This window comes from Ranitomeya imitator, chromosome 2 (assembly GCF_032444005.1).
Source record: "Ranitomeya imitator isolate aRanImi1 chromosome 2, aRanImi1.pri, whole genome shotgun sequence".
Taxonomy (NCBI): domain Eukaryota; kingdom Metazoa; phylum Chordata; class Amphibia; order Anura; family Dendrobatidae; genus Ranitomeya; species Ranitomeya imitator.
The window spans coordinates 198,586,522-199,017,038 of NC_091283.1; the positions used below are offsets into that span (position 1 = coordinate 198,586,522).

Below are 430,517 nucleotides of genomic sequence, written 5' to 3' on the forward strand. Positions count from 1 at the left end.
CTGCTGCTGATAGTTTCTTTTTCAAGTTCAGCCATTCTGTCATGGCTTAATGCCAGTCACTGAAATTCTAGAGTATTTCCCCTCGCTGCTCCTTTTCTTTTCTCTGCACCTATCTTTTGTTTCTTTTTAGGAAGTAGGCAGCATATACAGTAATCTAAGAGTACGTACTTTAATTTGTATTTCGTGGTTTTCTTTACTCACTCTGGGATCTTTCCTTTTTTCAGCGCATTCCCATTTGTAGGCAAGTTACACTGTGCTCTCCATCGGCTCCTTAGGAGGTACAGGATACACTTGACGGTCTATTAGGGAGCCAGGTCATCTCTAGTTTTCTATTTAGGTGTTATCCAGGTGGCGCTGAAGCCGCTAGAGCCTGCGTTACCGGATACTTCAGTCTGTACAGGAACACCCAGTTAGCAGCGTGCATATCATGACTGTTGATTCTGTCGGTTGCTCATTACTTGCTACACCTAGTCACAAATTTTTTCTCATGCTGTTGTGATTTGGTTTGTAGGGTATCATTCTGTCTTTGTTCAGATTTTTGGAGTGTTGTCTTGTATCATTCTTTGTACCCCCTCTAATGTCACAACCCAGAATTTAATCTTCATTATCCAGACATCTATTTTCAGTAGGTGAAGAACCATAGACTATCGTCATATGAGTTAAGTTTACTCTTGATATTTTTGAATTGGTGCTGTTTACTTCTTATATCAGCTTCTGCAGGGTATTGTCTGCTATCTTTGCAAAACAGGGACGCAAGATCATTGAACAATGGAAAAACATCGGCACTGCTGGTGCAAGGAGATGGACAAGTTTCCCACGTTTCCCCTTGAAGAAACAAGGTTAATGTTATGTGGTGTAATGTGAATTGTGCTATACGTTAATGTAGTATGTGGCTTGTTGTAATGTGATGCATTATGTTTGCATATTTAATGTTTAGCATTGTGATGAAGCTGTGTTCTCCACAGCAACAGGTAGCTGACAAAAAGAGAGTTAAAGGGAACCTGTCACCCCGTTTTTTGAGATTGAGATATAAATACTGTTAAATAGGGCCTGCGCTGTGTGTTACTATAGTGTATGTAGTGTACCCCGATTCCCCACCTATGCTGAGAAATAACTTACCAAAGTCGCCGTTTTCGCCTGTCAATCAGGCTGGTCAGGTCGGGTGGGCGTGGTGACATCGCTGGTTCTTCCTCAGCTTTACGTTGGTGGCGTAGTGGTGTCCGCATGTTGAGGTGACTAATCCACTGTGGGCACGTGAACAAGCAGCGCGCGATCTGCGCTGTCATCCCTTTCGTCGGTGGGGGCGGCCATCTTCCTGGGGCCGCGCGTGCGCAGATCGAGTGCTCTGCTGCACGGGGCTTCAGGAAAATGGCCGCGGGATGCCGCGCGTGCGCATTAGAGATCGCGGCGGCCATTTTCCCAAAGCCGAGATGCAAACTCGGCTTTGGGAAAATGGCCGCCGCGATCTCTAATGCGCACGCGCGGCATCCCGCGGCCATTTTCCTGAAGCCCCGTGCAGCAGAGCACTCGATCTGCGCACGCGCGGCCCCAGGAAGATGGCCGCCCCCACCGACGAAAGGGATGACAGCGCAGATCGCGCGCTGCTTGTTCACGTGCCCACAGTGGATTAGTCACCTCAACATGCGGACACCACTACGCCACCAACGTAAAGCTGAGGAAGAACCAGCGATGTCACCACGCCCACCCGACCTGACCAGCCTGATTGACAGGCGAAAACGGCGACTTTGGTGAGTTATTTCTCAGCATAGGTGGGGAATCGGGGTACACTACATACACTATAGTAACACACAGCGCAGGCCCTATTTAACAGTATTTATATCTCAATCTCAAAAAACGGGGTGACAGGTTCCCTTTAAGAGTTGGGACAAGCCCAGAGAGCGAGAGGCTATGTAGCAAGATCAGAGAGGACTTCCTGGTAGTGACTGAGACAGGTCCTGGATTGCATAGCAAGTGGATCTAAAGTCCAATGAGAGCAGTGCCGCATTTTGGGTGTCCCTAAGAAAGAGAAGACCAAAAGGAAAGAGATAGTGAGATCCAGAGCAGAAAACAATAAGAGACAGAGTGATCTACCAGAGTTGGGTCCTGGACAAGGACACCTAACAGAAAGAGTTTATAACTCTTAAGGTAACAAGCCTAAACAGGACTTACGGGAGTCGTTTAATGTGTCCCGGATGGAAGTTCCAGAGCATCAATATTACCGGCTATACTGACACCCAAAATGGAAAAGAAGACACAGAACCACAGACCAAGTAAATGACTCTTACTATACAGAACTGCAGTGTTAAGTTGGGTTGTGGTGAAGTAGTGAGAAACAGTGGAAACAGAAGACCAGTAGAAAGAGTAAAGAGGAAGGGTGAAGATAGAGAATAGGAACCAGTGTGGAAAATGGTTTGAGTTATAAAGGAAGCGTTCATACAACTGTGTACCCGCTATCCTTTGTATATATTCTACTTAATTACTTCAGCATGCTCTCGCCATCTCCTACCTTGACCCCTGCAACTTTCTCCTCTGTGGCCTACCTGCTAACACTCTCGCACCTCTCCAGTCTCTCAACTCTGCTGCCTGACTAATCCATTTCTTTCCTCGATACGCCTCTGCTTCTCCCCTTTACAAATCCCTCTTCTTTCCCAATGTATCCAGTTTAAACTACGAACACTGACCTACAAAGCCGTCCATAACCTGTCTCCTCCATATAGCTCTGAACTAATCTCCCGATATATTCCCTCACGTAATCTCCTGTCCTCCCAAGACCTCCTTCTCTCCTCCACACTTATTCGTTCTTCACACAATCGCCTCCAAGACTTCTCCCGAGGGTCCCCCATCCTATGTTATTCTGTGCCCCAACATATCCGATTATTCACCACATTCGGAACCTTCAGACGGAACCTGAAAACCCATCTCTTCAGGAAAGCTCACAGCCTGCACTGACCCCGCTGCCTCCTCACCAACACCGGAGCTGCCGCAACTCCCCCAACCTACTGTCTCCTTCTCTGTCATCCTGTGGAATGTAAGCCCACCAGGGGCCGGGTCATCTTCCCTCTGTATCAGTATGTTAGTTGGTTTACTGTCAATTATGTCTGTTTTTTGGATGTAACCCTTTCTCATATACAGCACCATGGAATCAATGGTGCTACATAAATAATGTATTCCCTACCAAGTTCCTGTTCAGTAAAGTTTGTTTTTCAATGCTGGTCTCCCTCATTGACCAGTATTATTATTATTATTGACCAGTAGAACATTTGATCCTGGCAAACGAGCCTCATCGGTTACATGTGGCCTGCACAAGTACGCACACCCACCCAGGACCCCCCATTTTCATGTACCATGCCGGGTTGCAACAGACGAGTACCTACCTCCCCGCCCCACTGGTACTTTATTACACCGCTGAAAAAAACGACACATATGCAACATGCGCACACTAAGACAATTTTGGTGTATTATGGGTGCTTTCCTCTACCTATAGTGATGCCACCAATCTAGAATTTCTCCCTTATTACACTGCTGTAACATTGAAGGTACGGTATATAGAATTAGAGCAGACAAGCTTTCTGTCCAGGCGAGAACTCGGTGAAAGATTGGCAAATATTGCACATGACTCACGGCCCACTTCCTGTGGTTATCGAGCCATTTCATAACTAGAGCTCACATTGCCTTCTAGTGACCTGAGTAATGGCTTTAGATTTTGTCGCCTAACATTTACACCTATCATTATCTTGCGGACAGTGCGGAACTACTAATATAAGTTTTGAGGGAAAGAGGAACTAACCCCTAAGCGTGCACACAGGGACTGATAGGCTGCAGATTTACTGCAGGACAAAAGCAAGAACCGAATTGTGCATTTTTTTATCTTTAGAAACGCTGTGGACTTGCTGCAGATTTCACCTTTTGCATTGAAGTGAAAAGTCTGCAGAATAAACAGATGTGCACTAAGGCTATGGTCACACGTTGCATTTTTGCAGCTTTTTTATGCACTCTTGTACCTGCGCCCCTCTACCTGCACTCCTATACCTAGCGCCCTTTTATCTACACTCTTGTACCTGATACCCCTCTACCTGCACTTCTGTACCTGTGCCTGACGCCCCTCTACCAGTGCCCTTTCCCTGTACAGGAAACGGGCAACCTTCTAAGGCTACGTTCACATTAGCGTTTTGCGTGTTTGCGTCGGGCGACGCAGCGGCGACGCATGCGTCATGCGCCCCTATATTTAACATGGGGGACGCATGGACATGCGTTGTGCTGCGTTGTGCGACTCATGCGTTTTTTTTGCCGCAAGCGTCGGGCGCAGAAAACGCTACAAGTTGCATTTTTCTTGCGTCCAAATTTCGGCAAAAAACGACGCATGCGTCGCAAAACGCAGCGTTTTTGCGTGCGTTTTTATTTGCGTCGTGCGTTGCGTCGCCGACGCAGCGGCGCACAACGCAAATGTGAACGTAGCCTAACTGCGCTCCTGTACCTGTGCCCAGTGTCCCTCTACCTGAGCACCTGTACTCCTGTACCCGGAGCTAGTTTACCCACGCTCCTATACTCTTGTACCCGATGCCCCTCTATCTGCACTACTGTACGTGTACCCGGCACCCCTCTACCTGCACTCCTGTACCCAGCTGCCCTCTACCTGCACTCCTGTACCTGTACCCAGCACCCCTCTACTTGCACACCTATACCCGGCACCCCTCTACCTGCGCACATGAACCCGGTGCCCCTCTACCTGCACCCGTTTAGTACTCCTGTACTTATGCCCGGCACCCTTCTACTTGCACTCCTGTACCCGGAGCCCCTCTGTCTGTGCCCTTTTAGCACTCCTGTACTTGTGTCTGGTACCCCTCTACTTGCACTCCTGCACCCAGCTCCCCTCTACCTGCACTCCTGTACCCGGCACCCCTCTACTTGAACTCATGTACCTGTACCCAATGCCCCCCTAACTGCGCACATGTACCCGATGCACCTCTACCTGCACCCGTTTAGTACTCCTGTACTTGTGCCTGGCACCCCTCTACCTACCTCACGTAATCTCCTGTCCTCCCAAGACCTCCTTCTCTCCTCCACACTTATTCGTTCTTCACACAATCGCCTCCAAGACTTCTCCCGAGGGTCCCCCATCCTATGTTATTCTGTGCCCCAACATATCCGATTATTCACCACATTCGGAACCTTCAGACGGAACCTGAAAACCCATCTCTTCAGGAAAGCTCACAGCCTGCACTGACCCCGCTGCCTCCTCACCAACACCGGAGCTGCCGCAACTCCCCCAACCTACTGTCTCCTTCTCTGTCATCCTGTGGAATGTAAGCCCACCAGGGGCCGGGTCATCTTCCCTCTGTATCAGTATGTTAGTTGGTTTACTGTCAATTATGTCTGTTTTTTGGATGTAACCCTTTCTCATATACAGCACCATGGAATCAATGGTGCTACATAAATAATGTATTCCCTACCAAGTTCCCGTTCAGTAAAGTTTGTTTTTCAATGCTGGTCTCCCTCATTGACCAGTATTATTATTATTATTGACCAGTAGAACATTTGATCCTGGCAAACGAGCCTCATCGGTTACATGTGGCCTGCACAAGTACGCACACCCACCCAGGACCCCCCATTTTCATGTACCATGCCGGGTTGCAACAGACGAGTACCTACCTCCCCGCCCCACTGGTACTTTATTACACCACTGAAAAAAACGACACATATGCAACATGCGCACACTAAGACAATTTTGGTGTATTATGGGTGCTTTCCTCTACCTATAGTGATGCCACCAATCTAGAATTTCTCCCTTATTACACTGCTGTAACATTGAAGGTACGGTATATAGAATTAGAGCAGACAAGCTTTCTGTCCAGGCGAGAACTCGGTGAAAGATTGGCAAATATTGCACATGACTCACGGCCCACTTCCTGTGGTTATCGAGCCATTTCATAACTAGAGCTCACATTGCCTTCTAGTGACCTGAGTAATGGCTTTAGATTTTGTCGCCTAACATTTACACCTATCATTATCTTGCGGACAGTGCGGAACTACTAATATAAGTTTTGAGGGAAAGAGGAACTAACCCCTAAGCGTGCACACAGGGACTGATAGGCTGCAGATTTACTGCAGGACAAAAGCAAGAACCGAATTGTGCATTTTTTTATCTTTAGAAACGCTGTGGACTTGCTGCAGATTTCACCTTTTGCATTGAAGTGAAAAGTCTGCAGAATAAACAGATGTGCACTAAGGCTATGGTCACACGTTGCATTTTTGCAGCTTTTTTATGCACTCTTGTACCTGCGCCCCTCTACCTGCACTCCTATACCTAGCGCCCTTTTATCTACACTCTTGTACCTGATACCCCTCTACCTGCACTTCTGTACCTGTGCCTGACGCCCCTCTACCAGTGCCCTTTCCCTGTACAGGAAACGGGCAACCTTCTAAGGCTACGTTCACATTAGCGTTTTGCGTGTTTGCGTCGGGCGACGCAGCGGCGACGCATGCGTCATGCGCCCCTATATTTAACATGGGGGACGCATGGACATGCGTTGTGCTGCGTTGTGCGACTCATGCGTTTTTTTTGCCGCAAGCGTCGGGCGCAGAAAACGCTACAAGTTGCATTTTTCTTGCGTCCAAATTTCGGCAAAAAACGACGCATGCGTCGCAAAACGCAGCGTTTTTGCGTGCGTTTTTATTTGCGTCGTGCGTTGCGTCGCCGACGCAGCGGCGCACAACGCAAATGTGAACGTAGCCTAACTGCGCTCCTGTACCTGTGCCCAGTGTCCCTCTACCTGAGCACCTGTACTCCTGTACCCGGAGCTAGTTTACCCACGCTCCTATACTCTTGTACCCGATGCCCCTCTATCTGCACTACTGTACGTGTACCCGGCACCCCTCTACCTGCACTCCTGTACCCAGCTGCCCTCTACCTGCACTCCTGTACCTGTACCCAGCACCCCTCTACTTGCACACCTATACCCGGCACCCCTCTACCTGCGCACATGAACCCGGTGCCCCTCTACCTGCACCCGTTTAGTACTCCTGTACTTATGCCCGGCACCCTTCTACTTGCACTCCTGTACCCGGAGCCCCTCTGTCTGTGCCCTTTTAGCACTCCTGTACTTGTGTCTGGTACCCCTCTACTTGCACTCCTGCACCCAGCTCCCCTCTACCTGCACTCCTGTACCCGGCACCCCTCTACTTGAACTCATGTACCTGTACCCAATGCCCCCCTAACTGCGCACATGTACCCGATGCACCTCTACCTGCACCCGTTTAGTACTCCTGTAATTGTGCCTGGCACCCCTCTACCTGCACTCCTGTACCTGGCGTCCATCTACAGAAACTTCTGTCCCTGGCGCCCCTCTAACTGCGCACCTGCACTTGGTGCCCTTCTACTTGCAATTCTGTACCTGTACCCGGAGTGTTATGAAAGGCAATTCAGTACCACAATGGACATAGCGGTCAGAGCACATACAGTGATCTGACAATAACCCAAAATCATAGAACGAGCTCTGAGACGTGGGAACTCTGCAGACCGCAATCCCTAATCCTCTCCAAACAACACTAGAGGCAGCCGTGGATTGCGCCTAACTCTGCCTATGCAACTCGGCACAGCCTGAGAAACTAACTAGCCTGAAGATAGAAAATAAGCCTACCTTGCCTCAGAGAAATACCCCAAAGGAAAAGGCAGCCCCCCACATATAATGACTGTGAGTTAAGATGAAAAGACAAACGTAGAGATGAAATAGATTCAGCAAAGTGAGGCCCGACTTTCTTAACAGAGCGAGGATAGAAAAGGTAACTATGCGGTCTACACAAAACCCTAAAGAAAATCACGCAAAGGGGGCAAAAAGACCCTCCGTACCGAACTAACGGCACGGAGGTACACCCTTTGCGTCCCAGAGCTTCCAGCAAAAAATTAGACAAGCTGGACAGAAAAAATAGCAAACAAATAGCAAAGAAGAACTTAGCTATGCAGAGCAGCAGGCCACAGGAATGATCCAGGGAAAAGCAAGTCCAACACTGGAACATTGACAGGAAGCCAGGATCAAAGCATAAAGGCCCCGTCACACATAGCGACGCTGCAGCGATACCGACAACGATCCGGATCGCTGCAGCGTCGCTGTTTGGTCGCTGGAGAGCTGTCACACAGACAGCTCTCCAGCGACCAACGATCCCGAGGTCCCCGGTAACCAGGGTAAACATCGGGTAACTAAGCGCAGGGCCGCGCTTAGTAACCCGATGTTTACCCTGGTTACCATCGTTAAAGTAAAAAAAAACAAACGCTACATACTTACCTATCGCTGTCTGTCCTCGGTGCTCTGCTTCTCTGCTCTGGCTGTGAGCACAGCGGCCGGAAAGCAGAGCGGTGACGTCACGCTCTCCTTTCCGGCTGACCGTCACACACACCGATTCAGCGATGTCAGCGGGACCTCAACGATCAAAAAATGGCCCAGGCCATTCCGACACGACCAGCGATCTCACAGCAGGGGCCTGATCGCTGGTACGCGTCACACATAGCGAGATCGCTACTGAGATCGCTATTGCGTCACAAAACTTGTGACTCAGCAGCGATCTCCCTATGTGTGACGGGGCCTTTAGGTGGAGTTAAGTAGAGAAGCACCTAACGACCTCACCAGATCACCTGAGGGAGGAAACTCAGAAGCCGCAGTACCACTTCCCTCCACCAACAGAAGCTCACAGAGAGAATCAGCCGAAGTACCACTTGTGACCACAGGAGGGAGCTCTGCCACAGAATTCACAACAGTACCCCCCCCTTGAGGAGGGGTCACCGAACCCTCACCAGAGCCCCCAGGCCGACCAGGATGAGCCACATGAAAGGCACGAACAAGATCGTGAGCATGGACATCAGAGGCAAAAACCCAGGAATTATCTTCCTGAGCATAACCCTTCCATTTAACCAGATACTGGAGTTTCCGTCTAGAAACACGAGAATCCAAAATCTTCTCCACAATATACTCCAATTCCCCCTCCACCAAAACCGGGGCAGGAGGATCAACAGATGGAACCATAGGTGCCACGTATCTCCGCAACAATGACCTATGGAATACGTAATGTATGGAAAAAGAATCTGGAAGGGTCAGACGAAAAGACACAGGATTAAGAACCTCAGAAATCCTATACGGACCAATAAAACGAGGTTTAAACTTAGGAGAGGAAACCTTCATAGGAATATGACGAGAAGATAACCAAACCAGATCCCCAACACGAAGTCGGGGACCCACACGGCGTCTGCGATTAGCGAAAGGTTGAGCCTTCTCCTGGGACAAGGTCAAATTGTCCACTACATGAGTCCAAATCTGCTGCAACCTGTCCACCACAGTATCCACACCAGGACAGTCCGAAGACTCAACCTGTCCTGAAGAGAAACGAGGATGGAACCCAGAATTGCAGAAAAATGGCGAAACCAAGGTAGCCGAGCTGGCCCGATTATTAAGGGCGAACTCAGCCAAAGGCAAAAAGGACACCCAGTCATCCTGATCGGCAGAAACAAAGCATCTCAGATATGTTTCCAAGGTCTGATTGGTTCGTTCGGTCTGGCCATTAGTCTGAGGATGGAAAGCCGAGGAAAAAGACAAGTCAATGCCCATCCTACCACAAAAGGCTCGCCAAAACCTTGAAACAAACTGGGAACCTCTGTCAGAAACGATATTCTCTGGAATGCCATGTAAACGAACCACATGCTGGAAAAACAATGGCACCAAATCAGAGGAGGAAGGCAATTTAGACAAGGGTACCAAATGGACCATCTTAGAAAAGCGATCACAGACCACCCAAATGACTGACATCTTTTGAGAAACGGGAAGATCAGAAATAAAATCCATAGAGATATGTGTCCAAGGCCTCTTCGGGACCGGCAAGGGCAAAAGCAACCCACTGGCACGAGAACAGCAGGGCTTAGCCCGAGCACAAATCCCACAGGACTGCACAAAAGTACGCACATCCCGCGACAGAGACGGCCACCAAAAGGATCTAGCCACTAACTCTCTGGTACCAAAGATTCCAGGATGACCAGCCAACACCGAACAATGAACCTCAGAGATAACTTTATTGGTCCACTTATCAGGGACAAACAGTCTCTCCGCTGGACAACGATCAGGTTTATTAGCCTGAAATTTTTGCAGCACCCGCCGCAAATCAGGGGAGATGGCAGACACAATTACTCCTTCCTTGAGGATACCCGCCGGCTCAGACAAACCCGGAGAGTCGGGTACAAAACTCCTAGACAGAGCATCCGCCTTCACATTTTTAGAGCCCGGAAGGTACGAAATCACAAAGTCAAAACGGGCAAAAAACAGCGACCAACGAGCCTGTCTAGGATTCAACCGCTTAGCAGACTCAAGATAAGTCAAGTTCTTATGATCAGTCAATACCACCACGCGATGCTTAGCTCCTTCAAGCCAATGACGCCACTCCTCGAATGCCCACTTCATGGCCAGCAACTCTCGGTTGCCCACATCATAATTTCGCTCAGCAGACGAAAACTTCCTGGAAAAAAAAGCGCATGGTTTCATCACTGAGCAATCAGAACCTCTCTGCTACAAAACAGCCCCTGCTCCAATCTCAGAAGCATCAACCTCGACCTGGAACGGAAGAGAAACATCTGGTTGACACAACACAGGGGCAGAAGAAAAACGACGCTTCAACTCTTGGAAAGCTTCCACAGCGGCAGAAGACCAATTGACCAAATCAGCACCCTTCTTGGTCAAATCGGTCAATGGTTTGGCAATACTAGAAAAATTGCAGATGAAGCGACGATAAAAATTAGCAAAGCCCAGGAACTTTTGCAGACTTTTCAGAGATGTCGGCTGAGTCCAATCATGGATGGCTTGGACCTTAACAGGATCCATCTCGATAGTAGAAGGGGAAAAGATGAACCCCAAAAATGAAACCTTCTGCACACCAAAGAGACACTTTGATCCCTTCACAAACAAAGAATTAGCACGCAGGACCTGAAAAACTGTTCTGACCTGCTTCACATGAGACTCCCAATCATCCGAGAAGATCAAAATGTCATCCAAGTACACAATCAGGAATTTATCCAGATACTCTCGGAAGATGTCATGCATAAAGGACTGAAACACTGATGGAGCATTGGCAAGTCCGAATGGCATCACTAGATACTCAAAATGACCCTCGGGCGTATTAAATACAGTTTTCCATTCATCTCCTCGCCTGATTCGCACCAGATTATACGCACCACGAAGATCTATCTTGGTGAACCAACTAGCCCCCTTAATCCGAGCAAACAAATCAGATAACAATGGCAAGGGGTACTGAAATTTAACCGTGATCTTATTTAGAAGGCGGTAATCTATACAAGGTCTCAGCGAACCATCCTTCTTGGCTACAAAAAAGGACCCTGCTCCTAATGGTGACGATGACGGGCGAATATGCCCCTTCTCCAGGGATTCCTTCACATAACTGCGCATAGCGGCGTGCTCAGGCACGGATAAATTAAACAGTCGACCTTTTGGGAATTTACTACCAGGAATCAAATTGATTGCACAATCACAATCCCTATGCGGAGGTAGGGCATCGGACTTGGGCTCATCAAATACATCCCGGTAATCAGACAAGAACTCTGGAACCTCAGAAGGGGTGGATGACGAAATTGACAGAAATGGAACATCACCATGTACCCCCTGACAACCCCAGCTCGACACCGACATGGATTTCCAATCTAATACTGGATTATGGGCTTGTAGCCATGGCAACCCCAACACGACCACATCATGCAGATTATGCAACACCAGAAAGCGAATAACCTCCTGATGTGCAGGAGCCATGCACATGGTCAGCTGGGTCCAGTATTGAGGCTTATTCTTGGCCAAAGGCGTGGCATCAATTCCTCTCAATGGAATAGGACACTGCAAGGGCTCTAAGAGAAACCCACAACGCTTAGCATACTCCAAGTCCATCAAATTCCGGGCAGCGCCTGAATCCACAAATGCCATGACAGAATACGATGACAAAGAGCAGATCAAGGTAACAGACAGAAGAAATTTTGACTGTACCGTACCAATGGTGGCAGACCTAGCGAACCGCTTAGTGCGCTTAGGACAATCAGAGATAGCATGAGTGGAATCACCACAGTAGAAACACAGCCCATTCAGACGTCTGTGTTCTTGCCGTTCAACTCTGGTCAAAGTCCTATCGCACTGCATAGGCTCAGGTTTAAGCTCAGGTAATACCGCCAAATGGTGCACAGATTTACGCTCACGCAAGCGTCGACCGATCTGAATGGCCAAAGACATAGACTCATTCAAACCAGCAGGCATAGGAAATCCCACCATGACATCCTTAAGGGCTTCAGAGAGACCCTTTCTGAAGATTGCTGCCAAAGCACATTCATTCCATTGAGTGAGCACAGACCACTTTCTAAACTTCTGACAATATACCTCTATCTCATCCTGACCCTGACAAAGAGCCAGCAAATTTTTCTCTGCCTGATCCACTGAATTAGGTTCATCGTACAGCAATCCGAGCGCCAGGAAAAACGCATCGATATTACTCAATGCAGGATCTCCTGGCGCAAGAGAAAATGCCCAGTCCTGAGGGTCGCCGCGCAAAAAAGAAATAACAATCAAAACCTGTTGAACTGGATCACCAGAGGAGCGAGGTTTCAAGGCCAGAAATAATTTACAATTATTTTTGAAACTCAGAAACTTAGTTCTATCTCCAAAAAACAAATCAGGAATAGGAATTCTTGGTTCTAACATAGATTTCTGATCAATAGTGTCTTGAATCTTTTGTACTCTTGCCGAGAGCTGATCCACAGATGAAGACAGACTTCTAATGTCCATCGCTACACCTGTGTACTGAACCACCCAAATGTCTAGGGGAAAAAAAAGGCAAAACACAGTGCAAAGAAAAAAAAATGGTCTCAGAACTTCTTTTTTCCCTCTATTGAGAATCATTAGTACTTTTGGCTTCCTGTACTGTTATGAAAGGCAATTCAGTACCACAATGGACATAGCGGTCAGAGCACATACAGTGATCTGACAATAACCCAAAATCATAGAACGAGCTCTGAGACGTGGGAACTCTGCAGATCGCAATCCCTAATCCTCTCCAAACAACACTAGAGGCAGCCGTGGATTGCGCCTAACTCTGCCTATGCAACTCGGCACAGCCTGAGAAACTAACTAGCCTGAAGATAGAAAATAAGCCTACCTTGCCTCAGAGAAATACCCCAAAGGAAAAGGCAGCCCCCCACATATAATGACTGTGAGTTAAGATGAAAAGACAAACGTAGAGATGAAATAGATTCAGCAAAGTGAGGCCCGACTTTCTTAACAGAGCGAGGATAGAAAAGGTAACTATGCGGTCTACACAAAACCCTAAAGAAAACCACGCAAAGGGGGCAAAAAGACCCTCCGTACCGAACTAACGGCACGGAGGTACACCCTTTGCGTCCCAGAGCTTCCAGCAAAAAATTAGACAAGCTGGACAGAAAAAATAGCAAACAAATAGCAAAGAAGAACTTAGCTATGCAGAGCAGCAGGGCACAGGAATGATCCAGGGAAAAGCAAGTCCAACACTGGAACATTGACAAGAAGCCAGGATCAAAGCATTAGGTGGAGTTAAGTAGAGAAGCACCCAACGACCTCACCAGATCACCTGAGGGAGGAAACTCAGAAGCCGCAGTACCACTTCCCTCCACCAACAGAAGCTCACAGAGAGAATCAGCCAAGTACCACTTGTGACCACAGGAGGGAGCTCTGCCACAGAATTCACAACAGTACCCCCCCCTTGAGGAGGGGTCACCGAACCCTCACCAGAGCCCCCAGGCCGACCAGGATGAGCCACATGAAAGGCACGAACAAGATCGGGAGCATGGACATCAGAGGCAAAAACCCAGGAATTATCTTCCTGAGCATAACCCTTCCATTTAACCAGGCGCCCTACTACCTACACTCCTGTACCTAGCACCCCTCTACCAGCGCTCCTGTACCTGTACTTTTGTACCCGGCACCCTCTACCAGTACCCGGCGCACTTCTACCTGCACTTCTATACCTAGCGCCCCTCTACCTTCACACCATTTACCCGGCACCCTTCTACTTGCACTCCTGTACCTGTGCCCGGCTCCCCTCTACCTGTGCTTCTATACCTGTGCCTGGCGTCCCTCTCACTGTGCTACTGTACCTGCACTCCTATACCGGGCTCCCCTCTACCTGTACTCCTGTACCTGCACCCTTTTCCTGCACTCCAGTACCCGGCGCCCCTCTACCTGCACTCCTGTACCCGGCGCCCCTCTATCTGCGCTCCTATACTCGGCACCCCTCTACCTGCGCCCCTGTACCCGGCACGACTCTACCTGCACTCCTGTACTCGGCACCCCTCTACCTGCACTCCTGTACCCGGCTCACCTCTACCTGCACTCCTGTACCTGGCACCCCTGTACCTGGCACTCCTGTACCCTACACTCCTGTACCTACACTCCTGTACCCGGCACCCCTGTACCTGCACTCGGGGCCCTTCTACCTGCACTCCGGTACCCCTGTACCTGCATCCCTCTACCTGTACTCCTGTACCTGCACTCCTGTACCCTGCACCCCTGTACCCGGCACCCCTGTACCTGCACTCCTTTACCCGGCACCCCTGTACCCGGCACTCTTGTACCTGCACTCCTGTACCCGGCGCCCCTCTACCTGCACTCCTTTACCCGGCACCCCTGTACTTGCACTCCTGTACCCGCACCCCTGTACCTGCGTCCCTGTACCTGCACCCCTGTACCAGGCACCCCTGTACCCGGTGCCCCTCTACCTGCACTCCTGTACCCGGCGCCCCTGTACCCGGCACTCCTGTTCTCGGCACTCCTGTACCCGGCATCCCTCTACCTGCACTCCTGTACCCTTCTACCTGCGCCCCTGTACCCAGCACCACTCACACCTGCACCCGGTGCCCCCCTACGTGCACCCCTGTAACCGACATCCCTGTACACGGCACCCCTGTACCTGGCACCCCTGTACCCTGCACTCCTGTACAAGGCACCCCTGTACCCGGCACTCCTGTACCTGCACTCCTGTAACCGCACCCCTGTACCCGGCACTCCTGTACCTGCACTCCTGTACCCGGCGCCTCTGTACCCGGCGCTCCTGTACCTGCACTCCTGTACCCGGCACCCCTCTACCTGCGCCCCAGCTGCGCTCTGAGTGCGCTCGCGAACGGTTCCTCCCTAAAGTCTCCTCTCGGGGCCGCGCACAGGAAGTCTGTCGGGAGCGCGCGTTCTGGCTGTGTCGGAGAGGAGCTGCTGGAGCAGACACCGGAGCCCGGAGACCGCGGACAAAGTAGGGACCGACAACCGCAGCGGAAAGTGACTATTACTAATCTACTAACTTTACCCTGTGAGCAACTAACGCGCCGTCCAGCAGTGTGCGCGGGCTGCGGGGAGTGCGGGCGCACAGCTGTACACAGGGCGCATGGACGCACAGCTGTACACAGGGCGCATGGACGCACAGCTGTACACAGGGCGCATGGACGCACAGCTGTACACAGGCACATGGACGCACAGCTGTACACAGGGCGCATGGGCGCACAGCTGTACACAGGGCGCATGGACGCACAGCTGTACACAGGCGCATGGACGCACAGCTGTACACAGGGCGCATGGGCGCACAGCTGTACACAGGGCGCATGGACGCACAGCTGTACACAGGCGCATGGACGCACAGCTGTACACAGGCGCATGGACGCACAGCTGTACACAGGCGCATGGACGCACAGCTGTACACAGGGCGCATGGGCGCACAGCTGTACACAGGCGCATGGACGCACAGCTGTACACAGGGCGCATGGACGCACAGCTGTACACAGGGCGCATGGGCGCACAGCTGTACACAGGGCGCATGGGCGCACAGCTGTACACAGGGCGCATGGACGCACAGCTGTACACAGGCGCATGGACGCACAGCTGTACACAGGCGCATGGACGCACAGCTGTACACAGGGCGCATGGGCGCACAGCTGTACACAGGCGCATGGACGCACAGCTGTACACAGGCGCATGGACGCACAGCTGTACACAGGGCGCATGGACGCTGCACACGGGGAATATGTCGCACAGATGTGTGTGCAGCTGACACCTTCCTGCTGAGCACGGACTGTGTACGGGGCAATTGCTCCCTAATGCCCGGTGCCACTGTCCGCACAGATGAGGGGCTGTCGCCACTTGTTTTGCTTGCGGTATTTGCGGGTCACAGACACCACGTCCTGCAGCACCCGGGCGATCACTGCCGCCAGTCGCTGTGAGGCCCCAGGTCGCTGCTTTTGATCTCAGTGACCTGGTGCAGATTTGCAGCATTTACCGCGGACAGTTACTGCCCAATAAAAAGAAAAAGGGCCCGATATAGCGCTAACAAGACTACAAATCCCAGCAGATTCTGGCCAGTGTCGCTCCTCTTGAACCTTCGTGTGACGATTTCTTTATATAATACAATTGTAACGATCATTTTTGACAAGCGATAAGTTATGAATTGTGCGGAGCGGGGTGATGAGACCTCACTAGTTTCTAGAATGTAAGACCCCAATTACATGGCTGTCTATAAGTGAGCCGCTGTCAGACACGCCGGATCCTTCTCTCCCCCTCTGACATGCCGGATCCTTCTCTCCCCAGCTCCGACACATCGAATCCTTGTCTCCCCCTCTGACACACTGGATCCTTCTCTCCCCTCCTACACGCCGGATCCTTGTCCCCCCCCCTCTTACACGCCGGATCCTTCTTTCCCCCTCTGACTCGCCGGATCCTTCTCTCCCCCTCTGACGCATCGGATCCTTCTCTCCCCCTCTGACGCATCGGATCCTTCTCTCCCCCTCTGACGCATCGGATCCTTCTCTTCTTCTCTGACACAGCGGATCCTTCCCTCCCCCTCCGACACACCGGATCCTTCCCTCCCCCTCTGACACACCGGATCCTTCTCTCCCCCTCTGACACATCGAATCCTTCTCTCCCCCTCTGACGCATCGGATCCTTCTCTTCTTCTCTGACACAGCGGATCCTTCCCTCCCCCTCCGACACACCGGATCCTTCCCTCCCCCTCTGACACACCGGATCCTTGTCTCCCCCCCTCCGACACGCCGGATCCTTCTCTCCCCCTCTGACACATCGGATCCTTCTTTCCCCCTCCGACACGCCGGATCCTTCTCTCCCCTCTGACACATCGGATCCTTCTTTCCCCCTCCGACACGCCGGATCCTTCTCTCCCCCTCCAACACGCCGGATCCTTCTCTCCCCCTCTGACACACCGGATCCTTCTCTCCCCCCTCAATCATGCCAGATCCTTCTCTCCCCCTCCGACACACTGGATCCTTCCCTCCCCCTCTGACACGCCGGATCCTTGTCTCCCCCCCCGACACACCAGATCCTTGTCCCCCTTCCGACACGCTGGATCCTTCTCTCCCCCTCTGACACGCTGGATCCTTCTCTCCCCCTCTGACACGCTGGATCCTTCTTTCCCCCTCTGACACGCAGGATCCTTCTCTCCCCCTCTGACACGCCGGATCCTTCTCTCCCCCTCTGACACGCCGGATCCTTCTCTCCCCTCTCAATCATGCCAGATCCTTCTCTTCCTGACACCCCCAACAACGCTGATTCAGTAGCCGCAGATGGCCGAGGTGGCCTGCAAGAACATTTGCACTAACAACCTTGATACCTTGACATCAAGCAATGTGCCAGAAAATGTGAAACATACTTATAAAGAGACGAGAATTAGCTGTTGCCATTCATTACAATTGAGAACAAAAGATTGGGCATGTTGAAAACCAACATGCCTAATCCTTTTCCTCGATAGCAGATCCGGGCACCTCCATACACATTAGATTGTTTTGCCGAAACTGGCATCATTGATTTTGATCATTTTCATTGACTTTCATATTAAGTCCAGAGGGTCTTCCAGGCAGAGAACGCCTGAGGAATGGACAGGTTACTTCTTTCATTCACTGGGTGTTTTTAGAAACCTGACGTCCTGAACAAATGCACGTCAACTCATTTTAACATAAAAGTGCAGATGTTCTTTCCTTTGAATGTTTTCTTTTATAGCTTTTTCATCCGGTTTGCAGCAAAAATGCAATGTGTGAACCTAGCTTTAGAAGCTTTTTACTTGCTGCAGTAGTTCTGTCCTTTATTTATTGACTTTTTTTGCAATGTTTATGTTTCTTCTTACAATTACTACATTATGGTACACATTGTAGGTGTTCAATTGACCTGTGATGTATAAACACCAGCATTGCGCACTAATGTAATCTGACCACATTACTCTGCATTGCTGAATTTCCATTTGTATCACCCTTCATGAAGCCGCGCTCATTTTTCGCAGCCGTATTACACCTCTGTGGTCATCCATCTAAGCCGTCATCCTTCATATGTGCGGCCCATTAACCGATAACAAGTTCCCCATGGTGAGTCAACATCAGGAGTAAAAACTTCTTGCAGAAGCCGCTCCGGTAAAAGGGTCACGCAGCGTAACAAAGTACGAGAAGTTGCTGACTGAATCTAAGCTTTGTATAAAAGAAGTACTGAAAGCAAAAAAGAAAAAAAAAAGTTTGAGGTGACAGGAAATTTGTAGACCACAAGCTGAGCCTTGTTCTTCAGTCGTCGCGTGTCTCAGGGATTCACACGTTATACTTATGTCTCGGCCGAGCCCGTGTCTGGTTCATTTATCGTGGGCACCTAGATGAAGAGACGAGGGGCTCCACTGCCCTCATTTATAAGATTGGTGGTTCACTAATCCCTTTTTTTCTGTATCTGTAATTTAACCTCTTTAATAGTGATAAAGTGTTGTATGACCGTGCTCGAGTGTTAGAGTGTCTTCGGTGTGCTCGAATGATATGCTCGAATCCCCGCGTCTGCATGTTTCATGGCTGTTCGACAGTCGCGACACAGCCTAACAAATAGACAATTCATGCATGTGTTGAGGCTGTCGAACAGCCGCGAGACATGCAGCCGCTGGGATTCGAGCATGCCGAAGACACTCTAACACTCGAGCACGGTTACCTTATCCCAGTACGTTCGCTCATCATTAGTCCTTATTGATTCAACATGCATTATCAGTAGTCGCGAAAAAGAATCACAGGACACTGGTACTCGGCCACATCAGACATCGGTGGCCACCTGACCAGAGGACTGCAGACCTCGTACTACCTGAGATCCCCCTTTACTGATGGCACAAGACCTACTAAAAAGAAGAGGCTCTAGGGATGTCGCAGATAGAGGTAGAAGGTTTGTAGTACTCTAGTCTGGTGCTCTGGTCTGGTGGCCACGGATCTCTGAGATAGGACCTGATATTTTTTTTCTGCAGTACTAATTCGCGATCCTTTGGATACCTGATGTTTATTATTTATTATGGCAAATCCTCTTTAATTACATTCTGATTTTTAAAGGGCTTTAATTTTAGTTCAGTTCCTTTAGGGTTATGTGCACGCTGAGGACTAGATTCATCACGGGTTTCTCTTGATGAATCTTTTTGCTGAATCTTTGGAGCTCAGCTGGAACGTTAACTTTTTGTGGAGTTTTTGAGTAGCATCAGTCCCTGCTTCAAAAACCCAAGACGTTCGGCGGAACATATAATACGGATGTGTCCTGTCTGAGTAATATATACAGACCAATGTAGCTCACTAGGGCTCTTCAGATGACAGTTTTTTTTACAAGGACCAAGTGTCCACATGGAAAAAAAAAGGCTCTTGTCTTCCAGGTATCAGATGAGACCAAATTTATGGGTATGGAAAAAAGTCGGATCCTGTACGGAACATCCGTATCACATCCGATATTTATGGATACACTAGATGGTGGCCCGAATCTAACGCATCGGGTATTCTAGAATATGTATGGAGTTTATTTATGAAGTTTTCAGAATAATGCAATTTATACACAGGATTCGGCCTGCCGGGCGCGACCAATTAGCGAAGTGTGGTTCAAATTCCGCGCCAATTCGCGAGCGGACTGCGCCTGTCGCTGATTGTTCGCGGCCGGGTGTGACCAATCAGTGAAGCCAGGGCCAGCTCTAGGTGTTTGAGGGCCCCGGGCGAAAGAGTCTCAGTGGGCCCCCCTCTGTAACACATACCACGATTCATGATGCACAGATACAGCAGAGAAATAGCACAGCCAAGTAGCGTATAACACAGCCCACGTAGTATATAGCACAGCCACGTAGTATATAACACAGGCCACGTAGTATATTGCCCAGCCACGTAGTATATAGCACAGCCACGTAGTATATAGCACAGCCCACATAGTATATAGCACAGAGATGTAGTATATAGCACAGCCCACGTAGTATATAACACAGCCCACATAGTATTTAGCAATGTTGGCACCATATCCCTGTTAAAAAAAAGAATTAACATAAAAAATATTTATATACTCACCTTCCGTCATCCCCCCCGGATCCAGCCCAAGCGTTTACCAATGCTCGTTGCGACGCTCCGGTCCCAAGAGTGCATTGCGGTCTCGCGAGGTGATGACGTAGCGGTTTCGCGAGACCGCTACGTCATCATCATCTCGTGAGACCGCAATGCAAGGACCGGTCACCGGAGCGTCGCGAGGAGCGGGAAAGGCGACGGAAGGTGAGAATATAATGATTTTTTATTTTTTTATTTTTAACATTAGATCTTTTTACTATTGATGCTGCATAGGCAGCATGAATAGTAAAGAGTTGGTCACACAGGGTTAATAGCAGCGTTAACGGAGTGTGTTACACCACGGCATAACACGGTCCGTTAACGCTGCCATTAACCCTGTGTGAGCACTGACTGGAGGGGAGTATGGAGCGGACATTGCCGGCAGGGGAGTAGGGAGCGGCCATTTTGCCGCAGGACTGTGCCCGTCGCTGATAGCTCGTGGCCGTTTTGCCGCGACCAATCAGCGACTTGGGATTTTTGTTACTGACAGAAGGACAGACGGAAGTGACCCTTAGACAATTATATAGTAGATTGTAGTTATAAAGCTAGAAAAATGTACGTTTTAAAATACTGCTGTAAAATCCGGACACACGGATGACCGTGCGGTTCGAAATCGTCCGAGTTTCTAGATGAACCCTAGCCATGAAGAATAGGATTTAGAAATATATGAAGGTGTGTGACACCTCTTTATGTTCTGCAGAAGGCGAAGATTCCAGAATTTCCGGGTATTTCTGTTTTTATGGTCGGGGCAGAGAAGTAGCGTTCTCCATGTGCTCGTTGTGTGGCTCGTTTCTATACACCTCCTTTATGTGAATTGCTCAATCCCTAACATGCCTGGCACAGTTGTGCGCAGTATTTTAGTACGCCTGTTCCTCATTATGGCCCCACCTCGAATAGTTGGGGGCTCCTGCTAATGTAGGCACCGAGTAGACGAGTAGTAGAGGAGTTTGCATTCTTCAGCCTCTACCATTAGATATCCCGGCATCAGTCCCTGCCCCCCTCTCCCTCTGTATTTCGGTTCTAACGCTTCACTTTCACACTTCGGAGGGGTTTATCTGTTTCATCAGCTGTGTGGACACATCCCATGACTAAAAAAAACAAAACATCCACATATACGCACGCATGCACTCTCTATATTTCTGGGAAATATTCGCTTGTCGGGATCAGTCGGCGTTTTGCATATTGGTCTTATTTGGACCATTACTGACATCCATCGGAACATACGCAGCGCGGTGTCTCCCTGGCTCCTACGGTAAGGCATCTCGCGCTATGAGACGACCGGCAACGGTCAAGTTTTAGGCCGGATTTGGGAATCTTCTAGCGTCGATCGATGTTTCAGATCACCGGAAGAGAACTAAACCTTTTTGTGCACATTTCTTACAGCTTGGACTTTCTAGGTTCTGACATTGACAGGTCTTTAAGTTTGATCAGCGTGGATCAGACCCCTGGCACCTTTCATGGTCTGGTGGACTCTATGTGGCTTTTTCGGGGTATTCCAGTCCGCAGTGGCTATTGTCAATCCACAGGATAGATGTTAAAGGGGTAAATCAAGTCTGGGAAGTGAGTGGGGTCGGGGACGTGAAATATGTGCAAGCAGCAACTGTTCTAGACCAATGAATAGCAAATGTAGGTACCTGATCCCCGAAGCTTTCACACAAGACCTACCACTTATCTGTAGATGTGACATCAACCGCTCCACTCACATCCCATACAGAAGTGAACCAAGCTATTTGTATCCCTTTAAGGAGGACCTGCATCTAGGTCAGAAGTGCCCAGTTTTTAATCTTATTTTATTTTCGCTACTCCCCTGAGTATTGTACTATTTTGATTTTTTTATAATTCGCCATACAGTTCCTGAGATATGGGTCTTTTTAAATTACTGATAATGCATATAGTCTTTACAAAGGAGGCGTGGCTCACAGGATCCTCTGGGGCGTGTCTTTAGGTTGCTCTGCATGATTACCCTGTATGCCACGCCCCCTTGGAAAGACCATACAAAGTAGCACTAAATAAATAACCCCCATCTCTGGAACGATTGGGCATATGCACGATCAGCATGGCCAACCAGGGAAGAACCAATCCAGCGGATAGATGATAATTACTGTAGACATGAATACCCCTTTAAATGAGACTGCACTATATTAAAAAGTACTGGTGTATGGAGGAGGCATCATTCTGACATACGTTTTCCACCAACATGTTCTGTCTGCTGTTTTCATGGCTCTGCGGGGGCCGGATCATCACTTTTCTTTATGCTGAAGGTATCTATTAATGACATTGGTTGTAATTTTGGGGTCGTCATCCTTCTGCAGAATAAATTTGGAGCCTGTCCAGCTGTGATAGCAGCCGCAACCGTTGGGACCCAACTAGCCCCATCTACTGTTTGGTGAAGTCTGGCTAAAAATGGTCTTCATGAAAGGATTGCGGCTAAAATGCCACACCTTCCACATGGAAACAAGGCCAAGCAAGGTGATCATGCATGAAAACGTGACTTGGGGTGCAGAAAAATGGCTCTGAACTGATGGAGAAATGTGAAATCTTTGGCTGTAGCAGAAAGCTGTTCGTTCGCCGAAGGGCTGGAGAGCGGTACAATAACGAGAATCTACAGCAGTGTTCCCCAACTCTGGTCCTCAAGAGCCACCAACAGGTCCTGTTTTGAGGATTTCCTTAGTATTGCACAGGTGATTGAATTCTTGCCTGTCCAGGTGATGCAATTATCACCTGTGCAATACTAAGGAAATCCTGAAAACATGACCTGTTGGCTCTTGAGGACTGGAGTTGGGGACCACTGGTCTACAGGAACAGTGAAGCATGGTGGAGGGTCCTTGCATGTTTGAAAACATGACCTGTTGATGGCTCTTGAGGACCGGAGTTGGGGACCACTGGTCTACAGGAACAGTGAAGCATGGTGGAGGGGTCCTTGCATGTTTGAGACCGCATTTTAGGAAGTAGTTTGGAATATGGTGAGGATTAATGGTGTCCTTAAATACCGGCAGATACTTATCCATCAGGCAGTGTGTGGCTCCAAATTTATTCTACAGCAGGACAACGACTCCAAACATGCAGCCAAGAACATCAGGGCTGGACACCAATAGAAGAGGAACCCTGTGCAAGAGCAAAATATTGCCCCTTTGCCATTTGCTGCTTTGGAGGTGAAAGTGGCCCCATTACTTTTTGGGCCCTAGAATGTAATTAAGAACCATCTTCAGCGTAAGGAAGAAGTCCTGGAAGTGATGATCCGGCCCCCGCAGAGCCCTGATCTCACATCATCCAGTCTGACTGGGATCACTGGAGGAGACAGACAGATTTGCATAATCCTCATACACAGAAGATCTGTGGTCAGATCTCCAAGATGTTTGGAGCAACCTCCTGCTGAGATCCTTTAAAAAAACAAACAAAACATACATGCAAGTACAAGTACGGAGATGAATGATGCTGTTTTGAAGGCAAAAGAGCAGTCACCAAATATTAATATGATTTAATTTCTCTTTTGTTCCTTCACTTTGCATTTTGTTAATTGATAAAATTAAACTATTCTTTTCATCATTTATTCCACATCCGCCTAAAACTTTTGCACAGTACTGTTTAGTGTCTTCTAGTTTGGGGGGCAACGGGTGGTCACTTCAAGACAAACAATTTCTCCACTTTTTTTTTTTTAACCGAATGTAAGAGTATTTTTTTAATGGAAATATTTTAAGGTAGAGCAAATGTTTCTGCGTGATGTGTAATTAAAGGAGGTTACAGGTTTGAGGGCTGATGTGACAAAAAACCCCTTTTTTTTTCACCTTTGCGAGAAGTGTTACACTGGTTCTTCACTTTGGCTTATGGTATGATTTTGTGACAAGTCAGATGATAAGATGAGTGGAGGGCTGTGGCTTCGGAGCCATTTGACGACTGTTGCCAATTTCTGACATCAAACTTCTTTGGAAGCACCATTGATGAGCCATTGAAGCAAGAGTGATAAGATACAACATAAATGATCACTTCAAACCCCTTAAAGAGGACCTTTGCCCAAATTATTGATGTTGACCTGGACACACTATGTCATCGCTGCTGGAGAGTGGAATAAAAATGTTTTTTAGGAGGAGGGTTCGCTTTGCCTTGTGGAGATATTAGCAATCAAAGTATTTGGCTTCTAATGAGTTAACATCCACTTGAACTTAACAAAAGATATCAGATAGTTTTCACTTGGGGGCGTGGACGTCTTCTCCCTGTATGAGTTACTATCTGATAACACCCACTTGGGCTTAACTTTTGTTAACTCATTAGGTGCCAAATACTATGATTGCTAAGTCCAAGTGGATGTCATCAGATAGCAACTCCTAGTCCAAGTGGATGTCATCAGATAGCAACTCCTAAAGGGAGACGTTCACGCCCCCCAGTGAAAACTATCTGATAACTTTTCAAGTGGGTGTTAACTCATCAGGTGCCAATATTTGATTGCTAATGTTTCTGCAATGGAGAGGCAAAATAAACAATAACTATGTGTTATTATGCTCCGCAGTCGCTATTGTATCATGTGACCAGCTTGACATGAGAAATTTGGCAAAAGGTCTTCATGCACATGGTCACTTTATGGCTCCTTTTTGTATGGAGGGATCATGGCACCCTCGTACAAGTGCATGGGGCTTCAACAGCTCTTTTATACGGCTCCAATTTCATACAGCGACATGCAAGCTTTTTTTCAGATTGGAAAAATAATAAAAATTATGGCATGTCCTGTCTGGGATATACGGTATGTCTTCGCTTATAGAAGCAAAACCAGAATAAAAGCTCTGTATATACTGTTATGATCTGGTGGTTTAGGAACAACATGAGACAAGCTCTGAAGGAGGTGGTATCTGTACTGACCGCAGACCCTGAACCTAGCAGTGCAACTAGAAATAGCCGTGGGGGGTACCTGACGCTCCCTAGACCCCTCGGCACAGCCTAAGATCTAACTTCCCCTAAAGATGGAAACAGGAAACCTATCTTGCCTCAGAGAAAATCCCCAAAGGAAAGATAGCCCCCCACAAATATTGACGGTGAGAGGAGGGGAAAATAACATACGCAGAGATGAAATCAGATTTTAGCATAGGAGGCCAGTCTAGCTTGATAGATAGGACAGGAAAGGATACTGTGCGGTCAGTATAAAAACTACAAAACAATCCACACAGAGTTTACAAAATCTCCACACCTGACTAAAGGTGTGGAGGGTAAATCTGCTTCCCAGAGCTTCCAGCTAACAGAAAAAATCCATAATGACAAGCTGGACAAAAATAGAATGCACAGAACAATAAGTCCACAACATGTGGACTGAAATGAGCAAAGCCAGAACTTATCTTAGCAGAACTGGTCAGGAAACCAGGAGAATCCAAGCAGAGATGTGAATTCAGCCAGAAAACATTGACAAGTGGCATAGGCTGAAGACTAGAGCCAGGTTAAATAGCAGAGCCAGGAGAGACGATTAGTGAAAGCAGCTGCTAAAGCTAAACCCAAGGAGCAGCAGTTCCACTCAAAACCACCAGAGGGAGCCCAAGTGCAGAATGCACAAAAGTGCCATTTACAACCACCGGAGGGAGCCCAAGAACGGAATTCACAACAGTACCCCCCCCCTTGAGGAGGGGTCACCGAACCCTCACCAGAGCCCCCAGGCCGATCAGGACGAGCCAAGTGAAAAGCACGAACCAAATCGGTAGCATGGACATCGGAGGCAACAACCCAAGAATTATCCTCCTGGCCATAACCCTTCCACTTGACAAGATACTGGAGCCTCCGCCTCGAAAAACGAGAATACAAAGTCTTCTCAACCTCATATTCCAACTCTCCGTCAACCAACCCCCGGGCAGGAGGGTCAACCGAGGGAACAACGGGCACCACATATCTCCGCAACAAAGATCTATGGAAAACATTATGAATGGCAAAAGAGGCTGGAAGAGCCAAACGAAAAGAGACCGGATTAATAATTTCAGAAATTTTATAAGGACCAATAAACCGAGGCTTAAACTTAGGAGAAGAAACCTTCATAGGAACATGGCGAGAAGACAACCAAACCAAATCCCCCACACGAAGCCGGGGACCAACACGCTGACGGCGGTTAGCAAAACGTTGAGCCCTTTCCTGAGACAACGTCAAATTGTCCACCACATGAGTCCAAATCTGCTGCAGCCTGTCCACCACAGAATCAACACCAGGACAATCAGAAGGCTCAACCTGCCCAGAAGAAAAACGAGGATGAAAACCAAAATTACAAAAGAAAGGTGAAACCAAAGTAGCCGAACTAGCCCGATTATTAAGGGCAAACTCGGCCAACGGCAAGAAAGACACCCAATCATCCTGATCAGCAGACACAAAGCATCTCAAATAGGTCTCCAAGGTCTGATTAGTTCGCTCAGTTTGGCCATTAGTCTGAGGATGAAACGCCGAAGAAAAAGACAAATCAATGCCCATCCTAGCACAAAAGGCCCGCCAAAATCTAGAGACAAACTGAGAACCTCTGTCAGACACAATATTCTCTGGAATGCCATGCAAACGAACCACATGCTGAAAAAACAATGGAACCAGATCTGAGGAGGAAGGCAACTTAGGCAAAGGTACCAAATGGACCATTTTAGAGAACCGGTCACAAACAACCCAGATAACAGACATCTTCTGGGAAACAGGAAGATCCGAAATAAAATCCATGGAAATATGCGTCCAGGGCCTCTCAGGGACCGGCAAAGGCAAAAGCAACCCACTAGCGCGGGAACAGCAAGGCTTGGCCCGGGCGCAAGTCCCACAGGACTGCACTAAAGCACGCACATCGCGAGACAAGGAAGGCCACCAAAAGGACCTAGCAACCAAATCTCTGGTACCAAAAATCCCAGGATGACCAGCCAACACTGAACAATGAACCTCAGAAATTACCTTACTTGTCCATCTATCAGGAACAAACAGCTTCCCCACTGGACAGCGGTCAGGCCTATCAGCCTGAAATTCCTGAAGCACCCGGCGCAAATCAGGGGAGATAGCAGAAAGAACCACCCCCTCCTTAAGAATGCCAACCGGCTCAAGGACTCCAGGAGAATCAGGCGAAAAACTCCTAGAGAGGGCATCAGCCTTAACATTCTTAGATCCCGGAAGATACGAGTCCACAAAATCAAAACGGGAGAAAAACAGGGACCATCGAGCCTGTCTAGGACTCAGCCGCTTGGCCGACTCGAGGTAAATCAGATTCTTATGATCGGTCAGGACCACAACACGGTGTTTAGCTCCCTCAAGCCAATGTCGCCACTCCTCAAACGCCCACTTCATAGCCAACAACTCCCGATTGCCGACATCATGATTGCGTTCCACAGGCGAAAACTTTCTGGAAAAAAAAGCACACGGTTTCATCAAAGAACCATCAGACTCCCTCTGAGACAAGACGGCCCCTGCCCCAATCTCAGAAGCGTTGACCTCAACCTGAAAAGGAAGAGAAACATCCGGTTGACGCAACACAGGGGCAGAAGTAAATCGGCGTTTAAGCTCCTGAAAGGCCTCAACAGCCTCAGAGGACCAATTCGTCACATCAGCGCCTTTCTTCGTCAAATCAGTAAGGGGCTTAACCACACTGGAAAAGTTGGCAATGAAACGGCGATAGAAATTAGCAAAGCCCAAAAATTTTTGAAGACCCTTCAGAGATGTGGGCTGGATCCAGTCATGAATAGCTTGGACCTTAACAGGATCCATTTCTATAGACGAGGGAGAAAAAACAAAACCCAAAAAAGAGACCTTCTGAACTCCGAATAGGCACTTAGACCCCTTCACAAATAAAGCATTATCACGAAGGATCTGGAACACTATCCTGACCTGCTTCACATGAGACTCCCAATCATTGGAAAAAATCAAAATATCATCCAAATACACAATCAGGAATTTGTCAAGATAATTGCGGAAAATATCATGCATGAAAGACTGGAACACGGAGCATTAGAGAGCCCAAATGGCATCACAAGGTATTCAAAATGGCCTTCGGGCGTATTAAATGCAGTTTTCCATCACCCTGTTTAATACGAACAAGATTATATGCCCCTCGGAGGTCAATCTTAGTAAACCAACTAGCCCCCTTAATCTGAGCAAACAAATCAGTAAGCAAAGGCAAGGGGTATTGGAATTTGACCGTGATTTTATTAAGAAGATGATAATCAATACAGGGTCTCAAGGAGCCATCCTTCTTAGCAACAAAAAAGAAACCCGCTCCCAATGGTGACGAAGAGGGCCGAATATGCCCTTTCTCCAAAGATTCCTTAACATAGCTCCGCATGGCGGCATGCTCTGGCACAGACAGATTGAAAAGTTGGCCCTTAGGGAACTTACAACCAGGAATCAAGTTAATAGCACAATCACAGTCCCTATGTGGAGGAAGGGAACTGGACTTGAGCTCATCAAATACATCCTGGAAATCCGACAAAAACTCAGGGACCTCAGAAGAGGGGGAAGAGGAAATTGACATCAAAGGAACGTCACTATGTACCCCTTGACAATCCCAACTAGTCACAGACATAGTTTTCCAATCCAGCACCGGATTATGTTCCTGTAACCATGGAAATCCCAGCACAACAACATCATGCAGGTTATGCAACACCAGAAAACGGCAATCTTCCTGATGTGCAGGAGCCATGTACATAGTCATCTGTGTCCAGTACTGAGGTTTATCCTTGGCCAAAGGTGTAGCATCAATGCCCCTCAAAGGAATAGGGCTCTGCAAAGGCTGCAAGGAAAAACCACAGCGCCTGGCGTATTCTAAGTCCATTAAGTTCAGGGCAGCGCCTGAATCCACAAATAACAGGACGACAATGAGCAAATCAGGGTCACAGATAAGAGAAATTTAGGCTGTATAGTACTAATGGTAACAGACCTAGCGACTCTCTTAGTACGCTTAGGGCAATCAGAGATAACATGAGCCGAATCACCACAGTAAAAACACAGCCTATTCTGACGTCTGAATTCCTGCCGTTCTATTCTAGTCAAAATCCTATCACATTGCATAGGTTCAGGACTATGCTCAGAGGATACTGCCATATGGTGCACAGCTTTGCGCTCGCGCAGACGCCGATCAATCTGAATGGCTAGAGACATAGATTCGTTCAAACCGGCAGGCGTAGGAAAGCCCACCATAACATCTTTAAGGGTTTCAGAAAGACCTTTTCTGAAAATAGCAGCCAGAGCCTCTTCATTCCATTTAGTGAGCACAGACCATTTTCTAAATTTCTGGCAGTATAACTCTGCTGCTTCCTGACCTTGACACAGGGCCAACAGTGTTTTCTCAGCATGCTCTACAGAGTTAGGTTCGTCATATAATAATCCGAGCGCTTGAAAAAATGCGTCTACATTCAATAATGCCGGATCCCCTGTTTCAAGAGAAAAAGCCCAGTCTTGCGGATCCCCACGCAGCGAGGATATGATGATTTTCACCTGCTGAATGGGATCACCTGAAGAACGGGGTTTCAAAGCAAAAAACAATTTGCAGTTATTTTTAAAGTTCAAAAGCTTGGATCTGTCCCCAAAGAACAAATCCGGAGTAGGAATTCTGGGCTCTAAAGCCGGAGTCTGGACAACATAGTCCTGGATACTCTGTACTCTTGCAGCCAGTTGATCCACACGAGAAAACAAACCCTGAGCATCCATGCCAGAGTATATATCCTGCACCACCCAGATATCAAGAGGAAAAAAGAGGCAAACCAGAGCACAGAAAAAAAAATGGTTCAGAACTTTCTTTTCCTTCTTTTGAGATACATTTAATTCATTTTTGGCCACTTGTACTGTTATGATCTGGTGGTTTAGGAACAACATGAGACAAGCTCTGAAGGAGGTGGTATCTGTACTGACTGCAGACCCTGAACCTAGCAGCGAAACTAGAAATAGCCGTGGGGGGTACCTGACGCTCCCTAGACCCCTGTTGTGAATTCTGTGGCCAAGCTCCCTCCTGTGGTCGTGAGTGGTACTGCGGCTGGTTCTGTCTATAAGCTTCCTTTGGTGGATGAGAGTGGTACTGCGGCTTCTGAGTTTCCTTCCTCAGGTGATGAGGTTAAGTCGTTAGGTGCTGCTCTATTTAACTCCACCTGGTGCTTTGATCCTGGCCTCCAGTCAATGTTCTAGTATTGGTCTTGCTTCCTCCTGGATCGTTCCTGTGGCCTCTCTATCCTGCATAAGCTAAGTTCTGCTTGTGTTATTTTTGTTTGCTTTATTTTCTGTCCAGCTTGCTATATTGGTTTTTCTTGCTTGCTGGAAGCTCTGAGACGCAGAGGGAGCACCTCCGTACCATTAGTCGGTGCGGAGGGTCTTTTTGCCCCTCTGCGTGGTTGTTTGTAGGTTTTTGTGTTGACCGCAAAGCTATCTTTCCTATCCTCGGTCTATTCAGTAAGTCGGGCCTCACTTTGCTAAATCTATTTTATCTCTGTGTTTGTATTTCATCTTTACTCACAGTCATTATATGTGGGGGGCTGCCTTTTCCTTTGGGGAATTTCTCTGAGGCAAGGTAGGCTTCTTTTTCTATCTTCAGGGCTAGTTAGTTTCTCAGGCTGTGCCGAGTTGCATAGGGAGCGTTAGGCGCAATCCACGGCTACCTCTAGTGTGGTGTGTTAGGATTAGGGATTGCGGTCAGCAGAGTTTCCACGTCTCAGAGCTCGTCCTATGTTTTTGGTAAATGTCAGGTCACCTTGTGTGCTCTGAACTTCAAGGTCCATTGTGGTTCTGAATTACCTGTTCATAACAGTACTGGAGGCCAAAAGTACTAATGCTTCTCAATAGAGGGAAAAGAGAAGTTCTGAGACCATTTTTTTTTCTTTGCACTGTGTTCTGTCTTTCTTTTCCCCTTTACATCAGGGTGGTTCAGAACACAGGTGTGGACATGGACATTCAGGGTCTGTCCTCTTTGATGGATAATCTCACTATAAGAATACAGAACATTCAAGATTTAGTGGTTCAGAATCCTATGTTAGAACCTAAAATTCCTATTCCTGAGTTATTTTCTGGAGATAGAGCTAAGTTTTTGAATTTTAAAAATAATTGTAAACTGTTTCTGGCTTTGAAACCCCGTTCCTCTGGTGACCCAGTTCAACAAGTTAAAATCATTATTTCTTTATTACGTGGCGACCCTCAAGACTGGGCATTTTCCCTTGCGCCAGGAGATCCTGCATTATGTAATATTGATGCGTTTTTCTGGCGCTCGGATTGCTGTACGACGAACCTAATTCAGTGGATCAGGCAGAGAAAAATTTGCTGGCTCTGTGTCAGGGTCAGGATGAGATAGAGATTTATTGTCAGAAGTTTAGAAAGTGGTCCGTGCTCACTCAATGGAATGAATGTGCGCTGGCAGCTATTTTCAGAAAGGGTCTCTCTGAAGCCCTTAAGGATGTCATGGTGGGATTTCATATGCCTGCTGGTCTGAATGAGTCTATGTCTTTGGCCATTCAGATCGGTCGACGCTTGCGCGAGCGTAAATCTGTGCACCATTTGGCGGTATTATCTGAGCATAAACCTGAGCCTATGCAGTGCGATAGGACTTTGACCAGAGCTGAAAGGCAAGAACACAGACGTCAGAATGGGCTGTGTTTCTACTGTGGTGATTCCACTCATGCTATCTCCGATTGTCCTAAGCGCACTAAGCGGTTCGCTAGGTCTGCCACCATTGGTACGGTACAGTCGAAATTTCTTTTGTCCGTTACTTTGATCTGCTCTTTGTCTTCCTATTCTGTCATGGCATTTGTGGATTCAGGCGCTGCCCTGAATTTGATGGACTTGGAGTTTGCTAGGCGCTGTGGGTTTGTCTTGGAGCCCTTGCAGTGTCCTATTCCATTGAGAGGAATTGATGCTACGCATTTGGCCAAGAATAAGCCTCAGTATTGGACCCAGCTGACCATGTGCATGGCTCCTGCGCACCAGGAGGATATTCGCTTTCTGGTGTTGCATAATCTGCATGATGTGGTCGTGTTGGGGTTGCCATGGCTACAAGTCCATAACCCAGTATTAGATTGGAAATCAATGTCTGTGTCCAGCTGGGGTTGTCAGGGAGTACATGGTGATGTTCCATTTCTGTCTATCTCATCATCCACCCCTTCTGAGGTCCCAGAGTTTTTGTCTGATTATCGGGATGTATTCGATGAGCCCAAGTCCAATGCCCTACCTCCGCATAGGGATTGTGATTGTGCTATCGATTTGATTCCTGGTAGTAAGTTTCCTAAGGGTCGACTGTTTAATTTATCTGTACCTGAGCACGCCGCTATGCGAAGTTACGTGAAGGAGTCTTTGGAGAAGGGTCATATTCGCCCTTCATCGTCGCCATTGGGAGCGGGTTTCTTTTTTGTGGCCAAGAAGGATGGTTCGCTGAGACCTTGTATTGATTACCGTCTTCTAAATAAAATTACGGTCAAATTTCAGTACCCCTTGCCGCTGCTGTCTGATTTGTTTGCTCGGATTAAGGGGGCTAGTTGGTTCATCAAGATAGATCTTCGTGGTGCGTATAATCTTGTGCGTATCAAACGGGGCGATGAATGGAAAATAGCATTTAATACGCCCGAAGGCCATTTTGAGTACCTGGTTATGCCATTCGGACTTTCTAATGCTCCATCAGTGTTTCAGTCCTTTATGCATGACATCTTCCGAGAGTACCTGGATAAATTCCTGATTGTATACTTGGATGATATTTTGGTCTTCTCGGATGATTGGGAGTCTCATGTGAAGCAGGTCAGAATGGTGTTCCAGGTCCTGCGTGCTAATTCTTTGTTTGTGAAGGGGTCAAAGTGTCTCTTTGGTGTTCAGAAGATTTCATTTTTGGGGTTCATTTTTTCTTCTTCTACTATCGAGATGGACCCTGTTAAAGGGACACTGTCACCTGAATTTGGAGGGAACAATCTTCAGCCATGGAGGCGGGGTTTTTGGGTGTTTGATTCACCCTTTCCTTACCCGCTGGCTGCATGCTGGCTGCAATATTGGATTGAAGTTCATTCTCTGTCCTCCATAGAACACTCCTGCGCAAGGCAAGATTGCCTTGTGCAGGCATGTACTACGGAGGAAAGAGAATTAACTTCAATCAAATATTGCAGCCAGCATGCAGCCAGCGGGTAAGGAAAGGGTGAATCAAACACCCCAAAACCCCGCCTCCATGGCTGAAGATTGTTCCCTCCAAATTCAGGTGACAGTGTCCCTTTAAAGTTCAGGCCATTTATGATTGGACTCAGCCAACATCTCTGAAGAGTCTGCAGAAGTTCCTGGGCTTTGCTAATTTTTATCGTCGCTTCATCGCTAATTTTTCTAGCATTGCTAAACCGTTGACTGATTTAACCAAGAAGGGTGCTGATGTGGTCAGTTGGTCTTCTGCTGCTGTGGAAGCTTTTCAGGAGTTGAAGCGTCGTTTTTCTTCTGCCCCTGTGTTGTGCCAACCAGATGTTTCGCTTCCGTTCCAGGTCGAGGTTGATGCTTCCGAAATTGGAGCAGGGGCTGTTTTGTCGCAGAGAAGTTCTGATTGCTCGGTGATGAAACCATGCGCCTTCTTTTCCAGGAAATTTTCGCCTCCTGAGCGAAATTATGATGTTGGCAATCGAGAGTTGCTAGCCATGAAGTGGGCATTCGAGGAGTGGCGTCATTGGCTTGAAGGAGCTAAGCATCGCGTGGTGGTCTTGACTGATCACAAAAACTTGACTTATCTCGAGTCTGCCAAACGTTTGAATCCTAGACAGGCTCGTTGGTCGCTGTTTTTCTCCCGTTTTGACTTTGTGGTTTCGTACCTTCCGGGCTCTAAAAATGTGAAGGCGGATGCCCTGTCTAGGAGTTTTGTGCCCGATTCTCCGGGTTTGTCTGAGCCGGCGGGTATTCTCAAAGAGGGGGTAATTTTGTCTGCCATCTCCCCTGATTTGCGGCGGGTGCTGCAAAAATTTCAGGCTAATAGACCTGACCGTTGCCCAGCGGAGAAACTTTTGTCCCTGATAGGTGGACTAATAAAGTTATCTCTGAGGTTCATTGTTCGGTGTTGGCTGGTCATCCTGGAATCTTTGGTACCAGAGATTTGGTGGCTAGATCCTTTTGGTGGCCGTCTCTGTCGCGGGATGTGCGTTCTTTTGTGCAGTCCTGTGGGATTTGTGCTCGGGCTAAGCCCTGCTGTTCTCGTGCCAGTGGGTTGCTTTTGCCCTTACCGGTCCCGAAGAGGCCTTGGACGCATATCTCTATGGATTTTATTTCGGATCTCCCCGTCTCTCAAAGAATGTCGGTCATTTGGGTGGTTTGTGATCGCTTCTCTAAGATGGTCCATTTGGTGTCCTTGTCTAAATTGCCTTCCTCCTCTCACCATGCGAGTGCTGTTAGTTTTTTACGCACCGATGTCCTTTGAATAGCCGGTAATTCATGTGCTGCAAACATTAAAATCACACTGACAGGTTAGAATAGAATAGATAGAATAGAAATATACACATAGAATACATATATATTTACATTGCAGTGAGACTATGGAACTCTCTGCAGTGTGATGTTGTAATTAGTGATTCATTACTAAAATTTAAGTGGGGACTGGATACATTTCTTGAAAAGTATAATGTTACAGGTTATATATACTAGATTCCTTGATAGGGCGTTGATCCAGGGAACCAGTCTGATTGATGTGGAGTCGGGAAGGAATTTTTTTCCCCAATGTGGAGCTTACTCTTTGCCACATGGGTTTTTTTTGCCTTCCTCTGGATCAACATGTTAGGGCATGTTAGCTGAGGCTATGGGTTGAACTAGATGGACTTAAAGTCTTCCTTCAACCTTAATAACTATGTTACTATGTTACTATGATTTGGTGCCATTGTTTTTTCAGCATGTGGTTCGTTTACATGGCATTCCAGAGAACATCGTTTCTGACAGAGGTTCCCAGTTTGTTTCGAGGTTTTGGCGAGCCTTTTGTGCTAGGATGGGCATTGATTTGTCTTTTTCCTCGGCTTTCCATCCTCAGACAAATGGCCAGACTGAACGAACCAATCAGACCTTGGAAACATATCTGAGATGTTTTGTTTCTGCTGATCAGGATGATTGGGTGTCCTTTTTGCCTTTGGCTGAGTTCGCCCTTAATAATCGGGCCAGCTCGGCTACTTTGGTTTCGCCGTTTTTCTGCAATTCTGGGTTCCACCCTCGTTTCTCTTCAGGGCAGGTTGAGTCTTCGGACTGTCCTGGTGTGGATACTGTGGTGGATAGGTTGCAGCAGATTTGGACTCATGTAGTGGACAATCTGACTTTGTCCCAGGAGAAGGCTTAACGTTTCGCTAACCGCAGGCGCTGTGTGGGTTCCCGACTTCGTGTTGGGGATTTGGTTTGGTTGTCATCTCGTTATATTCCTATGAAGGTTTCCTCTCCTAAATTTAAGCCTCGTTTCATTGGTCCATATAGGATTTCTGAGGTTCTTAATCCTGTGTCTTTTCGTTTGACTCTTCCGGCTTCTTTTTCCATCCATAACGTGTTCCATAGGTCATTGTTGCGGAGATACGTGGCACCTGTGGTTCCATCTATTGATCCTCCTGCTCCGGTTTTGGTTGAAGAGGAATTGGAGTATATTGTGGAGAAGATTTTGGATTCTCGTGTTTCGAGACGGAAATTCCAGTATCTGGTTAAGTGGAAAGGTTCTGGTCAGGAAGATAATTCCTGGGTCTTTGCCTCTGATGTCCATGCTGCTGATCTGGTTCGTGCCTTTCATGTGGCTCATCCTGGTCGGCCTGGGGGCTCTGGTGAGGGTTCGGTGACCCCTCCTCAAGGGGGGGGTACTGTTGTGAATTCTGTGGCCAAGCTCCCTCCTGTGGTTGTGAGTGGTACTGCGGCTGGTTCTGTCTATAAGCTTCCTTTGGTGGATGAGAGTGGTGCTGCGGCTTCTGAGTTTCCTTCCTCAGGTGATGAGGTTAAGTCGTTAGGTGCTGCTCTATTTAACTCCACCTGGTGCTTTGATCCTGGCCTCCAGTCAATGTTTTAGCATTGGTCTTGCTTCCTCCTGGATCGTTCCTGTGGCCTCTCTATCCTACATAAGCTAAGTTCTGCTTGTGTTATTTTTGTTTGCTTTATTTTCTGTCCAGCTTGCTATATTGGTTTTTCTTGCTTGCTGGAAGCTCTGAGACGCAGAGGGAGCACCTCCGTACCGTTAGTCAGTGCGGAGGGTCTTTTTGCCCCTCTGCGTGGTTGTTTGTAGGTTTTTGTGTTGACCGCAAAGCTATCTTTCCTATCCTCGGTCTATTCAGTAAGTCGGGCCTCACTTTGCTAAATCTATTTCATCTCTGTGTTTGTATTTCATCTTTACTCACAGTCATTATATGTGGGGGGCTGCCTTTTCCTTTGGGGAATTTCTCTGAGGCAAGGTAGGCTTATTTTTCTATCTTCAGGGCTAGTTAGTTTCTCAGGCTGTGCCGAGTTGCATAGGGAGAGTTAGGCGCAATCCACGGCTACCTCTAGTGTGGTGTGTTAGGATTAGGGATTGCGGTCAGCAGAGTTTCCACGTCTCAGAGCTCGTCCTATGTTTTTGGTAAATGTCAGGTCACCTTGTGTGCTCTGAACTTCAAGGTCCATTGTGGTTCTGAATTACCTGTTCATAACAACCCCTCGGCACAGCCTAAGAGCTAACTACCCCTAAAGATGGAAACAGGAAACCTATCTTGCCTCAGAGAAAATCCCCAAAGGAAAGATGGCCCCCCACAAATATTGACGGTGAGAGGAGGGGAAAATAACATACGCAGAGATGAAATCAGATTTTAGCATAGGAGGCCAGTCTAGCTTGATAGATAGGACAGGAAAGGATACTGTGCGGTTAGTATAAAAACTACAAAACAATCCACACAGAGTTTACAAAATCTCCACACCTGACTAAAGGTGTGGAGGGTAAATCTGCTTCCCAGAGCTTCCAGCTAACAGAAAAAATCCATAATGACAAGCTGGACAAAAATAGAATGCACAGAACAATAAGTCCACAACATGTGGACTGAAATGAGCAAAGCCAGAACTTATCTTAGCAGAACTGGTCAGGAAACCAGGAGAATCCAAGCAGAGATGTGAATCCAGCCAGAAAACATTGACAAGTGCATAGGCTGAAGACTAGAGCCAGGTTAAATAGCAGAGCCAGGAGAGACGATTAGTGAAAGCAGCTGCTAAAGCTAAACCCAAGGAGCAGCAGTTTCCACTCAATACCGCCAGAGGGAGCCCAAGGGCAGAATGCACAAAAGTGCCATTTACAACCACCGGAGGGAGCCCAAGAACGGAATTCACAACAATATACATCGGGGCTCACAATCTAAATGATCATTTATTAAAAAAAAATTGTAATCTTGCAATTTTCACACTGTCTACTGGGACTTTATTAGACTCATCCTTTCTGTCCTTTCAGGGAGAGTTTTCAGCAGGCTCCTTATCATCAGAGACAGAATTACAATGACTTGTAACACACACCTGATAATATAGGGTCCACCAATCACCAATACATGAAGTCACAGCTCACCTGCTCCTTCATCCTTTAGAATGGCCTTTACACACGCTCATTAGTTGCTTCAGCACGAAAGATGGGGTCACAGTCTGTTCATTGGGGCTAATGTATTGTACATGTGTTGTTTTCTGAAACCAAACGAGTCTACATCAGCCTCATTGGCCAGTGTGAAAATTGCAAGATATTTATTTATATTGACACATTGTGGTATGAACAAAATAAAACATTGATAAAAGTTGTAAAAAAATAAAAACCTGATTTAAGCAAAAGTTCATTTTCTGATGACACATTTCTTTTAAGAATCCGCTAAATGTCAGAAGAACCCAGGACTTTTTTTTTATCATAGTGAGTCTATTTTTTATATGTGGTTTTTCACGTGTGTTGTCTTTACTCACCACCCGGCAGCTCACTGGTTAAGGTGGTGACTTTCACAGTCTTAAGAATTTCTGGTGTTTTCCTTTTTTGGAGCTGAGAAATGTGGCAACTGTCCACTGGTTTGGGAAATAGTTGAAATTCTCCTGCAATATTTTTTTTTTCTGTGAGTTCCCAGAAATCCTGCCATAGGATGAAAACGGAGAGCTCTGATGATCTGGTTTTTCATTATCTAGATAACTTTCCTTTTTTTTTCTTGTTTTGGCCAAACAATGTACAATAAATGTTTTTTGCATTAGCTTGAAAATGAAATCTTCCTATTCTAATTGAGGCAGAAAGCTTATAAAAATCTCTGTGGTTTAAGTTCTACCCAGAAGGGATTAAAACGACACGCTTTATCAAGTGTAGGTAGTGTACTCAAATCTTTGGTGGAAAATCTGTATTGTGTGATAACATACCTTTTAAGGGGTTGTCTGGCCTTAGCTACTCTGTGACTGCAAACTTGTGAATCCTCATATTGCGCTCACTGCGCGCTGTTCTCATTTTCCGTTGCTGGCGTGTGACTACAAGTATATGAATTGCATGCATGCTGTCACTTGTCAACTATATGGGGGTGGCTTCGCTCAATGCTAGCGTATTGGTGACGGCCTCGCTCAATGCAAGTGTATTGGGGGCGGCCTCGCTTAATGCAAGTGTATTGGGTCGGCCTCGCTCAATGCAAGTGTATTGGTGGCGGCCTCGCTCAATGCAAGTGTATTGGGGGTGGCCTCGCTCAATGCAAATGTATTGGTGGAGGCCTCGCTTAATGCAAGTGTATTGGGAGCGGCCTCGCTCAATGCAAGTGTATCGGGGCGGCCTCGCTCAATGCAAGTGTATTGGGGGCGGCCTCGCTTAGTGCAAGTGTAGTGGGGCGGCCTCCCTCAATGCATGTGTATTGGGGGCAGCCTCGCACAGTGCAAGTGTATTCCTATCCTCCTATATTCCCTTGCCATCCACATTCACCGCACCATCCCCCCTCCATCACGACTTATATGCATCAGCTTCTCTCTCCTTGCCTCTCCCATGTACACCTCCCATGCACTTCTCACCTTCCTGAAAATCCTCAGCCCGTCTTGCCCAAACACACTGCACAAAAAAACTTCTTACAATTCCAAAAACTTCATTCTTTTTATCTTCCTACTCCTACTGATTTCGGGCGACATCTCTCCCATCCCTGGTACACCATCCCACAACCTCAACTGCTATCCTACCTCACATCAAAACCATTCTAACCTTATTAATATTACTTGTACTCCCTCGTCTCCTTCTTTTAATTGTGCCCTTTGGAATCCACGGTCTGTATGTAACAAGCTTCCTTTCCTGCACAACTACTTTCTGAACAACTCTCTAAATCTATTGGCCCTCACTGAAACCTGGATCCAGGATTCTGACACTGTCTCCCATGCTGCCATTTTCCATGGTGGCCTACAATTCTCCCATTCCCTCATACCCACAAACAGACCAGGTTCTGGAGTCGGCATACTTCTCTCCCCACAATGCACCTTCCAGGTCATACCCCCAGCTCCATCCCTCTCATTCCCATTTTTTGAGGTCCACACCATCAGGCTCTTCCGTCCCCTCTCCCTCAGAGTAGCAGTCATATACCGGCCCCCAGGCTCACCCACCCACTTCCTGGACCATTTCCCTGCCTGGCTGCCACACTTCATGTCCTCAGAACTCCCAACCCTTATCCTGGGAGACTTCAACATCCCCATAAACAGCCCCACTTCTACATCTGCATCCCAGCTTCTATCACTAACCACTTCGCTTGGCCTCTCACAGATCTCAACTTCTGAGACACACAAGGACGGTAACACCCTTGACCTGGTCTTTGTCCGGCTGTGTTCAATCTCCTACCTAAATAACTCACCGCTTCCCCTCTCTGACCACAACATTCTCTCTTTAATGCTCACAAATCCTTGCTCAACACAGCACCCTCCTACCTACCATTCAGTCAGAAATCTACAAGCCATTAACCCTCATACACTTTCAGACTCCCTACACTCATTACTGTCCCCAGTCTCCTCTTTTTCCTGTCCTGATCTGGCGGTACATCACTACAATGACACTCTTAGAAGCACCCTGAACCAATCTTAGAAGCACCCTGAACCAAGTAGCTCCCCTCACCCTCAGAACCTCCGAACACAGAGTAAAACAGCCCTGGCTCACATCGCAAACCCGATTTCTCCAGCGATGCTCTAGGAGTGCTGAACGCTTATGGAGGGAAACTCACACACCAGAAGACTTCATACACTTCAAATTTATGTTAAGAACCTATAATTCTGCCCTTCACCTCGCCAAACTGACCTACTTCACCACCCTGATCTCCTCACTATCCAACAACCTCAAGAAACTTTTTGACACCTTTCACTCCCTCTTCAGGCCAAAAGCACAAGCCTCTATCACAGACATTTGTGCTGATGACCTGGCCTCCCACTTAATAGAGAAAATAGACAATATCCTTCAGGAAATCCTCTCCCAATCACCAAAATCAGTGACTCCCATCCCTCCCTGCATCTCCCCCGGCTCACTCTCCACACTTCATCCCATCACAGAAGTCGTTTCCAGGCTCCTCTCTTCTTCTCGTCCGACTACATGCACCACTGACCCCATTCCCTCTCATCTCCTCCAGTATCTCTCCAGTCGTTACTACTCACCTAACTACAATCTTGAATCTCTCACTCTCTTTTAGGCATTTTCCCGTCATCCTTCAAACACTCTATCATTACTCCGTTACTAAAGAAACCCGCCCTCGACCCATCCTGCACAAATAACTACAGACCGGTCTCCAACCACCCCTTCATCTCTAAACTCCTGGAGCGCCTAGTCTACTCCCGCCTTACCCGTTACCTCTCCACTCACTCCCTCCTAGACCCTTCACAGTCCGGCTTCTGCCCCCTACAATCCACAGAAACTGCACTCATCAAAGTGACCAACGACCTTCTGACAGCAAAATGTAACGGTGACCACTCTCTGCTCATTCTTTTTGACCACCCTCTTCTACTCTCTAGGCTCCAGTCACTAGGCATTAAGGACACTGCTCTCTCCTGGTCCCCCTCCTATCTTTCTGACCGCTCCTTCAGTGTTCTGTTCTCTGGTCCCACTTCATCTCCTCTTCCTCTCACTGTCGGGGTACCTCAGGGCTCAGTCCTTGGCCCCCTTCTCTTCTCTCTCTAAACGGCCCCAATTGGACAGATCATCAGCAGATTTGGCTTTCAGTACCATCTTTATGCTGACGTCAGACAACTATACAAGTCATCCCCTGACCTTACTCCCGCTGTACTACAGAACGCCAGTGACTGTCTGTCCGCAGTCTCCAACATCATGTCCGCTCTCTATCTGAAACTCAACCTCTGCAAAACTGATCTTCTTCTGCTCCCACCATCTACTAACCTCCCTAAATCTGACATTTCCCTCTCCGTGGTGGCACTATAATAACACCCCGGCAGCAGGCGCACTGTCTGGATGTTACGTTTGACTCCGATCTCTCCTTCACCTCCCATATACAATCTCTTGCCCGCTCGTGCCGCTTACGCCTAAAGAACATCTCTAGAATCCGCCTTTTATCACCATGGAAACAACAAAACCCCTCACTGTCACCCTGATCCACTCCCGTCTGGACTACTGTAATGCTCTATTAATTGGCCTCCCCGTTACTCGACTTTCCCCTCTCCAGTCCATCCTTAATGCAGCAGCCAGGGTCGTCCATCTAGCTAATCATTACTCGGACGCGTCCGCTCTTCACCAGTCGTTACACTGGCTGCCCATTCTTTACAGGATACAATTCAAAGTACTTGTTCTCACCCACAAAGCTCTTCACAGTGCAGCACCCCTTACATCTCCTCCCTCATTTCTGTCTATCGGCCTAACCGACCTCTGCGCTCTGCAAATGACTTTTGACTAACCTCTGCACTAATCCGTACCTCCCACTCCCGACTCCAAGACTTCTCCCGCGCTGCACCAATCCTCTGGAATGCTCTACCCCAAGATATTAGGACCATTCACAATTTGCATAGTTTTAGGCGCTCCGGCCTATCACGTTCCCTAGTCAAAGTCATGTTATGTTTGTGTGTGTAGCCCATTCACTATCTCCATCTATCCCCCACTCCCTGAAGATGGCTGGACCATCATTGTAAATACATCATTGTAAATACACACCTGTGCTTCGTATCTCCCCAACCTCATTGTAGATTGTAAGCTCTCACGAGCAGGGTCGTCTTGTGTTGCTTTAATTATTGTATTGTTAACATTGTTACTTATGACTGTTGTGTTTGAAACTGTTAAACTGTAAAGCGCTGCATAATATGTTGGCGCTATATAAATAAAGACTTATTATTATTATTATTGGGGGCGGCTTCGCTCAAAGCAAGTGTATTGGGGGCAGCCTCACTCAGTGCAAGTGTATTGGGGGCGGCCTCACTCAGTGCAAGTGTATTGGGGGCGGCCTCGCTCAATGCAAGTGTATTGGGGGAGGCCTCACTCAGTGCAAGTGTATTGTGGGCGGCCTCGCTCAATGCAAGTGTATTGGGGGCGGCCTCACTCAGTGCCAGTGTATTGGGGCAGACTCGCTCAATGCTAGTGTATTGTGGGCGGCCTTGCTCAATGCAAGTGTTTTGGGGGCAGCCTCACTCAGTGCAAGTGTATTGGGGGCAGCCTCGCTCAATACCAGTGTATTGGGGCAGACTCGCTCAATGCAAGTGTATTGGGGACGGCCTCACTAAGTGCAAGTGTATTGGGGGCGGCCTTGCTCAATGCAAGTGTATTGTGGGCGGCCTCGCTCAGTGCAAGTGTATTGGGGGCAGCCTCGCTCAATGCAAGTGTATTGGGGGCAGCCTCGCTCAATGCAAGTGTATTGGGGGCGGCCTCGCTCTATGCCAGTGTATTGGGGCAGACTCGCTCAATGCCAGTGTATTGGGGGCAGCCTCGCTCAATGCCAGTGTATTGGGGGCAGCCTCAGTCAATGCCAGTGTATTGGGGGCAGCCTCGCTCATTGCTAGTGTATTGGGGGCAGCCTCGCTTAGTGCTAGTGTATTGGGGCAGACTTGCTCAATGCTAGTGTATTGGGGGCAGCCTCGCTCTATGCCAGTGTATTGGGGGCGGCCTTGCTCTATGCCAGTGTATTGGGGCAGACTCGCTCAATGCCAGTGTATTGGGGCAGCCTCGCTCAATGCCAGTGTATTGGGGGCGGCCTCACTCAGTGCCAGTGTATTGGGGGTATTGGGGGCAGCCTCGCTCAATGCAAGTGTATTGGGGGCGGCCTCACTCAGTGCAAGTGTATTGGGGGCGGCCTCGCTCAATGCTAGTGTATTGGGGGCAGCTTCGCTAAATACCAGTGTATTGGGGTAGACTCGCTCAATGCAAGTGTATTGGGGGCGGCCTCACTAAGTGCATGTGTATTGGGGGCGGCCTCGCTCAATGCCAGTGTATTGGGGCAGACTCGCTCAATGCTAGTGTATTGTGGGCAGCCTCGCTCAATGCAAGTGTATTGGGGGCGGCCTCACTCAGTGCAAGTGTATTGGGGGCAGCCTCGCTCAATACCAGTGTACTGGGGGAGACTCGCTCAATGCAAGTGTATTGGGGCGGCACTCACTAAGTGCAAGTGTATTGGGGGCGGCCTCACTAAGTGCAAGTGTATTGGGGGCGGCCTTGCTCAATGCAAGTGTATTGGGGGCGGCCTCGCTCAATGCCAGTGTATTGGGGGCAGCCTCGCTCAATGCAAGTGTATTGGGGGCGGCCTCGCTCTATGCCAGTGTATTGGGGCAGACTCGCTCAATGCCAGTGTATTGGGGGCGGCCTCGCTCAATGCCAGTGTATTGGGGGCGGCCTCACTCAATGCCAGTGTATTGGGGGCAGCCTCGCTCATTGCTAGTGTACTAGTGTATTGGGGGCAGCCTCGCTCAGTGCTAGTGTATTGGGGCAGACTCGCTCAATGCTAGTGTATTGGGGCGGCCTCGCTCTATGCCAGTGTATTGGGGGCGGCCTCGCTCTATGCCAGTGTATTGGGGCAGACTCGCTCAATCCCAGTGTATTGGGGGCAGCCTCGCTCAATGCTAGTGTATTGGGGGCAGCCTCGCTCAATGCTAGTGTATTGGGGGCAGCCTCGCTCAATGCTAGTGTATTGGGGGCAGCTTCGCTCAATGCTAGTGTATTGGGGGCAGCCTCGCTCAATGCTAGTGTATTGGGGACGGCCAGACAAAGTGTAGTTGAAATGTTGCCGGATGTATGCAAATTGTGTTCTTGGGGGCACATGATGGCAAGAATAATCCTGACAGCGTGCAGTGCACACACTGACGATTCACAAGTCTGTAGTCATGTAGATGGAATGCAGACTTGTAGCTTAACAGCGGATAACCCCTTTAAGACTTGGTCTGACGGCCAAATAATCGCTCTGTGCAGTTGTAACTTCGCAGCATAATGCAAGTGAATGGGGGGTCGCATCTTTGGATGTAGGAGGAAACCAACACAAACGGGAGAACATGCAAACTTCTTGCAGATGTTGTCGGTGGGATTTGAATCCAGGACACCAGCGCTGCAAGGCTGCACTGCTATCCTCTGAGCCACCCTACAGTGCTACCCACTGAGCCATGGTGCTGCTCATCTTTGACTCCGATTGGAAAAATTGTCATTAAAGTATAGCAGTTTCTAATCATTTCATGGGGTTTTCTCTGCTTTTCTCCCCATCCCTCCCACATCTAGTTGCTGACTTGTCTATGTAACTAAAGCAGAGATTACTCATTATGTCCAAAGACTTTTTTTTATTGATTTTTTTTGTGGCTTTGAATGTAATATAAAGACATGAAGAAGGGACTTTATCTCTGATTTATCTTATGTTACATGTTCCTGGGACTGCTGCTTCCTCTGTGATTAAAGAAATCATTAACGGTTTGTCAACAGGCTGCAGTCTCAGATTATCACAAGGTCACCGGCAGGGTTCTCTGGCGTTGCTACATATTAGCAGTATGTTTACATATTTATTAAACCCTCCATGTACACAGCCAACAACAGCTACGATTTGCCTACAGTGGGGATTTCAGTCGCTGACTATGAAACTTGCAGAAATCAAATTTGACTTTGGACGGTGAACGTGTGAAGGTGAAGGAGGACATCTCGGATTGTCTTCTATGAAATCCTGTTGTAGGTTATGTTCACACTGTTGCAGTGCTCTACACTGAGCACTACGCCAAGCTTTGTCCTCTCCGCTGAGCACTACGCCGGGTTTTGTACTCTCCGCTGAGCACTACATCAGGTTTCTTACTATCCTCTGAGCACTATATCAGGTTTTGTACTCTCCGCTGAGCACTACGCCATGTTTTGTACTCTGTACTTAGCACTATGCCGGGTTTTGTACTCGCCGCTGAACACTACGCCGGGTTTTGTACTGTCCGCTGAGCACTACGCCGGGTTTTGTACTCTCCCGCTGAACACTACGCCGGATTTTGTACTGTCCGCTGAGCACTACGCCGGGTTTTGTACTGTCCGCTGAGCACTACGCCGGGTTTTGTACTCTCCCACTGAACACTACGCCGGGTTTTGTACTCTCCGCTGAGCACTACGCTGGGTTGTGTACTGTCCGCTGAGCACTACGCCGGGTTTTGTACTCTCCGTTGAGCACTACGCCGGGTTTTGTACTCTCCGTTGAGCACTACGCCGGGTTTTGTACTCTCCACTGAGCACTACGCTGGGTTTTGTACTCTCCGCTGAGCACTACATCGTGTTTTGTGCTCTTCTCTGAGCACTACGCCGGGTTTTGTACTCTCTGCTGAGCACTATGCGGGGTTTTGTACTCTCCGCTGAGCACTACATCGAGTTTTGTGCTTTCCTCTGAACACTATGCCGGGTTTTGTACTCTCCGCTGAGCACTATGTCGGGTTTTGTACTCTCCGCTGAGCACTACGCTGGGTTTTGTACTCTCCGCTGAGCACTGCATCGGGTTTTGTACTCTCCGCTGAGCACTGCATCGGGTTTTGTACTCTCCGCTGAGCACTATGCCGGGTTTTGTACTCTCCGCTGAGCACTATGCCGGGTTTTGTACTCTCCGCTGAGCACTATGCCGGGTTTTGTACTCTCCGCTGAGCACTACGCCGGGTTTTGTACTCTCCGCTGAGCACTATGCCGGGTTTTGTACTCTCCGTTGAGCTATACGCCAGGTTTTGTACTTTCCGCTGAGCACTATGCTGGGTTTTGTACTCTCCGCTGAGCACTACGCTGGGTTTTGTACTCTCCGCTTAGCACTGCATCTGGTTTTGCACTCTCTGCTGAGCACTATGCCGGGTTTTGTACTCTCCGCTGAGCACTACGCTGGGTTTTGTACTCTCCGCTGAGCACTACGCCGGGTTTTGTACTCTCCGTTGAGCTATACGCCGGGTTTTGTACTTTCCGCTGAGCACTATGCTGGGTTTTGTACTGTCCACTGAGCACTGCGCCGGGTTTTGTACTCTACACTGAGCACTACGATGGGTTTTGTTTTCTCCGCTGAGCAGTATGTCGAGTTTTGTACTCTCCACTGAGCACTATGCCGGATTTTATACTCTCCGCTGAGCACTACATTGGGTTTTGTACTCTCCGCTGAGCACTGCATCGGGTTTTGTACTCTCCGCAGAGCACTATGTCGGGTTTTGTACTCTCCGCTGAGCACTACGCTGGGTTTTGTACTCTCCGCTGAGCACTGCATCGGGTTTTGTACTCTCCGCTGAGCACTGCATCGGGTTTTGTACTCTCCGCTGAGCACTATGCCGGGTTTTGTACTCTCCGCTGAGCACTATGCCGGGTTTTGTACTCTCCGCTGAGCACTACGCCGGGTTTTGTACTCTCCATTGAGAACTACGCCGGGTTTTGTACTCTCCGCTGAGCACTACGCCGGGTTTTGTACTCTCCACTGAGCACTACGCTGGGTTTTGTACTTTCCGCTCAGCACTACGTTGAGTTTTGTACTCTCCGCTTAGCACTGCATCGGGTTTTGTACTCTCCGCTGAGCACTATGCCGGGTTTTGTACTCTCCGCTGAGCACTACGCCGGGTTTTATACTCTCCGCTGAGCACTATGCCGGGTTTTGTACTCTCCGTTGAGCTATACGCCAGGTTTTGTACTTTCCGCTGAGCACTATGCTGGGTTTTGTACTCTCCGCTGAGCACTACGCCGGGTTTTGTACTCTCCGCTGAGCACTATGCCGGGTTTTGTACTCTCCGTTGAGCTATACGCCAGGTTTTGTACTTTCCGCTGAGCACTATGCTGGGTTTTGTACTCTCCGCTGAGCACTACGCTGGGTTTTGTACTCTCCGCTTTGCACTGCATCTGGTTTTGCACTCTCTGCTGAGCACTATGCCGGGTTTTGTACTCTCCGCTGAGCACTACGCTGGGTTTTGTACTCTCCGCTGAGCACTACGCCGGGTTTTGTACTCTCCGTTGAGCTATACGCCGGGTTTTGTACTTTCCGCTGAGCACTATGCTGGGTATTGTACTGTCCACTGAGCACTGCGCCGGGTTTTGTACTCTACACTGAGCACTACGATGGGTTTTGTTTTCTCCGCTGAGCACTATGTCGAGTTTTGTACTCTCCACTGAGCACTATGCCGGGTTTTGTACTCTCCGCTGAGCACTACATTGGGTTTTGTACTCTCCGCTGAGCACTGCATTGGGTTTTGTACTCTCCGCTGAGCACTATGCCGGGTTTTGTACTCTCTGCTGAGCATTATGCCGGGTTTCGTACTTTCCGCTGAGCACATCATCAGGTTTCGTACTCTCCGTTGAGCACTACGTCAAGTTTCGCACTCTCCGCTGAGCACTATGCCGGGTTTTGTACTCTCCGCTGAGCACTATGCCGGGTTTTGTACTCTCCGCTGAGCACTGCATCGGGTTTTGTACTCTCCACTGAACACTATGCTGGGTTTTGTACTCTCCGCTGAGCACTATGCCGGGTTTTGTACTCTCCGTTGAGCTATACGCCAGGTTTTGTACTTTCCGCTGAGCACTATGCTGGGTTTTGTACTCTCCGCTGAGCACTACGCTGGGTTTTGTACTCTCCGCTTTGCACTGCATCTGGTTTTGTACTCTCTGCTGAGCACTATGCCGGGTTTTGTACTCTCCACTGAGCACTACGCTGGGTTTTGTACTCTCCGCTGAGCACTACGCTGGGTTTTGTACTCTCCGTTGAGCTATACGCCGAGTTTTGTACTTTCCGCTGAGCACTATGCTGGGTTTTGTACTGTCCACTGAGCACTGCGCCGGGTTTTGTACTCTACACTGAGCACTACGATGGGTTTTGTTTTCTCCGCTGAGCACTATGTCGAGTTTTGTACTCTCCACTGAGCACTATGCCGGGTTTTGTACTCTCCGCTGAGCACTACATTGGGTTTTGTACTCTCCGCTGAGCACTGCATTGGGTTTTGTACTCTCCGCTGAGCACTATGCCGGGTTTTGTACTCTCTGCTGAGCATTATGCCGGGTTTCGTACTTTCCGCTGAGCACATCATCAGGTTTCGTACTCTCCGTTGAGCACTGCGTCAAGTTTCGTACTCTCCGCTGAGCACTATGCCGGGTTTTGTACTCTCCGCTGAGCACTATGCCGGGTTTTGTACTCTCCGCTGAGCACTGCATCGGGTTTTGTACTCTCCACTGAACACTATGCTGGGTTTTGTACTCTCCACTGAGCACTACGCCGGGTTCTGTACTCCGCTGAGCACTACATCGGGTTCTGTACTCTCCGCTGAGCACTACGTCGGATTTTGTACCCTCCGCTGAGCACTTCGTTGGGTTTTGTACTCTCCGCTGAGCACTACGTCGGGTTTTGTACTCTCCGCTGAGCACTACGTCAGGTTTTGTACTCTCCGCTGAGCACTATGCCGGGTTTTGTACTCTCCGCTGAGCACTATGCCGGGTTTTGTACTCTCCGCTGAGCAGTACGTCAGGTTTTGTACTCTCCGCTGAGCACTACGCCGGGTTTTGTACTCTCCCTTGAGCAGTACTCCGGGTTTTGTACTTTCCGCTGAGCACTACACCGGGTTTTGTACTCTCCGCTGAGCTTTGCACCGGGTCTTGTACTCTCCGCTGAGCTTTGCACCAGGTTTTGTACTCTCTGCTGAGCACAACACTGGGTTTTGTACTCTCCGCTGAGCACTACGCCGGGTTTTGTACTTTCCGCTGAGCGCTACGCCGGGTTTTGTACTCTCTGCTGAGTTTTGCATCGGGTTTTGTACTCTCCGCTGAGCACAACACTGGGTTTTGTACTCTCAGCTAAGCACTACGCCGAGTTTTGTTGTAATTCCGGACAGAGCCATTTACTTCAGTGAAGCCTACTGTCTGATCAAAATCTTGGCAATTTTCATCGTTTTCATACAAGCGCAAAAATATGATAAGGATTCGGTTCCACTTTTCGTTCCAGCATTCACAAGTATTCAGTTTGTACGCTTGTGTAAACCTGGCGACTATAGTCTCAGCTGTGTCCCGCAATGTTCTTTAGAGCGATGCGGTTGAGAATATAGTCAACATGTAACCACAAGTGTGAGATTCGTTTATCTGCAATCACTTACCTGTTGGAACAGACAAGCGGAGCTGAATCCCAACGATGTGGGCTCTACACCCCGTTCTGATTCTGAGAAATCATCATGTTCGCCTTTTTTCTCTTAGAAGATAACCAGGAAGTGTCAAAATGTGGTTTACACCTGCGGCTCATGGGTATGTGGGCGTCTGGGGAATGGGTTACCCTTGTTTGTCAAACAACTATTAAGAGCTTTTAAAGGATTATTTCCAAACTAATAATTTATCCCTTATTCTTTGATAGGTGATAACTCATGGATCGCTGGGGATCCGACCGCTGGCATCTCAGCGATCATAAGATCAGGGGGCTTTGGAATTCCAAGAATGGGACTCCGTAACCCCTTCCTCAATGGAGCAAAGGTGTTCAAGCTCCTTTTTCTTGTCTGTGGGACGCAGAGTGCACCTCTCGGCTTTTTCTGGCAGTCTCATAAATAATGATCCCAGGGATGAGCAAGTTATCGCCTATCCCATGGATAAGGGTTAACTTGTTTTTTTGTGGGGGAATAACCCTTTAAGGAAATGTATCTTGACCCTCACTCTGAACGACCTTATTCCCACCTATAGGTACATCACTCTGAGTGCCTAGTCTTTCCGTAGTGATAATCCTCAGCAGTAGGGAGCCTGAGTCGTCAGTGGTTTTGACCTATCAAGTCTGCCGGCAGCACTTTATAGATATACTGTAGGCATACGGCTACATTTAGATATCTGTGTTTTTTCTCGGCCGCACACGGATCCATACTTTCATTGATCCATACACACATCGATTTTAAAAACTGATCCATGTGTCCAGTCCGTGATACTCGGAAAAGGTCCTGTTATCATCCGTTTTGCGGATCAGACTCTGATCTGTATAATACGGATGAAACGTGAAAGACAGACTTTATACTTCACTGTTCCATCCATTTTTTTTATCAATTTTTCATGATCCAATGTTATGAGTTAACATATATATAAAAGTTTGGACAGTCTACTCACTTCAGTTTCTAAAAATTATATGAGAAAAAACAAACACATCCATGAGAAACACTGTTTTTCATCTGTTTTGCTAGAACAGACAGATGTGTAAATGCAGCCTAAGAGTTGAAACATATCTATGGCCATGGTTAGGAACATTGTGACACCAAGGAATACAAGTTCTAATCCCCCCTGGTGCAGCCATCGCAGTCCTACCGTGTGCAGTGATGTTCGCACTCCGCACGAAACGACGGTAGACAAGGGGAGAACGGTTGAGCAGCGGTTCAGGACTCTTTACGGGAAGGGACTACTCTTTAATGTACACGGTTTGGAGTGTTCTGCACATGCAACATCTCTTGGATTTCTCACTCTTGCAACCTGCCCGACTATTCTCAAGGGTATGTATGGACTGCTATCCTCGTTACCTGTATAGCTGTGTCCGCAGTTTTGAGGGGTTAAAATGACTGCCGGGGTCCCTTTAATTGGACATTCCCATTTATAAGGTCTTTTACAGGAAGGGGATACTCCTTTAACATGAGGCAGTGTTAGGAATCTTGTGTATGGGTGACTTTTGTTTTATGTGGTTTTCTATATTTAGCATAAAGTCGCTGATTTACAGTAGAGAAAACAGAGGTTGTTTGTACTAGCATGTCCATTTTTTGAATTCGGCAATGAAATCTTGAAAGCGGAGCCTCGTAGACCAGCGTTGTTATTCTAAGCAATATGAGATTTCATCTGAATAGTACATACCAAGAACACCTTAGCTTGCTGTGACTCATCTGTGCACCATATGTCTTTTGAAATTAACATTTTTGCTTTGATTTGTCAGGCTTTAGTGACCACTTGACAAAGCAAAGCATTGAAACGCATTTCACTTTCTGCACTGTGCGATTTAAATTCACTTGATAGATATTTACTTTAGACTTTTAAGACAACATACACATGGGATGATAATTTTTTCATAGTAATTCCTGTTTCAGACCAGTTTGTGCCCCTGTTTATTACTATTTGCAAGCTTCCATTTGAATTCCCTCAAAAAACGGGGTTTCAGATGTGCCCCTGGCGGTGCCATAGACGTGAAATAGGCCAACTGAGTACAAAGCACAAAACTTTGGACTTTTCAATTTCTTTCTCATGGCTTTTCTCTTTTTACCATATTTTATGTTTTTCCGAGGGTTCAGCTGGAAACCCCAAATGGGGTTATGACCTGGGGGCACAGACATTTTTCTCAACCTGTCCAAATGTAGCAAACGTGCATCATGTGCATAAATCTTGTTTTAGGATATGTGCATACATCGTCACTTCTTCCAAATTCTGCAGTGGTTTAAAGGAGTAACATGCTCATTCTTCGGGAGGCTTCCACTCTGAAGCTGCCTGTTCTCAGTACTGAGAATGTAGAGTGAAAGACTCTGCCGCTGAGAGAACAGCGGCTTTGGCTGACGACCGTCTGTGTTTTCCTGAAGCGACTGCCTCTAAATCATGCCCCGTGCACATTCTCTTATTCTGAATGCATTGAAAATTAGCAAAAACTGCGTGTATTGGCCAAGGTTTGGCCTAGGTATGGGCACAAAGAGTGAATGCACGTGTCTCTTTGTGCAGATTTTTTCCGTTGAATTTCACCCTTTGCAACAGAACCCTCCTTTTGCTGCAAAAATCCCCATAAGTGCGCATGCGTCATTATGGTTTAGTCTCTACCCGCAGTAGGGCTGAGCACAATGCGCAGGCGCGAGCCGGTGATTTCTCTGCGCACACGCAAGATTACACTTGGCTATATGGATGACTCAAAAGGTGTCATCCACGTCCATTCCAGCGGGAGGACGGATAGAGACCGCAGAAACCAGGCCCATCGGACCGGACTGACAGGTTTACATACAGCGCTGGAGAACTTTCAAAAGTTTTTTTAGGGGTATACAGTGGAAATCAGGGGGTTGATGGACTGCAGCACAGGCACTGACTATGGTCCTAGTTCTAATTGACACAGGAGAAAACTGGTGACCGGTTCCCTTTAAACAATATATATCTAGCCTAGATTTTGTGGCCCCTTGATCATCAGCTTTTCCAGACTCAAGACTTTTGCATCATGACGCAACACGATTAACCCAGAAAGATTCAGTGTGGTCCGTCAGGTGCCATATTTCTTTAAATATGTATACATCGTATTTCTGGAACCTGCCTTTCTGGAAAAAAATGGTGGCTGCGTTTGGCACTTTGTTTTACCACTCAGGTGTTGAATAATGTGTGTAAAATTGTGCTTGTATAATTGATTTGACAGAAGTTTACATTTTTCCAGCTTCCCTACTTGTAGATGAAGGCAGGCTGGTGTGCGTGGAATGCGTTGGCCATTAATAATTGTATATTTGTCTCTGAGAATCACTTTTGACTATTCCGAAAATTATATATATATATATATATGTATATATATATATTTGTCTTTCTGTAGTGTTGTTTGTAAGTTAATAAATGGCATTCCATCTATTACATGGATATCTCTGCATGCTTGTATTTATGTGTAAAAGGCTTTTGCTCGCATCTGTGTTCTCGTGTCTGTTTTCATACTTGGATAAATTCCATTACTTTTGCACTCAATATTCCAAACATTCCAGTGGTCCAACAAGAGGAATTTCTTTGGTAGCCATATTTCCATAGTCCCGACATCAAGTATTCAACTTTACAGCAGTGCCCCCGCAGGGAAAATGTGGCATTACATAGTGAAGTTTGAATTGAATGACTTGGCCCTAGAAATAAAATGTTTACAGGAAACAATAAATGCACTTCCCCTTTACTTTTTGTTAAGCTGCGGCATTTTCGTTACGCTCCTGAAACCGTAAATTTTGTAGAAATACTGCAGAGAACACAGATTAAAATCTTGGTGACCATGTTTATTATGTGGCCAACCAAAGCCCAACTCCTTTATCCAAAGAGGTGGAGTTTAGCAAAAGGGGAGAGGCTCCTGCTGCAGCAAGTTGTCTTGCAGACAGACAATGAGGGGGAAGGATCCAACTGGACTACCGAGACGCACAGATATTTCTTGCTATATTTCTCATTTTTTATTGTTATATAGGGGTTCGAAGTGGTTAAAAAAAGTGGTTAAAAAAAAAGTGATACGCTCATTCTTTGTAGCGGAAATCATCCGCTCGAAACTAGTATAGAGTGAAAGCCGCCGGCTATGAAACGATAGCAAATAGAACGATAGTGTTTTTCCCGGAGAGGCTTCGCCCTGAAAAACTCAATGGATGCGCGCACATCTAAAAGACGTATCATAAGGGTTCCGTGCACACGTCGGTATTTGTATCAGAAAATTCTGCTGCAAATACTGATGCATTACACTTTTCTGAAATGCGTTTTTTGTCACGTATTTTTCCCATCCATTAGTATGGATTATTCGTTGTGTGACCGATGCCTCATGGTTGGCATAGACCTTTTCTTGGGTGTCATATTAACCCAATAAGGTTCACGTTTCATCACCAGATGATTAAAATTCTATCACCGGAAATGGCAATAACTCCGGAGCCATTATCATAGCTAAAATCTCAATGGCAAACGTTTGACTCGTTTTCGGTTGGGTTAGTATAGGAGAGTTATTATAATCGCGGGTAACACAAAGAGCTCATGGTCTCCGTCCAGAAAGATGCTCGAGTTTCACAGTGGCTAGGCCAACCTCGCGGCCCGTGAATCACCGCATTCATTTCCCAAGTGACTAATACACATTGGAATTCTTCTTGATAGTAAAGAACAATGAGAGGTCGGACGCTTGGACAGTATGAAATGAAAAGTTGTGCCACCAACTCGACGTCTGTTCTGTTTCTTCTTGGATTTTAAGATGGTAAAGTGTCGTGTCCACTGCGGTGGGCTCCGGATCCCCAGGACCCAGTGGTGGGGTCCTCATGCTATAATCACCTATTCTGTTTATATAATATCAATCCCGGATTCTTTTTGGCAGTTTGTTTACTTTAGTCTTTTTTTTGTTGCTATTTTGTGTTCTGCTTTACTGCTACACAGCAGAACATGCGCAGTGCTTACAGGTTCTTTTGTATTGAGCTTGTAAGTGCTGCTTTGAAGCTGGCCAGGATCTCTGTTATTTCCTAACGCATTGGTCGGTCTACTACGCAAAAGAAGAGTGTTGAAGGGACAGAATGACGGCTCAAACCAAGCAAAGGCTCTCAGTGCCTCCTTGGCACGGCCAAATGTTTAAGTGCAAGATTCCACCAACTTGTTTTCTAGTTATCTCCAATCTTCTCCGGCTCTATGAAGTCAGAGCTGTCAATCAAAGAAGAAACGGAGGGGGGAGATTGAGTGAGAACAAGTAGATGAGAAGGTGCACTTAAATGTTTGGGTGTTTGGGTGCACTGAGCGCCTGCGCTTGGTTTGAACAGTCATTCTATCTCTTACATCCTTGCACCTTTAATGAAACTGATTCTGAAAAATGAACTCAATATTCCAAAAATTGAGCAGATATTATGTTGGAGTTATACTTACACACAAAAAAAAAAAAAAAAAAAAAAAAAAAAAAATATATATATATATATATATATATATATATACTCACATTGTCTGCATACAAGCTATTTGCTCAGCTGTGAGCACAGTGTGGACATCGCTTCCTCTTTTATAAACAGGAATCAAAGTTACATTAATTATTTCCTTCAGATCTTTACAAGCAGAAATAACAAGGGGCCAGCATTGTGCACATTCATGTGTAACGCGCGTTCTTTTTAGTACTGTCGGTTTCTTGTATATACTACACATTGTATACATCAATTAGCAGCGCTTGTATTTGTTGATTGGAGAAATTACTATTCTGCCTTCTTAATTTTTTCATCAAGAGAATGCCAAGAGTGTGCAAAGCAGTCATCAAAGCAAAAGGTGGCTACTTTGAAGAACCTAGAATATAAGACATATTTTCAGTTGTTTCACACTTTTTTGTTAAGTATATAATTCCACACGCGTTAATTCATAGTTTTGATGCCTTCAGTGTGAATGTACAATTTTCATAGTCATGAAACTACAGAAAAATCTTTAAATGAGAAGGTGTGTCCAAACTTTTGGTCTGTACTGTATATATACACTGTGTGCAGAATTATTCGGCAAGTTGTATTTTGATCACATGATACTTTTTATACATGTTGTCCAACTCCAAGCTGTTCAGGCTGAGAGCCAACTACCAATTATGTAAATCAGGTGATGTGCATCTCTGTAATGAGGAGGGGTGTTGTCTAATGACATCAACACCCTAAATAAGGTGTGCGTAATTATTAGGGAACTTCCTTTCCTTTGGCAAAATGGGTCAGAAGAGAGATTTGACGGGCTCTGAAAAGTCCACAATTGTGAGATGTCTTGCAGAGGGATGCAGCAGTGTTGAAATTGCCAAACTTTTGAAGCGTGATCACCGAACAATCAAGCGTTTCATGGCAAATAGGCAACAGGGTCGCAAGAAGCGTGTTGGGCAAAAAAGGCGCAAAATAACTGCCCATGAATTGAGGAAAATCAAGCGTGAAGCTGCCAAGGTGCCATTTGCCACCAGTTTTGCCATATTTCAGAGCTGCAACGTTACTGGAGTATCAAAAAGCACAAGGTGTGCGATACTCAGGGACATGGCCAAGGTAAGGAAGGCTGAAAAACGACCACCTCTGAACAAGAAACATAAGATAAAACGTCAAGACTGGGCCAAGAAATATCTTCAGACTGACTTTTCAAAGGTTTTATGGACTGATGAAATGAGAGAGACTCTTGATGGGCCAGATGGCTGGGCCAGAGGCTGGATCAGTAAAGGGCAGAGAGCTCCACTCCGACTCAGCCGCCAGCAAGGTGGAGGTGGGGACTGGTATGGGCTGGGATCATCAAAGATGAACTTGTGGGACCTTTTCGGGTTGAGGATGGAGTGAAGCTCAACTCCCAGACCTACTGCCAGTTTCTGGAAGACAACTCCTTCAAGCAGTGGTACAGGAAGAAGTCGGTATCGTTCAAGTAAAACATGATTTTCATGCAGGACAATGCTTCATCACATGCCTCCAACTACTCCACAGCCTGGCTGGCCAGTAAAGGTCTCAAAGAAGAAAAAATAATGACATGGCCCCCTTGTTCACCTGATCTGAACCCCATAGAGAACCTGTGGTCCCTCATAAAATGAGAGATCTACAGGGAGGGAAAACGGTCCACCTCTCGGAGCAGTGTCTGGAGGCTGTGGTGGCTGCTGCACGCAATGTTGGTCGTAAACAGATCAAGCAACTGACAGAATCTATGGATGGAAGGCTGCTGAGTGTCATCATAAAGAAAGGGGGCTATATTTGTCACTAATTTTTTGGGGTTTTGTTTTTGCACGTCAGAAATGTTTATTTCTAAACTTTGTGCAGTTATATTGGTTTACCTGGTGAAAATAAACAAGTGAGATGGGAATATATTTGTTTTTTATTAAGTTGCCTAATAATTCTGCACAGTAATAGTTACCTGCACAAACAGATATTTTCCTAAGATAGCCAAATCTAAAAACTAAAAAACCTCCAACTTCCAAAAATATTAAGCTTTGATATTTATGAGACTTTTGGGTTGATTGAGAACATAGTTGTTGATCAATACTAAAAATAATCCTCTAAAATGCAACTTGCCTAATAATTCTACACACAGTGTATGTTTATGGAGCCCGTTAGTAAATTCTAAAAATGAATGACCTCATTACACAACCGCTGTTATTCAGGAAACACAAGTGTGACTTTTGTCAGGATTCCTTGCCCCAGGATGGGAACTGGGAATGTGACCTTTTCCTGATATTGTCTGAGCCCGCACGTCTGTCGGGTAGTAATGGAGAAACTTCACTGAGCATCCTCAGCTTTCCATGTTACATTTTGGGGGGACAGATTTGCAGATTCATGAGGGTTCAACGGGGCAACGTTATGAAGCACAAATAGAAAAAAAATTGAGGGGCTCATTTTATATTTGGAGAATGGAGTTGGGTTTGCTGCAGATTTTCATGTGGATTTTCATTTTATTCTTCGCAAAGAATAAAATCTGCAGTGGGAATGGATTTAGTTCCTGCACTCCAGATCGATTTCCTCTGGATCTTCCTCTTTACAGTGTAGATGAGATTTGGCAAACGTCTTATTTACTGTACTGCTCCTGTAATACACTGTGAATATTCCACCTGGAAATCCACAGAGTAAGGACTCAAACAGACGTCTGATGTTCTCTCCGTGGTTTTCACAGCTAGCATTCGTGCCCAGGGTTGGACTGGCCCACCAGAGAATCGTGGAATCCTCCGGTGGGCCCTGGCTTCTCCTTCACGAGAGTCCATAGTGCAAACCTCGCAGTTGTTACGAGGCTCTTCAGTGGCGGAGAAAGATGGGCCCTCAGAATCCTCCGGTGGGATTTGACACTGATACTGGTGGCAGTCTATGAGGCCACTCACATGTCCATTATTTTTTAGAGATCGAGAGGTCCATGGTAAATCTTGGAAACATGTCTGAGGATCAGATCAACATCAGCAATATAAGGTCTCGCTCGTTCTTCGCCTATGAGAAAAGCTGACCGAGTTTCATCAGTGATTTTCCATCAGATTTTCGTCACTTTCATCAGTTTTTTTTTTTTACTGATGAGGAAAAGGAAATATTTTTCTCCGCTTTCTCCTATCTGTCAATGAGAAATTGAACGCGCATGGTTGTCATTCGAGTGAGGTCCGATATTTTTCACTGCCCCATAGACTTGCATTGAGATCAGTATCGGACATGTCACCGTGATTCCGCATTTCCAACTAGATCCAAGGAAAAATGTGACATGTGAACAGTCCCGTAGACTGTCATAGGTACGAGGGCTATCCGTGAATAAAAACCACACTGACCCTCATCGATCACTGGAACATGATGGACAAGCTGAACGCAGCGAATCGGTGATCGGTTTCCAGTTGTTGTTTTTTTTTCTCTATATTTCCCTAATAAATTTTAACAGAATTGGATATTTAAAGAAAGTGCACACAGGAAAACAAATTTTGCATGAAGGAAGAGGAAACCCTGCACAAATAAGTTTACAATCCAATGTATATCCTTTCGGATGTCTTTTTGTCTAAGGCCGTTGCATTTCTTGTCCATCCTTTTCACATCGTGGCCCGGATATACGACATCTATAGTTAATATTATGTAAGTTTTGATAAAATGTTCACGTTTGTAAGGGCGTAAAACCCGGACGACGATCGCATTATAGTGTCTGGACTGGCCGGCGGCTCTCCTCACTCGAGTGTGATGGCTGTATAGAAATACCGGCTGTCACGCTTAGGTCAGGATAGCCGCCGGCCAGTCCGTGTTTTACGCCATCTCTGTGCCCTCAATGCAGCAGAACGAGTTATTCCTATATTTTTTCTTCACAAGTTTATTACTCTCCTGTCTCCCGACTTTCCGTTTTCCAAGGGGCGGATGCTTCCGCTTGATTGACAGTTGACACTAGCAGCACCCTTGAGCTACTGTCCTGAACTGTTGAGTTTTTGATGCCGCTATTAGAGGCATCTTTACCCCTGCAGCATCAGAGCTCTGTGGGACTGAAGCTAGCTAGTATTAGACACTGGCAAAGTACAATAGAAAAAATTGGAGTCCGGCTCAACAGGACTGGATTTTCCTTTTCTTTTTCAAAAGAAAATACGGTGCATACATGGTCGACGCGTTTCGACTGTACTAGGTGTCATGAGTAAGACTGCCTAGTTCAGTCGAAATGCGTCGACTGGGTCATGTCGACCATGTACATTTTTCTTTTGCATGCACCATATTTTCTTTTGGAAAATAAAAAGAAAAGGAAAATCCAGTCCTGTTGAGCCGGACCCCAATTTTTTTTCTATTTTCCTTGATGTGAGGCCGGTGTCTGAGCCCCAGGTGGATGAGCATTGAGCAACTAGGTGAGCTGGAATTAAGTTTCTACACTAGCAAAGTACCCCAGCGGTCTCGGGCCAGCCTTGGAGCAGCGCTTGCAAGCTCTATAGTAAAGCGCTTGTAAGCACTGTGCATATTTGGCCACCCCTGCTAGAGAGGAGTGACGACCGGTCCTCTTGGCAAGAAGCTATTAAAAAAATAAAATGTTTATATCAGGGCAATAATTCATTTCAATAAAAAAAATTGCAAAGTTGCTCTTTATTTTTTAGTTGTTTTTGTTTTTAAGATGGTGATAAACTTTTAAGCCTCCTGTGCACTAACAGACTCCTGATTCCCAACCATTAAGAAGTCTTTAGTTTTCGCAGTTTGTCTCCTAATTTTAAAGTGAGTGTTATTACATATGTATACTTTCATGTTGGCTTTTTATATTTATATCATGCATATGTTTATCTAAGGAAGCATGAACAGTTATGGAAAGAACCCTATATGAAGCATGTAAAGATGTCTTCAAAGTAAAATTTAAACAAAAACAGGAATGAAGTAAAGGAAACAGGTGGGAGGAAGAAGAGGGAAAAGTGTGGGAAATTTCAGGGAAACTTTGTAATCTTGAGCGAGAACTTCAATTACCGTAATCTTCTCCGACTCTAGACAAGTTGAAAAGTCAACAGCTTCTAAATCTCGTCAGTGGAAGATGGATTCTAAATTCACGATCTGATCACTTAGAGGAAATGAATCCCCTGGCAGCGGTGGGTAGGAGCTGCCCATAATTAAAGCAGTGTTACCTTTTATTTAGATGCAGCCCGACTCTTCTCCACAGTCCATGAAAGGAATAAAATTTGAGTCTTTTTTTTTTTTTTCTTTTTTTTTTTCTGTGTGCACCAGAAACGGGTCAGGTTGGTTTTATCACTTTTTAATGTTGTCTAAATAAAATGTAGTTTTATATTACCAGAATTCTCCTTCCATCTATAGTGGGGGAAATAAGTACTTGATATGCTGCTGATTTTGCAAGTTTTCCCACCTACAAAGAATGGAGAGGTCTGTAATTTTTTATTGTAGGTGCACTTTACCTGTGAGAGACAATCTAAAAAAAAAATCCATAAAATCACATTGTATGATTCTTACATAATTAAATAGGATTTTATTGCATGAAATAAGTATTTAATCACCGACCAACCAGCAAGAATTCTGGCTCTCACAGACCTGTTAGTTTTTCTTTAAGAAGCCTCCTACTCTGCACTCATTACCTGTATTAATAGCACCTGTTTGACCTAATTACCTGTATAAGAGACACCTGTCCACACAATCAATCACACTCCAACCTCTCTACCATGGCCAAGACCAAAGAGCTGTCTAAGGACACCAGGGACAAAATTGTAGACCTGCACAAGGCTGGGATGGGCTACAGTACAATAGGCAAGCAGCTTGGTGAGATGGCAACAAATTATGTCACAATTATTTAGAATATGGAAGAAACACAAGATGACTGTCAATCTTCCTCAGCCTAGGGCTCCAAGCCAGATCTTGCCTTGTGGGGTAAGGATGATTCTGAGAAAGGTCAGGAATCTGGAAAGACCTGGTCAATGACCTGAAGAGAGCTGGGACCATATTCTCAAACATTACCATTAGTAATGCACTACGCCGTCATGAATTAAAATCCTGCAGGGCACACAAGGTCCCCCTGCTCATGCCAGCACATGTCCAGGCCCATTTGAAGTTCACCAATGACCATCTGGATGATCCAGAGGAGGCATGGGAGAAGGTCATGTGGTCAGATGAGACCAAAATAGAACTTTTAGTGTCAACTCCAGTCAATATGTTTGGAGGAAGAATGATGAGTTCAACCCCAAGAACACCATCCCAACTGTGAAACATGGTGGAGAAACATCATACTTTGGGTGTGCTTTTCTGCAAAGGGGACAGGATGACTGCACCGTATTGAAGGAAGGATGGATGGGGTCATGTATCGGGAGCTTTTGGCCAACTACCTCCTTCCTTCAGTAAGAGAATTGAAGATGGGTCGTGGCTGGGTCTTCCAGCATGACAATGACCTGAAACACAAAGCCAGGGCAACTAAGGAATGGCTACATAAGAAACATTTCAAGGTTCTGGAGTGGCCTAGACAGTCTTCAGACCTGAACCCAATAGAAAATCTTTGAAGGGAGCTGAAACTCCATGTTGCCCAGTGACAGCCCCGAAATCTGAAATATCTGGAGAAGATCTGTATGGAGGAGTGGGCCAAAATCCCTGCTGCAGTGTGTGCAAACTTCATCAAGAACTACAGGAAACATCAGACCTCTGTAATTGCAAACCAAGGTTTCTGTACCAAATATTAAGTTCACTTTTTCTATGCAAAGTTTTTCTTTGCAGTAAAATGCAAATTAATTACGTAAAAATTATACAATGTGATTTTTTGTTTTTTTATTTTTATATTCTGTGTCTCACAGGTGATGTGTACCTAACGATAAAAAAATACAGACCTCTGCATTCTTTGTAGTTGGGAAAACTTGCAAAGTAGGTAGTGTATCAAATACTTATTTTCTCCACTGTACATTGGCTGCACTCACCAGCGGGATCGGCGCCCGCCTGTGAATTTACAGTCTCATCTGATTTACCGTACATTGTGGTGAGCGCCAAGAAACCCCCCTCTCCTCTCTTAGAACCTTTGCAATATATTTTATCAGAGAATTCTGCTTCTTTCTCTTCCAGAGCTGATCTCTCATTCTCAATTCAAGATGAAACCTGCATCCATTGAAGGCGTATTATTTATACACAGATAGGAGATGACAGTTGGTGCTTTTACGATTCTATGGAGGAGAGAGGCGCTAGAGACAGATGCAGACATTCTGCTGAGTTCCACATAGATGACAGTTGGTGCTCGTAAAGTTGTATCACTCTGTATTCACTGAAGACAGATTTTACCCGTGAACTGAGAATTTTGGGAACGATCGATCAATCCAGGAGGAGAAAGAAGCAGATTTCTTTAAAAAGAGATATTACAAAGTTTCCTATTTTCATGAGTAATCTTGATTTATGGGGAAAAAAAAATAAAACGATGGTTTTAATTTAAGGGAATGGATGGTTCTGTGTCTGTACCGGGGTGATAATTGTACGGCGCTGGGTTCACAGGACAGCTGACCCATCACATCCTGCGTATCGCTTCCAGGGGCTAGGCAGGAAGTCAGTTACACAGACGGCCAAGGATCCCGGCCAGATCGGTGTCATGTTAGATGTCAGGAAGTAGCACGGTCACATTCGACCACAACAAGACAGAGTTATCACTGCAGTTTTGGCATTCAGTGTCAGCGTTTCTTGTGTCAGTGCAGAATCCGAGACTGAGCCCATCTGTGGATGAACTTATGTTGGCTCGTCTACGACAGATGTCTGGAGGGGACGGAGTTTGCATACAGCTCGCCTTCGAGATAACAGACAAGATTGAGTCAGTTGCACAAACAGATTCCAAATTGTGGTCAGTGAAGAACTTTGGCTAGTATGGCAGTCCGTAATGGAGAAATCACAATGCACTCATTGTTTTACAGTATGTGGGCACGACATACCACCGCTCTTCTGTACATGGATTATTTTCATACATTAGCACACACATACGCTTATCGCCTGTATTCAGGGTAAAAGTAAAACTATTCGCGTATATCCCGCAATTGAATCCAGATCATCCAAGTCTTCATTACCTAGCCGCTTTGGTTTGGGATAGTCTTGTCGAATTCATGTTCTGATTACTTTTTGTGTATGGCCAATGGCGTAACTGGGGTCCGATATCCCACATCCAGGTGTGTATGTCCCCCATCTTGGTATATATGTCTCCCATCCTGGTATATAAGTAGCCCATTCTGGTATATAAGTCGCCCATTCTGGTATATATGTTCCCCATCTTGGTGTGTATGCTCCCAATCTTGGTGTGTAGGTTTCCCTTCCTGGTATATATGTTGCCCATCCTGGTATATATGTCGCCCGTCCTGGTGTATATGTCGCCGGTCCTGGTGTATATGTCGCCCATCCTGGTGTATATGTCGCCCATCCTGGTGTATATGTCGCCCATCCTGGTGTATATGTCGCCCATCCTGGTGTATATGTCGCCCATCCTGGTGTATATGTCGCCCATCCTGGTGTATATGTCGCCCATCCTGGTGTATATGTCGCCCATTGTGGTGTATATGTCGCCCATCGTGGTGTATATGTCGCCCATCGTGGTGTATATGTCGCCCATCGTGGTGTATATGTCGCCCATCGTGGTGTATATGTCGCCCATCCTGGTGTATATGTCGCCCATCCTGGTGTATATGTCGCCCATCCTGGTGTATATGTCGCCCATCCTGGTGTATATGTCGCCCATCCTGGTGTATATGTCGCCCATCCTGGTGTATATGTCGCTCATCCTGGTGTATATGTCGCCCATCCTGGTATACATGTCCCTCATCCTGGTATACATGTCCCTCATCCTGGTATATATGTTCCCCATCTTGGTGTGTATGCTTCCAATCTTGGTGTGTAGGTTTCCCTTCCTGGTGTATATGTCACCCATCCTGGTATATAAGTCGCCCATCGTGGTGTATATGTCGCCCATCGGGGTGTATATGTCGCCCATCGTGGTGTATATGTCGCCCATCGGGGTGTATATGTCGCCCATCGGGGTGTATATGTCGCCCATCCTGGTATATATGTCGCCCATCCTGGTATATATGTTCCCCATCTTGGTATATACAGTACAGCCCAAAAGTTTGGACAAACCTTCTCATTTAAAGATTTTTCTGTATTTTCATGACTATGAAAATTGTAAATTCACACTGAAGGCATCAAAACTATGAATTAACACATGTGGAACTACATACCGTATATACTCGAGTATAAGCCGACCCGAGTATAAGCCTACCCCCCTAATTTTGCCACAAAAACTGGGAAAACTTATTGACTCGAGTATAAGCCTAGTAGGGTGGAAAATGGAGCAGCTACCGGTTAATGTCAAAAATAAAAATAGATACCAATAAAGGTAAAATTAATTGAGACATCAGTAGGTTAAGTGTTTTTGAATATCCATATTGAATCAGGAGCCCCATATAATGCTCCATACAGTTCATGATGGGCCCATAGATGCTCCATATAAAGCTGTGCCCCATATACAATGCTCTGCACCGTTCATTATTGCCCCATAGCTGTGCCGGTGTGCGTCTCGTCCTGCTGTCTCTCTGCACTGACTGTTCAGGCAGAGGGCGGTGCGCACACTATATGCGTCATCGCGCCCTCTGACCTGCACAGTCAGAGCGGAGAGACGCCGGGAAGATGGAGCGACGCCCTGCGTGTCTAACGGGGATAGGTGAATATGCGATACTTACCTGCTCCCGGCGTCCCGCTCCTTCTCCCGGACAGCTGGTCTCCGGTGCCGCAGCCTCTTCCTCTATCAGCGGTCACCGTTACTGCTGATTAGAGAAATGAATATGCGGCTCCACCCCTATGGGAGTGGAGTCCATATTCATTTTCCTAATGAGCGGTCCCACGCTGAACAGGGGAAGATCTGCGGCACCCGGAGACCGTGGGACGGCAGGGGGAGCGCCAGGAGCCCCGGAAGCAGGTAAGTATGTCTCAGCGCCCTCTCCCCCTCACCCGCCGACCCTGCCACAGACCGTGACTCGAGTATAAGCAGAGAGGGGCACTTTCAGCCCAAAAATTTGGGCTGAAAATCTCGGCTTATACTAGAGTATATACGGTACTTAACAAAAAAGTGTGAAACAACTGAAAATATGTCTTATATTCTAGGTTCTTCAAAGTAGCCACCTTTTGCTTTGATGACTGCTTTGCACACTCTTCGCATTCTCTTGATGAGCTTCAAGAGGTAGTCACCGGGAATGGTTTTCACTTCACAGGTGTGCCCTGTCAGGTTTAATAAGTGGGATTTTTTGCCTTATAAATGGGGTTGGGACCATCAGTTGTGTTAGATTATACTCACCCAGGGGCGGTCCCGCTGCTGGTCCGGTCGGATGGGCGTCTCTGGTCCGCTGCGGCGCCTCCCATCTTCATTCCAAGACGTCCTCTTCTGATCTTCAGCCACGGCTCCGGCGCAGGCGTACTTTGTCTGACCTGTTGAGGGCAGAGCAAAGTACTGCAGTGCGCAGGCGCCGGGCCTCTCTGACCTTTCCCAGCACCTGCGCACTGCAGTACTTTGCTCTGCCCTCAACAGGGCAGACAAAGTACGCCTGCGCCGGAGCCGTGGCTGAAGATCAGAAGAGGACGTCTTGGAATGAAGATGGGAGGCGCCGCAGCGGACCAGAGACGCCCATCCGACCGGACCAGCAGCGGGACCGCCCCTGGGTGAGTATAATCTAACGTCTTTTTCTCCTCTTTCAGGTAACATCGGGGGCTTATCTACAGCATTACAGAATGCTGTAGATAAGCCCCTGATGCCGGTGGGCTTACCTCACCCGCGATTTTCGGGGTGACAGGTTCACTTTAATAAGTGGGATTTCTTGCCTTATAAATGGGGTTGGGACCATCAGTTGTGTTGAGCAGAAGTCTGGTGGATACACAGCTGATAGTCCTACTGAATAGACTGTTAGAATTTGTATTATGGCAAGAAAAAAGCAGCTAAGTAAAGAAAAACGAGTGGCCATCATTACTTTGAGATATGAAGGTCAGTCAGTCCGAAAAGTTGGGAAAACTTTAAAAGTGTCCCCAAGTGCAGGTGCAAAAACCATCAAGCGCTACAAAGAAACTGGCTCACATGAGGGCTGCCCCAGGAAAGGAAGACCAAGAGTCACCTCTGCTTCTGATGAGAAGTTTATCCAAGTCACCAGCCTCAGAAATCGCAGCTCAGATTAGAGACCAGGTCAATGCCACACAGAGTTCTAGCAGCAGACACATCTCTACAACAACTGTTAAGAGGAGACTTTGTGCAGCAGGCCTTCATGGTAAAATAACTGCTAGGAAACCACTGCTAAGGACAGACAACAAGCAGAAGAGACTTGTTTGGGCTGCAGAACACAAGGAATGGACATTAGACCTGTGGAAATCTGTGCTTTGGTCTGATGAGTCCAAATTTGAGATCTTTGGTTCCAACCACCGTGTCTTTGTGCGACGCAGAAAAGGTGAACGGATGGACTCTACATGCTTGATTCCCACCGTGAAGCATGGAGGAGGAGGTGTGATGGTGTGGGGGTGCTTTGCTGGTGACACTGTTGGGGATTTATTCAAAGTTGAAGGCATACTGAACCAGCATGGCTACCACAGCATCTTGCAGCGGCATGCTATTCCATCCGGTTTGCGTTTAGTTGGACCATCATTTACAGTATTTTTCAACAGGACAATGACCCCAAACACACTTGCAGGCTGTGTAAGGGCTATTTGACCAAGAAGGAGAGTGATGTGGTGCTATTAGATGACCTGGCCTCCACAGTCACCAGACCTGAACCCAATCGAGATGGTTTGGGGTGAGCTGGACCGCAGAGTGAAGGCAAAAGGTTCAACAAGTGCTAAGCATCTCTGGGAACTCCTTCAAGATTGTTGGAAGACCATTCCCGGTGACTACGTCTTGAAGCGCATCAAGAGAATGCCAAGAGTGTGCAAAGCAGTCATCAAAGCAAAAGGTGGCTATTTTGAAGAACCTAGAATATAAGACTTATTTTCAGTTGCTTCACACTTTTTTGTTAAGTATATAATTCCACATGTGTTAATTCATAGTTTTGATGCCTTCAGTGTGAATGTACAATTTTCATAGTCATGAAAATACAGAAAATCTTTAAATATGGTGTGTCCAAAATTTTGGTCTCTACTGTATATATGTTCCCCATTCTGTTACAGTCACGGCCAAAAGTATTGACACCCCTGCAGTTCTATCAGATAATACTCAGTTTCTTCCTGAAAATGATTGCAAACACAAATTATTTGGTATTATTATCTTCATTTAATTTGTCTTAAATGAAAAAACACAAAAGAGAATGAAGCAAAACATTGATCATTTCACACAAAACTCCAAAAATGGGCCAGACAAAAGTATTGGCACCCTCAGCCTAATACTTGGTTGCACAACCTTTAGCCAAAATAACTGCGACCAACCGCTTCCGGTAACCATCAATGAGTTTCTTACAATGCTCTGCTGGAATTTTAGATCATTCTTCTTTGGCAAACTGCTCCAGGTCCCTGATATTTGAAGGGTGCCTTCTCCAAACTGCCATTTTTTAGATCTCTCCACAGGTGTTCTATGGGATTCAGGTCTGGACTCATTGCTGGCCACCTTAGAGGTCTCCAGTGTTTTCTCTCAAACCATTTTCCTGTGCTTTTTGAAGTGTGTACCTGTAACTTCTTCTTTAAGAGCCTCATTTGTCCTCCACTCACTACCTGTAGTAATGGCACCTGTGTGAAATTATCAGTATAAAAGACACCTGTCCACAACCTCAAACTGTCACATGCCCAACTCCACTATGATGAAGACCAAAGAGCTGTTGAAGGACACCAGAAACAAAATTGTAGCCCTGCACCAGGCTGGAAAGACTGAATCTGCAGTAGGCAAGCAGCTGGATGTGATAAAATCAACTGTGGGAGCAATAATAAGAAAGTGGAAGACATAAAAGACCACTGATAATCTCCCCCGATCTGGGGCTCCACGCAAGATCTCTCCCCGTGGGGTCAAAATGATCACAAGAACGGTGAGCAAAAATCCCAGAACCGCATGGGGGACCTAGTGAATGACCTGCATAGAGCTGCGACAACTAGGGTTGAGCGAAACGGGTCGTTCATTTTCAAAAGTCGCCGACTTTTGGCAAAGTCGGGTTTCATGAAACCCGATCCGACCCCTGTGCGGGGTCGGCCATGCGGTACGCGACTTTCGCGCCAAAGTCGCGTTTCAATGACGCGAAAAGCGCCATTTCTCAGCCAATGAAGGTAAACGCAGAGTGTGGGCAGCGTGATGACATAGGTCCTGGTCCCCACCATCTTAGAGAAGGGCATTGCAGTGATTGGCTTGCTGTCTGCGGCGTCACAGGGGCTATAAAGGGGCGTTCCCGCCGACCGCCATCTTACTGCTGCTGATCTAAGCTTAGGGAGAGGTTGCTGCCGCTTCGTCAGAAGCAGGGATAGCGTTAGGCAGGGTCCATTAACCACCAAACCGCTTGTGCTGTAGCGATTTCCACTGCCCAACACCACCTTCGGTGTGCAGGGACAGTGGAAGCTACATTTTTTTTTTTTTTTTTTTCCCCTCAGCGCTGTAGCTCATTGGGCTGCCCTAGAAGGCTCACTGATAGCTGCATTGCTGTGTGTACGCCGCTGTGCAAACCAACTGCTTTTTTCAAAGCACAAATCCTCTTGTTCCTTCCTTTCTGCACAGCTATCTTGTTTGTTTGTCCACACTTTTTATTTAATTTGTGCATCAGTCCACTCCTTATTGCTGCCTGCCATACCTGGCTGAGATTACTGCAGGGAGATAGTAATTGAAGGACAGTTCCTTTTTTTTTTTTTTGTGGGAGATTAAGATTGGCATTTCTGCTAGAGTGCCATCCCTGTCTGTGTCATCTCTCACTCAGTGGGCCATAGAAAGCCTATTTATTTTTTTGCTTGATTTGGGTTCTAAAATCTACCTGAAAAAATCACTACATCAATCAGTGGGAGAAAAATATTGGCCTCAGGGCTTGTGTGCCACTCCTGACTCCTGTGTGCATCATCACTCACTCAGTGGGCCATAGAAAGCCCTTTTTTTTTTTTTTTTTGCTTTATTTGGGTTCTAAATTCTACCTGAAAAAATCATTTTATTCTATTATTTATTTTTCCTAAAGTCTCGCTGAAAAAAAAAAAAAAAAAAAAAACAGTGGGAGATTAATATTGCCCTTTCTGCTTGTGTGCCAGTCTTGACTCCTGGGTGTGCCATCTCTCTCTCCAATTGTGGGCAATAGAAAGCCTATTATTTTTTTAGCTTGATTTGGGTTCCAAAATCTACCTGAAAAAATCACTACATCAATCAGTGGGAGATAAATATTGGCCTCTGGGCTTGTGTGCCACTCCTGACTCCTGTGTGCGTCATCTCTCACTCAGTGGGCCATAGCAAGCCTTTTTTTGTTTTATTTGTTTTCTAAATTCTCCCTGAAAAAATCATTTTATTTTATTTGGTTTCTAAATTCTTCCTGAAAAAATCATATTATTCTATTATTTTTTTTCCCTAAAGTCTCCCTGAAAAAAAAAAAAAAAACAAATCAGTGGGAGATTAATATTTACATTTGTGCTTCAGTGACAGTCCTGCTTGTGTGGCATCTCTCTCATTTGTTGCCACCAACAACAGAGTGTGTAACATTGTGCCTGATTTTCGTTGTGGTCTCACTCACCTGTAAAGGGGTAGCTAAATCATGCTGAAGTTATAGCTCACCGTGTAATTTGTGTGACAGCAACAAATACCGTTAGTTTGTTTACGTTTTTAAAACAATGAGGAAGTCTGGTGGAAGAGGTCGTGGCCGGGGGCGTTCATTGTCAGCTGGTAATGAGGGTAGTGGTAGTGGTGGAGCATCAGCTGGTCGTGGGAAAAAAAATATTGCACCTAAGTCTGGAGTTGTGGAGCCAGGTTCGTCGTCTGGCTACACAAGGCCTCGAACGCTCCCTTTTCTGGGAGTAGGAAAACCGCTTTTAAAGCCGGAGCAGCAAGAGCAAGTTTTGGCTTATCTTGCTGACTCAGCCTCTAGCTCTTTTGCCTCCTCTCGTGAAACTGGTAAATGTCAAAGCAGCGCGTCGTTAGTGGATGTTCACGGTCAGGGACAAGTCGCTTCCTTGTCCTCTTCAGCAAAAACAACAACAGAGAAGAATGCAGCAGGCGACACAACGGGTTACTCCATGGAGCTCTTTACACATACCGTCCCTGGCTTAGAAAGTGAAGCAGTTAACAGTCCATGCCCATTACAAGTTGAATCTGACATGGAGTGCACTGATGCACAGCCACAGCCAGACTACTATGCTGGTCCTTTGACTCAGACCACAACATTGCCCTCGCAGGGTAATGATCAAGAATCAGACCCTGATGAGACTATGTTGCCCCATCACGAACGCTATACCACCGACCGACACAGTGACACAGACGAAGTTGCACACGAGCTACAAGAAGAGGTAATAGATGACCCAGTTCTTGACCCCGATTGGCAGCCATTGGGGGAACAGGGTGCAGGCGGCAGCAGTTCTGAAGCGGAGGAGGAGGGGCCGCAGCAGGCATCAACATCGCAACAGGTTCCATCTGCCGGGCCCGTATCTTGCCCAAAACGCGTGGCAAAGCCAAAACCTGTTGGAGGACAGCGTGGCCATCCGGTTAAAGCTCAGTCTGCAATGCCTGAAAAGGTATCCGATGCTAGAAAGAGTGCAGCCTGGCATTTTTTTAAACAACATCCAATTGATCAGCGCAAAGTCATCTGTCAAAAATGTTCAACTACCTTAAGCAGAGGACAGAATCTGAAAAGTCTCAATACAAGTTGCATGCATAGACATTTAACCACCATGCATTTGCAAGCCTGGACTAACTACCAAACGTCCCTTAAGGTTGTAGCACCCTCGGCCAATGAAGCTAGTCAGCAACGCAACATCCCTTCCGGCAGTGTAGGGCCACCATTTTCCGCACCACCTGCAGTATCTGTGCAGGTTTCTTTGCCAGGCCAAAGCAGTCAGGGTCAGGGAATCACCAGTTTTGTAGTAGGAAACACTGCATCTAGGGCACCGGCGGCAACAATACCATCTCCCACCGTCTCTCAGTCTGCCATGTCCACCGGCACCCCCGCTAGTTCCACGATCTCCAGCTCTCCAGTCCAGCTCACCCTACATGAGACTATGGTTAGAAAAAGGAAGTACTTAGCCTCGCATCCGCGTACACAGGGTTTGAACGCCCACATAGCTAGACTAATCTCGTTAGAGATGATGCCCTACCGGTTAGTTGAAAGCGAAGCTTTCAAAGCCCTGATGGACTACGCTGTACCACGCTACGAGCTACCCAGTCCACACTTTTTTTCCAGAAAAGCCATCCCAGCCCTCCACCAGCATGTTAAAGAGCGCACTCAGGCAATCTGTGAGCACAAAGGTGCACCTGACAACAGATGCATGGACCAGTAGGCATGGCCAGGGACGTTACGTGTCCATCACGGCACACTGGGTAAATGTGGTGGATGCAGGGTCCACAGGGGACAGCAAGTTTGGGACAGTTCTGCCTAGCCCACGGTCTAGGAAACAGTTGGCTGTAGCCGTTCACACCCCCTCCTCCTCCTCTTCGTCCTCCTGCAGAAGCGAGAGCTCGTCCACAGACCGCAGTCGCACAACCACTCCATCCGCAGCTGCCACTGTTGCACACCAGGTCTCCCATTATGGGGCAGCTACTGGCAAACGTCAGCAGGCTGTATTGGCTATGAAGTGTTTGGGCGACAACAGACACACCGCGGAAGTTCTGTCCGAGTTCTTGCAGAAAGAAACGCAGTCGTGGCTGGGCACTGTAGATCTTGAGGCAGGCAAGGTAGTGAGTGATAACGGAAGGAATTTCATGGCTGCCATCTCCCTTTCCCAACTGAAACACATTCCTTGCCTGGCTCACACCTTAAACCTGGTGGTGCAGTGCTTCCTGAAAAGTTATCCGGGGTTATCCGACCTGCTCCTCAAAGTGCGTGGACTTTGCTCACATATCCGCCGTTCGCCCGTACACTCCACCCGTATGCAGACCTATCAGCGTTCTTTGAACCTTCCCCCAGCATCGCCTAATCATAGACGTTGCAACAAGGTGGAACTCAACACTGCACATGCTTCAGAGACTGTGCGAACAGAGGCGGGCTGTTATGTTTTTGTGGGAGGATACACATACACGGGCAGGCAGTAGGATGGCAGACATGGAGTTGTCAGGTGTGCAGTGGTCGAAGATTCAAGACATGTGTCAAGTCCTTCAGTGTTTTGAGGAATGCACACGGCTGGTTAGTGCAGACAACGCCATAATAAGCATGAGCATCCCAACAAAGGCGTCTGCTGATGCAAAGTTTGACGCACATAAAGGATCAGGCGTCTGCAGCTGAGGAAGAGGAAAGCCTTGATGACAGTCAGCCATTGTCTGGCCAGGGCAGTGTACAGGACGAGTTAGCGGGCGAAGAGGAGGAGGAGGACGAGGAGGATGATGGGGATGATTATATTTTTAATGAGGAAGCTTTTCCGGGGCTACTGGAAATTGGTGGCGCGGCAAGGCCGGGTTCTGGTTTTTGGAGGGACACAAGTGACGTGGATTTGCCTGAAACTGCCCCTCAACCAAGCACAACCGCAGATTTGAGAACTGGAACTTTGGCCCACATGGCGGATTATGCCTTACGTATCCTCAAAAGGGACACACGCATAACTAAAATGATGAACGATGACGATTACTGGTTGGCCTGCCTCCTTGATCCTCGCTATAAAGGCAAATTGCAAAATATAATGCCACATGAGAACTTGGAACTAATATTAGCAACCAAACAATCAACTCTTGTTGGTTGACCGTTTTCTTCTGGCATTCCCTGCACACAGCGCCCGTGATCGTTCTCACACGAGCTGCAGGGGCCAGCAGACCAGAGGAGTTAGAGGGGCAGAAATCAGAAGTGGCGTTGGCCAGAGGGGTTTTCTGACCAGGTTGTGGAGTGATTTTGCTATGACCGCAGACAGGACAGGTACTGCAGCATCAATTCAAAGTGACAGGAGACAACATTTGTCCAGTATGGTTACAAACTATTTTTCATCCCTTATCGATGTTCTCCCTCAACCGTCATTCCCATTTGATTACTGGGCATCAAAATTAGACACCTGGCCAGAATTGGCAGAATATGCATTGCAGGAGCTTGCTTGCCCGGCAGCTAGTGTCCTATCAGAAAGAGTATTCAGTGCTGCAGGTTCAATACTAACAGAAAAAAGGACTCGTCTGGCTACCCAAAATGTAGATGATCTAACCTTCATTAAAATGAACCACAACTGGATTTCGAAATCTTTTGCCCCACCTTGCCCGGCCGACACCTAGCTTTCCTATGAAAAGGTCTTGCCTGTGGACTATTCTGAATGCCTTTTCCAATCTCGTAATTTTCTGCACCTGATTGTCCAGCATACGACATGTTTACACCTCACTAAATGGCCAAACTCCCCACACGGGGCCGTGGTATCGACACTTGGCGACAGCACCCGTGAGAGTGCTGTTTGTCTGAAGAGGTGGGTGTGCCCGCTGTTGGTCGACGGCACTGCCACTGGGTCCCTCCTAGTACAATAAAGTGTCTCTGGCGGTGGTGGTGCGCACCCAACGTCAGACACACCGTTGTAATATGAGGGGCCCTGGGCCTGTACCGCCGGCCACAAGACAGTTCCCCTCCCCCCAGCTCAAACAGTGCTCTACCACTTGCAAAATTATCTCACAGCTCCACCAATGTTTAGTCTATGCGCTGACATCCTTCAATGCCTGCCACTGACAGTACCATTGTATTGACATTTTTGTTATGTTAGGCCTTGGAAGCCTGTCTGCGGTCACTCCTTCCACTAGGCCTCCACTGACCACACCACTGCTGCCCGTGTACCCCTGGAACCAATTTAAAATTGCCTACAGCCAGCCCAATTTGTTTATTCTAGGCCTTCGATGCCTGTCTGCGGTCCATTCTTTCCACTACTACTACACTGACCAGGCCACTGCTGCCCGTGTACCCCTGGAACCAATTTAAAATTGCCTACAGCCATGTGTTATTATTTTAGGCCTTCGATGCCTGTCTGCGGTCACTCCTTACAATATGCCTCCACTGACCACACCACTGCTGCCCGTGTACCCCTGGAACCAATTTAAAATTGCCTACAGCCAGCCCAATTTTTTTACTTTAGGCCTTCGATGCCTGTCTGCGGTCACTCCTTCCACTAGGCCTCCACTGACCACACCACTGCTGCCCGTGTACCCCTGGAACCAATTTAAAATTGCCTACAGCCAGCCCAATTTTTTTACTTTAGGCCTTCGATGCCTGTCTGCGGTCACTCCTTCCACTAGGCCTCCACTGACCACACCACTGCTGCCCGTGTACCCCTGGAACCAATTTAAAATTGCCTACAGCCATGTGTTATTATTTTAGGCCTTCGATGCCTGTCTGCGGTCACTCCTTCCACTAGGCCTCCACTGACCACACCACTGCTGCCCGTGTACCCCTGGAACCAACATCAGAAAATATAAAAATAAGTATTTTGCTTATAAAAAAGAAAATACTGGAGAGATATCAAATGCAGACATTTTAACATTAAAAACAAACACATACAACAAAAATCTGGTACAGTACTAAAAATGGCCACCAGCTACAATAACTTTCTCCTGCAAGTAGTTAACTGAAAGTTTTTTTCAATTTAAAACACAGATATGGCATCCACCGAGTGTTGTCCTGTCGCGTCTTCTTTATATTATTGCAAAGAAGATGCAAAACAATGAAAATAATTAAATCATTATTTACCAAAAAAATAGAGTAAGTCAAAACCACATTGCAAATAAACATTCATTACAAATAAAGAAGCAGGGCGCGTCCGAGGGTGAGTATATACCTAATAAGAATATAATCACCCTCGGACGCGCCCTGCTTCTTTCCGACAGCCTTCCTTCCTAAGAATCAGCCCTTCCGTGGTGTAGAGAGAGGGTTTGTTACACTCCAAGGTGTTCCCCAGGTTTCCTTGCCATTGCTTCGGTCTTCCGACTCTCGTTTAGTAGTTGTAGAAAACTACACTGCATTAGGCCTAAAAAATGGGTATCGGGTGGAGAGAGATGGTGTGTTACACTCCAAGGTGTTCCCCAGGTTGCCTTTCCTGATCTTCGATCTTCCGGCTCTCGTTTAGTAGTTCTTGGAAACTACACTGCATTAGGCCTACAAATTGGGTATGGGGTGTAGAGAGATGGTGTGTTACACTCCAAGGTGTTCCCCAGGTTTCCTTGCCATTGCTTCGGTCTTCCGACTCTCGTTTAGTAGTTGTAGAAAACTACACTGCATTAGGCCTAAAAAATGGGTATCGGGTGGAGAGAGATGGTGTGTTACACTCCAAGGTGTTCCCCAGGTTGCCTTTCCTGATCTTCGATCTTCCGGCTCTCGTTTAGTAGTTCTTGGAAACTACACTGCATTAGGCCTACAAATTGGGTATGGGGTGTAGAGAGATGGTATGTTCCACTCCAAGGTGTTCTCCAGGTTGCCTTTCCCGAGCTTCGATCTTCCGGCTCTCGTTTAGTAGTTCTTGGAAACTACACTGCATTAGGCCTACAAATTGGGTATGGGGTGTAGAGAGATGGTGTGTTCCACTCCAAGGTGTTCTCCAGGTTGCCTTTCCTGAGCTTCGATCTTCCGGCTCTCGTTTAGTAGTTGTTGGAAACTACGCTGCATTAAGCCTACAAATTGTGTATGGGGTGTAGAGAGATGGTGTGTTCCACTCCAAGGTGCTCTCCAGGTTTCCTCGCCAATTCTTCGATCTTCATGCTCTCGTTTAGTAGTTGTTGGAAACTACGCTGCATTAGGCCTACAAATTGGGTATGGGGTGTAGAGAGATGGTGTGTTCCACTCCAAGGTGTTCTCCAGGTTGCCTTTCCTGAGCTTCGATCTTCCGGCTCTCGTTTAGTAGTTCTTGGAAACTACACTGCATTAGGCCTACAAATTGGGTATGGGGTGTAGAGAGATGGTGTGTTCCACTCCAAGGTGTTCTCCAGGTTGCCTTTCCTGAGCTTCGATCTTCCGGCTCTCGTTTAGTAGTTCTTGGAAACTACACTGCATTAGGCCTACAAATTGGGTATGGGGTGTAGAGAGATGGTGTGTTCCACTCCAAGGTGTTCTCCAGGTTGCCTTTCCTGAACTTCTATCTTCAGGCTCTCATTAAATTGTGGTTAAACGGAACAACTGCATTTGGCGTACTAGTTGGTTTGGGGCCTACTATCGGTGTCTGCCACTCCTTTCTGTTCTCCTGGTTTCCTGTCCTGAAATTCCGTTTTCAGGCGCTCGTTAAGTAGTTGTTAATGTTAGACTGCATTTGGCCTACTAGTTGGGTTGGGGCCTACTATCGGTGTCTGCCACTCCTTGCTGTTCTCCTCCACTGAACAAAGCTGTGCCGCCTGTTTACTACGGTTGCCAATTTTGAACTGCATTTCGACTACTTACTGATTTGGGCCTACTCTCTGTGTCAGCCTCTCATTCCAGTTGTCCTCCACTGCAATGCCCCCTGGTTATTCCTGTGTTATCAATTTTGAACTGCATTTAGCCAACTTTATTCTTTGGGCCTATATCTGTGTTTCCTCCTCATCCTGCCCATTGCCCAGCCAGTGATAGATGAGTCTGCTGGTACATTGACCCATAACGCAACATTCCCCGTGCACGCTACACAACAACATTGTGACCCTGCTGAAAGTCAGGTTGCTCTTCCCGCATACCATACCACCTTACACGGGGACAAAGAGGAAGGTGCAGATGAAAGTGCAGGTTCCTTCATCAGGTGGGGGGAGGAATACTAGTTGGCGACGTCACTGGCACAGGGCCTCTCATAGTACGCAAAAGTGTTGCTGCCGGTGGGAGGCGCCCCCGCCGTGCAAACACACCGCTGTACTTTGAGGGGCCCTGTGCCAGTGCCAATGCCAACGAGTGGGCCCCCCCTGCTTGCTCAGGTTCACAGCACTTGCAAAGTTGAAATACTTACCTCTCCCTGCTCCACTGCCGTGACGTGGTCCAGATTTCCTGGGCCCACTAATTACTTGAACCAGCCCTACCCACCACAACTTTAGCCAAATGACCCCCAATTTCAAATGCCTTCCAATTATTATAAGGTAAATTACGCTTGACAAGCTTCATTAAGAAGAATGGATGGTTTTGACATTAAAATGGGCACTCTAGGTGTTTTCCTGGCCCCCACTCACTGCCGACTATGCTGCCCCATTGACTTGCATTGGGTTTCGTGTTTCGGTCGATCCCGACTTTACGTCATAATCGGCCGATTTCACTCGACCCGACTTTTGACATAGTCGGGTTTCGCGAAACCCGGCTCGACTCTAAAAAGGTCAAGGTCGCTCAACTCTAGCGACAACCGTAACAAAGGCTACCATCAGTAACACACTATTCCGCCAGTGACTTAGATCCTGCAGTGCCAGACGTGTCCCCCTGGTTAAGCCAGTACATGTGCGGGCTCATCTGAAGTTTGCTAGAGAGCATTTGGATTATCTAGAAGAGTATTGGGAGGATGTCATATGGTCTGATGAAACCACAGTAGAACTGTTTTGGTAGAAACAAAACTCGTCATGTTTGGCCCAAAACATCACTGCTCTAGAGGAGATCTGCATGGAGGAATGGGCGAACATACCACCAACAGTGTGTGCCAACCTTGTGAAGACTTATAGGAAACGTTACCAACAAAGGATATATAACAAAATATTGAAATGAATTTTTTTTAATGACCAAATACTTATTTTCCACCATAATTTGCAAAATAAATCTTGCCAAATCAGACAAGGTGATTTTCTGGATTTGTTTTCTCATTGTGACTCTGGTCTACCCGTGATGTCAATTACAGGCCACTCTCTTCTTTTTAAGTGGGAGAACTTGCACAATTGGTCGCTGACTAACTACCTTTTTCCGCACTGTATGCCATTAAATTTGATGAGTTTTTGTCTCACATTTACTACCTAGGTTGTTTTTTCATGTAGTATAATAGCTAGGAGTCTTTTTTTTTTTTTTTGGACATTTTTATTACCACAAGCTGCATGTTGGGCAGTGAGTCACATAATGAGTTAACGCTCTTGCTTTGTCAAAGACTTAGAAAACCTGTGTATTAGGGGAATTCAAAGACCCCTGCCAGTAATGCATTCGTCTAGTTGTCAGTCCTACCTGTGGTTAGACTGGTATTCTCGATTTTCCTCTCCGCTCAGACAATCCCATATTTCTCCAGAGGTTGTATATGGTTATTATTAATTTTAACTATGTTATTATGTAGGACAGATGTTTAGTTAATTCTGCACAAGATATTCGGCCGAGTTTGGTGCTCGTCTGGTGTCATCGCGGTGTTGTCCCAGTGTAGTGTTACTTGGGGGTTGCGATAATTCCCGCAGACCACGTTATATTCCAGGAGGCTTTCACAGCTTATAAAAAGTAGTAAATTAGAGCCGACGACCTGATATGAGCGGCCATTCACATTGACGATTTTACATCTCGTTAAAAGGGGGTTTGTGCACACGACGTCTTTTACAAGAGGAAGATGCTTCAGGAAACATCGGCGTTTTTTGTCCTGATCGTCCTTTCCTTTTTATTTTTCCATCGTCATTTTGGACATCTTTTGTGCTGCTGTTTTTTTGTTGTTTTTTTTTTTTTAAATTTTTTTTCTCCATTCCTCATTGAAGAAAGCACCATCGCTTTCTTAATTGACAACTCTCAAAAAGACGTACAAGCGTTTTCCGGGTGTCTTTTGAGGCATCCCGTTGCCTTGTATTGTAAAGAATGGCGCGTCTTCAAAGAACAAAGTGGAGAAAGCATGGTCAAGTTTAGATACTCGACGATTTTCGACATGTGAAACGGGTAAGACGCTCAAGACACTGAATATATGAACATCAAGTCATTTTTACATAGAGAGGCTTATGTTCATTCTTTTATGTATTTTTTTTAGCATTTTTTCAGGCTGGTTTTTTGGCGCTGACCCTTCTGAAAAAGTAATCATGAGAACATATCCTTTTTTGGCAACACGAATCCTATCCATCTGCAACATATAAAATAATCCAGAAAACGTGAATTTGTCTAATTTTTGGGTAACAATTTTTGAGGTCCAATATCTTCCTGGTAATTTTGTGAAAAAAAAAATTGTCTTTATGTTTATAAGCTTTTGTGAAGCACCTGAAGGGTTAATAAACGTCTTGAATGTGGTTTTTTGAGCACCTTGAGGGGTGCAGAATGGTGTCATTTTTGGGTATTTTCTGTCATATAGGCTCCTCACTTCAAATGTGATGTGGACCCTAAAAATAGGATTTTGTAAATTTTGTTAGAAAAAAAGAGAAATCGCTGGTCAACTTATCATTTATTAACTATTTTGTGTGACATAACTCTGGTTTAAGGGCATAAAAATTAAAATTTTTAAACTTGTGAAATTTTTCAAAATATTCTCAATTTCTGATATTTTCATAAATAAACACAAGTCATATTGAACAAATGTTACCACTTTCATGAAGTACAATATGTCACGAAAAAAAACAATCTCAGAATCAGTTCCAGAGTTATTACCTTATAAAGTGACACTGGTCAGATTTTAAAAATGAGGCCTTGTCATTAACCTACAAAGTGGCTCAGTCCTTAAGGGGTTTAAGGGTAAATAACCTTTTTTTTAAAAAAAATTTACCGTAGGTATTTATAACTTTGGAGAGTTATGAATGCTTGTAATATAATTCATTACCTAATTTTTCTCCTTTCTCTCACAAACTGCCATACGCTGTAAATGGAGTAGCAATCTGAGCTGAGCAGCAGTTGGAAGCAGCTTTAAAAGGAGCATGAACTGGCAACACTCCTGCCTAATGTCTGCGAGAGAAAAAGACAAAATTAGTTTATGAAGCATATTACAAAAGTTCATAACTTCGAAATGTCTAAAGGATAAATAAAAAAAAAACGCTTCATTCATATACGTGTTTGTTAATTGAAGTGTTTTGTTCCGCCATAGGAGAAAATACCATAACAACAGCATTCAGGCATCAGGGATGCCCAAAGGACCCCAGAATAGTTGTTGTTTGATCTTTATTTTCAGTTTTAAGTTAATGCTATGCTCGTGCATCGGGGCGGCCTGTGCGGGGTTATTCATATGGTGCTGAAAATAAAGATTAAACAACAACCACAAGACGGATTTCATCACCAGGTATCATTGTAATCAGTGTAACTGCGCCAACCTGACGCTGTCTGTAGGTTACTGTGCACAATCCTGCTGACAGGTTCCCTTTAAAGGTTTTTATTTCTGGGCTTTAGACATATTTCTTCATTTTGCTGATTGCTGAATAGTGACGCTGTGCAATGAGCATGATTTCCCTGTATTCCCAGCGCGGGTGGTTTACTTACTTGCGGCATTTCTTAAGCACACATGTAATCTGCATCCTGTATATCCTGCAAAATGGGCCTTCAGAGCGCAGCATTTTTCCTGCCAAGAGAGCAAACAACAAAACCGGTGCGCGTCGTCACATCCGTGCTCAGCACTATCATCTTCTCTAGTTTAATGTTCTGCATAGTCGGCGGCTCAGAAAGTCTGTTGTATATGACAAGGTGTGAGGCGGCTGAGTAATGTGATAAACCTTGTCCCAGATAGTTCAAGTGTCATAAAGCACAAATAAAGCCTTTGTCACGGTCATCAAATTATCGTCTTCTGTAGTGTAATAGCTGAGCAATGTCTTCTGTGTGACCGGATTGGACAATAAAGCTGGGAGGCCGCTGGTGTAAACAGGTTTTTGTAGCCTGGAGCAGTTTTATATTCAATTCTTCCACAATCCTGTTTCCTGTGTTACACATTTTACTGTCTTAGGTACAATTGTTGCACACCTAAATATGTTCACATAGAGTGGGAAAAAACATTCGAGGAGTAAAATGAAAATGTCCGTAGGATCGTCCCTCCTAATTAACATGTAGGGCCCAGGAAGCTGAATAAAATGATACCTTGATACCTACGATCCGATGTTTTATTCCAGAGAAATCCACATTTTTGTTGTATGTAAATGAGCTGTTAAGATCTATGGGCCGGACATAGATCTTCCCGAGACTCTGCCTCCAGAGATTATTATAAATAATGGGGTGTTGCCATCTCTACTATGCGTGCAGGCCCGCATCCAGCGGACCTGCGTAACCGGACATGCGGCACGTCTTTCCAGACTGCAGCATGTCTATTTATCTTGTGGAGACGCTTTGGGCGGAGCGGGGTATCCGCTGCGTCCAAAGCGCAGGGATTTCTGACGGTGGAAACATATCCTTAAAGTTAAGCTGTGACTGGAGCTCTGTGTGAAGGAGCCTGGCTGACTACTCTGTACAGTTGCTAAGCCTGCCCCCTTCTTTCTGTTAATATAATTCTATAGGCACATTTAACAATATTTTATTTTCGCTGTCAAACCCCCATTAGAATATTCCCATAAAAATAATAATGTTGTATACCGGGGAGGGGCGAGGGGGCCAGATGTTACACAGCAGGGAGGGGTGAGGGGGCCGGATGCTACACAGCAGGGAAGGGTGAGGGGGCCGGATGTTACACAGCAGGGAAGGGTGAGGGGGCCAGATGTTACACAACAGGGAAGGGTGAAGGGGCCTGATTTTACACAACAGGGAAGGGTGAGGGAGCCGGATGTTACAAAACAGGGAAGGGTGAGTTGTCCGGATGTTACACAACAGGGAAGGGTGAGGGGGCCAGATGTTACACAACAGGGAAGGGTGAGGGGGCCGGATGTTGCACAACAGGGAAGGGTGAGGGGGCCGGATGTTACACAACAGGGAGGGATGAGGGGGCCGGATGTTACACAACAGGGTGTGATGAGGGGGCCGAATCTTATACACCAGGGAGAGGCAAGCTGGACGAATTTTATACACTGGGGGGAAGAGGGGAAGGTGAGGGAGCAGAGGTTATACACCAGGGGTGGCGAGGGGGCCGAATTTTATGAATCGGGGGCCAGAGGGCTGGATGTTATACACTGGAGGGCGAGGGGGCCGGATGTTATACACCAGGGGGCCTAATATTAGACACTGGGAGCGAGGGGGCTGGATTTTAAACACTCGGGATGGCGGCGAGGGGCCTGGATGTTATACACCTGTGCCTATCAAAAACTACAGGTATCTCAATACTTTAGTCTACATAGTGAATGTTAGTTAGTGTGTGGTGGTCATTTAGTAGTAAAGTAAAGTATTGAGTATCATCATATTTATATTCTTTATTACATGTGTTTCTCATTAAATTAGAATATCGTCAAAAAGTTAATTTATTTCAGTTCTTCAATACAAAAAGCGAAACTCATATATTATATAGCGTCATTACAGAGTGATCTATTTCACGTGTTTATTTCTGTTAATGTTGATGACTATGGCTTACAGCCAATGACCTTTCTCCAAGCATTAGCTGTTAATGTATTTGTTCATTGAATATTCTGTTTTCGAGAAGACGTGAAATCACTCTGCATATTTTATGGCACATGAAGGGGTGTACTGTCTTGTGATGAGCAATGATACAAGCAGTAACTTTTCAGAAAGCATTCTCGGATTTTTGCACAATCGAGCCTTTTTAGTCCGTTTGAAAATGAATTTCCTGTTAAACCTCCATGACGTACCAAAAATGAGTTGTCATTGTATCACACTGCAAGGACTAAATCAGTTTCACACCGAAAGTGTTCTTTTTATGAGGTCTCTTGGCATTCTGCCATCATGTCTTCTGATTGATGGGTTAAACGTCTGCATTAGCAGAAGAGACAGAGTCACATTTCAAGAACACAGACGTCATATCCCCTTCCCCACCGGAGCTGTCCAGCTCAGGTTACTACCCAAGCAAAGACTCAAAAGAAAACATATCAGTGAGCATATGCTCTACCATGGGTTGCATCTCTAGCTACGTCTTCAAAATCGTTGGATGAAGTGGAGCAAGGAATTGTGAAAAAAAAAACAAAAAAAACTTTCTCTTCTAAACTTTTGTAGGTGATATTCGGAGTTGTACAAACCAAATCATTCGAGAAGTGTGGACTGCCCAGAGGATTGTGCTGCCTGAACCTGGAGAGGGGACGCCTGGCCTACAAGCTTCACTTGAAAGCATCAAGAGCAAGACCATGTGGCCATTGGGATAAACCTATGTGCTGACCTTACCGTGCCGACCAAGGTGTAAGTGGTAAGTGTCCAGACTCCGTAGCAGAATGGTGTATCGTAAATATTGTGCCGATATTTTGTGTGAGCTTTTGTGTTGAATTTATCTTCACACTTGATGGAAGTAAGAACTGATAAATGACCAGGGTTTGGATTAACGTGGACATTTGAAAAGATGAACTTTTCACTATGACTTGTCAGTATTTTGTCCCCTTTATTTCAGCATACTGTATGTTATCCGAGGTCACTTTCTTGTGTTTTGTTTGTGTATCGACAATACTTTACGTAATGAAGCATGTTTGGTGGTATCGGTATATCTCACTCACTCAACACAGGTTGATGATTTACCCTAAATCTCACAATGCTCTTAAAGGGTTTATCCAGGACTTTGTTAGTTTTTATTCCCATGGTAAAAAAAAAAAAACAAACAAGGCAAGTACTAACTTAAACCTTACCTGTTCTGCCCGGCGTGGGCATAGAGTGGTCACTGACTGCTACTGCTGGCGATTCAGCTGCTCCTCGTCAACAGAGCAGCTCTCGCTCTTCCGGGCTTCTTTGTCGATGGGTCGTGACTGCCCGTGTCATGCTAATTGACAGCCGGCTCTTCCCAGTTAGGCAGTGGCTGTCAATCGGCATGACGCCAGCAGTCCTATCAAGAGAGCAGAGTAGAAAAGAAGCCGCTGCTCTGTTGAAGTGACGTCAGCAGAAGCTGCTGAATCGCCGACAGGAGCGGTCAGTTACCATTCTGTGATGGTAGAGATTGGTGACGGGCACAATAGGCAGGTAGGTAAATATTAGGCCCATAGTTAAAAAAAAAAAAAGAAAAAAAAAAGTAGTCTTATAATAAACTTTTTAAGGCCAGTTTCATTAGTCCAAAATTCGCGGACCAAGAATGGACCCAGACGTCCAGACTATCTGTGGATCTCCTCATTGGCATAGATGAGGCTGTTGAGTCTGTGTCAGGAAAGCCAAGGCCGATCAGAAGATTGTGGTCTGTACTCGGACTGTGAAAGTCAGAGATGTGATGCCGGACGGACTCTAGTTAGAAGCTAGGGATTAAAAAATGAAGCTGCCGGTATAAAGCGGGTTCAGGATCAGGTATGACCCAGTACTTAAAGGTAACCTGTCAACAAGTGTGTTATTTTTGAACTACCACGTTTGTGTTGGACAGGAAAATAATAGCTTTCTAAAGTAGCTTAGTAATTCTCTGAGGTGGGGCCTTTAAAGCGTAAACGAAAAAAAAAAACTTTGTAAATTAGCATGCAATACCTGTAATAAGTTGAGGGGGGAGGCGGTCTTCTTGGGGGTCAGGTAGTGCTGGCATTACAATCCTGCTCCATGTGGCGCATGCGCAGCACACAACTGAAGGTGTGAGCGCTGCAAACCACTTGTGCCGTATTGTAATGCCGGACCTGGAGGAATCCAGGAGATACAAGAACCACCCCCTTGACTCTAAACAGATAGCACTTGTTTCTATAATGTCTAGGAACAGAATTGTATGGAGTCCTGCTGTATGTCTGCAGTCCCTTAGCATAGTCCAGGTAGTTCTCACAGTATAAATGAGTTGTCCAGGGTTAGTATAACACGACTTTTTTTTTTTTTTTTTTCAGAAATAGCGCCACCCCTGACAATGGGCAGTGAGTGGTATTGCAGCTCAGCTTCATTCACTTTAATAGAGCCGAGCTGCAATTTGAGATGCTCTTTACGAAAGAAAGCAGTGTTATTTTTCTAATCCTAAGCAAACCATTCTAGCTTTACCATACATATGGCCGAAGACGCAACAAACAAAATCATGATTGTCAAGACTGGCGGTGATTGATTACAATATCTGCACGAATTAATAAAGGCCCATAATATAAATGTTCTGAACAAGCACGGATTGACTTTCTGTATCGTGATCGTCGCTTGCTATATATGTAACATCCTATAATCCCGAAGAACCTCATTAGAATTTTTTATGTTTTCCTTTTTTTTTGCTTTTTTTTTTATAATGCAACCAAGACTGTGGCTTCAATTCATCATTTACAATTTTTTTTAAAGTGATTTTTTTTCTCTTGTTTTTCTTTTATTTGTACTGGCAGACTTTTTGGAAAATTAATTAAAACGGGTGCAACATGCTGAATGAATGAATTCAAATTTCTGCTTGGTTATTTTTTTGGCTTTTTTATTTTTCACGTTTTTAGCTCAATAAATCGCGAAACCTTTCAAACACGCTCAAAGACGTTGCGTGCTACTCTTCGACTATGCAAAAAAAAAATAAAATAAAATTTTGTACTCTACTAGGGTACAACTATCCTAGTAAAACTGCGCAAAAAAAAAATGTTTAAAAAAAGTCGCAATAACCAAAACCATGCTCATAATACCGAGCAAAAAAAAGGCATAAAATCATCAAATTACAGTAACTGAAAAATATAATAATACAAATATAGTTTGGAGGTTCCGAAGCGTTTTTTCAGAACTAACTGGACATAAAAGGAGTATTTTTCTTAGTGGAAAAGCCTGAAACTTAAATAACTTTTTTCTTTTTTTTTCGAAGTCCTGAAAGGTAGCGCTATTAAGTTTTACTTATTATAGGTTGTCTCCAGGAGTCAGGTTTCCAGAGACGTACCCTACTCATTAAGAAAGGGAAGAAGCATGTTTTCCCCAGGCATTGACAGCACAGATTTATGGCACTTTCCAAGAATAAAAATGTAGGATGTAATAACAATATAGTATGAGATATAATAGAACAAATTTCATAGGGGTAAAAAAAAAAACCTAAAATATTTCTAGCAAAATGTCCCTGTGTGTAAAAGCGCAATTTATACTGGTAATTGGGATGTCAGTCTGGATGGAACAATATGTACAAACCCATGGATAAGCTATAGTGCACTTATTAGAATCCTTAGGCTGTGTGCACACGTTGCTGATGTTTTGTGGGGTTTTTTTGCGTTTTTTTTTGCTATAAAAACTTTATAAAACCCACAAAAAAAAACATACAATATGCATCCCATCATTTAGAATGAATTCCGCAATTTTTGTGCACATGATGCGTTTTTTCCACAAAAAAAAAACGCATCGCGGTGAAAAACGCAGCATGTTCATTAATTTTGCGGATTTTTTGGCGGATTTCCCACTATATAATGCATTGGAAAAAATCCGCAAAAAAAACGCACAAAAAACACGCAAAAAACGCATGCAGATTTCTTGCAGAAAATTTCAGGGTTTTCCTGAACGTGTGCACATAGCCTTACTGGTAGATTTTGGCGTTTTTTTTTTTTTTCATGGTGCTTAAAACAGATACGGTAAATATCTGGTGCGTTGCCTTTTTTTTTTCCCAGTCATTGGTAGTAATTGATAAATTGCTTGAGCCATAGACGTGCACCCGCCAAACAATGGCGGCTCAAATCACGTGACAGATCAAAGCTAAAAATCAATCCGTACATGATTTTTCATTCCAGAAACTCAAAACTTACCTTTTTTATTTATTTATTTTATATATATATATATATATATATATATATATATATATATATATATATATATATATATCTATTGTTTTAATAGTACATGTGAAAATAAGAAACTTTGTAATATTTATTAGACAAATCCGATTTTATTTTCCTCCAGGACTGATTTTTTTCTTTCTTAAAATACTCAATTCATGGGTATACCATGTATTCAGTGAAGACAGATTTCCCCATTACTGAGATAAAGGAGGTGACAGTTGGTGCTCATAATATTCTATGGAGAAATGTATTTGTAGTTTCTGCGGAATGTCTGTCGGCCTCTAGCTCCTCCCTTCTCCATAGAATTTTAAAAGCACCAACTGTCAAGAGACTTTGACGTTGACCTTTAACCACGTCACGCCCAATTCTACGACTTATGCGATTAATTGGTATTTTGGTAATGTAAACAAATTATTCTGACGAGTGTTATTTCTCACAGCAGAGCACACCTTAGAAATGTTGATCCTCCACAGTACAAACTTGGGTGTACATTGCAATAATAAGGTTAACTAAGGACAGGGAAAGCCGCTTTCTCCATGGTATAAAGCTCGTGATGTATGCCGATATATTTTTCTTAGGAACTGTTTTTTTTTTTTATGAAGTTTTTCTCTGTAGTGAAGAAGTGACTTTCACAGCAATGTCCGGTGAGATTAATAAATACCGGCCGCTAAAGTGGCAAGTACACGATAATGGTAAAATCGTCCCGTCACAATACATTTCTATATATCTTCCTCTTGGACATTGCCCAATCTGCTGCAGAGTCCCGTTAAGATGACAACGATACCGTCCATTTCAGTCCGTCTAAAAGGTGAACATACACGAAGACTGGCTTTTCATACACCAATGTTAAACCGAACCATGCAAGAAAAACTGGCACGTTTTTGCTCTTATTTTATTCCCGCCCCTCCACTGAGTATTCCATTGTTTTCTTTTTTTAAATCCGCCATATGGTTGCAGAGATATGAGCCTACGTATTTAGGATTCTCTGGGGGCGTGGCTTTTAGGCTGCTCTTCATTTTTCTCCTAGCACCGCCCCCAAAGAGCAGCCTAAAGACACTCCCCCGAAGAGTCCTGACACCCATTTTTCCTTTGTAAAGACCATAAAAAGGTTAGTGCTAAATAAAAAAGTGAATATCTCTCCAACCAAATGGTGGATATAAAGAAATATGAAAGGCTGAATAGTCAGCGGAATAAAATAAGAGCAAAAACTGGCCACTTTTTAACTCAAAGTGCAATGGATTAAGATGTGCAAAATTTCTTGACGAGGCCCACGCTGGCTCGCTTTTATTTTTGTCCTGTCTGCTGTGAGTTTTTTTTTTTCTCCATGCAGTTTTAGATCTATAGTGGAGAGGATATGTTTATACCCTCACATGCAAAGCGCCATGGAAAAAATGGCGCTATAATAAATAATAATAATAATAATAATAATACCTTTCGTTTGCTTTGGATCACAGCAGTGAAAACTGTGAATCCAACCGTCACTGATATCTGTGACATATGTTGGCTCTATGCACATGGAGGATCCTGAGGCGTTGTTTGTGGCACCATATGGGGCCTATTTCCAACACTGCTTTAGGGCTTATTCACATGCTGCGTTTTTGCTGCAGAAAAAAAAACAGTATTTTACAGTACCGGCAAAGTGAATGATATTTCTGAAAGCTCATGCACACGCTGCTTATTTGTTTCCTTGCAGGTTTGAACCATCAAAGTGTTTTTCAAATCCTCAGCTCGTCCATTCCTTCAGCACCTTTCCAGTGATTTTCACCCATTCAAATGAATGGAAAAAAAACACATAAAAACACACACACAAAAGAAAAAACTCAAGCAAAAAAAAAAAAAGCGCGTATTTTGCGCATTGTTTTTCCTGCCATGACATTGTTTTTTTTTGTTGTAGAAAAATCTGCTGCAAATACTCAACATCTGTACCCGGCCTTCGGCGAGATTTACACGTGTATGTTACCATCTGACAGAATTGCACCAATATTTTTTTTTTGTTTGTTTTCCACCCTTTTATCCATTAATCCATTTTTTTTTATCCTGACTTACCGTAACTAGATTCCAAAGGCGTCCATGTTCAAAATTTGGATCTGGGCCCTCATCTGCATGTTGGTCAGATGTATGGGCCCCTGTAGCGTTATAGATTCTATTAAGACATATGTGTTCGCCATCATATAACGTCGCCCATCCTGGTCCCTTTCTATAATAATGTCCCCCCCCATCCTGGCCCCTTCCTGTAATAATGTCCAGCATCCTGAGCCCATTCTATAATAATGTCCCCCATCCTGGCCCCTTCCTGTTATAATTCCCCCCTTCCTGTAATAACGTCCAGCATCCTGAACCCTTCCTTTAATAATGTTCCCCATCCTGGTCCCTTCCTGTTATAATGCCCCCTGTCCAGCATCTTGAACCCTTCCTTCAATAATGTTCCCCATCCTGGTCCCTTCCTGTTATAATGCCCCCCGTCCAGCATCTTGAACCCTTCCTTTAATAATGTCCCCCATCCTGGCTCCTTCCTGTTATAATCCCCCCCCCTTCCTGTAATAACATCCAGCATCCTGAACCCTTCCTTTAATAATGTTCCCCATCCTGGTCCCTTCCTATAATAATGACCCCCATCCTGGACCCTGTGTATAATAATGTCCCCCATCCAGCATCTTGAACCCTTCCTTCAATAATGTTCCCCATCCTGGTCCCTTCCTGTTATAATGCCCCCCGTCCAGCATCTTGAACCCTTCCTTTAATAATGTCCCCCATCCTGGTCCCTTCCTGTTATAATGCCCCCCGTCCAGCATCTTGAACCCTTCCTTTAATAATGTTCCCCATCCTGGTCCCTTCCTATAATGATGACCCCTATCCTGGACCCTGTCTATGATAATGTCCCCCATCCTGGTCCCTTCCAGTTATAATGTACCCCTTCCTGTAATAATGTCCAGCATCCTGAGCCCATTCAATAATAATCAGTAGTAGGCGGTATGGTATTGGAGCGCCAAGAGGTAGACTCAGAGGGGGGAAAGGGAAAAAAAGATGCAGAGTCCCCCGCAGCTTCCAGCCGAACACCTCCAATGGAGGACGCAACAGCAAGGAAAGAGTAGACCGGTCATTCTGTTGGGAAGGTAGAGAAGAATCGTTTAAGAGAAATTGATAGACTGCCTCAATATCCTTATCATGAGGCATGTTTTTATGTTTTTTTGATGCGATAGTTCTTCGTTGCGTTAGTTCTGCTGTCTTTTTAATGCTCTGTGTACTTGCCATTGTGTCTAAGCTGTTTTATAATGATCTATTATACCTATACAGTAGCATATGTAATTGTAATAGCCTTGCGATTGGTTGTCGTATATTTAAATACTGCCTCTTTCTCACCACCAATAAAATGTCCACCTGATGAAGACGGAGTTATACGTTGAAACGCGTTGGGGTTCAAATATAACCCGGTGTTCGAGTTTCCTTTCTGCGCTCCTGCGACCGATCTATACTTTCCTTGCATTCTATAATAATATCCCTCAATTTGGACCCATTCTATAATAATGTCCCCCATCCTGGCCCCTTCCTGTTATAATGCCCACTTTCCTGTAATAATGTCCAGCATCCTGAACCCTTCCTTTAATAATGGTCCCTATCCTGGTCCCTTCCTATAATAATGACCCCATCCTTGTCCCTCCTATAATAATGACCCCCATCCAGGACCCTTCCAGTTATATTGTCCCCCTTCCTGTAATAATGTCCAGCATCCTGAGCCCATTCTATAATAATGTCCCCCAATTTGGGTCCATTCTATAATAATGTCCCCCATCCTGGCCCTTCCTGTTATAATGCACACTTTCCTGTAATAATGTCCAGCATCCTGAACCCTTCCTTTAATAATGGTCCCTATCCTGGTCCCTTCCTATAATAATGACCCCATCCTTGTCACTCCCTATAATAATGACCCCCATCCTGGACCCTTCCAGTTATATTGCCCCCCTTCCTGTAATAATGTCCAGCATCCTGAGCTCATTCTATAATAATGTCCCCCAATTTGGGTCCATTCTATAATAATGTCCCCCATCCTGGCCCCTTCCAGTTATAATGCCCCCCTTCCTGTAATAATGTCCAGCATCCTGAACCCTTCCTTTAATAATGTTCCCCGTCCTGGTCCCTTCCTATAATAATGTGCCCTATCATGGACCCTGTTTATAATAATGTGCCCCATCCTGGTCCCTTCCTTCAATAATGTTCCCCATCCTGGTCCCTTCCTATAATAATGTGCCCTATCCTGGACCCTGTTTATAATAATGTTCCCCATCCTGGTCCCTTCCTATAATAATGTGCCCCATCCTGGACCCTGTTGATAATGTCCCCATCTTGGCATCTTCCTATAATAATGTCCCCATCTTGACCCTTTCCAGTAATAATGTTCTTCATCCTGGCGCCTTCTTGTAATAATGTCCCCATCTTAAACCCTTTCCAGTAATAATGTTCCCCTTTACATTCCAACACATTTTAAATAAAATAAACCCCACTCCCCCCCCCCCACAAAAAAAAAAAAAATCCAGCTCTTCTCACCTTCCTCCGCCCCCAGGATGCCTGGCGTTCTCTTCTATAGGCGGAGCAGTAGTCACTGCCATGTGGTTCCCATGACGGGCACGCCGTTGTCTGCTGCCGGCCTCTGATTGGCCTGTGCCATGTATTGCAGTGCACAGAGCCGGTGGGTTCCGCTATCGTACAGGCCCGGTCGCACCGTGATCATTACACCATTGACTCTTAACAATGGATCCGTTAAAAGAGAAGAAACTTGGGGGATGTAGCCTTACAGAGATATTCTCACTACAAAAAAAATGCCTGTCCCATTCGCACTCATGCGTAACCTTCTGTTTCCCCATGGCCTACATCTGCTGCCATCTCAGCTGCGTCCGTTCCTTCCCAAATACATCACTCAGAATATTAAGAATAATATCTGTCTGAAAAAGAAGCTAAAAATATCCAAATTCCATTATGTAAAACTTTTTTTTCTTCTCTCCTGAGTTTAATACTTTTGCTAAAAGCGGCCTTTACGGCTTTTGACTTCTGACCAGGAAAGTAGCTACAGTCTCGTTGATGGTGTATTTCCACGTACATTTTTTTTTTAAATAGTTGAGCACTAAGTATCCAGTTCTTCATCACAAGGTCTATTCTTCTTAGTAACTTTATGAAGTTTTCCTCATGTGCAAATGCCATCAACAAGGAACCAGAACCAGAAGGTTTGTTTTCTACGTTTATCACTGACTCCACCATATCATCATGTCTAAAATGTGATGGCTAAAATCATTTGACTCACGCAGTCGCCCGTTCTTTTCCATTTTATATTTAGAGCAGCCGTAAATCTGCCCCTACCCTTTTTTTTTGCTCCATTGATGCAAAACGTCCGTCGGGGTCTCGGGTCCACTATTCTTCCATGACTTCCTGAAGCTGAGAACTTCACCGGCTCCGCTCTACGCTCTAACGCTTGTGGCTCAGTGTAAACTTTGTTGTTGTTTTTTTCCCAGGTACATGTCTATTCTTTCACATTGCGAGCCTTGTGCAAGCATTTCACTTTCTTCTGGCAGGCATACAATGACTTTCCTGGCATCTCCAGGCACCACAAAGTCTGAATCAACAAGGAAGGGCATTCCACCCATCTGCAGGACAATAACGCTCTGCCCCGCCACGGTAATTCTTCGGTGCTTAGCGGACCGGGTCTTGCAGATTTTTCTTTTTCTGTAAATCCATGCCTGATACATACCACGGTGCGTTTCTGTATTAAAGGATGATTAATGGGGGTCCGAATCCATCTATTCCTTTTTTTGGAAATACATTTATCTTTGTGTCGTCTACATCGAGACCCCCAGCAATGAGCTTTACCCTGCAGGGGATGAACTGACGTGTCGCGTCCTCCGGAGAGGAGCCTCTCCTACTCTAACCTTCCATGCTTCAATCGAAACTAATGGGAAAGTGGAACATAAAGGGGTCGGCCATGATTGGGCAAAAGATTGTAACCACTCTCTGGTGTTTGGACACCTATTGCCAGTTTCGGACTGGGTTGGCAGAGGCCTACCAGTAACATTGATTCTTGGAGCCCACTGTTCAGGTACACGCAAAAATAACTGGACCCTAGTACACAGATTAACTTGCCTTTATGTAATATTAATTTGAATGATTACATTTTACCTTTTTCTGCTACTCATGAGCTTGTCCTTCACATGGGCGGCCTACCGGAGGATTCTCCTGTTCCTCCGTGGGCCAGTCCGAGCCGGTCTTTGGCACACGACCACTGCAACCAATCACTGGGCTCAGCGGTAGACTCAAAAATGGTCAAGTTAATGTATTGAGTCAACAATGGTCTTTCTTTTCAGCGCTACATCGGTGATGTCTCACGGTCTTGCTAAAGTCAGCGCGGGACATCACCGATGCAGCGCTGAAAAGGAAGACCATAGCGGAGCAACCGATTGATGGCTACAGATCATCAAATAATGCTACTTTTGTTATTCTGCAGCATTACCTGCCTCTGCCCCATTTCTGTCCAATCTTGGACAATCACTAATTTGTGCTATAAGGGGTCGATCGTTCAGTCCAAGGCAGTTTTTTGGTGGAAAAACTGTTTGAACAGTTGTAATTTTTTTTTTTTTGCCCGATTTCATGGTTGCACATAAATTGTGTGACTTTTGATGTTTTGCACCAGTCTTGGCCATCTCCCTCAACTTTTTAGCAGGTATGGACGGAGATCGCTTTTGCTTTCTACCAGCGGCTCCTGCTATGGCAGACTTAAAGTGATTTTTTTTTTTTTTTTTTTTTTTACATACCGTACGTTAATGCAATTTTATTAACTAAAGGTAACCATTAAGTTTGTCTGCAGACTTCATTTCAATATTCATTTTCAGTACCTTTTATAAGTAATTTGCTGCCTGATCCAAGTGTAAGTATTTTCTCTTGTGCGAGTGTTTCGCCCGGCAATAAAAGCTAGATGTGAGGTCTGCGTGTGTGCAGGATACTTCCGTCCTTCATTATCAGCTTTCCAATTATTCCCTCTTGATGTGCTTTCCTCCTTTTCATATGGCTTGTTTTCTCTGCCCTCTCTGAGATACTTTCCTCCCTCTCCATGGTGTGAAAATCTGTGCACAACCTTCCTGTATCTCTAACACTGAAAGAAGGGAAGGGAGAGGAGAGCAGAGAGCGCCGTGATTAAAAGGAACAGGCGTTCTGAAGGATTTGTAGCAATTTTACAAAAGCTCCAAGCTGAATATATGACTTACAGATACTCTTCAAAATGGTAGGACATTTTTATTGAGCGCTCTTTTGAGCAATAAATGCATAGCTAAGCAATTTTTAAAAAAATGCACGTCATCCTTACATTACATAAACGACTGTTCATCCGATTGGTAGCATTTCCTGGCAAAATTCATTACTCCCAGGTCTACTAGTTGAAGTACCCGAGGTGATCAGCTGATCGCTCTGGCACCTGCATTTTGAAACAAAGCATGAAATCTCGAATGAACAGACAGCATGCATTAGGTATGAAGGAAATGGCAGTGAACACATGTAATCAATACAAAAACTGCAAAAGATACACACTAAGATTACAAATTGGCTACAAAGATGGCTAATAATGAGCAACTGAGAGCAGCATGATGTAGGGGCAGAAAGCCTGATTTTAGTCATGTGTCACTCACTGGGCTGCTTGCTGCAGTTTTGATAAGATCACAGTTTTCTCTGCTGTAGATGTAGCAGTGGTCAGAATGCTGAGCTGGGTATAACCCCGCCCACACCTCTGATTGGCAGATTTCTGTGTCGATAGCCAGCAAGCTTCCAACCAGTGGTGGAGGCGGGGTTACACAGCCTATCCTGACTGCTCTGCAGGTGACACCTAGTCCTGCAATGATACCTCCTGGTGATAAAACACTTAGGGAATTGAAACTACAGCACACAGCCTAATAAATGATACATCCCTGGAATAAGGCTCTCTTGCTCTATAGTATGCTGCTCTCAGATTAATTAGCAAAAATCTGCTGACGGATTCTCTTTAAATTATTAAAAACAAGGAATCCTTTATATAAATGGACGATTGCAACTTGTATCATTATGAACAAAACTCCCGATCCTAGTGTGAACAGTGCTCATTGGAATGCCGACATCATTGTGGCCGGACGGTGCCATCAGCGTAAAAAGTCTGTTAGTGGGGCAGCTTCCGATACGCCCATCGTACACCCGTCGCATGGGCGTAATGTACATTTCTTAGAAAAACGATAGAATTGTAAATTTACGTGATAACTTGGCGATTAATCTAGCCAAAAACTGAATTCCAAGGATAAGTGGCCTCCCAGCATGAGGCCGTCGGGGATCACAGCCGGCTAAATATCTGACAGCAGGTGGGTTAAGGAGCAGGTTCGTCTCCGGGTGCGCTCGGTCCAGGGTTGCTCCAAAGTACAGAAAAATGAGCCTAGAGGGTTACAGAATAGTGCTGGAAATGCGGTAACACAATCCAGTGCAAATGGAGAGCTGCTGCTACATGTTTTCAGCTCTTCTGACTAACTTGGCAAGGAGGCTTTAAAAAATGTATATTCTATATAGTGGCTGGATCAGTCATTCTGGCTTGTGAATTTTTGAGGAATTCAGGCAGTCAGCCCAGAAGAGGGGAGAGTTTCCTGGCTCTGCGCAATCCCACGTTTTCAGCATCCCGTGAGACCAGCCGTAAAAAAAAGCCTTTGCACAGAGCATTTTGTGGAGAAATGGCAATATGAAGCATTGTTTTATTACCAGTATGTGCTGGATTGTTTTGACAGGCTCCTTCTTTTACTAATCCTTTTTTTTTATTTTTTATTTTTTTTTATCAATGTTGCAGCTTTTCTTTTAATGCAGAAATTGGATCCAAGTATCTGGATGAGGTCAAAGATATTACTATCGTTGTTATTATTACTATCATTATTATTATTATTATTGATATTATTCCTATCCTTATTATTATTATTACTATCATTATTATTATTATTACTATCCTTACTATCCTTATTACTAACATTACTATCCTTATTATTATTATTATTATTGCTATTATTCCTATCCTAATTATTATTACTATCATTATTATTACTATCCTTACTATCCTTATTACTAACATTATTATTATTATTATTATTAATATTAATATCCTTATTACTATTACTATCATTATTATTATTACTATCCTTATTATTATTATTACTATCCTTATTATTATTGCTATTATTCCTATCCTTATTATTATTACTATCATTATTATTATTCCTATCCTTATTATTATTACTATCATTATTATTATTACTATCCTCACTATCCTTATTACTAACATTATTATTATTATTACTATCCTTATTACTATTCCTATCCTTATTATTATTACTATCATTATTATTGTTATTATTATTATTACTATCCTCACTATACTTATTACTAACATTATTATTATTATTACTATCCTTATTACTATTCCTATCCTTATTATTATTATTATTATTATTATTATTACTATCCTTATTACTATTCCTATCCTTATTATTATTATTACGATCATTATTATTGTTATTATTATTATTGCTATCCTTACTATCCTTATTACTAACATTATTATTATTATTACTATCCTTATTACTATTACTATCCTTATTACTATTACTATCCTTATTACTATTACTATCCTTATTACTATTACTATCCTTATTATTATTATTTTTTATTTTTTTTACATTAAACAAAGTGTGATGGTGGTTTTTTGTATCCACAATTACATACTGGATCATCAGCCAACAAGATCCAAGAGGTAACGTTTCTCCTTGCGGCGAGTGACATGCCAAGCTTGACATGTCGAGGTGAGGAGACTTTTAAGCCGCAATGCTCCTCTGGGAACTATGCAACTATTCTTCAGAGAGGAGTAGAACTCTAGCAATCCTAAAAGTCAATATCGACTCTCCCACGAGCCTTGCACATGACTACATAGGTGGGAATAGAATTCTAGTCCTCTTCCTCTCTGAAGAGACGATTTACAGCCAACAAGATGGCATTTATCCAGTGTGTGGGCACCTTAGAGAGGTTGTCTGGTCACAACTTATCCATAGAATGGGTCATAAGTATGAGATCGGTGAGGGTTCAAGACTCGTCACCCAACCGATTAGCTCCTGCGGCCGCTAGATGCAAAGCTCATTTCCATTCGATGTGTAGCTGCTGCTGCTGGGTGCTGCAGAACAGCTCTTATTAAAAAGAATAGAAGCCATTCTGCAGTTCCCAACTCATTGGATGGAAGTGCAAAGCACAGCTGCATTCAAAGTGTTTCCATCCTGAAGCCCCTGGAGCAAATAACAACTGATCGATGGTGGTGCCACGCCAATCTCTTACTGATGACGTATCGTATGGATCAGTCATCAATGTGAAGTGACTGTACAACCCCCTTTAAAGCTCTGAGTGTCACATGGACTTTTTTATGACAGTTTTTTCCTTATTTTTGGATCCAACAGTTAAAAGAAAAAAAATTGGCACAAAAAGTGATTCATGTCCTAAGCATCTGTTTTCACATAGCTGCTTATTTTTTGATTTACACACAGAAGATCTTCAGTGTATTGGAGTAGCCGCAATGTGGATGAGATTTACCAAACATACAAATGCCTCTCACTAAATTATAATATCATCAAAAAGGGAATTTATTTCAGTTCTTCAATACAAGAAGTGAAACTCCTATATTATATAGTCATTACAAACAGATTGATCTACTTCACGTGTTTATTTCTGTTAATGTTAATGGTTATGGCTTACAGCCAATGAAAACCCAAAAGTCATTATCTCAGTAAATTAGAATACTTTATAACACCAGCTTGAAAAATGATTTTAAAATCCGAAATGTATGTTCAGTAAATGCACTCAATACTTGGTCGGGCTCCTATTGCATCAATTACTGCATCAATGTGGTGTGGCATGGAGGCGATCAGCCTGTGGCACTGCTGAGGGCTTATGGAAGCCCAGGTTGCTTTGATAGCAGCCTTCAGCTCGTCTCCATTGTTGGGTCTTGTGTCTCTCATCTTCCTCTTGACAATACCCAATAGATTCTCTATGGGGTTAAGGACAGGCAAGTTTGCTGTCAATCAAGCACAGTGATGCAGTTCTTTTTACACCAGGTGTTGGTAGTTTTGGCAGTGTGGACAGGAGCCAAGTCCTGCTGTAGAATGACATTTCCATCTCCAAAAATCTTGTTGGCAGAGTGAAGCATAAAGTGCTCTATAACTATTTGGTAGACGGCTGCGCTGACTTTGGTCTTGATAAAACACAGTGGACCTACACCAGCAGATGATATGGCTCCCCAAACCATCACTGATTGTGGAGACTTCACACTAGACCTCAGTGCCTTGGATTGTGGCCTCTCCACTCTTCCTCCAGAATCTGGGACCTTGATTTCCACATGAAATGCAAAATTTACTTTCATCTGAAAAAAACACCTTGGACCTCTGACAACAGTCCAGTTCTTTTTCTCCTTGGCCCAGGTAAGACGCTTCTGGCGTTGCCTATTGGTCATGAGTGGCTTGACACAAGGAATGTGACACATGTAGCCCATGTCCTGGATACGTCTGTGTGTGGTGGCTCTTGAAGCAATGACTCCAGCAGCAGTCTGCTCCTTGTGAATCTCCCCCAAATTTTTGAATGGCCTTTTCTTAACAATCCTTTCAAGGCTGCGGTTATGCTGGTTGCTTGTGCACCTTTTTCTACCACACTTCTTCCTTCCACTCAACTTTCCATTAATATGCTTGGATACAGCACTCTGTGAACAGCCAGCTTCTTTATTAATAACCTTTTGTGGCTTCCCTTCCTTGTGGAGTGTGTCAGTGACTGCCTTCTGGACACCTGTCAAGTCAGCAGTCTTCCCCATGATTGTGGAGCTATGGAAATAGACTAAGGGACCTTTATAAAAGCTTAGGAAGCCTTTGCAGATGTATTTTGTTAATTATTCTAATTTACTGAGATAATGACTTTTGGGTTTTCATTGGCTGTAAGCCATAATCATCAACATTAACAGAAATAAACACTTGAAATGGATCACTCTGTGTGTAATGACTGTATGTAATATGAGTTTCACTTTTTGTATTGAAGAACTGAAATTAACAATTTGGTGATATTCTAATTTTGTGAGAAGCACCTGTATGTATATACTTACTGTGTATGAATAATCTGTAGTAGACATTTCAGCTACGGATCTTTATTCCGCATTTGCAATGCTCAGGATGAAATCTGCAGCAAATTGGCATCAAAAGTTGCTTGCAACAAGGATTTTATTGCCGATTATGGTGCAACATTTACATAAAAGTAAAAACAAATGTGCATTTGAAAAGCCACAGCAGATTTGTACGTGTGAATGAATCTTAAGGCTGGAAGTAAATATGCAGTTTTTGTTGCAACAATACTCCCCCTCATTTTGCACGTTGGGGTCTCAAACTGATCCTGATTGACAGCACTCGCTTCCCAGAACAAGCACTGCCTAAAGTCAGCCGGCATGTGTGCACACCGACACTGCCTATACCCGCGTATGTTCTCCTTCCTGCTGATGCTGTTCGCTACACTGATACAACTGGAAGTGTATGGGTTTTAAGTCTCATATATCACAGTGTACCTTGTTTAAAATGCAATTTGGGGGTGACCGACTCTTTAAAGGGAATTTGTCAGAAGGATCAACCCTCCTAAGCCGTCTATATGGGCATGTAGGTCATAGGAAGCTGAATAAAATGACGCCTTGATATCTGCGATCTGATGTACTATTTCAGAAAAATAAACATTTTCTTAATGTGTAAATGAGCTGTTAAGATCTATGGGCCGGACATAGATCTCCCTTACAATCTGCCTCCGGAGCTTATTGTAAATGTTAGCAGAAGTTACCAGTGTGAGACATGTAGATTAGGAGAGCGGACTGTCAGTTATTACACGTCTCACACTGCTAACGCTCCCTTGTCATTTATATTAATCTCTGGAGGCAGATTCTCAGGGAGATCTATGTCCGGCCCATAGATCTTAACCGCTCATTTGCATAGTAAGAGAAATGTGGATTTCTTTTGAATAAAACATCGGATCGCAGATATCAAGGTATCATTTTATTCAGCTTTCTGTGACCTACATACCTGTATGGATGGATTAGGAAGGCTGATCCTAATGACAGATTCCCTTTAAGCCTAAATCAGAAGAAGTGGGAAGAATAAGGGAGGACATACACCCCCATCCAGCTGGATACACTTCTGGCCTTGTGCTCTTCAATCTGCATAGAAACGCTATGTGTTTCCAGTCGCAGGGTAGTGAGCGCACGTTGAGTATTTGCAGCAGATTTTTTAGCAGCAAAAACCAGAGTATTGTCAGGAAAAATGTTGCATAAAATACGCATGTTTTTTGTAGGGTTTTTAATGCTTTTTTACCTGCGTTTTTGTTCCATTCAATTGAATAGCTAAAAAAAAACACTACAAAAGCGCTGATGAAGAATTCACATGCTGTAGTTTTGATGTTGGTCCCAATCTGCAAGGATAAAAAAAAAATCAGCGGGTGCATGGGGTTCCAGAAATGTCATTCCCTCTGCTGAGGCTATAAAAAAAGTTGTTGTTTTTTTTTTTTTCTGCAACGTGTGAACAAACCTTAACATTATTGGATTCAAATGGACCAAACTTCCTTCTTTCTGCATCCGTCAGTATTTATCATACAGGTGTTCACAATTCTAATCCGTACTTATAGGCGAGGAACACATTTTGGTGGCAGGTCAAACATTATTTACTGTGAAGTTTTTGCGTTCAGTTTCTCGCTCTTGTTTTCTGGACAGCGAGCTTTTTGTGGAGCCGCCAGACGCAGGAATTGGGGTAATAGATTACGTTGTCCATCCTTACATTTGTCAGAAACACCTGTGGCAGCCCGCGACTTAGAAATGCAATGTAATAACTCAGATACGTGTGTGTCCGATAATGTAATGCCGCGCAGACAAGCCTTTCTTGGGAAGACAAATGACCTTGCGCTGAAAAAAATCTGACGCCAGCACAATTCAGTCCTGCACGATTACCCGGTTATTGAATGTTTGCTCTAATCACACCTGAATCGGCTTATCTAGGAGAAATGCTCCCGTAGTTTCCAAGGTAGAAGGAGCGCTTCCATCGTAGGAGATTCGTTGCATATTCCCAAACCTCCAAGGCAGACGTCCTTTTGGCTTTTTAGAACACACTTCTGATTTTTTGCATATTTCTTTTATATTTGTGGATATTTTTTTGCATTGTTTTTCAGATGCTGATTTACGAGAATGGGGGGGGGAGTATTAAGACATTATTAAGAGTGAGAAACTATTGTCGGGCAAGCAGTCAACGTGTAGGTGGTCCACCCTGGGCAGTAATGTGTATATGATGGCTGATAGATTAGTATAAAATATTATTTCTTAATTTCTGCCGTGGTGTCTTGCAAGACATAAATGAAGCTGATATTATTGCAATAACGCAAGAGAAGTATTTGAAAATAAACTGTCACTTGCTCAAAAAAACAAAATGCCTTGTAAAAAACCCTGAGATCCCCTGATTCTGATGCTTTTTCCCATTTCTCTCTATGTCGCTCCATTGCAGAGATATTCATATTTGTTTCTTCTAGAGGGCAGTAGGTGAAATCTCTGCTTGCAGTCCAATCAGGCGTATCAGAGGCCTCCGTGGGGGCGTGCACTTTCACCCCACATTTCAGGATGCTGTAATTGGCAACATCTGGGAGGAAGGAGTGAAAGTGCATGCCCCCGGAGAAGACTGGAAAAACGCAAGGTTGGACTGCAAGCAGAGATTTCACATAGTGCGATCCATAAGAAACAAATATCAATATTTCTGCAAAGGAGCAACGCAGCATGAAACGGAAAAGAGCTCTAGAATCAGGGGAACTCAGTGATTTTATAAGGTATTTAACTCAATTTTTTTTAGAAAGTGGCAGGTCTCCTGTTAAAAGCATTATCTTTAAAGACAACCCCTGTCTATATGCCCTATTAGGACATGTAATAATGCATTTTTCAGGTAGCAGCTATTGCAGAGGAAATATCTGACCGGCTGCAGCTTTCACCAAATCAACCATTTGCCATAAATGACAGGGGTGAAAGAGGGGTGTCTACAGTTTCTTCTTTTACCCCCACAGAAACAGTGCCAAGTAATGTGGGATATAGATGCTGTACCAGATACAGCCCGTTGGCAAGCATCCTTTTTTATTTATTTTTTTTACAAGTCTGTCTGTTTAATGAGGTTTTTTGTCTCATATTTGGATATGCGATTTGATTATGATAGGTTGGGGACTGACTTTTGGGATCTCCATCTATGCTGAGAATGACGAGTACAAAGCACTGGTTTAGCATTGTGATCCGCAAGAATAAAATAAATAACTGCGTTTATATTAAGAGGAATCAGTTGATTTATCTATACTTGTATCTCACAGTAAAATTTAAAAAAAAATAAAAGGAAGTTGTATATAGTCATGTACTTTCTGTATATACATTTCAGATTTTCCTATTGTGGGAGTGTGTTTCCCAGAGATCTTTGTGTAACCAGGGTGCTGTTGTCCTCATTAGCTCATATATCAGCCCAGCATCTATACTTTGCTTATTTCCTCTTCATGTGCTTTCCTCCTTATTTACGGCCTTTATTCCTTATTTATGGCCTTTCTTTTCTGCCCTCCATGAGACTCTACATGCTTTCTTTTGCTTTTAGGTCAATTGGATTAACATGTATACATATGCTTTCTCCACTGTCCACATTGTGGAGATCTCAGTACAGCTCACTCCTTGCTTTCTCTAAGGACTTATTTAGATATTTGTTACTCACGTACAAGTGTTGTCACTGATTTTCACAGATGAATTGAACTCCTACCCATAAACTACAAGGAGTATCTTTTGTTTTGTTTTTTTTGCGAGCCAACAACACTTGTCTATTTTTGAGTCGTGTTTAGGATCACAATCACCAATGCTAGTCTCTAGTACCATGAAAAAAATCGGACAACATTTGGATGCCATTCTAATAGCATCTGTGTGCGGTCCCTTTTTATGTTTGCTTGGTAGGAGAAGCATGAACGACCACCTGGTATACAAAAATTACTAAAACTGATGGTTTACCTGACACACTAAGCAAAAATGTATGAAAATTGGTCTGTTTTTTTCTTTCGAGACGTCTTAATGAGCCCCATGGCCAGCTTTAGACAAGTGTATAAAAAATTGCCCATTTCTTAAACAAAAAAAAGGACAATTTTTTTATCAATATGTTCATTTTTTTCCATCCCTATGCCATCCATTTTATATATCAACAATTTAAAATATCAGACCAAATCGAGTTAATACTTTCACTGGATCCATAATTTTTTTTTTTAACACTCCCATTAAGTTTAATTGATGATTATGGCCTAAAAAAACGTATCAGACTAGGGAGTGGAGTGATTTTTATTTTTTTTGCACGCGAATCAGTATCACACCATTGACTCGCTTAGGTCCATGTGCTCCATTTTACCTATGGTCAGCCCGTGGATATGTAAGAAGCCCGAACACTGAACGAAGGCAGGAGAGCAGTGAGAGCCGTCAGAACTAGGTGCAGAAACTCTGATGGATTTGTGTCACTTTTGCAAAAACAGTAGAAACAAATATGGATGGAATGATGGAAAGAAGCCTAATAGTATGTGAAAATGGAACAACCCAGGAGCCTCACAATGAAAATGAACCTATTTTATGCTCAAAGGCATAGCGTATGTTACTGTTGTGTAAAAATTGTCAATCAAGTCGGTGACATATTTATTTTAGCAAGAATTTCCTGGGGAAAAAAAATGCTTCTGATTTTTGTCTGTTTTTGCTAGTATAATCTACTCAACACAATGAATACCGAGTTAATCCAGCTAGATCTTGACACACAATGGAGGCTGTTGGTTTTTCAGCTCAAGCAGAACGTGTTCTCTTGTGTTTCTGTCTTAAACTGATGTTTGCACATAATTCACGAACCTTCTTGAAAAGCTTAGGAGTGTTTTCGCAAGTTGGCTTTCTGGGACTGCCATTGGATATTCTATGTAGACAAACTGCAACATTTGGGAAAGCTGAAATTCACACCTTAAAAAACTTAAATAATTCCTGAACATCTACAGAAATAAACTTTTTTTTGGCATCCATTGATCCAGAAAGTCTGAAATGACCAAATATCATATATAATTTTATTAGGCCAAAAGGAACTCAAAAGAAAATTTCCTTAAACAACTTTGGGCACACTGTGATTTTTTTTTTAGGAAGTTTTTGGAGCGGAAATTGACCAAAAATTTTCCAAGTCTCAAAACTCCTCAAAAACATAGAGGTTTCGGCTCTAAAAACTCAGCAAAAAGACTGTGAGCGCATAACTAATAAACGGTTTACAACCGGAGTATTTTGAGCTTTTAGGACCTGCTCGCTTTTATTTAGTGCGCCTTAGTTTAATGTTTATGATGTTACTTGTTGGCTTAGTGATGTGATTTTAGCAATGTGTTCTTTTTTAAATGAAGAATGCATTTTTTTGCGTGGTAAATCTCTCCCATAGTTCACTGACATTTTATGGGGTTGGCTAACATTTTGGCTGACTCTGGTACTTTCGAAATTCCAGTGACCACACAAAGTCTCCTGCCCCTTACCGGCTATACTCTTCCACCCCACCACCCGAATAACCAATAAAACACTGACATTTAAGTTTGGATTATTTGTCCACAGCAGCCTTTATTTTTAACAGATATGTAATAAAAGGTGTGATTGGTAAGGTCCTTGAAGCTACGAGATCTGGTGATTACCAAAAGCAACCTCGTAAACCATAACCACTCCCAGCCGTAACCTCACAGGCTTGAGAGCACCATAATCCAAAGGGTTCCTTTTCCGATATCAAACTTCCAGGAAGCCGACATTACATTTCCACAAGTCCCCTCAACAATCTCCAGACTAACAATCTTTGACAACTGAGGAATCTATATCCAAATGGACCAATTTAGAGTCAAATTCAAGGCCTACCCCCCATCCAACTATAGCCACCATGACCCCTAACTGTCCTTGATAATACCAAAACCCATAGTAAAATAAAATAGAAAATAGGGAGGACGGGCAGGACCACAAATGTGCCAACCTGACGGGAAGTGACATCCCACCCCTTACGACCCTTTTATACCCCTATACGCAACCTCACCCCTGCCCTCTAAAACAATTCCCACGTTCCTCCAACCCATAGTCAAGCTGGCCTCCACCCATTGTCAGAGACTGGGCTCCGGCCTTAAGTGTATGGGGCCCCCGGATAGATGAGTAGTGAAGGAGATATGGTTCCGGCATGTCCAATTACCTTTTGCTCTCTTAAGTGATAAGTCACCTCCAGAGATGTCTGGCCACGACTCTCTCATGAAGTACATAGGAGCGCTCAGAAGAGTGAGCAAACTATCTGCCATCCAAAGTGTATGGGGGGCTTTAAGCAAATCCTTGGCATTTCAGCTGCAAAAATCAGTGGTTACTCATTAGTGATGAGTGAGTGTCTTTGGATAAGGTGTTATGGAGCATTCTCATGTCTTAATCGAGCATTTTCGGAGTGCTCGAAAGAAATGCTCGAGTTGGCACGGTTGCATGTCTCTTGTTCCTGTTCGACAGCCATAACTCAAGTGGGGATTTCCTGTTTGTTAGGCAATCCCTGCATGTGCTGTCGAACAGCCACGGCGACTCGAGCATTTTTTTCGAGCACATCGAAAACACTTGATTAGGACACGAGCATGCTCGAATAAGACCTTATCAGCGCACGCTCTCCTGTCACTAATACTCGTACATTTTCCTGAGAAATTGCTGCTTATGCAATTTGCTATTATGATTTCAGTTATTATAGCTCCAATCCTATAATTTATAAGGAAGTGAGTGCTGTAAAAATTAACAATGGTGTGTTTAGTGTGGCGAGAGAGCACATTCATCTTACCAGCACATTGATTACACAAGCCATAAATATAAATCATCTTCTGTTCTTGGCGCTTGTCCTAGGTGCACTTAATAAATTCTCGGGCTTATCTGGCGTAGCACCATCAGTATGAATGGATTCACACTTTACTCATTAGGGTCAGAGAGGTCATTAAGCAATCCCTTGCTGAGGTTGCAGCCTATGACTTCATTTCTGTGCCTTTTAGCTTTTGTGTGTTTGTTTTACGTGTTCTCCTTGTCAGTTGTGTCAAAGAAAATGCCGACAAATGTAGACAGATGGTTATTATTAGTTTTGTAAAGGAAAACGGCTAGTGGTGGTTTTGGGCAATTAGATTGGACATATCACTAGTAATAGATCCGCACAGTATAACAGTTGCACTATTCCGCCGCAGCGGTAAATATTGCTGCGGATTTAATTGTGGAAAAAGTAAAGGTTTGACACTCATTTCACTTTTTTGCCTTTTAAACAACAAAATTCATTGTGACATTCGCAATATGAGGCTTTGTGCACACCGAGTATTTTGAGCGGAATCTGGTTATGTGCACTTAATGGTATATTCCGTCTAGATTCCGCTTGAAAAAGAGCCAAAAAAAGCACCTAAATAATTGACATAATGCACAGTAATGTAAAAACGACATTGCTGTGCACATGTTCTTTCTTATGTCTCTTTTTTTAACTCCTTCAGGGTTTGGATACTGAAGTCATAAGCGAAAAGACGCCAGTGGGGAAGGTCCTGCTAAAATGACGGCATAATTGCCAGTGGTGATGTTTCAGCAAAAAGGTCGCTGGCTTTTTACCTAAGTGGCTTTGCCTAGGAAAACTCTGCAGCTATGCCGATGTCTTTAAGGTGTCGTGTGCACAAAGCCACTGAGCATAAACTCTCCAAAACACCCCCAAAACTTCAGGCCTAATTAATCATTTGCAATTTCTTGAAGCCACTTTTCTTTTTTTCTTTTTTTTTTTTTGTCTTGTGGTATTTGTTGATGTTCTTTGCGCCAAACTCTTCAAAAATGGTCCATGAACTTTGCACAAAATCAAAAATGCTCTTTTTATTTTTAACAGGTTTTTTTTGTGTGACTTTTAAGCAGCAAAAGTTGCATATCCTTTAAAAAGCCGCAAAAATGAACCAAATTGGAAACTCCTTCCAGAAACCTTACTCTGTGGCAAAAACTTGGAGTGACGTGCACCAAAAAATGCGAGATTTGGTAAAAGTTGCATTTTATGAACCTAACACATCTGGATAAGCAAAATTGTCAAGGGGAAATAAAAGACTTACAGAAATCCACCTTAAAAATTGGCACAAAATGGGCAGACAAAATGCATATACTAAAGCCACTAAAAAGGAGCAAATGACTCCAGAAATGTGAAGAAATTGCAATGATAAATCCGGGGGCTTGAGGTTTCTTCTCTGAAGACTTAACACAAAGAATATATACCGGTGTATATGTATTTTGTGTATGTTTTTCACTCTCTCCGTACATTAGTTGATCATTTTATAGTATGGCTTTAATTTGTGTGATTTCATTTATGTTATTTTATCTAGTGTTTCTACGATTATCGAGAAAGGGCTAGCAAGTAGGACGGAGAAGGAGTGGTGTGGTGGTTCCCATATATCCATTCTCCTGTTTGTTGCTCTTCTTTATTTGGCTTGATATATGTGGCCGAAACATTGCATTTTTTACATTTTACCTATTCTATGTTACTGTTTTGATAAATGCTAAATAACGGGATTGCTCCGGTGCCTTGGAAACATTTCTTTGTGGCACTTTTGGCAACAAGGTGGGAAGTTGCCCCAAGTGACCTGGTGCATTAGAGATCTGCCAGGATTCTTACACAGAACCAGTCACTTGCCATACATATGATTTTTCTTTTTGTCTTACCGGATATACATGCCGTTGTTTTCTTCTTTTGTTCGTGCGGCTCTACGTTCCTGAAATATGGACATGTAGATCTAGTCTTGTTAGTCAAGGAAGCGTGATCTTCAAGAAGACCTCCCCGGTGAAGAGTTGATGACCACACCCACTTGTCTAAAACACTATACAATTGTAGAGATGGCCATATTTTAAGAATGGAAAGACAGTGGAGCAAAAAGAAAAACCTCACCGGATTGAGATGAAAAGTGGTATTTACATTAGTGTAAGAAATGACTTATTTACGACAAGTGACAGGTCTTCTTGAGTACATTTCTGCTGTGTGCATCCGCAAGAAAAGTCCACTGCACTGGGCGCTGTGAGGATTCTCCAGTTCCCGGAGTAGGCGGTCCAATGGCTGCAAACATGTGATTTGCCTACTTCTGGCCACATTCCAACTAGACGTGTCCGGCTTTCTCAATAGACCTAGCCAAGCTGCGCACGTCTAGTCTGCATGTGACCTCATGTATACTAATCACATTCGTTCAGCCATGCTTCTGCCGCTCCCGGTACTGACACAGGGGAATCCTCACAGCTTGCATAGTGACTTCAGGCTTGCAGTCTAAGGCAGGACAACCCCTTTAATGTTGTATTTTGTGTCATTTTTATGGTGTAAATTATGTTTAGTTTCTTGGAATAACTTAATTCCTTTTTCTAATAGTTGCTTGAGTTGGTCGAACCCGGTGTAAAAATGCAGAACTATAGGTCAAACAGTTTTCTTCTACAATTCTGCCGAAAAACTCTTTGAAGCTTCAGGACTTTCATGTCCTACACGGACCCCAGATATGGCACATTGGCCACTCTCATCCTATAAAGTACATGTACGTGCCGCCGACTGAAATGCAGTTTCGTAAGAAATTATTCTACATAACTGCGAGAAATAGTCAAGTCGTGACGGGCCTAATCTGTTAGATATGAGAATTCGGAGGATTGTAATGTGAGGCGTGATCCGTGAACTCGGTTACTTCTCTATTACTATGTTAGATCGTTGCTAAACGATCCCTTAATTTTCGCTGTCAACCACTAATACTTTTCTTCGTTGTGTTAACGTCCTCTTGACATTTTCCACATCCGCAGTTAGAAAATGAGAAGCAACCACTTACGTTCCAAGCAAAACAGGCGGTGTGTGATACATTGTTGGCAAGTCTTGTTAACGCAGGGGAGCATTTCCCTCTTTCCCTCCTGACTAATATCTATTTCCTGCCGAGGTTACTTTTTTTTCCTAAACATTACAAAAATGCAACCTAAAAAGATGACATTTAAAAAAAAAAAAAAGCAATAATAAAAATTGTGGGTGGGGGGGGGGGGCACAGTTTTATTGACATTCTGTGCTTTAAAACAATTAAGAAAAAATTGGAAAAAAACAATTTGTCAATGTGATTTTTTTTTTCAGTCTCATTCATGTGGCTGCTATTGCAAAATGCTATCTTTTTCAGCCCTAAGGCTTCATTCAGACCCAAAGGAAAAAAATATCTTTATTTTCATATGTGATAGTCTGTTAAAACTAAGACTGTACTCAGATAGCATCCAAGTGCGGTCCGATTTTTTTTCCACTTACCCATAGACTTGCATTGCAGATTTTGATCCAACGCTCGATTAAAAATCGGATATGTTTCCGCCATTTCTCGCAGACCGTGCGAAAAATCACGAACATGTGAATGACCCCATAGACTGTCACGGGTACTGTGCTATCTGTGAAAACCATAGATAGCTCTCTTATTTTGGTTGTAGAATCATGCGGGAAAATGGAGCATTTCTGCACGTGGGAACATGGCCTTAGGGCGCACGACTGTAGACACAATAGTCCGGATCAAGAACAATAGAACAATGTCAGTTTTGGCAGCCAATTGACTGGTAATCTAGTCTTATAGGCTAAACATACAGCTTAGAAACAATTGTACACAGTCTGGAATATCGAAACCTAAATCCTTACGGATCAAAAAGCTTAAAGTGTCACCGTCATCTCAGAGGTTTTCTGAAACTACTTTCACCTTTTTGTTCATCCTATTTTTCCAGTATTCAGGCATTATATGGCAGTAATGTATTTAACCTTCCCCCTTTCGTAGGGAATGAATGCTATTTGGGTACATATTTTTCACTAAATCCTTGCGATCGGGGAACGGTTGCGCCATAATAGCCGTTCAGACCTTTTTGTGACTTGACATACCGTCATGGCCGAAAATGTTGCCACTAGTGATGAGCGAGCATACAATTTCAAGGGCGCCAACAATTTTGGCCATGACTGTACGTGACCACAGTGGTTTTGGTGCCTGGAGATGTTCTCATAATCTGGGCAGTAAAGCTTTTATGAAAGCATATATTTCCTTTTGTATTTGTAGCTGAAGAATAAAAGACTGGAGGTAGAAACGGGGAAGACACTTGCAGTTTGTCGAATTTGTTGATACATCTGTTATCAGACCTTTGGGTAAAAAGCCAGAGCCGTAGTATTGTATCCTATGGCCTGACGTGTAACCTGCGCTCACTGGGTGGCCCAGCCAAATTGCGCATGAGATTGTGATGGAAATGACCACCTGAAAAAACAAATTTAATATTTTGGCCAGTTAGGTGAAAATGTTCGGAGCATTGGAGAATATGACTAATCTACGCCTACGATGAAGGATTCCCACTGCCCGAGAATACGAGGATAGGAAATGTGTCCGGATCGAGCAGGTGGTGCTCGTGGCAAAGGTGTTTATACTGGACAGATGTAGATAGCCACCTAGTTGCTGCTCCCGATACATACATAGTATTAGCTAGCTCCATACTACTGACAGCAAAACATGCACATTCACATTTATTTCTCAAGAGTAGAGAAATTGTTTAGCAACGTCCCTGCCCTGTGCCAACAATGTCCATTTGTAGTTCTTAACAGGGAACTACCAAAACAAGTATGAGTGGAATTTGTTTGAAGCAAATTAAACTTGCTTAGAATTCAATAAAAAAAATTAGATTCTTTCTGAATTCAATATATTTGCAATTGGGTTCATTCAAATTCAGAAAAATTGAGGCCAGCCGGCCGGCAAGGGAAGCTGTTAAAGGAGTTGTCCACTATTCGACAATGCCTTTTGAATCACTTTGCTCCCCCTCAGTAAAATAATGACTGGGGGGAAGCAAAGCAAAAGTGTGGGCACTGGCATTCTGCGCTGGTCTCCCAGGGATGGCATAACATTATGTCACGCGATCCCTGCAGCCATTCAACACTGGCTTCACTCTCCACTCCTATTGACGCAATTGACCTCCGAATGTCTTGATCTTTCCGACTGTCTGGAGAGTAAGGCCAATGTTGATTAGCGGCAAATATCACGTTATGTTAGCCCCGAGAGGATCAATGCCAACACCGCTGGAACATCGTCGGAGGGGATTATAAAAATTTTTTGCTGGGAGAAAACATAAGGATTCAAAAGTGGTAGTCCAAAAAAAATACTTTGTTTACCTGTCCTAATGCAGCCCACATTCTGGTCTTCTGCTCTGTCTGACTTCGTTCTTCCTTCCCATGGTGCTTAATGTCTCTTCAAGCATCTTCACTCTGTTCTTCTGTTGTCATGGCACAATTTCCATAGCCCGAAATCACGTCATGATGTCACAATATGTGCCTTGGTGTCGGAGGACTAATAGGTACCAGAGACAAAGAAAAGGCCAGACGGTGGGTTGCTGCAGGACAGGTAAGCAACAAGTTTTTTTTTTTTCCATTTTACACCCTACACTTAGTGGTGTGAAAAAGTCGTTTGAGGCCTCTGATTTTACTGGACATGCCAACCATCAAATGGGTGTAGGCCTCCTTTTTTTCCCTAAAGTTGGTTCCTGGAAGAGGCACCTTGAAATTCACTGTTCTACCAGGAGACAAGTAAAATCCAGAGGTGTCTGACAGGAGCTTTGTCCACTCTTCACGCACCCTCGACTGAACAAAGCGTGTATGTCTATAGGGGAGCTGTCGACAAAACAGAGGAATCCGAGGTTTACAGTGTTCACACTTTGAACCACGTTCTTTCGTTGGAGCACAAAAGAGTACAAAGTAATTTTAAATTCTATCTCTCAAGTCGTGATTTTTGGAGACTGATGCCAAACCCATCGATCTTCGTTTTTCACCAAACTTTTGTAAGTAAAGCTCAGGTCTGAATTTAGAGAATCGGGGAGACAGCAAGTCGAAAGCGAAGAGATCCTTTAAAAGTGGTGGTGTCCTTCAAAGTAGAATTCCGAGGAGCACAATGATTTATCCCCTTGCTTTTAACTTTCCACCAGTTTTGTATTTTTTTTTTTGTCGTTCATATCCTTTACACACAGGACATAGTTTTGCTGTCCAAAGCGTTTTTGCATAGCTGACTATAAGTGTGCTTCCTGAGTGCCCGCACAGGCCTGCCAATCCAAAATGCCACACATCTTAAATTGCAAAAGAGAGGAAGGCTGGTCTGCCGCCTCACGGCGCCGGCATGTGCTCTGGGGCATTCATACATCACTGAAAACCAAACCTCAGCCACAGCTATTTTTTTTAATTTTTTTTCATCAGTAGAGCAGAAAAAAAAATATTGTCAGAAAAGCAATTTTTGGCGAACGCTTTCAAAAAAATACATATATATGATTTTGCCGTAAGTCAGCTCTTTCACCAAAGCGGAAAAGCAGCTTCATCTAAAATAGGGTCGACTGCGAGGTCTAGAAAGTTGCAAGCTGGAATGTCCGCATTTTTTTTTTTGATAAAATAGTAAACATCCCCTGCAGATTTATTCCTTCTATATTTATTCAGTCTTCAGTGAAAATATTACAGATTTATGTGAAATTCTGCAACAAAATTATCTATAACTATTCCCGGGAGGTCCCCATTGATTGCAGTTACAGATGCAGCTTTGCTTACTGATGTTTCGTGTGAAACATTTCTAATTTGTGTTCTCGTTTTCTGTCTTCCGCATTTCTGTATAAGTTCTGCACAGCTGTATTTTATAGGGCTTTTATGATCTTATTCATATTTATAATTACTATATTTACATCATATGTCATATTTAGCACATTATACACTGTATAATTATATATCATTAATATAATAATGAGCAAATAATTCAGGAAGAACATGCCAGACCAGCCATGTCTACCGTGACCAGAAAAGCCGTAGAGGGCACAGTTTGTGCTTTCTTGCATGGCTTTAAATTCATATTTTGTTTTTGTTTTTTCTCTTCTACACCATACACAGGTATATGGCTAATAACCATTGAGTTAAATACCTTATAAAAATCCCTGAGCTCCCCTGTTTCTGCTGCTTTTTTCCGTTTTGTGATGCGTCGCTCCATTGCAGAGATATTTAGATACGTTGCTTTTGCAGGGCAGTATGTGAGATCTCTTATTCTAGTGCAACTGGGCGTTTCTTTAGAGTCTTCTCTGGTGGCGCGTGCTCTTTCACTCCTCCCAGACGCTGCCAATCACAGCTTACCAGTGTCTGAGACTGGTAAATCAGTTGCTGAGCTGTGATTAACCACATCTGGGTGAAGGTGAACGTTTTCCTAGAGAAGACTCTGAAGAGCCGCCCAGTTGCACTACAAGCAGAGATATCACATGCTGCTCTCCAAAAACTACAAATACGAATATCTCTGCAATGAAACAACGCAGCGCAAAACGGAAAAGAGTGGAAGAATCAGTGGAGCGCATGGATATTTTTCAAGTTTTTTTTCTAAGGGGTTGTCCAGGACTTTAACATTGATAAATGTCTGATTGGTGGGGGTGCGACACCTGACACCCCCACCAGTTAGGTGTTCCTGGTGTCGGTAGAGACCATTGCTGCTCAGTTTTTGAGCTGCACTGCACATCTCCCTCGACTGTATAGTCACCACGACTGGGTAGTGCACATCCGCCACCTATTCGAGTCAATGGCGGGTGGATGTGCAGTACCCAGCCATGACCACTAGTCCATAGAAGGAGCTGTGCTGAGCACTCTCGGACGACACTGGGAACAGCTGATTGGCAGGGATGATGGGTGTTCTAACCCCACTGATCAGCCATTGATGACTTATCCTAAGGGCAGGCCATCGATGTTAAAGTCCCAAACAATCCCTTTAATATTTTTTTAGCAGGTAACAGGTACAACTATGTAAACAATCCTACTATTGAAGGGTTTTTCAAAGCTGGTAAGATGTCCTCTATCATTAGGACAAGTTACTAATTGCTGGTACCACTGGTGATTCGGGTAATGGGGCTTTGAATGGCGCAGCAGGCGAGTATGGATATAAGTTCTCTCATTTTCTGTGGGACTGCCAGAGACAGTTTTGTGCCTTATTTGGCTTTCACCAGGAGCCCCCCCCCCATAAATAGAGCATTAGGGTGCCTGCTCGAACACCGCTGAATTTAGACTGGGCTCAGCATTGCCTCATTGTCAGGATTTCTGGGGGTCCTAATGATCAGTAAAGAGATAACTTACTGAAATGGCAAAAGTTAAAAAATAATAATTTCTCTAAAAAATTATAATAATAAAAAAAGAATAAAAATAATCAACAGGCTTACGTTAATAATCTGTTCCTTTATTAAAAAAAAAAAAAAGGAGAAAATGGTGGCGTGAGCCTAGCCTTATGGGCAGAGGATGGGGTGAATCGCTGAGCACGAAGCCCTACCCACCAGTCCCGCCTGCAGGAAGGGGTCCAAAAATATATATATTTTTTTTCCTTTTTTTTCTTTCTTTTTGCTTTTTACTGGATTATTTGTAATTAACGCTGAATAGGTGGCAAAACAGTGTGTTAGTTCCGATGTTTTAATAAGGGTCTTGCGTAACAAGGTCTATTCTTTTGAGAAGTAAATGGTATAGTAATAGCTGCAATACTGAGCTACTGAAAATAAATGTGACAATCCTCAACAAATATTAGCATTTCTATGGTAAATATTTGACTAATTTTTTTTATTACTCTTTTTGACAGTCGTCATTAATCAGTTGTTTAATAGAAAAACACACGTACATCCGATATTACAACACCTTTTATATTACCCTGCACATGCTAAAATCATCTCCGGGTGCAACTGTAACTTTTTATTGCAGTTTTTGCATGCATTTTTTTTTTTTTTTATATATAAAAAATTTGGAGGGGATCCCAGAAAAAAAAAAGGAATATAAAGTATGCTGGGGAATTTATTAAGCAGACTGGTCACACATTGAATGTCTTCTTTGTATTGGCTGCTCCACCATAGTGTCTGATATTGTGGTGGGCCCAGGGTCAGATATAATAATGGACCCCCGCAGAGGGCAATCACATTTGTAGAAGATTTTGGATATGCGAGCTCACTGTAGTCTATTCCTTCAGTCGACTTAGACCATGTTCACATTGCCGAAACAGGGTTTCCATTTTTTTTTGAGTGACTCGGACGAATGGCTGACGGGGCTATGGAATACAATGACATGAATGGGGTATTTTCTTTTGTTGTTGTTGTTTTTTTTTTTTTTCTTAACAGGTCCGCTTGTTCAGACGGCACAGAAACGTGGTCTGCTAAACAACTGGACACGTTCAGAAAAAAACAAAAAAGCAAACGCAAATGGAGATCATTAGAACTCTCTTCATGTCATTGCAGTCAATGACGCTGTCGGGATTTGTCTTAATCCAAATTTTTAGAGGGAATCATCTGGCCCCCCCCAGAAACGCAGTGTGAACAAGGCCTTACACATTAGAGTAAAGTCAGCCAAATTTGCCGATATCTATAGGATCCAGCATCAGTCTCATGTATATGCAGGCCGAATTTCATCGACAGATCCTTTTGATCTTCCTGGAGAAAAGCTGCCGCCAAAGAAGTATGGCAGTGGCTCTTTCTTAGAGAAGGCAGAAATCTTGGCCGAGTGTTGCTTTACATGCAGGAGTCAGGAGAGATGGCTTCTCTAATGTGAATGAACTCATGAATGTCACATCAGACATCAATGGTAAAGTGTCCTATATGTGGAGCCATAACAGACCAAGTGGTTGCTCTGTTACGATGGATGGCGGTTAGTATTTTACAGTTGGGTACATGAAACGTGTTATTTTAAAAAGGCCATGTCAGTCGCTGACTCCGATAGACGCAGGGAAGCCGGAAACGAGCCTCACCGGCGATTAATTAGCATAGCTCTAATTAAAGACCCTCCAATGAGACCTTTCCTTGTGGATCCTATTGGTGCAGAACTTCCGCACCTAACGGTATTTGCACACCGAGTCTTGTAGACGCCGGCGCACCCGGAAACGTTGGTGTTCTATGTCGTCTTATTTGTTGTTTTGAAAGAATGGACCGGTCACTTCCTTTTAGCCGCTTTACGGCTTTTGAAGCCGAGGTTGTTAATAGAAGCTGCGAAAGATGGAACGTGTGCACAGCAAGTCGTTTTGACATTGCTGTGCGTTGTGTTCGTTATTTCTAACGTTTGATCTTTTTTTCCGCCTGAAAAAGACTCCGTTTGCACCTGCCCTAAGGGTGAACTCGGCTGTAGCCTTCACATAGCTAAATAACCAGATCCGAGGCGCACAATAATGCTGCTATCATATGCCTAGTATTTATGTAAAACTGCAGGTGCAAATCCTATGGGAACTTTATGGATCTGCATGGTAGTGTTGGTATAACGGGTGACTAGTTTACCCCAGGGAGAGCGGCAAATAAAGATTAGCATGCTCAGGGAGAGGCAACAGCAAACGACTGAGGAAAGAAAATCAGTATTAAAAAGAAAAAAACAAAATAGACCAAAAGGTGAAAGTCAGAAAATTTGTGTTTTTCACAGAAATTGCGATAAGCGCGTGCTCTGTTATACACACGTGTGCGACAATTTCATTCCCAGAAACAAACAGGTGGAAAACGATCCATTACGCCTGATATACAGTCAGACATTCCATGTGATTGTATATATTCTGTGGTTTGTTACAAGCATGCAAAATGGAGCTGAAAACCCCAATGTAATCCCCTAATAGAAAACCGCCAGGCTTGTTTTGGTTGAAAATTCCTCCTTGCGCAGCTTTTCTGCATATTGTTTTCTCTTTTTCGTGAACATCTGGGTCCCACAAACCCCATGTGTGCTGGATGTTTATAGTGCGGAGGACAAGAGCTTCTTACACATTTATTATTTTGGGTTGGGAATGTTGCAGGAAAAAGAACATATTTGAGTTTTCTGCTGCAATATATTATATATATGTGTGTGTGTGTATGTATGTGTGTATATATATATATATATATATATATATGTATATATATTAGAGCGTGGCCCGATTCTAACGCATCGGGTATTCTAGAATATGTATGTGTATAGCAGCCACATAGTATATAGCACAGGCCACGACATATTCTTGAGTACCCGATGCATTAATACAGGCCACGCAGTATATAACAGTGGCCACGCAGTATATAACAGTGGCCACGCAGTATATAACAGTGGCCACGCAGTATATAACAGTGGCCACGCAGTATATAACAGTGGCCACGCAGTATATAACAGTGGCCACTCAGTACATAACACAGCCCACGCAGTATATAACATTTCCCATGAATTATATAGCAGCCATGCAGTATATACCGCAGCCCACACAGTATATAACACTGCCCACATAGTATATAACACTGCCCACATAGTATATAGCAGCCATGTAGTATATAACTCAGCCCACGCAGTATATAACACTGCCCACATAGTATATAACACTGCCCACATAGTATATATCACTGCCCACGTAGTACATAGCAGCCATGTAGTATATAACGCAGCCCACGCAGTATATAACACTGCCCACATAGTATATAACACTGCCCACGTAGTACATAGCAGCCATGTAGTATATAATGCAGCCCACGCAGTATGTAACACAGCCCACGTAGTACATACAGTGCCTACAAGTAGTATTCAACCCCCTGCAGATTTAGCAGGTTTAATAAGATGCAAATAAGTTAGAGCCTTCAAACTTCAAACAAGAGCAGGATTTATTAACAGATGCATAAATCTTACAAACCAAAAAGTTTTGTTGCTCAGTTAAATTTTTATAAATTTTAAACATAAAAGTGTGGGTCAATTATTATTCAACCCCTAGGTTTAATATTTTGTGGAATAACCTTTGTTTGCAATTACAGCTAATAATCGTCTTTTATAAGACCTGATCAGGCCGGCACAGGTCTCTGGAGTTATCTTGGCCCACTCCTCCATGCAGATCTTCTCCAAGTTATTTAGGTTCTTTGGGTGTCTCATGTGGACTTTAATCTTGAGCTCCTTCCACAAGTTTTCAATTGGGTTAAGGTCAGGAGACTGACTAGGCCACTGCAACACCTTGATTTTTTGCCTCTTGAACCAGGCCTTGGTTTTCTTGGCTGTGTGCTTTGGGTCGTTGTCTTGTTGGAAGATGAAATGACGACCCATCTTAAGATCCTTAATGGAGGAGCGGAGGTTCTTGGCCAAAATCTCCAGGTAGGCCGTGCTATCCATCTTCCCATGGATGCGGACAAGATGGCCAGGCCCCTTGGCTGAGAAACAGCCCCACAGCATGATGCTGCCACCACCATGCTTGACTGTAGGGATGGTATTCTTGGGGTCGTATGCAGTGCCATCCAGTCTCCAAACGTCACGTGTGTGGTTGGCACCAAAGATCTCGATCTTGGTCTCATCAGACCAGAGAACCTTGAACCAGTCAGTCTCATAGTCCTCCAAGTGATCATGAGCAAACTGTAGACGAGCCTTGACATGATTCTTTGAAAGTAAAGGTACCTTACGGGCTCATCTGGAACGGAGACCATTGCGGTGGAGTACGTTACTTATGGCATTGATGAAACCAATGTCCCCACTGCCATGAGATCTTCCCGGAGCTCCTTCCTTGTTGTCCTTGGGTTAGCCTTGACTCTTCGGACAAGCCTGGCCTCGGCACGGGAGGAAATTTCAAAGGCTGTCCAGCACGTGGAAGGCTAACAAGTAGTTCCATAAGCCTTCCACTTCCGGATGATGCTCCCAACAGTGGAGACAGGTAGGCCCAACTCCTTGGAAAGGGTTTTGTACCCCTTGCCAGCCTTGTGACCCTCCACGATCTTGTCTCTGATGGCCTTGGAATGCTCCTTTGTCTTTCCCATGTTAACCATGTATGAGTGCTGTTCACAAGTTTGGGGAGGGTCTTAAATAGTCAGAAAAGGCTGGAAAAAGAGATAATTAATCCAAACATGTGAAGCTCATTGTTCTTTGTGCCTGAACTACTTCTTAATACTTTAGGGGAACCAAACAGAATTCTGGTGGGTTGAGGGGTTGAATAATAAATGACCCTCTGAAAAGACTTTTCACAATTTAAAAAAAAATAAACAAAGAAATAACATTCTTTTTTGCTGCAGTGCATTTCACACTTCCAGGCTGATCTACAGTCCAAATGTCACAATGCCAAGTTAATTCCAAATGTGTAAACCTGCTAAATCTGCAGGGGGTTGAATACTACTTGTAGGCACTGTTGCAGCCATGTAGTATATAATGCAGCCCACGCAGTATATAACACTGCCCACATAGTATATAACACTGCCCACATAGTATATATCACTGCCCACGCAGTACATAGCAGCCATGTGGTATATAATGCAGCCCACGCAGTATATAACACAGCCCACGTAGTATATAGCAATTTGGGCACTATATGCGTGGTTAAAAAAGACTTAAAATAAAAAATAAACATATACTCACCTTCCGAAAGCCAATTGAAGTCCTGGCGCTTGTGTGCGGTGCACGCGGCAGCTTCCGGTCCCAGGGTTGGTATGAGCGCAGGACCTGTGATGACATCGCGGTCACATGACCGTGACATCATGGCAGGTCCTTCTCGCATACCATCCTTGGCACCGGAACCTGCCGCTTGCACTGCCGAGGACACTGCGCTACGTCGGAGGGTGAGAATAACCTTTTTATTATTATTATTATTATTATTAGATCTTTTTACTATTGATGCTGCATACACATCATCAATAGTAAAACGTTGGTCACACAGGGTTAATAGCTGCATTAATGGAGTGCGTTACACCGCGGGATAACGCGGTCCATTAACGCTGCCATTAACCCTGTGTGAGGTCTGAATGGAGGGGAGCATGGAGCGGGCACTGACTGCGGGGAGGAAGGAGCGGCTATTTTGCTGCCGGACTGTGCCCGTCGCTGATTGTTCGTGGCAAAACGCGACTTGGATTTCCATGACAGACAGAAGCCGCGACCAATGAATATCCGTGACAGACAGACAGAAATACAGACAGACAGATAGACGGAAGTGACCCTTAGACAATTATATAGTAGATATATATATATATAAATACAGTATATATACACCCTATTTATGAATACAACAGCCTCTAAGCGCTAAGATACATGCAAACATTAAATATATGAAATGTGGACACATTACCGCTATATAGAATATACTTATAAAATGAAAGTATTTAGCTCATAAGTAGGCCAAGTCATGAGAGCCCACCAGCCATGACAAGGTGTACTTTCCTTTGATGGGGCCCTAATCTATATCACACATGCCTCTCTTGGTTAAAAGCTACAAATTTAAAGGGCAGGTGGGATCCAGGACTAATTAAAAGCAGCCTTAGGGCTCGTGCACACAACCAGTTTTCTTGTACGAGTGCTGTTTGTATTTTTCACATATCGCACTCATGCTTATGATATTCTATGGGGCTGTTCACGTGTCTGATTTTTTTTTTTTGCCTCGGATCACTCCAAGAGGTTTGATCAAAATCAACAATGCAAGTCTATGGGTCCGTGAAAAAAAAATCTGACTCCACTCAGATGACATCCAAGTGTGAGCCGGTAGTCATGGAGTGACAGAACGGAGAAGTTGGAGATACAAACACAGTAACTCTCCGCTACTGTATTTTCTGTGGTTTATATCCCAGAGAGCAAGAAAGAATCAGCGTTTGGAGATCGAACATGCCGGATTCTTCTCTTCTCCGGCTGATGAGTGTGGAGACCCCCATACACATTAGACCATTCGCTGATCCTGCCACTATTGATGCTTTTTTCTTCCTTTTTTTAATTTATATGGTGGCTTTTTCTGCTAAATGGATGAGTGGTATAGGAGGTTAAAAAACCAAATAATCTCAATTCCCAGAATGGTGCTGTTCTTCTGGGTTTGCTTTTGCGTCCTCCACCAGTCTGCTGGCATCAACATCAAGCGGGGTCATTAACTGACTGCTGCAGCCAATCAGTGGCCAGCGATTGACTGCAGCCTATACATTCTATTCTAGCCTGCAGCGCCTTCTCAGAGAGAATATGAAGGCTGCAGCCAATCAGTGGACATGTGACACCCTCAACCGGAAGTTGATTCCAGCAAGACAGTAGCACATATGGAGAAGTGATGCCTTTTGGGGAATTAGTCTAGATATTGTGGGGGGGTTTTGTTTTCTTTTCTTAAGTCTTGGACTGTTAAGTTTAAATTAAAATGTAGGAGGCAACCCTTTTAAAATAACCCCTTTTAAATAATGGTATAAATACTAGTGATGAGCGAATATACTCGTTACTCGAGATTTCCCGAGCACGCTCGTGGGTCCTCCGAGTATTTTTTTTAGTGCTCGGAGATTTAGTTTTTCTTGCCGCAGCTGAATGATTTACATCTGCTAGCAAGCATAAGTACATGTGGGGATTCCCTAGCAACCAGGCAACCCCCACATGTACTTATGCTGGCTATCAGATGTAAATCATTCAGCTGTGGCAAGAAAAACTAAATCTCCGAGCACTAAAAAATACTCGGAGGACCCCCGAGTGTGCTCGAGAAATCTCGAGTAACGAGTATATTCGCTCATCACTAATTAATACCTTCTACTTACAAAGTTTCCGAAACAAACTTTCCTTGACACTTAAATGCAACTCTTGACTTTTTTTCACGTTCCTTTTATCCAGTTGTGTGTGCTAATTGTTATTTGCAAAGGGGAATCCTGTGCTATAAATAAAAGTACATCCATGATGCCACACATAGTAGTACGTAGTCATAATAAATATCATTATGACCTACATTCCAGCTTGTGTAATCTGGATCTGACTGTCTGCTGCTGCATGTAATTATTCTCTTGTTTCATGATTTAATTTTTTATTTTTATTTTTCCCTCTGCTCTAATATTTTGCTAAGAAGGCAACAAAATGCGGTAGTCCAAACTACAGAATATGTAAGGTAACTTTCAGCAAGCCGTGATGAGGTCAGGACAGAATATGTAAGGTAACTTTCAGCAAGCCGTGATGAGGTCAGGACAGAATATGTAAGGTAGCTTTCAGCAAGCCGTGATGAGGTCAGGATCAAGAAATATGAAAGAAACATGCAGTTCCCGTGTTTTTTCTGACCTTGATAATTATATATCCGAAAATGTGTTATATTTGGGAAGCATCAGTACAAAAATGGCCATGCAATATGTTCTGGTGAAATATTATACTAACCAATTGGTGTGCGATCATTCAGTTTCCAACCCCCAAAGCACCTTCTGATCTGCTGATCCCTAACATGGCCTGTACAGCGGAACGTATGTGGATGCCATGCTGCCACTTGGTTGCGCTGGTTAATGGGGTTCCCAGGCATCGGACCTGCTCTTGTTAATTTACACATGATGGCATCAATTGGGATAGATAATCAGTTTTTATTTTCTAACAAGATAATAAAATAAATACGTTTGGATCATTCTCTTATACGGTTTAAAACTATTGAATTCTTGTAGTTTTCTCTCCACTTGCAGTATAGCGTTGGGCATTACCCCATGAAGGACCTTATAAAAAAAAATTCATGAGCACCCATTTATTTTTTAGATCTGTCAGATCTCTGGACATCTCTGTGTTAGTAAAAAAAAAATGTATTTCTTATGACCTAAATCTGGAGGATCTTTTTCTTAGAACTGGACATTTTGCTATTTCTCTGCTATTCCTAGAAATCTTTGAATTAATTGACAGCTGTGGGGACGTGTCCCTTCACACCCCTAGGCCACGTTCACGCTGCAGGATTTTGGTCAGAATTCCACATCAGTATTCGGTATCAGTAACTTTAAGCCAAAACTGGGAGAAGAATAATCAGAGGAAAGGTAGAATAGAAACACGTCACCTCTTCTGTATTTTTCACCCTCTCCTGGTTTTGGCTTACAAATACGGACCAAAATCCTGTCGTGTGAACTTTCCAGTCCGTGGTACAAGTGTCAGTTTCGAAACACACCCCTTTGACCAGAAGAATGGTAACACCCTGTTGACATCATTAATCATACATTTTCTAGTGAGAAAATTGAAGTCCGACTTAAAAAGCACTTTTTTTTAGTTCTTCTGGTGGTGGAAAGGCCCTATGAAGACCCAAAAATATAATAAAAAGTGAACCAAAAAATATCTTGTAGGGGTTGTCTCATTTCTTTGTTTTACCTCCTCATTGATCACAGTGGCTGTTCAGTCCGTTGTCTGTGGTTTCAGCTTCATGGCAAAAACGGGGATCCGATGCCTGACACCTTGTAGCTCAGTCAGTGCCTTGATCCTCCACCATGCAATGTTCTAAAAGCCACACCAATCAAGAAGGAGAAGAACGTCTGTGCTGACGTCTATCGACATGGCTGTCCTTTGGAGGCGCTGTATAATGTAGTTGATGTGACTTCAGCAGAGCAAACGCCGGAGGAAACATGTAACCACCGGGTGCAACTAGGAATCCGGAGGGCAAAACTACCGGAATACAGTTACAAAGTTCTAGTGGGCTGCTGCCTTGGACACGATGACAGGTAAAACAATGACATAGGACAACCTCCTTAATGGTTTTCCCTTCACTGCTACTTGCGTACAGCAAGTATGCATGGCCCACCCCAATGGTTGATACGGCGGAGGTGTACTTTCTTAAATCACTACATGATATTATGATGAGGGTGGGGATTGTGGAACTGCCATTTTTTGTTATTAACTAGAGAGATGTGTAATGATTAAAAAAAAAAGGTTTGGAATTTCCACTAAGTTGAAATGTATTATGTTCCTGTATTTTGGGATGTCGTAGAGAAACTTGGAAAATGATTTACTTTAAAGGATTATTCCCCAAATCAAAAGTCATCCCCTATCCTTAAAAGGGGATCCATAAAGCTTTCAGATCAACCACTGGAACCCTCAGGGATCCAGAGATTGGGGCTCTGCAGCCGGGTCTTGAAGGAATCGGAGGTGTGCATGTTCCAGGTGCTCATCATCAATACTGCGTTAGGAGATAGCAATTGGTGGTTTTAAAAGTCTACTAGGAAGGGAAGAGCTAAAGAAATAAGTTACAATTCTCCATAGAACATTATGAGCACCAATTGTCATCTATCCCAGTGATGGGAGAATTTGTATTGGCTGAAGACAGATTCTACCCATGAATTGAGAATTTTGAGAGTGAATTTTCAGCCAAGGAGGAAAAAGGAGCAGATTTCTCTAATAAGATTTATTACAAATGTTTCTTATTTTCACATGTACTATTGATTTATGGAGAGAAAAAAAATTTAAATAATGGCTGAACTTTAAATTTCTTATAATGCTATATTAATACACGAAAGATAATTGCACCGATGACAAAAATACAGTGTGGGTGGAATTTCTTTTTAATGTAATTACATGTATAGCGCAGCCATGTCGTCCACGTCTTGCAGTTTCCCATGTAATGTGTAGTGTCAAGGTTAAATGTCAGACTCTACGGAGATTGTGACACCATTTCGTTAAGTATGACACCACTTCATTTCAGAACAAGCGTCTTTTCTTGGACAGAACTTCAGTCATTGCTCATGAGAAGGAGCAGAATCCACTCTCGGAAAAGAGAGACCTCTTTGTATTCATTGCAAACAAAAGGAGGTCTCTTTACGGCTCAGACACTCTAGAAGAGACAGGCAAAATGCCCTTCTCCACAAAGCCGTAGTCATCCTCCCTCAAGTGTTTGCAATACCGTGGTTGAGGTAATTGTTTTGTTGACTATGAGAACATCCAGTGAGTCATCCTCTATAATAATTTCACATGCACGTGTCAATTTTTGGTCTTCTCTGATGCACGTCAGCCATGCTACAAGATCAACATGTAGGTAGATATAGAATAATGCGTGGATTTTACATGTGCGCTGGTATTTTCTATTGTTAGGGCTTCTATTTTTATGGAGGACGACTTTGGCATGGACCAACTCATGTATCCAACACTGACCATTAGCGTAGTTTTTATTTTTCCAAGTGAGATAAATTAGCATTCCATATATTGGCACAGGGGCCTGAAAAATAAGTTTTGACAACAGATATTTGATGAACTTGATGTGATGTGGTGGTTTAGTATGGCTATGTTTTGCATATACATTGTTTTCTGAAATCGGAAGAAAATGGCTAGACTAAAGAACATGGATTACAAATAACAAATGAGCTCCTTACTGCACCTCTGGTTTTTAAGTGGGCTCCAGTGGTTTGAGATTGGTAAAGGTACCCGACAAGGCTGCTTTCTGTCACCAGCTGCCTGTAACTTACATGCAGAAATGCTCATGAGGAACGCAGGCTTGGGTAAGAGTAACATCGGAGTGAACATTGGTGGTGAAACATCAACAGTCTATAATATGCAGACGACACGGTCATGATGGCAGAGAACAAGAAGGATTTGGAGAAGCCTATTTTGTGGGTTTGGGAAGAGAGTGAGAAATTCAAGTTTTATCTGAACGTCAAGAAAGCATAGATCATGACGACAACGTAAACAGCCAACATCAGTATCAAGATCGACAACAAGGAGATCAAAGTGGTCGACGATTATCGTACATATTCCTTGGGTCCAAGCAAGATCAACTGTGATGATAACTGTACACCTGAAGTAAAACGACGCATGGCTCTTGGAAGGGATGCAATAGACACTATGTACAAGGGCTGAAAGAGACCTCGCTACCAAATCCAGATTGGTTAATGCGATTGTCCTCCCAATAGCGACATATGGATGTGAGACCTGGACACTCTAGATGGCCAACAGGAAGAAACTTGAAGCATTTGAACTTTAGTGCTGAAGGAGACCTCTATGGATTCCATGGGCAGTGAGGATCACCAACAGGGACGTCTTGGACAAAGTTAAGCCAAAACTTGTTTTCTAAAAGTTAAGATTTTCAAACAAAAATTAGAAGAGGATGCCCAAGGACAAAATTTAGAAGAGGATGCCCAAGAACATGCTGTTTCGACACCATCAAGAGTGACATGGGAATGACCATTGGCACACTAAAAGAAGCAACTCAGGATAGAACTTCCTGGCAAGCGATGATTGATAGACTGACCGAGATTCGTGCTCAACTGAATGGATGAGAGAGCAGTGGTTTTGTTCCATACACCACTGAGGCCTGTGTTTGGCTTCATCTGGTACGTGAATAAAGGGGCACCCCATCCTTCTAATACAATTAGCGGAAACCAGTGGAGAGCACTGGAATGGAAAGTATTTATCTGGTATGTAATGCTGCTTTTGTTATTTTATGGTTTATCATTCTCCTTTTCTTTATTTTTTTTTTTTACAAGTGCGTAGAAGAACATTTTGTCATTTGTTTTCTCAATGTACCATTTCTTCAAGGAGGTAAACATAATGTGCCATTGACGATTCCATTTGCTCCAACTCTACTTGTGGATGTTAAAAAATAACAAGTGCGCAGCAATACTCTCCCTCCTAGCTCCAGTGTAATCTTTCCGCCACTGCTCCTAGTGATTGATCTCAGGCTGTTACGATGATGTCAAGACTTTACTGGGTTCAAAGACTCTTCCTATGTAGAGTCCATGAGCCACTGTGCCAATCCATTTGGTTGCAGTGGGCCCGTGCGTTGTCACCGTTACTGCCTGTAAACAATCGTCGGGTGCAGTGGCGGAAGGGCAAATCTTGTATCTGGAAGGAAAGTTGGACAGCACCATAGTAAAGTAGTAAGATTGAAAAATGTTGACGTCAACCTCAACCAATATTGTTCTAGACCAATTCTATGAAGTAGTTGGCACCAAATTCCAAGCAAAGCAATCAGAATAAATGCAAAAATCATCTACTCATATGATATACAGTGGCATGTAAAAGTTTGGGCACCCCTGGTCAAAATGACTGTTATTGTGAACAGTTGAGCACGTTGAGGCTGAAATTATCTCTAAAAGGCCTAGTTAAAGATGACACATTTCCTTTGTATTGTAGGCAAAAAAAATGTATATATATTTTCATCTTTTACATTTTACAAAATTACAAAAACGAAAATAGGCCAATGCGAAAGTTTAATCACCCTGCATTGTTTTTTTTTTTAATCTTGTAGCACCCCCTTTTGAAAGTATCACAGCTTGTAAACTCTTTGCAGCCAGACAAAAGTTTTTCAGTTCTTGTTTGAGGGATTTTCATCCATTCTTCCTTGGAAAATTCTTCCAGTTCTGTGAGATTCCTGGGTCGTCTTGCATCCTCTGCTATTTTGAGCTCTAGCTACAGATTTTCAATGATATTCTGATCACGGGACTGTGAGGGCCTTTGTAAAACCTTCAGCTTCCACCTTTTGAGGTCGTCTATTGTGGATTTTTACGTGTGTTTAGGATCATTATCCATTTATAGAAGCCATCCTCTTTTCAACTTCAGGTTTTTTTTTTTTACAGATGGTGTTACGTTTGCATCAAGAATATGTTGAAATTTCACTGAATCCATTCTTCCCTCCTCCCGTTAAAGTTTCCCTGTGCCATTGGCTGCAGCATAACCCCAAAGCATAATTTGATCCACCACCATGCTTAATGGTTGGTGAGATGTTTTTTCCTGAAATTCTATGACCTTTTTTTCTCCACGCATACCTTTGATCATTGTGGCCAAAGAGTTCTATTTTAATCTCATCGGCATACTTCTGATGCTGAAATTTTATGGTGAGGACGCATGAGAGGTTTTCTGCTTATGATTCTTCTACGAAGGCCATATTTGTGCAGGTACAGTAGAACAATGTACCACAACTCCAGAATATGCTAAATCTTACTGAAGGTCTTTTGCAGTCAAGCGGAGGTTCTGATTTGCCTCCCTAGCAATCCTACGAGCAGCTTTCACTGAAATTTTTCTTAGTCTTCCAGACCTTATCTTGACCTCCACTGTTCCTGTTAACTTCCATTTCTTAATTACATTTGCAACTGAGAAAAGGGCAGCTTGAAAACATTTTGCTATCTTCTTATGGCCTTCTCCTGCTTTGTGGGTCTCCACCATTTTCATTTTCAGAGTGCTAGGAACTTTTTTTTATAAAGCTGGGAAATTTGCTTCACCTGGCCTTTCCTAACGATGATAGTGAACAAGCCATAAACCGAACAGGTTAATTAGGGTCTGAAACCTTGGTCAAAGTTTTCTGAGCACAGGAATCTCCAAGAGAGGCCAAACTTTTGCCCTAACTTTTACATGCCACTGTATCTTTCATATACATCCAGAGGCTCCATGGTCTCGACAGACCCCTTTACGCCCTTGCTCTTTATTTGCTCCCAGTTTCATAATTCGGCATGTGGTCTGATTGGAGTAGAAGACTTTTACAACCTAGAAACATTTCTCCTTCTTTACCCCGTAGTAGAACTGTTCAGTTTCTCCCATGCACTGCTGAATCTCCCTAAATTTGCAAATCAGGAAACTTTAGTGTAATGGCAGCTGAAATCGTAATAATTTTTTCTGTTGTGCAATCTCGTGTGTGGTAATGCTTTTCTCTTGGCAGCAATGTGTGCCTGGTCCTGCTTGTTGTGTCTGTGTTGTAGCTCCGACTCATGAAGGAGGAGATATTACATTCAGTGTGTCATGCTTACTTAGAGGATGAATTACATTTAAGTAATGCTGCACCACGTGTCCGTCTGGAACTGTTTAGGGACATGTAGCCTCAATCTCCGGGGATGTTGAAACTAGAAGTAGCTTCCTGTGCCAGGCCACTTAATAATATAAGCATAGATCTACAGTGGTGCTTGAAAGTTTGTGAAGTTTCCATATTTCTGCATAAATTTGACCTAAAACTCTATCCAATTTTCACACAAGTCCTAAAAGTAGATAAGGAGAACCACATCTAACAAATGAGTCAATGACATTAGACTTTGTCATTTTTTTAAATGAGGAAAATGATCCAAGATCACATTTTTGTAAGTGGCAAAACTATTTGAGCCTCTGGTGTGACTTCTTTGTGCAGAAATAATTGCATCTAAACATTTCTGGTAATTGTTGATTGATCCTGCACATCAGTTTGGAGGAATTTTAGCCCGTTCCTCCCAACAAAACAGCTTCACCTTTACGTTGGTTGGTTTTCTCCCATGAACTGCTCACTTCAGGACCTTCCATAACATTTATATAGGAGGGATTAAGGTCAGGGCAAATTTCAAAAACTTTTAACATGATTCTTCTTTAGCTATTCTTTTGCAGAATGACTTGTGAGCTTTGGGTTGTTGTCTTGCTACATGAGTCACATTCTCCTGAGATTCAGTTCATGGACTGATGTTCTGACATTTTCATTTAGTATTTGCTAGTATTATTCACAATTCATTGCTCTACAAATAATGGCATCTATCCTGGCCCTGGAGCAGGAAAACGGGCTCAAAATATTATACTACCTTCACTATGTTTCACAAATCGTATGAGAATTTTATGCTGTAATGCAGTGTTTTTCGTTCTCCAAATATTACGCTTCTCATTTATACCAAAAAGCTCTATTTTGGTCTCATCAATCCACAAAATATTGTGCATATAGGTTTTTGACTCGTGTAGATGATCTTTAGTAAAATGCAGACTAGTACAGCCACCTTCCTTTAGAGAGCAGTTGCTTTCTCCTTGAAGTCATTTAGTAACCTTTAGTTGCTTAGAGGTTACCTTGGGTTCCTTTGCAACTTTACATATTATTATACGTCTTACTCTTGGAGTCATCTTTATTGGTTGATCACTCCTGAAGAGGATAATATTGGTCCTGAATTTTCTCCCATTTGTATATTTGTTTGACTTTGGATTGGTGGAGTGTAAACTCTTAATGTTTTTGTAACCATTACCAGCATCAGCCACCCTTTTTATGACGTCTTCTTAAACCTACTTCATTCGTGCCATAATACACTTCCACAAACATGTTGTGAAGATTACAATTTGATAGCTTTGTGCTCTTTAACTAAAACAGGTCGCCCACTCAAACCTGGTTGTCATCCCATTGATTGAAATCACCAGACACTAATTACAACCTCAGATTTATCTGCTAACCCTAAAAGTTCACATACTTTTGCCACTCAGACGTTATATTGCATCATTTTCCGTAATAGAAAAAATGTCTAATATTTTTGACGCCTGTTTGATTTGGTTCTCTTTTAGGACGTGGCGAAAATCTGATGCAGTTTTAGGACAAGTGAATGCAGTCCTATAGATAATACTAAAGGGTTTTGAGAACCACTGTATGAGAATGATATTCAGAATTATTTTTTTTTTTTGCGTAAGTTGGTTGCCTCCCCATTCCACATCTATATCAAGAAAAAGCCATGCCAGCAGAAGCTTGTACCGTTTCTTCTCCAAATATTTTTACGCTGTAGCCATAGAAGCATATAGTGTAGCTACATTTTAAGTTCTCGTCAATCGAAAGGTCAATTGTCAATGCAGCATATTCAATGTTACTAAAGGGTAGAAATCTGGATAACGCTCTTGCCTATCCAAATCAGTTCTCATACTTTGCACTGATGAGGGGCAATACCCCGAAACACCGTGTCTGCAAATTGAGATTTTGATTTGACTTTTGTCCCAAGTCACATTTCAAGGCTCAATAAGGGGTCAGTAGTGACTTGTTGGATTGCTGCTTACAACTCGTGGCGGTATGGAGTTTAAGTCTTCTTTCTCTCTGAAGAGGAAATGTGCATGTTAAATTTCCCAGAGGAGCATTGCACAGCGAATAAGCCTCCTTACATTGGCATGCCAGAGCAGGTATGTAATTCTACAAGGTGAAATGTTACCCCTTAGACTTCAGTACACAGTTTCTCACCTAGCTAAATCAGTTCTCATACTTTGCCCTGACGAGGGCAATACCCCGAAACACCATGTCTGCAAATTGAGAATATGATTTCACTTTTGTGCTAAGTCACATTTCAAGGCCAGTTAAAGGGTCAGTAATGACTTGTAGGATCGCTGCTTCCAACAGGTGGGCGCTATAGAGTTTATAGAGTTCTCTCTGAAGAAGCAATTTGCATATTAAATTTCCCACAGTAGCATTGCCCGACAAATAAGCCTCCTTACCTTGGCATGCCAGAGCCGGTATGTCACTCTCCACAAGGAGAAATGTTACCCCTTAAACCATGATCTGGATAGTAATACGTCCACTTGTAAAGAGATAATTCAATAATAAGAATGGGATTTATGTAGTTTTCCAGTATGAGCTTTTAAAGGCGAAATCCATATCTGATCACCTTCTGATATATCCTAGCAACAGATTCTATCTAACCTTTTTTATATTAGAAAATGAATTACAGGCAGACGGTTCATCATTTCCACTAGTTTTTACACTTGGGGACAGTTTTATTGCCTTGGCTAAAGGTGGGTATTTTAAAGTCAACAGCCCAGAATAGTATGTCTGGCTTTTTGGAACAGCACATATTGTCCCAATGTGTCATCTGAATGCTAATGCTATCATATAAGTGGAGATCCTTGATAAATGTACAATAAAATGCATTCCTGCCACAAGTATCAGCTTGTACTGACTGTGGCTTTGTTCACATTAGCGTCGAAGGATGCTAAAAATGCATGCGAGTATGTGACTGGGATTCACCAGCAAGAGAACAATTGCAGGATCAGGATCCTAAACAACACCACCTGATACTGTCACATTAGCAGACGTAGTACATTATGTCCCATGGAATACCAGGGCAGCCTGTGTTTAGAGCGCCTGGAAAATAAGCCAGCGATGTGAAAGTGTGTAAGCATGCACAGGAGAGGACAGGACAGAAAATTGTCCCAGCCGAGCAACCATGCACAGGAGAGAGCAGGATGGCAAATTGTGCCAGCTGAGTAAGCATGTGCAGGAGAGAGCAGGACAGCAAATTGTCCTAGTCGAGTAAGCATGTGGAGGAGAGAGCCGGACAGCAATTTGTCCCCGCCGAGTAAGCATGCGCAGGTGAGAGCAGGACAGCAAATAGTCACAGCCAAGTAAGCAAGCGCAGGAGAGAGCAGGACAGAAATTGTCCCAGCCGAGTAAGCATGCGCAGGAGGAGAGCAGGACTAAAATTGTCACAGCCGAATAAGCATGCACAGGAGAGAGCAGGACAGAAAACTGTCCCAGCCGAGAAAGCATGCGCAGGAGAGAGAAGGACAGCAAATTGTCCTAGTTGAATAAGCATGTGCAGGAGAGAGCAGGACAGAAAATTGTCCCAGCCGAGAAAGCATGCACAGGAAAGAGCAGGACAGCAAATTGTCCTAGCCGAGTAAGCATGCACAGGAGAGAGCAGGACAGCAAATTGTCCCAGCCGAGTAAGCATGCGCAGGAGAGAGCAGGGCAGCAAATTGTCACAGCCGAGTAAACATGTGCAGGAGAGAGCAGAACAGAAATTGTCACAGCCGAATAAGCATGCGCAGGAGAGAGCAGGACAGAAAATTGTCACAGACGAGAAAGCATGCACAGGAGAGATCAGGACCGCAAATTGTCCCAGCCGAGTAAGCATGTGCAGAAGAGAGCCGGACAGCAATTTGTCCCCGCCGAGTAAGCATGTGCAGGAGAGAGCAGGACAGCAAATTGTCACAGCCAAGTAAGCATGCGCAGGAGAGAGCAGGACAGAAATTGTCCCAGCCGAGTAAGCATGCGCAGGAGGAGAGCAGGACTAAAATTGTCACAGCCGAATAAGCATGCACAGGAGAGAGTAGGACAGGAAATTGTCCCAGCCGAGAAAGCATGCGCAGGAGAGAGCAGGACAGCAGATTGTCCTAGCTGAATAAGCATGCGCAGGAGAGAGCAGGATAGAAAATTGTCCCAGTCAAATAAGCATGTGCAGGAGAGAGCAGGACAGAAAATTGTCCTAGCCGAGTAAGCATGCACATGAGAGAGCAGGACAGCAATGCCGAGTAAACGTGCAGGAGAGAGCAGGACAGAAATTATCACAGCCGAGTAAGCATGGACAGGAAGAGAGCAGGAAAGAAATTGTCCCAGCTGAGTAAGCATGCGCAGGAGAGAGCATGAAAGAAATTGTCCCAGCTGAGTAAGCATGCGCAGGAGAGAGCAGGAAAGAAATTGTCCCAGCCGAGAAAGCAGGTACAGGAGAGAGCAGGACAGCAAATTGTCCCAGCCGAGTAAGCATGCGCAGGAGAGAGCAGGACAGCAAATTGTCCCAGCCGAGTAAGCATGGACAGGAAGAGAGCAGGACAGCAAATTGTCCCTGCTGAGTAAGCATGCGCAGGAGAGAGCAGGAAAGAAATTGTCCCAGCCGAGTAAGCATGCACAGGAGAGAGCAGGAAAGAAATTGTCCCAGCCGAGTAAGCATGTACAGGAGAGAGCAGGACAGTAAATTGTCCCAGCCTAGTAAGCATGCGCAGGAGAGAGCAGGACAGCAAATTGTCCCTGCCGAGTAAGCATGCGCAGGAGAGAGCAGGACCGCAAATTGTCCCAGCCGATTCTTGTGCTCAATGCTGGTATATGATTAAGGGGTAAAGTTTCTTCTTGTGGAGAGTGACATACCAGCTCTGGTTTGTCAAGATAAGGAGGCATATTTGCCTATTTATTCATTTATTTCAGCTCTGCAGGCCGCTATTTTGGCTTTAAATTGAAGCAACTGAGATGCAACTGAAGTGTAGACTTTTAGGTTTTACTAAAGGTGTTGAGCAAAAATATCCTGTCAAATGTTTCGGAATTGACGTCATTTTTCTGTAAAGCCTCCTCGTTTCAGGAGCTCAAAAGTAATCAGACATTTGAACCTTGTAAATAAACTGTTAGTTTTTTATTATTTTGTAGAGAATCCTTAGCAGAAATGACGGCCTGAAGTCTGGAAGCCATGGACGTCACCAAACGCCGGGTTCCCACCTTTGTGAGGCTTTGCCGTCTTTACTGCAGTGACTTTAGATGTTGCTTGTTTGTGGGTCTTTCTGCCTTACGTTTTGTATTCAGCCTGTGTAATGCAGCTCAATGTGCTGAGATCTGGTGATGACTCGGACATGGCAGAATATCCCACTTCTTTGCTTTCGCATTATTTTTTGGGACATTAACCCCGAAAGTAAAAAATATGTATGCGCTGTGCTAAATGGATATAGAACAATAGACACATAAAAAGATAAAAAATACTGAAAAAATTAAAAATAACAAAAATAAAATAAAAATAAATGAGAAAAGGACAACAAAAAACAAAAATGAGGACACCAAAGACTGCAGCCCCTTGAGGTTACCGTACTCAGGAGTGTGACGTCACACAATGTTTGCTCCCACACGCGGTCCCGCAGAGGCGCCAGGTGAGCCTCCATCCGTGACTCCCTGGGAGCTTTCACCGCGGGATTTTTATTGCCACAGCGAATGTTTATGGACATTATGTCCTCTCAATGGACAACGGCATCCTTGTTACCAGCGCAACTACACTATTGTGAAAATCATTTTTCATTTTATTAGGTGCACATTGATTTATTCATGTTAGGGTTTGGTTCATGTTCTTGGGCTTGAAATTTAGTACCAGCGGTGGTCATAGACATTGAATCCTTAATGCACTATTGTATGCCTGGCATTGGTACGACAAGAGGCTACGTATATCATATGTATAATACTACGTACACCAAACAAGTTGTCTTCTTTTAATCCCTTTTTTTAATTTTACCTTCACGCTACTAACCTTAAGTAATATATTTTACAACCTGGTTGGTTTGTAGTGGTTTCCTCATTCTATACACAGCCTATGTTTGGGCTTCTGCTTTATTAATTGATTGCAATTTCACTTGATATGATTTGTAGGAGGTACACTGAACACCAGCTAACAGTTGTATAACTTCTCTTAACTTTTATACAGCTACCTTGGTTTTCAGTTATCAGTTTTCAGTTATTTGCTGTCTTTGTTGTCCTCACTTGTGTTTTTTTGTTGTCCTTTCCTCATTTATTTTTATTTTAGTTACTTTTCATATTTTGCCTTTGTGTCAATTGGTATATATCCATTTAGCGCAGTGACATACCGTATATACTCGAGTATAAGCTGAGATTTTGAGCAAATTTTTTTGTGTTGAAAACGCCCCCCTTGCCTTATACTCGAGGGTTCGTGAGGGTTCCAGAGGATGGAGAGGGAGCGGCAGAGCAGCTGGTTACAGAGGCAGGAGACGGCGGCTGCAGCTAAAGTCTGTGCCCACTGCTAAAGAGAAATGAATATTCACTGTGCTGGCAGTGAATCTTCATTTGTCTGTAATGGCACACACGGTGTCAGCCTCAGCCGCCGGCTTCCTGCAGCTGCCGGGCGGTCACGTTTGCCCGCTACTTAAGACAAATGAATAGTCACCTCTCTTCACTCCCATTGGCGTGGAGAGAAGTGAATATTCATTTCTCTTAAGTAGTGGGCACAGGAAGCCGGTAGCTGAGGCTGACACTGTGCAGTCTACTAAAGAGCAATGAATACTCACTGCCCTCTACGCACATAGTCCTGGTGTGGAGAGCAGTGAGTATTCCGGCAGCTGTATTCCGGCAGCTGTGCTCTGCTTGTAAGCAGCGCATGATATCTCTGCCATGCACTGCTTACAAGCATAAAGCAGCTGCTTGCACCAGAACAAGATGCTGCGAGGGAGCGAAGTGAAGGGAAGTAGGATTTTTTTTTATGTGTTTTGATGGGAGCCATGCATACAAGGATAGGTATGAGGAGCCATGCATACAAGGATGGTGATAAGGAGCCATTCATAACAGGATGGTGATAAATAGTCATGCATACAAGGATGGGATTCAGGAGCCATGCATACCAAGATGGGGATGAGGAGCCATGCATACCAGGATGGTGATAAGGAGCCATGCATGCCATGATGGGGATGAGGAGCCATGCATACCATGATGGGGATGAGGAGCCATGCATACCAGGATGGGGATGAGAAACCATGCAGAGAAGGATGGGGATAAGGAGCCATGCAGACAAGGCTGGGGATAAGGAGCCATTCAGACAAGGCTATGGATAAGGAGCCATTCAGACAAGGCTGGGGAAAAGGAGCCATGCATACCTCGGCTTATACTTGGGTCGGCTTATACACGCGGTACCGCTCATTAAGGTAATGAATATGCACGCGTCTCCACTCCCATAAGCGTGGAGCGCATATTCATTACCTTAGTGAGCGCTACCACATGACCGCTGAGCACAAGAAGAGCTGCCGCGACAGGATAACGGAGGTGCAGTGACGGTGTGAGGCGGCGAGTAGGACGAGGGGAGGGGTTGGGGTGAGCCATGCGGGACCAGGGGAACTGAAACATGCCGGACTGGGGGAGCTGAGCCATGCGGAACCGGGGAGCCATGCATACAACAGGGGGAGCCACACATATCAGGACAGGACGAGGGGACCACGCATAGCAGGACAGGGATAAGGGGACAATGCATACTTGGCTTATACTCAAGTCAATAAGCTTACCCAGTTTTCCGTGGCAAAATTAGGTGCCTCGGCTAATACTCGGGTCGGCTTATACTCTGTTCTTCAACACAAAAATTGAAACTCATATGTTATATAGAGTCATTACACACAGACGTATCCAGGACATGGGCTACAAGTGTCACATTCCTTGTGTCAAGCCACTCATGACCAATAGACAATGCCAGAAGCGTCTTACCTGCGCCAAGGAGAAAAAGAACTGGACTGTTGCTCAGTGATCCAAGGTGTTTTCAGATGAAAGTAAATTTAGTATTTCATGTGGAAATCGGGGTCCCAGAGTCTGGAGGAAGAGTGGAGAGGCCACAATCCAATCTGCTGGAGGTCTAGTGTGAAGTTTCCACAATCAATGATGGTTTGGGGAGCCATGTCATCTGCTGGTGTAGGTCCACTGTGTTTTATTGAGACCAAAGTCAGCGCAGCCGTCTACCAGGACATTTTGGAGCACTTCATGCTTCCCTCTGCCAACAAGCTTTATGGAGATGGAAATATCATTCTCCAGCAGGACTTGGCACCTGTCCACACTGCCAAAAGTACCAATACCTGGTTTAAAAATATCAGTACATATCCTTGATTGGCAGCAAACTCGCCTGACCTTAACTTTATAGAGAGTCTATGGGATATTATCAAGAGGAAAATGAGACACCAGACCCAACAATGCAGATAAGCTGAAGGCTGCTATCAAAGCAACCTGGGCTTCCATAACCCCTCAGCAGTGCCACAGGCTGATCGCCTCCATACCACGCCGCATTGATGCAGTAATTGATGCAAAAGGAGCCCCGACCAAGTATTGAGTGCATTTACTGAAGATAAATTTCAGTAGGCCAACATTTCAGATTTTAAAATAATTTTTCAATCTTGTGTTATAAAGTATTCTAATTTACTGAGATAATGACTTTTGGGTTTTCATTGGCTGTAAACCATAATCATCAACATTGACAGCAATAAACACTTGAAATAGATCACTCTGTGTGTAATGACTCCATCTAATATATGGTTTTCTCTTTTTGTATTGAAGAACTGAAATAAATTCACTTTTTTATGATATTCTAATTTTGTGATGAGCACTTAGGTATCGCTGTAATAGTACTGACCCAAAGAATAAAACTGCTTTATCAGTTTTACCCCATGCGGAACGACATTAAAAAAAAGGAAAAATCGTAATAGACAGCAATCAAAAAATATCATGTGTCCGAAAATGGTACCAATAAAAATGTCAACTCGTCTCACAAAAAAACAAATATCTAAATATGGTGATGCAAAAAAAGTTTTTGCAATAAAATGCCTTTTTTTTTAGTGTGTGACAGCAGCCAAACATAAAAAAAGCTGTAAATTTGGTATCACTGTTATTTCAACGATTAGAAGAATGAAGTTGTCTAAACACTTAAACGACACGAGGAGCGGCATAAAAATAAATGAAACCAATTCTTCACCTGCTGTTGATTCATTCATCCTGCCTCCCAAAGATCGCGTAAGGCTTGGCTCACATTTATCCTGCGCTCTGAGCTGAGCGCTTAAGGTACCTTCACACACAACGATATTGTTAATGATATCGTTGCTATTTGTGACGTAGCAACGATATCGTTAATAAAATCGTTATGTGTGACAGCGACCAACGATCAGGCCCCTGCTGGGAGATCGTTGGTCGCTGAATAAAGTCCAGAACTTTATTTCGTCGCTGGACTCCTGCTGACATCGCTGGATCGGCGTGTGTGACACCGATCCAGCGATGTCTTCACTGGTAACCAGGGTAAACATCGGGTAACTAAGCGCAGGGCCGCGCTTAGTAACCCGATGTTTACCCTGGTTACCATGCTAAAAGTAAAAAAAACAAACACTAGATACTTACCTACCGCTGTCTGTCCTCCAGCGCTGTGCTCTGCACTCCTGTACTGGCTGTGAGCCGGAAAGCAGAGCGGTGACGTCACCGCTCTGCTTTCCGGCTCACAGCCAGTACAGGAGGAGAGCAGAGAAGCAGAGCGCAGCGCTGGAGGACAGACAGCGGTAGGTAAGTATCTAGTGTTTGTTTTTTTTTACTTTTAGCATGGTAACCAGGGTAAACATCGGGTTACTAAGCGCGGCCCTGCGCTTAGTTACCCGATGTTTACCCTGGTTACCGGCATCGTTGGTCGCTGGAGAGAGGTCTGTGTGACAGCTCTCCAGCGACCAAACAGCGACGCTGCAGCGATCCGGATCGTTGTCGGTATCGCTGCAGCGTCGCTAAGTGTGAAGGGGCCTTTACACCGGGGTTTTCATGAAGACACAAAAGAGAATAGTGAAACCAAAAACACTCAGTTTGAAAAAATGTTGCAGTAATCCGCAAGTGCTAGTAAAAGATGTAAAAAACAGGGTATTTGGTTGATACGTTTTTTGCAAAAAATGTATACTAAGCTGCTCTACCAATCTTCACGGTATACCCTTATCAGAGCAGTCCTAACTAATGTATGCAATCCCTATCTGATGTATTTAAAAACCTGATCATCTGTATATAACCTGTGTGAACAGGGTTCAGAGAGGAAAAATTCATGTGTGCATACAGGGTAGAACAGCTTTTGTGCAGATAGCCCAAGAGGAGTGGTGGAACTCCCCAGTCTTGTAGACACAAGAGAACAATTATGGAAACAGGAACACATGGGCTACTTGCACAGTGAACAAGTCTGTATGATCATGTTCACACACCACCAAGAAACCTGAAGACACAAAAGAGAATAGTGAAACCAAAAACACTCAGTTTGAAAAAATGTTGCAGTAATCCGCAAGTGCTAGTAAAAGATGTAAAAAACAGGGTATTTGGTTGATACGTTTTTTGCAAAAAATGTATACTAAGCTGCTCTACCAATCTTCACGGTATACCCTTATCAGAGCAGTCCTAACTAATGTATGCAATCCCTATCTGATGTATTTAAAAACCTGATCATCTGTATATAACCTGTGTGAACAGGGTTCAGAGAGGAAAAATCCATGTGTGCATACAGGGTAGAACAGCTTTTGTGCAGATAGCCCAAGAGGAGTGGTGGAACTCCCCAGTCTTGTAGACACAAGAGAACAATTATGGAAACAGGAACACATGGGCTACTTGCACAGTGAACAAGTCTGTATGATCATGTTCACACACCACCAAGAAACCTGAAGACACAAAAGAGAATAGTGAAACCAAAAACACTCAGTTTGAAAAAATGTTGCAGTAATCCGCAAGTGCTAGTAAAGCATGGGGTTTTCATGTAGATCTCTGAAATTCATGATTGAAACAGAGCCCCGGCGGAAGATTCCTTATAATGAGGCATTTGGAGGCACTGCCTTTGTGACATGGCATGCTCAAACCAGTCCAGCAAAATCTGAATTCCAATATGGCTCTTATTCCCTTCTGAGCTTTGCATTGTGCCTCAGAAATAATTTGCAACCACATATGGGGGTATTGTACTCAAGAGAAATTGCACAACAATTTTTTGTGTCCATTTTCTCCTGTTACCCTTGTGAAAATAAATAATTGGGGGCTAAAAGAACATTTTTGTGAGTAAAATGTGATTTTTTTTTTTTCGTGGCTCAACGTTCTAAACGTCTGTGAGACACCTGGGGGTTCAAGGTACTCACCACACATCTAGAAAAATTTCTTGAGGGGTCCAGCTTCCAAAATGGTGTCACTTGTTGGGGGCAGTTTCCACTGTTAAGGCACATCAGGGGCTCACCGAACGCGATCTGGCGTCTTCTAATGATTCCAGCAAATTTTGCATTCAAAAACTCAAATGGCGCTACTTCTCTTCCAAGCCCTGCCGTGCCTCAAAACAGTAGTTTTACCCCACATATGAGGTATTGGCATACTCAGGAGAAATTGCACAACAAGTTGTCATGCAATTTCTCATGTTATCCTCGTAAAAATGCTAAGGTTGGGGCTAAAAAAACATATATTTTTTTAAATTGTGAATCTTTTATTTTTATTTTCACGGCTCAACGTTAAACTTCTGTGAAGCACCTTGGGGTTCAAGGTGCTCACGACACATCTAGATAAGTTCCCTGACGGGTCTAGTTTCCAAAATGGTGTCACTAGTGAGCGGTTTCCACTGTTTAGGCACATCAGGGGCTCTCCAAACGGCAAAATTTTGAATTGAAAAAGTCAAATGGCGCGCATTTCCTTCCGAGCTCTTCCATGTGTCCAAACAGTGTTATTTCCACACACATTGGGTATCAGCATGCTCAAGAGAAAGTGCAGAACAAATTGTGGGGCCTATTTTTTTCCTGTTACTATGGTGAAAATAAAAATATTTGGGTCTGAAGTTAGAAAAAAAAAAGTTTGAAAAAAGTTAAATGTTAATTTTTTTCCTTCCACATTCAATTACTTCATGTGAAGCACCTGAAGGGTTAATAAACTTCATGAATGTGGTTTTGAGCACCTTGAGGGGTCCAGTTTTTAGAATGGTGTCACTTTTGGGTATTTTTTGTCATATAGGCCCCTCAAAGTCACTTCAAATGTGACGTGGTCCTTTAAAACATGGTATTGTACATTTTTTGGGAAAATTGAGAAATCGATGCTCAAGTTTTAACCCTTATAACTTTCTAACAAATTTTCTTTAAAAAATTGTGCTGCTGTAAATTAGGCCTGTGGGAAATGTTATTTATTAAGTATTTTGTGTGACAGAAGTATGGGATTTATGGATGTAAAAATGTAACAGTTTGAAATTTGCCAAATTTTCCACATTTTCACATTTCTGATATTTTTACAAATTAAAAAGTAATATCGAATAAATTCTACCACTGTTCTCAGAATCGGTGGGATCGGTTGAAGCGTTCCAGAGTTATTACCACATAAAGTGATAGTAGTCATAATTTTAAAATTTGACCTGGTTAGGAAGGTGAAAACAGGCTTCAGGGTAAAGGGTTTAAGGCTGATTAATGGTTGCACCTTGTGGTGACCCCTCTGTATTTGCTCTCATGAAGTCTTCTCTGTATGGTTGACTTAGATACTGAAACACCTTCCTGGAGAGTGCTCTTCACTAGGGTGTATGTTGTGAAGGGGTTTTTCTTCACCATGGAAAGTATTTTGTGATCATCTACCTCTGTTGTCTTCCGTGGACATCCTGGCTTTTTTGAGTTCCCAAGCTCAACAGTGCGCTCTTTTTTTGGGGGGGCAGAATGTGCCAAAGTTTTTATTTGGCCACTCCTAACATTTCTTCCCTCTCAATGATAGATTTCTTCTTTTTAAGCCTAATGGTGGTCTGTTTTTTCCCATTGTGAACGATTTTGACCGCATGTTGTGGGTTCACAGCAACTGCTTCCAAATACAAATGCCACACCTGAAATCAGCTACAGACCTTTTACCTGCTTAATTGGTGATGGATTATCGAGGGAAGAGCCCATGCAATCCATTAAATGGCCTTTGAGATAATTGTCCAATTGCTTACAGCTACATAGTGAAGAGCTGTAATTGTTAAACCCTTACTCCAACTAGGATGTGAATACCCTCAGATTAAAGCGGAGAGTCTGCACTTATAGCCCATATTGATTCTATAACTGTATCTCGAATATGTTTTGGTAAACAGCTAAAATGCCAAAAACTTGCCGCTGTCCAAATATTCGTGGACCTAAACGCATGCAGCGTTTCACTTAATGCTGCATTCCTGATAATGAATTAAGAAAAGGGGAAAGTTTGCTTTACAACTAGTTGAACTTTGAATAAAGGTCTCCTTAAAGGGACTCTGTCACCTGAATTTGGTGGGACTGGTTTTGGGTCATATGGGCGGAGTTTTCGGGTGTTTGATTCACCCTTTCCTTACCCGCTGGCTGCATGCTGGCTGCAATATTGGATTGAAGTTCATTCTCTGTCCTCCATAGTACACGCCTGTGCAAAGCAATCTTGCCTTGTGCAGGCGTGTACTATGGAGGACAGAGAATGAACTTCAATCCAATATTGCAGCCAGCATGCAGCCAGCGGGTAAGGAAAGGGTGAATCAAACACCCAAAAACTCCGCCCATATGACCCAAAACCAGTCCCGCCAAATTCAGGTGACAGGTTCCCTTTAAAGCTAAAGCAAAGTAGGATCTCACAGCACTTTAAAGATTGTTTTCCATTGAAGGTGCACTTTAAGAAAGACCAACCAGTCACAATCAGTGGGAGAAACATTGTGGCAGATTTATTATTACTTTCTTAAATTTAGAAAGCTGAAAACTAGACCTGGCCGGCAGAAGCTGCGCCAAATTTATCACAGGTCCAAGCTCTGTAGTAGATTTATCACATCTTACTCGACGTGTTAGATACTATTCTTTTCCTTATGTAAGCTCTTGGAAGGCCAAGGTTTTGATCAAAACTTTTAAGGCAATTTGTTGCATTTAGGCCATTCCTTTTTTCCCTAAGCCTTGCCTCGATTTCTAGAAACATTTCATAACTGCCCGGAACAAGGCATGTACACCAGCTATTTGTTCAAATTGAGCTAGAATTTAGGCGGAATTCTTGTAAATGTTGTTTGACCTGGAATTTGTGTGTAATCTCTTCAATGTCTGAGATCCAGTCTACTCTTGTCTATCCATGTGAAATATTATTATTGAAGCTTTTACAGCTTTGGATTTCACTAATGAAACAAATTGCCAACATATTTCCTAGAAAAATATATTTTGCTCTCTTATTTTATACTCTGTACTTCTACGTAGAAAAGATGTCCCAATTTTCTGTATTTCTCGGTACACATTGCCGGCAGTTTTTTTAAAATGGACCCTTATTGCTTTTGTATTCTGCTAAACACAGTACACTATTTAGTGCTTGTGTGAACAAAGCGCTAGTGGGTAAAGGTATAATCAGATTAAAGAGTTCAGCTTTTTTACTATGTAATCCGAGAGCAGCATTAGGTATGGGGCAGAGACCCTGATTCCAGCGATGTGTCACTTAGTAGGCTTTGTGTTGCTGCTTCAATAAAATCAGTGCTTTATCAGCAGGAGATTATCACTGCAGGACTAGGTGTCTTGTGTCTCCAAGTCCAAACCTGGTCCCGCAACTTATTGGCAGCTTTCTGCCTTTGCACAGTGTATACCGAAAATAGCCAATCAGTGCTGTGGGCGGGGTTATACAGAGCTCAGTATTCAGAGCTCTGCTAGATCTGCAGCAGATAAAACTGATGTTATCACAACTGCTGCATCGCTGGAATCAGGGTCTGTGCCCCTACCTCATGCTGCTGTCAGTTTAGAAAGCAAAAACCTGCTGACAGATTTTTTAATTCTTTGTTTTGCCTTTAGAATTCGTGAAAATTATCGTTCTGTAATGAAAGTTTTTTTAATGGTGTCAGTATTAACATAGTACACATATTAGTACTTTGTGTGTGGGTGGCTAGAGGTATGTATTGTTTTTTCATGAGAAAATGTTTACTTTCTCTACTTTTAAACCAATTGTTGCTGAAAAGGTTTTGTATTGTTACATGGATTTGTTATGGGTATTGATGAGTGGGTTTTCCCGAGCACGCTCGGGTGGTCTCCGAGTATTTGTTAGAGTTCGGAGATTTAGTTTTCAGTGCTAGGTATGGGGATGCAGGGTAGATTTAGGATATATGGGGGTTGCAGGCTATATATTGGGGTATATACGAGGGTGCAGGATACATATAGTGCTAGGTATGGAGGTGTGCAGGCTATATATGGGGGTGCAGGGTGCACGTAGTGCTAGGTATGGGGATGCAGGGTACATGTAGGATATATGGGGGTTGCAGGCTATATATTGGGGTATATATGGGGGTGCAGGCTACATATAGTGCTAGGTATGGGGGTGTGCAGGCTATATATGGGGGTGCAGGGTGCACGTAGTGCTAGGTATGGGGATGCAGGGTACATGTAGGATATATGGGGGTTGCAGGCTATATATTGGGGTATATATGGGGGTGCAGGCTACATATAGTGCTAGGTATGGGGGTGTGCAGGCTATATTTGGGGGTGCAGGGTACACTTAGTGCTAGGTATGGGAATGCAGGGTACATGTAGGATATATGGGGGTTGCAGGCTATATATTGGGGTATATATGGGGGTGCAGGTTACATATAGTGCTAGGTATGGGGGTGTGCAGGCTATATATGGGGGTGCAGGGTGCACGTAGTGCTAGGTATGGGGATGCAGGGTACATGTAGGATATATGGGGGTTGCAGGCTATATATTGGGGTATATATGGGGGTGCAGGCTACATACAGTGCTAGGTATGGGGGTGTGCAGGCTATATATGGGGGTGCAGGGTGCACGTAGTGCTAGGTATGGGGATGCAGGGTACATGTAGGATATATGGGGGTTGCAGGCTATATATTGGGGTATATATGGGGGTGCAGGTTACATATAGTGCTAGGTATGGGGGTGTGCAGGCTATATATGGGGGTGCAGGGTGCACGTAGTGCTAGGTATGGGGATGCAGGGTACATGTAGGATATATGGGGGTTGCAGGCTATATATTGGGGTATATATGGGGGTGCAGGCTACATATAGTGCTAGGTATGGGGGTGTGCAGGCTATATTTGGGGGTGCAGGGTACACTTAGTGCTAGGTATGGGAATGCAGGGTACATGTAGGATATATGGGGGTTGCAGGCTATATATTGGGGTATATATGGGGGTGCAGGTTACATATAGTGCTAGGTATGGGGGTGTGCAGGCTATATATGGGGGTGCAGGGTGCACGTAGTGCTAGGTATGGGGATGCAGGGTACATGTAGGATATATGGGGGTTGCAGGCTATATATTGGGGTATATATGGGGGTGCAGGCTACATACAGTGCTAGGTATGGAGGTGTGCAGGCTATATATGGGGGTGCAGGGTGCACGTAGTGCTAGGTATGGGGATGCAGGGTACATGTAGGATATATGGGGGTTGCAGGCTATATATTGAGGTATATATGGGGGTGCAGGCTACATATAGTGCTAGGTATGGGGGTGTGCAGGCTATATATGGGGGTGCAGGGTGCACGTAGTGCTAGGTATGGGGATGCAGGGTACATGTAGGATATATGGGGGTTGCAGGCTATATATTGGGGTATATATGGGGGTGCAGGCTACATACAGTGCTAGGTATGGAGGTGTGCAGGCTATATATGGGGGTGCAGGGTGCACGTAGTGCTAGGTATGGGGATGCAGGGTACATGTAGGATATATGGGGGTTGCAGGCTATATATTGAGGTATATATGGGGGTGCAGGCTACATATAGTGCTAGGTATGGGGGTGTGCAGGCTATATATGGGGGTGCAGGGTGCACGTAGTGCTAGGTATGGGGATGCAGGGTACATGTAGGATATATGGGGGTTGCAGGCTATATATTGGGGTATATATGGGGGTGCAGGCTACATATAGTGCTAGGTATGGAGGTGTGCAGGCTATATATGGGGGTGCAGGGTGCACGTAGTGCTAGGTAAGGGAATGCAGGGTACATGTAGGATATATGGGGGTTGCAGGCTATATATTGGGGTATATATGGGGGTGCAGGCTACATATAGTGCTAGGTATGGGGGTGTGCAGGCTATATATGGGGGTGCAGGGTGCACGTAGTGCTAGGTATGGGGATACAGGGTACATGTAGGATATATGGGGGTTGCAGGCTATATATTGGGGTATATATGGGGGTGCAGGCTACATATAGTGCTAGGTATGGAGGTGTGCAGGCTATATATGGGGGTGCAGGGTGCACGTAGTGCTAGGTATGGGGATGCAGGGTACATGTAGGATATATGGGGGTTGCAGGCTATATATGGGGTATATACAGTGGGGCAAAAAAGTATTTAGTCAGTCAGCAATAGTGCAAGTTCCACCACTTAAAAAGATGAGAGGCGTCTGTAATTTACATCATAGGTAGACCTCAACTATGGGAGACAAACTGAGAAAAAAAAATCCAGAAAATCACATTGTCTGTTTTTTTAACATTGTATTTGCTTATTATGGTGGAAAATAAGTATTTGGTCAGAAACAAAATTTCATCTCAATACTTTGTAATATATCCTTTGTTGGCAATGACAGAGGTCAAACGTTTTCTGTAAGTCTTCACAAGGTTGCCACACACTGTTGTTGGTATGTTGGCCCATTCCTCCATGCAGATCTCCTCTAGAGCAGTGATGTTTTTGGCTTTTCGCTTGGCAACACGGACTTTCAACTCCCTCCAAAGGTTTTCTATAGGGTTGAGATCTGGAGACTGGCTAGGCCACTCCAGGACCTTGAAATGCTTCTTACGAAGCCACTCCTTCGTTGCCCTGGCGCTGTGCTTTGGATCATTGTCATGTTGAAAGACCCAGCCACGTTTCATCTTCAATGCCCTTGCTGATGGAAGGAGGTTTGCACTCAAAATCTCACGATACATGGCCCCATTCATTCTTTCATGTACCCGGATCAGTCGTCCTGGCCCCTTTGCAGAGAAACAGCCCCAAAGCATGATGTTTCCACCACCATGCCTTACAATAGGTATGGTGTTTGATGGATGCAACTCAGTATTCTTTTTCCTCCAAACACGACAAGTTGTGTTTCTACCAAACAGTTCCAGTTTGGTTTCATCAGACCATAGGACATTCTCCCAAAACTCCTCTGGATCATCCAAATGCTCTCTAGCAAACTTCAGATGGGCCCGGACATGTACTGGCTTAAGCAGTGGGACACGTCTGGCACTGCAGGATCTGAGTCCATGGTGGCGTAGTGTGTTACTTATGGTAGGCCTTGTTACATTGGTCCCAGCTCTCTGCAGTTCATTCACTAGGTCCCCCCGCGTGGTTCTGGGATTTTTGCTCACCGTTCTTGTGATCATTCTGACCCCACGGGGTGGGATTTTGCGTGCAGCCCCAGATCGAGGGAGATTATCAGTGGTCTTGTATGTCTTCCATTTTCTAATTATTGCTCCCACTGTTGATTTCTTCACTCCAAGCTGGTTGGCTATTGCAGATTCAGTCTTCCCAGCCTGGTGCAGGGCTACAATTTTGTTTCTGGTGTCCTTTGACAGCTCTTTGGTCTTCACCATAGTGGAGTTTGGAGTCAGACTGTTTGAGGGTGTGCACAGGTGTCTTTTTATACTGATAACAAGTTTAAACAGGTGCCATTACTACAGGTAATGAGTGGAGGAAAGAGGAGACTCTTAAAGAAGAAGTTACAGGTCTGTGAGAGCCAGAAATCTTGATTGTTTGTTTCTGACCAAATACTTATTTTCCACCATAATATGCAAATAAAATGTTAAAAAAAACAGAATGTGATTTTCTGGATTTTTTTTTCTCAGTTTGTCTCCCATAGTTGAGGTCTACCTATGATGTAAATTACAGACGCCTCTCATCTTTTTAAGTGGTGGAACTTGCACTATTGCTGACTGACTAAATACTTTTTTGCCCCACTGTATATATGGGGGTGCAGGGTACACGTAGTGCTAGGTATGGGGGTGTGCAGGCTATATATGGGGGTGCAGAGTACAGGTGGGGGTACATTTGGGGTTGCAGGCTATATATGGGGGTGCATGTAGGGCTGTAGGCTATATATGGGGTTGCAGGCTATATCTGGGAGTGCACGTGGGGCTCTAGGCTATAAATGAGGGTAGAAATGGGGTTGCAGGCTATATGTGGGGGTGCATATGGGGCTGCAGGCTATATAGGGGCGTATATATGGGGTTGCAGGCTATATGTGGAGGTGTGCGGTAGAGGTGAGGTACATGTGGGATTGCAGGCTACATGTGTGGGTACATGTGTGGCGCAGGCTAAATATGGGGTTGCAGGGTATATGTGGGGGGGTGAGATACATATATGTATGAGGTGCAGATGGGGTTGTAGGCTACACGTAGGGGTATATGTGAGTTGCAGGCTATATGTGGGGGTATATATGAGGCTGCAGGCTGTATGTGGGGGTATATATGAGGCTGCAGGCTGTATGTAGGGATACATGTTGTTTTGAAGGCTACATGTGGGGTGCAGGCTATATGTGGGAGTATATATGAGGCTGCAGGCTGTATGTAGGGATACATGTTGGGTTGAAGGCTACTTGTGGGGTGCAGGCTATATGTGGGGGTATATATGAGGCTGCAGGCTGTATGTAAGGATAATGGTTGGGTTGAAGGCTACATGTGAGTTGCAGGCTATATGTGGGGGTATATATGAGGCTGCAGGCTGTATGTGGGGGTATATATGAGGCTGCAGGCTGTATGTGGGGGTATATATGAGGCTGCAGGCTGTATGTAGGGATACATGTTGGGTTGAAGGCTACATGTGGGGTGCAGGCTATATGTGGGGGTACCTCGAGAGGCAATCTCTCCGGTGCACATTGCTGTTCTGTTCTTTCCTCCGCAGTCTTCTGTCCTATAGGCTCCCGGTGTCTTCTGCGCTGGTGGTGGTGTGCTCAGTGTGGTTAGACACACGGGGAACACTGGAACTTGACTCTTGGCACTTGAAGGACAGAAGACTGTGGTGTAAAGAAGAGACCAGTAAATCACACATGCGAGGTTTCCTCAGGGACAGAGTGGCGATTATGGGAGGTGAGAGGGATGGCGATGAAGTGTGGAGACAGAGTTCTCTTCCGAGCAGTGTCCTCACCTGGAAGACGTATAAAGTGATATAAGATGACTGATAAACAGCATCTTGCCCATACACCGAGTGTTGTCTATGATAGAGCCGCTGTCAGACATCTCTGGTGGTGGCCTATCTCTCAGACTATGAAAGTATCATCAGTCTGATGGTAGACATGGCCGATCCTTACCTCACCCGACAATCATCTGTCAGGGGCCCTTTACATATTAGGTAATTTCCCAATGTGAGCATTTGGTGGATGGGATTATAGAAATCTCAGCTCTCTAGGATTTTTTTTTTGTTTTGCCAAAATTGCACTGTGGTGGGATCTGGAAATCTGCGACACATCAGTTTCTCTTGCTGTAAATATCTGTTTTATTTGCAGATTTTACTCATAGACTTGAATGGAATGGAATGCTTTTGTGCTTTTCCACAATAAAAGTGCTTGTAACTAAATCCTCATGCAGGACCTTAGCCTGAAGGAGCAGTCAGACTTTGACCCTCTCTCCGGACCTGAGTGTATGTCTGTACAGCTGTCACGCTCGGGTGAGGAGGGCCGCCGGCCAGTCCGAGCACTGCGATGTGATTGTCGTCCATGTTACACGGCCGTCTGACTGCACCTCAGGATAATTCACCTCAGGGTGCTGTCTGATTTGTATTTTTCCCTCGGACAGCACTTCGTCCCATAGAGTAGAATGGATGTATTCCCACATCGTTATGGATCTGGTAGTGAGATCCTATGACTCAATGCAGATTCATCTGATCCCATCAGTGGATCAGACTTGGTCATTCAGGTGTATGGGGATCCGTCAGACACGGATGCAGATCGGAGGCTTCACATTTGCTTCCATTTTGCGTCATGTATTTGTTGCTTAGTGGTAAACGAGTAAAAATGTGATTTTCCAATGTTGTTTTATTGGCTTGGAAGCAAATAGGGACAACTAGGACGGCACTGAGGAGACATTGGGCTGTTTCTCTTGTCTTTTATCACTCACAATGGATGTGTGAACGGAGCGTTAGGGCCCATGCAGACGAGCGTTTACGTTGTCCGTGTGCCGTCTGATGATTGATCGGATCGCACACACAGCACAGTGATCAATGTTATGTAATATGGCTGTTCAGATGAACACATTTTTTCCAGTGTGACTGTCCATGAGAACAATAATGGCAGCATACGCTACTGTCTATTGAGTCTGGGATGACACTCACACATTGACGTTTTTTTTTTCTGAGTGCAAGAAAAAGAACCTGACCCCACACGGAATGTCCAAGTGTCATCCAATTATTACAGATAGTTTCTTAGGTTTAGAATGTGATCATGTGCATGTTTTATAAAAAACAAAATGGACACACGGATTAAAATCTGATGAAAAGGACAAAAAAATTGTCCAAGTTTTCTGGATGGAACTCAGGTGATTTCTCGTACACTCGTCTGCAGGCGCCTTAGACTGTCAGCCAAACGCGGCGATACCGGTGAGTTTGCCCGACATTAGTCTGGTGTGTATGGGGGACTTTAACTACTATCTAAAGATATGGACAGTGTTAGTCTGACTCCTCATAAGGGGTGTCACGACTTACAGGGCCTATGGCAGCATGAATACCAAATACGGCCCTAGCTTTAGGCAAACCCTTCCAACAAAAAATAATTACAAGAGATGAGTAATTTGATTTGCACCACCCTGGCCCGGCGTCCTGTCCGGTGCATCGTGGTTGCTAGTCTTCATTTCTGAAGCTGGAATCCTTGGCCCGGCATTCTGGGCTCCTCTAGGTCCCATGGGATGTCATGACCTCCATCACTCCCCAACGTTCTGATGTCTTAAGTTCAGGAGATGCCAGAGGCGCGCTGGTGCAAAGGTGAATACTGGCTGCCGCGGAACACCGGACAGGACGCCAGACCTGAACACTGTATATCAAATTGCTCCTTGACCCCTTTAAGAAATGATGAGTTCATTTTAACGTGATCCTTGGGTTTGTTGAATAAGATTGTGTTTGTGCAAGATTGTTTTTCACGTTATGACCGTCTTTGTGATTATCCTAAGCAGAACTCGGTCCGTGAATTTGAGCTTACGCTGGGAAAACCCCTCAGGATATCCTCATTGAGGCAATCCACGAGAATGCTGAGAAACCAGTTTAGCAAAGTGCTATACCTGTCATAGTAGGTGATGCTACATGCAAGATGCTACAACCCTTGACAACTGATGGATCTTAGATTTCTAACGAAGCGCCAGATCTTCTAGGAACTCACGTTGACTTGTAGCACACCGTGGCTTTCATTTGCACTTCATACGAATCATACACCGATTTTAGGATTTCTAAAAGCTAAAGACGTTGTTTTGTCTTTTCTTTTTTTCCTTTAGTCACATCAAACTGTATGTGTGAACTGGAATGTGGCCATGGACGGAACTCACTGCCTAGAAGATCAGAACAGTCCCCTCTGCAAAGTCCAAGGACAAGACTATCAGCACGATGGCCAAGTGAGTTCAATCACTGACTAATTCTCTTACAGCACGTATAAAAAAATCTAAAACTCTTCTGTGATATGGCAAAGAAGGGATCTGACAGGTGCCAGGTTATCAGACGTTTTTGATTATGAAATAGTCATATCAATCCCGTATAGTCTGTCTATAGTGTTGCTCCAGTTTGGGGTACACCAACTCATCTACGTCTTAGAGCATGTTCACATGATGTGTTTTTAGAGAATTTAAGCTTTGAAAGAATCTCCCTGTTCATTTCTATTAGTGATGAGCGAACGTGCTGGGATAAGGTGTCATCTGAGCATTCTCTGGTCCCGAACGAGTGTCTTCGGCGTGCTCAAAAAATATGTTAAAGTCCCGGCAGCTGCATGTTTCACGGCTCTTCCAGCCACAACACATGCGGGTATTGCCTAACAGCCGCGAGACTTTGAGGTATTGCCTAACAGCCGTGAGTCATGGAGCCGCGAGGTCGCGAACCTATTATTCGAGCACGCCGAAGACGCTCCTTCAGGACCAGAGAATTCTCAGATAACACCTTATCTCTCATCACTAATGTCTTTTTAAAGGCATCAGGTTTGAAAAAAACACCAAGCAGCTAAAAGAAGCGACCTGACCGCTCTACAGGCAGAAGACGTTCGATACTTCAGAGTTGAAGTCAATCATTTCATTTCATCATTTCAGTTCATTATCAACGGTTTCATAAACAAAAAACCTATAACTTTTTATTCATTGCTTAATGGATGTCAAAAAAATGTAAAAAAAAAAAAAAATACACCTAAAAAACTGTGAAAGAAAACGGTAAGACAAAACACTTTGGGAAAACGTTAATGAAACATTTACAAAAGTGCTCCATGATAAATGAACGCCGACGTTTTCCTGGAGCGCCTTGCATTTGAAAGCCCAAAAACCGACAAAACGTGTGGGTACAAAAAGGTAATCAAAAAAACGGTCTGTTTTGTTTTGTTTTTTGCCCCAAAACTGCGCCATTCTTGTTATACTATTTACGAAGTATGTGTTTAAAATAAAGTTCCTATGAGTCCACTGATAAAAAAAAGTAAAACCTGTATATAGACCTGGACCCAATTTATCATTTGGGGGGGGTTTAAGTCACTTTTCTTTTTCGCCTTGTGGTTTTCGCTGCTGTTTTTTTCCACCAAATAATTCAACATATTGCACTTTTCACAAATTTTTCACAAAATTAAAAAAAAAAATGCCCCTTTCCATTGTCTTTGACCCATTTTGGAACTTTTTAGTTCACAAAGTCATAAAACGGCGCTAATATTGCAGCAAAGTAGCTTTTCATTTTTTCTTTCCCTAGAAGTGCCTAATAAATGTTGACCAAAGCTTTTATATCCATTAGATAGACTCTTAGTCCGCATGAAATCGGACTTTAGTATTGATGGCTACACATGCTTCAGCACCAGGGAAGCTGAAAATATGCCAAACTTTCAAGTGGATTTTTTCCCCTTTTATTATGTAACCTATTTTTCTTTCCCAAAATCTCAATAGAAACTTAGCACTTCTCTAAAACAACGGCAGGCTTTTGACTTCTCACCCAGAAGTAAGAAACCTGTAGGTCAAGAATCACACAACATCTTATTTTTGGCAGAATGTCAGGTTGCGTTCACACTAGTTCTTCTGTATTTGCAGACTAAGTCGTATGATTTTCCACATGCAGCACTGCTGCGTATTCTACCAGTAGGAATTTACAAAATTCTCCTGCACACGCGGTGTAAATAGAATGGCGCTACGTATTTCGAATCCGCTTTCTATCACCTTTATGCTGCAGATGCTACTTTGAATTTTTCCAATCAAAACTGTGAAATAAGCTGCTAAAATCAACCCATTTTCGGAGCAATATTCTCAATGGTAAATATCACTGTAATTATCTTGGCAAAAACAGTTTGACTAAGAAAGGTCCATAGTGGGAAATGTTGCATGTGCACAGACCAAAATAATGGATTGATGAATGTGTGTTAAAAAGAAAAGAGCCCAATACTGACCCATTGGCTTATTGATTGTGAGCTTGATTCGCTCATGTAACAAAGTTAGATCCTACTTTTCACCTCCATTGTTTATGTGCACTACAGTTTGCTAAAAAATAATTATTACGCAACTAAATGAAAAACTTACATTTTCCCATCTCCATTTTTTATTTTCTTCTGTTTAAAATGAGAGTAATAACCAAAAACAACTCAAAATGCACAAAATACATTTCTGACGTTTCCAAAATATATCAGTGACCAATATATTTATATGGCCCACTTATCTTTTCAATAAAACTCATAAGCTCGATCTATGGTGTCTGTCCATTTCTTAATTTGTTGACGATCGTCTTTTTTGTGCAACACCAACCAACAGCCCCAGACACTGGTCAGAGAGGTGACTGTTTTCCTTCACCGTAAATCTCCCATTTTACAAGGGCCTACAAGTTGGAAGAAAGAGTCTTCTAAAAACTGGCAGAAGGTTTGGGATTTGATTTTAAGTCCATTTTCATCCCAAAAGGTCCAACTATCTCCTCTTCAATAATTCCATCCCATAGCAGGACTCCACCGCCGCCTCGCTGGCGCCTAAGTTGAAGTGGAGGTCTGTGCCCATATCTGATCCACCTTCAAGCTCATCCACCTGGTCAATCAAGAATCACTTTAATATCAGCAGTCTATAAAACCTTTGGAAAATTGAAAAACCCGTCTTCAGATATTTCTTGGCCCATGTGTCTTGCTCAGTCGTGGCCACATTTCCGCGGTCCTCACCTCGACTATGAGCACTGAGCATCTTGTACTTCAGCATCTTGCTCAATGGTGGTTGGGCTCAGCCTCCTCACCTCAGCCATGTCTCTTGGCACTGAACACCATGTCCTTCATTGTCCTGGTCAGTAGTGGCTGGGTTTCTGCCTCCTTGCCTCGACCATGGCTCTGAGCACTGAACACCTTGTACTTCTGTGTCTTGCTCAATGGAGGTCAGGCTCAGCCTCTTCACTTTGACTGTGTCGTTGAGCACTGAACACCTTGCCCTTCGTTGTCCTGGTCAGTAGTGGTTGGGTTTCAGCCTCCTCACCTTGACCATGGCTCTGAGCACTGAACACCTTGTACTTCTGTGTCTTGCTCAATGGTCATCAGGCTCAGCCTCTTCACTTTGACTGTGTCTCTGAGCACTGAACACCTTGTCCTTCGTTGTCCTGGTCAGTAGTGGTTGGGTTTCAGCCTCCTCACCTCGACCATGTCTCTGAGCACTGAACACCTTGTACTTCTGTGTCTTGCTCAATGGTCGTCTGGCACAGCCTCTTCACTTTGACTGTGTCTCTGAGCACTGAACACCTTGCCCTTCCTTGTCCTGGTCTTTAGTGGTTGGGTTTCAGCCTCTTCACTTTGACTGTGTCTCTGAGCACTGAACACCTTGTACTTCTGTGTTTTGCTCAGTGGTGGTCGGGCTCGGCCTCCTTGCCTCAGCCATGTCTGTGAGCACTGAACACCTTGTGCTTCTGGGCCTTCGGGGAGGTTGCAGTTCTGGAATATGACCGCAGTGCAGGATAATGGGCTCCTTGTCCCATCGTGTTTGATCCTTCTCAAATCTTAGACCGCACCCCCCTCATTACATAAATACAAATCACCTGATCTGCTTCATTCAATCAGAAATCAAGTTTATACAACTCGGTGCTGGAAAATTTGCATAATAATGATGCTATGATCAAAATGCCTAATAATTGTGCACGTAGTGTAACAGTTCTCTGAATGCTTAGCTGTGTATAACCCCGCCCACACCACCGATTGGCAGATTCCTGTGTACACTGTGCAGAGACAGAAAGCTGCCAATCATTAGTGGGGGGCGTGGTTGGACTACATTGCAGCAAGTTTACTAGTCCTCTAGTGATAATCTCTTGCTGATAAAACACTGATTTTTTTTTTTCTTCTTTTTATCAAAGCTACAGCAAGCAGCCGATCAAGTGACACATTGCTGGAATCAGGGTCCCTACATTATGCTGCTCTGAGATTAGGTGGCACAAAACTGGTGACATATTCCCTTTATTATATAAACTCTTGACAAGGTTACAAGTATATGCCAGCAGATTTGTGATTGATGATGACATTATATTGTATCACATTGCATTTGTCAGTGGATCTGATGATTTTTTAGAACTTTTTCTGCATATCTATTTATTTCCACCTTGAATATCAGATTTTATAATTGTCTTTATTTCTTTATAAATATATATTTTTTTAAATTTTCCAAGAACACAAGAACATTTTTCTGTATTTTTCTGCTGTTTTAAATTCTTCGGTTGGGGGGGGGAGGGAAATTATATGCGCAGAATATATTGTTTTAATCAAGTAGAAGGATACTTGTCATATCCTGTCTATGGCTCCACGGCCCCTTTTCCGACTTTAGGCTGTATGAAAGCTCCATTACTTTAATTAGGTCTGATGGGTTGTGATAGGGAATGCTAATCTAGGTCATTGCATATGTAAATGTGCAGCTGTACTCTTGGAGCATGCCAAAGCATATCAGCCGAGGTGTCCAGTCATCACCAGGCATCAAGCCCAGCATAGCGAGGATAACTGCTCGGAGCAGGCCGTCCTCAGGTCAGTGGGCTCCCTGCTATAATCAGCGGTCCGTATCCTTCCAATTATTGCGTGACTAGTATTAATGCACTGGCACTATTCAGTACTCGTAGCCTGATTATACCTGCACCCAATCAGCTTTCCTAAATGTATCGGGTAAATTAAAAAGCATAAATATTATATCCTTTCCATTAGTTTTGGAGATCTACAATAAATAAATGTGATGTACGAGTGAATATGCGCACTCCCCCGTGGAGAAAACAAAAACTCAGCAGACTTCATTCCAATCAAGTAAAATTGCAGCACGGACAACAGCCGTTTCGCGCCGAACAGGTGCTTCTTCAAGGTGCTTCAAAGTCTGCTGAAGTTTTTCACCTGGGGGAGTGCTGCCTATTTATTAGATTTTTTTTTTTAACACATTCTTTCTGAGCACCACAATAGCGCATGGGGAATAACATTTTTGGCTGGTGCCCAGTATTAACACTTTTTACTTGGAGTTTCATTATTAGGTCACGGTTACAGGACAACTTTCATCAAGCTGCTAGAGCTTACTGAGAAAACTGTTTTCATAGGGCCTTCCAACAAATAACATGTATCACTTATACAGGGAGGAAAAAAAATACATAAACCCCGATACATCATTTATGGAGGGGGTTAAATCACTTGTTCATTTTTTTTTTTGTATTGTGATATTCTGTGCTGGTTTTTTTGCAACAAAGTCTTCAAAATGGCGCATGCGGTTTATGAATTAAAAATTTTCTTTAGATGGAACCTGTCAACCGGTAGCAGATCCCAAAGTTACATTATCATAGTAAAGTACCGTTAATGATTACTTCCGTACCTCTATATTACAAGTCCACGTTGGCTTGTAATCAGTCGGTAAATTCTTATGCAAATGAAGTTCTCGGGTTTGGTCTCCACTTACAACTCTTCGGACTATTTCTTCTCCCAGTACCCGCCTCCTGCCAGTGATTGACAGTTCGCTCTCTCTGTGACCTGCTACCTCCTGCAGACATCTTGTGCAGTCGCCATCATTACGGAGCAGCGCATGCGCGAGATGTCGGCCAGGGAAGCAGGTCACAGAGACTGATCCCTTGCAGAGGCGCTATCATTCCTGAGAGCGGCGCAATGACAGATAAATATTCTGGGTCAGGACGTTATTGCGCATGTGCCACCCCCCAGAGTGACTGAGCCTGCACGAGATGTCAGCTGAAAGGAGCAGGTCACAGAGAAGAGTGAACTGTCAATCATTGGCAAGAGGCCGGTCCCGGGAAGGGAAAAGTCTAAAGCCGGAGAGCTGAAAGCGCAGCTTGTGAGCTAGTTACATAACGGAGATGCGGATTTGTAATCTAAAGGGATGGAAGTAATCATCATTACCGGTACTTTACCGGTACTTTACTGCGATCTATTACTTTGGGGTCCAAAAACCTGCAGACAGGTTCCCGTTAACCTTTTTCAACACTTCATAGCACAAAAAGTTTGCCGACAAAATTGCGCCAAAATAGCTGGCATGCAGAAATTCTCTTTGGGGTGGAAGGATTAATACAGCAAAAATTGCGACCTTACGAAAATTTGCAAATGATGACTGAGCCACATAGACGATAATGGGCGCATTTTCTATTTGTGAAGCATACGTACAGCGCACGTACGTGAAAAACAAACGTCTGAATGATGCCCAAGGCTCAGACCCCAATTCGTCATTTCTGTCTCCCCACTTTTCTGAAGTAATTTGCTATTTTTTAGGGGCTTTAGTATTTACATCTGTTTACATTGTTTTTCTCTTTTTTTTTTTATTGACAATTTTTTTTTTATCCAGATGTTTCGAACATATTCATGAAATATGACTTAAACCAAATGTCGCATTTCTTTTGGCGTATCTCGCTCCAGTCCCTGAGTAAGGTTTCCAGAGTAGTTTTCACTTTGACAGGTTTTTGCAACATTTTAAAGGAATTGCGCCTTTTGGTGCTGAAAAGTCGTAAAAAAAACAAAAATAAAGCATATTTTTTAAAAATTTTGAAGAATTTTGCGTAAGAAAAAAAAAACAGCAAAGACAAAAAAAAGAATAGTGACTTCAATAAATCATAAATGATGAATCCGCCCTTTGTTTAAGAAGGTTTAGGTTTAAGAAGAAAAAAAAAATACAGCGCCACATCTGTTCATTTGTGGTATTGCAGGCACAGCATGGCAAACAAAAAGAAAAACCAAAACTTTCATAGAAGTTTTTAATGTCAGACAACATCTTTAAAAGTGTTAAAAATTTTGGCCGCGTGATTTTGGACACTTTGTTGTTTGTGTTTATCTCGCTTATGCAATAGTAATCTTGATTCAAAGATGATTCTTATCCAGAGTGTGAAGCCGAGAAACGGCTGCACTGCAATCCGCGAATTTTCCCCTACGCTACTTGTTAGTTACGAGTGCAGCGCTCCTACGACGTGTCAGATTCCTCCGGTAAAGTACATGATGTCGTAGACATCTCCCGAGTGATCAGACGTCACAGGAACAGCGCGGCACAGCAGGACTTCTCTCTTCCTAATGCACCAGATACCAAGGTGTAGTAATGGCATCTAGCTGGGCTGCGTTAACCACTTTACTGCTGCGCTCATCTTCTGCCCGCTGCATTTCTGTTCTCTGACAGATGGATCTAGTCGCCAAACCTACGCTCCTAAAAAAAAATCCACACTCTAACAGTAAAAACTGCAACGTTTTATTAGTTCAACTAATGATGATCCCCTGCTGATAAAACATTGATCGCATTGAAACTCCAGCACACATCCTTATAAGTGATGCATCACTGGAATCAGGGTCTCAGTCCGTACCTCATGCTGGACTACCAAGAGGGGGGGATAACTTGCTATTATTTTATGTTGTCCCAAATAGGCAGTGGATACTATAGCTCCATCTGGAAAAGAAATAAGAAAGAACACCGCTGCGCAGAAGTGCAATAAGAGGGATGTGTTACACACACACACTGTGGCGGTATGCATTGCTCACCTATTACACACGTACTACTACCAGGGTCGCCAACTCGACTTTTTTTTTTTTTTTTCATCAAAAAATAGCGGACTGACATTGGAAAGTCGTGATAAATCATTAAAAGGTAAAATGATGAAAATGCTAAAATAAAGTTAAAAATAAGTTGTATAAGTTTCTTCAACTTCAAAATAATCACGGACGATTTAATTTTTTTTTCATGATAAAGTAAAAAATGCCCTATTTTTACGGACTATCCTAACCAGTGCCGTCATTACTCCTGATAAAAAAGCAATGCGTTTAAAACGCGGTCTGCGTTTTTTTGTCTTGGTGTTAAACAAATAACAAAAAAATAATAATAAAAAATATTAAATGAAAAATATAATCCAAGCTTTAATCAGCTACTCTGGTAGAGGAGGAGGCATCTTGTTGCCACATTCATCCGCTCCTTACAATTTACGGACACCATTTTTTTTTTTTGCTTACCTTTCCTAACGCCTTATGTATATGATCAAGACTGAGTGTTAATTTCTGCAGCGGGGATCAGAGTGCACAGTCTGGTTATTAGTGGTGTGGGGTGGTAGTGCCAAGTGGGCGAGTATCAAGTAGTGTGGAGTCTTCCTCGTGAGCCGTATCCCCTCTGCGTCTGCCCTGGTTGGTCACTTGCAACAGGCTCGCGAAGAGGAGGAAAGCCTGGAGATATGTGACTACATTCATTAGCGGACTGTGACAGATCTGTGTGACATTGTGACATTTTATTCTTGGCTGGAGCTGCTAATTATCCATATTTATAATTGCGTGTGCCACTTTCAAAGATTGCTCTCGACTTTAATAGCCGTTTAACCCTTTCACTTTCCTTAGGGGGCTTTAGAATGCAATGCACCCTCCGACCGTAAAAGTGTACCTTGGAAACTCATTAGATTCCATCTTCAGATGGAAAGGTTTAACTCCTTGTTACAACGTCCATTCGGCACATTTGTGCGCAAACTGAAAAAAATAATTCTTTATTTCTTTTTGTTTTTTTTTAAATCAATTCTTCAAAAATGCATGTGGAAATGTTTTACGATTCGCTACTGGTGTCATCATCATCATCCGTCACGGAGGAAACGTTTGATAAAATATAAGGGACATAGGCAACGCTTATCAATTCCATATCCCGTATCTTTTCCCAGACTTCCCAGAAACAATAGGGTGGACGATATTGACTGCTGTAAAGCTATCAGTATCCTGCTGATGAGCAAACAGGGTGACGTGAGATGGCTTGTATGGCCGTACATATTTGATGGCTATTGGCAAAAGGATACTTCGGCCGATCGTTCGACCAAGACTATCCCATACTTAACAGCGCTCATTTGTGGCTCAGTAGCTTAGGCTTCTGCCTATAATGTTGAGATTGTGGGTTCAAATACCGGGGAGACTGTGAGAAAAAAAATGATGTTTTTATAATTGGTCATTATTATTTTTATTTTATAGGAACAAAAAAAAATATTTTCTGTCACCTCAGTATACAGGGACCATAGAAATACATTGTTATATCTAATGTATCTCTATGGATATGTATATTCTATTTCTGGGTTCATTGCCTGCAATAGAGGTCAAAATTACCAAATTATCCTATGTGGTAGAGCAACAGCCTGCGAACATGGAGACATGAGTTCAAGTCCTGGGGAGTCATGATCACAGGAGAAGATATATATATATAATTTAATGTATGAAACAGTTCTGGGTTCCCAACTGAATCTGAGACAGATAGGCATATGACCTGTATGCAGGGTGGCAGGCTATATGTGGGGGTACATATGGGGATCAGGTGATATGTTGGGGTACATAGGGGATGCAGACTACATGTAGGGATAGATTTGGGGAGGGTACATAGGGGTTGCAGACTATATGTGGGGTTATATATGGGAAGGAGAGGTGCAGGCTTCCTATGGGGTTGCAGGCTACATGTAGGGATACATAAAGGTTTTTAGGCTACATATAGGGGTACATGTGGGATGTAGGGATTGCAGGCTATATATGGGGGTACACAGGGAGTTGCAGACTACATGTAGGGTTACATATGGGGTGGATATGGGGTTGCAGGCTACTTGTGGAGGTGGTGGGGTGCTGGCTACATGTGGGGCTACATACGAGTTGGAGGGGTTGCAGGCTACTTATGGGGGTACAGGCTACATGTGGGGCTACTTATGGGGTTGCAGGCTGTATGTAGGGGTATATTAGGCTAAATTCCCCAGGTGGGATTTGTTTTATGTTACTGTGCATTATGGTGAGATTTTGAAATCTGCGACATGTCAGTTTCTCTTGCATTAAATATGTTACATTTTATCTGATTTTACTCATAGATTTTAATGTGGAAAATGCTTTACATGGAAAAAAAAAAGCGCATGTGACAAAATACTGATTGCCTTAGCCTGAGGGCGCAGTCAGACGGCTGTACACGACAGACGATGATCGCATCGCAGGGCTCGGACTGGCTGGCGGCTCGAGTGTATATCTATACTGCTGTCACGCTCAGGTCAGGAGGGCCGCCAGCCAGTTCGAGCACTGCGATGCGATCGTCGTCCGTGTGCCATCTGATTGATTGGATCGCACAAACAGCGCACTGATCAATTTTATACAGTACAGCTGTTCAGATGAACGATTTTTTATTTTATTTTTTTTTTTGGTCTGACTATCCATGAGAGCAAACATGTCACTATGCACTACTGTCTACCGAGTCTGGGATGAGACTCTAACGCAAGTCTTTGGGTGCGAGAAAAAACAATCTGATCCCACAGGGAATATCCAAGCGGCATCCAATTATTACAGATAGATTTCTACACACTGACACACAGGGATGGCGCATGGATTAAAATCTGATGAAAATGAGAAAAAAATTGTCCGAGTTTTCGGGATGCAACTCGGGTGACTTCTCGTACACTCGTCTGCAGGCGCCTTACGCTGTCAGCCGGACTCGGTGATACCGGCGAGTTTGGGAGACATTAGTCTGGTGTGTATGGGGGACTTTAACTACTATCTAAAGATATGGGCACTTTTAGTCTGACTTATCAGTAGGGGGCGTCACGATTGTACAGCGTCTTTGGCAGCATGAACACTAAATACGGCCCTACCAGCAGGGCTGTGGAGTCGGTAAGCCAAACCGCCGACTCCTCAATTTCCATGACACCGACTCCAACTCCACCAAAATGGGTTCTGACTCCACGACTCCGACTTCACGACTCCGACGCCACAAAATTGGGCTCTGACTATACGACTTTGACTCCACCAAATTGAGCTCCGACTCTGCGACTCTGACTCCACAGACCTGCCTGCCCATGCCCCATACACATTAGCCTGTATCAGTATCAACAGTTGAGTCTAATGTGTATGGGGCCTTAGGAAAACAGAAGACTAGTTGTGCTGCTAGGATATTGAGATATTGATGTTCGTGCAATTCCCTGACAAGTTATTAAAAATGTCCTTCCTCCACTGCATCGTGTGTGAAAGGAGCCTTACAGATATCCTTAAACAATCATCTGTACTGCATCATTGACATGGAAAAAATAATTTTTAGATATGTTTGCTGTTACCTTACAAAACCTTTATTTTCGAGCCCCCTGTTATTTAGTTTCCAGCCTGATACAAGCAACACATATTTCTCTTTTGGGAGTGTCCCTTCCAGTAATATAGGTTGGATTTGAACCATGTGTTTACCTAGAAGGCTTATATACCAGCACAGCTTCTATCCTTCACTTACTTTCTCTTCTTGTGCTTTCCTCCACTTTTCTAGACTTTTTTTTTTTTTCTGCAATCCCTGAGACTGCACATGCTTTTTCCCATTTCCACATTGTCTGGAGCTCTGATGGAAATGTTATATGTTGTGTAGATCACTCAGTTTAATAAACTACTAACAGACACTCTGCCACAGCAAAATGGTATAAATGGTATAAAATTTCCTCTACTTCAGCAAAGTGATTGGGGTCCTAAATTATTTTTTTATAGACTTTATTTAAGGTTTTACTCTGCGTACAACAAAGTGAAAGACAACACAGATGCTAAAGATATTCAAAGCATGTTTTTTAATTGAGATATTAATTGGTTCCCAATTTGTTCTGTTTTGATTTTTTTTTATCGACTTTGTATATTAATACTGTCATAAATGGACATAACATGGATCCAAAGCTCATTTGCTACAAAACTCGACAAAATAAAAAATCTGCCATTTTGCTGCTGACGTTTGTAAGACAAAAATGTTACAAATCAGTGAGAGTTTGTACTCAGTTCTGATAGCTCTTTCTGCTCTTGTTCCCTTCTGTCAGTGTTAGGCCTTATTCACATGTGTTGTACTTGTTTTTTTTTTCACGGATACAACATGTACCCATTATCATCTACAATGCTGTTCAGTTGTCCATGTTTTTACACGACCATGGGTTCGACCATGTAGACATGTCCATTTTTTTTGCGGCAGCACTGATAATGAGGGCCGATAAAAGTCTATGGGTCTGTGAAAAACAGGTACAGGAGAACGGATGGCATTAGTGTGCTTTTACATATTTAACATTGAAAAGAATAGGAGAAGCTTTGTAATATATCCATCCGTGAAAAACACTGATGGTAAAAATGGACATACGGATGACACACTGATGCAAAACACTGATTGATACTGGTATCATTTTTTCAAAGACTTTTGGAAAAGTAGTAGCAGGGGAGGTTTTTTATACAGATTGTCACAGTGTAGAGAGGGGGAAAGCATGTGTAGTCTCAGGTAGGGTAGACAATAGAAAAGGAGAAGCGGAAATAAATAATAAAGCTGATATATGAGCTAATGAAGATGTAACTAAAGATAACCATTATCGTGTATTTAAAAAAAGAAAAACAAAATAGGGGGAATTACAATTGATAACATCATGGACAGTGAAAGCTAACAGAAACCCTGAACAGATGTCTACAACTATTTACTTGTAAATAAACCAAAGTTCCCACTGTTGTTAAATCCGTGATCTAAGGTTACAGAAGTAATTCGTAACATATGATCTGATTGTCTTATTTCAGAGTTTCCAGGAAGTGTAGCTCAGGAGAATCCTTCTGTGATTTCTTATAATGGCAGCTAGGGTTATAATTTCCAGATTATGCTAATTATAGGGATAATGAAAAATATTTAGTATACAGGAACTAATCTTCTAACAAGAGAAGAAAATCTAAGAATATATTGTTGTACATGGAAACATTGGAATTATGTGAACAGACTAACAAACAGACCTCGTTAAAACCGTTGCAGCGATATTCCGTTCTGTCCGTTTGTTCTGCTTTTTGTTAATGTACGTGTAGTATAGATGCAGTGGAGAAAATAATTAATTGATCCCTTGCTGATTTTGTCAGTTTGCCCACTGACAACGACATGAACAGTCGATAATTTTAAGGGTAGGTTAATTTTAACATTGAGAGATAGAATATCAAAAATAAAATCCAGAAAATCACATTGTATAAATTATATACATTTATCATATCATAGACCTGCACAAAGCTGGAATGTTCTACAAAACCATAAGTAAGACGCTGGGTGAGAAGGAGACAACTGTTGGTGCAATAGTAAGAAAATGGAAGAAATACAAAATGACTGTCAATCGACAACGATCTGGGACACCATGCAAAATCTCACCTCGTGGGGTATCCTTGATCACGGGGAAGGTGAGAGATCAGCCTAAAACTACACGGGGGAAACGTGTTAATGATCTCAAGGTAGCTGGGACCACAGTCACCAAGAAAACCATTGGTAACACATTACGCCGTAAAGGTTTAAAATCCTGCAGTACCCGCAAGGTCCCCCTGCTCAAGAAGGCACACGGGCAGGCCCGTCTGAAGTTTGCCAATGAACACCTGGATGATTCTGTGAGTGATTGGGTGATGGTGCTGTGGTAAGATGAGGCAAAAATTTAGGTCATTAGCATTAACTCAATTCGCCGTGTTTGAAGGAAGAAAACTGCTGCCTATGACCCAAAAACACTGTCCCCACTGTCAAGCATAGAGGTGGAAACATTATGTTTTGGGGGTGTTTCTCTGCTAAGGGCACAGGACTACTTCACTGCATCAATGGGAGAATGGATGGAGCATGTACCGTAAAATCCTGAGTGACAACCTCCTTCCCTCCACCAGGACATTAAAAATGGGTCATGGCTGGGTCTTCCAGCAAGACAATGACCCAAAACATAAAGCCAAGGCAACAAAGAAGTGGCTCAAAAAGAAGCACATTAAGGTCATGGAGTAGCCTAGTCGGTCTCCAGACCGTAATCCCATAGAAAACTTATGGAGGGAATTGAAGCTCCAAGTTGTCAAGCGACAGCCTCAAAATCTTAATGATTTAGAGATGATCTGCAAAGAGGAGTGGACCAAAATTCCTCCTGACCTGTGCGCAAACCTCATCATCAACTACAAAAAAAGTCTGACTGCTGTGCTTGCCAACAAGGGTTTTGCCACCAAGTATGAAGTCTTGTTTGCCAGAGGGATCAAATATTTATTTCTCAATGCAAAATGCAAATACATTTATAAAATTTATGCAATGTGATTTTCTGTATTTTATTTTTGATATTCTATCTCTCAATGTTAAAATTAACCAATCCTTAAAATTATAGACTGTTCATGTCCTTGTCAGTGGGAAAACTTACAAAATCGGCAAGCGATCAAATACTTATTTCCCCTCCTGTAGGTACTAGAAAGGTCAGAAAGGATGGCAGATGCAGGATCAGGTTGCGAACAAAGACACTTAGGCGTGTATAGAAGTTGTCTACCAAAAAATGGTAGATTTTTTTTAAATAAAATCATTTTTTATTAAACATTTTCAAAACAAATTTTCACCCGCCAGTTCTGCCCACCTCACAAAAAACACAATCCACCCCACCTCAACCCATCCTATCACAACCCATTCCATCCCATCCCACCCCAGGAGAGGCCTTTACCTTACCAGTGCCCAAAACCTTCTAAGTTCTAAAATTCTGGGTAGTTACAATGGTTCCATATAGGTGAATAATGGGAGTATCCCACCATATCCATCATCTCTTTATATTTAGATCATATTCTGTAAATAGTTATACCTGAAGAATTATAGTTCCAAAACTCTCCCCCTTCTAAGGCTTCCACCAAATTCCTTGCCCCCCAGCACGTGTCTAATCATTCTAGCGGAGGATGATGGAACTTCCGGTTTGTCCCACCTCTTCAGATGCTGCCATTGTGATGAAAGGAAATACAACAAGGGCTGTGAGATAGCCAGACCCCCACTCTCTTTGGGTCTCTACACGTTCTCAAGTCTTATTCTTGGAATATTCTTTTTCCAAATCAAATCCCTGAAGATTCTATTTACTTTATAAAGAATTCGTAGGGGAAGCCATGTTGGTGCGTTGTGCAATAGGTAAAGCAGCTGTGGAATGAGAACCATCTTAAATAAATTAGCCCTCCCTATCACCGATAAAGGTAGTTTACACCAGGGGTGTCAAACTGCATTCCTCGAGGGCTGCAAACAGGTCATGTTTTCAGGATTTCCTTGTACTGCACAGGTGATAATTTAATCACAAACTCATTATTTGTGAAGGTGATTAAATTATCACCTGTTCAGTACAAGGAAATCCTGAAAACATGACCTGTTTGCAGCCCTCGAGGAATGCAGTTTGACACCCCTGGTTTATACCATGCCGTTGTTTTAGTCTGGAATTTAGTTAGGAGAGGGTCGATATTTAGGTATTTGTACTCCGTAATATCTTCACATACTACTGTACCCAAATATTTAAAAGAACGGAGCATCTTCAGTCCTCCGCAGCCATCATCTCATTTGTGGGTCTTGTTCCCACTTTCATAAGTGCCGATTTACCCCAATTGATAGAGAGGCCTGATAGCAAACAATACTTGTTAACCCATTATCTACCAATGTCCTTTTTTTGGGGATGCCTAATCTTTAGCTTCTAGCAACTAAGAGTTTATAATTTTTATCATTAGGTCCAATTTTTTGTGTTGTGTTTGTAAAATGAATGTTTTCAAAATAGGAAATCGTGTCATTGTCATTTTTTGATTTAAATAGATTTTTATTGAAAGTAAACATGAACATTACATTTTATGCATTTTCCAGTATATTACAAAGTTTCTTCATTTTCCAAACCCCCAACAATCCCAACAAACCCCAAACCTCCCCCTCCCATGACAGCTCCTTCCCAATTATACTTTTGTTACCAGTATTGATGGCTCTTTGAGCCGCTTGACTCACTTATGACCGCTTATTCCTCTAGCAATCTCCTCCCTTCAAAGGCCCTCATCCTCCCATTTCCCATACCTACTCATCCCAGCTCGAGCCACGGAGACCACATTTTGTCAAACATTTCTGTTTTCCCACGTCTTTTGTAGACCCCCTTTTCTAGATTGAGACCATGTTTAACATATTTCAGGAATTCACCCCTTGTAGGCGGCTCCTCCTTGATCCAGTTCCTTGCTATCACCTTCCTAGCCATATATAATAGCCTAGCTATTGCTATCTTCCAGGTGTTATCCACTCTAATTTCCTCCACATATCCCAGTAGGCACACCATCGGATCTCTCGGCACTCTACATTTATACGCCCCTTCCACACGGCTCAGTACCACCAGCCAAAAAGCAACCAGTCTTGGACATGTCCACATCATGTGGTATATTCCTGCATTCTCAGTCCTGCATCTCGGGCATTCAGAGTCAGCACGCAACCCCGCTCTGTGCAACACTTCCGGTGATTTATAGACTCTGTGCAAGATGTACAGCTGCGATAGTCTATATGGCTCACTTAGTGACACTCGTGGAACCCACTCCAACACCGACTCCCAGGTTTCATTCTCCATTGGGCCTAAATCTCTTTTCCATTTAGCTCTCGCTTTTAGAGGGAAATCCAGCAAATATGCATGCAGTAGGTCCTTATAAAGGGTGGAAATGACTCCCCTTGTGGACCCTTCCCCACACACGTATTCCAGAACTATGTCCTCTTGGATCTCAATACCATCGCCCTTGTTTTGAGCTTTAAAAGCGTGTTTCATCTGGGCATATTGATACTCCCCAGTCGGTCTCAATCCAAACTCCCCTTGCAGCTGCGAAAAGGACTTTAACACTCGTTGTTGAATTATCTGAGCAACCAAATGGATTCCTTTGGCCTGCCACTCTGTCAGCACTCCAAGAGCCGCAAACTCAACCAAATTATTATTAAGCCATATCGGTGTAAATTTAGTCAGTCCCGTAACCCCCCGAATCTGTCGCAGTCTGGTCCATAATTTATGTATCAAAAACATAGTTGGATACAATTTCCCCAATACGCCCAAGGAGCCATCCTCCAGACACTGCACCACCGGTCGTCGGTTTGTCACCCCCTCCATCAAGTGTTGTACCGCACTGGAGGACGCCTCCCGCGCCCAGCCCTTCAAATGCTGACTCTGGGCTGCAAGACAATATAACTCAGGGTTGGGCAAAGCCAACCCTCCATCTTCCTTGGGTCGCTGAAGTGTCTCCAGGCCAATACGTGGGTACTGCCTCCCCCATATCAGGCTTCTAAAAAGAGCATTAATGTGCCGGAACTTCCCACGTGGAATCCAAACTGGCGCGTTATGTAGGACATAAAGTATTTTGGGCATCAGAACCATTTTAATAAGATTAACCCTACCCACCACCGATAGGTGTAATTTATTCCACGCATCTACTTTTGCCTTAAGGACGCCCATGAGAGGAGTCAAATTCCTATACAAAAACTCTGTAACTGGCATCGAGATCCATATTCCCAGGTATTTGAAAAGGGATGCCACCTTAAGCCGCCCCTCTCCCAATGGCTCACTTCCACTCTCCTCCACCCCATCCACCTCAAAAAGGACCAATTTATCCCAATTTATCCTCAGTCCCGACAAGGCACCAAATTTTTCAATGATCTCAATGGCCCCTTTCAAGGCATCGTCCGGGTCCGCCAGGAACAGTAAGATGTCGTCTGCATATAACGCAATCTTCTCCTCAACACTCCCATATCTGAACCCAGGGACCTCATCCGACTGTCGGATCTTGGCGGCCAGTGGCTCCACAGCTAGGGCAAACAGAAGGGGCGACAGTGGGCATCCCTGCCTCGTACCTCTGGCCAACTTTATAGGCTGAGAAAGTTCCCCATTCACTCTGATTCTAGCTGTTGGTAATGAATATAGCAGTTGAATCCACGACACAAATTGCGGTCCAATACCCATACACTTCAACACCCACCAGAGATATCCCCACTCCACACTGTCAAACGCCTTATGGGCATCCAAGGATGCAATGACCCTTCGGCCACAGTTGTCAGACCTCAGCTGCAGATTCATATACAGCCTTCGCAGATTAACCGCTGTAGACCTGTCAGGCATAAAGCCGGACTGATCCGGATGTACAAGGTTAGTAATGACACTGGACAGATGGGAAGCTAACACCCTGGCCAAGAGCTTGACATCGATGGTTAACAGAGAGATTGGGCGATATGACTCAGGCTTCCCCAGATCCTTGTCCTCCTTCGGAATAACCACTATAATAGCCTCCCTCATAGATGCTGGGAGATACCCTTGGCATCCAGCCTCCTCCAGTACTAACTTTAATCTGGGAATCAACACTTCCCCCAAGCTTTTATAGATTTCGGCTGGTAACCCATCGACTCCAGGTGCCTTCCCACTGGCCATAGACTTCAGCGCCCGACTCAGTTCCTCCTCGGTGATAGGGGCATCGAGGCACACCCTATCCTCCTCACTCAATTTCGGGAGACCCAGACTCTCCAGGAAAGTCTCCGTATCTCCGACTGACTCATTGACCCTGGAGGAATATAAGTCCGCGTAAAAGTCCGCGAAGACCTTTATAATTTCAGGTGTTTCAGATATCCTGCTCCCCCAATCTGAAACCAACGAATATACATACGAGGTACTACGCTGAGCAGAAGCTACCATCGATAGCATGTGTCCCACTGTTTCTCCCTCCTGAAAATAAGTCACCCTCTGAAACTCCCGCTTCCTTTCAGCTTTTCCCAGCAGAATCTTTTCCATATGAGTTTGCGCTGTTCTCAACCTTTTCTCTGCCTCGGAGGTCCCCAACACTACCATCTCGTCCTCTGCAGCCTTCAGCTCCTCCACCGCCACTCTCTCTGCCTCCCTTGTCTTCCGCTTACACCTACTAATGTCTCTAAATAGTAGCCCTCTCAGGTACGCTTTCATTGCATCCCAAACAGTTAGGGCATCTGTATTCCCATCATTTAAAGCAAAGAATTTTGTCACCTCCTTCCCTATACCCTCCAAGTCAATACTCTGTAACCAGTTAGGATGGATCTTCCATTCTCTCCCGCTTGCGGTCCGTGTCCCCAACAACCTGACCTCCACCTCAATTGGACTGTGATCCGAAAGGGCCCTCGGCAGATAACGCACCTCCCCCACCATTGTGTCTAACAGGCGATTGCCCAGCGCCATATCAATTCTGGATAACGTAGCATGAGCCGGCGAGTAGCACGAGTACCCTCTCTCCCCAACATGTCTAACTCTCCATAGATCAATCATGCCTATTTCACGCACATAGGTACCAAATGTTGTAGTGTGCCCCTCCGACCTGTTCTGGGTGTTCTTATTTTTATCCCAAAAGTCGTCACAAATATTGTTCAAATCCCCAATAATTAAAAGTGGTAGTGGTCCCCATCGTTCCACCTTCTCCAACACCTCCCTGATCTTCTTACTTGAATATGGAGGTGGAATATACATTGCCGCAACACACACTCTCACTCCATACAATATACATTGTATCACCACATACTGACCCTCAGCATCCACGCATACCTTCACCTCTTCATACTGCACTCCCCTTGAGTACGTCGAAAAGGTAGAATGATACCCTTTCTGAATCCAACGTCTATTCAGTACGTCCACTTTCTCCCGTATCAAGTGCGTCTCTAGCAAACATATCATAGAGGCCCGTTGATCCTTCGCATACTGCAAGCTCGCAGCTCTCCTAGACTTATCCGCCAGACCTCTCACATTCCAACTCAATATCTTAAAGCGGTCCCCTATTATGTGACTCATCATCTTCAGTTATGTCATTACTCCCAGTTCTGAGCTGTCTAACTTCCCTCCCATCCCTTACCCCAACCCCCCCTCCCCCAAACCCCCCCCCAATACTATACATTCTGCCTCTTATCAAGAGTGGGGCACCATCACCCATTGCGAACACTCTTGTTAACGTAACCTTCTCCTTCCGCCTCCCGCTACCGTTTATAATAGAATTCGGCGCAGTTCTTAAAAGAAGAAAATATTTCAACATGTATTAACTTACAACTGCAAGAAACTAAATAAACTTTTAGTACGCTGCACACCCTTCCTCCCTCGTACTTCTCCGCCGCATCAGCACTCCCAGTGCGTTCCCTGGGTAATGCCCAGCTCCACCCTCAAACCTTCACATCTCAATTACCAATGTACTGTCAGTCAATCTCTTTTTCCCCTTTTTAAAGAAAGTAAAATACCTCCCGACCAACCCACCCCGCATTTTCAGTCTCCTTTCCCTTTAAGCCTTTTAGCGTTAAGATCTATCCACTGGGTAGCGTCCTCCGGCATCTGGAAAAAATGAATCTTATCCAACGCTACCACTCTCAGTCGTGCCGGAAACATCATGGAGTATTGCACTCCCAGTTCCCTCAGCCGTCTCTTGATACCCGTGAACATCATCCGTTGTTTCTGCACCAGGGCGGAATAGTCAGGGTAGATAGCGATTCTTTGACCTCCAATTGTCAGATCCGTCATGTCTCTAGCCTTCCTCAGGATAATATCTCTGTCTCTGTAGTTTAGGATTTTGGCAAGCATGGTACGGGGACTTGCTTCAGGGACAGGTGGTTTCGGTGGGACCCTGTGGGCTCTTTCTACCGCAAATACTTTTGTCAGTTCTGCATCACCAAAAGTCTCAAGGAGCCAGCTTTCAATATACTCCGTGGGATTCCTCCCCTCAGTTTTTTCAGGGATACCCACTATACGAATGTTATTTCTTCTGGACCTACAGGGTGGAGCGCGGTAATTTGCTTTTTTGCACTGCATGCTGTGGCGGCACTGTCGGTCGAAGAGAGGGGAGAGTGGGTGTGGCTTACAGTGGCTGATGGGAGATTTGTATTCCTCTGCCTTTCAGTTGCCATCATGCAGTGGACACGTGAGGAGAGGTCATTTTGTGTTGAAGCGTATTTTTCAAATGCCCACTCGATCATTGCAGTGCAGCGTGCTTTTCGTTTACAATTCGCTGTTCCTCCACGCGGACGTGTTCCTGGACGGCAATCAATTGTAAATTGGGTGAATGCATTCAGAACAGCAAGGAATGTGTCATGTGTACGAAGGGGACCTGAGAGAAGGATTACAACACCACAAAACATCGAGAGAGTTAGAGCAGCAGTACTGCAATCTCCGAAACGCTCTGCTCGGAAGCAATCATTTGCTCTTGGCATTTCAAGATGTTCTCTCCACCGGATTTTTCATGATGAACTGAATTTTCACCCGTATAAAATGTGCGTGGTCCAACATTTGTCAGCATGGGACTATTTGACACGGCCGACCTCTTGTGAAGACATGTTAGCAACGATACCCCGTGACGCAATTGTGTTTTTTTCTGATGAGGCACATTTTCACCTCAGTGGGTGTGTAAACAAACAAAATATGCGTTACTGGAGTGAAGCAAACCCCAGAGAATTTCACGAGAGACCTCTGCATTCGGACTGCATCACTGTGTGGTGCGCCATATCACGAGTAGGCATCATTGGTCCTTACTTTTTTCAGGATAATGGTCGTGCCATAACTGTGAACTCCAAACGGTACTTGTCTATGATACAGGATTATTTTCAGCCGGCTCTTGAGGCAATGGAACTAGAGGATACATGGTTCCAACAGGATGGTGCCACTGCTCACACAGCGAGGGTTACCATGAATTGTTTGAGGCAAATGTTTCCTGGACGGCTTATCTCTTTGAGGGGAGATGTGAACTGGCCAGCACGCTCACCAGATTTAGCCCCATGCGATTTTTTCCTTTGGGGTTACCTGAAGTCTAAGGTGTATATGAACCGTCCCAACACCTTGGAAGACCTAAGGAACAATATTGAAGCTGAAATTGGCAGAATACCAGTGGACATGCTTGTTAGAGTTCATGAAAACTTCAGAAAACGTATGCAGCAGTGTGTGGATAGCGAAGGTCGACATTTGCCAGATACACTATTTAAAACCATGTAATTTAAAAATTCCATTACTGTTCAGTATAATTAAAATATAAAATAAATTTTTCTAATGATCATAATTTTTTTATTTCCTGTATTTTCCAGATCCTCATTTTTTGCAGCTAGCTCCGATATTGCTTGAGTAAACTTCCTCTCCGCTTTCTGCAGCTGCACTATATGATCTTCTGCCGTACTCACCCTTTCCTCTACAGCCCCCACACGTTTGTCAATCTTCTGCAGGGCTGCATTTATCTGGGCTGTATCCCCCTTGACCTCCTGTAGCTGCTGGGTCAGGGATTGTTTGCATGATGACACCAGTGCAAAAACGTCTCTAAGGGTGGGCTCTGCTCCTGGCTCCTTATCTTCAGATCCCCCTACTACCACCGCCATGTCACCATCCCTGCTCCCCTGTTGTACCTCCTGCTCCTCTGCTGGGCTTTCCTCCTCTCCTTCTGTGTCTGTGTCTGCTCCGGCGTCCTCCTCTGCTTTTCCTGCGCTCCCTGCGGCCTCCACTCTAGCAAACTGCTGGAGCTTTGCCGCCGCCATTCTCTTCTGGCATGCCGCGTTGTCCTTCTCCGCCTTCTCCCTGGCGTCGGCGCCATCTTGGCCGGTCCCAGCCTCGCCGGCTCCTGCGTCTCTTTGCCTCCTCCTGGTCATATTTGCTGACCTCGGGGCCGCCGCTGTTCACCGCCGCACTCCCGGGACTCTCCTGCAGCCGGTAAGCGCCTTGAATCGCCGCTCAGCTGCGGCTTATGAGGATAATTACAGCGTTAGTAGCGGGAGCGCTCTGCCACACGTCCGCTCACATGGACGTTCAGGTCACGCCCCCCCATTGTCATTTTTAAATGAATACCGGGACGCCCTTTTCTGAAACATCCGTACTTGTAAAAATTTTAATTTGGCAAGTAATGGGTTAGTAATGGCCATAGCTTCCGTATGGGAAGCCCTGAATTTTTGAGGAGTGGCGGAAGATTTTAGAAATAATCTGCATATATTAACCGTCGTTGACCTGCTTGGCATGGTGAATTGTGGACGTTATCAGTTTATTAAGCCTGTTATGTAATATTTTTTGCTAAAATCTTGTCCACTGTAAGTAATGAGATGGGAGCGGCAGGACTAATGGATCTTTCCCTTTCCTTTGAGATCACTACAATGGTGGCTTTATTCATTGATGGTGGTAATCTACCATTTTGTCCTGCATCATTAAAATCCTCTAAAAGTTGTGGGGCAAAGCACAGATGTAATCCGCACCTTAAAAAACGGTGTAAAAAACACTGCAAAACACACTTTATTTACTGCCTAAAGAGCAGGATTTAGCTTCAGAGAAAAAGGCAGCGAAACGATGCATGTGAACATAGCCTAAATTACTGTATTATTATTTTTTGTTTTTTTTAACTTAACTTGTACTTATGTTCATGGCAAAGTTTTGTTTTCTCTTATTTTTCTAAACTAGAGGTAAGAAAAAGAATGTTAAAAAAATATATATAAAATAAAAGAGACATGTGACCTAATGCAATTTCCAATGTTGCTTGTATTGATTTTTGATTCCCTGTATAACGGTAATGAAATTGTTTGTACAGAGACACACAACCTCCTATCCTTACCGATGCAACCTGGCAGACTTTAAAATAGAGAAAAAGATTGGACGGGGGCAATTCAGTGAAGTGTACCGAGCCAGCTGTCATCTCGACCGGAAGCCTTTGGCTTTGAAAAAAGTCCAGGTAAGTTCTATTCTAAATGTAAAGTTGCATTTTGTTTGAAACTTTGTAGAGAAAAAAAATCCTCAGGAATGCAAACAATAGTTTTGAAGTTTATAAAGAAGTTATAGAAGTTTCTCCGGTCTATTCCTTGTCCATGGGGAACTACCACTCAGTAAATAGGACCATGAATTTGAAGGTCACTTTCCACAGAAAAACTTTTCTGCCTTGGGTGACCATTGCCACAATTTTCCCTATGAGGGTTCCTATGTGAAAACATGTTGCAGAAATTCACCTGGAGATGATAATTGTCAAGAATTATTCAACTTGCTTTCAACTCGCCTGTCTAGATTATTTCATACATCGTATATAAGTTTGCTTTGAATTTTGACTCAGCAGAAAACACCCCTACATGAGCTTCCACAGAGAAGGAGCATCTGCTGTATGCATGGAGTGCACAGTTCCTTCATTCTACGCAGGCTTCACTTTTGCACCATTTTTCCATAATCTGCCTTAAAAGTAATTATCATGTCCTCTGAGGCCAATATTTTCACTATTTGGTTTCGTTCATATAGTAATAACGAGGTTGCATTTCGACATCCATGTTTTGGTTCCAAAACACACAGCTTCATAGTTCAAATGAGCCAGACATGGAGCATGTTCACACAAAAAGATCTGCTTCAACTATTCTTTCTATTGATTTCAATGGGAAATCCAAATTGATAATCAACAGCTCATAGAGCAATTTTTTGGTGACTTTTTTTTTTCTTTCTAAGAAAAAAAGAAGTGACATGTCACTTCTTGACTCTGTCAAACAAAATACTGCAAACAAATGTATGGAAAAAGAAACCTTTTTGAAAACTACGATGGATTTATCCTCTGTCAGCGCAGAATGACTGTTGAAACTAGACCAGTAAAAACGTAGCCGCTGAACCACCATACTTATAAAAGTCCCAGTGTGTCTTGTCCCTTACGGACTGTGAATCACTTATTTCCACTTTCCAGTATTTAAAACACAAAACAAAAACAAACGGATCCTTAACGAACTGAGCAAAGATAGAAAAAGATCTGTTCAAATAATGACACTTTGGTTTCTGGTTTCCTATTTGTTCCATTTGGAAGGGATCTGTTTTCACTACGGACGTCCCTGAATACTTCCCTTGTTCTGTGCACATGTGAAATGATACAAAACGGATCCATTGACAGATGACGAAACAGATGACCATCCGTTACGACCTGTTAAAAAAAAAAAAAAAAGGATCTAGTTGCTAACTAGTTTTATAAAGGTGTTTTTCTAGTGGCGGGTGCATAGAACACAACTCTTGGCACTGATGGATTTGTATACGCCCAATAACGTAAGACCACCATGTTTTAGGCAGGTCAGCAGCGCTTCTAAGCAGCATGGATATGTGGAGGGCAGAGCGCGTAGTCTGCCAGATACCACCACTAAGGGCTCATTCAGACATCTGCTTTTCTCGTACGATTGCTATCTGTTTTCCTAGTATAGTCTCTGGGACTGTTCTTGTTTCCATTTTTTTCCTCGGACTGAGTATCACGCACAAAAGCACAGAGACATGCCTGATATTGATCCGATTCTGAGTTCAAAATTGACAATGCAAGTCTACGGGTCCGTGTAAAAATCGGACAGAACTCAGATGCCATGTGTGTGCTGTTCAATTTTCACAGACTGTTTGATAGAACATTTTTTTCCCATCTTGGAAAAATTGACAAATCTCTAACCAAACTCTCTGACGAAACTCGGACCATTTTTCTAATAATGAGAAAAATCGCTGACATCTATATGAACCCTTGAGCTGTAACTATTCCTAATATTTACATTTTTAGAACTCATTTAGACGATCATTGTTTCTTTTTACATATGAGAAAAATGGAGTGTGGTCGGAGTGTGGTCGGAGTTTTGTCAATTTTTCTAGGATGTAAAAATAAAAAAAATTACCTTCTACCTAACAGTTAAAAATGGACAGCACTTAAATGACATCCTAGTACTCTCCGATTTCATTTTCACAAACCCATAGTCGTACATTGCAGATTTCGATCCAGCACTCCGATAAATATCGGACATATATCCGTGATTTTGATCAGACGAATCGGTCTTAAAAATCAGAGGTGCACAGCCCCAAACAATACTGGGTATGAGGGCTGTCTGTCAAAAACACAAATAGAACTTGTACGCCAAAAACGGCATCAAAATTGACATTAATGTCATGTCTAAATTAAATATCGAAACCACCGGCGTTTTCTTGGCATGCTTCTATTCTATAAACTTATGAATGAGTCAGATTTCTTTTTGTTGCACTTTTTTTTTATTTTTTTTAATGACTTTTACATAACATTTTTTATTATTCAGTCCTTTCGTTTGATCATTCATTCCATCGCATCACCTTGTTTGTCATTTACAGATATTTGAAATGATGGATGCCAAAGCCAGGCAAGACTGCATTAAAGAAATTGACCTGCTAAAGGTAAGACTGACTAATAATATGTGCGGTATATATTGTTGTTACTGTTGTTACTGTATTATTTTGCTTGTTTAATGATCATATCTACGGTAATCGGAATAATATATTTTAATGCAGAAATCAAAATCTATCACGCTCCTCTCACCCACTAACTCTATTTCTGGCTAATGTAGATAGTCGGCATGGCTTTTAATTTTTCTTTTCCATTTTTAGTCTTTTTCAGCCAATAGATTATTCGTTCTGCGTCTCAGTCATGTTCTTATGAAGGCAGGACAAGCCATTTTTTGCTTTTCTGCAGAGAAGCCCCTGTGGCAAGTGACCTATAATGTTTGTGCCGGCGTGTTTTCCCTGAAGCGGCATAGCAGGGAATCAGCCGGGCCACAAACAAGCGATACCGTTGTGTTCTGACCCAGCAGTGAGCTTCAGCTAAAGGATGAGAAAATCCAAAAATAGTAGACATTATTGAGATAAAATATGTGATGATTCTGAAATGTTTGGAAAATTCCAAAACAAAAAAATAAATAAAAGAATCCTCAGTGATAACACTATAGAATTATTATTATTATTTTTTACATTTGGTGAATTGTACTCATTCCTAATAGCTTTTGCTGGAATTCCATTTGAAGCTTTTTAACAGCATTTTTTAGTAGCATTTTCCTTGACAACGATCCAAAAAACACAAGGCCAAGTTGACCTGTCATTAGCTACAGCAGAACAAAGTGAAGGTTCAGGAGTGGCCATCTCAGTCTCCTGACCTCAATATCATTGAGCCACTCTGGGGAGATCTCGAGCACATAGTCCATGCGAGACAGCCCAGGAATTTACAGGAACTGGAGGCTTTTTGCCAAGAAGAGTGGGCAGCTTTACCATCTGAGAAAATAAAGAACCTCATCCACAAAAGACTTCAAGCTGTCATTGATGTTAGAGGGGGCAATACACGGTATTTAGAAATGGGCTATGTGAACTTTAAGTCAGGGTCATTTGGATGTTTTGGGTTGTCATTATGATATAAAAAGAGAAAACACAGAAGTTTGACAATAAATGGCTTCTCCCAACCACTAACGATGAGTGGACGAAAAGTTTTGGTGTTATCATTCATATTCTCTGAAAAAAGCCCAAGAAAGCAAAAATTCTGCCAGGGTATGTACATTTTTGAGCACAACTGTAGTTCCAGCTAAAGTTCCCTTGTAACAGTGCCTGGCAGTGCTCTGGAAGAAATGCACCTGCAGTGCCCTCATTATACCTCTGGTCATGATCCCAGAAGGATATTCATCTACATGGTCCTCATAATTGTACGAAACTCCATATAGTACCAGCCAAAGTACTCTCATAACAGTGCCTGGCAGTGCTCTGGAAGAAATGCAGTGACAGTACCCTCGTTACACATCTGGTCATGATCCTAGATAAATCTCCAGCTACTTAGTCCTCAAAACAGGGCGAAGTGCAGAACCTACATATAGTAGAGCCAAAGTGCCCTAATAACAGTGCCTGGCAGTGCTCTTTAAGAAATGCACCTGCAGTGCCTTCATTATACCTCTGGTCATTATCCCAGAAGGATCTCTAGAAGAAATTCAACTACAGTATCGTTCTTGAACTTCTGATCAGTGCCCAATAACGCCTCCAGACATGTAGCTCTGATAACAAGACCAAGTGCAGTTCTCCTATATAGGAGCAGCCAAAGTCCCTCGTAACAATGCCGGTCAGTGATCTAAAAGAAATGTAGAGACAGTGCCCTTGTGATACCTCTGGTCATGATCCAAGAAGGATCTCCAGCTACATGGTCCTCATAGCAGGACGAAGTACAGAACTTTCATATAGTACCAGCTAAAGTGCCCTCATAACAGTGCCTCACAGTGCTCTAGTAAAAATCCAGCTACTGTACCCTACTAATACCTCTGAACAGTGACCAATAACACCTCCAGCCATGTATTCCTAGATGGGTGGACCCCTGGATGTTCAGGTCTGGCAGGTTCTACCGAACAGTTAAAAAGCAGTTTAATTTAATGTAATGTCCTATAGGTAGAAGAATCCCTCTCCTCCCGCACAACGTGCTGGCATCTTGTCATACACTGGAATGTCCAGCATTTGGATTCTCGCGAGTCAAAATGAATACCCGCGTGCTTCATGTGCATTTGCACGTTCCAGCTGGTTTCAGATATATTTGACATAACAGGATGGAATTTCCCAAATCTTCCTAATATTTTATAGGCAATAATCTCTCAGAAAGACACTTTAGTGGCCTGTGGGCATTGCTTTGCTGAATATATATATTTTTGAAACATTTCACACTTGAAAATTTGCAAGTATGCTCAAAGCCAGGATCCCTGCGGAGAGAAAAAATGCCGTTTAAACACTCAAATCACAGCATCAAACAGCTCAAAATCTGGCGAGTCAGTCTGAGCAGTCACATTGCGTTGCGAATGAGCAGCGAGTGTATCTGTTTTACTGCCTGTAGGGCATTCCTTTCTAATGTGTACGCATTTATAAATTATGTCTGATACAAACCCTGAACGCACAGAAGTCAGCGTACAAGGAGCTCAACAAATCAAAAGTAACAATAATGTTAAGTTTTAAGTAGGTTCCCGAGAAACCGTTTAATGCAATACAAGGTCAGCAGTTTGTGGGGCTTACGGAGCAGGTGGAGCGCCCCTCGTCAACGGCTTCAGCACATGATAGTCCAAGGCTACAGTCGATATATGATGGGAGGCAGAGAAACCGCTTTAGTTTGATTGGCGGAATCCCCGGTTAGCATTTTAAAAGAAAAGTATTTAGCTGTCCTTCTGTTAATTGACAGATCCCATCTTGGAGTTTTTGTTTCTCTTTTTTTTTCTTCTTTTTATTTTCCATTGTGTCAGAACAATAAAAAAAAAGACAAAACTAAAACAATAAACGTGAAAAACGTATTTTCTGTAATGGAGTATTATCTATTATAACTGTATTTAAAGAGTTATTTCATGCAGATTTGAGAATAATTCAATACCCATAGATCTCTTCATTCTATTACTGTTCTTTTTTTTTTTACCAGTGTGCGGGAGCATAGCATGATAAAGTGCCGACGTGCATTGTTGCACTAGATACCACTAATCTGTATGACATTCAGATTTCAGCATTATGTAAAAGTGTACCAATTGTTACAGAAGATGCATGAAAAACATATCTAAGTAGAGCAGACAGGAGGCCTTTTGTCAAAGCAGCCTGACTGCAGGATTGACACCTAATAACTAATCATATGGCTGCATTTGTCTTCTAATGGCTTGTGCGCATTCTATGATTATATCGGATGAGTGCTATCCGTGGTTTTCACAAATAAAGTATCATAGGTACGAATGCTACGGGGCTGTCCACAAAAGAAAAAAAGATCTTTATCCATGTGTCGGATCAAAATTGGCAGTGCAATCTATGGGCCCGTGAAAAACATCAGACCGCACTCTGATGATATCCGAGTGCGGTCTGATTTTCATGGACTTACAGAATCGAGAGGGTGGAGAAAATTTATTTTTCTATCCACTGATGCCACTCTGATCAAATCTCTGATCAAACTCTCGGCCCGACTCTCGGCCCGACTCTCGGCCCGACTCTCGACCCAACTCATTAGACCATTTTTCTCCAATGGAGAAAAAAATGGTTATGTGCACCTACCCAGATGGTGATTCCAGGCAGTCCCATTGTTTGGGTAAAGTTCACAGTACATTGCGATACTCACATTTCTCAGGTCTTTCTGAAACAAAATTCTTGTGAATAGGGCTAATCCAAAAGGCTGGCACTACTCGTGGACCAGTCCTACCCAGTTTCCTTGTAGGACACCCACTGAGGCGTTACTTAGATGTCTGGTCTGCACGTAGACTCTCCTCCCTGAATTTTAAATCCCGCGGATAATTGTGAACAGAGCAGTTTTGGGCATGAACCATGGACCTCTGCCTACATGCCAGAGGCTTTCATTCACATATACCTTGGAGATCTGTAAAAAGTGTCCTTTTAAAGCCCGCAGATGCTGAACATTTTGGCTTGTGCAGTCTAAGTGCAAGTTGTTGTCATGTAGACATAGGTATATTGCACATACTCAAAGTCGCTGTTTTAACAAACATACGCAGGATTTAGAAGCGAGCATTTGACAGACATCTGGAGCATGCACAGTGTTAACATAAACCTATGTCACATAGGCATAGGTCAATTATTCATGCCCAAAGTCGTGGAATTCATGAGCTTCTCCGGGATTTAGAATTCAGGGAGGAGAATGTAAGAGCACAGCAGAGATCTCTGTGGGCATGCTGACCGGAGACTGGGCAGGACTGGTCCACGAGTGTTGGCATGCGGATGGCAGGACTGGTCCGCCCATAGTGCACACCTTTTGGACTAGTCCTATTCATAAGAATATGTGGAAAAAAAAGCTGGAAAAGCTGAAAATCCCAATGTACTGTGAACTTTCCCTAAACAATGAGGTTGGTGAAGTCACCATTACAAGGCAAAGGTAGCCATGTCATTGGTTAATAGGTGTTGATTCTGCTGTCAGGATTTTTTTTTTAATTATGTTTTTGGAGAGCATCATGGCAAGAAGCTCCGATTAATACATGACAATACGAAGCCAAAGTTTTGGAGCCTTATCTAAAGTGGAGAAGACATGTCCCTGAAAGCTTTGGAATTAGGCCGGGGTCACACTTGCGAGTTCAATGCGAGAAACTCCTGCAAATCTCTCGCATCAATACCCGGCACGGCCGCCTGCACTCGGGACCGGAGCATGCGGCTACATGTATTGCTATGCAGTCACACACTCCGATCCCGAGTGCCGGCGGCAGTGCCGGGTATCGATTCGAGAGATTCGCGTGAGTTTCTCGCATTGCACTCGCAAATGTGACCCTGGCCTTAGAATGGAAAATTAAGAGGAAACCGGTTCAATAAGCAAAGTAAAGCGGATGCAGCTGATCCAAGTAGGTGTCTGCATCGTCGGTTTAGCGACCTATCTAAAAAATCACAGCTAGCATTTCTAGTGTCACTTTGTAAAGTGATCATGGATAATAAAATAAGTGATAAATGTCTACAGTTCAATTTACCAATATGAACTCATTTACTACAAGAAGTACACCAGTCTTTTACACGTTCAAGTCTATAAAAGTAGCGCCGTCAAAGACTCTATTTTATATTTCAATCTTTAGCGGTTTACTATCTTAGTGCCATTTTGGCCTCCATTTGTCCATTTGAACCCCATGGAGACATGACTGCGAAAAAGCTGCGAAGACCCGGCATAAAATTATTTTTGATTATCATCATTGGTCTTTATTTTACTCTCCATTAAGATCCATATAGATTTGTATCTTATATAAAAGTGAAAAAGGAAATCGCCAGCTCACCTATGTTTCCGACTTTTAGGTTTTGGAGAGCCTGGTTGCAATTGTAAAAAAGGAGGTGGGTTTCACCAGCTTGATCAAAGTAGGGTATAACATTAGCACTTTGTTTCAAACATTTAAAATCCATAAAGGAGTGATGAGTGGATACTGATCATCATCGCGTTTCAGGCGCTATGGCCCAGATTCATCATTTCCTTTGTGTCTTTTTTCTTTTGCCCCCAATTCATTGTTTTATTTTCTTTTTTTTTTAAAGTCTATTTTATATTTGCTTACCTGGATTTTTTGTGTGTTATTTTTCCACATTATGGCCAAAGCTGAGCGATTCCAGATGTTTTTGAAGGATTCATCAATTGCGAATTTCTAAAAAGTCACAACATTTGGCACAATTTCACTCCAGTTGCCCTCTGGTGTATTTACGAGTATGCCAGAATTTTTGTGCAATTTTTGCGACTTTTGGCTCCAAAAGTCACAAAAGCAGTTCAAGACAGGGAAAAGGCCCATTTTTCACTTTGTGTCAAATTCATGTATTGTGTGTGCCATTTTGAGGAATTAGTTTCCATTTTTGGCGCCAAATACCACAAGACAAAAAAGGAAAGTGATGAATCAGGGCCTATATGCGATCTTAATCACAGTGAAACACCCTACCTACCTTCCGGGCTGAAGCTGATCTCGGACTTCCTCTTCATTTTCAATTCGTAAGAAGGCGGGGACCGTGACGCCAGCTCTGATTGGGTACTGGGGTCATATGCAACAACACCGCACAAGAGCCCCGGGAACGCAAATTCCAACACCGCTGGTATGGCGCCGTCACGGGAGGTGAGTTTAAACTTATTTTATTTTATCGGGGCCAAGCATTTAGATCAACAAAGGGTTGTCCTAGTAGTAGAATGCATATAGCGATTGAAAAGTGTCGATGATTAGTATCCCCTCATCGCTCTTCTATGGGTTTTAAATGTTTGGAAAAAAAGTGCTAATTTTAACCTTGAATCGAGCTAGGCAAATCCACCACCTTTTTGGAAATTCCATATGGCATATGCAAATATGGACAAGTACCAAACTTTCCAACGTAAATCAATTTGTTTCCAGATTTGTTTTTTTTTTATCTTCAGATTTTATTCATTCCATCTCGTTCTTTCTGATTTGTCATGCAGCAATTGAACCACCCGAACATTATCAAGTACCTGGACTCCTTTATAGAAGACAATGAGTTGAACATCGTTTTGGAGTTGGCAGATGCTGGAGATCTCTCTCAAATGATTAAAGTAAGGGCCAACACTATTTATTTTTCAGATGTGTATTTTTTTTTTTCGGAGTATCGTATATATCTTTATCAAGTGCTTTAACCATAATTTGCAGAGGTAGATAGAATAGATTTATCACTGGTTTTGTAAAAGAACTGATGAAAATAGCGGTAATGTTAAGGACGAAGCCTATCTGGAAATGTAATCACTCAACTGCTCAAAATATTCTCGCTTAGCAGTGAAATGTGTTTTTTAGGTAAAAACATTCTGCTTTTAAAGAGAACCTTGCTGTTTTTGGTTCTTATTTTATTCCTGCTGCTCCCCCGAGTATTCAATTTTATTTTATTTTTTTCAAATCCACTATATGGTTCCAGAGATGTGGGACTTTTTTAATTAATACTAATTTTTATGGTCTTTACCAAGAAAGTTTGGCTCACTGGATCCTCTGGGGCGTGACTTTAGGCTGCTCTGCATAATTACCCTGCGAGCCATGCCCCGTTGGATAAGACCGTTAAAAATTAGCACTAAGATCTCTGGTACCATATGACAGATTTTTTTTTTTTTTTTTTTTTTAAAACCTTAATAATTAGTTTATTTCCACTACTCCCCTAACAGCAAAAAGTGGTCACTTTTCACCTGGTGACAGATCCTCTTTAAATGACAATTGTAATGAAGTGTGATTGATCGCATGTTCCCCTCTGTATTTTACAGTGAGCAATGACAAACGTGAGATCACCGTAGAAGGATCACAATAGTCCAGCTCAGCAGAAAGGTTCATAGTAGTCAAAGTTTCACTGATGAGACATTCAACAATAGAAAAGAGACCAATGCTCTTCAAGTAATCTTAAAAAAAGAAAAAAAAAAAAAGGGTATGGTGGGACATTCACCAAGACATGAACGGTCATGGTTTTTTTGTGGGCAGTGGCTTTATAGGGTACAATTGGCCATTTTATTGCACATACACTAGATATTACTTATAGTAGCACACATACTTGAAAGAGGACTTGTCACTTGCGCCAAAAAATTGAGTTAAATACCCAGTTAAAAAATTCCCAAGTTCCCCTGATTCTGCTGTTCTTTTCTGTTTTCTGCTGCGTCGCTCCATTGCATCGATATCATATTTTTTATTTTGGAGCTCAGTATGTGAAATCTCTGCTTGCATTGGTTGCTTCTCCAGAGTCTTCTCTGAGGGAACCTCTCCTTTCCAAGCACTTCCAATCAGGATGTGCTAACAGTCTATCAGTCTCAGACACTCATGATCTGTGATTGGTAGCGTCTGAGAGGGAGAGGTGAAGGTGCATGCCCCCAAAGAAGACTCTGGAGAAAGGACCTGCTGGACTGCAAAGCTGAGATTTCACATACTGCGCTCCAAAAGCAATAAATGTGATATCTCGACAATGGAGCAACACAGCAAAAAAAGGAAAAGAATGGCAGGATCAGGGGAGCTCAAGGATTTTTTACAAGGTATGTAACTCCAATTTTTTTAGCAAGTGACCCGTTCTCCCAATCCATAGTAACTGCCCATAAATTTGCCTGTTATCCTGCATGTTCATATTAGATCCTGCTCAGTGTTTCTTGATGTTTCCTCTCTCTGTCAATGAGAAGTTGTGTGAGCAGTGTGTATTTTTTGTGATAATGCATCAATTTCAACTTTCCGAGAAAGATTAATGTAGGGTCAAAAGAGAAGACAATGGCTGTCATTAGTCAAGCGCTCTGTGCTTTCTCTGCCCAGCAGGACAAGTCCGTGACCCTTTCTGCCTAGGTAAAATTAAGCTGACCTTCTGCAATCAATGAGTAGACTTTCGGCTGCCAAAGAATGTTGGCAAGAAGGCGATTGCCAAGGCAGATTTTCACCATCGTGTCCACCTTACTTTTGAGATATTTTCTGCCCTGGTTTTAGACACCTACTAGATTCTGAGAATCGGTTATTAAGATTTTCCTCATTATAATTATACTGCAAAATATTTTGTTTTGCTTTGGGCAAATACCCAATTTGCTGCAGTTTATGGTTCTGAGGCTCTAAATATGTTATTTAAGGTAATTAAGACAGGAGATGCTCATTATACTCAGACGCCATCTCCACCTGTCAGGTTTTGTTTTGTTCCACATCGATTTGACGAGTGTGAGAAAAGGGTTATTAAACCCCCTTAGAAGGTCATGAATTTGGTTCTGTAGCGGTTTATTGTACAGTCTGTGCTCTGATAAAATCATTTTCTTCTTGTTTTCTTATGTGTTTGATGTTTCGGCATTGTACCTGAAATTGGACGGCGTCCTAACATTGGCTCTTCTGCTGTTCTCATCATAGTATTTTAAGAAACAGAAGAGATTAATACCGGAGAGGACGGTATGGAAGTACTTTGTGCAGCTGTGCAGCGCTGTGGAACATATGCATTCCCGCCGGATCATGCACAGAGGTAATCTCGCCATCCATCCATGGCCGACTCATACTGCAGACTAAACACATAATCCTGCACTCCATACAGGAATCCAGCTGTCTTTTACATGGCAAATATTGTATCACGCTATACATCAAATTGTAGAAAGTCAGTGGACTCAAAAAAAATAGTTACTGAAATGTAAATGCTTCCATAGATGTATAGGCCAAAAAATGCACGTGATAGGGTGAATATTGGCATATATATATATATATATATATATATATATATATATATATATATATATATATATATATATATATATATAAAAAATATATATATATATACACACACGAATACATGGTAGGCACACTGGCACAAATAATATATTGGTATCCATTACTCCCCACTACTCGTAAAATATCTGGAGGTAAGAAACATGCACCCAACATGACAGAGTGGTTACATCTCTGAAAACTAGTGCCATGAAATTAATATCATTGCAATAAACTAATAGTACATGTTACTGGAGCAGATGTATATATGCATAGATAGACACTGGAGTTGTTGCTAATCCATTCACGTGTCCCATTCCATTGGCCTCAGTTGTGGTGTCTGGCCGCTTCACGGGAAAGAAACTGTTCCATGTCCGTAACGCGTCATTTTTTGCCTTGATCGAGTATTTTTTATGTACCTGGTGCCTTGTAAACTGGACTAATAAATTGATGAAGTTTTATATCCAAGCTGCTCGATACCTTAATTTGCTTTGTCTGCATCTCAAGCCAAGCAAGGGCTTTTACTTTTAGTTGGTGAACTTTGTGCTGTTGCACAGGAACCCTGAGAACCACCTCTTACCTTCTGTCATCTGCGGCTCTTTTTTTGACTAGATGGCTTGAGCCAACGTCATAGTTGCGGCATGAAGCATTTGTGATGTTGTGCCAGTCCAGCTAATCAAGAGAGGCAGACGCCATCAGGTAAAGGCTGGTGCTACCGCTCTTGGGCAACAACCACAGTCTACTGTCATGGCCAATGAAATAGGACTTGCCAATCGATTTGAAGCACCTCTAATATACAGTATACCCTTACTCTAAAAAGGAACCTGGAAGTTGATCCATGATGCCCGAACAGCGAACAGCATAAATTAGACTTCAGCTTCATTATTTCAGCCATCTATAGTTTACTCTCAAACACTGCAGAAAGTCAGGGTAAACCATAATTTATTGGCTGGCCGAGGACCATGCAACTTGAATGACTAGGTCCCTGCCTCGTTCCCAGAGACTGACAAGTATGTCCTCATGTGTATGTAGAGAAAAACCTACCAGTCAAGAAGAACAGAGTGGGTAGAAGCTGTCAGGAACCTTGACATTCTGGTCACATGATCCCTGACCGGTATTTAAAAATATGCCGAGGTTCTCCCATTCTAAAAAAACATGCTGATGGGTCATTTCACTTAGTTGGAAATTGGCCCCATTGTATGTCACTGAAAAGTAGGGAAAGTAGCAAGCTGAAGACAAGGACTGATGGGAATGGTGACAATCTGAACAACGCAACACAATATGTAAGAAATTGGAACCTAAGAAAAAAAATCATTGAACAATCCTATAGACATTAATGGTTAAGACAAACTTTTCGAGAAAGGGTTTAACAACATTTTACAGAAGCCACAATCTTCTCGGAGATCTGGCCTGGTTTTGCAGTTCAGGCACTGAGGGGTGAATGTATCGCACCACTCTTCTCTAGCATTGATCCAGTTAAGAAAAAACCTTTCTCCAGATTTCTGTCTCCCTTACATCTCGTCCTGTTACCTCTGTGAACGTTTTATTTCATCCAGCCTTTGAAGCCCGGCTCTGATTGGACCTGATGAAACTGTCAGAGGGTGATATGTTTTGATTCCTTTATGAAAGTGTTGTCACATCACAGCTGTGAAGTGCGGAATACAAAGGCTTCGATCAGAGTTTTGGATTTGTGTTGTGTTTAGGGCATTGGGACACATGGCTTCACAGAGTCTTACGTGTTTTCGGTGAAAGTTATCTCAGAAGTAGAAAAACTGCATCGTATTTTAGTAAAATTGTTCCAAACTCGTCTTCTTAATCAAATTTATTGCTTCCTGGTAATTGTTATTTCACGTTGTAAAACTGAACCGTTTTCCTCTATCATTTTGGTTATTACACTTGGGGCTATTTAGTTTGGAAAAACAAATACTAAGGGGTGATCTTATGTTAATGTATAAATATATGAGGGGACAGTACAAAGACCTTTCTGATGATCTTTTTAATCATAGACCTGAAACCGGGACAAGGGGCATCCTCTGCGTTTGGAGGAAAAAAAAGGTTTAAGCATAATAACAGACGCGGATTCTTTACTGTAAGAGCAGTGAGACTATGGAACTCTCTGCCGTATGATGTTGTAATGAGTGATTCATTACTTAAATTTAAGAGGGGACTGGATACCTTTCTGGAAAAGTATAATGTTACAGGGTACATACACTAGATTCCTTGATAGAGCGTTGATCCAGGGAACTAGTCTGATTGCCGTATGTGGAGTCGGGAAGGAATTTTTTTCCCCAATGTGGAGCTTACTCTTGCCACATGGGTTTTTTTTTGCCTTCCTCTGGATCAACATGTTAGGGCATGTTAGGTTAGGCTATGGGTTGAACTAGATGGACTTATAGTCTTCCTTCAACCTTAATAACTATGTAATTTTCCCTCTTTTTGTGCTTTTTCTGTTCTCAATCCCCATTTTTCGAGAGCCATAACTTTTTACATTTTTCTTTTAAATTCACCCAATTTGGGGGTGGAAATGGACCCCCCCTTACATCTTGGGCTCCTGGCGGCTGCAAAGTTTGCACTAAAGATATGTCTTCCTGTGGATGTCAGCAATGTACCATATCTGCTACCCACCACGTATGGAATGGGCTCAGGTGCGAAACCTCTCCATACGACTACTTCCATCTATTTCTATATAGCAGACGGCTGGAAAGGTTAAAAAAAAAAAATGGCTATACCTTTTTTGAAAAAAATTAGTGTTCGTTTTATAGAAAAGGCTACAATATGTATATGATTTCCACATGTGTTTGCATTGATTTAATAAGCCCACCTAAAGAAGCATATGGATTTCTTTGAGAAGTACAATCACGCTGGTACAATTACAGTAGTCGTAAAGCTTTTCATTCCGCTTCCGCATAAATATTTACGAAAAGACCAAACTAGAGTTTCGAGAACACGTCAGAGACCGGGGATATTTTTTTGTTAGGTTTTTCATCTCTGAGAAACAGATTTTCTTGAAACCCACATATTCTTATAATTGGTCTATATATTGACACGGGCGTTATGTCGTTACACCTACGTTTGCGCTATTCACTGAACGATCGGGATTTTAGATTTTTTTTTTATTCTTGGCAGTTCTCTAGCACCTTGTGTGGGCAAAAAAAGAACCACAAAGCTGTTGTGAAAGTTTTTTCTGATAAATTAGGCATCCTGAACATATGCTTCATAGGTCAAAGAGGGTGGATTCACATATTTCCACTTTTAGAATCTGTATTTAAAGAAACTTTACTCAATATTCTTGTTGTAGTGTTAGGACAGAACTTGCACAAAACACGAGAAACTTGAACATAAGTATATATTATATCACAGCACTGTACAGAGATTGTCAGTGGCAGCCAATTGATCTCTTGTCTTTGAAGTGTGGAAAGAAACTGTATTACACAGAGAGAACATACAAACTCCATGCAGATGTTGCCCATGGTCGGATTCAAACCTAGTGCTACAATGCAACAATGCAAACTGCTGAGCTACATTATCACAATATATGTACAGTGGGGAAAGAAGTATTTAGTCAGCCACCAATTGTGCAAGTTCTCCCACTTAAAAAGAGGAAAGAGGCCTGTAATTGACATCATAGGTAGACCACAACTATGAGAGTCAAAATGAGAAAACAAATCCAGAAAATCACCTGGTCTGATTTGGCAAGATTTATTTAGCAAATTATGGTGGAAAATAAGTATTTGGTCATTAACAAAAGTTCATCTCAATATTTTGTTATATATCCTTTTGTTAATGACCAAATACTTATTTTCCACCATAATTTGCAAAATAAATCTTGCCAAATCAGACAAGGTGATTTTCTGGATTTGTTTTCTCATTTTGACTCTCATAGTTGTGGTCTACCTATGATGTCAATTACAGGCCTCTCTCATCTTTTTAAGTGGGAGAACTTGCACAGTTGGTGACTGACAAAATACTTTTTTCCCCCTCTATACAATCTAGGAGACCAAGGAGATCTCCAAACAACACCACGAAGACCAAGGAGATCTCCAAACAACAACACAAAGACCAAGGAGATCTCCAAACAACACCATGAAGGCCAAGGAGATGTCGAAACAACACCATGAAGGCCAAGGAGATGTCCAAACAAGGACAAAGTTGTTGAGAAGAATAAGTTAGGGGATGGGTTATAAAAGAAAATATCTCAATCTCTGATAATTCCCTGGAGGACCATCAAATCCATTATCATCAAATGGGAAGAACATGGTACCACAACAAACCTGCCAAGAGAGAGCTGCCCACCAAACCTTTCAGCCCAGGCAAGGAGCACATTAGAGAGGCAGCACAGAGACCAAAGGTAACCCTGAAGGAGCTGCAGAGTTCCCAAGCAGAGACTGGAGTATCTGTCTATACGACCACAATAAGTCGTACACTCCATAGAGGTAGCCTTAATGGAAGAATGGGCAGAAATAAAGTGCTCACAAAAATTGTAAGTCTCGTTCTGAGTTTGCCAAAAGACATGTGGGAGACTCCCCAAATGTATGGAGGAAGGTACTTTGGTCAGATGAGACCAAAATTTAACTTTTTGGTGACCAAGGCAAACGTTATGCCTGGCGCCAAACCAACACAGCTCATCAATCCAAGAACACCATCCCTGCAGTGAAACATGTTGGTGGCAGCTTCATGCTGTTGGGGATGTTTTTCAGCACCAGGGACTGGGAAGATGGATCATGTGAAATACAGGGATATTCTTGAGCAAAACCAGTTTCAGTCTGTCAGTGATTGGGGACGGAGGTTCAACTTGCAACAAGACAATTACCCAAAGCATACTGCTACAGCAACACTGGAGTGGCTCAAGGGGAAACATGTAATTGTTTTGGAGTGGCCTAGTCACAGCCCAGACCTTAATCCAATGGAGAATCTGTAGTTGGAATTGAAGATTGCTGCTCATCAGAGGAAACCATCTAACTTGAAGGAGCTGGAGCAGTTTTGTCTTGAGGAATGGGCAAAAACTCTTCCCAGATGTGGAAAGCTCATAGAGACTTATCCAAAGTGATTTGCAGCTGTAATTGTTGCAAAAGGAGGCTCTACAAAGTACTGACTTTATGGAAGCGAATAGTTATGCACACTGAGGTTTTCAGTTATTTTGTCCTAATTGCTATTTGCTTCACAATAAAAAGAAAACCAAATGTTCACCGTTATAGGCACGTTCTTTACATGAACTGATGCAAAAAAAGAAGAAAAAAAAAACAACTGTGAAATTCTAGGTTATGAGGTAGCAAAACATGAAAAATGCCAAGGGGGATGAATACTTTCGCAAGCCACTGTAGGCGGCCATATACTAAACTTTGGAAAAGTTTTAAGCAGATGTGGAAAAAATGTTGCAAAGTTAGAATACTTTCAAAAAATAGAAGTGTTAATAGTTTATTTTCATCATTCAACAAAATCCAAAGAGAATGAACAAAAGAGAAATGTAAAATCAATATTCAATGACCGCCCTTTGTTTCACTGTTTGAGATCATTATCATTTTGCAGCATTTTTCTCTACACCTATGTAAAACGTTTGCACAGTGCTTTATATTAGTTTAGAGCTGATCCAAACTGGCGATTACATCATTAAACGAGGGAATGATTTAGCATCATTGTCTAATAAGGAAGTCAGTCATGTTTTGAATTTTTTTTCTCATAGTTCATAGACCGCAAAAGATTTTTTTCTTAAGGGTATATGCATGTGACGTCTTTTTCAGGTGGATGATCCTTTTTTTTCAGTTTTTCAGGACTGTTCAGAAACCAGTGTTTCTTTCTTTTTTATTTTTTTCCTGGGGCATGTTTTTTAAACTCTTTAATTGTTTCCGTAGAACTTTTTCCATGTTTTTGACTGCTTTTTTTTTAAATAGTTTTCCATCATTTTTACGGCGTCTTTTTCTTGTTTAACTCCAGAGAACAATGAAGAAATTGCTTGCGATTTTTCAAGGAAAAGACGCCCAGGCATCTTCTGAACCTTCCCATTGAGTTGTAAAGTACAGAGCGTCTTGAGTGCACAGGACTCCTGAAGAATGGTCAGATCAATTCTTTTAATCACTTGTCATCTTTGGAAACCCAAGGTGGTTAGAAGACCCTCAAAAGCTGTGCAGATTTTCATCCTTTTGAGTTCGTCTTTTAACCACTTCAGGTTTCCCAAGACACCAAGTGGTTAAAAGAAGTGACCTGGCAAATTTCTTCAGCTTTTTCAGAAGGTTTTCGGAGCGTAATTCTCCTGAAAAAGACTTCATGTGCCCATACCGTAAGAGTGTTCCCGGAACATTTTAAGAAACCTCATTCTTTTACCGGTGTCATGGACCGTGTAGCGTCACTTTGAATGACTACTATGGGGCTAGACTGTGTTTGGCTGTATCTGTGTAATGACTGTTGACCCGATGATCGTTCACTCAACTGTTGTTCAACCACCATTAGTCTACATCAGTGTTCCCCAACTCCGGTCCTCAAGAGCCACCAACAGGTCATGTTTTCAGGATTTCCTTAGTATTGCCCAGGTGATGGAATTATTGCCCGTGTAGATTTCAGAAAATTCTGAAAACATGACCTGTTCGTGGCTCTTGAGGACCGGAGTTGGGGAACGCTGGTCTACTTGTAGGTCTACTTGTATCTAATATATATACGGCCACCTATCCTGGTGGTATGTAAGCCATTTATTGATTTTTCTACAACTGCTTCCTAATAAGGTGTTCTTTACTGTGTGAATACTATGAATTCCTTGTGCAAGCCAAGCAGTCGAGAAACCCGTGTGTCTTGTAGAACAATTGATATTACACCTGGTACATGCATGGTACTATCAGATTAATGTCTTATTCTTCCTCCACAGATATAAAGCCTGCTAATGTTTTTATTACGGCTACTGGAGTTGTGAAGTTAGGAGACCTTGGGCTTGGTCGGTTCTTCAGTTCCAAAACCACCGCTGCACATTCCTTGGGTATGGTAGTTTTTATTTATTTTTTTATTTTGCAGGCTAAATATCTAGCGAAATATTGCAGTATGGGCCAAGATTATACACTTGTCAATATATGGCGTCAACGATGCATATCATAACCTTAAATGAACAAACCGGACATCTAAAAATCGGCGCACATCAGTTTTTTTTTGTCCACTTTTGGGGACATTTTTTTCTTATATGCATGTGTTGTGGGCTAAAAATAATTTTTTTATAATTGGGTTTCATTAAAAAATTTTGACTTCTACAGCCTCGGCGTTTATTGGCCGCCGAATGAGTGAACTGGGAATCCATTTGTGATGTTCATTCAAACTCACCTGTGGCAAGTAACAGGCAATATGAAAATCACATCTGAAACCAGATAAAAAGGGGAGAAGTTGACTCAATCTTTGCATTGTGTGTCTGTGTGTGCTACACTAAGCATGGAGAACAGAGAGAGGAGAAGAGAACTGTCTGAGGACTGAGAGCCAAAGTTATTGAACAATATCAACAATCTGAAAGTTACAGGTCCATCTTCAGAGTTACTTCATCCTTATGCAATTAAGGTATAATCACAACTTTACGTAATCATTTTATTCTAGTTTTAGTAGATCAGTGATCGGAGTGAAATGTAATATTCTTTCTCATAGACTCGTTCTCGTAGGCACTGCTGCCTCTCTATGTAGACATGTCGGACTGCGCAGGATTTCGATACATATTTTTTTACAAAATAAAGAAAAAAATTCACATCAAGCCCTATTAAGATCACGTCAGGCGGAATGAGCCCAAAATATGATAGTGTCCACTTAATGATGAGATGTCCTGCGACAGCTGCACTTATTATATTAATGAGAAGGAACTGGGATTCCACAAGTCATAGTCCCTATATCCCCAGCACATCAGTCAGAGCGGTAATCCAGACAGATAGGAAAGGGTAACTCTTTGATGGCTCCTGTAGCTAAGCAAAGGTCTCCAGCAATTCGGACATTTATTTTCAAGCTTCATTAACCTTGTATAGAGACTACACCAATTACCCACAATAATCAGTAATGATAATATGTTTATAAACAGCGTTTCTTATAACCGTGGACATATAACAAATAATGCTTAATGCTGTCTAACCTCCGCACTCATTACCACCCTACAAATAAGGTCTCATGCATACGGCTGTAATGGTGGTCCTGACCCCATCACTGGTTTTATTACCCCCGAGTACTTGTGACCACAATACGGATGCTAAATAACGCCCGTAATATGGTTGTCTGATTAGGCATGACATTATGTTACAAAGATCTTAGTGAAAAAGAGCAGATTTAGGGGCTACCTCGTTGACATTTCAAAATGGAACTTTCCATGCCGCTGGAGGAAATGATTCCTAGGGCTTATGCTCCATTTGTATAGACCAGCTTTTCCCGAATCCATTCCTCAGGACGCCCAGACAATACTAAGGAAATCTTGAAAATACGATCTGTCTGGTGGCCATGAGGAATGGATTCGGGAAGCACTGGTATAGACCATGTGTATTTCCAAGCCATGGAGTACAGGTGTATTTTTCCCAAACCACCGCCACAGATAAGGCACTGGAGATGTGCCAGTATATCAAGCTGCCCGAGCCCTAGTCCTGACCACTCTGGGTTTCTTGATATCCTTGAAGACAGGACACATCATCCCAAGCCCTGTCATTGAGGACCTCAGTTAAGACAGATTGGGCAGGATCAGGTAGAGGTCAGAGGAACTTCAAGGTGAAACATCATCACCATCTTCAATTTTTATCAAATGAGGCTAATATTCATTGTTTTAGAAAGTCCTGTGGGTTCGTAGTGATGGTTGGACAAAAGTCACCAGACATTTTTCACTTTCAAGTTTTTTCAGCTCCAATGCCAGCTCTCTGATGCTGCTTCCGGTAATGACATCATGTCCGCAACATGCGTGAACGCTGCAGCCAATCACTGGGCTCTGCAGTTTGTGATGTCTACATTGGAATCACCGCTGAGTGCAGTGATAGGCTGCATCTGTGGTTGTGACGTCACCACTGCAGCATATCATCAATCACCAGGAGTAGCTCCGGGAGTCAGAGAAGATGAGCAAGGCCGAGACACACTAGCAATTTTAAAATACAGTTTTGTTCCTGAAAAGTCAGAAGCAGATGCTGCTGGATGGCAGGCTGTATGGTCGCATCATGCAACAATGCAGCCTGCTATCTAGATGTAGCAGAGCTAGACCCATCAGGGAACAAATAAATTATTATCTTTTTGGCGGACAGGTGAGGAATATTGTTGTTTGTTATTTTAATTCTTTTACAGGGACAGTGGCTTCAGTGGACTGGGCAATGACATGAGTATGATTTAATTAAGATTGATTAAAGGTGTCTGTGTCATTATTTCAATTAAAGAACTTTATTCTGGGTGTGTTTTTATACAATTTGACTTGGGGGTTAGTAATTTGGGCGTTTCATAGATGCCTCTCCATTACTATCCTCTGTGCTTGATGTCATCTGACAATACAAAGGTGACATCAAGACCCCCAACTATCACTCCACTTGCCACCGCACCAAGGCAAGTGGGAAGAGCGAGGCTAAGTGCCAGATTTGGCACATCTCATGGATGCGCCATTTCTGGGACGGCTGAGAGCTGATGTTTTTAGTCTTCGAGGGGCCAATATCCATGGCCCCTTCCTAGGCTAGTAATATCAGCCCGTAGTTGACTGCCTAGCCTTTGTTGGTAATTAATTATAGGGAGAACCTACATCATTTTTTTTGTAAAGTCCCCCTTTTGTATAACCAGTAAAGGCTAAGTATACAGTTGTGGGCTGATATTAATAATCTGGGAAGCTCTATGGCTATTATCCAATTCCCAGGCTATAAACATCTGCCCTCAGCTGTCTGCTTTCCCTCTGCTGATTAATACAATTTCAGGGGATCGCATGCCTTTTTTTTCCACAGAAAATAATTTAGTAATAAAATACATATACAGTAAGCTGCACAAGTACTGGACTATTCATATATGTGCCTGACATCTTTATATCTACCTACCTATTCTATGTGTATTTATCTATTCTATCTTGATATGATTTTATTGTACGTGGCAGATGAATTGCCAGCTTTTCAAAGAACATTGGTGTGTTAAAAATCAGACAGCACTCACATGGTCCGAGTCCTGTGCAATTTTTTCTCTCACACCCATTGACTTCTATTGCCGAATGCAATCTGATGTCCGATTACTATCGCACCATGCTGCAGGTTTTCTCCAGTTCTATCGTGATCCGAAAATAAATCGCAGATGAACACACAATCATAGACTAGCATCGCTTCGAATGCAATCCTATTTTTAATCGGATTGCATTAGTCCGATTTCATGACCCCTATTGCTGATTTAATTACGGTATTTTTAGCTAGCTCATAACTCTGGGATGAAAAAACCCTTGGAATGTTTTTGCATTCCTACATTGCACACAAGACATTTCATCATTGAGGTCTAATATGTGATTTGCGTATAAACCTATGACCTACGAGGTCCCAAGTATCGAGTGATGGCCTCCAATTGGAGTCTTCTACTGCATCTCCGCAGACCATCAATATGTCAGCGCCCCATCAAGGGATCCTCTGATTCCCCGTTGGGTCAGTCTGACCCTAATCATACAGCATTTGTACCTCTAAAGGAAATTATTAAAAGAAAAATGGCAATTGTATAGACTAAACAGGTTTTTTTTTAATATATATATATATATATATATATGGAGGTTCCTTGGCTTTAACCAGATTACCATTCGATAATGGGAGCGAGAGAAGTTACCAAATTTGGATCAAAATTTTCTAGTGGTTGTTAAATGCAAAAGTAGAAGCAAACCGATATCAGCATCTGATGGAAACAAATTAATCATTTTGTAATGGCAATATGGCATCTGGAATCAGGGCTTACAGTCATTTAATTACCCCAGAAAAGATCATAATGCCCCACAGGGAGTAATTATGTGCTGGTAAGCTGTGAACCACTTTCGGAGAACATAGGGATACATGTGTTGTGTCGGGCTTATCTGTCGTCAGCCCGGTGTCGCTTGCCCCTCCGCTTACATGTTGAACAGTGGTAGCATGCAGACATTTGTCCATCATGTGTGCTAATCCCTCTCATAAATATGGATGTTATCGGACTAATGAGCGTCAGTCTTGTCAGCCAGTTCTTTCTTTCCTCGCTGATCCCACACACATTCCGAGAAGCTCAGCCTCCCCCAGACTTGGATCAGTGAGCATGGAGTCCCCCCATAAATCCAGCGCTCTCCCATGGGCTCTCTGATCTACCTAGGGGTTTTTTATTTATTTTTTTTTCCTTCCTGGAAATGTAACATTCGTTATGCTACAGTAGCGTTGTGCTGCGACCACTATTATTTGCCTGGTTGAATCTGACATTTGCTTTTCCACACATAACATGGTCAGTTTGTTCTTGTATATAATGATGTTGTAGAAGGCAGAATAATCGCAAATCTCGGAGACGGACGCAGCGGTGACAAATGTTTATTCTGCTCTGAGACGTGTACTATAGGGGAAGACATTATATTATCACTTCCATTTTACTCCTCCACGCTCAATAGGCATTTTCTCTATGTGTAATTGTGGTCAAGTAAATGTCCATGATTGTACTATGTAATTGGATAAATAATTATTAGTACCGTATATTAGGAATAATGGTTCGTGTTATATACAGATATCTGTGTATGTATGTATATATATATATATATATATATATATAGATATACACATACACACAGCGGGGGGGAAAAGCATTTGATCCCTTCCTGATTTTGTAAGTTTTCCCACTGACAAAGACATGAACAGTCTATAATTTTAAGGATAGGTTAATTTTAACATTGAGGGAATATCTAAATAAAATCCAGAAAATCACATTGTATAAATTATATACATTTATTTGATCCCTCTGACAAACAAGACTTAATACTTGGTGGTAAAACCCTTGTTGGCAAGCACAGCAGTCAGACTTTTTTGTAGTTGATGATGAGGTTTGCGCACATGTCAGGAGGAATTTTGGTCCACTCCTCTTTGCAGATCATCTCTAAATCATTAAGATTTTGAGGCTGCCGCTTGGCAACTCGGAGCTTCAACTCCCTCCATAAGTTTTCTATGGAATTACGGTCTGAAGACTGGCTAGGCCACTCCATGGCCTTAATTTTCCTGTTTTTTGAGCCACTCCTTTGTTCCCTTGGCTGTATGTTTTGGGTCATTGTCTTGCTGGAAGACCCAGCCATGACCCATTTTTAATGTCCAGGCGGAGGGAAGGAGGTTGTCAGTCCGGATTTTATGGTACATGGCTCCATCCATTCTCCCATTGATGCGGTGAAGTAGTCCTGTGCCCTTAGCAGAGAAACACCCCCAAGACATAATGTTTCCACCTCCATGCTTGACAGTGGAGACGGTGTTCTTTGGGTCACAGGCAGCATTTCTCTTCCTCCAAACGCAGCGAGTTGAGTTGATGCCAAAGATCTCAATTTTTGTCTCATCTGACCACAGCGCCTTCTCCCAATCACTCACAGAATCATCCAGGTGTTCATTGGTAATCTTCAGACAGGCCTGCACATGTGCCTTCTTCAGCAGAGGGACCTTGCGGGCACTGCAGGATTTTAAACCTTTACGGCGTAATCTGTTACCAATGGTTTTCTTGGTGACTGTGGTCCCAGCTGCCTTGAGATCATTAACAAGTTCCTCCTGTGTAGTTTTAGGCTGATCTCTCACCTTCCCCATGATCAAGGATACCCTACAATGTGAGATTGTGCATGGTGCCCCAGATTGACGTCAATTGACAGTCATTGCATTTCTTCCATTTTCTTACTATTGCACCAACAGTTGTCTCCTTCTCTCCCAGCGTCTTACTTATGGTTTTGTAGCCCATTCCAGCTTTTGTGCAGGTCTATGATCTTGTCCCTGACATCCTTATAAAGCTCTTTGGTCTTGCCCATGTTGTAGAGGTTAGAGTCTGACTGATTAATTGAGACTGTGGACAGGAGTCTTTTATAAAGGTGACTATGTAAGACAGCTGTCTTTAATGCAGGTAACAAGTTGATTAGGAGCGTTTAACTGGTCTGTAGGAGCCAGAACTCTTAATGGTTGGTAGGGGATCAAATACTTATTTCTCACTGCAAAATGCAAGTAAATTTATATAATTTATACAATGTGATTTTCTGGATTTTATTTTTGATATTCTATCTCTCAATGTTAAAATTAACCTACCCTTAAAATTATAGACTGTTCATATCTTTGTCAGTGGGCAAAGGGATCAAATAATTATTTCCCCACTGTATATACAGTTAGGTCCATATATATTTGGACAGAGACAACATTTTTCTCATTTTGGTTATAGACATTACCACAATGAATTTTAAACAAAACAATCCAGATGCAGTTGAAGTTCAGACTTTCAGCTTTCATTTGAGGGTATCCACATTAAAATTGGATGAAGGGTTTAGGAGTTTCAGCTCCTTAACATATGCCACCCTGTTTTAAAAGGGACCATAAGTATTTGGACAGATTCAATAATTGTAAATAAAATGTTCAGTTTTAGTACTTGGTTGAAAACCCTTTGTTGGCAATAACTGCCTGAAGTCTTGAACTCATGGACATCACCAGACGCTGTGTCTCCTCCTTTTTGATGCTCTGCCAGGCCTTCACTGCAGTGGTTATCAGTTGCTGTTTGTTTGTGGGCCTTTCTGTCTGAAGTTTAGTCTTTAACAAGTGAGATGCGTGCTCAATTGGGTTGAGATCAGGTGACTGACTTGGCCAATATTCCACTTCTTTGCTTTAATAAACTCCTGGATTGCTTTGGCTTTATGTTTTGGGTCATTGTCCATCTGTAGTATGAAATGACGACCAATCAGTTTGGCTGGATCTGAGCCCACAGTATGTCTCTGAATACCTCAGAATTCATTCGGCTGCTTCTGTCCTGTGTCACATCATCAATAAACACTAGTGACCCAGTGCCCCTGGCAGCCATGCATGCCCAAGCCATCACACTGCCTCCGCCGTGTTTTACAGATGATGTGGTATGCTTTGGATCATGAGCTGTACCACGCCTTCGCCATACTTTTCTCTTTCCATCATTCTGGTAGAGGTTGATCTTGGTTTCATCTGTCCAAAGAATGTTCTTCCAGAACTGTGCTGACTTTTTTAGATGTTTTTTAGCAAAGTCCAGTCTATCCTTTTTATTCTTGATGCTTATGAGTGGCTTGAACCGTGCAGTGAATCCTCTGTATTTACTTTCATGCAGTCTTCTCTTTATGGTAGATTTGGATATTGATACGCCTACCTCCTGGAGAGTGTTGTTCACTTGGTTGGCTGTTGTGAAGGGGTTTCTCTTGACCATGGAAATTATTCTGCGATCATCCACCATTGTTGTCTTCCGTGGGCGCCCAGGTCTTTTTGCATTGATCAGTTCACCAGTGCTTTCTTTCTTTCTCAGGATGTACCAAATTGTAGATTTTGCCACTCCTAATATTGTAGCAATTTCTCGGATGGGTTTTTTCTGTTTTCGCAGCTTAAGGATGGCTTGTTTCACCTGCATGGAGAGCTCCTTTGACCACATCTTTACTTCACAGCAAAACCTTCTAAATGCAAGCCCCACACCTCAAATCAACTCCAGGCCTTTTATCTGCTTAATTGAGAATGACATAACGAAGGGATTGCCCACACCTGTCCATGAAATAGCCTTGGAATCAATTGTCCAATTACTTTTGGTCCCTTTAAAAACAGGGTGGCACATGTTAAGGAGCTGAAACTCCTAAACCCTTCAACCAATTTTAATGTGGATACCCTCAAATGAAAGCTAAAAGTCTGAACTTCAACTGCATCTGAATCGTTTTGTTTAAAATTCATTGTGGTAATGTCTATAACCAAAATTAGAAAAATGTTGTCTCTGTCCAAATATATATGGACCTAACTGTATCTACTATATAATTGTCTAAGGGTCACTTCCGTCTGTCTGTTTGTCCAGGATTTTCATTGGTCGCGGCCTCTGTCTGTGATGGAAATCCAAGTCGCTCATTGATGTCGCCAGCTGCCTGTCATGGCTGCCGCGACCAATCAGCGACGGCCACAGTCCGATTAGTCCCTCCCTACTCCCCTGCAGTCAGTGCCCGGCGCCCGCTCCATACTCCCCGCAGTCAGTGCCCGGCGCCCGCTCTATACTCCCCGCAGTCAGTGCCCGGCGCCCGCTCTATACTCCCTGCAGTCAGTGCCCGGCACCCGCTCCATACTCCCTGCAGTCAGTGCCAGGTGCCCGCTCCATACTCCCCGCAGTCAGTGCCCGCTCCATACTCCCTGCAGTCAGTGCCCGCTCCATACTTCCCGCAGTCAGTGCTCGGCGCCTGCTCCATAATCCCCTGCAGTCAGTGCCCGTCGCCCGCTCCATACTCCCCGCAGTCAGTGCCCGTCGCCCGCTCCATACTCCCCGCAGTCAGTGCCCGTCGCCCGCTCCATACTCCCCACAGTCAGTGCTCGGTGCCCGCTCCATACTCCCCGCAGTCAGTGCCCGCTCCATACTCCCCGCAGTCAGCGCCCGCTCCATACTCCCCACAGTCAGCACCCGCTCCATACTCCCCGCAGTCAGTGCCCGGCGCCCGCATACTCCCCTCCGAACACCGCTCACACAGGGTTAATACCAGTGGTAACGGACCGCGTTATGCCGTGGGTAACTCACTCCACTACCGCCGCTATTAACCCTGTGTGACCAAGTTTTTACTATTGATGCTGCCTATGCAGCATCAATAGTAAAAACATCTAATGTTAAAAATAATAAAAAAACAAAAAACCTGCTATTCTCACCTTCGGTAATCCAACGATGCCCTTGCCGCCAGCTTCCGGTCCCAGAGATGCATTGTGAAATTACCCAGAAGACTTAGCGGTCTCTCGAGACCGCTAAGTGATCTGGGTAATTTCGCAATGCATCCTGGGAACGCAAGATGGCGGCAACCGCGCGCATCGTCAGAGGTTCGCTGGATCTCGCCGGGTGAGTATATAACTATTTTTTATTTTCATTATTTTATTTTTTTTAACAGGGATATGGTGCCCACACTGCTAAATACTATGTGGGCTGTGTTATATACCGTGTGGCTGCTATGTACTACCTGGCCAGTGTTATATACTGTGGGCTGTGTTATATACTGCGTGGGCTGTGCTATATATTACGTGGCCAGTGTTACATACTACATGGCTGCTATATACTACATGATCAGTGTTATATACTACTTGGCTGTGTTCTATACTGTGTGCTATATAGTACGTGGGCACTGTTAGATACTATGTGGGCTGTGCTATATATTACGTGGGCTGTGTTATATATTATGTGGCCAGTGTTACATACTAAGTGGGCTGTGTTATATACTACGTGGCTGCTATATACTGTGTGGGCTGTGTTATATACTACGTGGGCTGTGTTATTTACTGCGTGGCCTTTAACGCATCGGGTATTCTAGAATATGTATGTATGTATATAGCAGCTACATGGTATATACCACAGGCCACGTAGTACTCCTATATATTACGTGGCCTGTGCTATATACTATGTGGCTGCTATATACATACATACATACATACATACTCTAGGATACCCGATGCGTTCGAATCGGGCCACCATCTAGTGTGTGTGTGTGTATATATACACACCGGCTGTCACCTCTCACCTAACAAAAATATTCAACCTTTCCCTCACTTCCGGTATTTTTCCCTCCTCATTTAAGCATGCCATCATACATCCATTACTTAAAAAACCATCCCTCGATCAAAACTGTGCCGCTAATTATAGACCTGTCTCTAATCTTCCCTTCATCTCTAAACTCCTCGAACGCCTGGTCCACTCCCGTCTTACCCGCTATCTCTCAGATAACTCTCTTCTCGACCCTCTTCAATCTGGCTTCCGCTCTTTACACTCTACTGAAACTGCCCTCATTAAAGTCTCTAATGACCTACTAACAGCTAAATCTAATGGTCACTACTCCATGCTAATTCTCTTGGATCTCTCTGCAGCATTCGACACTGTGGATCATCAGCTCCTCCTCACTATGCTCCGCTCCATCGGCCTCAAGGACACCGTTCTCTCCTGGTTCTCCTCCTATCTCTCTGACCGATCCTTCACTGTATGTTTTGCTGGTTCCTCCTCCTCTCACCTTCCCCTTACTGTTGGGGTTCCTCAAGGATCAGTCCTAGGCCCCCTACTCTTCTCGTTGTATACTGCCCCTATTGGACAAACAATCAGTAGATTTGGTTTCCAGTACCATCTCTATGCTGACGACACCCAATTATACACTTCTGCTCCCGATATCACACCGACCTTTTTAGAAAACACCAGTGTTACCGCTGTCTCTAACATCATGTCCTCCCTCTATCTGAAACTAAACCTGTCAAAAACTGAACTCCTCGTGTTCTCTCCCTCTACTAACCTACCTTTGCCTGACATTGCCATCTCCGTGTGCGGTTCCACCATTACTCCAAAGCAACATGCCCGCTGCCTTGGGGTCATCCTTGATTCTGACCTTTCATTCACCCCCTACATCCGATCACTGGCTCGCTCTTCTTACCTGCATCTCAAAAACATTTCTAGAATTCGCCCTTTTCTTACTTTCGACTCTGCAAAAACTCTTACTGTTTCACTTATTCATTCTCGTCTGGACTATTGTAACTCTCTACTAATCGGTCTCCCTCTTGCAAAACTCTCCCCGCTCCAATCTGTCCTGAATGCTGCAGCCAGGATCATATTCCTCACCAACCGTTACACCGATGCCTCTACCCTGTGCCAGTCATTACACTGGCTACCCATCCACTCCAGAATCCAGTACAAAACTACTACCCTCATCCACAAAGCACTCCATGGCTCAGCACCACCCTACATCTCCTCCCTGGTATCAGTCTACCACCCTACCCGTGCCCTCCGCTCCGCTAATGACCTCAGGTTAGCATCCTCAATAATCAGAACCTCCCACTCCCGTCTCCAAGACTTTACACGTGCTGCGCCGATTCTTTGGAATGCACTACCTAGGTTAATACGATTAATCCCCAATCCCCACAGTTTTAAGCGTGCCCTAAAAACTCATTTGTTCAGACTGGCCTACCGCCTCAATGCATTAACCTAACGATCCCTGTGTGGCCTATTTATAATAAAAAAAAAAAAAAAGGTTCCTCGCATCATGTTCTCATACACTTTATGCAGTATTAGCCCTCTGTGTCTGTACTGCTACATACTTAGGCAGGTAACTGGTTCATGCAGCTTTACATGAACACCTGAGCCTTACACTATAGCTGGTCCGAATAACTAAAGCAATTGTTACCATCCACCTCTCGTGTCTCCCCTTTTCCCCATAGTTTGTAAGCTTGCGAGCAGGGCCCTCACTCCTCCTGGTATCTGTTTTGAACTGTATTTCTGTTATGCTGTAATGTCTATTGTCTGTACAAGTCCCCTCTATAATTTGTAAAGCGCTGCGGAATATGTTGGCGCTATATAAATAAAAATTATTATTATTATTATTATTATTATATACATATATATAGATATAGATATAAATATATATAGACATAAATATAGATATATATAGATATATATATGCTAGATGGTGGCACTAATCGGACGGTGGCCGTCGCTGATTGGTTGCGGCAGCCATGACAGGCAGCTGCCGAGACCAATCAGCGAATGAATATCCGTGACAGAAAGAAAGAAGGACAGACGGAAGTGACCCTTAGACAATTGTATAGTAGATATCTGTATATAACACAAACCATTAGTCCTAATATATTAATATATATTTATCTGTGTATACATATCTACTATATAATTGTCTAAGGGTCACTTCCGTCTGTCCTTCTGTCTTTCTTTCTGTCACGGATATTCATTTGTCCCGGCCTCTGTCTGTCATGGAATCCAAGTCGCTGATTGGTCGTGGCAAAACGCCCACGACCATTGCCACGATCAATCCGCGACGGGCGCAGTCCGGCGGCAACATGGCCGCTCCTTCCTCCCCGCAGTCAGTGCCCGCTCCGTACTCCCCTCCATTCAGCGCTCACACAGGGTTAATGGCAGCGCTAACGGACCGCGTTATGCCGCGGTGTAACGCACTCCACTAATGCTGCTATTAACCCTGTGTGACCAACTTTTTTACTATTGATGCGCTAGGGGGGATCTGCGCTAGCGGGGACGCCGAACGCGGACCCTAAACAAACATTGCGTTAGCGCAATCTGCTAGCGCTATTCGCTTAACGGATTGCCCTAACGCAATGTGAACCTAGCCTAACCCTTGTGCAGACACATGCACATTTGTGGCCTGCTGGAGGTCATTTTGCAGGGCTCTGGCAGTGCTCCTCCTGTTCCTCCTTGCACAAAGGCTGAGGTAGCGGTCCTGCTGCTGGGTTGTTGCCCTCCTACGGCCCCCTCCACGTCTCCTAGTGTACTGGCCTGTCTCCTGGTAGCGCCTCCAGCCTCTGGACACTACGCTGACAGACACAGCAGACCTGCTTGCCACAGCTCGCATTGATGTGCCATCCTGGATGAGCTGCACTACCTGAGCCACTTGTGTGGGTTGTAGAGTCCGTCTCATGCTACCACGAGTGTGAAAGCACAACCAATATTCAAAAGTGACCAAAACATCAGCCAGAAAGCATTGGTACGGAGATATGGTCTGTGGTCCCCACCTGCAGAACCACTCCTTAATTGAGTGTGTCTTCATAATTGCCAATAATTTCCATCTGTTGTCTATTCTATTTTTGCACAACAGCACGTGAAATTGATTGTCAAACAGTGTTGCTTCCTAAGTGGACAGTTTGATTTCACAGAAGTTTGATTTACTTGGAGTTATATTCTGTTGTTTAAGAGTTCCCTTTATTTTTTTGAGCAGTGTATATATAGATAGATAGATATATCTATCTATAGATATATATAGTATCTATGTGTCATATATATATATGTGTTTTTATATAATATTTTCTATATTTAAAAAAACTAATACAAAGAAAAAATATTATTATTACTCATTATTATTTGTTATTATTATTTTGCAGTGGGAACACCTTATTACATGTCCCCGGAGAGGATACATGAAAATGGCTACAATTTCAAATCCGATATTTGGTCCTTGGGGTGCCTGTTATATGAAGTGAGTAAATAGTAAAATACTGCCCAAATTAATTTAGATTTTTAGTACCTACTTTACTTATGTATTTTGCTTTTTTCAGCTTTGGTCTCTATATGGTGCAGATTTACTATAAATGTCTAACTTTTCAACGGTGTAAATTCAGACTAGACAATCTTAAAGAATTGATTTTTTTTTTTCATACATATTTTGCATATGCAAATAAGAAACTTTGTAATATATCTTATTCCAGAAATCTTCTTGTTTCTCTTCCTGGCCTGATCGTTCATTGTTAAAATTCTGAATTCGTAGGTAAAATGTGTCTTCATTGAATACAGATTTGTCCATTACTGAGATAGGAGATGACAGTTGGTGCCCATAAAGTTCTATGGAGAATTGTAACTGTGGTTTCAGGTGAATGTCTGTGTCGGCCTCTAGCTCCTCCCCCTCCATAGATTCTTATGAGCACCAACTGTCATCTCTGATCTCTGTGGTTTTCACTGAAAACAGATTTTACTCATGAATTTAGGAAAAGGAGGAGAAAAGAAGCAGATTTCTCTGACCACATGCAATACAAAGTTTATTATTTTGATGTGTACTATTGATTTATGAAATACAAATTAAACCAACGGTTACTCATTTACCCTTACACTTTATCACTTAAACCGAGTGCCCTGGGGCAATCAGGTGGGCACAACTTATGTGTCTGCATGATCGCCATGACGTAGCTGTACGTCATTTTGTGGAAACCCCTTTACAACATTTGACATAACTGTACGTCATGATCGGGAACGGGCTCCCGCAAAATAATGTACAATTACGTCATGGCAATCACACGCGCACATAAGCTGCGCCCATATGACATGACCGCCGGGTGTTTGGCTTAAGTAATAGCCGAGATCTGGCTGTCACAGCCAGGGATAGTGTCTACAACACCCCCGGCTGTTTAACCCCCTAAATTAGGAGATCAATAACAATTGCATTATTTAAAAGGCTAGGTGGAAAGCCCTGCTGTGCACCCAAACTGTAGTTTTCCACCACTTATGAGTTATCGGTGTACTCAGGAGAAAATGCCCAACAAACTATACTGTTCAATTTCTCCTGTTACCCTTGTGAAAATGAAAAATTAGGGGCTTTGAAAAAAATTTTTTATCACTCAACATTATAAAATTCTGTGAAGCTCCTGTGGGTTTTAGGTGCTCACCACACCTCCACATAAAATCTTTAAGGGGTCTAGTTTCCTAAATGGGGTCATTTGTCCGGAGTTTCCACTGATTAGGCACATCAGGGCCTCTCCAAATGTGACATGGCATCTGCTAATAACTCCAGCTTATTTTGCACTCATTTCCTTCAGAGCCCTGCCATGCGCCCAAACAGTAGTTTTTTTTTACCACATATGAGGTATCAACGTACTCTGGAACAATTGCACAATTGTACGGTCCATTTTCTTCTGTTATCCTTGTGAAAATGCAAAATTTGGTGCTAAATGAACATTTTTGTGGGAAAAATTCAAATTGTCATTTTTTTTTTTCCCTTCCAAATTGCTTAAATTCCTGCGAAGCAGCTGAAGGGATAATAAACTTTTTGAATGTGGTTTTGAGCACCTTGACGGGTGCGGTTTTGAAAATGGTGTCACTTTTGGGTATTTTCTGTCGCTTGGGCCCCTCAAAGTCACTTCAAATGGTCCCTAAGAAAAACTTTTAACCCTTCTAACTTCCTAACCAAAAAAAATAATCGATTAAAAAATGATGCACATGTAAAGCAGACATGTGGGAAATGTTATTTAGTAACTGTTTTGTGTGATATAACTGTCTGGTTGAAGGGTATAAAAATTTAAAGTTTGAAAAATTTCCAATGTTCTGTAACATTTTCAATATTAATAAACGCAAATCCTATCAACCATAATTTACTGCTAAAATGAAGTACAATGTGTCACGAAAAAACAATCTTGGAATCGATGGGAAACGTTGAAGCGTTCCAGAGTTAGAATATCATAAAGTGACACTGGTCAGCAGATCAGTCCCATAGGAACATACCGTAAAAGGGACACCTCCATGTTGGTGACTGGGTGTCCAGTAGACTTGACTCCTTCCATAGTTGCACGTGGCTACTTCCTTCCACCATTTATAGTCGGAAGTTAAGCTCTGAAGAAAAAACTGTTGTAATATACTGGAGAAAGAAAAAGGAACAGTTGTGGGTAAGTTGGAAAATGTTACTGCCCTTGAATTGCTCAAAACCGACTTGTGTGTTACCCCAGCGTCTTCACATCGGGAGGCCATCCAACGAAAACCTAGGCACAAAGTTTATTCCCCTTTATGGGTGCTGAGATCTTATAATAGGCTGATGTTTGCATGTTAAACGCTATATGGCTGTAAGTCAGCTCCAGATGGCGGCGTACGAGCCATGCAGCTGTTACACTTAATTGCACCTAACACATTTCATGACTAATCTGTTTGTACAACACTCAGCTTCCACCTATAAAGAAGTCTCATCTGTCACGGATGGGGAATAGCGCTAGGTTCTTTTCCGCGCACTGCTCCTGTTCAGCACTTTTGGATTTTGTGCACGTTTGATTGTATGTATAATTGTCAAGAAGCGGACTTCTCCGATTTCAGATGGTCACATCCAAAGGTCAACTTGGGTCGCGGTCCTAATCCCCGTGTAGGAAACTAGTATCCTAAATTAGGTGACCTATTAAAAGACGAGACCGTACAACACTTTGCACTGACATGGTGGAAAAAAATGGAGCAAATCCATTACCATCTATATAAACACAGCTCCCAATTGCCAAAAACTGACCAATTGTTGGGAACCCCTGACCATTTTTTTTTTCTTGCGAAATGCGTCCAAACTGTGACAGTGCGCAGTGGTACTGATTTAATAAATCTGACTTAATTTGTTACGTGTTCTTCACACATTTTTTGATAAACTCGCCAATGGGGGGGGTGGCCTTATTTTCTTACTACTACAAAATTCCATAACCATTCGGTGCAACTTAGTTGATTAACGTAAGCCTAAAGGTGGTAAAAACTTAGACGAGATTGTCCCCAAATTTAGCAAGCAACATGAGATACTGTGATAAATTTGGCAAAAAGCAGAGATTATTGCTTTGTGCGGGCTGCCCTCACAGATCCAGAAAGTATTAAAAAAGGTTTTTTTTATAACCCGACGCGTTTCAACACCTTTCTCAAGTTAAAAAAAAAAAAAAAATCAAGTGTCAATTGTTTTTTTCTTTTTTACCTTGAGAAAGGCGCCAAAACGTATTAGTGATTTTTATACTCTCCAAATCTCATCCTTTCTGTGAGCGCAGCCCACTCATAGCGATAATCTCCACTTTGCCGCAATGCTATCCAGACAATTTTCTCCTCCAGCCTCGGAGCTGCAGCTACGCCACATCGGGCTTCTACAGGTGTTGTTTACTTGCACAACCCCTACAGGTGACCTGTACTATCACCCTCACTCCCATTCTGTTCCTTATGGTACTGCCCTATCTTTGCAAATTTGTCCCATCCAAATCTCCCCCCCCCCCCCCCCCCCGTGATATATTTGGTGCATTTCAAGACTTGCTATCTAACTTTGCGCTGTCTAAAAGTTAAGGTGCATGGAAACAAGCCGACCTTTGCTGAACAAACGCTCGCCCACAATTATCAACCTTGTGTAAACCTGTCGGTAGTTTCCCAATCAATGAACAAAACCAATTGTTTGGTGATTGAATTGTTCATGCCGACATAAACAACATTGTTCTCGGCAGCACGTTGGCCAGGGTAAAAATGAGATGTGCTGCAGAGAACATGTTGCTGTATGGGGGCCGAAAAATTGTATTAACAATCATTCTGTTCCCGTTTATACTCGTTGGCCTGTGTAAACTGCTCGGTAAACGCAGAACCATCGAGTTGTGTATAGTTGCTTGCTAATTGGCCAAAATCCCTGTTAAGATGGACCTTTATACAACTTTCGTAAAGTGCTCATGTGCACGTCTGGAGAATGGACACCACCTATGCTTGTCTCCACAAGTGCCTCAAGATCTATTGTGGTCCACTCCGACGGCCATATCTATTGTTAGATAGTTGACGGAACTTCTTTGTGTATCTCCTAGAAAGCTCCGGTATTGCTCGTAAGTATCATTATCAGGGAGTACAAGGAACTGATGGATGATTGCACAAAGAGTAATAGTAATTAATTCTACAGTAATCATTGAACTTCCAAATACAGTCAGTCAGCATCCTCCTCGACTATAATTGCACAACCAATGAAGATATTGCTCCATGTTATTTTGGGCTCCTGGGATTCATACAGAAGCTCCTTTGCAGTTGTGTATGAAGTATTTTCTTGGCATCTTAAGGCCCTTGTACAACTTACATTGTCATCATCTCATTTTGGATGCAATCAGTGGATAGAATGATTGGGCAGTTTGAATTCAGATGCCCATTCCATTGGTTCTTGAAGATAAGCTGCTGCCAAAGATATCTAACGTTGGTGCAAACCCCCAGACACAGAGTGATATTGGCTGACCCGCCAATATAGATGGGTTTCCTTCACAGTCTAATGTGTATGGGGTCTCCAGACAGATAATTGTTGGAGGAGAGGAGGAACTGACATGTCTATGTTCTGTGTATGGAAGTCTAAGGGGTAACGTTGCTCATGTGGAGACTAACATGCCATTGTAAGGAGACTTATAGGCCTCTCAATGCTTCCAGAGATATCTATTGGCTCAAGCCCCCCAAACACACTAGAGTGACGTTGGCTGAACTTGCCAATATTGATGGGTTTGGACTGACAGTCTAATGTGTATGGAGTCTCCAGACAGATGATTGCTGGGGGAGCATAGTTTATGTCCTGTGTATCGATGCCTAACTGGTAACATCACTCCTTGTCAGTGTAAGGAGACATATAGGCCTTGCAAAGCTCCTCTTGGAAATGTAATAATTTTGATATTTAATTTCCCAGAGGAGCTTTGCACGGCCTATAAATCTCCTTACACTGGCATATCACTTTTGACAAGAGGAGTTGTTACCCCTTAGACCCCATTAGAGGCATCTCATACAGCCTAATCAGATCTCATGCTTGCACTGAGGAGGGGCAACACCCCGAAACACATGTCCGCAAACTGAGATTCTAGTTTGGCTTTTGGCTAAGTCATGTGACAAGGCTCGTTAAAGGCTCGACATTGACTTTAGGGATTTCTACTTTTGATAGTTGGCACTAGAGTTGAAGTCCTCTTCTTCTCTGAATAGACTATCTGTGTATGGAAGAGTTGGGTGAGATAGCCAAACCTTGATTTGGCCGACAGCTACATAAAGTGTATGGAGAATTTACTTCCCTCTACCCATTGAAAATATGAATGTTTTCAGCTTTCTAAGGTTTTTGGGCTCCTTAAAATAGAACTTAGTTTTATAGATTAGTGAAAGAAATGGTTTTGGTACTCTATTCTATAAGATCTGATGCAGGTCACAGTTGAGTCGTCCCTCTGCCTGGTTATGCCGCTTTGGATGGTAACGATGGGATTTGCTGGGTCAATCATCTTTAGTGTCTGATCAGAGCAATGTTTCCTTTTTACTCTACTTCACTTTAATAGACATTATTCCATTTCCCTGTCATTCCCACAAGCTTCTCGGCCAGTCGCAAATTTTAATAGCGCCCCCCCTCCTCCCCGCTACTCCTTAGCATGACATGTTAGCTCAGAGTTTGGGGGAGTCTGTCATCTAGATAAATCAGCCGAGATAAAAATAAGTTTTCCCTTGTCTTTGCTACGAGCGATGCCTTTATTGCCCTTAACAAGACGGGCAGTGGACGCCAAGAAGACAAAAAAAAAAATCCCACTCTAATTTCCCTGAACCAGCCGCGTGAGTGGTGGGCCCATTTATGTTTGGGTATCTGGCCGTTCAGCTGTAATTGTTCTAATCAAAATGTCAAACCGTAGCCCCGATCCGGCATCACAAACACTTATTAGGGGAGCACGGAGAACGCCTGAAGTCTCTGTCTCCTCCGCACTAAATGCTGGGCTGTATCTGACTCAGAGTTCTTTTTTTTTTTCTTCTTTTTTTTTGGGGAGGTCTAGGTCACTACGTTCAGTCCAATCAAAGTAAATTTAAGAACGACTCTTTGTGACTTGCGATTGTCTTGCGGCCCCGGCAAAATTTGGAGCCTTTTTTCTTTTTCTTCCCCCCCCCATAGTGCCAGCCTTTTTATGTAATTTTTCATTTTTAGGTTTATGGGACATCTCATCGATTAGAAAACTAAACGGGATTTTCTCGTCGATTGTTGCCGAAACGTGGCAGACAGATCACAGTCCAGTCCTTGGACGCGCTTTTGTGTCTTAATCTCCCACATCGCTGAGCACGCAGACATATATAAATGGAAAATGAGATGGCATGTGAAAAACCACATGGTTCACCCAGTCTGGCCCTGCTCCTGCGTCTCGTAACACTCCAGCTTCTCTTCCCTGCGACCCCGGCCCTTTTAAATCCTATGTGGCACTATTAAAATTTGGCACAGCCTATCCGAGTGTGCAGCCAAAGCTTTTCAAGATTAGGATAATGTGCCGAGCTGTACAGGAGGAGTCATCTGGTCTCGTCATCTCATCTGCCACTCATTCAGCACCTTCTGCAGATACGCATACCATGCTGGTGGGCGACGCCAGGGAGTTCTCGGGAACAAAATAGGCTTACTGTGGATTTTCTGTATGGGTGGAAAATCCGCAGCATATTTACAGCACTGTTCCAAATCCCATCCACACATTGCAAAACAAAAGCCGCAGTGTCAAAGGAGATTTTTACTCTCTGCAATTCATATGGTGAAATCAGCTGCAAAATCTTTCTAAAAACTATGTTAATGTTGCTGCAGATTTTAGCTTGGACTAGCTTCACATCTGCGGGAAAATTCACAGCTGAAAATGCGTCCACGTAAAAGAAATTAAGAGAATGGAATAAAAGAAACAAAGAAAATATTAAGAATTTTCAGACAACCTCTTCTCATGCTCTATTTTTTTCCCTTGTAAAATAAAAAAAAAACCTATGCGCTGTTCCAGCGGTGTTGATGCTGGCTGCCGTGGGGCAGCAGCAGCTCGCACTTCTTTTGGGTGTATGTGATTCATCCAAAAATGGGGTGAGTTAACGTGTTAAAGAAAATAAGAAGCAAATAATAAATATTAAGAATTTAAACTATTCGGACTTTTTCTCAATCTCTATGTATTCTCCTGGTAAAATAACATCACCTATACTCACCTCTGGTCACCGCTGGAACAGTGCCAGCACTGCTGGAATAGTACCAACACTGCTGGCCCTGTTGCAGCTGTGCTGGCACTGTTCCAGCGATGACATGCTATTTCAGCGGTGTTGTCGCTGTTCTAGCTGTGTTGTCACTGTTCCAGCGGTGTTGTCGCTGTTCCAGAAGTGTTGTCGCCGTTCAAGCTGTGTCGTTGCTGTTCAAGCTATGTCGTCGCTGTTCCAGCGGTGTCGTCGTTGTTCCAGCGGTGTCGATGCTGTTACAGCGGTGTCGTCGCTGTTCCAGGGGTGTCGTCGCTGTTCCAGGGGTGTCGTCGCTGTTCCAGGGGTGTCGTCGCTGTTCCAGCGGTGCCGTCGCTGTTCCACTGGTGTCGTCGTTGTTCCAGCGGTGTCGTCGCTGTTTCAGCGGTGTCGTCGTTGTTCCAGCGGTGTCGTCGCTGCTCCAGCGGTGTCGTCGCTGCTCCAGCGGTGTCGTCGCTGTTCCAACTGTGTCGTCGCTGTTCCAGCGGTGTCGTCGCTGTTCCAGCGGTGTCGTCGCTGTTCCAGCGGTGTCGTCGCTGTTCCAGCGGTGTCATTGCTCTTCCAGCGGTGTCGTTGCTCTTCCAGAGGTGTCGTCGCTCTTGCAGAGGTGTCGTCGCTGTTTCAGCGGTGTCGTCGGTGTTTCAGCGGTGTCGTCGCTGTTCCAGCGGTGTCAGCACTGGCTCTCTTGGCGTAGCAGCAGCAGCTCTCACTTCCTCCAGAGTAAAGCCAGCTCTGGTCGGCCCGAGGAATCACATGACCTTGTTTTTCAGGTGAAGGCAGAGCTGGGTGGGGAATAGAGCTGGAGTGACAGAAGCTTCAGATCTACCATAGTTCTTCAGCCTTATTTGCGATCAATTCAAATGCTGATTTCTCTGTAATGGAGGAAGGGACTGGCCATCTAAAGGTAATCCTGGACCTGTCTTTAAATGAGCTACTTGCTCGTATAAATAGTTTGGGGGTGAAATCCTGCAGACAGATTCCTTTAGCACAAAACTTAGAATAAAAAAATGTTTTATTTCTGCAATGTGAAGCTCTGCCCCGTGCGTAGATTCCCGACACCATGAGGGCAGTGAGAAGACGCTGTGTGATTCATAGAAGCGGCCGAGTAATGTATCATGTCATATTCCCCTGTACCGGCCACCAAGTAATGGAGGGAACGGAAGACTTGCCAAGTGACGGGGTACAACTTTAGTACAGGTCACACCCAGAGAATCGTCCTGAAGTGGCCAGCCCTTAAAGGAGTTATGTAGAAAAAAGAGGGATATTCCGGCATCAAGATCTTCATGAAGAAAAATGTGAAATCGCAGGTACAGTACCTTTATAGGCAGAAACGCGTTTCAGACTGATGTCTTTAGTTGATGCAATGTCTGAAACGCGTTTGCTTCTGGACCTGCAATTTTACATTTTTCAATAGCGAGTGTTTTTTTTGGTTTTTTTTATAAAAATTTTGATGCTGGAATATCCCTCATATTTCTACATTCACCAATAGCTGACTTTTTTTAAATCCCTTTTTTTTTTAATCCTTAAAGGAGTTGTCCACCTTTTAAGTCCATTCTATTTCTTATGTAAAAGGTGTCATTTTGTCTCAAAGAAAATTTTTTCACTGGGGTTTCATAAAAAAATAAAAATCTTGTACCGTTTTGCCGTGTTGTACTGTCTATTGCTGGCTGCAGAATGAGGTAACTGAGGATCCGGCTCCGGCAGTGAGCTCGTGCTGATGGGGAGTTCGGAACTCTTTTAACTCTATCTTTTTTCTGATCTCCTTCCAGCTGATTTATGACTACAGACCACATCAAAGTTGAATGTGCAAGGAAATAGAGGCAAGCGTGGTAACATTTGTAATAAAACCCAATTGCGAAAATTATTTTTGGCCCAAAACACAAGCGTTTAAGTAAAAAAATAAAATAAAATTTACCCCAAAAAATGGGTAACCTCTTTGAGTAAAAAAAAAAAAAAAAAGGAAAACTTTTTGACTTTCAAGAGTTCAGAAAAGCTGGGTAAGAATATGTGTAGGAGACGCAATGTTAAAAAGCATATTGTTCGTCTGAGGGACTCGGGGACTTGTACCGCAACTTTTCACAAAAACTCAGAAAAATCCCAAACTTTTGTCTCCTGCGCCTTTTTGGTTCAGATACAGCAGTGGAAATAGTTTGGGGCCCTCTGCCGCCCTCTTGTGTTCAGAAGTAGATATGCCGCAGCCTTTGGGACTGATTCCTCTCGGAATGCTGGGGTAGAATTTGGGGGATCGTGTTCTTTTGGTCACCTGACAGGTACATAACTTGGAGTCTACGTTATTTATTGGTCTCATTATTTTTCCTTTTGAATATCGAGTCGCGCAGTATCACAATAACCAGCATTTTTTTTAATTTTTATTATTATTTTTTTTGCTTATTTAAATGCATTTGTTTTGCAGATTGTGAATAATTCAGCGGAGTTTTTGTGGCGAGGTTTAGACGGTGTCACTTGTGGACTCGAAATGATTTTCTTTTTGTCACAATAGGGGTTTAATGTCTGTCATGGAAGGACACTCGTTCTGCATTGTATCCGTGTCACAATGCATAGTAATGAACAGACTCTCTAACCTGAGGACGGAAGGGCAGAATAATTATCAAATAATCCCTTATTAAAATCCTAACGAGAGGCATTAAACATCAGCCAGAGAAAGGGCCCCCGAAACAAGCTGAGCAGCGCACGCCGCTCACAGCAAAACAGGATAATATCCACAATTACCCAGTATAAGCTCATTAGGGTGGGCCGCAGAACGGCTCCGGTGCTGGGGGGTGACAGTGAAGGACAGTGACAAGGAGCTCTCCAATCACATAATGGTTTAATAAGCAGCTGGGGCACAGCGAGGGGTCGGCCACAGTGGGAACATGCTGCCGCTTGCGTACTGAACCTGGAGGCGAGATTAACCCTTACGGGACCACCAGAGCCCGGGACGGAGAAGGTAGACTACACAGAAAAAAAGAAAGCAATATGACTACGAGTCCTCTTCCCTGTCTGTAACATAATGGAAGTACTGAAGAATAGTCTGGATTGTCGTTCACACAGATAGGAGGAAGGGACTGCACCCCTAGAAGCACATACAGATACCGCAAATAGGGATTTCATATCCACTCATCGCATCGCGGAAGGTACAGAAATAAGTGGTGCAACGTTTCGAGTGTAACACGCTTCATCAGGTGTGTAGGCAAGGGTCGCATACGTAAGAGAGCAGGGTGGGCTTCCCCAGAAGAACACAATCCTGCATCCCATTTGCGGGCAGGGTTGTAAAATATGTATTATGAGTATTCCAAATCCACTAATCACATCGCGGAAGGTACAGAAATAAGTGGTGCAACGTTTCGAGTGTAACACACTTCATCAGGCGTGTAGGCAAGGGTCGCATACGTAAGAGAGCAGGGTGGGCTTCCCCAGAAGAACACAATCCTGCATCCCATTTGCGGGCAGGGTTGTAAAATATGTATTATGAGTATTCCAGATCCACTAATCACATAGCGGAAGATACACTCGAAACGTTGCACCACTTATTTCTGTATCTTCCGCTATGTGATTAGTGGATCTGGAATACTCATAATACATATTTTACAATCCTGCCCGCAAATGGGATGCAGGATTGTGTTCTTCTGGGGAAGCCCACCCTGCACTCTTACGTATGCGACCCTTGCCTACACATCTGATGAAGCGCGTTACACTCGAAACGTTGCACCACTTATTTCTGTAACGAGCTTCATCAGATGTGTAAGCAACGGTCACATAAGTAAGAGTGCAGGGTGGGCTTCCCCAAAGGACACAATCCTACATCCCAGGATTGTAAAATATGTATTATGAGTATTCTAGTTCCACTAATCATATCGCAGTAGGTGCAAAAATAAATGGTGCAACGTTTCAGGTAGAACACCCTTCATCAGGCGTGTAAGCAAGGGTCACTGCACATGAGGGAGAGCTAGGATACGGCAAGATCTTATTGACTTATAATGAGGTTCATCGGGTTTCTGATCGGATTCCGGTAGTCCGCCACTAACCAGGTCTTTTCAGTCAAACACTACGGAAACTGATAGAATAAAGCCTTAAAGTTATTACTCAGCCTCTCTGGGTCCAACTCTCCGTCGCTGCTCCCAGTGTCTGGTATTGGCTGCAGCGCTGATGTACATTGACAGCGCTGCAGCCAATCAGTGAGTTTAGCCTGAGTTGATGTCACGAGCTACTTAGCTATTGGCTGCGGCGCTGTCGATGTGATATCAGCGCTACAAACAATAACAGATACCAGGAGCTGCGGGTAAGACTCTGCTCTGGACCTGGGGAGGGTGAGTACAACTTTTTTTTAAAGAAACTACAGCCGTGGGACATAGGTTTTCTGAAACAAAAAAACTTTATCTGTAGAGACCCTTCTGCCATGCAGTGGAAGCCCATTACTAAAAATGTCACCTGATAGCGTGGGATGACAGCGTTTTAATCCAAATTTAGAGGTTGAGGCTTCATTTATTTTTAGTTTATACGTAAATAAACAAAATAACGCGCTGTCTGAAGTCTACGGCAGACCCACCCGCTCTGTGACATGTCATCAAGTATTCATAATTTGCTAATGGAAAGTCCTAATCTGGTCAAGGAAGTGGCACCTGGTCATGGTGGCACCCCGCTAAGGTGGCGCTTAGTCATGGCGGCACCCGGCCATGGCAGCACCTGGTTATTGCGGCACCCAGGTCATAGCGTCACTGTTATGGCAGCACCCAGTCATTGTGGCACCTAGTTAAGGTGGCACCTAGTTATGGCGGCACCTGGTCATCACAGCACCTAGTTAAGGTGGCACCCAGGTCATGGCGCTACCTAGTTATGGAGGCACCCGGTCATTACGGCACCTAATTAGGGTGGCACCCAGGTCATGGCGGCACCTGGTCATCACGGCACCTAGTTAAGGTGGCATCCAGGTCATGGTGCTACCTAGTTATGGCGGCGCCCGGTCATTACGGCACCTAATTAGGGTGGCACTCAGGTCATGGCGGCACCTGGTCATCACGGCACCTAGTTAAGGTGGCACCCAGGTCATGATGCTATGTAGTTATGGCGGCGCCCGGTCATCCCGGCACCTAATTAAGGTGGCACCCAGGTCATGGCGGCACCCAGTCATGGCGGCACACTCTTGTGTCTCCTCTGCTCTCTGATCTGGTCCCTGTTTTTCTGGTTTGCCGGTAATGTTGTTCTGTGTTTCTTAGAGGCCTTTCATATGTTGGATTGGATTTGTAATGAGTCTCCCCTTCTCCCGTGCAGATGGCAGCACTTCAGAGCCCTTTCTACGGCGACAAAATGAACTTGTTTTCTCTGTGTCAGAAGATAGAACGGTGTGAATATCCTCCCCTGCCCACCGAACACTACTCAGAGAAGGTAAGCACGGCTCGCTTTCATCCTGCGCTCCGCACCTTGACAGAGAGATCACCTGGCATCTGTCAGCCGGCTGTCAGTCTGTCTGCCTCCCGTATCCGCTGCCTATAATTGTTATTGATGTGTCTTCTCTGGGAATTGTAGTGCTGTCTGTGTGTAGACATTTTTTTGCTTTTTGTAACAAAAGCTTAAAACGGCATAAAAAGCCGGCGTCGGCGATATTAGAAGCGTTTAGCAGCAGAGGGATATTGCTTCCTGCACACTGACATTGCTTTGCTCCCGCTACCCATCTTGGTGCAGACAGTTGCGTTTCCTTCAGATGTCAGCGAGTTTTCTCACACGCTAAAAAATGGACTAATTTTCATCAGTGTTTGTCTCATGTGTCAGTTTTTCACATGCCCAAAACAAACTGATGGAGGTTCTGTAAAGGAGTTGTCCACGTTTGGGCTACAAGTTTGCTGCCACTCCATTTGACTGCAGACTTGTGAATCCTCAAAGTGCGCAGCGTGCACACTGTCAGGACTGGGAGCATGCAGGCACATGACCGCAAGTACGTGCTGTGCATACATGCAGTCACATGCTGACTAGCTGTGTGTGGCCTTACCCAATGCAAGGCCGGACATGTCTAGTCGGAATGTGGCGGGAAGTACTCAAATTGTGATGACTGTCCGCTCCCAGCACCGGATAATCCTGACAGTGTGCACTGTGCGTGTTTGTTATGATTCACAAGTTTGCAGTCACATAGAGTGACTGAAGATTTGTACCCCAAGCCTGGACAACCCTTTTCAGCTTCTCGTATCACAAGAGAATTTCACAGTCCGCATACAGAACTTACAGCCTAATATGTGTCTACGATGCTGTAAATTTGACTAGAAAGACCCCCGGCCAGTTCAAGCAAAACAGACCGTGAAATATGCCACACATTAGGTGAAAAATGGGCAGCATACGGATGGCATACAAATGCTGTCCAAATTTTTTTTTTTTTTTTTTTACAGATCCATAAACTTGTATTTGTGACTTGTATCAAAACCGGACAACCGGTGCGGACCGCTTAGTCCGCGAAACCTCCCGGCCATGTATAGACTATATAAGGTGCAAAAAAACCTCCTACATGAAAACATGTGACATTATACAGGATGAAGTTTGGGATCAAGGTCTACATCAGTGTTACCCAAGTTCGGTCCTCAAGAGCCACCAACGGGTCATGTTTTCAGGGTTTCCTTAGTAGTACCCAAGTGAGAATTCCATCATCTAGACAGGCAACATTTCCATCACCTGGGCCATACTAAGGAAATCCTGAAAACATGACCTATTGGTGGCTCTTGAGGACTGGAGTTGGGGAACACTGGTCTACATAAATATATTAAATATAATGGATCTAATGCAGAATAAGAACCCAGATCCCATATTTGAGTCTTCGGTAAGCTCCATGCTCGGCGGCGTGTGTGCACCGAGCCCTGTCTGCATTTCACGCTTCTGTGACACTCGGCTCAGTATTTGCCTGTTGGCTCCTGGAATTAGTGTAAGTTGACAGATGTGTTTCCTGTCTGTACAATTACTGTCTGTCCACCTCCCCCTGGCAGTGCTAAAGAGCACATGTACGTACAGTGATACAGCGGAGGGTGCGAAGGAGTGTTCAAGGCTCCAAAGCACCAGCTCCGTCAGAGCCAGGCTCCAGATGGTGTGCATGCACTATTAGCACAGCGCCAGAGTGAGAGTGCGTAGGGCGAGCCCTTTGGCTCTGGTTTAGCTGTCTGTACATGCTGCTTCTGCCAGGAAAAGTAGCACGTCTTCCCTTTGTCAGAGATTTGGTTCGGCGTGAGATAATCTCCTCCATAAAGAACACTGAGCGGCACGTAGATTAAAAATGAAAGGCCGGACCCTAGCTGACCCCTTCTACCTGCTGATCCTTGGCCTTAATTTATATTCTGGATTGTGCGATGTCTATCCAAAGCGCTCTCCTGGGGTCTCGTCTTGTATCCACAATAGTTCATGAAAAATGATCCTTCGTGAAACTACCCCAGAGTGCTCGACAATCCAGCTTTAGACCGTAACCTCTAGTGGCACATTGTATCCTGCAATCTGGGGATTCTTTTGTAGGCATCTGAGATACTCTGCTATATATGTTGCCTAAATAAATCTGCGCTTGTTACCACTGACCCGACAAATATAGTGTAGTTACGAGGGAAGCATGTGTCATTTGTTGCCTCTGTTAAATGATTGCATACAAATTTAATGAAAGATGGCAACGAAGCCCGGTGTGTTGGTAAGATAAAGCTGGAGACCTAATTCTTGTCTCATGGAAGCCCATCGACCATAGTTATGTTTCTTCAGACATTTTTAGGCTTTAAGAGCTCTGTAAACCTGCGTGGCTGAATACTACACTGACAGGTTTCTCCATTGAAGAGTCATTCCCATCATTAAAAGTGATCACCTATCCAAGAACAGGGCTCCGAAATGCCCCGACTGGGATTTAGTGCTGTAATCAGCTGTGTCCGATGATCATGGACAATGGATGGAATTGTGGTGGTCATTTTTGGCCACCGCTTCATTGTGACTAGTCATTTCAGCTGCTGTTCTCGGCTATCTCCAACAGTCATGGAGAATGGATATAGTAGAGGTGGACATGTGTGACCACCGCTCCATTCTGATGGGGAATTTCAGCACTGTACTCAACTATCTAGAATGGATGGAATAGTGGTGGACGTGTGACCACCGCACCATTCTGACAGGGCATTTCAGCTGCTGTCCTCCGCTATCTCCACCAGTCTTGGAGAAAGGCTGGAATGGTGGTGGTGATATATGACCACCGCTTCACTTTGACAGGGCATTTCATCTGCTGTTCTCCGCTATCTCCACCTGTTATGGAGAATAAATAGCATAGAGGTAGATATGTGTGACCAACACTCCATTCTGATTAAGAAATTTAGCGCTGTCCTTGGCTATCTAGAGTGGATGGAATAGTGATGGACATGTGTGACCACCACACCATTCTGACAGGGCATTTCATTGCTGTACTCCACTATCTCCACCAGTCATGGAGAATGGATGGAATTGTTGTGGACATGTGTGACCATCGGACCATTCTGCTGGAGCTTTTCAGTGCTATACTCAGCTATCTCCACCAGTAATGGAGAATGGATGGAATGGTGGTGGGCATGTGTGACCACCTCTCCAATCTGACAGAGGTCTATTTCAGAGCGGTGCTTTGCTATTTCCGCCAGTCATGGAGTATGGACAAAGTTTTGGTGGACAAGTGTGACCACAGCTCCGTTCTGACGGGAATTTCAAAGACTGGTGATCAGTGAGGGACCCAGCGATAACCCTTTTTTTTTTTTTTTTTTTTAGATGATCACTTTTATTGATGGGAATTACCATTGAATTGTATTGATGGTCATCTGTATGTGCAAATATCAGCAGTGGAACAATGGAGTTTTCTGATGACGCTCCCATATGTCACCCATATAGCATTATATATATATATATATATATATATATATATATATATATATATATATATATATATATATATATGTTGCACACATTTCCTATGTTGCATTGGTTCAGTTACTTTCTGTTGATAACAGCCTCACTCTTCGCTCCCTGCATCCTCCGACTGTAACATTAAAGGGGTTTTCCACTACCGTGATATTGATGAGCTATATGTAGGGGAGGTGATAAATATCAGATCAATGGGTGTCCGACATCTGGTATTCCCACCCACAGATCGCTGTTATTGCTGTGAACGGGGTGGAACAGCACGGCCCTATACAGTGGCAGATCTGCAGTACCCAGGAACATCCGGCCGCTACCGGGGCTGATGACAGATTTATAGGGATCCTGGGCGTCAGATCATCTATATCATAGTGAATAACCCTTATTATACTACTTACTGGTAACGATGAGAATTACTAGTGTATCATGAATGGTAATATCTGAATAGATTGCAAGTTATCACTTACCCACAAGATCCAAGACGTTCTCGAGAATGGTCCTGTGAAATACTCTCTACTTCTCCCTTCATTGTGTATAGGACTGTAAGAGAGGGAGGATAATGGAGGTCGGACCACCACCATTCATCAATTTATCACCCATCCTGTGGGACTATCTCATGGATGGGTGGGTGACGACTTGTAATGTTGGGAATAACTCTTTGGGTAAATGTTAGGAACTAGTAATATTCCTTGTTATTTGGGGGTAATGATGAGATGAATCATTTTTCTATGGTGATGTATAGGGGTTAGGGATTTATTACTTGTGGTTATGGATGACTTAAATCTGTCTTCTTCCATTGCTCCATGGTCTGGTTCTATTGACCACACGCTTATTGTAGTCACTGTAGTGGTGGACAGGGATTAGTATGGGCACTCGGACTGGTGTGTGGTTACACAGCAAGCGCTGTTCTGTGCTCTGACATCTTTCTATCATAGCCAGCATTACATTTTACAGTAATTTGGGCGATGGTTACCTGTCTGTGGCATTGGCTTGCCTTTACTTCCCATGTGTTTCAATAAATCTTTGCCACCTATGATCCTCCAGCAGGTTCACCAGTTGTCCCTTCCTCAAGACTCTGTTCTAGGACCCTTACTCTTCTCAATCTATACACTTGGCCTGGGACAACTCCTAAAGTCCCATGGATTCCAGTACCACCTCTATGCTGATGACACTCAGATCTACCTCTCTGGCCCAGACGTCACCGCTCTGCTGTCCAGAATCCCGGAGTGTCTGTCAGCCATATCCGCCTTCTCCTCTTGCTTCTTCAAACTCAATGTGGACAAATCTGAACTCATCATCTTTCATCCATCCCATAGATCTTCCTTACCTGACCTATCTATTGCAATCAATGACATCATGCTTTCCCCCATACCGGAAGTCCGCTGCCTCGGAGTAACCCTTGACTCTGCACTGTCATTCAAATCGCGCATCCAAGCTCTTTCCACCTCCTGTTGCCTCCAGCTCAAAAATATTTCCAGAATCCGTCCTTTCCTCAACCGTCAATTTACTAAAATGCTTGTGCACGCCCTCATCATCTCCTGCCTCCACTACTGCAACATCCTCCTCTGTGGCCTCCCTGCTAACACTCTCGCACCTCTCCAGTCAATCCTTAACACTGCTGCCCGACTAATTCATCTCTCTCCTCGCTACTCCTCTGCTTCCCCCCTCTGCAAATCTCTTCACTGGCTCCCATTCCCTCAGCGTATCCAGTTCAAATTACTAATACTGACCTACAAAGCCATCCATAACCTGTCTCCTCCATATATCTCTGAACTAATCTCCCGATATCTTCCCTCACGTAATCTCCGGTCCTCCCAAGACCTCCTTCTCTCCTCCACACTTATTCGCTCCTGACCCAACCGCCTCCAAGACTTCTCCCGAATATCCCCCATCCTCTGGAATTCTGTGCCCCAACACGTCCGACTATCAACCACATTCGGATCCTTCAGATGGAACCTGAGAACCTATCTCTTCAAGAAAGCCTACAGCATGCACTGACCCCGCTGCCTCCTCACCACTACTGGAGATACCGCCTCACCAACAGCGGAGCTCCTGCAACCCTCAACCTACTGAATCTTCTTCCCCACCATCCTGTAGAATGTAAGCCCGCAAGGGCAGGGTCCTCGCCCCTCTGTACCAGTCCGTCATTGTTAGTTTACTGTAAGTGATGTGTAATTTGTATGTAACCCCTTCTCATGTACAGCACCATGGAATCAATGGTGCTATATAAATAAGTAATAATAATAATTGCATGGACTCTACTGCTGAAGTTCTCTACAGATACGTTTAGAAGCGCCTATGAAAGATAATGATGATGACTGCACAAGGCCTGTGCACATTATAATGTAGGAGACCATAGTTCAGCCTCCCAGACTTGTATACTTTTAGTATATATAGGAAAATCTAGGTGTAAGGACACAGTGAGTGCTAGGGATCAAGATGGAGGGTGAAGGGAAGAAAATAGGAGATTGTTTACTGTCGGATGCAGGGGTGCAGTTATAGTAGAAAACGGAGCTCTTTTTTAATGTTATGCTGTTCCCCTACTAGTAAGTCAGATCCCTAGCAACACAAACATATTGATCCTAATAAGATAATTAACAAGTGACAGACCTCTGTAGCCCTTGTATGCCCCCCGGTCACTGCCGGGCTGCTTTCAACGCCCTTTAAAAGCCAGAAACACACGTTCGGCAGTAATTGACAGGGTTATTGAATGTCACTGTAACATGTCCACATAAAACCTGCCCCACCGTCCATCTCCATGTACTTTCCAGCCATGAGCATCTCTGGGCAGTGAATCAATATCGCAATCAATTATCAAACCAGCACGATCAGGTGGCTCAGCGGACATCAATAATCCAGGGAAATATCAGCTATCCGGCCTCGTGGTTTTTTTTTTTTTTTCTTCAAGCTCACAGCGACTATATTCAATTGATCATGTTTGAATGTTGCTTTTTTTTCTTTCTTTTTCCTCATCTCTTACGTCCCCCTGAGAGCTCAGAGCGGAGCGCAGAGCGGAGCGCAGTGTGCTGCTGATCAACTCACTCGCTCCCCGGAGTCCTGATCCCGCGCAACCTCATAAAGATCCTGACTAAAGCGGCAGCTTTCCTCCCGGTTCACTCCACCACTAATTCTGTTTTCATGCACACCAATTGTGTTCATTATGTGTGATAAAATATTAAATGCTTCCAGTGTAACAAACCAGAGGAGAACCAGGGAGATTGCTCTTTTAGCTGTAATACCATTGATTTGCCATTATTGGGCCACAGTCCTGAGCCGGCCAATTAAACCATGAAAAGGCAGCGATCTGGAGGGAGTGCAGGATATCAGAGGCTTTATATTTATAACCACATTACATTTCCAAACATTTTATAATAAAGTGCGTGACGAGAAATAGAAAGGACGCAAGGGTGCGGAGCACAATGTTATATTATGGTTATGGGCACATGGCAACTATACACATATACTGTATGTGTATCTATAATCTATCTATTCTCCATCTATCTATCATCTACCATAATCTATTATCTATCATCATCTATCTATTCTCCATCTATCTATTATCTATTTGTCTATTTATGTTATCTATCTACTATCTATTATCTATGTACCTACCTATTATCTGTCTATATATCTATGTATCATATATCTATTTATCTATATATAGCTCTTTATTATCTTCAGGTGATTCTCACAAAATTAGAATATCATCAAAAAGTGAATTTATTTCAGTTCTTCAATACAAAAAGTGAAACTCATATTCTATAGAGTCATTACACACAGAGTGATCTATTTCATGTGTTTATTTCTGTTAAAGGGAATCTCTCACCTCATTTTTCACATATAAGCTGCGGCCACCGCCATTAGGGGCCTATCTACAGCATTCTGTAATGCTGTAGATAAGCCCCCGATGTATCCTGAAAGATGAAAAAAAGAGGTTATATTATAATCACCCAGGAGTATATTGCCCAGCCACGTAGTATATTGCCCAGCGACGTAGTATATTGCCCAGTCACGTAGTATATTGCCCAGTGACGTAGTATATTTCCCAGTCACGTAGTACATTGCCCAGTCACGTAGTATATTGCCCAGCCACGTAGTATATTGCCCAGCCACGTAGTATATTGCACAGTCACGTAGTATATTGCACAGTCACGTAGTATATTGCCCAGCCACGTAGTATATTGCCCAGTCACGTAGTATACAGCACAGAGCCACGTAGTATATTGCCCAGCCACGTAGTATATTGCCCAGCCACGTAGTATATTGCCCAGTCACGTAGTATATTGCACAGTCACGTAGTATATTGCCCAGCCACGTAGTATATTGCCCAGCCACGTAGTATATTGCCCAGTCACGTAGTATACAGCACAGAGTCACGTAGTATATTGCCCAGCCACGTAGTATATTGCACAGTCACGTAGTATATTGCCCAGCCACGTAGTATATTGCCCAGTCACGTAGTATACAGCACAGAGCCACGTAGTATATTGCCCAGCCACGTAGTATATTGCCCAGCCACGTAGTATATTGCCCAGCCACGTAGTATATTGCACAGTCACGTAGTATATTGCCCAGCCACGTAGTATATTGCCCAGCCACGTAGTATATTGCCCAGGCACGTAGTATATTGCCCAGCCACGTAGTATATTGCCCAGCCACGTACTATATTGCCCAGCGACGTAGTATATTGCCCAGCCACGTAGTATATTGCCCAGCCACGTAGTATATTGCCCAGCCACGTAGTATATTGCCCAGCCACGTAGTATATTGCCCAGCCACGTAGTATATTGCCCAGCCACGTAGTATATTGCCCAGCCACGTAGTATATTGCCCAGCGACGTAGTATATTGCCCAGCCACGTAGTATATTGCCCAGTTACGTAGTATATTGCCCAGTGACGTAGTATATTGCCCAGCCACGTAGTATATTGCCCAGTTACGTAGTATATTGCCCAGTGACGTAGTATATTGCCCAGTCACGTACTCCGTGTACTACGGAGGACAGAGAATGAACTTCAATCCAATATTGCGGCCAGCATGCAGCCAGCGGGTAAGGAAAGGGTGAATCAAACACCCGAAAACTCCGCCCATATGACCGAAAACCAGTCCCGCCAAATTCAGGTGACAGATTCCCTTTAACCCTGTGTGAGGGCTGACTGGAGGGGAGTATGGAGCGGGCACTGACTGCAGGGAGGTTTTGCCACGACCAATCGGCGACTTGGATTTCCTTGACAGAGGCCGCGACCAATGAATATCCGTGACAGAAAGAAAGACAGACGGAAGTGACCCTTAGACAATTATATAGTAGATATATACATACACAGATTGTATGTACTTATGTTTATAACTGTGCATTTATGTATATGCATATGTGTATATCTATATATAATTACTCGTATTGTGAACATTTAAGCAAGTTGAAGATGAAATGATCTCTAACAGGCCATAGTTGTGGATAGTCCTAGATTATCCTAGAATACTAGCCCTGACCACAGTCCTCTCAGGGTTGCGACCACATTGTTATGGTCACTCCTTCCATCATCAGTGGTCTTTTTTTAATTACTAATTACATTGAGAATTGTCCTGAATCGTCCTGGACCCTGCTGAAGTCTAGTGGATCGTTCACCGGTGTCTTTGGGAATGACGTAGCTCTCGACCTTCTAGACATTGAATGGATGGGCGGAGAGCGTGCACAACCATTTGCCCCACTGAAGCCTTCCTGGACGCGATTCTGCACCCATAGTAGAGCGAGGGACATGTCCCCAGAGCTTATCACCGATCCGGCGGATAGGTGGCCGATTCTATAGCCTTGAACACTCCCTTAATTTGGCAGTGGGGGTGTTACTATAATAAGTGGTTTCGGTGAAGGATCAGGCTTATTTTACGCATTCACAGACCGTCCATTTATTTAATAGAACCTGATGATGGGTGGTGGACAAGATTTAAAGTGAGACGTTAGTAGGTATAGCGCTTTTATTTATTGGAACAGTGTCTGGTTTTCATTTTTGGGGTGAAGTCAACTTAATCCGGGTATCCTGAGCTAAACATTTTCCTATTGGTATCAGACGTTTTCCCTGAACTCTTACTTCATCTGCTGTAATAACTCCGCATCTGCTACTGTATAATGGGGGCAATGAGCAATCTTCTAACACAAGAGTGGATTATGGCCGGCAGTAGATCAATCATCCGGCGGCAGGATCCGAGCGGCATACTAAGAGACTGCGTCTGATATCACTTCATACGGTGGGACATTTCATAGTGATATATTGACAGCGGAAAATGAGTGATGGATGAACCTTGTAATATTTGACACCTTTCGTTGTGTAGTTTTGGACACTGCCTGCATTAATAACTGCACGTTTCTCGCCATGACTGAACCGAGCGCCCGAGGATATCATGTTTTTACACATTATTTATTCGTGTTGCACAAGAACATGAAACTTGTTTTCCGGAGATTGGCTCCTGCTGGGCACACAGGTGGGAGAGGCAGCAGATATCCTCAGAATATAGGGGCGGCGTCTAGCATGTCAGGGCTGCTCCAGATTAGGACAATCCTCCATCAGTTCCCTTTTTCTGTATCCTGGAAGCTTCCTCAGGGACACGATAATCATGAAATGTAAAGAGATTGCCGATCACCCACCGACTAATGAGCAATTTGCTCGTTAGTTGGGTGAAACAACCTTTTGGTTGGCAGAAAAGATCCTCAGTCTTGGCGGCGCATCGCACCGTGTAGATGGGACCTTTGCTGATGACTAGGGGTTGAGCGAAACGGATCGTTCATTTTCATAAGTCGCCGACTTTTGGCAAAGTCGGGTTTCATGAAACCCGACCCGATCCATGTGTGGGGTCGGCCATGCGGTACGCGACTTTCGCGCCAAAGTCGCGTTTCAATTACGCGAAAAGCGCCATTTCTCAGCCAATGAAGGTGGACGCAGAGTGTGGGCAGCGTGATGACATGTGTCTCATTTTCTGGCACAGAAAACATACAGTCTAACAGTGGGCCTGATTTCTTGCCAATTCTCCCATAAATAAAAAAAAATAGTGGGAGATTAAGATTGGCAATTTTGCCTCAGTGCCAGTGCTGTGTGTGGCATCTGTCTCTAATTTTGTGCCACATTAAACCTAGTGTGTAATACTGGGCCAGATTTCTTTTCAATTCTCCCTGAAAAAAAAAAAAAGTGGGAGATTAAGATTGGCATTTCTGCTTCAGTGCCACTCCTGTGTGTGCCACCTGTCTCAAATTTTGTGCCACATTAAACCTAGTGTGTAATACTGGGCCAGATTTCTTTTAAATTCTCCCTGAAAAAAAAAATAGTGGGAGATTAAGATTGGCAATTCTGCCTCAGTGCCAGTGCTGTGTGTGGCATCTGTCTCTAATTTTGTGCCACTGAACATATACTGTATAAAAGTGGGCCACATTTCCTCAATATTCTCCCAGAATAAATAAAAAGGGGGAGATTTTAATTGTTAGTGTCTGCATCAGCGTCAGTCCTGTTAGTGGCATATCTGTCTGCCACTGAAGCTGTGTACTGTTATACATTGGGCCTTATTTTCCATGCAGTCTCACCCACCTATAAAGGGATATATAAATCCAACAGAAGTTTGACTTCACCTTGTAACTGGTTTTACAGTAACAAATACCGTTAGTTTGGTTACGTTTTTCAAACAATGAGGAAGTCTGGTGGAAGAGGTCGTGGCCGTGGGCGGTCATTGCCAGCTGGTAATGATGGTAGTGGTGGTGGAGCATCAGGTGGTCGTGGGAAAAGCAATATAGCACCTAAGTCTCGAGTTGTTGAGCCAGGTTCATCGTCTGGCTACACAAGGCCTCGAACGCTCCCTTTTCTGGGAGTAGGAAAACCGCTTTTAAAGCCGGAGCAGCAAGAACAAGTTTTGGCTTTCCTTGCTGACTCAGCCTCTAGCTCTTTCGCCTCCTCTTCTGAAACTGCTAAATGTAAAAGCAGCGCGTCGTTAGTGGATGTTCACGGTCAGCGACAAGTCGCTTCCTTGTCTTCTTCACCAAGAACAACAGAGAAGGATGCGTCAGGCGACACAACGGGTTACTCCATGGAGCTCTTTACACATACCGTTCCTGGGTTAGAAAGTGAAACAGTTAACAGGCCATGCCCATTACAAGTTGAATCGGACATGGAGTGCACAGATGCACAGCCACAGCCAGATTACTATGCTGTTCCTTTGACTCAGACCAGAACATTGCCCTCGCAGTGTACTGATCCAGAATCAGACCCTGATCAGACTATGGTGCCCCGTCACGAACGCTATACTACCGGCTTACACGGTGACACAGACGAAGTTGCACACGAGATAGAAGAGGAGGTCATAGATGACCCAGTTGTTGACCCCGATTGGCAGCCATTGGGGGAACAGGGTGCAGCGGCAGTAGCTCTGAAGCGGAGGAGGAGGAGCCGCAGAAGGCATCAACATCGCAACAGGTTCCATCTGCCGGGCCCGTCTCTGGCCAAAAACGTGTGGCAAAACCAGTTGTAGGACAGCGTGGACATCCGGTTAAAGAAGCTCAGTCTGCAATGCCTGAAAAGGTATCCGATAGTAGAAAGAGTGCAGTCTGGCATTTTTTTAAACAACATCCAAATGATCAGCGCAAAGTCATCTGTCAAAAATGTTCAACTACCTTAAGCAGAGGTCAGAATCTTAAAAGTCTAAATATAAGTTGCATGCGTAGACATTTAACCACCATGCATTTGCAAGCCTGGATTCACTACCAAACGTCCCTTAAGGTTGTAGCACCCTCGCCCAATGAAACTAGTCAGCAACGCTACATCCCTTCCCTCACTGTAAGCCCACCATTTCCCGCACCACCTGCAGTAAATGTGAAGATTTCGTCGCCAGGCCAAAGCAGTCAGGGAATCGCCAGTTTCGTAGTAGGAAACACTGCATGTAGGGCACCAGCAAGAATACCATCTCCAACCCTCTCTCAGTCTGCCATGTCCATCGGCACCCCCGCTAGTTCCACCATCTGCAGCTCTCCAGTCCAGCTCACCCTACATGAGACTCTCGTTAGGAAAAGGAAGTACTCATCCTCGCATCCGCGTACACAGGGTTTGAACGCCCACATTGCTAGACTAATCTCATTAGAGATGATGCCCTACAGGTTAGTTGAAAGCGAAGCTTTCAAAGCCCTGATGGACTACGCTGAACCACGCTACGAGCTACCCAGTCGACACTTCTTTTCGAGAAAAGCCATCCCAGCCCTCCACCAGCATGTAAAAGACCGCATCGTCCATACACTCAGGCAATTTGTGAGTACAAAGGTGCACCTGACAACAGATGCATGGACCAGTAGGCATGGCCAGGGACGTTACGTGTCCATCACGGCACACTGGGTTAATGTGGTGGATGCAGGGTCCACAGGGGACAGCAATATTGGGACAGTTCTGCCTAGCCCACGGTCTAGGAAACAGTTGGCTGTAGGCGTTCGCCCCCCCCCCCCCCCCTCCTTCTCCTCGTCCTCCTGCAGAAGCGAGAGCTCGTCCACAGACCGCAGTCGCACGAGCACTCCATCCGCAGCTGCCACTGTTGCACACGAGGTGTCCCATTATGAGACAGCTAGTGGCAAGCGTCAGCAGGCTGTATTGGCAATGAAGTGTTTGGGTGACAACAGACACACCGCGGAAGTTCTGTCCGAGTTCTTGCAGAAAGAAACTCAGTCATGGCTGGGCAGTGTACATCTTGAGGCAGGCAAGGTAGTGAGTGATAACGGAAGGAATTTTATGGCTGCCATAGCCCTTTCCCAACTGAAACACGTTCCTTGCCTGGCTCACACCTTAAACCTGGTGGTGCAGTGCTTCTTGAAAAGTTATCCGGGGTTACCCGACCTGCTCCTCAAAGTGCGCAGACTTTGCACGCATATCCGCCGTTCGCCCGTACACTCCAGCCGTATGCAGAACCATCAGCGGTCTTTGAACCTTCCCCAGCATCGCCTAATTATTGACGTTGCAACAAGGTGGAACTCCACACTGCACATGCTTCAGAGACTGTGCGAACAGAGGCGTGCTGTTATGTATTTGTGGGAGGATACACATACACGGGCAGGCAGTTGGATGGCAGACATGGAGTTGTCAGGTGTGCAGTGGTCGAAGGTACAAGACCCGTGTCAAGTCCTTCAGTGTTTTGAGGAATGCACACGGCTGGTTAGTGCAGACAATGCCATAATAAGCATGAGCATCCCCCTAATGCGTCTGCTGATGCAAAGTTTGACGCACATAAAGGAGCAGGCGTCTGCAGCCGAGGAAGAGGAAAGCCTTGATGACAGTCAGCCATTGTCTGGTCAGGGCAATCTACAGGACGAGTTAGCGGGCGAAGAGGAGGAGGACGAGGAGGATGATGGGGATGAGTATTTTTTGAATGAGGAAGCTTCTCCGGGGCCAATAGAAACTGGTGGCGTTGCAAGGCCGGGTTCAGGTTTTTTGAGGGAGACAAGTGACGTAGATTTGCCTGAAACTGCCCCTCAACCCAGCACAACCGCAGATTTGACAACTGGAAGTTTGGCCCACATGGCGGATTATGCCTTACGTATCCTCAAAAGGGACCCACGCATTATTAAAATGATGACCGATGACGATTACTGGTTGGCCTGCCTCCTTGATCCTCGCTATAAAGGCAAATTGCAAAATATCATGCCACATGAGAACCTCGAACAAATATTAGCAACCAAACAAGCAACTCTGGTAGACCGTTTGATTCAGGCATTCCCAGCACACAGTGCCAGTGATGGTTCTCACACGAGCTGCAGGGGGCAACAGGGCAGAGGTGTTAGAGTTGCACAAATCAGAAGTGGAGTTGGACAGAGGGGTTTTCTGACCAGGTTGTGGAGTGATTTCGCAATGACCGCAGACAGGACAGGTACTGCAGCATCAATTCAAAGTGACAGGAGACATTTGTCCAGTATGGTTACTAACTATTTTTCATCCCTTATCGATGTTCTCCCTCAACCGTCATTCCCATTTGATTACTGGGCATCCAAAATAGACACCTGGCCTGAATTGGCAGAATATGCATTGCAGGAGCTTGCTTGCCCAGCAGCTAGTGTGCTATCAGAAAGAGTATTCAGTGCTGCTGGTTCAATATTGACCGAAAAAAGGACTTGTCTGGCTACCCAAAATGTTGATGATCTAACCTTCATTAAAATGAACCACTCATGGATTTCTAATTATTTTGCCCCACCTTTCCCGGCTGACACCTAGCTTTCCTATAAAAAGGTCTTGCTTGTGGACTGGTCTTACTGACTGTTCCAATCTCTTAATCTGCAGCAGCTGTTTGTCCAGCATACGACATGTTTACACCTCCCTAAATGCGCTAACTCCCCCCCACGGGGCCGTGGTCTTGCCACTTGGCGCAAGCACCCGTGAGAGTGCCGTTTGTCTGAAGAGGTGGGTGTGCCTGCTTTTGGCCGACGGCACTGCCACTGCGTCCCTCATGTACAATAAAGTGTCTCTGGCGGTGGTGGCACGCAACCAACGTCAGACACACCGTTGTAACATGAAGGGCCCTGGGCCTGTACCGCCGGCCACAAGAGAGTCCCCCCCCCCCCCCCTTCACCAGCTCAAACAGTGCTCTACCACTTGCAAAATGATCTCTCACAGCTCCACCAATGTTTAGTCTATGCGCTGACATCCTTCAATGCCTGGCACTGACAATACCAATTTGTTGACATGTATGATGCTAGTTAAAATAGTCAGGGTCAGTGTCCTATATTGAAACCAGTAAATACTTAGCGGCGCCAAATTACTATGTCTGAAACTCAGCAGAGGAACCCACCCCTGTACCTAAGTATGCCACCCTTTTTTTTTTGGTTTAGTTGTTTGGAGAGACATTAACATGTATTTATTTTTGGGGAGTACTAACTGTGTCAGACACTCCTTCCAATCATCCTCCGCTGAACAAACCAATGCTGCCTGTGTACCCCTGCAAGATAATTCGAACTGCATCGAGCCTAATTTTTTTTATTTTAGGACTACTAAGTCTGTCTGCGGTCCCTCCTTCCAATAGTCCTCCGCTGACCACACCAATGCTGCCTGTGTACCCCTGGAACCTATTTAAAAGTGCATAGAGCCTACTTTCTTTATTGTAGGCCTACTAAGTCTGTCTGCGGTCCATCCTTCCATTTGTCCTCCGCTGAGCACACCAATGCCGACCGTGTACCCATGTACCTTTTTTTTTCAACCTGCAGTGAGCCAACTTTGTGGTGTAAGGCCTACTAGCAGTGTCTGTCTGCGCCACTTAACCCCTTAATCCCATATGACGTACTATCCCGTCCAGGTGACCTGGGACTTAATTCCCAGTGACGGGATAGTACGTCATATGCGATCGGCCGCGCTCACGGGGGGATCGCGGCCAGGTGTCAGCTGACTATCGCAGCTGACATCCGGCACTATGTGCCAGGAGCGGTCACGAACCGCTCCCGGCACATTAACCCCCGGCACACCGCGATCAAACATGATCGCGATGTGCCGGCGGTACAGGGAAGCATCGCGCAGGGAGGGGGCTCCCTGCGTGCTTCCCTGAGACGATTGGTACAAGGTGATGTGGTCACCTTGTACCGAACGTCTTCTCCCTGCAGGCTCCAAAATGGCCGCGGGACTGCATCCGGGTCCTGCAGGGAGTACTTCCGGGTCACCTGCAGGTGCTGGTAAGCCTGCAGCGATGTCAGTGAGATCGCCGATCTTACAGAGTGCTGTGCAAACTGTAAGATCGGCGATCTGTGATGTCCCCCCCCCGGGACAAAGTAAAAAAAAAAATTTCCACATGTGTAAAAAAAAAATAATAAAAAATTACTAAATAAATAAATTAAAAAAAAATATTATTCCCATAAATACATTTCTTTATCTAAAAAAGAAAATAAAAAAATAAATGTACACATATTTAGTATCGCCGCGTCCGTAACGACCCGACCTATAAAACTGTCCCACTAGTTAACCCCTTCAGTGAACACCGTAAGAAAAAAAAAAAACGAGCCAAAAAACAACCCTTTATTATCATACCGCCGAACAAAAAGACAGATATAAATAACCATGATACCGCTGAAAACGTCATCTTGTCCCGCAAAAAACGAGCCGCCACAAAGCATAAGCAAAAAAATAAAAAAGTTATAGTCCTGAGAATAAAGCGATGCCAAAATAATAATATTTTTTTCTATAAAATAGCTTTTATCGTATAAAAGCGCCAAAACATAAAAAAATGATATAAATGAGGTATCGCTGTAATCGTACTGACCCGACGAATAAAACTGCTTCATCCACTTTACCAAACGCGGAACGGTATAAACGCCTCCCCCAAAAGAAATTCATGAATAGCTGTTTTTTGGTCATTCTGCCTCACAAAAATTGGAATAAAAAGTGATCAAAAACTGTAACGTGTCCAAAAATGTTACCAATTAAAACGTCAACTCGTCCCGCAAAAAACAAGACCTCACATGACTCTGTGGACCAAAATATGGAAAAATTATAGGTCTCAAAATGTGGAGATGCAAAAACTTTTTTGCTATAAAAAAAAGCGTATTTTAGCGTGTGACGGCTGCCAATCATAAAAATCCGATATAAAAACGCTATAAAAGTAAATCAAACCCCCCTTCATCACCCCCTTAGTTAGGGAAAAATAATAAAATTTAAAAAATGTATTTATTTCCATTTTCCCATCAGGGCTAGGGTTAGGGCTACATAGTAACATAGTTAGTAAGGCCGAAAAAAGACATTTGTCCATCCAGTTCAGCCTATATTCCATCATAATAAATCCCCAGATCTACGTCCTTCTACAGAACCTAATTGTATGATACAATATTGTTCTGCTCCAGGAAGACATCCAGGCCTCTCTTGAACCCCTCGACTGAGTTCGCCATCACCACCTCCTCAGGCAAGCAATTCCAGATTCTCACTGCCCTAACAGTAAAGAATCCTCTTCTATGTTGGTGGAAAAACCTTCTCTCCTCCAGACGCAAAGAATGCCCCCTTGTGCCCGTCACCTTCCTTGGTATAAACAGATCCTCAGCGAGATATTTGTATTGTCCCCTTATATACTTATACATGGTTATTAGATCGCCCCTCAGTCGTCTTTTTTCTAGACTAAATAATCCTAATTTCGCTAATCTATCTGGGTATTGTAGTTCTCCCATCCCCTTTATTAATTTTGTTGCCCTCCTTTGTACTCTCTCTAGTTCCATTATATCCTTCCTGAGCACCGGTGCCCAAAACTGGACACAGTACTCCATGTGCGGTCTAACTAGGGATTTGTACAGAGGCAGTATAATGCTCTCATCATGTGTATCCAGACCTCTTTTAATGCACCCCATGATCCTGTTTGCCTTGGCAGCTGCTGCCTGGCACTGGCTGCTCCAGGTAAGTTTATCATTAACTAGGATCCCCAAGTCCTTCTCCCTGTCAGATTTACCCAGTGGTTTCCCATTCAGTGTGTAATGGTGACATTGATTCCTTCTTCCCATGTGTATAACCTTACATTTATCATTGTTAAACCTCATCTGCCACCTTTCAGCCCAAGTTTCCAACTTATCCAGATCCATCTGTAGCAGAATACTATCTTCACTTGTATTAACTGCTTTACATAGTTTTGTATCATCTGCAAATATCGATATTTTACTGTGTAAACCTTCTACCAGATCATTAATGAATATGTTGAAGAGAACAGGTCCCAATACTGACCCCTGCGGTACCCCACTGGTCACAGCGACCCAGTTAGAGACTATACCATTTATAACCACCCTCTGCTTTCTATCACTAAGCCAGTTACTAACCCATTTACACACAATTTCCCCCAGACCAAGCATTCTCATTTTGTGTACCAACCTCTTGTGCGGCACGGTATCAAACGCTTTGGAAAAATCGAGATATACCACATCCAATGACTCACCGTGGTCCAGCCTATAGCTTACCTCTTCATAAAAACTGATTAGATTGGTTTGACAGGAGCGATTTCTCATAAACCCATGCTGATATGGAGTTAAACAGTTATTCTCATTGAGATAGTCCAGAATAACATCCCTCAGAAACCCTTCAAATATTTTACCAACAATAGAGGTTAGACTTACTGGCCTATAATTTCCAGGTTCACTTTTAGAGCCCTTTTTGAATATTGGCACCACATTTGCTATGCGCCAATCCTGCGGAACAGACCCTGTCGCTATAGAGTCCCTAAAAATAAGAAATAATGGTTTATCTATTACATTACTTAGTTCTCTTAGTACTCGTGGGTGTATGCCATCCGGACCCGGAGATTTATCTATTTTAATCTTATTTAGCCGGTTTCGCACCTCTTCTTGGGTTAGATTGGTGACCCTTAATATAGGGTTTTCATTGTTTCTTGGGATTTCACCTAGCATTTCATTTTCCACCGTGAATACCGTGGAGAAGAAGGTGTTTAATATATTAGCTTTTTCCCCGTCATCTACAACCATTCTTTCCTCACTATTTTTTAAGGGGCCTACATTTTCAGTTTTTATTCTTTTACTATTGATATAGTTGAAGAACAGTTTGGGATTAGTTTTACTCTCCTTAGCAATGTGCTTCTCTGTTTCCTTTTTGGCAGCTTTAATTAGTTTTTTAGATAAAGTATTTTTCTCCCTATAGTTTTTTAGAGCTTCAATGGTGCCATCCTGCTTTAGTAGTGCAAATGCTTTCTTTTTACTGTTAATTGCCTGTCTTACTTCTTTGTTTAGCCACATTGGGTTTTTCCTATTTCTAGTCCTTTTATTCCCACAAGGTATAAACCGCTTACACTGCCTATTTAGGATGTTCTTAAACATTTCCCATTTATTATCTGTATTCTTATTTCTGAGGATATTGTCCCAGTCTACCAGATTAAGGGCATCTCTAAGCTGGTCAAACTTTGCCTTCCTAAAGTTCAGTGTTTTTGTGACTCCCTGACAAGTCCCCCTAGTGAAAGACAGGTGAAACTGTACAATATTGTGGTCGCTATTTCCTAGATGCCCGACCACCTGCAGATTTGTTATTCTGTCAGGTCTATTAGATAGTATTAGGTCTAAAAGTGCTGCTCCTCTGGTTGGATTCTGCACCAATTGTGAAAGATAATTTTTCTTGGTTATTAGCAGAAACCTGTTGCCTTTATGGGTTTCACAGGTTTCTGTTTCCCAGTTAATATCCGGGTAGTTAAAGTCCCCCATAACCAGGACCTCATTATGGGTTGCAGCTTCATCTATCTGCTTTAGAAGTAGACTTTCCATGGTTTCTGTTATATTTGGGGGTTTGTAACAGACCCCAATGAGAATTTTGTTACCATTTTTCCCTCCATGAATTTCGACCCATATGGACTCGACATCCTCATTTCCTTCGCTAATATCCTCCCTTAAAGTGGACTTTAGACAAGACTTTACATAGAGACAAACCCCTCCTCCTCTCCGATTTTTACGATCCTTTCTAAACAGACTGTAACCCTGTAAGTTAACTGCCCAGTCATAGCTTTCATCTAACCATGTCTCGGTTATTCCCACTATGTCAAAGTTACCTGTAGATATTTCTGCTTCTAGTTCTTCCATCTTGTTTGTCAGGCTTCTGGCGTTTGCAAGCATGCAGTTTAGAGGATTTTGTTTTGTTCCAATCTCCTCGCTGTGGATTGTTTTAGAAATGTTCTTACCTCCCTTCTGAGTATGTTTTCCTGGATCTTCTTTGTTCAAGTCTAATGTTTTTCTTCCCGTCCCCTCTTCTTCTAGTTTAACGCCCTCCTGATGAGTGTAGCGAGTCTTCTGGCGAATGTGTGTTTCCCAGGTTTGTTGAGGTGTAGTCCATCTCTGGCGAGGAGTCCATCGTACAAGTAATTCACACCGTGGTCCAGGAATCCGAATCCTTGTTGTCTGCACCATCGTCTTAGCCAGTTGTTTGCATCAAGGATCCTGTTCCATCTCCTGGTGCCATGCCCGTCTACTGGAAGGATAGAAGAAAAAACTACCTGTGCATCCAGTTCCTTTACTTTCTTCCCCAACTCTTCAAAGTCTTTGCAGATTGTCAGTAGGTCCTTCCTTGCCGTGTCATTGGTGCCAACATGTATCAGAAGAAATGGGTGGACATCCTTGGAGTTGAAGAGCTTTGGTATCCTATCGGTCACATCCTTGATCATTGCACCTGGAAGGCAGCATACTTCTCTTGCAGTTATGTCCGGTCTGCAGATGGCTGCTTCTGTGCCTCTCAGTAGTGAGTCTCCCACCACCACCACTCTTCGTTGCTTCTTGGCTGTACTTTTTGCTGTCACTTGTTGCTGTGTGCCCTTTTCTTTTTTGCTTGCTGGTATTGCTTCATCCTTAGGTGTGCCATCTTCATCCTCTACAAAGATTTGATATCGGTTCTTCAGTTGTGTGGTTGGTGATTTCTCCATGGTCTTCTTGCTTCTTTTGGTCACATGCTTCCACTCATCTGCTTTTGGAGGTTCTCTGACACTTTTTTCACCTTCTGTGACCAGTAGAGATGCTTCTGTTCTGTCTAGAAAGTCTTCATTCTCTTTGATGAGTTTCAAAGTTGCTATTCTTTCTTCCAGACCCCGCACCTTTTCTTCTAAAAGGGCCACTAGTCTACACTTCTGACAGGTGAAATTTAATTCTTCTTCTGGTCGATCTGTGAACATGTAGCACATGCTGCAGCTCACCATGTAGGTTGTCACATCTGCCATGTTGCTCCTAGATCCTGCTGAGTTGCTGTGTGTTTTCCTTCTTGTGTAATCTACTCAGCCAAGCTCTCTTGCAATAATGACCTACCGGCGCGCGGTTTTGTGATTCTTTCCAGGCAGCTGGTCCCGGCTGTACCCAACGATCTTCTAGCTTAGGGAGACTCTTCGCTTTCCCAGAAGGCACCTGGAATATGCAAATTAGCCTCCTCAAGCTTGAATCCCTGGTTTGGTGATTCTTTCTAAGCAGCTGGTCCCGGCTGTACCCAACGATCTTCTAGCTTAGGGAGACTCTTCGCTTTCCCAGAAGGCACCTGGAATATGCAAATTAGCCTCCTCAAGCTTGAATCCCTGGTTTGGTGATTCTTTCTAAGCAGCTGGCTAGGGTTAGGGCTAGGGTTGGGGCTAGGGTTAGGGCTAGGGTTGGGGCTAGGGTTGGGGCTAGGGTTGGGGTTAGGGTTGGAGCTAAGGTTAGGGTTGGGGCTAAAGTTAGGGTTGGGGCTAAAGTTAGGGTTTGGATTATATTTACGGTTGGGATTAGGGTTGGGATTAGAATTAGGGGTGTGTCAGGGTTAGGGGTGTGGTTAGGGTTACCGTTGGGATTAGGGTTAGGGGTGTGTTAGGGTTAGGGTTTCAGGTAGAATTGGGGAGTTTCCACTGTTTAGGCACATCAGGGGCTCTCCAAACGCGACATGGCGTCCGATCTCAATTCCAGCCAATTCTGCGTTGAAAAAGTAAAACAGTGCTCCTTCCCTTCCGAGCTCTCCGGTGCGCCCAAACAGGGGTTTACCCCAACATATGGGGTATCAGCGTACTCAGGACAAATTGGACAACAACTTTTGGGGTCCAAGTTCTCTTGTTATCCTTGGGAAAATAAAAATGTGGGGGGCTAAAAATCATTTTTGTGGGAAAAATAAGATTTTTTTTTATTTTCGCGGCTCTGCGTTGTAAACTGCAGTGAAACACTTGGGGGTTCAAGGTTCTCACAACACATCTAGATAAGTTCCTTGGGGGGTCTAGTTTCCAATATGGGGTCACTTGTGGGGGGTTTCTACTGTTTGGGTACATCAGGGGCTCTGCAAATGCAACGTGACGCCTGCAGACCAATCCATCTAAGTCTGTATTCCAAATGGCGCTCCTTCCCTTCCGAGCTCTGCCATGCGCCCAAACAGTGCTTCCCCCTCCACATATGGGGTATCAGCGTACTCAGGACAAATTGGACAACAACTTTTGGGGTCCAATTTATCCTGTTACCCTTGTGAAAATACAAAACTGGGGACTAAAAAATCATTTTTGTGAAAAAAAAAAAAGAATTTTTATTTTCACGGCTGCGTTATAAACTGTAGTGAAACACTTGGGGGCTCAAAGCTCTCAAAACACATCTAGATAAGTTCCTTAGGGGGTCTACTTTCCAAAATGGTGTCACTTGTGGGGGGTTTCAATGTTTAGGCACATCAGGGGCTCTCCAAACGCAACATGGCGTCCCATCTCAATTCCAGGCAATTTTGCATTGAAACATTAAATGGCGCTCCTTCCCTTCCGAGCTCTGCCATGCGCCCAAACAATGGTTTACACCCACATATGGGGTATCAGCGTACTCAGGACAAATTGCACAACAACTTTTGTGGTCTAATTTCTTCTCTTACCCTTGGGAAAATAAAGAATTGGGGGCAAAAAGATCATTTTTGTGAAAAAATATGATTTTTTATTTTTACGGCTCTGCATTATAAACTTCTATGAAGCACTTGGTGGGTCAAAGTGCTCACCACACATCTAGATAAGTTCCTTAAGGGGTCTACTTTCCAAAATGGTGTCACTTGTGGGGGGTTTCAATGTTTAGGCACATCAGGGGCTCTCCAAACGCAACATGGCGTCCCATCTCAATTCCAGTCAATTTTGCATTGAAAAGTCAAATGGCGCTCCTTCCCTTCCGAGCTCTGCCATGCGCCCAAACAATGGTTTACACCCACATATGGGGTATCAGCGTACTCAGGACAAATTGCACAACAACTTTTGTGGTCTAATTTCTTCTCTTACCCTTGGGAAAATAAAAAATTGGGGGCAAAAAGATCATTTTTGTGAAAAAATATGATTTTTTTTATTTTTACGGCTCTGCATTATAAACTTCTATGAAGCACTTGGTGGGTCAAAGTGCTCACCACACATCTAGATAAGTTCCTTAAGGGGTCTACTTTCCAAAATGGTGTCACTTGTGGGGGGTTTCAATGTTTAGGCACATCAGGGGCTCTCCAAACGCAACATGGCGTCCCATCTCAATTCCAGTCAATTTTGCATTGAAAAGTCAAATGGCGCTCCTTTCCTTCCGAGCTCTGCCATGCGCCCAAACAGTGGTTTATCCCCACATATGGGGTATCAACGTACTCAGGACAAATTGTACAACAACTTTTGGGGTCCATTTTCTCCTGCTACCCTTGGTAAAGTAAAACAAATTGGAGCTGAAATAAATTTTGTGTGAAAAAAAGTTAAATGTTCATTTTTATTTAATCCGCAGCATTGCACGCTTGGCGGTTCCAAGCGCTGTGGATTAGACAGGGGTGGAAAGAGATGATTTGCATAGCTCCGCCTACTGCAAAGGATTCTGGGTAAACCTGCTATTCTTTGTATTATGCTGCTTGCAAGTACTTTCCGTTTCAAGAAAGCATCCACTATGTATTTCCTTTAAGTAGAGGGCTTTTCGGTCTCTTTCGTCCCGCTACATTTAGCCCAACTTGGGTCTCTCCCTAAGGTGGCTAGCATGTATGTATCATTTTTATTTAAACATTCCAAAAATTCCTGTAAAACACCTGAAGGGTTAATAAAATTTTTTAATGTGGTTTTGAGCACCTTGAGGGGTGCAGTTTTTAGAATGGTGTCACACTTGGGTATTTTCTATCATATAGACCCCTCAAAATGACTTCAAATGAGATGTGGTCCCTAAAAAAAAATGGTGTTGCAAAAATGAGAAATTGCTGGTCAACTTTTAACCCTTATAACTCCCTAACAAAAAAAAATTTTGATTCCAAAATTGTGCCGATGTAAAGTAGACATGTGGGAAATGTTACTTATTAAGTATTTTGCATGACATATCTCTGTGATTTAAGGGTATAAAAATTGAAAGTTGGAAAATTGCGAAATTTTCAAAATTTTCGCCAAATTTCCGTTTTTTTCACAAATAAACGCAAGTTATATCGAATAAATTTTACCACTAACATGAAGTACAATACGTCATGAGAAAACAATTTCAGAATCGCCAAGATTCGTTGAAGCGTTCCAGAGTTATAACCTCATAAAGGGACAGTGGTCAGAATTGTAAAAATTGGCCCGGTCATTAACGTGCAAACCACCCTCGGGGCTTAAGGGGTTAATACAGCTGTTCTCTTAAAAAAAAAAAAAAAAAAAAAAAAAGCTGGTTTTCAGCCTGTCAGAATTATAAAACTGCATTGGGGCCACAAGTTTCGTTGTGGTCTGCAAACTGATTCTTCCGCTCCAAGGTGTTCTCCAGGTTGCCTTTCCTGAGCTTCAATCTTCAGGCTCTTGTTAAATAGTTTTTTAATGTTACAACTGCAGTGGGGCTACTAGTTTGGTTGGGGCCTACTAACTGTGTATGCCGCTCCAAGGTGTTCTCCAAGTTGCCTTTCATGAGCTTCAATCTTCAGGCTCTTGTTAAATAGTTGTTAAATGGAACAACTGCATTTGTCCTACTAGTTGGGTTGGGGCCTACTAACGGTGTATGCCGCTCCAAGGTGTTCTCCAGGTTGCCTTTCCTGAGCTTCAATCTTCAGGCTCTTGTTAAATAGTTTTTTAATCAAACAACTGCAGTGGGGCTACTAGTTGGGTTGGGGCCTACTAACGGTGTATGCCGCTCCAAGGTGTTCTCCAGGTTGCCTTTCCTGAGCTTCAATCTTCAGGCTCTTGTTAAATAGTTTTTTAATCGAACAACTGCAGTGGGGCTACTAGTTGGGTTGGGGCCTACTAACGGTGTATGCCGCTCCAAGGTGTTCTCCAGGTTGCCTTTCCTGAGCTTCAATCTTCAGGCTCTTGTTAAATAGTTTTTTAATCGAACTGCAGTGGGGCTACTAGTTGGGTTGGGGCCTACTAACGGTGTATGCCGCTCCAAGGTGTTCTCCAGGTTGCCTTTCCTGAGCTTCAATCTTCACTCTCTTGTTAAATAGTTTTTTAATCGAACAACTGCAGTGGGGCTACTAGTTGGGTTGGGACCTACTAACGTTGTATGCCGCTCCAAGGTGTTCTCCAGGTTGCCTTTCCTGAGCTTCAATCTTCAGGCTCTTGTTAAATAGTTTTTTAATCGAACAACTGCATTTGGCCTACTAGTTGGGTTGGGGCCTACTAATGGTGTATGCCGCTCCAAGGTGTTCTCCAGGTTGCCTTTCCTGAGGTTCAATCTTCAGGCTCTTGTTAAGTAGTTTTTTAATGGAACAACTGCAGTGGGGCCTACTACCAGTGTCTGCCGCTCCAAGGTGTTCTCCAGGTTGCCTTTCCTGAGCTTCAATCTTCAGGCTCTCGTTAAATAGTTGTTGAAACAACACTGCATTAGGCCTACAAGTTGGGTCTGGATTCTACAAACGGTGTCTTCCGCTCCAAGGTTTTCTCCAGGTTGCCTTTCCCTAGCTTCTATCTTCAGGCTCTCGTTAAATTGTTTTTAATATAACACTGCATTTGGCCTACTTGTTTTGTTGGCCCTACCAACGGTGTCTGCCGCTCCTTGATGTTCTCCTACACTGAACAAACTAGTGCCACCTGTTTACTACTGTTACCAATTTTGAACTGCATTTAGCCTACTTACTGATTTGGGCCTACTCACTGTGTCAGCCTCTCATTACAGTTGTACTCCACTGAACAAAGCAATGCCCCCTGGTTAGTCCTGTTACCAATTTTGAACTGCATTTAGCCCACTTTATTTTTTGGGCCTATATCTTTGTTTCCTCCTCATCCTGCCCATTGCCCAGCCAGTGATAGATGAGTCTTCTGGTACATTGACCCAGAACGCTACATTCCCCGTGCACGCTACACAGCAAGAATGTGACCCTGCTGAAAGTCAGGTTCCCCTTCCCACGTACCATAACACCTTACACGGGGACAAAGAGGAAGGTGCAGATGAAAGTGCAGGTTCTTTCATCCGGTGGGGGGGAATACTCGTTGGCGACGTCACTGGCACAGGGCCCCTCATAGTACGCAAAAAGTGTCGCTGCCGGTGGGAGGCGCCCCCGCCGTGCAAACACACCGCCGTACTTTGAGGGGCCCTGTGCCAGTGCCAATGCCAACGAGTGGGCCCCCCCTGCTTGCTCAGGATCACAGCACTTGCAAAGTTGAAATACTTACCTCTCCCTGCTCCACTGCCCTGAGGTGGTCCAGATTACCTGGGCCCACTAAATACTCAAGTAGCCCTACCCCCCACAACTTTAGCCAAATGACCCCCAATTTCCAATGCCTAACTATTATTATAAGGTAAATTAAGATTGACAAGCTTCAGTAACAAGAATTGATGTTTTTGCCATTAAAATGGGCACTGTAGGTGTTTTCCTGGCCTCCACTCACTGCCGACTATGCTTCCCCATTGACTTGCATTGGGTTTCGTGTTTCGGTCGATCCCCGACTTTTCGCGATAATCGGCCGATTCCATTCGACTCGACTTTTGAGATTGTCGGGTTTCGCGAAACCCGACTCGACCCGAAAAAACTAAAAGTCGCTCAACCCTACTGATGACCTATTATCAGTGCACGTCCGGAGTGGGGTCGGGTCGGTCTGTGTAACTGGGCTATTAAATTACCTGGCAGATGGACAGACAGGGGTGGAAAAGAGAACAGAATTGGATTTGAACACTCCAGATCCGGGAGGAGCAGTTGTCAGCCAGACGCCGTTCCGATTAGTGTTCTCCTAAAGGTGCCTAGTCCTGTCCCTCTAGGTTCTGGGAGGAGCAGTTGTCAGCCAGACGCCATTCCGATTAGTGTTCTCCTAAAGGGGCCTAGTCCTGTCCCTCTAGGTTCTGGGAGGAGCAGTTGTCAGCCAGACGCCCGTTCCGATTAGTGTTCTCCTAAAGGTGCCTAGTCCTGTCCCTCTAGGTTCTGGGAGGAGCAGTTGTCAGCCAGATGCCCGTTCCGATTAGTGTTCTCCTAAAGGTGCCTAGTCCTGTCCCTCTAGGTTCTGGGAGGAGCAGTTGTCAGCCAGACGCCGTTCCGATTAGTGTTCTCCTAAAGGTGCCTAGTCCTGTCCCTCTAGGTTCTGGGAGGAGCAGTTGTCAGCCAGACGCCCGTTCCGATTAGTGTTCTCCTAAAGGTGCTTAGTCCTGTTCATCTATGTCCTTCTTCAGTCATTGCTTCTCTACCCGTGATTATGAGCTGCTTTATTAGGGTGTAGAGTAAACCTACTTAGAGGCCTAGATCCATGGCACTGCCATCATTACCAATCCTGCAAAATCAAAGCAGCATATGCCAAATACAATAATCTTTAATAAATCAAATATATAAAGCCTTACATAAAAATTACATTTAAGGGAGATACAAATTGCAAAATAAGCTGCCTGCATGGGGAGTACACCAAACCTAAGAGATCCGTGTCATAATATAGGCAATTAATCAGAACCTGTTAGACGGTGCGTGAAGAATACGGTATTTATTTTATTTGGCGTATGCTTCTTTGCTTTTGTAGGATTGGGATTTACTAGGATGTAGTTGTAGAAGTTTTTGTTACATTTTTGAAAAACTATTATCAAATGGAAACGAAACGAAAGAACTTCTGTAAAGAAGGTTTTCTGCCCAGGGTGGCGGTATTAATTATTTTGTGGGGTAAAACAGTATATCTACGGTAACTTTTACCCCATAGTTACCTTCCCTATGACGATGGAGTGTGTGAGACATTAAAAGGGATTGTAGATTGTGATGATCACGGCCCTCACTCCTCCTGGTATCCGAGTTGTGTTATTCTGTCTTTAGTGTCTGTACACGTGCTGCAGAATATGTTGGCGCTATAGAAATAAAATGATTATAAAAGGTATAAAAGCCCCTTAAATGCAATAGTCCCCATAGAAAATAAAATCTTACACCATCTTGCTGCATCGTTCCAGTGATGTGTGCCAACACTGGCATCACTAATATGACTTATATTAATTTAATTATTAATTATATTAATTTCATGTGAGCATCGGCACATGGGAAACATGAATGTATGTGTTGTTTTTTTTTCTATAGGGCACTTTTCCATTTAACCCCTTCACGCCGCGGACCTTTTTCGTTTTTGTGGGACAAGTTGTACTTTTCCACGACATCATTGGTTTTACCATGTCTTGTACTAGAAAATGGGAAAAAAATTCCAAGTGCGATGAAATTGCAAAAAAAGTGCAATCCCATACTTGTTTTTTGTTTGGCTTTTTTGCTCGGTTCACTAAATGCTAAAACTGACCTGCCATTATGATTCCCCAGGTCATTACGAGTTCATAGACACCTAACATGTCTAGGTTACGTTTTATCTAAGTGGTGAAAAAAATTCAAAACTTTGCTAAAAAAAAAAAAAAGAAAAAGAAATTGCGCCATTTTCCGATACCCGTAGCGTCTCCATTTTTCGTGATCTGGGGTCGGATGAGGGCTTATTTTTTGCGTGCCGAGCTGACGTTTTTATTGATACCACTTTTGTGCAGATACATTCTTTTGATCTCCCGTTATTGCATTTTAATGCAATGCCGTGGCGACCAAAAAAAATGTAATTCTGGCGTTTCTAATTTTTGTCTCGCTACGCCGTTTAGCGATCAGGTTAATGCTTTTTTTTTATTGATAGATCGGGCGATTCTGAACGCGGCGATACCAAATATGTGTAGATTTGATTTTTTTAAATTTTATTTTGGATGGGTGCGAAAGGGGGGTGATTTAAACTTTTATATATTTTTTATTTCATATTTTTTTAAACTTTTTTTTTAACTTTTGCCATGCTTGCTGCAATAGCCTACATGGGAGACTGGAAGCTGGCATCACTGGATCGGCTCTGCTACATAGGAGCGATCATCAGATTGCTGCTATGTAGCTTAATTACAGGCTTGCTATGAGCATCGACCACAGGGTGGCGCTCACCGCAAACCGGCATCAGTAACCATAGAGGTCTCAATGACCTCTATGGTTACCATTCTGATGCATCGCCGACCCCCGATCATGTGACGGGGTCGGCGATGAGGTCACTTCCGGCCGAGCCGGAAGCGCCGGTTAAATGCCGCTGTCAGCATTTGACAGCGGCATTTAACAGGTTAATAGCGGTGGGTGAATCGCGATTTCACCCGCCGCTATTGCGCGCACATGTCAGCTGTACAAAATAGCTGACATGTCACGGCTTTGATGTGGGCTCACCGCTGGAGCCCTGCATCAAAGAGGGGAACCAGACATGCGCCGTACTAGTACTGCGCATGTCGGGAAGGGGTTGTCCAAATAATAAAGCCCTTATTGTACGTCCCCTGTGGCGGGAGCATGCAGGTAACTCATAAGCTCCCTCTAGTGGCAGCCGCAGAAGGCAAATATTTTATTTCCTAATGATTCACAGTAGACTTTGAGCTTTATTATAAGAAAAACAAATCTATAGAAACAAGAAAAAATTTGCAGCAGAGTTCTGGACTCAAAATGAATCTCCATATTTTTTTTTCCATTACGTTTTTAAGGGCAGCACGGTGGCTCAGTGGTTAGCACAGCAGCCTTGCCACACTGGGGTCCTGGGTTCTAATCTCCCCTTGGATGACATCTGCAAGGAGTTTGTATGTTCTCTCCGTGTTTGCGTGGGTTTCCTGCAGGTTCTGCGGTTTCCTCCCACATTCCAAGGAGTTTAGATTGTGAGCCCCATCGGGGACAGCGATGATAATGTGTGCAAACTGTAAAGCGCTGCGGAATATGTTAGCGCCATATAAAAACAAAGATTATTATTTTAAGAGTTCTAATGAATTAAAGCCAAATAGTCCATCAGTAAAACCCAAGGTAGCAAAACTAGACATGTTAAATGGTTCTGGGGCTCCAGGACCAGGGAGCATCTGGGTTATCTGATGTGTCTCAAGCCCAGATAAGTAATCTGTCACTGTATGTTCCAAAAATGGGACAAATGGTGGGAACAAATAGAAAACTCCCATAAGGCCGGGATCACACATGCGAGAAACACGTCCGAGTCTCGCATGTGAAATCCAAGCTCTGGCGCCGGCACTTGGGAGCGGAGCGTGCGGCTCCATGTATTCCTATGCGGCCTCACGCTCCGCTCTGGAGTGCCAGCGCCAGAGCTTGGATTTCACATGCGAGACTCGGACGTGTTTCTCGCATGTGTGATCCCGGCCTAAGAGTGAGAGGCGTCTGACCGGGATCCAAGGGTTAACGTTTCTCCTTGCGGAGATTGACATGCCAAGGTGAGGAGACTTTTAGGGTATGTGCACACATTGCGGATTCCATTGTGGATTTCCCGCGGTTTTTGTGCGTTTTTACACCTGTGGATTCCAATAATGGAATAAGTGTAAAACGCTGCGTAATCTACACAAAGAATTGACATGCTGCGGAAAATAAACCGCAGCGTTTCTGCACGGAAGTTTCTGCAGCATGTGCACAGCGGATTTGGTTTTCCATAGGTTAACATGCTACTGCAAAACACATGGAAAACTACAAGCAACGTGTGCCCATAGCCTTAAGCTGCAATGCTTCCCTGGGAAATATGAGGAGCATTGCAACTTACCGTAAGTCTCCTCACCTTGGCATGTCTAACTGTAGTAATTCCTAATTTATGGAATTGCCAATTTTTTGGAGGAGCTACTAGTAAACTTCAGGCCAACATCTGGTTCCAATTATGTTGAGTAGACCATTGTCTTTGCTTCTTACAACTAGAGATGGGCGAACCTGAACAGTAAAGTTCGGCGTCCGTTCCGAACACCTACTGGTCGGGCACAGACACCGAACACGGACGTCACCAGGAAGTCCGTGTTACTCTTTGGGTTCGGCTGCCCGAACAGCGGATGGTTGTCGCGCTGTCTTGTGCATGACAGCGCAGCAAACACCGCTTCTGATTGGCAGCGAACTCATCCCCGCCGGTCAGAGCCGCGGTTCCCACACTGTCCAAAGACGGCGTGTTTGCTCAGCTGTGAGCGGGGGCTGTGGAGGGGGGCCAATATCCATGACCCCTTACCAGCATGAGAATACCAGCTCCCAGCTGTCTGCTTTATCAAGGTTGGTTGTCAAAAATGGGGGGGACCCCACGCTGTTTTTTAAAATTATTTATTTAAATAATTAAATATGGCATGGGGACCCTTCTATTCTTAATAACCAGCCTTGCTGACAGCTGAGGGTTGCAGCCCCCAGCTGTGAGTTTTGCCTGGCTAGTTAACAAAAATACAGGGGAACCGACTCCGAGTTTTTTTTTAAATTATTTATTTACAGTGCAGGAGCGGCAGATGAATACTCCCATCCGCTGCTCCTGCTGTTATTAGGGGCAGCAGGTGTCGGCTGATGGGAGCAGTAGTCCCATCCGCTGACCCCAGTGACCGGAGGTAAATTTTATACCTTCGATCACAGCTGTGTGCTCACGCTGTCTTTTGAGACCGGCCTCACACTCAGCGTATAAAAATACGGTCCGTAATTTATGGCCATAATATGCAGAAAGTCCCCAAAATAGTGGTCCGTATCTCCTCTGTAGGAAGGGTGTGTCAGCGTATTTTGCGCATGGCATCCTCCGTATCTAATCCGTACTGCGAGATTTTCTCGCAGGCTTGCAAAACAGACATGCGGACATACAATGGATCCATGGGCTCAAAAAATTGTAAAAAGATATATACTATATATCAGTGAGGCACATATATATTAATAAATCATACAGCGCTAGATAGCAAAAGCCGGCAATTGAATTGCCAGCTTTTGCTATCTCCTTCCCAAACCCGACATGATATGAGACATGGTTACATACAGTAAACCATTTCATATCCCTTTTTTTTTTTCCATATTCCACAGTACTAATGCTAGTAGTGTGTATGTGCAAAATTCGGGCGCTCTAGCTATTAATTTAAAGGGTTAAATCGCGGAAAAAATTGGCGTGGGCTCCCGCGTAATTTTCTCCGCCAGAATGGTAAAGCCAGTGACTGAGGGCAGATATTAATAGCCTGGAGAGGGTCCATGGTTATTGGCCCCCCCCTGGCTAAAAACATCTGCCCCCTGCCACCCCAGAAAAGGCACATCTGGAAGATGCGCCAATTCTGGCACTTGGCCACTCTCTTCTTGCTTGTAAATTTAGTTAACCCCTTCAGATGGATTTACATCGTTGGACGTGACGGAACGACGGAAGGTATGGGATATTGTTGTTTTTTTTTTTTTACCTTTCTTCCAGAACGAGGGTCTTCAGGTGGATTACCAGTCTAATAAAATATTACAAAAACCTGTGTATTTATTTCATTAAAATACTTTGTAATAATGTGTTTTTTTAACCATTTCATACTATTGGATTAATAATGGATAGGTGTCATAATTGACGCCTCTCCATTATTAATCTGGCTTAATGTCACCTTACAATAGCAAGGTGACATTAACCCTTCATTACCCCATATCTCACCGCTACACGGGAATGGGAAGAGAGTGGCCAAGTGCCAGAATAGGAGCATCTTCCAGATGTGCCTTTTCTGAGGTGGCTGGGGGCAGATGTTTTTAGCCGAGGGGGGGGCAATAACCATGGACCCTCTCCAAGCTATTAATATTTGCCCTCAGTCACTGGCTTTACCATTCTGGCAGAGAAAATTGCACGGGAGCCCACGCCAATTTTTTCCGCGATTTAACCCTTTAAATTAATAGAGCGCCCAAATTTTGCACATACACTACTAACATTAGTAGTGTGGAATATGCAAAAAAAAGGGATATGAGATGGTTTACTGTATGTACCCATGTCTCATCATGTCGGGTTTGGAAAGGAGATAGGAAAAGCCGGCAATTGGATTACCGATCTAGCGCTGTATGAAATCTTAAAATATATATATATAAATGTGTCTCACTGATATATATATATCTATATCCCTATGCTATGTGTAGACATTTATTTTAGCTATTCTAGTCTAACCTGTCAGTGTGAGTTTACCGTACAACGCACTGAATTGCCGGCTTTTCTATAGAACACCGCTGCGTATTTCTTGCAAGTCACACTGCTGGTCCGTGTGTAATCCGTATTTTTCTGGTCCCCATAGACTTTCATTGGCGTATTTTTTGCGCAATACGGTGACAAACGCAGCATGCTGCTTTTTTCTACCGCCGTAGGGGACCGTATAATACGGATCAGTAAAATAGGGCTGATAGGAGCTGGGGCATAGAGAAGCATTGTACCGTATGCAATCTGTATTTTCAGCACCTCTCTTACGTCCGTAAAACACGGTAGTGTGAGGCCGGCCTGACACTGTGGGAACTGCGGCTCTGACCGGCGGCGATGACTTCACTGCCGATCAGAAGCAATGTTTGCTGTTCTGTCATGCACATCACAGCAAACATTGGATTTTCGGGCCCCCCCCTATTCAAGTGAATGGGGTCTGGGTTCTGGTACCCAAACTTTTAGTAACTGTGTGGCTGAACCCAATAACTGTGTGTGTGCTAAATAAGAATAAAAAAAAAACTTTTCTGGACTTGAACTTCTTGTGGTTTAATCTGTCTGGACAACGGACATTACCTTTGAAATAATTGGCAGTGTAGTGGTCTTTACCTAACGAGAGATGATGACTTGCTCCGGGCCGTGCCTTAACAGCTGACCGGCATACAGAAGACTTCTAGACGCTGAGCCAAATTACAGCAGCATTGAAAGACCGCATTCACCAGCCAGGTTTCCGACGAAATGCGGGAGAGGTAATTCCGCAGACATTAGTGTGCACAACCCCCATTTACTCCTTGGGCCGGTTTGTCTGAAGCCGTTGATTATAGACTCTCTTATTTAATTTTTGTATGTAATATGAAGCACAATTACGATTCTTCTGTCATTTCCTTTTTCAGTTACGAGAACTGGTCAGCAGATGCATCTACCCCGATCCAGACCAAAGGCCGGATATTGTCTATGTCCATCAGATAGCAAAACAGATGCAGGTGTGGACTTCTAGCACATGAGAACCAATAGTGAACGTGTGGCGAGGAAGACCCCAATGTGCCTTACTGACTGGGAAAAAAATAAATAAAAACTTCTTACCAGAAGCAAAAGATCCGGTAAATGGCGTGGCCCGCCTTGGCCATGAAGGTTTCTGCCGGCCAGGAGAAAACTCGTCATAGCGGAGACATCGAACCTAGCGAGAGCTTTGTGTGATTTAGGTTAGGGTTGGTGTGAGCGAGGGACATGTGAACATTTCGATAATTCCTCCTGGACCTCTTCTTCTTTGCAGACTTTTCCTTTTAGAAGGTTGTGTAGTTCGATGAACACCTCTCTCCTCGACTACCGGATTTATAAGTATATGAATAATTTTTTTTTTTTTCCTTTGCAAATTATTAGTGGATAATTTTTAGACGTAAATTCAGATTTTTAAGCTTTTTTATATATGTATTTTTTTTTTCTTGAGGGATGGGGAGAAGGAGAAGAGTGCTCATCTAAAACCTGTGCCATTGATTTTTTTGTTTTTTTTACATTGCCTGCCGGCACATTGTGTCGAGGTGTCGCAGTCGTTTTGGATTTAATTTTTTTTTTTTTTTTCTTCCTTACCGCAACGACTTCACTATAGAAGCCACTCCAAAGTCAAGAAGTTTCTATCAAACTGAATGGTTTATCGAGCAATGTGAAGGAATGCCCGCTGTGTATATCAAGGAAGACAACCGGGCTATCGTCGTACTACAACTCCCAGCAGACTCAAACTATAGCATTGCAGGTAGTGGAACTGTTCGCTGTAAAGACTCGCTGTGCACCGTGGTTTATAACATATGGCTTACTCAAGGTGTTATTTTGAGGCTGAAAAAAGACTTTGCTAATAAAGAAATACTTCATACTTTGTATTTTCCTTGGAAATATTCTAATATATATCATAAAATTACAAAATGAAGATTTTTAAAAGGGTAGTCCAGTTCGAATATTGTTTTTAAAGATCTGTCAGCAGCATGATGTAGGGGCGGAGACCCTTATTCCTGCGATGTGTCACTTACCGGATTACTTAGAATCCCTGTTGTAGATGTAGCAGGTCACAGAATGCTGAGCACTGTATAACCCCGCCCACATCATTGATTGGCAGCTTGCTGACAATGTACACCAGAAGCTGCCAATCAGCAGCGAGGGCGGGGTTACACAGATTAGCTGGACTGTCTGGCACGTGACATGTAGTCCTACAGTATTAATGTTTTCGGGATTTCCTTAGTATTGCGATTATTTGTTGCTGACTCTTCAGGACTGGAGTTGGGGAACACTGACCCCAGATCATGCTGGAATGAGGTGTTATCTGAGCATGCTCGGGTGCTAACTGAGTGTCTTCGGCGTGCTCAAAAAATATATTCGAGTCCCTGCGGCTGTTAGATAATCTCTGCATGTGTTACAGCTAAGAGACATGAGGCCGGCTGGGACTTGAAGATATTTTTTGAGCCCACCGAAGACACTGTTAGGACCCGAGCATGCTCAGATAACACCTTATATCAAACCTGTAGGACTATATTACATCTTTTAGAATGATACATTCTCTATAAACAGGGAAATATCCTTGGTGCGAGAAAAAAAATACAAAGAATGCAATAAGATTATTCATTATTGCCTATTTTACATTGTGTTTTTTTAAGCTCATCACTGTGGGCATAGTTTAGGGTTTCCAGATGCTTTAGACTGGTTTTTTTTTTTTTTACTTAAATGCATGTATTTGCGGCTAAAAAATCATTTTTGCTATTAGGTTTCATTAAATATTTTGCATTGTTTGGCTTTTTATTTTACTACACACTCAACTTTAAGAAAAAGAAGGTGGGAAAAATGCAGCGTAACAAACTTTGTCAGTCATAGTTGGCTGACTTGAGTCTCAGTTTACTCATGCTGCAGCCTGCAATAGACAAAAGGGAAACTCTGCAAACTTTTTAATGAAACCAAATAGCGAAAATTATTATTGGCTCCAATTATGTGCATTTAAGTAAAAAAAAAAAAAAAAGTGTCATCAAAAGGTGGACAACCCATTTCTAATATAACAGAGAATAATTTACTGATCACTGGGATCCCCGGCAATCCCGAGAACTCCACCCGCTCTATTCATTGTCTATGGGACTGTCGGAAATAGCCAAGTGCTGAACTCTGCTTTTTCTAGGTGTAGAAGATGAGCATCCGCACCTCTGGGAATCCCAACGATCAGCAAGTAATCTCCAATCCTAAGGATGGGGCATTACTCATTAATCCAACATATTAGTAGCTGTCTTCATCATAGTTCAGTCTGTGCTACAAAACACACATCTTCCCAATGTTTGGAAGGAGGAGAACGTTTTATTTATCTTCTAACCAAATCTTTCAAAGTGGAACAAGTGTTTAACGTGTGCTACAAAGACCGAGACACTGCGGACGGTGGGGCAGCCAGGAATTAGGAGATGTCCATGGTCTGCACGCTTTCTTCCATCACATCCAGGCTGAAGTGGGTAATCTTTTCGGACAGGACGCCCGTTGTCCCCTTCTTGTATTTGTAATTTCCTGTCCTAAAAAAACAGAAACAATTCTTACTGGTGCTGTCCAGTACTAGCCCCTACTTACACGGGCCACCTGCAAAAAGTGGTGACGTCCTTCCACTCACCTCACTCCCTTCTTGTTAGCCATGTCATGGGGACGGATGTAATCCACTTTGTTTTTGGTAATCACACACAGGTCAATGTTACTTCCAGATCCCAAGTCGTTAAAAATGCCAGAGGCTATAGCGTCACGGACTAGTTGTTTGGCATCTTCTTCCTGCAAAAAAAGATACAAAAGTGTTAAATGGATCCAGAGCTTTGCAAGGCCTATAAGTCTCTTTACACTGGCTCTTCCCAGAGCTTTGCAAGGCCTATAAGTCTCTTTACACTGGCTCTTCCCAGAGCTTTGCAAGGCCTATAAGTCTCTTTACACTGGCTCTTGCTTTGCACTGAGGAGACGGCAACACCCCGAAACACGTGTCTGCAAATTGAGATTCTGGTTTGACTTTTAATCCTAAATCATGTGGGGCAAGACTCGTTAGAGGGTCAATATTTGACTTTTAGGATTGCTACTTCCAATAGGTGGTGCAAGAGTTCAAGTCCTCTTCCTCCCGGAACAGGAAATTTGCATATAGACTTCTTCATTAATCACCAGATTAAACATTTTGGGCACACAGGAAAAAGTTACTAGTACTGGTAAAGAGATTGGAAAGGATTAATGGGGCTCAGCTGTAAAAGGAAACGAGCCATGTCAGCCAAGCCTTCACATGAAAGGATGGGGCATTGAAATTCCGACTGACCGTTCCGTCTGTCCCCCAACATCATCTGTTGAGGACTCGGCGGAAACCTATCAACATCAGACGGGTCGGCCAACTTTCATCTGTTATGTACAGAGGCCTATAGTTAGATGTCATTTTTACAATCGTACATCCAAGTAAAACTTTTTGGAAAAAATTCATAAAACACTAGTGACACAAACTCTAAATACCAAAACGCCCATCACCTCCTAATGGGAATAACCATACAGATTGTTTGACCCCACACATTGCCCAATAAAGATGATCGGCGAATAGATCTAATCATCATCGGCCATTGTTCCAGCAGCTTATCTGCTCTTGTAAATGGCCTTAAACCCCCCTGTAGGCATCAGACTAATGTCAGCTGAAGCCTCCAAAATCAAAGGGTTTAGCCGACAATCTAATGAGTATCAGAGCCGACAACTGATTGTCACCAGTTCAAGGTGTTGTCCAGGCTTGGGGTTCAAGTCTGTGGTTACTTTATGTGACTGCAGACTTGTGAATCCTCACAGGGCGCAGCGTGCCCACTGTCAGGACCCACAACCCCTTTAAAACGTCAGCACGTCCGATTTACGACCTCCAACCCTTTTGCGCTCTCATAAGCCCCCAACAGATGTGTGGCAGTGGCTTTCTCATAGAGGACACAGGAGCGCTCTACAGAGGGAGAAGAACTCCTATGTAAAGGAGAAACAGCCACCAGCTGTCTAAATTATAGGGAGTGCAAAAAAACGTAAGGCACAAGGGGTCTACATGTGCCAGTCTTGGCCATAAGCTGGGTTTACCATATTTCGGTAAATGGGGCAGAGTCTCAACAGCAGCCAAAACCCATAATGTCTGGTTCTCATTTTTCTTCCCCCATTATAGATGATACAAAAAAAAAAAAAAAAATATATATATATATATATATATATATATATATATATATATATATATAATAATAATAATTTTTATTTATATAGCGCCAACATATTCCGCAGCGCTTTACAAATTATAGAGGGGACTTGTACATACAATAGACATTACAGCATAACAGAAATACAGTTCAAAACAGATACCAAGAGGAGTGAGGGCCCTGCTCGTAAGCTTACAAACTATGAGGAAAAGGGGAGACACGAGAGGTGGATGGTAACAATTGCTATAGTTATTCGGACCAGCCATAGTGTAAGGCTTGGGTGTTCATGTAAAGCTGCATGAACCAGTTAATTATTTTTTTTTTTTTAATATAGGCCACACAGGGATCGTTAGGTTAATGCATTGAGGCGGTAGGCCAGTCTGAACAAATGAGTTTTTAGGGCACGCTTAAAACTGTGGGGATTGGGGATTAATCGTATTATCCTAGGTAGTGCATTCCAAAGAATCGGCGCAGCACGTGTAAAGTCTTGGAGACGGGAGTGGGAGGTTCTGATTATTGAGGATGCTAACCTGAGGTCATCAGCGGAGCGGAGGGCACGGGTAGGGTGGTAGACTGAGACCAGAGAGGAGATGTAGGGTGGTGCTGAGCCATGGAGTGCTTTGTGGATGAGGGTAGTAGTTTTGTACTGGATTCTTGAGTGGATGGGTAACCAGTGTAATGACTGGCACAAGGTAGAGGCATCGGTGTAACGGTTGGTGAGGAATATGATCCTGGCAGCAGCATTCAGGACAGATTGGAGCGGGGAGAGTTTGGTAAGAGGGAGGCCGATTAGTAGAGAGTTACAATAGTCCAGACGAGAATGAATAAGTGAAACAGTCAGAGTTTTTGCAGAGTCGAAAGTAAGAAAAGGGCGAATTCTAGAAATGTTTTTGAGATGCAGGTAAGAAGAGCGAGCCAGTGATCGGATGTGGGGGGTGAATGAAAGGTCAGAATCAAGGATGACCCCAAGGCAGCGGGCATGTTGCTTTGGAGTAATGGTGGAACCGCAAACGGAGATGGCAATGTCAGGCAAAGGTAGGTTAGTAGAGGGAGAAAACACGAGGAGTTCAGTTTTTGACAGGTTTAGTTTCAGATAGAGGGAGGACATGATGCTAGAGACAGCGGTAAGACAATCACTGGTGTTTTCTAATAAGGCAGGCGTGAGATCAGGAGAAGAAGTGTATAGTTGGGTGTCGTCAGCATAGAGATGGTACTGGAAGCCAAATCTACTGATTGTATACTGCCCCTATTGGACAAACAAAGAGAAGAGGAGGGGGCCTAGGACTGATCCTTGAGGAACCCCAACAGTAAGGGGAAGGTGAGAGGAGGAGGAACCAGCGAAACATACAGTGAAGGATCGGTCAGAGAGATAGGAGGAGAACCAGGAGAGAACGGTGTCCTTGAGGCCGATGGAGCGGAGCATAGTGAGGAGGAGCTGATGATCCACAGTATCAAATGCTGCAGAGAGATCCAAGAGAATTAGCATGGAGTAGTGACCATTAGATTTAGCTGTTAGTAGGTCATTAGAGACTTTAGTGAGGGCAGTTTCAGTAGAGTGTAAAGAGCGGAAACCAGATTGAAGAGGGTCGAGAAGAGAGTTATCTGAGAGATAGCGGGTAAGACGGGAGTGGACCAGGCGTTCGAGGAGTTTAGAGATGAAGGGAAGATTAGAGACAGGTCTATAATTAGCGGCACAGTTTTGGTCGAGGGATGGTTTTTTAAGTAATGGATGTATGATGGCATGCTTAAATGAGGAGGGAAAAATACCGGAAGTGAGGGAAAGGTTGAATATTTTAGTTAGGTGAGAGGTGACAGCCGGGGAAAGGGACTGGAGGAAATGTGACGGAATGGGGTCACTGGTGCAAGTGGTCGGGCGAGAAGATGCAAGGAGCCTGCTTACTACTTCTTCTGTAACTGGTTCAAAGTCAGAGAGTGAACTAGATGCAGTGGGGGAGGGAGGACAGTGCATGGTATGAAGAGATTGGGAGATGATTTCCTGTCGAATATGGTCAATTTTTTCTTTGAAGTAATTGGCCAGATTGTCAGCACGGAGATCCGTGGTTGGGGCCTGCGCTCTTGGGTTGAGTAGGGACTGGAACGTGTCAAAGAGACGTTTAGGGTTATTGGACAGGGAGGTGATGAGGGTGTTGAAGTAGGTTTGTTTGGAGAGGTGAAGGGCAGAATTGTATGTCTTTAGCATGAACTTATAATGGATGAAATCTTCGGGTAGATTAGATTTTCTCCACAGACGTTCTGCGCACCTGGAGCACCGCTGCAGGAAACGTGTTTGCAGCGTGTGCCACGGTTGTTGCCGTCTGTGCCGAGTTGTTTTATGTATAGGAGGAGCAGCTTCATCCAGGGCACTTTGCAGGGTTTCATTGTAATGCTTCAGAGCAGAATCAGGACATGAGATGGAGGAGATTGGGGCCAATGAGGACTGCAAGTTCTTCATAAGTTCCTGGGTGTTAATGGCCTGTATGTTTCTATAAGTGTGGAAAGTGGGGGTGACCTGAGCAGGATGGCAGTTCTTGATAGAGAATGAAAGAAGGTGGTGGTCAGAGAGTGGGAGAGGGGAGTTTGTGAAATCATCCACTGAGCAAAGCCGGGAGAAGACCAAGTCAAGGGAGTTTCCATCTTCATGTGTTGGCGAGTTAGTATGCTGCGAGAGGCCGAAAGAGGAGGTTAGAGCCAAAAGGTGAGAAGCAGATGGGGAGAGGGGAGAGGCAATAGGGATGTTGAAATCACCCATGATAAGGGTGGGGGTGTCATATATATATATATATATATATATATATATATATATAAATATAAAATTTATTTTAATAATATTGTAATTCCCTCATAAATTCCCAAGTATCACCAGTGAGGTGGAAGGACGAGTCTATGACCCCCGACTCCGGTGTCAGCCATTTGCATAGTCATACATGGGGCTATACTGCTGTAAAAGCTATTTTTTTTTTGTCTTTTATAGAAAACCATCAGCCCCGTGTGTAATTAAAGAAAGGAAAGTTTTGGAGCAAATAACCGGGCGTGTGAGTAGTTTACAGCTGCGGAGTCCAAAGTGCCTGGGAATATGTTACCCCTGGGCCCGAGCTGCTTCTTAAATGAGATTACAATAAGAGTGATGTACGGGAAGACGAGGCGGCGGTGACAAGCAGCGCTTTATAGGGCTATCTGTTTGCTTCCATCACTGTATCACACAATGTGTCCCTGGGCTCCAATGTGCGCAGCCATTTACCAGCGGATGACAAATGGCCAACACTTGGAGAAGGCAGGGAGAGGGGTCCGGATCGGTCACCGCAGCTGCGGCAGGCGGCTCCTGGTGGCCTGAACGGCCCCAGAGTTCATTAAACTGACCGGTAATGGTTCTTCTCAAGAAGCGCCAGAGGAATTCTTCAGCGAGGGCAAAAAAATAAACAAGTCAGGCTGGATGGGCAATCCGAAACGGGGTCTGATAAATTATTTATACCGCGCACAATTGTCTGCATTTAATATCCGAGCTGCTCGCGGCATCTTTAAAAGATGATTTATTTGCCGTAATGCTATTAAACTTTCTATGGGCCCTCGGCTGGCCATAAAGTCTGCAGAGATTTAGAGAATGAGCTTTAAACTGTCGAGGCCTGCTTGATGGCAGACGTGGGGCGGTATTAAATCTCAGCTTTAAGCCGACTGTCGGGAGTAAGGTATTTTGTGCAGGATCAGGTGCTGATGGATGGACCTTGATGGGTCTTTTATGATTCGGCTATTGGAAGGAGGGCCGCCGTGGAGATTCTGCCGCTTCCACCGCAGCAGGTTTAGGCCGACAAAGCGGGATCCGTACAAAACTACTACTCCTGCCAGGCGGCCATTGTACTAATTTGGCGGCATAACATAAGCAACATTAAAAAGGGGTATTCTTATCTCAATATGTAGTAGGTGTAATCAAAATATTAGGAAATACCTCCAATTAGAAACAAAGTATGGTTCTCCTGATTCACTGTGCTTCTTACCCCATGCTTCTCCTGATTCACTATGCCGCTTACCCCATGGTTCTCCTGATTCACTGTGCCTCTTACCCCATGCTTCTCCTGATTCACTGTGCCTCTTACCCCATGCTTCTCCTGATTCACTGTGCCTCTTTCCCCATGCTTCTCCTGATTCACTGTGCCTCTTACCCCATGCTTCTCATGATTCACTGTGCTGCTTACCCCATGATTCTCCTGATTCACTGTGCTTCTTACCCCATGCTTCTCCTGATTCACTGTGCTTCTTACCCCATGCTTCTCCTGATTCACTGTGCGGCTTACCCATGCTTCTCCTGATTCACTGTGCTTCTTACCCCATGCTTCTCCTGATTCACTGTGCTTCTTACCCCATGCTTCTCCTGATTCACTGTGCGGCTTACCCCATGCTTCTCCTGATTCACTGTGCTTCTTACCCCATGCTTCTCCTGATTCACTGTGCTGCTTACCCCATGCTTCTCCTGATTCACTGTGCTGCTTACCCCATGGTTCTCCTGATTCACTGTGCTGCTTACCCCATGGTTCTCCTGGTTCACTGTGCTGCTTATCCCATGCTTCTCCTGATTCACTGTGCTGCTTACCCCATGGTTCTCCTGATTCACTGTGCTGCTTACCCCATGGTTCTCCTGATTCACTGTGCTGCTTACCCCATGGTTCTCCTGGTTCACTGTGCTGCTTACCCCGTGCTTCTCCTGATTCACTATGCTGTTTACCCCCTGTGCAGGGCATTGTAGTTGCTTGGTATCCATGGTTACGACCAGTAACACCTAGCTAGCTGTCACTATGAGTGGTTGTAACCGTGGATACCCAAGCCCTGCACATGGGGTAAGCAACATAGCAGAATCAGAAGATCTATGCTACATTTCTAATTGGAAGTATTTTCTATTATTATTACACCTACCACATATTGGGATAGGATATTGGAGATGTGAATACCCCTTTAACCAAGAGATCTGTAAAAAAAAAAAAATACAGTCAAACCTAGACACAATGACTGGTATGACAGGAATGGTTGTCCAGAAATTATTAAAAAACTAAAAATCTAATATGTGCCAAAAAACAAACACCAAATATTACTAGCCTAAGAAAATCTCACGGTACTTATGTGCTCCCCTCCCATCTTTATATACATACTGTACTTCTTGGCATCACCGCTGTGGTCAGTGAGGGGATATAGCAGACAAATACCAGTAAAGTAAGTCATCACTGTGGCAAATAGTAGTGGCAGAAGGCATGAGGGCATTAGCACTGGAACAGATGGGGCATTTAAAGGGAATGTGTCCACAGGATCACAGTCTATATGGAGACACAGGTCATAGGAAGCTGAATAAAATGACAGCTATTCCAGAGAAATACACATTTTTCTTAATATGTAAATGAGCGGTTAAGATCCATGAGCCGGACATAGATCTCCCCAAGAAACTGCCTTCAGAGCTAAAGGGAAAGATACCAGTGTGAGACATGTAATGACTGACAGTCCGCTCTCCTGATCTACAGGTCTCACACTAATAGCGCCCCCTGTCAGTCTTCTGCAGTCATACAAACATTATATACTTGCGTGTAGTCCGGATGTAGATAAAATAATGGTGAGTAGGGCTTGGTTGTAACTTACTGGTGGGTTCTACACTTGGTGCCAACATTTGATGAGTGTCTTTATAATGACGCCTTCAGTACCACAAGGCCAGTCCCGTCGTATACACCAAAGGAACGTAAGACGTCTCAAGGGGTAGAGGCGAAATAACGAGCCAACGACCAGAAAGGGGTTAACCCTGCTTCTCGTGTGAGGAAGGAAAAAAAATAAACTGCTTTTAGCACACCCAAGCCTTGCAATTATGAGGGACCGAGTGACAGGATGCAGGGCTCGCTGTCAGGTGTATAATAAATGGCTTGTGTTTGCCAAATGACCACTTACAGCTGCACATCAGCTCGGCTCCTATCTGAGGGCAATTAGATGTACACAAGGGGATTTGGGACTGGTGTAAGAGCAGACAGGACACCGAGCGGGGAATACTCGGCCGTCCTACCTATGCATTACAATTCCAGTGTAACATTGGGCTGGATCTGTACGTAACGTCTGTCGTTACCGAGCTGAACCGGTCATTAGGAACAGCTCATATCACAGATCGCTAGATTTACATAGGACTGCAAACTAATGCTTCTTTAAAACACTGCTAAAAACAGACTCACATTACGCCTATGCAAGAAATGTTATATTACACAATGGCCATTTACGTAATACTCCGACAGGTCAGGTTCACTCCTCTCCATCGGCTGATGGAGACGCGCTCCGTTCTGGCTCGTGGAGGGATGACAAACCACGACCTATGATGTCCATATGTCCTAACGGTATTGAAACTAGGGTTGCTTTCACGAGACAATCCCGTTAAGAAAGCTTCAGCTCTGCCGCATCATTATTTACATTACACAGATACAGAATCAAGTATAATTCAGTACCTGCAGCCATATGTAAAATTATAAGTCACAAATATACAAACCTAGACAGATGTAAAATATCCAAGTAGATGCCCATCTATATCCCAGTTATGATGCTAGGAGACCGGCGTGGCGATACGCGCCAGCGGACCCCCCTCCCTTCACTGACTGCACCTCACATGCAATAAAATATGTTAATATTTCATTGCAGCGCGGAGGATGCCAGGGTATAAATTCAGCATCTGTTGTCTGCAGGGTGACGGGTCCCCGCAGAGAGGCGCTCACTTTGTAATTGAGTTCTATACTGAATTAATCAGCAGTTTATCTTTCCTAGTAAAAGAATGTAAATCCAGGTTAGTGTCGCCGACATTATCTATTCATTTATGCCACATAACCTGCCAGAATAAAACATATAGGGCTCTAAACCACAACCTGGTGGAAAACAGCGAGACTGTGCTTTATTCAGCAGTAAAATGCCTTCCTTTCATCCGCAGCAAAAGCTACAACCTCCCTCCGTTCCTGTCCGTGCTCCTCAGCCGGATTTTATTCAGGGGGCTTTAGATTTATACAATATTCGCCACTAAAAATATAATCGCCTGAAAAACACAAGTTCTTTATTTCTCCGGCGGAAAATCTGAATATGGCGGCTATTATGGCCTCCGAAAAACGTAGCCAGAGTCCTGAAGAGCAACCTGTCCCCGTATGGCCCGAGCCACAGGACCCGGGGCGTGTGCGCGTTATATATGCACATTCTGGGGGACCTCGAGACACATTTTAGGGACACAAACGGTTTTATAATCGTGGTCATATCCCTGGTTAATGTCGATTTCAGTCCCAAAACTCCACAATTTCCCATCTATGGATTAACATGGGACAAGCGTCTTTCTACTACTTAAATGGGGGTAACGTTATCTATTCACAGCATAGATGATACGTCATAGATCGGTGGGGGGTCCAACCGCTGGGACCCCCACTAATTTTATCACCATTGGAATTGCACATGGTCGACCGTCGCCCCGTTCATTCCCTTCGCGACTGCCGAGCGCAGGACATCTGATTTTTCTGGCATCCTCAGAGAATGAATGGAGCAGTGGTTGGACCACCACTGATCTATAAGGGACCACCATCCTGGTGATAACTTCTCTCTACTGGGCTATCTTGTTTCGGTCCACCTCTCTAAATATCCCGAAAATGCCAGTTTTATAAAACTGCAGAAAACACAATTCCGGGAATGAAGAGCTTGAAAAGCCCAGTGGTGCATTCTCAGCACATTGGCCATTTGGGCTTATACCCTTCAAAGCCGCCTTGTTTTTTGGGACCCTAAAGGTCAAGCTCTCACCATTTTACCGTCACCTTTAGATGGTGGATCATTTTGCATAAAATATCAGGGGCTCAGTAAATCAGTATGGATTCTATTGGGAACACCGTGGGTGCAACTGGTTCAGCTCCAAAGGGACCCAAGAAGTAAGGGGGCCCATTTCCATCTCCAAAGCATCTTCCGACACAAACGGGTGCATTATGATGACTACAATTAGGGCACATATCCTATTTTTTTTTTTTTTTTGCACAGGAACCATCTTCACTCTGGTGCGGACCCCCGATACCCTCAGGTGACCACTTGCACACATGGACCATACAGATAAGCTGCAGTGTCAACCTGCTTAACTGGGGTCTTTCATGTGATAAAGGTTTCACCAAAATAGACTTCTTTAAAAGGGGTCATCTCTCTGGGAAAGGTTTCATGTGCTTGACTATGGAATTAACAGAATTGAGAATCCGAATCTTAGCAAGTCCAGATAAAGTGGCTCCATTGGGCGCCTCCTGCCCGACTATGTGCATGGGCGCAACGTAACGGTTTATTCGAGCATCGGCAGTGCTGTAGAGAAACTCAACATTTTGCCACATTTCTGCTAAGACTGCGGCTCATCATCGGGGTCCGGACAGTAATCAATTCTCAATTGATTACTGCCTAATGAGGCAGCCTGTATGGAGAACATTAAGAGGTTCTTCCAGTTGAGCTTCTTTTTAAGTTCGTATTATTGGGTAGTACGAGGATGAGAACCCTCAAAGAGAATAAGGGTCCGTCTCCTCTAATATCTTCCAGCACGTCTGTGTGAAAAGCCTACATATCTAGGCACATGAAGCTATGCAGGTAATGAATACACCACGTACCGTGACGTAAGGCTACCAAACAAGTGCAGAACTGTCGAGTCTCCTAGGGTACACACATGGGGCAACAGGAAAACCCACGGTACCTGAGAGATGAACAATGGCCATCTCAACGAGCTTCAGAGAAAGCTATTTTAGGATTTTAATACAAGCTTTACAGTGGTCATCACTCATAGATGGGGGTCGCTAGAGCAGATGATCACCGTTGTATAATGAATGAGAAGACCACTTCGAACGCTCAAGACCACATGTCCATCAAAAGGTGTCTACTAGTGGCCACCACCGAACAACTATGCACAATAGTGAACATCTATATACAAGTGGTTATAGGAACGTGAAAAAACACTAATGTTTAGTTCCTCCACTGACAATCCTGAGCCGAGAACTACGAGTCAATAAGATGATGTAAAGGCTGCGCGCGGGCCGGCCGGGGAGTCTTTGCTCGGGTTTAGATCCATAGCTGCCCACATGACAAATGGATGTTGCTCTGCAATGGATATCAGGTGCGTGACATCAGAGTCTCTAAACGACTGCAAGGCCTGAAGAAGCGAAGCAGCGCTGGTCTTTGGCAATCCATAAGTGTTTCTCCAGAGGCCGACGCTGCTCTCGCTTCTCTGTGAAATATGACTCCATAAATCAGTCTGCGAAAGTGGCACTTGTGCACTTCGCTATCTATCACCGGTATCTATCACCGCAGCAATAGCTTCCGGGCAGGGCCAATCTAGAGGAAGGCTTGTCACATTTGGCATTGACAAAATATGTGCTACTTACATATGAGATGTGCTAAAACTAAGGGGAAAAAAAAACAACAACATCCTGCCGGTGTTAGCACGCTGGAGGCAGTGGCAGGAGCTTCAGCTGCTCATCTTCAAAAGGCAGAAAGCCAAAGCTGGAGAAACCTGCAGAAATTGGCTGAGCCTGTAGCCCTCAGCTCCTTTACGTTGAAACATCTTCAAAGTCTTGCTCTGTAACTGAGGGGCACAGCAGCTGCCACCCCAGATTTCATTCTCTCTCGTCTTGGCAGCTCTCTGTTCGAGGAGGGAAAGGAGGAAGTGGAAGCAGACACGGAACGGGACGGAGAAGGGGGACAGGGCGGAAGATCTGCAGAGGCAAGGAATACGAGCAAGTCGCAGGATGGACGGCGCATATGGAATCGAGGAAAAGTTCAGGAAAATAAATAAATTAAAAAATGATATATTATACACAGAGATTTGCTTTATTTCCCGATTTCGGGCCAATGGCCTGTGTCTGATATTACAACTTTGCTCTATGGGCACAGGCTACAAGACGTGGGCAAATGTGGAGACGTTTTTTTACGGGACAGGCGGCTCATTTCTCATCCTGAGCAACCCATTTTAATAGAAAGAAGCCGTTTAAGGGAAGGCTGAGAAATGTCAGCCGCAAATGGAAGGACAAGGGGCAGGAACATAACGTAAGTAAAAAAAAAAAAAAAAAAAGGATAAATTAATAAATGATAGAAAGTTAATCAAAAATAAAGCTAGCAAAAGGTTTACTGGAGGAAGGATGAAATTATAAGAATGCCGGGAGACTTTAAAAGGTTTTTGCCCCTCTAATCTAAAAGCAGAGAGAGACCGCGATTACAGGGAAGTGTTACATACTGGGCTGATTGCTCTAGTTTTCATGACATCAGAGTTTTATCAGCAGGAGATTATTATCAGATGACTAATAAACCTGCCGTCAGGTAGGCCAGCCACGCAGTGCAGCTTTCTGTGCATAGGCAGAAAGCTTCCAATCGGAGGTGTGGGCGGGGTTATACAGAGCTCAGCATTCAGACCCCTGGAAGATCAGCAGCAAGCAGCCATTAAGTGATACATCGCTGGAATCGGGGTCTCTGTCCCTACATTATGCTGTTCTAAGATAGAGTGGCAAAAAACTGGTGACAGATTATCTTTAACATGGATAATGTAACAAAAATGAGACTTGGTTTAAGGGGAAATACATGTCAGCATATCCTGCCATTGTACACACTCCGCTGCATCTCTGCGATCAACCAAAGCCAAATCATCCACAGTGGGAGACCTTTCACCAACCCGACAGGGAGACGTCCCGGTCAACCAAAGGACGAAAAGTCAGAAAATTGATATATCCATGACAAACGGACGGCGATTTTTTTTTTTTTTTTATCCACCGACGCTTATTAGTGAACATGCTGGGATAAGGTGTTATCTGAGCATGCTCTGGTGCTGACCAAGTGACTTCGGCATGCTCTAAAAATGTGTTCCCGCAAAAAAGGGGTAAATTATTTGTGACCTGATCCCCCCCCAAAAACATCATAAAATTGAAAAGGCTTCCAGGACAGAAGCAACTGCTGGTACTGCAGCTCAACACCAGTCATTTCTTCTAGGGCGGAGCTGCAATACCAGAAACTACCTACTGACAAACATGGCGCTCTTTGGGGGGGAAAAACAACTTTTTTTCCCAGTGTAGGGTATTTCCTTTAAAGCCTATTTCAAACCCATACAAAATAGTTTATTTATTTGTACATTTTGCTGCAGTTTGCTGTGTTAGTCCTTTATATGAGCGCTCTGCAAAGAGGTTAGAAACCCAAAGCACCTTCTCACTGCTCTCTCCTCCATTCTGGTCGTGTTACGCCAGGTTTACACAAGCGTAGTTCATGGTCCGTATATAGACTGCAATGGCCAGTTTGGAAGAAGGTCTCCTGACCCGAAATTACAGCTTGATGTGTGTCTATGAGGCTGTAAGTTCCGATCAGATGACCCGTGATCAATCAAGGCATTATAATCCCTAAACAGACCATGAAATACACTCAGGTAACCCGGTCTTATAGATACCTACACAGATGTTCACACTGCATAAAGTGAGAAAGCATGTTTAGTGTGATGGAGGGAAGAGAAAACACCCTGTAGATATGAAAGCAAGCACATGAAGAGGCAATAAATGCAGGATAGAAGCTGTGCTGAAATTCGACCTAATGAAGACAGCAGCATCCTGGATACAGAGCTCACATCCAGCCTATATTACTGTGAGAGACCCTTCCACCAGCAGTCTCGTATCGACATATATATTACTTTGAGACCCTTCTAATAGCAGTATCATGGATATACACAGAGCTTACATCCAGCCTATGTCACCGTTAAAGACCCTGCTTGACAACAGAATCCTGGATACAGAGTTTACAACCAGCCTATATTACTGGGAGCGATACTCCCAACAGGAGCATCGGGGGATACACACAGAGCTCACATCCAGCCTATATTACTGTAAGAGACCCTTCTGAAAGCAGCATCCTGGATACAAAGCTCACATCCAGCCTATATTACTGGGAGAGATACTCCCAACAGGAGCATCGTGGCTTCACACACAGCTCACATCTAGCCTATATTACTGTAAGAGACCCTTCTGAAAGCAGCATCCTGGATACAAAGCTCACAACCAGCTTATATTACTGGGAGCGATACTCCCAACAGGAGCATCGTGGCTTCACACACAGCTCACATCCAGCCTATATTACTGGGAGACACACTCCACACAACAACATCCTGGACACACACAGCTCACATCCAGCCTACATTACAGTGAGACCCTTCTGACCACAACATTGTTAATACACACAGAGCTGACGTGCAGCCAACATTACTGAGAGACAGTCCCACAAGAGAAAAATGAGAAACGTGGATCAGGCTGCAAATTGCATTATCAGGGGGTCTGAAAATGAATGAAGGAATGAAGATTGCAGAGGAAAACTTGCTTGTTACTTTTAGTTAATGTTAAAAAAAAAAATCTTTATAAAAAGAAAAAATTAAATAAAAATAATAAATAAAGAAGTATTTTATAATATGTTAGTATAATTTTATTGTTCGTCACCTCTGGCCTAAACTATTCAAATCAAGTTTGTTTGGTTTTTTATTGATTTTGGAACTAAAATGAGATGTACAGGAACGCATGCAAAAAGTGACGTAGCCCGAGCGTCAGAGATGGCCAACGGTACCCTAAATATAAGACATGCAGGTGGGTGAAGGGAGACCTAACAACAAGGAAGCTACGTCAATGATTACCTATGATCTCCTCTCCCTTAAAGGGATCTTTGCAAACAACTATCTGCTCGTCCCTTCAAACGCATGCAAATGTGAAAAGCCGCCATGAAATATAAATAACTGGGGGGCGAGAAATAACTGAAGCCCCTTGGCCTGTGATAGACAATGCAAAAATGAATCTTTGATGTGGCTGCACTGCCTATTGCAGAAGGTCCCCCCGGCCTCCGAGACGCCACGCACCGTATATATGGCGCCGCCATGGCCCTGGGTCTGCAGCTCAGGACATATCAGAATGGGGTGAAAAAGGATTGTCTTCCTTTTCTTTTTTTAATTCTTCGGCAGTATTCAAATGCTCCTTTCATTAAGCTTGTTTAATTAGAATCCAGCTGCTAATTTGCAAGTCGATACCAGAGGGTGCGGGACGGCCTTCCTTTGAATGCTGTCCCTGTGATCTACTGTGCGCACACACTGCCATCCTTCAGTAGCCTCCGCGAGCTTTTCTGACAATTAGTGCAGGAGAAGCCGTATTGATCTTGACAGGGAAAATATTAATCTTCTTCCCGTTTTAATGAACCATAATCTTCAAGGGGGTTTATTCTCTGGCTCGCTGTGGCACGCTCGCGACAATGGGTAATCTTGGCCACATCCCGCATAACAACTACATGCAAATCGGACTGCCTGCGTCGGGGAAGATACCTCTCTGCCCTTCGCAGAGGATATCAAATACACTTACAAGTTACCCCGCGTGAACGGCGCCGGCTGCGGATTTTGCGGCTTTTTTTTTTTCTTTTGCGTTGTATTCGTGTGTTGTCTTCATCCCGATCAAAACTTCTATGAATCATCTTCATTACGGTTTTATTAGTCGCCATCAATTTTCCGCCGCTGTCAGTGTGGCTCCGTTTAATTAAGCTGCTTCTCATTAATATTCCAGCCAATGCTGACATCTGACAGTAACATTTTCTATAGCTTCCCCCCCCCACCTTTTCCTTTGTGCATGGAGGAATCTGCCCGAAAGTGACAATTTCTAGTTATATCAAGATTATATTCTGAGGAATGAGAACTGTTCTCGGGTCGTAATTACACTGGACACATACTGTATATATAATGCACCCGTGCTCCTAGGACCTAATGCACGTGCGGCCGACAGCGCTGTGGAGTCCGAGACACTACAAATGGATGTCACAGCTCACCTCCTCCTCCTGTACAATGACTGATAACACCTCTATATACAGTAGATAACAGGATCCACCATACACAATAGGTGATGACACAGCTCACCTCCTCCCCCTCCTGTACAATGACTAATAACACCTCTATATACAGTAGATAACACAGGATCCACCATACACAGTAGGTGATGTCACAGCTCACCTCCTCCTCCTCCTGTACAATGACTGATAGCACCTCTATACACAGTAGATAACACAGGATCCACCACTCACAATAGGTGATATCACAGCTCACCTCCTCCTCCTGTACAATGTCTGATGACACCTCTATATACAGTAGATAACACAGGATCCACCATTCACAATAGGTGATGTCACAGCTCACCTCCTCCTCCTGTAGAATGACTGAGAACACTTCTATATACAGTAGATAACACAGGATCCACCATTCACAATAGGTGATATCACAGCTCACATCCTCCTGTACAGTGACTGATAACACCTCAATATACAGTAGATAACACAGGATCCGTCATTCACAATAGGTGATGTCACAGCTCACCTCCTCCTCCTGTACAATGTCTGATAACACCTGTAGATAACACAGGATCCACCACTCACAATAGGTGATGTCACAGCTCACCTCCTCCTCCTGTACAATGACTGATAACACCTATATACAGTAGATAACACATGATCCACCATTCACAATAGATGATGTCACAGCTCACCTCCTCCTCCTGTACAATGACTGATAACACCTCTATATACAGTAACACATGATCCACCATTCACAATAGGTAATGTCACAGCTCACCTCCTCCTGTACAATGACTGAGAACACCTCTATATACAGTAGATAACACAGGATCCACCATTCACAATAGGTGATGACACAGCTCACCTCCTCCTCCTGTACAATGACTGAGAACACTTCCATATAAACTAGATAACACAGGACCACAATTCACAATATGTGATGTCACAGCTCATCTCCTCCTCCTGTACAATGTCTGATAACACCTCTATATACAGTAGATAACACAGGATCCACGATTCACAATAGGTGATGTCACAGCTCACCTCCTCCTCCTGTACAATGACTGAGAACACTTCCATATACAGCAGATAACACAGGATCCACCATTCACAATAGGTAATGTCACAGCTCACCTCCTCCTCCTGTACAATGACTGATAACACCTCTATATACAGTAGATAACACAGGATCCACCATACACAATAGGTGATGACACAGCTCACCTCCTCCCCCTCCTGTACAATGACTAATAACACCTCTATATACAGTAGATAACACAGGATCCACCATACACAGTAGGTGATGTCACAGCTCACCTCCTCCTCCTCCTGTACAATGACTGATAGCACCTCTATACACAGTAGATAACACAGGATCCACCACTCACAATAGGTGATATCACAGCTCACCTCCTCCTCCTGTACAATGACTGATAACACCTCTATATACAGTAGATAACAGGATCCACCATTCACAATAGGTGATGTCACAGCTCACCTCCTCCTGTACAATGACTTATAACACCTCTATATAAATTAGATAACACAGGATCCACAATTTACAATATGTGATGTCACAGCTCACCTCCTCCTGTACAATGTCTGATGACACCTCTATATACAGTAGATAACACAGGATCCACCATTCACAATAGGTGATGTCACAGCTCACCTCCTCCTCCTGTAGAATGACTGAGAACACTTCTATATACAGTAGATAACACAGGATCCACCATTCACAATAGGTGATATCACAGCTCACATCCTCCTGTACAGTGACTGATAACACCTCAATATACAGTAGATAACACAGGATCCGTCATTCACAATAGGTGATGTCACAGCTCACCTCCTCCTCCTGTACAATGTCTGATAACACCTGTAGATAACACAGGATCCACCACTCACAATAGGTGATGTCACAGCTCACCTCCTCCTCCTGTACAATGACTGATAACACCTATATACAGTAGATAACACATGATCCACCATTCACAATAGATGATGTCACAGCTCACCTCCTCCTCCTGTACAATGACTGATAACACCTCTATATACAGTAACACAGGATCCACCATTCACAATAGGTAATGTCACAGCTCACCTCCTCCTGTACAATGACTGAGAACACCTCTATATACAGTAGATAACACAGGATCCACCATTCACAATAGGTGATGACACAGCTCACCTCCTCCTCCTGTACAATGACTGAGAACACTTCCATATAAACTAGATAACACAGGACCACAATTCACAATATGTGATGTCACAGCTCATCTCCTCCTCCTGTACAATGTCTGATAACACCTCTATATACAGTAGATAACACAGGATCCACGATTCACAATAGGTGATGTCACAGCTCACCTCCTCCTCCTGTACAATGACTGAGAACACTTCCATATACAGCAGATAACACAGGATCCACCATTCACAATAGGTAATGTCACAGCTCACCTCCTCCTCCTGTACAATGACTGATAACACCTCTATATACAGTAGATAACACAGGATCCACCATTCACAATAGGTGATGTCACAGCTCTCCTCCTATACAATGACTGATAACACCTCTATATACAGTAGATAACACAGGATCCGTCATTCACAATAGGTGATGTCACAGCTCACCTCTTCCTCCTGTACAATGTCTGATAACACCTGTAGATAACACAGGATCCACCACTCACAATAGGTGATGTCACAGCTCACCTCCTCCTCCTGTACAATGACTGAGAACACTTCTATATACAGTAGATAACAGGATCCACCATTCACAACAGATGTCACAGCTCACCTCCTCCTTTACAATGACTGATAACACCTCTATATACAGTAGATAACACAGGATCCAACATTCACAATATGTGATGTCACAGCTCATCTCCTCCTCCTGTACAATGTCTGATAACACCTCTATATACAGTAGGTAACACAGGATCCACCATTCACAATAGGTGATGTCACAGCTCACCACCTCCTGTACAATGACTGAGAACACCTCTATATACAGTAGATAACAAAGGATCCACCATTCACAATAGGTGATGTCACAGCTCACCTCCTCCTCCTGTACAATGACTGATAACACCTCTATATACAGTAGGTAACACAGGATCCACCATTCACAATAGGTGATGTCACAGCTCACCTCCTCCTCCTGTACAATGACTGAGAACACCTCTATATACAGTAGGTAACACAGGATCCACCATTCACAATAGGTAATGTCACAGCTCACCTCCTGTACAATGACTGAGAACACCTCTATATACAGTAGGTAACACAGGATCCACCATTCACAATAGGTGATGTCACAGCTCACCTCCTCCTCCTGTGTACAATGTCTGATAACACCTGTAGAAAACACAGGATCCACCACTCACAACAGGTGATATCACAGCTCACCTCCTCCTGTACAATGACTAATAACACCTCTATATACAGTAGATAACACGATCCACCATTCACAATATGTGATGTCACAGCTCACCTCCTCCTCCTGTACAATGACTGATAACACCTCTATATACAGTAGATAACACAGGATCCAACATTCACAATAGGTGAGGTCACAGCTCACCTCCTTCTCCTGTACAATGTCTGATAACACCTCTATATACAGTAGATAACACAGAACCCACCATACACAATAGGTGATGTCACAGCTCACCTCCTCCTCCTGTACAATGTCTGACAACACCTCTATATACAGTAGATAACACAGGATCCACCATTCACAATAGGCGATGTCACAGCTCACCTCCTCCTCCTGTACAATGACTGATAACACCTCTATATACAGTAGATAACACAGGATCCACCCTTCACAATAGGTGATGTCACAGCTCACCTCCTCCTCCTGTACAATGACTGATAGCACCTCTATATACAGTAGATAACACAGGATCCACCATTCACAATAGGCGATGTCACAGCTCACCTCCTCCTCCTGTACAATGACTGATAACATCTTTATATACAGTAGATAACACAGGATCCACCATTCACAATAGGCGATGTCACAGCTCACCTCCTCCCTCTCCCAGCACTATGATTTTTCCCATATTAGAGCAGCCTCAGATAACGCTTCTGTACAAGTTGGGCAGGAGTCGGTATATTGGTGCTAATGTCCATGTGAAGAATAGTAAGTAAGGGTCTAATAATCGGCAACTAACTGTAGGCGGGATCAATAGCGTGCCGATCACACGGCTACTCTCTCCCGTCAGCCTCACATACAGCACACTGAATTCAATTAGCTGTGGTCTCACACGTGGAGCAGAACGCTGGTCTTCCGCCATCCGGATCCCTGACAGATGTGCACAAATGCTGCGGCCTCGATATGGCAGATCCATTAATCAGCAATAGTAACCGACTGCACACGTTATAGCAGGAGATCTGCGCACAGCGACGGTGTGTGGTCCCATGGCCGATACATGATTAATACCGCCGGCACCATGGCCGGGCAGAACGTGACACATGGCGCAGAGGCCTGAGTGCTGGCTCATATACAGCACCATGAGAAAAGCTTCTTAATCAGGTTCCGTGTGATCACTCGCAGTTTGGTCTCACGCTCAGACTTCACGTTCAGGATGCAGCCATACTGCCCAGCGTTATACTGCCCCCATAGATCCCACCAGGCCCCACTGTGCCCCTCTGATATCACAGGGAGCGCGGTCAGACACCTAATCTTCGCTACAAACAAAGCACTTCTAACGTCCAAACAACCATCTAATGTGTATGCCAGGGAGAACCCCCCCCAAAAAAACAATGTAATAATACTCCATGTAGCCCCCCATACAGCAGCCGGCACGTGAAAACAATGGAGTGCAGCTACAATACTCGCCACAGCCAGTGGGTAAGAGTGGCGCTGTTTCAGGAATTATTTGTGCCATTTTTTTTCCCCGTGGCCCAATTTCTTCTAATTTCTGAAAAACTCTTTAACATGCACTATGGTGCTCCCCATCAGTCTTTAATTACTGTGCTGCAGCCATGGTGTAGACATTTCATGTGACCGCTGCAGCCCATCACTGACTTCACAGTGCATGCCCTAGTGCTGAAGTGATTAAGGAGATGGCTCTTATTTGTGGCCTTGTTTTTCCCCCGTGACCTGATTTCTACTAATCTCTGAAACCCCTTGTACACGCACTATGGTGCTCCCCATCAGTCCTTAGTTACTGTGCAGCAGCCATGGTGTACACATTGCACGTGACCACTTGCAGCCCATCACTGACATCACGGCTACCATGAACGTAGGAGATTTATCTGGCTTTTTCCTCGTGGCCCCATTCCCTGTAATCTCTGAAAACCCCTTTAAGCAACACCTGAATGGGTGGGGAAAGGAAACCCAAAGTGCAGCGGCTTCTTCAGGGGCCTCTATATTCCTACATGGTAAGAACCTGTGTCACCAGCATCTGTGCCGATGGTAGAAGGCAGCGTTAGCAGCGCATGTAGTGTGAATGAGGCTCTACACCAGACTGCGGTTTTCGGAGGGATCAGGCTACATATTCAGGGGGGCAGTTTACAGGACACAAGCCCACCAAGTGGCAGTATAACAGTTAATGAGAAACCTGCGCAACCCCCCGATCCAAGCTCTTTATAATTTATAACCCAAGAATCCCGAGATTGTCCCCCCGCACAGGCACGACGCCAGACCCGTCCGGTCGGGGGCTTGGTTCCAGCGCTGCTCAGCTGTGTCGTACAAGATCAACATCCATCAGCTTTCTAAAGGGGAACAATAGGAGTAATGCCGGCTCCGCGCTGCCCATTACTGCGCAGTCCCCCTGCAACCTTTACACCGGAGGCATTGAGATATTGATCCGTATCGACTGCTTCCAGGATGTGTGACAGCTTGTCTTCATGATGTGACTTAACTGAGCGCTAACAATTGCCCAAAAGACTGCTAATTTATGTGGTCAATACAAGACGGGGTCTGGGCCAGGCAGATCTGCAATAATATCATTGGAATCCTCTGATGCCAAATCGAAGAGGGTCCGCTATTAATTGTGCTGACCGCGACTCGGAGGACAGCGCCGTCACAAGGATAACCGCGTGCCACCTCTCTGCCAAAATACCCGCTTCATATTTACCGAGGAGCTCTTTGGTCCCTGAAACAGCGCCACTCTTGCCTATAGGTTGTGGTTTGATATTGCAGCTCTGCGCCTTTGTCAGTTGAATTAAAGGGGTTGCCCAGGATTAGAAAAACATGACTGTTTTCTTTCAGAAACAACACCACCCTGAACCGTAGTTCCAGCAGCTCAGATCTATACGCTTTAAAGGGGCTGAATGGCAATACCAGCCATAACTGCCATAACAGGGATTCAGTATCTATGGCACACCAACTATTCTGGAACTAGTTTCCAACATGCTTTAACAGCGTGCCGCTTTTACGCAAGACTGAAAATTGTGGTTTCAAAATAGTTTGAGTGCTGAGAGACCTGCTGCCTTCTGGTACCATCTGTGAGTGCAGTGTGCAGTGTCTCCAGTGTATCGATGGGAAGCAGCTGCCTTCTGCTTGTAAGAGCGGACACAGAGAAACCTATCACAAGCAGGAGGCTATGGAAATAAGCTGAGGCTAATCAAATAAAATACACTGAGTCTAGAGCTAATCTAGCACTAGAAACCTGCATCTCTGCAAAACCTAAGGCATCATGGATAAATATAGTCTGTATTAGAACTTTATCAGAGAGGAAGAAGGACTCAACATAGCAGGCAACCCAAAAACAGCATACACAACAGCCTCTACACCATTCTTTAGTAACAGCCTAAAAAATGGCATAAAAAATAAAAATATGCTGAAATGCTGCATTCGGCCACCAAGGAGGGTTACGCTACACTAGACCATCAGGGAAACACTATTTTAGCCAACTTCTTCCACCCTAGTATATCAGGGATTCAAAGATTAACCCCTCCAGAGTTTTGGCACCACTTGGGCTTGTATAGAATAAAATTACAAGCTATACAAACCCAAGTGGTGTGAAAATACTATTAGTGTTCATATTTAGAATAAATATATTATATAAAAATTATATATAAATATATATATATTATATAAACATTATATATAAATATATATATATATATATATATATCTACTATATAAAGCTGAATGTGTGTGTGTGTGTGTGTGTGTGTGTGTGTGTGTGTGTGTGTGTGTGTGTGTGTGTGTGTGTGTGTGTGTGTGTGTGTGTGTGTGTGTGTGTGTGTGTGTGTGTGTGTGTGTGTGTGTCCGGGATTGGCATCTGCACCGTCGCAGCTACAGCCACAAAATTTTGCACAGTCACACATCTGGACCCCGAGAGCGTCATAGGCTATGTTGTGAGGCGAAATTTTAACCCCGCGCGTTCTAATTCACCAAACAATTTTGCCCCTATCTACATAATGGGGGAAAAAGTGAAAGGAAAAGTGTTGGAAGCGTCGCAGCTACAGCAACAAAATTTTGCACAGTCACACGTCGGGACCCTGAGAGCGTCATAGGCTACGTTGTGAGGTGAAATTTTAACCCCGCGCTTTCCAATTCACCAAACCATTTTGCCCCTATCTACATAATAGGGAAAAAGTGAAATGAAAAGTGTTGGAGGCGTCGCAGCTACAGCCACAAAATTTTGCACAGTCACACGTCTGGACCCTGAGTGCGTCATAGGCTATGTTGTGAGGTGAAATTTTAACTCCGTGCTTTCCAATTCACCAAACTATTTTTCCCCTATCTACATAATGGGGAAAAGTGAAAGGAAAAGTGTAGGAGGCAAATTGACAGCTGCCAGATGTGAACAACTGGGACTTAAAGAATGAGAGCGATGGCGCCAAAGAGTATATACCGTACAGTTGCTAAGGTGGGGCCCCGACATGGGATACTCACCACACATGGGGATATGAACACACACTACCACGTGCTTGAACACATATACCACCCTCAGCACACATTTCACCACACATACACCAACCTCGCCACATAAAAGTCGAAACACAAAAGTCGCCGCTCAAAACTCACCACGCGCAAAACTCGCCACATGCAAAAACTAGGCTCACGCAAAACTCGCCACAAGTGCAAAACTCACCTCATGGAAAACTCGCCACACGCAAAACTTGCACACGTGGAAAAATTGCCACATGCACAAAATTTGCAACACATGCAAAAGTTGCCTCACACAAAACTTGCACATACTCAAAAGGCACCAGACATAAAACTCGCCACGCGCAAAACTTGCTGCACACAACTTGCTACACTAACCTGTCACATGCAACTCGACACACAAAAAGTTGCTACACGCATGTTGCCACACAAAACTCATCTCACAAAAGTCGCTACATGCATGTCGCCACACACAACTCAACACACACAACTTGACAAACGAAACTCGCCCTAAAACACACACAAGTCTGGTATTAGCCTTCAAAAATAAAAATCTGATTAATAAGCAGACAAACTACAAGAGCAACAAATGTACCATATAGGAAATACGGCAGCTGTCAGTCACATGACCTGTCTATTATGTGTATGTGTGAGCTAATATATACTGCCAGGGGGGAGGGCTTCCTGTTGGCTGGGGATCAGGCTGCCAATTTATCTTACAAATACTGAGGTAAAAATACTAAGCAAATAATGTGTGAACGAGGTCTAATACAGGAGATCACACAGGTATATACTATATACAGGGGAGATGACACACAGATATATACTATATACAGGAGAGATGACACAGGTATATACTATATAGAGGAGGAGATGACATACAGGTACATACTATATACAGGAGGAGATGACATACAGGTATATACTATATACAGGAGGAGATGACACACAGGTATATACTATATACAGGAGCAGATTACCTACAGGTATATACTATATACAGGATGAGATGACATACAGGTATATGCTATATATAGAAGATGACATACAGGTATATACTATATACAGGAGGAGATGACACACAGATATATACTATATACAGGGGAGATGACACACGTATATACTATATACAGGAGGAGATGACATACAGGTATATACTATATATAGAAGGAGATGACATACAGGTATATACTATATATAGGAGGAGATGACACAGGTATATACTATATATAGGAGGAGATGACATACAGGTATATACTATATATAGGAGGAGATGACATACAGGTATATACTATATACAGGGGAGATGACACAGCAGGTACATACTATATACAGGGGAGATGACATACAGGTATATACTATATATAGGAGATGACATACAGGTGTATACTATATATAACAGATGACAAACATGTATATACTTAGGTGAAAATGAGAGGTGTGAGGTGAAAATGAAAAGGTGTGAGTGCAAAATGAGAGGAGTGAGGGAAAATAGTGTAGTGATCAGAAAATGACAGATGTGAGGTCGAAATGACAAGTGTTAGGCGGGAATGAGAGGAGTGAGGGAGAAAATGAGAGGTGTGAGGGAGAAAATGAGAGATGTGAGGGGGAAAATTAAAGATGTGATTGGGAAAATGAGAGGCGTGATGGGAAAATAAGAGAAGTGACGTGCTATAACTAACAACAGATATTTACTATGCCCAGGCAACGCCGGGCTCTTCAGCTAATATATATAGATATATATAGATATATATATATATATATATATAGATAGATATATATATATATATATATATATATATATATATACATACACTAGATTGTGGCCCGATTCTAACGCATCGGGTATTCTAGAATATGCATGTCCCCGTAGTATATGGACAATGATGATTCCAGAATTCGCGGCAGACTGTGCCCGTCGCTGATTGGTCGAGGCCGAGAGGCGGGATTTCCAGGACAGACAGACAGACAGACAGACAGAAAGACAGACAGACGGAAAAACCCTTAGACAATTATATATATACTAGATTGTGGCCCGATTCTAACGCATCGGGTATTCTAGAATATGCATGTCCCCGTAGTATATGGACAATGATGATTCCAGAATTCGCGGCAGACTGTGTCCGTCGCTGATTGGTCGAGGCAACCTTTATGACATCATCGTCGCCATGGCAACCATTATGACATCATCGTCGCTGTGCCCGTTGCTGTTTGGTCGAGGCCGGGCGGCCTCGACCAATCAGAGACGCGGGATGTCTACGTCCTTTATGACATCATCGTCGCTGTGCCCGTTGCTGATTGGTCGAGGCCTGGCGGCCTCGACCAATCAGAGACGCGGGATTTCTACGTCGATGCTGTGCCGGTCTCTGATTGGTCGAGGCCTGGCGGCCTCGACCAATCAGAGAGCCGGGATTTCCAGGACAGACAGACAGACGCAAAAACCCTTAGACAATTATATATATAGATATAGATACTAGATTGTGGCCCGATTCTAACGCATCGGGTATTCTAGAATATGCATGTCTCTGTAATATATGGACAATGATGATTCCAGAATTCGCGGCAGACTGTGCCCGTTGCTGATTTGTCGAGGCAACCTTTATGACATCATCGTCGCCATGGCAACCATTATGACATCATCGTCGCTGTGCCCGTTGCTGATTGGTCGAGGCCGCCAGGCCTCGACCAATCAGACGCGGGATTTCTACGTCCTTTATGACATCATCGTCGCTGTGCCCGTTGCTGATTGGTCGAGGCCGCCAGGCCTCGACCAATCAGACGCGGGATTTCTACGTCCTTTATGACATCATCGTCGCTGTGCCCGTTGCTGATTGGTCGAGGCCTCGACCAATCAGACGCGGGATTTCTACGTCCTTTATGACATCATCGTCGCTGTGCCCGTTGCCTGGCGGCCTCGACCAATCAGAGACGCGGGATTTCTACGTCGATGCTGTGCCGGTCTCTGATTGGTCGAGGCCTGGCGGCCACGACCAATCAGAGACGCGGGATTTCCAGGACAGACAGACAGACAGACGGAAAAACCCTTAGACAATTATATATATAGATATCCAAAAGGAAAGAAAGATAAAGAAAATGCTTTGATGCTCCTTAACATAGGCGTCATTCTATTGTATACCTGGTTACAAAGTTGTTGCATTCATCTCATTGACAACTTTGCACAATAATTAATCGACCAGCGATTCTTCCAGGACACATGTTATGTGGACTATACCATATATATCACATACTTACATCATAAATATCTTGACAGACACACACATATATACCTCGAAGTCAATAATATGCTGGTGATTAAGGTGGAAGTATTGATTTCGACTTGAGTCGATGTGACCCATTGACCCCAGAGGATAGGACCATTGTTCACCTTAACAGACAGATGTATTGAAATCTAATACAAGGTCGCTCACCTCCAAGTCTGGTTTATAGCGGTCCTCGAATACTGCCATTGCTGCCAAAGACCCCGAGCCTGCAAAAATAACAATTCATAGCATTACTGGGTGTTAAACTTTTTATTCGAAGCACAAGCACATGACCCAATCCTGCCATTTTCTGTATATAACATATCAGGCAGGAAAATAAAGCACTTGACCGACAGAAATGATGGGAACTGAGCCTTTAAAGAAAAACTAATGAGACATGAAATACTTAAAAACGGGTAGTCCAGTAATCCAAAAAAAAAGTCTCTATGTTGTGTGAATTAATAATAATAATAATAATTTTATTTATATAGCGCCAACATATTCCGCAGCGCTTTACAAATTATAGAGGGGACTTGTACATACAATAGACATTACAGCATAACAGAAATACAGTTCAAAACAGATACCAAGAGGAGTGAGGGCCCTGCTCGTAAGCTTACAAACTATGAGGAAAAGGGGAGACACGAGAGGTGGATGGTAACAATTGCTATAGTTATTCGGACCAGCCATAGTGTAAGGCTTGGGTGTTCATGTAAAGCTGCATGAACCAGTTAATTAATTTTTTTTTTTTTTTTTAGTATAGGCCACACAGGGATCGTTAGGTTAATGCATTGAGGCGGTAGGCCAGTCTGAACAAATGAGTTTTTAGGGCACGCTTAAAACTGTGGGGATTGGGGATTAATCGTATTATCCTAGGTAGTGCATTCCAAAGAATCGGCGCAGCACGTGTAAAGTCTTGGAGACGGGAGTGGGAGGTTCTGATTATTGAGGATGCTAACCTGAGGTCATCAGCGGAGCGGAGGGCACGGGTAGGGTGGTAGACTGAGACCAGAGAGGAGATGTAGGGTGGTGCTGAGCCATGGAGTGCTTTGTGGATGAGGGTAGTAGTTTTGTACTGGATTCTTGAGTGGATGGGTAACCAGTGTAATGACTGGCACAAGGTAGAGGCATCGGTGTAACGGTTGGTGAGGAATATGATCCTGGCAGCAGCATTCAGGACAGATTGGAGCGGGGAGAGTTTGGTAAGAGGGAGGCCGATTAGTAGAGAGTTACAATAGTCCAGACGAGAATGAATAAGTGAAACAGTAAGAGTTTTTGCAGAGTCGAAAGTAAGAAAAGGGCGAATTCTAGAAATGTTTTTGAGATGCAGGTAAGAAGAGCGAGCCAGTGATCGGATGTGGGGGGTGAATGAAAGGTCAGAATCAAGGATGACCCCAAGGCAGCGGGCATGTTGCTTTGGAGTAATGGTGGAACCGCAAACGGAGATGGCAATGTCAGGCAAAGGTAGGTTAGTAGAGGGAGAAAACACGAGGAGTTCAGTTTTTGACAGGTTTAGTTTCAGATAGAGGGAGGACATGATGCTAGAGACAGCGGTAAGACAATCACTGGTGTTTTCTAATAAGGCAGGCGTGAGATCAGGAGAAGAAGTGTATAGTTGGGTGTCGTCAGCATAGAGATGGTACTGGAAGCCAAATCTACTGATTGTTTGTCCAATAGGGGCAGTATACAAAGAGAAGAGGAGGGGGCCTAGGACTGATCCTTGAGGAACCCCAACAGTAAGGGGAAGGTGAGAGGAGGAGGAACCAGCGAAACATACAGTGAAGGATCGGTCAGAGAGATAGGAGGAGAACCAGGAGAGAACGGTGTCCTTGAGGCCGATGGAGCGGAGCATAGTGAGGAGGAGCTGATGATCCACAGTATCAAATGCTGCAGAGAGATCCAAGAGAATTAGCATGGAGTAGTGACCATTAGATTTAGCTGTTAGTAGGTCATTAGAGACTTTAGTGAGGGCAGTTTCAGTAGAGTGTAAAGAGCGGAAACCAGATTGAAGAGGGTCGAGAAGAGAGTTATCTGAGAGATAGCGGGTAAGACGGGAGTGGACCAGGCGTTCGAGGAGTTTAGAGATGAAGGGAAGATTAGAGACAGGTCTATAATTAGCGGCACAGTTTTGGTCGAGGGATGGTTTTTTAAGTAATGGATGTATGATGGCATGCTTAAATGAGGAGGGAAAAATACCGGAAGTGAGGGAAAGGTTGAATATTTTAGTTAGGTGAGAGGTGACAGCCGGGGAAAGGGACTGGAGGAAATGTGACGGAATGGGGTCACTGGTGCAAGTGGTCGGGCGAGAAGATGCAAGGAGCCTGCTTACTTCTTCTTCTGTAACTGGTTCAAAGTCAGAGAGTGAACTAGATGCAGTGGGGGAGGGAGGACAGTGCATGGTATGAAGAGATTGGGAGATGATTTCCTGTCGAATATGGTCAATTTTTTCTTTGAAGTAATTGGCCAGATTGTCAGCACGGAGATCCGTGGTTGGGGCCTGCGCTCTTGGGTTGAGTAGGGACTGGAACGTGTCAAAGAGACGTTTAGGGTTATTGGACAGGGAGGTGATGAGGGTGTTGAAGTAGGTTTGTTTGGAGAGGTGAAGGGCAGAATTGTATGTCTTTAGCATGAACTTATAATGGATGAAATCTTCGGGTAGATTAGATTTTCTCCACAGACGTTCTGCGCACCTGGAGCACCGCTGCAGGAAACGTGTTTGCAGCGTGTGCCACGGTTGTTGCCATCTGTGCCGAGTTGTTTTATGTATAGGAGGAGCAGCTTCATCCAGGGCACTTTGCAGGGTTTCATTGTAATGCTTCAGAGCAGAATCAGGACATGAGATGGAGGAGATTGGGGCCAATGAGGACTGCAAGTTCTTCATAAGTTCCTGGGTGTTAATGGCCTGTATGTTTCTATAAGTGTGGAAAGTGGGGGTGACCTGAGCGGGATGGCAGTTCTTGATAGAGAATGAAAGAAGGTGGTGGTCAGAGAGTGGGAGAGGGGAGTTTGTGAAATCATCCACTGAGCAAAGCCGGGAGAAGACCAAGTCAAGGGAGTTTCCATCTTCATGTGTTGGCGAGTTAGTATGCTGCGAGAGGCCGAAAGAGGAGGTTAGAGCCAAAAGGTGAGAAGCAGATGGGGAGAGGGGAGAGGCAATAGGGATGTTGAAATCACCCATGATAAGGGTGGGGGTGTCACAGGAAAGAAAGTGTGGAAGCCAGGTGGCAAAGTGATCCAGGAACTGATGAGAGGGGCCGGGAGGACGATACACCACCACCACTCGCATGGAGAAGGGGACGTAGAGTCTGACCACATGGACCTCAAAGGAAGGGAAGACAAGTGAGGGTACTTGGGGGATAACTTGGAAAGTACATTTTGGTGAAAGGAGCAGACCAACGCCTCCACCTGCTCTGTTGTCCGATCTTGGGGTATGAGAAAAGTGTAGTGCACCATATGAAAGAGCAGCAGCAGCGGTGGTGTCTGACTGCTGGATCCAGGTTTCAGTAAGAGCCAGGAGGTTAAGAGAATTAGAAAGGAAGAAGTCATGGATGAAGGAGAGTTTATTACACACAGAGCGAGAATTCCAAAGGGCACAATTCAAAGAGACAGAAGGCATGCAGGGAATATTAATAAGGTTAGAGGGGTTTCTGGGTGTAGCAATTGGGAGGTTTGACTGGCTATAACATGGGGGGCCGGGGTTTGGAGAGATGTCTCCAGCAACTAGGAGGAGGAGGATCGAAAGAGTGAGCAGATGGTTAAGTGATTTGTGAGAGCGTCTCTTGTGTTGGATGGTGGGACTGAATGGATCTGCGCTGCTAAGCAATGTGAACAGAGCATGAGTGCTATACATAGGAGAGGCAAGGACAGAGGGGCCGATATGGATGGAGTGTAGAGAGTTAATGCAAGGGCGGTGAATGTGAGTGAATGCAGCAGCCAGGATATAGAATATGCAAATAAATATGGTGAGTATTTGTGTTGTTTCAAGTGAATAGGGAATAGATTTAGATTGTCTTACCCGTCTCCTGCCCTGTCTAACTGCCATGTTATAACTGCCGAGTACTTAGAAAAAAAAGTACTTTGAATAAAAATACACGAATACAAGTGCACGAATGCACCCCTGCATGAATGCTTCCCCAAGCTAAGTCTACATTTATAGAAGGCTAGCCCTTAGATCTTCCTATTTTTTTTTTTTTTTTTTTGTGTTAAAGCTCGTTAGCAATCAATCAAACTCAGTTGAGACAACAGGACACAATAAATGTAGTGATCAGATAAACAAATGTCCAGGTCTACATGGATCATAGACCACTTTGAAACAGTTATGTGATCTCGCTGAGTAAGGACATGCAAAGTCAGATTAAATATCTATAAACACAAAAAATGCATAATAGGATGACTAACATATATAGATATATGCAGGATTCAATGCCGAAGATGGAATGACTCAGATACCATTCAAGCTTGCTGTCAGGGACTGGATTAAGGCACACGAGCTGTCAGTCAAGCAGGAGGAGGCGGGGAATAGAGCTGGAGTGACAGAGGCTTCAGATCTACCATAGCTCTTCAGTCTCATTTGCATATCAATTGAAACGCTGATTTCTCAGTAAAGGAGGATCGGACTGGCCATGTAAAGGTATTGCTGGACTTGTCTTTGAAAGAGCTTCATGCTCATATAAATAGTTTGGGGTGTGAAATTCTGCCGACAAATTCCCTTTAAGTCTGCTGCCATTGTGACTAAGTGGACAGTCACGGCCAAAAAGTTGAAATCGGCAAATTTGAGCTTTCACAAAGTTTGACGCTTTATGTTTTTCATATCTTAATCCTGCGATCAATCATCAAAAAGTGGGTGGAATAACAAAAAACGCAGAAATTGTGAAACTCCAAGCACTGATTAGGCAAGAATGAGCTGTCATCAGTCAGGATCGGGGCCAGAAGAGGAGATCCAGCTGCCAGGGAGAGGGGCACAAGTCTTGAAAAGTAAGAATCAACACTGGCAATATGGAGCCTTTACATAAACTTAATGAATTTGTCAACAAAAGTTTAAAAATTTATGAAAAGTTTGTAATTAAGTAACAAGAGACATATCCGACTAAAAGATGTAAAAACACTGAAGCCACAAACGGCGAAAAACAACATTTGTGAGGTCAAAACTTTTGGCCACGACTGAAAATAGCTAAATATACACTGAATAATGAGTCAAGAAACAAGAAGAGGAGATAAAGAAAATCATTTTTATAGTTAAGACCTGCAGGAGCTCAAATTCTAAACTTTCTCCCCATTGTGCAGAACTGGGCAACGTGTGGCAAAAGGTGACAACAGGGCTGGATACAGCGGCACCCCGCTCACAGTTCAGTGTCTCACCAGTTTCCACATCAAGAGAATAAAAAAACGGTGAAAACCATGATGGAACAGTGATCCGTCAGCTCCCTCTCCCACCACTGAGACAGTGACTGAGCGCGCAGCCGGAGCTATGGTGTCACTACGTTGGGGCAGTAGTACACAGTGTAGACCGAAGCAGCAGAAGAACGGGCTTAAATGAGAAGCTTTAGGCTGTGTGAACACGTTCAGGATTTTTCACGGTTTTTCGCTATAAAAATTATTATATCCCCACAAAGTCCCCTTGCACAGTATTATATCCCCACAAAGTCCCCTTGCACAGTATTATATCCCCACAAAGTCCCCCCCTTGCACAGTATTATATCCCCCCAAAGTCCCCTTGCACAGTATTATATCCCCACAAAGTCCCCTTGCATACTATTATATCCCCACAAAGTACCCTTGCACAGTATTATATCCCCACAAAGTCCCCTTGCACAGTATTATATCCCCACAAAGTCCCCTTGCACAGTATTATATCCCCAAAAAGTCACCTTGCACAGTATTATATACCTACAAAGTCTCTTTGCACAGTATTATATCAGTATAGTTTCACAAAATGTACTGACCATTAAAAAAGAAAAATAAGGCTAAGTGCACACGTTGCAGAATTGCCACGGAAATTTCCGCAGCAATTCCGCAACTCCTGCCGTGGGTATATCACATGCGGAATTGGCATGCATATTCCCGCTAAACACTAGCGTTTTGCAAGCGTAATTAGCTTGCAGAATGCTAGCGTTTTCCAAGCGATCTGTAGGATCGCTTGGAAACATGACAGGTTGGTCACACTTGTCGAGCATAGTGTTTGACAAGTGTGACCAACTTTTACTATGCAGCATCAATAGTAAAAAGATCTAATGTTAAAAATTATAAAAAAAATAAAAAATTGTGATATTCTCACCTTGCAGTGGCCCCCGCAGCGTTCCCGCTCCTCGCGATGCTCCCGTTCCCAGTAATGCATTGCGAGAATGACCTGTGATGACGTAGCGGTCTTGCAAGACCTCTACGTCTTCACAGGTCATTGCCGCAAGGCATTATTGGGAACGGGAGCATCGCGAGGAGCGGGGGGCCGCTGGAAAGTGAGACTATCACGATTTTTTTATTTTAATTTTTTTTTTTATATATGGTTCCCAGGGCCTGGAGGAGAGTCTCCTCTCCTCCATCCTGGGTACCAACCGCACATGATCCGCTTACTTCCCGCATGGTGGGCATAGCCACATGCAGAAAGTAAGCAGATCAATGCATGCCTATGTGTGCGGAATCACTGCGATTCCCTACAAAGAATGACCATGCTGCATTTTTTTCTGGAATGCGATTCCGCCGCGGAAAAAAAACACAACATGTGCACAAAAATTGCAGATTGCTTTCTAATAGTATGCTTAATGTATGCGTTTTTTTTTTTGTGGTTTTATCGCGTTTTTTAACAGTTATTAAGGTTGAAGGAAGACTTTAAGTCCATCTAGTTCAACCCATAGCCTAACCTAACATGCCCTAACATGTTGATCCAGAGGAAGGCAAAAAAAAAACCACGTGGCAAAGAGTAAGCTCCACATTGGGGAAAAAAATTCCTTCCCGACTCCACATACGGCAATCAGACTAGTTCCCTGGATCAACGCCCTATCAAGGAATCTAGTGTATATACCCTGTAACATTCTACTTTTCCAGAAAGGTATCCAGTCCCCTCTTAAATTTAAGTAACGAATCACTCATTACAACATCATACGGCAGAGAGTTCCATAGTCTCACTGCTCTTACAGTAAAGAATCCGCGTCTGTTATTATGCTTAAACCTTCTTTCCTCCAGACGTAGAGGATGCCCCTTGTCCCTGTCTCAGGTTTATGATTAAAAAGATCATCAGAAAGGTCTTTGTACTGTCCCCTCATATATTTATACATTAACATAAGATCACCCCTTAGCCTTTGTTTTTCCAAACTAAATAGCCCCAAGTGTAATAACCTATCTTGGTATTGCAGACCCCCCAGTCCTCTAATAACCTTGGTCGCTCTTCTCTGCACCCGCAGAGGGGAAATAATACTGTGCAGGGAGACTTTTCTGGGGAAATAATACTGTGCAGGGGGACAGCAGGCCCGGCGAGGGGGACAGCAGGCCCGGCGAGGGGGACAGCAGGCCCGGCGAGGGGGACAGCAGGCCCGGCGAGGGGGACAGCAGGCCCGGCGAGGGGGACAGCAGGCCCGGCGAGGGGGACAGCAGGCCCGGCGAGGGGGACAGCAGGCCCGGCGAGGGGGACAGCAGGCCCGGCGAGGGGGACAGCAGGCCCGGCGAGGAGACATCAGACCCAAGCTGCAGCCAAACACCCCACATATATTCCTTATGTATAAGTCAGGAGGGGGGGAGATAAAAGCAATTCAGCATCATCAGGAGAATGTATTTCCAGGCTGACTAATCCTTTTGCAAAAATAAAAAAGATAACAAAATATAATCCAAGCGCTCCGGCAGCTGCCAGGGCCATGTACAGGAATGCAGCTGCAATGGCGAGGAAATAAAGTTGTGTCTAATTTTTTATTCCAATTAAAAGATTCCTCTGGCATTTATTACTTTTTAACTTGTTTTGCATAGCGCTATCTATTTAGCTGGGTCACAGAGAGAGCTATATTCTCCATTTAGGATGATTTGTGTGCATCGCTTGACCACCTCAATGGTTTAACGCGAGGATAGAGGAGACGATTAAACTGTTTCAAATGAGGAGTCCTGCTGATTCCATCAAATCTGCAGAATGTATAATGGGAGGAGAAGACGCTGCCGGTGACAGCGCTCCAAGGATATACACACTAGCCGGGCCTGAACCATTTAAGGAGGCCCAATTAGAGATCAAATTTAAAGGGTAGGGACTGCAGATTTACAGACACAAATCAATGAGCGTGGTAATCCCACTGAATATGACAGATACTGCTGTTCCAGGAGATCGCGGCGGTTTAGGATCATTACCCTTACAGAGGCTCGTACATCACCACTAAAACCGTGTACCCGGCCGATGGCTTTGTCCTACGTGTGCTGGGCAATGAGAGTCCATTATAGGTGGTGTTATTTATTCTGTGCATGACCGAAGGAGGCTTTGGGGAGAAAAAAAATAAAAATAAAAAACACGAAAAAATGCACGTCCAGCAAAATCAGCAAAAGGGCTAGGGTTAACCCGTTCTCTGCCAGAGGGCTGAACCCATCGCCGTCCAGTTCATCATTCAGCTAGGCTATAAATGTGTATTGACAGTTATTGATAACACAATTGCTTACAGAATATTCCCCCGAGAAGCCTTGATTTGATGATATGTAACCACAAAGAATAGGTCAACGTATTGAAAAAAAGTGATGTGGGCTCTGGCAATGACTCCACATCATTCCCGGCACATGTCACACATCATTCCCGGCACATGTCAGCTGTTTTGAACAAATGACATGTCGGGAAAAGCCGCGAGTGGAATCCCAAACTGACAGCGGCATTTCACTCACACTTCTGGCCATCGGGACGGAAATCCGCCCATTGGTGACCCCCGTCACGTGATCGTGGGTCACCGATGGGTTGGCATGACAACCAGAGGTCTCCGAGAGACCTCTATGGTTGTCACTGCCAGACTGCTGTGACCGGTGGTCGGCGCTCATAGCAAGTGATGTATTCTGCTACATACAGGTGATCTGATCATCGCCTGTATGTAGCTGAGCCCATCAGGTTATGGCAGCTGCGTGTCTTTTGTAGAGTGACAAAAGTGAAAAGAATTTTTTTAAAAATATTTAAAAAAATAAATAAAAGTTCGGATCACCCCCTTTTCAGCTCATTCAAAATAAAATAAAATAAAAAAAAACACATTTGTCATGTGATACATACACATGCTTCGTCTCCCCTAGATTTCTAAAACTTAACATGGACAAAAAAGAATTCATCATCTTTCCCCCATCTCACGCGACCCCCCCAACGAACCTATCAATTACAGTAAATGGCTGCCCTCTCTCCCCAGTCCCACAAGCTCGCTGCCTCGGGGTAATCCTTGACACTGATCTCTCCTTCAAACCACATATCCAAGTCCTTTCCATTTCCTGCCGCCTTCAACTCAAAAATATTTCACAAATCCGTTCATTCCTCAACCAACAATCTGCAAAAACCCTAGTCCATGCCCTCATCATCTCCCGCCTTGACTACTGTAACCTCCTGCTCTGTGGCCTCCCCTCTAACACTCTCGCACCCCTCCAATCTATTCTAAACTATGCCTAACTAATCCACCTGTCCCCCCGCTATTCCCCGGTCTCTCCCCTCTGTCAATCCCTTCACTGGCTCCCCATTACCCAGAGACTCCAGTACAAAACCCTAACCATGACATACAAAGCCATCCACAACCTGTCTCCTCCATACATCTGTGACCTCATCTCCCGGTACTTACCTACACGCAACCTCTGATCCTCACAAGATCTCCTTCTCTACTCCCCTCTTATCTCCTCTTCCCACAATCGCATACAAGATTTCTCTCGCGCATCACCCCTACTCTGGAACCCTCTACCACAACACATCAGACTCTCGCCTACCATCGAAACCTTCAAAAAGAACCTGAAGACTTACCTCTTCTGACAAGCCTACAACCTGCAGTAACCACCGATCGACCAAACCACTGCATGACCAGCTCTACCGTCACCTACTGTATCCTCACCCATCCCTTGTAGATTGTGAGCCTTCGCGGGCAGGGTCCTCTCTCCTCCTGTACCAGTTATGATTTGTATTGTTCTTGTTTTTATTATGTATACCCCTCCTCACATGTAAAGCGCCATGGAATAAATGGCGCTATAATAATAAATATTTACAGTATACAACAGGAAATTCCAGCGAAACTTTCCTACTTGTCAATTAAAAACCATTTTATTCTTTCATCTTTAAAATAATCCATATGGCAGAACTCCTTAATATACACAGGGGGATCAAAAAAAAAAAAAGGGCACACTGCTGCTTTAAGCGTGCAGACTAGGTTGCATAGTCTACACGCATAAAGCAGCGACGGACGTCTGCCAGCGGGCTACAACTTTTATTATCTGAACAATAATTTTTTTTTCCGCCCGATCTATCAATAAAAAAAGGATTAATCCGATCACTAAACTGAGTAGCGAGAAAAGTCAAAATGCCAGAATTACGTTTTTTGGTCGCCACGACGTTGCATTAATATGCAATCATGGGCGATCAAAAGATTGTATCTGCACAAAAATGATATCCATAAAAACGTCAGCTCGGCACACAAAAAATAAGTCCTCACCCAACCGGAGATCACGATAAATGGAGACGCCATAGGTATAGGAAAATGGTGCAATTTTTTTTACCACTTGAAAAAGAACCTAGCCATGTTTGGTGTCTATGAACTCGCAATAACCTGGAGAATCATAATTGTAGGTCAGTTTTAGCATTTGGTGAACATGGTAAAAAAAAAAAATCCAAAAAACGTTGTGGAATTGCACTTTTTTTGCAATTTCGCAGCACTTGGATTTTTTTTTCCCATTTTTGAGTACACGATATGGTAACACCAATGGTGTTGTTCAAAAGTACAACTTATGCCGATAAAAACAAACAATCACATGGCTCTGGGAAGAAGGGGATTCAGAGTTATGGCTCTGGGAAGAAGGTGAGCGAAAAGCAAACGCAAAAAACGAAAATGGGCTCCGGCGCAATGGGTTGAAAGGCCCCATGTTTTGGGTGTTTGTTCCTGCACTGATGAGAGGCAAACATCCCAAAACACGTGTCTGCAAATGGAATGTGTCTGTTTTGGTTTCTCATCCCAACTCACGCAACAAGGACCTTTAAAGGGTCAATAATGACTACCAATAGGTGGCGCTACACATCCTATTATTCTCTTAGAAGCCAGTTGTCTATTTAATCCCCAGGAGAGCATTGCATGGCCTATAAGTCTCCCCGAGAGAAACTTCACCCCAAAGATCTTCTAGACACAACATGTTAGCCTTGGCCGCAATGTTCCTTTCAATAATTGATATTACCATCTTGGAAGTTCTGTGCCAAGTAGTGATGAGAGGTCTGCAGTTATAAGGTGTTATCTGAGCATGCTCGGGTGCTCAGTGTCTTCGGCGTGCTCGAAAAATATGTCCGAGTTTCCGCGGCTGCATGTCTCGCAGCTGTTAGCCAAAACATGCAGGAATTGTCTAGCAAACAGGCAACCCCGGCAAGTGCTGCGGCTGTCTAAAGGTCTGTTTCCACGGTCAGGAAACACTGCGCGTTTGACGCTGCGTAGAGCCACAGCATCCAGATGTTACAGCATAGTGGAGGCGATAACTTATCTTACCGCGAGAACTGCCGTGCATGTGACCGGGGGTCTGCGGGTTGTGAGAACTCTGCAGTGGAGGTGATCACTGGAGAGTAATCTCCGGCGATCATCTACAGGCTCTGCTATGTCTGGATCATTGTCAGGCATCCAGATGTAGCAGAGCTGGCTCGTCGTGGGACACTCGTTATTACAGACTACGTCGGACTCAGGGAGTATACTGTTGGTTTATTCTTTTTTTTCTTTCCAGGAGAACGAGGAAGTCGCAGGAATGAGCGTACAATAAAAATATGGTCAAAACTGTGTGGTGTTTTATTTCATTAAAATACTTTATTCCTATCTGTGTTTTATTAACCCTTTCACAAGTATAGGATTAGTAATGGTAGGTATCTTATTGACGCCTCTCCATTACTAAGTCGGCTTAATGTCACCTTACAAAGTTGACATTAACCCCTTATTACCCCATATCCCACCACTACAGGGGAATGGGAAGAGAGAGGCTAAGCGCCGGAATTGGCGCCCTTTCTGGGGCGGCTGGTATTTGTAGCCGGGGGGGGGGGCAATATCCATGGCCCCCCTCTAGGCTATGAATATCAGCCCGCGGCTGTCTGCGTAGCTTTTCTGGCTATAAATTATAGGGGGACCCCACGTCACTTTTTTTTTTGGGGGGGGGGGGGATCCCCCTATTTTAATAGCCAGTAAATGCTAAATATACAGCTGCGGGCTGATATTCATAGCCTGGGAAGCTGCCTTGGTATTAACCCCTTCCCAGGCTACAAATATCTGTCCCCCAGTCGCTGGCTTTCCCTCTCTGGTGCAGAAAATTGCGCGGGATCCCACGCCATTTTTTTTTTCACATTTTTTTTAAATTAAACAGAGATTGCGTTTAAGGCCAGGTTCATACTTGCGAGAAACTCACACGAGTCTCTCGCCTCAATACCCGGCACTCGGACCGGAGTGTTCAGCTACATGGAAATACATGCAGCCGCACACTCTGGTCCCGCATGCTGGCAGCAGTGCCCGGTATTGAGGTGCGAGACTCGTGTGAGTTTCTTGCATGCGTGATCCAGGTCTAATTCTTTATTACCATTTTATTACGTTTATTACTAAACATTGGGCTTGGTATTATCTATCCATCTATCTATCCATCATCTATCTACCTACTTATTATCTACCGATATATCTATCTATAAATATATCTTTCTATAGATACATATATCTATAGATAGCTAGATATATCGATAGACAGATAGATACGATTGATGATAGATAGATAATAGATAGATGATAATAGATAATAGATATGATAGATAATAGATAGATAAATAGATAGCTAGATAGATATATCGATAGACAGATACAATAGATAGATGATAGATGATAAATAGATACGGTAGATAATAGATAGGTAGATAATAGATAAATAGATAGGTAGATAATAGATACGATAGATAAAGATAGATAGAGCTATAGATACGATATCTATTATCTATCTATATCTATCTCTATCATCTATCTATATGTATATCTATTATCTATCATCTATCTATATCGATCATCTATCTATCTATATCGATCATCTATCTATCTATTATCTATCTATCATCTATCTATTATATATCTATTATCTATCTATTATCTATCTATCATCTATCTATCTATTATCTATCATCTATCTATCATCTATCTATCATCTATCTATCATCTATCTAACTTTCTGTGTTTCTAAACATTCTTCAATGGAGTATATAAATGAAGAGGTTATACAAGAAATTACATCACAATTCTTTTTTTTTTTTTTTTGTATAACCTTACTTCTCTTACAAAAACACACACAAATCCGCATGAAAAAACCGCATAAAAAACGCAGGTGACCTGCCAGTGACCGCAGGTGCAGATTTTACCTGCGTCAAATCCTGATGCGATCCTGACCGTGGAAACATACCCTAACAGACATGCAGCCACGGGGGAAATCCACGCTTTTTTGTAGGACAAACCTTTCAGCCCATCAAACAAACTTGGTAAAATATCTGCCCCGTGACAACTCATCTCCAAGAAAACATAAATGACTGGTTTTATCAGCAGAATTTTGCCCTGTAGAATCACCTACGAGGCCTTCTGCTTTAACTTTATGCTACATAATTGGTCTTTGCTTCCGATATAAACAATGAGGGATAGAAAATTTTGCCAAAATTTTACGCATTTCGATAATTATAAAAACTGACGTTTTCTAACATAATTCTATAGGAGCGCCTCCCCATCCCATTCGCATGGGAACAATATTCAGACTCGGGGGGGGTGCGGTTGCTATTTTTCTCAGAGGTGTGCGCCAATACAAAAGGAAGATGTATTGCCCACTGACGAGGACCTCTAAGCCGCGGAGCAGGGTGGAAGCCGTGTCTGTGAACCTTCTCATCCGTCAGTGTCGGATCTCCTGACAAGGTGCTTATTCACACACGCTCATTGCTATTCAATTTGCTCTTCCTTCCAGCGAGAAATCCGGGAGCCCCCATCAAGTGGGATCATTTTTCACTTCTGTTCTTGGCTGCAAGGCCTGCTCTCCCGATGCTCCTGCCGACTCGGTGGGACCTGCGCTGCCAATGTGTTGAAGAGCTGATTTATGAATATGAAACGGAGCGCCGGTGCACGGGGAGCGGCGGCGGTCGCCAGAGACTGACGGAAGGCGTCCTCCAAGCTACGCACTTCAAGTGGCTTTAATTGTCTGCGTGCATTTCATTACGGAAGGCCTGGCCGGGCCGCTCTCGCCATCGCGCAATCCTGCATCGCTTGCTGAAATCCAAAATTTCTCCTTTGTCAGCACAAACACTTTAATTTGATGCTTTCACTCCTGAGTAAGCACGGAGTATCTCCTAAACCCCCTTGTGAGACATAAGAAAGCTTTCCATCAGCAAATGGACTCTGGTGTCAGTTATTATTTCATAATAACATACAAAACGTTTTTTTTTTTTTTTACTTGCGCATAAAAATAAAAAACCTGCTCACTCACCATTCATTTTTTTTTTCTTTTTCCGGTGGAGGCTATAGAGCGGGACATCGTCTTGAAACATGGCAGGCAAATCCATCAATTATTCACAGAGTATGTAAAAGGACTTAGAAGCGCAGTTTGAGATTGGCACTAAGCCACGGCTACTGGGAACGCTCGCTAGGAATATTAACGCCTTGTAGGTTGTGAAGACTGCAGCAGGGAAAAGGTTAATCACAACCTATATATATATATATATATATATATATATATATATATATATATATATATATATATATATATATATATATATATATATATATATATATATACACACACACACAGGTCCTTCTCAAAAAATTAGCATATAGTGTTAAATTTCATTATTTACCATAATGTAATGATTACAATTAAACTTTCATATATTATAGATTCATTATCCACCAACTGAAATTTGTCAGGTCTTTTATTGTTTTAATACTGATGATTTTGGCATACAACTCCTGATAACCCAAAAAACCTGTCTCAATAAATTAGCATATTTCACCCATCCAATCAAATAAAAGTGTTTTTTAATAACAAACAAAAAAACCAACAAATAATAATGTTCAGTTATGCACTCAATACTTGGTCGGTAATCCTTTGGCAGAAATGACTGCTTCAATGCGGCGTGGCATGGAGGCAATCAGCCTGTGACACTGCTGAGATGTTATGGAGGCCCAGGATGCTTCAATAGCGGCCTTAAGCTCATCCAGAGTGTTGGGTCTTGCGTCTCTCAACTTTCTCTTCACAATATCCCACAGATTCTCTATGGGGTTCAGGTCAGGAGAGTTGGCAGGCCAATTGAGCACAGTAATACCATGGTCAGTAAACCATTTACCAGTGGTTTTGGCACTGTGAGCAGGTGCCAGGTCGTGCTGAAAAATGAAATCTTCATCTCCATAAAGCATTTCAGCCGATGGAAGCATGAAGTGCTCCAAAATCTCCTGATAGCTAGCTGCATTGACCCTGCCCTTGATGAAACACAGTGGACCAACACCAGCAGCTGACATGGCACCCCACACCATCACTGACTGTGGGTACTTGACACTGGACTTCAGGCATTTTGGCATTTCCTTCTCCCCAGTCTTCCTCCAGACTCTGGCACCTTGATTTCCGAATGACATGCAAAATTTGCTTTCATCAGAAAAAAGTACTTGGGACCACTTAGCAACAGTCCAGTGCTACTTCTCTGTAGCTCAAAAGTGGCTTTACCTGGGGAATGCGGCACCTGTAGCCCATTTCCTGCACACGCCTGTGCACGGTGGCTCTGGATGTTTCCACACCAGACTCAGTCCACTGCTTCCTCAGGTTCCCCAAGGTCTGGAATCGGTCCTTCTCCACAATCTTCCTCAGGGTCCGGTCTCCTCTTCTCGTTGTACAGCGTTTTCTGCCACATTGTTTCCTTCCAACAGACTTACCATTGAGGTGCCTTGATACAGCACTCTGGGAACAGCCTATTTGTTGAGAAATTTCTTTCTGGGTCTTACCCTCTTGCTTGAGGGTGTCAATGATGGCCTTCTTGACATCTGTCAGGTCGCTAGTCTTACCCATGATGGGGGTTTTGAGTAATGAACCAGGCAGGGAGTTTATAAAAGCCTCAGGTATCTTTTGCATGTGTTTAGAGTTAATTAGTTGATTCAGAAGATTAGGGTAATAGGTCGTTTAGAGAACCTTTTCTTGATATGCTAATTTATTGAGACAGGTTTTTTGGGTTATCAGGAGTTGTATGCCAAAATCATCAGTATTAAAACAATAAAAGACCTGACAAATTTCAGTTGGTGGATAATGAATCTATAATATATGAAAGTTTAATTGTAATCATTACATTATGGTAAATAATGAAATTTAACACTATATGCTAATTTTTTGAGAAGGACCTGTATATATATATATATATATATATATATATATATATATATATATATATATATATATATATATATATATACACACACATTTGTAAGTGGAAAATGATGAAAGTTTACTACTTTGTCTCGCTTTATTGGTGTATGTAGACTAAGGCGCTCATTAAATAATCCTTCCATGGAAGAAGGAGCCATTGTAGCTTTTTAGTTCGGTCTGTTCACACTATTGGCGCCCTTTAAACGCACAGGAAAACTTCTTTAATCTGGCATCCGATAATCGGAAAAAAGAAGCCAAAACTCTATGCAAGATTCCATCATTGACTTATAATAATAGACTGCCTTGATGGCGCTTATTTGATGGGAGGTGGGTATTTTGCCTACACATATACCTGGTGGTCTTGCCAAGAAGCCTCCTGGACTGGTCCCCTTTGCAGAGTAAAACATATGTTTACAATGCAAACGTCAGACTCTGTTTAGGGTAGCAAAAATCAGCTGATATATTACCTTTAAGGAGGACCTGTCACTTGAATTTAAGAAAATTAGATAAATACTTTGTAAAAATCACTGACCTCCCCTGATTCTGACGCTCTTTTCCGATTTGTGTAGAGTCACTCCATTGCAGAGATATTCACACTTGTTGATAATGGAGTAGTATGAGAAATCTCTGCTGGCAGTGCAACGGGGTGTTTCTTCAGTCTTCTCTGGGAGCGTGCGCTTTTACCTCTCCCTCCCAATCATTACCAACCACAGCTAAACAGATGATCTAACTGAATAACAAATTGTCAGCATCTGGGAAGGAGGGGGGAAAGCACACCCCTCCTCCCCCCGAAAAGACTCTGAAGAAGCGCTCAGTTGCACTACAAGTAGAGATTTCACATGCTAAGCTCCGTAAACAACAAATACAAATATCACAGGAGACAGAGCAAAACGGAAAAGAAAAAAGCGAGGAGAGGCGACGGGCCGAGCGAGGAGAGGCGACGGGCCGAGCGAGGAGAGGCGACGGGCCGAGCGAGGAGAGGCGACGGGCCGAGCGAGGAGAGGCGACGGGCCGAGCGAGGAGAGGCGACGGGCCGAGCGAGGAGAGGCGACGGGCTCTCTTTAAAAGGAAGTTCAATAGACTTGATATTTTCATGGAAAAATTCTATTTACAGCAGATCTGTAGGCTGTACATGCTTCTTTATGTAAAAGCTAAATTTTACAGCTACATCCCCAGTGTACTATTAGCCATAACAGCACAAAAGACAAAAGCACTATAAGGCTGGGTTCAGACAATAGATTGGAAATGCGGCCTGTTGAAACCACAAATTGTGGACGTGACAGTGTGTGCAGAACCATGTGCTCATCAGTGCTGCAGACCGATGCATGGAGATGCCTTTCATTGCTTGTGTTATTGCGTTACTTACCAATAACATGGACCAGGACCAACGTAGCGCATATGACAATTATTTCAATGCATACAATCAGCCTGCCTTGAGAAAGACGCCAGTATGGTGCAGAAACGCGCTGATATTAGTAAAAAGCTCTTCATTCCCACAGCACAGTCAAACTAAATGCGCCAGCACTCTTTCTTTTGCAATTACGGTATATAACAATGAAAAAATATCAAAATAAATAAGATTACACACATATATATATATATATATATATATATACATACATACATACACACACACACAAACACACACACATACCGCATATAAAAATATACCCACTGTATATGAACACATACATGTATCTTGCATGTATGTGTGTGTGTATGTGTATATCTACTATATAATTGTCTAAGGGTCACTTCCGTCTGTCTGTCTGTCTATAAAGGCACGGATGATTGACCTCGTGGAGACGAAAACATCCAACACCGCGGAGACACCATCACGTGTTTCTCAACGCAGGCAGTGAAAAGCAAGGCCTTTCCCCGGGAAGGAACAACCAAGGGAAGGGCAGCATCCAAAAAGGAAAACATCCAATAAAGGAAAACCACCTATGCCAAGCATGGTATCCATCCACAGACAGTCCTTCTGTCTGTCACGGATATTCATTGGTCGCGGCCTCTGTCTGTCATGGAATCCAAGTCGCTGATTGCTCTCGCCAGCTGCCTGTCATGGCTGCCGCGACCAATCAGCGACGGCCACAGTCCGATTAGTCCCTCCCTACTCCCCTGCACTCAGCGCCCGCTACATACTCCCCGCAGTCACCGCTCACACAGGGTAAATGCCAGCGGTAACAGACCGCGTTATGCCGCGGATAACTCACTCCATTACCGCCGCTATTAATCCTGTGTGACCAAGTTTTTACTATTGATGCTGCCTATGCACAGGCGACAGAGCTACAAGGGGCCCTCGGAACGGAAGGCGAGTATATGTTTATTTTTTAACCTGTGACATACGTGGCTGGGCAATATACTACTTGGCTGGGCAATATACTACGTGGCTGGGCAATATACTACGTGGCTGGGCAATATACTACGTGGCTGGGCAATATACTACGTGGCTGTGCAATATACTACGTGGCTGTGCAATATACTACGTGGCTGTGCAATATACTACGTGGGCTGGGCAATATACTACGTGGACATGTATATTCTAGAAAACCCGATGCGATAGAATCGGGCCACCATCTAGTGTATATAATTATACAAATATATATATATATCTCTCATACTTAATAGATTTGTATAATTATATACAGAATATGTATAAGAAATATAAGGACATAGCTAGGTACACCTATATCCCAGAAGATACATATAAAGCACACACTTTGCTGCCACAATCAATGTAGGACCCGTCTCACTTTCCCACGTATGAAGCAGCAGTGCCCCCTATGGTCACATAGTGTAATGCACAAGCAACAAGTATAACATGGGGAGTCAGACAATTTCTGCCCGTTAACATTTGTAATGAGTTTTTAAGTCAGAGTAATTTCTTTGTTGATAAAATATTTAGTTCAGTAACTTATCTATATATCTTGTAACCATGTAAATGCCATCCAAACTGCGGCCCCATGTTATAGTGCGAGGGGTGCGGGGCAGAGTGCTATATAGTTTGGGGAGTAAAGCTTCAGTATATCCTGTGCTTCCATCATTTACTCCTCTGCTCTTCCTGGGTATTTGGGTCCAGTGAGCGGTCCTATCTGTGATTGACAGCTCCCTCTCTGTGCGCACATGTCACAAATGGAAGCTGTTCATTAATCAGGGTTCTGCTACCTCTTTTTTTTCTTTGATTGCTGGATAGAGAAGACAGAAGTTGCCGTCTGTGACGTCATCTATGTCGCCTGTCGATGTCTCCGGGAGCGGAGATGAAGTCACAAACATCAACATCTGAAGCCGGAGAGGAGCGATGGGCCGCGGGTGCATGCATCGATCGTGATCTAAGGATGCCACCATCACCCAACCCTACACATTGCAGATAGGAGCAGGTATTCTTCCTCCTCGGCATTAATTATAACACTAGATAAAATGTAGCGCAATAAAAAAAAAATTTAAGTAAAAACTAAAAATGCCAGGGTAAAGGGAAAAAAATGAAGACTAATTAGCATTCCTATGTCATTAATGACAGGACACCTTGCCGGCGGCATCAGCACTTGCTGCCGTGCCACATCCTTCTATCATCCCGGCACCTTACGCAGCACATCTCCGCTGCCCACACAGCCTAATTACCTGCTTACACTGGGCGCGGGGTAAGAGTGTGCGTCCTACTAGATGCACGCCTCCCGTCTGCAGAAGGTGCGGGCCGCGATATAATGCCTGCTAGGACGATCTGTAGAACGCAGCACCCCCGTAATATGTAAGAAAAGCAAAAGTCTCACCGCTAGGAACGTGAAGAACAAAGGAAAACTGGGCAAGGAATCCACGAGTATAGAGACTGTGCTAGACGTTTACCTCACAAGAGAGGGTTCTGCAGAAACCCAAAGCCAATGGAGATGGTGAGAATCGATGGCCAGTGATCTGTCGGATGTGAGTCCCGTGGAGAGCCGCCTCTTACCCGCCGGCCAGGTCAGAGGCGGCTCTCAGAGATCCCAACTGGCCGCCACAGATTATGGATGTGGCGGCAGGATAGGGTCCTACAAATCAATTTGTACCAACTTTAGTGGCCGACACTCTTGGTTTCTGCTGCCGATCCCATTGTTGCTCGGTGAGGTAGATATGCAGCTTCATAGGGATGACGCAAACGTTCACTGCTTCCATGGATAATTTTTATTTTTCGTAAGTTTCATGTTCTGTATTGGAGCGGTTTCAGATTCTGCTTAAAAACCGTAGTGTCACAAGGAATGGCCTGACTGAATTCTCATCAAATCCTGTGAACAAGCCTTTCAGTTAAAGGGAATGCCTCTACCTTGTGCCAGTCATTACACTGGTTACCCATCCACTCCAGAATCCGGTACAAAACTATTACCCTCATCCACAAAGCACTCCATGGCTCAGCACCACCCTACATCTCCTCCCTGGTCTCAGCCTTCCACCCTACCCGTGCCCTCCATGGCTCAGCACCACCCTACATCTCCCTGGTCTCAGCCTACCACCCTACCCGTGCCCGCCATGGCCCAGCTCCACCCTACATCTCCTCCCTGGTCTCAGTCTACTACCCTACCCGTGCCCTCCATGGCTCAGCTCCACCCTACATCTCCTCCCTGGTCTCAGTCTACCACCCGACCCCGTGCCTTCCATGGCTCAGCTCCACCCTACATCTCCTCCCTGGTCTCAGCCTTCCACCCTACTGTGCCCTCCATGGCTCAGCACCACCCTACATCTCCTCCCTGGTCTCAGCCTTCCACCCTACCCGTGCCCTCCATGGCTCAGCACCACCCTACATCTCCTCCCTGGTCTCAGCCTTCCACCCTACCCGTGCCCTCCATGGCTCAGCACCACCCTACATCTCCCTGGTCTCAGCCTACCACCCTACCCGTGCCCTCCATGGCCCAGCTCCACCCTACATCTCCTCCCTGGTCTCAGTCTACTACCCTACCCGTGCCCTCCATGGCTCAGCTCCACCCTACATCTCCTCCCTGGTCTCAGTCTACTACCCTACCCGTGCCCTCCATGGCTCAGCTCCACCCTACATCTCCTCCCTGGTCTCAGCCTTCCACCCTACCCGTGCCCTCCATGGCTCAGCACCACCCTACATCTCCTCCCTGGTCTCAGCCTTCCACCCTACCCGTGCCCTCCATGGCTCAGCACCACCCTACATCTCCCTGGTCTCAGCCTACCACCCTACCCGTGCCCTCCATGGCCCAGCTCCACCCTACATCTCCTCCCTGGTCTCAGTCTACTACCCTACCCGTGCCCTCCATGGCTCAGCTCCACCCTACATCTCCTCTCTGGTCTCAGTCTATCCGTGCTCTCTGTTCTGCTAATGACCTCAGGTTAGCATCCTCAATAATCAGAACCTCCCACTCCCGTCTCCAAGACTTTACACGTGCTGCGCCGTTTGGAATGCACTACCCAGGTTAATAAGATTAATCCCCACAGTTTTAAGCGTGCCCTAAAATTGCATTTGTTCAGACTGACCTACCGCCTCAACGCATTAACCTAACTATCCCTGTGTGGCCCATTCAACATTTTTACCATAACAAGGTTCCCCGCATCATGCTCTCACAGGCTTCATGTATTTAATAGAACCTCCAGGTTAGTGGCATGGATGCATTTCTGGTCCAAACATCCCACATAGGCACGTCCACATAGCCGTATGAGGGATTGTTTTTTGCGGGAAGAGTTGTACTTTTGAATGACACCATTCATTTTATCAAGTGATTACCTGGAGAGCGGTATTTACATTGCTACAAGGGGGTCACAAGACCCCCTTAGTAACCATCGGACCCCAGGTTAGCATGGTACGCTGAGGTCATGTGATGACCACAGGGTACGGTGGCCTGCGAGATCCAGCTAAAAGCGGAGTCTCACAGGCACAGTCAGTGACTCCTGACAGTCTCATACAGTGTTGTACACGAGTACTGTACTGTCTGACCAGTGAACAACATAAGAATTATACATGTCCCACAGTGGGACTAAGTGAAAAAAATAAAAATAAAAATAAAATAAGTTAAAAATAAAACAAAAACCACAAAAATCGCTGCACTGTATGGGGGCTCTGCGCTGTACGGGGGCGCTGCGCTGTACGGAGGCTCTGTGCTGTATGGGGGCTCTGCACTGTATGGGGACACAATGTATGGGGGGCTCTGCACTGTATGGGGGCACAATGTATGGGCACTACATACATGGCATATCTGCAATTCTCCAGAAAACAGTCCTGGCATGGATGTTACACAATAGTCTCTGCAGCCCACTACAGTGGGGTCACTTTGGGGTTTTCTATATTTCTGGCACCTTCGGGGGCTTCGCAAATGTCGCCCGCAAACTATTCTAGCAAAATCTGTGCTCCAGCAGCAATATAGCGCCCCTTCCATCTCAGCCTGACGTGTGGCCTGGCAGGAATGTCTGACTACATATGGGGCAGCACCGCGTTCAGGAGAAAATGTGCAATTAATTGTGGGCTCTAGTGTCACCTATTAACCCTTGTGTACCTGGCAAATTTGAAGCAAATACAAAAAATAAAATGCTAGCACTAAAATGTCATATTTCCATGTCTCAATGTTATAAATTTCTGTGAGGCACCTGATTAAAAATGCTAGACCCCTTGAGGGGTCTAGTTTCCAAAATGGGGTCACTTGTGGGGGGTTTCTGCCCTTTTCACATGTCAGGGGCTCTTCAAATGCGACATGGCATAGACCCTGATTCTAGTGATGTATCACTTACTGGGCTGCTTGCTGCAATTCTGATAAAAATCTTATGAGATACTAAACTACTAAAAGGGAAATCTACAAAAGAAAGCAACAAAAAATGGAAAAAAATGTAGCAAAAACTCATTTTTTGTTCACATTTAGATTTACATTAGTCCAAATTTAAAATAAATTTAAATTAAGATAAAGAAAAAAAAAAAGGTGTGGTGGATACATCGTAGGCTCTAGAATCACACGTGTAGAAACGAGGAAATTGCTGATGATTTACACAAACTCCGGACAACAGGAAAGTGACAGCGCAACTAAACGTGTCCCGCTGTGCAAGAGCGTCACCTAGTGGAGAGACTGGGTATTGCACTGGCTGGAGAATCAACAAACCGCGCGAGCCTCTTGCAGATAAATCACCGACTCCTACTACTTTTAGTGGCTCTGCAATTAATGTCTACCTTTTAAGTAACTAAATACATGTTTAATATGTATGTGTAGAACAGCCTGTACACTATATATATATATATATATATATATATATATATATATATATATATATATATATATATATATATATATATATCTATCTATCTATGGTATAGGCCAGCGATTTAAAAAGGGTTGTTACTCACCCATGGTAACGTAGGGAAGCTTGTCAGTAGAGCCATGAGGGTATATGCTGTATAGATGGGGGCCGCTGCAGTCAACACCTCCTAGTACAAGGGCGGCACCGATGTAACCCTGGTACCTGTCAGGTGAGAGAACAAATAATATAGAATGATTACATTCAATGATCGCGATACAGAAGATTTTCACCATTGTTTCCTGCATACTATCAACATGGAACACAGCAGACATGCTCTGCATGGACAGAAATGTGGTGACATGTGAATCATTGACTTCAGTGTTTGCATGCAGCCAAGATGGACGGTCTCTGAAATGCTGCGGCGAGAGAACGGACTAATCCTGTATGGTCCGGGGCAGCGGAGGCATCAGGGAGCAAAGTGACTAGTCCGGAGCGGCCCCCAGCCATTTTCTCCGGGCCTGCTACACTTGATTGACAGCTCTCTGATATAAGACATGACCTGCCAATCACCAGGAGCAGGCTGAGGACCACCCAGGACTAGTCAGTTCTCCTTATGGTCCCTGGTCGGCATCGCTCCTTAATATGGATGGTGAGGGTCTCATCCACATACACACGTCCTTCGTTAGAAGTGCCCCCCAATGACCAGCAGGTAGGGTCCCCGAGAAATCAGCGGTACTGTGTCCAATTTACTTACATCATCACTTGGTTTTTACGGCAGCCCCATAGAGAGTGTATGGAGTGAGGGTCAGATATTGACCCGTTCTGCCTATTAGAGCGGTCTCAGTTGTAAGCCCCCCACCGATCACTAAGCCATCACCTATCCTGTGGGTAACTACTTCTCACCGGATAAGCCTATGCCGCAGTATATTAAGCGACAAAAACTGGAAAGTGTTAATTTTTGGAAGATTTTCACCCTACAGTCACGAGACTACAAACCCTAGTTTTTCTTCCCCCAAAGCCTTTCCCTTTTATCTGACAGCCGAGATGTTAAATTGCGTATAAAGATGTGCGCCGACGCTTCTAAACGAGACGGCAGCTTTATCTATATAAAGCCAGTTCCTCGTCTGTGTAAACGGCACAAAGCTTCCTTTTATTTGACGCCTTTTGCCAAAACTTGCTAAAACTAAAAGTGGTCCAATGTAATTGATTTGCGGAAAAGTCTGATGCTTGACACTAAGCCAGAGGCAGAAACCCAGATCTCCTCTCCTGAAAACTTTAAAATGATGAACACTCGCCTATTTGCTCTCGTGCGGTGATGTATGGCGTCTGCCTAGAGCTGCTGAAAATTCCTTGCAGAATTAAACTGTTCCGCTGCTTCGACTGGTATAAATATTTCATGGCGGCGCTGCCGTGCAGAGCCTTCTCTCCTGCGCGCGTTTCCTTGTCAGACAAATGAACGCAATGAGAAGCGATTCAATCCGGGGCGCGGGCTTCACATCCCTGGAAAAAGTGACACTGTGGAACAATGGCTGACAGGACGGAGCCCTGGAAACGACATCATCTGTCACCGCGGTCTGCTCCGTGGGGTCTGAGCTGGCTGTCAGTTTACCGAGTCTTACGTGTACGAGCTTCCGGACGGCGGCCATCGTTACATAGCGCTCAGCCCGAGAGGAGTCGTAGTAAAAGGTTAGCGCTGCGAGACGGCGGTCACCGGACCGTTCATTTGCAGCAGAAAACTGCACACCGGACGACATGCTTCATTCCCATAGGAGACCCCAAGGGTCCAAAATAAGAAAACTTTTTCACATTAATTCAAGGAAAATGAATGCAAGATCTCCCTCTTCTAGACAGAACTTTGAGGAGATCGCCTCTGCTGCAGCCGTATTTTGCTAACATTTTTGCAGTTAATCAGCAATTTACCACCATAGAGAAGATCATAAAACTAAAGGGGTATTGGTAAGATGGGGTGGATGGATCACCCCTATAATGTTCAGCAGAATGATAGGTTCCCTTTAAGGCACTGTGGGACCTGTCCTCAGATTCATGCTGCCAATGAAAAGCTCTGACGATTCGAAGAAAACTTAGTTTGGGAGGCGGCCGAGAACCGTAAGGAGAACTCTGACTAGTCCTGCATGGTCCCCTGGCTGGCTTCTACCTGCCCGCTCCAGGTGACTGACCTGTGTACACACTTGGGAGATTTCGGCAGGGAGCAGAGGCGTCATCTATGGTGCTGGCCGGGGAAAAGAGAAGCGGACACTAGGACTGCAAGTGCACACATACTATGCCCACCAGTGCACTTGCAGTCCTAGTTTGCCTATCTATAAAAGTTGAATTTCAACACAAAGGAGCATGGGAGGGCAACGAAATGGGCATCATTTGAAATGTTTTAAGTTGCCCTATTCTGCAGTACCCGTGGTTTACTAGGGACAATCTCGCTGACAGATTCCCTTTAAATTGAACATATCGAAGATTCAGGTCCCACGAAAAGTGTAGATGAAAGAAGAATCGTCATCCTTTCATTGGGCAATAATTGTGAGACACACTAGACTTTTTACGCCAAAACTCAGACAATATCGTCAGCCAATATAATTGCTCTGGGCTGCGCAGTTCCCTTCCATAACGTTGTAACCGTCTAGTTACCTGAACAGCATCTGCTTTAGCATTCGGTTGGCGGTGGCTACTCTGGGTAAGCGTCCCGTTGACAAGGCGTGCAGCTCCATATTGGAAGAGATCATCTGGGTCGTCATTTCTGTGTCGGCCGCTGTTCCAGCCCCGCAGCAGCTAAGAAACAGATACACAAAAATGAATTACCAGCATAAGGTGAAAGAAAATGGGCTTTTTCTAGGTATACATCTGACTTTTGTAACTTTTTCACTGTTTTTAGGGAACCATGTCACATTGGCAGAGCGCCCCTGAGGTGCCAGACCAGCAGAAACCCCCATAAGTGACCCCATTTTACAAACTACACCTCTCAATGAGTTCATCTAGGGGTGCAGTGATCATACTGACGCCACAGGTGGGTCACAGATTTTAATACCATTGGTCAGTGAAGAACTAATTACATTATTAACATCAAAAAATTGTTTTAGCCCCAGATTTTACATTTTCACATGGGGAAACAGTGCTAAAATGTGTCTCACAATTTCTGCTGAAAGAGGCAATACACCATGTGTGGCTGTACAGCCACCCATATTTTCGTTAACAGATGACGGACCTGAGTGGGGACTTGTTTTTTTTGTGGATTGAGTTGAAGCTTTTATTGGGAACATTTTATATAACATTTAGGATCACATTTATCCTACGCTCTATGCTGAGCACTTACTTTGGGGTTTCCATCCAAATCTCCAAGTGAAGTGATTCAGATAAAACCCCCAAAGGATACATTAACTATAAGGAGGCAGCAGAGTTACTCTGGACTCCGTCTGGCCTCTGTTTAGCATTGTCCTTCTTTTGAGAGGTGCACAAAACTGGCAGACTGTGCTTTTATGCACGCCTACAAACACACACACCGTTGGATCATAGGCCAGATGGCATCCAAAGTGCCTCCACCAGCCTCATTATAGGGAATCTTCCGCCTGGGTTTCTGTCGGAATCATGTATTTCATAGCTTTCTATGGAAACCCCACTGTAAGCGCTCAGCGTAGAGTGCAGAATAAATGTGCGCCGAGCCTTACTGCCATCTTTGGGAGGCAGAATGATCAAATCAACAGCAGGTAAAGAATTTGTTTTATTTATTTTTTACATTGTTCCTCATGTGGTACAAGTGATTAAGCGACTTAATTCTTCGGGTCGGTGCGATTACAGCTATACCAGATTTGTATCAGGTTTTTATGTTTGGCTGCTGTCACACACTAAAATCTTTTTTTTTATAAAAATGAGTTTTTCCTTCACCATATTTTCAGAGCTATAATATTCCATATTTCTGGTGACAGTCATGTGACAGCTTGTTTTTTGCAGGACATGTTGACATTTTTATTGGTACTATGTTCGAGCACAACATTTTTTGATCGCTTTCTACTCCAATTTTTGGGATGGAGAATGAACAAATACCAGCAATTAAGGATTTTTTTTTATTTTATTGCCATTCCGTGTGTGGTAACATTGGTACGGCTTCTTTTACACTTACCGTGTTTTTTGCAGCCCGTTTTTGTGGGCTTTTTTTGCGGGCAGTATTGCTGCAATTTTCACGGTCTGCTGCAATAAAGGACCGCAAAAAACTTGCTGATCGCTGTTTTTCGGGTTTCCAATACTATGGTAAAAATATTGGAAAAAAAAAAAACATGGTGATACGCAAAATCGGAAGTCATGGTGCACCGCAAAAACAAGCTTCCATTGTTTTTGCGGCCCCATTACATGTCCGTAAGCCATGAAAAATATCAAGCAGGCTCGATATTTTTTCACGGCCGTAAATACGGCCCTCACGGCCATACAGCGCTCAGTGGAATTATTGTGGCCCATTTTTGAGGCCCCATAGAAATCTATTGGGGCCACAAAAACGGAATGCAAAACCACGGTAAGGCTATGTGCACACGTTCAGGATTTCTTGCAGAAAATTCCTGAGAATTCCGGACATTTTCTGCAAGAAATCCGCAAGAAAACCGCATGCGTTTTTGCAGCGATTTTGCCGCGGTTTTTGCCGCGTTTTTTTCCGGACACTTCCCAATGCATTTGGGAGTGGGAAATGCGCAAAAAAAACGGAAAATTAATGAACATGCTGCGTTTTTTGCCGCTATGCGTTTTTTTCGCGGAAAAAAACGCATCATGTGCACAAAACATGCGGAATTCATTCTAAATGATGGGATGCTTATTGTATGCGTTTTTTTTGCGGTTTTATATCGTTTTTATCGGGAAAAAACGCAAAAAAAAACGCAACGTGTGAACACAGCCTAAGTGTAAAAGAAGCTTAAGGCAGCTATATTCTTCAGGTCAGTACGATTACGATACCACATTTACATACGTTTTTATAAAATTTTGCAGCATTTAGGCTTAAAAAAACTTTTCATAGAAAAAAATAATTGTTTTTGCATTGCTTTATTCTGAAAGTTAAATATTTTTTTTCATCTTTCCCCTGTTGGAGCGGTATATCGGCTTGTTTTTGCGGGACAAGATGATGTTTTCATCGCTACCATTTCCATTTGACTTTTATGGCGTTTTATTCTACTTTTTGTTCTGTGGCATGATGAAAAAGCAAAATTTAGTTTTGTTTTTTTTTTTAAAGATGTTCACTGAAAGGGTTAACTAGTGTGAGAGTTTTATTTGTCGGGTCGCTCCGACGCGGCGATACAAATATGTGTACTTTTTTTTGTTTTTATAATAAGTTTTTACATAAACATACGTATTTATCTGTGTCATTTTTTTTCTAATTTATTTTGTGATTTTTATTTTACAGTTTTTACTTTTTTACTTTGTCCCGGTGTGGGCCTTCAATGTTTATTTTTCTGATCACTGTTCTCATGCTTTGCAATACGCATGTATTGCATTGTATGAGACCTGACAGTTTTACATTGCCAGATCGCTTGTTAGACTCAGCTGCTGGCTGAGTCTAACAAGCCCCCGTAGCTGGCAGACCCCGAGGTCATCACGTGCAAGACCACTGATAAACGTTGGTGCTGCACAAAGCCCAGCAGACGCCAACGTTTATGTATAGTGGGCGTTCGGGAACCGGTTAAAGGCAGATGCCGGCTGTATAACACAACAGGTACCCATGTTGTACAGAAGGGGCTCAGCTCATAAAGCCTGTTTTATAACCGTGGATTCCACCCTGTGGATAAAACATGTGTTACGGGGAGTTAAAAGTGTTCCACCTGTATCACCATCACGAGAAGCTCCTTTCTCTTCAATGCAGGATGGCAGTAAGAAGCAGCTTGAATGAAGCAGTGGTCCATGAAGCCTTCAGAGATCCGGGCACTATACACAGCTGTCTCTACAGGTCCCAGAGACACTGGCTGAGACGTCTGTGCCCACGTCAGACTGATGCTCCATTCAAGCCTCGTCTCGCTGTGGTTCGTAGTAAGGAAGGACAGGATGCTGAGGGCTACGTTCTCGCAATCATTCGGGGACCTAGGGTTGGTCCCCCAAGGATACAACACCTAATACCTACCCCATATACAGGTAGTAAATACTCATCGTTGGCCAAGCCCGGTAACAATGGTGTCTAGAATTGGACCTTTATACTATACAGATACTTACTAGACATTGGGAGCTATGTAATGGATCTTCGAACAGTTCTTGTCAGCTACAACCATGCCTTCTGTGGCTCTGGTATCAGCGCCAAGTACAATCCCATCCTATGGAGAGAAACAGAAGTCTTAAGAACTAGCCATAACCTCACCATAAGGCTACTGAAATGCGGTTTATGATCTCACCACAGAAGACTTCAAAATCTTATAAAAGCAGAATGAGAACATTTTACTCAAGGGAGTAGATCACAAGTCGGGTGCAGATGTATGGAGCGAGGTCAGGAGATAAACTCGCCCCTTAGGCTACTTTCACACTAGCGTCGGGCCGACGTACCGACGCTAGCAGTGAATGCGCCGCACAACAGGGGCAGCGGATGCATTTTTCCAGCGCATCCGCTGCCCCATTGTGAGGTGCGGGGAGGTGGTGGAGGAGTTCCGGCCGCGCATGCGTGGTTGGAAATGGCGGACCGTCGGGAGCAAAAAACGTTACATGTAACGTTTTTTGCTCCCGGCGGTCCGCCACAACACTGCGCAACCGTCGCACGACGGTTGCGACGTGTGTCAATGCGTCGCTAATGTTAGTCTATGGAGCAAAAACGCATCCTGCAGACAACTTTGCAGGATGCGTTTTTTTTCCCATAAACGACGCATTGCGACGTATTGAAAAAAAACGCTAGTGTGAAAGTAGCGTTACAGGGTAGGTGCCAGCTGTGTTATACAGCCGGCACCTGCCTCTAACAGCAGCAATCTGAGCTGCCACCATTTACTGCTCTTTAACCATGTAGCAAAATAAATATTTAAGTATGTAAATAAAAGGCTGAATAACTTTTCCTTATTTAAAAAAATAAATAAAAATAAACATTTGTTATGGCCGTGTTGATAAAAAAGTCCTTATCTATAAAACTACAAAATTCACCTGTACGGTACACAGAAGTATGAGCAAAAATTAAAAGGGGTTGTCCAAAATTTTCACCAAGCTCTGCAGTCACTATCGCAAGAGCGAATTCTCCAGTGGCATTCAAAGACCGCAAGTACGACATATGCATACTCCAGGTCACGTTCAGACTAGACGTGCTTGGCCTCGCTTAATTCACTGGTATTGAGTGACGCTGCACACGTCTAGTTGGAATGTGGCAGTAAGTATGCTTGGTGCCACTGCTGGCATCTGAGAATGCTCAGTGTGTGCAAGGAGAGGATTCATACGGTGGCTTGCAAAACTATCCCACCCTCTGGCTATTTTGTTACTTTACAACCTGTGTTTAATTATTTTTATAATCAGATTTGTGTGTGATGTGTCAGCACTAAATAATCTAAGTAGGTGAAGTGAGAAAAATATAGACATAAATTACATTTATGGGATCAAACAACTAAAACGAGAGAGAGAGAGAGAGAGAGACAGAGACTTTTTCCCAGATTTGAAAATCCTTCCGGGCATGCTCAGAGGGGAAAAACGTGATACGTCGCTGGATTCCTGAGTGACGGTCAGCGACGGATCCTGCGTCCATAGGTTTCCATTATAGCCGACGACGGGCAGCGCAGGACCCGTCGCTGACTGATTTTCCTATGAACATTTTCTCTGCACAACAGACCGCTATTTTCCGATGGATCCAGTTGACAACGGATGAAAAGGATGGCCATCCGTCACAATCCGTCGCTAATACAAGTCTATGGAAAAATGTAGGATCCTGCAAATTTTTTTGCAGAAAATCGACGGATTGTGACAGAAGCTGAAAAACGCCAGTGTGAAATGGGGATAGGTGAATATCTTAAGTGCCGATGTCCCCGCCTGCTCAGGACAAGAGGTGAGTACCGTATATACTCGAGTATAAGCCGAGATTTTCAACCCACTTTTTTGGGCTGAAAGTCCCTATCTCGGCTTATACTCGAGTCATACCCAGGGGTCGGCAAGGGAGGGGGAGCGGGGGCTGTCTAATACTTACCTACTCCTGGCGCGGTCCCTGCACGTCCCTGCTTCTTCCAGCGCTGCTTCTTTCTGTAGTGAGCGGTCACATGGTACCGCTCATTACAGTAATGAATATGCGGCTCCACCTCCCATAAAGGTGGAGCCGCATATTCATTACTGTAATGAGCGGTAACAGTGACCACTCAGTACAGGAAGAAAATGCGGCGCCGGGGAACAGACGTGCAGCGACGGCACCAGGAGCAGGTAAGTATGGCGGGGGCAGTGCGCGATACTTACCTGCTCCTCGTTCCACCGTCGGCGCTGCTGTGTCTTCCGCAGTGACGCTCAGGTCAGAGGGCGCGGTGACGCGATTAGTGCGCACCGCCCTCTTTCTGAACGTCGGCGCAGAGGATGGGAAGACACAGCGGCGGTCAGCGGTGGAACGGGGAGCAGGTGACTATAGCAAGTGCCGGGGGCCTGAGAGGTGAGTATGTGATTTTTTTAATCGCAGCAACAGCATATGGGGCAAATATCTGTATGGGGCATCTTATGTGGCCATGTGCAGCATTATATGGGGGCAAATGTCTGTATGGGGCATCTTATGTGGCCATGTGCAGCATTATATGGGGGCAAATGTCTGTATGGGGCATCTTATGTGGCCATGTGCAGCATTATATGGGGGCAAATGTCTGTATGGGGCATCTTATGTGGCCATGTGCAGCATTATATGGGGGCAAATGTCTGTATGGGGCATCTTATGTGGCCATGTGCAGCATGATATGGGGGCAAATATCTGTATGGGGCATCTTGGAACGCTCGCTCTGTCTGCAACAAGCTTTCCTACATCCATGATCTTTTTGTTACTACCAAACTTTCCTTCCTCGCCATCACCGAAACCTGACTCACCCCTTCTGACACAGCCTCCCCTGCTGCACTCTCTTACGGTGGCTTTCACCTTTCTCACACACCCCGCCCCAGCAGCAAACATGGTGGAGGAGTTGGTTTTCTCCTGTCAGATAACTGCTCCTTCACCCCAATCCCACTGCCACCTTCTGTTAGCCTCCCTTCCTTTGAGGTGCAATCTGTACGCATCTACTCCCCCTCCAACCGGCTGTCACTTACCGCCCCCCAGGGCCAGCCACCACCTTCTTTGACCACTTCACCACCTGGATACTCCATTTCCTTTCTGCGGACATCCTTACTATCATCATGGGCGACTTCAACATCCCCATTGACACTTCCCTCTCAGCTGCCACTAAACTTTTATCTCTCACTTCCTCCTTCGGTCTCAATCAATGGTCTTCTGCAGCCACCCACAAAGATGGTCACACACTGGACCTCATCTTCACCCACCTCTGCTCCCTATCTAACCTCTCTAACTCACCTCTTCCTCTCTCGGACTACAACCTTCTCACATTCTCATTTCTCTCCACTCCATGTCTACACAATCCCCACCCCACAAACTTTCACACCCTCGCAGAAATCTTAAACATCTTGACCTACATTCATTCTCTGAATCCCTCCTCCCTCTAAAAGACATAAGTTCCATACACAATGCGGATGACGCTGCCGCTCTATATAACACCACAGTAGCTGCAGCTTTGGAATCTGCTGCCCCACTTACACATACCAAAGCTCGCAAAATCAACAGAAAGCCCTGGCACACCAGCCTGACCAAAGAACTGAGGCGAGCTTCCAGGGCTGCTGTGCGCAGATGGAAAAGATCCCACTCCAACGAGCACTTCCTCGCATTCAAACAGTCCCTCACTACTTTCAAGACCACACTCGCCACAGCTAAACAAACCTACTTCTTATCTCTCATATCCTCCCTGTCTCACAACCCTAAACAGTTATTCAACACCTTCAATTCTCTCCTCCGTCCCCCAGCTCCTCCACCCTCCCCACTTATCTCAGCTGAGGACTTTGCCTCATTTTTCAAGCAGAAGATTGATAGCATCAGAGACAGTTTTGGTCAACAACCCCCAGAGCCCTTCCTACCGACTTCCCAGCCCTCCACCTCCAAAACCAACTTCTCCACCATTACAGAATATCAACTCTCCACTCTACTCTCAAGATCGCATCTCACCACCTGTGCACTTGACCCGCTCCCATCCCACCTCATCCCAAACCTCACCAGTCTTCATCACAACCCTAACCCATCTCTTCAACCTATGACTAACAACTGGTGTTTTCCCCTCAAGCTTTAAACATGCCTCCATCACACCTATCCTCAAAAAGCCCTCTCTTGACCCATCCTCTGTATCTAGCTATCGCCCTGTATCACTTCTCCCCTATGCCTCCAAACTACTGGAACAACACGTCCATCTTGAACTGTCCTCCCATCTCTCTTCTTGCTCCCTCTTCGACCGCTTACAATCTGGCTTCCGGTCACACCACTCCACTGAAACTGCCCTTACTAAGGTCACCAATGACCTCTTAACTGCCAAGAGAAAGCGACACTACTCTATCCTCCTCCTCCTGGATCTGTCGGCTGCCTTTGACACAGTGGACCATTCCCTATTATTACAGACCCTCTCATCCCTTGGTACCACAGACTTGGCCCTATCCTGGATCTCGTCATACCTAACTGACCGAACATTCAGCGTCTCCCATTCACACACCACCTCCTCACCTCGACCCCTATCTGTCCGAGTCCCACAAGGTTCAGTGCTTGGGTCCCTGCTCTTCTCCATTTACACCTTTGGCCTGGGACAGCTCATAGAACCTCATGGCTTTCAGTATCATCTCTATGCTGACGACACACAGATCTACATCTCTGGACCAGATATCACCTCCCTACTAACCAGAATCCCTCAATGTCTATCCGCTAATTCATCCTTCTTCTCCGCTAGATTTCTGAAACTTAACATGGACAAAACAGAATTCATCATCTTTCCCCCATCTCACGCAACCCCCCCCCCCCCCCCCCCAAACGAACCTATCCATTACAGTAAACGGCTGCCCACTCTCCCCAGTCCCACAAGCTCGATGCCTCGGGGTAATCCTTGACGCTGATCTCTCCTTCAAACCACACATCCAAGCCCTTTCCACTTCCTGCCGACTTTAACTCAAAAATATTTCACGAATCCGTACATTCCTCAACAAAGAATCTGCAAAAACCCTAGTCCATGCCCTCAGTATCTCTCGCATTGACTACTGTAACCTCCTGCTCTGTGGCCTCCCCTCGAACACTCTCGCACCCCTCCAATCTATTCTAAACTCTGCTGCCCGACTAATCCACCTGTCCCTCCGCTATTCCCCGGCCTCTCCCCTCTGTCAATCCCTTCACTGGCTCCCCATTACCCAGAGACTCCAGTACAAAAGCCTAACCATGCCGTACAAAGCCATCCACAACCTGTCTCCTCCATACATCTGTGACCTCGTCTCCCGGTACTTTCCTGCACGCAACCTCCGATCCTCACAAGATCTCCTTCTCTACTCCCCTCTTATCTCCTCTTCCCACAATCGCATACAAGATTTCTCTCGCGTATCCCCCCTACTCTGGAACTCTCTACCACAACACATCAGACTCATCTACCATCGAAACCTTCAAAAAGAACCTGACGACCTACCTCTTCCGACAAGCCTACAACCTGCAGTGACCACCGATCGACCAAACCGCTGCATGACCAGCTCTACCCTCACCTACTGTATTCTCACCCATCCCTTGTAGATTGTGAGCCCTCGCGGGCAGAGTCCTCTCTCCTCCTGTACCAGTTATGACTTGTATTGTGTAAGATTATTGTACTTGTTTTTATTATGTATACCCCTCCTCACATGTAAAGAGCCATGGAACAAATGGCGCTATAACAATAAATAATAATAATCTTATGTGGCCATGTGCAGCATTATATGGGGCAAATATCTGTATGGGGCATCTTAAGTGGCCATGTGCAGCATGATATGGGGGCAACTATCTGTATGGAGCATCTTATGTGGACATGTGCAGCATTATATGGGGCAGTTATCTGTATGGAGCATTTTATGGGGCCATAATCAACCTTTATGCAGCATTATATGGGGCATATCTTAATATGCAGCATCTTATGGGCCCATCATAAACTGTAGGGAGCATTATATGGGGCTCCTGATTCAATAGGGACATTCAAAAACACTTAACCTACTGATGTCTCAATTAATTTTACTTTCATTGGTATCTATTTTTACTTTTGAAATTTATCAGTAGCTGCTGCATTTCTTACCCTAGGTTTATACTCGAGTCATTAAGTTTTCCCAGTTTTTTGTGGCAAAATTAGGGGGGGGTCGGCTTATACTCGAGTATATACGGTATTTTGCTCTATTTGTTGTTTGAATAAGTCCGCAGTCACAGAGTAAAAAACCTGGACAACCCCTTTTATGCCAGAACTGCAGTTTTGTTTTTTTGGGGGGAAGGAGGATTTGTCACCACAGAAACTTGTGAAAATGCAACAAAAAGTGATCAAACCGTTGTTTTTACCCCAAATAAGTATCAATAAAACAGTCAGATCGCCACAACATGGCTCTGCATAGCTCCATTGCTGGAAAAATAAAGCTACATGTCTCCAGAAATGTCGTCACAAATAGAGATGAGCAAATATGTTCGGAAAACGATCGCCGAATCCGAATGTGTCATATTCATATAATCAGACACTGGCTGCATTACTGCAGCTGTATGTTTTATTCTGTAGTAACACCCCAGCAATTCCTGCTATGAGAAGCAGGACGGGAAACATCCTGCAAAAAAAAGAGATTTTACACAGATACGTTGATGAAAAAATATAGAGCGTTAACTCTTGGAAAAAGAGGAGGAAGGAATAAAAATGTAAAAATGAAAACCGACTGCTGTGGGAAGGGGTTAAACTGAACCTTCAGGAATAAGTGCTGAACCGCGGCGCTTTTCTCCAGCACCGCGGCGCTTTTCTCCAGCACCGCGGCGCTTTTCTCCAGCACCGCGGCGCTTTTCTCCAGCACCGCGGCGCTTTTCTCCAGCACCGCGGCGCTTTTCTCCAGCACCGCGGCGCTTTTCTCCAGCACCGCGGCGCTTTTCTCCAGCACCGCGGCGCTTTTCTCCAGCACCGCGGCGCTTTTCTCCAGCACCGCGGCGCTTTTCTCCAGCACCGCGGCGCTTTTCTCCAGCACCGCGGCGCTTTTCTCCAGCACCGCGGCGCTTTTCTCCAGCACCGCGGCGCTTTTCTCCAGCACCGCGGCGCTTTTCTCCAGCACCGCGGCGCTTTTCTCCAGCACCGCGGCGCTTTTCTCCAGCACCGCGGCGCTTTTCTCCAGCACCGCGGCGCTTTTCTCCAGCACCGCGGCGCTTTTCTCCAGCACCGCGGCGCTTTTCTCCAGCACCGCGGCGCTTTTCTCCAGCACCGCGGCGCTTTTCTCCAGCACCGCGGCGCTTTTCTCCAGCACCGCGGCGCTTTTCTCCAGCACCGCGGCGCTTTTCTCCAGCACCGCGGCGCTTTTCTCCAGCACCGCGGCGCTTTTCTCCAGCACCGCGGCGCTTTTCTCCAGCACCGCGGCGCTTTTCTCCAGCACCGCGGCGCTTTTCTCCAGCACCGCGGCGCTTTTCTCCAGCACCGCGGCGCTTTTCTCCAGCACCGCGGCGCTTTTCTCCAGCACCGCGGCGCTTTTCTCCAGCACCGCGGCGCTTTTCTCCAGCACCGCGGCGCTTTTCTCCAGCACCGCGGCGCTTTTCTCCAGCACCGCGGCGCTTTTCTCCAGCACCGCGGCGCTTTTCTCCAGCACCGCGGCGCTTTTCTCCAGCACCGCGGCGCTTTTCTCCAGCACCGCGGCGCTTTTCTCCAGCACCGCGGCGCTTTTCTCCAGCACCGCGGCGCTTTTCTCCAGCACCGCGGCGCTTTTCTCCAGCACCGCGGCGCTTTTCTCCAGCACCGCGGCGCTTTTCTCCAGCACCGCGGCGCTTTTCTCCAGCACCGCGGCGCTTTTCTCCAGCACCGCGGCGCTTTTCTCCAGCACCGCGGCGCTTTTCTCCAGCACCGCGGCGCTTTTCTCCAGCACCGCGGAGCTTTTCTCCAGCACCGCGGAGCTTTTCTCCAGCACCGCGGAGCTTTTCTCCAGCACCGCGGAGCTTTTCTCCAGCACCGCGGAGCTTTTCTCCAGCACCGCGGAGCTTTTCTCCAGCACCGCGGAGCTTTTCTCCAGCACCGTCACACATGAGCAGCACATTTGCCGACTTACCTTGAATACCACTCCTGCAATTGTGGTCCCAGTTTTGCGAGCTGCAGGAAGCTTGTGTCCTTTCTGCGTAATTTCCTTTTCCAGAAGAGCATTCCTAAGGTAGAATGAAAAAACTAAGTAAAGACCATTTTCGCAGCTTCACACATATATTGGGCTACAGTCCCCGCTGCGCAGCATACAGATACATCTGTCGTAATGATGGACACAGATATACAGAGATCATGTATGGAGCACGACCTGGCAGCAGGGTTACTCGTACTCTGATTTTATCAAAAGGGCACGCAGCCCAGTAAGTGACTCATCACTGGAATCAGGGTCTCTGTCTCTACACGATGCTGCGCTCAGATTAGGTGGCTAACAATCTGGTGACAGATTCCCTTTAAACATGTGAGCAGAATCTCATACATACTGAACATCGTATTTATTCCTTGTAACATTCCTGGTGACCCCTGGGAGAACCCATAACCACAGAGGCCAATATCCAGCCAGAAGGAACACTATTCACCAGGGGACACTATGACGGCCTCCGCATGGAAAAAGGGTTATAAATGACCCATCTACATGAATAGTTACCATGTCGCAACGTGGGACATCTCAGCTGTGAGGAGGGATATAGGCAGCTGTCCATTCAATACAGGCGGGAACTGATGAGCCCAGGTCAGAGGTCACTACTTCTATACGGTCAGATGGTAATTAATGATTGGGCATAAAGTTACCCTGTACTGCAAGTAGTCATAGCGGCCTGGATCTGTCACACATCTGGGCAATGACGCGCCCCTTCACTCTCCCAAGACCCCCATGCACCGGCAGGGATGGCTCAGTATCCCCTCCCTAATACCCCACTCCATAGGTACCAGCACGAATGGCCCAGTGTCCCCCAATAACAAGATGGATGGGCCCTGTGACCCCCGGCTATCAGTAAGGATGGGTCCAGTGGCCCCGGATAACAAGATGGATGGGCCCTGTGCCCCCGGGTATCAGTAGGGATGGGTCCTGTGCCCCCGGATACCAGTATAGATGGGTCCTGTGCCCCCCGGATACCAGTATGGATGGGTCCTGTGCCCCCGGATAACAAGATGGATGGGTCCTGTGCCCCCGGATAACAAGATGGATGGGCCCTGTGCCCCCGGGTATCAGTTTAGATGGGTCCTGTGCCCCCCGGATACCAGTATGGATGGGTCCTGTGCCCCCGGATAACAAGATGGATGGGCCCTGTGCCCCCGGGTATCAGTTTAGATGGGTCCTGTGCCCCCCGGATACCAGTATGGATGGGTCCTGTGCCCCCGGATAACAAGATGGATGGGCCCTGTGCCCCCGGATAACAAGATGGATGGGCCCTGTGCCCCCGGATAACAAGATGGATGGGCCCTGTGCCCCCGGATAACAAGATGGATGGGCCCTGTGCCCCCGGGTATCAGTTTAGATGGGTCCTGTGCCCCCCGGATACCAGTATGGATGGGTCCTGTGCCCCCGGATAACAAGATGGATGGGCCCTGTGCCCCCGGGTATCAGTTTAGATGGGTCCTGTGCCCCCCGGATACCAGTATGGATGGGTCCTGTGCCCCCGGATAACAAGATGGATGGGCCCTGTGCCCCCGGGTATCAGTTTAGATGGGTCCTGTGCCCCCCGGATACCAGTATGGATGGGTCCTGTGCCCCCGGATAACAAGATGGATGGGCCCTGTGCCCTCGGGTGCGGTGATAGACAATGCTGCTCCCGGAGTCACGCCGTGTAGCCGCTCCGCAGCGCGCACTTCCGATCTCCCCCCTGGGATGCTGCCCGGACCCCTGTACATGACCGGAGTTTCATACAGAAGGACTAAAGTTCCATTCTCACCTCCTGCAGTTCCCGAACTCAAACCCGCTGACAGGAGCGGAGCGCACAGTCACGGCTGCCATCTTTCCTGAGAATGATACGACTTCCGGTGCCGGGAGAACACGTCTTGTAACTTCCTGTGTTCTTCTGGGGTCTCAATAAAGTTAGTACAAAATGCAGAGTCACGGACGCCGCTCTGTAGATAGTATAGAACTTCAACTCCCAAAATGCACTGCAATTAGCTGCTTGCGTAAAATTCGCTATGAGTCATGGGAACTGTAGTCCAGCAGTCATCCAGCAGGCTATCGTTAGGATAAGGTCACGTGTCGCCCAGGGCTGTGGTGTCACTCGCTTTTTCAGTAGGATTCTTTTTGGACATTTTTGTTCACAACTGTTCCCGACTGATTGTCTTTTGTGCATAAAGTTTTGTTCAAACAAATTAACTCACATTATATATCACAATATATATCTCCCATATATCAGCATTAACCAGTTCATGACCGCGACATTTCCCCCAATCACGTTTTTTTCAGACGCGCGTTTAACTGCTGTAAACATTTTTACCTTTTGATATTAAAATACTTTTTACGCCTTTTTTTGCAAATCATGGGACTTCATTCTTATGTAATTTTTATATATTTTTTAATTTGCTCATATTGGGGAAATGTAAAGAAAAATAGAGAATTTGTGTATGTTTATATTTTTTTACATCCACAAAGGATCACCAGCATCCATCATTTTATAGGGCTTTTTTTCTTTTACCTTTTGTATTCATTATTTTTTGTATCTTTTTCTTATATATATCTACAATATAATTGTCTAAGGGTCACTTCCGTCTTTCTGTCTGTAACGGAAATCCCAAGTCGCTGATTGGTCGCGGCAAAACGGCCACGACCAATCAGCGACGGGCGCAGTCCGGCGGAAAAATGGCTGCTCCAGTCAGCCCTCACACAGAGTTAATGGCAGCGTTAATGGACCGCGTTATGCCACAGTGTAACGCACTCCATTAACGCTGCTATTAACCCTGTGTGACCAACTTTTTACTATTGATGCTGCCTATTCGGCATCAATAGTAAAAAGATATAATGTTAAAAATAATAAAAAAATAAAAAATCATTATATACTCACCTTCCTGATCCAGCCCAGGCCTTTCCCGCTCCTCGCGACGCTCCGGTGGCCGGTCCATGCATTGCGGTCTCGCGAATTGATGACGTAGTTGTCTCGCGAGACTGCGACTTCATCACCTCGCGAGACCGCCATGTCATCATCTCGCGAGACTGCAATGCACTCTTGAGGCCGGAGCGAGCGAGGAGCGTCGGTAAACGCTTCCTGGATCCAGGAGCCAATGGAGGGTGAGTATATAACTATTTTTAAATTTAATTCTTTTATTTAACAGGGATATGATGCCCACATTGCTATATACTGCATGGGCAGTGCAATATACTACGTGGGCTGTGCAATATACTGCGTGGCTGGGCAATATACTACGTGGCTGGGCAATATACTACGTCACTGGGCAATATACTACGTGGCTGGGCAATATACTATGTGGCTGTGCAATATACTACGTGGCTGGGCAATATACTACGTGGCTGGGCAATATACTACGTCAGTGGGCAATATACTACGTGGCTGTGCAATATACTACGTGGCTGGGCAATATACTATGTGGGCTGTGCAATATACTGCGTGGCTGGGCAATATACTACGTGGCTGGGCAATATACTACGTCACTGGACAATATACTACGTGGCTGTGCAATATACTACATGGCTGGGCAATATACTATGTGACTGGGCAATATACTACGTCACTGGGCAATATACTACGTGGCTGGGCAATATACTACGTCACTGGGCAATATACTACGTGGGCTGTGCAATATACTGCGTGGCTGGGCAATATAGTACGTCACTGGGCAATATACTACATGGGCTGTGCAATATACTGCGTGGCTGGGCAATATACTATGTGGCTGGCCAATATACTACGTGGGTTGTGCAATATACTACGTGGGCTGTGCAATATACTGCGTGGCTGGGCAATATACTTTGTAGTTGGGCAATATACTATGTGGGCTGTGCAATATACTACGTGGCTGGGCAATATACTACGTGGCTGGGCAATATACTACGTGGCTGGGCAATATACTACGTAGCTGGGCAATATACTACGTGGGCTGTGCAATATACTATGTGGCTGGGCAATATACTACGTGGCTGTTCAATATACTACGTGGCTGGGCAATATACTATGTGACTGGGCAATATACTACGTCACTGGGCAATATACTACGTGGGCTGTGCAATATACTACGTGGCTGGGCAATATACTATGTGGGCTGTGCAATATACTGCGTGGCTGGGCAATATACTACATAGCTGGGCAATATACTACGTGGGCTGTGCAATATATACATGGCTGGGCAATATACTACGTGGCTGGGCAATATACTACGTGACTGGGCAATATACTACGTGGGCTGTGCAATATACTACATGGCTGGGCAATATACTACGTGGCTGGGCAATACATTATGTGACTGGGCAATATACTACGTCACTGGGCAATATACTACGTGGCTGGGCAATATACTACGTCACTGGGCAATATACTACGTGGGCTGTGCAATATACTGCGTTGGCTGTGCAATATACTGCGCTGGTTGTGCTATATACTACGTGGCTGGCTGCGAACAATCAGCGACAGGCGCAGTCCTTCGCCAATTGGTCGCGGCTGGCCAAATCCTGTGTATTCAATGTATTATTCTAAAATCTTCATAAATAAACTACATGCATATTCTAGAATAATCTATGCGTTAGAATCGGGCCACCATCTAGTATATATATATATAGTATATATATTATTATTATTATTTATTGTTATAGCGCCATTTATTCCATGGCGCTTTACATGTGAGGAGGGGTATACATAATAAAAACAAGTACAATAATCTTAAACAATACAAGTCATAACTGGTAGAGGAGGAATGAGGACCCTGCCCGCGAGGGCTCACAATCTACAAGGGATGGGTGAGAATACAGTAGGTGAGGGTAGAGCTGGTCCTGCAGCGGTTTGGTCAATCGGTGGTTACTGCAGGTTATAGGCTTGTCGGAAGAGGTGGGTCTTCAGGTTCTTTTTGAAGGTTTCGATGGTAGGCGAGAGTCTGATGTGTTGTGGTAGAGAGTTCCAGAGTAGGGGGGATACGCGAGAGAAATCTTGTATACGTTTGTGAGAAGAGGAGATAAGAGGGGATTAGAGAAGGAGATCTTGTGAGGATCGGAGGTTGCGGGTAGGTAAGTACCGGGAGACGAGGTCACAGATGTATGGAGGAGACAGGTTGTGGATGGCTTTGTACGTCATGGTAAGGGTTTTGTACTGGAGTCTCTGGGCAATGGGGAGCCAGTGAAGGGATTGACAAAGGGGAGAGGCCGGGGAATAGCGGGGGGACAGGTGGATTAGTCGGGCAGCAGAGTTTAGAATAGATTGGAGGGGTGCGAGAGTGTTAGAGGGGAGGCCACAGAGCAGGAGGTTGCAGTAGTCAAGGCAAGAGATGATGAGGGCATGGACTAGGGTTTTTGCAGATTCATGCAGTATATATATATATATATATATATATATATATATATATATATAGTCTTCTTTATTCATTATTTTTGTATCTTTTTTCTTATTTTTTTTCTTTTGCCTTTGTTATTCATTATTTTTTGTATCTTTTTCTTATATATATATATATATATTGCCTTTTTCATTCATTATTTTTGTATCTTTTTTCTTATTTTTTGTTTCTTTTGCCTTTTTTATTTATTATTTTTGTATCTTTTTTCTTATCTTTTTTCATTTGCCTTTTTTATTCATTAATTTTGTATCTTTTTTCTTATTTTTTTCTTTGCCCTTTTTTATTCATTATTTTTTGTATCTTTTTCTTATATATATATATATATATAGTCTTTTTTATTCATTATTTTTGTATCTTTTTTCTTATTTTTTGTTTCTTTTGCCTTTTTTATTTATTATTTTTGTATCTTTTTCTTATCTTTTTTTTTCATTTGCCTTTTTTTATTCATTATTTTTGTATCTTTTTTCTTATTTTTTCTTTTGCCTTTTTTATTCATTATTTTTTGTATTTATGTTATACACAATGCCCCTCAGAAGCTCTGAAAAGACCTTTGTGGGGTCATTTTACCATATTAATACATTCTTGTTATTGCCGATTTCCCCTGTAACTGAGACTGTAATATCCATATAAGATCTCATTTTTGGACTGAGGTGGCAAGGACTGACCAGTAGCTTTGACCCTATGGGCGCACTGTTCAGCTTCATGCAAATATTATATTACCCTTTCTCACAATTTACCCCTGCTTCTGTATAATAGAGTGACCTTCATGCCGGCTCCAGGTTTATGAGGGCCCCGGGCGAAAGAGTCTCAGTGTGCCCCCCTTTAACACATACCACGATTCATGATGCACAGATACAGCAGAGAAATATAGGTATAGTACAATGCCAAAGATTTCACTTCTTACACGAGTGATAGCTATTGTAAATTCTTCAATACCATACAGTAGAGGGGCTTTATATAAGTTAACCCCTTATATGCCAATTTTTGTGACCTACTTCCTCTTCCTCAGTTACCAGTAGGCATTTTATTGTTAGCTGAACTTGCTGCAAAGAAAAAACTACATACATTGAATATGATAATTTTTTAATGGAAAACTTTTTAAAGTAAACATTAGAAAGTATTAACGTAGAATATTTGTAAAAGTGCAAAATTGGTAGCATATAGCACAGCCACGTAGTATATAGCACATCCACCTAGTATATAGCACAGCCCACGTAGTATATAGCACAGCCACGTAGTATATAACACAGCCCACATAGTATATAACACAGCCCACGTATTATATAACACAGCCACGTAGTATATAGCACAACCACGTAGTATATAGCACAACCACGTAGTATATAACACAGCCCATGTAGTATATAACACAGCCCACGTAGTATATAACACAACCATGTAGCATATAACACAGCCCACGTAGTATATACAGCCACGTAGCATATAACACAGCCCACGTAGTATATAGCACAGCGACGTAGCATAACAGCCCACGTAGTATATAGCACAGCCCACGTAGTATATAACACAGCCACGTAGCATATAACACAGCCCAAGTAGTATATAGCACCACCACATAGTATATAGCACAGCCATGTGGTATATAACACAGCCACGTAGCATAACAGCTCACGTAGTATATAGCAAAGCCCACGTAGTATATAACACAGCCACGTAGCATATAACACAGCCCACGTATTATATAGCACAGCCACGTAGTATATAGCAGCCACGTAGTATATAACACAGCCACGTAGTATATAACACAGCCACGTAGTATTTTAGCAGTGTGGGCACCATATCCCTGTAAAAAAAAAGATTTAAAACAAAAAAATAGTTATATACTCACCTTCTGGCGGCCCCCGGATCCAGCCCAGGCCTTAGCGATGCTCCCGGCAGCTCCCGTTTCCAGTGATGCCTTGTGAGACAATGACCTCTGATGACATAGCGGTCTCGCATGATCCTACGTCACCTGGGGTCATTTCGCAAGGCATCACTGAGAACAGGTGCTGCCGGGAGCATCGCGAGGATCGGTAAGCTACCTTTCCTATCCTCGGTCTGTTCAGTAAGTCGGGCCTCACTTTGCTTAATCTATTTCATCTCTGTGTTTGTATTTTCATCTTTACTCACAGTCATTATATGTGGGGGGCTGCCTTTTCCTTTGGGGAATTTCTCTGAGGCAAGGTAGGCTTTATTTTTCTATCTTCAGGGCTAGCTAGTTTCTTAGGCTGTGCCGAGTTGCATAGGGAGCGTTAGGAGCAATCCACGGCTATTTTTAGTGTGTGTGATAGGATTAGGGATTGCGGTCAGCAGAGTTCCCACGTCCCAGAGCTCGTCCTTTATTATCAGTAACTACCAGGTCATTCCGTGTGCTCTTATCCACCAGGTCCATTATTGTCCTGACCACCAGGTCATAACAGTACAGGTGGCCCAAAGTACTAATGCATCTCAATAGAGGGATAAGAGAAGTTCTGAGACCATTTTTTTTTCTTTGCAGTGTGTTTTGTCTCTCTTTTCCCCTTTACATCTGGGTGGTTCAGAACATAGGTGTAGACATGGACATTCAAGGTCTGTCCTCTTTGATGGATAATCTCACTATAAGTGTACAAAACATTCAAGATTTTGTGGTTCAGAATCCGATGTCAGAACCTAGGATTCCAATTCCTGATTTGTTCTTTGGTGATAGATCTAAGATCTTGAATTTCAAAAATAATTGTAAATTGTTTCTTGCCTTGAAACCTCGCTCCTCAGGTGACCCTGTTCAACAAGTAAAGATCATTATTTCTTTGTTACGTGGTGACCCTCAAGACTGGGCATTTTCCCTTGCGCCAGGGGATCCGGCATTGCGTGATGTGGATGCGTTTTTCCTGGCGCTTGGATTGCTTTATGACGAACCTAATTCAGTGGATCAGGCAGAGAAAATCTTGCTGGCTCTGTGTCAGGGTCAGGATGAAGCGGAGATATATTGTCAGAAGTTTAGAAAGTGGTCTGTGCTCACTCAGTGGAATGAATGTGCCCTGGCAGCGATCTTCAGAAAGGGTCTCTCTGAAGCCCTTAAGGATGTCATGGTGGGATTTCCCATACCTGCTGGTCTGAATGAGTCTATGTCTTTGGCCATTCAGATCGATCGACGCTTGCGTGAGCGTAAAGCTGTGCACCTTTTGGCGGTACTATCTGAGCATGGGCCTGAGCCTATGCAGTGTGATAGGACTTTGACCAGAGCTGAACGGCAAGAACACAGACGTCGGAATGGGCTATATTGTTACTGTGGTGATTCCACGCATGCTATCTCCGATTGTCCTAAGCGCACTAAGCGGTTCGCTAGGTCTGCCACCATTGGTACGGTACAGTCTAAATTTCTATTGTCCGTTACTCTGATTTGCTCTTTGTCATCCTATTCTGTTATGGCATTTGTGGATTCAGGCGCTGCCCTGAATTTGATGGACTTGGAGTATGCCAGGCGCTGTGGTTTTTTCTTGGAGCCCTTGCAGTATCCTATTCCATTGAGAGGAATTGATGCTACGCCTTTGGCCAAGAATAAGCCTCAGTACTGGACCCAATTGACCATGTGCATGGCTCCTGCACATCAGGAGGATATCCGCTTTCTGGTGTTGCATAATCTGCATGATGTGGTCGTTTTGGGGTTGTCATGGCTACAGGTCCATAATCCAGTATTGGACTGGAAATCTATGTCTGTGTCCAGCTGGGGTTGCCAGGGGGTACATGGTGATGTTCCATTTTTGTCTATTTCGTCTTCCACTCCTTCTGAAGTTCCAGAGTTTTTGTCGGATTATCGGGATGTATTTGATGAGCCCAAAGCCAGTGCCCTACCTCCTCATAGGGATTGCGATTGTGCAATTAATTTGATTCCTGGTAGTAAGTTTCCTAAGGGCCGATTGTTCAATTTATCTGTGCCAGAACACGCCGCTATGCGGAGTTATATAAAGGAATCCTTGGAGAAAGGCCATATTCGCCCGTCGTCATCACCGTTAGGAGCAGGGTTCTTTTTTGTGGCCAAGAAGGATGGTTCTTTGAGACCTTGTATTGATTAACGCCTTCTCAATAAAATTACAGTCAAATTTCAGTATCCTTTGCCGTTGCTGTCTGATTTGTTTGCTCGTATTAAAGGGGCTAGTTGGTTCACCAAGATAGATCTTCGAGGGGCGTATAATCTTGTGCGTATTAAACAAAGCGATGAATGGAAAACAGCATTTAATACGCCCGAGGGCCATTTTGAGTACCTGGTTATGCCATTCGGGCTTTCCAATGCTCCATCAGTATTTCAGTCCTTTATGCATGACATCTTCCGAGAGTACCTGGATAAATTCCTGATTGTGTATTTGGATGATATTTTGGTCTTTTCGGATGATTGGGAGTCTCATGTGAAGCAGGTCAGAATGGTGTTCCAGGTCCTTCGTGCGAATTCCTTGTTTTTGAAGGGGTCAAAGTGTCTCTTTGGAGTTCAGAAGGTTTCATTTTTGGGGTTCATTTTTTCCCCTTCTACTATCGAGATGGACCCTGTTAAAGTCCAGGCCATTTACGATTGGACTCAGCCGACATCTGTGAAGAGCCTGCAAAAGTTCCTGGGCTTTGCTAATTTTTATCGGCGCTTCATCGCTAATTTTTCTAGTGTTGCTAAACCGTTGACTGATTTGACCAAGAAGGGTGCTGATGTGGTCAATTGGTCTTCTGCAGCGGTAGAGGCTTTTCAGGAGTTGAAGCGTCGTTTTTCTTCTGCCCCTGTGTTGTGCCAGCCAGATGTTTTGCTCCCGTTTCAGGTTGAGGTTGATGCTTCTGAGATTGGAGCTGGGGCTGTTTTGTCGCAAACAAGTTCTGATGGCTCGGTGATGAAGCCATGTGCTTTCTTTTCTAGAAAGTTTTCGCCTGCTGAGCGCAATTATGATGTTGGTAATCGAGAGTTGTTGGCCATGAAGTGGGCATTCGAGGAGTGGCGTCATTGGCTTGAAGGAGCCAAGCATCGCGTGGTGGTCTTGACAGATCACAAGAATTTGACTTATCTTGAGTCTGCCAAACAGTTGAATCCGAGACAGGCTCGATGGTCATTATTTTTCTCCCGTTTTGATTTTGTGGTTTCGTACCTTCCGGGCTCTAAGAATGTGAAGGCTGATGCCCTGTCAAGGAGTTTTGTGCCTGACTCTCCGGGTGTTCCTGAGGGGGTAATTTTGTCTGCCATCTCCCCTGATTTGCGGCGGGTGCTGCAAAAATTTCAGGCTGATAGACCTGACCGTTGCCCAGCGGAGAAACTGTTTGTCCCTGATAGATGGACTAGTAGAGTTATCTCTGAGATTCATTGTTCAGTGTTGGCTGGGCATCCTGGAATCTTTGGTACCAGAGATTTGGTGGCTAGATCCTTTTGGTGGCCGTCTTTGTCACGGGATGTGCGTTCTTTTGTGCATTCTTGTGGGACTTGTGCTCGGACTAAGCCCTGCTGTTCTCGTGCCAGTGGGTTGCTTTTGCCCTTGCCGGGTCGAAGAGGCCCTGGACGCATATTTCTATGGATTTTATTTCGGATCTCCCCGTCTCTCAAAAGATGTCGGTCATTTGGGTGGTTTGTGATCGCTTTTCTAAGATGGTCCATTTGGTACCTTTGTCTAAATTGCCTTCCTCCTCTGATTTGGTGCCATTGTTTTTCCAGCATGTGGTTCGTTTGCATGGTATCCCGGAGAACATCGTTTCTGACAGAGGTTCCCAGTTTGTTTCGAGGTTTTGGCGATCTTTTTGTGCTAGGATGGGCATTGATTTGTCTTTTTCCTCGGCTTTACATCCTCAGACAAATGGCCAAACCGAACGAACTAATCAGACTTTGGAAACATATCTGAGATGCTTTGTTTCTGCTGATCAGGATGATTGGGTGTCCTTTTTGCCGTTGGCTGAGTTCGCCCTTAATAATCGGGCCAGCTCGGCTACTTTGGTTTCGCCGTTTTTCTGCAATTCTGGTTTCCATCCGCGTTTCTCTTCAGGGCAGGTTGAGTCTTCGGACTGTCCTGGTGTAGATACTGTGGTGGATAGGTTGCAGCAGATTTGGACTCATGTGGTGGACAACTTGACATTGTCCCAGGAGAAGGCTCAACGTTTCGCTAACCGTCGGCGCTGTGTGGGTCCCCGACTTCGTGTTGGGGATTTGGTTTGGTTGTCGTCTCGTTATGTTCCTATGAAGGTTTCTTCTCCTAAGTTTAAGCCTCGTTTCATTGGTCCGTATAAGATTTCTGAGGTTATCAATCCTGTGTCATTTCGTTTGGCCCTTCCTGCTTCTTTTGCCATCCATAATGTGTTCCATAGGTCGTTATTGCGGAGATACGTGGCGCCTGTGGTTCCATCCGTTGATCCTCCTGCCCCGGTGTTGGTTGAGGGGGAGTTGGAGTATGTGGTGGAGAAGATTTTGGATTCTCGTATTTCGAGACGGAAACTCCAGTACCTGGTCAAGTGGAAGGGTTATAGTCAGGAAGATAATTCCTGGGTTTTTGCCTCTGATGTTCATGCTGCCGATCTGGTTCGTGCCTTTCATTTGGCTCATCCTGGTCGGCCTGGGGGCTCTGGTGAGGGTTCGGTGACCCCTCCTCAAGGGGGGGGACTGTTGTGAATTCTGTTGTCGGGCTCCCTCCTGTGGTCATGAATGGTACTTCGGCTGGTTCTATCCATGGAATTCCTCTGGTGGCTGTGGGTGTTTCTGAGTTTCCTTCCACAGGTGACGAGGTTAATTCGTTAGCTGGCTGCTCTATTTAACTCCACTTAGATCTTTGCTCCATGCCACCTGTCAATGTTCCAGTATTACATAGTAACATAGTAACATAGTTAGTAAGGCCGAAAAAAGACATTTGTCCATCCAGTTCAGCCTATATTCCATCATAATAAATCCCCAGATCTACGTACTTCTACAGAACCTAATAATTGTATGATACAATATTGTTCTGCTCCAGGAAGACATCCAGGCCTCTCTTGAACCCCTCGACTGAGTTCGCCATCACCACCTCCTCAGGCAAGCAATTCCAGATTCTCACTGCCCTAACAGTAAAGAATCCTCTTCTATGTTGGTGGAAAAACCTTCTCTCCTCCAGACGCAAAGAATGCCCCCTTGTGCCCGTCACCTTCCTTGGTATAAACAGATCCTCAGCGAGATATTTGTATTCTCCCCTTATAGTCTTTTTTCTAGACTAAATAATCCTAATTTCGCTAATCTATCTGGGTATTGTAGTTCTCCCATCCCCTTTATTAATTTTGTTGCCCTCCTTTGTACTCTCTCTAGTTCCATTATATCCTTCCTGAGCACCGGTGCCCAAAACTGGACACAGTACTCCATGTGCGGTCTAACTAGGGATTTGTACAGAGGCAGTATAATGCTCTCATCATGTGTATCCAGACCTCTTTTAATGCACCCCATGATCCTGTTTGCCTTGGCAGCTGCTGCCTGGCACTGGCTGCTCCAGGTAAGTTTATCATTAACTAGGATCCCCAAGTATTTCTCCCTGTCAGATTTACCCAGTGGTTTCCCATTCAGTGTGTAATGGTGATATTGATTCCTTCTTCCCATGTGTATAACCTTACATTTATCATTGTTAAACCTCATCTGCCACCTTTCAGCCCAAGTTTCCAACTTATCCAGATCCATCTGTAGCAGAATACTATCTTCTCTTGTATTAACTGCTTTACATAGTTTTGTATCATCTGCAAATATCGATATTTTACTGTGTAAACCTTCTACCAGATCATTAATGAATATGTTGAAGAGAACAGGTCCCAATACTGACCCCTGCGGTACCCCACTGGTCACAGCGGCCCAGTTAGAGACTATACCATTTATAACCACCCTCTGCTTTCTATCACTAAGCCAGTTACTAACCCATTTACACACATTTTCCCCCAGACCAAGCATTCTCATTTTGTGTACCAACCTCTTGTGCGGCACGGTATCAAACGCTTTGGAAAAATCGAGATATACCACGTCCAATGACTCACCGTGGTCCAGCCTATAGCTTACCTCTTCATAAAAACTGATTAGATTGGTTTGACAGGAGCGATTTCTCATAAACCCATGCTGATATGGAGTTAAACAGTTATTCTCATTGAGATAATCCAGAATAACATCCCTCAGAAACCCTTCAAATATTTTACCAACAATAGAGGTTAGACTTACTGGCCTATAATTTCCAGGTTCACTTTTAGAGCCCTTTTTGAATATTGGCACCACATTTGCTATGTGCCAGTCCTGCGGAACAGATCCTGTCGCTATAGAGTCCCTAAAAATAAGAAATAATGGTTTATCTATTACATTACTTAGTTCCCTTAGTACTCGTGGGTGTATGCCATCCGGACCCGGAGATTTATCTATTTTAATCTTATTTAGCCGATTTCGCACCTCTTCTTGGGTTAGATTGGTGACCCTTAATATAGGGTTTTCATTGTTTCTTGGGATTTCACCTAGCATTTCATTTTCCACCGTGAATACCGTGGAGAAGAAGGTGTTTAATATGTTAGCTTTTTCCTCGTCATCTACAACCATTCTTTCCTCACTATTTTTTAAGGGGCCTACATTTTCAGTTTTTATTCTTTTACTATTGATATAGTTGAAGAACAGTTTGGGATTAGTTTTACTCTCCTTCGCAATGTGCTTCTCTGTTTCCTTTTTGGCAGCTTTAATTAGTTTTTTAGATAAAGTATTTTTCTCCCTATAGTTTTTTAGAGCTTCAATGGTGCCATCCTGCTTTAGTAGTGCAAATGCTTTCTTTTTACTGTTAATTGCCTGTCTTACTTCTTTGTTTAGCCACATTGGGTTTTTCCTATTTCTAGTCCTTTTATTCCCACAAGGTATAAACCGCTTACACTGCCTATTTAGGATGTTCTTAAACATTTCCCATTTATTATCTGTATTCTTATTTCTGAGGATATTGTCCCAGTCTACCAGATTAAGGGCATCTCTAAGCTGGTCAAACTTTGCCTTCCTAAAGTTCAGTGTTTTTGTGACTCCCTGACAAGTCCCCCTAGTGAAAGACAGGTGAAACTGTACAATATTGTGGTCGCTATTTCCTAGATGCCCAACCACCTGCAGATTTGTTATTCTGTCAGGTCTATTAGATAGTATTAGGTCTAAAAGTGCTGCTCCTCTGGTTGGATTCTGCACCAATTGTGAAAGATAATTTTTCTTGGTTATTAGCAGAAACCTGTTGCCTTTATGGGTTTCACAGGTTTCTGTTTCCCAGTTAATATCCGGGTAGTTAAAGTCCCCCATAACCAGGACCTCATTATGGGTTGCAGCTTCATCTATCTGCTTTAGAAGTAGACTTTCCATGGTTTCTGTTATATTTGGGGGTTTGTAACAGACCCCAATGAGAATTTTGTTACCATTTTTCCCTCCATGAATTTCGACCCATATGGACTCGACATCCTCATTCCCTTCGCTAATATCCTCCCTTAAAGTGGACTTTAGACAAGACTTTACATAGAGACAAACCCCTCCTCCTCTCCGATTTTTACGATCCTTTCTAAACAGACTGTAACCCTGTAAGTTAACTGCCCAGTCATAGCTTTCATCTAACCATGTCTCGGTTATTCCCACTATGTCAAAGTTACCTGTAGATATTTCTGCTTCTAGTTCTTCCATCTTGTTTGTCAGGCTTCTGGCGTTTGCGAGCATGCAGTTTAGAGGATTTTGTTTTGTTCCAATCTCCTCGCTGTGGATTGTTTTAGAAATGTTCTTACCTCCCATCTGAGTATGTTTTCCTGGGTCTTCTTTGTTCAAGTCTAATGTTTTTCTTCCCGTCCCCTCTTCTTCTAGTTTAACGCCCTCCTGATGAGTGTAGCGAGTCTTCTGGCGAATGTGTGTTTCCCAGGTTTGTTGAGGTGTAGTCCATCTCTGGCGAGGAGTCCATCGTACCAGTAATTCACACCGTGGTCCAGAAATCCGAATCCTTGTTGTCTGCACCATCGTCTTAGCCAGTTGTTTGCATCAAGGATCCTGTTCCATCTCCTGGTGCCATGCCCGTCTACTGGAAGGATAGAAGAATAAACTACCTGTGCATCCAGTTCCTTTACTTTCTTCCCCAACTCTTCAAAGTCTTTGCAGATTGTCGGTAGGTCTTTCCTTGCCGTGTCATTGGTGCCAACATGTATCAGAAGAAATGGGTGGACGTCCTTGGAGCTGAAGAGCTTTGGTATCCTATCGGTCACATCCTTGATCATCGCACCTGGAAGGCAGCATACTTCTCTTGCAGTTATGTCCGGTCTGCAGATGGCTGCTTCTGTGCCTCTCAGTAGTGAGTCTCCCACCACCACCACTCTTCGTTGCTTCTTGGCTGTACTTTTTGCTGTCACTTGTTGCTGTGTGCCCTTTTCTTTTTTGCTTGCTGGTATTGCTTCATCCTTAGGTGTGCCATCTTCATCCTCTACAAAGATTTGATATCGGTTCTTCAGTTGTGTGGTTGGTGATTTCTCCATGGTCTTCTTGCTTCTTTTGGTCACATGCTTCCACTCATCTGCTTTTGGAGGTTCCTGACACTTTTTTCACCTTCTGTGACCAGTAGAGATGCTTCTGTTCTGTCTAGAAAGTCCTCATTCTCTTTGATGAGTTTCAAAGTTGCTATCTTTCTTCCAGACCCCGCACCTTTTCTTCTAAAAGGGCCACTAGTCTACACTTCTGACAGGTGAAATTTGATTCTTCTTCTGGTTGGTCTGCGAACATGTAGCACATGCTGCAGCTCACCATGTAGGTTGTCACATCTGCCATGTTGCTCCTAGATCCTGCTGACTTGCTGTGTGTTTTCCTTCTTGTGTAATCTACTCAGCCAAGCTCTCTTGCAATAATATCCTACAGGCAAAAATTACGGCGCGCGGTTTGGTGATGCTTTCCAAGCAGCTGGTCCCGGCTGTACCCAACGATCTTCTAGCTTAGGGAGACTTCGCTTTTCCCAGAAGGCACCTGGAATATGCAAATTAGCCTCCTCAAGCTTGAATCCCTGGTTTCTTGTTTCTTGTTTCTTGGTTGGTCTTGTTCACTCCTGGATCATTCTTGTGACCTGTCTTCCCAGTAGAAGCTAAGTCCTGCTTGTTTTTCTCTGCTTTGCTATTTTTCTGTCCAGCTTACTATTTTGTTGTTGTCTTGCTTGCTGGAAGCTCTGGGACGCAGAGGGAGCGCCTCCGCACCGTGAGTCGGTGCGGAGGGTCTTTTTGCGCCCTCTGTGTGGTCTTTTGTAGGTTTTTGTGCTGACCGCAATGCTACCTTTCCTATCCTCGGTCTGTTCAGTAAGTCAGGCCTCACTTTGCTTAATCTATTTCATCTCTGTGTTTGTATTTTCATCTTTACTCACAGTCATTATATGTGGGGGGCTGCCTTTTCCTTTGGGGAATTTCTCTGAGGCAAGGTAGGCTTTATTTTTCTATCTTCAGGGCTAGCTAGTTTCTTAGGCTGTGCTGAGTTGCATAGGGAGCGTTAGGAGCAATCCACGGCTATTTCTAGTGTGTGTGATAGGATTAGGGATTGCGGTCAGCAGAGTTCCCACGTTCCAGAGCTCGTCCTTTATTATCAGTAACTACCAGGTCATTCCGTGTGCTCTTATCCACCAGTTCCATTATTGTCCTGACCACCAGGTCATAACAGTACAGGTGGCCCAAAGTACTAATGCATCTCAATAGAGGGATAAGAGAAGTTCTGAGACCATTTTTTTTTTCTTTGCAGTGTGTTTTGTCTCTCTTTTCCCCTTTACATCTGGGTGGTTCAGAACATAGGTGTAGACATGGACATTCAAGGTCTGTCCTCTTTGATGGATAATCTCACTATAAGTGTACAAAAGATTCAAGATTTTGTGGTTCAGAATCCGATGTCAGAACCTAGGATTCCAATTTCTGATTTGTTTTTTTGTGATAGATCTAAGATCTTGAATTTCAAAAATAATTGTAAATTGTTTCTTGCCTTGAAACCTCGCTCCTCAGGTGACCCTGTTCAACAAGTAAAGATCATTATTTCTTTGTTACGTGGTGACCCTCAAGACTGGGCATTTTTCCTTGCGCCAGGGGATCCGGCATTGCGTGATGTGGATGCGTTTTTCCTGGCGCTTGGATTGCTTTATGACGAACCTAATTCAGTGGATCAGGCAGAGAAAATCTTGCTGGCTCTGTGTCAGGGTCAGGATGAAGCGGAGATATATTGTCAGAAGTTTAGAAAGTGGTCTGTGCTCACTCAGTGGAATGAATGTGCCCTGGCAGCGATCTTCAGAAAGGGTCTCTCTGAAGCCCTTAAGGATGTCATGGTGGGATTTCCCATACCTGCTGGTCTGAATGAGTCTATGTCTTTGGCCATTCAGATCGATCGACGCTTGCGTGAGCATAAAGCTGTGCACCATTTGGCGGTACTATCTGAGCATGGGCCTGAGCCTATGCAATGTGATAGGACTTTGACCAGAGCTGAACGGCAAGAACACAGACGTCGGAATGGGCTATGTTTTTACTGTGGTGATTCCACTCATGCTATCTCCGATTGTCCTAAGCGCACTAAGCGGTTCGCTAGGTCTGCCACCATTGGTACGGTACAGTCTAAATTTCTATTGTCCGTTACTCTGATTTGCTCTTTGTCATCCTATTCTGTTATGGCATTTGTGGATTCAGGCGCTGCCCTGAATTTGATGGACTTGGAGTATGCCAGGTGCTGTGGTTTTTTCTTGGAGCCCTTGCAGTATTCTATTCCATTAAGAGGAATTGATGCTACGCCTTTGGCCAAGAATAAGCCTCAGTACTGGACCCAATTGACCATGTGCATGGCTCCTGCACATCAGGAGGATATCCACTTTCTGGTGTTGCATAATCTGCATGATGTGGTCGTTTTGGGGTTGCCATGGCTACAGGTCCATAATCCAGTATTGGACTGGAAATCTATGTCTGTGACCAGCTGGGGTTGCCAGGGGGTACATGGTGATGTTCCATTTTTGTCTATTTCGTCTTCCACTCCTTCTGAAGTTCCAGAGTTTTTGTCGGATTATCGGGATGTATTTGATGAGCCCAAAGCCAGTGCCCTACCTCCTCATAGGGATTGCGATTGTGCAATTAATTTGATTCCTGGTAGTAAGTTTCCTAAGGGCCGATTGTTCAATTTATCTGTGCCAGAACACGCCGCTATGCGGAGTTATATAAAGGAATCCTTGGAGAAAGGCCATATTCGCCCGTCGTCATCACCGTTAGGAGCAGGGTTCTTTTTTGTGGCCAAGAAGGATGGTTCTTTGAGACCTTGTATTGATTACCGCCTTCTCAATAAAATTACAGTCAAATTTCAGTATCCTTTGCCGTTGCTGTCTGATTTGTTTGCTCGTATTAAAGGGGCTAGTTGGTTCACCAAGATAGATCTTCGAGGGGCGTATAATCTTGTGCGTATTAAACAAGGCGATGAATGGAAAACAGCATTTAATACGCCCGAGGGCCATTTTGAGTACCTGGTTATCCCATTCGGGCTTTCCAATGCTCCATCAGTATTTCAGTCCTTTATGCATGACATCTTCCGAGAGTACCTGGATAAATTCCTGATTGTGTATTTGGATGATATTTTGGTCTTTTCGGATGATTGGGAGTCTCATGTGAAGCAGGTCAGAATGGTGTTCCAGGTCCTTCGTGCGAATTCCTTGTTTTTGAAGGGGTCAAAGTGTCTCTTTGGAGTTCAGAAGGTTTCATTTTTGGGGTTCATTTTTTCCCCTTCTACTATCGAGATGGACCCTGTTAAAGTCCAGGCCATTTACGATTGGACTCAGCCGACATCTGTGAAGAGCCTGCAAAAGTTCCTGGGCTTTGCTAATTTTTATCGGCGCTTCATCGCTAATTTTTCTAGTGTTGCTAAACCGTTGACTGATTTGACCAAGAAGGGTGCTGATGTGGTCAATTGGTCTTCTGCAGCGGTAGAGGCTTTTCAGGAGTTGAAGCGTCGTTTTTCTTCTGCCCCTGTGTTGTGCCAGCCAGATGTTTCACTCCCGTTTCAGGTTGAGGTTGATGCTTCTGAGATTGGAGCTGGGGCTGTTTTGTCGCAAAGAAGTTCTGATGGCTCGGTGATGAAGCCATGTGCTTTCTTTTCTAGAAAGTTTTCGCCTGCTGAGCGCAATTATGATGTTGGTAATCGAGAGTTGTTGGCCATGAAGTGGGCATTCGAAGAGTGGCGTCATTGGCTTGAAGGAGCCAAGCATCGCGTGGTGGTCTTGACAGATCACAAGAATTTGACTTATCTTGAGTCTTCCAAATGGTTGAATCCGAGACAGGCTCGATGGTCATTATTTTTCTCCCGTTTTGATTTTGTGGTTTCGTACCTTCCGGGCTCTAAGAATGTGAAGGCTGATGCCCTGTCAAGGAGTTTTGTGCCTGACTCTCCGGGTGTTCCTGAGGCGGCGGGTATTCTCAAAGAGGGGGTAATTTTGTCTGCCATCTCCCCTGATTTGCGGCGGGTGCTGCAAAAATTTCAGGCTGATAGACCTGACCGTTGCCCAGCGGAGAAACTGTTTGTCCCTGATAGATGGACTAGTAGAGTTATCTCTGAGATTCATTGTTCAGTGTTGGCTGGGCATCCTGGAATCTTTGGTACCAGAGATTTGGTGGCTAGATCCTTTTGGTGGCCGTCTTTGTCACGGGATGTGCGTTCTTTTGTGCAGTCCTGTGGGACTTGTGCTCGGGCTAAGCCCTGCTGTTCTCATGCCAGTGGGTTGCTTTTGCCCTTGCCGGTCCCGAAGAGGCCCTGGACGCATATTTCTATGGATTTTATTTCGGATCTCCCCGTCTCTCAAAAGATGTCGGTCATTTGGGTGGTTTGTGATCGCTTTTCTAAGATGGTCCATTTGGTACCTTTGTCTAAATTGCCTTCCTCCTCTGATTTGGTGCCATTGTTTTTCCAGCATGTGGTTCGTTTACATGGTATCCCGGAGAACATCGTTTCTGACAGAGGTTCCCAGTTTGTTTCGAGGTTTTGGCGATCTTTTTGTGCTAGGATGGGCATTGATTTGTCTATTTCCTCGGCTTTCCATCCTCAGACAAATGGCCAAACCGAACGAACTAATCAGACTTTGGAAACATATCTGAGATGCTTTGTTTCTGCTGATCAGGATGATTGGGTGTCCTTTTTGCCGTTGGCTGAGTTCGCCCTTAATAATCGGGCCAGCTCGGCTACTTTGGTTTCGCCGTTTTTCTGCAATTCTGGTTTCCATCCGCGTTTCTCTTCAGGGCAGGTTGAGTCTTCGGACTGTCCTGGTGTAGATACTGTGGTGGATAGGTTGCAGCAGATTTGGACTCATGTGGTGGACAATATGACATTGTCCCAGGAGAAGGCTCAACGTTTCGCTAACCGCCGGCGCTGTGTGGGTCCCCGACTTCGTGTTGGGGATTTGGTTTGGTTGTCGTCTCGTTATGTTCCTATGAAGGTTTCTTCTCCTAAGTTTAAGCCTCGTTTCATTGGTCCGTATAAGATTTCTGAGGTTATCAATCCTGTGTCATTTCGTTTGGCCCTTCCTGCTTCTTTTGCCATCCATAATGTGTTCCATAGGTCGTTATTGCGGAGATACGTGGCGCCTGTGGTTCCATCCGTTGATCCTCCTGCCCCGGTGTTAGTTGAGGGGGAGTTGGAGTATGTGGTGGAGAAGATTTTGGATTCTCGTATTTCGAGACGGAAACTCCAGTACCTGGTCAAGTGGAAGGGTTATGGTCAGGAAGATAATTCCTGGGTTTTTGCCTCTGATGTTCATGCTGCCGATCTGGTTCGTGCCTTTCATTTGGCTCATCCTGGTCGGCCTGGGGGCTCTGGTGAGGGTTCGGTGACCCCTCCTCAAGGGGGGGGGGTACTGTTGTGAATTCTGTTGTCGGGCTCCCTCCTGTGGTCATGAATGGTACTTCGGCTGGTTCTATCCATGGAATTCCTCTGGTGGCTGTGGGTGTTTCTGAGTTTCCTTCCACGGTGACGAGGTTAATTCGTTAGCTGGCTGCTCTATTTAACTCCACTTAGATCTTTGCTCCATGCCACCTGTCAATGTTCCAGTATTGGTCTTGTTCACTCCTGGATCATTTTTGTGACCTGTCTTCCCAGTAGAAGCTAAGTCCTGCTTGTTTTTCTCTGCTTTGCTATTTTTCTGTCCAGCTTACTATTTTGTTGTTGTCTTGCTTGCTGGAAGCTCTGGGACGCAGAGGGAGCGCCTCCGCACCGTGAGTCGGTGCGGAGGGTCTTTTTGCGCCCTCTGTGTAGTCTTTTGTAGGTTTTTGTGCTGACCGCAAAGCTACCTTTCCTATCCTCAGTCTGTTCAGTAAGTCGGGCCTCACTTTGCTTAATCTATTTCATCTCTGTGTTTGTATTTTCATCTTTACTCACAGTCATTATATGTGGGGGGCTGCCTTTTCCTTTGGGGAATTTCTCTGAGGCAAGGTAGGCTTTTTTTTTCTATCTTCAGGGCTAGCTAGTTTCTTAGGCTGTGCCGAGTTACATAGGGAGCGTTAGGAGCAATCCACGGCTATTTCTAGTGTGTGTGATAGGATTAGGGATTGCGGTCAGCAGAGTTCCCACGTCCCAGAGCTCGTCCTATATTATTAGTAACTACCAGGTCATTCCGTGTGCTCTTAACCACCAGGTCCATTATTGTCCTGACCACCAGGTCATAACATTATGTCACTGATAATGTCAGATAGAATGTAACTACACATACTCCCTTCAGGACACAGCACCGCCACAGTATAAATAGCTTAATGTGCCAACATGCCTAACTATACATCAAAAATAGGAGAAATACCTGCCTAGTTACATGGCAATGCTCCAAATTGAAATAAACATCAAAAAAGGCAATATAGAAGCAATATAGCCATAAAATAGTCAAATTTTATTAGAACACATATATACACAAGATATTTAAACGAATAAAAAGTGGGGCAGAAAAATATGCAAATGGAATAACCACCGTCAGGCAAAACATAATGTAAAATGCCAATTATGCCATATAGAAAAAATAAATAGGTTAAGTACCTTCAATTGAATATAATAATTCATGCGCAATATAGAGCAAAAATGGTAAAAAGAGTCACAAAAGGACTTCTACAAATAGCATATGGGTGTAGTATACATTGCGCATAAATTAGAACAATAGACAGGCATATCAGATAGCTCTACCGAACAGTATCCTCATAGAACATATAGAGTATAGTCAAAAAGGTGAAGATCCTCCAAAATAAACCATAATAAGATAAGTAAAGTGCTGCAAGGAAAATTATATACTAGGACAAAAATCCTTAGCCAAAAAGCAGCCTCATTATAAACAGCTATATGGTCCAAAAATTTGTTTTGCAACAAAAACTATGTGTGCAATATAATACATATGGTACTAACTCCGTGTCTAAAAATGACTTGAAAGTGTATATAGCTAAGCGGTAACAAAAATGGATAGAAAACCTATCTCAATGTAAACTCATACATGTACAAGCTTATAGTATAGCTAGTGCGAGGATATCAGTCAAGGGAATTACCTGGCGGTGGTAGCAGCAACCCGACGCGCGTTTCGCGTGTAGCTTCGTCCGGGGATGAATGCATCGATGTATGAGTCAGACCCCAACGCGCGTTTCGCGTGCCAAAAGCCTCGCTTCCTCAAGTGACCCCATTTTGGAAATTATACCCCTTTGGGAGTTTATCTACAGGTGTAGTGACAATTTTGACTTCATGGATGTTTTCCAGAAACAAGAAGCAGTGGATGTGGCTGACTGAAAATTGCAAACTGCCACTCAGTGCCCAGTGCGTTGTAGACACCAGTACGTTATAGTGTCCAGTACGCTTTAGTGACCAGTATTGGTTAATGACCAGTATATTGATTGTAGTGACCAGTACATTGTAGTGACCAGTACTTTGTGCCCAGTTCATGCTTCTGGAGACACACACCCGTAAATTAGGCAACATTTCATAGCTGCAGAAATGCCAAACAAGTGGACGCTATATGTGGTTTAGGCACACTGTGGGGCTCAGAAGACAGACGTGCATTTGGATTTGTGAGCCATGAATTTGAACTACCATAATAGCAAAGCCACAAAAGAGGACTAAAATCCTCCAAAAATTAAAAAAAAAAAGGCAGCACCGCTTACCTGCCCAGGTTTTTTAACAAACGCACTACAGGATCTAGCCAACCCATATAGCAAGATGTTGGCAACACAGGTGCAAAATACCAAACAGACAGCCACAAGTGGATGCTATATGTGGTTAAGGTATACTGTGGGGCCCAGAAGGGAGAGGCGCATTTGAATTTGGGAGCCCTGAACTTGCTCAATTTCTTTTTGGGGGCGAGGAGCTATAGCACTTTTACAGAGCCTTAGTACTACCAGTAGTGTGGAAGCACCGCTACAGGGCACGTGGGAAGAGCGAGGCTAAGTGCCAGAATTGGCACATCTATAAGATGCGCCATTTCTGGGGCGGCTGAGAGCTGATGTTTTTAACCTGGGGGATGCCAATATACATGACTGCTTCACAGGCTATTAATATCAGCCTGCAGCTGTCTGCCTAACCCTTGCTGGTTCGATTTTATAGGGGGACCCCTTGTCAGTTTTTTCCTGGGGTTCCTCTGTAAACTAGCCAGTAAAGGCTAAGCAAACAGCTGTGACTGTGAGCTGATATTAATAAACTGGGAACCTTTATGGGTATTGGCTCCTTCCCAGAATATTAACATCAGCCCTCAGCCATTGGCTTTCCCTCTGCTTGTTATGAAAATTATACGGGACCCCATGCAATTTAAAAAAAAAATATATTTGAAAAATAAACAGATATTGCATTTCACGCAGATTTCTGACAGTTGCTTTTTTGTTACAGCATATGTAGGTTAATTATGTTAATGCTCCTACATAGGCTGGTGACTGTGTGTCTTTATTTAATATTAATGAGGGTATCTGGCTAAAGAGTGTCATGATCCAGGCCGGAGTTTGTTCCTTGCTATTCTCTCCCCTGTCTGGTCATGCGGGTGTTAACCTTCTTTGCCTCATTTTGGGATCTGTTTTGCTATTTCAGTCCACAGCTGTCGCGGGGCTATCACGACAGAGAGGTTCCAGAGAACCGCAGCGCTCTGGGCCTCGTTCACACACAGTGAACAGAAGCTCTTCTCCTGGATTTTGACCTGGCTGCTTTGTGCCAGCAGTGCAGGAGTTAACCTTATTTGCTAAGTTGCTGTGAGCTGGTTCTCTCAGCTGAAGTGGATTTTTGTAATCTCCTCCTCTATATAGACCCAGCCTTGACTACAGCTAGTGTCAGTGATCAGTTCTGCTGCCTGGCTTGGAGGTTGAAGGAGAGTGATATTTGGAGCTTGGAGGTTTATTACAGAGATTGGTGTCTGCTGTTTTGGTTGCTTGTTAAACCTGTTTTCCTTCCTAGTTTTCTCCTTCTCTTCCCTTCTATGTGTACCCTCTGTGGTTGTGTGAGCATTTGGTGAGTGTGAGACTTTTAGTTATCTTGTCTGTATACCCTGTTTATTGTTGTGTTTATACACTAGTGCAGTCCTCCTCCCTGGGGGGGGAGAGGGGGCGACTTATAGGGCCTGCACAGGAGACAGGGATACGCTGGCGGCTCGGGCCTCCTAACCATCATAGGTACCTCCAAGATAAGGGAAAGCCAGGGCCCCATTAAAGTGGTAGAGACAGGTGCGGGTCCCAGTACGCCGTCCTGCCCCTTTAACGCCGCTTACGGCGTGACAACAGCTGTCTGCAGACAGCATCAGCTATAGTTCTTGCCCCTGACTTGAGCAACTGACCCCGTTACACCCTGATTTCTCCTCTGCTCGTTTACTCAGTTCCCCTGCCTTCCCATTCCTGCTTCCTTGCTCATCTTGCTGTGTGCTCCCTGTGCTGTGACCTTGGTATCTGACCTGTTTCTCTGTCTCACATCTCTGGCATCTCTGCTCCCGACCGTCTTTGACTTCTTTGGCTTGTATCTGACCACGTGTGTTGCCGTTTCCCCTGGTACTGCGTTTCCTATCCGTTCCTGACCCGGCTTGTCTGACTTCTCTCTCGCCACCTGGTGGCACCTGCGCTGCCGCACTTAAGTGTTATGCAGTGAGTGCTACCTATCTTCCCTCTCCAGCACCCCGTGGGATAGGATGCACGATACTGCACTGCGGCAGCATTACATTATAACTGACCTTTACATTTTAAGGGGATTTTTCATTTTTTTTCCTCTGGTCATTGATTTGCCTTGTAACCTGGCGGATCAGGTGTCCAGTTTGATGCAGATGATGTGGGAATTGTCGGTGGAACATAGGGCTCTGGCCACATCCCATACTCAATTGCAGAAAGACTTGACGGAGACTGCTATGATGGTGCAGGGTACCACCCCTCATGTTGTTAATAGGTCTGGTGATTCTGCTGATGTTGCCTTGCATTCTCCTGAACACTCGGTTAAACTTCCTGACACCTTTTCTGGCAAGAAGGAGAAGTTTTGAATGTTCAGGGAGAATTGTAAATTATTATTTTTGCTTAGGCCTTGATCTTCTGGGGATGAGAGCCAGCGGGTGGGGATAATTATTTCCTTACTCAGTGAGGGTCCCCAATATCTTGGGCTTTCTCGCTGCCCCCTACTGCCCCTGAATGGATGTCGGTGGATAGCTTTTTTCAGGCCTTAGGACTTATCTATAACGAACTGGACCATGTCAGTTTGGCAGAGGACACGATCATGGGTCTTGTTCAGGGGAAGCTCTCAGGTAAGTGGTATTGCTCAGAGTTTAGACGATGGTCTCCGGAGGTGTCCTGGACGATTCTGCACTCAGGTGCCAGTTCTAGAGGGGACTGTCTGATCATCTGAAGGACGCTCTCGGTCTCCATCCACCTCCTAGTTCCTTGGAGGAGGCTATGACTCAGGCCATCCGGATGGATCATAGACTAAGGGCGAGGGGTGTTATGCAGTGAGATGTTCCTCTACTCCCGAGTAATCCCAATGCTATGCCACATTCTGAGCCCACGGAGGTGGGGGCCACTGTTGTGAATTCTGTGGCAGAGTTCACTCCTGTGGTCACAAGTGGTACTTCGGCTGATTCTCTCTGGGAGCTTCCGTTTGTGGAGGAAAGTGGTACTGCAGTTTCTGAGTTTCCTCCCTCAGGTGATCTGGTGAGGTCGTTAGCTGCTTCTCTACTTAACTCCACCTGATGCTTTGATCCATGCTTCCTGTCAATGTTCCAGTGTTGGACTTGTGTTTCTCTGGATCATTCCTGTGGCCTGCTGCTCTGCATAGCTAATTGCTTCTCTGCTATTTGTTGCTATTTTTTCTGTCCAGCTTGTCTATTTGTTTTGCTGGAAGCTCTGGGACGCAAAGGGTGTACCTTCGTGCCGTTAGTTCGGTACGGAGGGTCTTTTTGCCCCCTTTGCGTGGTTTTCTTTAGGGTTTTGTGTAGACCGCAAAGTTATCTTTCCTATCCTCGTTCTGTCTAGAATATCGGGCCTCACTTTGCTGAATCTATTTCATCCCTACGTTTGTCTTTTCATCTTACTCACAGTCATTATATGTGGGGGGCTGCCTTTTCCTTTGGGGTATTTCTCTGAGGCAAGGTAGGCTTATTTTTCTATCTTCAGGCTAGTTAGTTTCTCAGGCTGTGCCGAGTTGCATAGGGAGCGTTAGGCGCAATCCACAGCTGCCTCTAGTTGTGTTTGGAGAGGATCAGGAATTGCGGTCTACAGAGTTTCCACGTCTCAGAGCTCGTACTATTATATTTGGGTTATTGTCAGATCACTGTATGTGCTCTGATCGCTATGTACATTGTGTTACTGAATTGCCTTTCATAACAGTACAGGAAGCCAAAAGTACTAATGATTCTCAATAGAGGGAAAAAAGAAGTTCTGAGACCATTTTTTTTCCTTTGCACTGTGATTTGTCTTTTTTTTCCCCTAGACATTTGGGTGGTTCAGGACACAGGTGTTACAATGGACATTAAAGGTCTGTCTTCATGTGTAGATCAGCTCACGGCAAGAGTTCAAGATATTCAAAATTTTGTGGTTCAGAATTCTTTGTTAGAACCGAGAATTCCTATTCCAGATTTGTTTTTTGGAGATAGAACTAAATTTCTGAGTTTCAAGAATAATTGTAAACTGTTTCTGGCTTTGAAACCTCGCTGCTCTGGTGACTCAGCGCAACAGGTTAGGATCGTCATTTCTTTTTTGCGTGGCGACCCTCAGGACTGGGCATTTTCTCTTGCGTCAGGAGATCCTGCATTGAGTGATATCGATGCGTTTTTCCTGGCGCTTGGATTGCTGTACGATGAGCCTAATTCAGTAGATCAGTTAGAAAAAAATTTGCTGGCTCTTTGTCAGGCTCAGGATGAGATAGAGCTATATTGCCAGAAATTTAGAAAATGGTCCGTGCTCACTCAATGGAATGAATCTGCGCTTGCAGCCATTTTCAGAAAGGGTCTCTCTGAAGCCATTAAGGATGTCATGGTGGGATTTCCTATGCCCGCTGGTTTGAATGAGTCTATGTCTTTGGCCATTCAGATCGGTCGACGCTGTGTACCATTTGGCGGTATTACCTGAGATTAAACCTGAGCCTATGCAGTGCGATAGGACTATGACCAGAGTTGAACGGCAAGAACACAGACGTCTGAATGGGCTGTGTTTCTACTGTGGTGATTCCACTCATGCTGTCTCTGATTGTCCTAAGCGCACTAGGCGGTTCGCTAGGTCTGCCGCCATTGGTACTGTACAGTCAAAATTTCTTCTGTCCGTTACCTTGATATGCTCCTTGTCGTCGTATTCTGTCATGGCGCTTGTGGATTCAGGCGCTGCCCTGAGTTTGATGGACTTGGATTATGCTAAACGTTGTGGATTTTTATTGGAGCCCTTGCAGTGTCCTATTCCATTGAGAGGAATTGATGCTACACCTTTGGCCAAGAATAAGCCTCAATACTGGACCCAGCTGACCATGTGCATGGCTCCTGCACATCAGGAGGTTATTCGCTTTCTGGTGTTGCATAATCTGCATGATGTGGTCGTGTTGGGGTTGCCATGGCTACAAGCCCATAATCCAGTATTGGATTGGAATTCCATGTTGGTGTCCAGCTGGGGTTGTCAGGGGGTACATGGTGATGTTCCATTTCTGTCAATTTCGTCATCCACCCCTTCTGAGGTTCCAGAGTTCTTGTCTGATTACCGGGATGTATTTGATGAGCCCAAGTCCGATGCCCTGCCTCCGCATAGGGATTGTGATTGTGCTATCAATTTGATTCCTGGTAGTAAATTCCCAAAAGGTCGACTGTTTAATTTATCCGTGCCTGAGCACACCGCTATGCGCAGTTATGTGAAGGAATCCCTGGAGAAGGGGCATATTCGCCCGTCATCGTCGCCATTAGGAGCAGGGTTCTTTTTTGTAGCCAAAAAGGATGGTTCGCTGAGACCGTGTATAGATTACCGCCTTCTTAATAAGATCACTGTTAAATTTCAGTACCCCTTGCCATTGTTATCTGATTTGTTTGCTCGGATTAAGGGGGCTAGTTGGTTCACTAAGATAGATCTTCGTGGTGCGTATAATCTGGTGAGAATCAGGCAAGGCGATGAATGGAAAACTGCATTTAATACGCCCGAGGGTCATTTTGAGTATCTAGTGATGCCGTTCGGACTTGCCAATGCTCCATCAGTGTTTCAATCCTTTATGCATGACATCTTCCGTGAGTACCTGGATAAATTCCTGATTGTGTACTTGGATGACATTTTGATCTTCTCGGATGATTGGGAGTCTCATGTGAAGCAGGTCAGAACGGTTTTTCAGGTCCTGTGTGCTAATTCTTTGTTTGTGAAGGGATCAAAGTGTCTCTTTGGTGTGCAGAAGGTTTCATTTTTGGGGTTCATCTTTTCCCCTTCTACTATCGAGATGGATCCGGTTAAGGTCCAAGCCATCCATGATTGGACTCAGCCGACATCTCTGAAAAGTCTGCAAAAGTTTCTGGGCTTTGCTAATTATTAACGTCGCTTCATCTGCAATTTTTCTAGTGTTGCCAAACCATTGACCGATTTGACCAAGAAGGGTGCTGATTTGGTCAATTGGTCTTCTGCTGCTGTGGAAGCTTTTCAAGAGTTGAAGCGTCGTTTTTCTTCTGCCCCTGTGTTGTGTCAACCAGATGTTTCTCTTCCGTTCCAGGTCGAGGTTGATGCTTCTGAGATTGGAGCAGGGGCTGTTTTGTCACAGAGAGGTTCTGGTTGCTCAGTGATGAAACCATGCGCTTTCTTTTCCAGGAAGTTTTCGCCTGCTGAGCGAAATTATGATGTGGGCAACCGAGAGTTGCTGGCCATGAAGTGGGCATTCGAGGAGTGGCGTCATTGGCTTGAAGGAGCCAAGCATCGCATGGTGGTATTGACTGATCATAAGAACTTGACTTATCTCGAGTCTGCCAAGCGCTTGAATCCTAGACAAGCTCGTTGGTCGTTGTTTTTTGCCCGTTTTGACTTTGTGATTTCGTACCTTCCGGGCTCTAAAAATGTGAAGGCGGATGCTCTGTCTAGGAGTTTTGTGCCCGACTCTCCGGGTTTATCTGAGCCGGCGGGTATCCTCAAGGAAGGAGTAATTGTGTCTGCCATCTCCCCTGATTTGCGGCGGGTGCTGCAAAAATTTCAGGCTAATAAACCTGATCGTTGCCCAGCGGAGAAACTGTTTGTCCCTGATAGGTGGACGAATAGAGTTATCTCTGAACTTCATTGTTCGGTGTTGGCTGGTCATCCTGGAATCTTTGGTACCAGAGAGTTAGTGGCTAGATCCTTTTGGTGGCCCTCTCTGTCGCGGGATGTGCGTACTTTTGTGCAGTCCTGTGGGATTTGTGCTCGGGCTAAGCCCTGTTGTTCTCGTGCCAGTGGGTTGCTTTTGCCCTTGCCGGTCCCGAAGAGGCCTTGGACACATATCTCTATGGATTTTATTTCTGACCTTCCCGTTTCTCAAAAGATGTCAGTCATTTGGGTGGTCTGTGATCGCTTTTCTAAGATGGTCCATCTGGTACCCTTGTCTAAATTGTCTTCCTCCTCTGATTTGGTGCCTTTGTTCTTCCAGCATGTGGTTCATTTGCATGGCATTCCAGAGAATATTGTTTCTGACAGAGGTTCCCAGTTTGTTTCGAGGTTTTGGCGAGCCTTTTGTGGTAGGATGGGCATTGACTTGTCTTTTTCCTCGGCTTTCCATCCTCAGACTAATGGCCAGACCAAACGAACCAATCAGACCTTGGAAACATATCTGAGATGCTTTGTTTCTGCTGATCAGGATGACTGGGTGTCCTTTTTGCCTTTGGCTGAGTTCGCCCTTAATAATCGGGCCAGCTCGGCTACCTTGGTTTCGCCGTTTTTCTGCAATTCTGGGTTCCATCCTCGTTTCTCTTCAGGACAGGTTGAGTCTTCGGACTGTCCTGGTGTGGATACTGTGGTGGACAGGTTGCAGCAGATTTGGACTCAGGTAGTGGACAATTTGACCTTGTCCCAGGAGAAGGCTCAACTTTTCGCTAATCGCAGACGCCGTGTGGGTCCCCGACTTCGTGTTGGGGATCTGGTTTGGTTATCTTCTCGTCATATTCCTATGAAGGTTTCCTCTCCTAAGTTTAAACCTCGTTTTATTGGTCCGTATAGGATTTCTGAGGTTCTTAATCCTGTGTCTTTTCGTCTGACCCTTCCAGATTCTTTTTCCATACATAACGTATTCCATAGGTCATTGTTGCGGAGATACGTGGCACCTATGGTTCCATCTGTTGAGCCTCCTGCCCCGGTTTTGGTGGAGGGGGAATTGGAGTATATTGTGGAGAAGATTTTGGATTCTCGTGTTTCAAGACGGAAACTCCAGTATCTGGTTAAATGGAAGGGTTATGCTCAGGAAGATAATTCCTGGGTTTTTGCCTCTGATGTCCATGCTCCCGATCTTGTTCGTGCCTTTCATGTGGCTCATCCTGGTCAGCCTGGGGGCTCTGGTGAGGGTTCGGTGACCCCTCCTCAAGGGGGGGGGTACTGTTGTGAATTCTGGGCAGAGTTCACTCCTGTGGTCACAAGTGGTACTTCGGCTGATTCTCTCTGGGAGCTTCCGTTTGTGGAGGAAAGTGGTACTGCAGCTTCTGAGTTTCCTCCCTCAGGTGATCTGGTGAGGTCGTTAGCTGCTCCTCTACTTAACTCCACCTGATGCTTTGATCCATGCTTCCTGTCAATGTTCCAGTGTTGGACTTGTGTTTCTCTGGATCATTCCTGTGGCCTGCTGCTCTGCATAGCTAAGTGCTTCTTTGCTATTTGTTGCTATTTTTTCTGTCCAGCTTGTCTATTTGTTTTGCTGGAAGCTCTGGGACGCAAAGGGTGTACCTCCGTGCCGTTAGTTCGGTACGGAGGGTCTTTTTGCCCCCTTTGCGTGGTTTTCTTTAGGGTTTTGTGTAGACCGCAAAGTTATCTTTCCTATCCTCGTTCTGTCTAGAATATCGGGCCTCACTTTGCTGAATCTATTTCATCCCTACGTTTGTCTTTTCATCTTACTCACAGTCATTATATGTGGGGGGCTGCCTTTTCCTTTGGGGTATTTCTCTGAGGCAAGGTAGGCTTATTTTTCTATCTTCAGGCTAGTTAGTTTCTCAGGCTGTGCCGAGTTGCATAGGGAGCGTTAGGCGTAATCCACAGCTGCCTCTAGTTGTGTTTGGAGAGGATCAGGAATTGCGGTCTACAGAGTTTCCACGTCTCAGAGCTCGTTCTATTATATTTGGGTTATTGTCAGATCACTGTATGTGCTCTGATCGCTATGTACATTGTGTTACTGAATTGCCTTTCATAACAGGCCACCACCATCAAGGAAAAGGAGAGGAGACGACAACGGGAAGGGAGACTGCTTCTACTGCGGTAGTCCGGGACACTGGAAGAAGGTCTGTCCCTCCCGTCCTCTGATTCCCAAGGTGTCGGAAAATGCCTAAGTCTGGATAACTATCGAGGAGGTTGCCCAGACGCTCAGGTACCTTTTTCCTCATTGCTTAGGTTACAGCTGGAAGTGGAACTTTTATACTCCATCTTCAGCTTTTGTGGACAGTGGGTCATCTCTGAACTTGATCGACTCTGACTTGGTGGCCAAATGTAAGTTGGGACAGTCAGGTTGGAAACCCCCATCAATATCGTGGATTGATAAAACTCCTCTTGCTAAGAATGTGGTTAAGTGGGTCTCCGAGGAGTTTATCCTCAAGGTGTGGTCTCGTCATCAAGAACGTATTATATGTTTTGTGCTGGACAATCTTCCTGCAGGATTGGTGTTGGGGTTTCCCTGGTTACAAGTACATAACCCGGTCTCTGACTGGGAAGCTCAGGACATTGTTAATTGGGGTCCCAATTGTTCTAAGGGGTGCCTTGGTAATGCGTTTCGCGTATAGCTTCTTCGTTGGGGAAAGTGAAAGTGATATTCACTTTCCCCAACGAAGAAGCTATATGCGAAACGCGCGTCGGGTTCTGCGGGTTTTTGAGCCGCCCAAACAGGTCATGTATTACTTACATATTTAGCTTTCTTTAACTCCTGTCTGAACGGTGCACTTTTGCACCTATTACCTGGCTGCTACTACGTCTTGGCACATGGCACTTTTCTTTTTGAACTTCAGTAATATGGGTATTAATTTGAAGCCCTACCTTGGATAGCACTATGCACTTTTGCATTAACCATTTAGTTGCTATATATATATAAAAAAAAATTTGGCATATGGCACTTTCCTTTGCTACCTCAATACAAAGGGCATTCATTTGAATATCTTTACTAATGAAAACTTTTCCTCTATATTTTAGCATTTTGCACTTTGTTGATTATGTACTAAGAATCTTTTTTGTCCTCATAATTTTATATATATTAGGATGTTATGTATAGTACTACAATGTGGTGTCATGATATAGGGTTGCAGCCTAGTGTTTTGTTTCATTTGGATATATGATAGAATATTTATTACAACTATATATTATCTATTAGTACAATTTATATTCATTTTTGGAACTTACACTGTGACTACTGGAGTGAGTAAGAGTAGCATAAGATGTATATCATCTGAACATCCCTTTTAGCACTTTGGAGTGCATCATATTTTTGGTATTGCGGCTATTTTGTGTTGCTTCCCCCCCCCCCCTTCTTTTTTGTTTGATTTTTGTAGTGTACGCATATATGTAATAAAATGACATTTTAACCTTCTACTATGGCGTTACTTCCGTGGTCTTTGTAGGATTTGTTTAATTGGAAGTGCCTTCATTAGGCCAGATTTTCTTGGTTGATTACAATGTCAGTGATAGTTCATGCTCCCAGGCTAGAGCAGTTGACCCCTTGATACAGTGTGTTGTCCTCTACCCGTGTACTCTGTTCCCATGACTTCTCTTTGCTGCCTCCCCGCCTTGTCTTAGTGTTCCCTCCCTGTTCTTGGACCTCTTGGTATGTGACCCGGCTTGTCTTCTGACCTGTTTTACTGTCTCTCGTCTCGGTTATATCTGCTCCCTTCTGGCTCTGAATTCTGGCCTGTATTTGACCACATGTATTGCTGTGACCTCTGGTACTTCTTGTCCTGACGGTTTATGACTCGGCTCGTCTGACCACTCTTTTGTCATTTCGTAGTTCTTGTGCTCCTGCTCAGTGGTGTTACGCTGTGTGTGCAACCTCTCTTCCCTCATCAGCATCCCCTGGTAGAGGTTGTCCTATACTGCACTGCAGCAGCATTACATTATCACTGACCATACATTTAAAGGGGATTTCATATTTTTTTCTCTGCTCTGCTTTCTATGGATCCGCTGCATACCTTGGAGGATCAAATGGACAGTTTGACACAAATGATGCAGAATCTGTCTGTGGAATAGAGGGCCTTGGCCTTGTCTTACAACCACCTGCAGTGGGAACTTTCTGACACAGTAAAATCTTTGCAGACTGTCTGTAAGCACTCTAACACTGTTGATGTCTCATTTCACTCTCCTGTATCTATGGTTAGGCTCCCAGATACCTTCTCCAGGGAATAGGAGAGGTTCCGTAAGTTCAAGGAGAGTTGCAAGCTATTGTTTTCTCTTAGACCCCGATCTTCTGGAGATGAGAGTCAGCAGGTGGGGATAATCATTTTCTTACTGCGGGAGGGACCTCAGTCGTGGGTTTTCTCATTTCCTGCTTCTGGCCCTGAACGTGTGTCTGTGGACAGATTCTTTGAGGCCTTAGGACTTATTTTTGACAAGCCTGACCGGGACAGAGTGCCAGAGGACACAATCATGAGTCTCTTTCAGGGAAAGCTCTCGGCTGAATGGTATTGCTCCGAGTTCCGTCGATGGTCCACTGAGGTCTCCTATGATTACTTTGCACTGAGATGTCAGTTCAAGAGAGGACTGTCGGATTACCTGAAGGATGCTCTGGCTGTCCATCCACTACCCAGCTCATTGGGGGAGGCCATGCCTCAGGGTATCTGTATGGATCAGAGGCTAAGGGAGAGAGATGTTACACAGCGAGAGGTTCTGTTACTCCTTGCTAATCCTGTTGTTTTACCACTGTCTGAACCCATGGAGGTGGGGGCCACCAACCTCAAAGAGAAGGAGAGGAGACGGCGACGTGAAGGAAGGCTGTGTTTTTACTGCTTAGATCCTGTACATTGGAAAAAGGACTGCCCCTCTTGCCCATCGACCTACAAATGGCTGAGTCTGGGTGATTGTCATGGAGGTCACCAAGACTTTCATGTACCTTTTTCTTCATTTTCAAAAGTACTGTTGGAAGTGGAACTTAGTTGTGGGAGTTTCTGCATGCCCACATCTGCTTTCGCGGACTGCGGGTCGTCCATGAACTTTATTGACTCTAATTTGGTGACCAAGTGTAAGTTAGGGACAGTTAGGCTGGAGACTCCTATTCATATTGTTGCCATTGACAAAACAACACTGGCTAAGAATGTCATCAAGTTTGTCTCAGAGGAGTTTCTCCTTAAAGTGGGTTCCTTGCACCAGGAACGTATTTTATGTTTTGTTCTGGACTATCTGCCTGCAGGACTGGTGTTGGGGATCCCCTGGTTACAGCTACATGATCCTGTGATAGACTGGGAATCTCGGGACATTGTTAAATGGGGTCCTAATTGTAGTAGAAGTTGCCTTTCTACTGTGTCTCTGTCATCCGTCAGTCTGGAGGGTATTCCAGAGTATTTGAAGGACTTTGAAGATGTGTTCTCCGAAAAGGAGGCTGAGGTTCTACCACCACACCGCCCATTTGATTGTGCTGTTGATTTTGTTCCTGGCGCCAAATTGCCCAAGGCCCGTCTGTACAATCTCTCCGGCCCTGAGCCGGCTGCTATGAAGGAGTATATCTTTGATAGCCTTCGTAAAGGGCACATTCGGCCATCTGTTTCCCCTGTGGCAGTGGGGTTCTTTTTTGTTAAGAAAAAGGATGGTGGTTTATGCTCATGCCTCAATTTTCGAGAATTGAATAAAATCACTGAAAGGAACACTTATCCCCTCCCACTTTATTGTCAGGAGCCAGGTGGCTCTCTAAGCTGGACCTCAGGGGAGCATATAATCTTATATGTATGCAGGAGCGGGATGAGTGGAAAACTGTATTTCTCACCTCTGAGGGTTTATTTGAGAATTTCGTTATGCCCTTTGGCCTGACTAACGCGCCAGCAATATTCCAGAATTTTATTAATCATGTTTTCTCAGATTTTATTGGTCACTTCATGGTAGTTTATCTGGATGATATCATTATATATTCTTCTGAGTCACATGGGTCACCTCCGTGCGGTTCTACAGAGGTTCAGCGAAAACGCACTTTTGCTAAACTGGAGACGTGATCATTTTTTGCTCAAGAATTGTCCTTCCTAGGTGTCATTTTGCATGCTGAGGGGTTCCGTATGGACCCTAGAAAGGTACAGGCTATTGTGGATTGGGTGCAACCCAGAGATCTCAAGGGTCTTCAGTGAGTTTTGCTAATTACTATAGAAAATTCATCAAGGGGTTTTCTCAGGTGGTCAAACTCCTCACTGATTTAACTCGTAAGGGGGCTGATCTAAAAAATTGGTCAGCTCCAACTTTGGCGGCATTTTCTTCTTTAAAAACTGCTTCATGTCCACCCCCGTGCTGATTCAACCTGATTTGTCTAAACCGTTTATTGTGGAGGTGGACGCCTCAAAGGTGGGAGTGGGGGCGGTGTTGTCCCAGGGGCCCACCACATTAACTCATTTGAGACCCTGTGCCTTCTTTTCGAAAAAAAATTCCTCTGCTGAAAGGAATTATGATGTGGATAACCAGGAGTTATTGGCCATTAAATTGGCGTTTGAAGAATGGAGGCATTTTTTGGAGGGGGCTGTCCATCGTATCACTGTCATTACGGATCACAAGAACCTGTCTCACATCGAGTCCGCCAAACGTTTAACCCCGAGACAGGCGAGGTGGGCACTTTTTTTTTCTCGAGTTCAGTTTTCAATCACTTTCAGGCTGAGGTCCAAGAATGTGAGGGCTGATGCTTTATCTCGCAGCTTGGATCCAATATCACCTCCTGAACCTCCTTCCTCCATTCTTCAGCACAGAGTGGTGGTGGCTGGGGTTTCTTTGGCATTGGAGCAGGAGATTCATGAGGCCCAGTCTCTTGCTCCTCCATCTGTGCCAGATAATAAGTTCTTTGTGCCAGTCCAGTATCGGTTAAGGTTGCTACGGGAGTTCCAAGAATTGGCTCTGTGTGGGCATCCTGGAATCTCGGCCACGCCTAGAGCCATTGCTAGGCTGTTTTGGTGGTCCTCACTGGCCTCTGATGTCGCCGTATTTGTGTCCTCATGTGAAACATGTACCCGCGCTAAAACCTCCTATAATCGGCCGGCTGATGAATTGGTGCCTCTGTCAATTCCATATAAACCTTGGACTTATCTGTCCATGGATTTTATCACTGACATTCCCTCTTCTAAAGGCAAAACTGTGGTTTGGGTAGTACTGGATAGATTCAGTAAGCAGGTGCATTTGGCGCATTTTGTACCATTGGCAGGACTGCTGAATGCCGAGACTCTTTCAAAACTATTTATTGAGCATGTTGTGTGATTACATGGTGTGCCTATGACTGTGGTGTCTGATAGAGGGGTGCAATTTGTGTTGAAATTCTGGAGGGCTTTTTGTAAAAGGCTGGGTATCAGTCTGACCTTTTCGTCAGCCTATCATCCAGAGACCAATGGTCAGACTTAAAGGATCAATCAGTCTTTGGAGCAGATATTACGGTGTCTTGCCACGTCCAGACTGGATGATTGGTGCGCTTTGTTACCCAAGGTAGAGTTCGCTTTCAATAATCATGTCAGTCAGTCCAGTGGTACTTCCCCGTTCTTTTGCAATTATGGTTATCATCCACGCTTTGGTGAGTTTTCCAGGTTGGATTTGGGGTGTCCAGGTGCTGATTCAGCTATTCCGCACTTGGGGGGAGGTCTGGAGGGAGGTCCAGAGGAACATTTGGGAGGCTCAGAGCAGGTATAAATTTTTTGCGGATAGATGACGGTCAGTGGAGCCGGCATTCCAGGTGGGGGAATAGGTATGGTTATCCACCAAGAATATAAGGTTGAGGATTCCTTCTGCTAAGTTGGGTCCCAAGTTTATTGGTCCTTATAAAATTTAGGAAACAGGAGCAATCTGGGAAGAAATATGAGAAATAAATTGGCGATAATTCGCAAACCCAAGAAACTGCCGGATAGCCTTGAAACCGTTTGGATGGGGCCACTTCATGACAGCGGATACCTTCTCGGGATCCTTCTTCAGACCGGTCTCAGAAACGATGTATCCAAAAAACTGAAGGGAGGACTGTTCGACGACGCACTTTTCATATTTGGCATAGAGACAGTTAGTTCTTAACCTTAGTAGAACCTGGCGAACATGTATGTTGGCAGATCAGGAGAGAATACCAAGATGTCGTCCAGGTATACTACCACACACATAAAGAGCAGGTCAAGAAAATGTCGTTCACCAGTTCTTGGAAGACGGCTGGAGCATTACAGAGTCCAAACGGCATAATGAGATACTTGTAATGGCTATCGTGGGTGTTGAAAGGCATCTTCCACTCATCTCCCTGGCAAATTCAAACCAGGTTGTATGCCCCACATAGGTCAAGCTTCGTGAAGACTCTGGAACCCTTCAGGCGATCAAACAGATTGAAGATCAGGGGTAGGGGGTACTTATTTTTTACCGTGATTTGGTTAAGGCCCCTGTAGTCCATGCAGGGTTGCAGAGAGCCATCCTTCTTCTTCACAAAGAAAAACCAAGCTCCAGCTCCTAGCGAGGTTTTCTTCTATATACTCAGACATAGCGCTAGTCTCGGCCTGGAACAGGGGGTAGATTCGGCCACGTGGAGGTGAAATACCCGGCAGGAGGTCGATTGGGCAGTCATACGGCCTATGAGGTGGCAAGGCACCGCCTCCTTCTTGTCATAGAAGTACGCATATATCCAATATATCGCGGGCAGGCCAGACAAATTAGCAGGAGAAGTAGGAGGCCGGACAAGACGAATGGGAGTAAGGCACATTTCGTGACATCCTGAGCCCCAACAGTACTTCTCCAAAACTGCAGTCCAGAACCACACAGCACATGAAGAGAAATCTTCTCCGAATGCAGCGTCCCCACCTGAAGATCCATGGGCTCCATGATGAACTGGATGGTCTCAGGAAGAGGCTTTCTATCCACTGAAGAAATCACCAACGGATCCGGAAGACATAGGCTCGGAATCTTATACAGCTCAACCACAGCCTGTTGTGCAAAGTTACCCGTGGAGCCAGAGTCCAGGTGGGCCAATTCAACAAAAAGTCTCTTTGCCGCAGGAGACAGATACAGTCAGGGTCAACGATGAAGAGATAAAAGTCTTGCCCAGGGTAGCCTCTCCTACTGGTCTCTCGGTGCAGGACCGAATAAGGTGTTCAGAGCTGCTGCAGTAGAAGCATGTCCCTTCACCCCGACAAACTTCTTGGCGGTGTTTGGATAGCTTCACCTGGGCTACCTGCATAGGTTCAAGCGAAGAAGTCACAGCAGGAACTTGCTTAATGATCGTTCGTTGGAAGGTGGGAGCCAAGTGTACCAATCTTCTCTCTTGGTTCACCTCTTTGGTCCATTCCTGGAACCTAATGTTAATTCTGTTTGCGAGAGATACCAGGTCATCCAGAGAGGTGTGTATCTCCCGGCCTGCCAGTTTGTCTCCCGGAGAGACCTTCCCAGAAGGTTGCCACCAAAGCCTCATTGTTCCAAGCGAGTTCTGAAGACAAGGTACGGAAATGGACTGCATACTGTCCCACGGAAAGGTTACCTTGGCATAACCGGAGCAGAGAAGAGGCTGCAGAAGAAACTCGACTGGACTAAACAAAAACCTTACGAAAGGCCTCCAAGAAGGACTGCAAGACATTAACAGATCCCCTCTTTCCCACAGAGGATTGAGCCATGCCAGGGCCTCACCAGATGGGTGTGACATGATGAATGCAACTTTGGCTCGGTCCGAGGTGAACTGATGAGCCAGGAGTTCAAAGAGCATTGTGCACTCGTTATCGTTAATGAACCCCTCACACTGGGTGGGATCTCCGCCAAAGTGTGGAGGAGCTGACAGACGAGGTCTGGAATCTGGTGCATAACTGGCTGCCTGGTGGGTCACCGTGGTGGTAACTGCCGCCCAAGAGGATGTGGAAGTAGCCGGTACTGCCAGTGTATCAAGATTAGTATTCACAGACTGTACATAGGAAACAATCTTGTCCTGCTGATCCTTCTGGCGGGAGACCTCCTGGTATCGGTCTGAAATGGAAGACATCTGAGAGCCAGCGGATTCCATCACCTGTGCAAACTGTAACAGGCTGGGTGGTGGAACCACTGTGCCAAGGCCCAAGGAAGACCTGGAGGGGCGTGACTAAGAACCTCACCCAATGCAACCACGGACACGCAGCAGCTAACGACACCGCAGACAAGGGAGGTGATCCAGCTGCTACTCCAGGACTGACCTTGGGTAGATGGCTGCTGACCCCTGGGAGCAGATAGCTGGAATGACCCGGGGGAATGTTCAAAAGATGCAGGCAGGCAGAGATGACAGAGGCCCTAGGTGCAGACAGGACAGTCAGAGGGAGAGATGAGCACTGGCGGGTGCAGCTGGCTCACCTGCCATTGAGGTGAGCACTGGCGAGTGCATCTGGCTCGGCTGCTGTTGAGGTGAGCACTGGCAGGTGCAGCTGCCTCAGCTGCCATTGAGGTGAGCACTGGCAGGTGCAGCTGGCTCAGCTGCCGTTGAGGTGAGCACTAGCGGGTGCAGCTGGCTTGGCTGCCGTTAAGGTGAGCACGGGCGGGTGCAGCTAGCTTGGCTGCCATTGAAGGAAGCACTGGTGGGTGCAGTTGGCTCGGCTACAGTTGAAGGAAGCACTGTCGTGTGCAGCAGACTCAGCTACCGTTGAAGGAAGCACTAGCGGGTGCAGGAGACTCGGATGTAAGTACAGGGACCAGAGAACTGACAAGTGTGTTAAGAACAAAGTCACAACATTGCACAGGCACCTTCATGTTAGAGGAGGCAGTTTAAATTGAAAGAGACCTCCAGCTATTGGCTGGGGACACTTTAGAGGAACGCGCGTGGCCTCTTTGAGAATGAAGGAAGGGTGCGTGCGCCTGCTCCAGGCTCAGTGCATGGAGACCTGCTAGGAGTGTGTGAATCCTAGGCAGCAGCAGACCCAGAAGGGGCAGGATGGGAGCCTTGGCGGTGAGTATGCTGATGTCTCTGTAGGGAGAGGGGGACTGCAGGCAGAGATACAGGCTGTACAAAAACACAGTAGTTTGACAATAAATGACTTCACCCAACCAATAACCATGAGTGGAGAAAAAGTTTTCGTGTTATCATTCATATTATCTGAAAAAAGGCCAAGAAAGCAAAAATTCTGCCGGGGTATGTAAACTTTTGAGCACAACTGTATACATCACATCAGATACACTGATACTCTGCAGTCTATACATCCCATAGGAGACACTAATACTGCTCTATAGACATCAAATAGGATATTTTGAGACTTTGCTCTATATCTCACATAGAATACACTTAGACTGCTGTATAGACATCACATAGGATACACTGAGACTTTTCTGTATACATCACATAGCATGCACTCAGACTGCTTGTATATACATCATATACAGCATAGTACGTATCCTATATGCAGCACATAGGATACGCTGAGACTCTGCTGTATATATATCACATAGGATACACAGACTGTTATATATACATCGTATAGGATACACTGAGACTACTTTGCAGACATCAAATAGGATACACTGAGACTTTGCTGTATACATCACATAGGGTACACTGAGACTGCTATTTATATAATATATCCCATAGCATACACTGAGACTGCTGTATATACATCACATAGAATACACAGAGACTCTACTGTATACATCACATAGGATACAATAAGGCTGTGTACATGCACTGATGATCAAAAGGGTAATACAACATTTTGAACTTTTGATTTTCAGACTCCATATCTCACCATCCCCTATTGCTTTGATCGTGAGACTACCATCATTTTATAGACAATCCTCTTGGCTATCTCATATATAAATTTGACTTGCAGCTATTTAGCACATGATTAGTTATGGAGATTCTTGTCATGTCACTGCATTGTTAATATTTTGCTCCTAAAAGTCAAAATTTCAATTTTTATTATTTTGTTAGTATTCCATAAATCCACCTTTGGATTTCAGCACTACCTGAATCCTTCTGGGCATGATCTGGATCTGACTCAAACATGTCTTGACCGAAGTCTGATTCCAGGTCTCTTCTACACGTTTCCAAAGTTAGTGCATGCTGGTCACCTCACTCGGGTATGTATACAGCTTTTTTTTTCAACTCTACCCACAAGTGGTAGAATGGGATGAGATCTGGGGACTGTGGGGAGGCAATCCAGCACCTTTACTTCATGGTCATTGAACCATTTATTCGCCAGTCTCAACATATGCTTCGTGTTGTTGTCCTGTTGGAACACTATGTCTTCCTTTTTATACACATAGTACCTGAGTGTACAAAGTATCTCATCTTGTAGGATACTCACACATAGCTCAGCATTGAGACGACCATCGATCCTGGTCATGTATCCAATGCCTTTGGCTGTGAAACAGCCCCATATCATCAGGCTTCCTCCACCAAACTTGACATTTCCTTCAATTTCCCAATCTGTCAGCCCCTTTTTCCCTTGTTTCTTCCAAACCTATTTATACCCATCATAGCCTAGTCTATTCACTTTCGTATTATCGCTCCAAATCACTTGTTTCCAATCTTCCATTGTCCACTTTTCAATCCGATGCTTCTTATGACAATATTGAAGTTGTGGCTTCTTCACCTCTTTTCGGGCCACCATTCCAGACTTGTGTAACGTGCGTCGCCTGGTGCTTGCATGGAAGTCTGTGAGCTCACTATTGCAAAGAATATGAGCAACCCCCACTGTCATGTTTGTCGCACAAGAACTGATAGACGTCATGAGGAGCCGACTTGTTGACTCTGATATTTAGTCTGGGCGTTTACCTCTTGGCTTTTGAAGTGATGGATGGACTTCATCTTGTGTTCTTCCAACTGTCATGGCACTCACATGATGCAGTTTGGCAAGAGATCTCTTGGCCAAGAGATCGCTATCGATGAGCTGGATGATGCTGTTTCTCTTTTCTTGAGACATCTTCTTCATGGCTGCTCCTCAATTCAATCAGTGATCTTTCACTTGGGAATCAACCTAATAAAACACTGAGCTATTAGGGAATGTGAGAACAAGTTGTAATTTGTAGCATACAAGAAGAAAAAGACTTTTCCATCACCAAAGCAAAACAGTAACAATGCAGTGACCTGACAAGAATCTCCATAACTAATTATATGCTAAATAGCTGCAAGTCACATTTATGTGTGAGATAACCAAGATGATTGTCTATAAAATGATGGTGATCTCAAAATTAAAGCAGTACTGGATGATGAGATATGGAGCCGGAAAGTCAAAAGTTTGAACCATTGTTACCCTTTTGCTAATCGGGAAGGAATGGGACAGCAGCACAGGTGCACTCACTCCACCCAGGAAGCACATCGTGGCACTGGCCAGAGTCAGGACATAATCCAGTGTTGGGCGCATGCGCAAACACTTTTGAGAAAAACTAATGGTGCAGAAGCCAAAAAATGGGGCAGTCGGCTCAAGTACTGTGGTCCACCAGGAATTTGCATGAGAGCTGGAGGAAATTACATTAGAGGTTCCCCATCCCCGACTTAGATTATCTCCCAAATCTCATCTACAATTCAGCATCACTTTACCTCCCATAATCCTTGTGAAGGAAACCCGGTTCCTCCCACATCACCAATCTGTGATGTCACTACACAGGCACATCTCTCCGGCGCCCCCTTTGTCTCTCAGGTCAATAAGGGAACTGCACCTAGAGCAAATGACCGCCGGGGAGACTGCCCTGTTACCCACGCTGGGTATTCTAAGATTCGCAATCAGAGTAAAAGGATCAGCCCAAAATTCATTTATGATTTAATTGCCTTAAGGGTGCACTAGGTAATTACAAGAAATATACAGTCAAAATATATCAAGAGTTACAGTCAGAGTAAAATTTAACAATCATAAGACAAGGCTTAAAGGTATAAAGCTGGAGGTCAATTTACCAGGATGAAGGTTGCTTGTGGAAGCCGGGGGCTCAGCGTTCCGCAGGTCCAAGACTTAGTTGCCGGGCAGCCCCCAGAAAGCGTGTGCTTGCTCCCCTCTGGCTGGCATATCCTTTCCCTTAGTTAGAAATCTTCCTCTGTTCTGTCTCACTCTCCAAGGGTCCCAGCTCTTAACCCTGCTGTGTCCCTCCCCCTGTACCTGGGCGGGCTAAGAATCTCCACCCCACAGCTTCCCTGCAAGATTTATTCCAATATCTAATAAATGGGATAACTGCTCTCAGGGTGATCGGATCAGTACACGAGCGGTACCAGCGCATGAGGTTTGTTCTGCCAGTCGTATAGGGATCAAGCCTGGACCCATTCGGTCGCTTTGGGCGGCTGATCTCTATACAGTTAGGGCCAGAAATATTTGGACAGTGACACAAGTTTTGTTATTTTAACTGTTTACAAAAACATGTTCAGAAATACAATTATATATATAATATGGGCTGAAAGTGCACACTCCCAGCTGCAATATGATAGTTTCCACATCCAAATCGGAGAAAGGGTTTAGGAATCATAGCTCTGTAATGCATAGCATCCTCTTTTTCAAGGGACCAAAAGTAATTGGACAATGGACTCTAAGGGCTGCAATTAACTCTGAAGGCGTCTCCCTCGTTAACCTGTAATCAATGAAGTAGTTAAAAGGTCAGGGGTGGATTCCAGGTGTGTGGTTTTGCATTTGGAAGCTGTTGCTGTGAGCAGACAACATGCGGTCAAAGGAACTCTCAATTGAGGTGAAGCAGAACATCCTGAGGCTGAAAAAAAAGAAAAAATCCATCAGAGAGATAGCAGACATGCTTGGAGTAGCAAAATCAACAGTTGGGTACATTCTGAGAAAAAAGGAATTGACTGGTGAGCTTGGGAACTCAAAAAGGCCTGGGCGTCCACGGATGACAACAGTGGTGGATGATCGCCGCATACTTAATTTGGTGAAGAAGAACCCGTTCACAACATCAACTGAAGTCCAGAACACTCTCAGTGAAGTAGGTGTATCTGTCAAGTCAACAGTAAAGAGAAGACTCCATGACAGTAAATACAAAGGGTTCACATCTAGATGCAAACCATTCATCAATAACAAAAATAGACAGGCCAGAGTTAAATTTGCAGAAAAACACCTCAAGAAGCCAGCTCAGTTCTGGAAAAGTATTCTATGGACAGATGAGACAAAGATCAACCTGTACCAGAATGATGGGAAGAAAAAAGTTTGGAGAAGAAAGGGAACGGTATATGATCCAAGGCACACCACATCCTCTGTAAAACATGGTGGAGGCAACGTGATGGCATGGGCATGCATGGCTTTCAATGGCACTGGGTCACTTGTGTTTATTGATGACATAAGAGCAGACAAGAGTAGCCGGATGAATTCTGAAGTGTACCGGGATACACTTTCAGCCCAGATTCAGCCAAATGCTGCAAAGTTGATTGGACGGCGCTTCATAGTACAGATGGACAATGACCCCAAGCATACATCCAAAGCTACCCAGGAGTTCATGAGTGCCAAAAAGTGGAACATTCTGCAATGGCCAAGTCAATCTCCAGATCTAAAACCCCATTGAGCATGCATTTCACTTGCTCAAATCCAGACTTAAGACGGAAAGACCCACAAACAAGCAAGACCTGAAGGCTGCGGCTGTAAAGGCCTGGCAAAGCATTATGAAGGAGGAAACCCAGCATTTGGCGATGTCCATGGGTTCCAGACTTAAGGCAGTGATTGCCTCCAAAGGATTTGCAACAAAATATTGAAAATAAAAATATTTTGTTTGGGTTATGTTTATTTGTCCAATTACTTTTGACCTCCTAAAATGTGGAGTGTTTGTAAAGAAATGTGTACAATTCCTATATTTTCTATCAGATATTTTTGTTCAACCCTTCAAATTAAACGTTACAATCTGCACTTGAATTCTGTTGTAGAGGTTTCATTTCAAATCCAATGTGGTGGCATGCAGAGCCCAACTCGCGAAAATTGTGTCACTGTCCAAATATTTCTGGCCCTAACTGTATATCAGCTTCCTGAACTCCCATGGACCCAGGAGTTGCACTGTCAGATGCGCAATTTCTTCAGGGCCATGAGGATATTTTTTATGAGCATGTACCTTGGACGACGCGTCTATAATTCATAATTTCATGGCGGAGACGGTCCGGCTGGGCAGATATAGACTTAGGCTCCTGGAGCCACCTGACATGCATGCTTTAATTGACACCTCAATGCCCCCTGCTGGCGTGGCTTCCTCACTCAGGCTTTGAAATGCCATCTGCCTGCTACACTGTGCTCAGTCCATTACCATACTAAAAGGAACTTTATTCAGCTAGGGGAAAAGGGTAGGGGCCAGGAGCGCTCATCCCTGCAGATGTGTGACCAGGTGAATTCTGATAGGAGACAAAATGGAGTCACGCCAATCTCTGTTAGTATGCCCGTATCCAAGATGGTGGCTGTTCCCTCATCACAATCCTCCTAATGTCCAATTACACTAAATAAAAATCTTATCCCAAATATTAATTAGGAGTTTATCTCATGAAAACAAGCACTTTTGTAATTTACTGCCTATTAACATTTGCATCCGTTCTTATGATGTTAACACTTTTCTTTTCGTTGCCTAATAGACCGACCAATGCTGCTGTCTAGCATGTAAACACTATGCTGCAGTTGGTCAGGATTGCGATGTAAAAGTGCACTCCAGCGACTTTACACAGTTTTAAAACAGTGCTTACAATCTCAATAGGAAAGATCTCATTAGAGCTGCGCACGTTCTACTATCTAGCAGCGGTAGTTGATCTAAAAGGCAATGAGCTGTAAAGAAAAGTATTAACATCTCAAGAACGGTGGAAACTTTTAATATGCATTAAATTGCAAAATTACTTGTTTTTACAAGCTCTATCTGACAGTACCCATTTATTAAGATGGGAATAACCTTTTAACCCCTTCCCGACCTGTGACACAGCGTATGCGTCATGAAAGTCGGTGCCAATCCGACCTGTGACGCATATGCTGTGTCACAGAATGATCGCGTCCCTGCAGATCCGGTGAAAGGGTTAACTCCCATTTCACCCGATCTGCAGGGACAGGGGGAGTGGTAGTACAGCCCAGGGGGGGGTGGCTTCACCCCCCCGTGGCTACGATCGCTCTGATTGGCTGTTGAAAGTGAAACTGCCAATCAGAGCGATTTGTAATATTTCACCTATTATAACTGGTGAAATATTACAATCCAGCCATGGCCGATGCTGCAATATCATCGGCCATGGCTGGAAACATTGATGTGCCCCCACCCCACCGATCGCCCCCCAAGCCACCGATCTGTCCTTTACACAGCTCCGCTCCCCTCTGTCCTCCTGTCCGCTCCCCCCGTGCTCTTGTCCGCTCACCCCCGTGCTCCAATCCCACCCCCGTGCTCCAACCACCCCCCCTGCACTCCGATCCACCCCCCCTGCAGTCCGATCCACCCCCCTGCAGTCCGATCCACCCCCCGGTGCTCCAATCCACCCCCCCCCGTGCTCTGATCCACCCCCCGTGCTCCGATTTACCCCCCCATGCTCCGATCCACCCCCCCGTGCTCCCCCCCACCCCATCATACTTACCGAGCTTCCCGTGGTCTGTCCGTCTTCTTTCCTGGGCGCCGCCATCTTCCAAAATGGCGGGCGCATTCGCAGTGCGCCCGCCGAATCTGCCGGCCGGCAGATTCGTTTCAAGTGCATTTTGATCACTGCGATAAAACCTATCGCAGTGATCAAAATAAAAAAGATACTGAATGACCCCCCCCCCTTTGTCACCCCCATAGGTAGGGACAATAATAAAATAAATAATTTTTTTTTTCTTCCACTAAGGTTGGGGTAAGAACTAGGGTTAGGGTTAGGGTTAGGACTAGGGTTAGGGCTAGGGTTAGGGTTAGGGCTGGGGTTAGGGTTAGGACTAGGGTTAGGGCTAGGGTTAGGGTTAGGGCTAGGGTTAGGGTTAGGGCTAGGGTTAGGTCTAGGGTATCGGTATGTGCACACGTATTCTGGTCCTCTGCGGATTTTTCCACTGCGGATTTGATAAATCCGCAGTGCTAAACCGCTGCGGATTTATGGCAGATTTACCGCGGTTTTTCTGCGCATTTCACTGCAGTTTTACAACTGCGATTTTCTATTGGAGCAGTTGTAAAACCGCTGTGGAATCTGCGGAAAGAAGCGACATGCTGCGGAATGTAAACCGCTGCGTTTCCGTGCAGTTTTTCTGCAGCATGTGTACAGCGATTTTTGTTTTCCATAGGTTTACATTGAACTGTAAACTCATGGGAAACTGCTGCGGATCCGCAGCGTTTTCCGCAGCGTGTGCACATACCTTTAGAATTAGGCCATGTGCACACGGTGCGGATTTGGCTGCGGATCCGCAGCGGATTGGCCGCTGCGGATTCGCTGCAGTGTTCCATCAGGTTTACAGTACCATGTAAACTTATGGAAAACCAAATCCGCTGTGCCCATGGTGTGGAAAATACCGTGCGGAAACGCTGGGTTGTATTTTCCGCAGCATGTCAATTCTTTGTGCGGATTCCGCAGCGTTTTACACCTGTTCCTCAATAGGAATCCGCAGGCGATATCCGCACAAAAAACACTGGAAATCCACGGTAAATCCGCAGGTAAAACGCAGTGCCTTTTACCCGCGGATTTTTCAAAAATGATGCTGAAAAATCTCTCACGAATCCGCAACGTGGGCACATAGCCTTAGGGTTAGGGTTGGAATTAGGGTTGTGGTTAGGGTTAGGGGTGTGTTGGGGTTAGGGTTGTGGTTAGGGGTGTGTTGCGGTTAGGGTTGTAATTAGGGTTATGGCTACAGTTGGGATTAGGGTTAGGGGTGTGTTGGGATTAGTGTTGGAGGTAGAATTGAGGGGTTTCCACTGTTTAGGCACATCAGGGGTCTCCAAACGCAACATGGCGCCACCATTGATTCCAGCCAATCTTGTATTCAAAAAGTCAAATGGTGCTCCCTCACTTCCGAGCCCCGACGTGTGCCCAAACAGTGGTTTACCCCCACATATGGGGTACCAGCATACTCAGGACAAACTGCGCAACAATTACTGGGGTCCAATTTCTCCTGTTACCCTTGTGAAAATAAAAAAATGCTTGCTAAAACATCATTTTTGAGGAAAGAAAAATTATTTTTTATTTTCACGGCTCTGCGTTGTAAACGTCTGTGAAGCACTTGGGGGTTCAAAATGCTCACCACATATCTAGATAAGTTCCTTGGGGGGTCTAGTTTCTAAAATGGGGTCACTTGTTGGGGGTTTCTACTGTTTAGGCACACCAGGGGCTCTGCAAACGCAACGTGACACCCGCAGACCATTCCATCAAAGTCTGCATTTCAAAAGTCACTACTTCCCTTCTGAGCCCCGACGTGTGCCCAAACAGTGGTTGACCCCCACACATGGGGTATCAGTGTACTCAGGAGAAACTGTACAACAACTTTTGGGGTCCAATTTCTCCTGTAACCCTTGGGAAAATAAAAAATTCTGGGCTAAATAATTATTTTTGAGGAAAGAAAACGTATTTATTATTTTCACGGCTCTGCGTTATAAACTTCTGTGAAGCACTTGGGGGTTCAAAGTGCTCACCACACATCTAGATAAGTTCCTTTCGGGGTCTAGTTTCCAAAATGGGGTCACTTGTGGGGAGTTTCTACTGTTTAGCCACATCAGGGGCTCTGCAAACGCAACGTAACGCCCGCAGAGCATTCCATCAAAGTCTGCATTTCAAAACGTCACTACTTCACTTCCAAGCCCCGGCATGTCCCCAAACAGTAGTTTACCCCCACATATGGGGTATCACCGTACTCAGGAGAAACTGGACAACAACTTTTGGGGTCAAATTTCTCCTGTTACCCTTGGGAAAATAAAAAATTGCAGGCTAAAAGATCATTTTTGAGAAAATAATTTTTTTTTATTTTCATGGCTCTGCGTTATAAACTTCTGTGAAGCACTTGGGGGTTCAAAGTCCTCACCACACATCTAGATTAGTTCCTTTGGGGGTCTAGTTTCCAAAATGGGGTCATTTGTGGGGGATCTCCAATGTTCAGGCACACAAGGGCTCTCCAAACGTGACATGGTGTCCGCTAATGATCGGAGCTAATTTTCCATTTAAAAAGCCAAATGGCGTGCCTTCCCTTCCGAGCCCTGCCGTGCGCCCAAACAGTGGTTTACCCCCACATATAGGGTATCAGCGTACTCAGGACAAACTGGACAACAACATTTGGGGTCCAATTTCTCCTATTACCCTTGGCAAAATAGGATATTCCAGGCTAAAAAATCATTTTTGAGGAAAGAAAAGTTATTTTTTATTTTCATGGCTCTGCGTTATAAACTTCTGTGAAGCACCTGGGGGTTTAAAGTGCTCAATATGCATCTAGATGAGTTCCTTGGGGGGTCTAGTTTCCAAAATGGGGTCACTTGTGGGGGAGCTCCAATGTTTAGGCACACAGGGGCTCTCCAAACGCGACATGGTGTCCGCTATCAATTGGAGCTAATTTTCCATTCAAAAAGTCAAATGGCGCGCCTTCCCTTCCGAGCCCTGCCGTGTGCCCAAACAGTGGTTTACCCCCACATATAAGGTATCGACGTACTCGGGAGAAATTGCCCAACAAATTTTAGGATCCATTTTATCCTATTGCCCATGTGAAAATGAAAAAATTGAGGCGAAAAGAAATTTTTTGTGAAAAAAAAGTACTTTTTCATTTTTACAGATCAATTTGTGAAGCACCTGAGGGTTTAAAGTGCTCACTAGGCATCTAGATAAGTTCCTTGGGGGGTCTAGTTTCCAAAATGGGGTCACTTGTGGGGGAGCTCCAATGTTTAGGCACACAGGGGCTCTCCAAACGCGACATGGTGTCCGCTAACGATGGAGATAATTTTTCATTCAAAAAGTCAAATGGGGCTCCTTCCCTTCCGAGCCTTACCATGTGCCCAAACAGTGGTTTACCCCCACATGTGAGGTATCGGTGTACTCAGGAGAAATTGCCCAACTGATTTTACGATCCATTTTATCCTGGTGCCCATGTGAAAATGAAAAAAATGAGGCTAAAATAATTTTTTTGTGAAAAAAAAGGACTTTTTCATTTTTACGGATCAATTTGTGAAGCACCTGGGGGTTCAAAGTGCTCACTATGCATCTAGATAAGTTCCTTGGGTTGTCTAGTTTCCAAAATGGGGTCACTTGTGGGGGAGCTCCAATTTTTAGGCACACGGGGGTTCTCCAAACGTGACATGGTGTCCGCTAAAGAGTGGAGCCAATTTTTCATTCAAAAAGTCAAATGGCGCTCCTTCCCTTCCAAGCCCTGCCGTGCGCCCAAACAGTGGTTTACCCCTACATATGAGGTATCAGCGTTCTCAGGACAAATTGGACAACAATGTTCGTGGTTCAGTTTCTCCTTTTACCATTGTGAAATAAAAAAAATTGTTGCTAAAAGATAATTTTTGTGACTAAAAAGTTAAATGTTCATTTTTTCCTTCCATGTTGCTTCTGCTGCTGTGAAGCACCTGAAGGGTTAATAAACTTCTTGAATGTGGTTTTGTGCACCTTGAGGGGTGCAGTTTTTAGAATGGTGTCACTTTTGGGTATTTTCAGCCATATAGATCCCGTAAACTGACTTCAAATGTGAGGTGGTCCCTAAAAAAAATGGTTTTGTAAATTTCGTTGTAAAAATTAGAAATCGCTGGTCAAATTTTAACCCTTATAACTTCCTAGCAAAAAAAAATTTTGTTTCCAAAATTGTGCTGATGTAAAGTATACATGTGGGAAATGTTATTTATTTACTATTTTGTGTCACATAACTCTCTGGTTTAACAGAATAAAAATTCAAATTGTGAAAATTGCGAAATTTTCAAAATTTTCGCCAAATTTTTGTTTTTATCACAAATAAACGCATAATTTATTAACCTAAATTTACCACTAACATGAAGCCCAATATGTCACGAAAAAACAATCTCAGAACCGCTAGGATCCGTTGAAGCGTTCCTGAGTTATTACCTCATAAAGGGACACTGGTCAGAATTGCAAAAAACGGCCAGGTCATTAAGGTCATGAAGGGGTTAAAATAGGACACTTCACTCATAGTTGTGTATCTTTTGGTAGTTAACCCATTATCTACCAACGTCCTTTTTTGGGGACACCTAATCTTTAGCTTCTAGCAACTAAGATTTTATAATTTTTATAATTGGGTCAAATTTTTTGTGTTGTTTTTGTAAAATGAATGTTTTCAAAATAGGAAATCACGTCATTGTCATTTTTAATTTAATATTGGGACGCCCTTTTCTGAAAAATCCGTACTTGAAAAAATTTTGCAAATTATGTTTCTGATTCATTAGGACCCAAATCATTACAAATCTGTCATTGAAAAAAAAATGAAAATTGCTAATTTGGCATGAAATGGGTTAATTTACATTCACTGCCCTTATGTCAAACCGATATGTTGTTTAATTTAAGAATGTAAGCTGCAAAAAAAGTTATAGAAAGTGTTCCAGAAACATGTCCATCGGTAGCTGGATCTGAAGGCTTTCATTACACCATGGATAAGTTTTGCTGTCCACCGATAGTTTAAGCTGTCAGCAGCAAAGCTTTGCTCTCATAGTTATTGTCAAAAATGGTAGCTATTTTTCTGGTAGGTAGATCCCTCGAGAGGCCTTTAATGGTCCCTACTAAACTATTGCCTTTAGCAAGAAAACAGTAGCTACAAGCTCCCTCATCGTCTATGTGTGGAAATGCCATATTGTGACATTACTTTTGTTTCAGTGTCTTTTGTTTTTTTTTTCAACTAAACTTACAAGGATAAGGCCTCAATCACATCAATGTTTAAAGGCGGCATCTATCCTATGAATGTATGCTGTGGAAATGAGGATTGGCGGCCAAAGAAGAAGGATTAAAGTTTTATTTTAAGTAATAATTTAGTACTTTGCTATATCTATTTTTTCCCGTGTCGTAGAACGAGAATATATGTTAAACATTTCAAACTCATTTTTATGTGGATTTGGCTTCTAAATGGAGCATTGACAGTAAAATATTAAACATGTGGGACTCCAGCATTGTGTTAAATATATAATTTAGGTTATTTTCTGCATCAGTAATTTCATAGCATAACGTAATTGTCAATAAAAATAAGAAATACGTTCTTGGTTGGACTAGATTACCAAAAGATTCCATGGTTGGGTCCAAGCTTTGGCACAATAATAGAAGACTTATTAGCAGGTTAAACGTAGCCAGTTTTTGCCCTTGTTTTATTCTCGTTGCTTCCCTGAGTAATCCGTTTGTTTTGTGTTTTTTTAAATCTGGAGATACAAGCCTTTTTATTACAGTTCTGATTTTCATGAACCTTACCAAGAGGGCATTAAGCACAGGATCCTCGGGGGCATGTCTTTAAGCTGCTCTGCATTATTCCCCTGTAAGCAATGCCCCCTTGGTTAAAACCATAAAAATTAGGACTAAATAAAATGGCCAGTCTCTCTAGAACCATATGGTTGATTTAAAAAAAATTTTTGTAGGTTGGCGGGAATAAAATGAGAATGCATATTGGCAACTATTGACAGATCCTCTTTAAAGGTCCAGCAGAAGGATACTTTCCAATTTTCCTGGAACATCTGGAAAGCTCCCGAAAAAAGGAAAGATCTCCCAGACTCAGTAAGTTTTCAGTGTCCTAAGAAAACCTACTGGAAATGCTGATTTGACCTATTTTCTGGCACAGCGCTCTAAGGAGGTGGGGTCAGAGGCATTTAGGGGGCTGGGATTGTCAAAGTAGTGGGCTTCAGTGGACTCAATGAACCCCAGTCTGTTCCACTGACAATTATTATGGCTTATGTTACACTTCCTAAAAAAAGTGCCATCCAGTTTTCTTTGAGTCCTAATCGTGGACTCCAAACTTGTATAGTTATCCAGTGATGTACTCATATAACGAAAAATCTAGACAAAAGTGTATAAAGCCTATGTATTGTTTCATGAAAAACCAAAGAAATGAGCGGAAGCATAAGTTGGTATACGTGCAATGTAAGAGCACATTCACACTGTGGCCATTTCACAGAGAAAACCCAAGAAAAAAAACACCAAATTGAACATAGACCCTGTAATAAATAAATAGTAATAGTACATGTAGATAATATTGGGCACTTAGTTGACACGATTTTGATCAAAAAAGCATAAAAGCCATCCCACCACGACAAGGTGACCCATCGGGGTGGTCCTATCCTCTAGTATTAAAACCCTTTACCCTGTGTCAGCCGACCTCTATGTGAATAAGGGCAGAGCAGATCAAGGGTCCGACTGTTCAGCCACCTGTTATTTACAAGTATTATTACTATTTACTTATTTATTTACTATAGGGTATATGCTTTTTTTTTTCTTGGGTGTTGCCTCTTGAAAGCCTATGAAGTTTTCTATTATATTGTAAAAGGTACCGGTTACATCAGATGACGCCACTAACCTGTAGATATAGTGTTACACTGTGTTACCCAGGACTGATCCATAGGCTACATTGTGTGTAGACAGGGGGCAACTATAACTTTAAAAGGGCTCATGCCCATAACCGATTTTCTCGTATGAGTGCTACCTGTGTTAATCACGGCTAACACTTGTACCTATGATATTCTATGGGGCTGAGCACACGACTGATTTTTTCCTTGGACCAAGTGGTCTGCGAAAAAATCATAGAGACATGTCTGAGAATCAGATCAAAATCAACAATGCAAGTCTATGGGTCCAGGACAAAAAAAAAATATTTCATAGACTGACAGAATAGAGAAGGTGAAGAAATTAGTTTTTTTTCTATCCACATCCAAAAAAAAAAAAAAACTAATGCCGCTCTGATCAAATTATGATCAGAATAATCGGACCATTTTTCTCAGATGTGGAGAAATCAGTTATGTGAACCTACGCTAAGAACAATTTGTGAGCATAATTTTAAATGAATTTATTATTTTAAACAATTGTATGATTTCCTATTCTATAAACAAATAAATATAGAAATAAAAACTATTACCAATAGCAACAGTGTTACGCACATTAATAGAGCAATCTGGGACAATGATGGGCACAGTCTATCACTCCAGGGGGCTGCACGTGTGTTGAAGGATCCTTAACATTTAATTTGGAACAGCAGCATACATATATAGAAAGAGCGTGAACAACATATAGACGTAAAATAATGCATAGAAGTAAAATACATAATTTTATTTGTAACAAAGAATGAAAAACAAACACACTCAAACTACACAGACACTAAAAAAAGACAAAAAAAATGCACAAAAGACCTCTCAGCCGACAACTATCTCCCAGAATCTGCAAAAACCCTAGTCCATGCCTTCATCATCTCCCGCCTTGACTACTGCAACCTCCAGCTCTTTGGCCTCCCCTCTAACACTCTCGCACCCTTCTGTAACACCCCAGGTTCCTGGTTGTTACAGTAGCATTGCTTTCCTCACGGGGAGAGTGATGTCACTCTTGGAAGCGAGGAAGGATCTCTTTTATCAGGTAATCACAAGCATACAACATGTTCTTACTCCAGGCCAAAAGGGGAAGCACTGATCCAGCTTGTGGGTGGATCCCCTATATATATTCTGGCTGAAGGGAAAGTAGGGTCAGTCAGTCTGTGAGAGACACACAGAGGAAAGGGGCAGTGCAGAAGAGAAGATCTGCAGCTCCTGTGAGGAAAGTGAGGAGTTGTTGAGAGGAGCCAGTGAGTGCCAGACAGCAGACTGGACCAGTCTGAGGCAGAGAGTCTGAGAGCAGAAGAGAGGGGCCATACAGCCACGTGAGGTGCTGCAGCTCCTGGAAAGAGAGAAAGGAAAGCAGAACAGATTGTAGAGAGCGTGAAGGAGGAAAAGAAGCAAAGGAGAGTGATGAGCTGGGGGTTAGCTGTGACTGGACAACCTCCACGCTGAAGCGCAGATACCGGTTGCCGGAAGACTGAGGTTGTGCAGTACTGTACGTCTCACAGCAGAAACCATCGGGACAGCTGCACTTCAAGTCACCTGTCCACCCCAACACCCGAAGATACAGTGATACAGAAAGCCCGGGTCATGATAGAAATCCTGTAAAAAGGCTCGAGCCACCAGTCATACGGGTTAGTGCCCTACCTGCAAGAAGAACAGAGAGATAACGTGAGGACCTTGTGAGAGGCCTAAGGCAGGAAGGGACTACACAACAGCGCTAGTAGGAAGGCTTTCAACCCCACCTGGTAACCCCCTTATTCCAGATTCGCTTCCAAGCCTCCAAGACCATACCAGCATCTGTGATTTGGTACCCTGGACTGTGGATGCCTGAACTCTTCAGTAAAGAGGTAAAGAGACTGCAACCCTGTGTCCTCCGTTTCTTTCTACATCATCTACCACCTGCCCCTACTACATCGGGAGCCCTGAGGACCCAGCTTCACCTGTGGGAAGCTATACCATCCCTGCTGCCATAACATCACCCCAGCGGACCCCTTTAAGCAGAGTCCATCCCCTCTGACCGAATACCAAAGGTGACATCACAAACACAAACTTTGTTTCCCATTTCTAATCCCCTTTTACTTGGGTGCCCAGGGCCACGGACCGGGTCCCCGCCGTTGTGACACATTCCTTTAAGTACCGGACCTGGTACCGAGTACCCCATGGCCATGGCGAGCGCTCCACTTCCAAACTATTCTAAACTCTGCTGCCTGACTAATTCACCTGTCCCCCACTATTCCTCGGTCTCTCCCCTGTCAATCCCTGCACTGGCTCCCCTTTATCCAATGACTCCAGTTCAAAACCCTAACCATAACATACAAAGCCATCCACAACCTGTCTCCTCCATACATCTGTGACCTCGTCTCCCGGTTACTTTCCTGCACGCAACCTCCAAATCCTCACAAGATCTCCTTATCTACTCCCCTCTTATCTCCTCTTCCCACAATAGCATACTAGATTTCTCTCGTGCATCCCCCCTACTCTGGAACCCTCTACCCCAACATATCAGACTCTCACCTACCATCGAAACCTTCAAAAAGAACCTGAAGACCTACCTCTTCCGGCAAGCCTACAACCTGCAGTAACCACCGATCGACCAAACCACTGCACGACCAGCTCTATCCTCACCTACTGTATCCTCACCCATCCCTTGTAGATTGTGAGCCTTTGCGGGCAGGGTCCTCTCTCCTCCTGTACCAGCTGTGACTTGTATTGTCTAAGATTATTGTACTTGTTTTTATTATGTACACCCCTCCTCACATGTAAAGCGCCATGGAATAAATGGCGCTATAATAATAATGATAATAATATAGGCTAACAAAAATGTATAAATGTCCAAATAGGAGGCAACTGATGCAATACTATAAAACTCATAAAGGATAATAATAAATATACAGTAAATGTATAAGTTGCTATCACTAAATATAGTACTATAGAATAGGCAAGAAATACGCCAAATAATATGATATCCAACCAAAGTATCCATCTAGAATGCAAGAGGTCTGTCTAAAACACCAATCTATGAGCAGGATATTACTATTAGTGAAACACAGAGACGAAAGTAGAATTCATAGAGCCCCACAGCAAAATGAGATGGCCCCCAGCACCCAGTGACAGCAAACTGATACCGCAGCATAGGCAGCAGTAATTAAAGGGAATCTGTCAGTAGGAGCAACCCTCCTAAGTCATCTATATGGACATGTAAGTCATAGGAAGCTGAATAAAATGATACCTTGATATCTGCGATCCGATGTCTTATTCTAGAGAAATCAACATTTTTCTTAATATGTAAATGAGCTGTTTAGATCAATGGGCCGGACATACCGTACATACTCGAGTATAAGCCGAGATTTTCAGCCCAAAACTTTGGGCTGAAAGTGCCCCTCTCGGCTTATACTCAAGTCACGGTGGGCGGCAGGGTCGGCGGGTGAGGGGAAGAGAGCGCTGAGGCATACTCACCTAGTCCCGGCGGTCCTGACGCTCCCTCTGCCCGTCACACGGTCTTCGGTGCTGCAGCTCTTCCCCTGTTCAGCGGTCACGTGGGACCGCTCATTAGACAAATGAATATGCGGCTCCACCTCCCATAGGGGTGGATCCGCATATTCATTTCTCTAATCAGCGGTCCCACGTGACCGCTGATAGAGGAAGATGCTGCGGCACCGAAGACCGTGTGACAGGCAGAGGGAGCGGGACGCCGGGAGCAGGTAAGTATGTAATATTCACCTGTCTGCGTTCCACACGCCGGGCGCTGCTCTGTCTTCGCGTCCTCTTGCTCTGACTGTTCAGGTCAGAGGGCGCGATGACGCATATAGTGTGCGCGGCGCCCTCTGCCTGATCAGTCAGTGCGGAGAGACGCCGGGACGGGACCCTGAAGAGCTGCAAGCAGCGAGGTGAGTATGGCTTTTTTTTTATTGCAGCAGCAATGGCACAGCTTTATATGGCACAGCTATGGGGCAATAATGAACGGCGCAGAGCACTATATGGCAGCTATGGAGCAATAATGAACGGTGCAGGGCACTATATGGCAGCTATGGGGCAATAATGAACGGTGCAGAGCACTATATGGCAGCTATGGGGCAATGATGAACGGTGCAGAGCACTATATGGCACAGCTATAGGGCAATAATGAACGGTGCAGAGCACTATATGGCACAGAATTCTATGGTACATCTATGGGGCAATAATGAACGGTGCAGAGCATTATATGGCACAGCTATGGGGCCATAATGAACAGTATGGAGCATCTATTTTTACTTTTGAAATTAACCGGTAGCTGCTGCATTTTCCACCCTAGGCTTATACTCGAGTCAATAAGTTTTCCCAGTTTTTTGTGGCAAAATTAGGGGGGTCGGCTTATACTCGGGTCGGCTTATACTCGATTATATACGGTAGATCTCCCTGAGAATCTACCTCTGGAAGTTATTTTAAATAAAAGGGGACATTACCAGTGTGAGACAGGTAGATAAGGAGAGTGGACAGTCAGTCAATACATGTCTCCCACTGGTAACGTCTCCAGTCATTTATAATAAGCCCTGGAGGCAAATTCCCAGGAAGATCTATGTCCGGCCCACAGATCTTAGCAGCTCATTTACATATTAAGAAAAATTTGGATTACTCTTCAATAAAACATTGGATCGCAGATATCATTTTATTCATCTATGACCTGCATTGAATAGAAACTATCCATTGATTCATCCTACCTAAACCACGGGCAGCATGACTCAGAGCCGGACAGCACAACTGTAGCCAGATATGTTTTATTCTGAAACGGTCCAACATTTCAGAGAGGATGCAGCTTGACGATTCGGCTGGGGATCATACCTTAAGACGAGACTAGTTCGGACAGCTTTTTCCAGCACAGCTCAGAGTGATTGACATGTCTCTTGCCAAGTGCGTACATGGAGAGACCCATCAATCAACTAGATCTGTGGTGGGAGAAGCCATGCTGGTCTAGTCTCGTCTCTCCCTACGGTTCCTGGACAGATCTTCAAACTATAATTTTCTCTGAAACGTCGGAGCATTTCAAAGAAAGGCATATCTTTCAGCAATCATGCAGCCAGGCTCTGATTTATGCTGCCCGTTTTTTGGACAGCAAGAATTGACTGACATGTTCCCTTTAATGAGGCTCCTATGAGTTCCTTTAAAGGGACACTGTCACCTGGATTTGGAGGGAACAATCTTCAGGCATGGAGGCGGGGTTTTGGGGTTTTTGATTCACCCTTTCCTTACCCGCTGGCTGCATGCTGGCTGCAATATTGGATTGAAGTTCATTCTCTGTCCTCCGTAGTACATGCCTGCACAAGGCAATGCCTTGTGCAGGCATGTACTATGGAGGACAGAGAATGAACTTCAATCCAATATTGCAGCCAGCATGCAGCCAGCGGGTAAGGAAAGGGTGAATCAAAAACCCCAAAACCCCGCCTCCATGCCTGAAGATTGTTCCCTCCAAATCCAGGTGACAGTGTCCCTTTAAGCTCCTGATTGCTGGGGTGCCAAAAGTTGGACCCCCACTGATCTGTTATTGATGGCCGATCCTAACAGTCTGCTAGGTACTGTTGCTTGGGGAGTTTGTGGGATGCAGGTGAATCCATAAAGAATGTAGAGAATATCTAATTATATATATATATATATATATATATATATATATATATATATATAAAATGAATTCAGTATATATTTCAATTCCATTATTCGCTACCCCCTTATTGCATTCCCCACAGTAACAGTAGTTGCCGGAGGTTTCACTCCCCTTTACCCAGTACACAAAGATGGATTGTAATTTCCTATTCAGGGATGAAGTAATTAACACATCACATTTCCCCTAATAATTTCAGCGCTTCCATCACACCCCTTCTGTCTGTAACAAGTCATCCACATTGCATTATCACCTTTGCATTACTCATAACCTAGAAGATACGAAGAAGGAACCTGACTGTATCTTGTCTATTTTCAATGACATATCACTGAAACCTCACATTGATCAGACTGTAGAGACTGCAAATTGCATTTCAAGAATATCGCTATTGTCAAGCCACTTTTGTGTACTCCATGTCACGGCCGTCATATCACAGTATAAAGGAAGGGATACATAGCAGAGACTTCTGCGATACTTTGTAACAGCTACTTGGCAACTAGTAAATACTGTAGGTATCCACATTTTCCATAGTATACATGGCCTCGATTTTTTCTATGGAAATCGTCAGATACTTTTTTGTTTCTAGTTTGGACAGGTGATGGGGAGAGTTGAGTGAATATGTTCGGAATCGGTCGCCGAATCTGAATTTGCCATATTCATGCCATAATTGGTACCTGTTAGGGCTAGCGGAACGCACCAAATACAAAGACAGATAGAGTATGGTGCGTTCGCAGCCCGGGGTCCACCGTGCAGAGATGGAACCTGCTGCCAAGCAATGACGGACTATATGGCGGTACTCATAAGTATACACACGTGGGTTAAACTTCACCCAGCGTGAAGGAAGCGATCCTGTTGCGTCACAGGATCGCGGTACCGCACATAGAGCGCGAGCAAGTAGTCAGCGAACTCAACCCCAACTAGGATTGAAGTCCGATTAGACCCTTGCTGGCACAACACCGCAACTGGGTGTGTAAGGAAGCTGAATAACAATATTAGGGCACAAGAGTGCATGCGGTGCCGCACTGACAAACACCACTAACCACCCAGGCTTGGGTAAGGAAAGCACAGAGGAAGTGCCGTACTGGCGGTCACAGCAACTGGACGCTGTAATGTGTGATTCGTGCTGTAGGATAAGTCGGGCGCTAGATAGCAACCATACACCTTCCGCGAACAGACATTCAATAGGGAAGGGGTATCCAAGGACGACTTGCACTCACAACAAACACACATATGCAAATGTACACTAGCGCATGGCCGTGCGGTCATGCGCAGTTTATATAGTTGCAGCACAGGAAGTGGCCACAGAAACTTTGCCCTTCCAAGACCTGCCAAGAGGACCAATGGAATGTGCTGCAGGGCCTGAGCACATGACCCTCGATCTCCAACGGGAGATCTTGCCCTGGGCATGCTCAGTGTGTGCAGACAAGGACTTAGTCCCAGAGAAGTCCGCTCGCTGCTGACCAGCACTGGCTTTAATGGCAGAAGCTGAAGAAGCAGCAGTAACTCTCTGTACAGAGTGAGACTGAGCAAGACGCTGGGACCGACATCCCTACTGAGTAGACTCCACTGCGGCTGGATAAGAATGGGAGACCGCAGCGGAGATGGCTCGAGATTCCCCCTGTGCAGAAGCGGGAACTCGAGACCTAACAGTACCCTATTCATGCCGAATTTATGCTTGATGATCGGTTCCGAACATATTTGCTCATTTCTACTCCCATTGACTCCAATGGCGTTCGGCTGTGTTCAGCGAATATTGGGAAAAACAATATTCGGTGCCGATCATAATCACAACCGAATTTTGAAAAATTTGCCGAACTCTAGTAATGGGGGCAGTGATTTTACCCACTTATATCTCACCCATACAGCCTATTCTTCCCACAGTATCAGTTCTAGAGACCACACCGTTGGGGTTCATCCACTTGTCCAATTTTTCCACGTACGATAAAAGCGGACCAATTATTCCGATCAGACTTTGATCAGAGTTCGGTCCGAGAGTCATTCGTTTTTTTTCATACATGGAGAAATATATAAAAGGTTTCTTAATCTTCTCCAGTCTGACAGTCCGTGAAAATTGGGCATGTCATCCGGGTGGGATCCATATTTTTCAATAACCCATTGACTTGCATCCGACAGCATTTCGGAAGAGATTTTCAAGAGCGTTTCAGAAGAGATTTTCATCAGTGTTTTCGGAAGAGATTTTCATCAGTGTTTTGGAAGAGATTTTCATCACTGTTTTCGGAAGAGATTTTCATCAGTGTTTCGGAAGAGATTTTCATCAGCGTTTCAGAAGAGATTTTCCTCAGTGTTTTCGGAAGAGATTTTCATCAGTGTTTTGGAAGAGATTTTCATCAGCATTTCGGAAGAGATTTTCATCAGCATTTCAGAAGAGATTTTCATCAGCGTTTTGGATGAGATTTTCATCAGTGTTTTGGAAGAGATTTTCATCACTGTTTTCGGAAGAGATTTTCATCAGTGTTTCGGAAGAGATTTTCATCAGTGTTTCGGAAGAGATTTTCATCAGTGTTTCGGAAGAGATTTTCATCAGTGTTTTGGAAGAGATTTTCATCAGTGTTTTCGGAAGAGATTTTCATCAGTGTTTCGGAAGAGATTTTCATCAGTGTTTTGGAAGAGATTTTCATCAGTGTTTTCGGAAGAGATTTTCATCAGTGTTTCAGAAGAGATTTTCATCAGTGTTTCGGAAGAGATTTTCCTCAGTGTTTTCGGAAGAGATTTTCATCAGTGTTTTGGAAGAGATTTTCATCAGCTTTTCGGAAGAGATTTTCATCATCATTTCAGAAGAAATTTTCATCAGCGTTTTGGATGAGATTTTCATCAGTGTTTTGGAAGAGATTTTCATCAGTGTTTCGGAAGACATTTTTATCAGCATTTCGGAAGAGATTTTCATCAGTGTTTCGGATGAGATTTTCACCAGTGTTTCAGAAGAGATTTTCATCAGCGTTTCGGCAGAGATTTTCATCAGCGTTTCGGAAGAGATTTTCATCAGTGTTTTGGAAGAGATTTTCATCAGTGTTTTCGGATGAGATTTTCATCAGCGTTTCGGATGAGATTTTCATCAGCGTTTCGGAAGAGATTTTCATCAGCGTTTCGGAAGAGATTTTCATCAGCGTTTCGGAAGAGATTTTCATCAGCGTTTGGCCAGGGTCACACTTACAAATTCAATGCGAGAAACTCACGCGAGTCTCTCGCATCAAGTCCTGGCACTGCCGCAGGCACTCGGACCGGAGCGTTCAGCTGTATAAAAATACATGCAGTTGCACACTCCAGTCCCGAGTGCTAGTGGCAGTGCCGGGACTTGATTCGAGAGACTTGCGTGAGTTTCTCGCATTCAACTCGCGAGTGTGACCCCAGCCTTTCAGATAAGATTTTTATCAGTGTTTCGGAAGAGATTTTCATCAGTGTTTCGGAAGAGATTTTCATCAGTGTTTGGCCAGGGTCACACTTGCAAGTTCAATGCGAGAAACTCACGCGAGTCTCTCGCATCAAGTCCTGGCACTGCCGCAGGCACTCGGACCGGAGCGTTCAGCTGCATAAAAATACATGCAGTTGCACACTCCAGTCCCGAGTGCTGGCAGCAGTACCCGGACTTGATGCGAGAGACTCCCGTGAGTTTCTCTCATTGAACCCGCAAGCGTGACCCCGTATTTTCATCAGTGTTTGGTCCGTTTGTCAATTTTTACCATCAGTGTTTCATCAGTTTTTCTTGTATGTTTACAAAAAACTTATGAAGGTTTCTGAAACTTCCAAACATGAAAAATGGACATGACTAGGATGCAACTAGGTTGGCATCCGGGTACTGTCTTAGTTTTGCATGGAACTATAGACTTGAATGGATCCCACTTTAATAAAAAACGGACATGTCTCCATCTATTTTTGCATACGCTCGGTCTGCAAAACAATGACCCGTGAATAGACTATACTGGGTAAATGTTCGATTAATGAAAAACAAATGGACAGAACACGAACATGAAAAATGTTATTCTGAATGAGCCTTTACCTTTTTGAACTTCTCCAAGCTAAACATAAGGATGAATGACCTCGGGGAGATCAAAACATCCAACACCACGGAGACACCATCACATGTTTCTCAACGCAGTGATCCAGAACACTGCCCCATCCCTTATGGGAAATATGCAAATGCATGTAGAAAAGCCGCAGAGACACCATCACATGTTTCTCAACGCAAGCAATAAATAGCCAGGTCTTTCACCGGGAAGGAACAACTACGGGAAGGGCAGCATCCAAAAAGGAAAACCACCTATGCCAAAACATGGTATCCATCCACAGACAGCTGTTTCAGGGTATTTGCCCCTCATCAGTGTGGAGTAGGAAACTGGCTATTAGGAGCAGTGCCTAGTAAAAAGACTATAAACATAAGGATGAATGACCTCGGGGAGATCAAAACATCCAACACCGCAGAGACACCATCACGTGTTTCTCAACGCAGTGATCCAGAACACTGCCCCCATCCCTTATGGGAAATATGCTAATGCATGTAGAAAAGCCGCGGAGACACCATCACGTGTTTCTCAACGCAAGCAAAAATAGCCAGGTCTTTCACCAGGAAGGAACAACCATATAGTGCTGTGTGCCGTTCAGTACTGCCCCATAGCTGCCATATACTGCTGTGTGCCGTTCAATACTGCCCCATAGCTGTGCCATAGAAAGCTCTGCCATTGCTGCTGCTGCTGCTGCAATAAAAAAAAAAAATGCCATACTCACCTTTCTTGCTTGCAGCTCCTCTGCGTCCGGTCCCGGCGTCTCTGCGCACTGACTGATCAGGCAGAGGGCGCCGCGCACACTATATGCGTCATCGCGCCCTCTGACCTGAACAGTCAGAGCGGAGCGACGCCGGGAAGATGGAGCGACGCCCGGCAGCTGGAACGCGGACAGGTGAATAGTACATACTTACCTAGTCCCAGCGATCCTGACGCTCCCTCTGCCTGTCACAGCTGGTCTTCGGTGCCGCAGCCTCTTTCTCTATCAGCGGTCACCGGCACCGCTGATTAGAGAAATGAATACGCGGCTCCACCCCTATGGGAGGTGGAGCCGCCTATTCATTTTTCAAATGAGCGGTCCCACGTGACCGCTGAAGAGGGAAAGAAGCTGCAGCACAGAAGACCGTGGGACGGCAGGGGGAGCGTCAGGATCGCTGGGACTAGGTAAGTATACCTCAGCGCCCTCTCCCCCTCACCCGCCGACCCCACCACTACCGTGACTCGAGTATAAGCCGAGAGGGGCACTTTCAGCCCAAAATTTTGGGCTGAAAATCTCGGCTTATACTCGAGTATATACGGTAATTTAAGAAAAAATAGAGGTACAGAGAGATACATAAAGTGCATGTATACTAATGCCAGAAGCCTCGCCAATAAAATGGACGAATTAGAATTAATGTTGTTGGAGCATAATTATGACATGGTGGGGATAACTTAAACGTGGCTGGATGAGAGCCATGACTGGGCTGTTAACTTGCAGGGTTATAGTCTGCTCAGAAATTACCGAATGGATAGGCGAGGGGGAGGGGTGTGTCTATATGTAAAATCGTCCTTAAAACCCATCCTGCGTGATAATATAGGTGAATTTAATGAAAATGTAGAATCCCTGTGGGTGGAGATAAGGGGAAGGGGAAAAATAATAAATTACTGATAGGGGTTTGTTATAAATCTCCAAAAATAATGGAAGCAATGGAGAATATCCTCGTAAAGCAAATAGATGAAGCTGCGACTCAAGGAGAAGTCATTATTATGGGGGACTTCAACTACCCTGAAATAGCTTGGGGAACCGAAACCTGCAGTTTCACAACTGGTTCAGGACCCAACAAGAAATGGGGGCACTGCTAGACATAACATTAACCAACAGGCCAGACCGCATATCAAATATAAGGATTGGGGGTCACTTGGGGAATAGTGCTCACAAAATAATAAGTTTTCATGTATCCTTTAATAAGATGTGTAGTAGAGGGGTTACACGGACACTAAACTTCAGGAGGGCAAATTTCCAACAGATGAGAGAGGATCTTGGTGCAATTAACTGGGACGATATCCTGAGACATAAAAATACACAAAGAAAATGGGAGACGTTTATTAGCATCCTGGATAGGACCTGTGCACAGTATATACCGTATGGGAATAAACATACCAGAAATAGGAGGAAACCAATATAGCTAAATAGAGCTGTAAGGGGCGCAGTAAGTGACAAAAAGAAAGCATTTAGAGAATTAAAGGAAGTACCGTAGGTAGTGAGGAGGCATTAAATAAATACAGAAAATTAAATAAATTCTGTGAAAAGCAAATCAAGGCAGCAAAGATTGAGACAGAGAGACTCATTGCCAGAGAGAGTAAAAATAATTCCAAAATATTCTTTAAATACGTAAATAGTAAGAAACTAAAAAATGATAGTGTTGGCCCCCTTAAAAATAGTCTGGGTGAAATGGTGGATGAGGAAAAAGCCAATATGCTAAATGACTTTTTTTCATCAGTATTTACACAAGAAAATCCCATGGCAGACAAAATGATCAGTGATAACAAAAATTCCCCATTAAATGTCACCTGCTTAACCCAGCAGGAAGTGTGGCGGCATCTAAAAATCACTAAAATTGACAAATCTCCGGGTCCGGATGGGATACACCCCCGAGTACTGCAGGAATTAAGTACAGTCATTGATAGACCATTATTTTTAATCTTTAAAGACTCCATAATAACAGGGTCTGTACCACAGGACTGGCGTATAGCAAATGTGGTGCCAATATTCAATAAGGGGACAAAAACTGAACTCGGTAATTATAGGCCAGTAAGCTTAACCTCTACTGTGGGTAAAATCCTGGAGGGCATTCTAAGGGATGCTATGCTAGAGTATCTGAAGAGGAATAACCTCATGACCCAGTATCAGCACAGGTTTACTAGGGACCGTTCATGTCAGACTAATCTGATCAGCTTCTATGAAGAGGTAAGTTCCGGACTGGACCAAGGGAACCCAGTGGACATAGTGTATATGGACTTTTCAAAAGCTTTTGATACGGTGCCACACAAAAGATACGTAAAATGAAAATAATGGGGATAGGGGAAAATATGTGTAAGGATAGTTTCACATTTGCGTTTAAATCTGCAGCGTTTAAAACGCATCCGCAAGTGGTGGAAAAAACGCATATAAACGCGTACAAACGCAGCGTTTTTTAGACGCATGCGGTGTCGCATGCGATTAAAAAACGCCGTGTTTGTACGTGTTTATATGCGTTTTTTCCTGCGTTTGCGTTTTTGGTATGCATGATGAGAAATTTCACAAGAGAAAAATCAAGATAACCAGACACCGCCAATGGGACTACAGAGAGCATGCATTATGATGAAACGCGGAACGGTATAAATGGCCCCCCAAGAGAAATTCATGAATAGCTGTTTTTTGTTCATTCTGCTTCACAAAAATCGGAATAAAAAGCGATCAAAAATGTCACGTGCCCGAAAATGTTACCAATAAAAATGTCAACTCGTCCCGCAAAAAACAAGACCTCACATGACTCTGTGGACCAAAATATGGAAAAATTGTAGCTCTCAAAATGTGGTAACGCAAAAAATATTTTTGGAATAAAAAGCGTCTTTCAGTGTGTGACTGCTGCCAATCATAAAAATCCACTAGAAAACCCCGTATAAATAGAAATTAAACCCCCTTCATCAACTCCTTAGTTAGGGAAAAATTAAAAAAATGTATTTATTTCCATTTTCCCATTAGGGTTAGGGCTAGTGTTAGGGATAGGGCTAGGGTTAGGGCTAGGGTTAGGGCTAGGGTTAGGGCTGCGGTTAGGGTTAGGGTTAGGGCTAGGGTTAGGGCTAGGGTTAGGGTTAGGGCTAGGGTTAGGGCTAGGGTTAGGGTTAGGGCTAGGGTTAGGGCTAGGGTTAGGGTTAGGGCTAGGGCTAGGATTAGGGTTAGGGCTAGGGTTAGGGCTAGGGTTAGGGTTAGGGTTTGGATCCCTTTATCACCTTGATGGTGGGGGTGGCTTATCAGTGTCTAGACTTGTTTTTTTCTATTGAAACGCATGCATTAAAAAATGCAACCAAACGCATGTGCTTAAAAACGCATTCGTTTACATAGACAGCAATGCATTTTTTTAACGCAAACCTTGCGCAATCGAACGCATGCATTTCCTGGTGGCAAATAGACGCCTCTAGAAATTACTACATGTTGCATTTCCGCGCCAAGCCGCAAGCGACGAAACGACGCATGCGTCGTCAAACGCGACAAAACGCAAACAAAAAAAAAAGCATGCGTTTTTAATGTTAAATATAGGAAAACACGATGCATGCGTTTATATGCGGTACAAACGCTGCGGCAAAAAACGCAAATGTGAAACCAGCCTAAGTGGGTTGAGAGCTGGCTCAGGGATAGGAAACAAAGGGTGGTTATTAATGGAGCACACTCGGACTGGGTCACGGTTAGCAGTGGGGTACCACAGAGGTCAGTATTGGGCCCTCTTCTTTTTAACATATTTATTAATGACTTTGTAGGGGGCATACAGAGTGGAATTTCAATATTTGCAGATGACACTAAACTCTGCAAGGTAATCAATACAGAGGAGGACAATTTTATATTACAGGATGATTTATGTAAACTAGAAGCGTGGGCTGATATATGGCAAATGAGCTTTAATAGGGATAAATGTAAGGTCATGCACTTGGGTAGAAGTAATAAGATGTATAGCTAAATGCTTAATTCTAAAACTCTGGGCAAAACCGTCAATGAAAAAGACCTGGGAGTATGGGTGGATGACAAACTCACATTTAGTGGCCAGTGTCAGGCAGCTGCTACAAAGGCAAATAAAATAATGGGAAGCATTAAAAGAGTCATAGATGCACATGAGGAGAACATAATTTTACCTCTATACAAGTCACTAGTTCGACCACACTTAGAATACTGTGTACAGTTCTGGTCTCCGGTGTATAAGAAAGACAAAGCTGAACTAGAGCAGGTGCAGAGAAGAGCGACCAAGGTTTATAGTGGACTGGGGGGTCTGCAATACCAAGACAGGTTATTACACTTGGGGCTATTTAGTTTGGAAAAACGGAGGCTAAGGGGTGATCTTATTTTAATGTATAAATATATGAGGGGACAGTACAAAGACCTTTCTTAATCATAGACCTGAGACAGGGACAAGGGGGCATCCTCTACATCTGGAGGAAAGAAGGTTTAAGCATAATAATAGGTGCAGATTCTTTACTGTAAGAGCAGTGAGACTATGGAACTCTGCCGTATGATGTAGTAATGAGCGATTCATTACTTAAATTTAAGAGGGGACTGGATGCCTTTCTTGAAAAGTATAATGTTACAGGGTATATATACTAGATTCCTTGATAGGGCGTTGATCCAGGGAACTAGTCTGATTGCCGTATGTGGAGTCGGGAAGGAATTTTTTTCCCCAATGTGGAGCTTACTCTTTGCCACATGGGTGTTTTTTTTTTGCCTTCCTCTGGATCAACATGTTAGGGCATGTTAGGTTAGGCCATGGGTTGAACTAGATGAACTCAAAGTCTTTCTTCAACCTTAATAACTATGCTACTATGTCACATATCCCCAATTCATTATATTTGCATACCACAATTCAGTATGCAAGGTCCTCTATTACACCCTAATTCATTATGATGTAATATCTTCTCACCCATTCATTATAACATACTGTTCTTGTCATGATCCAGACTGGGTTTTGGGTCTTGCTTCTCCTTTCCCCAGTCTGGTCATGTCAGGGGTTAACTTTTTCTGCCTCGTTCCAGTGTCAGGTCTGGTATTTCTCTGCGCTGCATCCTGCAGGCAGTGTCAGTTATATTTCCTGCCTGCGGCATGTGTAGCTGGTTCTGGTGAAACCCTGACTTGTCCTGCTGCATTTAGCTGTCTTTGCCCATGTCTGTTCATTGCTCTCTTCCCGCCCCAACTCTGTTTCCCTGTGTGTTCTGATTACCTGATACTCGACTCTGCTTTGGCTCTGACCTGATTCTGTCTCTTCCTTCTGGTACTTCTGCTATGGACCAGTAATGACCTTTTCGCGCTCCTCTGACTCTGTGTTTGGAATTCCCCTTGGTGCTACGCTACTCTCTGGTATCCACCCAGCTTGTTTGACTATTCTGCTGGCACCTGGTGGTAGCCTCGCTGCAGTTCTGCTGGTCTGCTCTGTGCAGGATTTCAGCCCTCTCTCCAGTCTGCTGCTGTCTAGTGGAGTTTGCATTTACCTGCAGAGCTGCAGCGTGACATTATAACTGACCCTACACAGATTTTTTTTCCTTTATTCCTCTCTTAATGCATCCGCTTCGTACCCTGGCGGATCAGATGTCTAATTTGACTCAAATGATGCAGGCATTGTCTGTGGAAGATAGAGCCCTGACCACTTCCCATAATCATCTCCAGAGGGAACTTACTGAGACTTACTGAGACAGTTAAGTCTTTTCAGGGTTCTGCTACACAATCAGCCTGTATTCACTCGGACCCCATGGATGTCTTGTTACACTCTCCTGAATCTAAGGTCAGGCTCCATATACTTTCTTCAGAGAAAAGGAGAAGTTCAGTACATTCATCGAGAGTTGTAAGCTGCTTTTCTCCCTTAGACCCCGATTCTCTGGTGATGAGAGTCAGTGGGTGGGGATAATTATTTATTTACTCCGGGAGGGTCTTCAAACTTCGGCTTTTCCTTTACCTGCTACTGCCCCTGAATGTGTGTCTGTGGATAGGTTCTTTGAGGCTTTAGGACTGATGAACCAGACCGGGTCAGGGTGGCAGAGGACACGATCATGGGTCTCTCCCAGGGTAAACTCACTGCCGACTGGTATTGTTCAGAGTTTAGATGGTGGTCCACTGAAGTGTCCTGGAACGACTCTGCGCTAAGATGTCAGTTCAGAAGAGGATGCTCTGGCTCTCCATCTGCCACCCAGCTCTTTGGAGGAGGCTATGACTAAGGCCATTCGTATGGATTGGAGGTTGCGGGAGAGAGGTGTAATTCAGCAAGAGGTTCCTTTACATTCTGCTAATTCTGATGTGATGCCATATACAGAACCTATGGAGGTTGGGGCCAATAACCTCAAGGAGAAGGAGAGGAAGGAGAGAGGAGAGGAGGAAGGGAGATTATGTTTTTTTTATTGTGGAAGTCCTGGACATTGGACAAAGGACTGCTCCTCTTGCCCATCAACTAACAAGTTGCCGGGAGATGCCTAAGTCTGGGTGATTGCCGAGGAGGTCACCCAGACTCTCATGTACCTTTTTCCTCATTTCAAAAGATTTTGTTGGAGGTGGAACTTTGTTGTGGGAATGGTTACACACCCACTTCAGCTTTCTTGGACTGTGGGTCATCCATGAAGTTCATTGACTCAAGCTTGGTGTCCAAGAGTAAGATAGGGACAGTTAGACTTGAAACCCCAATTCATATCATTGCCATTGATAAGACACCGCTGATTAAGAATATTGTTAAACTTGTCTCAGAGGAGTTTCTCCTCAAGGTCAACTATAGCAATTGTTACCATCCACCTCTCGTGTCTCCCCTTTTCCCCATAGTTTGTAAGCTTGCGAGCAGGGCCCTCATTCCTCCTGGTATCTGTTTTGAACTGTATTTCTGTTATGCTGTAATGTCTATTGTCTGTACAAGTCCCCTCTATAATTTGTAAAGCGCTGCGGAATATGTTGGCGCTATATAAATAAAAATTATTATTATTATAAGGTGGGTTCCTTGCATCAGGAACGCATTTCATGTTATTCTCTGGATAATCTTCCAGCAGGACTGGTGTTGGGGTTCCCCTGGTTACAGTTGCATAATCCTGCTATTGACTGGCAATCTCAGGATATTGTGAAATGGGGTCCTAATTGTTCACATGGTTGTCTTTCTGCTGTTCTGGTGTCATCCGTTAATCTGGAGGGTATTCCGGAGTACCTGAATGATTTTAAGGACGTGTTTTCCGAAAAAGAGGCTGAAGTCTTGCCACCACATAGCCCCTATGGTTGTACTTTTAATCTCATTCTGGGTGCTAAATTGCCCAAGGCCCGTTTGTACAATCTTTCCGGCCCGGAACGTACTGCTATGAAAGATTATATCTCAGAAAATTTACGGTCCCTCTGTCTCTCCTGGGCTGCTGGATTCTTTTTTGTCAAAAAAAAGATGGTGGTTTAAGCCCTTGTCTCAATTTTTGGGAACTAAATAAAATTACGGTGAGAAATACCTACCCCCTCCTGCTTATTCCTGATTTTTACAACCAATTATCTGGGGCTAAGTGGTTTTCCAAGTTGGACCTAAGGGGAGCATATAATCTTATCTGTATTCGGGAGGGGGATGAGTGGAAAACGGCATTTCTCACCTCTGAGGGTTTGTTTAAAAATTTGGTCATACCCTTTGGTCTCACCAACGCGCTAGCAGTTTTTCAAAACTTCATTAATGATGTATTTTTTTTACTTCATTGGACACTTTATGGTGGTATATCTAGATAACATTCTTGTATTTTCATCTGACAAAGAATCTCACATGGGTCATTTACGTGCAGTTCTTCAGAGATAATGGGAGAACTCTCTGTTTGCTAAACCTGAGAAATCTTCATTTTGTGTCCAAGAGCTATCCTTTCTGGGGTTCATCCTTTCTACCAAGGGGTTTCGTATAGACCCTGGAAATGTACGGGCCATTGCTGATTGGGTGCAACCCAGAGACCTCAAGGGTCTTCAGCATTTTTTGGGTTTTGCCAATTACTATAGCAAATTTATTAAGGGGGTTTTCTCAGGTGGTCAAGCCTCCAAGCCTCTCACTGATCTCACTCGTAAGGGGGCTGATCTTAAAAACTGGTCATCTCCGGCAGTTGTAGCCTTTTCTACATTGAAAAAATGTTTTAAGTCTGCTCCTGTGTTGGTCCAGCCCAATCCATCTGAATCATTCATTGTAGAGTTGGAGTCATCGGAGGTGGGAGTGGAGTGGTGCTGTCTCAGGGACCCGTCACTTTAAATAACTTAAGACATTGTGCCTTTTTCTCCAAGAAACTTTCTCCTGCTGAAAGAAATTACGATGTTGGGAATCGGGAGTTATTAGCCATAAAATTGGCTTTTGAAGAATGGAGGCATTTTTTGGAGGGAGCTGTTCATCGGATCATGGTGATTACAGACTACACGAACCTGTCTTACATTGAGTCTGCAAAATGTTTGAGTCCTAGATAGGCGAGGTGCTCGCTTTTTTTTCCCGTTTTCATTTTTCTATCATCTTTCGGCCTGGTTCCAAGAATGTCAAGACTGATGCCTTATGTGGCAGCTTTGATCCCATATCTCTTCTCGAACCTCCTTCTTCCATTCTTCAGCATGGGGTGGTCGTAGCTGGGGTGTCTTTCGAATTGGAACTTAAAATCCGGGAGGCTCAGTCTCTTGCTCCTCCGTCATTGCCCAATAACAAGCTCTTCGTCCCAGTTCAGTATCGGTTGAGGGTTCTCCGGTAGTTCCACAAATCTGCTCTCAGTGGACTCCGTGGAGTCGTGGCCACCCAGAGAGCTATTGCTAGATTGTTTTGGTGGTCCTTCATGTATACTGACATTGCCATGTTTGTGTCTGCTTGTGATACGTGTGCCCATGCTAAAGTCTCCCATAACCGGACGGCCGGGAAATTGGTGCCATTGTCAATTCTGGATAGACCTTGGACTCATTTGTCCATGGATTTTATCACTGATCTCCCTCCTTCCAATGGCAAAACTGTGGTCTGGGTAGTGGTTGACAGATTTAGTAAACATGTGCATTTTGTACCTTTGACAGGACTACCTAACGCTGAAACACTATCTAAGTTGTTCATTGAGCACGTTGTGCGGTTGCATGGCGTGCCTCTGAATTTGTTGTCTGACAGACAGGTGCAATTCATGTCCAAATTTTGGAGGGCGTTTTTTAAGAGATTGGGTATTTGCTTGACCTTCTCCTTGGCCTAAAATCCCTATACCAATGGTCAGCAGGTGGAGTGGACCAATCAGTCACTTGAACAGATTTTGCGGTGTCTTGCCACGTCTCAGCAGGATGATTGGTGTTCCTCGTTGACCGTGGCTGAGTTTGCAATTAATAATTGGGTTAATAAGTCCACTGGCACTTCTCCATTTTTCTGTAACTATGGTTTCCACCCCCACTTTGGTGAATTTTTCAGGTTGGATTCGGGGGTGTTCAGGGGCTGATTCGGCGGTTCAACGGTTGGGGAGGTTTGGAGGGAGGCTCAGGGCAAACAGAAACATTTTGCTGATAAGCGACTATCTGTAACATAGTAACATAGTAACATAGTTAGTAAGGCCGAAAAAAGACATTTGTCCATCCAGTTCAGCCTATATTCCATCATAATAAATCCCCAGATCTACGTCCTTCTACAGAACCTAATAATTGTATGATACAATATTGTTCTGCTCCAGGAAGACATCCAGGCCTCTCTTGAACCCCTCGACTGAGTTCGCCATCACCACCTCCTCAGGCAAGCAATTCCAGATTCTCACTGCCCTAACAGTAAAGAATCCTCTTCTATGTTGGTGAAAAAACCTTCTCTCCTCCAGACGCAAAGAATGCCCCCTTGTGCCCGTCACCTTCCTTGGTATAAACAGATCCTCAGCGAGATATTTGTATTGTCCCCTTATATACTTATACATGGTTATTAGATCGCCCCTCAGTCGTCTTTTTTCTAGACTAAATAATCCTAATTTCGCTAATCTGGGTATTGTAGTTCTCCCATCCCCTTTATTAATTTTGTTGCCCTCCTTTGTACTCTCTCTAGTTCCATTATATCCTTCCTGAGCACCGGTGCCCAAAACTGGACACAGTACTCCATGTGCGGTCTAACTAGGGATTTGTACAGAGGCAGTATAATGCTCTCATCATGTGTATCCAGACCTCTTTTAATGCACCCCATGATCCTGTTTGCCTTGGCAGCTGCTGCCTGGCACTGGCTGCTCCAGGTAAGTTTATCATTAACGAGGATCCCCAAGTCCTTCTCCCTGTCAGATATACCCAGTGGTTTCCCATTCAGTGTGTAATGGTGATATTGATTCCTTCTTCCCATGTGTATAACCTTACATTTATCATTGTTAAACCTCATCTGCCACCTTTCAGCCCAAGTTTCCAACTTATCCAGATCCATCTGTAGCAGAATACTATCTTCTCTTGTATTAACTGCTTTACATAGTTTTGTATCATCTGCAAATATCGATATTTTACTGTGTAAACCTTCTACCAGATCATTAATGAATATGTTGAAGAGAACAGGTCCCAATACTGACCCCTGCGGTACCCCACTGGTCACAGCGACCCAGTTAGGCTACGTTCAGATTAGCGTTTCCCGACGCTGCGTCGGGAAACGCAGCGGCGACGCACGCGTCATGCGCCCCTATGTTTAACATGGGGGACGCATGCGTTTTTCTTGTTGCGTTTTCCGACACGTGCGTCGTTTTTGACGCTAGCGTCGGATGCAAAAAAACGCAACAAGTTGCATTTTTCTTGCGTCCGATTTCGTCAAAAAAACGACGCACGCGTCGCAAAACGCAGCGTTTTTGCGTGCGTTTGCACGCGTTTTTTTGTGCGTCGTGCGTTGCGTCGCCGACGCAGCGGCGCGCAACGCTAATCTGAACGTAGCCTTAGAGACTATACCATTTATAACCACCCTCTGCTTTCTATCACTAAGCCAGTTACTAACCCATTTACACACATTTTCCCCCAGACCAAGCATTCTCATTTTGTGTACCAACCTCTTGTGCGGCACGGTATCAAACGCTTTGGAAAAATCGAGATATACCACGTCCAATGACTCACCGTGGTCCAGCCTATAGCTTACCTCTTCATAAAAACTGATTAGATTGGTTTGACAGGAGCGATTTCTCATAAACCCATGCTGATATGGAGTTAAACAGTTATTCTCATTGAGATAATCCAGAATAACATCCCTCAGAAACCCTTCAAATATTTTACCAACAATAGAGGTTAGACTTACTGGCCTATAATTTCCAGGTTCACTTTTAGAGCCCTTTTTGAATATTGGCACCACATTTGCTATGCGCCAATCCTGCGGAACAGACCCCGTCGCTATAGAGTCCCTAAAAATAAGAAATAATGGTTTATCTATTACATTACTTAGTTCTCTTAGTACTCGTGGGTGTATGCCATCCGGACCCGGAGATTTATCTATTTTAATCTTATTTAGCCGGTTTCGCACCTCTTCTTGGGTTAGATTGGTGACCCTTAATATAGGGTTTTCATTGTTTCTTGGGATTTCACCTAGCATTTAATTTTCCACTGTGAATACCGTGGAGAAGAAGGTGTTTAATATGTTAGCTTTTTCCTCGTCATCTACAACCATTCTTTCCTCACTATTTTTTAAGGGGCCTACATTTTCAGTTTTTATTCTTTTACTATTGATATAGTTGAAGAACAGTTTGGGATTAGTTTTACTCTCCTTAGCAATGTGCTTCTCTGTTTCCTTTTTGGCAGCTTTAATTAGTTTTTTAGATAAAGTATTTTTCTCCCTATAGTTTTTTAGAGCTTCAATGGTGCCATCCTGCTTTAGTAGTGGAAATGCTTTCTTTTTACTGTTAATTGCCTGTCTTACTTCTTTGTTTAGCCACATTGGGTTTTTCCTATTTCTAGTCCTTTTATTCCCACAAGGTATAAACCGCTTACAGTGCCTATTTAGGATGTTCTTAAACATTTCCCATTTATTATCTGTATTCTTATTTCTGAGGATATTGTCCCAGTCTACGAGATTAAGAGCATCTCTAAACTGGTCAAACTTTGCCTTCCTAAAGTTCAGTGTTTTTGTGACTCCCTGACAAGTCCCCCTAGTGAAAGACAAGTGAAACTGTACAATATTGTGGTCGCTATTTCCTAGATGCCCGACCACCTGAAGATTTGTTATTCTGTCAGGTCTATTAGATAGTATTAGGTCTAAAAGTGCTGCTCCTCTGGTTGGATTCTGCACCAATTGTGAAAAATAATTTTTCTTGGTTATTAGCAGAAACCTGTTGCCTTTATGGGTTTCACAGGTTTCTGTTTCCCAGTTAAAGGGACTCTGTCACCTGAATTTGGCGGGACTGGTTTTGGGTCATATGGGCGGAGTTTTCGGGTGTTTGATTCACCCTTTCCTTACCCGCTGGCTGCATGCTGGCTGCAATATTGGATTGAAGTTCATTCTCTGTCCTCCATAGTACACGCCTCCGCAAAGCAATCTTGCCTTGCGCAGGTGTGTTCTACGGAGGACAGAGAATGAACTTCAATCCAATATTGCAGCCAGCATGCAGCCAGCGGGTAAGGAAAGGGTGAATCAAACACCCGAAAACTCCGCCCATATGACCCAAAACCAGTCCCGCCAAATTCAGGTGACAGAGTCCCTTTAATATCCGGGTAGTTAAAGTCCCCCATAACCAGGACCTCATTATGGGTTGCAGCTTCATCTATCTGCTTTAGAAGTAGACTTTCCATGGTTTCTGTTATATTTGGGGGTTTGTAACAGACCCCAATGAGAATTTTGTTACCATTTTTCCCTCCATGAATTTCGACCCATATGGACTCGACATCCTCATTTCCTTCGCTAATATCCTCCCTTAAAGTGGACTTTAGACAAGACTTTACATAGAGACAAACCCCTCCTCCTCTCCGATTTTTACGATCCTTTCTAAACAGACTGTAACCCTGTAAGTTAACTGCCCAGTCATAGCTTTCATCTAACCATGTCTCGGTTATTCCCACTATGTCAAAGTTACCTGTAGATATTTCTGCTTCTAGTTCTTCCATCTTGTTTGTCAGGCTTCTGGCGTTTGCGAGCATGCAGTTTAGAGGATTTTGTTTTGTTCCAATCTCCTCGCTGTGGATTGTTTTAGAAATGTTCTTACCTCCCTTCTGAGTATGTTTTCCTGGATCTTCTTTGTTCAAGTCTAATGTTTTTCTTCCCGTCCCCTCTTCTTCTAGTTTAACGCCCTCCTGATGAGTGTAGCGAGTCTTCTGGCGAATGTGTGTTTCCCAGGTTTGTTGAGGTGTAGTCCGTCTCTGGCGAGGAGTCCATCATACAAATAATTCACACCGTGGTCCAGGAATCCGAATCCTTGTTGTCTGCACCATCGTCTTAGCCAGTTGTTTGCATCAAGGATCCTGTTCCATCTCCTGGTGCCATGCCCGTCTACTGGAAGGATAGAAGAAAAAACTACCTGTGCATCCAGTTCCTTTACTTTCTTCCCCAACTCTTCAAAGTCTTTGCAGATTGTCGGTAGGTCCTTCCTTGCCGTGTCATTGGTGCCAACATGTATCAGAAGAAGTGGGTGGACAACCTTTGGAGCTGAAGAGCTTTGGTATCCTATCGGTCACATCCTTGATCATCGCACCTGGAAGGCAGCATACTTCTCTTGCAGTTATGTCCGGTCTGCAGATGGCTGCTTCTGTGCCTCTCAGTAGTGAGTCTCCCACCACCACCACTCTTCGTTGCTTCTTGGCTGTACTTTTTGCTGTCACTTGTTGCTGTGTGCCCTTTTCTTTTTTGCTTGCTGGTATTGCTTCATCCTTAGGTGTGCCATCTTCATCCTCTACAAAGATTTGATATCGGTTCTTCAGTTGTGTGGTTGGTGATTTCTCCATGGTCTTCTTGCTTCTTTTGGTCACATGCTTCCACTCATCTGCTTTTGGAGGTTCTCTGACACTTTTTTCACCTTCTGTGACCAGTAGAGATGCTTCTGTTCTGTCTAGAAAGCCTTCATTCTCTTTGATGAGTTTCAAAGTTGCTATTCTTTCTTCCAGACCCCGCACCTTTTCTTCTAAAAGGGCCACTAGTCTACACTTCTGACAGGTGAAATTTGATTCTTCTTCTGGTCGATCTGTGAACATGTAGCACATGCTGCAGCTCACCATGTAGGTTGTCACATCTGCCATGTTGCTCCTAGATCCTGCTGACTTGCTGTGTGTTTTCCTTCTTGTGTAATCTACTCAGCCAAGCTCTCTTGCAATAATGTCCTACAGGCAAAAATTTGCGCGCCGTAAGGCGCGCGGTTTGGTGATGCTTTCCAAGCAGCTGGTCCCGGCTGTACCCAACGATCTTCTAGCTTAGGGAGACTCTTCGCTTTTCCCAGAAGGCACCTGGAAAATGCAAATTAGCCTCCTCAAGCTTGAATCCCTGGTTTGGTGATGCTTTCCAAGCAGCTGGTCCCGGCTGTACCCAACGATCTTCTAGCTTAGGGAGACTCTTCGCTTTTCCCAGAAGGCACCTGGAACATGCAAATTAGCCTCCTCAAGCTTGAATCCCTGTAGGACCTAAATTTCTGGTAGGAGATAAAGTGTGGTTGTCTACCAAGAACATACAGTTATATGAAAAAGTTTGGGCACCCCTATTAATCTTAAGCTTAATGTTTTATAAAAATTGTTTTTTTTTTTTGCAACAGCTATTTCAGTTTCATATATCTAATAACTGTTGGACACAGTAATGTTTCTGCCTTGAAATGAGGTTTATTGTACTAACAGAAAATGTGCAATCTGCATTCAAACAAAATTTGACAGGTGCATAAGTATGGGCACCCCACCAGAAAAGTGACATTAATATTTAGTAGATCCTCCTTTTGCAAAAATAACAGCCTCTAGTCGCTTCCTGTAGCTTTTAATGAGTTCCTGGATCCTGGATGAAGGTAGTTTTGACCATTCCTCTTTACAAAACAATTCCAGTTCAGTTAAGTTTGATGGTCACCGAGCATGGACAGCCCTCTTCAAATGATCCCACAGATGTTCAATGATATTCAGGTCTGGGGACTGGGATGACCATTAGAGAACAGTGTAATTGTTCCTCTGCATGAATGCCTGAGTAGATTTGGAGCTGTGTTTTGGATCATTGTCTTGCTGAAAGATCCATCCCCTTCGTAACTTCAACTTTGTCACTGATTCATGAACATTATTGTCAAGAATCTACTGATACTGAGAGGAATCCATGCGTCCCTCAACTTTAACAAGATTCCCGGTGCCGGCATTGGCCACACAGCCCCAAAGCATGATGGAACCTCCACCACATTTTACTGTGGGTAGCAAGTGTTTTTCTTGGAATGCTGTGTTTTTTAGCAGCCATGCATAACGTCTTTTTGTATGACCAAACAACTCAATCTTGGTTTCATCAGTCCACAGGACCTTCTTCCAAAAAAAAATTGGCTTCTCCAAATGTGCTTTTGCATACCTCAGCCGACTCTGTTTGTGGCGTGCTTGCAGAAACGGCTTCTTTCGCATCACTCTCCCATACAGCTTCTCCATGTGCAAAGTGCGTTGTATAGTTGACGATGCACAGTGACACCATCTGCAGCAAGTTGATGCTGCAGCTCTCTGAAGGTGGTCTGAGGATTGTCCTTGACTGATCTCACCATTCTTCCTCTCTGCCTTTCTGATGTTTTTCTTGGCCTGCCACTTCTGGCCTTAACACAAACTGTACCTGTGTTCTTCCATTTCCTTACTATGTTCCTCACAGTGGAAATTGACAGGTTAAATCTCTGAGACAGCTTTTTGTATCCTTCCCCTGAACAACTATGTTGAATAATCTTTGTTTTCAGATCATTAGATAGTTGTTTTGAGAAGCCCATGATGCCACTCTTCAGAGGAGATTCAAACAGGAGAACAACTTGCAAGTGGCCACTTTAAGTAGCTTTTCTCATGATTGCATACACCTGGCTATGAAGTTCAAAGCTCAATGAGGTTAGAAAACCAAAAAAAGTGCTTTAGTAAGTCAGTAAAAAGTAGGTAGGAGTATTTAAAACAAGAAAATGATAAGGGTGCAGTGGCGTAGGAAAGGGGGTGCGGGGGGGGCGGTCCGCCCCGGGCGGCACAATGCTGGGGGCGGCCGGCGCTGCAGGAGAAGAAGATAAAAAAAAAAAAAAAAAAAAAAAAAAAAAAAAGACGCCCCTTTAAATCTTCGGGCGGCGCCGTCCGCCGCCACGACCAGGGCCAGCTCCCCCCACCCCCGGGTCCCGCCCCCCGCTCTAATACTCACCTCTCCTGGTTCCTGCGGCTTCAGCGTCCTCTGACTCTGCGACGTCTCAGAGCAGAGGGCGCGATGACGTCACTACTGTGCGCGCCGCTCTGCCTCTCTGTCCTGAGCGTCGCAGAGCCGGAGAGACGCTGACTGCACCGGACCTGCGCTGGGAACGGGAGAGGTGAGGATTTTACTTTTTTTTTTTTTTCTTTATTTCTGACTGTCTGGGGCTGGGGCAATGCTGGAGACCATGGGGCAGAATGCTGGACACACTGGGGCAATACAGGAGACCATGGGGCAGATTGCTGGACACACTGGGGCAATACAGGAGACTATGGGGCAGATTGCTGGACACACTGGGGCAATACAGGAGACCATGGGGCAGATTGCTGGACACACTGGGGCAATACAGGAGACCATGGGGCAGATTGCTGGACACACTGGGGCAATACAGGAGACTATGGGGCAGATTGCTGGACACACTGGGGCAATACTGGAGACCATGGGGCAGAATGCTGGACACACTGGGGCAATACTGGAGACCATGGGGCAGAATGCTGGACACACTGGGGCAATACTGGAGACCATGGGGCAGAATGCTGGACACAGTGGGGCAATACTGGAGACCATGGGGCAGAATGCTGGACACACTGGGGCAATACTGGAGACTATGGGGCAGAATGCTGGACACACTGAATACTGGAGACCATGGGGCAGATCTCAGGACACATTGAGGCAATGCTGGAGACCCTGGGGCAGACTTCTGGACATACTGGGGCAATACTGGAGACCATGGGGCAGATTGCTGGACACACCGGGGCAATACTGGAGACCATGGGGCAGAATGCTGGACACACTGGGGCAATACTGGAGACCATGGGGCAGAATGCTGGACACACTGGGGCAATACTGGAGACCATGGGGCAGAATGCTGGACACACTGGGGCAATACTGGAGACCATGGGGCAGAATGCTGGACACACTGGGGCAATACTGGAGACCATGGGGCAGAATGCTGGACACACTGGGGCAATACTGGAGACTATGGGGCAGAATGCTGGACACACTGAATACTGGAGACCATGGGGCAGATCTCAGGACACATTGAGGCAATGCTGGAGACCCTGGGGCAGACTTCTGGACATACTGGGGCAATACTGGAGACCATGGGGCAGATTGCTGGACACACCGGGGCAATACTGGAGACCATGGGGCAGAATGCTGGACACACTGGGGCAATACAGGAGACCATGGGGCAGATTGCTGGACACACTGGGGCAATACTGGAGACCATGGGGCAGAATGCTGGACACACTGGGGCAGTACAGGAGACTATGGGGCAGAATGCTGGACACACTGGGGCAATACTGGAGACCCTGGGGCAGATTGCTGGACACACTGGGGCAATACTGGAGACCCTGGGGCAGATTTCTGGACACATTGAGGCAATGCTGGAGACCCTGGGGCAGACTTCTGGACACTGGGGCAGATTGCTGGACACACTGGGGGTAATATACTGGACACACTGGGGCAATGCTGGACACTGGGGGTAATATGCTGGACACACTGGGGCAGACTGCTGGACACACTGGGGAAAGGCTGGACACTGGGGCAGATTGCTGGACACACTGAGGGCAGATTGCTGGACACACTGGGGGTAATATGCTGGACATACTGGGGCAGATTGCTGGACACACTGGGGGTAATATGCTGGACACACTGGGGCAGATTGCTGGACAACATGGGGGTAATATGCTGGACACACTGGGGCAGATTGCTGGACAACATGGGGGTAATATGCTGGACACACTGGGGGCAGGACTTGAGGCATGGGCAGAATGTAGATACGGGGCATGATTGGAGACACGGGGCAGGATTGGATCATGGGGCAGGACGGATACGATGGAGGCTGGTGGGGCAGGATGGGGAGATCATATGGGGTAGAATGGATACTCATGAGGGCAGGATATGACAACATATGGCTGGAGCCAGGAATGAGATAAACGGGGCCAGGGTGGGGAATATTATTACCATAGGGGATAATTAAGGGATATTGTTACTGCAGTGATGTATTTATTTTATTTTTTGAGTATACTGTTTTAAATGGGGGGGCGGTCCTGTTACTGTGCAGAGTGACACTATATCACCTTTTTTTCTTCATGTGGTGTAATGTAGAAGTTGTGAAAAATTAAGTAATGTGTTCTGCAAGCGGAGCTCGAGATAACTGTGTTATTTCCTGCAGAAACGAGTCCTGGCTGGAAGGAATGATGGCGGTCTGTGCTGGATGAAAGATGAAGGACTTCACCTAGAGACGTCACTGGTGAGTCAGTGTTACCTATACACTGACACTATACACTGTATACTATATAGAGGTCCTGTGTATAATGTCACCAGTGATCTCTGTATTACCTCTACACAGACACTGCATACTAAGTACAGATCTCCTGTGAATACTGGCACTTATGGTGATAGTATTGTGGGTTTTTTTTTATTACTGATCAGTATTGTAGTATTCAGTCACTATGTGGTGGTAATATGTGGTCTGGAAATGGTGCGGTGGTATTTGTCCCTTGTATGTAGTATTATTCGGTCACTATGTGGCCTGGTCATGGTGTGGTGGTATTAAGTCACAGGTGTGGCATGTGGGGGTGACACCATTAGGCCCAGTTTAAGTTCTACAAAACAGGAAAACCATTTTTGGTAACCTTTGTGTGTATTGAGCTGGGGGGGGGATGGGGGGGGGCGCCAAACTCGGGAACAGCCCCGGGCGGCAAAAGCTCTAGCTACGCCTCTGTAAGGGTGCCCATACTTATGCACCTGTCAAATTTTGTTGGAATGCAGATTGCACATTTTCTGTTAGTACAATAAACCTCATTTCAAGGCAGAAACATTACTGTGTCCAACAGTTATTAGATATATGAAACTGAAATAGCTGTTGTAAAAAAAACAATTTTTATAAAACATTAAGCTTAAGATTAACAGGGGTGTCCAAACTTTTTCATATAACTGTACATCTGAAACGTCCTTCCATTAAGCTGGGTCCCAAGTTTATTGGTCCTTACGAAATCATTGAAGTTGTCAATCCAGTTGCCTTTCGTTTATGCTTGCCTCCGTCGCTTCGTATCCCCAATGTGTTCCATAAGTCCCTTCTTAAGTCATTTCTACGTTCCTCTGCTGGGTCTCCACCCCCTCCGCCACCTGTCTCTGTGTGTTTGGATTCCCCGTTACTCGACTCTGCTTTGGCTCTGACCTGATTCTGTCTCTTCCTTCTGGTACTTCTGCTATGGACCGGTACTGACCTTTTGGCACTCCTCTGACTCTGTGTTTGGAATTCTCTTGGTACTACGCCACTCTCTTGTATCCACCTGGCTTGATTGACTATTCTGCTGCCACCTGGTGGTAGCCTCACTGCAGTTCTGCTGGTCTGCTCTGTGCAGGATTTCAGCCCTCTATCCACTCTGCTGCCATCTACTGGAGTTTGCATTTACCTGCAGAGCTGCAGCGTGACACTTCTCTCACCTATCCTCATCTCAATTCATTATAACATACTGTTCTCTCACCCATCCCCATCCCAATTCATTATAACATACTGTGCTCTCACCCATCCCCATCCCAATTCATTATAACATACTGTTCTCTCACCCATCCCCATCCCAATTCATTATAACATACTGTTCTCTCACCCATCCTAATTCATTACACATACTGTTCTCTCACCTATCCTCATCCAAATTCATTATAACATACTGTGCTTTCCCCATCCCCCATCTCAATTCATTATAACATACTGTGCTTTCCCCATCCCCCATCTCAATTCATTATAACATACTGTGCTTTCCCTTATCCCCATCCCAATTCATTATAACATACTGTGCTCACCCCATCCCCATCCTAATTCATTATAGCATACTGTTCTCTTACCCATCCTCCATCCCAATTCCTTCACTTAAAATAGTAAAATAAAAGACTAGCTCACCTCTCCTGGTGATCCCCTGCAGCTCGCTCTGCTTCCTACCTCTGCTTGACGGTGCATACATGGTAAATGACGCAGCGACGCCATTACGCCATCTTTCCGGCAGAGTCATAGAGAAGGCGACGGCTGCAGCTACGCTCCATCTCTCTAATGTCGGCATCGGAGCAATAGGAGCGCTCCCTGCTGGTGATAAGCGCTGCCAATGGTGCTGCAAAAATATATTAGAATGAGGGCAATATGGCCATGGGTCCCCTGGAGCTTCGGGCCCCGGGCGGCAGCCCAGATTGCCCTCATTATAACCCACCTGTGACTGTTCCACTCCTGGTTTTCGCTTACAAATACTGATGTAAAATACTGATCAAAAACTGAACGTGTGAACGTGGCTTTACAGTTGTAGCACAGTGGATGTGATTTATAGAGATCTCATGCCCACTGTGTTTCTTTTTTCTCGGTGTAAACTGACCTGCAGTGCGGGTTTCCAGTCCACAGCATGACAATTTCTCTTGCGGGTACGTTGAGTGTTATGTGCGGATTTTCCCCACAGATTTACATTTTTTTGTGGAAAATCCACTGGTAAAAATCTCTCATGAATTTCCAGTGAGTTTCCTCAGCAGATTCAAAACAAAACCTCCCATGACAGTGTCAGTATAATTTTGTCACTTCCAAATCAGCTTTATTTAAATCATGATAAACGAACAAGAGACAAAAACACACAGTGTAAAAAACACCATAAAAAAGCGCAATAAAAACCGCAAGTAAACTAATGTACTTAACATCAAAAACTCATCATGGGAACGCAGCCTGAGTTTGTCTTTTTTTTGTATGATGCATTTTTCCCGTGTGTAAAAAGGTTTCAGAAATGACGCACAGTCAATGAAAATGGACAGAAGATAGGTGGCAACCGTGCTGTCTGATCAATGTCACTGACCCAAGCATATAATGTGCCAGTCGGAAGCCCACCGACAACACTGATACATCTGATGTGTGAATAACAACTAAGGCTACGTTCACACTAGCGTTCGGCTAGTGTGCGTCGCTTTAGCGTCGGGCGACGCAGCGGCGACGCACGCGTCATGCGCCCCTATGTTTAACATGGGGGACGCATGCGTTTTTGCTTGTTGCGTTTTCCGACACGTGCGTCTTTTTTGACGCTAGCGTCGGACCAAGAAAACGCTACAAGTTGCATTTTTCTTGCGTCCGATTTTCGTCAAAAAACGACGCACGCGTCGAAAAACGCAGCGTTTTTGCGTGCGTTTGCACGCGTTTTTCGGTGCGTTGTGCGTCGCGTCGCCGACGCAGCGGCGCACAACGCTAGTGTGAAAGTAGCCTAAACACGTCACCACTTCTGTATTTATCTCCCACTCCTGGTTTTGTCTTACAAATACTGAGGTAAAAAAACTGACCAAATACTGAATGTGTGAACGTGGCCTCATCAGAACAGCCTAATTACTGACCCATGTGTATCAGCTGGCCAGTGATGGACATATATTTGAGGTGGAGCTGCCCTCGTCTCTTTTTTGTTGAGATGCATCCTCATGGTAATCTGAGGGGGTTTGATTGAATTTGGTTGCCACCTACATAATCTTTATTAAATACTAACGTGAGAGCAGAGTTTCTAATAATCCTCAAGACTAAATGTCTTGAGACGTTAGAAGACAATTCCTCGGTACCTGCTCTGTGGAGTTCACCTTGTGACCTGGAGACGTTCAGTGAGTCATTTACACCTTAAATTGGGGCATATAGGATGTATATAGGACACGGGTGGGAGGCATGTGGGGTCACATTGAATGGTTCTTGTTGTGTAGTGACCCGTTCAGTATTTGTAGCCAAAACCAGGAGTGGGTGATAAATGCAGAAGTGGTGCATATGTTTCTATTATACTTTTCCTCTGATTGTCCCTCTCCTGGTTTTGGCTACAAATACTGATGTAAAATACTGACCAAATTCTCACTGTGGCCTAATAGTATAGTTAGGTCATGTTCACACGTGGAAGTTGTGTTTTTTGTTTTTTGTTTTTTTTTTTCCTACCTGGAGCCATAACTTTTTTTTTTTTTTTTTTTTATCAATATGGCTGTGTGAGCTTGCTCTTTGTGAGATGAGTTGGACTATTGAATAACACCGTTGGTTTTACCATTTCATGTATTGGAAAACTAGAGGGGAACAAAATGCAAAGTGCGGTAAAAATGCAAGTCCCCAATTTTTTTTTTTTTTTTTTTTTTTTTTTATAAATTGGAGCATTAAAAGCTGCAATGAGTGAACCTTGCTGTAGGGTCCTATAGTTCCCTGGAGGTGGATTTGTGGAGGCTTTTATTTTTTTATTTTATTTTATTTTTTTAAATCCACCCATCCCCACACCAAGAAGGGGGCTTTGGATCCCTGAACCTCATCATTGGGGATATACTATATAAAGTGGTTAAATGCAGGCAAAAATCACACAGAATTGTCACGTTCGTTTCACACAGTGCTGCGCTTTATCAGGTTTGTAGCATAGTCTGTGGCTCGTTCCTGTATTTGTTAGTCTGTGTCTCTACATTTGGATATAAAATGTTATATATTTATCCTTTTGTTGAACATTGCCATTTTTATGACTTAGAAAGATCACGTGGCAAAAGACTCGATAAAACCTGACGCATTTTTTTTTTTTTTTTTTTTTTAAACTATGCGATTTCTGTCTTTTTTGGTAATGTTTTAGGTTTTGCACAAGCTGCTTTGTTTTGGATATTTTCCAGTATTTACCTTAAATGTTGTTAATGTTATTGTTAAGGTGTTATCTGAGCATGCTCATGTGCTGACCGTGTGTCTTCAGCATGCTGGAATAATATGTTGGGAGTCCCTGCCGGACAAACCACAGTAATAAAGGTACAGCATGTGAGTATAAATAGACAACATTTTCAAAAAGGTGCGCAAAAATGAAATATGACCAAACTCCAAGCCAGTGGCTAACATCTGTATACCTCTTTGTTTCATGTCACTCACATTTACAGCTTATCGCTAGGTTCTGTTCCATGTCTGTCCTTATCCATTTAACAGTTTGTCTTGCTGCGTTGTTTTTTTTTTCTGCACCAAAAACTTATTAACTTACCTGTATTTTTGCTGCCTTTTTGCACTTAAAATCATTGCTTTCTGAGTGGGGGGAAAAAAAGCTGCAAAAACGCTGAAAGTGACATGCTGCAGTCTTCCAATTGAGTCAGGAAAAGTGTGTGTTAGGAAATTTCAGAAATCTCAAACTTTTGCTGGTACAGTAAAACGCAGCTAATTTGCCTAAAAAAGCAGCAAAAACCACATGTGACCACCGCGTAATACTTCCTACATATGGAGTTATCCCAATTTCTTCCAAATCCACATGTCATTTCGTTTTGTGGGTCTGCAGCATCCAATTTCTCCAACTATTAACGACTTTCACATCCCTTTTTAAGGAGCGCATAATTTGCTTTTCGTTTTTACCTGGATTAGACCCTATTCAGCTCATGATCTTTCCAGTTTCTCGTTAATCGTATCCTATGAGATGATTAAGTTTTGCCAAATCTTATTAATTTTTTTTCATCATGCAGAACGGAGTGTGCGCTGGAAAGCTGCGAATGTCAGATGTGAACGCGGCTTAACACTTGCTCTTCAGTATTTGGCCTGGATAACTCCGTTTGTAGGGAATAATTAGGTATACGTGAAAGTATCAAGTGCGTTCTTTCTGTATATATAGTTCGCTTGATTAACATCTAAAGTGGAGAAGGAATGTGATCATGTAATTAGACTTTTTTTTTTTTTTTTTTTTTTTTAACACATTATTTACCTTCGGGGGGACTTGCTAAAAATATTTCCTTGGCAAGATAAATCTGTCCCGATGGGACTTGAAGAAGGTTAAAGGGACGGTGTATTTCTGACTCTGTATTCCAGTGAGATTACTAGTGCAATAGTTATTTCCCAGGATCTGCGCCATCACAAGGGTCGTGGAAGTATAAAGCCGGCACACGGTGGTGATGTCGGTGCAGCAAGATAGACATGTCTGGTGTGCGGCCACAGAGAGGTTTGCAAAGGAATTGCCCCGAGCTGGGATGTGGCGAGGAGCACGCCGGTCTATAATTAGAGGCGAGAGGCTTTCTTCATTGGACCTGGACAACTGAGGATCCTCCCTAGGCGATAACCCTCCGAGCGCCTAGAACTCTGCCTTCAGCGGATGAGAGAATCATCCCACATGTTGTCTGACAACACAAACAATCAATCTGCTCCCCAAGAAATCTATTAAATGTGACAAACGGACAGGAGAGAAGTCAAAGAGGAAACAACGCTTTCCTTATAATGTATTTTGTATAGGTATTTGTTACATATGTCATTCTGCGTTGTGCACGTTGCCCTTTTCTCCTCTGCACAAAACTGCTACTATTAACAAAAAAAGAAAAAACAGCCCAAAACTTTGCTGCAAAGAAATATGGATGCAGAAGAGTAGCAAAGCTGTTCCAGGCTGGGGTAATACTAACACAACTTAATGGAATTTTTTTTTTTTTCTGGAGCTTTTCGATCAATATTGGCATGATCTTGGTTTTGTAAGCGCTGTGTTCTTCTACATTCTCATAGAAGTGATCCTCCTAGGCAACATTCTGCTGCAGACCTCCATGTTGTCCTTGCCTAATATTGAAGACACTCAGGTGTACAATATGGACCTATAGTTGGTGTTTTCACTCAACTTTCTGTAAGGTCTTAAACTTGAGAACTTGAGATCACTTGAGGATCACTTCTCGAATCAGTCTCGAAGTCCTCCTCAAGTGATCTCAAGTTCATAATACTACTACTAATATTATAGCGCCAACATATTCCGCAGCGCTTTACAAATTATAGACGGGACTTGTACAGACAATAGACATTAAAGCATAACAGAAATCACAGTTCAAAATAGATACCAAGAGGAGTGAGGGCCCTGCTCGCAAGCTTACAATCTATGAGGAAAAGGGGAGACACGAGAGGTGGATGGTAACAATTGCTTTAGTTATTCGGACCAGCCAAAGTGTGAGGCTCGGGTGTTCATGTAAAGCTGCATGAACCAGTTAACTGCCTAAGTAAGTAGCAGTACAGACACAGAGGGCTATTAACTGTATAAAGTGAATGAGAACATGATGTGAGGAACCTGACTGTGTTTTTTTGTTTGTTTGTTTTTTTTTTGTTTTTTTTTTTAATGGGCCACACAGGGATAGTTAGGTTAATGCGTTGAGGCGGTAGGCCAATCTGAACAAATGAGTTTTTAGGGCACGCTTAAAACCGTGGGGATTGGGAATTAATCGTATTAACCTAGGTAGTGCATTCCAAAGAATCGGCGCAGCACGTGTAAGGTCTTGGAGACGGGAGTGGGAGGTTCTGATTATTGAGGATGCTAACCTGAGGTCATTAGCGGAGCGGAGGGCACGGGTAGGGTGGTAGACTGAGACCAGAGAGGAGATGCAGGGTGGTGCTGAGCCATGGAGTGCTTTGTGGATGAGGGTAGTAGTTTTGTACTGGATTCTTGAGTGGATGGGTAACCAGTGTAATGACTGGCACAAGGTAGAGGCATCGGGGTGAGTTGGTGAGGAATATGATCCTGGCTGCAGCATTCAGGACAGATTGGAGCGGGGAGAGTTTGGTAAGAGGGAGGCCAATTAGTAGAGGGTTACAATAGTCCAGACGAGAATGAATAAGTGAAACAGTCAGAGTTTTTGCAGAGTCGAAATTAAGAAAAGGGCGAATTCTAGAAATGTTTTTGAGATGCAGAAAAGAGCAAGCCAGTGATCGGATGTGGGGGGTGAATGAAGGCTTGGAATCAAGGATGACCCCAAGGCAGCGGGCATGTTGCTTTGGAGTAATAGTGGATCCACACACGGAGATGGCACTGTCAGGCAAAGGTATGTTAATAGAGGGAGAAAACACGAGGAGTTCAGTTTTTGACAGGTTCAGTTTTAGATAGAGGGAGGACATTATGTTAGAGACAGCGGTAAGACAATCACTGGTGTTTACTAAAAAGGTCGGCGTGATAACAGAAGTGTATAATTGGGTGTCATCAGCATAGAGATGGTACTGGAAACCAAATCTACTGATTGTTTGTCCAATAAGGGCAGTATACAATGAGAAGAGGAGGGGGCCTAGGACTGATCCTTGAGGAACCTCAACAGTAAGGGGAAGGTGAGAGGAGGAGGAGGAACCCACAAAAGATACACTGAAGGATCAGTCAGAGAGATGGAGGAGAACCAGGAGAGAATGGTGTCCTTGAGGCCGATGGAGCAGAGCATAGTGAGGAGGAGCTGATGATTCAGTGTCGAATGCTGCAGAGGGATCCAAGAGAATTAGCATGGAGTAGTGACCATTAGATTTAGCTGTTAGTAGGTCATTAGAGACTTTAGTGTGGGCAGTTTCAGTAGCGTGTAAAGAGCGGAAACCAGATTGAAGAGGGTCGAGAAGAGGGTTATCTGAGAGATAGCGGATAAGACTGGAGTGAACCAGGCGTTCGAGTAGTTTAGAGATGAAGGGAAGATTAGAGATTAGCGGCACAGTTTTGATCGAGGGATGGTTTTTTAAGTAATGGATGTATGATGGCATGCTTAAATGAGGATGGAAAAATACCGGAAGTGAGAGAAAGGTTGAATATTTTTGTTAGGTGAGAGGTGACAGCCGGGGAAAGGGACTGGAGGAGATGTGACGGAATGGGGTCACTGGTGCAAGTGGTTGGGTGAGAAGATGCAAGGAGCCTGATTACTTCTTCTGTAACTGGTTCAAAGTCAGAGAGTGAACTAGATGCAGTAGGGGAGGGAGGACAGTGCATGGTATGAAGAGATTGGGAGATGATTTCCTGTCAAATGTGGTTAATTTTTTTTCTTTGAAGTAATTGGCCAGATCGTCAGCGTGGAGATCCGTGGTTGGGGCCTGCACTCTTGGGTTGAGTAGGGACTGGAAAGTGTCAGAGACGTTTAGGGTTATTGGACAGTGAGGTGATGAGGGTGTTGAAATAGGTTTGTTTGGAGAGGTGAAGGGCAGAGTTGTATGTTTTTAGCATGAACTTATAATGGATGAAATCTTTGGGTAGATTAAGACCTTACAGAAAGCTGGGTAAAAACCCCAACTATAGGTCCATATTGTACACCTGGGCATCTTCTGTATTAGGCAAGGGCAACATGGAGGTCTGCAGCAGAACTTTGCCTAAGAGGAGCACTTTTAGACCTAATACTATCTAATAGACCTGACAGAATAACAAATCTGCAGGTGGTCGGGCATCTAGGAAATAGCGACCACAATATTGTACAGTTTCACCTGTCTTTCACTAGGGGGACTTGTCAGGGAGTCACAAAAACACTGAACTTTAGGAAGGCAAAGTTTGACCAGCTTAGAGATGCCCTTAATCTGGTAGACTGGGACAATATCCTCAGAAATAAGAATACAGATAATAAATGGGAAATGTTTAAGAACATCCTAAATAGGCAGTGTAAGCGGTTTATACCTTGTGGGAATAAAAGGACTAGAAATAGGAAAAACCCAATGTGGCTAAACAAAGAAGTAAGACAGGCAATTAACAGTAAAAAGAAAGCATTTGCACTACTAAAGCAGGATGGCACCATTGAAGCTCTAAAAAACTATAGGGAGAAAAATACTTTATCTAAAAAACTAATTAAAGCTGCCAAAAAGGAAACAGAAGCACATTCCTAAGGAGAGTAAAACTAATCCCAAACTGTTCTTCAACTATATCAATAGTAAAAGAATAAAATCTGAAAATGTAGGCCCCTTAAAAAATAGTGAGGAAAGAATGGTTGTAGATGACGAGGAAAAAGCTAACATATTAAACACCTTCTTCTCCACGGTATTCACGGTGGAAAATGAAATGCTAGGTGAAATCCCAAGAAACAATGAAAACCCTATATTAAGGGTCACCAATCTAACCCAAGAAGAGGTGCGAAACCGGCTAAATAAGATTAAAATAGATAAATCTCCGGGTCCGGATGGCATACACCCACGAGTACTAAGAGAACTAAGTAATGTAATAGATAAACCATTATTTCTTATTTTTAGGGACTCTATAGCGACAGGGTCTGTTCCGCAGGATTGGCGCATAGCAAATGTGGTGCCAATATTCAAAAAGGGCTCTAAAAGTGAACCTGGAAATTATAGGCCAGTAAGTCTAACCTCTATTGTTGGTAAAATATTTGAAGGGTTTCTGAGGGATGTTATTCTGGATTATCTCAATGAGAATAACTGTTTAACTCCATATCAGCATGGGTTTATGAGAAATCGCTCCTGTCAAACCAATCTAATCAGTTTTTATGAAGAGGTAAGCTATAGGCTGGACCACGGTGAGTCATTGGACGTGGTATATCTCGATTTTTCCAAAGCGTTTGATACCGTGCCGCACAAGAGGTTGGTGCACAAAATGAGAATGCTTGGTCTGGGGGAAAATGTGTGTAAATGGGTTAGTAACTGGCTTAGTGATAGAAAGCAGAGGGTGGTTATAAATGGTATAGTCTCTAACTGGGTCGCTGTGACCAGTGGGGTACCGCAGGGGTCCGTATTGGGACCTGTTCTCTTCAACATATTCATTAATGATCTGGTAGAAGGTTTACACAGTAAAATATCGATATTTGCAGATGATACAAAACTATGTAAAGCAGTTAATACAAGTGAAGATAGTATTCTGCTACAGATGAATCTGGATAAGTTGGAAACTTGGGCTGAAAGGTGGCAGATGAGGTTTAACAATGATAAATGTAAGGTTATACACATGGGAAGAAGGAATCAATATCACCATTACACACTGAATGGGGAACCACTGGGTAAATCTGACAGGGAGAAGGACTTGGGGATCCTAGTTAATGATAAACTTACCTGGAGCAGCCAGTGCCAGGCAGCAGCTGCCAAGGCAAACAGGATCATGGGGTGCATTAAAAGAGGTCTGGATACACATGATGAGAGCATTATACTGCCTCTGTACAAATCCCTAGTTAGACCGCACATGGAGTACTGTGTCCAGTTTTGGGCACCGGTGCTCAGGAAGGATATAATGGAACTAGAGAGAGTACAAAGGAGGGCAACAAAATTAATAAAGGGGATGGGAGAACTACAATACCCAGATTAGCGAAATTAGGATTATTTAGTCTAGAAAAAAGACGACTGAGGGGCGATCTAATAACCATGTATAAGTATATAAGGGGACAATACAAATATCTCGCTGAGGATCTGTTTATACCAAGGAAGGTGACGGGCACAAGGGGGCATTCTTTGCGTCTGGAGGAGAGAAGGTTTTTCCACCAACATAGAAGAGGATTCTTTACTGTTAGGGCAGTGAGAATCTGGAATTGCTTGCCTGAGGAGGTGGTGATGGCGAACTCAGTCGAGGGGTTCAAGAGAGGCCTGGATGTCTTCCTGGAGCAGAACAATATTGTATCATACAATTATTAGGTTCTGTAGAAGGACGTAGATCTGGGGATTTATTATGATGGAATATAGGCTGAACTGGATGGACAAATGTCTTTTTTCGGCCTTACTAACTATGTTACTATGTTACTATGTTACTATGATCACTTTGAGAAGTCATCCCCAAGTCGTACTCCTGAGTGGCTTTAATATTAGGCAAGGACAACATGGAGGTCTTCAACAGAACATTGCCTAGGATGACCACTTCTCGAATCAATCTCTAAGTGATCTCAAGTTCTCAAGTTTAAGACCTTACAGAAAGTTGGGTAAAAATATGGGTCCATATTGTACACCTGAGCGTCTTCAATATTAGGCAAGGACAACATGGCAAAGTTCTGCTGCAGACTTCCATGTTGTCCTTGTTTTCAGTATTGGGCAATCAGGTGTGCGACTTGGGGAGGACTTATCGAAGTGATCCGAGGAGGTCTGCAGCAGAACTTTGTCTAGGCGGATCACTTCGAGAAGTCATCCCTCAAGTTGTACACCTGAGTGTCTTCAGTATTGGGCAAGGACAACATAGAGGTTTGCAGCAGAACTTTGCCATGTTGTCCTTGCCTAATATTGAAGACAGTAAGGTGTACAATGTGGACCTATAGTTGGTGTTTTCACCCAACTTTCTGTAAGACCTCGTTCACATGCTATGTATTTTAAATCTGTGCCAAAACCAGGAGTGGAAGTTATAGAAAAACTATAATTGGCAGATTGACACTTGTTCTGGGTTTTGGAGACTCTCTTGGTTTCCGCATAAAAATACTGATGTGTGAATAAAGCCTCATGTGAAGTCTGCCTCAGGTCTCTTTCAGACATCCGTGAAAATCAGTCTCATCGCAATGCTTAGACAGGCTGAGCGTCTTCTGACCCTAGCCTGACAGCTTCGTATATTTCTGAGGATGTCACTCTTTGTTCAGGAGACGTGTATTGTGAGCAAATATCAGACCGACGATCACGGAAGCCTTAAAGAACCATAAGGGCTTGTTCTGACAGTGCTTTTCCTCGTTTGCAAAATCTTGTCCAACTTTTATCAATTTTTTTTTTTTTTTTTTTTTTCTTTAGCATCTTCAGTGTTTAGTCAGAGGGTCAGTCTAAATTTTTTTGTTTTTTTATTCTTAAACATTCGGCTTTATGGACCCATGGATTTGCATTTGTGATATTGACTTGAGACTCTGATCTATATCTGACACGTCTCTGTGACTTTTGTCTGCATATTTTGGTCTGCAAAAATAGACATAGGAACAGCCCCATAGACTATAATGAATTTGAGTTCTATGTGTGACAAACAACTAGGTCAAAAAACTGTCAACCTTAAAGCTGCTTTCAGGAAAGGCAAAAAATAAGCGCTAACCGCTTTACGATGGGTGGGTGCGTACTACCTGGTGGACTTGGTCTCCTTCATGCACCTAGCTGAAAAAATCAAGAAAAAGTAGGATAAGCAGCAGACAGAGGTCCCTGTGGGAGAACAATATATGGGCACTTGGCAGTCTAATAGTTCACACTATTGTACAATGAAACCTGCTTTGGAGGTAGAAGTGGGCCCCCTGGTTGCACAGATGTGTTCCGCACAGTGGCGCTGTTTGTAAATATCTAGCAGTCTCCCAAGATCTGTCCCCCAGCATCTTATACCCCAACTTTCACTTTAACAGAATCTGACAAATCTCCACCAAATGTATATGATATAGTAACATTATCGTATGGTCCACATTATCCCCCTTCCCATGTAAAGTCTCTTTTGGGTTTGGGAATGCTGAACACTTATACACCCATCCAGACTTGGACATTGCCCCATATTTGCGTAATAATGCCTTTTATTAAATGTTTTATGTATTTCATAATGTCTCCCATGCAGACCTTGGTTGGTAGTTGATATGAGTGCCCTGGATTACAGTACTACCGTTACTGACCGGGCGTCCCGGCTGTGTAGGAGTATAGAAGTTATTTTGGTACGATGTATCTCTGGTGAAAGGGGCTGTCCGGTCATGATATTGATGACCTGTCCTTAAAAGGAATCTGTCACCACATTTGATTCATCTAAGCTATTAATTTGACTATGCAAGTTATAGAATGGTGAAAATGGTCCTCCCTGCGTGTCTCGTATCAGATGAGTAGTTGCTGAGAAATCCTCTTTTATCACGTTAGATGACCTCTTCCAGGCTCCGGGGCGGATGGTGCCTGGAATGTAACTCTGCCTCCAGAGCTTGTTTTACATGAAGGGGAGTTACCAGCTGCTCTACTGATCTCACTGCTGAGCTGTGTGTGGTTATGATGGACACGTCTGCAGGTTCCTCTCAGCTTCTGTTTCACTGTCAGATAGGGCTGCAATACTGTTGGGGTATGTTTCCACGCTCAGTATTTGACGCAGGTAAAATCTGCACCTGAGGTCACTGGCAAGTCACCTGCATTTTTTATGTGTTTTTACAAGCGTTTTTTTTTTTCATGCGGATTTGGGTGTTTTTGTATGCTAAATTAAGATATACTAAAAAAAAAAAATTGTGATGTCATTTCTTGTTCAACCTCTTCATTTACATACTCCATTGAACGATATTGTTTAGACACGCAGATGCGATTGGCAGATCCGATAGATCTGTCTATCTAGCTATTGCATCTATTTATTTATTTATCGATAGATTGAACCAAGCCAGATGTGCAGCGCACCAGAGTCCTGGTCGTTGCAGTAATGTCGCTCTGCCGCTAAGGGGAGTGATGTTATGTCTGATTGCACTAAAGGAGTTCACCTGACCAGGTATCAGTCACACATTACACTTCACACTCCGGCCACCAGTGGGAGCAAAAGGCACTATGTATTGGGCCACTCCTCACACTGGTAAAACTGGGGGTTGGATAGGAAGTTAGGACAGAACGCAGCCTGGGAGAGCTCCAGGGAGGACCTGTCAGAACTGGGAATCTGGCAGGTAGCTAGCAGAAAGGACAGATTGTTACGGGACCGCGCCTGCACTACCTTGCGGCGGCATCTCAAGAGAGGACACGAAAAGAAGGATATTGTGGAGAAGTGAGAAGTGGGATCATAGTACGAAGGAGATAGAACCAGAAGGAGTCGTGCCCCGAGATTGGCAACATCCTTCTGAGGCGCGTGGCCAGAGCACCAAGGAAGTAACAGACTCCAAGCATTACTTCAAACAGCGGCAGGACAGTTGATTACAGGTTGGCTGTCTACCATAAATCACCTAAACAGACTTAGGAGGGAGAGGGGCGTCGCTAGGGTCCCAGAATAACTCCAGGCCTACCTGTCATAAAGGTGCGTCCTAGCCAGATAAACTGGGGGACGGAGAGATAGAGAAGGAACAGACACAAGAGTTGTGAGGACTATCCCGTGGTGCTCAGCAGGGAAGGACTGAAACACACAGGCGCTAGAAGGTAGACACTGATTCCCACCTGCAAAGGGAACTCTGGATGTGTCTTCGGACCGGCCGGTCTCAGCCAGCCCTGTTAGCAGTGCTCTGGACTGCGGACCCTGAAGCCTTCAGTAAAGGTAAAGAGACTGCAACCTTGTGTCCTCGTTATTCCTCGCACCTTGCACCACGCACCATCACCTTTCATTGGACGCTCCTTAGCAGGGTCACGGACCGGGTCTAGCCACCGTGACAACCCTGGATCGAGTACCCCGTGGCCCTGTGTCTGGGGGCGCTCCAACTGTTTAGTAATAAACATAATAAAATGTTAATAAAGAGTTAGGCTGGGATAACACATGTGAGACTCTCCAAGTTTCGCATCAATACCCCGCACTGCCGCCGGCACTCTGGAGCGGAGCGTGCGGCTACATGTATTTCTATGCAGCCGCACGCTCTGCTCCCAAGTGCCGGCGGCAGTGCTTGGTATTAAGATGCAAGACTCATCCGAGTTTCTCACATGTGATCCCGGCCTTAAATAAGGACACACAAGAAATCCGCGTTAGGCCGGGGTCACACTTGCAAGAAATTTGCACCTCTGTACCCGGCACTGCCGCCTGCACTCAGGAGCGGAGCGTGTGGCTGCATGTATTTCTATGTAACTGAATGCTCTGGTCCCAAGTGCCTGCGGCAGTGCCGGGTATTGAGGCGAGAGACTCGTGTGAGTTTCTCGCCAGTGTGACCCCTGCCTTAAACGCAATATCTGTTTAATTTAAAAAAAAAAAACTAAAAAAAATTTAAAAATGGCGTGGGCTCCCGTGCAATTTTCTGTGCCAGAGACGGAAAACCCGCGACTGGGGACCGATGTTTGTAGCCTGGGAAGGGGTTAATACCCATGGAACTTCCCAAGCTATGAATATCAGCCTGCAGCTGTATATTTGGCCTTTACTGGCTAGAAAATAGGGGGACCCCCCAAAAAAGACGTGGGGTCCCCCTATAATTTATAACCAGAAAGGCTACACAGACAACTGCGGGGTGATATTCATAGCTTAGAGAGGAGCCATGGATATTGGCCCTCCCCTGGCTACAAATACCAGTCCGCAGTCGCCCCAGAAACAGCGCATCTGTAAGATGCGCCAATTCGGTCACTTAGCCACTCCCCTGTAGCGGTGGGATATGGAGTAATAGGGGGTTAAGGTGACATTAAGCTGACTTCGTAATGGAGAGGTGTCGATAAGATACCTACCATTACTAATCCTATAGATGTTAAAGGGTTAATAAAACACACATACCTGGAGCGCCCCCATGGGACCGTGGGGTACTCTGTACCGGGTCCTGCAGTTCACAGGGGGATGTCACAGTGGCTGACCCAGTCTGTGGCCCTGGGACGTCCGTGTAAAAGGGAAAGGTCTTTAAAGGGATAAAGTTTGTGTTCGTGACGCCACCTGTGGTATTCGATCAGGGTGACCGACGCTGCTTTAAGTAGTCCGCTGGGGTGATGTTATGGCAGCTAGATGGTATACCTTCCACCGGTGAAGCATGTCCCCAGACTTCAGCATCCACAGTCCGGGGCACCAGATCACAGGGCAGGCAGAGTCCGGCCGGTTTGGAGGCAAATCCAGAGTCCCCTTGTCCAGGTGGAAATCAATAGCCTTCCCTTGCACTGTAGTGGTGTAGTCCCTTATTGCCTATGGCTTCACATAAGGGTCTCACAGATGTGGTGTCTCTGTCCCCTGTATAGGATAGGACAATACCCGTATGACTGGTGGCTTGAGGCTGTTTATAGGGACTCTAGCATGCCCTGGCCTCTGAGAGGTGCCTCTCGGGTGTAGGTGTGGACAATTAACCTGCAATTAGCTGTCCTGCTGGTCTCTGAAGTAAAGCATAAAGGTCCTTACTTTCTCGCTGTGCCGGCTACCGGGATTCTGTGCCTCAGAAGGAGGCAGCCTGTGCAGGGCTGGTCCCCATCTGGTATCCTCTCCCTTGCTCTGACTTCCTTCACGCTCACTGCAATACAGTTCTGCCTTCTGAATGTCTCTTCCCTGGAGCTGTAGCACTTCAGGCTACACAACTCCTCTGCTTCCTTTCCCTCTGTCTTTCTGACAGGAACTAAACCCTTTCCCTCCAGATCAGGATGTTCTTATAGGGAAGTTCACCTAAAACAGGCTTAGAGCTGCCCTTATGGTCTAGAGTGTGAACATGTTGCATGTTTGATACCTGGATGCAGTTATCCTTCTTTGCCTCCAAACACGGCATCACTCTCCCTGAGAGGAGAGCAATACCACTGCGACGACCAGGACCATGGGGCCGCACCGGACTGGGAAAATAAAAGCAACAGTTACAGGTTATCAAGACATACAAATTTTTGAAAAACATTTGAACAATTATAAACTTTGGCTTCCCTTTATGGGAGGTGAGGACACTTGAACATTGCAAAACATGTTTATAAAAAGTACATCTTTTATTGTCTCTGGTCAGATGAAGCAAAGAAAGGCTCTACCCACGCCGGCAAAGTGGGCAGAACCAAGGTGCACCAGAGTGCCAAACTATTTACAAGAAAAGTCTTTGGATAAGCATTGTCCATTACCGCAATGTCCATTTTTAAACCTGTAACAAAGATAAGCAAGCAATTCAAACATGTAATGGCAATTATTGACATTTTTAATCCCTGTAACGAGCTGGGATTTGACCTTTGGTACTACGAGTAGACCTTTCACACTTTGTTCTGGTATTTCCAGCTGGGGAAAAGTCAAAACAGGTATCACTATGGCCTGATGTACTTGAGTCCGAGACTGGGGAAAATCTCCAAAAACAGTGTATTTTCTTCTCTTCTTCTTCCATGAGTGGAGATGTTCCTGGATCTGTTTCTTAGTGCCTCAGTTTCAGGGCATTTCTTGAGATGGTCTCTGGATACTGCAGTTGAAGATGGTATATGCTTCTGCTTCCCACTGATCATCAAGTTTGTGCATTCTCCTTTTACGCTTTAACACTTGTTCACCTGGTGACAAGTGAATTGCAGGGGCACGTTGGTTATAGTTTCTCTTGTTCTTGTCTCGCTTGCGATTAGACTTCTTTCTACACACTCTTGTACTTGGCGGTACCTTTGTTTTTCTGTATCCCAATCTGCATCAGATGAGGTATTTTCTGGGCTAAGGACTCCCATATCTAGATCAACAGGTATTTTGCTGGATCTTCCTCTCATCAGGTATGCTGGAGTACAGTTGGTGGCGTTCACTGGAATGTGGTTGTACAAATCTACAAAGTCTGGCAACTTTTCTGGCCATAAGTTCCTTTCCTGTATACTGTAGGTAAGGTTTTCAGTAGGTCAATCACTACTTGGTTCATCTTCTCACACATTCTGTTGGTTTGCGGGTGGTACGGTGTGGTTCTAATCGTTTTGCATCCATACAGGTTGCAGAATTCTTGAAACACTTCCGCTTCAAAGGCTGGTCCTTGATCAGGAAGTTACCTTCTCAGGATATCAGTGAGGTCTACAGAAATACCATGGAAAGGCCTTGGCTGCTGTTCTTGCCGTTAGATCCTTGACAGGTACAACTACCAGGAATCTGGAGTATTGATCCATGATGGTCTGAGCCTAAACATAGCCTGATCGGCTGGGCGTTAGCTTCACGTAGTCTACGGCCACCAGTTCAAGTGGCTGTTTGGTGACTATGGGCTGTAGGGGAGCCCTCTGGCTGTCAAGGTCCTTTCTGCGCAGGCTACATGGGCCACACTCTCGGCACAACTTTTCGATGGCTTTTCTCATGCCAATCCAGTAGAATCTTCCTCATAACAGGACCTCCAACTTTTTTTGTCCGAAGTGTCCTGCTCCATCGTGGCATGCTTCCAGAACCATTGGCGCATCTTGCCTTGGGACCACTATCTGCCAAACTAACTCATGAGTGCGTGGGTCGATGTTTCTGCGGCACAGCTTACCATCGTAGATAAAGTTTGCTTTTCTCCTTCCACAGTTGCTGCATCTCTTGTGGATCATCTGGACCAGGGTGTGAACCTGCCTGCGTCAGGAGTTCTTTCACAAGACGGGCCGTCGCTATCCTGGGTCTCTGCCCATCCATGGTGGGGCAAGGGATTCAGTGTAGCTTCTGGCTTGATTTTGTGCCTGTTCCTCACATGAGAATACTGAGTTGCCTTGGGGCGATGGAAAGCTGGCAATGCTATTTCTTCGAGGGTTTCTGAATCTTCTCCCATCTCTGGTAATCGGGCATTCTGGACAATGCATCGGCATTCGCATTCTTGGGCCCTGTGCGGTACTTGATGGTGAAATCCTAATTGGACAACCGGGCCATCCACCGTTGCTCCAGGGCACCAAGTTTTGCTGTGTCCAAGTGTCAGTGGATTGTTATCCATGAAGACGGTGAATCTTGCCGAGGCCAGGTAGTGCTTGAATCTCTCCGTCACTGCCCAAACGATGGCAAGGAACTCCAGCTTAAAGGAACTGTAGTTTTCAGTGTTCCTTTCAGTGGGACGAAGTTTCCTGCTGGCGTAGGCGATTACCCTTTCTTTGCCTTACTGGACCATGGGAGCTGCGTTGGCTCCTAGTCCCATGTTGCTGGCGTCTGTGTACAGCACAAACTGTTGGTCATATTCAGGGTAAGCCACTACCTCGTCTCCCATCAGAGCCAACTTAAAACCAGTGAAGGATCTCTCCAGTCCATCGTCCCAGTCAAATGACGTATTCTTACCGTTGGGTTTTCTTGGATTAGCCCACTAACAGGTCTGGTAGTAGCATGGCTTTCTTGGTGAAGTCTTTGATAAATCTTCTGTAGTAGCCTACCAACCCAAGGAACTGCCGGGCTTCATGGCGGTTGCTGGGCTTCGGCCAGTCTCTGATCAGTGACCTTGTCAGGGTCTGGGGCCACTCCTTCGGCTCTCACCACATGGCCCAGGTACTGCACTACGGGCTTTATCAGATGGCATTTAGATGGCTTTACCTTTAGACCAAAGCTAGACAGAGCTTCGAACACCTCAGCCAGGTGCTCCAGATGGTCCTCATAAGTCTTGGAGAAGACGATGACATCATCTAGATACAGCAAGACTGTTTCAAAATTATTGCGTCGAAGAAAGCACTCAATCATCCTCTGAAACATTCCTGGGGCATTGCACAGCACGAATGGCATGTAGTTGAATTCAGAGAGACCATTGGTGTGGTGAAGGCTGTCATTTCTTGTCCGCGTCTGCTACGGGAACCTGCCAGTAGCCACTGGTGAGATCCAAGGTAGAGAAGTAGTTAGCAGATTTTAAAGACTCTTCTATTCTGGGCAATGGGTATGCATCCTTGTGTGTAATGTGGTTTATCTGCCTATAATCTACAAACATCCTCATGGTGCCATCTTTCTTTCAGAAGGACTAATGGAGTTGCCCAGGGGCTACTACTATCTCTGATTACCCCAGCCTCCTTCATCTCTCGCAACATACTTTTGGCACACTGGTAATGAGCTGGAGGTACAGGCTGGTACCTCTGCTTGATGGGTGGATGACTACCCGTGGGGATGTAATGTTGTACCCCTTTTACCTGCCCAAAGTCTTGTGGGTGTTTACTGAAGACTCGTTCATACTCATGGACCACCCTGTAAGCTCCTTGCTTCTGATGTGACGGTGTACAATCAGTGCCCACGTGTAGTTTGACACCAATCTTCCATTTGTCCTGCAGAGCTCTTGTCCTCCGCTTGTTTGATCGGGATCAAGGGTTCTGTTGCCTGTATCACATTATTATCAACAGTAAACAGTTTGGCAATTGTGGCATATTTGGTTAGGTGGACCTCCTTTCTCTCCACAGTTAAGGACACGTACTGGCACCCTCCCCTTGCGGACTTAAACCACCTTTCTGGCTGTCAGGATTGTAGGCCTACTATCTGTATACACAGATTCTACCAGGGCCTAGTAGTCTTTACCTCTGAGGCCTATTGCTGTTTGACACCATATTAACATTTCACTCATGGGGGGTGTTGCGATGGGGATTTAATCACTCACTGTGGCACGGCCAATTTCTCTACCAGATAGTTCTACCTGCTGTCTCTGTACCAGAGCTCTGATTTCTTTCTGCAAAACACGTTGTTCACTGGAACCAGCAGTTTCGGGCCACCTGTTGTAATAAGACAATAACCTCAGACAGACAATTTTCTGTGACATTAGTACCAATGGTCATCATGGGGTTACGTTCTCGTCAGTCAATATCAACAATCCCCATTCCTTGGACCTTCAATTCTACCCGCCCCACCTTATTGGTGACCTCTTTGTATCCCACTTGTGGTAATGGCTGACCGTTACTGGCTACTATGGTGAAATCATCAGGGCCATGAGTAATGTCTGTCAGCCCAATAACGTTTATATAGAATGTAAGGCATAGTTGTCACCTGAGAACTAGTGTCCAACAGAGCGTTCATGGCGATACTGTCTATTACAATGGGGAGAACAGGTCGTCCTCCCACGTATTTGGCTCGCCAGTTGTTTGGGCCTAGTCTTCCTACTCCTGGGGATTGGCCCTCTGCCCCAGGGGTTGCTCGTTTAAATGACAGTACCTTGCAATGGGGCCTGCCTGATTGCGGCGGCAGATGGGTCGTCCGTCCTGATGATAGCGATTGTCATCTCTTCCTCTGGTTGGCGGGATCCTCTTTCGTCGTCGTCGGGGAACATCCTACAGTCTGGAAGCCAGCTTGATGTTCACCTTGGGGGGCCTCCAGTAGGGGCTGCACGGTCCGGGCTAATGCAGCAAAGTTCTTGGTCAGCTCCTGCATCTGGAGGCGTTGTCATGCGGGAGAATCATAATCGAGGACCTGGGCATCAGCCTCAGCCGAGGCTTGAGGATATGGTGCCACCTCCTGGTGGTACGTGAGGGCTGGACACCTAGGAGGTATTGCATGGCTGGTTGGAGTTTCGTGCAACACCCGGATGGCGTTGTCCTTAAATTGCGCAAAGTCTAGGTTGGGGTTCAGCAAAGCCAGGATACGTAATTGCGCCCTGTGGGTGGGGGACAGGAGCCCCTCAATGAGCTGCTCTTTCAAAAGTTTATCTGCATCCTGTACGCTGTTAGGGTCTATGAAGCGCCCCCAGACGCAGGGCCGTGGGTTACTCTGTACCGGTCCTCTGTCTCAATGCTGGGGTTGTCACAGTGGCTGGACCCGGTCCGTGACCCTGCTAAGGGGCGTCCAATGAAAGGGTGATGAAAGTTTGTCAAGGGTTCGTGACGCCACCAGTGGTATTCGGTCAGGGTGACCGACTCTGCTTAAGGGTCCGCTGGGGTTATGGAATGGCAGCTAGATGGTTTACCTTCCCACAGGTAAAGTATATCCCCAGGGCTTCCCAGTAGTGTAGGTGGTGATGATGTGAGGCGCAGTTAATAACGAGGACACAGGGTTGCAGTCTCTTTACCTTTTTACTGAAGACTTCAGGATCCGCAAACCAGAGCACTGCAAACTGGGCTGGCTGAGTCCGGCCGGTCTGAAGGCACATCCAGAGTTCTCTTTGCAGGTGGAAATCAGTGCCTACCAACTAGCGCCTGTGTGTTGTAGTTCTTCCCTGCTGAGCATTCGGGATAGTTTTCACAACGTTCGTATTTGTTCTTTCTCTTCTCCGTCCCCCAAGTTAAATATCTGGATAGGACGCACCCGTTTGACGGGAAGGCTCGGAGCTATTCTGGGACCCTAGAGACGCCCCTCTCCAACTTTGCCCCCTTTGTCTGCTTAAGTGATGTAGGGTAGACAGCCAACCTATAATCCACTGTCCTGCCGCTGTTTGAAGTAATGCTTGGAGTCTGTTACTTCCTCTGCGTTCCGGCTACGCGCCTCAGTAGGATGTTTGTTGTGAAAGGCAATTCAGTACTACAATGGACATAGCGGTCAGAGCACATACAGTGATCTGACAATAACCCAAAATCATAGAACGAGCTCTGAGACGTGGGAACTCTGCAGACCGCAATTCCTAATCCTCTCCAAACAACACTAGAGGCAGCCGTGGATTGCGCCTAACTCTGCCTATGCAACTCGGCACAGCCTGAGAAACTAACTAGCCTGAAGATAGAAAATAAGCCTACCTTGCCTCAGAGAAATACCCCAAAGGAAAAGGCAGCCCCCCACATATAATGACTGTGAGTTAAGATGAAAATACAAACGTAGAGATGAAATAGATTCAGCAAAGTGAGGCCCGACTTTCTTAACAGAGCGAGGATAGAAAAGGCAACTTTGCGGTCTACACAAAACCCGAAAGAAAACCACGCAAAGAGGGCAAAAAGACCCTCCGTACCGAACTAACGGCACGGAGGTACACCTTTTGCGTCCCAGAGCTTCCGGCAACAAATTAGACAAGCTGGACAGAAAAAATAGCAAAGAAGAACTTAGCTATGCAGAGCAGCAGGCCACAGGAATGATCCAGGGAAAAGCAAGTCCAACACTGGAACATTGACAGGAAGCCAGGATCAAAGCATTAGGTGGAGTTAAGTAGAGAAGCACCTAACGACCTCACCAGATCACCTGAGGGAGGAAACTCAGAAGCCGCAGTACCACTTCCCTCCACCAACAGAAGCTCATAGAGAGAATCAGCCGAAGTACCACTTGTGACCACAGGAGGGAGCTCTGCCACAGAATTCACAACAGATGTTGCTGTTCTCGGGGCACGACTCCTACTGGTATCTCCTTGTGCTGCGATTTCGTTTCTCACTTCACCACAATATCCTTCGCTTCGTGTCCTTCCTAATGATGCCGCCGCAAGGTAGTGCAGGCGCGGCTCTGTAACAATCTGTCCTTCTGCTAGGTGCCTGCCAGGAACCCACCCCTGACAGGTCCTCTCTGGAGCTCTCCCAGGCTGCATTCTCTCTTGCTTCCTATCCAACCCCCAGTTTTACCAGTGTGAGGAGTGGCCTAATGCATAGTGCCTTTTGCTCCCCCTGGTGGCCGGAGTGTGAAGTGTAATGTGTGACTGTGATACCTGGTCAGGTGAACTCCTTTAGTGCAATCAGACACAACATCACTCCCCTTAGCGGCAGAGCGACATTACTGCAACGACCAGGACTCTGGGGCGCTGCATCTACTTTAACAGCCCGGAGTGCCTCTTGAAAATTAAGAGCATAATCCTGTATACTGTCTTGGACTTTTTGTTTACACCCGAAGAACTTCATTTTTATCTCTGCAGCGGTGCGGGTGTCAAAAGTAACTTTAAGCTTAGCAAAGGTCTGCTGCACAGTCCCTTAATCCACCGCTGGCCAGGATTTCGCCTCCCTCAGGGCCGCTCCAGACAGTTGGCCAGTTAAAATGTTAATCTTCTGATGGTCTGTCAAGGGTAAACTTATAACAGGCTACAGAGTCTTTCTTTAAATTCATCAAATGTATGCGATTCTCCAGAATATTGCGGGAGCCAGTCTGCTTCAGGTATGTATTGCATGGACTAGGGAATGATGGCCGCTGTAGCGGTGTCTGGCCGGTCTATGGGAGCTGCGGCTTCGACTGGCAGTGAGGGGACGGTGGCTGCGTTCTCCGCGGGGCTCAGGGGCATCACTGGGCCTGCGGGCACGTCCCCTGCGAGGTCAGGGGGTGCGATTAGGTCTGCGACCGCCACCAACTCCCCTCACGGAATAGACATGGCTCTTTCCCCTCGCTAACCTGATAGAAGCTGGCGTCTCCTTTTGCGGCTCCGCTGTACGACGTCTTCACTTCCGGCATTCCAGGCAGCAGTGCGGCACCTGTTCTTCCTGCTTCGCGCTCTTTTTGGCTAGCTCCGCCCACGGAGGTACGGCTCCTTCCCTCACGTTCGGCGCGGCAATGGTGGCAGTTCTGGCGGCAAGTTTTGCCGGCAATGCAGTCTTTTGGCACAAATCAGTTAGGCACAGTCTTTTAGGCGCACATGACCCGATTTACGGGGTTTAGTAGATCCTGTTTGTGACTCTATACTTGGAGCGCCCCCATGGGGCCGCGTGGTACTCAGTACTGGGTCCTGTGGTTCATAGGGGAACCCCCCTTCTGGTCTGGAGTGTGAACATGTTGCATGTTTGTGATACCTGGATGCAGTGCCTCCAAACACAGCATCACTGTCCCAGAGAGGAGAGCTATACCACTGCGACGACCAGGACCCTGGGGCGCCGCACACACATGCAGAATAAAGTATTTTAAGGAAATAAAAACACCACGCGGTTTTGATAACTTTATTGTACTCTCATTCCTGTGACTTCCTCGTTCTCCTGGAAAAAAAAACAAACAAAAAAAAACAGCATACTCCATGAGTCCGACGTAGTCTGTAATAACGAGTGTCCCACAATGAGTCCAGCTCTGCTACATCTGGATGCCTGACAATGATCCAGACATAGCAGAGCCTGTAGATGATCGCCGGAGATAACTCTCCAGTGATCACCTCCACTGCAGAGTTCTCACAGTGAGAACCAGACTAGTGACTGGAGAAAACCCCCGCTCACGTGCACGGCAGTTCTCGCGATAAGTTACCACGAGAACTGCAGTGGATGCAGGACTTCCGGCAGTGGGGCAGGTAAGATCGCATGTAAATTAGGAGACATGTGTAGTAAGCTGTGTTTCCGCAGTTACTGCGCATTTGATTAATCATTAGATGCGGTTTTACTTCGCCACGTTGTAAACAGACATGCTGCGTTCTGAAAAGACGCGCCGCATGTTTGTCTACGTGGGTCTGCCGCAGGCAAAATGATGCATAGCGGAGACGGGACTTCATGGAATCCCCTCCACTATGCTGTAACATCTGGCTCTGCGCAGCATCAAGCACGCAGCGTTTCCTGACCGTGGAAACACAGCCTTACAGTACAGCAGAGCTCAGAGTGCTGTAAAAAAATGTTACCAAGAAGACAAATTTAATTTCTCCTGTTTTACTTGCCTCACACTGGTAACGCTCTTCATATACAGCTCTGGCAAAAATTAAGAGACCACTGCAAAATGTTCAGTTTGTCTGATTTTTCTCTCTAGATATATTTTTGTGTAAAATGTAAATTTTTCATTTATTCTATAAACTTCTGACATATTCCTCCGAATTTCCAAGCAATACATTTTTTTTTTTCCTGAAAAGGAGAAATGGTCTACATTAATAAAAAAAAAAAAAAAAAAAAAAAAAAAAAACTAAACAAACAAACCAGTGCTTTTAGACCTCAAATAATGCAAGGAAAACAAGTTCATGATTAATTAGAATTAACAATACTACTGTTTTAACTGAGGAAGAGTTCAGAAATCAATATTTTGTGGAATAACCATGATTAGTAATCACAGCTATCATGCGTCTTGGCATGCTTTCCACCAGTCTTTCACACTGCTCCTGGCGCAAAAATGTAAGCAGTTCTTCTTTGTTTGATGGCTTGTGACTATCCATCATCTTCATTATATTCCAGAGGTTTTCAATGGGGTTCGGGTCTGGAAATTGGGCTGGCCATGATAGTGATGTGGTGGTCTCTTAATTTTTGCCAGAGCTGTATAATGGGCTCTGGAGAGTTATATTCCGGGCACCATACTCCCCAGAGCCTGAAAGAGCTCATTTACATATAAGAATGATGCCTATACATTTTTTTTGTTGTTGGTGTTTGTTTGTTTGTTTTTTTTTCCTGGAATTAAATATCATATCCAAGTATAATTTTGACTTTCATGCTCATACAGACAGCTTGGGGGGGTTGATCCTGCTGATGCCTTTTAAAGGGAGTCTGTGAGCAGTATGTTGTATTGGGAAGAGACCCTGATTCCAGCAACATGTCACTTACAGGGCTACATGCTTTTATTTTGATAAAATTATTATTTTATTTTTTTTACTTTGGCAGATCTAGCAGTTCTCTAATTGCTGAGCTCCATAGAACCCACCCACACCCTTGATTCACTGCTTTTTGTGTACACTGCGAAAAAAGTGGTGGAGGTTGTTATACATAGCAGATTACTAGGAGGCACGAGATGCCTAGTCCCGAAGTGGTGATCTCCTGCTGGTAAAACACCGTGGTTCATTTTTTATTTTATTTATTATTATATTTTTTTAAACAGTAGCTCAGTCTACTAAGTGACACATTGCTGGAATCAGGGTCTCCTGCCCTATATTATGTTTCTCTTAAATATGGGGGGGAAATAAAATGCTGACATATTAAGCACCTTTTAGGGATAGGTCATCAATGTTGGGGAAAGGTCCTGCAAGTCAGCTCCCAATCTTTTTTAGGCAACCAAAAACCACTACACATTGATTATAGATTTATTGCACATCACTTATTTTTATTTTTTATAGCTTAGATATCTTGGATTATGTGCTAGATGGTTTTTGTGGAGGTCAAAAAACTTGCTTTTTTTTTTATGGCAGCTGCATCAGGACACCCTCCTACTTTGGGGATTTTTTTTTTTATTTTTTTAGTTCTAAACTTCCCAGAAACTATTTTTATGGAAGAGGTGGCTTTTGTTTTTTGGCAAGGTCAAATAACTTCCCCCCCCCCCCCCTCCCCCCAATACACAAACAAAAAAAAAAAAAAAAAGCCTGTGTAAACATTTTTACATTATTTTTTTTTTTTATGGGGATATTAACCAAAAGTTTGTTTTACTGTCCT

The 430,517-nt window shown here is 44.4% G+C and overlaps 2 protein-coding genes across 4 annotated transcripts; one reads left to right on the forward strand and one right to left on the reverse strand.

The window, feature by feature from the left end:
* The first annotated feature begins 15,203 nt into the window (after window positions 1-15,203).
* On the forward strand, window positions 15,204-253,934 carry NEK6 (NIMA related kinase 6). 3 transcript variants are annotated; one of them, XM_069748463.1, is made up of 12 exons: window positions 15,204-15,297; window positions 83,176-83,362; window positions 150,894-151,010; window positions 172,845-173,457; window positions 174,320-174,460; window positions 176,857-176,919; window positions 183,410-183,520; window positions 185,805-185,913; window positions 193,003-193,110; window positions 206,147-206,241; window positions 218,730-218,843; window positions 252,961-253,934. In XM_069748463.1, the coding sequence occupies exons 4-12, from the start codon at window positions 173,128-173,130 to the stop codon at window positions 253,069-253,071; spliced, it is 1,182 nt and encodes a 393-aa protein (XP_069604564.1). In that variant the 5' UTR covers window positions 15,204-15,297; window positions 83,176-83,362; window positions 150,894-151,010; window positions 172,845-173,127; the 3' UTR covers window positions 253,072-253,934. The 3 variants fall into 3 exon arrangements, with proteins under 3 accessions (XP_069604564.1, XP_069604565.1, XP_069604568.1); XM_069748464.1 differs by lacking the exon at window positions 172,845-173,457; XM_069748467.1 differs by lacking the exon at window positions 172,845-173,457 and having other exon boundaries at window positions 15,228-15,354.
* A 1,437-nt stretch (window positions 253,935-255,371) lies between these two features.
* On the reverse strand, window positions 255,372-322,190 carry PSMB7 (proteasome 20S subunit beta 7). The gene is made up of 8 exons (XM_069748468.1): window positions 322,070-322,190; window positions 320,233-320,326; window positions 312,160-312,257; window positions 308,611-308,751; window positions 306,077-306,192; window positions 282,367-282,425; window positions 255,693-255,844; window positions 255,372-255,597 (listed from the first exon to the last, which is right to left on the reverse strand). Exons 1-8 carry the CDS (start codon window positions 322,129-322,131, stop codon window positions 255,486-255,488), a joined length of 834 nt encoding a protein of 277 aa, XP_069604569.1. The 5' UTR covers window positions 322,132-322,190; the 3' UTR covers window positions 255,372-255,485.
* Window positions 322,191-430,517: the final 108,327 nt, after the last annotated feature.

Excerpts from the sequence above, each read along its gene's own strand:
- NEK6 (XM_069748463.1), top strand. The coding sequence starts at position 173,128 with ATGTCACCATCCCTGCTCCCCTGTTGTACCTCCTGCTCCTCTGCTGGG. Across the intron at positions 176,920-183,409 it reads AAGAAATTGACCTGCTAAAG|CAATTGAACCACCCGAACAT; the intron begins GTAAGACTGACT and ends TTTGTCATGCAG. Across the intron at positions 218,844-252,960 it reads CCGAACACTACTCAGAGAAG|TTACGAGAACTGGTCAGCAG; the intron begins GTAAGCACGGCT and ends TTCCTTTTTCAG.
- PSMB7 (XM_069748468.1), bottom strand. The coding sequence starts at position 322,131 with ATGGCAGCCGTGACTGTGCGCTCCGCTCCTGTCAGCGGGTTTGAGTTC. Across the intron at positions 306,193-308,610 it reads CTAAAGCAGATGCTGTTCAG|GTACCAGGGTTACATCGGTG; the intron begins GTAACTAGACGG and ends CTCACCTGACAG. Across the intron at positions 282,426-306,076 it reads GCTTCCCTACGTTACCATGG|GCTCGGGGTCTTTGGCAGCA; the intron begins GTGAGTAACAAC and ends TTATTTTTGCAG.